Source organism: Aythya marila (assembly GCF_965140915.1).
Source record: "Aythya marila genome assembly, chromosome: 1".
NCBI classification, from domain to species: domain Eukaryota; kingdom Metazoa; phylum Chordata; class Aves; order Anseriformes; family Anatidae; genus Aythya; species Aythya marila.
The window spans coordinates 3,033,849-3,449,852 of NC_139042.1; the positions used below are offsets into that span (position 1 = coordinate 3,033,849).

Below are 416,004 nucleotides of genomic sequence, written 5' to 3' on the forward strand. Positions count from 1 at the left end.
AAAATTGCCCAGGGCACCAACCCAAAAGGTTATTCAGAGCCAAAGGACCTGGGGCTCTTCCCCTTTCACAGCCACTGAGGCTGACTCAGACCAACACTGCCTTGACTGTGGTGTTTCACCCCACATTGTGCAAGGACAGCTTTGGGGACCTGGGACAGCCTTGGGAACCCTTCCCCGTGTCCCTCCTCACCCCTTCTCCAGGCTGGGTATAAAAGCAACCCCAGGCAGGGAGCTCCAGCCCCTGGGAGTAAAGGGGAGCTCTTTTTCTAAATAAATGTACCCAAAGGAGCTTAGTTGGGTTAAATGCCGTGCGGGATGCAATGGTACAAGGGAGGCTGAGGAAAGGGAAGGGAAATAAGAGCCATTCACGTGGAAGGAAAGTGTTCGCTGCATGCAGACACACATCAAAGGAGCTCTCTGTTCAAAGGTGGTGAGACTGAAGCCCCTCATTTATAGCAGGAGAGTGTTTGTTTTAACCAGCACTGATAGAGCAGGGAGGGTTCATAGCATGAGGGAGAGGATTTTCTGCTTCTTTTTTCAGCACCTCTCCAGAGCTGGGCCCCGCTTTGTTGTGCTCAGTCCTTGTCGTGAGCACGGGCTCCTGTCTCCAGGATTATGGCCCTTGCGGAGCCCCCACCATCCCTACAACGTTCCTACAGTCACGTTCTCCTTCCCGATCTTTAAACATGGGATTATTAAACTACTCACTTCAAGTCGAGCCCTGAACGACAGGGAGGGTTACGTGCTCGTGGGCTGGAGTCCAAGTTTCCAGCTAATGATTCGAGCAGAGGTAGAGCAGTTCGGGAAGGTCCCTCGGAGACTGAAGCTGGAACGGCAACAGCATTTTGTTGGGAAGCCAAAGGTGTGAGATTTTGGTTGACATCCACCCTGGCCAGCCCCAGCCAGCAGGTATTTAGCTATGAAGTAAAGGAGCCAAAGGTATTAAATTCCCCATCTAGCATCTCCATACGTCCTTGGCTACTGTTTTTCTTTAAGGGTTCAGCCTAGGATGTTGTGTTCAGGAAGGACAGTTGATTGCACCAAAAAAGACTATTGATCCAGTAGGGAAGGGTGCACTGACCTGAAGGTGGATGCAGAAACAACAGAGAAGTCATTAACTGCTGGAACATATGACCTATTTCTTTTGGAAGTCCAAAGTTTTTATTTTTTCTGAAAATCTACTTAGGTCCATCACAATTCACCGCGTCCAGCTCAGAACCAGACGATGTGCTGTTGTTTAATGAGGTCAACACATAGGAAACCATTGCCTGATTTGCTTTCACTTCACGGATGCTTCACATTAAAAATCCACTGGGCGCAAGGAAGTGTCCAGTCTGCTTGCCTGAAAGATGGGAACAGTCTGAGGAGGGGGAGGAATTGAGGCGGTCACAGGGAGAAAAGGGGCATCACCCTCAGTTCCCTCTCCCAGGTGGCACAGATGAAGATTGGCTTTTTTTTTTTTTTTTTTTTTTTTAAATAAAAAAAGGGCAGAGCTAGCTAAATTCTGGACCCTTTAACACAGATTTCATCTCACCATGCCCAGCAGAATCCAGGGTTAAAACCCAATGCAGCTCCAGGTTCTTCACGTTGCATTTCCAACAAGCGACCCTCTCACGTCCCAGGGACGTGCCTACCCTGGGTCAGCGCAATTTGCAGTCAGTTAGGGTTTCATTTTGCAAATCCTCCTCCGACCAGTGCTTGCTCACACAATGAATCCTTTTACCTCATCAGGCCTGATGACGTGAGTCTCGGCAATTTTCGTGGCCTCAGCCCCTGACCTGCCAAAAGCATGGGAAAAAAAAATGTTCCCCTCAAGGGCATTGCTATGAAGGAAGCCCAACGGACCTTGAATGCTGCAAGAACACCACAATTTTGCACCATGAATAATGTCTACCAGCAAAGAGCACTCTGGCACTGCAGTGCTTTGCTGTCGTCAGTGCAAAATTAACAACTCCGTAAGGACAAGATATTGTAGATCCATCCCTTTATTTTCTCTTTTTCCCCTCCGAGTCCCCACTGGGGAGATTTCATTAAATGAACGTTAGACCATGGGTGTTTGCTGCATTTGCAGCACATAATTAGCTGGCAAGGCTGAAATAAAGTATCTGCTGTAACCTCGGCTGCCAGGCTGCGAGGCGCAGCGACCAGATTTTAAGGGAGATGCTACACGGGCTGCGGAAATAATGATTTCTCCCCTGGGAACCCATGGAAGCTGTTCTTTTCTTGCACGAGGACTCCTGGAAATGATGAGCCTTTAATGAGCAGATCCCAGGTAATAAATCAGATGGCGATTTCCCCATTTCACGGCACCATGTGATTGATGCTTAGACGAAGCAAAAACAACAGGCTGCCCCTGGGATAATCCCCACTGACCCCATGGGAGGGTAGGAAACTCAACTGCAAGCTTCGAAGATTTAAAACCTGAGGGTGTGAATGCTTCTGGCACGTATTTTGGCAACCAACTGTTCTTGACAGCTTCAGACCAGATTATCCCAAACTGATGGCCAGTGGGGGAAGGTAATATCAGCCATGAACACCTCAAAAAGCATTTGTAGGGTGTACCCACAGGCTTGTGCCCATATCTGCAGGGAGTAGGGATTTGGACTGCTGTCTCCTGAGGTCCCTTCCTGAACAAATTTCCCTATGATCCTACAAAAGTTGGGTCCCTCAAGCTGAATTCCTCCCCTTCATGGCCTTGGAGGGAGCTTGGGTCCTGTGCTTTGTATCTATATCACCCAGACCTGAGGGCAAACCCCATTTATGCTCCGCAGGTCTGAGGGCTAGATGTAGGCACCTGCAGGGCCAGGACTTCTGTGGACACCCTCTGGTGTTTCGTTTAGGTCCCATTTTAGGTCTTTCTTGGTCAAGGGATCTTCAAAACTGGACACGATTACTTTGGAAAACGTTCCTTCTGATGTGCTACATGAAATGGAAGCATTTTACCCCAAAAGACAATTAGCATCATTAATTGCAGATTTGCTATTTGTCTGAATTTTCCCTTTGCTTTTCAAAGGAGAGGAGTGCAGTTTGATCACAGGTGATGCACTGGTGGTGAACTCTCCTGAAATAGCTGCCGATGGTTAAACAAACAGGACTTCCCAGCGTGAACTTTGCGAGGGAGAAAGCCCTTGTCCTACCGCTAAATCAACAGAGCTGCCGAGCAAAAACACCCGGCACACGCAGACCTGCAGCGCCGCAGCCTTGAGCAAAACTCTGCATTTATGACTGTTATCTGGTCACCTTTCAAATATGAGCATTTGATAGTGAGGCGTGTGTCACCGACCCAGGAATTTATTAGTTTGCAGTCAGGAGAAAGCAGTCGGTGCTTCTCAGGGAAAGGAAGTAGCTGCTGTGCATGCCAAGCACCCAATAAAAGTGAATTTTGCTGTAACATGGGAGATTTCTCTTTTTATTATCAAACAAATTCTGTTTCTTTACTTAACTCTTCCCAGGTGAGGAGGGAAGTGTTGCTCTGTGTAAGTCACATGAAATAACGTTTAATGGGCTCGTATGTCACCGAGGCCAGGGATAGACAAACTCTTGGTCAGGACAGCGGTTTCCAAATAAAACCTTGATTTTGTTAGTTTAATGAACAAATCAATGGACACCACTGGTGGGACTGTGTGTCCTGAGCCAGGTCACCAACCCAGACGCCGGCAGGGAGATGCTCGAGCACGTGTCCCTTCTCCCAACAACCCTTAGCACCTCAAGGTTCAAGCTTCAGAGCCTCTCTCTTCGCTCCTTTCACCCAGAGAAGGAGCCTCTGGGGAATTTTCAACTAAACCCCACTTGGCATCTCGATATCCGAGGTATCAGGAGACCAGGGGTGAAGATTTACAGAGGCTAACCTAGGTTGTCCGACCGCAGTTCAAGGCAAACAAAGGGCACGAAGCACCAGGTCAGTGGAGATGGAACAGTAAATAAAAGCAGTGTCATTAATTACCCTCCCAGCTAGATAATAGTTGAAGAAAGTAATCAAGATGTTGGGTGCACCAGCCCTTCTCTAGGGCTAATGAGAGAGTGGCAGACTTTAAGAGCAGGCTTCTTGCATTTAATTAGACTCGTACCAGTTAAACGACCTCGTAACTGTAGGGTAGAGGTGATGCTAATGAAGGGGAAAAGGTGCTTATTTCCAAGAGATAGGGAAAGAAGAAAAAAAAAGTTTCTAATGTGTGCAGAGGAAGGCTGAACTCATCATGCACGTGTCCCAGTTTAGAAATGCCTGTTGGACTGGTAGAGCAGCTGGTGTTGCACAAAGCAGCACAATCACTCCAGACGTATTTTCACTGGAAATCTCAAGAGCAAATCTTGCTCACTCATTGCTTTCTTTTCTTGTTCACCCAGGAGCTGAGGGTGGTTAAGCCAGTGAATTCTATCACATAGCTTTATAGACTACCAGAAAAGCTCTGTACACCTCCAGCCTGCATTTTCTCTGACAACTGCCCCAAACACGACCTTTATTCTTCTATTACATCAGTGTTTTGCAAGCGTTTACAAACTCACCGACAGTAAACTTTTATCTTGTCAGCGTGATCACAGCAGTGATTTTGTGTTCTGCTTTTATCAGCTGAATTCAGCCTAGAAACTTAGCAGCCCGGGGTTAATCTTGCATCTCATGAACTTCATAAACTCCAGGTCAGGAAAGTTCACAACCAGTTGTAGCCATGTGGTAGAGGGAAAGTTCAATACAAAGAAAAAAAAAATAGGTTGCATGATGCAGCATTTAAAGAGAGCAGTTACTACACAACAAGGTTCCTGAAAAGGGCTCCTTTGGGAGTGTTTGCCTGAATAGGGGACACATGGAAAGAGTAGGTGGCATTTTCTTCTCGTTTTCCTGGATGTCTGATGAGTCTGGAGAATTTGCCACAGGAGCAACACGAGAACTTCTACTCTGTGAAGGCTAGCAGGGTTCCAAGTGGGATTGGGTATTTTTAAGGGGCATGAGAAGTGACAAAGATACAAATACCTTAGCAGGGCAGAGGGAGAGATCAGAGGTGTGCAGAAGCAAGATGGGATAGCAAAAATTTCACAAGTGCCATAATTATTGGCATGATTTATTAACCAAGAGCTGCCTCCCTGCTACAGATTGTGCCCTCTGGGCAGGCCATTCTAGAGTTCCAGGTGGAGGAATTCATCTGGATGGATTTCCAGATGGAGGAAACCACCAGGACACCAGAGGAGGCTAGGCATTAATCTGCTGTCCTACAGCAGCTCCTTTGTTAACCTGCATGGGGCTAAGCTTTGCAGACACACAGCTCCTCAGCCTGAGCACCAAAAGGTGAGGGAGGACCTTTGTGACTGGCAGATGGCTGTTGACCCATGCAGACCTCAAGTGATCTTCAAAATCTGAAGGTCCCAGTCAGCTGCTGGTACTCCAAAGATGTTCCAGATGTGCCATAACCCCATTAGTGATATTTAAGAAATCCCAGGGAAGATCTATGCTGTCTGAGGTGATCTTCATAGAATCATTAGGGTTGGAAAAGCCCTCCAAGATTGTCTGGTCCAACCACCCCCCTACCATCAATGTCACCCCCAAGCCCTGTCCCCAAGCACCACGTCCAACCTCTCCTTGAACACCCCCAGGGACGGGGACTCCCCCACCTCCCTGGGCAACCCGTCCCAAGGCCTGACCGCTCTTGCTGAGCAGAAATGTCTTCTCATTTCCAACCTGAATCTCCCCTGGCACAGCATGATGGCAGAGGACCACATCTCCTGGGGAGATGGGGCTGAACTCCCACCCATGCCACCAGCAGCACCTCCCGCAGGGACATCTCATTTACCACTGGGGCCTCCAAACCTGTCCCATGCTACGAATAACACGGCTTCAACCTTGCAGATCCAATGGTGTCTAACTAAAGCAAGTGATTCCCAGAGATCTGTCTGAGTAATTACCCTTGAGTAATATTTCCTGGGGGCATTTGGGGAAATAAAGTACCCATAGCTCCTCTCCTTTGGGCAAATTCCCACATAATTCAAAGGGAGGAAAAGAAATTTAAAAGAGAGAATATTATTTGTTTAATGAAACTGCAGAAGTTCCTTTCTTTCTGGGAATCATATTAAATGTCCCTTCCTCGTGGAAATGGGGCTGGTGAGCAGCTACTTTGTCAAGTTAAAGGAAAAAAAAAAAAAAAAAAAAAAAAAAAACAGATCGGAAGTCTAATCACATTGAAACCATATGTGCAGCATATGTCAGCAGTTACAGGGAGCTTTAGAAAAAACAACTACAAAACCTCGGCCTCTGACTTCAAAAGGGTTTTTAAAGGACCAAAATTTTGATCACTAAATTTCTGCCCAGTAGGGAAAAGTCGTGGGGATTTTTTTTTTTTTTATTGGTCTGCTGTTGTGAATACTTTTGCTAGAGAAAAGTAGCCAAAAGTCCCTACTTTCTAAAAAAAAAGGGGGGCCTCTCAGAGCTGGCTTCCTCCCTGGGACCCTGCAGCTCCCAGCACACTCTCACTCAGATTTTCCACAAGCCACAGATCTGTTTTTAAGACCAGTCCTGCCCTTAAGAAACGGCTTTGTTCAAGAAGGGAACCACGGGGCTCTGTGTTTCTTTCCTCCCCTGGTTTCAACATAGCGTGCACCTTGTCTGGGTTTGCAACAGCAAATGGCCTTTCCAACAGCAGTCAAGATCACAAATGCATTGCAGGTTGGAGGAGTTAACCTGGGTGCTTCCCCTTTTCTTTTTATAACCACCCTTTTACAATGTTCTGGCACATAAGTTGGTCATAACACACCCGTCATGGCCTTAGTCCTTGTCTTTATTGATATGCAGAGTCTTTATTGCAGGAAGGTGTGAGGTTTGGGGAAAAAAAAATAAAATAAATATTGTGCTCAGTTCTGCACAGTAATGGGTGAAAAGGGCCCGAATGGAGGTCTGGGGGCAAAACAATGTGGGGGTGATCAACTCAGCTCCTGTCTCAGCAGCCAGTACACACCAGCAGTGTCTGGAAGACATCCTTGAAGACGTCCTAAAAGACATCCTTGGTTGTAAGGGTCAGGGCTACGTCCTCCTTGGCAGTTTTTGCAATGCAAAATCAGACCCATGATGGCTCGAGCATCACCTACATGCTTTCTCAAGGCAAACCTCCTTCCTTCCCAGCAGGGCTCACGGATAGCACAGCAGTGAGAGACGTGGGGATGTGCCAACACTGAGGTGCTAAAAGCCCAGCAGGAAATCACTGGGGGAACTGGTTCGGCCGGGATGGTGTAACTGGGTGAGCTCACACACACACACACAGCTCTTTTCCTTCCCACTCCCTCCCACCGTGTGGCCCTGCTGGGCCAGTCGCAGGTGTATGTGAGCTGGAAAACAGTAATTAGAAACCTCTTGGAAAGGAGGTGGTGGAGAAATCGGCGCAGAGATGAAGCTGCTATGTGGAAAGCAGGCTCTCTGCACAGCTTGTGTGAGTGCACACGTGTGGATGTGTGTATCGCAGAGCCATGGCAAAGGACACATCTGTGAGGGCTCACGGGAGCAGTTACAATGGATAAGGAACAGAAGCTGGCCTCTCAGCCAGCCCTGAGCCCACCAGGATGCTTTGTTGACCCAAAATCCTGACCCTGTTGCCTCTCTGCTGAGCAGAAGAAGGAGCCCCAGCTCGAGATGGAGATCCTGGGGGTGCCTGGTGTTGCAGGACACAGCAGGTTGAGCAGCAAAGCTCCAGGGAAAATTTGGGGTGCAACTTGAATACGTGGTCCCTGCAGAGACACATGGTGCCTTTGGTCATGGCCAGGAGAGGAGCAGCAGCCCTGGTTAAAGGATTATGGTGCAAAGGCTGGAAGAAGGCTAGAGGGGGTGAAGTTTCCATCAGACACTGTGAAAATTAATTTTTTGCAGCCCTCCTCAGTGGCAGAGGGGTGCAGGGAAATGTCATCTGCTCTCTCAGGGGAAGAGGTCCTGGGGCAGACCTCCTCCCTCCTCCCTTTCTCATGTGGAAGTTTTCCATGAGCCCAATGCACCATTCTCTCCTCATTCAATGGCTGTTGAATGTGAATTCATCCTGATGTCTTAGATCACTTTCCCTCTTAATTTACTTATTAAATTCCAGTACAACACACACCACAAATCCAACCCCATCTTATTCTTGTTTCACAAGACCCTCAGCTTTCCTCCTCTCCGGTACCAAGATGCAACCAAGCACCATGATCTTCTACAACCCAAAATATAAATTTAGTAAGTCTGGCTTTTCTCTGCTGCTCTTTTCAGGCTCTTCAGGAGGCCCTCGAGTTGAGAAGCTACCTGAAAATTTTACTGACATCTGATGACTTCTGTAAGCCAGATAACTCACCAAAAATATTTGTAGATTCAAGCTTGTAGGAGACCAGAAGGGAATGTGGACTATTTGAATCTGTACTTTGACTCGTCATTACTGTTATGCCCTTAAGCGTGTTGTGCCCCAGCAGTGCCAGCTCATCCTGTAAAAAAATACATGACATTTTATTTAAAGATCCAGCTGGAGTCACGTGATCATCTGCAAACATTTACCTTACATTTAGGGAAAAAAAAAAAAAAAGAAAGAAAGAAAGAAAGAAAAGAAGAAGAAGAAAAATAGAAAGAAAGAAAAAGAAGAAGAAGAAGAAGAAAAATAAAAAGAAAGAAAAAGAAAATCATAGAATCATAGAATCATAGAATATCCTGAGTTGGAAGGGACCCTTAAGGATCATCAAGTCCAACTCTTGACACTGCACAGGTCTACCCAAAAGTTCAGACCATGTGCCTAAGTTCACAGTCCAATCTCTTCTTAAATTCAGACAGGCTCGGTGCAGTGACCACTTCCCTGGGGAGCCTGTTCCAGTGTGCAACCACCCTCTCTGTGAAGAACCCCCTCCTGACGTCCAGCCTAAATTTCCCCTGCCTCAGCTTAACCCCGTCCCCGCGGGTCCTGTCACTAGTGTTAATGGAGAAAAGGTCTCCTGCCTCTTGACAACCCCTTACGAGGAAGTTGTAGACTGTGATGAAGTCTCCCCTCAGCCTCCTCTTCTCCAGGCTGAACAGGCCCAGTGACCTCAGCCGTTCCTCGTACGTCTTCCCCTCAAGGCCTTTCACCATCTTCGTAGCCCTCCTCTGGACACTCTCCAACAGTTTCATGTCCTTTTTATACTGTGGTGCCCAGAACTGCACACAGTACTCGAGGTGAGGCCGCACCAGCGCAGAGTAGAGCGGGACAATCACCTCCCTTGACCTACTAGCGATGCCGTGCTTGATGCACCCCAGGACACGATTGGCCCTCCTGGCTGCCAGGGCACACTGCTGGCTCATATTCAACTTGCTGTCTACCACGACCCCCAGATCCCTCTCTTCTAGGCTGCTCTCCAGCGTCTCATCGCCCAGTCTGTACGTGCAGCCAGGGTTTCCCCGTCCCAGGTGCAGGACCCGGCACTTGCTCTTATTGAACTTCATGCGATTGGTGATCGCCCAGCTCTCCAACCTGTCCAGATCCCTCTGTAAGGCCTTTACGCCCTCATTTGAGTCCACAACTCCTCCAAGTTTGGTGTCATCAGCAAACTTGCTCAAAATACCCTCTATTCCTACATCCAGAAAAAGAAAAAAGAAAAAGAAAAAGAAAAAGAAAAAGAAAAAGAAAAAGAAAAAGAAAAAGAAAAAGAAAAAGAAAAAGAAAAAGAAAAAGAAAAAGAAAAAGAAAAAGAAAAAGAAAAAGAAGCATTTTTCAAACCAAAAAAGACAAAACAGTTGAAAATAAGTTCTCCAGGTTCAAAATCTAGAAAGTGAAGTATTAAAAAAAAATCTCTTCTTTTTACATTCCTCTACTTTCTAAGGAAAAAGTTGTTTTGTGGTAGCCTGATCTACAAACTCAATGCACCTGGAAGCTGATCACTCTTCAGTTTTGGACACAGTCTGGCAGATTGCAGAAAGAAGTTCAAACAGGCCCAAGCAAAATGACTCAAGGATGATGGCTGTGACTCACACAAGACCTAGAAGATTATTCTGTGTGTTTGACCAAGAGAAATGAGAGTAGATAATGCCATATCACAGAATCATAAAATCACAGAATGGTTTGGGTTGGAAGGGACCTTACAGATCATTTACTTCCAACCCCTGCCATGGGCAAGGAAACCTTCTAGTAGACCAGGTTTCTCGAAACCCATCCAGCCTGGCCTTGAACACTTCCAGGGGCAGGGTATTCACAGCTTCTCTGGATAAATCCACAACTTTTCTGGGCAAAGATCACTCCACATATGACTGCTTCATAAATAGAACCGTAGGCGGAGGGAGAAGGGCTGCATGGGTTTGCAGCCATGGCTAGAGCAAGGAAAGGAGATTAAATTTAGCTGGTTATTAGGCACGATTTCCTGCAAGTGAAGACAATTAGGCAGTGGAACTGTTTTGCCTAGTGAGGTAATTACTGCACAAACACTGGATGGACGCAAGCCAAGATTAGATAAGTATAGTGGAAAATGTAGTACAAGGTCTCTTCTGATGGGCCCAGAGGGGACGGCTTTGCTGGCAGCATGCCTGGCCAAGCAGTTGGATGAAACTTTCCCTGAAAACTTCTCGAGACAAGGAGGGCTCTGCTGGGGCAGGGACTGCGGGGTGGGCAATGTGTCAGACCGCCGGCCACAACAGCCATGTGAAAGTAAGTCTGAGGAGGTTAGGAAATGAAAGTAGAAGTGGAACAACGAGATAATTGCTTTTTTTGGGTGACCCTTAAGTTCCTTAAAACTCCTTTTTCTTCCATGTGGGGCTGGGAAGTTTCTGCTTCTTGAAGAAGTTTGTTGCTTCTTGCTTTTTTTTTTTTTTAATTTATTTTTCTCTATCCACTAATACAGACTCATAGAATGGCCCGGGTTGGAATGGACTTTAAAGATCATCTAGTTCTAATCCCCAAATATATGTGGCAAGTTTTCAGTCTGGAGCCAGGAGAGCTCCCAGAGCAAGGCGACAGATTTCTGGAAGAGGTCACAGCCCAGAGAGCTGAGCACTTGAACATCTGACCTGCTGCAATATCTCCCAGAAGGAGAAAGCACTGCTAATCCACACTGTGGTATTTGGTCCTGTTTCCCATGGTGATAATATACTTCATATAATTCATATTATATTATATTTTCCCCACCGTGATATATTTTCAGGAGCTATCCCCCACAGACATAAAGGATAAGGACTCGATGACCCTTGCAGGTCCCTTCCAGCTCAGGATATTTTGTGATTTTGTGAAAGGGGTGGGGAACTCAAAATAATATTTACACATAATATTCCCAATTTGTCCATCCAACAGATGCACTCTCTCCACTTTTTCTGCCTAAGGGATGTTTTCCTGAATGTATCTGTATGAATGTGCTAGCAGAGGGATTTCCTGCCTTTTATATCTCCATGCCCATCTTTTCCAGTCACTCGTGGGATGGGGATAACCTTGCTGCATGAGGCATGGTGAGGACATCTGCCTGTTGGAGAAGTATCACTGGCGTGGATTTCCACCCTGAACCCTCTCCAAAATACGTTTTCCTCAGCTATGACAACACATGGTAAGCCCTTCTCTTCTAAGCAAGGTGAGGGCATGGGAAAGGACCCTGTCCCACTGACAGGCAAAGCATCATTCCAGGAGAAAACCCCCAACATGACCCCGTGCCTTGACAAGTCTGAAGGAAACAGAAGAAAGGAGAAAATGGGTCACTTTGGGCTCGAAGCAGCCCTGATGTACCCCAATTAAAGGTTGTCCCAGCTCCAAAGACCTGCCTGGGAAGGAGGGAGTGAAGGACAGAGGAGAGCATCCAGGTGTAGGTCATGTCCCCACGGTCACACAGCGAGGATGGGAGCAGTGAGGTGCTCGGCCTGTTGTCTGCCTACATAATGTCCCTAATGCAATGTGTTGTCAGGTGCTCCACACTGCAAATTAGGCCACTTAATCAAACCGCTCTGTTGTCCAAAGGCTTTTATAACAGCCTATTTACCCACCCTATGTGTAGGAAAACTCCTGTATTTATTTATCTGCCTCTTTAAATAGGTGCAGTCTTTCCCAGGGAGGAGACAGAAAGGCAATCATCCCCACCACCACCATCCTGATGCTGTTTTTAGGGAAACTCCCTCATAAAAGGCCACAGCTGAGCAAACAAAATAAAGGATGCTGAGCGGTCCAGGAGGCAGGGAGCCTAGCACCACCCTGGCTTATCCCTCTAGGATGGCATGGAGTCAGGACACACAGGTCCAGAAGATGTGGCTGGAGCAATAACCACGGCACAGGAGGCTGTCTTTTAAGCCAAGACACTATACTGCTGCATTTTTTAATGTGATATCATCCAAAGAGTTTCACATGGGTGAAATGGAGCCTGTGGACTGAAGCTGCACCTGGGCTACCTTGGTGTTAGCTTGGGGAAGGCTCCTCTCCCTCCTGGCAGTGCTGGCTGTAGCTCACATCTGATTCAGAAGGATGCTCTCTCCCACCATCCTGAAACCCCTTTATCTTCCACCCCAACATTTGGAAAAAGATAGAGGAGGCTGGTCACCCCTTATAGTGCCATCACACTACTGGGATTTTGAGTGGCTCCTGAGTGGGATCGGTCCAAAGCAGCTTGCACCAAGCCCTGAATATCTGCAGTGCTGCCCTAGGAATGCAATCCAGTCGTGTCTCTGCTGTCTCTTTTGCTCCTAACTATGGTTCGTTCAGACATTTCACAGATATTTTTACCATGATCCCAAATTCCTTTCCTGGCTAGTAGCCTGCTTTTGACCTTCTTCCTGTAAACCAGATGTTTCCCTCTCAGATCCATTGGTCCCAGCTGTTTCAGGGGCTAGGATCGTTCAGTTTGTCTGGGCTGGCTTTCTGCTGGTGTAAATCCCTTGAAATCAATGATGTTGCCCCTTTTTAAGCACGTGAGGATCATGTGGTTCCTGTGGAGTTAAACCATGTTGAACAACCCGACATAAAGAGCCAGGAAACTTACGTGCCCTGCTGGGACACAGCGATGCCTTCGCCAGGCACCATTGCAGCAAAACGAGAAGCAAGGTTCATGTGTGCTTCAAAATGTTGCGGAGTCATCCTGAAGCAGTTTGCAGGAGGAAATGTTGTGGCCACCGTTCATCAACACTGCCTCTGTTCTTGCAAGTGGCTAATTTACAACCCGATAAGGCTAGATCGGGCAGGTTAGGGGAGTTCATGACGTGCGCAGCTACCTTGGCAAATGTAGGCTGTGATGAATAATTAACAGGAGTTGTAATATCAGACTGTCCTATGAGGGGTGGAAAGGAGCAGGGTAGTAAAGAAAGGATATCAGGCTTACTAAAAAAAAAAAAAAAAAAAAAAAAAAAAGGCAACAAAACCCAGAGTTTTCTGACCTTGACTCTAAGCCCAGCCTCTCTATCTGTTCTGCTGATCTCTGATCCAAGCAGAATCCGAAGCTCTCCTCCCAGGGATAAGGTATCATTTGAGGAGAGAGGCCGAAGGGCTCCTTGTGCCATGCTTTGCAGGGCTTCCAGCACAGTCTGCAGATGGCCAGGAGCCACAGAAAGGGGACAGAGAGATCCTCAGACCCGAATTAGGCACCTAAGTTCCCATTTACTGACTGCTGGCAGGGCCAAATGCTCCCTTCATTCCTCGAGCATTGTTTTCCTGAAGCTGAGGCTCATGTCAAGATAAGGCAGGAGATGCTTACTAAACACAGCTCTGAGAGGCTACTGGCACGAGAGAAATGCTCTCTGTTTGAGCCAAAGCCACCGAGTTGAATATTTTCCCATTGCGTGCATTGTGTCTTTGCTCCACTGACTCACAGCCACATTTCCCACCCAAGCACAGGGAGCAGCATCCGTGAACCACCTTGGAGCAGCCTGGGCACCCCTGGTGAGGTGTCTGCTGTGGTTTGGGGACCCCAAAGCTTCCAGAGGTGTTCACACCAGCGTGGGAGAAGCCTGTTGTGGTCCTACTCATCCAGTTTGGCTTTCTCAGGACTGAACAGGAGCTCACACCCTGACCCAGGCTGCTCAGGGTAAGCACGTTTTCCAGCCATACCTTCAAGGGTGGGGACCTGAAACTTTCTTTGCTTTTTTTTTTTCATGCAAAAAAGCTGCTCCCTCAGCTCACTCCAGGCCACTTCTGCAGTTGGTCACGGCCACTTGTTACCTCCCAAGATTATTTTTTTCACCTTGAGTAATGTGTTAAAAGTGAAATCAAAAGCTCTGGCAGCAGCAGCACCATCAGCAGTTCACTTTCTTTTCAGACAGTGCCTCTGATGTTACGTGGATTAACCCCTCTCAGCTCCAGAATAGGCTCACACATAACTGGAGCAGCTGTGGAGTGAAAGGTGGTTTCCATGTTCCTCTCATGCCTTAAAAACTCTTACTGCTGAGGCCCAATCCAGCTCGCATTTCAGGGTAGGTTCCCTAGGGCTGCTTCGCACAAGGTGCACCCCAAGGTGGGATTTGGGGGAGCAGTGCAAAGCAGTTGGCAGCTCTGCACATAGCAAAGGAGTTGGGATAGGGACTGAAAATACAAGTAGGATAATAAGCATGTGGAGAAATTATTAAAAAACACATGGAATACCTCCTGGAAAGGAGGTAACACCAGCTCAGATGATGCATTGAGGTCATCTTTGAAGAAGGATGGGTTCAGCCAAGGAGGACCTGCACTGAACCTGGTCCTTGCAGCCCAGCTGTGCACGTAGACACCCAGGCTTTTGGGCAGGAGGGGAGAGGCAGGCACGTCTGGCTGCTCTTTGGAAAAGGACAAGCTGGGGAACAGCCAGCGGATGTCCCAAAGTTGTGAATTCCAACACAAAAAGGCGTTCCACTTACCAGGAAAATTATATATATATATATACATATAAACACACACACACACACATAAATATATATATAAAAAACATACATATGTTTATATATATTATATATATAAAACATATGTATATGTTTATATTTATATATATAATAAACATATATCACATATATATATAAACTATATATATATATATATATTTTTTTTTTTTCTCTTTTTACAGCCTCTCCTCAGCAATTTCTAACTGGCAAGAGCAAGCTGTCTCTTCTGATGCTCCTCAGAGCTGGATGCCTCACTTGGTGGCCTCAGAAACAGCTTTTTGGCTCAGCGTTTGCAGTTGCAGGGCTGCGTGTTGCCGTGCTGCATGGCTGAAGCCCATGGCTTGGCGGAGGAGCTGGGTTCCTTGGCCTGGACCTTGACCACAAGTTCATTCTTGCATACCAGGGGCAGTAACACTTTTCACGGAGCCAGAGCTTCCACTAGACACCAAATTGGGAATAAAAGAGAAACTGCCACTCGTATGTTGTTTGCAAGATGAATGCAAACAAAGATGTTTTGCTTGTGAAACCACAAAATTCTGTGGTTTCCAAAGAATTCCTTGCACTTCCCCTAACACTCCCCGTTGTCCTTGCTTCTTACCCCCACGCTGGCTCATCACTTGCTATTCCCCGTCCTACTGACCTTTCCTAATCAAGTCCCACAGAAAAAAGCAGGAGCAAAAGATACCCCCAACACAGCCCCAGCATCCTGTGAGTATGCCAGACATGTATATTGGCTTTTTGGAGCCATGCATGGAGAAAAGCCCAGATGGGCAGGGGATAAACATTATTCAGTCCAGGCTGCTCTTTTTTGGGGTCTAGAATGGTCACTGGAGTAAAACTTCTCTCATAGGACTGGGTGCTAAGGACTGAAAGAGCTTTAGCTCTTCAGCTCCCCTCCCTCTCTGCCTCCTCCCAGCACTGACACCATTTCCATCATTGCCCTTCTCTGCTTTCTCCATCCCTCCACCACTGGCTTCACCCCAATTTAGGCTCGTTTTGGGTTGCCTTCACCCAGCGATGAAGCTGCCCATAAGATTGGGAGAACTTGGTGCACTCATGAGTTACACAGGCCTTATAGCAGATCCATACAGGGACTGTGGGAGCTGTGGGAGTGAAAATGTATGGAGAGTTAGGTGGGATAGATATAGAAGGGAATTAATCATGCAGTCACCATCTATTTATTGCAGAAACCAGAGAACTGCGTGCAGCAGCATCTCCCTTGGTATTGAGTCCAATGTCCTCCTGGCTGGGACCAAGCAAAACCCCATCTCAGAGCATGATGGGGTGGAGAATCTGCCAGGTCTGGACATTGTAAACACTTTTGGTCACAAAACAATTCAAGCCATGTGCCTAAAGGCCACAGGCAGGGCCTGGCAAGGGCTCAGCTCTCTCAGGCCTGCACCCCACAGGGCCTGCTTGGCTCCATCTCCAGGCTTGGTGCTGCTTTCTGCACACACATACAGAGTCACGTCTTTTCTAACCGAGCCCTTCAAGTGTTATTCTTTAGTAAGAGAAAGAAAAATCAGCCCGTGTTCCTCTTTCCTCCCTCCACCCTGCCTTGCCCCCCTCTCATGCATCGGTCCTCGTTGACTGCAGCGCTCCAGACAATGTGGGTCTTTTACCCCAGCACCTTTCTGTAAGCCGACACCAATCCCAGCAAGCTGTTCCTGTTGCTTAAGGAGTTCAGCTTGCCAAGCTGAAATTTGAGAAATTCAGCCCAGAGAGAAATAGGAAGGGCAGTGGAAATTCCCCAGGGAACAGGATCCCGGAGAGGCGTGGGAGGCCCTCAAACACACCACCAGGCACAGCTTCACCCCACCAACAGCAGTGAGTTTGGTTTAGGACCCAGGAATCTCTTTGATGCTCAGGATGCACACATCCTCTCTGTGAGGCTCTCCCATACTGCTCAGGCTGATTTTACACAGCAAAATCCCATTGAGAAGTGAGGTAAATTAAATCCCCACATCCAAGCCCTGAACCTGGCCACAGAAAGACTTTAACCCAGTCACTGACTTCACAGGCTCTAAAAAACTCACTGGGGACCTCTCATCTGCTACTGAATTTATGGGAAGGTATTTAGTTACTCCAAGGATGACACAAATAGGTAGATACAGCAATAGATGGAGGGAGAGGGAAGAAAGAGGCAGCACAAGCAGTTCTGGTTTCATTTGTATTCAACTGTATAAATCAGACTCTGAGTAATACAAGAGCAAAAGGCTTCACTAATCTATACTCTTCCACACGTGTAAAAGTGTTATCAGAAAGACTGGAAATGTTTTACACCAGAGCCTTGTTTTTTCTTTAGAGAAATTTCAACCATTCATTAGGAAAATTGTAAACACAAGAAGAGCAGTGGCTGGCCCTGAAGAGAAAGCCGTCACGTTTGGGCAGTGGAACAGCCTCAGATACCAACACTGAAAAGATGTACCCATAATGCAGGAACAAGGGGAGACTTTTTGGCCTGGAGAAGTGAAATAAGCTATGGATAAAATAAGGAGATAAATAGGTTAAAGTCACCCTTCTGGTAAAGCTCTGCAAGAAATTAGAGAGTTTTCCCCTGACTCTTGCATTCCATGTGCTTTGTGCTTTTCACCAGCCCATAGTGATTTAAACAGCAAAGTTTATCCAAAATGCCTAGCCAAACCCATCCTTCATATTACTAACAGGGAAGCTGAGACAAGGAGAGACCAAACAAGTTATCTTAGGCCTTCAGTTAGGCCAGCCAGTTCTGGCATTTTGGCCCACAAACTGGGCCAAACTGTTCTGCATAGAAAAGAGGCCCAGCTAAACTCCAGTCTTTCGTTCCAGACCCACCCTGCGTTTTCACATCTCAGCAGTGTTTTGTTTCTGGTTCCAGGTGAGACCCAGCTAAAATCATGGTAAAACATCCAAAGATGGGGGACAAAATGTTCAGAAGAGCCCTCAGGACCAGACTCTTAATCAGAGTTTGACTTTGAGCATCATTACATTTAAGAGAAGATCCTCCCCCTGTTCTCTTTCCACAGGTCAGAGCCTAGATACAATCAGACACAACAGATACCTCATTCCTTTAGCCTCACCCGTCATCTCTGAGCCCCAGACAGGGCTGAATGAGATGTTTTCATATACGGTTCATGAGCTCTCACCTCCAACAGCTTTAGAAATGAGCTGAGATGCCAGCACATCACAGGGTCATAGGTCATTAGAATATTTTAGCCGGTCACCCATGTATTGGGCTTTATGTTTGTGCTGATATGCCATGTTCTGTCCTGTTAATGCTTGCAAAACCCTTGGGACCCTCAGGAGTAAAAAGGATTTGGGGATCAGTTGATTTCATGCCTTGCATATATCAATTTGCTGAGCAGTAATGGACTTAAGCCTATGATTAAGGGAGTTTTAGTCATAAATGCACCCAAAGACAGCTTGGTTTGTTGCTTTAATGTAGTTCTGCTATTACATCAGGTGCCAATATTCACTCCAAATCTTAGGTGTCTGTGGAATAATACAGGGTGGTATCTTCTTTCCTGTTTCTGTTTCAGCTCCTCCCTCCTTACACAAGCTGTTACACGTGGGCTGTAAGCTGCAGGCTGCACACCTTCTCCTCTCACGGAAGACATCACTGTTATTTCAGGTACGGTTCTCCTTCCAAGCTCTCCAGTTTTATTCCGTGTCAGCAGCTGGGTTAATTTTGAAGGGTTTGATCTGCAAGAGGGTTAAAGCAAGCAGCCACAAAGACAGGGAGATCTCTAAGCTTGGCAAGCCTAAGCAACCTCTTCTTTCTGCACGCCTTCCCATGGTTTCATTGTCTGTGTCAGCCAGGCTCTTGGTTCCATCTGCAAGTTTTTATTATTCCAAGAATAATCATTTGACTAACAGAGACCTCTCCCTGCAGACAGAGGGAAGGAAAACCAACCCAAATTGATATTGCAGATGGAGGTTAGCTTGGATCTAGTCACAAAGGAAAATAGAGAAAGTACTTTTTTTTTTTTTTAACAGATGCATTTATCTTTTTTTCCCCCCTGTTGGCTTTTCTTTCTCTAAAATAACAATAATAAAAAATAACAAAAAGAAACATAAGCAGATAACTGTATAACTGCAAGAAAAGAAACAGAGGGGCAGACTTTCAGGTCCCCTAAAGGGCTGATTCAAGGCCAGCAGCTTACAGCGTATTTGGGTCAGGCCCTTGGGAAAAGATGGGAAAGGTGTCCAAGAGAGGCACCTACAGCACCCAGTCACCATGGCTGTTGTGAGGCCTGAGATGGCTGCATGAGTCCTTGCTCCTTGAGCAAAAGCATTAGAGAAGGGGGTCTGCAAAAGTCCCTTTTGCTCCAGTTCCTCATCCTTCTGATGAGACCCACCACCAACACAGTGATGTGCACAATCTACAATGGGAATTAGTTGACATGGGTGCACAAGGGTGACAGTGAGAGCTGTCCTGGATGGAGAAACACTACCTCATCTTGTTTCCCTTTGGCTAAACCCCTGGTTTTGTTGATCAGGTTGGTTCCCTTCTCTGCAAAGGTCAGGATTAACCCAGAGCAGCAGCACTTCCCTCCATGGTGCATGGCCAGACTTCTGCCATCATACAGGAGAGCAAAACACATGCCCAAAGTCCAGTGCCCATTGGTCCCAAACAGGCTACTCTGCCTGCAAAACCCCCGAGACTTCATTTTCCCTCTAGCAGTCTATAGACCTGAGGCCCCCAGTGCTTGACTCCAAGTTGTTCTAGTTGATTTGACCTCTACACTTAACCCACAGATCCCAGTTTCCCTCCACAAGGGATCCAGCTGTACTTCTAGGCTCCCCAGGCTTCACTTCTCCATAGTGGCAGCTGCATGACTCAGTGCTGTGCAGCAGTTTTTATTTCCAGAGCGTTTTGCAAACATGAGCTGACTAAGCCTTGCCAGCCCCCATCGTTTGCCAGTTGGATTGAAGGGGCCTCTGAGGAGCACGGCTGCAGCTCAGCCCAGAGGTGCAATTTCATTTTCAATTGTAAAAGCATTTGGGGGGAGGTTGAGAGACAAAGAAAGTTGTTTGGTTGCTGCTGAGATTTTATTTCTGTTTCTAAAACGCATTTGCCTTGTCTGCTTGCTTGGCAATTCATCAGCATCCCAGGTGCTGGTAACTACCTCCCTCAAAGCATGGGAACTTCTGCCCCCCCCCAAGGGAAGCCAAGAAGGGTGGTGTCTAATGTCCCCCCAGCTTTAAAATCTGTGACTATACGAAAGCTGATATTCTGTTTCTAAATCTGTAATCCATCTTCCTCGTTCCACCTCTGCCCTTAAGGCTGGAGGGAATTAGAGCAGAGGTTTCATTCTGTGGAGATTAATGATTCTGGCTGCAATGGGTAAAAAGAAAAAGCAAGTTCTTGCCTCCTGAGCTTTTCATGCTGTAGCTTTGTCCTCTCGTGCTATAGCCCCTGGAAAGCCTCCCCACATTGCACATGGGTGGTGGCACTGCATAGACAGGTGGGTCTTCTAATGGCTGTGTGTCAAGTAGGCTGAATTTGCCACTGGGGTAAGATTTGGCCCATTTTTAAATACATAAAGTATTGGCCAGCCTTAAGGGGCTCTGAGACTGAGATAGGTGAGTTCAGTGCACAAATCCCAGAGAATGAAATTCCCCATATGACTTCACACCACCCGTTTTGAATCTCTTTAAAGATCTGAGATTTTCCAAGCTGCCTTTGTATTCAGAGGCTTGTTTTAATAGGAAACGCACATTCAGATACACACAGGCAGCTTGGAAAACCTCTCCTATGAGTGCTGAGCTTTATATCACTCACAGTGTGTTTTGATGGAAATTGAGGTGGAAAGTGCCACCGAGGTCACTTCCAGTGGAAACAATAAGCCTCCCTCCACTCGCTATCACAGGCAGCAAGTAGCAGAGCTACGTGTTGTGTCTCAGGAGCACTCACTGTGATTTCTCCAGGCACCTCCCAGGTACTGCAGTCTGCAGTGTGTTGGATATGGGAGACCCAAGGGTCTAGATGCCATCGCTACTTTCATCTCTCTCCTGCATCTCCCAGAATGGCTCAGTTTTCGAGTTTGCAAAACGCAGCTCAGAAGAAAAGTCTCTGCTTAAAACAGTGTCACAAAACATGAAACTTTTTTTGGAATAAAAGCTCGGTTTCATCAGAGAAGTCTTGGCCTGAAGAAGATCAAGGGTAAGCAATGGTCTGATTTGTACCATCTTGCTGTTTAAGCCAACATCTATGTGTTGGCCGTGCAAGACATTACTCAGAAGCTCAGGCTGCCCATGAAAGCATAAGCAAAAAAGAATAATCAAGCAAATCACCAGGAGAGGAAAATGTGTTGGCAGCTTTCTGGTCTGAGCATGGCTTTGCTGATCATTATGTCCTGCTTTGGCAATCTGATCCATTTCATTGATTTTCCTAAATGCAGACTCTGAGCTTTGGGTTTTTGAGACCTGTCCATCAGTTTCTCTCATAACTAAGTGTACATTTCTATTTAGACATTGACTCTTCCTGGAACTGTCTGCGACTGAGGAGTGGAGGTCTCCTGAGAAGATGTGCTCTACCATAAGCAGTCCTGTATCAGCAGACTCCATAAGGAGTGAAATTTTGATGTTTGAATGATGCAGTAGGTCAACTTATAAGATCATGTTGGTTCCTTCCATGATCATTGACAGTTTGGCTCTGGCTGGTTAAGAAAAAAACATTAGTTATAGCTGGTTTCATCTTCTGTTGTCCTATTCCAGCCCTGGTTGGGCCCATTATTTTAGCAGTTAAGAAGGGAAGGTGATGTGTCATTAAGGATTTTTTTTTTCCTTTTATTAAGGAAATAAACTTTGTGAGCACATAAAGATTCAATAACTCTCAAATGGAGGACATAACACCAATCAATCTTGGTTCCCTACGCCCATTCCCCAAAAGTTTACATATCTATTTAAAGCAGGGTGAAGAAAGCCTCATAATACCTACAATGTGAGCTCCTCAAGACCTGTTTCAAACTTCGTACTATTTTGTAGTGGTTTTAGTGACAAAACTGAGATGGTGGTTGAGACCATCAATGATGGCTGAGACCACAATGATGGTTGAGACTCGGCTGTTTCTGGGATGATTTCATATAATAAACAAATAAAAAATTGTACTGGGAAGCTTTCACGGTTAATCCAGACTGTGAATATATTGAGGTGGTAACAGAAGAAGGTTAAGTGCCAACATAGTTCCTTGAGGTGGCTGACTTGCCTATTGTACTTTAACGAAGCACATAAACATCAGTGTCTCCATGGGCATCTGATTGCTCCTCAGTCAGCAACAACTTGGTCTGCAAAGGGATTTGGCTGCCTCTGAAACTCAACATCCATGTTTGCCTAGCTGAATCTGGACATCTTCTGTGTTGACCAGAGGCTCAGCTAGTGCAAACGAAAGCACTGGCTTCCCATTGAGGTGGCATCCAGTGGCCAAAACGTCCTCATGGGACTGAATGATATGACACAAGACCAGGTCACTCCTGTGCCCCAAGGGACTGACAGCTGTAGCCAACAAAAAAGCTCAGCCATCATCTCACTTAACACTTGAAGGCTGTATTTAAGCAGCAATTCAATTTTCATTCACCTATGTGACAGCTTAGCTACATATCCCTCATACAGACTCCTAAATGTAGGCACCTTAATTCCTTAATTTCAAACTGAGTCCCATCCATTTGTCCTCTCTGTTCATGGTGTTTTCTGCCGTAGAGCATTTTAACAAGCATCTCATCACACACCCAAAAAGTTAAATGAAGGCAGGTAGTTCCTATGCTGGGATACAGACATTTTGTGGCACCAAATTTAGGTGATGGATGGGTATGACCCAGAAATGTCGCGTCAAATATTACTGAGTAAAATATTGTGAATTGTCACATCTAAGGTAAAAGGAAGAGTTGCATCCTCCACTGAAGAAGCTCATTTCACCTTGTCTGGGTGATTTATGTAGGCAGAGGAAAACTCAGATTTTTAGTCTTAGGAGTCCAAACTTGCCAGCTGTGGAAAGCAAGATACAAAGGTGGCACTTGTGCAAGGAGTCTGGCTGGGATGGAGTTAATTTTCTTTGTGGCAGCTGGTGTGATGCTGTGTGTTACAATGGTGACAAAAACAGAGCTAACAGCACACCGATGTTTTTGCTGCTGCTGAATGGTGCTTGCACAGCATCGGGGCCTTCTCTGCTCCTCACTCTGCCCCCCAGAGAATAGATGGGGGGCACACAAGAGGCTGGGAGGGGACACAGCCAGGCAGATGAGACCAAATAACCACAGAGATATCCCACCTGATGTCATGCTCAGCAAAAAGAAGGAAAAAGAGTGGGATTTAGGGAAATTGCTTACCAACTGGCTGCACACCGGTCTACCCATAGTGCCTTTGCCTTTGAAATGCTTGTTTTTTCTTTCTCTCTTTGTCCACTTCTTCACTTATTAAGCAATTTTTATCCCATCCCACAAATTTTCTTGCTTTTCCTCTTCTCCTGGTGTCAGTGGAGGGGGGGACATTAACAAACAGGCAGCTACCTACTGGGATTAACCCACAGCACAACGCTGTCCTTGCCAAGCAGTACAACAACGGATGGCAAGGCTTTTACATAAACTGGACTGGCATAACCAGTCCCTAAATCCATATTTTTTTTCCAGATGAATAAAGCATATAAATAATATTGCCTCCATGCACAAGAGGAATAAGGACTTCTGTGAACAACGGGATGCTAATGTCTGAGAGGATCATCACAGCGATATTTACTGAAGCCTGCAGTAATCTCTGCCTAACTGTGATTTGCTGTTATGCACCAAAACAAGTTGCAGAGAAGGGGAAAAAAAATAAATTTTATCTACAGAACATCTGAAATGAGGCCCCAGCTTATGAGGCAGTTGTGAAGGTGAAAGCTGGGAAGGCAGAGGATGAAAGCAGAAATAAGGGGCAGAAGAATAGGCTGGGTGAGAGAACTGGGAGAAGCTGAGCTGACGAGAAGCAAAGAAATTGCCATGAGGTGCATGTGTATTCTTACCACTGGTGGCATTTGGCTCCCTCATGGATTTACAAGGGGTCACCAGATGGTCACCCACAAAAAACAGATGGGCCACTATTATCTGCAAGAGGCACGGCAGAGTCACTGCTGGAAGTGAAAGTCTATAGCGATGCTGAAGGGCAGCAGTGATCATGAATTACTTATTGGAAAGATGGCAAACACATTAAAGCCCAGGGGAGAGATGGGTGACACTGGATCTAAATTTGATCCATAAAGTTAAAAGGCAAGTCCACGAGACAAACAGAGAAGGTAATGCTTGGAGAGTGTTTCAGACCATTAATTTGGAATGATAAAGAAATCTCAGTAGAGGCCAGATGGGAAATATTTAAGGAAGCAATAGAGAACACAGTAGGGAACTTATTGGGAGGCCTAAACAAACAAGGAGGAGCTGGACAAACATCAAAACAAGAACATTAGAGGGAAAATACAAACAGAGCCAAGGATTATGGGAGAATGGAAAGAAAAGCACAAAACAAAGCAGAAGAAAATCTCCAAAGGCTGAGCAAGTAAACCCTTTCACGGTAGAGAAAACCCCAACAACGAAGAGAAACACCAGGAGAACAAGAGTGAAACTGAGGTGTTAAAAGATTATGTTCCATGGGAACAGCACTGGGAAAATGCTAGGAGCACCAGAAGGAGTCGTGGTGGACTGAGACCAAATGTGAATGAGAAGGTGGAGCTGTGGAAAGAGCATTTTGCTGATCATTCTCATCTATCTGGATACTATCACACCACACCATGCTCAAGACCGTAGCTTGCATGACAAAAAAAAAAAAAAAGCTGTCTACCCTGAGCCAAAATCAGATGAAGAAGTAGAAAGGACTAGGTAGCAGCAACAGTTCTCTTCATCCTTATATGAAGGATGTCCCAGTGCTGTTAGAGGTCACCCCGTGACTAAGAAAAAGAGGAGGTATCAGATAATTGGTAAAAAATAACACACGTCATGGCTACCAGTGAAACTGTAAAGATATATGTTACAGGGTGGTGGGAAAAATCACAGTGGAATTAATTACTGACTGATTAAGGTAAGTTATGGGTAAAAAATGCTGAAGTGTGAGAGGGGGGTAGATCAAATGTTGGTCTTCTGATTGTGGGTAGAAAAGGAGCGAGGATGGAGATTAAAGATGCTTTTGAGGATGCTTGTTATGACTTTGAGAGAAGCGTCATAGAAATTAACAAAATATATGTGTTCCAGCTCACAGCATTGTAACGGCTGTTGCTCTGTAAAGCAGTAAGAGCAGGAAGAAAGTTAAGCAACCACTTCAAGTCTGGTTTTAGGCTGCACAGAGTAACTGTTAACGTTGCCTCACCTTCCCTTACAGTGTAGTAACAATTAAAGCTGAGATGAATGTCGTGACAATGGGTGTTATACCGTTAAGATCCTTATCTTATGCAAAAGGCACCAAGCAATCAGCAGATGATGGTCTTCACACATTGTAAAAATACTTTTGTTAACAGGAACTTCCACTGAACGCTGAAGTTAATGTCACAGAAAGGCCAGCAATTGAAGTGGGGAAAAAAAAAAAAAAAAAAAAAAAAAAAAAAGATGCAGAAAGAGAACAAAAAGTTTAATTTGTATTCCTTGAGCAGCATGAGGGCTTACTCCCAAAAAAAGGTTTTAAACACCTATTCTTTATCTCGTATTGTTGCACAAAGTGTCATAGTGTCAGAACAAGGGAATATCTGAGAGCTGTATCAGTCCAAGAAACCTACAGCACTGCCTGGACAACGGGATCACCTGCCTCTGGTGGAGCAGGTATCGAACAGGAGGAGCCATGGATGACTTTGGGCCATAGCAGGTCCAAAGCAGAACAAACTTAAGGTTAATGGTGAAGCAACAGGAGAGAGTCAAGAGACGAGGACACTCAAGGACTTAAGGACACTCAAGAGCTGAAAGATGGTGGAGGTAAGGTAGAAAGCAAAGAGGTGGCACAATACCATGGAAATACATTCAAATATGAACCCCATGGCTTAGACAAGAGGCTGTCAACCACCAGCAATTGCTTGCTGACAGTCACTCCAGCTTCTGTTGGCTACCTGGGTCATCCGATGGACAGTCGGAAGGGACTAAACCCCATATTTATATATACAGACCCATCAAAGTCTTTGTCTGCTTCACCCATCCTTTGGCACCTGCTTTCCTGTGTTATCTACATGGGCAAAATTTATGCTTTCCAAAGCATTTTCAAGAAAATCAACCTGACTCTGTTTAAAAAAAATAGATTTTCAAGCTTATAGATTGGACCCCATCAATATGAACCCTGAGGAGACAACCTGGGAGCTGAAGCACTAAGGCTCCTGCTACATAAAAAAAAAAAAACACAACTGTGAAGTGCCAAAAAAAAATGCTATTTTTTCTGTTGACACCAGAAAATGTGTGGGTGGAAAGAAAAAGCAGCTTGTCCTCTTGGTGGCTTACCCACAGCAGGAAGAAGAGGAATGGGATGGATCTCGTTGCTGCTAGACTCAGGAGGTGCCTCATGTGATTGCATCTACAATCAGAAATGGTCCATTTGTAACCAGAAACGATGAGAAAATTGGTGTCCAAGAAGCTGCAGGCCATCTGAGGCCTTTCAACCTCATCACACTGTTTGAAGGACAGAAGGAACAAAGAAGCCAAGAAGCCACTAGGGACACCTGTCCTATTGGGGTCTCACCATGTAAGCCAGAGCTTCTCCTTGCTCCAAATATGCATGTTTCGCCTGTCTTTTTTCTAAGAAATCATTTTTTTGCAATAACATCTCAAGCCACAAACAACTTGGACAACAGAGTACAGCAGCCTCACCAAAACACTCAGTGGGAGGAGGTTACAGGCAGAGACAGCAGCAAAATTTCTGTACCATTCAGAGGGAAAGACAATCAGAGGAGAGAGCCAGCTCTGTTGGAAATACAGCCTCGTTACAGCTGGCGTGCACAAATAGGGGTTTGTACCTTAGCAGGAATAGCGTGCACAAGCCCCGCTGGCCCAGAGAAGAGGCACTTCAGGTGTTTCAACCTCAAAGCACTGCTGATTACCGTGAACGTGCCTCCCAGTAAAACAGAGCTGCCTTATCTGCCTCAACTTTTTATCTCAGGGTACCTCGGGTGCCTTCATTACTGGGTAAGAAAGCGCGGCTTTTCTCTCCCGTGGAGCCCACTCTGTGCACACTCTGAGTCATCAGCAGGCTGCGGAGGAAATAAAGGGGCTGGAGGTTTGGGATCTGGGGGGGAAGCGAGCTCCTGGGGGGCTTGGCTGAAGGCAGAGAAAGAGTAAAGGGGGATAGAAGGAGGAAACGCACCAAATTGATGTGATTTTGCATGCAGATATGAAATAATGATAGCCCTTGAAGGATTAGGAGAGATTTCTGGGCCATTATATCCATGCCTTACTAGTTTTATTTCCCAACTAGAGGCAGGAAACGTCATTTCCAGCTGTAATGTATCGCTGCCCCATTTTTACCCTGTTGTCCATGCTCCAGGAGCAGCTTCAGCTCACCTAGCTCTTTTCCCTCCCCAGCATTTACATCATGCATTTGGGTAGAGCATCTCTTCAAGTCATCCTGGCCAAGCCAGGGGTGAAGCCAGGTCAATATCAGGGGCTCCAGCAAGTCCCTTTCCCTCTCCGTGCCCTCTTCCCATCTAATTCTGGGTGTGCTTGGCCCTGTGGAAAGGGAAAAGAAGCTCTTTGCAGAAGACGATGTCTCTTACTAATCAGACCATCAACTCAGCAAGAGCTTCTGATGCTTCTGCCTCTGACCATACAAAAAAAAAAAAGTCCCAAGTTCTTGTTCCTTAGGGACTCCAAGGCAGAGACAGGCTGTGTTAGGAGCTGATACCACCCCACACGTCTTTCTGTGATGGTCAAGACCAGCTTCTGCTTTTATCACTAAACCTTGAAGCCCTCTCCGCTGCTGACTTTGCGAGGTGGTGTAAATCTAAGCGCTGCTCACAACTGTCTGCTCGCTTCATTATAAGCCTGTCCTCGGGTTTCACAAGGCTGCTGGGTATTGATGGGTATGCATTTTGGAAGGGCAGCATGAACGAACAGCGGCCGGATCAATGCTAGCTGCTGCAAACTCGCTGAGATAAAATATTGGCTTCATTTGTTAAACTTTAATGACTGACCTGCCCGACAAAGCCGAGAATGCAATAACTCCCGTGTCTCCGGGCATGTTTAGCTATTGGGTAATTACACTTGAATCTCGCCGAACGTTGCTTCTTTCAAAATATTTTCTTGTCGAGGAGCTAAACTGACACGTAATTAAACCTTAGAGGAGGTTTACACCTCACACCCCAAAGTCCTGGTGCTGGTGTGGGTGAACGGTGTGGCTGCCCACCCAGAGATGTGATCCCACCGAAGTCAGAGCATCCTTTGGGGAGCTCGGCAGTGAAGGAAGGCTGCTGCCTCATCAGAGGAGCTATTAAAGCAGGAAAAGATGCATATGTCGTCTCGTCTGTGGTACATACCATGCTCGGTTACCATAGCAATGGACATTATAGGTAGCTTCAGAGGAAGGAGAGAGTGATTAGCAGACAGATAAGGGAGAAGGCTGCGCCTCTGCAGTCAGCATATTTTCATTAAAATTACAAGAAATGGGGTCTAAATATTAGGCGGTAGATGTTTTCATTCTTTTCCTAATCCAACTTTAAAAGTATCGGCAACCACGGCATCCCTCGCTTCCCTCAGCAGGCAATTCCACAGATGAAAGTCTTTACTTTTAAGAAGCTTTTCCCAGTATTTGGCCTCCTGTTGTCTTTATTTCCTACTATTTGGTGTTTAATCTTCTCAAGTGACAAGCAAAAGCACCCTAAGTCAATGTTTTCTTTTCAAATTTGGCCTCTCAAAGGCAAATTTCATCAGGTAATGATTTGTGCTCTGGGCTAAAAACTTGCTTCCAAGGCTTCTGTGCATGGGTGAATTTTATTTTTCAAGTTAAAAGGAGAAGGAAAAAAGCTTTCATAACCGTTTCAGGTTAGCCAGAGAAAAGCAGAAAAATAGGGGAAAAAATGCTGCTTTTTACTGAGTCTGGAGTTATTTTGCCCTCTTAGACTGGTTCATGAACAAAAGGATGCCCAGGTGGACATTTTGGTTAGCCATTAAACATCAAAACTTTTCAGCCTGTTGGGCAGTATCACCCCACTTTTGGGAAAGGGCCTTTGCCACTCTGGAGGGGTATGAATTTCCAACAAGCTTCATGAATATCAGCAACCATGGAAAGGAGAATGAAATGCAAATGAAATGAGAATGAATTAAAGGTAAATTAGTCCATGTAATTTGGCCCACTAATGGAAAAACAATTTTTTACTTGTCCCTTTGCTAGCCAAAACCACCTGGGATGCTGGGAGGAACTCAGAGTCCTGCAAGATGAAAAATGTGCAGGGGTCCGGGACACCAGGTTTCAGTGCTTATGGACATTACCTTCTCTAACTGCAGCATTTAAAATAGTTAAACATTGTTGATTTTCTCCTTTATTTTTTTTTTTCCACAACACATGTTGCTGCAGGGCTTGTTGTGAAACTCATAATCTTCTGCAGAGCTGAAGTGAACAGAGCTTTTGCAACTGAAAAACATTAAGTGAGATTTTAAGAGTTTTCTGGGATGAAAATTGGACCTAATTTTGGTGTTTTCGACCAAAGACCTCCTGAGGTAACCTCTAAACTAAATCATTCTGAGTTTGCATCTTGAGAACTGCCCTTGTAGTCCTTATACAAAGTGCACACCTTATTTCTTGTTAGCTCTCGCCTTGTCAATGTAAATGAGTGCTATTTTCCGGGCTGTCCTCTGAGAGGACATTCAGGTTTCTGATTATCTGGATAAAAGGCCTCCTCCCGTGCTTCAATGCCCTTTTAGGTGATGAGATACCCAAAGTAGTTTTCAGCATCCAGGTATCATGCTTGTTCCCTGAACGTACCCCCAGACTCTTTCAGTATGGGTTAATGTGGTGAGTATGGGCCACCACACATCCTGGCTTTGATTTTCAGTGATTTCCACCTTCTCGAAGGCCTTCTGACTCCAACCACTTTACATGGGAACGAGAGATGTTGAAACCTCTGAGGGCCTGAGGACCCAAAGAGGGACAGAGTGGAAGCCCCTGGGTGGCGTTATAAAGATGCCAACACCCCTTCAACCTGCAGACTGATCTGCTGATGCCGACATGAGGCTGTTCAAACAAAACAGAGCAAAAGAAAAAAAAAATAATAATAATTTTAAAAAATCCATGTGCTATGCTTTCTTCCCCATGTGATTTAACAGACTGTGTTGACTCCAGGTAGCATTCGACACAGCTGAGGATGTGAGCTTTCACGACCAGAATTAACTCAATCAGCAAATAACCTTGCAGAAACAGGTCTGGAAAGCGTGACAGGGTTTTCCCACCCATCGGCCCCAGGGCCCGCCCATGAGTGATAGCAGAAAAAGCTTAGGACTCATTGATTTCATCCAAGTAAATTTCAGTATTTATTAACTCAAGAGCTAAATATTGACCCATGTCAAAGGGAAGTCAATATCTGCAACGAGAGACTCAAAATATAGAGAAAGGAGACACGCAGTCCAGTGAGCAGCTTGCTGGGAGACAGCCACCCACTTCCCAGGAGCAGCAAATACAGCCAGAGAGGCAAAATCCCACACTTAGACAATGAGGTTGGGAAAGACCTTCAAGATCACCTGGTCCAACCATCACCCTACCACCAATGTCACTTCCCTGGGCAGGAACTGTAGATGTTTGGTGTTATAGACATTCAGTTTTGGCTTGCTGCAGGACTCCCAAAAGGAAGAGAAATAAATGTTCCTACAGATGTCAACTAGCCCTACATCTCTTGTGATAGGGCTGCAGGAATACCCTGTAGGAATAACTAGGGAGGGGGTCATGGAGCAGAAGATCAGAGCTGGGGATTGTAGGGCACCTGTCTGGCTCTGTGTCTTTCACCTTTCCTGGGATTGCATAAGAAGAGGAAGGGAAATGAGATTTCAGGGAGGGATTCAGACATCATAGGGCAAAACTCCAGCACTGGCTCTTCTTACTAATCCATCTTATGTCATCTTCATTCACCCTTTAACTCCTTTCTTGGAATGTGTCTATCGGAACTTATGCAGGAGAAAGTCAGAGTGACTCAGATCTCTCTCCCTTGGCTGAAGAGTTGCCTGGATTTTATCATGCCAAAGCAGGCAGGATTTCATCAAACTTTTATCGTGCCAAACCAGGCAGGATTTCATCAAACAATGAGAAACACGGAACTGAGATGGTGAACATGGGGCAGAGCCAGGCTCAGCACAGTCCTGAGGGAGATGATCCAGGAGAGGACACCTTATGATTTCCAGACCTGTTTGGGTCTCCACAGCAGCGGTGTTCGAGGGTTATTATTTGGAGTGATGCTGTTTGGGGCTGCAGGGCCAAAAAGCAAACTGAATGTGAATCATCTGTGCTCGTGAGAAGCTGAGCTCACATCTGGAGACAGCAACGGAGGAAAAATTGGAGTGGAGGGACAGGGCAGAGATCAACATGTGCTAGAAAAATTGTATGATAACTTGGCCTTTAAATCAGCTGAACTTGAAGTATTGTGGTGAAACTGTTCTTGTCTACTTTCCCCAAGCAAAAAAGGGAGAATAACTCAAGCTACAGCAGTGCCTAAAACCCCAGCTGAGGTCCTGGTGTCATCTGGTGCTGCATGACCTTGGGCAGGTCATTTTCTATCCCCATCTTTCACCCCACCGTGGGGTATTTAGGCAGCAATGTGTCTGAGACAGGTGGGGAAGTTGTGGCCAAGCACAGCATGGGGGGCTCTACTTGATAAAAGTTCAGCCCACGGGACCACACAGCTCTGGGAAAACCCTTTGAGAAAATGCAAATATTCAAAATGCAAAATAAAATAAAATAAAATAAAATAAAATAAAATAAAATAAAATAAAATAAAATAAAATAAAATAAAATAAAATAAAATAAAATAAAATAAAATAAAATAAAATAAAATAAATAAAAAATAGAAAATGTGATAGGAAAAGTGATGTTACACCTGAATGCCCTATGAAAATAAACTTGGTGTTATCATGATGATTAACTGGGAGGGATCTGTAGGGAGCATCCCTCCAAGTCTGCTAGAAGAACGCGAGGGATAATTTTGTGTTAGCAGCACACCTGGGCCAATCCCTGCCGGATCACCCAGACCCACATTGCCAGCCCGTTGTCAACCTCTGGGTTTGGCCAATGGGGAAATGTTATTAAAATCTCATTTCTGAGCATTAGAAGTTCAAGCCAGAACACCTCTCAGTTCATTATTGCTTCATCTGAGCAACAACATTTCTGAGCACTCAATTTTCTCGTGTCCAGCAGCTATTGCAAAGCATGCTCGTTCTAGGCTTCTAATAAAGAAAACAAAAATTAAAGATCCTTCTTCAGCAAAATTCAGAGGTTTTAAGCCAGGATCCTGTTTCTCACTTCTTCGTTTCAAATCCCCAGCCCTGGCAGTACTCAAGTTTGTCTCAGCTGCAGATCTGAATTCCCAATTCCCCCAGCCTCGAGCTGGCATCTTGCTTTGCTGAGGCCAAGCCTGGCATGGCAAAGGCCTATCACGAGGAGTGGAAAAAATGAACAAAATGGAAAAATTAAACAAAAGCTTTCAGCCCAGCAACTTCCCCTGCCCAGAGATATAAAAATGAACAGTGCAGAGGCCTCAGGGAATGGAGCCTGAGAGCAGAGTGCGCGTGGCTGGAGGTACCACTGCCTGCTTCAGCTGGAAAATCACCACCCAGACAGGGGTTTTCCCAAGGTTTTCCCCCAAAATGCTGGGTGAAGCTGGGTCCTGAGCACAGATTTCCTCTGTCCTCCCCTTGGGAGAGCGCTCACCAACCGATGGTGATTCCCAAACTCAAACCTCAACTCAAACTGAGCAAACTTTGGTCATTGGCACGGGGCATTTCAAAGCACCAAAGAAGCTGACCGCGCCTTCCCAGCAAAAATTCTTGAAGAAACCAGCAAGCACACAGCTCGGGACCTGCCCCAGCTTTGGGACTACAGCACCATCGGGCCGTAAACCCAAGAGTCAAGAACCTCAGGCACGGGGCTGCTCTTTTCCAGCCTCCTCGGAGAATCCCCATAGACTGCCCATCCTACAGCAAACTGGTCCTGGCTCTCTGCTCCCCAGACCATGGGGTTTTGCCTGATTTTTTGGGCTCTATCCCATGTCAGGGGATGCATCATAGGATTTCTTAGCCCCTGCAGCAGCTGGGGGCTGGTCTGGGTGCTCAGCCCTCGGTGCTGCCTTGTCCTGCTCAGCACCTCGGGGTGCCAGGATCTGAACCTGCCCCTGGAAAACTGTGCGCAGGAGGTGTTTGGGAACAGGACCCACTGCTATAATACACGAAGGACTGGAAATAGGGCTGAGGATAATTCTGGACCGAGCCCACAAAAGCAACGGGGTTACAAAGGGTTGTACCCGGGGAGGGGGATGCAGGGCAGCAGATGCCGGCTGGAGACCTCCCCTTTTTTTTAAGAGAAAAAAAAAAAAAAAAAAAAAAAAAAGAAAAGAGAGAAGTGGGGTCTGCCAGTCGCCCAGCCGAGCACAAGTCCTGCCTCCTGCCTCCTTCCTCCTCCTCCTCCTCCTCCCAGATGTTCCCTTGTGTGCAGCCATCTGTTGAGCTCCCTCCTCCCTCCTCCTGCGGGGAAGGGGGCAGCCCGCCTGCCCGGCCAGCTGCACGCCTTGGAGGAGGAGGAGAAGAAGAAGGAGGAGGGAGGAGAAGGAGGAGGAGGAGGAGAAGGAGGAGGGAGGAAGGGGACACCCGGCCCCCAGGCTTTGCTCTTGCCGGCTGCCGGCGGCGCCCGCTCCCCGCCGTGGGAACCGGCGCTGCGTGGCCGTGGGAAGCAGCCCCGGGGTGGGAACCGACCCCGGCCCCGGTGAGTGTCCCCCCCCAAACCCCACGACCCCCCCCAATCCCCTCCCCACGCTTACAGGCAGCCGACAAAGCAGCAGCCCCCTCCCCATCCCCAATTCCCCATTCTGGGGAATGGGGAGCTGGCTGTATGGGGGGGTCGGGAGGGTGCTGAGTCTCCCCGGGGATGCTCAAAGCCGAGCTGGGGGGGGGTCTCCTGGCCCCCCCCCAACACCTCCGAGCGAGGAAACTTTTGGGGTGCCACGACTTTTTGCCCCGCGTGGGACCTCAGCCTCTCCAAAAATGCAGAGATGGGGTGTCTGGAGAGGGGAAGCACGGAGCTCCGGTGGGGAGGAAAACCACTTTCCCCCCACCCCTGGCATCCCAAAAGGGGGGGATTTGGGGTGCGGAGCCTCGTCCGACCCCCCCACCCCCTTCCGAGCTCTGCCCGTTCCCTCCCCGCAAGCTGCAGCCGGGGCAGGACGCGCGGCTCCGGCCGGGTTTGGGTTTTTTTTTTTTTTTTTTTAATTTTGTATTAGTTTTTCCCCCTTCTCCTTCCCCGTGCAATGGTGGCTGCGGAGCAATCGGGCTTGCCACGGCTGCAAAGTAATCCGAGCAGCAGCTGGAGGCTCCGCACCGCCTCCCGTGCCCAGCTTCAGGGCTTTGATTTCACACAGGGCTCCCTGTCTGCCTTCCTCCCTCCCCTCTCCAGCGGGGAGCCTTTGGGGTTTTTCTTTTTTTTTTTTGGTGTTTTTTCTTTTTTTTTCTTTTTTTTATTTTTTTTTTTTTTCCCCCTTCGGGTTCTCGTGCTGTAGCAGCTCGTAGGGGCTCGCTGCTCACCCTAAAAGGTAAGGGGAGAAAAATCGGGGGGGGGAAGCTTAGGCAAAGCTTAAAAAATGGGGGGGGATTTGGGATGGGGCGAGGAGGCGCAGGGGGGCTCAGATAAGGGCAAGGCAAAGCTCCCCGCCCGGGAATTTCCCCTGCCTCTAAGTGGATTAAGCTGGAGGGGAAGGTGTGTTTGGGAAAGAGGGGGGGAAGGGAGAGGAAGCAACCCAGGATTTATTTGTTTGTCGGGTTCTCTTCTTGGGAAAAAAGGGAAAAAAAAAAAAAAAAGCTGCCGGTTGTGACTTTTGAAGCAGGAGGTCAGAAAGCACGGGGTTCCCCGGCTAACGCGCGCACACACACACACCCTGTAAACTTTTAAGCAGCTCCATGGAAACTTCTTATTAATGCCGGAGGCGTTAAAAGCCCCGGAGCCCGGCAGATTTATTAGGGCAGTCACCCACAACACGTGTCGGCCCTCTCCAGACAAAAGGAAACTTCGCTCCTCCGCCGGGGATGAGCCCGAGCAGGGAGCAGCGAGGATGGAGAGAGGGGTGGAGGATGGAGAAAAGAGTCAAGGCGTTGGGAAGTGGCCTTCCAGCCATTCCTCATCGTGGTTAATTTGTGGGGCAAAGCCCCAAAATGATTTAATTGAAGTGAGCCCCAGAGCAGTGAGAGCCCTGCAAGAGCCGAGCCGAGCAGCGTTGGTGGCGGCGGCTTGGAGCTGAAAGATTTCCCCGGGTGCCTGCCGTGCTAAATCAGCTGCCGTGAGCCTGAATAAGCGCATTCACTGGAGTTACAGTGGGAAACTTGTCTCCCGCGGACACTGTGCCATTGCTCTGCGGAAAGCAGCCGGTGCCCGTGGCTGAAATCTTGCATTGAGCCCCGCTCCGGAGCCCGGCTGGAGGCGCGTGGGGCGTTATTGCGGCGGTAGAGTGGTGGAAAGGCAGATTTAGAGCAACGCCTCAGTGGTTTTCCTGGGAATAAGGAGAGGCTGAGAGGACTGGAGGGAGCCTGGTATGTTCCCAGGAGGATTTGCAGAGTTAAACTCGGGTGGCTGCTCCAGGAAGCGAAAATGAAGGCAAAGTGGGTCGTGGCCACCACTACGCCGCCTGCACACCGGCCTCTGGTGTCTTTATATCCCCTGGGAGCCAGCCCCAGCCCTGGAGAGGCCACGGGACACAGGAGGTGCTTGCTCACACGTGGTTTATAAACGGGGCTCCGAGCTCAGACACCACCAGTCTCCGGTCCCAGAGGCAGCCGGTGCACGGGGTGAGCAGCTCGGGGCAGGTTGGGTGCTGTGGGAGACACCCCGCTGGGAAGGAATCAGGGGTTTTGCTCCAAGAGGCAGCAGGACGCGATGGAAAAATGCCTGGGAGGGATGAGGATGTGACTGACACCCCCAGGGGACCTTCATTTTCTGGAGAGGGAAAGGCTGTGAGGGGTCTGCAGCACCCCTCTTTTTCCAGCTTGGCTCCAAGGAAAGAAGGAAAAAAAAAAAAAGCATGGGAGGAAGGGAAGAGAAGAGCTGTAAAACAAAGCAAAAATGTAAAAGCTTTTGTCTTTATTTTTTTTCCTAATAGAGGAAGGAGCATCCCGTGCTCTCCCAGCCCTGCAGCCAGCAGCAGCGGGTGCCACCCTGGCGCAAGACAGAGCTGGGAAAAGGAGGTGAGGCCCCGGCTTCGGAGGTTTACACTTTTCCCTCCATCCCTAAGTGCTTTTTTTTCTTCTTTCCCTCTCTTCTCCCTCCTCCCTGCCCGGCTGGTGGGGACAAGCAGAGGCTGGAGGGGGGGATTTAAGACAAGGCATCCTTGTCCGCAGCCCTCCTGACCCCCGGCGCCCCCGGGGAGCGGGTGCACAGCAGCCACAGCGGTGCTGGCAGCCTGGCAGGGTATCAAAAGAAACTTCCGAAACGAACAAACGTGGAGATGTTGGGGGCCGGGAAGAGATAAAGGCTGGCTCGAGCAAGCCCTTTCTTGTATCAAAACTTGGCACCTGGACCCGTGGCGGCGAACGGATGAGCAGGCACGGCTCAGCGCCATTCATTACAGGGGAAGCCTTGAGATTTCTCATTCCTGCTGCAATTTATTACTAATTTTTTATTTTTTTTAATTTCCTGGAAGCTGTGCAGCAAGGAGGGGGGGGGGGGGGGGGAGGAAAATGCCTGCTCTGGGAATCACCCTGGCCTCCCCCTGCTCGGGAAAGGCTGCAAGAGATTAACTCAACCTGGCTGCCGAGCGCGGGACATTCCTGCCTAGCATTAACCAGGCTCCCAACAGCCTGTTGGAGCAGTGGCAAACTGGAAAAAAAAAAAAAGCAAGAAAAAAAAAAAAAAGCACTTTATCTCCTCTGCAGCCAAGCAGAGGGCCATGTGCTCTGTGTAAGAGCTGAGCTCTGGCATCTGTGGGGTTTCTTTTCCTTCCCCTTTTCCCCTCGCCAGCTTCTTTTTAGCTATCTGTGATGCTGACTTGTCGCCTTCCCGTTTGATTCCTGGGTTGTGATGGGTGGGAGAGGGGAGCAGAGCTGGTTTTTAGGGGTGAGGGAAAGTCCTCCTGGAGGAAGAGGGGTCCCCACTCATGGGAGAAAAGCGGGGGACCTCCTATAGACAGGAGCCAGCAGGTGACTTGGGGATGAAGGGCTCTGATTCCTCTCCATCAGGAATAGCTGTAGATCCTTTAAGTTTTTTTTTTTTTTCCTTTTTTTTTTCTTTTTTTTTTTTTTTTCTCAAAGGTGACCTGCAGGGGAAAGAAATAAGACTTTCTAATTTGACTTTGAACACGAGATCATCGAGAAAAAAATCAGACTTAAAAGCAGAGCCCTGCTGTGGCACACGGGTCAGGCAGCTGTGATTGCACACCCCCACCACATCCAAAGCTCTCCAGCTGGGGCAGGATGCAACCCCAGCCCCCAAATCCCCTCTTTCTTCCCAAAACCTCCCCTAAACAGGGACACAGGGAGGTTTCCCACACTGGGACAGAGGAGGCAATTCCTCCAAAGCCCTTTAGTACGGGTGCAAAGGCTCAGTGACCACCAAGGTGTGGTGCCTCTACCCTGGAGCAGGTTCTTTGTAGGACATCTCCAGCTCATGGGATCACAGGATCACGGGGTGGCTTTGAACGTGGTTGGGTTCGTGCTCTGGGTGGAAGCATTGCTCAGCAAAATCGGGTCAAATCAGGTTAGGATTTGGCTTAAGGCAGGGTTAAATGGTAAATTCTGGGTGGTTTTGTGTGTCCTGGGTGACGTGGGTCATCGTGGCGTGGCACAGGGGTCACTGAGGAATGGGACAAGGATGGGGACAGTGGAGACAGGGCATGGGGCAGAGCCTCCTGGAGGGGCAGGCTGTAGAGAGGAGGAAAAGAGCTAAGGAGACACCACAACACCATGTTACAGGGGCAGTCGAGCAGCATCTGGTGTAGGAACCACGGTGGGGATGATGCCCTGCTGGTGAAGCCTTTGTCAGCCTTACCCAGACCCCCTTCCCCTCCCCAAAACCCTTTCCAAATCTTGCAGGAGACCTGCTGGGCATAGCAAATATCTCACATCCTTCGCCGGGGTGGGGGCAGCTCCCAAATCCCTCAGAGATGCTCTGCAGGGCGGCCACCACGCCGAGCGGCCCATTGTGCGCAGCGGTCACGTTGTAAGAATTATTTGGGGGCAGGGGAGGATGCCAGGAGAGGAAGGAGACAGGAGCCTCCCTCCAGCTGTGCTGTTTGCAACAATAACGGCCAGGATTGTATTTATTATCTCCTCCGTGGAGGGTCTGCAGCTGCATGCTGACAGCCACGGGCGGCGAAGGGGCCTGGAGCTCATTGCACGGGGAAAAATAAAAAGTAATAATAATAATAATTAAAAAAAAAAAGCCCATAAAGAAATCCCAGGCTGGCCAAGGCAGCACCAAAGGGCATCCAGCCTAACGTTGGCTCCCTGATTTGCTCTCCCTTATTGAAGCCAGCAGCCCTGGGAGGGTGGTGAGGAGATGGGAGGTTGGGAGCTGCTGCCTTTTGGGGAGATAAATCTGCAAGGGGTCCTCTTAAATCCCTCCCCTTGAGGCTGGAGGCTCTGCCCTCAGGGGATTTCTTTTCTCTGGGCTTTTCCCTTGATTTTGGCCAGCGACCTGTTGGAGGAAAGCTCTTGCAGCTTGAAGGAGAAAGCCCTTGGAGATGCAGGAGGATAAGGGTGAGCTACCTGCTCCAGGTGCACAACGTGGCCAAGCAGCTCCGGGAACAGTTAAAACCAAGGAGTGTAGGAGGCTTTCTCTCCCCATGCTGTACCTCTTAACATTTCTCCCTGGTCTGGTGCATGGGGAGCATCCCAGAGCGCATTCCTCTCGGATTATATCATGTCTCCAGGAGCTGGAGTGTTATGAAGGAGCATGGACACAGCAGGAGCTGGTAGCGGGACTGGCTGAGGCTGGGAGTCAGGTGTGGGAGAGCATCGTAAAGGGCTGAGGCTGGAGGAGCAACTTCCTAGGATCCTTTTAGCTTTCAATAATTGGCTAGCCTAAAAAATAAGAGCATTAATTAAAGCATGAAATGCCAAAAAAAAAAAAAAAAAAAGTATTTTGTGCTTGAAAAATTCACATCAGCTAGTTGGTTTATTTGCTCTGATGTCCTGACACCAGGAATGGCAGGACAGGAGGGGAAAGGATGTTCCCTGAAAACCCTGAAATCCTGCATTTTTTGGGGTACCCCATTTGAGCCCACGCACTCTGAGCTGCTGGGAAGCAGCCTGCTGGTGGTGCTGCTCCCAGTTTCCACGGACCAGCCTGTGCCAAAGTGGAGATGCTCCAAAAGCTGAACCGTCCTGGGGCTGGTGTGGTCAGGAGGCAAAGGAGAGCCCATGATGCTCTTGTGTGTGTAGCTTCAGAAACGCCTCCTCCGGGCACAAGCAAAGCTCACCTGAGCAAAATTAATTTCAAAAAGCCACGGGAGACTTTTTTTCCCCACCAAGAGGAGCCATTATAACCCGAGAGAGGTTATGGCTGAGAGGGAAGGTGGATTTGGGGGCAGTTTTGGGAATTCATTGCAAATGTGCTGGAGTTTGCAGCGACCTCTTAGAGCCTGGCGTGAAATCCCCAGGAGCTCCCATGATGCATATTTTGGAGGCATGTTGCTCCCGGCCCTATTTCAGCAGGGGATGGATGTAAAATCAGCTGGAAGGCGCCCCGTGGGCTGGCGAACCTGCCCGTGCAGGTTTCCCCTTGTCGGAGCCAAAAATACCCCGCACCGCACCTCGGTTTCCTCCTGGGGTTGCCGAAGTGGAATAAACTGTGAGTGGTTCAAGCCCTGGGATGATAAATCACCCCTGGCCTCTTGCAGAGCAGCTGGGATTCATGACATAAACAGTCAGAGAAAAGATTATTTTAACAGGGCTCTCAATTTCTTTTGTGAAGAAAGGGGATGCGTCTGACTTTAAAAAAAAGAGAGGGTGTTTGAGCTGAGCAAGAGGTGTTGCTGAAACCAGAGACACCAAACCCATGGTGCGATGCTGCTGTGGGGTTTGGAGGTGCTTGGCTCCCTCCTGACCGTCCCCATGTGTCTTCTTCTGGTGGGCTGAGGGGCTGCTTGATTTATCTTTGGGCTTGCAAAGCGCTTCTGATGCTTAAAGGTTTGTCTGGCTGTGTTCTTGCTCATCTTACCCATCCCATCGCCTGTGATGCCCATAAAAATCACCCTAAAGGATGGAGAACAGTTCTGGGATGTGGGTAAATTGTTCTTTGGCTCAGTTGCTGCTCCATGCTTGGAGGTGACAAAAACAGATGGAAATTAGGAAGCTCTGGGGGAAAACAAAGAGTGGGGTCTTGGTTTTCCCTTCCTTGGCCCTTCTGGCTCTTCTCACCCCAAATTCCCTGCTTTTTGGCGAGATCCAAGTCTTGCAACGATAGACTTGACAATGCGGTTATTTCCATCCCCAAAATATAGGCCTGTTGCCTAAAATTGTCTCATAGCCTGGATTCCCAACCCCACTGGGTTAATTACTTGCTAACGACTCCCCCTTGGCAGTGGGGCTGTTGACTGGATACAAACGAGGTGGCCTTACATCCAATATCAGCAATCATTAAAGTGGAAAGGAATTTGTATTTTTTTCCCCCTTCTCCTGCCCTGTATTTAATCCCTATTTTCCCAAGTGAGCAAAAAACGTCCATGGGATGATTTCAGCTCCTCTTCATGCCCTCGGTGCCTCTTTACCCAGGGCCACAAGGGCTAATTCTGCTGTCCCAGGGGCTGAGTAGCACTTCACGCTGGTAAAACCATCTCTGATAACGTATCGCCCAAAAGCAGTTCAAGCAAAGGCTCCTGATAGAGGGGACTGATAAATCAGGCTGAATTTAGAAGTGCCAAGAGACAATCCCCCATCCTGCTGTCACCAGCACCTACGGTAACTCCATGAACTCCCCAAACCCATCAAAATAAATGCAGGATCAAACCTCACAAACAGATATGTTGGATCTCACTAACTCTCTTCCTAAGCGTAAGAAGACACAAGTGTAAAACCAGGACCCCAAAACAGCTAAAACCAGAAATTTTACATCTACAGGTCCCATCTACACCAAAACTCCCCCATAAAGAAGCACGGATTGGTTTAATGACCTTTGCAGAGGGGGCACACGCAGCTCTTTGCACATGGGGACTGCTTCAGGGAAGAGCAAAAACCTGGATGACCTTTACTTTTGATGGGTTCATGGAAAAAAAAAAAAAGAGAGAAAAGTTGTCAGCAGCAGTTTCTTTATCACGGGAGGAGTGTGTGATGTGAGACAGGGGATTAATGCTCTCGTAGGCTGGTTGGAGCCAGTTTTGTTGTGTGCTCACGCTGCTGTTTGGGATCCAGAGACCTGGCTGTGATTGCGGCTGCAGCGTCACTCGGGCTCGGCCCGCTGGAGCCCAAACCGGAGAACTGCAGCTGGCACTGGTGCTGCGCCCCACCTGATCTTGTTTGACACAATAATTAAGGAAAACATTAAAAAAAAAAAAAACTCTCCGAAGGAGTTCTGTTGTTTAAGAAGCGGCTCAAGAGCATCCTGCCACTGTGGAGCTGCTGTCCCAGCTGTGTCTTGGAGCCTCCCAAGTATTTATAGAGAAAGAGCCAACTTTTTCTCTCTTTTTTTATTTTTTTTCCCTCCTTTTCTTCAGCAGCCTGGAGGATTTATGGCTTCTATCATATCCCATGCAGCTCACTACATTTTCCAATAGCGTTCCCTTTGCCCTGCCCCCCCTGCTAGAGGCAGCCAAGTGGGCCTCGTGGGCCTTCCTATGAAGATTTTGCCTTTTGTTCTCTTGGCTGACGCAGGAGGCCAAAGAGAATCCCCAAAACTTTTGCCTTGATGAAATATTGATGCTTGCGCAACTCCTCCACCCTCTGCTAAAGCAGTCGCTTTATTTGCAGGAGCGGGACTCCTGCCCTTCCACTTTGCCTCTTGCCCTTAAAGGCTGCTATATTTGCTCTTAAGCCAGAATGCTCTAGTTTAAGCTGCAAATTCACCAAAAAAAAATGGAAACTCTACCCACATCTGTGCCTTAGACACAGATCTGCTTTGCTTGGGGACCACCTCTTCTCCCCATTCCTGTAATCCTGCAGCTGGGCAGGAAAATTTGCTGGACAGCTAACACCCAATGGGGAAAAAAAAACGTTAGTTTTTGTTGGATGGGTGAGCATGGGTCTCGTCTTTGGTGGGTTTCACCCCATTCTGGAGTGATTTCTTTCTCTTCACCCTATCATACAGACAACCTGGGGTGTCTACTCAAAGATCACCTGCATCTCCTCACCCCCAATGAGAGGATGAGTCCCTGAGGTGTAGGCTTCTATTCAGGGTGGGATGTGACTGCAGATCCCTCCCGGGTGGGAAGCAGGTTTCTTTGGGAGGTTTAAATTGGATATCAGGAAGAATTTCTCTATGGAAAAGGTTGTTAGGGATTGGAATGGGCAGCCCAGGGCCGTGGTGGGGTCACCATCCCTGGAGGTATCTAAGAGACGTGGATGGGGTGCTTAGGGACATGGACTTGGTAGTGTTGGGTGATAGGTGGACTTGATGATCTTAAGGGTCTATTCCATCCTAAATGATTCTCTGGTTCCACAAGGTGGCAAAGTCTCAGCTGTGGATCACTGGAGCAGTGAAAAAAAAAGGGTTTAGGGGATAGCAGAGGGGGAAAAATGAGTGCAGTGGGAAGTGGGACTTTGCAACACCACCACGGCAGGGCTTTCCCCTCCTGCACCCCAGACCCGGGTTTCCTCTGTGATCTGTTTTTAAAATCAGAAGTGAAAAGCTCCCCGAGGAAAGCAAGGAAAACCAACCCAAGGGGTGGTCGTCTTCTGGTGGCTTCTTCTTTTTCTCGGTCACCGTCCCAGGCGTTGGGGCTGGAGATTTCTGGGCCGTGGTGTTGCCTCCGGGTGAACGTCCCCAGTGCTGCAGGAGGACAACTCATTTCTCTTTCACGAGGGGATACCTTGGCTCCCTGCCTCTATCAACAGAGCAGCTCGTAGGCAGCCGTCCAAAGGCAATTTGATGCGGTTTCAAATACACACTGTACGCAGATGAACTGTAAATGCCTGTGGCATGTTTCCTGCCCCGTTTCAAAGAGCTGTATCGATTGCTCCATGCAGCAATAAAGCATGCCCATACCTGACTAAGCTCTTCCTTGATTATCTGGCAATACAAGAGTCTCTTCGTTGTACTGGAAGGTGACCAGCACCTTAATTTCTCCTATCTTTTAGGAGAACTGGCCAAGTGGCTTGTTAGCCGAGGAGTGTTTCATGCTGCTCCGTAAGGGACTTTTTATCTGGTAGTAACAGATCGTATCTCATCTGCAAAGCGATCCCAAAGCCCAAAAGGGAGATTTTAGGGTGCTGCTGCCAGGAGGGAAAAGGAAATAGCTGCCACATAAGCACCTGATGGGGTCTGATCCAGCTCCCACCAAAGCCAATGGGATGCCAGGAGGAACTGAGCTGGAGTTTCAAAGGAGGATTTAGGAGGCACTTTTCCTGTTGAGACCTTGAGTTGGAATAGACATTGGGAGGGAAGTGGAAGAAGAGCCACCAGGAGACTGAGGTGACACTGGTGCAGGTGCTTCCCTGTAGGTGAAATGTTTAACATTTTTTTTATTTTTTTTTTATTATTTTCCAATGGGCTCCCCACTGCTCTCATTTCCCCTGGTAATGGAACATTTCAGTGTGTTTAAAAAAAAAAAAAAATTTAAAAACAGCTTTTAGTTTAGGAGTGGCTACAAAATGGAGCAAGCTGTGGTCTGTATGCAGAGAAACAGGGTGGATCAACCTTGATGTCATTAAGAAAGGGATATCTGGATACATGTCTGCAGAAAGCAGCCCTATCCCCTCCTATCCCCTGCATCCTGTCTGCAGACACGTGTGTTTTCTCAAGAAACCATTGAGATGAGATGAGACTAGGGCTCATCTTACAGCTTTTTTGTTGTTTCTGCAGAATTATGTACCCCAGAGGATCGCGTGTTGGCCTTTAGCAATGCTCTGGTTGCAGGCTTTTTGGTCCGAGTCCCAAATTCTGTTTTCAGGAGGGCTGGGAGTTGCTCCCAGACAAGTCATACCAGTGATCAGGGTGATATTTTTGTAAATACATTTTTCCTTTCGCACTTCTTTTGCCTGTTGGCAAGTCAGCCCTGGTGGGTCTCCTGAGAAGAAGCATGGGGCCAGGATGACCATGCTGGAAGGGGAGAGAAATTTCTGCCAAGGGGAGGTAAAAGGAGGTGTGAGCTGCTAGGAAATGGTCCTGGGGAGGTGCAAGGGCTGCGGGGAAGGGCAAGTGGGAGAGGTGATACTGCAGGGATATTAATAAATTGTTTTTAAACAGAGGTGGGAAAGGTGAGGATAGAGACCGGGGGCTGAGATGGGGATGGGAACAAGAGTTTAAAGGGGATTTTTTTTTTGACAAATAGTGCTTGGCATGTGAGTCTGGTCTGCTTTGGTGGGAGGTGTTTTTTTTTTTTTATAGTTAGTGTCCCAGAGACCTGATTTGCAAGGCATGAGGAGCCACCACCTGTGGCTGTAATGGGGACCAGCAAGGACAGACCTGCTGTCTCGGCTCACATGCATGCTCCAATTTACTCCCAGGGGGCAAAACTGAAGGGTTTTTGTCTGGCTCTGGAAACCATGCGGTCACATTTACCTGTGGCTGAGCTGTTAGAATGTGATCTGAAAAGGGGAGCAAAGCAGGGGACCTGCAGATCAGCCCTTTTCAGCAACGGAGGGGCAGAAATGTCTCAGAGGGAGGAAGGTCAAAACCAGAGGGGTGGAGAGAGCTCCTCGCTTGCTGGCAGCATTAATCAGGGAGAATACTTAATGTAATTAGCGAACACTCCCCAGGGAGTCTACACGAAACAAATTGGCTCTCCCCACTCAATGCCTTTGAGGGAGCGCTGGGCTTTGTCCTGCCTGCCACCATCTAGAGGCGTTCCTCTTGGAGGATGCTCTGATGATGCCATTCCCTCCATCACCTATAGGAAATTTGAACAGTTTTGGTTTTCCCTGCTTTGATGGGCATTTTGGATGCCTAAAGTTCTCATTGAATGCCCAGCCTAAATGATTTCTGCTACCTGGTTTCTCTCAACCTGGTTGCTCTTGAAGCCAGGTGCTCCCAAAACGCCCATGGATGCCCTGACCTCTGGGTGGGACATGGTGAGATCTGGGTGCTGAAGTCCTCTGGGCTGTGAAAAGGCTCAGAGCTGCCATTTAGCCTCATGTTGAAGGGTACAGCTGACAGGGTGCACGTTGTGTAGATTTTGCTTGAAGGCAGCCTATTGCTCTTACAGCGAATTTCCAATTGTATGTTAACTTGGTTATTTCTGCAAAGGCTGTTGACCCGTTTTCCTCCTCCATTAAGGTTCCCACTGGGGTTCACAACATGAGAAACACGGTGTTTGGGGCATCCATGCTATTTAAGGGTGTACTTAGTCTTTCTCTTTGTGGAGACAGAACTCAAACCATTATGTGCCTTCAGTAAAGTAAAGGCAATTAAATCTACTTTCTTGTTCTCCAGGTCAACAATGCAGTTCACAGCCTGGTTCAACCTGCTGCTTCTCCTTCCCTGTTTTGGTACCACCAAAACCTGCTTCCCCGGCTGCCAGTGTGAAGTGGAAAGCTTTGGTCTCTTCGACAGCTTTAGCCTGACCAAAGTGGATTGCAGCGGCATAGGCTCGCACATCGTTCCCGTCCCAATCCCTCTGGATACTTCCTACTTGGATCTGTCTTCAAACAAACTGGAAACAATCAATGAATCGATGCTCACTGGCCCCGGATACACCACCCTGGTGAGCCTTGACCTCAGCTACAATAAAATCGCCAAGATTTCCTCCACAACCTTCTCCAGGCTTCGCTACCTGGAGTCTTTGGATCTGAGTCACAACTCTCTGGAAGTCCTTCCAGAGGACTGTTTCTCCAGTTCTCCTCTGGGTGACATAGATTTGAGCAATAACAAGCTTTTGGATATAGCTATGGACGTTTTTGCCTCCAAAGGTCAAGGAAAACCCCTGAATGTGGATCTATCCAATAACATGCTCAGCACAATTACCAGGCACCGCGAGAAGAGCATCCCCAACATCCAGAACTTAAATCTGTCTGGAAACAGGCTAACGTCTGTGCCCAACCTCCAGGGCATTCCCCTCCGATACTTAAATCTCGATGGGAATCCTCTAGTCAAGATTGAGAAAGGAGACTTCGTGGGGCTGACAGATTTGATTCATTTATCCCTCAGTGGCCTGCGTGGCTTCAGAGAGTTATCTCCGTATGGTTTCAAGGAATTGCCAGCCCTCCAAGTTCTGGATTTATCCAGCAATCCTGATTTGAGGTCACTGACTGCCGACGTTGTCTTTGGCTTGAACTCCCTACAGGAGCTCAACCTCTCTGGGACAGGCACGGCATCCTTGCCAAAGACTGTGCTGAAATACCTGCCCTCCATCAAAAGCATCACCCTGGGGAAGAACGTACAGTGTCTTAAGACCATCAAAGAAGGACAGTACCACCGACAAATTGGGGTGACCAAAAAAGAGGTCCTCAGCTGCCACGACAGCCACGGGGCCGTAGCAGCAGCGCCTTACGTTTTGTGATGAAAGAGGAGAAAAAAGGGATGGGGGAGCTGGGGTGGGAGGGTGGGGGGCCGTGGGGTTTGTACAGGTGTCGGACTGAGATGGCTTGCAGTGTGCCTTTTGTAAAACTGTTGATAATTTATATATTTGTACATGCCAAGACTTGATTGTTCGTGGATTTTATACATTCGCCAAACACGGCCCGCCTCCCCTGCAGGCTCCAGATTGCACCCCGGGGTGCTGAGGGCCAGCACGCAGCCCTGTGGGAGAATGGGACCGAGCTGCTCTGCGTGTCCCAGGGCAGAAGAGCTGCTCTGGAGCAAATCTTCCTGCCCCAGACACGCCTGCAGGAGCACACCAAAACATCCCAGCTCCGTAGCTGTTGGCTTACGACCCCGCGCTTCACCCTCCCCCTTTTTTTAATTATTATCCCCCAAGAAGTGCCTTCTGGATGTTGCCTTCATTAGCAGCACCCTGTTCCCTGCCTTGCACTTTCAGTCTGAAGAAGCATTTCCAGACAAACCTGAAGGCAGGGTGCTCCTAATGTGCTGGTTTTTACATGTTGTTTGCATAGATGTGCAATGAACCTGGAGGAAGTAGAGAACTTTTCCCACTCTTTTCTCCCTATTTTGCCATCCAGATCCTTTCCATGTCAAATTGCTTTAGGTCCAGCCTTGGCAGCCTCCTGTCTCTTCAACCTTTTGTTGCCTGGAGATGATGTGCAGCAAAGCAAGAGGAGTGGGGAGAGAGGGGTCTGCCAACACCCGGGCACCAGCCTCCCACGAAGCAAATTAACCGAGCTGCAAAGCGATCGTGGAGCCTCACTTTGGAAGAAAACCAACTCCCTCCTTCCTTTCCGAATGAGCCCAGGAGGAAATTTTGACAAGGATTCTCATCTCAGTGACCTTATCGAGCCAAGACGCAGACCCCAAGGACCTCAGAGGAAGCTGTTTCTAGGCTGACGTTCCCCATCTGAACTCAACATCTGCGACTCAGCTGGGCTCGTGTCAGGCAATTTCCAGAACGTGCCGAGGGAAGAATTAACACTGATGCCTGCAACCCTGGAGCAATTTGACTATTAGGGGAAGGATCTTGGGGTTGATTTTATTCTAGCATTGTGGCTTTTTTTTTCTCTCCCACAGCTCCCTGGCTGCCAACTGAAACCTGATGAAAAACCTGGTCCTCAAAGCTTTATTTTTCCTTCACTCTGAGATGCTGGCAAAGCACAGGGGAGCCCCTGGCATCCCACATCTCATCCAAGTCCATGTCTCATCTACATCCACATCTCATCCATGTCCACATCTCACCCAGATCTACATCTCACCCATGTCCACATCTCATCCACCACCACTTCTCCTCCAAGTCTACATCTCTTCCACATCTCCGGGCCAGAAGAGAGCAGGGGAAGGCAGCACTCAATGCTGGGTGTGAAGCTTTCAACCTACTTGATGGAGCATCTCCTGTGGAGGTGTCTGCTTAGTCCAGCCCAAATCCCACACTCTCTAACCCGGGGATGGGAAGGGAAACTGTGTAGGGGGTCCTGCTCAGGCTGATCTACACCCAGCCTTGCATCAGGGTGAATTTTAAGTGTTTAAGACAGGTTTAGGGAGGTCTGTGCAAAGATGATGGGGGCATAAACCCAGCCCACAACCCTCCTTGGGAGTGCTGAGAGGAGCTTGGGCTTCATCCTCACACCCCCAAAGGCTTTGGCAGAAGGAAAACACATTGCCCAGAGCTCTTGGGGTGGTGGAAAACAGCTGAGCCCATAAAAGCCAGCCACTGCCAAGGGGACTGAACCTGGATACAACGCCTTACTTTGGATACTGAAATCCCTCTCCCACATTTTCATCCATCTCGTGTTCTGATTGGGGACATTAGGGTGGGATTTTAACCCTTTCTTTCAGTCCTGGGGGCTTTGACCCTTCAGTGAGCCTTTGAAAGGCTCGACCAGCCTTCATGTTCACAAGAAACACGGAGATTTTCTTAAAAAGGCAACGGGATGGAGACCCACATGGGAATAGCAACTGGGACAGTGCAAGATGGGGGCAGTCTGGGAGGAAGGGGGTGGTTTTTAGTGGCTCTTGCCTTTTTAAGAGAATTATTTTCTGCTGGCAGAAAAATGTAATTAAAAAAGAAAAAAAGTGGTTTAATTTTATAAATCCGTACGTAGATGCAATGTTACGGGGATCATATACTGTTAAAATCACCGTCTTTGCACCACTGTGGTAAATTTAAAACCCAATGTGACAATCCAATTGAAGACTGCAAGATTTCCTGGTGTAATCTCACGCTAGCTGCTAGATAAACAAGTCTTAGCAAAAGCTGGCAAATACCGTCGCTGTATTAGTTTTGTTGTTTGCGTTTTGTTTTTTTTTAAAAAGAATCTCGGCAGCATTGTAAGGCTTTGTGATTAGTCACAATATAATAAAGTGATTTGGAGGAGAATAAACCCAGATCCCTCGGATTTATTGCCTTAGTGCTTGGAGGGCAGTTGAGTCCAAAGTACAGAGCTGCACGTTGCTCCCAGTCCTCAGTGGCATCTCCCTTTGCTCAGCCCTACCAGAATCGTGGGTGTTGCTCCTCCAAAATGATGGTTTTTGGCTCATTAGGCTCTGTTTGCACTAGGGTAAAGGCTTGAGGGCTTCGCTATGTCCAGGCAAGCTGATTCAAAGGAATTTATGGACATGGGTCCATCCAGAGCAAATTTCCCACTCCAGGATCTGCTCCAAAGCTTGGTGGAAAGGTCTTCATGGATTTAACAAATTTGGGAAATGGGCTGCTCTGGGGGAAGCAGGGTTGAAAGGGTGGTTTTGTGGTGTGGGGAGTATCCGTGAGCTGTTTTACAAGTCCCCAGGGGTGGAAAGATAAGTGTTGGCTCGGCATGCAGAGCTGCTTGGTACCAGACTGCAGAGATTTTGGAGGTGAGACACACAGGAACACGTTCAGCACTGCTCCCCGAGGGGTGGGGACCATTGTGTGGGGGGCTAAGAGCATTCAGAGCTGTTGCAACTGAAGAATAAATAGCAGCAGCATCCCACCAGGGCTTTGCCTGCTCATGAAGAGCAAGTTTAGGACCTGTAGGAGAAAAGCCTTGGCTAACGGATGTTCCTTTGGTGTCCTTCAGGTGATGGGAACCTGGGTTCTCCAAATTCCTTGGGGATGCCCCATTCACATGATGCTCCCAGCACTGTGTCACCTTGTCCCTACCAGTACTCCTCAGCTCCCAAATTTTAGCTCCCTCCCATTTTCCTGGTGATTTTTATTACTCAAATAGCCTTTCTGAAGCCCTCTGCATGGGAGGAGGCAGGCGAGATCCCACCCACAGCGTGAGCCCCCATGATCTCCAGGTCATCTCCAGGACAGCTGAAACACAGCACGAGTGTCCCCGTGGAGGAGAAGGCGGCACGGGGTGACTTTGGGTTTGGAAAATCCTAAAAGGGCTTCGTGCCAGCTTCCTGAAGCTTCTGTCAGCCAGATTCGAGGCGTGATGGACCAAAACCCGGTGTCAGATAGCACCAGGGCCAGGACAACCCAGCCGGGCTGGTCACCTGCGAGCTCAGGTAGTCCCCAGCTCTGCGACCAGATATTTTTGCCCTGGCAAGCAAGACGGATGCTTTAATTAGAGGCTGCATATTTTTAGAAGCCGGAAAACCTCAGCGGAGGCTGGGCAGCGAGGATAGGCTGGGGTAGGGAGGGGAAGAAGCAGCTGAGCTGGTGTTTGCTCCCAGTTCTGCCTCCTGCAGGGGTATCAGCATCTCCCCCTCCTTTCCAGCCTGCTGTGAAAGATATTGAGGGTTGCTTCCCTCAACCTCCTTCATGTCCAGGGTTTAGGGACAGCACAGGACAACCCGCTCGTCTTTTATTTCATTTTATTGCTCCTGATATCCCAAAGGTCCTTATCGCTGGTCTGTAGGAGCTCTTTCTCCTGGCTGTCAGCCCACAGAAGTCCCTCGCTGCCTGATTATGTGGCTGGCTGCACAGCGGCAGTAGGTGCCGTCCCTTTTTTAAAAATAGCTGCCCCGCTGTATTATTTTCCATTTTGCAGGAGGTTTTCTTTCCAGCAGGTCTGTTCCACACGCCCTGGCTCGGCCAGACTGGAAATTGTTGATGTGACTCTTGCCATACCAGAAAATAATGTTGTGGGGCTGGGGACAGTCCTTGGGGATGCCTTGGGACAGCTTTGGGGCAATGAAACTCTCTGCCTAACACATTTTTTAGAGGCAGCAACACATTGGGCATGGGGGTGTATTCCTGTTGCACCACCTCTGCACATCTCCATCCTTCCCGTTTTGGTGGAATTGGGAGCCTGAATAAAAGGTAAAAAATTTGAGCTGAAACTGGCCCAGGAGATAAATCCTCTGCTGTAATAAGCTGGGAGTGGGAGCACCGACCCTTAATATTTTTTTTTTCTCCCAGTGTTTGCATGCCTGCATGCACACACCCTAAACATCTGAATAAACTGCCCCTCCTGCCCCATTCCCACCCGTGCACTGCCTCTTACAAACAACATTAAAATAAAATTGGTCTGGATGCTTCCATGAAAGTGCTGTCCTGCAAAAATCCCCAACCAGCTGCAAGGGGAAGGCAATGGGTTTGGGCAGGGGGACGTGCTCCATCCCCTCTTCTTGGGGTGCATCCCAGGAAAAATGATTCAGCTTCCAAAAACCAAGCAAGTCTCCCCTGGATCCTTTCCCACCAGCGTGGTGATGTCCTTTTAGCACTGCTGATACCTGCCCAGCTCTCAGCACCGCATGCCCCCCTCTGCTTCCTCGTTAGCAGTGGATGTGTGTCACGGGCGCTTGCTAGTAATTGACTCAGGGCCGTGCTGGGAATTTGAACCTACATTTCAAAGAGATCGTTAACCTCCTTTTCCTTCTCTTTGAACTGCCTCACTTTATTGTAGGTTAAAGGAAACAGACGGCTCCTTCCTCCCAGAGCTCCTTTTGATGGGAGCTCGGCAGGTCGGAGCGGGGAGCGCAGGGTGATTGCACCCCTGCCAGGTTTTGGAGAGGTCAAGCTGCCCCCTGATTTCAGAGGGGGTTGGAGATAAAGGAATGGCCCAGAGATGCCCAAAGGATTGGCAGAAGCATGTAATTTAGGTCACACAGGGCCAAGGAAGAGCCACAGGTTATGGGTTGCTCACCCAAAAGTGAGGCTCAAGCTCCTCTTCCACGCTGGATGTCCTGGGTGGGCTTGGCCACATGAACAACCACTCTTCTGGCATGTATTTCCAAATATTCTTTAAGTCACATAGTGACTGAGGTTGTCCTGACCTTCCTCCTGATTACATAAAAAAAAAAAAAAAAACACACACACAAAAAGTCTTCAGATTTGTCCCAGCAAGCCGTACCAACCCATCATTTGGCCACACACCCACTAGCAGAAACATGGCAAGAAGAGCCCAGTGCCCTCCTGGTCCCTCTTCATGGTAACATCTGGACTCTGTGAGAGTCGTCTTCATCCATCCTAGGTTCAAAACAGGTATAAAAACTATAACTCAGCCCTGGCTGGTTGTTAAGGGAGTAAAGGTATGTAGGACTATGAGGTGTTGGACTATTAGATGATACAATCTTCAGGAAGCTCTGCTGATGCAGAGCTGAGATCTGCATTGATATGTCTCCACTGACAACCGGGGTCATCTTTGGGACTATGGTCCTAAAATCCTTGCAGTGTTAATGATGCTTAGCATGTCTCACCATGGTTCCCATGTGGGGTGAATGCAGCTCCTCCCTTGTACCTGTACAGAGAAGGAAGGTCCATGGAAGGACAGTGGTGGATCTGCTAAGGGGAGAGCAGAGAAGACATTTCCCACTTACCAAACATCCCATAATAGTCCCATCGAGCCCATTTCTCTCACGTTCCTTTATGTCTCAGCCATTGCTTCTGCAGATGTCCAAGCACATGGGGCCAGCTTACTCCAGAAGAGCAAGATCTGATTCCCCATACTGTGAGCCCATGCTACAGTAGGAGATTTGTGCCTTTTGGTGGGGCAGCTCCATCAGTTTCCTTTTGGGAATGGGACCCATCCAGTCACTGCATTTACTTCTCCATCCCACGCTGGCTGCAGTTCATGCCCACCTGATACAAAAGATCCCCTCTGGACTTCAGAAGGTGCTCATTTGTTCTGTCAGCTTGCTTTAACCATCCTCTTGACCCCTTGGTAGATACTCTACCAAGCATCTCATAGTGGCTGGATTATGTTTGATATACATCTTGTTCAGAAAGTCTTTGAGAGGATCTATCTCAGCACTTTTTTCTCCACCACCTGGGGCAGGACCAGGTATGATGGGAAGGAAGAGAGCCACGGATGGAACAGAGCTCTGGTGTGTCCCCACGGCTCTACTGCTGCCCCTAATCCAACAACACCAAGCTAAGTTCCTTTCCACCAATAACTGTCCCTAATTTTTTGCAGGACTGGTCCATAAAACGATTACCACAGCTGAGCAAATCCCAGATTTTAACTGAGCCCTGGCCACCGACCATATTGAAGCTCTTAGCTTCAGCAGCTGTGGGGGAAAGCACGCCAACCCCAGTAAAGCGTTTATGCTAATACATCCCACTTTGTGCTCGCAGAGAACTAAGTGCACATGGTTACCACAGGTCAGCTAGCACTCATAAAACCTCATTGAGTTGATCAAATATCTGAGAACTCATATTAAAAGCATCAATCAATCTGTCCTGCTGCATAACCTGTGGGATGTTTCTGAGGAACGATGTTCCTACAGTCGTTTCTGTTTTACCTGTACTCACTGCAGCTCTTTCATCTCCTCACTGATTACAAAACCTCAAATAATGTAGAGATTTATTTGTTTTAGAGCCATCTAGGACCTGCATCCCGGAGACAGTAGAGGTCAAAATCCCCTTGAATAACAGGAAAGGAGAACACAGAATATATCCCTGTAATATTCCATGGGAAGTGCCTGGATAACCCTTGGGTGCAGATGTCCTATAATGCTATTTTCAACACCATTTCTTAAGTGTCTTATGGCTGCACCTTGAGCCTCCCAGGACAAATGTTCTTGCACTTCTAGGCTGGGAAGGGTCCAGTGGGCTTCTCACTTCGGAGGCTATCTCACAGCTGGGCTTGAATTCACCAGTGAGACACCTTTTCAGCCCCAAATATTCCCCATAAAAATATCCTTGTTAGCTTCTGCTTATCTGCTATTTTTGCATTGACACACAAGCAGGCCAGTTTCTACTCCATGGGAGTGGGAAAGAGCACTACCCAGTGATTTTGGGGTGGGAGAGAAGTTTTTCTCTGTGGTGATTCTGCAAATGTTGTTTGTGGGTTTCAGCAGTCCCAGAAAAGCAATGGTAAGTCATCTTTGCCTGGAGAGCATCCCCTAATCACAGCTTGTAGTCCATGGGCAACCAGTTTGGGATAATTCTGTCTGGAATTGCTTCAGCTCCCTCCTTTCTGAAGCCAAAATCAGAGCCAGCAAAATCAAAACAGAGAAGCACCACGACTGTCAGGAACCCCATCCTAGTGACAAAGGTGATAGCACAATTACAATAACATCCTAGCAAGCGGATGGGAAGGTTGTAAAAATTCCTTTATTTTCTCTCTGCAAGCCACAGGAGAGGACAAAGACCCTTGTGCCAGCTCAGGTCCCATGTTTCAGAGCCACGGATCCCCATCCTTGCTGCAGGAGAGGACTTGGCCGCCCTGTCCCAAGCAGCAGCTCCCCATGGCACAGCAGGGCTGTGCAGTTTCCAGCAGAGCTCTGCAGCCAGCCAAGCCCCATTAGCCCAGTTTTTTCATCCAAGCAAGGAAGTCCTGGCTCCTGGCAGGCTTATTAGCTTTGGCACCGACCTCAGTTGAGACCTGGCCAAGGCGTTTTGGCTGCAGCTGGACCTGCCTGGCGTGCGTCCCACCAGCTTGGGTCTCCCCCCATCACACTTCCCTGTACCCTCCTGGTTTAGCACGGACAGAAGAAGCTTGTGTGCCTGCCCAGCTGAGCGATGGGGATAGCTATGGATTTGGCAGTTAGGGGGCTGTTCAGACTCCAAATGTCCTCTTCAGATATCCAAAGACCCCTGAGATTCAAGCACTTCCTTGCAAAGTACGTGGTGCCTGCCCTAGTGGCCACTTGCACACAAGACTCCTCGAGCTGCTGGTCACCTGGGCACAGGTAGGGATGAATAATTTGTTAGTTGCTTTTTTTGCTCATCCTCCTTCCTTCAAACTCCAGACATGTTTGAAAGTCTGGATGAAAGCCATTCCCAAAGACTTAAATAGTCTCAGAGGCAGGTGGAGAGGACAAAACCCCAGGGTCAATGGGCTCCGGAAATCTAGAGCAGGGTAGATCTACGTCAAATTTATTTCTTTAATCTCCCTGATTTCTAGAGGAAAAAGACTACATCTCAAGGACACAGCAGTCTCATTGCATGTCTCTCTGTCTTCTCTTCTGGCCTCTTCCACCAGAGCTCTCTGGAGCAGAAGCACCCTCAGGATGGCGGCTCTGGGAGCCCAAAGCAAGGTATCACGTTGATGTCCTGGGCAGAAACTCCTCCCAGGGCTGGTTCAACCCCATACAGCAGAGAACATCCCCTGCCTTTCAGCTCACACCCATAGGTTAACTGGTCCATGCCCCATGCCAGCTTGGCATCAGCTAGATTTACCCTTTCTGATGGGAAGGCATCTCCATTGCTCTTGCAGACCTCTCTAAAGAAGCAAATTTCAGTCTTTTATTTATTTTTTTTCTCACCAGACACCTCCCAGGATCTAACCCGAACCTTCCCTAGCTGCATCCCCAGCTGGTGACTCCTTGTCCTTAACCCCACAGAGGCGGTGAGGAGGGGTCTGGCTTCTGGATCAATCTCCTTCACAGCCACGGCAGCGAATTGTAATGCCAATGGGGCATGTCAGGGTGACATGAGACACCTCCACCTGTTCAGAAGCTACGTGCACCCATGGGAGAAATGTGATTGGAGACAACTTCTTTCTCTAAATATCGATATCTCTTCTGGCCCTGAGATAATGCTGTTGGGAAGACGTGCCACTGCACCTCCTCATGGTGGTGGGTCCCAAGTGTGCTGCCTGGAGGAGTGTCCACTGCTAGCATCATCAGGGATGCAAGCCACTGCAAAATACAAAGCACAGCAAGGCTCTGGGAGCTCCTGAAGAGAAAGCCTGAAAATCTGCTGCTGAAGGAGGCCAGTTTGGTAGTGGATGAAGGCACCAAGGGGCAGAAAGCTAGGCATTTGCAGCAAGGCAGAATTACCTGATGTAATGACATCTTTCAAATCAATATCCTGGATAACTCAGCAGCAGGAGCCACAGAGGGCTGAGCTGATGAGCCATTAACATAAAATTTAACAAGTCTTAGGGAACCTCAGGAGGTGGCATGGGCTGGCACAGGATCCTGGCCATGATAACACAGGCAGAGGGAAAGGGGATGACCAGGTGGGTGAGAGCCATCGGTCCTTAGCAAAACAACAGGGCAGTTAATTTGGGATTTCATCAACATGCTTGTAATCTGGAAAAGTGCACATACCCCTATAAACACAGCCATAGGGCAAAGCAGAAAATGCTTCATCAGCACTCATTACGTTTCAGCCTCTGCTGATAACAGCAGCTGTGGTGGTTTAATACATCACAGTTGCTCCAAGAGTTTTTTGTTTTGTTTTGTTTTCGTATAAATTATGTTTCACGTGATTAACAAAACATGCATCAAATTGCATCAAAACTGCCCCCCTGACAGATCTTGAAACGTGGCTGTAAAGGGAAGGGGCTACATCCCTCTTCTTGCAGGAGAGCTTATCCCAGACAGCAATGGAAAAGCAGATGGAAGAAGTTTCAGGCACAGAGGAGGCTGGGCTGGGGAGGAGGTTCTGGAAGGACGTACAAGAGGACTTTAAGGGGAGTGAGAAATGGCCAGGGTTTTTGAGAGCAGTCCAGAGGGCTGTGGGATGGGAAACGTACTGTCTGGAGAGCCAGGCTGACACATAGATGCACCCACAGAAGGAAGGAAAGAGCCAAAGGGGTATTATCCTGGGGGCAAATACCTCATCAGAGGCGACCTAAAGGCTCAGAGACTGCCTTGAGATGGGGAAGCGTGAGAGACAGTGGAGCTGATGTGCCAAAAAGAGGTCCACAAGGACCTTGGGCATTCAAAATGAAGCAGATGAAGGCAGACCCTCGTGCTTTGATAGGTCTAAGGATGTTGGGAGGTGTGGGATCAGTTCTGCTGGCCCCACACCAGGGGCTGGGGGAATAGCAGAGGGCCAAGGATTTAGACACACAGCGTGTCAACATATAGATTTAGGAACACAACCTTATTCATCAAAGAGAGGGCTGAGAGGGGTAATTACCTCTGGATATTTACATAGGGGAAAGCTGTCTGATAGCAGGGCAGAGAAGGGGAGGTTCTTCAGTCCAGCTGATAAGGAAAAAAGGAAAACAATATGGGTAGAAGGTAGCACTAGATTAATTCAGCCTTTGAAGTGGACACCAACTCGATGCTGTTTAGGTAATTAAATATTGGAACAGCTTATCAGGGAGGCTGCTGAGTCTCCAGTGTTTCTTATGTTGAAATAAAGATTAGGTATCTGTGAAAGGAGATTCTCTAGTCCAATTTCTGGGAAAAATCTATTTTCTTTGTACTGAAGATCAGATAAGATAACCTCCCTGGTGCCTTTTGACTATGCAATCTGTGAATTTAGGAAGCATAAACTCCCCTGTGTAAGGATTCATCTTCATCTGGTGCGTGATGTGTCAAGCAAATAAAGGGGAAATGCATAATACAGACAGAGATCCTTGCTCAAGAGCATGCAGCCAGTGCTGGGAAGAGAGCTCAGAAATCCCTGGCTCTTATCCCATTAGCCTACTGGAAGATAGATAAGCCTCCACATTTCTTCAAACCTCATATGAATCACAGAACTACTTAGAGGTTTCTGGGTTTGCCTGGTATTTTTATTGCAGCAGCAATAAAGAGATGCAGTCTAGCTGTGATAAAATGATAGGGAGTGGAAAGGAAGCCTCTGTCCCAAAAGGGTTTAAAATCTTGCTGGGGACACAAGGCGAGCAAGAAAGCATTCAGTGGGCTTCCCAGCAGCGCTCCAGCAACTCCATGAGGTCATGCAAGCCACCCTCTGCACCACAGACAAGAGGAAGTAAAGCAGGCAAAGCCTGGAAGAACAAATAAATAGGGTGATAATGATGGAGCAAGTGGTGCAAGGCCCAACAGGATGTGGCCAAAGCCAGGATCGAGCCAAAAGAGGCAAATAACTCGATGGGAAGTGTCATTTGCAGAGAAGCGTGGCCAAGAACCACCAAAAACAAGGGCTGGGAGTCATCTGGCCACTCAGAGAAGGGCCAAAATATGCCAGATGGAGCAAGTCTTGAAAGTAGCTCTTTATTCACGCTGATTTTAAAGGGAGCCAAGGGCAACAGGCCTAGCTGGAGACATTAACACCTGATATATCACCAGCCAAGTGAGAAGAACACCAAAAACCTAAAGGAAGCCTAAACTGAAGCAGTCACAACAGCAAGATATTTCTCTAAGGTAAAGGGCTCTCTCCAACTCAGATTCTCAGTTGTACAAAGAACTTTCAACATAATCTGTCTGGAATGATCTCAAATGAATCTAGTGAGAAAATGGACCAACAATGCCCATGAAGGCAGGTTGTTGTGTGGTCTCTGATGTTGGCTGGCTGGGGGGGTGGTCAGAAATCTGTCAGAAATGCAGTGTGGTAGCCAAAACTCCAGACTGCTGTTTTCCATTTTAATCTTTCATTAATGGTGTGCCTTTAAGAGGAAGGAAAAAAGAAAAATTAAAGCTAAAACATACTAAAAAATCCAGAATTAAAATGAAGTATTTCATCATGGACGGAAATGGAACACTAAGTGTCAAGCCACAATGAAGTCACGATAGAGTTTTTCTAGATTTGTTGGTCTTTTCCTTTTGCTGGTTGCTGGTTTTGTTTGTTTGGTTGGTTTGTTTTTAAACTATTTATCTGAAACCCCCTTGGAAGACACTGCTGGAGAGGGAAGGGAAGGGAAGGGAAGGGAAGGGAAGGGAAGGGAAGGGAAGGGAAGGGAAGGGAAGGGAAGGGAAGGGAAGGGAAGGGAAGGGAAGGGAAGGGAAGGGAAGGGAAGGGAAGGGAAGGGAAGGGAAGGGAAGGGAAGGGAAGGGAAGGGAAGGGAAGGGAAGGGAAGGGAAGGGAAGGGAAGGGAAGGGAAGGGAAGGGAAGGGAAGGGAAGGGAAGGGAAGGGAAGGGAAGGGAAGGGAAGGGAGGGGAGGGGAGGGGAGGGGAGGGGAGGGGAGGGGAGGGGAGGGGAGGGGAGGGGAGGGGAGGGGAGGGGAGGGGAGGGGAGGGGAGGGGAGGGGGTGGGGAGGGGAGGGGAGGGGAGGGGAGGGGAGGGGAGGGGAGGGGAGGGGAGGGGAGGGGAGGGGAGGGGAGGGGAGGGGAGGGGAGGGGAGGGGAGGGGAGGGGAGGGGAGGGAAGGGAAGGGAAGGGAAGGGAAGGGAAGGGAAGGGAAGGGAAGGGAAGGGAAGGGAAGGGAAGGGAAGGGAAGGGAAGGGAAGGGAAGGGAAGGGAAGGGAAGGGAAGGGAAGGGAAGGGAAGGGAAGGGAAGGGAAGGGAAGGGAAGGGAAGGGAAGGGAAGGGAAGGGAAGGGAAGGGAAGGGAAGGGAAGGGAAGGGAAGGGAAGGGAAGGGAAGGGAAGGGAAGGGAAGGGAAGGGAAAAACAGAAGAAAAAGGAAAAAAAAAAAGAAAAGAAAAATAAAGGGAGAAAATAAAGAGAAGAAAAGGGTGAAAAAATAGAGAGAGAGGAAAAAAATAACAAAAACAAACAAAACAACAACAACAACAACAACAACAATAAAAAACAGCTAAGAGCACTGGCCCTGTACCTGCCTCTCCATTCAGGGCTTTCAGCCACAGCTGAGATGGAATTACAGCACTGGAGAAAACTCAATGAAATGATGATTACCCTTTGGATTTAATTACCACGGAGCCGAGGCGGTGTCGAACAAGCACGTCTGTGCATCAAAATATTCCTCGTGGTGCCAGGGAGCTCTGGTCCAAACCACAGGGCTGGGGAGGGCAGGCACAGCACATGCACCCCAACAAGGACATGGGATGGGGACAGCTCTTCTGACCCTCATCTGGCACCACGGCTGATCCTCCAGGGGGATTTGGTTGTGCCATGCACTGCACAGATGTATCTAGGGAGGCATTCCCTGTCCCAACATACCAGGTAGTGACAAAAGGAAGATCAAACCATCACGGGGTTTCATGTCCTCTGCCTTACACGGCACATCCGTCTTCACCCAAGAAGAGCTAGGTTTCTCCCCAGAAAAAGCCAAAAGCTATTGCTCCTTCACAGTGAGCTGGGATGAGGGAAGGAGGTGTTTCCATGCTGCAGACATGGGAGAAGCAGCCCTTGCTCTCCAAAACTGGTGTCATTAGGTTCCTTGTACTGATGGGGAAACCGAGGCAGACAGCAAAGGGCTGGGGTTGTGTTGTACCCATGACACCTCCCACAACACAGGGCAGCAGCAGGAATTAGTTCCTGCCTCTTCACCCACAGTGGACACCCCTGTAAGACCAATCTCGTAATTATAAGGGCCAGTGAGGGAAAGTGTGGCACAGTGAGTAAATTAAGGCAGAATTCATTTACAGGAAGAAAAAAGACACTCAGAGGAAATGGCAGGTCTTGGGTTTCTAAGTCAGGCTGCTGCGACCAAGCAGAGAGACACAGCTCCTTTAATTTTAATTAACTCTTTCAATTTTAAAAGAATTCATGCCAGTAGCTACACTTACACCAAGAGCTTCTGTGTGGTAACAGTCAGGGAGCTTTCAGAAATTGCTCCTTTCATACCCACGGAACAGAAGCTTGAAACTGGTGTGAGACCAGAATTGAACCACTTTGATCCCAATTTTCCATCCAGCTGCTCTACATCATGCACCTCTTCCTTTTTATTAGTCACATTTATCGTGCTTGTGATGACTTGGGGACAGCAGCAGGGCACTGTCCCCTAGATCATAAAATCCCCTATTCATTCTTCCATCACCTGCACTCACTGCTCACTGTTTTGCAGGGAAATTGCTTTGTAAATTAAGCTGCTCAGCTGCATGTGCAGCTTTTGATTTTGTTGCACCACAATTACAATGCCAGACAAGACCCGTGGCACCCAGCAGATGCTTCTTCATCCCTCTCCTTGGAAGGATTTTCCTGGGATTGCCCAGAAAAGGATCCAGCGGGTCATACCTGTGGTTAACAGAGGGCTGACATGCAGTAACAAGGTGTACACTGCATTAGGTTTAAATTAATAACATGGCTACAGGGACTGCTGAGCGCTGGCAGCTGATCTGGGATGGCAGAGAGTCATGGCCTTGGGAAAGAGCCTTACAACTGGTTGAAAAAAATTACAGCTAATTGCCCTGTCACAACATTAGCACTGCAGTTTCCAAACACTTGCAACAAAAGACTATTGTCATTTCTGGCAGCTCCCGACATCGTTGTGCAGGGCTGAGATTTTCAAATTCAAATTCAAATGCAATGCTTTTTTTCCATAGCCTGGCCAAGCATGACTGTTTTGCCGGTTCGAAATAGTCAGAGCCCAAGTGTGATTGCTGCTTTTTGTCCTGCTAGAAAGATATGAAGGCTTAACAACAGAGAAAACAGCCTCTCAGCTCCAGGCAGTTTAAATGGGCCAGAATTATTGCCTTTTTGATAGGTGGGAAGCTAAGAGATTAAGGAACTTACTCTAGTCGTCTCCTCACCCGTGTGGCCAAGAGTTGAGTCAGTATCTATTAAAACCTTCCCTATGCAGCTGGTTTTGCTCTTTCCCATGGTCTGCAGGCAGAGAACTAGTAGCTGGAGCTGTTCCTCTAGCGTCAGCCATTAAATCAATTTTATTCCTTCGAAACAAATAGCTGCCTGCTTTGTTAGCCAGCTTGCCGTGCTCTCCCTGGTTGCAATAAATAGGATTCCACCCTGGAGAACGAGGGACCTCAATGTGCCGCTCCTAATTAGAAAGGTGTTCGGGAGAAAAGAGGAGGGAATAAATAACCTCCTCATAAATCATTCGCAATGAAAGGGGCGGGGAGGCTAACGATTTTAAATGGATACTTTGGCAATTCCTTTAATGAGAAGGAGCAGGTAATTACATTGACCTTGGAGATCGCATTATTCTCCTTGGGCCAGAGGAGAGAAACGATGAAGGATTGCCTAGTGCTACCTAAGCAAAGGGTGATGCTACAGAAGACTGGCACAGTTAATAGCTATCCAGGGGACAGGGCATTTGTTATGCTGTCTCACTCCTTACCTGCTTCTTAAGTGTTTGTCGTATCTGCCTGGTTTTCCTCGTCTTTTATTTTTTTGGATAAGTCAGGGTGCTGGGGTTTGATTACTCACCCCTTCTTGTGGAGGAAAACACAATGGAGTGGTGGTTGGGTTCTGAGATATTTTTTACATCCATAATTGAAGCCAGAAGCCAACGGGCTTCAGTGGTACCCACACAACTGTGAAATTCTGACTTGTTTGAGAAGATGTCTCTCTGGGACTACCAGGGGTCCCTATACAGTGAAAGAGCTGAGCACATTGGGTCAAAACCAGAGGTGGAACTGCTCAGGACAAATACAGGGGCAGGAGGTGGTGATTTTTTACCCAGTGTAGACGTCTCCATTCAAGCTAGCAGCCCAGACACAACAGAGGGGAACAGGAACTGTTGTGTGTGATTCAACTCACCCAGAAGCGAAGATCTGAAGGATCCGGATGAATCACCTTGTAGAAGTGCTTATTTCCCTCTGCTGGCTATTAAGAAAGCCCATGGGGACCAGCTCGCCTCTGGGCACCCAGAGGGGTGAAGCAAGTTCCATGGTGGGGTTGTTCAGAGAAGCAATTTTTTTCCAGTTGTACCTCCAGCACTCAAACTTTCTGAGCAAGTGCAAGAAGAAATTACTCCCATTTACCTTCCGATTCCACTTAGTTTCCAGACCTTTCGCAGCTCTACCTGGTTTTCCCCCATGGGACAAAACTGCAGGCAAAGATGGGAATGGAAATAAAGATACCTACCAAGCTGGTCTCTCTTCCCCCTCGATTCTCATTTTGCTGGTAGCCAGCAAAGGTGTGAGGCCAAAAAAAAAAAAAAAAAGAAGAAGAATTTAGGAACTAAAGTGAAGCTGTGCAGTGTGCCACTGTATGATTGTCTCCTTCAGAAAGAGATGCTTTGGGCAGATGCTGTCAGCCAGGTTTTAATGGTTAGGACTGAAATTCTGCTGCAGAAGAGCCATTTGACAGCTTGACACACCGAAGTTTTGCTCCTTCACATATCACCTGGCAAAGGAGACAGATTTCAGCATCATCTGTCACCTCTTCATTAAAGTATTACCCAGACAAGTGAGTTGTAATAGTCAGGCAGCAGTGAGATGGGATAGCAAAGGGCTGAGGCTCTGATGGAAGCAATATGTGCTACAGGAAATATATAGGGCAGGGTCACATACGAACTTGAATGCCAGATACACTTGAGAGATGAGAAAGTCTGCAGTTAAAGGACTGAGAGCACACAGATCCTTGATCTTCTGCCATTTATTTCCCCCCAGTTGCCCTGTTTGTGCCACAGAGACTTTCTAAAGAAAAAATCCAGTCCAGTCCATCAGAGCCAGATGCTACAAGCGGCCAGGCCAACATTTGAGCTTTGTCTACATTTCTGACAGCCACACTGACCCCTAATATCTCCACCCAAACAAAGTAATTCCTTGCCTGGCAACATCCCAGTGGGAACCACTGCTGGCTCTAAATAAAGCCTGGAGGAAGTCTGTTAAGGACTGGAAAGGAAAGGTTAAACAAAACTAAGCCATCTGAAGCTTGTGAAGGAGACTGGGGGCTTGGCGGGATAAGGAGCTGCTGTTCTGAAGCATGGATGAAGGAAAGGACTTGGCCTAGTAGGAACACGAGCGTGCCAGCTTTCCCCTCCCCTGTCGTTCACACCAACCAAAGCTCAGAGGTCTTGCCTGGGGACAAGTCCTGCTGTCAGATGCCAACATGCTAAACTGATCAGTGAAGGCCCAGGAAGACCGTGACCAAAGCTTTGTCCAAAACATGATCTCTGCCAAGACTGCAGAAGAAAGGGAAGGCAATAAATGCGTGATTAGCTGAAGTGTAGGAGCTATTCTTCCATGACGTATCCGCCAGCCCCCCATGAATGTCTCAGATCCCCTAAAGCTGATGGACAATTCAGCTTGGCTGTAAATGCCTGCTTTAGGGTGATCTGAATCACTCTCTGGGCATTAAAGCCCATTTTAAGGTGCCTGTATCTCAGGTTGAACCCCACCCTACATCACTTCATTCTGGTGTCCTCCCCCATCCCATCTCTACCTCATCTCTCACTCTGAACACCCTCAAACTCATCTCCACCTCTGCTCCTGCTCCATCTCAAACGCCTCCCTCTGTGGTTTCTTCATGGCACCTCATTATACCCAGGACCACATTTGGGGCTTTTTCTGTGCAAAACTCTGCCTCAACCCAGAACTTCCCACTGAACTGCAAGCCTACGACCGGCTCATTCACATTGTCTAGCTTCCTTCCTGCTTTGGGTTGGACATACTCTAAAGAATGGCCTTGCTGGACCTGGGCCGTAGTCCAAAGCTATTTCATTGACTGCCAACATAATTGCAACTGAGAGCAGAGCATGTTTTCTGCTTTTGCCTGAAGGTCCTGGGCCTCTCTCTACACCATCTTCTCTGCCTACCTAAGGAAAGCAACACCCAAAACCCATCCCAATTTGTTTCAGACAAATTTCTTCCCCCTCTTGTTAGCAGGGAGCACTTGGGAGCTGCCCTCCAGCAGGCGGTGACAACGCAACCACTTCTGTCACATGCCTCGAGCAAGCCACCAAACAACTCTCCCTGGACAGGCAATCATTGTGGATCTAATTAAGGCCTGTCACATCGCTCTGCTTGGCTGACCAGCCTCAGTGCGAGTGAGGTGACCTCCGTTAATTTTAGCTGACAACGATTGTTGCACCAGGGCCAGATCCCTATGTGGGACTCGGCCCCTGCTGAGAGAAGGGCACAATGCTCAGTGCTTTGAAGGTAGAGAAGACAGGGAGGACATGGAAACCCTGGCCACGTACGTGGATAGCCACTGTACTAAGCACCGTCTGGTGGCCCCAGCCACCTTGGAGCTCCAGAAGAATTAGCAGAAGCTGGGTTAAGCGAAGCTGCCCAGCTCAAGCATCACAGAGATATACAAGACTGTGACACTTTGATACTACCCCATGTCTCTGTCTGTACTTCCTGATGGTCAGGGATGGGTGAATGAACATTACTGGCCTACTGGGAATTGTTCCTACCCCAACTTATCCCCTGAAACCTGATCAGATATTCAGCGGACGTGTGCGCCAGCACACATCGCCAACCCATCTGGCAACGTATCAAGAGATGACTGAATGGATGCTCCAGGCCCCAGAGCATGCCCTGGCACTAATGAATTGATTAATCTTGCAAAATGGGAGCAGCTTTTTGATCAAATTGTCCTTCATAGGATCCTTGAAGGAACGAAGCTTGCAGAAATGAGAGAGGAATCTCGTTAAGCAATGTCACTTTGTGGCAGCATTTAAATGATCTCTCTGAAAGCAAATAGACCCCTTAGGAGCAACAGTGGACCAGGAAACTGCTACACACGTGGTGGCAAACACAGGCCTTGGTGACCTCTGGGTGGAATTTGATAGATCTGTAGTGCATCTGAGGCTGGATCAATGTGGCAGACTTAAAACTGTCACTGTACTCCCGGGTAAATAACAAAAATAAAACCATTGCTTTACGTGGCTGCAACAGAACGGAAAACCTCAGAGAGCACCTGGCAATGTGAGCTCCCAGTTTGTTATTCTGGTGTTAGATTGCAATTCATTTTTTAATATCCCACAATCACGGAGTGCCTGGTGGTGTCGGGCAGCTGCGGGTCCCTGTGGTGCCAGCCCTGCTCCAGCAGGGCCACCCCAAGCAGGGGGCCCAGCCCCACGTCCAGGCGGCTGCTGGAGATCCCCAAGGAGGAGCCCCCAGCCCCTCTCTGGGCAGCCTGTGCCAGGGCTCCGGCACCCGCCCAGCCCAGCAGTGCTTCCTGAGGGGCAGAGGGCACCTCCTGGGCTCCAGGCTGGGCCCGGGGCCTCTGGGCCTGGCCCTGAGCACCCCAAAGGATCACCTCCCTCGGCCTGCTGGCCCTGCTCTGCCCCATGCAGCCCAGCAGACACGAGACCTCTGAGCGCCAAGGGCATGTGGCTGCCTCCTGTTCCACCTGGTGCCCACCAGGATCCCCGGTTCTTTTTTAGTATAAAAACTTTTAAAATAATTTCCTTCACAACGCAAGCCCCTGCGCATCACTCAGAACGCAGTTGTCCCGCACACCAGCATCCGCCATTCTCTCCAATCAAAAATCTCAGTGCATTGACAGAATCCACCATGCTCATTAGCATGATCAGTTAATTAGCACTCATCTCACTGGGATTAATTTAACAGGTGTCAGTCACATGGCAAATGCTTCACCTGCTCTGCTTCCTTTCTGCTGGTAATTAAAGGCCCAATTTGGGAAAAGGCTCAGCAGCTGGACAGACTGACCACAAGTTGCTGTTCTGGCTCACATGCTGTGTGCTCACTGGATCCATATCTTCAGGCCATCCTGCCTTAGAGGTGCTCAGGATAATTCATCTGGTGCTCATGAACTGGGTTTTTATAGGATGGCCTTGAGTTTGAGAAACTGCAGCCACAACTCAATTAAATGTGGTAGTTTCTGTGCCCATCTCTGTTCTCATTGCTGATGGGAACAGTTTGATGTTACTGCTTATAGGGTCACTGCTGATTACTGGTGTGCAAGACAACGTCCCTGGAGGTTATTCTGGGGGCTTCTTCTTTGGTTTGAAGCAGGCACTCAGAGCAATCTCATCTGGGAATCTTGGTTGCATCTGGTGAAGCAACAGCTGACCTCAGGACACAACCAACACACCCTGGCATCTACTCCACCTAGGGCACAAGTGGGTGATTTCTTGAGCTCACTTATGCTGTTGGAGGAAAATGAGAGCTTCAGGAGTTTCTCAATGACACCTCTTAAAAGCATGAAGACTGCGAGGTGTGGAGCAATGCAGAAGGCTTAGCTCAGTCAATGTCTCTTGACTACACCATCAACTTTCAAACTCCTCATTTCTTCTTGGAGAGTAAAATAATGAAATATTTTAACTGAGCAAATCCAAGATGGTCCTGCTCAGTGGACCTCTCTGGATCCGGGTTATTTGTGAGGCAGGGCACAGCAATTAGTGGGTACTTTGATGCTTCTGAAAGGAATTTTAAGACATGTAAAACCTGTTACTGAAGAAGGTTTCCTTAGAAGACAGCTCTCAAGAAAGTTGATTTGAAGCTCGTTCCTTGGTGATGGTGATAGCCAAGATGAAAGGCAGCCAAGCTGAGCCTTTGATATGAAAACTAATAAACAAACAATCAAAGGAAAGAATTTGGGAGGGAGGCAGGGGGCTTGCTTTGTTCCTCCCAGGCTGCTCACTAGGAATTGGTCTCGTACAGGGTCACTATATTTTCTGTGTAAGAACTCTCTAATCAACATCACCTTTTCTAGCAAACACACTGACTTTCCATTTTTCTTCCTGAATCTCTGCACCTACAAACTCTGCTTCTTTTTCCAGGGTTTGTTTTTAATCTCCAGCACCTTTGCACTGTTTGTCATGCTAATTGTCTCACTCTCCATGTCTCTAGTGCTGGGCAACTTGATGCTAATACCAGAAACAATGGGTTAGATTCTTTGTTTAATCAGAGCAATAGAGTCCCAATTAGATCAATAGCTTCAGCTTTTTCTTTACTGGTAAACCAACCAGCTTAGCTCTGCCAAAGATCCACCTATATGATGCTACTCAGGCACCAAGACACGATACCACAATGAAAAATCAAGGCCACTTAATGCTGTTAGGTTTTATTACAGCAAAAATGCTCCTTTGAGTTGGAATTACAACAAAGACATTCGTGTTCTGATCTGATTCCTCCGGCTCATCTATTATCTCTGGAAGATAAAAAGATATTAATTCTATGTGTAAAGAACGGCTGGTAAACTGCCAGGTTTTCTTTTTTTTTCTTCTTCTTCTTTTAATTACTGAAGATAGGAAACTGGTTCCCTACCTGGTCTCTGGAGCTAAAAGCATTTCACGAAGAGAAATAACTTGAGCAAACATCTTTCCCCTTATCTCTCACAGTTCCTCTAGGCTCATTTTGATATTTTTTTTTTCTTTAAGAGCAAATCCTGTGTAGTTAATAAGCAGGGTGATAAAAAGAAATCAATGCTCCGTATCCAAACTGATGTATTCGCTGCTCCAGGCAGCGTTTTTCCGGAGTGCCTTTTAAGGTTTCAGTTGTCGCACTCTCTGCTTTGTTTTTGGGGGTAGCTGCACTACCAATAAAAAGGGGAAAGGGGAAAATCAGGCTGAACGGTGACATATAAGATGCTGAGATGTAGAGAAGGAAAGGTAGAGGGCACAGTTCCTGCAGATGGGCTGAGGGTGAGGCAGCAGTGTCTGAATTTAAGGCTCCATCCCAGCCCAGTGTTTAATGTCTCAGCCTGCCACAATGCTGGTTTTGGGGTGAACGGGTGTTTTATAGCATTATCAGTGCCATTGATTGAGCCCTGCACAGTTCAGCTCTGAGTTCCTCTGCCTTAATGCTTGCATAGAGTGTATTTCCCAGAGGAAAATGCAGGTACACTGGGGCAGGAAGGGTTGACTCCTGTAGGATGTTGAGAGGTGACCCCCAGCTTGCTGCTGGCTTTGGGCTTTGGTTTTCCTTGAAGGTTCCCCTCCAAGTGGTTTTGGGGCTCAAAGCATACAGTCTAGGAGCATCTACCCTTAGACTCCTACTTTGCTTTTGCTTTCAACCCCCAAATAAAGGAGAAGCCACAGATTTCCCATTCCTCATGCCTGAAGACACGTGCACAAGGTCGCATTTTTTTTATTTTTCCTTGAGAAAGTGTTCACCAGCTTTAGGCTCATCCTCCTGGCTCACGAGCTAAGCTCAGGCCAGAACACTGCTTTTGGCCAGCTACGAGTTTACACTCAAGAAGTTGCTGTGGCTCTGCTGATTTGTTGTAATCTGTTCATGCAACGAGCACCAACAATTTCCAAAGCAGCTGTAACAGCTTGCTCCAAGGACAGCAGTCGGAGTTTGACAGTGACACCATTTAGCTTTAAAGCATAGGCTCCTCCAGGCTCTTCTGAGAGCACTGCTGGTGCTTTAATGCTGGTAGTAATAGGCTCTTGACCTCCATTTGGTTCAACAGTTATCACTGAGAAGAAATAAGGCTCTAGTGTGGCACGACGGCTGGGAGACGCTGCATTCAGATGATCCCTTTGGAGCGGGGCTGTTTAGAGAGCAGCGGGCAATACGCCGAAATGTTGCCCCTCATTTAATTCAGACTGTAAAAGAAAGCAGTTTTCTGCCTGCATTTTCCTGAGCAGGCATTCCTGACTTGAGTGAATGAATGAGTTTTGTCTTCTTCTTCTGCACATTTGATATCACATTGTCCTAGGGCATTAGAAGGAATTAGGTTTTTTGTTTTTTTTTTTTTTTTATCCTCCTCAAGAAAGAGACGTGTTGCCTCCATCTTTATCTTTGATTTCACCAAAGGTTTCCATTTGTTCAGCCCATTAAAATCCACCAAAGGGAGGCATCTGAAAACTCTGTTGTGCCTTGCAGAGCTCAGCCGCAACGGATTTCACAGGCCATGCTGCCCCGATAAAAGAGGAAGAGGGTTTAGTCTTGCGAGACCTCGCTGAAATCCATCAGTTTAATTAGGGACTATTTTGCAAGGGCGGAAAATAATTATTGTGCATACAAAGTGGAAATGACCAAAATTGCCTCATTACCGTTGATTCATTGTAGCCGGCACATAATGAGTAGAGAATGGAGCCCCTTGATGAATGGCACTCTCTCCACGCCAGCACGCTCCGCATCTGGATGGGCTGAATGCGGCTCATTTTGTGGGAGCAACGGCGTGGAGAGGAGGCAGGGCCAGGGCCAGACAACCCACACGTGGACCAGCACCGTGGTGCCACCTGGCTCCTGCCTAAGAGCCCAGAGGTTAGAGCCTGGGGCTGGGTTTTCAACGGGAGGACCTCAGATACAAATTTCCCCTGGGTCTCTGATCACATTCAGTCCATGGCTAGGGGATGAGACATCGCCCAAAGCACCTTTCAGCATCACTCAGAGGCTCGGGACGTACAGGTGAGGGCACACCACCACCCTACTCATGCTTCTCCAGGATGGACAGGTCAACGTGCCTTTGGTACGTAGCTGCAACGATGGCAAGAACTCACCCCTCCGAGTCTGCAGGATGGTGGAGGACAGGGCTTGCAGAATCACAGAATCATGAAGGTTGGAAAAGCCCTCCAAGATCATCTGGTCCAACCATCCCCCTGCCACCAATGTCCCTGCACCAATGCTTGGTGCATCTTGGGTTAACAATTGTGTCAAATTGGTCTTTCATCTGCTTTCTTAAATGCTTGGGGGAAAGTCATTTGGCTGATTAGGCACATGAGGCTGAGTGAAATTTTAGCAGGGCTGTAGCTCAACTTCTCACAAATGGCACAGGAACCCAAGTCAGCGAGGAGCTGGTTCGTTTTCCTTTAGAGGCTCAATCCGTCATCTGGCTTCTCTTAAGGCAGGCACCTAAAATGGGCCGGGGAACAGCTTTAACAGTGGCCATTTCTCTTTTGTGACTTATAAAAGGAGCTGAGGGTGCTTCAGTCAAATGGAGACATCTGCATTTAGATGTGTGAAGGAAAATGGATTCAATCCTACCCTGAGATAGATGCGGCTTGCATATAGCAACACGAGGACGTGTAGGGTCAAGAAAGGGAAAACAAACTGCACAAAACACAGTCAGTGCTCAAACCCCATCTGTCCAAGGGCCCAAAAATGCTCCCCAAATGAGTACAAAATAGCACTCCTGCCCACCTGGGTCCTGCCTGTTAGATCACAGCCCACCGTGATCATCAAGGCTTGGAAAAGTGATCAAATCTCAATGCTTGGGTCTACTGGCACTTGCTGGCTGGATGACGCCCCGCTGATTAACCCCCGGTGTGTTAATGACTTCTGCAAGGAGGAATAATGAAGATTCTTGGATTGAGTGTATGCAGCATGGAAGAAGACGGAGATTGTGTGAAGAAAGCAGAAGGTGAAGCAAGGGAAGAGGGAGGCAGCCCGCAGACTGCGCTCCACGGTGCTCCAATCAGCCAGCTGATTGCATTTGGAGCCCTTTGCCATTCAAATCATTGCAGCTACAATTTGGTCTTAATAAAAACCAGCGCGTCTTTATGACCTTTAATGGGTGTTTGCCACTTTATGCTCTGAAATATGTCACCTTCTGCTGTGGCGCAGCGAGAGAAATGTCTCTACTGCAAGCGGGTTGCTGGGCACCAGTTTTCTCCCTTCTTTCTCCCAAAACTAATTCAGTAAAAGTCATCCTCGATAAGGACCAGGGCAAGCAGCAAGAATGGCTGAAATTAGAGTGAACTGGACTCTTCTCTCAGAACCACAGCTCACCCGTAATCAGAAAAAAAGCAGAAGTGGCCAAACATTTTTTTCTCAGGGACTGAATTTAGTCTGAGAGCCCGGATCCCTCCGACTTATAAAGGTCAGCAAATGCAAATCCAGCCTGACAAATACTTCAGCAGAAAAAAATAATTCTTCCACGTCAATCCCTGTTCAAAATGTTTCCTTACCCAAGGAGCAGGCCACTGATTTTCAGGTAAGTGCTATTTTTTTTTTTTTAAATTTTATTTTATTATTATTTTGGGTTGTGAACAATTGCAAGTAAGAGTAAAAATAAGGAGAGCTTGTTGGCTGTGCTTCTAAGGGAAGGGTTTCTGACAAGCTGTGTCTGAGCACCTTGTTGGGTGGAGATGCTTGTTTGGAAGAAGCTACTCTTATTTTTATCCCAAAGAATGAATGAAAATGGGAACTCTGCTTTAAATCGAGTTCTTTCTAGCATTCTCCCTCTAGAGAGAAACAAAACCAATTTCACTGCATAGATGGGGATTTATACACACTTAGGCATCCAGAGCAAAAAAAATATAAAATAAAATAATAATAATAATAACTCAAACATCTGCAGTTTTCAGGCTCTAGATATCACATTCACGTATACACAAAAAAAGACCAATTGTACACCAGGGTGCTTAGAAAAGAGCACTTCTGTCCTGTTGGGAACAGGATGGTGTTGGCAGGCCAGAAAAGCCCTTTTCATCTCAAATATCTACGTTTCTGTCTCTTTGCACATGTAATTTTGCACCTCATTGCTCCTAATTGAGTGGTTTTGAAAAGCCATCCTGTAAAGCTATCCATTACTCTGCCATGGCCAGTGTCAAAGAAAATAAGTTCTCAGACACTTCTGTCTATAAATAATTCTGCTGCCGTGGAGTTATCCGCGGGGAGTGTTGACAGCTATCTCATTACGGGTGTGTTTCTCGCTTTTCTATCAAATTGCTTGTTCCTACCTCCAGCCTCACCCCAAAAGCAAGGTGCAGGAGGACTGCAAGGCTTCCTAAGCTGCATTTCCAGCATCTTTCTCCTCCCGTGATGGAAGCCACAACCGCGGCAGGAGCTGCCATCTCCAGGACAGGACTCAGGAAGGAGGCTTTGGATGCTCGTGTTCACTTGAGATCGTTCACAGCAATTTTCTGGAGCGAGAGGATGCTAGCAGCAGGCACGTGGCCAAGCTCCAGCTCTGGTAATTACATCCTGCCAGCCCAAATTCCCCCATGCAGTTTCAGCAGGACACGGGAATCTTCTGGCTAGGCAGTCGCCCATCATTAAACCCCCGCTGTGGTTATAGGTAGCTGCATTTTGGTGAGGAAAAGCGATTTCTGTGTATTTGGCCACAAAAAGCAGTTTGTGAGCTTTGGAGCAAACACCGTAGTGTTGGCTTTTTCGGGGTAAATAAGAACAGCTTGGTTTCCAGCAAGAAAAAGTCATTACTGAAGTGGGAGTCAGGGGGCAGGGTTCCCCACAAAATAATAAATTTACCCCCAAAATAATAAATTTACCCCACAGAATAAAAAAAAATATTAATGGCAGCAATCCAACAGAAGGAATCCCAAGCTGTAAGGGCAAAAAAACCCTTACTGTCTGACCTCACAGCCCAAATCCCCAAGCAAACCTTCACCTCTTGCTACCTCTCGTCCACAAATCACTGTGGTAGCACGAACAGAAGTGCAGCATGATTTTTGTAAGCCTCTACACTGCTTTTCTGCCAGGACATCAACAAGTGCTTGCACCCGCTGGTTCCTCCCACAGTAACATTTCATCCAGAATTAAACAAATATTGAAGATAAATAGCTGACAGCTTAAAAGCACTTTTTTTTTTTACACTCTTCTTACTTCGTAAACACAGACCTAACATCTCCCATGAACTATATGCAGCTATAACTCATTCTTTCCAGCACTGCCCGCCTCTGGCTTTTTTCACCCAAGTCCAGGCTACACTGTCATCCGATGGGTTCCTTTTCTGCCTTGAAATTTGTCTTTTTTTTTAACCAGAAAATGTCTTTATCCCCCCCGAGATGGCTGGACCTGCTCTGAGCAGCACGCTCTGTACAAGGATACGCCGGTAAGACGTGGGCGAGTTGATGGGCGAGGTAAAGAAAATAACTCATTGAACTTGTCTGGAACAGATCGATTCTGATGAAAGAAGTTAACGTTAATTTTGTCTTTGCTTGAAAATCCCCCCCTGCCAGAGATAAAAAAAAAAATGTTCCCAGTGTGAAAGGCCCTGGGGGATGGAGCTGGAAGATGTCAGAACATGCACAAGACACAGACCTCTGCTTTTGGCCCTCCAGGAGCTGCAAAGTGCAGTGCCCAGGGTGGGAAAGGCCGGAGCAGGGAGGGTGCATGTGGCAGGGTGCCCCTGCCCTGGGATGTGGGGCAGAGGAGCTGAATTTGGGGTCTTAGAGCACCATCTGCTGGCACCTTCCTTCCCCCAGAAGGAGCCGCTGTGGGCTTGGAGCCAGGGAGGTGGCCTGGGACCAGCTTTTGGCATGGGCAGGACTGCAGAGGGGGCTTTGCTGAGAGCAGGGAAGGGCTGCAGGCAGCTGCAGGAACCCTAAATTCTCCTGTGAGCCTCCACGGGGGGAATGGAGCAAAGGAAAACAGGCAAAAACCACTTATTTCACTGCAATCAGAGCAAGAAGCAGGGTAGGGGTCATCCACCCGGCAGAGAGGGCAGGGGATGGAGAAGGGGATGACTGCTCCTGCCATATGTCAAGAAGGGTCAGAGAGGGCTTTTTTTGGTGAGAACACCATCCCAGCAGGGATTTGGGATCATTGCCACGAAGTGTCTTCACTGCTGTCTCACTGAGCATCGCTGGGAGGAGGTGAGACCGATTTCATCCCAGCCTGGGGGCCAGCAGGCTGGTGGCAGGCAGATCCCCAGCTCTGGGTAGAAATCCTTGCTGGAAAGGGAAGGAGTTGAACCTCTGGCTTTCCAAGGTGGTGTAGATATAGGGTGGAAAGAAAGCGGCCTCATCCCCACACCAGGAGAGGACCCAGGCTCTACATGACATGTGAGGGAAGACCCTGGCACCTGAGCCCCCTTGTGCGTCCATCAGCATCTGTGGTGGCTTTCCTCTTCCAACATTTCCCTGTTCCAAGAGTTAAATAAACACATTTAAATTATGTGTTTACAGGCCCTAGTTTGGCACCTTCTCCATACAACGTTCTCAGTCGTCTCTCCATCTTTTCTCTCTTTCGCTCCTTTTTAATGCATCTCTCCTCTCTACTCCATTTTTAAGACCCCAGGCCCAAAAGTCTTTCAAATTTTGTGCACAACAACTTGGTTCTTCACCTCTGAAATAGTCTACAGTGGTGTAGATCACATAGGACGGGTCTACAGAAGATATTTTTGGCTGCTGGATCTTGTTCCACCACACCTCCAAGACAGAAGTCTGTGAACACCTTCCATTGGAGGCGTGCAGTCAGAATTTGGCTCTGAATATAAAGCTCAGGGCCACGGACGTAGAAAAAATAGCCTTGCTCATGGGGCCCAGTCCTCTGTTTTCAGAAGGCACTCATCCTGTTATATCCTTCATAAATCCTTTTCTCGCACCTATAATTTACAGGGGGCCATAATGCCTGAGCATTTCTCTCACTCATGCAGAAAATAGACAGCGTTCTGCTTGGAGGAGGTAACGTGTCTGCGTGTAATAGCAGAGCAGAAGTGTCTGGGATGACAGTCAGAGAGGATATGTAAGTGGCATATTGATTTTTATGTGCTGCAAATAGCAAAAGGCAGTTGTCTCTCGATACGCTTGGATTAACAGAGCACAAAACTTGGCTCGGGAAGGGCTGCTGCCACAAAGCAGAAGAAGGGACCGTAGTGCCTCTGCCTTAGATGCAAAGCAGGCTGAAGTTAACGTGCTGCAATCCCGTGGAAAGCTGGTCGTGAGCCATTCAGCAAACGTGAGTCACCAAATCACCGTCTATTGAGCCTTTCACCGTGTTCCTCTTCCTCTGTGCATCCTGTACAGTGGGAAGGTGAGGAGGCAGGGCTGGAAGGGGGTGATTGTGTGATTCAGGGCATTCTCGGTCTGAATTTTTAAATACGTTTCGACAGCTTACATGGCATGAAGCAAAATCCCTGCTCATCCAGCTCTTCTTCAGTGTGGGTCATCGGTGCCAGCTCCTTACAGATAAAGGTGGTGTCCCAGGACCTGGGGTGCATACGGTGGCCCCAACAGATCGTCCTGAAAGCACACAAAATCTGTGTCATCATTTGGATGAGACAGCATCACGGCCAAAAGCACCGGTCTCTTGGTCCCTGGGCTTGCCCTGTAGCACAGGGGTGGATAACCCCATCCTCGTGGTGTCCTGTCCCCCTCTGCCTTTTCTGCCAAACCACCTCTTTTTGGCAGGAGGGACTGCCTGTGCTTTGGCCAGCTCAGTAAGACGTTGAGCTGAGCCACAGATGCTGTTTTTCAGTGCGAATAAAAAATGGTTCTAAGAAATGTTACGCGTTTTTAGATGAATAAGTGTTTGTTCAGGAATCCGCACCAGCCTTTGGGATTCGCAGGCTGATGTCCAATAATCTGTAAACACCAGCAATATCACATCATTACTATCACCTTTACAAGTGGTCCTGACTCAACACAGGGTTTTTATTGCCGAATTGCTCCTATTTGCAACTCTTTTGTATTTACGGCTAACCTATTTCTGATCTAACGCTAGCAAAAATGCATTCCCAGGCATCACAAAGGAACTTTTCTTTGAAGCAAGATGAACTAAGTGAACACCCCCCGGTTCAGAAGGGTAGAGATCAATTTATCCGTAAACCACAAACAAACCTGATTCAGCGTGCTTTATCTGTGCACACAGAACATTTCTATAGCTGCAGTGTTTCGGGGTTCTTGCAGCATCTCCTTTCATCACTGCAGCACCTGAAGACCTACAGGCAAGGGATACATGAAGAGGAACAGATTCAAGTCTTCGAATGTGTCCAAAATCAAACAGGAGGCTTTGTGGCTGAGACAGTGGCAGACTCAAGTGCTCCTGCCTGCCAGTGTTCACTGCATTGCCCCGCGATCATCTGCAATCCAAATTTCCCTGTGTGGCTGTCCCTGCCGTAATTCACTCCAGTTGTCTGTTTAATTAAAGGCGACACGTGGGACAATTGATTAACACAGGCTGCATTGTGAGATGGCTGCAAATTTCAATTTCAAATTGAAAAGCAAAGGAAAAGTCAGAGGTTTTCCTGTTTCAGCGAACAGTTGCCTTTTCATGCAAATAAATTTTCTTGGAGAAAAGGACTTTTGGTTCTCCCTGCCTGGTTGCACTGGCGGAGGAGGTGCAGCGGGGCTGTTTTCCATCGCTAGCATCTCCAACACAGAGGAACCTGCTGTCTGCCCATAGAGTAATGCACATGGAAGATCTCTTGGGATGTGGATAGTGGCAGGACACAAAGCCTGATCTCAGGGCTGAATAATGTTTGCTTCATCTGTGTCTGCTGCAGGGGTCTTTATTCCACTTGCTTTCTTCTGACGAGGCACATGGAGTCGCTGCATGAAAAGTAAGCCCCTTCTGGCCCACCAGAGGTCCTAGAGAAGTGCTGCAAAGTCTGAATCAGAGCCAGAGCAGGAGATCTTACCAACAAGGGGAACCCTTTGGTAAAGTAAATGAACCAAATAAATTAATACTGATACACCAAATAAATTAATACTGATACATTCAGTGAAAGATGTTTCAACCTGGTAGGAAATGATTGTCAAAGCCAAGCCACACGTATCATGTCCTTCCCTGGAACGGCATGCATTGATGCTCCGGTGAGAAAACATTAGGGAAATCCTAGCTGCCCAAATGGGACCTGAACCCACTTGTCAGCTGCCTGGTCAGCTCCTTCTGCGTGTCCCTTGTGCCCTAGCAGCAGCACAGTGTGAGCGTTGGATCCTTCTCAGAAGGGTTTCCAGGATCTCAAGGGTGTCTTGTGTCTGCACACAAAACCATGTGGTCAGAACAGCGAGGACATCTGGGGTGGATTCATATAATTTCGAGGCGTCTGAAGCTTTTCACCAATTCTGTCTAAGCCAGTCAGCCTGGGTTCTCTGTAAAATTAGCAGGAAAAAAAAATGTGGGTAGTCCTACAGAGTGATTCATCTGACCCTTTTTTAGACTTCTACTTTAAGATGAAATTATAGCCTCTGCTGACAGTAATGGGCATCTGTGGTATCTAACTTGGGTGGAAACATCTACTCCGTAAAAATTTGTATTTTGTCCAAAAAATTCAGCCTCCGAAGTGTTACGATAAAAATGTTGTGCATGGGCAGAGGAAACGCACTATATATGTAACTATACCCTAGAAGTTATTGTTAGTATAACTGAAATGTTAATTGTCTAATTCAAGAATCACTATTTGATCTAATTATTATAGAAAAATAAATAAAGTTCCATATATAATACAGAAAATATTTCAAAAAATAGTAATAACACAATTAAAAATACAACTTATGTTACTGGTTTATCCTTCCTCACTCTGAGATCCACTTTGGGTCATTTTCATGTGCTTGCTGATATTCTTTCACACTTTTTTCTTTCTTCAGGAGTCTACAGATCCATTCGCATCCAAATTTACTAGGTATGATGCCCTGTACGTACATCAGACTGTATTTCTTTGCTCTCTTTACTACCTCTAGTTTTGTCCAGCTCCAGGTCTGCATTTCTTTAACTGACCATGGGCAAGTCTCCGGCACCAGCCTGTGCCTCGTCTCTTCTCATCCCATGCCAGCAGTCTTCTGCGTCGCCTCCTGTATCTGCTCAAGGCTCCTGTGTCTGCACTTCTCAAGGTCTCTGCTATCACGCCAGGCCTGTATTTCTCTGCACAACATCACTGTGTTAGAGTTGTATCTCATTCTTCACAGAACAGCTGCTTGTTGCTGCTGTTAGTATGGTCATAACACACAAAAATAAATGAAAGAGAAGCAAATTAGCCATAGACACCTGGACAATTGGAGTAATTGCTCTCATGGCTAAACCAAGTAACATAAAGCTCAGACAGGGCAAGAAAAGTTCAGACAAAGCAAATTGGCAAGTCTCAGTCCTGGTAAATCCTAAACACAGGGCAAAGATTATGACCTGTTACAACCAAAAGCAATATAGGATCACAGAGCACACTTACAGAAGACAAGAAACCCCAGTGGCACTGTGACGCCCACAGTTCAGAAGAGCACTGAGCTTCATTCTGCTTCATCCTAAAACATCTCAAACATCAGAGTACAGAAAACTAAGGTGGATTGAGGCCCCCTGAAGAGCCAGATCATCTTCCTGGACCACCAGTAAGTGCTCCAGAGAGTATTTCACAAATGCACAGTTAAAACACCCTCGGGTTAACTCCCAGGGTTTTGGAAGACAGCTTCTGTGGAAGTCTTTGTATAAAATGAAGATAAATCTCTTGTGATGGTCCCTAACTAGCAGCAGCATAGTGCAGCAGTGGAAGGAAGCTGCAGGGTGTTTTTCCTGCTTTGAGACACCCACGCAATGCAGAACAAAAGCTTGTCCTAACTGCTCTCCTGAGAGCAATGATGGGGGGCTCCAGGGAGCCACTTGTTTCAGCTTGCCCACCTGGCTGAACGGGTAGCTGCAGTCATTTCCTTGCCTCCAAAAGAAGCTGTCCTCCTGGAGCTCCTCCAAGCACTTCTGGAAAGCATATTCTTGCTTTTGAAAGAGCTCAGGCTACAGTACCTTACAGGTTTTCTCATGAACCCCAGGAAAAGTCTTCTTGCTGGGCATGGAAGTGCTGCCAGGGCTGAACTAGACTCAGGGGGGACACAAAGGTGGCGTATCATCCTCCTGCACCAGCACAAAGCTGGAGGAGCTCATGTCCCTACTAAGCAGGAGATAGGACTAAGAGAATCACAGAATCACAGAATTTTCTAGGTTGGAAGAGACCTCAAGGTCATCGAGTCCAACCTCTGACCTAACGCTAACAGCCCTCCACTAAACCATATCCCTAAGCTCTACATCTAAACGTCTTTTGAAGACTTCCAGGGATGGTGACTCCACCACTTCCCTGGGCAGCCTGTTCCAATGCCTCACAACCCTTTCAGTGAAGAAGTTCTTCCTAACATCTAACCTAAAACTCCCCTGGCTCAACTTAAGCCCATTCCCCCTCGTCCTGTCACCAGGCACGTGGGAGAACAGGCCAACCCCCACCTCGCTACAGCCTCCCTTGAGGTACCTAAAAAGAGCGATAAGGTCACCCCTGAGCCTCCTCTTCTCCAGGCTGAACAAGCCCAGCTCCCTCAGCCGCTCCTCGTAGGACTTGTTCTCCAGGCCCCTCACCAGCTTCGTCGCCCTTCTCTGCACCCGCTCAAGCACCTCCATGTCCTTCTTGTAGCGAGGGGCCCAAAACTGAACACAGTACTCGAGGTGCGGCCTCACCAGAGCTGAGAAATCACAGCTGGGCTCAGAACAGCTCATTCAATGCAGGAGCCTCATGCCCTTTTCCCTTATGGTGGTTCTACACCCAAGTTATTCTGCTAACACCTAAAATAGCTATTTCTGACCTATCTTTGTGAGGAAAATAGTTTCATACGTCAGCAAGGTTTAGGAATACTGAAGATCTTGTCTTGATACGTGTTGCTCTTGTCCTGTGTATAAATAGCCCCAGATTCTGGTTGGGTTGCTGGGGTTTAAGGTTATTTTCAGGACCAGGTTGATGCCCGTGTTCCTCACAGTGCGCACAGACTGGGGCACAGCTCTGAGACCCGCATGGAAAGAAAGGCCTGAGCTCATTTTGGGTGTTATCGTGCAGGGTCCAGCTCTTCTTCACGTTATCCAGAGGAGCACGTGGGAGCTGACAAGGGCGCAGTTTTCTCAGCTCGGTGGAGGTTTTGAATTTCTGCTACAGGCACGCTCAGAGGGCAGAATTTCTTCCCAAGGCCTCCCCGAAGCCTCCCCCCTGACAGGCTCCAGCCGCTGCCCCTCGTCCTGGCCGCCCAGCCCTGACCAAGAGTCCTTCCCCAGCTTTCCTCTAGGCCCCATTTAGGTACTGGAATGCCTCTGTAAGGTCTCCCCAGGGCCTTCTCTTCCCCAGGCCCACCACCCCCAGCTCTCTCAGCCTGGCCCCACAGCAGGGTCCAGCTTCTCACCCCAAACCACCCCCAGCTCCCCCTCCTCAGGGCTGCTCTCAAGGAGTTCTCCTCCCAGTCTGGTTGAGGTGTAGCAACACGCACTTGGCCTTCTCAAACCCCATTAGGTTACAGGCCCGCCTTCCCAAGCTTGTCCAGGTCCCTTTGGCTGGCATCCTTTTCCTTCTGTTGTATCAACCTCACCACACAGCTTTGGTTTTAGGATTGCTCGTTCAGTGACACGCATTCTTTCTGAGAAGGGGAATTCCAAACAACAGAATAATCTGTCTTGCTATCCTACCCAAACCCCTAGAGAATGAGACATTAATCTTTCACCTGAGATTGCTGAAGTGGGAGATCTCCCGTGTGCTGACAACAACCCCCTCCCTCCCACGACCAGTTTCTCTAGGAGAATAAATAAGTCACATTAAGAAAATCTCCAGACTCCACTTCCTTGGCGCCTGCTCCAACACGTAGCTGAGCTATAAGCCACAGCTATCTTCTGCTCAGCTGAGGGCAAACAAGACTTTCCGTGAGAAAATAAATTAATTAATTAAAGAAAGCAGCTTTTACACCGCGGCTCCCCCTTCCCCCTGCCTCCCTGCATCTGAGGTCTTTGAATTAGGAGGTATGTCAGGCTTGTGGAACCAAGCCCAAACTTCCCTGAGAAAACAGAGGAGTCGAAAGCATGTTTTGAAAATAAATATCAAAGCTGGCAAGCGAGGCCCACGAAAAGACGGAGCTGGCATTGTTGGAAGCTGGTAGGAGCGAAATAAGAGGGGTTCTGCAAGGCAGTTTCACACAGGCCTCAGCACCGACAGAGCCTCCTGCCAACAATATCTGGGGAATATTGCTCAGAGACCAAAAGAAAGAGCATTGAGCCTCGAGCAGGGAAGAAATTAGAAGTGTCTGTCTCCGCCAGTCCGATAACAGGAGGAGTAATAATAGAGTGGGAGAAATAACGGCGGAGGGAGGGGGGGGGAAGAATGAGGAGAAACTGGGCAACAGAGAAGCATGTCAGAGTTATAAAAAGAGACAGAGAAGGGAATTTTATTCATGAGCCTTCCGAATGCGTTTGCCATTATCGCAGGCATGAGAATATTATTCTGCTGCTGTCAGGGGGCATGTGACTGGGGCTCTAGTCGTCAGAAAATCACTGCCAGCTGTCAGAGGGCCAAGCCGGTAAGGGCGATGGGCCAGCACCGATCACACTGTCAAGAAATACCCTTGCTTGTCGAGAGATTAGCAGCCTGGCCTCCAAAGCTTTGAGAGAGCGTTGGCTTCCAAAACGGAGGTGGCCATGTGAATAGGGCAGCGTCCCTGGAGATGGATGCAGGGTGTGGAAATGTTCCTTTTAAGAGGGAATACAAGAAGGAAGGTGTTGGGTTGTTTCTGGCTGGATCCGGTGTGTCAGGAAGGCAGCAGAGCACTGGATAGTACAGCATATATTTACTCTGATGGGATTAAAAATAAATAAACGATTAATTCATCCAGAAACGGTGCTTGGACTTTGATCAATGGGCTGATGTAGAGCACTGATCTCTAAGTGCATCACAGTTTTCTCTGGGCATGAGACTGAAGCTAATCTGAGCTGGAGACTTGCTGAATTTTATTCCCCATCCCTTTAAGCATCAGCAGTCCCCTAACCTGCATCAGTCATATCTAGGGCATATGGCCTCGTGTAGCAGAGCTGCTGCAGACAATTCAGACCTCCAGTAGGACAGTCTATCAGCCTGGGATGGCAAAGCTCATAAAGAAAGCCCACTCTGGACCAGCAGGGCTTCTTCCCCAGGTCCTTTTCTTATTTGGTAGGTGACAAACCTAGGCTTGGATTTTGAAGATCAGCTTGCAAGGGGCAGTCGCTGCATCCCTCACCTGAGACGGTCACATCCAGTTCCTACAAAACGATTAATCCAGGTCACAGAAATCACCCAGTGTTCGCAGCAGGTGCTCTAGGGCTTGTGCTAAGCATATCGGGCTGTATTTAAGTCATATATTAACATCACCTAACTTTTAGATCACAACTGCTGTGGCATTTGAACCCAGGAACCCACTGAGTGATTCAGCCTGGCCTGAACGCAAGTTGCCTGACACCGTAATTCAGCATTATATCAGAGTTACTATTGTAGCCATAATGACGTCAAAACGAGTGCAGAATGTGATTCATACACATCGTGTAGCTTTGTGTCTTGTAATTAAGCCACTCACATTGTAATCAAATAATTATGTCAAACCTCTGGACCACGCTTTTCCCTAAAGTGTGTCATGATGGACCAGCTCTCTACAGCTTTGTTAGGACACGTTTATTAGGTTCAGGATGTCAAACCCCTGGGCACTGCTGTTCCTGGAAGCCAGCTCTTGTCCACATCAATATGGGAAGGGTGAGGGCTTCACCAAGGTGGCTGAAGCTCTGGTTTTCAACAGCACAAGATTCTCAGGAGCTGGTGCCACCAGCAAAGTGGTACAAAAGCTCCAGGAAACTTCTTTTCTTCCCTGCCTAGTAGCGAGCAACCCTATTGAGGTTGATCATCAAACGGCTCCTGTGGGAATGACCACGGGACAGACGTTACCCCAGAAGAAAGTTGCAAGTGGAAATGCGTTATTGGATTTCCTTGCGTTTCCTTTTCTCCCCCTTTGAGTTCACAGCTCTGAATTATTCAAGCTATGCTAATAAAGTCAATGTGAACTGTCTGAGCAGTCTCCTTTATTAAGGACTTGTTAAAAGAAAGAATTTGGCTGAGGTGTAAGTTGATTAGCTCACTGGTAATTAGCTGATATCCAGAAAGGTAACAAAGGATTTTTTGCCAAGTAAATAATTACTCGATCTCTTTCCTCTCCTCCTCCTTCCTGCAGCAAATGAAGGAAATATAACAATGGCTGCTTTAGATGAGCAGAACGTGCTTCATTTCCAGGCAAGATAGAAAAATTTGCATAAGCTCGGGGTAAATATGCATGTCATTTTTCATGAGATCAAGGAAGAAAATAGCAGCTGCCTTTCCTACTGTAGGTGCAGTGTAACTGAAGATATCTCTAGTGTTCTTTCTTTTTTTTTTTTAAATTCTTCTAACATTTGACGTTTTAATGTAGCTGTATCTGCTTAGCACTGAGGCTTGCTGCTTGCTCCTCATGGTTTTCCCCTTTTCCAGAGGTTTTCAAGAGTAGCAATGCAGAGAAATCGCCTTCCCTAAAAATGAAACTGAATGCGGAGCAGCGCACAATTGGGTGGACAAGGCTTCTGCAGAGGATGGGGTGGGATATATCGCCTTCCATCTTCAGGCACTAATTGATTCATTATACAAGATACAGTGAACAAATGGTCTGTGGGTGCTTTTTTGCCCACAAATTGAAAATTATAGAAAAAAAGGGTGAGATGCTGGTAATAACTAGTTCTTCTAACTCTATCCCCACGATGATTTGGGGTAGAAAAGCTTCAGCCCTTATCCCTCACAGGCTTTAGATTAGCCTCTCCCTGCCTCACAGGCGGTTTGCTCAACAGTATTTTGCCTTCAAAATTCACCTGAAGTCACCCTTATCTTTTTGGGACTTCGATTCTTGCATTAAAGTGGTTACGGATCAGCCTCTGCTCAGTCTCCATCTGACCATAGACCAAAACTGGAAAGAGGGGGAAGGATGGATAAGCCAGGACTTCAAGCCTGTGGTGCCAGGGCTTCTCCAAGTTTTTCAGTCCCAGATGGACTCGGTTCTGCCTGTTCATGCCCTGGAGAGAGCCAACATTTTGTGGCTCTCATCCTCTGGTCTCTCTCTCCTTCTAGGTTTGATATAGGAAGTTTCGAAGTTGTCCTAAGGATAGCATGCTCCACTGAGTGGTGCAATACGTAAAAGTGAGGCTGCTTGCCATGAATGCCTGAACCGCAGCCAACTGAGGCCAAAGCAATTCCAAGAGTCCATTAGAGATCCCAGAAAACATAGCAGGAGGCTTACAGACCTCAAAGCAGAGCGGAGGGCTTTGCAGCACAGTATAAATGGGATTCGAGCCCTCAACTTCTGCTCTCCAAAAATGCCAGACACCTATGGTCAATTCAGTCCCCAAAACACAAACGTTTTGTGCTCGTGGATGCAGAGCAGCTGAGAGCCATATGTGCTACGACACTGGATCTAGGAAATATCCAGTGACCCCAGGGCATCCTGCCTGGCCTTCAGCTGCTGTTCCGAAAGGATCTCAAGTGACAACAGATGCCAGCACTTAAGGAAGTGAACGTGGACTTTAAGGCAGGATCCGAGTTAAGGTTAACAGGCTTAAATGCTTACAGGGTTCACGTGTGTCTCAGACTGAGCTCGGTGTACGTAAATGGGTGCACAGAAGAAGATAGCTTGCCTTATTTTTTTCTAAGGAGAAGGCTGTTTACAAGTGTAACCAATGAATCATTATGGCATTTGCTTTTGCTTTTTTAAAGCATGAGAAGACTTCCAAAGAACAAAGGTAGACTGATTCCTGGATTCCTTTGAAAGTCAATGAGACCGAGGCACCTGCCATTTGTGCTTTCAGAAAGTCTCCCTCCCTTGATAGATCATCACTTCGTATTTCAGCTGAAATTGGTGTACATTTAGCAGAGATGTTTTGCAGCCGATAAGGGTTCTGATTCACATCTAGGGGTGAATTAAGCTCAGATGAGTGGAAAAGTTACCAAGCTGAGCTCTCCTTTTGCACTTTTCCCAGCGCCAGCTGCTTCTCCCAGAGGAGTGGCTGAACAGCAGGTTTACCTTCTCCCGTACCAATTTCAGACCTGCAAATTAGTGCAAATCGACATAATTTTTATCTCTTGCTTAATGCACGGAAAAGCTGCAGGTGCTTGGAGATACCTACACATGCTGTCTACCTTCTGGGTAGTAACCTGGGTGCAGATAAGCTTTAGTTTAATCCCTTGCTAGGAGTAAGCAAAACATCCTGATTTTAGCAAAACGGGACCTGCTTTGGACGTGACCATCTGCCTCAGCTTTTGATTCGAAAGCCTTTGGGATGTGTCTGTGCTAGACCCCGTCAGATAAGTTTGTCCGAGGAAAAGGATGGAGAGGAAAAATGCTTTGAGGATTGGAGACAGAACCGAAAAACCATCTGCGAGAGGGATGTTGGGGTCATAGGCGACCCGAGAACTGAAGGCTGGCAGGAAGTGGGGGAATCCAAAGCTGAACTTCACCTCTGACACCATCACATATTTCTATTGAATTCACTGCCCTCAGAGGAGTTACTGTGGATGTAACTGAGAATGTGGCTCCTTGGTAGGCTGCACCCCCTTTCCTAAGTAGCTGTGCTCAGCAGTTCCTGTTTTCACCAAGGCTATTCAAGTGGTTGCATTTATATCTGATCCTGTCAGAGCTTGGTGCTCACAGGATCCAGAGCGAAAATCTGTGACGCTGTCACCCACTACCACAGCCACTTGCCAAAATGCACACAATACCCCACAAAATATGACTAAGAGCAGTCATATTGCACTGGCAAATTCATGAATATTTATACGGCTGTAGGACTTCGATGAAGCTTCACAAATGCATCGCTCCATTTAACTTCAGGAGACTTACCTGCTTTACCTAGCTATGAATAGGGAATCAGTTCTGCTAAAGTCTGCTGAAGTTTCTTGGACCAGATCCTTCGTCGTGTTAGGAAACATCTTTTCTTTTTCATTCATCCACGTGCTGATAGTTTCTGTGATATTGCTTCAGGCATAATTATCATCAGCCTAACAACAGTGCTTATAAAGTGCCCTTAAACTTCAAAGCACTTTACAAAGAGTCTGATTCAGTCTTCTTCAATCCTGCTTTTAGCATCTTACTCATGCTATTTGCATTTAAATCAATGGGATAAATTACATGTCACACAGGATCAGGCTCGGGGGATGTAAAGGTGTTAACGACCTTCTGTACAGAGCAGACAATTGCCAGAAAGCTGCCAAAAACAGCATTTTGAGCGAAGTATTTGGAAGCTGACGTGTTCATGGGATGTGAACTTATTGAGCCGAGAAGCCTGTCTCAGGATTCCATGCCTAAGACGTTGTATATGCTATGACCCATTAAAATACAATACTAGAAGATGCACAGGCTCATAACTCACAAAAAAAAAAAAAAAAAAAAAAAAAAAAAAAAAAGACCAGGCAATTTGCAGCACAAAATTCAGTTTTATTTCTGAACCAGCGACTGATACCTTTATTTTAACATTGTTAGAACCAAGTAGTGAAAACATCTTCAAGATTTTGCGTCAATTTTATCTCCTCCTTTGCATGCGATTACTGATGAGAAGGAATATGTACAGTCTCCTCCAGCATATGCAGCTCTAATGAGTTCTAATCAATCTGTTTGTTAGGACTCATTTTATACAGAAATTAAACAACCAGCAGAACAAGCCATGATAAAGTGTCTGCATAGTGAAGGGATTGAGAAAAAAAGTTCTTTAACATTCAGGTGTCATTTTCTGAATTTCACGGACCACGTAGAGAAACAGCTGAACCTGTGCAATTTTGGAACTGCAGCCCTTTCCCAGACCCAAGAACACTACTGGATCCACATGCTAAATTTACAGGGCATATCCCTCTAGTGGTGTAAACTGACATGACTCGATTAACTGATCCGCTAGTTTTCACTTAGGCCATGAGGTTTAGGGTGACACAAAACAGTGTGGAAAGAGGATGCTTTGCCATGTGCAACCAGGAGGAGCCACAGGAAATTACTCCACTGGCATGTGAGGTAAATTTTTAGTGATACTGAAAATAAGGACTTTGTGAGCTCCGTGTTAGCTTCTCTACTTGTTACTTCAAAAATGAGATATTCCCTCGGTGTGTCTTACAGATTAGACAAAGAAAATATAACACCTGGACACAAGTAGGTTTGACTATCTAGTTAGAGAAAACGCATTTAGATGCAAATAACTTCAGGCTGTCACATTATATCCAGTGTGGCAATCTACACTACAAAGCATAGTTAAGCATTACAGAGGAAAGTACTGCTTTTAATATGTATTAACGTAGCAGCTGAGACAGTGAAAGTCGTGTTTGTAAAAAATGGATTTACCTTTAAAAAACAGTTTTAGAAAGAAAAGCATGTATTATAATGGTTTGTGGCTCTCTTAAATGCTATCCTTCTTTGAGTGCAATAACTGAAAGGTTTGCCAGAGTTCAAAAGCAGAGATCCAAACCACAAAATAAGTCAGAAATAAATGTTTATTAAAATGGAGAATACTACCGAAACACATCAAACAAATAAAAATTTCCCAATGATTCAAATTAAGGGCTAGCTATACATTTGAGCTTATCTTTCTCTCTCTTACCTAGAAAAAAAATAGAAAGAATAACAATCCATGTAGTTATTACCCACCCCATAAAATCTTTCATTAATTTATCCTCCTAGTTATACAGCTAGTTTTGTGTCTGGCTTTCTTTTTCCTATTGCAGTTACAAACCTTGTCATGTCCGGCATGCATATTAGATGAGAACAGAAACAAACATCAATATTTTAAATTATTTAAAACCAATTGTAACTGAATATGGTACATATTGTTTGTTCCCATTTTGTGCTCCTGCTGTGTCAGGGGGATATTTCTTTCTTCAGTTTCTGAACTGTAATTTCAAACTTTGAGTTATTTTCCTGTTAAGAGTTTTTAATCTTAATATGGTTAACCATGATAAGAAAAGATAGATCAGAGCCCTAGCAACTTCCTTACTATAAGAAACGAACATTCAAAAGTCCAAAAAGCTACCGTGCATCAACCAGACTAGATTCCTCCTCAAAAGTCACAACCAGTTTTATGCTTTTGAATCGGCTTGATGCTCTTCCAGACCTCAGTCTCAAAAGTCTGAATATGGGGAAGATAATCTGGTTCTGAAAAAAGAAAAGGACAGGTCTGCATAAAAAAAAAATGCACAGCGATTTTGATGATGTTTTGACAGCCTAAATATTTTATCGTTGCAAACAGTAAAATTAATTTTGCTTTGAAGGCATTATATCATTACAGAAAATGTTAAACATGTTTCTGCATGATGTCGAAAGCACTTAGATACATGTTGAACCAAAGAAGGGAGGTTACTCTTCAGGACAGATGCATGTATTGTGGAGCACTTGCATTTACACTAGGAAAGGTCAGTATTTAGACCGGAGGGTTTTTTTAGCTTACAGAAGGGGAGGCGAGAAGAAATAAAACGTGGCAAAAGAAGTTTGTGTGTTTTTATAGAATAAATTGTACTGACCAGTAGGTGTAACAACTGGGTAGAGCACTCAAGGTCTGCCTGAAGCTTCTCGTTACATCTCGGGACCTTTCCCTGAAACACAAAAAGCACGCCACGTTATCAGGCCTTCAGTTTTGCATTTCTTTCCCCCCATTTCAAGACTTTCTAGCTTGCATTTGTCTTTGGAAATGAACTCTGCATATTCACTTTGCATATTCCTGGTGTAAGTATAGTACACGTAGTAAGAGCGAGAAACTAAATAAAGGCATCAGCTGAGAGAAAACCCCCGTGTAGTAGGCAGCGCTATAAAAAACCTCCCTGCCTCCTTCCTCCCGGCCCACGACTACGAGAAGCGCTCTCCTCTTCGTTTAAAAACAAGACACCAGCACATGAAGAGCCTTTATTTTTTATAATAAAGAACAGAAAGGGGGAAAAACACCTTTATGCCACCACAGCGACCTTGAGGGGGATGTTTGGGACTCAGAAGGGGGTGAGAAGAGAGCAGCGCAGCGAGGCCATATCGCTACCCGCGCCCAGCCGCCCTTTCCCTTCAGCATTTCCCCAAATTTCCCTTTTCCACCCCAAAATTTGCCTCGCCGCCACGGTTCCCCCCCTCAGAGGGCCGGTCGGCAGGCCGGTCGCCATGACAACTCCCCATTTTTCTCCCCCTTTTTATTTTTATTCTCGCTCCCCCCCCCCCCACCCGCTCCAGCTCCGCCTTCGGCCGGGCGGGCCCAGCGGCGGCTCCCGCCCTCCAGCCGCCTTGCTCCGGGCCCTGGCCACCTTCCTTCCCCTCTTTTCCTTCCCTTCTCCTTCCCCCGGCTCCTCCGTGGCCTGGAGCGGTCACCGCCATGGCCCCGGCCGCTGACCGGGAGGGTTATTGGGGCCCCCCGACCTCCACCCTGGAGTGGTGCGAGGAGAACTACGCCGTCTCCTACTACATCGCCGAGTTCTGTGAGTGGCCGCCGACCCCAGCCCCGGCTTTTTCACCCCCTTATTCCCCCTCTCCTCTATCCCCACGGGTGTTTTGAGGGGTCCTCGCCCCACTCACGAAGCCCCGCTGAAGGGATTTCCCCCCTCCCCCCCATCTTCCTCCATAGCCCCTTTAGATGGCGGGGTAGCGGTGGCCGGAGGCCCCTCAGCCAGCCGTGCTGTGTGGAAGCAGGGATTTTTCCTTTTTTCCTGACCTTTTTGCCTCAAAATATCCGTCTGAATGGTTCCTCCCACAGCTCATTGTGGTGTTTGGGCACCCGCTGTCCCAAAACTCTCCCCTCAGGCTGCGCCCCGAGCGGCGGTGGGGCAGGAGGAGGGGGAGACATCTTAGGGATGAGGTGGGTCTTGGGGGGCTTGGTGCTGGAATAAAGTTGGTTTTACAGCACAGACCCATTTCTAGAGGGTCCCCTCTTTGGGAAATTACTCAGGGCACGGTGCCATGAGGCCACACAGCTCTGCAGGATGACACCAAAATAGTTTGGGGAGGGAGAAGGTGTCCTTGTAGCCGACAGGCGCCTTGCTCTCCACCAGTTCCTCAGGGCTGCTTTTGCTGCAGATGGTGGGCCTTACCTGTTCCTATAGCCATGAGGAACCTCAGGAGTCCTTCAGTTTGTTGTTTTGACCTCAAACTTCTGTTATTCAGGGCAGTCAGGGATTTATGTGTACGTATATAAGCGTGCTTTAGAGAAAGAAGGAGGTTCTTCAACTCCAGGGTCATCCAGCAGGGCTGCATGGTGCTTGAGACATGGTATGTTGCAGTAGTGGGTAAGGGGTCAAGCCCTCTGTCACTGATATTTTGCCAAAAAATGCAGTGTTTTTGTGTCTTGTGACTTTAAAGGGTGTAGTAATTGTAGCACTACCACCAGGAGTTGTAGTGCTGCCACCAGGCAGACTCCCTGCCCTGCAAAACAAACCCTTCACACCTATAAGGCAAGAGGCTGCTTTTGAAGCATTAAGATCCTAGGAAAAAAAATATTAAACAGGCTCTCCTCTCCTGAAGTGCTTGGAGCAGGCAATCCGAGAATGCCTCTCACATAGCTGGGATGCTTCTGCAGCGCTTTGGAAGAGCTTGGCAGGCAGGGGAGGGAAGGCTCTGGGACTCCTGGTGACAAACACAGGGGTGAGGAACCACCAGAAATAGTTGTGAAAGAGGTTGCAGAGTGTGGGAATGGGAAAAGAGTGAAAAACACTAGCACAAACGGCATAGAAACTCAGGGGGGAAAAGGGAAGTTGGCGCGTAGTTTTATGGCTGCTCAAGAGGGAACTTCATATGCTAAAATGGGACAAAGTGGGAAGTTCTTAAATAGACTGATGCTTTTGCAGAGTATGTATTTTTGTGTTTTCCTTGTGGTGAAAAGTAGCCTGTGAGATAATCTGCATAGGGAAGAGGAAGTGCTGCTCCTTCACCCATGCGAGGATAAATTTGACTAGCATGTAAATTTGGAAATAATCTCCTGGCTGTCGGATGCGTGAACTGGTATTTTTCGTCCGCTTCTGGATTTTGCAGGAGAAAGAAGATGGGATTAATAGTGGGAAGTGAAAAGGTGTGTGTTTGGAAGAAAAAGGGACCAATTATAGAAGGTCTGGTCCCTCCTGATGGTTTTGGTGTTTGGGACCACAATTTTTTTCAGCACAATTGTGCTGAAACAACTGCATATAAGAGCTGTGCTGTAACTTAGAGCATTTAAATGGACCAAAAAGCAGAACAGTAAATAAACCCGCTGTATTTTAGGGCTGGCTTAACAGCGGATGATGTCAGTGGAGAAGTCACAATGGTTTAGATCTTATTCAGCAATAATTCTGTAACTGCACTGTGAGGGTCAGAGGAAATATGTGTTTGTTTTTTGAGGATGTGGATTCACTGTAATTAAATTAAGCCTTAGCCAGCAAAAGTGGGTTGGCAACGTGTCTTTTGTAAAGCAGCTGAAGGGTCTTTCCCAACTGATTCTGAAATACGTAATTTGAAGCTAATTATTTTGGAAGATCAGAGAGATGCTGTCCTGAAGTCTTGATGCTTCAACAGAAGAGCTGAGAGTATATTTGGGGTCTCAATGACCCAACTGCCTGTTGTCAGTTGCTGTGCCTTTATGGCCTCATTGCTCTTAACAAAAACTCAAATTCAGAGAGCAAACAAACCAGAAAGTACAAAAATATTTTTCTTATCTCGCTCAAAGCTCTCGTTGTGGTAATTCTTGATCTTGCTGTTAAAGATACTGCTTTAAAAACGTGCAGCTTGTGTTACTTACCTTACAGAATAGTGAAAATCAGTTTCTGACCTCTTGCTGTCTTGATATGACCCAGTTGAGTTGGTGGCATACTTAAAATTTTTACTTTGAATGCTTGTTGTAAATAATTTATAACAATAATCTATAAGAAATTATTGGAGGCCCAAAGCTTGAAGGGTACTGGTAGTTCCAGAACGAATACTGTGTTTTCTTTAGATCTTCTTTAGATCTTTAAAGCATGCTGAAGAGTCAAACTGAAAGCTTGGTTTGCAAATTAAGTCTATGTGGTATTTAACATTTTGTACCCAAATTACTACGCTGTGTTCCAGAAGCCTACGTGCTGTTCTTTGCCATTCACTCCTTCAAGAATTACTAAATGGTGGCAGCTAATCAGTTGTGCGTAACCAGAGAAGTGAAGGTGAGGTAACGTGGGGCAGCGTTGTTTCTATAGCACTTAATATTTGCATTCTCTCCAAACACAATGACTTGTATTTACAGTCTTTTTTTTTTTTTTTTTTTTTTTTTTTTAATAACAAAAAAAATGCGTTTTCTTGCCTTGGGTCTGCAGTTTGCCAATTTTCCTGCCTCGTGGAGGAGGATGACTAACTGCTCCGTGTCCTTCCTTAGGATATTAAACGGATTGAAATGGAAAAAAAAACAGATGTAAAGAATTACTGTGCCAACCTGTGTTAAGCACCAAAATGACTCTCATATCCCTCGCTGATGAAATTTATTGCGTGGTGGAGTAATTCACTCATCAGGGTTCCTCGGGAGCTTTGGATCGACTCCCGTGTGCTGGAGGGCACGCAGTACAGGTGCATTTGTTTTGAGCTAATCCTTTCCACCTCCCAGTGCCTGGCTGCTGAGTTACCCCAGCTTCTGTGCTCCAAATAATAAGCAAGGAAAACACCCTCCCACCCCAACAACAGGATGTGAGTCCTGCTGTTTAAGGGCAAAATCATTACTTATTTTAGCGGGGGTGATGTTTCAGGTCAGTTTAGCCCACGTGGTGTTAAGTTTTTGGGTCTGTTTTGATTTGAATGTCTGTGTGATAAGTGCTTCATCTTGTTTTGTGTTCATCCTTCTGAGAAACATTCATCCTGTGCATGGCAACAAGTGGACGGACCCGATGTTCGTGGACTTGCATTGCTGTAAACGTGGAGAGCAGAGTGATTTAAATGGATGCTTTAAGCTGAAGAGAGCCCTCTGTAGTACCTAGGGGTTTGTAATCCTCAGTTAAACCTGTTGCTTTTTTTTTATTGTATTTCCATAACTTTCCTTGCCTTATGGAACCCATATTTCAGGGGAAAAAAAAAAGCAGATCATAAGAATCTGCCCACGTTTCTTGCCACTTCTGTTAGAGTTTCGTAAATCTTTCCTATTTCTGATCTAGACAAGGGGTAAGATGGCTGTTATTTGTGTGGTTAGGTGGGAGAGAGACACAGCGCTGTGAGAGAACTCCCAGCGTTGTAAACAGTGACACAAAAATACCACTGTCTTTTCTGAGGAAAGTTACAAAAACAGTAGCTGAGCTGTCAACAAAGATACTTGGATCTCTGTTTCTGCATGAGGATCGTTACTTGGGAGCTTACCAACTAGCTAAACTTACTTAAAGTTAGAAAATGTCATCAGGATTGGATGCTGACTGCCACATCCGCTGTCACCTGGGCCTCATGGACATCCTGCTTCCTTCTCCACAGGCTTTGGAGAAGGACTGTTGAGCTAGGTACAATCCATGTGAGGCCAAATAAAAACCTGAAATAAAGCCAGCTGTGTCTGCCTTCAAGGGCTTACAAGAGCTCCGCCTGTCCTTTCAATAATAAAGTGTCAGGTGAAGGAAGAAGGGAGGATTAATTGGGTGTGATCAGCCCTGCTGCCTGGCTGCAGCTGAATTATTTAAAGACATGGTGACACTGATGATTTCTAAAGTGTGATTTAAAAGGAGACAATGCCACAGCCTCGCGGTCTGTAAGACTGAAATGGATCTGAGCGTGTAACTTCCCTGACCCAGGTGCAGGAAGCGTTTTGCCACAATTAATGTTTGAATTCTTTCGTGTCTCTTTGCCAGCTTCTAATCCATGAAGCAGCTCTACCTGTCACCCCGTGACAGCTCGACTTCCTGTTTTCACGAGAGCTTTCGGAGCCAAAATCTTCTGGAAAGCCCAAATTTGCCCAGTTACCCAGCTCTCCTTTCTCCACCACCTTATGGAAACGCTTAAAGCTTGATGGATGCAGCGGTAATGCGCCGCACGTGTGTTTATCTGCTAATGGTGGCGCACTCATTAAGTGACAATAAAATTCCCGTGTATGGATTAACACCGCGTTTGATTACTCCGTAATTAGTGCTCCATACTCAGTGCTTGTACAGCTGGCAGTTGGACATCTGCCACTCCAAAGGGGAACAGAGCAGTGGCATTTCTACAATTTAATTTGGCGATGTGCAAACGAAGGCAGAGAGGCTTACCAACCGCACGATGCGAATTTACAGAGCATCTATTTGGAGCTCGGAATCAGGAGATTAACGCGAAATAAATCATGGTAAAGGAGCACTGCTGACTTCTGGATGCCTTTAAAGGAGCCTTTAGTGACAGTTGTTACAGCTGAAAGACAAAAATGTCCTTAGGCTGTTTGGGATTTGTCCTTTTTTATTTATTTATTTTTTTGAAACTGCTATTTATGTAATGTATTTTCCATATTTACTCGAGCCTTTTGCAGAACAGTGGGGAAGATGCTTTCGAAACAAAAGCAAGATTTAAGAATCGTGGCAAAACTGCTCAGAGGAACCCTGGGAGCTGTCTTCAGTCCTCGCAGCTCAGCAGTATATGGTCATTTCGTCGTGCAGCGCGTGCAAGCACTGTTCATGTGGCTGTTTCCCTCTCTCACAAGCCTAAAAAGGCTCACAGAAAGCTTCACAGATCGCAAAAGGTTAAGAAAATGCAAAGAGTTTTACTTTTTTATACATATTTTGAAGTAAGATTTATAATGCTAGCAGAGATCCCTCTTTGAAAGGATTTTCAGGGCAAAGCTGCCCACCTGTGATGGCTTTGAGTTTGGGTGTGTGGGCCTCGTTACTCCTGCCTCGTTAATTACAGATGGTTTTCAGCCTCAGTGAAGAAGCAAAGCTGCTGCATGAATTAAAGGTGCTCGGCTGTGCTGTGGAAGCAGTACAAAGCCAGAAGGTGTCGAGAAGCAAGAAGTTTCTGGAGAATGTTACAGCCCTGAAAAACAGAGAAACGTTGTTCTAGCATCCATTTTCTTACGATGAGCTGATGGGAGCATCTGAAGATCCCCGTACAGGCAAGAATCCCATGGGCAGCATTTAGGTTTGGGCACAGACCCCTTTTGCAACTGAAAATGCACACAGAAAATACTCAGGTTCCGGGTGCTAGCTCGAAAATCCAGAGTTGCTGACCAGGCTAACTTTTTTTTTTTTTTTTTAAATTAACTTAGTTCCTCTGAGGAAGCATTCTGCATACCCGCAAATCCCTGGTGGAGCAAGAGCTCAGCGTGCCTGCAGCTCAAGAGGCAGGAGCAACCCCTCTGCCTCTCATTCTCGCTGGGAGAAGCACCCTGGGTGCCCCCCAACCTCACCAGGATCCTCTCCAGCTCTTTGCCTTTCCAGCAACTGGTGACTCAACCTTTACAGAGCTTCCTGGGGGAAATTCCAATCTTGATTTCGGAATAGAGATTAACATCCAGCGGGGAATCTGTTTCCCAGCTGTGCCCTGGGGTGTTAAGTTTCTTCTATTCTTTTCTCCTGTTGGTGCTGGTTTTGCTGGGGAGGCGTTGTTCCTCGGTTCCTTTGGGCTTATTTCCAGAACCCAGCGTCCTTGGGGTGACCCAGCAATGCGTGGTGTGTGTCTCCTGAAGGATCTCCAGTGGTCTCTGTGACAGAGGAGGGTATTTTCCTCTTAAACCTAGTCCAAGAAACATTGTCCTGATTCTCCTCACAACCCAGAGGAGCCGGGGAGGAAGACAGGAGTGGGAGCTGGCTCAGCTGGGCAAGGTCCAGGCCATTAGTTTGAGACCTGACTCAACCTAATGACTCACGAGCTACAGATTTTTGACTTTTGGCTTTGAGGAGGAGGCACGGCTCGCTCTGCTTTAGGCAGGAGAGCAGAATTAGAGAAAAATCAAGGTGCCGGGGGTGAGCTGGAGATCCAGGACTCAGAAGTCAATCAAAGGAGGTGTCTGTAGGGCTGCTGCAGCACGGTTAGCATAGCATGGAGCTCTGATGATCTCGGGACAGAGTATTTCTGCTTGCTTTATTAGACCTGTCACTTGTTTTTGGGTTTTTCCATCCTCCCAAGTCCGTGCCATCTGTGTGGTTAGGTGGAGGGCAGCTTCCCAGCTGCGAAGCACGCTGCTCTGGTCCCTTCCAACTGGTGTTTTGACCTCGCTGGGGAGAAACCCAGGGATACCTGAAGAATTCCTTGCCTTTGAGAAATAGGATCTGCAGGTCTGGCTTCCTCGGAGCCCTGCTGGTGGCTGCCAGCTCTGGTGCTGGCCCCAAGCTCCAGCACTGAGGCTACTCGCAGGCTCTTCAAGTGTTAAATCTTAGAGGTATATGTACAGAGTTGCTCTAGATGATATTTTGCTCGTGAGTAAAAGCTGATGCCTTTATCTTTTCTCTTTTCTTTCCCCCCCCCCAAGTCCTCTTTGCAGCTGTGGAAATGACCCATGCGAGCAGAGAAAACAAAAACTCCACAGTGCTCTGAGCAGTGCGTGCATAAACAGCCTGGAGAAGCAAACGCTTCCCTTTAAACTTTGGATTTGCTCTCAGAAGCTCAAAAAGAGAACAGAAGCAAAGCGCTGCTGTTCGCAGCCCCCGGCACCTGCAGGTCTGCCCCCTGCAGCTGGGTGCAGCTGATGCCATCTCCATAAAGCTGCAGCAAGCTGCCATCAGCTGAAAATTCCTGCTTTTCCTGGGAAGCAGCAGAGTGAAAACCAGCCGAGCTTCACCAGTTTGTATCCCTCATCCCTCTTTCCAACTGGTGAGTGGAGTTGCTGAGAAGAATCAGCTCCGTTGACTCGTGGAGATGCCTCGGGAGGTAGCAGAGAAGTGCGCCGGGGTGGTGAAATCATACAGCAGCTGTTGTTTGCCTTCACTTCAACAAGCTGCCACGGCTTGGTGATCTGCGGTAGCGCTGTTGTTTTCCTCCCAGGCATTTGGGACTTGGTGGCTGTTAAATCTTTCAAGGCCCACGTTTTAGCGTTGTCTGCAGCACAATGTCCAACATCAGCACGGTATTTGAATGCTAAAACTGCGTCCATCCTGATTTAACTTTTCCTTGTTTTCCTTCTTTCTCTGTTTTAGGCTGTAGAGGAATGTTTCCTAGTTCCTTTTCTTAAACATATCCCATTCCAAGCTCTTAAATTCTTGCCTTTAAACTCTTCTGTGCTGATCTCCATATGACTTCTGTGTTAATTTCTCTTTTCTTCTGCCCTCTGAAAGCTTCCTCTGGCAGTCTTCAGGCTGCCATTTGTGCTGGAGACATCATTCATTTTGTTTGGTTTTCAACTGTTTCACATCCTTACGCACCAAAACTTTTTGTGGGCCTGAACGCTCACCACCCCGGGCATGAACTGGAGCTGGTGTAATTAAAAAGAGGGTTGCCTAAAGCTTGAACCTTCAATATGTTGTGTACCTCTTCCTGTATTTGCTTTAGATCGTGAGATACTTCAAGATCTGAGCTTGGATCTTGCTGTCCTTGTGGAGGAGCTTCATTTGCACGTAGATAAATAGCTTTTGCTGATGTTTGAGGGCTAATAGGCAGCTGCTGTTCTTTTATTCTTTTCATTTTTCAAGCGAGAACCTGGAAGTTGTCTCAAAATGACAGCTGGGCAGTGAAAAATAGAGTTGGAATTAGAAATAGTTCAAGTCCTGGGTTAGTGAGTTAAGTACAGCTGAAAGTCCTTACTAGGTCGTTGTGTTAATTGGAAAAGGTGATGCAGGCTTCACAGGTGGCACAAAGAAGAGGAGTGCGTGTGTAAAAGAGACAAAGTTGGGTATTTAGGCCTGAAGAAGGAGAGTTAAAGCCATTTCTGAGGTCAGATCCCTTTTTGTTTTGAATCATACTTTGTGGTAAGTGCTGGGATTTTTAATTTGAGGCAGCCCTGTGAAAAATCAACGTAGAGATGAGAATTCTCCTGGTTTACTGGTGAGAGAGGGAGTGCCACCAACTGGTGCTGTGAAGGCTGCTGTGCACTGGTTTCATCATCTCGATGTGCTCCATTTTTACCTTTGTCACCTACCATTTTCTTCTTAATTTTCTACCATCCATCCGGGGCAAAATGCAGCAGAATTGTGTGAAAAACCAGCAGGAGAGACTTCGGTCATGCTGAGCACCCAGGGGAAATCCACTGCGGTAGGAAGAAAAGAAGGAAAGGAAGAGGATTTGGATTTTGAAGCAAGGCTGCTTAAATTAAAGCTACAACTCGCTGGCAAAGAGCACTAATCCGAGTTGTTCTCTGCCACTCACCATTCAGGGAGCAGCTACGGTGCCTCCAGGCGCTGTCTGGGTGAGGACAGACAGATGCCAGCTGCCAAGAGCTGTGTTTTCTGCTCCGGGCAGAGCCCCAGGATTGGAGGAACCGGTGTAGACCCTGGACATGGAGCTGGGAGGTTGAAACCAGCACGGTAGGAGAAAAGTGAAGTGATGGAAATGCCACAGATGATACCTGTAACATATTGGTCTCTGGTTTTAGGACTGGCTCAGGAGCAAGCCTGCTCTTCTTCCTTGTTTCCTTCCAGCTTGACATCAGCAGCCTGGCTTAAAATAACATTTAAGAGACGTTTTGTTTCCCACTCAAGGCTGTAATAGCAGCAAATCTGCCCTTCAGCAACGAGCTTATTGCATGTAATGCTCTGACTTGACATCATCTCAGCCTAATCGCTCCTGACTTTGATTGCGTTTTCCAGCTGTAAGCACTTGCTTTTGGTGCACTTTGTAGATTGATTTTTTTTTCTTAGATGATGTGTCTGTGTCGACTGTTTTAACTTCAGATTTACTGGCAAAATCCTTCCAGGTGTACCTCAGCCTAATTGGTCTGCTCGCTGTCATCTCAGGTGCACATTTCCCAGGGAAATTCTGTTCTCTTTGCCACGAGGCTTCCCATGTTCCAGGAAAGCAACATTCAGAGGTGACAGGATGGCACAGTGGCTAATTGGGATGCGAATTTATTTCTCGTAGACTACTTATCTGTGGGTATCTTGGATTGGAAAGGAAAATATACTGTAAAGGAGGTTTGCATCGCCCTGTACGTCCAGGTTTCTTCTTGCAAACTCCAAAAATGACCAAGGGTAGATTCTGGTGATCTGGTTTTCTCAAATACAGTTACATTTAGTGAAGTGGTCCCTTCAAAACCCCCAAAACATTTATTAGGGCTTCAGAATACCCTGTGCTTGTTGCAGGCCTAGGTGGCATTGACATCATTACAGCCGTAGTAAGACAATTAGCAGAGCTGGGCTTTGGAAGTGAGAAGCGTGGCTGTTCTGATTTAGCTCTAGCAGCTGTCTTTATTCCACACCTCAGACCATTCTCCTTGCAGTTGCATTCCTAATTTTCTGGTAGACTTCACAGTTGGTCCCCCACATTTTGTCCTCTGCCCTCCAAAGCTGTTCTTGACCCCCTTCAGAGGAACAGAAGGAACATCTCATGCACATCTCGGACTGGTGTCATGAAGGGCTTCAAGCAAACCCCTCGAAAAAAAGAAAAATCAGTCATCCTTCCTCAGAAGAATCGCCATTCCAGGTTCTTGGTTGTCAGACACTTTTCCTTCTTTTTGCAATAAAATTCCAGGAGGAGGAGAACTCTGTTATGCTACACGTTGTAAGAACTACTCATAACAATGTTGTTTCTGGAAACTGTACAGTCCTTACTCTTTCAGACCCTTCACTCTAAAACTTAACCACGTCACCTCTTGTAAATTAACTCATTTTTATTGTGGTAGGTGAGGATGGTCTAGTGGTCAGAGAAACACTTCGGTGTTTGAAAGTCCTGGCTTTGGTTTTGGGGCTCAAACACCCTCTTTTAACCCGTCTTCCTCTTGCAGAGGTGTTGAGGATAAGCACACAGGAGCCTGGAGTGGCTCAGGCATTGCAGTAACAGAAACCAAACAGGTTTGAGGATACCAGAAACCAAACAGGTGATGGATCTGTTTTAGATTTGAGAGGGAAAACCAAGAACTTCTTAGCCCAGCGATGAATGTTTCAACGTTTGAGTTGAAATCTGCGTTCTGAACTCGAATGTTGCACTTATGGGATTGCACAGATGCTGGATTCTGGTGAAGAAATGCATAGAGTTGTAAGATTTCCTTTCGTGTAGCATTAACTGGCATGCATTTGTTTTATTTTTAGTATAACATCCGTGAGAAGCAAGGTGGGTGCCGGGCCAATTAGAGCCTAATCTTCTGCACTACACGGCAGCGAAGCACTTGGCAGAGAGGTGAGGGGAAAGCAAAGGATGGCTTGATTGTAACCCAGGGCGATCCCGAAGCAGTTTAATAACAAGTGCTTTTGTAAGCCCTGCATACCAAAGAGAGGCTTGTGCCTTTAGAAAATCCACCCACGCTTCACAGGTTTGAACCGAGCGTTCTCCTGCGTGCAGTGTTAGTCAGGGGCGTTGAGAGCTTTTTCTCCTAATTACCTCCCGCGCTCTGATTGCTGTGAAGAGCACAAATGTAACACGAAATGCCGTGATCGGGGTAAAGAAGTCTGCGAAAATATTGGCTGAATGAGTTGTGGGGCAGGAAGCGTGGAAGGCCGTAAATCAGGACGTGTTGCTTGACCCAGCATGTTGGAACCGCTCGGAAATGAGCACGAGGAATAAAAATCAAATTGCCTTGTTAATAATTAATCACTTTTTTCCCCCTAAAATTACCTCGTTGCCTCTCCCCGAGCCACTAAATCACTGAAATGCTTCACCTGGGCACGTTTTGTCTGGAAGGCTGCCAGCCTACATCCACGTATCCTGAAGAAATGGAGACCCAGCAAGGGGGAAGCAGCCTAGGAGACCTCAAAGCACAGGTTCTGGGTGCTGCATTCATGGAATCCGAGAATATCCCGAACTGGAAGGGACCTACAAGGATCATCCAACTCCTGGACTTCAACTGCATCTGCTTCATCTTCATCTGCAGCCTTGTGGCGTGTTGTCCAGGCTCGTTTGAAACTGCTCCAGGACCCGTGGCTTCTTCTGGGGAGAAAACCTGGTTTCCAAATAAACTGACCTTCTGGGTGTTCCACCTGAATTTCACTTTTCCTTGTCAATGCTGATCAAATGGCTCTTTTTTAGTAATACAAATGTGTTTTTGTTTTTGTTTATTCAATCCTTGCACCCTGTAAATCTGCTGACTTCTGTGTCCCTTGCTTGTAGCTGCTGCCTGGCCAGCATTTAGGTAGCTGGTTTTTTTCTCTCCAAATCTTTCTTTTCCCTTGTAGGGCTCTGCGTTGGTCTTATCTGAAGCCCTCTGGCTTCTCCCTGCTGTGTTTTCTCCCAGTGGTATGCCAAGGTATCCCATTTTGGGGATTTCACATTGCCAAGGTTTATACAGAGCTGGGTTAATACAGTGTTCTTCTGTGATGTGCTTACGCTATCACATTTTCCTATTGTGTTTTGTCTTCCTACGGAGCTTACTGTTACAATTCTGGTGATTTATACAAAAATTGATCTTTAGATTTCTATTTTTTAAATACTTAGGGACATACGGTCTCTCTGATAACCCCTTAGTTTGAGTTGTTATTTATCTGTCCCTGTTTTTATGGTTCTTGAGGAAGTTTTCATACGTAGCTATATGGTTCAGTAATTGCCTCGCTGTTTCCTTGGGTGGTGTTTTCTCATTTTGTTGTTCGAGATGTGGTGGCTAACACAAGCTGCAACTTCAGTTAAGGGCCAGGTAAGCGAAATCAAGGCTTGCTTAGGGTTTGGTAAGGAGACCAGAGGAATTACAAGAGGCAGGAATCAGATCTCATCACTTAAAGGCATTCCCCGCTTCCCTTTTTTCCTTTAAGGATAGATCTGCGAAGCTGACATCGATCTCACACGCATCATGCAGCAGGGAGCTTGGTAATCACCTCCTGGCAAAGCTCCCGTTGGGATGACTCGTCTCTCCCCTCGAGGTCCTTTAGAAAATATCAAATGGAGACGGGAGATTCATTTCCTGACCCTCCAAAGCGCGGTTATTGTGGACTTGAAAGAAGCAGATATTAAAAAAAGGCTGGTGGAGGTGAAGATCTGAATCTCATTTCCCCAAAACCTTTCTGTCTTGTTGCTTCCTGGTGCTCTGGGCCCCAGGACTGCTCTTTTTGTGCTGTTCTTTTGCTGATATTCTCTGAGTGTGCTCATCTTTGGTTTCGTATCCCTGGAGATCCTTCCACAAGAAGTCTTCTTTAAGAGAAGGTGTTCCCATGGTAGGTGGTCGCCTACACGTCCACACCACCGCGTTGCTTCCCAAGCTCTTTACGTCTGGTAAACCCTGCAATTTGCACCAGAGCTGCCAGAGATGATGCCAGAAACACGAGCTGTGAGAGAGAACTCGCATCTGAAAGCCTCTAGAAGGATGATTCAAGTTCTGCGTGTGTCATGAAACCATCTGACAGGCTTTGTTTGTTAACATCAGTTCTGTTTTTTCATACAGGGATGGAAAAAGGGAAAGCTCCAGGAGCCAGGTAGTGCCCTAAAACTGACTGTGCCGTGCATTGTGACTCACGTGCAATGGAACAGACTTTATCAGCCTCAAAATCTCGTTTAATTTGTAATTACAAGGGGACACTTTGGCTTTATAGGAGCTTAGGTGTGTATCTTTTAGGAATTAGCAGCCCCTGCCCTCTCTTGTGTTTCACCGTGAGCTGCAGTTGTCTGTAAGGGTAGGCTGAGAGCCTGTGATGAATATCATCAATATAAGTTCTGATCTTAAATGAGCTTTTAATACATAGCCAGCTTTTTAAACTGGAAAAAAAATAAAAATAATTCGTTGCTGTCTGGAGGTAACAGTTATTTCTGTTGGGGTTTGGGTCTTGTAGAAACCATACAGGAATCCAAAGTGTGACAGTGAGCAAGAGACTGAAAACACTTTTATGTTTGAAAAGGTCAGTGCCAGTTCATAAAACTGAACAGGAGGAAGGATCTCTGTCAGGGTTTTGGCTGGGATCAAGGTAATTTTCTCCGTAAGGGCTCACACGGTGCAGTGTTTGGGATTTGGGATGAGAATAACGCTGATAACACACCGACTTTTGGCTGTCACAGAGCAGGAGGTGATAATTTTTGCTGCTGCTTTTAGATACCACTTTTCCTCCTTTGCTGAAAACATCTCCTGCATCCTAGCTCCATGTGCAGTGCTCCTGATGCTTCTACATCCTGCGAGGTATTTTCTTTATGACCACCTTCTGTTATCACTTGACGTATCTACAACGTAGCTTGTTTTATCCTTTTGACTTCTCATCCAAATTTATTGCAGAAATGACTTACTAATGTAGAAGTAACTACATTTTGGGGGGAAATAGAAAGGTTATGAAAGTAGGATCCTTCAAATTTGTGCACTCCAGCTCCGTGAAGCTTTTCAGATGAGAATAAGCAATTTTTTGTGCCCATGTTAGCTTGTAAATACTGTTTCCTCTCCAAGTTTTTGCTTGTAATTTTGGACTGTGATGTGATTTCAGTCCTTGTACAGATCTTTGTGCATTTATGGTACTGTATATATATATTTTTTTTTTAAGACCTGAGGATGATTGAATGAACATGCATAGTAAAGCAAAACAAAAAGCGTGGTGGTTTTTACTCTTGCGTTGGTATCACGGCGTGCAGGTGTGTGAAACACAGATACAGCTCTACTCTACATTTATTAAAGGTTAGTTTATTTCTTCCTTTGTCGGTATTCCTGTAGTTCAAACAGCTCCCGTGGATCCTTGGCATTTATCCATGGTGTGTTTGCAGAGCACAGTTTCATTCCCTCCAGCCTTTATTGTTGGGCTAGGGGAGCTAAACCATTTTTGTCCCTTCCCATACTGTAGGTTCCCACCTTACCCTCGCAGCTGAGAGATGCTCCTGATGTAATTTTCCATTTATTGGTAAAAACAGAAGATCATTTTCCACTGCCGGCTTTCGTGAAGACTTCGCTATTTCCCTGCCTATCCTGGAAATAAATTTGGGGGTGCCTTTTAGGCGCCTTAAATTTTAGGTGCCTTCCAGTGATGGCTTATGGTTGTCACCGTACAGTCTTTGTTCTCTTTTCTGCCGCTTCAAATAAATCAATCCTATGTTTGGGATAAGGATCCACCTTCATATGGCAAGGCATGTTCTCGGTCACAATATTTCAAGTACTGGTCCAGCACCCGAGGAATCCAGTACTGAAATGTAAGAGTTCAGTACAGAGTTAAACCCAAAGCCAGCTCTTTTGTCAGCTCTTTTTTTCCCCATTTTCAACTTCCATATCCATTTCCTTCAAAGCTTCTTTCATGTCCTTGTTCGCTAATTAACTTGGGAGTAATAGGGCTGCGGTTACTTGTGTGTCCTTTTCCTTCTTTCCTGGTGTTGTTTGCTAATCTCTGGGCATGTCTCGCTGCCGTTTTTGATGGAATTAGTTAAGAAATTTTTTAAAATCCCCTTTAATTTGAGCTATTCTGTGAGGATAATCCTGCAAAGACTATCAGGACTTCTAGGAAATCTCCACTCCGGGGGACCTTAGGTTTAACAGCGGCCTTGTAATTTTTCTGCTTGAAAGAAGTAATTTTCCTAGCAGCATGCCCGAGTACTTCATTCATTGTTCTCCCACCCCCAATTCCTTTATTTAAAATTTAAAATAAGCCCAGTTTTCAATAAATGTTTTGCAAATAGGCATGCCTAATCCGTGCTGCAAACGGACTGAACAATACGGGCCAGAAAGCGCCGAGAAGGAGCGGCAGGGATTTACAGCTACATTAGGCCCCCGGTATTTCCTCTCCCAGCAAGATGCTCCTAGATTAAATGCTCATAAATTTCCTGTAATTTAACCTAATTACAGCTTTGCAGGAAGTGTCGAGACCTTTGCTTTCCTACGGAGGCATCTCTTTGCTGCGTTCCTGCGTCCATTTAGGCTCGTTAGCCTGCTGCAGATCTCCGTGGCTGTCACGTGCCTTCCCTCCCACCCAGGGACAAGCAGCGCGGGATTTCTTTTGTTCAGCACTTGCAGGTTTGGGTTTTTGCCAGCTTTTTGCCCGTTGCATAATAAAAACGACCTAAAACAATGATGTTTATGTGATGTCTAATAAGATCTCCGTGAAATGGGTGCGTATGAGAGCTCTTCCTGAAAGCGACAGACTTGCTGCCTGGTCTGGGTGTAGCCTTTACTTTGTTTTTTAAGATTTTTAAGATCAAAACATCGTTTTAATGATGTTTTTGTGTGGTTTATGGGAGGAGGCGGCGATGGACCCTGGTTTGCAGCAGCTTTCTGCCAAGCCTGGTCTCTGGAGAGAACGAATCCCTGCCCATTGCATCCCTGCAGGAACGCTGCGAGAGGTTAATGCTTCCCCCAAGAAACAAGGCACGAAAAACCTCTGGGTTGGTACAAACCTGAACATATTTACAGAGCTGGTTTGATTTCAGCTGGGTTTCTGTTCCGTGGGGGAACCTTTCTGCAGAGCTGCCCTGAGGAGTGACATCTCCGGCGTGGTTGTCATAAGTTGGTGAGGCTGGTGGTTGTTCAGGAGGTGATGTTAAATCAGTAAAAAAAAAAAAAAAAAAAAAAAAATGGTTCATGGTGGATAGGATGCTTATCTGGTCGAGAAGAGCGTCTCAAACTGAGATTTGGATTTTATTTGTTGGATCTACAAAGCTAACTTGTTATGGCTGACTGGGTGCGCTTCTTACCATGGGTCCTGAAATAACCACTTCTGCCAGGGGTTAAATTTTCTGTAAACCTGTAAAATAGGGATTTCTGTTCCCAGAGGTGCTGTAATACCTTGGGGTTTTGTGATCGTAGTCTGGCAGTTGTCACTTCTCTCTGGTATGGATCTTGGAGGGTAGATCTGAAAAGCAGGTGCTTGGATGTGCTCAGACGTGGTCTGCTCACTCTCATTCTGTGTTTTACATAGTGACATGCTTCCAGGAGTTTCTGCCAAACACAAAAGGCAGAAATAATTGTTCTTGGCCTCCCCGTATCCTCATGCATCGTGCTTGTCATGGAGATATTTGGAAATCAGAGTTAAAATTTTAACTGTATGTATTTAACTGATGGCATGTGAAAATTTGCAGCTTAATTAATGTAAATGGTGTTCTGCCTTTTCCTATACCAGCTCTCGCTCAAACTGCACGTCATCTCATTCCTGTTACAAAGCCTTTATTTGCAAAATTAGGATTTGTGGTTGGGCACAGAGGCTGAATCTCCATCCCTTCTGCTGAGAAATTTACCTTTCCTTTTGCCTCACTAGCATTTCTTACCATTTCATTGCACTTTTGCGATGGCCACGACAGTTTGAAAACCTGTCAGAGTGGGAGAGTGGTCTTGAAACGAGAAAACAAGAGGAAAGAAAGGTTTCTTCGTCTTTCCCAGTGCTGGAAGCATCATCCTACCCTCTGGTATTGGAGCTCTTGATGAGCTTTGGCACTTGCCTGCCATGCTGAGCGTTAGGGGCTGCTTTTTGCTGGTCCTTATCGTGCCCTCTTGTAGTCCTTGATCTTGCATCGTGATCTGTGATGCAGCTCCATGTCAGGTTTGTTCTGCGTGCTCTGGGAAGACCGAACAGCTTTTGTTGAGGAACGAGTCACTTTGTGACCTTAAAGCATCTTGAAGGTGGTGTGGAGGAGAGAGCTAAGGGAAGGAAAACCACTGAAAACTGTATTTGGGGCTTTTATATCCTTAAGGAGTTGGGTTTTAATTCATGTGCCGTTCAATCAGGGTAACCCTACCACCATCTAAGCCAATCTTTCCACTTAATTTATTTTTTTATTGCTCTCCAAACATGTGTAAAAGGACAAAAGAGAACCATTTAGCCTTCAAATAGTTAACCACGTTGTACCAACATTTAACCACGTGTTACATATGAAAGCAGAAGACAGTTTCAAAAAGGGGCAGCGTTCTGGATGGGAACTGTAGAAGCAGCCTTTAATGAATGAACGTAGCTGTGCTTATTTAAAATGCCCAGTACCCAGTTCTAAACCTCTGCTTTTTGTTTCTGTCCTACAGGGAACACAGTGAGTAACCTGATTTTCATTCTACCTCCAATCTATGGTGCGATTCAGACCTATAAAGATGGCCTTGAAAAACGGTATTTAGCTGCCTATTTGTGTCTTACAGGTATGTGTAACACTTAATTTGCTCTTTCATTCTAAAGAGAGCCCAGATGTGCAATGAACAGTACCTGAATGCAAATAAATCGAGTACTAGAATCCAAATACTATGTGTGGAAACTTTAACGGTTTAATAAAATTGAGGTTTGTGTTAACAGGGAAGTGGCATTTGTTGGAGAGGCATGAAGTTAGAGTTCACTAAATAACTTCATGAGGTTTTAAAGTGATCCGTTTCTGGCATCTGTGCTCTCTGATGGTTTACAGAGGGTATGTGGTCCTGCTTTCAAGCAGTTTAATGCTGTATTAGTGTGGGTTTTAACACTTCTATGGGAAAGTAATACAACAAATGGGAAAGATCTTAAAGGAATTGGAGAGGCATTCTTTCATGAGTTGGAATTTGTGTTCGGTTCTTTGGCACATACCACCCAACAACCCGACTGCCATCGTATTTAGGAAGCTTAGCAGGGATGGAAGAACAACCTGACATTGTGAACTGCTTCCTATAATGGCAAAATACAGAAAAGAAACATCTCCCTTTAGAACCTCACTCATATAACTTAAAAAAACATGTTCCTTATGCAGAAAGGAGGTGTTTTAAGATGATTCAGACTTGGCAGTTGGTCTTGAGAAGTGGATTTCACAGAATTTGTGTTTCACGGGATTTCTGTGTTTGCTGTAGCTCCCGTCTTTGGGAGAGCAATCTCCTTCAGTCTTCTCAGTGGTGAGAGACTGGTTTACTGTAAATGTTACTTCTACGACTGGCATAACCATGTATTTTGATAAAACACTGCTGAAAAGCAGATACCCATATGCTAAACATACTCTTGGTGCCAATGAAGCTGTAACATACGCTAGGTACAACTTCAGGGTTTTTTTCAATTTCTTGGAGACCCAGCTCAGCTTTAATAATAAAAAAATAATAATAAAGAAAAGCAGCAGCAATGTACAGCCGTGGAAGTTTCTGACCGCTTTCCAAGTAGCCATTTGTAGGCGTTTTATGGTTATTCATATTTGTCCCAGTATAAAATAGTTCGGTAGAAGGAATTTCTGAGGGTCAAAGTTTCCTTCTTAAAAGACAGAACGAAACTAAGCACTTGCTGAAGTTGACTTTTCCCTTATTCTTGAACCAAAGTATCCTATAAAACCATTTTTTTAAAACTGAAAAATGGAAAAAAAACAACTGCATTTCAGTCTCAGTATTTACCATAAATAGTGGCTGCCTCCACCAGTAATGCTTTGTGATGGGTAAAATATGCCAGTATTTGAACAGAACATCAGGATGTCACACCAAGACTGCCAGAAGGATTTCCAGCCCTCAATGGGCTTCTTGTGTACCATTTAACGTGACTGTTTAAAAGAAGTCTGTCTTTGTTTATGATACATAATTTTTTAAACATTTTTTTGTACTGTTCTTGGTTTTTGGGAAGGGGAGCTCAGCATCCAGACTTGGTAGCAGTGCTGCGAGGCAGTCCTGAGCTCCAGCTGAGCTCTGCTCCTCTTTAGCTGGGCAGAAGCCTTTGGCTTCTGTCTGTAATGATAATGGCTTGACTTTCATTTCTTGTATTTGGACCTAACGTTGCAGGTCAGTCTTCAAAAAGTTTCTCTCCTGTTTTGTCTCTGCTTCAGTGGAGTGTTTCACAGCAGTTAAAAAAATGTAAAGGAATGTAGGCAGCTTTATCATTTTTCAGTGGAAAAACAGGAACAGGATAAGGATGCTTTGGAATCACAAACCTCTTAACATGTGTTTTACTATCGAATAAAGCAGCAAATCAGTAGCTAAATAGAATTTTAAATATAGCTGAAACGTGCCAAGACCGTTAGCATTCTCTGCATGTGAATGAGTGAGAAGAGAGGGCAAGCGTACGGAAATATATTTTTGTGAGAAACTGCAAGAGAATACCTTTTCCTTACAACAATTTCATTTAGCAGATTTCACTCTGTGTAAGTAATTTCTTACAAAGAAATAGACTGAATCCATAAAGGAACAGTGAATTTAGCACAAAACTGCTGATTTCACTTCAGGCTTCGTTAAAAGACCACAGGGTAGAACTGCTAACTAGCTAATAACGCCTGTGGGTTGTTCTGTTAAAGCAGAAAGTCTTCCACGATTCTGCTACGAAGATGGAGGTGGACACTTTAGTTAGGTTTTAACAACTTTGATTACTGAGAATTTTACAAGAAGTTGAGGCAGCTGTCAAAGCGGCCGCTGCAATTCCATCTGTTGGCGTTTGAGAACATAAGACGTGTTGTTTCTAGACATTGTTGTGATCCAAATCAGCTGTTTCATTTGGATGCATCCAGACATTTAGCTGATTGTCAGCTCCTTTGTGTCTTAGCACGCTGTGCTCAGTGCTTCACTACATACCCTACAATTTTCCTCTTTGAACCGAGTGCCTATTGAATTAGGAGGGCACTGTTTGTTTCACGTACGTGCTAAGATCCCAAGCTGGCAGGACAAGAAGGGGGATTTCTAAGTAACTATTTAAATGAATTCCTTGTTCACTCTGGTGCCAAGGCTGAGTTGTGCTTTTCAGCAAGTTCTTTGAGATCCAGCACGCTGTTCCCAGCCCTCGTTTCTGCTGCACTTCAGCTCAAAGGGCATATTGTCAGTGAACTCAGCACAAGCTGGATCAGATTTTTAAGCTTTGGAGAACTATAGAAAATAACCAAGCTAAAATTACTAAGAATAATCTTAAGCAATTACTTTAGCATTTTGCATCTCGCAAAGCAGGTAGGACAAATCAGACTGTTGCTGCCTCAAAGCATGTGCAGATGTTTGGGATTTTGGTGCTGTGGCATTTTAGCAGGTTCCACCTTTGTGGTTCCCAAATGGTTTATATTCTACGAGGGTCTTAATTTAAATATATTTGTATTTATTTCTGAACTTTATTTCCATTGAAATTCTCTATCTGCAAGATGAGTTGTTAGAAGTCCTTCACCCGAAATTAATTCCCTTATTGTTACCTAAGAGCCAAAGAGGAGGTGCACGGGCCATGTCAGTGTTTGTAAATCAGACGTGCTCGGGGACATTCCTGAGTGCTGAAGCCAAGCAGCGTGGAACAGCCCCGTGTCTGTTCATTTTAGCCTCCCAGACGAGGTGACCGTGTACAAATTCACTGTCAGAGCTCCTCTGGCTGCTGGATGGTGCCTGGGAGCTGCTCAGGGTCACTCCCGTCTCTTAGGCAGTGGAGGGGAAATCATTTTTAAGTGTTGAAAACAAAGTAATTCAATTAAAATAATTCATTTAACTCTGCTTTTTCTTCTTGTTTCATTCTTTGGCTGTTCATGGTGCAGCATGTTGCTCCTCTTCAGTTCAGCTCCATTATTTTAAGAAAGTGTATTTGGGTTTCAGCTCCAGATTCAGTCAGCTCTGTGTAGTTTTGATACCTACTACACGTGTAGATACCAAAATAAATGTGTTTATATCTGGAGCCTGCCCTTAACATCCACCCTGCCCTTAATAATGTTTAGTGTAGGACCTGTACAGCTTAAATTCACATCTATGAAATCCTAACAAACTGATTTTTCTATAAAAGCGTAGGCTTGTGATTGAATAATTCTGAACGCTGATGGACAGTCTTATATCAAAAATGAATGGCAGTTAATTAAGACACCTCTAATTCTTCCTCAAACGATTGAAAACTTCAGATTTATTAAGGTCACTCTCAGATTCAAATCCTGAGAGTTTACTTGGTGTGTATCTGGAGTTGGATCTCAGGCATAAGTATTTCTAGTATGGATATTGCCTTGAAATCTCGGTGTTTTGAGCACAGTAAAATACATATGCATTTATTTACATGTATCCCTCATAACTGGAGTGGTTCATCAGTGACCTCTTTGTCATAAACGGTGTTGCTTCAAATGGTGTTAAACTTCCCAATTGCTAGGAAGTTTTTAGTGGGTTGAGCTCCTTTCCAAAAGGAAATAAAAGGAGAGAAAAATGGTAACTTCTGCTTACAAGATAAGGATAAAATCTGTTGCTCAGCTTGTCAGAAACTATATGGGGAAGCTGCTTATGTTGAAAACCACTGGAATTGCTGTGATCGTGAGCACTTGTATTGTGAAAACTACAAAGCTGGTAGAACATCTCAAGGCAGCTGTGGTTTTGTGAAGCCAACACTCCCTGGAAATGCCTTGATCCTGAAGTTATTATGTGATAAAAAGTCTGTCTGCAGATAGCTGCATTCCGGTAGATCTGCACGTAGAAGCTGCACACAAAGACACCCAGGCTTAAGCAATAAACCACTATTTATTGGAGAGAAATACAGGTCAAGCCCCTTGTAAGCTTGCTTTAAGCCTGGAAGATAGAGGTGATGTGTTCTGAGCGTATCAGAGGAAGTGCAGATTTCCTTGCAACACTTGGCATGTTATAGGTTTCCTCTTTTCCCTTTTTGAAAAGTTTCAGCACTGAACTCGGATACACTGAGCCACGAAACAGCAACTCAGCACAGTGTGTGTGGTTTAAGACATTATTTGCCTTCTGCTGAAGCTTGGAAGTTGCATGGTAGTGTCAGTGAGGCAGAGCATCACCTACTTCAATGCTACAGTGTGGTTCATCCTCTCTTAATGCGTTTCCCTTTTTATTTTTTAAAATTTTGACCAGATTCATGAAGCTCTTTACAGTTCTGTGTTAAGCCAGCAGATAAGCCAAAGGTAGAAAATCAGAAATTTGGCTCTTAGCTCATTCAACTTTAGCCTTTTTACGTTATTCTGCAGTAAGCAGGTATAAATAGGTAAGTGAAGAACCACATTTCGTTCTTTAGGCATCATTTAAACCATCTCTTCGTAAAGATGCTGCTGTGCCCAGTTCCAGCAGGGTTGGAGGAGATGTTCTTAATGCTCCATCAAGACTGCTGCGAGCAGAATTACAGCCATTTCCAGTAAAGGTTTTTATTTTAAGAATGGCCTTGTGATGGTTCCCTTTAAAGTTTTCTTTGTGTTAGATAACTATTTTATGCGTAGCTCTCCAGTGCATAGCAAACTTTCAGAAAGAAGAAGGAACTTGGTGTGATCAGGATACAGACACAGCAGTTTCTCGATCAACAATTTCTAGAGATTATTTGTAGTCCCGGGATTAATGACCTGAAACACTTAATATCTGCAGCGTTCTTGATTTTTACAAAGACTGGAGAGGAAAAACAAGCCAGAAATAACTGCTGCTAATCATGTAGCAGGAAGGGGAGGAGTGTGCTCAGCAACAGCTTGTTGAGATTTATATCCCCAATAGCATTAAAAAGTGACAACAGAAACAAAAGAAACCTAACGAGATGTTTTGTTAATTTAAAACGAATCGCAGCTTCTGTGAGTTGCAATGATTTTGTCCATATTTGAGCATTATAGTTGTTAAAAATTGCGAGGGTTTATATCATGAAGATACTGAAATCACTGTGACAGCCAGGGTAATGTAATGGGTGGTGCTGTTTTAATGATGATCTTAATGTGGTTTTTCTTCAGAGTGAATAATGGTCGTCATCTGTTGTGTTTACCTAGGAATAGAGCTAGGAGAATTTCTCATTAAAACCTTAATGAAGGTGAAAACAGACATTGCTTATTGTTTGGAAATATTTTATATGTTACGTGCTTTTTTAAATAAGTTGGTTGAGTGTGTATAATCACAATCGTCGTCTAAAATCATCTAAAGAAACATCTCAGAGCACAGCAGCACTGCCCAGCCATCAAGGACTGAGTGGGAAATGCTCGGCTTTTGCTGAAATTAGTCTGAGGTAAAGCCTAATTTCTTGAAGGAAGACAAGACATCAAGTTAATGTACTTACTCCTGCAAAAATAGAAACGAGCTAGAGCCTAATGAGAGTGTTTAATTGTTCACATTTCAAAGTAATGAAGGATACATTAAATACTCAACCAGCTTTGCTCTAAATAATGAAGTCTAACTTTCAAGACACATTGTCTTTGTCTAACTGAAAAAAAACAACTCTCTATAGGTGAAGTATACATCTCATAAATTAATTTCAGGATAAATTCGGAGTTGAACGTACTTCAGATAAAATGCAGCATATAGAAGGTTGAGTTTCTGAGAAGAAAGCTTGGAAATGGTGATCTCATTTCACAAAATGAAACCATACTGCATGGCTTTTGTGTATGCAGAATTTCTGATTCTCTGAGCTCTAGTAATAATTCGGTTCTGCCTCTATCGCTGGCCAAAAGCTGCTTGTAAAATGTACATTTTAAAGCTGTACAAAAAGCAGAAATATCACAGACTTTCAGGACTACTGTGTATGAGCGATGCTTTCCATTAGAGAAGGTTTGAGGCAAATAAATCTTAATGTTCTAAAAAAAGGAGGTAGAATAAAAATACTCCATTCATTCTTAGTTCCCTCCACTCCTACTCTCAACTGAGATCATTCTAGTTTGTAGGAGACAGGGAAACCTTCCCCATCCCCCCAAAATCCAACTATATCACTGGTGACAAGTATAAAGCAGGCAGCCAAGGAAAATTGGATTTGTTTCCCTGAAGTGGGATGCTGATGGTTATTATTTTTTTTTTTTTGGTAAATTTTGTTTTTAGTTTAATTCACCTGAAATTTTTCTACATAGACTTGTGTTATAACCACGGTCTTGGTTTGTTTTCAGCCGTGGGATTGGGATCTTGGTGCTTCCACATGACCCTGAAGTATGAAATGCAGGTGAGTACTGCTAAATAGCTGTAAATCGTGGTGTATCTCACTTTATAGTCATATTGCCATTTCTGGTCTAGATGAAACCTGTGTAACAGGAGTTAATTACCTCAAATATCATCTGTACAACTCCTGCTCTTAGCAGAAAACTCGCATGGTTTCATTTCATTAGATATTTTTCACCAATAGATGTAGAGAAATATGCACTTGTATGGATTCCTAAAATAAAGCTCTAATCTATTGCGTACTTCAGCAGACAACACTTTATCCTTTGGGAAATCACAGTTATCTTCTTAGTCACGCTGTTACTTCAAAATTCCTGCAGCTGTGGTTTGACAGCAAGCAGCACAGACTATTGTTAGGCTTTTTTTCATCTTATTTTTTTCTCTTACATTTTGAGTTGATCTAGATCTACCTGGAGCACAGATACTGAGGTCAGTATCTTCTGATTAGGAGTAGTTGAGTCTCCTTCTCTCTCCTGCTCTCAAGCAGAAGATATTCAGCAATAAATCACAGGAACTTGTCCTGGAATCACGTAGGAATTTGTTTCTGGTATTATCGGGTTTCCTAAAGGACACGAAGTATCTTGTCCTGTTTTCGGGCTCAGAAGATGAAGGAAATTTAGCTTTGTATCAACAAAAGGAAGAAGTGTCATTCAGTTCAAAACGAAGAAGCCTTCATAGACGAGCACGTGCCAGGAATCTGTGTTCCTACCATAGTCAGTGGAGTTCAGGGAACCTGGCAGCTGGGCTGAGGCATTCTCCAGGCAGTCTTTGCTTGAATAATATCAGTTTTCCTAAATTTTCCTAAAGAGAGGTGTGTTCAGTGCCATTTGAGACCACAGGAGTATTCTGCCTGGCCTCCAGCTGCCATCCCACAAAGCTGCAGGTCCCTTAGACCCCACATCACATCCACCAGTCTTGAATGGTTGTACTGGAGACCCCAGGGCATCTCAGAGAGCATTGGGCACGTCCTCTCTCTTGCACTGATGCACGTGAACAAAGCCACACTGAACCCTGGATAATTAAAATAATCCAGGTTTAAAACACCTTTTTTTTCTCCCCTATGTTTTGGGCTTTTTTAATCCAGATGACTGGTGCTGCTCACCACACAGTTGCAGTGTTGCTTCAGAACAACCACAGCTGCTGAGATCTGTGGTATTTTAAGGGCAAACAGAAGCAGAGGAGAGGGGAGCAGCAAGCTTTTGCATCATTTTTTTTCCCACTGGAGTAAAAGGCTTCGTGTGAGATAGAGAAAGCGCACACATTATTTTGGCAGCCAAGCTAGATCTGTGGTCCGTAACACTGATTGCTGACTGATGAATCACCTCGGAGGAAATATTTCAACCAGTAAATAATCCTTTTTTCACTCACGTTGTCTCGTTATGATTCAAAGTCAGCATTGATAGCTGTTTGAAGAGAGTTTCTTGACATTTGCTTCAGTCTTAATACTGTAAGTGTTCAGCGTGCAGATAGCTTAATTAGGAGAAATGCGAAAGCTTCTGTTCTTGAAAGCGGTTGCTGGGAACATTTTTTCTGAATTTATCACCTTTTTTAATCTAGTTTTATTTTGATGGGAGTGTTACTTGATTGTGGCTCGAGGGATCCAAAATGCTTATTTAACCAGCTAAATCAGCACACCGAATTTCCTCCTATACATGTCTCAGACATCCTGTTGACAGGGTTTCTGGAGGGATGAATTCCTTTTGCTACAGAAGCCATTGTATTCCGCAAGCAAATTTTAGCTAGGATTTGTTAAGACTCTTCTTGCTGTTAATGTAAAGTCCCCAAGAAGCTGTCAGTATATGCAGTGCGTGCGCAGCTGTCTAAATTTGAAAATATTTACTATATTTCGTATTTTTTGCCTTCTCTTTCTGATTTGAGCCTATAAATCACTCCCGCTCTTCAAGAGACGCATGAATTAATCCTGCAGCTAATTCCTGTCGGGCTCAGTAAGAACATTGCTCAATTTCTAAATAATAATTATTAGTATAAAGCTGAATTCATCCCCTGCTTGTTTTTCCTCTCTAAGGCAGCACAGCACAGATGAACTAATCTGATGGCAAAGCGCCACCGAACACGCCTGACAGCCTCATCTGCCGTTTGTCTCCCTGATACTTTTTCGTGCTACCTATTGCAGCCCCTGACAATATAACACACAAATTCATGGATTTAAACCTCTTTTTTTTTTTTTTTCTGCAAGGTTAGATGTGTGCTGGGTCACCTGTTGGAAATGGCTCGCTGTGGGTCAGACAAGCGGGACCGCTAGCTCAGGAGAAGCAGCCAGGGTGTGGGTGAAGAATTAAGCCCTGTCCTGCAGTGGCAGCTGGTCATTAGATCTGTTTAGCTGCATTGTGAAATATTTCCTGAAGTTTGGGACCAAATTCGAGAAAAGCTAATAGTTCAAGCTTGGAATAATTCATCTCCCTGCTTCTGTAGCTCACTTTTTTTTTCCTCAATGTGAATGCTCAAAACTAAACAGAGGTTTTTGCCTGTGCAGACCAGTGCTGCCAACTGGGACAGAATCAGGCTGACTCTCTATGAGGGTTTTCGTAAGCTGGTATTGCTCTTAATTTGTCTCATTAGTCAGAAAAACATGACTGTGAACTCGTTAAGCACCCTTTACCAGTGCTGGGAAGGGAGTTGCTGTACAAACATGGCCATCAACAACTTCCAGCAGGATGGAGGAACGAGATCAAAATCTCTTTGCATCCGGTTCTTGATTGTCTTGGAAAAGAGGCGATCATGGGGGGGAGTAACAATTCAAAGTGTCTCAGCATCAGCATTTGCTGGATGTATTAGAAATCACAAGCAGCGGGTCTTCACTCATCCGTGTAAGAAATGTCCAAAATCAGGAAGTAAACATTCAAGCACATTACAAGGTGCTTCCTAAAAGGGTTAAAGTTCTCTTTTACGTTATGGAAAAAAGATATTGTAAAGAGTTTCTTTGTGTGAAGCTTGTATAGAAGTAAGAAAATGTGACTGGTTGCATTGAGCAGGCTGTAAATGGTGTGGTCGTATTCAAATTGACTTCTAAAAACTAATTATTATAAATGCTTAAAGAGGTATGAACAGTGAAAATGGCGTGATTCTTTAAAGGCATAGCTTTTATCAAACGTAATATTCAAAAAATTCATTGTAATAAGCTTATTAAAGCAGCAAAATTTCAGTAGCTGAATGGGATTTGACGCTGCCATGTCCTGAAAGTACAATCAAGAAGGTGGATATCCAAGTGACTTAAACTCCTGTTTTCTTAAGACTTCTCTCCTTAATTAACTTTCACAAGCGTGTCAGTTAAAAGTAGTTTTCATGTTTTGATGTCTCTGCTTTTTGTAGCTGTTGGATGAGCTGCCAATGATATACAGTTGTTGTGTGTTTGTCTACTGCCTGTAAGTACTTGTTAAATGTTTTTTTTCTGAATATTTTTGAAATACTAACTTTGGTTTTATAGAATATGTGTAGCCCAATGTAGTGTGTAGTGAGGCTGACACTGAAGCTTCTGTTCATTTCAATGAGATCTCAGTTTTGCCAGCAGCACAGCTTTGTGACTTGGCCATTAGAGCACCAGGCTGGCTTTAGTCCTAGTTTTTGCTAATTTAGAGATGTTTTACCACTGTTTGTTTAGCAGTAAAACAAATAAACAAAAACAACAGAAAACCCTCTCATTAAAGAGCTGTGTTGTATACAACCAGAGCTTAGTGTTACTTGGTGGGTAAACAGCTGACATAATAAAATCACTTCAGTAATGCCTACAAAATTATCAATGTGGTAATTGATTGGTATTTTAGCAATGGTTCTGTGATGTAGTCTGACGCCAAATGCAAATTTCAAATTGCTGGTTAAACCTGCTCTCCACTCATCTGAAAAATTAAAAGATTTTCTGAAGAGTTGAGTGCATGTGGAGAGTGTCTCAGAACATGCATCACTACTTAATGCTATGCCAAGATGTGTCCTACCATTTAATTTCAGGAACAATGTAGTGTTTGGTGACTGTAAAGGTACAGTAAGTTATCTTTTTTTTACCTGTTGCTGCAAGGCCTGGCTTTAACACAATTTGTTCTGTCACTTGGAAAGTCCAAATGATTAAAAAAAAAAACAACCCGTTCAAGACAGAAAATAATTGTCATTTTGCTTTTGAACATATGATCAAATATTCAGCTGTTACAAATTGGAGCATCTTTGGTGAAGATTACTGGTAGCTTGCAGTGGAGATGGGATGCTACAGGACTGAACCTCCATCTGTGGAAATTACCATCCGTTTGTGATTCATCTGTTAGGATGATTTGTGCAAGCTCAGGACTGGAATAATAATGCCTCTGTTAGTGGAAATATTTCCATCGTAGCTCCCCATCTCCTTGAAATTGCCTTTGCATTTTTTGTCTGATTTGAATGTGATCGGGGAAAGGATGAGAAGAGGCTTTAAAAAACGATTTGAAAAAATAATCATGCTCATTTTGTGCAGCAGTTACTCTATCATCTTCAAAAGCACTGCAGCCTGTTAGTGTATTTCTAGCCCTAATAAGATTCTACGTGTGTTTGTTTGGGAGTAATTAAAATGCTCTGAAGAATGAGCTCATGTTTAGCTTGGGAGGCCTTTAATAATCATTATGGTTTTCTTGAAGGTAGGTGGTGGGGTGGTTCTGCCCAGGACATGCCCTCATACATCATGCAGTCCTAGTGGTTCTCGAGCTCTGCAATTACTTAGGCCATCTATTTTGCAATGTGCTGTCCTAATGATTTTCTCCAGATATTCCTGCACATCTTTTTTTCCTTTTATTCATCCCTGATGATGTCTGTTTCTTAGGAGCTAATAGTAAAGTAGTCAGATGTCACTCTAGCTATACAGACATCTTCCTCCAGCCCTAATGATGTGGTGACTTTGGGAAGCACAGAGTGATACTGTTGCTTGTTTTCTTCACTTTTTTTCTTTTCTGATGAAGTTATGGTCTAAAGAGCAGCTCTGTGGAGGAGGACCTGGAGTCGTGGTGGACAGCGAATTAACCACAAGGCATTAATGTGCTCTTGTGGCCAAGAAGCCATCAGTAATAGTGTTGGTAGCAGGCCGAGGGAGGTGATCCTCCTCTTCTACTCAACACTGTGAGAAAAACTTTGTTTTTGTGGAGTGCTGGGTCCAGCACTGGGCTCCCCAGTACAAGACAGAGCTGGGCATACTGGGGAGAGCCCAGCACAGAGCTACAAAGATAATTAGGGGACTGGAGCATCCCTCATGTGAGGAGAGGCTGTGAGAGCTGGGCCTGTTCAGCCTGGAGAAGGCTGAGAGGAGATCTCAGCGTGGTATATAAATATCTGAAGGGAGGGCGTCAAGAGGATGTGGCCAGACTCTTTTGGCCAAGAGGCAACGAGAACGAGCTAAAACACCAGAAGTTCCAGCTGAAAGCGAGAAAAGACTTCACTGTGAGGGTGACAGAGCTCTGGGAGAGGTCTCCCACCTCACGAGTCCCTTCTGGACATAGTCACAACCCACCTGGGGTTGGCCCTGGTCACCTCCAGAGGCCCCTTCCAACCTCCACCGCCCTGTGATTTTGGGATGTGTCTGGTAATTCCAGCACAGTTAGACCTGAAGTGCAGCACAGAGATAATGAAGCTAATTTTAATTAATACTAGCAGCGATTAGCTGTTTTTACTTCCCACTTCCTCCAGTACCTGACCTAGTAAGTTCACTGCGCTGTAGCTGTGGTAAAGCTATAAACAGCCTGAATTGTACCAGATCTCCAGAGTTTGCTGTTTTGTAAGGCAGTCCCTTTCCCACACTGACTTTCTTCACAGATGTCATGTTTTTTGGCAGCTGTATTGCATTTTGAACTTGTTTCTAATTTGTCATCCATTAGCACCCCTTAAGCACCTTTGAAAAATGCTTCTGCTTACCAGTTTCTTTCCACTGACTGGCTTAGGTTTTTTTTATATGCATAAGCTTATTGGTTTTTATTTTTGCAATAGACTTCTTGAAAAACGTTTATTAGAACTGTGGGGTTTTCATATTAAAATGACATCTTTATTGGAGCAGCTACAATTCCTTGAAGGGCCTGAGACTCATTTAGATCAATTTTCTCACAAATTCTGTGATAATACACCTTGAAAAACACAGCCTTTACGTGCTAAGTGATGAATGTTATCACTCTCCTTTATGTTCTGTTCCAGGTATGAATGTTTCAAGTACAAGAACACAGTCAATTATCCACTGCTTTTCTTGTTAATAACATACAGCTTCGTAGTCAGCATAGTAAGTAACTTTTCTAATTTGGCATTTTCACCCTTATGTTGACAGTTTCTTGCCAGTGATGGAACATTGCACAGGCAGTCCTGAGTCTACACAGTTCCAGTCAAGGAGAAATTGTTTTTTTGGGGTGGGAAAACGATGTGCTGGCTTGAGAAACCTGAAATTTTTCGATGTAAAGCACTATACAGGATAAATGAAGAAGAAAGAAACACAGTAATGCAGTTGCTATGAATGTGAAGAAAAGAGTGTCCTCCGGCTGTGACATGTTATGAGACCCTGGACAAGCTGTCTTCTCCCTCTGGGCTTCACCTTAACTTGTCAACAGAAATGAAAATAATCCTGCTCAACAGGATGCAAAAAGGGAGCTGTGATGCAGTCCTGTATATTGACTGTTTTTTCAAACACCAGGCAGAATAAGAAAGGAACCTATCAGTTTAAAAAATTAGAAGAGTTTAAACTGTGTCACAGCTAACTTACATGTAGTTCCCTTTCTCAAGGCAGCATGCTGCCTGTGTGAACAAAATTAGTTTTGTACTGGCCATCAGCCACAGTTGGAACATCTTTCATTATTTTTATCAATAAACATTTCTTATTAAGTAGCATTAGAGGTCTTCTGCCTTTAAGTCTCATCTTTCCTGTGCCTCCTAAAGTTTATTTTTTATACCTATGGCATGTTATGCCTAACATGCATGTTATGCATCTTAACTACTAGCTTTTGGTAAAATGAATTGAAATGTTATCATCAAAAACATTAATAATAGCAAATCTTAGCAGGGTACACTTTCTTCTTGCAATGCATATCAAGAATGTGTCTGGTAATTTCTGCATTGTAATTGTTCATGTTGTGTTGCAACTCTGTTAAATGAGGAGCTCTTAGCTGTTGATATTGCTATTTGTGCTTCTGAATTTTAAATAATTCCACAGTTAAAATCTGTTGAAGAGCCCTCAGGTTTTGCCAAAGGAAACTGCAACTGTTTAATCAAGTTTAACATTATATGGATAGGCGCTTGTGTCTTTATTCTAACAGAACAAGCCTTGGCAATATTTAAATTAATGACGTTATGATTGTTCTCCATTGCAAATTATTTCTCTCTTTCTAATCTTTGCAGGTTTATTTAAATTTGAAAGAGCCTGTATTCCACCAGGTGAGTGTTGCTCTGGAGAAGTTTTGTTTAAACTGTGCTGGTTTAGCAGAGTGCTTTATAGGATGCTGTAGCTGGAAGGAAGAAGAGAAGGCAAACCCCATTTATCTTTCGCTTTTTCTTTAAGCAGTACTGCTCTCTGTCACATTGCCATCCTGTTACTTGGTGACCTGAAAAACTGGAATGGTTTCTGTGGTGTTTTAGTATTTGACCTAATAGTCTAGGTGTTTTTCATCAGTGACAAGTGTAACGAGAAGGAGGCCTTAATGAGCCCTTGTGTGTTTTATTACATTAGTGGCTGCTGTGAAGCTATGACCTGACATCATAACATGGCTTGGGCAACTTAACCCCATGTTCTTCTCTCCCTTTTTATACATAAAACATTTTTTTTTTAACTACTTAATTTTACTTTTTATAAATCCAAGCTGAATTTAAATGGAGAATGACTTACAGGGTTATGTGGCAGGCTTGTTGTTATGGCCATAGAGGATTAATGGCATGTTTAGTACAGTTTTTTTTTAGTAGCAACGCTGTCCAACAGTATTAATGTGCATTCGCTGCCAGTGGGAATAGGATTTGTACCACTTGCCTGCTCACAGGAGGTTAGAAGTCATGCTTGCTTATCTATGCCATGAGTAGCTTTCCTTCTTTTACGACTTTTTGATTAGGGATAACAGCTGAAAAATTGCCAAGCAAAAGCTCAGCTCTTCGCAGGACAGAGCTTTAAAGCCTCATTTTCTGCAATTGGTAGTGCCATCGCCTGTCAAAACGTGCCTGCTGCATCAGCGGTCATAAAAATGATGCATGTTTCCTGCTGTTGGATTAGTAAACTGATGATGAATAAAATAAATTCACAACTGCTCCTAACAATCTCTCCTAGAAACAGGAATTGAGACTCTACTTCCAGATAAAAAGAGAAACTTGCAGGGTTTTTGATCATATTTATTAAATTCCACCCACCCACCCCCTGCTTACATTTTTGGCAGGAAGATGTTAGCCAAGGTGAAAAAGGCATTTTCTGATGCTTTTCTTGAGCTAGTTGTAACTGGTTTTGATTGAAGTGATTTAAAATATTTTGGGTAATAATGGCAGAATTTTCTACCTACGTTGGACTGTATTTCTTTAATTCATCTACTCAACCTGTTGTTATTGCAAAAGTAGATCTCAGCTTCCCTGTTTGAGGCATTCATATAGGTATTGTTTGATGTGCCAGATATTAAGAAGCTAAATATTATGACTTCTCTGGAAAGAGAGAAATAGGGAAACTTTAACCCATTGCCACAGACCATTAATATTTTGCATCTGGTTTCTCTTAGGTTCCGGATATGAATTCCCTGTTGTGATTTATACATAAGAAGTCAATGTAGGACAGATTGAGGCCCATAAAAGTGCTGGACTTATTACAACAACTCTTTCTAAATTGATTTTTATGGAGAACATACAATTATGGCCAAATACCAAATGTCCAAGTACTGCGCTTACTTTTTCCTACCCTTTGCCAAATGTGTTGTAAATCCGGAGGAAACATTTCTCTGCACAGCTAAGCAAGGTTATTTCTCTTAATATTTGTCCTCTATATAATTTCAGTAAGTGTTTTCCAACCAAATGGATTGCACAGACTTGAAGTAAGGTTAAATACGTTCATGAAATCACAGTTTTAACTCGTAGTCTCAGTCCCTGGCTGTATTGGAAGGCAGCATTAGGACATAAAACAGCACTTGATTCCTCTAGGTGTTTGTGATTGTCCTCATTGTCAGCCTTGCAAAAAGGGGAATAATTACCTGGAAAGTTATATTCTCCATTGTTACAGCGTGTTTTTTCCCCAAAAGGTGAGCAACAAGAATGGAAAAAGATCCTATTACATTTCGTAGCCAGGATCTAAGCCTTACTTCTCAGTGGATTGCTTTCCACTTTCCTTCCCATCTTGGGCTCAGCAATTGCATATTGCCAGCAAGGCATGAAGGGGATTTCAGTTTATTATTCATGGCACAGTGGCAACAGAGACCAGCTTCTCTTTCTCCATTCAGACATTCCAGGTCTGTAAGGTGAAGCACCGAGACCCTTAGGAGGAAGGAGATGCACATTTTGGTCAGTTGGTCACTGCACATTGTTAGAAGAAAACACTTGTTTGCCAGACAACTGACTTTTTCTTTTCAGTTTCATCAATTAATCAAACAAAAGATTGCACTGGTCTTTACAAGCTTGTATTGGCTTGCTTATGTCAAAATTTCTGGGGATAAAGCACTGTTCTTACCTAATTTCCATAGTGCTAAACAGACAGAGGACCCAGTCATTCTCAAGCCAGCATGATTGTCAAGGAAAACAGCTGTGGCCTCTCCCTTTTTTTTCCTTCTAGCACACAAATCTACTCTCTGATGAGAATTTTACTGGGGAACTGAACAGGTTAAAGCTTTCCAGAATTAGTCTTAAATCAGATTAGTTTCTCATCCCTGTTTACCACGTGTATATTTGCGCTTATAGGAGGAAAGGGGTGGGGGAAGATTGGCTGCTGTCCTGCAAGTAGAAGAAACAACCTGGAGAGTTAAATTTTTAGAGTCATGTCTTACAGGTGGCCTTCCTTCTAATATGACATGGCCTAGAAAGCTGTCATCTGCAAAGTGTGGTTTTCCATCTGGATTTATTTACCTGCTACATACCATATGCTGCCTATATGGTCAAAAACCTTATTTAGCTGATGGGTCAACTTACAGGAATAATGAAATCCATCTAAAAACCTTCTTCATTTGCGTAGTCGTCTGCTGCAAGAGTTTGAAGGAAGATTTAAACAGGGATAATTAGAAGGTAATTAGAAAAATAGACAAAATGTTCAGGTTAACCTGATAGCTTTTTCTGGTGGCTGCTTTCTCTATGTTAAGAAATGCAGTTTAAAAAAAAAAAAACATCTTTTGTATAGACGTGACAGAAGTGTTGATGTGTTCTCCCATGAGAAACTAAGCAAGCTGGAGAAGTAGAGTGGGATGAAATTGCAAATCAGGTAAGGGAGTGACTAAGGGAACATGACTGAGGGAGATGATGAAAGGCAGTCCCAGTCTGGACTTCCTCGGGATTAGTAGTGGAAGTGTTTTTATTTAATGACACGTAGCAGGAAAAAGACTCGCCTCCTGATGAAAGTTGTGAAGATACAAAGTCCAGAGGAGGATGAAGAGAGAAGTGAGAGACCTAGAGGACTAACAGGACAAACGGGAGGAATGGCAAACAGGAGGAATGCATTTGCTGATCACAGCATAATAACATGGCCAGTGAATTCTCTGCAACAATTCAGATCAGATTTACCAGTTTAAGGTGACTTTAGGTAAGAGGGAGAGAGCGAGTGTTGGAGGAAAAGGTATTTCATTTGCCTAAATGAGTGAAATTGTCCTTAGTGGTGTTTTAAACATACAAATTAAAAGAAGGCAGCGGGAGGACTTGGGGTAGAACAAAACCTGTATTTTGAAGTGCACTTGGGAGCCTGAAGCTGCATGAAAAATACGTTGTGGCAGAGCACAGCTTGTTCAAATGTACAGGACTCCCTGAAACTTACAGGACTCCCTGTTCTGGGGAATATCTGTGGGCAACACTCTGTCCTGCAGCTTTCCAGAGTCCCTCCTGTTTTGGCTTAAGCCATTGTGCCTCTTAGTGGAACTTGGTGCTTTCTTTCTGCATTCCCAGGGTGTCAAAGAGTCTGTTAAAAACTGTGTTTTTTCAGGACATGGCTTCACCCCAGAGCTTTTTATACTTAGACACTGCCCTGCTGAAGACCAGGTGTAAGATTTGAGTGAAATTTTGGTTACACAGCCTTGCTTCCAGAAAGCCAGTACTGCTTTCACTCTGGCTTTTACCTCTACCTGCACAATAGCTTAGGGAATGTGGAAAGATGTTCAGGCTCTGCAAAGGACCGGTGCTACAAGTCATTGAAGGGGAACCAAAAAAAAAAAATTTCCAGCTGCAGACCGTGTCCTAGAAGCTCTGGAAAGCTGCTGAGCACCGTGCAGCTGCAGGGACTTGGATGTCACTTGGCCATCATGTGCGTGCATCCAAACAAGACCAAGGCAGGTGAATCTGGATGAGCTCAGGCGTGAGCTGTCAGGGCAGCGCATAGTGCTGAACAGCCATAACACTGTGCAGAGTTGTTATTCTGAGGCTATCCCTGGCTTTTTTACCTCTGCTCAGACTTCTTTCCTAGGAAAGGACGCGTAGAAGTCTGTTTTCTTGGTTGTAAAATTCAAATACAGTTTTCATCTTCAAGTAAAAAGATAGCTATTTCTTGATAGATGGTTTGTATATTGGTAGAGAAGTAGTGGCCATCAGGAAGCTAAAATCTTTGTGGGTCCCAAAGTGTGCACTCATATTTGAGGCTAATGAATTGGCTTTACTAACAAAGAGTGGGCAGAATCAGAAGAAATGGAAGGGGAAGTAGCAGGCACTTGATGCTTGGGTTTTCATGTGTCACTGAAGTAATTTATTAGTTAAAGAACAACAACAAAGGGGACTAAAGGAATTGAGGAACTTGAGCAGACCTCAATAAGGGAGACGTTTTGTGTTTTATTTGCTACTTTACCTTTCTTTGGGTGGACAGATGATGCCTGATGCATTTTTGGTGTGGCTAAACTAGTAAACCCGATGGGTGGTAAAGGAATACAAATAAAACGCTGCTCCCCAAAGCATAAATGAGGTTACGTAGCTCCTTTACAGGCATCTGGTGAGGAGCAGCTTAGGGAGACTGTCACAGCATCACCTCCTCGCTGTCTGCCTCCGGTGCACGGGGGATTGGAGCACGCAGAGCAGAACGGTTTGTTGTTCCAGCCTTTCACAGGCTTTTAAACACGGATGTGTTTTCCTGCTAACAACCTATTTGCGTGGGGGAGCGGAAACGGCAAGAAATGGAAGTGTCAACTCTGGGCAAGTTTTTCTTCAGTCACTGCAAGGTTCCCTTTTTTTTTTTTTTCTTTTCTTTCTTTCCCCTCCACTCCTTCCATTAACACTTCAGCCTGACCTCTTTTACAAGCCATTAAGCAACTCCGCTAGGAGATACCGAGCCAGTGGCTCTGAAAAAAAAAAAAAAAAAAAAGCTTTTCCTAGCTTTTGCTTTTCTCTGCTTTTAGTAGCTGCAAAAAAATCACATTTTTAGCCAGTGTTTTACCTGGGCTTTGGGCTGCGTTTCTCTAGACGTAATCTAGCGCTGTTTAGCTCCTCGTACAAAGAAGCTGAGAGCAAATGAGTGAAATGATAAAAGCTTGAGCGTGGTCATGCTCTAAACCAGTATGATAGCAGTCTCTCACTTCGTGAGTAGGTTTTTTCTGTGTCTGTGCTGCAGAGGAACGTTACAGCAATGGAAGATGCAGGTGAGAAGAGAACAGGGAGGAAATGAGGTTGAACTGAGGAGCCTTTCTGTGAGATTCTTCCTTCTTTCCTTCCCTCTCTTAGAATAAATTAACGGATTTGATTAGGAAAGCACACCAGGCTCTTTTAAATGAGACTGATAGAGTAAAATGGCATTTAACTTATAATTTTAAATCTGTATTTGACATATGGAGGTGTCTTTTTAGGGAGAACTCCCCCAATGCTGAGGAATTGGTGAAACACTGAGCCCATGAGCAGCCCCAGCACCACGTCCCCTTTCCAGCTTCACCTGGGACTGCTCAGCACTCGATACTCTCTCCATGTTGAGCAGGATTTTTTTTCTCATTTCTGTGCCGTACCCCAGGCAAGGGAACTGGAATGAGTTGACAGTTTTTGTTTAAAGTACAAGCCAGGACTAATTAGCCTTTCAAATAATTTTTGCTTTGTTTCGCTCTCGAACAGAACACAGAGCAGCAGCAGTTCGGTTACTGAAGTTATTTGCTCTCTCGCTGAATGCAAATAAAGAGCTGCTGTGCTGAGCGACTTTACATAGTCAATACTGGAGCTGACTTTTACCTGTTGCCAAACAGAAAGGCTCCCTTATCTGTCAGGTTCCTTATATACACGCTGATAACGTGGTGTGCGCTGCTAACCTCGTCCTTTAGGGCTAAAACAAATTCAGAAATTTGCCTTTACGGACTTGCTGGAAGGTAGGTTTTCTTTCACAGGAACCTGTTTTGTGTCAAATGACTTGCATGCATGTGCTTGCAGGGCAATAATGCCCTGGTTACAGCAGAGCAGGAGGCGTTCCTTGCCTTGAAGACAATATCATCTAAAAGAAAGGGATTAGGAAGTTGATACAACGTGGTAAGGACCCTGGTTTGCAATCCAGTACTCTGCGAGCTTCAGCGTCGTTTGAAAATACACAGCAAAGGTTCCTCATTCTTCTGGGTCATGTAAAAACAAGGCAGAGTTAGGTGGAAGCTCACTAAAAGCAAAACTCAGATCAGGAAGGTCAGGGAACGAGCAAAGTGAAAAACAGCGAGGCCCTCATGGGTCACTGGAGAGGGGCAAAGAGCAGGGCAGGGCTGCTCGGAACAAGCTGCTTTTTGGCAGGAAGAAGGCTTAGAGAATAAAAAGGATGGGCAGTGAAGCGATGGTGTTGGTGTCAGATAATCCTCATCCCTTCATCAGTCAGGCACGATGCTCATCTTTACTCTGTGTGTCTTGGAGATGGTGTTGGGTGCATCCAAAGCTTGCCAGAAAACAAATGGAGAGTGATTTAAAGATCATGAGGCAGAAAATAAATAATTACCTCGACCTTTTCTATAAGCCAGGCTGTTGCATTCAGCTTCATGGAGCCTACAGTGAGCCAGCTTCTGCTCGTGGAGCTTTTCGGAGCATGCAGCCTCCTCGCTGTGTGCTTAGATTGAATCCCAGCAATGCGGAGTAGTCGATTTAAATGCTTCCTGCAAAGGCTCTTCTATGCTGGTGCTCGGTGTGGGCAGAATGCAGTGTTTGCTTTCAGGAAAAAAAAATACACTTCCTTCACTTAATATTTGATTAATAACTTTTAAAAGTGTTTTCAGCTGGTGTTTATGCGTCCCAGGGTTGAAATGTACAGATAGAGAAGAAATAATAGGATTTACTTAGCAGTTTGATTGCAGGATGTTTACCGAGTGCCATCTAGCGTTTGCTTTCTGATTCAAAGAAACGTAGCTGTGGTTTTACACTGACTTTTCTCATGATCGCATAAACAGCGTGGCTATAATTGTATTTTTATTTGAAACTGCTGTGAAAGCCCTGGAGAGGAATGTAGCAGGGGTGTTACTTTTTTGAGGCTAAGAAATAAAAACCAGTCTGCAAAAAATGTTATTCCTGTAGCGTTTGATAAAGTCTCTTGACTACCACTGCTGAATTTTGTCTCTGTTTTTATTTGCAGATCATGTATGGGACACTAGTTTCCATTATAGTTCTACGGTCTGTTTATATAGTATTATGGTAAGTATCATTCTGTATTATTATTAACCCATTATAAGATATTACTTAACATTTGTGTCTTTTTTTGTGGGTTTAACAAGAGAAATGAGCAGTGGCGAACTTTCTTTAACTGGGTACATGATGCTAGCTCACGTGCTCTCCTTGGTTAAAAGGAACTGCCTCACCTCCCCAAATTTTCTTGAAGCCAGGGGGTTATCATTAAGCAAAGTTGCTATCTCTGCACTTGTGGTCAGCCTGGGACTTCAAGGGGGACAGAGGTTTTGTCCTCACAGAGCTGGATAAAATGTGAGACCTTGCAAGTGTCCAAACTTGACTTTTGATTCTTGGAGGCAGGTAAGAGCTGAGCTCTGCAGAGCTGAGCCATTAGTTTGTGTTTTCCTTTCCTCGTTCCATCTCAAGTATCTAAAATTCAAATGTAAAAGATAAAAAACAAAAAAATTAAATGATAGTTTTTGCTACAGTTTTGAATAAGTAAAATTAGGTATATGTAATGGAAATTTTAGTCACAGATACACCGTACAAAAGGAATTGAGTATTGGGACACATTGAGAGGCTTCAGAGCACAGAGTTGGTGTATAAAACTGAAGAAAAAGGAGTTGAATCAGTACTGGGATAAATATATTCCTTTTACTCTCAGGGGCTCTGTCTCTCCCCTGTGAAGAGTTGGTTTTTTTATGGATTTGGGGCTTGCCTTTGGAAGTCGCTGATTTCTTTCTACGGTGTCTTCAGGCTAAATCTGCCTTTTGTTAACCTTTGAGTTATACACGGGACTGTTCAGGAACACAAGGAGGAATGCAACAAAAGGTGTGAACTTAAAGTGGATTCATTGAATCACCTTTCAATCGCAATTTCAGTTAATTTAGTTTGACTTTCCCCCAAGAAATCGCCACAAACCAAGCATAAATGTTCACAGGCTGCTATTGAGCAAGAAAAACTTAGAGCTGATTGCATTTGCTTGCAGCTGTAGAAACCATAACCCGTTTAAAGAAACTTTTCAAACCCATAAACATGGAAATTTTAATCCTAACCTAGAGATCTTAAGGGGTATTGCCTTAAATTACTTCCAAGGGGAGTGAAGTTGAATCAAGTTTAAGGAGTTCTAATTCTGTTCTTGTAGCTTTGGCCATTTAGATTGAATTTCTTTATTTTAGTGTAGACAAGCCCTTGGGCCTGCTCTCTCTCCAGCTCTGCAAATTCCACTTTTTTGCATTATTTCTGCAAAAATTTGTTGTTTCCTGTCACTATCAATAACACCACCATCCTTCCAAGGTATCATCACTTGTTTTCTTCCAGTAAAGTCTGTGAAGTTCTACCTGCTTTTTCCCCTTCAATTTTAGAGGTTTAAGGATATATTTTGTTAATTAGTTAGATCACTTCATTGAAACATCACTCTCCATAAGCTGTACTGCTGCAAATTGTGGTTAGAAGGTTGGGATGGGGAAAGATGTCCCGGTAGGGAAGCTGTGCTGACCTGCTGGTGCCCTTTCTCTTCAAGCCAGCCCTGAGTATACTTTTATATTTACTTCTGCATTGCTGAAATGCATTTCTCTCTTCCTGTTCGTAGCTCTAGCACTTGTCCAAGCCTGCTTTAACTCATACATAACTTCTGCTTTTCTGTTTTATTTCCTTAATATGCGTTAACTTTCTACCACTCGTCTTTTTTAGTACAGGCTTGGAAGTCACCCTGAGCTCAGCATTAATACCTCGAAGGGCAGAATGTAATTCCCATCAGGCTCTTCCCTCCTCTCATCCTCGCCACTTGTTGTCATTCCTGCCTGTTTCCCCCAGCTTTTTGTCTCTTTCTTGGATCCTCTTCCTTCCCAAGATTATGACTTGGCAAATGTTGCTCTTTGTTCACAAAGCGAGTTCCCTGTTAATGAATGATGCCAGCCTCTCTCATATTCCCTCACAGAACCCCCTCATTAATTCCCCGAACAATTCTAGCTATAATTACCTAATTACCAGCGTGTATAACATACCATTTAGTGCTCTTTCATGTCCTGGGCTTCCTTGTGTCTCTAGAGCACTGAGTTGGGAGTATCACAGTGCTCTCTGCCATGCACCATGCAGAGCTCCGTGCATTTATTAGACTAAATAAATTATGATTTTGCTGCTTATTATATTGGTTTGTTGTTAACGTGTGTAACTTGTATCTGGCTAGTTCCATTTGGACATGGCAGTCGCCAGTGCTCACAGCTCTGAAATAAATCCTTGCACAGCACAGTGGAGGAGAAGCAGCTCAGGAATGCATTTTAACCAAAATATCTACGCTGTGCGTTTATAAGGGTTAAAAAACGCTTGAAGGGTGTTTCATGGCAGCTTCTTGGGGTTGGAATTGGGCTTTCTTTTGGATTTGCTAGTGGGAAAGGAGCAAATGCCAGCAACTTTGTGTAGGAAGTTGACAGTTCCATGGTCCAGCCTGAATGCAGGTAGTGAGGGTGAACTTATTAATGATGCTCTTTCTTGTAGCTGAGTCTTCAGGATGGTTTTTAGATCCTAAATAGAACTAATTTTTCTTAAAATGCAGTTATCATTTTTCCATTGCCAAGGACAGCTAATGATAAAATTCAATATGAAATTATTGTTTTCTAAAAGCATTTATTTGGTTAGTTGTTGATCGTGGTGGTCTTCACTCACAAAGGACTACAGCCATTCTGAAAGACCTTATTTGAATGAGTCCCCTCCTTTAGATATATCCTGCATCGGAAACAAGCCTCTTCTCTTGGGAGAGTCCTAATTTGTAACGTGGTTAATTTTTAACTGGAAGATTGTACATAGGACTGACAGATACCTTTTAGACAACTTCAGCTTTCCCACTTAGCAGAACAACTAGTAATGGAGAAGTAAAGCCTCTGAAAGACCAATCCTAGAGAATGCTAATTCATGAGAAGCAGAGGAGGTAAAATACAATAGTTAAATAGATAAAATTAGAATTTAATATATTTTTTTCTTTTGGGAAAGGTATCTTCCTAAATTAATCACTTTACTTGTATGTAATAATATTTATGTACGTTACAAGCTGCCTTTAAAGCATCTTGAACTTAATACTACATTTTTTTCCTCTCTCTCTCTAGGGTATACCCATGGCTTAGAGGTCTAGGCTATACATCTTTAACTGTATTTTTAATGGGATTTTTTCTCTGGAATGTGGACAACATTTTCTGTGATAAATTGAGGTGAGCACTTTCGCTTTGTCTTAATAATATTTTAGCATAAAGATTTGTTTTTTTCTGTGGTGCATGTTCAAGTCTCCATCTGATGGTACATATGATAACAATGCCTACAAAACATTCAAACATTCACAAGTGTTTTTATGCAGTTTGCTCGTGACTGAATTCAACACTGAACAGTTCTTTTAAAGGTTTTCTTTTCCATGAATAGATTCCTTTTATTTTTTTTATAATTGATATTTCTCTTTACTTTCCCTCAATTTAAATTGAAGTTAATGTCACTGAAGTAATTTTGAGGATCTGTGGCATTCAAAAGTCTGCTCTTCACACTTGATTTCATCTGAATGAGATTTCAATCCTGCTTTTTTTTTTTTTTGGTTTCTGTTTCCCGGGAAAATATCAAGAGCAGCAGTTCTGCAAGCTACAGAAATACCTGCTGCAATCTATCTGTCACCAGTCAACAGCAGCTGTTGGAGCGTCTGAGAAAGAGCAGTAACTCTGTGAGCCAGTGCATTGTGCTTGGCTGTCATCATTAAGCCTGAAGTCTTAGCACTTAGAGGAGGCTGGGAAAGACTTCATTTCTGTTTAGTCTATTGCCAAATGTTGCCTTTTTTTATTTAAAAAAAAGTATTCCAGATAAACCCACCGTGTTGTAAGGCTACATACTCTGTCCGTGCAGGAAAGAACACCAGCCCAACACGTTATCTGAATGTAGTTCCCTGGAGCTGAGCAGCTTCATAGCAGCCCCTCTCCTTTTCTTAGTGCTGGTGGAGATGGAGAGCTTGATGCCAGCGTCTAGAAAATCCCATCCTGACTCTCTGACACGCTGTTAGAGGCTTGAATCTGTGGTGCACAAAGCTCCTAGTAGGTTGCTTTGTCAGGCTCAGCTTGTAACGTGCTGTAAAGAAATCCAGTGTCTTCCTTCTGTCCTGTTTGGCTCTGTAGACCTGTTTTAAATCAATTTAAATCAGCTGCATCACATTGCTGGTGAGATCACAACCCCCCAGCTCTCTGAGCCTGCTGAGCTGCTGCTGGAGCTCCGTGGGGCTTTGGAACTTCCTCCTAGGCTCAAAGGTTGCAGCAGCTGCTTAAGCACTTTTTTCCATCCTCGTTTTGCAAAGGGAAAAAAAAACGTTAGCATGTTTGCTGCTACACTTGTTCGGTTATGGTGCTGGAAAAAAAAAAAAAAGCTTATTGAATAGCTTTAATCAGATGTCTGCAGAGCCTTTGAGTTGTGCAGGTGGTATTATAACTCTAACCTTTGGAAAAAAAAAATACATTTTAGTTCCTTGTAATTTTTTATTCAATAAAGATTGAACGTGTGAATCATCCACCCACCTGCTCTTTTGGGTTTTAATGTTGAAAATTGTGGTTTGATTCAGTTTTTGTTTTTTCCTTATTTCATTTAGTCTGGAGCTGACTTAAAAAAAATAAATAAATAAACCAGGAGTTTTTGAATTTGAGCTTTGTGACTTCTTGCCATCTCTGTCTCTCAGGCTGTGCCAGGGTGATGGTTTGGGTGTTCCTCACTGAACTGAAGCTGTGTTCACGTTCGTGGCTGAGTGGCTCTGGAAACCTAAGCAGTAGCTCAGGGATTAGCATTTAGTCCGGGGCACTAGACACCGTAACATCATGCAGTAAATAAGTATTACAGAAGCTGCAGGTTTTTTTCTTCCTTCACACCTGCACTCGTTACTATTTTCCCTTTTTGTTTTGACTGAATGTGAAATAGAAGTCAAAAAAGAAGCCAGGCAGGGGTAAATGTTGCTTCACCAGCAACCAAACAGGCGTTACCTGCAGAAGTCTACTGAGCAGGAGAAAGAAAGAGCAACTTAGTTCTTTCCCTTTCTTTCTCTGTCTCCATTTAGCCTCTTCCCAAGTAGCTCATGCCTCAGAACTGGTCAAAATACAGAGCGTGTTGGCAGAGTGTTTCAGATCCTCCACTTTCATTGCTTCCTCACTAAACACCCGCTTTGTCCCTGTTTTATAATAAACCACAGATGGCCAAGCTAAGCCCCTGTGGAGCTGGAGAATAGAGGGAGTGGTTGCCAAAGGCGAAGCAGGGATGTCAGATTCTTCTCTCTGACCTTATCCTCAGCGTTTCTTCGTTATGGACAGTAATTGGCAGGGTTGTGGGGTGGAAAGGTGATAGAACTCATTTGAGGCTGTGGGATGCCATAAATAAGTTCTCCAACACTTCAGTCCGGAGGTAACTGATCACTCAGACATGAGATTGCTTAGTTTGGAAAAACCAATTGTGTGGCATTTCTTTCTTCCAGGGCACTACGAGAGAAGATGCCTCCTGTCGTGGGAGCCGTGACACAGTTTCATGCATGGTGGCATATTCTCACAGGCCTGGGCTCTTACCTTCACATCCTGCTAAGGTAGGAAATGTTTTCTGAGTTGGTTGATCATATTTTAGGAGGTTTACAAGGTTCATATTTATTTCAACATGTATTGATCAGAAGAGCAGGCAAATGATTCCTTACTTAACCGGTGTGAGTTTTCCTTTCCTTTTTGTAACTGATCTGTAAACTCTGCAGAAGTAATGTATGTTCTTCAAAATATAATCATCAGTCTTTAAATAGCCGTGATTCTTCAGGAAAATGCAATTGACAAATGGGAGCTCTAGCAGTTAAACTGCAAAAGGATTTGACAGTATATTTCAGAAATAAAAGCTATTAATATCTTTCTGTTCTTCTGCAGCAATCCTCAAGTGTTTAAATAAGGTTTAATTTTAGAAATGTAACTCGTCTTTCTGATAAGCACTGTCACTCCCGAAAACAAGCAGGCATCATGCTGTAGTGCAGAAGGGGTGACAGCTGGAGTGGTTGGAGCAGAGCTCTTCCCAGAAGTGCAGGATGTTAGCTGCAGAAGAAATCTTCAAATGTTTAAGAGCTTAAATTAGCAAGTCTGCAGCCAGCAGATTTTTGTCTGTTTTTTTTTTTTTTTTTAATTTTTTGCTCTATACCACCATCTACTGGAAGCAAGAATGAGAGCAGAATGTAAGCTGGAATCTGGAGGATGTGTGTAGTATGTTCAATATCTAAATAATTTTTTACCACTTAACTGTAAGAGAATCTCTAGCAGGTACATTCTACATAGTTGAGAAAACGTGATCACATAGTTTGAACACCATAGCCAAAGTTTTCCCAGCGTGCTGCACAGAGAAAACAATTTGTTTTCTCTTTCCTTGGGGAATGCACAGATGCCTGATGTCTGTGCCAACCCAAGGAACCGTGTACTTTCTCTGCAATCGTTTCCCTGGTGTTTTCTCAGCCACACTGTGGCATCGCTTATGTACCTGGGGAAACGTCCACGTAAAAAGTGAGGTCAGGCTCAGGTCTGCTGAGAAAAAGAGGATAGGTCAGAACAGAAATGAGATACAGAACCCAGCCGTGCTTTTTTATTCTTTTAATTGATATCTGCTATATTTTGTGATGCACTGGTGAAATTACACCCTTCCAAACTGACAGGCTCTAACCCCTATTCAGTCTTTTCTTTAGCTGAGAGAATTGACTTCTCTGGTTTCTCTCTGACTAGACACACATAGGTGGTAGTGTAGATCAGTTTCTAGTAGGAATCTAGCACACTGGGATTCACCATAGGCTAATACCCCCTATTTTGCATAAACTTAGGCAGAATGGGTAGTTCTGCAGTCCCAGAAGCAATTATTTTCTAGCTGGAAAATAAAACTGGGATTGGGACATGATTATTACTTTGTATGCTGTTTTATGCATCAAATTTCAAGCACGCTCTCCTTCTTTCCCTCAGTTTATACACAAGGACACTTTTCCTGAAACACAGGCCAAAGGTGAAGGTAAGCAACCAGTGTTTTGTGTCTGTTCATGAGATGCAGCATTCAGGTGTCTCGGGCCTGAACATGCACTGAAGCTTGCTTTTTGTGCCTCCTTAGGGTATTGTCTTCAATTTCTAGTTGCATTCCGAGAAAAGCAGCTAAAATATTGTTAACAGTTGGCTTTCTGTTCTGGGAGAGGTGGTATTCCAAGAAATCTTTCCACTTTTTTGTGTTTTTCTTTTAACAGTTTGTGTTCGGGATATGGCCTGTTCTTCTCGTGGAGCCACCCAAGAAGCTCTGACCGAGGCCCAGGCAGCCCCACGCGACCACCTGAATAAAGCGATTCAACAATTGCCATGGCTGGAGTGTCAAAATCATGGATCTGTTCGAGTATCGTTGCTATCAAAGGACTTCTTGGTGTTACTAGGCCTGCCAGCCAGAGCAGAGCGAGGAGCTGGCACGCTAGGGAGATAACGTTTAGTACAGCTTTATTCTAAGTTGTTAAAACAAAGTTTAAGACACAATATTTTTCTGTATATATTGTATAGCTGATGATACTGAGCTAATATTTCGTGCTGGTCACAGAAAACTAACCATTTTTGGAGTGGGTTGAGTAAGTTTTTCATTCAGTTGTTGTTCTTTCTGTGGTTTAAACTAATATTAGTAACTGAATGATAAAAAAAAAAAAGAAACAAACAGGTCATTGATGGCCAAGCTAAGTATCTGTGTGGCCTATAGTGAGCTGAATGCTTAACCTGAACTACTTTAATCTTGCACTTTTATACAATTAATGAAGTCTGTAATGGTTGATTTCTGGCTTTATTCTAGCCTTGCTTCTCCACAGCCTCCTTTGCTGTTTAAGTTTTAAGCAGAAAAGGTTGGGATACATGTGCCATTTAGGTGATTTTGTACCAAGTTTCCATTTTCTCTTTAGTCCAGCTGAGGTGCATCCTGGAGGATGTTCCAGGGTGTGACCAGGAGAAGACACTTACAGTGGTGAAGCATTATAAGGGTTCTTGTTTGTGTATGGGAACAGAAATCCTGTTTTGGTTGACCAGTGATCCATCAGGAGACTGCAGGATGACTGTATAACCACAAGAAACACTTTTTAAAACGTTTCATTATTTACATGCCTTCCTTTTCTCTCCCTGCTTTTCATTCCCTGTGTTCCGTTCTTCGTACAGGTTGACCAGCACCACACGCGTGCTAGATCAGCTTCGAATTCATGCCTTTCCTATTTAACGAGTCTTAAATATTAGTCTGACTTTCGGAATCATCTTTGTATTCAGAAATAATGAAGAAAGAGTTAAAGAACAAGATTTACATTGAGGAACCCCCAAAATATAATTGGCAGTATTTTGATTGCTTGCTCTTAATCTTTCCAGCACACTTTTTTTTTTTTTTTTTTTTTTGGAAGTTGAATACTTTTTTTAAACCAACCTTTGGCTCTTAATCGGGTACAAACCCTCTGATTTCTGCAGCTCTTATCTACTCAGCTGATCAAAGTTCGTCAGTAAGCATAAAGAAAACATTGAACTAACAGTTTCTCGAAATATACCTCATACTGGAGGCTCTTGTTTTGTCTCCCCAGATCTTGGGGCGACGACTGGAGTTTGTCTCCAGGCCTCCTGGCTGCCATGCTATGCAATTTCTGATGCTCTGAGGGATTTGTCCTTCTTGCCGTGAAGGAAAAAGGGAAATGCTCGGACTGATTGGACCTCCTGTTAGGTATTGATTTAAAACCTGCAGGCAGCAGCAAGGCATGGTTCGGTAGCTATAAAGCTGTCTCCAGGATCACAAAATTCTGGCTAATGTAAGCTTCCTTGCTCTGACTAGTGGAAGAAGTGAGACCGAAATCTGTGTTGTACAATCAGTGATAACTAAAATAGTCTTTTCCCTTTAATATTTTTTTTGTCCTGCTTGTGACTTAGCTGCATCCTCAGTGTCCATCAGTAGCACCTCTGCTGGCGCACGTCTCCAGACAAAACCATTGCTTTTAGTTCTGGTGACTGGCCCTGAACTCCTGGGATCATGCAGACCCAAACTCAGGGCTGGAACAAGACCTTGAATGGCTTCAGCAAGGTTTAAGCACACGCTGAAAGCAGTATATTTGCAACCTATAATCAGCAAACCGCTATAAAATTCCTGAACAAAATTTTCAAACAAATCTGTTGTCAGTAGGCTCCAGTTCCATAGAGGAGGCTCACATCAGCGCTAGGAAATTTGAGGGGTCTTCAAACCAAAAGGTTTGAAGAACAACTAGCACAGAGGGAGGAAAATGCTGGTTTGGACCAGGTGTCTGTAATTACCCAGCAGGCTTTTTTTTGTTGTAAAGAGATTTGAGAGCCATTTCTAAAACGTAGCTTAAAAATAAGTGCCTGCCTTTCCACCTCCAGGCTCTTTCAAGCATGTTTCTGCACCCTGTATCTTATTTTCTTGTTTAGTATGTTTACGTGCTCCCATAAATTAGGGAAAACATCCTGTAAAAGGAGCGGTGCAGCAACTAGATGCATCAGCAATCACAAGTGACATCTGCTCGACGCGGTATTATTTTTAAGACAATGAACAAAACCTGTATTTTATTGTCCTTAGTTTTGTTTTTGGAGGATCTGAGGGGCTCTGCTTTTAGCTTTTTCATAACTGCAGAAGTCACAGTCTTCTAAAAAGCCACTTTCTAAGTGATGAGGCATCTCTCTTATGGCATATTTTAAAGAAATTTGTGGATTCTCCCACACGCTTGGAACAAGGAAGTATACAGTGGGTTTTTTTTTCAGGTCCTGTTGAATTGTTAGGATTAAAAAAAAAAAAAAAAAAGAATAAATGGAAAAGCTCTTAATTTTATGCTGCTGTTAGCTTTTCATTCAGATATCCTTTGTCACGGATGGTTTTTATCTTAAAAGCTTGTGCAAATTGTGTTCTTCTTTCATTCCAAATGACCGAGGGCCACCCCCTCCCAGTAGCCTTTCTTTCAGGTTCTGTTAGACCCTGAAGAATGTAATTTATATGCATATCCTTCTGAGCATAAGTAATCTAAAATTATGGGTGCTTTGGGTTGACTGCCTTATTGTGATATTGAAAACGGCAAGCCAGTTCTAGCTTCGTGTCACTGCAACTCAGAATAACTTTTCTAGTGCCTGGAAAGACAGAAGTCTTCACGACTGTCACTTGTTAGATGTCTGTTAGGCTGCTTTTTATTTCCATCACTTGTATTACATGCTGAGTTTTTTTTCCCTACAGTCTTAAGAGCAGCATATCCCAAACTTTTCTTGCACTACAACTTAAAAGGTGGGTCAGCTTTGATCCTGGCCTTTTGAGGAGGATTCAGACAGCAGCTACTTTAAAGGGGATTGCAGAAATAGCAGGTGGCTTTTAAAATGAATCCTACAGGCTGTGTTGGACAGACTTAATGACAGTGATAAACTCCTCAGTTCTTCAGCATCTATGAAAAACCAGGAAATTATCGCCTTGAGACCATCAGCTTGGCACAGATCAGCAGCTGAGAACTTCTTCCTTGCAAGTAGTAGAAAAATGTCAAAATAACTCTCCCAATACAGATCAACTCCATACTTGACGCCAGGAATCAAGGTTCTCTGGATTCAGCTCCAGACCTACATTTTCAGCTATAAAGAGGAGACATGAGAAGGAGAAATCTGCCACCAGGAGGCATCTTGTCTGCATTTTGGAGGTGGTTTTTGAAGCTGGCTCGCAGTATTAGTCATCTCCGGACCTCATCCTGTTGCTTTTCCTTTTAGCACAAGGACGTTGTGCTACCAGCAAGTGTTTCAAAGACTACCCCGTAGTCAGAATTGGATTATGCAGTCTGTCACTTGCCAATCTACCTCTGTGGTGTATTGTTCAATGCCTGTGCCCTTAATTATGCCTGCCTGACAGTGCAGGTGCTCGAGCAGCCTGGGGTCCCTGAGGTTTGCAGCAGTGTTGTGTGGATCTGAGGCTGCCTGCTCACACTGCAGAGATGTCCTGACACATTTGGTGGCTGTCAGGCTCCGAGGTTTTGCTCTGTCTGCTCTGCCTCTGCTCCCAGGAGTCTGGTTTAGAAGGGGATGTGAGTAGGAGGACTTCAGTGCAGACAGGAGAAGTGAAACCTTTTTGGCACCATATTGTTACGCTTCAAGCTAAAATAACGTGTACAACTTCTTCGGCGTGACTTTGGAAGAGATGTGATAGGAAATACTGTTCTGTAATTAGTTTTAATTCTCTTCTAATCTGATATTGGGCTGTGTTCATCCCCAGCCTGCCTTGTTTGGCTGAAGGGAAACTGTGTGACTCGAAATGTTTGATTCTTTGGCCATAGTTTGCTCCCTGCACCTGGTTTCTAGCAGCTGAAGGAGTTTTTCAGCAAACTCATCCATCTGAAACTCATAACAAGAGTGTCCTTCCAGTATCAACTTGTGTTTCTCACTGCCACCACCACATTTTTTAGCTTGTTTTCCAAAATTCCAGTAATACAACTTTTTAAAACCTATTTCTCCCAGTGTTTGTTTTTTTTTTTTTTTAATTTAATATCAGGTGGTAACAATTGAGTGTAATGCCTGGGAGTGGAAGACAAGCTGTAGTGAAGCAGCACTGCTGTTTTCCTCCAGGACACCTCAGAAGCCAGGAGCACGCTAGCACTTCAGTGGGCTGTGTGCCCCATAATGTTAATTGACATATCCAGGTAAAAAAAAGTTGCTTTCCCTTAAAGAAATCTGATCTTCCCATCTGCACGTTTCAAGTAGGCAATGGGAGGCTTTAACTGCAAAGCACTGATTAACTGTGAGGCTTTCTTAGGAAAAGGGATAAATGATGGAGACTTTATTACCCAGGAGAAGCGAAAGCCAGAAGGAGATTAAGAAATTGTGCGTGGAAAGAGAATAACAAAAGATTAAGCACAGAATCCCATAGTATTACGTCAACCACCCTCTTGGTATCTGCACTTTAGACACTTGTGTAACAAGCTCGAATGTTTTGCTGTTTTTACATGTAGCTCTTCGTGCTGCCTGCAGTCTTTGCTGCAGAGGTGATGGAATGATGTTACATTCAGTTCCTTAGAGCTTTTTCAGCTGTTTTATGAGGCTGGAACGTGGCACGAGTTGTTTCAAACACGAACGAAAATGCTTTTTGTTTTGGGATCCTGTAAGGTAACGGTAGAGCTCAAACTGGGTAACCATTGAGATTGAGTTGGGGTTTGTTGGTTTGTCTCGCCCAGCCACTGCCTGCTGCTGCCAAGTGCCTGACCTCTCTTTTGCAAGTCTTGTCCAAGAGCTGAGGCCGTGTTTTTCCCCAGGGTCTGCAGACAAGGTCCTCGGTAGGTTTGTATTTCATGAAATAACTCTTCTAATGCAGGAGTCGGAGTGCTCCTATTTCTAATTGCTTTGCAGAAACGTAGCTCTGCCCTTCCTGGCTGCCACCACGTGCCTCCCGTCCCCATGTCCCTGATGCTGGTGGCTCATTTCCTACTCAAAAAGCTGCCTGCTGGATTTAGCCCCACAGCTGCCCCTTCATTTTACATCACTGACAGGCAACGTGAAGGCACGGCAGTCAAATGAGCGCTTTATGCAGCGCCCCATTTGCTTACTGGAGCTCCCTGCCTGACAATTTTGAGGGCAGGATCGGTGCCTGAATCTCACGCTTTCCTTCAGACCTCTCCATTTACAGGTGCTGAAGGCATCTAGCTTGGAGTAAGCACCTGAGGGCAGATTTAAGACAAATCAAGGTGAGAACCCAGCTGCTGCACGACCCTAAACCAGTGCCTGCACAACGTTGAGCGCACACCTCGCACAGGTTGAGTCCATGTGCTCAGAGCAGGTGGTTGAGATTTCTTGAATAAATCTTGACCAAAGGCTCTTCCCATTGCTCGTCCTTCCTCACCAGGACATGGGAAGAGCTGTAAGCACAATCCAAGTTCACCCTTTTTTCCCCAAAGCCCTGGAACAATGTAGATCTATTTCTTAAAACCAACATTGTATAGAGATGGGCTTTCCAATGTGCTCATAGAAATCACTTTGGTAGCATGATTTGCTAAATTAACGCCTTGGTCAGTCCCTGCAGAAGACTAAATATTACTCCCTGGGCTCTGGAAGAGAATTTCCAGCAGTGTAAGCAGTAGTTACTCCTCAGACTGATCAGGAACTGGTTTTTTGTTTTGTTTTTTTTTCTCCTCTTGATCTTCCAAACTGACATTGACTCTCTGATGTTGACCATTGAGCTCAGCTTCGTGCACTGATGCCTTGTGTACTGTCGTAGCACATAACATCTGCCCGCCTGCAAGGGAATGAGAAATTCCCGGCGCGTTATGTGACCAAACTTTTTAACGTCGACACTATCAGCTGTGATATTTTTGTCCCGAAATTCAGCATATCGTTGCCGAGGTGGAGAAATACACTGTGAGAGGTGAAGAGCAGTTGGCTGGTAAAACACAGCTGCATCCAGCAACGTTTATTGACAATTTTGATAACCCTGAACTGCTTCTTTGTACCAGAGCAACTGGGTAACTAACGTTAGGCTTCTCTGTATCAGCCCGTCTTGTTTTGCGAACACGGTAGCTTTGGATATTTAATGTGTTTCATTTGTTACTCATGCTGCAGTCGAGCACTAATTTGTGTCTTTATAGTTCAAAATTATTAAAGAAATTTGTTTTAAATACAACTTGTCCTGGGTGGTTTTTTGGCTTTTGGGTTACGCGGGGCTGGTTGGTTGGATGCTGGTGGGTGGCCGGGTGCCTCGGGTTAGATTGGAAGCCCCCACCAAGCATCCTCTTTTGTATGTCCAATGAAAAAAAAAATTACATTTTTCACAAAGCCCCAGTTAACGTTAGCTCATCTCTGTGGTTATGCCAGCTCATTTTTGGCAATTCTGCTCCCGTGGTGCAGAAATAAAACGCACAAATAAAAGCACAGCACCTTGCTCGGAGGCGTGGTGCTGCCTGCGGGCAGAATCTTCTCTCCCTCAAAGCCCAACCCATTAAAAGGGGAATTCGGGTGCCTGACATGGGTGGGAGAGCAGGAGATGGGAGGCAGGCGAATGTGTTGGCAGCTTAGAGCTCACATTTTGGCTGATGCAGAGCACTCCTCAACCTCACCCTTTTCCTCTTCCTTTTTCAGTGGCAGAGGAGGAGAATTGCTGCACGGCAGGACCTCTCCAAGCAGAAGTCGTGGACCAGTAGGCACTTACCAGCAAGACAGCACAGCCCAGCAGCCAGAATCAGGTACAGATTTGGGATATTTCCCCCTACTTCTGGCCCATCCTACTCAGAGGACCCATTTCTTCCTGCTCACATCTCTGCAGCTGTGTCTCTTTTAGGAACAGCCTTGAATTAAGATACTTAGGGGTCAAACCACAGAGCAGGAAACCTCATAGCAGTGGGGTAAATGCCATGGGGAACCTCACTTCCCATGACACTGCTCCCTGCAGTTCAGAGCATAGAGAGCCTGGAGGATTGGAGGTGCATGCCCCAAATCTCCAGGTGTGAATTCTGCCTTTAAGTTTTTTGTCCCAGCCTTTGGAGCTCCAATATTTCTCCTGCAACCCATCCGATTAGCAGATCTGACATAGACCAGGAACCGTGTTGGATGGGTCACCTTGGCTTTGCTTCATTGGTGCACATCCAAAATAAAGCCAAACTTTGCCTGAGTGCCAGCCTGGGTGAAGCACAGTTTTGCACTAGCCCAGAACTGGGTAATACTTTGAAATTTCCCTGGGGAAAAAAAAAAAAAAGAACATTGTGGTTCCATCAAAGACCTCCTCCCAGCCAGAAAATTCAATTTCAAGCTTGACAATTCGCTTACAAACCTGTAAATTTGCTTGCAGTTCTCCTAATGTTCAACCCCCACCTCTTTTTTTTCCCCTTGTTTTCTTTACTCAGCCTGTTAAAATGCTAAAACCGAAGCTATTTATTTGCAATACTTCAATCCCTGCGCTCCTAACCAGGGGCTCACTGCCAGCTTGGCAGGGGACTTTTGGTGCTCTGTGGATGGTGATGTTGAGCCTGATAGGAGTTAAGTTGCCTGAAGTGGTGGGAGGCTCTTTGCACCCAGAGCAGGAGCAGGGCTGGGAAGTCATCGTCGTTCACCTTGTGCCCATGATGGGACCCCACGTCCACCAACAGGGAACTGATACCACATGTGATGGAGAAAACATCCCGACCTACAAGCAGAAACCTCCCCAATTTATCGTGGACCCATTTTGCAAGCAGCCCAGTTAAGCCAGCACCCTGGTTCCTAAATCTTTGCCAGGATTTTGGGTTCTGCACACTGGGTTTCTCACCTGGCTCCCACACAACACCCTCTGTAATCCAAGTAAACCACTGAAAAACACCCACCCTGATTAACCTGCTTCACTCTGAGACGGGCTCCCTAATTTGCATGCGGGAGGCACACACTGGCTTAATGGAATTAGCAGTAATTAACGCCACCAGAGCTTGGTGCGTGCGGCTCCGGGGGACCGTGCACCCACAGCACAGCACCCGGTGACACTTGAGCCACCGAGGGCTCTGATTCAGTGGCTCCTCATCACCGAGCTCAGGTGGGTGAATGTTAATGAGCAACAGCTCGCACAAACCTGCAGAAATGGAATTAATTGAGTTACCCTGCTGATGTAAACTGATGTCAAACCCCTAATATTTATAGGCCGGCTGCAGAGCATCGTTGCTGCGGTGATTTATGGGGATGCCTAACTTTAGCAGTGCTTTTTTCCTCGTAGCTGCCGTGTTGACTCACTGCCGGGCAGCGGAACGGAGGAAATTGGTTAAAATATCACAGCGTTGTGTAAACCTGGGGACGAGTCCAATTTCTCCGGTAAGAGAAGCAGCAAACACCGCAGCCAAATCCACTCTGCACCTGGGCAGACCTGTCCTGGCACCCGTGAGTCACTGCTTAACAGCATTTTGTTAGTCTGAAGTCTTCAAGGTTTTTTTTGTTGTTGCTGTTTCCTTTTATTTTTTTTTTCCTATTTGTTCAAGGCTTTTCTCTAATCTTCTTGTTTTTAACGTCCCGCCTAGGCTGGAATGAAAACAAGATTAAGAGCTAGTTAGAAGATTAAAACCAGCAATGAACCTGCGAGCCCCGACAGCAAAGCAGAGCTGTCGCAGGAGGGATATTTTTATACAGCTTATTTGAAAAGCAAACAAACTCCAGCTGGGTTTTCGTGCTGCTGGCATTAATTGAAGTGGGAGGGCTGATTAACGGCTTGCTGCTGAAGATCTCTCTGCCACATTCCCCTGAATTTTTGACTGTTTGCTCTCAATTTGCTTTGCAGCTGCTGTACAGCTCAGTGGGTTTGTCCATACACTCACATCCCGTGGTGTTTGTGGTCGGGATGGAGTAGAAGCCCCTTTCGTGGACCATGGACCAAGAGGACTCATCCTCATCAGCTACCAGCACGTGGCAGGTCAGCAGCTCCACATCAGGTCTGTACACCCATCACAGCCCCCCCAAGCCCTACCCCACACTGAAATACTGGTACAGACCAGGTCTTCGGCAAAATCAGTGTTTAAACACCACTCAGGACGTCTCTTTAACAAGAGGACCCCAAATCAGTGTAGAAAAGCATTTAGAAACAGCACCTTGTAGACAAGGGATGGAAAAACTGTGCAGTGATTGGGGTGTCACCTTCAGCCTGAAGAAGAGAAGGTTTTGGGGTGACCTTATTGCAGCTTTTCAGTACTTGAAAGGGGATCATGGAAAAGATAGAGAGTAACTTTTTGCTCAGGCAGACAATGATAGGACAAGGGGGAATGGTTTTAAACTGAACGAGGGGAGATTTAGATTACAGGTCAGGAGGAATTTCTTCACTCAGAGGGCGGTGAGGCACTGGATTGGGTTGCCCAGAAAGGTTGTGGGTGCCCCATCCCTGGAGGTGTTCAGGATCAGGTTAGATGAAGCTCTGGGCAACCTGAAATAGTGGGTGGCATCCCTGCCTATGGCAGGATGTTGGAACTGGATGGGCTTTAAAGTCCTTTCCAACCCAAACTGTTCGGTGACTCTATGATAATTTTATGCCTGGGGTCTCCTGAGGGATCTGGGGTTGAGAACAAGGAGCTGTGAGACTGCAGAGAGGTGTTTCCAGAGCAAACTGATGCTTACGAGCACGACCTTGCTCTGCCAGCTCAAGGTCTGGCTGATTTAATCATCTGGGTGAACAGACCTGGCCGTTCTTGCCTTGAGCAGATTTACCAGTTGTGGACAGAGTGGTGGAAGCAAGAACTTTGTGCAGGGGTGGTGCTGAGTATCTGGAGCAGAAACATCCTCAGGTGGGAAGGCTGGAGGTGGTGGAGAGCATCCCTAAATGGTGTTCTGCCTGAATCCATGCCCAGCCTGGCTGTTTGAGCTTAGAGATCTGGGCTCAGGGAGAGAGCAACATAGGAAAACACTCACTGACAGCCAAGCTGTATCTTAAATACATGTGTAGAAAGAGCCTGATGAGATCAGAGATTGCCCCTGTCGCTAGCAGCTCGAAATCAGGAGTCAGCAAATTAGGGAGAGCAGAAGGAGCCTTGAGTGTTACCCACCAGAGGCGTGACAGTGGTTGGAAGCCTCACACGTTGCTCTCAGAAAGAAATGTGCATCTATACGAGCTGTGAAGCTCTGGTCCCTGTCGATAGGAAGCGTGTAACCCTGCTGCATTTGCATTAAAGGCCTCGCTTCTTGTTTTCTAGGCTGCTGAGAAGCACTGGAGATGCAATTTCTGCAGTCGCCTGCCCTGCCCCAGATATTAGGCTGCAGGATTCCCCCCAGCAGAGCCTGGTTTGACACCAAATCCTCATCTACAACTGGAGCAACACCTCATCGATTCGAGCCCTTCGTCCCAAACCGAGCTGTTTCACAATTAACTCACCCTCCAGGTAAAAACCGGGCTCTGGCTGCCACCAGGCTGTGTTAGCTGCAGTGCTGCGTTTTGGAAGGATGCTGCCACCTCCTGCGTATCAGCACAACTGCAGCAGGCAAGCGGGAGCCTTTGGGATTCGTTTCACAAAGGTTGCCTGTGACTTTGGCTGAAAGGTGGAGCCCAGGCTGCTTTGCTTTTGGGGCAGGGGTGGGAATGGGGACAGCGAGCAAGGGAATCCCTCTTCTTCCATGAGCTGCACCACCCTGGGATGCTTTCACAGCTGATAATGCTTTGGAAGATCTCAGGCATACAGCAGGAGTACCAAAAACGGGTGATAACAGGGCCCTGCTTGTTCCCCTGCTAACAAGAGGGACACAGGCTAGGTGTCCCCTCGGCCATATATAGGGTTGAGCCTCTTCAGGCCAGCACGATGCCCCATTCCCCAGCCGCAGCCCCCGAGCTGCCATGCCCTAGCACAACACAGCCTTCCCAGGATGAGGCCTGAAACCTCCAGGTTGCCACAGTCTCCTCCAGCTGCTTGCTCCAAAGCTAGATTTGGGAAGTTGTCCCCAATATCTGAGTTAGTTACAAGCCCTGAGGCTTCTCTCCTTGTAAGAAGCTGAGCTTTAAGAGATTTTCTCTTTATTTTTCCCTAAACTATCAGTGTCACTGAACTGGATTTGTTTTGTTTTTTTCCTGTCTTCAAAGTGAAACCAGCTCTGCACTTCTGAAACCCTTCTTACCCTCTCTTTTTGGCATCCATGCCCTCTTGCTGGCACAGACGGATAGTGATGAAAAGACATTTCATGGGCCGAATCCATTACTAGCCCTAATAAAACGCCATGTGCAGGGAGGAAACAATTTGGATGCATTGGGATGGATTACATCCTTGGGGTGGATTTATATCCTTGGGCAGGATGATTTCTCAGCATCAGACACAGCAACGGGACTTTCTGTGCTGTGGGAGCACTGCTGGGTCTGTTTTTTTTCTCTCTTTTTTCTCTTTTTTTTCCGAGAATTTAAGGCAAAGCTAATCATTTTGTCTCAGCTTTCCCTTACCGAGTGCTCTGCACTATGCACTTGTTTGCTAATTAATCCAGCCCTTTCTTTTCGGCTGGCAAATGAGCGAGATCACTTGAATTATTAAAAGTGGGGAGGATTTGGGATTATAAGGAGGACCATATAATTAGCTAGCTGGCTGCTGTCCCCTACTGCTAGCCTGGGATATTAATTATTTTCATGCTGATTCAGAGGGAAGGTAGCCAAGCTCTGAATCAGCCCTGCCACTTCTTGCAACACCTGCCTTTTCCCTAGATCTCCTCTCCAAATCCCAGCCAGCTCTGGCAGCGTCTCGTTAATGAGATCAGGCTTAATTGCAGCACGAGCCAGGGAGGGTTGCAGAGTCGGGAGAGAGTTCGAGTAACTGCTCTTCCTTCCACATTACAAAGCAGGAAATGCTGCCTGCAACCAGGTGATATTTTCCTCTTTATGCCAATTAACAATTTTTATTTTTATGTTTTTTACAGGATCAGAGGGTTCCTTGCCTGTTGCTCTGCCAGCGAGCTGTGAACCAGCCTCCCTTAATGAAACTGAAACCCCAAAAAGGCCAAATTCTCACCTCGTGTCCACTGCTTGGCAGCCAGGACATGCGTCCTTGTGTGAGTGAAAGTGGATATGACACAGATTTAATGAGGCAACAGCTTCCTGGCAGCGCCACAGGCTGCTCAGAAGCTGTATCATTATTCATTTACTTGACTAATGCAGTCGTGTTGTGAAAAAGAGAGGGGAAAGCTGTCTGAAGTGCTGAGTACATGAGAAGGCTTCTGAAAAAACAGAGCTAATTCAGCAGGGTCTGCTGGAGCTCAGGCATGGAGCACGTCTTAGTCTGGAGGTTGGTGGAGAAACCTTCCCAGGGACTGTCTGAAGGTTTAGGGGCCTCATCTCCAGGCTTTCGGTGTCTTTTGAGCTCTTAAAATGATGTTCGTGTCTGTTTCCCAAACAGGTAGCAATGAGAAACTGCCACGTCAAAGATCTCTGCAAAAGTACATTCGGGAACATCTCCTACATGCTCATGTTGGCTTCAGGGCAGTATTTTCCCCTAAAAGGTAAGACTCGTGGAGGAGCACGGGGCAGAAGCCAATCTGTAGGCACAGCAAGAGAGGAGCAGGATTTCTGAGCATGCATTTGGGGGCTTTACCCAAGGGAAGGCTCCCAGATCCTTACAATTCCAGCTCTGAGGGGTCAGATGAGGGTGCTGAGCTGAGGAAACGTGAGGAATCACATCTCTGTAGCTTTCCCCACACCCTGGGCTCCACCTTCGCAGCCAGCCTGGCTGCAGCACATCAATCTCGATTGCGCTAACGCTTTTATGCTCGCCTCCTGTTTGCAGCTAAGCTGATGAGGCTGAGATGTAGAGGTGACCTCTCTAATTAACACCCAGGCAACCTGCCCCTGAGCTCTGTAATCCTAGACAGGCCCCGGGAAGAGAGGTTGGAGCTGGCTTCCTTGCCGAGTGCAGGAGTCAGCACGAGTGCTGGGGCTGTACGTGCTGATGTTGGGCTGACAGGGTACGAGGAGATGCCCTAGGAGCCTCCAGGAGATGTCCTAGAAGTGCTTCTTGAAAAAATATCTCATTCTGTAAAACCATCCCCTTCGGAAATGGGGAGGAAAATCCCAAATGACGAGTTCTTGTGGGGTGAGCATGATGGAAATGCAACAGATGCAAGTGGCCAACACCCTGGTGGGTGTTAGAGGTAGCTTGGTCAGAAATACATTGAAGAAAATGAGTAAACCCCTGGGGAAATGTGTCCTTTCGGAGCCACTGGCTACTCAGCTCACTGTCTTGTGTTACAGGGGATCTTCTGAGTTATCTTCATCCCCGTCTTCTTCCAGGAGCTTTGCTCTACATGCACGACAGCAAGGATTCGGGGACGGAGGACAACCCAAAAGTGCTACCCGAGGGTCACCACGTGGTACGACAAAGTCTCTACTACCAGGTAGTGCTTGATATATCTCCAAATGACTTGAAGCAGAAGGATGCTGCTACCAAGGAAGAGTTTGGACTCAGTTATGCCAGCGTACATCCAAAGTTGGCATCCCCAAGATTGGCCAAGAGCTCTGCGTTTGTCAGCTCTCCGCATTCTTTTGGGAGCTGCTGGAAATGGCATCCTCAGACATCTGCCTGCTCAGAGCTGAAGGCAGAGATGGCAAAGGGAAAAAAAAAAAAAATCACAACTGTATGTTTTTTGGCTCTGGGGTGAAGAGACTCAGCAGGAAAATTGCCTCAAAAGCTCTTGGCAGGACCGTTTGGAGTCAGCATTTGTTGGGGCTGCTTCTGGCCTGCCATAAAAAGCGCAGCGGTGCCGTTTGCTCCTTTCCTTCCTCTGCTCCAAGGAACATGGGCTTGTTGGCAAGCCGCTCGTTTTCCAGACTGTCTTGTTTCTCGGCATGGAAAACCCCATGGAAAAAAAATAAAATAAAAAATCAAGGTCATTGCCTGGAGCCCTTCTTATAACGCTGTCTGCTCCCCTGCAGAGGTTCGGCCCTGCCAAAGTCCTGGAGGGTTTGTGGCCAGGAGATGGCATTGGCTTCTCAGTGCTTGTGCCCTGAGAAACCCCAGCAAGGTGGTTTCTCAGCCTTTATCTGCTAATATTGCAGCACATCCCTAGACCAGGCTTTGCAACGCCACCTTTTTTTTTTATTTATTTTTTTCAGCACTCGGGTTTTTTTCTCCTGAGGTGGCTTATTCGTAAGCAGGTGAGCGCTTGCTCAGGAGATCAGATCGATGCCGGGTAGGAAAGCTGTTAGAGCAAGCCCAGCTCTCCTCTAATTACACCCTGCTGAGCAAAAGGCTGCTCAGACAGCCAGGGCACAGGGCTGGGGACCTGAGCCTGGCTCCCCACGCTTGTGGGATATGGTTTCACCCACCAGGATTTGGGATTTAGGGTGAGAGTAAATGCTCCAGCAGCCCCATGCTGGGTTTGTGCTACCTGAGTCACCTTCTGTAGATAAACCCACATGCTCCTTTCCCTTGGGGTTGCACCGATATGGACAAGTAAGAGCTGAACGCAGTGGTGTGGATTTCCCAGCAGAGATCCCAATTAGCACCAGCTCGTTTCCAGCCAGCACCACCAGAAGTCACGGCCGATGCCTTTGATGGGGCAGTGAGGCAGGGGGGTGGGTTCCAGCAGGTTTTCCCACGTGTTATGCTTTCTACCTTTCACTTTTTGCAGAAAGAACAGGGAAAAAAACATCTTTTTGACACGGATCCTTGGATGGGAAGGTTTTTTCTGGCCTGGCACTGAAGATCTGGTCGTCGTGGTTCTGCTTTCCCATGGAGGGCCCCGCAGTAAGTACGAGGTTTGTTGGCTCCCACTCCCTGCAGGTTTTACATATCCAGTTCACTGCTCTTCCTCCCTCTGCTGAGCACCTCCCCAGCCACCCCTGGAGCATCTTCATGGAAGAGGCATCACCAAATTCACTCCCAAACCAGACTTGAATTAGGCTGCACGTCTCCATCCCGGGCAAGGACAGCAATCTGGCTTCAAACCCCAGGGGTTGCCCGTGCCAAAAAGCAAGAGGAGCTGCTGGAGTTTCCCCTTTTTTTGCCACCAACCCTTTGGTCCCGCTGACCCCCATAAATAAAGCAGCTAATTAACACCCTTCTCCTCCCAGCAGCGATGGAGTGTGACCTTGAACGACCTTGCTTAATTCAACTTTTCTCGACCAGCTCTTTTCGACGAGCGAATAATTGAGCGTCCTCGTGACCCCGGCCTTGTCTCTCTCCTGCCAACTGGCTCTGCAGTGTCAACGAACAGCAATAAATAAATACATATCTGCAGAGGGACCTAAATGACTCCCATTACTGGAGCATCTGAAGGCCTGCTTAAATAAATCAAGTGAGGAGGAGATGATGCTGCAATCATGTGGAGGGGAGAAGGAGAGAATACATTACTGGCATTCCAGAGGCGGCGAGCGGCGTTGGCAAATTCGGAAGGATGCTGCTTCATCCAAGTGCTCCTGGACCACTGGAGGAGCCGTGTTGGTGCCTTCAGAGAGGAGAAGATGCTCGGCTCGCCCTCACCAGCAGCTCCTGCACAGGGGCTGGGGCTTACAGAAGCCACTCCCTGCTTTTTTATAGGGTGACAATGAGGATAAGGGCTCCAGCTGCCTGCCCCTGCCACTCTTTTCTCCCTTTTCTCCCTAAGATGTGCACCTAGGGCAGGGGGAAGCACAAGCCCTGACCCACCTTCCACCCCAGGGTGTGCAGACCCTCACCGTAACCCACCCCAGGACCACGGGGTGTGCGACAACCCCTTACCAGAAGGGCAGAAAACCTCATTAATCAGCCTGCTTTGGGATCCCACAGGGACCGGGCGATGCCTCTGCACACTGAAGGAACCACCGGCTGCGCTTTGCCTTTTCCTTATCCCTCTTTTAATTACAGGCCCCAATTTTAAAGCCTGGGCATTTCTTCCTTTCCCCTCGCACATCCCTCACCCCACAGCCTCATGCGTTGCCATTAATTGTTCTTTACATCATTTTCCTTCCCCTGCTGAGGCTGAAATTGAAAGCACAGCTGAACCCTCGGCGAGCTCAGGGTGGCGACGAGAGCAGGCTCGGGCTCCTCGTCCCTGGGGGGAGGAGAAGGGAGCGCCTGGGGACCCTAATTCGGCGCAGGAGTTTTTCCCTAAAGCTTTCCAGCCTGTTAACAGAATAAAAACCCGGCTCCTGTTGCTGACTTGTCCCAGGAGAGTCCCTGTTGTCTTATTTATTTTTGCCCTCACTCTTCTGTTGCTGATTCTTTATTCCTTCCCTTCGTACAATGTCCCCTTGCTCCCATATCCCCCTGTCCCTACTGATCCCTGATCCTATAACCCCTTAATTGAAACCCTAAAACCACTATTGGGGATCAAAGAGGTGAAAAATGCCTCTTTGCCTCCACTGCCATTACAGCAAGCTGACGGGGCAGGAGCTGGGCACACCGCTGGGATCATAACACAGTTAATTAATGTTGGAATGTCCCCCACCAATTAACACTGATGGGTGCCAATTAAAGCACACGGCAAATCAGGATGGGCTCCATGATCTCCCTGCCCTGGTTTTAGGGCCATTACTGAAGATTTGGGGTTGGAGATGTACATAGGGTCTATTCCATGTAAGGGTCTCAAGCCTTCAGAAATAGCTTTTACTTTTTTTTTTTTTTTAATTATTTTTATTTATTTATTTGTATTTATCATTTTTTTTTTTTTTTTATTTTAATCCTTTTGGTGCTGAGTTTTCTGCCACATTGGGGGGGATGGTTCAGTGCTCAGGCTCTGGACCTAATATGGGATCCTAAATAGTTGTTTGGTTTTTTTTCCCTCTACGTTTTCCCTCTGCAATTTTTGTTGGGGTGAGGGAAGGAAATGGCACGGAATGGGGTCATTCCACTGACCTGGTTCTGAGCACAGCCAGACGCTGGCAGCCCCCAGGCCTGCAGGGCAGAAAGGGAAAGGAGGAGGAGGAGAACATGAAGAAATGGGGAGGGAACATGAAGAAATGGTTTTTGCTGAAGGAGAAACCACCACGTGTGGAACCAGAGGCTCTGGCAAACAAATGAGGGAGCTGTAACACAAATACTGCCCAGTTTGAATTCATAATGAAATTAATGTGACATTAACAGGGAAATAAAAAAATCCCAGATATGGAAAGACCAGGATTCCCTGTTTACAAGTGTTGTCTTGAAGGGGTCTCCCCTTTTTGTCCCAAGTTACAGCTCACCCCACAAGCGTGTCCGTGCCAGCTTGGAGCCCCCAGGACAAACCCATAAAGCCCTCAGCTCCTTTCCCCCCATGGGGACGTGATTTGGGATGGGATGTGCTCATTTTGCCCATTTTTGGGTTAGTCTTATGATTGTTTTCCACTGTGGGGTCACAACGGGGGGGGGCTGCCCGGTCCCCATGGCACAGGGGGATCACCAAAACCCCACCACCAAACTCCAAGCCCCCTCCTCGCTGCCTCAGTTTCCCTCCTGCAAAACCGAGCAGGGGCTCCGGGGCTGATAAACCCGGCTCCTTCAGGATGATCCCTCACTTTTAGGGGACAGCTACCCCAATCCCACACCGCCCCGTGCCTGGCTGACCCTACAGCGGGTCACCCAACCCCTCGGGACCCGCACCCTGCGCGCCCCCAGCGCCCATCCCCGCTCCCCCTTCCCATCCCCGGCTTCACCCTCACCCCCTTCCCCAAACCCTCAGCTACCAGCCGGCAAGCCCAGCTCGGGACCAGTCCATCCCAGTAAAAAAAAGGCTCTTTTCCCAGTTCCCCGCTGCCCGATCCCGGGGCCCCAGCGCAGGCGCGGCCGCTGCCCGCCCCGTCGGGGCGGCGCTTGGGGACGCGGAGCGCAGCGGGCGGCGGAGCGCGATCGTGCACCGGGCACCGGGCACCGAGCAGGTAAAAATAAACCCCGGGACAACCTGGGGGGGCTTCTCCTTGGCCCCCCCGAGCTGTCACCCCCACCTCAGGGCCGCAGCTCGGAGCCCAGCCCCGAGGAGCTGCCGCCCCCTCGGGGGATGCTCCGGGCACCTGTGGCTTTGGGAAGGGTGCGGGGAGGGTGGCGCGGTGCTGGGGGGTGAGGGAAGGATTGTTTTTGGGGTAATTAAGCCACGCAGCCCCTCTTTGGGAGGAGCATCCCGCTGTCCGTGTGGGTAGCGAGCGGTGTCGGCAAAGCGCTGGGGGAGGCTGAGATTTTGGGGGGGTTTGCGGCAAGTTTTGGGGTGCCCGAAAGTTGGGGAGGGGGCGGGCGAAACCCCGCAGCTGCTCCCCTCGCTGCCTGCTGCCGGCACAAAGTTTGAGCAGCGAGGCCTCGCCGCTGGCTGGAGAGCAGGATTTTTGCGCTGGGAGAAAAAAAAAAATAAAATAATTGGAGGTTTCGGTATTGTGCTTTGTTCCGTTTTTTTGGGACAAACCCAAAGGCTTTTAGGAAGTCGCGTGGAAAGTTAGGGCGAGAGAGCTCGGGCAGCCCAGGCTGCTGGGAAGAAGGGAGCTGATGTTCCCCGCCTTCCCGAGCAGGGATTTGAGCTTGGATTTCCCGTATCCCACTAGCAGGAGGCACGATCCTTTTCTCCCTCAAGGACCAGGCTGCAGTTTTTCCCCTCCATCCCCTCCCACCTCTTGCCCCGGGTGCTGGTTCCTCCTCCTGGGCTCAGCCTGGTGGCAGCATCGCTGCGGATCGAGGCTTTCCCCTTTCCTCAGCCATTGCTGGTCCCTCCCCAGCAGGGACTGGAGGATTTTAGGGAGAGGAGTCGCTACAGGTCTCCTCCATCTGGCCCCACGTAGTGTTTGGGGAGCCTGGAGCAGGGCTGCGAGGCTGGCTGAGATGTTTTATGGAGGCTGTAAAAGCCCAGCAAAGGCAGAGAGGGGATGGGATTGCTGCTAAGGACATCCGAGGGGTGAACACGGGGAGATATCTGATCCAGGGGACGGGGTTGGACGTGAGAAAAATGGGGGTGAATTCATCCCAGGGCAGTTGAGATGGGGAGACTTCTCCAGAGGCTTGGTGGTGGCTTCCCATCGGGGACGGGGTGGAGAGCGAAATCAGGGAACCAGAACTGGTCAGGGGAACCTCCTCGATTATGCCTCAAAACAATAAAAAGAAAAAAAAAAGAAAAAAAAAGGGAAAAAAAGGAAAAAATAAATCCTGGTCTCTCTTGCCTGCTTGCTGCACAGATTAATAACAAAGCATCGATGCTTTAAGAAGGCTTTGGACCTGATCCCAAGAGCAGATTTAGACAGTGTTTGTGCTCGAGGACGGTGATGCTAAGAATGGGAGCATCCTCTAAAGCTGCTCATGCTTGTGAACTCATCACCAGGCACTTCTGGCTGGTCCAGAGGTGCCAAAATCCCTTTCCTGGCTTAGTCCAAGCAGGCTCGTATGAGAAGGATGCACCTGAGGGCTGGGGCCATGGGGCTGGGCCCCCTGTTCGGGGTGGCCCTGATGGAGCAGGGCTGGCACCACAGGGACCCACAGCTGCCCGACACCACCAGATACTTGGAGATTTGGGATCCTGGGGTTCTGGGATCAGGCCCTTTCCCTCCTCCTCCTCGTAAGTCCCTTGAGATGGCAGCTCCTTGGCCCCTGGGGAGGTGCCTGCTCCTCCTTTACCCGTGGTGGAACACCCTTGGACACAGTTTATTTGCTGATATCTTCAGAGCTGAGCCTTCACCCGCTCTTCTGAGCCTCCTTTGGAGCACAAAAGCTCAAGAACAGGTTTTCATTGACCTGCTTCATGTGCGGGGCCAGGTGATGCCCCTCCACCTCCCGTCCCTGCTCCATCCCCAGGGGCAGCAGCACGGATGGGGCCGGGCGCGTTGCTCCGGCTCTGCTCGCTTCCAGCTGATTACCCAGGGAGAAAGGGCCGAGCTCGGCCATAAAATGGACACAAACCCATCGCCTTCATCGGGGCTGCTCTGCTGTGCACCAGCGGGGTGGCTGCCTGGCCCCAATGTTAACCCTTCCCCTGCGCTCGGCTCTCCCCCTGGCACCCTGGAGCCTTTCCATCCACGGGTTGCTTGTGCTAAATGGGTTTGTGGGGTGGGAGAGACCCCGCTTTGGTGCCTCAGCGTAGAGGTAGCTCCTTGAGGGGCCAGTGGAAATGGTGCCATTGAGCTTTTTGCCTTTTCTAGGTAAAATAAAACCTTTATTTTCCGCGCTCAGCAGCGCGATTGCAGAGCTTTGTGCTTCGGGGCTGTGCTGGCGACGTGGCAGATGCAGATCCTTGCTGGAAGCCCTGGGTTTGGGGGCTTGTAGGACAGGGATCAGGCCCCTCTGAGCCTCATCCAGCCCTTCCAAGGGGGCTGGACCTGTTTGTGCATCCCATTGGCAGCTTTCATGTGCTCGACAGGGTATGGCCCAGATCAGCGGTGCTTTGACACATTTCACCTTAAAATACTCTCCGGCACAGAAAAAAAGCTCCTTGCCCCTCGGTTTGCCCTTGGTGTCAGTCCTTCTGGGCTGTCCGAGCTGCTCCCTTTTCCCCTGCTCACACAGAGAAGAAGGAAGCGTGCCTGTTTGGTTGTTTTGTTTTAAAAAAAAATATTTATTATTTATTTTTGCAAGCCACACCTTGGTAAAGCGAGAGCTTCCCACCGAGTCTTGGCAGGCTGGCAGCTCCCGAAGCCCTGCAGAGCCGGTCCTGCCACCCGAGCTTGCTTAAACACTGCAAGGATCGCTCCGGGGTGGTTCCTGGGGTGAAAACCATGGGAAATCTCGCACGGATAAAAGGTGAAGCCGACAACCCTCCTTGTGCAAGCCGCCAGGTGCCAGCTCTTGCGTCGGAGCTCCTTGCACGGGAGGAGTTATTGAGCCTGCAGCCGACAGCGGGTTTCTTGCTGGGAAGCGAAGCTCTTCCAAGGATTTCAAGGACTCCCAGCAGCATAAAGGGACTTTGGGAGGGTTTTTGGGTTGGGAGAGCAAGGTTTTAATCCACCCAGATGGATATCGGTGCTCTGCTGGTGGCTCGCGGTCAGGGGAGCCAAGCGCCGCATCCCCACAGCCTCCTTTCCTAGCCCCTGTGCCTGATGTCCCACATTTGGTGCCGCAGTGCCCCTAAAAGTGGCATTTCCCCTGGATTTACCAATGGGATCAGCCCATCAGTGTTCCCCTGGCATTTCCCTGCTGGCTCTGGGGGAGGAGGCAGGAGCTTGGTCCCCATCCCAGCATCTGGAGAGGAAAAATCCTCCTCCAGAAGGAGCCTTTTGAGCTGGATGGGTGGCTCCTTTCTACCCAGTCTGTGTAGGGTCTCTCCCGGTGATGCTGCTGAATGTCCATGGGGGGTATTCATGGGGGTGGATGCTCTTAGAGGGGCGAGGATTTGGGATTTCACCCCCACGCAGGAGGTGGGACTCGCAGCTTGAGGAGCAGGGGCTCGGGCTCCCCCTTTGTGGTCGTGGCTTCTGCTGGGAAGCCAAAGCGGCTGAGGATGAGTGCTGCATTTGGGCAGGAGACCCTACAAAAGGTTACGTCCTCTTGGTGGATGGAGATGTCCTGCATTTTGGGGAGGTCAAGGGGAATGCCCTTCTGCAGTCAGGCAGCACCCAGCTGGGCTCTGGGGTTTGCGGATTTGTAGGATGGGGCTCAGGAAGGGGCTCCCGAGGGGATTAAGACCCTACGGAAGGGGAAAAACAAAAAGAGGGGCACCAAGGGGGAGGAAGGCAGAGTGCCGTGGTGTTTCTGTGCCGGGGCTGATCCCGTAGCACCCGCCTGCCTCCCTCCAGCTCTGTTGGAGCAGCTGCAGTCCCGTTATCTCTCCTGCTTCTCGGGCACGCGTCTCTGCATCGCTCGGAGTTCAATTGCTTTAATTATCCCAGCGGCTGCAGAAGCAATTGAAGGCTGAGCATTTGCGTGGAGACGTGCCGCATTTTATCTGTGCTTAATGACGGGTTTTCTGAATGAATTTCCCCAAAACCTCTTCAAGAAGCCTCGCTGCGGCCCCGAACGCCCGAGCACGAGGCTGGCTGCGCTGCCTCAGGCAGTGCCCCGTGACTCCTCTGCCTTTCCCTCTGCAGGGATGTGACGGGGGCACAGGTCTGCCCTTGGGCCACGGTTTTGTCCAGCTGGCAAGAAAATCGGCCTGAGTGTATTGTAGCGGTGCACGGCGTCCTGGGGAGCCGGTGTGAGCAGATTTCCAAGAGCCTGGTCCAGACGTTCAATTAGAAGCCCTGAATAAATAATAGAAATATGCATTCAGCCTGGCCCTGCGCAGAAAACATCCCTGGATTGACTTATTTTTGAATGAATGGTGATCAAAAGGGATGCGGAAAAGGGATGCTCCTGTAACCTGATGGGGTGGGCAGCGTGTGGCCAGCACGGTGTTCATGGGGTGATGCCCGTTGTGTCTTCCTGGGCTGAGGATGCTCCACATGGCCCCGGAGGAGCTCCCTGGCAGGGATTTGTTGGGAAGTGCCAGGCGAGCTCAGACGTGGCCTTTCCCTTCCTCGCGCTGCTCCCTGTAATCATTAACCAGGGTCACAGCTCGGTGGCGAGGTGATCGCTATCTCCACGGGCTGGGCACTGGCAAAACTCACGAATTCATCTTTCAGTGCTGGCCTTAGCCACTCTCTGAGGGTTTTTAACCCTGCTGTGGCACGGGACACAACCCTGATATAAAGCCAGCAGTGGTAGGGCTCCTGGGGACATGTGGCCCTGGTGGGGTACCCAAAATTGAGCTCCTCCATCCTCCCCAGCCCACGAGTGGGTTGGGATGAGCTGTACCCCAAACAGTGAATTTCTCCTGCTCCTTTCTCCATCCCTCAGACAAAACTGGCAGCCTGGGCACGTCCTGATCCCATCTGCCCTTAAAGTCTGCAGTGAGCAGAAGGGTTGGGCTGGCCGGGGCCACAAAAGCATCTCTGGCCAGGCAGAGCTCGACCGTGGCAGCTCAGCAAGCTGGGGCTGAGAGAGGAGCTCCAGCAACAGGTTAACGGGTCGGGGCATCCCCAGATGGTTATTTGTAGGAACCAGGCAGGGTGTGACAGCCAGGAGCTGGGATCACTCACAGCAGGACCGCCTTTCCTCATTCCTTTCCAGGTGAGTCACCGCTTGCAAAGTGCTGCAGGAAGAGAGGGCAACCCTGCACTGCTGTGCACCCTAATGACCTGCTGGCACCAGGGTGGAAAAACACGTGTTTGTGGGTGGCTGTCCTGACCCGTTAATCCCAGGTTTTCCCATTAAAACCAGACCTGGAAGCTGCAGCTCCGTGCAAAGCCATCGGTGGGTTCTCAGGGTCCCTGCCCCACTCCCACCACGAGGTTTCATCAGGGAGCACTTGCCATAGTTAGGTGCTTGTAAAAAGCTTATTCACTCCAAAAGGACAGTCTGAATCCCATCAGGAATTTTTGGAAAGACTAAATCCACTCTGTCTACACCCATTTTTTGGGGGGGTAGCTTGTCCCTGTGTGGGCACATACAACTAAACCTAACTAATACCACCAAAAGGTGCTGTGCTCAGGGGTGCGGATCCAGACCCCAGCTGTGCTGCTGACAAAAGCCAGATCTGGATAAAATATCATTAAGAGTATAAAAGGTTGCTTTAGCTTTAGCCTGGGGGGACTTTTAGCTGTTAGATGAGAACGGAGAAACTTTTTTACCTAGATAAAGGCCAAAAAAGGGACGTCCAACCTTCCGTTCTTCACCAGCTTTGTTTCAACGAGTTAACAGCTGTAAATTCCCAGTAATGTGCATTTTAGCTAAAGCACCTACTTAAAAAAAAAAAAAAAAAAAGATGCCCAGCTGCTGAGGAACATCTGGAGCTGAAGAACCTTCGGCTTCCCATGGGAATTAGCCTCCCCGGTTTACCGCCGTCAATTTGCGGGGAGATGATGCCTTTGATGTTTTCTGATTTTCGCCGGTGTGGCTTCGCCTCCCGGTCCCTGCGGGCATGGCGGGTGCGGGCAGGATGCTCTGCGGTCCTGCTGGCTCTGGGCCACGCCGCTTGGAGTCCAGCAGAGCGATGGCAGGCGGCCCCGTGGGAATGGGAAAAGGGTTTGGGATCGCGGCTCGGACCTGCTGCCAGCTCCACTGCCAGTCCCTATGACCCTTAAGTGGGACTGAGACTTTGTAGCCTGAGGCTCGAGGCTTTTTTGGTTGTAGAAACCTTGGCTAGGAGGTGTGGAATGCTTATCTCACCTTTAGTATAGAAAGGGATCCGTGGTTTGATTGCTTCTTTTGCGGGTTGTAGGTAATGTGTGCATGAAGCTGTCCTTGCATCGGCAACGTTTCCTCTGCAGGGATGGATTTTTGTGTTGGCAGGAGGGTGAGCAACCCCAGCACTGTCCCATCCCAATGTTTCACATCAATAGAAACACCCCAGGAGGCAAAATAATGATTTAAATAAACATTTTAGCCAGAGCCTGGCTGCTCATAACTTCACCTGGTTGGGATTCGGGCAACCAAAGACGAGGTCCCCGCCTCATCTTCCCCTTGACCGATCCCACACCTTTGCAACGTGATATCAGAAATATCTCCTGCTCAGCGAGGACGCAGATCCCGTCCTCTGAGAGTAAACTGTTTAGTCTGACTCGGAGGCAGACAAATAAAAGCTGTGGGATCTGCAAGCAAGGAGCCCTTTGCTCCTGCCTGGGGCGCAGCCTTGTGATAACGTGGATGCGGCGAGCCCGTGCCAGCTGCTTGTGGCACGGAGGCTCTGGGCTGGAAGGGACGGAGAGAAATTGGTTTCAGAGAGAGAAAGGAAAAGACTTTCAGGCAGTATTTGGTCCTGGCCAGCTCTGGCACTGTCATTACTTATCCGCCTTGCAGTGATCGCTACCAGCTGGCCGGGAGCTCTACGCCTGGGCGATGCTGGGGGTGGAAGGGGGAGCCCACAGCAGCCCTGAGTCATGTCTTTGGCTCCTTCCTCGAATCACAGTTTCCTGCTTAACTGCTTCGTGACTGATCCGAGGTCGGGCTCAGACCAGTTTCCAAAATTTCAGCTCTGCAAAGAGGGTCAGGAGCGCGGATTTCGCTCCCTACCCAAACACACAAATGCCTGTGCTTGTAGTTTTGCTAATTCATGCATGAAAATGCCCGGTTCCCCTGCTCCTGGAGCATCCCCGCTTCGTGCAAGAAGGCAAGAAGTAATTAGGCAGCCCTTGAGCATGTTAATGTCGCAGATCTGAGGTTCGGTCTGGTAAGCATGAAATGCTGCAAATTAAAGACAGTAATGAATTTTAACACTGCCCCGAGAACATCCTTCTCCCTGCCTCCCTCCCCCCTTGCTTTTGATTATTTTGCAGGGTTTTTAAATGACCCTGAGCAGTATCCTTTTACATTTAGCTTACATAAGGCTCTTCCTTAGCAACTCAAATCTGTTTCCACCCTGTCGACCAAGGGGTGCAGTCACCCCGAGGTGGGACAGCAGGGCCAGGAGTCAGCCCCCTTCTCCTGAGTGAATTTGGATGGCAGGAAAGCTGGGGATCCTTGGCCAAGAGGGCTAGGACATGGGGATGGACATCTCCCAGGGCTTCTCACGGAAGTCAGCACTGCAAGGGGCCTTGAAAAACACGGCTCCAAGCTGCGGTTGCAGAGCAATTTTACGGAGGAGCAGCCAAGTGCCAGCCCTTGGCCACAGGACAGGCTGTGGAGCGGTGTCCAGCATCACCTGCATCAAACCCACAACTCCTGCCTTAACACTATCCTGGCTCTCCAAAAGCCACCAGACTTCCCTCCAGGCTCCCTTTCTAAATCTCACAAGCTCTTTCTGCACAGCATCTCATGGAAATGTCCCTTCCATGGGCAGCATCCTTCTCTCCCAGCCCGAAGTTTTCATGCAGGAGGTGGCTGCCAACCGTCCCCTCCTGGGGCTGCTGCTTGGCCTGTGGCTTTCTGCAGCGCTGAGTGCTGTCACTGCCAAAGTCCTGCCTGGTTGTCACTCGAAAGGAGCTCATTCATTGTTGGGATGTCCCCATGGAGGTCATGTTTTCTCCCATCTCATCCCTTTCTTCTGCTGGAGATCTGGAGGCTAGCTCGTGTCCTGGCCCTCTTGGCAGCCTGGGTGTAGGTTTTGTCTTCTGAGCACATTCCCTGCTCAGTGAGGCTGTCTGCTCTCCTGAAAGGGTAAATCTGGTGTACTGTTGAGCTCTTGATACCGGGCCATTTATTTTAAGGCTTTTCTAAGGGCAGGTGATGCATCTGGGGCTCTTTGTAGCACCTGGGAGCCTGTCCTGAAAGCAAGGAGAAACTCCCTGAAACATCAGCGTCACTAGGAGCCCTTTAACCACAGCATCCCACTGCTTTTCTGGGCTGCCTTCAAAGGCTTTTGTATGAATTAATGCTTTTTTTAACCAACCCCATGCAGCTGAGTCCTAGCCTTGGTCTCCAAATACAGCAGGTCACGCGCTGCACCAAAGGCAGAGCTGGGACTCCTCTCCCTGTCTTTGGCACATAAAATAAGATGTTATAAACTACAAAATCCCAAATCCATAGTCCTGTAGGATCGTCACTAAATGCTCATTATGTCTGCATTGGGGTAGGTGGGTCGCTGGCTGGGTGGGAAATATGGGAGGGAAAGCACCACAAGATGCTTTAGCAATCACTCCTCAGTAGCAGGGAACCACCACTAAGGGGGATATTTTGGGTTCACTTAGGCTCTGGGTGATGAGCACTTGTGCTGCTAATCAGGCTGATAAATAATTAAAACCTATGTTTTGCTCTTCGGTTTTGCAGAGGTGAAGTGGTTTTGTCTGGCCCAGGAGAGAGGAGGCTGGCTGGGTGAGGGATGCTCTCATAGGATTGCTCTGATCAGAAAGTGCATTGCTTTAGGCTCACTAATTGTCATGGATTCAACAGGGCATCCCATTTTGAGGAGAAAGACGGCTCATTCATGGATAAATACGGGGTAGGGATAGGGAAGTAGCTTTGAAAGGTCTGTGATTTAGCAGAGGGGAGCAACAGAGAGGTCCTCCTACCCTTGGACCTGCTGTGGGGCCAAGGTGATTCGACCTGTGGGGTGGAGGGATGAAAACAGGAGCAAAGGGGTTGGTACCCAATGACCAAGCCACAGAGATGTTGGGGTGATGATGGAGAGGAGCTGCTCTCTCTCAGAGGCGTTTGGGCAATGGTTTCCTGCTGTCTCCTGGATTGCTAAATTCATCTCTCTGCCCTAGAAGCTAGACGCTTGTCAAGACAGAATAATTAATCCAAAAACACATGGTGCGCTGCCAAGAGGCTGTTTTTAATTAAAAACAGACCCGATCAAGTCTACTGAGAAGCTGGCGTCTCTGATGGAGCCATGAACTGTGTGTGTGTGTGTGTAATTTGGGGCTGCATGGCGGGGGCAGAAGGTGATTCTTGAAGCACTGGCTCTGCACTCATTGCTGCTTTCCGAGCAGATACATGACCATCGCTTCATGGCAACAGAGGGTCGTTTCCTGCAGTCTTTGAAGGGGACAGTCAAGATTCTAAATATTTAATATTAACATTGACATTGAGCTGAGAATGTGACCTGTGTTGGTGAAGCCCAGGGTAGGGGCTCAGCCACCATAAAACATGCTCATATCCAGCTCGCTGGGGACATTAGCCCCACAGGATGCATTTTTCCTAAATAGGTTCTTAATTCACTAAAAGGCAGGTTGTCATCTCCTTTGGTGTTGGTGGTGGTGTTTTGGTGGTGTTTGGCCAACTCTGGGGGAAATGGGAGTCCCATACCCAGTAAGGTGCACTTGCACTTTTGGGTCTCCGGCCATAACTTTTTGGTCCAGAAGAAGTGGGTGTCCCTGGCCAGACCCTATAGATCTCACTCCTGCTCTGCTGTCCTCCCAGGGCCGGTGGGGAAGGATGTTTTCCTCGGTGAAGCCGTACGAGAACCAGCGCTACGCCTCCCTGAAGAAGGAGTGCCTGCGGAGGAAGCAGCTCTTTGAGGACCCGCTCTTCCCCGCCAACGATGACTCTCTCTTCTACAAGTCAAGGATCCAGGGCATCCAGTGGAAGCGGCCAAAAGTAAGTGTGCCTGTCCCCTTGCCCCATAACACCAGGCTGCTCTGCCCTCAATGAGCCCCAGGAGCAAAGGAGCCCCTTGGCTTCTCCGTGACTCAGTTTCCCCATGGATAAAAAATGGTTTGCAGCCTGACCGCTGGATGATGCTGTGAAGGCTGGTGGCTCTGGCAGAGCAAAGACATGTCTTTGAATGTTCTTCCTCATCCAAGAAATGGGAAAGAAAATATTGATGGGTAAAAGAGGTGTTTTAGGGGTCTTTGGGATGTGGGTTTTGGGGGCTGAGTGTAGTGATGCTGGGTCCTCACTGCAGCCATGACCTCCTGGTGAGTTGCTCAGCAGCTGCCAGCACCCACAGAGCTTTTGATGGTGTTGGGCACTGCTGTCCTCCTTCCCCTTAACTCTTCATCTGGCAGTGCCGAAATGCTGGAGGGGAAAGGGATGCGCAGGCCTGGACCCACAGCGACAGCTGTAGGGGCAAAATCAAATCCATCCCTTCTCTCCTGAGCAAAACCATGCCACTGCTGCTCACGCAGAGCCCACGTCCATCTGTGTGCCCTCTGCGAAAGGTCCTCCATGTGTCCTCGCTGCTGGGGGGAGACCAGCAAAGGGCTACAAGGATGATGAAGGACTTGAGCAAGGCCTAAGGCCTTGAGACGAGAAGGCTCAAAGGGGGGATGTTATCAGTGTGTATAAATATCTGAAAGGCCAGGCTCTGCTCAGGGGTGCCCAGGGCCAGGCCCAGAGACCCCAGGCCCAGCCTGGAGCCCAGGAGGTGCCCTCTGCCCCTCAGGAAGCACTGCTGGGCTGGGCGGGTGCCGGAGCCCTGGCACGGGCTGCCCAACTAGCCGATGACCTCCTCGCCCACACAGCAGCCCGAAATATCAGCTGGCCTTCCATGAGACAGTGCCGTGTCTGTCTGAGTGAGGGCAGTCACATGGAGGGGGGACAAAAAGGCTTTGTGTGACGGGAGGAGCTGGCTCCTTCTGTGTGGCAGGCAGGGCTGAGCCCCCAAGGAAGGCTCCTCATAGAAGATCTCAGTTCCCTCTGCTCTACCCTTCTGCTGCCTTCTGAAGATAGGTCACCATGATTTAGTCTCATGGCTGGAGACAATATAAAATCACAGAAGCATTCAGGTCGGAAAAGATCTCTAAAATCATCTCATCTAGCCTTTAACCTAGTCCTAAAGCCCACCACTGAGCCAATCTACTAAGTTCTACATCTACACGTGTCTTGACTCCAGGGATGGTGACTCGAAATGAATCACAAAATCGTCTTGCACGTAACAAAAGATAGCAGATGGGTGATGCCCGAGTCTTTCTAAACAACTTTCTTTGGGACTAAAGGGTAGGGAAACGTCTGACGCTCACCGCACATCTGATGGCAGAGAGCTGGGTGCTGGTGTAGGTGGCCAAAGCACATTTGCTCATCTTCTGCCGAGCATCTGTGTCTCAGAGCTTGCTGCTGGAGCCACGGATGTCTGTGGATATTTGGGCTTTATCATTCACAGACTTGCCAGTGCTTCTTTTCAGGGAGAATGGAGACCTTTTCTGAATGGGTGGCCCAAATCTTCTCCCCCTGGTTTTCTGGGTTTTGGCTCGCTTGCGGCTCTTGGTGGGCAGGCTCGTAGCACCCTTGCTGAGGGAGCCGTGAGCTCAGCCAGCAAGGTATGAGGCAGCGGTGCCTCCTTCACTGCCTGTGCACCAGATGAAGGGAATTTAACCAAAAAAAAAGTTTGAAGCCCACGCTGAGAAACCTTAGTGTCTCCTTGATGTTGTTGTCTGGCAGGATCCAAACAGACTAGCTGCCCTGACCACAAAGTTGGCATTAAAAAATGAAGAATTTGGGCTCACATCTGCTCTGGCTACTACTGAAGTTTCCAGAAGCCTCTTTCTCTAAAGCACTTCTCCAGTTTTTTCCTTGCAGTTGTCCATGTTGGGAAAAGTGACTGAATTTTGTGGGGAGAAGAACTGCTTTGTGCCAAGCAATGCAAAGTGACGTTCCTCATTACTGGTCCCAATTCTGCCTGAATTCATACTGCTTTGGAAAGGAGACAGCCCAGCAAAAAGGGTCAGCATCTTCTGCACGAAGGCAAACTCGATGAGTCTGGGTGTCAGGGATCTTGATATCAATCTTGTCGCTTTGCAGGACAGCTGGGAGAAGGTGTAAGAAACTGCACAAATGGCACGGCAAAAAATCTCACTTTGCTCTGAAACAACCTGACACCCACTGCAACGGGTCTTGCTGCCTGCCCAGCATGAAGAAAAGGTTGGGAGAGACGGGGTAGAGCCTTCACAGGGAAACCCATGGGTTTCTCCAATTCAATTCAGCATTTAGTAGGGTCCAAAATGTCCATGAAGGTCAAATCGACTGCCCTGCTCGTGCAGTGATTGCACAGAATGGGTATTTAGCACCAAAAAGTCCTTCCAGTATCCTCTTTCTATCGCAACCAGCAAATCCTTCCTTGTGCAATCTTTTTTTAATTCTTATTTAGAAAACAAGCAGAGTGCTTTAGGAACTTCCTGACCCAGAAATGACGTCCACCAGTCTCTGGGACGCTGCCTGCAGGCAAGGGATGCTGTGTGTGCACCTCTGTTATCTCCCAGGACCGTGGCCGTGGTTTGTTTTGGAGAGTTTCAGCTACAGCTGTACGACAAAGCGCCAGAGTTCACCATGCCCCGGGCTTTGCTGCGAAAGCAGAGTGGGTGGAGAGTGGGAACAAAAAGCGTCAGCTGTTAAAAACAACTGTTTGCTTTCGCAGAAAGGGTGGCACTTACAATCTGTGCAGAGAAGCGACATGCAGGAGCCACGGTTTTCACCCCTGCGTGAAAAGGAACTACTGAACTCGCTGGGAATTAGCTTTGGCAGAGGCAGGATCTCATCCCTGTGTGTTTACACGGCACTCGGAGTGATCTAAACAGCCCATCGTGTGTGCACGTCCTTCCTTCCCAGCACCCAGATCCTTTCTGCTCCTCCGTCTCCTCCCAAAGCCTGGGGCTGCTTTGGCCAAAAAAAAGCAAAAAAAGGTTTTGCTGGAGCAGCTGGTGAATAGCCCGTCCCAATCAGGCTGAGATTTGCTTCAATTTCCTCCCACATCTGGCCTTGCAGAGTTTCCTGGAAGGGGCTCAGCCTTCTTTTCCCCAGCGGAGCATCCTCCCTCCCTCCCTCCTTGCTCCCCCTGGCTTCCAGCCCTGCTCGGGATGCCAGCTCTGTGCACAGCTGGGTGAGCCTCGAATCAGGCTTTGGCTTCGGACATCTTCCAGCACAGAAATTAGCCAGAAAGCTAATTGCTCGAGTGTGGCAGGGAAAGGGAAGGTGTACTGGGAAGGGGATCCCAAAGAGCTCTGATTTTGTGCAGCCATGTGAAAATGGGACCGGGTGCTCGTTGCTGAACCAAAGCTGATGTTGGAGCTGGCTGGGACAGCATCAGGGGTTCCTTTTGTTCCTTTTTTTTTTTTTTTTTTTTTAATTTTTGGCAGAAACCTTGGCTGTTGCGATAGAAATCTAACTTTTTTTTAGGGGTTTGGGCTGAGCACAGAGCCCAGTGCTTACAGCTCCTCCTCCCCCTGCTCTGAAGGCGAGGGAGATGTCTGTAATTCGGGCACGTGGTGCCTGATCCTCAGGCTCTGAGTTCTTCACTCCCCGTTTGAGACACGGATGCTGCAGTGCAGCACAGGAGCAGTGGTTTGTCTGTGAACCGAGTGAGATAACCCAGGTTTTTGGGAGCCAGGGAAAGCACCAGCCTCTGCTCCCTGGGCACAGACATCAGGATATGTGGGAATGGCACAGAGCTGCGCCAGGGGAGGCTCAGCCTGGACATCAGAAGTTTCTTTACCATGAGGGTGCTCAGGCACTGGCACAGGCTCTTGCTAAATGGCAATATTGTCTGAGTGCAGGCAATATTTGGAGGAGAAAAGCTGAGAGTCAGGTTAGTTTGGGGGGGTTCAGGTGTTTTGGGCAGGATTACATGCAGCTGGAGCTCAGGCAGCAGCAGGGCCGTGGCATTTTCACTCCTGCTTTGGCACCGGGGAGAGATGCTCTCATTCACAGTCCTTTCTATTCTTATGTTTTGCTTCCAGCCAGACAAGAGAAATCTTGTTTTATAAAGTAGGAAATAACCATTTTTTTTCAGTAGCTACTGCTGTGTCAGCCTGGTGTATATCTTGCTTGATTTTGGGTATAGTTTTAGCCCTTATCTCCTGAATTCAGTGCTCCTGCGTTTGGATGAGGAGGAGATGCTGCAGGGGGGAAGAGCATCGCTCAGATCCCCTTCTTCCCTGCGTTATGAAGTACTTAGCTCCTTTCTGCTGCTGGGTGAGGGTTACACAACCCATCCCTGCGGGCTTTTCCTGAAATGGGAAAGGAGACAATGAGCGAATTCACTAAAAGCAGGAGCAGCCACAAGTTTTTGCATTAAAAGGTCTTTCCCCCGGTGCACAGCACAGGCTGGGAAGCTGTCAAAAGCACAAGGGTGCTGATAAGAGGGAAGCCAGGGGTTAAATTCTTGCAGTGCTTCTCTCCAAGAGCTCACCTGAAGCAGTGGCTTGGTGTGCATGGAGGCCACTAACAGGCAATGCTCAGAGCACGAACCTTTTAGCCCCCTGTATCCCTCTCGGTCCCTCTCCATCCAGAAATACTATCCCCAGGTACTGGTGCTCAAAGGACGTCTCTGCTCAGCTTTCTGCAGCTTTATGGTCTACCTCATTTGGTTTTGCTCCTGCCCGAAGGAGGCTGGGGATGCTCACTGCCACCAGACGAGTGAAGGCACCGTCTCCTCTCGCTGGGAGTCTGTCTGTCTGCAGCCCATCACGGGAGCCGGAGTCCTTCCAGATCTTTGCCTTTCCCAGCTTAGGGATTTATGAGCTGCTCCCCTGTTCATTTATCTGCTGCGGGTTGTAAAGCCAGGAGCTGCTTGCCAGTCTGGTTGCTCCACGCCAGCAAAAGGTTTGGTCACCTTTTAATGCGCTCTCTGCACTTCCCTCATTTATTTTTTATTTTTTTTTTGTAAGCTTTAAGTCAGCGCCGTTCGCTGACTCCGCCGAGGCAGGCTGAGATCATTTCTGCTGTTATTTATGATGAAGAGCTCTCAGTTCTCTCCGAACTCGATGCTGACCCTGGAGCCGTTCCAGCAGATCTCACCACATCCTCCCGTGGTGCCGGGCTCTGCACAAACGCTCTCCCCCTCTTCGCCCCCCTGCTAAGCTGCCCGGCTCGATAAGAAAGCAGCCAGCGAGTCTGCTCCTTCCTCGGCCTCAGAAGGACGCGGTCATAAATGCAAAACCGATGGTAAAATCAGTAGATTAGATTCATCGCCTGCATTTTAATGCAATTGCATGTCTGCAGAAGCTAGACGTTATCACAGCTGCGATGGAGAAGAGGACGGTAGCAGAGGGTGGCATGGAAAGGAGCCCTGGGCATCTGCTGCCCTCTCTGTGAGGAAATGGTGCAAATTCTCGCAGATTTGGCTCTGGGGAGCACAAAAGGCACGCTCGGTCTGTGGAGCAGGTACGGAGCTGGCTGTGCCCTGGGTAATCCCAAGCTTTTTATCTCGGTGCAAGCTCAGAGGTGCTGGTGAGCCGTGGGAGAAGGGGACCTTGTTTGCTGAGCTCTCGAGGCCTCACCCAGCCTGGTTTCTGGTGGTTTGGGGCAGCAAAGGGCAGGTGGCTCTCCTTGCAAGAGGACAGGGAGCTTTTCTGGGGAGATTTTGTAGCTAAACACCATCCTGGAGCACCAGGGTGTGGAGGAGCATGACAGTTCCCACCCAGCCTGCCTCCGCCAGCATCACGAGCCCTTCCAGGCGGTAGCTTCGGTGCTGATGCCAATTCATCTCCCCTCCGTCCTCCTCCCAGCTTCCATCCATGCATGAAACTCCTCAAATTACCAGCCCTTGGTGCCTTGCAGGCGGCTGATAAGGCAGCTTCAGAGCTGGATGCCAGAGTTCATCTCGATCGTGCGTTTCCAAAGCCGGGCAGATGCTAAGGGGGGAGCAAAGCCACTCGGCACCGATGCTGTGCTCTGACGGCAACCCTTGCCCCATTGCTGTCCTCCTCGAGGGTAATTCCTTGCTCACAGCCTCTCCACGAGCTGCTGCTGCTCCTCTGAGCATCCTCGGAGGGGATGGGGCTTCAGGGGGCTCCATCTCCAGGTCCTGCTGACCCTTTCACTGAAGCCCTTGCAAAGCGGCTTGGTGCTGAATAGCGCAGAAGGAAAATCAAACCCTGGGTGCGGCAAAACTGACATCAGCTGCTGCTGCAAGCGATTAAAGAGAGAAACAAATAAAAGGAAGCATGGGTGGGAGGATGAAACCCCGCAGCTGGAGCAGAGAAGGAGCCAGGGGGACCTGCAGGCGATGTGCTGGCCGAATTTCTGCCCGGCGAGAGGTCACAGGACTTCCTCGAATTAACTTCCCACTGAGCTAAAGCAGAGCCGCTTCCTCTGGGCACCAGCCAGATTTATTTAAAGCACTTCCAGGAGAAGAAAATACACCACAGCTCAGGGTCGCTGGCTGTAAAGACCAGCCCCAACCTCTGGGTTTGAACCTGTGAGTGTGAGAGGTGGGTTGGCTTCAGCAGCCACCCCCCGGGTCTTGTGTGTGCTGAGAAAATCGTGCTTCTGCATTTCTGTCCTGTTTTAATTCCTGGAAACCCTGTAAAGCATCTGTGGTCGGTGCAGATGGATACATAAACCCGTAAAGAAGCAGGTACAAACCCTCTCTCCATCATCTCTCCTTCTTGCCTTGCTCAGTGTACCTTGGACTCTTGGATCCAGGAGCATCGAGGGGTTGACCAGGAATGAATCAAAGCATCTGTCTCTGTCAACACCCCAGGGCAAGGGCTTGTCCTTCCCTTGCTGCCAAAGGACTGATGCCGTCTGAATGATTTGTGCAGAAGATTGAGGTCTCCAAGTCGTCCCTTTTTAAAATAAAGCCCTGGCACAATTTGGCAGTAAGTGGCACGGCACCGTTTCTCCTCTGGTACACATTATTTATCGCAGAGACTCTGCAAATGCTGCCCCAGAGCCCTGCAGGGATTAAAACAGTGAAATGTCCAGTGCAGGGAAGCTTGGTTGGGTGGATGTTTTGTCCCAGGGAAAGGTACCAAGCTCAAGGAAATCCTTTAGACCTGTGTGAAACACTGTCAAAGGGGGGCTGGACTGCTTGGGATGGAGCTGCCCATCCCAAGTGCCCATCCTTCCCCACCTGGCGTGCTGCCACGTGCAGTTTTGGGGCTTGGTGCCTTATTTCTGCCAAATAAAGCGTCTCACATCTCCCCTATTTCTGTTTTTTTTTTTTTTTTTTTTTTTTTGGCAAGGAGCCCCCATTTGGTGGTGCGTTCCTCCCCATTCCCCTTCCAGAAGGAAAAGCACACACAAATCTTAACGGAGAGTGATCACGGATGCTCAGAGCTCTGCTGTGCCTTGGTGCAAACACCACCGACGGAGTTACACCAGAATTACTGGTGGAAAATGTAAACAACCAGAATTACTGGTGGAAAATGTCAACAGAGTGCTTCATGATGGGAGAAACCAGCTTAAAGTCAAACCACAGGCATGTTCAGCTCGTTTACAGCCCGTGTAAACCCCGGCGTGAGGCTGGGTGGAGGCTCACCCATCACCAGGAGGGTTTGGCCAAGGTCTTGGAGCTGCTGGTGGCTTCAAAGTCTCACCTGGAAATGCTTTGGGTTGTCTGCTCTGGGAATAACGAGCAGCTTGCGAGGAAAACCCTGGTGTCACTGAGTGGAGATGAGGTTTGCTGGGGTTTGGCAGCCCTGCGAACTCTGCTGGTTTCATGACCTGGCTGTGGCCTCGCAGGAAAGTCTCTGCTGAGTCACTCGGGTCGTTAAACACAGTCTGTGCTTCTGGAGGATGGCTTTCACACGGGGCAGGTTTCTGTGTTTGCAAAGCTACACCCAGAGGATGAATAACCAGAATAGGTGTGGGCTAGAAATCACTTCTTTAAATAGCTTCAACTCGCGATAACCTCCTTCGTCGTCATCGCCCCGGTTAGTGATTCATTTGGACTGTGGTGGGATCAAGCCCTGCTCTTGGATCAAGGTCTCATAAAAATGACGCAGCCACAAACCACGGGGCAGTTCCTAGCCCCGGGACGGTGTGGGAGGTGTCCCTGCTGAAATATAACTAAGAGGTTTTGATCTGAGATATCCACGGCGGAGGTAATTTTCCTTTGCAGCTTTGGGTTCGCTCTTTTTCCATCTCTTGGCTCTTAAGATAATTAAAACAAAAAACTACGTGATTTAGATCTCTAAATAGTGTTTTAGAGGATGGGCTTTCAGTGAGTCCCTACAACTGGGATTCAGGCAGGATAGGGTTGGGCAGACAACATGTGCCCAACAAGAATTATGTCCCTTGGAGGCAGAAACGGTGCCGCTGAGCTCATGGCCACACTAGCTCATCCCAGGATTTCACAACAGTGTTGGAACGAGTGGGCCTTTTTGGATCATTTTTCCCCAAATCTTGTGTTTCCTCACAGCAAAGTTCTCTTGAATTGCTTCCTCCCTCCCATCAGCATGTCCTCCATGGACAAAAAATGTTCTGGGACTTGAAATCAACAGGGACCCAGAGGGACCAAGAGGGATCTTGGCAGGGATAGGATCAGAGGATGCTGCACTTGTTTCAGTCTCCTTCCCATCACCGAGCTCCTTCTCCATCTCTATCTGCTCCCGGGAGGGGCGGCACGCTCACAGCGCATCGCATCGCTCTGCATCTCCCTGCTTCAACAGAGATCTCCTTGCTGGCTTTGTACTTTGGATCCTGAGAAAAAAAAAACAAACACCGGGGAGCCCCACCAGGCTGTTAAGCCTGCAAACTGACCTTTAGCTCCCGTTTGAAACCCTTTTTGTTGCCAGAACAGAAGGCTCAGAGCAGAGGTGCACGGGCAGAGTCGTGGGGCTGGCGGGGAGCGCGGTGTTCTGGTGCCTCCCTTGGCAAGCACGTCCCTGTTTGCTGCAGGTGCTCCCTTCGTGTGGGGTGGGAGCTGATAACAAATATGTACAGGTTCGGACACTCCCAGGGGATTAGGGATGTCTGACTGAAGCAGTAAAAACCACCCCAGAACAGTTTTATGGGGTGTAAATATTGCCAGCCAAGCCTACCCTGCGGTGTGCGTGAAGCTGAACCATTGAGAAAATGATAATCCCTGCGAAAACACAGACTCGTGGGGCTCTAAACTCACCCCATTCCCTTTCCTGGTGCCAGTCTTGTTGAATCTCTGTCACTGCCCTCTTGAAAAATCACATCCCAGGATGGGTACCCGAAGGGAACCAAAAGGACCTCGGTGTCAGCTGCCTGCTGTGCCGGGATGGCTGCAGGAGCAACACTCGTGGCACAAGATCCCTTTGGTTCCCCATCACCCGGGAGGGGAAAGCACAGCCACACTAATAGATTATCCTGCTGATTTTGCAGGTCTGAGTGAAAGCATTGTTCCCGACACAGCCAGCCTCTCTCGCCCCGGCCCTGCAATGCAATTAGGCTGCTCCTTGCAAAATCTCGTTAGCAGAAACCCATCCTGGCGCGCAGCAGATGTTGCATCTCACTTGGTTGTCATCCCCTCCTCCCAGTTTTTTTTTTTTTTCCCTCCCTGCAGCTGGCTTGACATGCTCCAGACCCCCAGTGAGCCTAAAGCTCAGAAATCTGCAGCAGGAAGCATTTATGATAAGACAGTCGCCAATTATAAAACCAATTAGAGGGCAATTTGCTCACTGCTGCCCTTTTTGTGGGGTTGGGCTAGCTGGAGACAGGAATTACATTTTCTGGTTTAATTGTAGCCAGAAAGAAAACGCCTGTTTTGGGGGAAATAGTACTAAAAGGGAGAGCAGAGGAAAAAACCACATGCTTTTTGGTGGGAGGCAACATTACACCGCCAAATGCAAGATAAGTGCAATGATCTGGATTTTTTTCTCCCCCTTAATGGATTTCAGTCCCCAGGGTGCACGTGGGGGTGTGCTGCCTTGTTTTTTTCAGGGTTCCGTGTTTGCTTTTGGGAGAAGCCCCTGCCTGTGTAAATGTTATTCTTCACCTGGTTTCCACCTCCTGCGAGGAAGGGAGGGGATGAAAGCAAGGTGGTGACCTTCTGTGGCCACAGCATCCCTGCCCCTCTCCTCCCTCTGCACACACAAACGCCAGGCCCTGTAATTCCACCTATCTGCAGGACAAGCCCTTTATCTCTTTCCGCTCCATCGGCAGGAACAGGGAAGCAAAGTTCAATGCCTGCCCTGTTTTTTGTTGTTTGTTTTGTTTTTTTGACCCAGTTCCTGCTGGTCCCCATGAGTCACAGGCTACATGGGCACGACCAGGGCCGTGTGTTGTGAGTGGGATCTCAGCAGCTTCTCTGGGGACCGTAAAACCCAGGTGAATTAATGCTGGGAAGCTCCGGTTTGAGGGATTTGGGAAACCTCAGGAGCTTTTTCAGGGAGGCTGACCCGTGGATGAGTCTTTTCATTTGCCATCTCTTGCCTGGCGATGGGGAAATCACCACTAGCTGGCAGCTCTGCTCCTGGGGGAGAGCATCCAACACCCTCTGCCCCCTTCTCACATCTGCCAAGCAGCCTCTTTTCCACAAATTTCATGTTCTCCCCACCCACACAACACCAAACGACCCCCTTTTTGTACACCACGGATTCACCCAAGGGTGGGGAAAGCAGCCATGGTCCTCACCGTGGTGCCTCTGCCCCCTGAGGACCACTGAGAGCTGATCCCAGACACCCCTACCACCATCAGGCAGGGCAGAGGCATCCCCTGCTGCTTCCTCGGTGGTATAATGAAGGATAACTCCTGTTAATAATATAACTCCTGTTAATAACTCCTCTCCCACCCCACTCTGCATTCAGGGATGCTGAAAAATAAAGCACAAGTGCCTCTTGGCTATTGCCTCCCTCTAGTGCTTATCCCAACCTCCTGCAACTCTGCAGCCTGGAGGGAACCAGCCCTTGGGCGTGATCCTGCCCAGTTCGTGTCCAGAGTTATTTTTCAGAGATTTTATCTTAAAAAATAGAGTTATTTTTTAAGGTGTGCAGTGCTGGCTGGGTCCCATGGCTGAGCCCACCCTCTGTGTTGAGCTTTTTTTTGGGTGAACTGCTTGGGTCGGGCATTGTAATTCTTCCTCTAAATTCTCGGCTCTTCCCTAGTTCTGCTGGGGTTCATTTTTGGGTGGATCCCCAAGCCCTAGTGTTTGAGACCGTGGCTGTGGGTGATGCTCTCAGCTCCCGGTGCCTTCCACCAGAAAGTCCCCGGAGCAAAGTGAGAGGGGAAGAAGCTCGGACATCAGCCGCTGAAGGGTTTGCAGGAACAACAAGCGGCCTTACAGGAGGAGATGGGTCACTAGGGTTGCAATGATGTGAAAATTTACAATTTTCTGGATAATTATAGCAGAAATGTGCTGATGCTGGAGCAGAACAGCCACCCCAGGGAGAGGGGTCTGGTGCTGCGCCCGTGTCCTGTGGAGAGCACGAGGTCCTCTGCCAGGCAGCCTTGCTCCAAATTACCCCATTTCCTCATTTCCCCCGTGTTTTTCTCCTTTCCTGCAGGAAATCTGCGACGATCCCCGTCTCTTCGTGGATGGGATCAGCTCCCACGACTTACACCAGGGCCAGGTGGGGAACTGCTGGTTCGTGGCCGCCTGCTCCTCCCTGGCGTCCCGCGAGTCTCTGTGGCAGAAGGTAAGCGGTGCCCCACGCTGGGGGAAAGCTGGTCTGAAACACCCTCGTGTTGTGTTTGCCCGGCTCAAAAACTGCATTTTCGGGAACTCCTCAGGCCCTGAAAAGCCGTTCAGGTGAAAAAATTCTCTGAAAAGAGTATTTTTCAAGGGGAATTCAGTGGTCATGATTGCAGCCACATCACACTTGAGCCAAACACGTGGCCGGTTTATCCATCACCAAGAGAGAATCGAGCCCCGTCCTGCCCTTCCAGATCCTAAATCTGACCCTCTCCGCTCCAGAATAACCTAAAAATAAATAAATACATAAATCAGGAGGTTCAGTGGCTCAGTGCCACGTCTTGGCCAGCCTGTGCTCATTTCTACCACGTCTTCTGTGGCAGAAGAAGTAAATCCCATGAAAGGGAAAGCAAACGTAGCCCTCAGCCCCTGGTACAGGTGAGTCTCATCCTAGCACAAGAGACCAGCAAGTTGCAAGCCCCTTTTCCTAGCTTTTACTGCAAAAAAAAAAGGCAGCCACCAAAGCCCTGTAGGGTTGGCAGGGTCACCTACAGCCTCCTACTGCAACAGACCCAAAGGTTTTGCCTCCACCTCGTGCATCGGCTCTGCTGCTGCAGGTGGCTTTTGTGAGCTCTGCCTTGGGAATTTGTTGCAGAATCCCTGTTTTCTGTTAAAACCAAGTTTTTCCTGTACGTGGGAAGAGGATGGCTGTTGTCAGCTCCTGGATAAGCCCTGACGTGGTGCGAGGCCTTGTTTGGGTTGTTCCTCCCCAGGGCAGGTTGTCCTCCCTGCTCACCATTCACCTCCAGCCCTGGAGGTGCCAACCAAACAGGAGCCAGGTCCCTTCGGACGCCTCATTATTTCAGTTTGCCGGCAGCACTGCTCTTCCTCCCTTGGTGATTTTGCTGTGGGTGTTTGTGACTTCTCATTTTCCATGCCCTTAACCCTCAGAGGATCTTCTTTACCCCCCGCCTTGCATCCCGCTCTCTTTCAGAAAGGTTTGTTTTCCAGCAAAAGCAAAAGCTGCCATCCTCTCCCCGAGCCCAGGGATGGTCACTTTGCTGTGGCATTCGCTACAGGGCTCTGGTTTTGGTTACTTCTGAATTAGTTAGGGCCCTCACTCATCCTTTTCAAGGTGCTTTAAGAGCTCATGATGAGCATTGCCCTGCAAGGAGCAAGTGTGGCTATAAACTGCAGCAGCAGCAACTTTTAGAGCACAACGGGAGAAGTCAAGTGCACAGATTAACCCCTTTAGCCAAACGCTAAATTCTCCAGCTGTCATTAGACACCAAAATACTTCTGGTTCAGAGTTCAAGGGGAGTTGAAAGACACTGATGCAGGTGTTAATATCACTGAAATATCAGTCCAGGTCTCCCACTGCTGCTAGAAAATGTAATCCTGGTTTACACCAGGATGTAACTTGCTCCGTGTGTCCCTTGCTTCACTGCAAGCAGTGAAACTCTTCCTCCCAACGTGAGCAAGTGCAGGGAGGGAGGATTTCTTCCAGGGAACAAGACAAGCTAGCACATCCCACGTTTACCAAGAGATGATTTTATTCACCCATTTCACTCCAATTCTCCCTCAGTGTCCCTCCTCCCCATCAAGCCCGTGCTGTTTGAGTCACTGGGTGGGACTTAGGGGCTGGAACTGAATTGCGAGCAGTTTTCTAATTTCCTGAGCCTTGGCTGCCTCTACATGGTTTTGGACGTCATCCGTGGTCTTTCAGAGACATCTAGCTCTTCCGAAAATAAATCAAAGCAGAGGGATAGGAACCAGACCAAGCGATTTGGACACCCTACATCTCCACCAGCTTGCCTGCTCTCCTGCTCCTTTCCCATATATTTCCAGGGCAGTTTTGGATCTGGGGGTAAAAGATCCAACAAACCGAGGACCACGAGGCACTGCCACACGCACCTCAGCTCAGAAAGGCCTCCAGGGTTACCTGAAGACATTTTTAACGTGTAAAACCCAAGGGTTGGTTCAATAGCTGGTGCTGAAGGTGTTTTAAAGCTCGTAAACAAGTGAGGCAAAAGCTCAGAGGGCAGCAAGAAGGGGCTGGTTTCCTCAGACCTCTCTTTTGTCCCTTCAAATAGTAACCCTTAGCTTCCTTGCCTCTGTTCTCAGGGTCTTAAGGAGTGATAGGGGACTGGTGAGTACAGGACAAATCCCAGGAAAATGTCCCACCTTGGGTTCTTGGTGCCTGGGGTTTCTCTGGCCAAGGGCAGCTTCTGATGGTCTTTTTGGGGAACTTCTTCTGGAAGTTGAATTATGTGACATAGCCCAAGAGGTGGCAGTGCCTTTCGTAAAAATAGTTCAGAAAAGTTCTTTCCTGGAGTTCATTTAACACAGCTTGAGCTTCCAAAGGGCCCTGCAAACACATCCTGTGGCAGAAGCCAATGTGACTCACAAATAGGATGGGGAGAACCAAAAGATGCAGCACCATAAATTGTTCCCTCTGAAGCTTTGTGCTGAAACCCCGGACTCTCTGAGAGTCTAAACCAGTGATTTTACCCCAAAGATACCACCTCACGCTTGCAGTCTCTTTGGGATCCACAGCTTCTTGGAGACACCCTGCAATGAGGAACATGTTCCCCAGAACCCCTCTTCATCCCATCCTCTGCCTGGAGGACCCACCAGTAGAGCCAGATCAGAGAGCAATCACAGGGCACACCTCAACAGCACGAGCTGTAGCATGGGAAATAGAAATATTTATTATTTTCCCTTCATGAGAAATAAAGGGGAAAAGGAAATATCTCCAGCATCTCACGGTCTGACACTGATTTAACCGCCAAGTCTTGCTTTGAGCAGAGGGTTGGACCAGACCCCTCCAGAGGCTCTACACCCCGGATTATCCCATAAATCAGTCTTCTGAGAAAGCCACGGCCACCGAGCCCTGCAGGATGGTTGCCCTGGCTGTGCACCTTCGTTTAGGGCTAACGAGCCTTGCTCCAGCTTGCCGGAGCGGTTGTCAGGGAGGTTGCCAGGGAGGCTGACATCAGACATCCCTTCCCTATAGATTATCGCGCACAGCGGCACCATCGGTTCCTGCTGGAAGATGGGAGGGCACCCAGAGGAAGCCCTCGAGGGCATTTTGCGTCACCAGCCCGGGTTGCCTAGCACCGCTGGGACCGTGGAGAAGGGCCACCAGATTTTTTTTCCCCCCTGCGTGTCCTATCTGGGAGCCAAACGGTGCCGGGGACGGAGCAGAGGAGCCACGGAGGAGATGGCAGAAGAAGCCGGAGAGCTCAAGGTGCCCTTCGTCCGCGATGACCAGCTCACCCGCTGCATGCGACTGAGGGTCCAGAGCCTGCAGCAGAAAAAAAACAGGCCCCAGGACGGTGAGAAGCTGCTGCAGCCCAACGAGCACGTCTACCAGGTGGATTTCCTCCGGCAGCACAACCTGCGCTTCCTCCGCTGGGACATCCAGCTGGAGAAATGTGGGAAGGTGACGGTGACCGGCACCTCCCAGCACTGGACTCCCGATCTCACCCACCTCATGAACCGGCAGCTGCTGGAGCCCGTGGGCATCTTCTGGAAGAAGCCAGGGGCCGAGGAAGTGGAGTGCAACGAGGCCGATGCCCAGGAGTTTGGGGAGCGGCTGGTGGAGTTGGCCAGGATCCGCAAGGTGATGTATTTCCTCCTCGCTTTCACCGACGGCCTTGAACCTGCTCAGCTGAAGGGCTCCATCGTTTTTAAAGCCTGACCCCCTTTTGCCCGGCCCTCCTCGCTCCAGCTATGCTTCTGTCTTTGTTTATTTTCTCTCTTCTGTTCAGTTCTTCGTTGCTTTTACGGGGTTCTTCATTGATGGGTGGCTTCACAAAAAAAGCGGTGAACAGCGTGGTGCTTGGGGAGCCCCTCACCCCTGAGAAACATTCCCAAAATGTGCTCCTGCCTGTCTGAGCGATGGGGAAGAGGGAGGATGAGCCATGCTGTATTTGCCTAAGTGAATTCAGCTGGGATTCACCAAGCCTGACTGACAGGGCTTGTAAATATTTGGCTCCCTAACCTTTCCAACCGCGGCACCTGGATACAAAAAGCCTGATGGAAAAATAAGAACCTGCCACGATACAAACCTGGAGAGAGCCCTGGCTTCCAGTTTCCACCCCAACCATCCAAAATAGGGGGCTTGTTGGAGATGGAGAACTTCTTGCAAGGATGCTGAGTGCTTGCAGTGGCTGTGGCTGCTCAATGTCTCCAAAGACCGGTCCTGTGGAAGCTCACCATGCCATCAAGCCCAAGAGGGGAGGTGGGATTCAGCTTGTTGCCCACCTTGTGCTGCCTGGGGATTTTTGGAAACGGGAAGGGTTGGAGCAGGAATGTGTGTGCAGAGCCGGGCAAGCGAGCCAGCAGCTCAGAGCAGGCTGTAGGGCTGAGCCAGCAGGGAGTCGCCTGCAGCAAAGCCAATTTGTGCATCATTGTGGCCTCAAAACACCCAGGAATATATTTATCCTCGAGCATCTATGGAGAGCAGCGAGGCTGCAGAGCGCTTCACAGACCACAAATTAGGAACCTGCTGCTGCTGTCCTCCAAAGGCACACATCTCCTCCTCCTCTCTCCGAATGCCAAGGCAGGGACTGGTGCCTGGGTGGTGGTGGGAGCAGAGCAGGTAGAGAGTACCTCTGGAAATTTAGGAGCAGGAGATGTGCCTGGCTTGTCCCGTGACTGTGAATGAACTGCTAAGTTTGGACATCCTTTTTTCCTTCCACCAGAAAGCGGAGGATACTTTGGTGGAGCTTCTAGAGATGAAAATGTGCTTTGAAAAAGTGTTATTATGATTGTTCCAGCAGTTTTTGCTAGGATTGCACCCAAATGTGAGCGAGCACTCCTTAAGGTCTGGACGGAAATTTTCCTGGTGTATATAAGGAGAGGGCAGTGATGGGAAAGCCAGGATGAGGAGGCTTCATACCCATGCCCTACTGATTTGTGGGGGCCATCCCAAAAAGAGAATCACAGAATCACAGAATTTCTAGGTTGGAAGAGACCTCAAGGTCATCGAGTCCAACCTCCAACCTAACGCTAACAGCCCTCCACTAAACCATATCCCTAAGCTCTACATCTAAACGTCTTTTGAAGACTTCCAAGGATGGTGACTCCACCACTTCCCTGGGCAGCCTGTTCCAATGCCTCACAACCCTTTCAGTGAAGAAGTTCTTCCTAACATCTAGCCTAAAACTCCCCTGGCTCAACTTAAACCCATTCCCCCTCGTCCTGTCACCAGGCACGTGGGAGAACAGGCCAACCCCCACCTCGCTACAGCCTCCCTTGAGGTACCTAAAAAGAGCGATAAGGTCGCCCCTGAGCCTCCTCTTCTCCAGGCTGAACAAGCCCAGCTCCCTCAGCCGCTCCTCGTAGGACTTGTTCTCCAGGCCCCTCACCAGCTTCGTCGCCCTTCTCTGCACCCGCTCAAGCACCTCGATGTCCTTCTTGTAGCGAGGGGCCCAAAACTGAACACAGTACTCGAGGTGCGGCCTCACCAGAGCTGAGTACAGGGGGACGATCACCTCCCTAGCCCTGCTGGTCACGCTGTTCCTAATACAAGCCAGGATGCCGTTGGCCTTCTTGGCCACCTGAGCACACTGCTGGCTCATATTCAGCCGACTGTCCACCATCACTCCCAGGTCCTTCTCTGCCTGGCAGCTTTCCAACCATTCCTCTCCCAGCCTGTAGCTCTGCTTGGGGTTATTGCGCCCCAGGTGCAGGACCCGGCACTTGGCCTTGTTAAACTTCATGCAGTTGACCTCAGCCCATCGGTCCAGCCTATCCAGATCCTCCTGCAGAGCTTTCCTACCCTCAAGCAGATCGACACACGCACCTAACTTGGTGTCATCTGCGAACTTACTGAGGGTGCACTCGATGCCCTCATCCAGATCATCGATGAAGATATTAAAGAGGACCGGCCCCAGCACCGAGCCCTGGGGGACGCCACTAGTGACTGGCCTCCAACTGGACTTGGCTCCATTCACCACGACTCTTTGGGCCCGGCTATCCAGCCAGTTTCTAACCCAACGAAGCGTGCGCCAGTCCAAGCCAAGAGCAGCCAGTTTCTTGAGGAGAATGCTGTGGGAGACGGTGTCAAAAGCCTTGCTGAAGTCAAGGTAGACCACATCCACAGCCTTTCCCTCATCCACCCAGCGCGTCACTCTGTCATAGAAGGAGATCAGGTTCGTCAGGCATGACCTGCCTTTCATAAAGCCATGCTGACTGGGCCTGATCGCCTGCTTCCCCTTCAAGTGCTGCATGATGACTCTCAGGAGGATCTGCTCCATGAGCTTTCCTGGCACTGAGGTCAAACTGACAGGCCTGTAGTTTCCTGGGTCAGCCCTCCGGCCCTTCTTGTAGATGGGCGTCACGTTTGCTAGCCGCCAGTCGATTGGGACCTCCCCCGATAGCCAGGACTGTTGATAAATGATGGACAGCGGCTTGGCCAGCTCCTCTGCCAGTTCCCTCAGTACCCTTGGGTGGATCCCATCTGGCCCCATCGACTTGTGCACATCTAAGTGCCGTAGTAGGTCACCAACCAGTTCTTCATGGATAATGAGGGCCACATCCTGCTCCCCATCCCCTTCCACCAGCTCAGGGTACTGAGTATCCAGAGAACAACCGGTATTGCCGCTAAAGACTGAGGCAAAGAAGGCATTGAGCACCTCCGCCTTTTCCTCATCTCTTGTAACTAAGTTTCCCCCCGCATCCAGTAAAGGATGGAGATTCTCCTTAGTCCTCCTTTTTGTGTTGATGTATTTATAGAAACGTTTTTTGTTATCTTTAACGGCAGTAGCCAGATTGAGCTCCAGATGAGCTTTGGCCTTCCTAATTTTGTCCCTGCACAGCCTCGCTACTTCTTTAAAGTCCTCCTTAGTGGCCTGCCCACTTTTCCAAAGCTTATAAACCCTCTTTTTCCTCCTAAGATCAAGCCACAATTCTCTGTTGAGCCAGGCCGGTCTTCTTCCCCGCCAGCTCGTCCTTGGGCACGTGGGAACAGACCGTTCCTGCGCCATTAAGACTTCCCTCTTGAAGAGCGCCCAGCCTTCCTGGACCCCTCTGCCCTTCAGAACCGCCTCCCAAGGGACTCCACCAACCAGTGTCCTGAGCAGCTCAAAGTCAGCCCTCCGAAAGTCCAATACAGCGGTTTTACTGGTCCCCTTCCTGGCCTCGCCAAGAATAGTGAACTCCACCATTGCGTGGTCACTCTGCCCTAGACAGCTCCCGACGATCACGTCCTCCACCAGTCCTTCTCTGTTTGTGAAGAGAAGGTCTAGCGGGGCACCTCCCCTGGTAGGCTCACTAACCAGCTGCGTCAGGAAGCTATCTTCCACGCTCTCCAGAAACCTCCTAGACTGCTTTCTCAGGGCTGTGTTGTGCTTCCAGGATATGTCAGGGAAGTTGAAGTCCCCCACGAGTACAAGAGCTGATGATTTTGCAACCTCTGTCAGCTGCCTGTAGAATTCCTCATCCGTCTCCTCATCCTGGTTCGGCGGTCTATAGCAGACCCCGACCAGGACACTAGCCTTGTTGTCCCTGCCGATCCTAACCCAAAGGGACTCGACCTTGTCATTCCCAACCTCGAGTTCTACAGCCTCGAAAGACTCTCTAATATAGAGAGCCACACCACCACCCCTTCTATGCTGCCTGTCCCTTCTATAGAGCTTATAGAGTCCGAGCTCTTCTTCTGAGCCCCCCAGCCCACTGATAGCATATTAAATGGTAGGCACCAGCTGTGTCAGACAGAGAGGGGAAGGCAAACAGGAAGATTTCAGCAAGCTACTTGCTGGAGAAATGGTGGGAGCCTTGAGTCTCTCCTGCAGACAAAGTTCAGCAACCACTGGATCCCACAACCACGCCATGGGCTCTGCTGGAGGAGCTGATATTGCTTTTTAAACCCCAAAATGCTGGACCCAAAGATGAGAGGTAAAAGGGGATCCATCTCTGCTTGGCGATAACATGGACAAACTGCGAGCCAAACCCAGTTTTTGGGGTCCCAGAAGACCTTCTTACAGGAGACCCCTCCTCGTACATCCCAGAGCAGAGCTCCTGTCTGCAAACCACATCAGACCCAATAACAGGACTCACTGCCAACCTCCAAAAGGGTTTTTGCATGCCAGGTCTCAAAACATGCCATTGCTACGTTGCTGGTTGCTTGGGTAGAGTTCCTGCAGCAGGTCCCTTACTTGGTATTGATGTACCAGAGTAAATAAAAGCCTAGTCAACAGGGTTCCCCACAAGGACTGAGGCTGTGTGTGTTTTCTTCATGCCCTTCTTGGTAGCTGCCCCAGTCCTGCATGCAGCAAAGCAGAACTCACCAATGTCCAGGTTATTGTTGGTATTTCCGAGCACCTTTTTATTTTGTAAAAAGAACTTTTACTTTTTTCTTTCTTTGAGCATTAACGGAGCATTTTTGTGGTCGGTCTCTGGAAGGGTTTGAAGCTGGGCAGAGGAGGAGAAATGCTCCTCGGGTTGATCTCACCTTTCTGCCCGAGCTGAGGGTGGGAGGTGAGTGGGGCACTCTGATTTCTCTCTCCCATAGGGCAGATGATCCACGTTATAACACTCACTGAAACTCACCCCACACCGTTTCAGCAGCCCATAAAGACTTTCAGGTACTCCACTCCGTCCCATCTCCTAGGGGAATTTCGTCTCGGTTTGTTCAGCACAGCAGGGTCCCTCCCTCCCCTTCCTCAGCTGGCAAATTCCCTGCTTGGAGGAGTCAGCATCTACAAATTCCTCTTCTAGTCACAGATGTCTCTCCAGGGTCACAGGTGCCTTTTCTTTTAATTAGCCACTCCTAATAAAAATAAGAAAAACCCTAAACCAGCGTAGGGAAATGTTACAAATTGGAATCTGGTATTTCTGTGTCCCCAATTTACCTGTCTCTGCGCCCTTTCCCTGTAAATTTATCCTACAAAAGTGTCACAGCTGCAGATTTTGGGAGCCCCTAAGCAAAAAGCAGCACAGTTGTGAATGAGATGCCACCTTCAGTGCCTCAACACAGCTCAGGTTGAGACCACAACTCAGCAGGACCCCTGGGTGGGCGGTCCAGGCCATGCTCTCCAGAGTCCTCTGAGAAAGGATGGAGATATCTGGGGAGATATCTGCCCTACCGTGCCGGTCTATGGCCACAGACACCCATGTTAGTGGGTGGAGGAGGTGGAGGGAACCTCATCATCCCTCTGGTCAATGTAAAAACTGCAACCACAGTGCAACCACAGCTCCTGATGCCACCAGCAGCAGAGGATGCTCTCAGCACTGTCCCCAGATGAAGGTGGAGGAGGACAGTGGGGGACCAGCATCTCCTGCCACTGCTGATGGCAGTGCCAGCCCTCAGAACCATCCAGCTGGAAGTGGCAGCTACCAGCTTTGGCTCGGTAGCTGCCTTTAATCAATGCTGTAATCATTTCTAAGCCCACATTAATAGCGAGTTGATTAGCACAATGGTCCTCTATGACAATTCATTAGCATGAGCACCAGTCAGGAGGGAATCAATGGGGACTGATGGTCTGACCTTCCCTGGCAGCATCCCAGGGGGAGTCTGGGGCATCTTTTATTAGCACTCCTGGAAAACACCAAACCCTCCAAAAGCGGCTCTTTTTCATGGCTCTGTCTGCTCTGCTTCTATTGATCCAGACCACTCAAGAGTGCCAGTGAGCTCAGGGAGCTGATGGCATCGTTAATATTTCAATTGTCTTTAATTCCGAGAAGCAATAAAAGGCCTGGGCTGGATCATTTCTGGTATTTAAGGAGCTGGGGGGGTTGTCCAGAGAGAGGTCTCTCTGCAGTGCTACAGCTCTGTGGCAGCAACCACCAAAAAGCACAAGGCTCCAGCAGCTGGACCAGGGCCAAGGCCTGGTGCTGGGGTCACAGCATGGCCCAGGACTTCCTAAAGAGCCTCTTCCCATAGCTGTGTCCCGTCCTGTCCCACCCCAACACTTACAGCTTGTCCCCAAAGGACAGGCAGTGATTATTTAGGTATGCTGCAGCAAGCCCTGGTCATTATTGTCCCCATGGGCACACTGGGGCTTTTCCTCTCATAGGTCACGACATTTGGGAAGCAGTTAAGTTGGGGGTTGGACCCAATGATCTCTTGAGGGCCCTTCCAACCCCTACAATTCTGTGATTCTGTGATTCTGTGAAGCCAAGAAGTGAAGGAGTGGACAGTCAATCACACCTGCATCAGTCATTACTTGTTAATTTTCAACCCCATTAATTGCACAGGGCCTCACAGCCCACCCTGGCCATGACGTAGGACCACGTTATCGTCACCCTCACTGAAAACTCTTTGTCGTGTGCCTCTGTCCTGTTTCTAAACAAAATACATTTCTTCTGAGAAGTAGCAGCTGTGCATGGCTGTATCCATTTCTGGCCCAGCTTTTGGGTGGATTTTTCATCTGATGGTGCTCACAGACATGTAAGACTGTGGCCATTACCCATCACTTTTGCCTTGTCCCCCTGACAGTGCCGATAGCCATGATACCAAACCTGTACTACCTCAACCCCTCAACTGCTTCAGTATTTCTGTCAGCTCAGTCCATCTTTTCCTCCTTTCATCAAGCCATCTCCCCGTGCTTGCTTGGATAACCATGGCAGCTCTTGCCAGGGATGAATGGGGACCCTACAGCGATGGGGATCTCATTTTCTCCCACTTTTCTTTAGTAGAGCAGACGTACAAAGAGTGATGCTCCCTGTTCATGACCACCCAGTAGATGAGTACAATACTTGCTTTGGGGACAGTCCAATCAAACCAGAATCAAGAGGACCAAAGAAGGATTTTAACAGTACCCTTCTGACACTAAAATTCACAAAAATTCGGTCATAAGAATAGCCATCAATGAGATCATGCCAGTCCATGTTCTAGAGGCATTTGGATAATGCCCTCAATAATATGCTTTAACTTTTGGGTAGCCCTGAAGTGGTCAGGCAGTGGGACTTGATGATCTTTGTAGGTCCCTTCCAACTGATCTGTTCAATTCCATTGTAAAAACTTTCCCAAGAACAGACATCCTGAGTCAGATTAAGGACAAAAAAAAGGTTGCTGTTCCAAAAGCCTGTCTGCAGCAGTAGATGGCAGCAGATTTCCAGGGTAAAATGATAAGAACAAGGTCAAGGAGAGGTATAACAGAAACAGCTGTGAGAGATCCTTAGCTGCAAATCTAGTCTGCCTTGGAAGAACCAGGCCCAGAATCTCGCCCGGATGGGCTGTAAGCAAGCCCACCTCCCTCATAGTCTTCCTTATCTTTGATATAGTCTTCATTAGGTGTGGGATGGGAACTAAACCTAGCAAAAAAGGGAATAACCTGGGTGCACATCTCCTCTCTATCTTCTCCCTGTGCTGAACATAGGTCATCCCGGACTGGAAGGAGCAGGAGTGGAACCCTGAGAAACCGGAGAGCTACGCAGGGATCTTCCACTTCCAATTCTGGCGCTTCGGGCAGTGGCTGGACGTGGTGATAGATGACCGCCTGCCCACGCTCCACAACCAGCTCATCTACTGCCACTCCAACTCCAGGAACGAGTTCTGGTGCGCCTTGGTGGAGAAAGCTTATGCCAAGTAGGTACCTGGGCAGTTGCAGGGCAAACTGGGACCTGCACACCATGGTTTTCCTCTCAGTTCGTTCATCACTTGGCTTATACCAGTGGAAAATGGTTCTAGTGACAAAATGTTGTGGGCTCCACAGGTGTCAGATGCCAACTACGAGTTGTAGGTGGTTATTTCTGAGTTTGGTTCATTAGTTAACAAGTTGTCAGATGTGGCAATGTGATTTTTCCTGCTTCTCTATGAAGGTTAATCTTTTCTTCAAGGGGATGCATCCGTTTTTAGATCAGAAGCAGACCAAAGGCTGTTAGGGCATATTTGTGATCATAGTCTCCACATCCAGCCTCATCCCCTCCCCTTCTGTGTATAAGGTCTAGTCAAAATCTAGAACTTAACAATTTGAGGTTGCTTTAGCCTCAAATGGAACAGATGTCTTTTCAATACAGCAGCTTTCCTGGGGAGGAGTGGGACATCTCTCAGGTAGACAGAAATTGGAAGAAAAACCCTTCACTAGCCTTGATTGAGCCTCAGAGCAAAATATCCTCCAACTCCACTTTGATTAAATAACACCTATCCCCAGGATTTCAAAAGCACTGCAAACAGCACAGATCCTATTTTTTTTCATCCATTTCTTCTTTTTTTTTTTTTGCTGTCTCCACCTACTGAAAGATTTCCTACAAATTTCTGTTCTTCACACTGCCTCAAGAATTGTCGTAGGTCTCTCAAAATGCCAGTGCTGTTGTGCCATTCCTCTCACCCTCTTTCAGGCTGTCAGGCTGTTATGAGGCCCTGGATGGAGGCAACACAGCAGATGCCCTGGTAGACTTTACTGGTGGGGTCTCTGAACCGATTGACCTGACCGAAGGGGACTACATCACCGATGAAGCCAAGCGAAACCTCCTGTTTGAGCGTGTGTTGAAGGTGCACAACCGGGGAGGCCTCATCAGCTGCTCCATCAAAGTAAGCAACATTGCCTGCATGGTCATGTTCTCATGGGAATAGGTATTTTAGGGTGCTGTTTGTCTTGCCCTGTTGGAGACATCTAAATTAGATCAGAAAAATTTTGACCAAGGGATCCTACTTTTTCCTGTAGATGACAAAGAGACTCAAAACTGGATCCAACTGTATGTAGTCCTCATTGCTATGTCCAAGAGCCCAGGTTTATCCCATTATCATTTAAATACTTATCATTAAATTACCATTTAAATACTTCAAATTTAAGATTCACTTCCAGAAAAAAAAAAAAAAAAGAGTTTTGTTGTCTGTGTGCAGACTTCTCCACAAACACTGTGTGCCAGTTGTCCCAATATAACCAGTAAGATGAGCTTTATCGGTTGACATCAAGGGAGCTCAGAAACCTCACACTACAGGTGAAGACGAGAAAGGATCTAGTACCTAACACAACATCTGATACTTCTGCAGAGGCAATTATCTCTCTCCCTGAGCGTTGATGTCTTCTCCTTGTGTCCCCCTGCCCAGGCCACATCGGCGGCTGACATGGAGGCCCGCCTGGCCTGCGGGCTGGTGAAGGGCCATGCGTACGCGGTGACAGACGTGAGGAAGGTCCGCCTGGGTCACGGATTGCTCTCCTTCTTCAAGTCGGAGAAGCTGGACATGATCCGCATGCGGAATCCATGGGGTGAACGGGAGTGGAACGGGCCTTGGAGTGACACGTGAGTGGGACAGGCAGCAGTAACACCTTTTTTGTTGGTAGAAGCTGGGTTAGAGTAGGCCCTGAGGCATGAGACAACTTGGCTATATTTACACCCGTAATATTGTACAAGCAGCTGTGGGATGCTGCTTCAACCAATGTCCTAAACCTACTATTTCAATGGGGTGGTGGTATTTTTTGCCCTGAGGTTCCTGAAGAGCACAAGAGGAGGGTGGATGAGCTTGGCAGACCTTCTCATTGAGGCTCCGATGGGTGTTGTGGTGAAATCGTTGGCATTTTCACTCTTGTTAAGGATGGTTTTACCTCACCTTTCCACTCCCAGTCTTGTTCCAGCCAAACTAACACCCAGTAGTCAGTCTACTGACTGCTGTGTTGTCTGGGGATGGGATGGGATGGGATGGGATGGGATGGGATGGGATGGGATGGGATGGGATGGGATGGGATGGGATGGATAACAAAGGGTTGGTGTAACCCGAGGCTGTGGTTGGTGTTATCCATTTTGTTATCCTTTTTTTTTTTTTTTTTTTTTTTTGTTATCCAAAGTCTCACCCAGCTGGATTCAGCTCCACTGGTCAGGAAGGAAGTAAAATTTTAGGACCATGGTTCAGTGGGTGACATTGGTAGTAGGGTGACATTGGTAGTAGGGTGATGTTTAGACCGGATGATCTTGGGGGTCTGTTCCAACCCTAATGATTCTGTGGTCCTCTGCTTCTCCAAGCCATCCTGCACTCCCCCCACATCTGGGAGACAAGCTAACCAGAGCAGTGTGGGGACTGGTTGAATGGCTGGAGCTTTATATATGCTTCGTGCCCCTCAGATCCTTCTGATGCCAAGTAGCCCTTTGAATTCCTGTGTCCTCTTGCCCTCGCAGTAATGATTCTGCTCTCATCCCACAGCTCTGAGGAGTGGCAGAAAGTGAGCAAAAGTGAAAGAGAGAAGATGGGGATGACAGTGGAAGACGATGGAGAGTTCTGGTGAGTCCCTCCTGGGGTTACTGCCATGGGCTATGCTCGCAGAGTCCTCCCACTCTGTGAAGCATCTGAGTCACAGAATCTTAAAATCATAGAAGAGGCTGACTCCCAGCTCCCCACCCCTTCCTTTCAGGCAGTTACAGAGAGCAATAAGCTCTGCCCTGAGCCTACTCTTCTCCAGCCCAAACCCCGCCAGGTCCCTCAGCCGCTCCTCACAGGACTTGTGTCCCAGGCCCTTCCCCAGCTTCGGAGCCCTTCTCTGGACACACTCCAGGGCCTCAATGTCCTTCTTGTAGCGAGGGGCCCAAAGCTGAACACAATTTCCATTTTCATGCAACCAGTCATCCAGAGCAAAAGGCCTTCCAAGCCACAGGACCTTTAGTGGGACCTCCTGATGAGCCCATGGGTATTAGCTTTGAGCGGCTGTGACCATGCTGGTTCCAAACAATTTCAGTAGGGTACTCTAAACTTGTTGAACATAACAGTCTCACCAGATACACATTTCAATACCACATGTACCCATGCATGGAGAATTGCTCTGCTTCCTCCACTCCAAAACGTAATTCCTAACAGGTGATCAGGAAACTCCCTGCAGCACACTGCTGAGGGGAACAAAGCAGCATAACCCAGCTCTGTCCTTTCTGACTTAGGATGACCTTTGAAGACTTCTGCAAATACTTCACGGACATCATCAAGTGCCGTCTCATCAACACATCCTACCTCAGCATCCATAAGACCTGGGAGGAGGCAGTGCTCCGTGGGGCGTGGACCAGAAGTGAAGACCCCTTGAAGAACCGCAGTGGAGGCTGTATCAACCACAAGAACACCTTTTTGCAGAACCCCCAAGTGAGTCATGTTCCCTAGGACCTTCTGGAGCCTTCACACATGCTTCCAAGGGTTGAAAGGTCCTACAGGGACCTAGAGGGCCAAAACAGCTGCCAGACCTTTATGATTTAATGTGCTCATGACCTTTCTGGGGCTGAGACCCCTGGGCACAGTATGATCAGCATCCAGGCCAACTCTTTTAACCTTATCCCTCTTAATAGGGAAGCTACATCCAAGGGCTTGGCACAAACAACCAGCAAACTGTGCCACAGGGTAGTGGTGGTAGCTGATGCCAGTTAAACAAGGCCAGGAACCTTTTCCAACTATTTGGATGCCTGAATGATCAAATCCCATTTTCTTTCCTCAAACCTTGGCACTGTTAAATTTTCTCGGACAGATGGAGTCTATATGGCCACTTTCTTCTAACTGGGCTTTCAGAAAAGTCTCTGCTGTGTGGTTAATCTCCTGGAATAAGCTTTTCTGTCCTGCTCTGAACTGGGATTCTTAGTAACACGAGATATATATTTTTTTAAGTCCTTCATCTAACACAAAGATAAAGGATGCTCTTGTCCATTGCAGGAGCTGTCATCAAGGATGTGAGAGAGTTGTTTTCAGCCCCTAGCTCTTTATTAGCCTTTCTTTTAGGTCTCTGTGCACATAATTCCTGCTTCCATGCCTCATATGAGGACTTGTGGCAGACTGCAAGGGATGAAATGCTCTGGTATAAGACTTCATCGTGACACCTTGGATTCCGCTGAACAATTCAAAGATAGGCTTACTCCTACCCATGCCCAGTGCTTCTGTCTTAGTGTCCTTCCTCACCTTCCTCTCTTTGCTTCCAGTACGTGTTTGATGTGAAGAAGGCAGAAGATGAAGTGCTGATCTCCATCCAGCAGAAGCCAAAAAGGACCAGTCGCAAAGAAGGCAAAGGAGAGAACTTGGCCATAGGCTTTGATATTCATAAGGTAAACCATGAATCCTACATGTTAACCCAAATCCTCTCAGTAAATTTGTTAGTAGCTGAATGTTACCCCAGTGTTTCATGAGCACTGGTGTAATTTTTAATTATTACTCCGTGTGCCTCCATGAGAGTCCTCAGCACAGCCTGCCCCCCTCCAGTGATGGTGAGAGATTTTAGAAGAGATTTTAGAAGTGAGTAGTGACAGCACAGAAAGGTTCTCCGTGCTAAAGGCAATGGTTAGTCTGTCACCTCTGAATGCTGAAATTTGCCAGACTGATCCTCTTGGAAGGATCTTGGCTTGCTGGGCCTCCAGTGTCAAGCTGGAATGAACAAGAATGAGTTCATGTGCCATGAGAACTGTGAAAGCCATATCAAAGCCTACTTTCCATCCAGTTATTTGGCACCATTTTGCCGTTTCTCTTAATTCCAGCCATTCCAGCCCTGTGGGATCAGTCCTTGCAATCTACCCCTCGATTGGACACCGGGATGTTTTCCCTGCTGACTGTCCCACTGTGATCTCTGCCCAGGTGGAGCTGAACAGGAACTACCGCATGCACACCCTGCAGCAGAAGGTGGCCAGCTCCATCTACATCAACTCCCGCAGCGTCTTCCTGAGGACGGACCTGAAGGAAGGCCGCTACGTTATCATCCCCACCACGTTTGACCCTGGGCATGAGGGCGAGTTCCTCCTCAGGGTTTTCACAGATGTGCCTTCAGATTGCCGGTAAGGAGCAGCGATGGGGAGGAACTGGCAATTTGGAGAGAGCCTTGTGCTTTTTACGGCAGGACTTGGCCAAAGCCTTGCCCAGAGCTGCTGCTTGGCTTCCTTCCAATGGTGGCCAACAGAAAGGGCATCTTTACTGCTCTCTTTACAGAGAAGTTCCCACTCTGCTTCTAAGCATGACTTGGGAGAGCTTCTCAACCCTGGGATGAGAGGCAGGTCAGAGTAGAGAGCAGAGTGGTTGGTTCATACTCCTTCCATCCTGCTAGAGACAACTCCTTGGCTTTGCCATCAGGTGAGGCTGGACACGTCTCAAAGGCTATGCATTTCTCCCCAACAGAGAGCTGACACTGGATGAGCCACCGCACACCTGCTGGAGTGGGATGTGCGGCTACCCGCAGGTGGTGTCCCAGATCCACGTCCTTGCTGCAGCTGGGCTCAAGAACCAGGACTCCCAAGGAGGTAATGGCCTTTCTCTGCCTGTCGTGTAGTCCCAGAGCAGCTGCGAGGTGGTGGTTTCAGGGAGAGAAGACACAGGTGGCTTCACCAGGTGGGAGGTAGCTGGGATTTATGATATGGCTAAATATCCATATGGGATATATGGTCCTCACATCATTTTTCAGTTAAATTGTCTGGTTTGGACGCCAGAGGAAGAGAAAGTCCGTGGAGAATCTCCATGGAGAATCAATCTCACTTCTTACTGTCAACATGATCTGGGAGCTGTTTTATTTAAGCTGTTGGCTAGGATTCTTGGGAGAGCTTCCCAAAAACAAGCCCTTGGCGGTGGTTCTGTAATCTTCCAGGCTTTCCTCCTGAGTACAATCAGTTCTAAAAGTCAGGAATCATGTTTAAAGACCTGTTAGTAGGAAGAACAGACAAGCAATGGTACAGGCTGATGTTCTGGGGGAGGCTTCACCTCATTTATCACATGACACAGAGGAAGTATTCCTGTAGAAGTGTTCAGGGAGGGAATTTTACCCAAAGTAGGCTGTTTTTTTTTCTCAGTTTACTCGCAGTGTGCCTGTGGCAATGCAGGGAAATCTGCAGCCAAAAGTTCCTGAGCTGTTCACAGAAACAAGAGTCCTTCAGACATGGGTATAAGCAGATTATGGAGCAATAAAACATTTTTTTCAGCAAGATGCCCCTGGGAATGGCTTTTCCCAGCTGTCTTCCAGCTGCTCAGCTCCCACCACCAGCAGCCGGCTGGTTTGGTGATTTCCAGTGCAATGATACCTCTCCCAACTCCCAGCCCAGTCCTTTTTACACTGCTTTGGAAACAGTGATTTACAGACTGGAATTTGGCTCCAGCTATGATGGAATACAAGGATTTTATGAGATGTCCCAAAAGCAAGGTCAGTTTGGGAAAACAGCTGTGAAATCAAGCAGCTGTGTCCTACCAGGGGAGCCGGGACCTTGCAAACAGAAAAAAGGTGAAGAGGTGGTCTGGCAGTCGAAGAGGTGACTCTTAAATTCCTGGCCCTCAGGAGGGGCTGGTTAGTTTCTCCTCATTCCCTTGGACAAGAAAACACATTCACCTGGTCTATGTTTCCATCATAGCCACTAAAGCCCATGGTGAGAAAATGCATCTGGCAGCTAAATTTCCACAGCAGTAACTCAATCTCTACTGAAATTCCCAGAACCTGCACTGGCTTCAGAAGGGAAAAGTGTTGTCTGATGAGGGACTCTTCCTCTCTCCTAGAAGCTCAGGCTGTGAGCTGGTAGACTCTGAACTTGGTAACTCCTCTCCCCATCTTTGTAGCCTACTTGTTCCCCACGAGTGCCTTGTTCCAGCTGGGATATTGCCATAATCTTCCTTTCCCACTGACCTGGTACACATCCTTCATGAATCTCTCTCCTGGCTTCCCACCCACCAGTTTAATCTCCTCTGGATCCCACTCATTTCCCCTGTTTTCCCATCAGTGCCTAATTTTTCTCTTCCTCATGTTTCTTGCTACCACCAACGATCTTTCCTTTTTTTGTCCTTTTAATCTTTTCCCGGAATTCTTGCTCACAACCAATACTCTGAGAGCTGTCTTCACCATTTTAAAAACCTTTTAAATATATTTCCATCCTCAGGCTCCACATTCTGTCACTGGTTCCCCATCAGTGCCCAGATCCTTATTGGATCTCATAGCTTAGCACATCTTGGCACGTAATTTTGGCCCAGCTTTGTGCTGTCTCTCATCACCTTGATCACCCAGCGTTTTTCTTACCCCAGCATTAGTCCTTACCCTGAAAGGCATTTGAGTCTCATTCAATCTGGGAGGAATTTAAGATGTGCCAATGATTTGTGCACAGAGGTGAAAAACATATGCCCTGCTGAGCTAGCTTGTTCTCCCCTTAAATTAACACCAAGCCTGGTTCCAGAGATAATGAGCTGCAGTGGGAGCAAATGGGTTTTTGCAGGCACTTTTGGTTCTTCTTGGTGTCTCCTTGCATGAAAAAAGATCCATGAGCCCAGCTCACTTCCCCATGGCTTTATTTCCACCTACCTTCAGCAAATCCTTTAAGGGAGACATATGCATGACAGTGTCTTCCATCAAAGGTTAACCTCAAAGGCAAGGAGCATTCAGAGTGAGGAAGGAGGGCTTCAGTAGAATATGGGATCACGGAAGAGGTGGCCACATCACAGCAGTCTGTCACCATCCCATCGGGTGACCATCCTAACAGGGGAAACTCCAAGCCCAGCAGCAGAGCTTCATGGACATCATATTTGGAGATATCCAAAGGATATCCATCTCCTCTAGTGGGGTGTGAAGGAAAATTGCTGGATGCAGTCCCTGGAAAAGGTCTTTGAGAAAAGGCAGGAGATACAAAAAAATAATAAAAAATAAAAAGGATGAATTCCCTTTTCTCTCGCCAGGAGCTGACCCTTACGTGATCATAAAGTGCGAAGGGCAAAAGGTTCGCTCCCCGGTGAAGAAGGACACGGTGTCTCCAGAGTTTGATGTGAAAGGCCTCTTCTACCGCAAGAAGCCAGGACAACCCATCATAGTTCAGGTACCAGCAAACCCCTTCTCCTCCCCGACGTGGGAAGGTTGGTTGTGTCCCTCATGGATCCTCCCTTACCTGTTCTCTTTTCTCCAGATCTGGAACCACAACTTGATAAGTGACGAGTTCTTGGGCCAAGTGGCACTCACGGGAGACCCCAGCGACCTGCAGGCCGTGCACACGCTGCACCTCCAGGACAAAGGGAACAGGAGATCAAACGATCTGCCTGGAACCATCGCCGTGAGGCTGCTCAGCAGCAACGTGCTCACCAACGTCTGAGCCCTCAGGGACTCTTCTCTGGTGCCACATATGTATATATATATATACAGACGTGCACACACACACATATATATACACCCAGCCTCTCTACCACCTGCAAGTGTGTAGGAACGATGCATGCATTCCACTCAAAGGAGCCAAATTTGTGTTCTCAGTGTTCAAAACGGTGCCTTTTGGGGGAACCGCAACGATCCTTCTGCCGGCGTCCTCTGCAGCCCCATCACCGCCGCGCACCCCGGGGCATCTCCGCGTGTCCCGACAGCCAGAGCACGATGCCCGGGTGCTCTTTGTTTACACGGGGCTGGCACGCACGTGCCACCGTGCACACGTGTGGCTGCCGTGGTGCCACCAGCCGCTTCAACGCCTCTTCAGTGTCTCTGCTTGGGTGTAGAGTAGGGCGCGGGGAGTCCTCTCCCCACGAATTGCCATTTAATCGCTTATCCGAAGAGGAGGCCACGTCAGCAAAGCAGAAGTGGAAAAATAGATTGGGGATTTTGGGATGTTGTCCGGGTTTCTGAAGGATGCAAAGATGCCAAGGAGCGTGGTGGGACAGTTGTTCTCCAGAGCCAGGGTTTTTGAGCCGGTCTGGTCTCACCTCCTGTGTGTGCCTCTCAAATTGCCATGGTGCCTGCTGTCTCCATTGCTTCGTGCAGTCCCTGTCTCTAGAGCTTGAATTTGGCTTTTGGCTGAGTGGGGTTGGGTTGTCTGATGGATATCAACATTTAGGTAAGAGGAGAGCAGCTCCCCCCAAGACCAGAGCATCAAGTCTGATGGATGAGGAGCTTTGCTCAATGGGCATCAGCTTTACTGCTGCATACAGATCTCCATCGCATCATTTCTCAGTGCTTCACTTTCCCAAATTCTTTTTCAAAGCCGTGGGATTTTATCTTGTGCTAAAGGAGAGGAGCACTGCTCCCAGCACAGCCTGAAAATGCTAGAAATATTTAATGCAAACCAACGCCCATCTCCCTCCTTTAATTTCCGTCTGCTGGCCTGGAGGATGAGTTGCACAGGGCTAAAGTCAGTCCCACAAGCACAACCCAAACACATTTTCAGGGGTCTAAGCATGGTCCTGCAGTGTGCAGGATCGTGCTCTGCTCCTGTTCGCCGTGAACCCTGCGTTTATCTTCCCTGTTCCACTGGGTGGCAGAATCCGGCTTCATTTAAACCATCCCAGCTGAAGGAAAACAAGCCCTCGTCTGCCCCATCTCATCACGGCACATTGCAAAGCATTTTTTCTTCTGTTGTTTAGGTGTAGGGTTTTTTACGTGCCTTTCAAAATGGTGAGAGTTAAGGGTGTTTCTGTGAACTTCACATGATTTTTTTAACACGCAGATCTTTTGCAGTCACCTCCGCGCAAGGGGAAGGGAACACACATGATGCAAGGGGAAGGGAACACACACGATGCAATGCTTCCTGCAAATGGGATTTTTTTTAATAGGTACAAGGCAATCATGATAAATCCTGGCCTGAGCAGAGTCCTCTGGCTGCAAGGACAAGTGAACAAGCAAACCCTCTATTGCTACAGCAAGTAGGATTTCTTTCTATCCTGCAAAATGCCCGTGTTTGTGCTGTAAAGCTGTAATTTTTTAAAGTCCCTAAAGATCTGCTAAGTCTGTAACATGCTAAATTGTTTCCCAAAGACAAGTTAGGTGCCAGCTTCTAAGGCTGTTCTCCTTTCCTCATCATTAGCTGCCAAGCTCCTAAGGGCACGAACTGGATTTTGGGCAGCATCATTGAGGGTTATTCCGATTTGATCCTGTGCATGGGATTCATCACTGAAAATAAGTGGAAGCAGCACTGCAGGGGCAGAAAGTCTGCTTTAGGTCTTAGGAGAGGATTTGGGATGCCTGGAAATACCCAGGAGAGGAGGGAGAAGAGCCACTGAGCTGGAGGAGAACATCAAGGGAACATCACGGGAGCTTTGCACCATCAGCAGACAGTGGGGACAGCCGGCGTGCCCGCTTGAGCCTCGTTTTCTCAGGAAATCAGGCTGCCCATCGCTTCAGCCTTTTGGCCGGGGTGCCCAAAAAAAAAGCTTGCTGGGGGGCAGTGCTGCCCCGACATTCACGGCCAGTCTCCTTCCTTCTACAGAGAATCAAGCCATAAAGAAAGGCAGCTTTTTAATACCTTCTTCAGAAAACAATCATCATCATCATCATGCCATATCAGGACCAAAACTTTTTAATATTAGTAATAGTTCTGTTCTTTTTTTCTTTTTTTTTTCTTTTTGAAAATATTAAGTTAGAAGCCTTCTTTTCCCCTTCATTTCCAAGGGAATGACAAAAATTACCTTTTTTTTTTTTTTTTTCTTATGTTTGCAGAGTGGACTGGGGAGGGCACTTACTGAAATGCCATTGTGATTGCCGATGCCTTTTCTCTTTGAATGAAGCAAATGGAAATATTTAAGGTTTCTCGATAAGCCTGCTAAGCACTTTCCAGTCCCCCCGGGATGGCGTAGGACGTATCTCTGATTTATCTTCCATTTTTTTTTATGAATCATTTCATTGATTGCAAGTAGCCTGCCGTTGCACTCCGTGAAATCCGTTTTATTTTTCCTGTTGTGAGCGTCTTAAACCAGGCTATGACTTGTCTTCACCTCCACAGGCACTGATGTGTCACGCTGCACAAGAGCAGAGAGCGGGCCAAACAGAAAGCCAACGTTGTACAGCTGTAAACCTCCTATAAATAAATTGGGTATATTTTATTCAGAATCCCTGCCTCCGAGTCCTTTGGATGGGCGCAAGGTGGCCCTGCAGGGTTTTATTCATGAACTTTTTTCACTGGACCCAGCCCAGGCTCCCCAAGGGTCCTGCAGCATCTCCTCACCCCTCCTGCACTGCAACCTGCTAGGAATTTCTGTTTGTTAACATTAAACTACCAAAATTCGCATTATAGGGCCTCCTTTTCACCTGCAAAAGCATCTCTTTGGTGGAACAACCCAGCATGGCCACGAGATGGGGCTGGAGCCCTTCTCCCCTCTATTCCTGCAGCTCCCCACCCCAATACCCACAGGCAGACCCCACAAACACCCCGAGCAGGGCTTGAGTGATGCTGGGCACGGCCCCAGGTGGGTGGCCATAAATAAATCATCGGTGCTGGGCTTCCAACCAGCCATATGGTCAGAGCTGGCTCCTGCCAGGAGGCAGCAGGGAGTTCCTAAGGGCTGGGGAAGGGATGGGGTGGCCGTGATGTGGCTTTTACCCCGTTCTCAGCAGAGTTCCCGGTGCACCTTTAGGGATGGAGGCTCCCTCACACCACCCCTTACTTCTGCAGCATCACCAAAAATTTGTCCCTCCCTATCCCCAGGAGGAGATGCTGTTTCAGGCGCTCTCTCTCACACTTTGGGCTGCAAAAAGAGATTTCTGGGGATGGGAATTTCTTCATCACTCCCCCTCCCTGTTTAATTTCCAGGCTCACGTAGCCCTTCCTGTGCCGAAGCCCACACAAACCTCTGGAAAAGCAAAGCCAAAGCACGCTCCAGGTGGGCAAAGCTTAGAAACACCTCGTGTTAACACCCTGAGGTGTGGTTTTACAACATCCCCTAGCCAAAACGCAGAGCAAGGGACACTGGTGGTGTTTTATGGCACAAATAAAAGCCAGTCCCATCTTTCTGAGCAGGAGGAGGGAAGGATACTACCCCAGATTTGGGCAGGGGCAGAGTTCAGCTTGCAGGCAGAGCCTCAGCACCGTTTCCCAATCTTTATTATTTTCCCTCTCCTGGTTTCCGCATTTACAATTTAGGCTTTTTCATTCAAACCACAGCACCTGCCAGGTCCTGGCTCCATCCTGGGGGACCAGGACGCTGTCCTCTTGCTTTGCACACCCCTGAGCCCCCAGAATGGGGCTGGGAGCTGTTCCCAGCCACACCTTTGCCCTAAAATCCAACAGGGCTCCGCACATCGAGGTCTCCAAGACGCAAGGCTCGTAGCCCCCCCAGGATGGGCGCAGCCCCCAGGGGCTCATCGGGGTGCGGGTTTGGGATGCGGGGATGCTTGGGAACGTGATCAGGGATTTCTCCCCGAGCTGGAGGGATCTTACACACGTCCACACACACACGTAGGCACTCACACACACACCAGGGGCTGGCTGTAAGCCGGCTCCTCCCCTGCTAAGAAGCTCAGCGGGCAGGGCGGCCGCTGCCCTGGCTCCCTCCCGCAGGCAGAGCAGCTCGGTGTAGGGCACCCGAGCCCCTTCCCCAGCCCCAAAGGCGACCCCCGGCCCCGGCCATGCCCCGTTAAGGTAAGGAGAAGGGCACCCATAGGTGCGCAACCGGGAGAAACCCGGCTGAAGGTTGGGGATGCCGCGGCTGGGATTGCGATGGGGTGGGTGGGGTGCGCTGGGGGGGGGGCTGCAGAGGGGTCCGCTTGGCGGCCAGCCCACCCCATAACCCAAATCAAACCCGGGGAAGGGGCTGGGAGTAGCTGGGGAACCCCCAGACCTGCCCGGAATGGCCGGCAGCTCGGCTCCTGCAGCACGGATTAGCGCCTCGGTAATTTCCAGCTTAATTGGGTTTGGGTCACCTAGCAGTGAGCGAGGGCATGGGATGGGGGCTATTTCCCCACTGTGCTGGGGAACGAAGGACCCTCCCTTTCCATCCTCAGCCCCTTCAATTGCTCGGGAAGCTGCCCGACACAGATCCAGGTTGTGTTTTGTCCCCTGGGTCACACCGCTGCTGCTAAGCACATTTGCAGGGTGTTTAAATTATTTAGGGCCATCCCTGGGCAAGGACTGAGAGCCAGCACGGGACAGGGATTCCCACAAAGCAGCTTGCATTTCGCTGCCTGGTTTGGGACACTCAGGGGCTGGGCTGCACCGGCTGAGTTTGGTACCAAAAAACACAGAGGGGGAGTTTAAGGGGCGACAGGTCCGTGGGTTTAAGGTTGCCTGGTGGTCTCTGTAATAGTAAAAGGGTCCTGCAGGAGCTGAGGGTGGTATTTCCACGGCCCCAAGGTTGTGTGCGCCTCTTTTCATAGTCCAGGGGAAAGGATGTGCAAGGACCAGCCTTGTGGGGTTAATCTGTGCCTTGCTTCAAGATATCAGGAGCTCTGTAGGATGCTGTGGGTCTTATCTCCGTCCCCATAAGAAGAGGGACTGCAGGGTCCCAGAGGTGGTGGGGTGAAGGTATGGGAAGGAGCTTTTGGCAAATCTTCAGCCCCAATCTGCTTCCCCGTGAGACCCTCTGCACCTAAACCCTGTCCTGCACCTCAGCTCTGTCCCACAGGGACAACCCAGGGCAGAACCAGGACAGCTCTTCCCTCCCCTTGACTGATGCTCAAGTGGATTTAACCTGTTGCTTCGCACTCTCTGAGCCTGCTGATTGCCAAAAATACGTGTCCAAACGGTGCTTAACATGCCTGACTCTTACTGAGGGCTTTGTGCTTCTACATGATGGACATTTAGGGCCAGAGGCTGCTCTGGGGCTTTGTGGGGTGCAGCTGGAGTATCCCCATCAAGCTACAGCATCCCCTCACTGACACCAAAATTTAGAGGAGATCCGAAAGAGCCCGAGGGATGAACCCCTTTACCACGGCACCCTTATTTCTGTCCCATTTCTCCCCCACCCCGTGCAGCCAATCCTTCTTGCCCCCCTCTTAAGTTTCCGTGGAGCAGGGGCTGTTGCACAGTGTTTCTCTCTTGTGCTGGCTAACTTGTGACTTCGCAATCCTCGGGTTGCCATGGAAAGGATTACGCTGTGATTAATGAAGGCATTGTCAGCTCCCGTAGGTTGTTTTCAAAGCCTTTCCTGGAGCTGCAGAGCGGCAGAAAGGGGCAGAGGGAGAGGAAGCTGCAGCTCCAGGCACGTTTTTGGTTTTCTCCACCAAAAATCGCGCCGCCAGGTAGCAGCTGCTGCCTCGGCCCCCTGCCAGATCATCCCTGCTGGTCCTTTCTGAGGGTGGAAGGAGAAACAGTGACTTTTGCTCTTCGCCTTAAAAAAATACAACAAATTAAAACCTGCCAGGGGTTCCTTGCTCCTGAAGCTCAGTGGGACGAGTGTCACCGTACCAAGGGGCTGGCAGGATGTGCGGGCGGCGGGGAGGAGAGCTTTGTGCTGGGAAATGCTCTGCTCAGCAAGGGAGAGGACAGCCTGCTATGGGACAGGAGGGTGTCTTTGGGACTGTCAGGTCCCTACGCCAGGAAACTTCTCGTTCCCAGCTGCCATCCATCCCCTACCCCACGTTTAACCTGCTGTACCAACCCAGTGCTTGGCCAGGGCGCAGAAGACCTGAAAACAGTTTCCATGTGCATGGAGTAAAAAATTGTGCTTTAAGTTGATTGCAGACTTTATAGGTTGCCTTGGGTGGAGGTTCCCACTGCTGTTGCTGCTGCCCAGGCAGCCTGGCCTCCAAATTTTAGCTGTGTGGAGGAAGAAAGGCTTGCAGGAGGATGTGCCTGAGTTGTTCTGAGTGTCAGCAGCACTGAGACCCATGAGTCCTGGTCTTGCCATAAGCACAAACCTTCTCCTCTCCCCACCTGATGGGACACCAGGTTGTGTGATGGGAGCTGTGCCCCAGGAGGCAAATCCATTCCTGGCTGTGAAAAGGGCAGGATGAAGCTAGGATGCTTGGAGAGAGGATGGGCACAAGGCAAAGAGTGGGAAAAGGGAATAAACAGAAAGCAGTGGGTATCTACAGCACCTGGATTAAGGTAACCATCAGTGACAAGAAGAAAATACAAAGACTTTTAGAAATATTATGCTTTAGTCTTGTCAGGCTTGCAGGTTACAGCTGTGAAATAACTTCCATCTCAGAGGGCTTTGCAAATGCTGAGTGGGACTCACCTGTCCAAGGTACTGGGGCATGGGGGAAATCTGCTCTGAGCCCTGCCTGGGCTGGGCTAGATTTGGGACCAAGCCCCACCTTGTGGGACCAAGCTGTTGTATGTTATCCAGAGAGCACATTTCACTCCTCTGTTGACGTATCTCACTTCTAGTAGTAATAATAATAATAATAATAATAAAAGCAGATCAGATGATAGAGGAGAGGAATGGAAAGTGAGCTGGCGTTGCGCACCTGTGAGCCCACTGCACTATGGAGTGCTGTTCTCGTCCCTCCGTTCCCAAAATGATGTAGGTTGGTTAGAGAGGGTTTAGAGAAAGGAAGGATTTCCCCTAGTTTTCTTAACTGTCCTATGTAATACAAAAAGAAGGGAGCATCAGAAAAAAACTAACAGGGACCAGGCTGAAAGCAAAAAAAAAAAAAAAAAAGAGTTTACTCAACCCGGCATCTGTGTCAGTCCTTTACACAAGATGTTGTGGATCCTAAAAGCATTCGTGGGTTAAAAAGCAGCTGGACAAATTCATCAGTGAAAAGGCCTTCAAAAGCTATGAAATATATATTAAAAACAAAAGGCACCCGTCTCTGGCTCCAGAAGCTCTTGAGCTGCATTATTAGGGTTTGGTGGGGTATTAGGGAGAAGTACCAGTGAATCAACACCTTGTTTTTTTGTGCGTGTTTGTTTTTTTTTTTATTAATTTAATTTAATTTAATTTAATTTAATTTAATTTAATTTTATTTTATTTTATTTTATTTTATTTTATTTTATTTTATTTTATTTTATTTTATTTTATTTTATTTTATTATTTTATTCTACTTCATTTCATTTCATTTCATTTATTTTTTGCCCATGGCATCCTCTGTTGGCCACACTCAGAGAAACACAACAGATTCAGCCCACAGACTGGATCCAGTAGGGGCATTTTACATAAGCAAGCGCTTCCTGAGCTCATGTCTCGCTCAGAAAGGTTTGTTCATGCCCTTAGATCCTTGAAACCATTCTTTTGAGATATTTGCCTCCACGTGCCTAGCTGTCTCAGAGGAGATCAGTTGTCAGTCTCATCCCTTTGGTACCAGTATCATGGAATGATACTGCTTGGAAGCAACCCTGCAAGCCCAGCTAAAATGCATCAAACCTTTGCCCCCTCATCTGAGTCTGAGGGTGTTTTCCAGCACCACTGCTTTGTGCTGTCCCTGCTATTTTTGTCCTGCTTCCTCTCATCCCTTGGCTTGGCTGGATCGGAGCCATTGAGGCCAGCAGATTTACCCTGCACTGAAACAGGCTCCAGCACCCGCGTGCACCAGGTTTGTCTCTCCTACAGCCTGCAGAAGGTTTTGGTCTGGATAAACAAATGGGGCAAGAAATAAATGGGGTGGCTATTTTAGTTATAACCCCCTTGCAAGAGCCTTACTCATCCCCCTTGAGGAGCTGCACACAAAAAGAGTGAAGAAGACCATCCTCATCTGCCCTGGAGCTCATATCACTGGAATTACTAGTGTTATCACGACAGCTCCCAGCATCACCTTGAGCCCCCAGAAAATAACAAATGGGCAAATTCCTTTGGTTTCTGCAGGCTTTCAGGGCTCGCAACTACTTCAGAGCACTTGGGATGCTTTGGCACAGCCTTCCCAGGGGTCAAGAGCCCTGGCAGGAGCTATTAGACCTTTTATGTAATTCAGTAAAGCAATACACGGCGTCCTATAAACAATTAATGAGCAGATCAGCCCAATCTGCTGTCTGAGGAGAGTTTCTAAGAGTGGAGCTGTGTTAATCCAGCAAGGCACGGGGATGTTGCTGTCTCCGTGGCTAAATGCCATGCCTGCACCCAAAGGGGATGTGCAAGCACCCAGTTGTCTTGGCCAAATCTCCGTGAGAGCCACGTGAGCTTGGGATACCACAACAGGGCAAATCATGAGTCCTGTTAATAGTTTGGGGTGGTGGGTAGCAGAGGGAGAAAGCCTGTTGAGCAGCCTTGTTGCTCTTAGAAATAATCCTCTGGATGTCCCCCAGTGTCCTGTTATATCTGTTTGGTAGCAGACTACTGCAAACCAGACCCTGACTTCCCATCACAGAGCTCCGGGAAGATATTAGGTAAAAATGTTGAACTCAGAGCAGGGACAGTGGCTTGTCTCCAGCAACACCCACTTCTTACGTGGAGCTGAGAGCAAATAGTAAATAGTAACAGCCACCTCTTTCCTCGAAGGGATACCTCAACGTACTGCAAACAAGGGTGGGAATGGAGCAGCTCGTTAAAAGGGGAATAAACGAAGTCCCTGATTAGTGCTGACTAGCTCATCTAGTCTGATTTCCATAGGAAATGAGGCTTCTGTGGTCACGCTGCCTGGCTCTTGCCATGTGTCACGTAATCACAGGGGAGTTTCTTGGCCAAGTTCACTCCAAATTTGACAGCTCTGCTGCAAGGAAAGAGAGTTCCTAGGCACTTTGTGAAAATCTGCAGGCAGGCGTGGGTGAAAATTGGTGCCCTGCAGAGGGATGCCAGCTCTTGTCAGACCCAGAGAGCCCCAGTGGGGTGTGAAAACTGGATGTCCCACCTGCATGACCATCAAGAAATAAAATAGATTGGAGTTTTATGGTTGTAAATGAGGCTTTGTCAGATCTGCTTCAGGAAGAGGGACTTCTGGAAGTGTTTCTGGCTCTGTTCTTCACCATGTGGGAACTTCATATAGGACAAAGTCACTTCACGTCTTGTAGCCTCCAGTTCTTTTGCTCAGCCAGGCTGCTCAGGGATGCACTGAATTTTGCTACGTGCCTTCATGACACCTAGCACTTGTGCCTTGTCGTCTAAACCTTGTTACGACCAAGATATCCAAGCACAGCATCAGCTCAGCCAGGTGATGCCCACGTGCCCAAGCACAGCCAGCGACTGCACGCCCCAACAAATGAGAAGAGCAAAAGACAGAGCAAAAACCAGTGACTCAGATTCCCCAGCTGCAAAATGAACACGACATCTTGCGTGTGCAGCCGATGAGTCAGGAACCTCCTGTCCCCATCTCGGCGGGGCTATTACAGGGCTGATGTTTCCAGCCCTGCCTCACGGTGCCCCGAGGGATGCGATGGCGATTGCTGTTAGTGAAGTTGGTTGTACCAAGGGCGCTCTGAAAGAGCAGAACAGAGTTTCCACTTGGTTTGGACACTTTGTTCAAGCAAAACTCAGTAGGTCAGGTTGATGGTTGGACTTGGAGACCTCGGAGGTCTTAGGGAGCAGCAAGAGTAAAGAGTGAGGTGGCAGCTTATTAGGACAATTTAAGGACAGAGAAGAGCAGGGAAGCTGCCTTTATTAAAGGCGTTTTGATCTGGAGTTGGAGGCACAGACTTGGCGTCTACAAGAAGCACGATGTGCCTTCCTGGTCTGCCCTTGGCCTCCTGTGTGACCTTGGGGACAGTCACGTCATCCCTCTGTGCCTCAGTTTCCCTCCGTGTGAAATGAGGACAGCAGCATCTCCTCCTCTGTAAACAGCCTGGGATTTGTGACTGAATAACACAGCTTGCTGGAGTGATTACTGCAACAGTGGCTGCAGTAAAAACTCTTTTTAATGAACCTTTCTATAGGAAAAAAAAAAAAAAGAGAGAGAGAGAGAGAGAGAGAGAGAGAGCAGTGGGTCAGTAATTAAATTATTGAACTGCAATTTGTCTGGCGTTCAGCTCCTAACTCTGACATATGGTAGATCACATAGAGACTGCTCTAAAAAGGAATACCTCATGGGACTTAGAAGGATCCCAAGTACTTAAACCCCTCCAAAACTACACCAGCTCCTGGTGTGCCACAGGACAACTCATCTAAGACCCCTCAAATGTTATGCTGGGGCCCTGGTGCCAGTCAGCCATGCTCTGCTCCTTCTCCTGCCCTCTGTTGTGGAGCAAGGCCTCTGCTCTTACACATTCCGAAAATGTAAAGCTGGGAAGGCCAAGGAGATAATGCAGTCTCTCCTCCTTCATATCATGGCCTAGTCATACCTGAGCAATGCCACCAAAAGATTAAACCTTTTTTTGAGCTGAGGGCTAACGGCTGTGGTTCAGCTGTTGGCAGAGCCCAGGCACCTCTGAAGGTTTCTGCCTCCTCAGCCTGGTGCAAACCAGGATGTGCCACTCATGAGTCTCCTCCCAGATCCATGTGTTCATTGCAGTGTCAATAAACAATAACCTGAAGTCAACCTCCACCATGTCTGCAGATGTCCCTGTGTGCTCTGGACCAGCAAGGGGCCTGGGACACAAGTCCTGTGAGGAGCGGCTGAGGGACCTGGAGGGGTTTGGGCCGGAGAAGAGGAGGCTCAGGACAGAGCTTATTGCTCTCTGCAACTGCCTGAAAGGAAGGGGTGGGGAGCTGGGGGGCGGCCTTTGCTCACAGGGAACCAGGGCCAGGAGCAGAGGGAACGGCCTCGAGTTGTGCCAGGGGAGGCTCAGGTTGGCAATGAGGAGACATTTCTGCTCAGCAAGAGCGGTCAGGCCTTGGGACGGGTTGCCCAGGGAGGTGGGGGAGTCCCCGTCCCTGGGGGTGTTCAAGGAGAGGTTGGACGTGGTGCTTGGGGACAGGGCTTGGTGGTGACATTGATGGTAGGGGGATGGCTGGACTGGATGATCTTGAAGGCCTTTTCCAACCTTCATGATTGTGTGAGTCTGTGACTTCCCATATGGGCCAGCACCGTGCAGGACTCGTGTGTTCGTGGGCTGAATCACCCTCAGGCTCACATACTGGCTTCATTCTTCATATCTTCTTGGCCAGTGCTATGCCCCACTTAGAGATCCTAGCAAGACTGGGAGTTCGTAAAGAAGGGATGAAAACAAATTGCAAACACCCTGAGGCCAAGCTGCAAGTGCAGCATTTTGCCTAGACTCACCCAGTCTGCTAGGAATGGCTTATGCTGAAATTACACCTGCCTGCCTTGCCAAAGGATACTTTATTTGATTCATTACTGTTGAAAAATACTCAGTCGCAGGTAGAGGCTGGTGCACAAAGGGAAATTGCTCTCCTCGGGAGGCTGGGGCGAGCTGGGATCGGATGCCACAGCAAGGCATTGTTCTGCTCCAGCTTCTTGAAAGCATAGGGTGGAGAAAAGGTCAGGCCTTTTGTTCAGCTCCTCTACCTGCCGGGCTTGTCGGAGGGATTGAATGCATGGCAAATCTATTCAGCTTCCTGCTGGAGGCTTAAAAAATTGATGCCCGTTTCCCGACTGCTCTCAGAAGAACAGAGACTGAGTACTGATTCTCTGACTCTTCAGAGGAGGGAGTTTTCTGGTTTCTTGCTCTAAAGCAGCCTTTTTTTTGGCTGGGGCTCATTCAGATGAGGTGTCTTGCTGTGGGGTACTGCTACCGAGACCCTTCAAGTGGTGGTCTGAAGGCCACATTAATCCCATAGGGTCAGCTAAGTGTGATAGGGCTCAATATGTCTTCTGACATATTCCCAGATGCTCAGGGAGCACAGGGACGGGACAGAAGAGGGGACATCCAAACAAAACCAGCTGCCTCAGGCTTCCTCTGGAGGTTATGGAGAGAAATGATGTTGACTTCTCCAGCAGATTGAGTGAATCAGACCTTGGAAGCACCCATTTGTCTCCATAGCCATGGAGGTGATCTCCGCAGATGGGATGAAATGCAGTGAAGCATCCAAACACCTCGATCCCTTTGGCTCTCAGATGGGACTTGGAGCATACACACAAAAAAAAAGATTGAGAACCACAAAATCAACTAAATGTCAACATTATCGCAGCAGAGGGGAGGATGTGTGCTGGTTTGGTGCAGAAGGCCATGGCATGGCTGTGTACTAATGAACTCCCGTTCTAGGTTTTGCATGATTTTATTGTACTCGATGGACCCCAAACTAATCTGGATAAACACTGGTGACACAGAATTTGTTCCCAGCACTCTTGTGATCTGTGGACATGGCCTGGGGCAGGCAAAGAAATGCTCAGGCACCGCTTTGCACCATTCCTAGGTAGAAAGTTCATTATAAGATGGGCACTTGGCATTGGGAAAACATTTGCTTTTGTCTTGAGCTCTGTTTAAAATCACATCCTAATGCCCGCAGTGTCTTTGGATTAGTTTTATTTCCTTTAATACTGTTAGAAACATATCTTTGGATTAGTTTTATTTCCTTTAATACTGTGAGAAGTGTTTTATGAGGATGTGGTGTTAACTTTGTGTTGCACTCATGCCCCCTCAGCACAGCTGAACATATGTATAATGTAAGGCTTTCTGGGGAATGTTTTTGCTTGCACTAATCCAAAATATGAAAGAGTTTGGGTAACTCCCTGAGGAGATCAGTACTGGCTTGCAGAGCACCAAGGAGGCTTGGAGGTCCTGCAGCTGGATTTGAGCACCCACAGACATTTTGCTCGCTGATTCAATGCTTTGCAGAAGTGAACAGGATGGCACAGCCTGGAGCCGTCGTCACGGGCGGGGATGAATTCCTGCAGCTTCTGGTGGAGGAAGGCACGGAGGATCACATTCCTTTCACCTGCTGTCTTCTAAATCACTTCACAGCCAGATATCACCACCTCAGTGTCTCGTGGTGCCCTGATTGTCAGCTTGTGGAAATAACACAGTTGCTCTGAAGTTGATTGTGTCTCTGACAGTTTGCACTGCTGGGGCTCTGCCCAGTGAGTTTTTTAGATGGGTCAGCACAAACAACCCTGTTTACATTTTTAGCTGACCCTTAGCCTGACCAGGTTTATCCTTCAGGCAACCAGCAAAAGATGTCCCTGGTAGGGCATGGGGAACAAACTAGGTATCTTTTAAGGTCCCTTCAAACCCAAACCATTGTCTGATTCTACAACCAGTGTGAAGAGCTCAGGACGTGGTTTAACTGCTCAATTTTAGAGAAAAGCAAAATATTTTAGAAGTTTTCAGTTCTGCCTGAAGTCTCTTGAAAATCAGGTCCTGGTTTTGGTTGTTAAAGTCTTTGGCTGGAAATTCTACCTACTGCCCAACCCCTGGCACCCCTCTGTCACTCGTGTTGAGTAGATTACACCCTGTTTCTTGGTGGTTTCAGTTACGAGCATCATTTCCTTGGGTTTCAGTTGCATTTGCAGAATGACAGACTGCAGTGTGCATTGGCTTTGCACTTTCTTTCTTGAGCTACTTGCAGAAAGAGAAAAAATAAAAATAAAAATAAATTACAGCAATGGAAACTATCTATGTAAATAATACATCACTTCTGCTCGCACCCTTGGACTACTTTACTGCAATAGTCCACCTTGGTGTCTGCAGTCTTTTCTCCTTTAAGTTATTTGGCTAGTTGATTAGCAGACTGTTCTCTTCTCTGGAGAGAGGGTATTTTTACTTCTAGTAGCTGGAAGTTTTTGCGCTTGGAGATCCCAGATTTGATCTTTGTGGGATGACCAAAGCATCTCTTTTTGTAACAACAACAACAACAAAAAAGCTTACCAGGTCTTCCCTAGGAACATCATCCACCCACACCAGAAAGAGAAGCACGGAAGCCCAACGGGAGCACCCTGAAATCTAATTAGGAGCTAATCCTGTGGCTCTTAGTGCTGTAATGCTGAGCACCACAGAAGCAGCTATAGAAAAAGCTGTGTTCCCTAAAACAGCCCTTGCAGCCCATGCTGCCTGTTGTTTAGTTGCATCATGTTGCACTGATGACTAGAGAAACATGGGGAGCCCTTTGGGGGACCCAAGGCTTCACGGGGGGTTTTTACCCTTCATTGTCACATAGACCTTCATGTGTCACCTTGCAGCTCTGTCTGAACCTCAGTTTTTCCCCATTTTCCATGCAGCAGGACCCACAACTGAAGGGGATTTTATCCTTTCCACCCAAATGCACCTCTTGTTCAAAGCAGCAGTTCCTCTGCCTCCCAGTATCAGCATTACTGCGTTAACTGGAAATCTGGTGGCCACTTCAGGTCTGATCTGTAGGAAAGACATTTTTTTTTCCTTTCAGTGAACTCGGATCAGGGTTTTTCCAGTAAGAAACGCTGTGCTAATCATCTCCCAGGGCATGCGAGTGCCTGCAGACAGTTTGCATCAGGGATGCACTGCTCACGTGAGATGGTGAGGTGGGTAATTCCCGTGTTTTCTGCACCTTGTGGGTGCTGTGACCTCCCTTGCTGAGGTGACGGTTTCCTCACGTTCCTCTTGTCACCTGTCAGCCTGACCTCGGGCTGATCCCTTCGTGCGGAGGCGGCAATTAAGATGCAAAGAAGGGAACTTTCTCAGCACGGCGGCAGGTGGTTTGCTGACTGGGTGGCGTTCACCGTGTCTCCATCACAAGAGAGGTTTTATCTCATCGTGTTTGCTCGCTCAGGGAGTGCTTGCGAGTCTCCCGGAGGATGAAGATATTTGCATCATGGGAGAGGGAGGTATAAGTGGATGGCCATTACCATCAACATATCAGTCCAAAGCCAGGATGCTCAGGGGCTGGAGCAGCTCTGCTGTGGGGCCAGGCTGAGAGAGCTGGGGGTGGTGGGCCTGGGTAAGAGAAGGCCCCGGGGGCAGGAAAGCTGGGGAGGGACTCTTGGTCAGGGCTGGGGGGCCAGGACAAGGGGCAGCAGCTGGAGCCTGGCAGGGGGGAGGCTTCGGGGAGGCCTTGGGAAGAAATTCTGCCCTCTGAGGGCACTGAGGGCCTGGCCCAGGCTGCCCAGAGGAGCTGGGGGTGCCTCAGCCCTGGCAGTGCCCAGGCAGGGCACCTGGTATGGGATTGGAATGAGATGATCCTTAAGGTCCCTTCCAACCCAAACCATTCTGTGTTGCTAAGTTTCTATCCAAGGTGGGCTCAGAATCCACAGAGTTTTTGTTATGAGAGTCTGATGTTCAGTTCATTGAAAAGCAGAGTGAGAAGGGCTGGGAGAAGGAGGTAAGTGCCTTCACAAGGAGCACAGACCAGGTGCTGACACTGAACAACCAACAGACACAGGACATACAACGGAGAGGACATGGCATGTCGTCAAAACAAGGGCACATACCTCTTGGGAAGAGTTTCCCAGACACAAATGAGAAGATACTTCATTTTAAACAAAAAGGATGGTTTGATCTTTGGAGCTAATTACTTAGAGAAGTGGTGGACTGTGTCTGTTGATGTGTTTGGATCAAGCTAGCAGGGAAGACATTTCTTAGCCAAGAAGAAGGTGGATGGCTGCTGTGTTCAATTCCATGGTCTAGCATCTTCTGACCTCAAAGCCCTGGTTCTGATGAAGGGCTCAATGCTTATAGACCCCCCAGACCGGTGGATTTATTACTTCAACTTCATTCGAGAGCCATGATTTCTCTTTCCAATCTGAATCCTGCTTTTGGTAAGGACAAGGTCACTTGACTCCAAGGGCGTAGGTCTGACCTTCTTTTTATTCACCATTTCTCAGATGAACAGTAAAAAGCATTGCAAAATCTTTAATCCCTCTCAGATCCCTTGCTGGAGGGCAGGAGGTGAAAGGAGCAGTGTGCAGAGAGCATTGGCCTGTTAAATCTCTTTGCTCAGCTGGGGTGGTACATTACACTTCTGCCAGTCAAGTGAAGTAGAAGTAAGGCAGTGAATCAACAGCCAATTCTCTTGGCTTTTCACACTATTAGGTGCCCAGGGTGTTCCCCAAACCAAGCTTTACACCAAGCTGGGTGAGCAGAGGACAGGCTGTCACTGAATGTCAGTGAACCCTTTAAATTCATTATTCATTTTCTTCATTGCATTTGCAGATGGGAAAATGATGTGAGATGTGGGACTTCAGGAGAAAGGAACAGAACTTCCACTTAGAAGGAAAGACCTGAATTTTTCCTAGCCAGTGCTTAATGGGCATTTGCTCTGGGGGATTAGCATCATGTAGCGATGCCCCAAGCAGTGTGGCTGGTCATGTGGCTGGATTCTGGTCCTAAAGTGCCAAAAAGGAGAGCAGAAATGCCAGTTAAACAGATTGGAAAAGTGATCTCCGTCTTTGCAGTTGCAGGGGAGCAGCTTTGTCCAGACTCCTCCAGAGTTGAGCTCTGTTGGGTTTCCCTTGCTCTTGCAATCAGGATATCTTCCGAATCATCAAGAAAGTCATGGAGGAAGTCACCAGCGTGGAGAAATCCACACAGAGATAAGGGTGGGAATGATGTTCCCTACCCTCACCTGCCAGGGAGGGCCGGAGGGTCCAGATGGCTGCTTCATTGCACCATGAATTAGAGGGCTGCTGATCTCCCTGGTGCTCAGACAAGCCCAATCCTTCTTACTGACCCCCGTGCGAAGAACAGGGAGGGCAGTTTGCTGCGTGCTCTGCCCTTCCCTTTCGGGGTTTTCCCTGCTGGGGAAAGCTGGTTGCCCCTTACATAGCCATTTGGTTAATTAACATGCACATCAGTAATGACTGGAATACTTATGAGCTACCTTGTGGGGTGAGATCTCTTTTTTTTTTTGGACAGGGAAATCCCACAACCCAGGAACTCGGCTGCTGGAAAGAGGAATAATTTAAAGTGCTACAGAGAAGATTCAAACGGAGATTTAGGAAAGCTGCCTCACAACCTTTCAGATATTAAGTGGGCACGTGATTTTCTACTAGTCATCTGTCTTCTAGAGAAAGCAAAATTAATTCATTAAATATGGCCTGCGGCCAAAATTTGGCTAAACTGCCTAGTGTGTATTTCCTGACGAACAGTGATGCCTTGGCTGCACCAGGACACCAGTTCCTTCTCCAGGGAAAGACAAGGCAGAGGGATCATGTAGCTGGTCTGGATGTTTTCCAAGCAACTCCTTGTTTTGTGGGATTGAGTCTGTCCCATATTGTGTCTCTTTGGGATGTTTCCCCTGGGGATGGTTGAGAGGGGTGAAAAGACACAGAATCACACAGAATCGTAGGGGTTGGAAGGGACCTCAAGAGATCATCGGGACCAACCCCCTAAAGACATTTATTTTTTCTTCAGTCCTCCCATAAATGTTCTCCTTTTAGCTGGGAAAGCACAAAAGATAAATATATGGCTGAAACTCAATACAAAATACTTGGTTTTGTATGACTTGTCTGGACCATTCTGTCGCCGTAAGGGAAATGTCTTGTGTCCTGCAAGATCATCTTTCATCAGCTTTCACATCCCCCATGTCTCGTGGGACTCGCAGCTCTCAGAAAGTGTGCCTTTTTGCCGACTTTCTAAGAGTGTTTCATGAGAGTTTTTACTATTATGGAAAACGTTGCGCATCATAAATTTAACAATTGCTGATTGCCATGCAGTGCGGGTGACTTGGAGATTAAAAGCTGCAGAAATTTAATTCCTTGAAAGCATTTTTCGCTTGCGGAGACCAGACCCATTTCACGCTGGGAGCATCGTAAGGTGACACCACACCCCAGGAAGCACAAACATAGGATTTTCCTATATAAAGCACATGCAAATCCCACAAAGGTACAGCACGTACAACAGGCAAGGACGGAGCGTGGAGTTGCTCTGCCTAATGCAGATATTATCTGTGAGCTACGGTGAAGGGCTTGGTCTTTCCTTTCCCCTCCTGAAAGCAGTTTTGCTTAGAAGTTGATCAGTCCATCCAGCCTTGTGAGCAGTAAGGACAGGGCAGCTCTTCACATGCATTAACTCGTAGCCTGGGATTTGGGAGGTACGTGCAAGAAATCAGCCTCAGCCTGTTTGCCAGTTAATCTTTGGATAACTTTCTAGGACTCCGTTTACAAAACACCACTTGCATAAGCAACCTCCAGTCCCTGTCTCATTCACCACGGTGCAGGCATTAATCCTGGTGTCTTAGAGGATTGTCTCACACTGTCTGGAATTAATATTATGAAAGCGTTGGGAGTTAAAGTGCTCCTAGCCTTCCTCCACGCCGAGGGGCTGGGTCTGACCCATCGGTGTCAAGAGGGGGTCTATGAGTCGGGCTGTCAGTCCATTAATTACCAATTTCTTTTGCTTTAGGTTCATTCCTGGTGATTGCTGATGTGTTTATACAGGAACCATGGTCATTCTACGACAGGTAGGTGAAGCATTCCTCTCCAGCATTTCTAATTTTACCCCGACGCTCCAAGGACTAATACAAGTCTTCTCTGGGGGGAAGGGTCGCATCAAGCTATTTCCATCCCATTCTATTTCTCTAAAGGGACTGTTACAAGATGCAGGGATACTCATTAGCCTTAATCCTTGATTGGCTTAGAGGAAATCATTGCTTTGTGTGTGTAGTCCAGATTAACCTCACGCAATGCTCTGCTTCTATTTTCTCATCTGGGGTGGCCCAGGAGCTGCACGTGAGTCCTGGATATGCAGGAGAATAAAACAGGTTGTTTTTTTTTTCACATTTAAAAAGAATTGATGCATTAAGTTGCATGGAGAGTCTGGTGTAGACTAAGATATCATTTAGGGCTTCGGATTGTAGTTTTCCTTGCATCTGGGCATGACTGCCTCAGTTATCAGAGATAAGGAGCTCAGTCCCCTCCCAAAAGATGCAGAGGCATTGGCCTCACGTCGCAAACTCAGACAGATGGAGTTTGTGATGCCAAAGAAAACAGGTGTGGAAATTAAAGTAAGTTGAAATGCTGATCTGAAAGCTCGGAAGAGCAGCTGTGGCTCTAAGAAATACCCTACAATAGTTCTGTTCAGGATGGTGTCACTCCAGGCTGCCTGTAATGTCTTTCTGCTGCAGATCACCCTGCTGTGGTTCAGTTACTAGCTCCTAGTCTTCTGTATGTGTCTAAATTTGCTCTTTGAAGAGTTTTAATCAAATAGATCATCTTCCTTCTTCTCTAAAAACAAGGTATCTTGTCTAGGGGGGTGTTTCTGAAGTCTTTTCCCTCCTGCCTCTCCTAGGGTAGGAAAAATCTCCATTTACCCTACATTTATCCTATGACATTTAGGTGGACTCAGCTGTGAATGGAGAGCTGAGGTGCAGGAACCTCCTTATTTTCTTCTGTCCCCTCTGCTATCATGAAAGTTACAGCAAAGAGTGGCAGTAACAGCTCCAATAACATCATCAAGGCACCTGATGCCTTATAGCCCCCACTCCAGGCATCAATTAGCCTGGGGATCTATTAAGGGACTTGGCTCCTCATTAAAACCTCACTAAGCAGTGGATCTGGTGTGAAACCAGTGCTGATTTCTTGGGCTTTTACCTCTCCTACCTGCAGTGGTACAGCAATAAAGCTGGAACAGAGCAGGAGCAATGCTGCCCCTATGTCAGGAGGTGACAGAGCGTTTATAGGATGTTATAATGAAAGGAAAAACATGCTGATATTTTTGTCATGAAATCTGGATGATGGAAAATAAAACCTGGAGCCATTTGCAACTGATGTGTTGGTATCACCTGAGTGTTCAAAGCCCATCACCTTCAGGTAGGAATTACAAGAATCTATTATAGTGAAGCCTTGCTGACTATTCAGTGTGATAGTTCAGTCTCCTGTAGGGTTTTTTTAGAGCAGATAGTCAGTTGTTTTCCCTGCAAACATCTTAGTTCACAAGGACTGTATGTTGAAGGTGTATAAGGAACCCTCAGTTGGACTGCTAAAAGTTATCAGCATTTTTTGATGCACTACTTCAGGATTGCAACTTCTCATTACGAAATGAGAAAAACCCCAGACCTTCAAAACAACCTACAATTTTCAAAAAGGTCTTTCATTTCCTGCTATTCTCAATATTTTTGAGACTAAGCTGTCCCTGATTTTAGTTCAGATGCTGAGCAGCTTTTTGCTGACAAATATCAGGCAATAGATATGCATAGAAGTGGGTATTTTTTGCCCAGCTATAACTCAGGATTTTTGATTTTTGAATGTCTCCCTTAGAGGGTTGGCTCTGGACAGCTGAGTGTGGAGGACAGTGCACAGCTCTCAGCAAGGAAAAGGCAGCAGACAAGGCTCCTACCCTGTTCTCTGTGCCTTCCACTCAGTAATTCAGAAGAAAAGCCAATATTGTTCCCCAGCAGGGGCCTGCAGGGAGCCAAACTTATCAGCTTTAGTCGCTAGCAAATTACTGATGGCAAGTTCATTTCCATGCACAAAGAAAGGGAAGAAATAAAAGAAGGGCTTCCCAAATTCCTGTCCTGGCAGCCTGACAAGTTCGTTTGGCTCCACAGCACAGCAGCAGCTCATTCCTGCATGGTTTGTCTTTTATTTAAAGAAGAGATGGAGCTGAGACCAGGAGGGTGAGGTGGCCTGGAGCACGGATGGCCTGGTGAGCAGCACATCTCTGCTCCTCAACGAGGGGTTTGCCAAGGCCACCACAGTCCCGATGGCAAAGGGCAAGCACCTGCTGCTTGCCTCACGTCTACTCTTGGGGTTTCAGACAGAGAAGTAGAATTAGGAGTGAAAAGAAACAGCAGAGACCTAACAAAACCAGGTAAATGAAAGAAATGAAGGTCCTGATGGGCCAAGCACCATGGAACTGCCTCCTGCTATAAAGCTCTAGTTTAGTTTGACACCAGGGGGACAGACATGTAGGGAAGGTGTCTCCAACTAGTCTGAAGCTTTCCAGGAGCAAAAGCTTGGTCAGAAACCTCAGCTCTGTACGTCTGGTTCAGCAGTGCTGCCTGTGGGCAGTTCCTGGGGGCAATGCCAAAACTTCCCAGTTTCTCTGCAACCATCCATTGTGCCAAGTCGGTGCCACCTCTGGCAGTTCTTTGAGCGTAAAACCCAGAACTGGGCCTTAAATGCACAAAACAGAGAAATCTCAACACCACAAAGGCCTCTGAGGGGATCCCTTTGTATTAATATTTAAGTGTTTAAATATATTCAGTCCAAAGTCCCATTTTGACTGTGGGATTTGATTTAGATAGGATTGAAAGCCAACTTGAAAGAAATGAAGCCAAATATCTAATGTTTCCTTTGGGATCTGGCTCCTGAGTCTTCCCCTTTTCCAGTCTGGCCAGGGTTACCTTTGGAGGGCAGATAATGTTCCCTTGATAATTTCTGACAGCGTATAGGTCCCTTGAGGGAGGCCAAGCGCCGTGCCTGACACATGAAGATGGAGCTGGAGACCACTTTTGAGCTCTGGAGAGTAATGCAGTGGATCTAGGGCAGCTTGGGGAAGCAGCAGAGAAGGAAAGTGGTAGCCCAGAAAGCTGGCAATCCAGACCTTGTACCCACACCCAGCTTTAAACCCCACAAAACAAGCCCTATGTGAATAACGCTGTCCTTGACATAGAAAACTGTATTTTCTGAAGGTATATGTGGCTTCCTGGCAGATACCTGTTATTGTGCCAGCATCGTGTTTTGTGTAAAATTGCCCTTTCCCCCTCTTGCCACTTCTCCAGTGGTGATAGAGAGAGCAGACACTTTCCCTGGCAGCCTTGGGATTGACTGAAATCCTCCAAAATCTGCTTTTTAATACTCGTAAAACAAACTCCCAACCCTCCTGTAACAGCAGCAGCTCTTTCTGCACCCACCCCAGTTCAGTTAATACTTCCCAACACCAGAACTGCACACAGCACTGCGGATGAAAGGGACCCGTGCAGTTCATTAATGAGCAAGAACAGATTTTCTGATGGAGAGCATTCGCAGAGACTGCCTGCAACGCTCCAGGAGATGGTTTTCCTTCCTGGAAGGAAGAATAGCAGAGGGATTTTGAAACCTTTCGATCCATTCACAAACATCTCTCAGCTGGGTTTTGCGAGCGCTGTTTGCTCGGGGAGCTGACACACATTTTTCTGGCCCTGGGTGATATCAGATAACACACATTCAGCCTCGCATCTCTAAGTGATTCATTGTGCCGTATTTTTTGATAGCAAGAAGGGGGCGGGGGGGAAAACAAACATTATTGTAGGTCTTCTCAGGGCTGATCTGTAATCATGTAATTATAAAAAGCAAAGTGTAAGCCCGCTGCTTGGATTCCTTTTCTCATAAACACTGAATAATTTAAGTCTTCGCCCATTTATGCCTTGTATCTGTCTGATCTATGAGTCTGAGGCTTCCCTGGATAGCCATAATGCAGCAATGAAAAGTCCGGCACAAGCCAACCAAAGGGCACATTTGCATATAGATTGAAACATGAATCATTGGGAGTCATTCATTAGTTGCTGTGCTCAAGACATTTGGCATTTTAACAGCTCCCTGCATCAAATCCTTTCCGTCAGATTTATGGGACAATTAAAGCGCCCGGGTGGATGTGTGCAGAAAATGAAGCTGCAGGCTAGGGAGATGCTCTCGCAGCGCTATGGCTGCGGAATATAAATCGCAGGATGTCAAATAAAGGTACAGCAAACAGTCTCAGTCCTGGTGTGGAGATAGCCAGCGTCCAAGAGCCTGCATGAACATACTCCTTCCTGCTTGTTGATACCTCAGACAAGCTCCCAGCATCCGTCTTTCCCTAACCATAAGCACTGGAAACCTGATTCTGTTTGATCTCAAGGCAAGGAAAGCGTGGAGGGAGAGCTGTTAATGTGTGTGAGTGAGTTTACTTTTGCTTTTTCAAGAGGGGATAGCAAAATACCCAGCTGATGGGACCTCCGTTTGAGGGCATAGGAAATTGTGAAGCACCCCGTAACAGAATTTATCCTGAGTTAATGTTGGGAGCTTAGGTTTCCTCGGGGAAAAGCTACATCCCCAGGGACAGCTGTTGAAAAATATCTTGTCATGCCTGATGGTAACTTCTCCATGTCTGTCAGAGCCCCTAAAGATGTCACTTAACTTGTTGAGACATAGAGTCTGAAGCAAGAAGAGATAAATTCACCTCCTTTAAGCCACCTCTTTCTTTTAAGCCTTCCAATTCATCACAGCCTGACTCTGAAGAAGTCTCACTGTTTGTATAAGCTTTTCATAAAAAGAAAACACCCTGTAATGAATCTTGAACCTTGTGTGGCTGTGGGGCATCAGCTGGCACGGTGGGACAGGAGGCCAGAAATCCTTCATTTCCCCTTACCCCATGGGTAGGGATCAATGTGAGGGTTGATTTCCCTCAGTCCTTGCTCCAACCATCGAGGCTCTGATTCCTGTTCATGATGGGAAAAAGCATCTTCATCCCAGAGGTGCCAACAGAGCAGAGTGAGAGGCTCCTGTCCCCATCCCATCCCCATCCTGTCCCCATCCCGTCCCCATCCCATCCCCATCCCATCCCCATCCCATCCCCATCCCTACATGCTCCTATTATTTTTAACTAAGATGAGTTCTCAGGTGGGATATAGGGATTGGAAATCAGAGGGATCTGGGGGAAGGGAGGATATTTAAGCCTACAAGGCTGCTGTAGGAAATGTTTGTGATATGGCAAGCCCCGATGGGGCATGGGACTGTCCTTTCCATGTGTTTCTGGTACAAATGGCTGCCTGCTCAGCCTTCCTCTTCATCAAATACCTCTTGAACAATTCAAAAGCGTTCAGCAGCAAGACATTAGAAAACAAACCTTCAATATTTCATGGGTTTGGGGTCAGAGACACATCAGTGATGCTGATATACTCTAGTGAAAGATTTGGCTGTCCCAGTGCAAAATTCATTTATTTTTTCAAGCTGCAGCAGCGTTTGTTAGCACAGTGTCGATTTCCAGCAGTTTTCATTAAAAAAGAAGACAGCTTCAGCCTGGCTTTCCTGCAATCAGATTCAAGAAGCTGTGCAAAGCTCCTGGGGCCCAGGGGAAGGAAAGCAATAACAGACCTTTTCACTAGCACAAGCTGAAAAACGGAATTTCTTTCTCAGAAATAAGGTGAGGTGGGAGCACAGGGAATGTCTACTGAGCTGTCAAAGTACGGGCAAGAAATACAATCCTTTTACTGGATTTAGAAGTTGTCTTTGAAGACAGAGGTCCAATGAGTTTATCAAAATCATACATTTCACATCAAGTCACATTATGGATGGAGGGGAGTTGCCTTTTCCTTGTTGACCACGTCTACATATGAGTTTTGTGGACATGACAAGGTGATATTACGGATCAATCCCCTTCTCCTTCCTATCCCAAACCACCCTTGCTGCTGTCGGCAGCAGGGAGGTGGCAGTGGCAGAGGAATGCTGCTGCTTTCCTGCCCTGGGGAAAGGTCAATCTTAACAGCTTACGAGGATTTCACCCTCCATTAGGCAATTTCATGAAAGGAGAAAACTTCACCAGCTGCAGATTTCGAGGACTTCTGTTTCTGAACAGAAGTTTCCTGAGTTACAGTGCACAGAAATTGGGAACATAGATAAAATGGCCATACTTTTTCAGTATGATATGGGGTATTCTGCCTCCATAATCCAACTGCTGGTGAACAAGGGACAAGTCAGTGTATGGAGTAATTTCCTTCCAGCATTTTCCTGTCCTTCAGATGATTTCCTGGCCTCCAACTACAACATTACAGCTTGGGGATTTTCCCTGGTGTGATTTACCTGGTCAGTAGTCCCCAGCACAACACTTTTCCAATTACTTGCCCAGTTTTCCCTGGACCCTATAAAAACTCCTTACTTCTCCAGGTGTCCTATCCACCTCCATCACTTTGTGCTGAACCTAATTCCTACTCATTTCTTACTCCCAATTCCTAATTAATTTAGGAACACCTTATTCTTGTGCTGGAAAAGTGTTTTAAAGCCGTATCTCTACAGGCTTGCCCACACCTAACACTCTGCCATGGATTTCCACATGGGCTACTGGTGAAGACAGAATGGATCCTTGATGGACACTGAGATATCTTAGCCTTACACAGACATTTTCTTGTCCAATCTTGTCCAATCTAAAGCAATTGCTGAAAACACAGCTTCCTCCCTGCTGTTTAACCAAGAAGCAGGTGCCCTCCATCCTTTCACCAGAGTCACTTCATAGAGTCCAGCAGAAGAAGATGTTGGCTTATTTTCTGCTGGAGAAGACAGAGCGAAGTGCTGCTTGGCTTTAAGACTGGGAAAAGTGCCTGTGTGGGGCAGAGCCCTGCCAGGGATTTGCACACCACCGCTCCGAAGCCTTTTGTGCAGTCAGTGTGAATGCCACGTGAACAATTTATGTCCATCTCCCAGCACCCAGCCAGCCGTTTTATTGCCAAAAACACCACTGGCCAGTGGCTCTTAAGGTCACACGCTGCATTTTCACGATCTGCAAATCACTTTGTGAAGGCGTTTTACTGCCCCTTAACCCCATAAAATCGCTGCATGCAGTGCGAGGCAGCCCTTTCCCATTAAGTGGATGCTTGCAGTTAAACAACATTTGCATCCAGAAAAAGGCAACAGAGGCAGTAACCATATTTCCACGATGATTTTCTGTCAGCCTGTTCCTTACAGAAACACAGGTGTAATGAATCTATGCAATAATACTCTTGTGGACTCAAAATTAAGGCTATACAGCAGTTCCAGAGTATCTCAAAACAAGTATAAAATCAATGAGCATTTTTTACACGAATTAATTTCCCTTTACATGATGTAGGGTTTTACATGAGCACCAATTAGCTGCCCGTTGCTGGTCCAGGACATCTAGGTACCATGCAAACCCCCAAAAGAACTGTAAGTTTGGTTCCCAGGGTAACATCTAACATAATTCATTTATAATGCAACCTTTTTGTCATAAACTGGATGAAGTGTGAGACAAAATCCCTTTGGAGTCAACATCGCCTCATGCAGGCTCTGCAGCATATGCAGAATGGACTGTCCTTGTAATAAAATACTCACGAGGAAAATAAGAAGCTCCAAGAATACAGGAATTAGTTTTGGTCCCAAAAGCATGCAGGGCTTATTTCTTTTATGGCTTTATTCTTCCAGCTACCAGAGTTAGGACAACATCAATAATGTGTAGTCCCCTTGGCTATCTTATCAATCGCTATGTCTCGATAATTTCATGTATTGAAATAGGTCTATTTTTTTTTTTTCAGGCTGTGGCTATTACTTTGTTTTTATTCACTGGTGATTATTTGGGGGGACTTGGATTTTGAGGCAGGTTTCTGGGTCTGCAAGTGCACGAAAAGGGCTGATGTTGCTTCTCATCGCTCTCTGAAACCCAGATCTCTTTGCTATGTGCCCAGTGAGCTATAAATCATTAGCTGCAAACCCATCCCACGCTCGCAGCTCGAAGTCACCCACATCTGTACATGTCCTGGTCCAACAAAGTGAGGATTTTGGTTAAATCTGCCAACTGCATCTATGACTGTGATTGTTTCTACCTCATTCTGTTATCACTTTCACAATAACAAAAATGTCCAGGTGCTTCATGACCTCAAGATTTTCTTGAAGTCTGGAAGTATCTTTTCTCCTTTTGGAGTGAAGGGGGCCACCATCCTCGAGGCTGGTACCTATGGGACAAAAACCAGTATCAAGACAGCCTGGACCACAATTATTGCCAACATGATTTTTTTTTATTTTTTTCCATAACCCATTCACCTGCCACTCATTCCTTCCAGGAACTGGGCTTTCAAACACCCCCCTGGAGCAGTCCACATCTCTCTTAAGCAGTCACATCACAGACTCCCTCAGCATGCTATCGACTGAGCTGCAAAAAGCCTTGCTCCGGACCCCACACTCTGCTCAGTAACCAAGACAACCCTCAGTGCATAAGCAAAGGGAGTGTGCAAAAAAGGCAGTGCTGCCCAGATCCAGCATGGCAAAGAGGGAAAAGCAGCGTTACTCCCCTTTCATTCAATATTTCCAAAGATGAGAGAAGCTGTTTTAAATGGTAGGGCTTGTCTAGATGTATCAGTACCACTTTGGCTAATGCAGACCCTTAGCACAGACTTGTTTCTGATGAGAAATCTGCATTTATACTAGGATAGATTATTCCCATCTGCAAAATAAATAAATAAATAAATAAATGCATAAAATTAAAAAGCATTTTACTAGGATTAAACACTTCTTGACGCTATGTCTATATGTCTGTTTATGTAGGAATAGCTGTGCAGATTACTACAGTCCCATGTCTGTTCGGTACACAAGAACTAATTGCAGGCTGTGAGGTTGTGGAGAGGCGGGGAGAAGGGAAGGGGGAACCAGGAGTAAAGAAACGAAGGTGAAAGGAGCTCCCAGAGCACGAGAGATGAAGCTAATCAGCTGCCTCCATGCGCTGAAGGTTTGAAAGGGGATTTTGACAGGTTACATATGAAAAGTAAAAGAGATTTTAAATCATAGATGTTGGAATAGTCCTGTCTTTCTTTCTTTCTTTCTTTCTTTCTTTCTTTCTTTCTTTCTTTCTTTCTTTCTTTCTTTCTTTCTTTCTTTCTTTCTTTCTTTCTTTCTTTCTTTCTTTCTTTCTTTCTTTCTTTCTTTCTTTCTTTCTTTCTTTCTTTCTTTTCCCCCAGGAATGTAATCAGATAAAACAATTGAATTTGTGTCATAGCTTTTTGGCTTCTGTGAACAGCCTTTCTGAGCCAGAATGACAAACGTCACTTCAAATTCACATTTCTGTGTCTGATCTTTTGTGGGTTTGGTGTTCCCCTTCCCAAATCATGTTCAGACAAGGCGATGACATTCCCTCAGTCCCATCATCCTTGCTTGCCACAAGGAATGGCATGCATTCGATGGAGAACATCCCAAATCCTTGCTTCTGTGTGGCTGAGCACAAGGGGAGCATCGTGCCTCCTCTTCCAGCCCAAAGTGCTCCGAGATGTACCCTCACTTATCTGGGAGGACTGGGCTGACTCTTTTTGGAGGATCCAGATGGATCTGAGAGCTCCTAGTGCAGCACAAGTGCAAGTTCTCCAGTCCCAGGACCTGAAGGAACAGCTCATTGATTAATAGTGCCAAATTACAAGCTCCTATCCTGCAGAGCACCCCCTCAGACCAGCGAGGAGCACTTCACGCCGATTCCTCCTGATTTTATTCTTCTCCTCTCCAGCCTTGCAGATTTGCATGCCTTATGATTGCTAGGCTGTCTTCCTTTGGCCCCATTCCACGTGCATTTGGGACGGGGCCTGTCTGGGGGGCTCAAAAGCTCAGTCTTCATTTCCTGTTCCACTTCTTATCAGATTTTGCAGCCACGTCCCCAGGCGGTGGCCGTCAGCTTTTTGTGCGAGCCTTCAGCACCCGGGGCCAGCCTAATCTGCTTGCGACATCAAGGGATTGGGGATTCACCTCATCGTCCATGCCGCTAAGACATCTCCATCAGCTACGAGTCACGGATTAAATGCTCCATCCCCGTGTTTGTCTGCACGCCTAAAACCCACTACTGAGCTCAGAGATCCTGAGCAGTCAACAAACTCCTTGCCAAAAGCCAGGGATGGGCGTAGGAATCACCGATTACCCAGCCTCATTGCGTCCCTTGCACACCTAAATCCATCCTTTTTGCCCCTCAGCAGCAAACAGGAAAAGGTTGAGACTGCTGCCACGTTTGTGGGTTGTTTTTTCCCCCCCCTGCTGTCAGTATTGAAGTTACAGGCTGAGCGAGTGGTGCATTGATTAGTGAATTATTTAACGACTCCCCCTACATCTCTGCCTCGGCTTCAGAGAGCTTGTGTGTGCAGCACGTTGCCTGGGCTGACAGCCGGTGCCTGATGTGCTGCAAGGAACTGGCAAGAAAATGTTATTTATTTATGAAAAAGCAGCAGCAAAGTTATTAGGGTGACCAACTACCAGCAGTTCCCCTGAAGAGCAGCCCCAGGGACCTTTCAGCATCCGTGGTAGGGTTAGGAGTCATCATATCTAGCTTTGGGCACATGTAGGGTAGGCTTCTAGCTCCAAACTTCGCTCTTCACCCACCCCTTTAGGTCAGCATCATCTGACCTTGTTTAAATACCTGCTTTATAGAGAGGTACCCATAGAAATGCTGCCTTTTTCCCTTGAATATAGCAGAGACTCCGCTCTCAGCTGAATCTGAAGCTGCAGAGATCCAGCAAATCCTCAGATCGGGGCCCAGGATGGCTCTTGGGGCTCGTACTTCCATCCCTGCAGCGAGGAGCTAACGTTACCCCGGGGAGCTGTAACCTAACCCTGACGGCACTGCTGCCAGGCTGCCAGCCAGCTACAGCTTCGTTTTCCTCCACTGCATCCCTCCCTTATCACTCTAAGCGTGTTTATTTGTTTCCCACATCAGGCATAGCACGTTCTCTTATAAAATGCATGCCGACAGGAGGCTTTGTGCTGTTTCCCTGCTCCCTCATGCACACAGAAGAGAGGCTGGTTTCCAGTCCAGGTTTAGCAGGATGGGATTTCCCATCTCCAGAAGGCCGTGCAGACAACACCACGCAAACACCATGCTCCTCTGTGGCTCTAACAAGTCCCTGGTAAACTACAGGGGAATGATGCAGAAAATGCACAGTGGAAATGTGTGGGATTTCAGCCCAAGGGAAAAGATGAGCACGCTCATGTAACCGGGCTGCTCAGACTGGATCCAGCCTCCCGGGCTCGATTCCTGCTTTGCTCCAAGGGTAACCTTGGGCGAATCATCTCACATCGCTGCTCATTAGTTTACTCTTTGGCAGCAGACGCTGATGTGGAGCCTCAGAAATATGGTACAGGCAGCAGCTGAGCAGTAATTGCAATGTCTTGGTTGCTCTTTCTCTGTTTTCTCACACACTGCGGCAGTTTCAGCAGCATGGCAGGGACCGAGAGCTCATCCTATGGGTTCCTTTATCTACATTTATTCAGTCTTTCCTCCCATACAGACCCCATCATTGATTATTGGCTTTGATCAGGCATCCGTCTTGCTCTTGCTAGGTGAAAATGGAGTCATTTACAGCACGGTGTGCTCAGGTCATGCTGGAGGTTGACATCTCCCATGGGAGTGTTATGTTTGATCTGTCTCCTCCCTGCATCACTTTTACATCTCATGCAGACTTTTCCTTGCTCGTGTGGCAGGCTGTAGAGACCCTTAATGTCTTCTTATCTCTAAGACTTGACCTACTCATCACATCAATTCACAGCTACAAAGATTACACTCCTTATATCTTAGGGCTCCATAGCATGGTGTAAACCTACGGAGATGTTAATCCATGATCTGCCCCCCAGGCTGGGACTGCCTCCCTGGTGTCACCTACAGCTGTTCTTGGTGGCTGTGTCTCATCAGGGCACCTACAAAGCCTTCCTTCCTCTAGAAAGCTTTCCACCAAAAATATGTCCTCTGCATCACGGACAAGTGGCTCCGAAACCCTGGGGACTCAAGGCGTGAGTAGAATTTCACAATAAAACAGGGATAAATGAGAATGGCGTGGAAAGCTTAGCAGCTACACCACTGTCTTGGTCTGTGCAAGTGATGCTGAGTTAGATTCAGCATTTCTCTAGACGATGCTGGGCCCCAGATTGCAGAAGTGGGTCTGTAGAGCCGGTGTTATCCCCGTGGTCCTCGCCTTCAGCACATTTTAGTCGCCAGCCCAGGTGCTCTTCTCACACATAGGCACAGAGGCCGTGCTGCTCCGAACACCTTCCACTCAATTATTTAAAATTCAGCTGCTATGGATCTACTCAAGGTGATCAGTTTAAAGAAAATGCAGATGGCCTCTGGTTTTGAGTTCCCGCTGCGCTTTGGTTAATTTGGTATGTGAAGGTATTAGGTTAATTAAGTGCCATGTGTTGCATGGGGACCGGCTGCATTTGTGGATTAATAAGCACCCGAGCGTGCTCGGTGCTGGATGCCCTCAAGCTGGCAGCAGGTTTTTCATGAAGAAAGGAAGGTACCGGAGAGAAATCCTGGGGAAATGAAGAGGTTTTCTGCTAATCCTGCAGTCCTTCTTCCAGCCCTGGTGCTTGCGGAGTCCTTCAGGTCCCTGACCAACTATCACCCCTTCCTGGAAGGACTGGGGGAATTGAAGAGAAGAGAAGCAAAGCTGTTGACTTCGCCTTGAGGCTCCCAGCTTTCAGCTAGCGTTCAGTGGAGGACCATGGCTTGTGTGTGGAAATTTTTCTGCTAGTGGATCTGTCCCAAGAGCCGTGCTGTGAATGAGGTCAGTGGGTGTCTCACACCCAGCAGGCGTGCTGGAGGTCTAAAGCAAAGCGTCTGAGGCTCTCTGGCATCCATGGTGGGATACACATAAAAAGAGAGGGCCAAATACTGCTACAAGACTTTGGAAATGCTGAAAAGGAAGAAAGTTGTCTTCGTGCAGCCGTGCCCTGAGGTGGTGGAAGACCCGGACAGAGACCAGGGCAAATGGACACTGCTCCGCAACGTCAACCAGGCCCTGAAGCCCACGACGATTTTAGCGGTAAGATAAAATCTCAGGCTATAAATGTGGCTGGGAGCTTTCAAACCAGTTTGAAATCCATCTCACTCTCTGGTGGGATCCTTGTGCTGCTTGTGCCAGCTCCTCTCGCCTTCCTCCTGAGCCTTTGCGACCCCTCGTCCTGAGCGTTATCGCTCCCCCATGGTGCAACGTCATTGTCTTTGCCCTTGGAAGCTCCTCCTAAAGATCTTCATCCAAAATCGAGACGACCTCTTTGTGCACCCCTCCTGGTGCCCCCTCTTCTTGCACCTCTGGTTGGCTGTCCTTGCCTTTAGGGTGCAAGGTCCTGAGGGCAGGATCTGCCCCAGAGCACTTGGAAGGTCTCTAGCACCTAGAAGATGTTTTGAGGAGGAAGAGTTGGGCCATGTCGATATTGTAAAGGGGTTGGTGGGAGTCTCACTGCTCTGTTGTGTGTTTTGGAAAACAAACATCAGGCCAGGCATGAGGAAGGTTATGCAACTTATGAGCCCGTCCACTGGAGCTGGTAAATGCGTGAATCACCCTGATTTGCCCTAAAATCCCCAGTACATTTGCTGTTATTTGGGCTGATCCAAAAGCTATTGCATCAGCGGAAGGAGTGTAACTGATTTCCATGGGTTTTATGTCAAATTCATTAAAGTGGGGGAATGAAATAAGTCAGAAGCCTTAATAAGTTATGCTATTTTTCAACATCAGGTCCTCCTGAGCTTACCAGCTTAGCCCATCCCATAAGACTTGCTTTTTTTGCTTAAAACTACTTGCTTAAGTATTAAGAACTACATTTTAATGTGTTTAGAAAGAGCATTCTGAGGGAACTAGCATGCTGTGCATTAGGCAGGCAAAGCACAGGAGTTATCCTGGGCATGGTACAGAAGCAATTTACTTTGAGGATAGCAAATATTAAAAAAAAGCAGCATTACAATTTTTGTTTTCTTGATCTAGAGCCATTTTCACACAGCTGCTGAGGTGTCAGAAGGGCTCTCCGCTGAGCGGGGACTGAGCTCCCCACCTCTTCTCTTGCTGACACCTTGATCAAGTTACCCACACTGTGCATGAATTTGCCCAGCTCTGCAGGTAGGATAAGAGCACTGAGCGCTCTGCAATGCTCTCAGAGTCTTAGATCAAAGGAGCTGAGAAATAAATATTAATATAAGTTGATTTATAATGGATCTGCACATGACACTGCATTCATGTGTGTTTTTTTTTAATCCTTTTCCATCGAGTTATAGGATGTGAGATAAGACAGCTAACAAGAAGAAGATCTGAATATTATATTTTTAATGAGTTGTGCGAAGATATTTATTACATCTCTGTAGCATGGCCTTCTGAGGAAAAGGGAACACAGACAAAGGCTCCTCAGCTACATGTAAGCAGCATGACTTTGTTAAACAGCTTCCAAGCATGGAGCCTACTACAAAATGGCTGGGGACTCCTCGTGTGTAGCATTTCTCCGTGTGTTGGTCCCTGGGTATAGCCTTACACCCCAGTGGCATTCCCCAGTTAACGTCTATCTGAAGTCCTGGGGAGTGATGACTTGACAGAAGTGTGCTTGACCATTTTTATATCTCTCTACGTCTCCAATTCCCACTGCCCAGAGTGGGGCTGAAGGTTGTTCATCAGCCTACGGTGTCAAAACAAATCCATAAATATTCTGTCCACGGAAAAAGGTTGGTAGTGGCTGCTCACAGAGCTTATAGGAGTGTACATTCAGAGGGATCCTTCCTGCTGTTTGCTCTTCTTGTTGTTTGCAAAGATGCCTGATGATAATTTAACCAGGTAGCTCCCAGCTGGAGTTCCTCATCACGTTGGAATTAGAGGTGGAAAATAATTCTGCCTTGTTTCAGAGAATCCTGCTCAGGACTTTGGTTTTGGGTTATTTCAGGTTTTGCTCTTGGACTGAGGAAAAAAGTAAATAATTCTTTAAAGCCTTTTTGCATTCAAGTAATTTAATACCTGCAGAGCTGATGAGCGGGACTGGCAGAGGTCTGTAGGATCACCAGTGACACGGAGTGGGTGGATAGGGGTTAACTGCTTGCTCCGTCTCCCAAAACAAAAACAAAGAGCTCTCAAATGAAAGAGGTGGCACGTTTGAAACTCAAAAGGACACTGCTTTTCATTCTACTTGTCACTAAACTTTTCCTTTGATGTTTTGGATGCTAAAAGTTTGCAGGGCTTCAGGAAGGGACCGGCACACTCCCAGCAGATACAGCCCACCGAGCAGCATCACGTGCAAGGAGCCCACATGCAAATTGCTGCTACTGGGAGACCTCCAGAGGAAGGATCCCTGCCTCTCCCATATTTTCTCATCCCCTTTTAGCTGTGTAAAAACCAACACTGCTCCCACCCTGCTGCTCTACCTCACAGGACACTTTTGGGGAGAAGGGGTGGTATAGTTTGCAAAGGAAGTCACTTGTCTTGTAGCGATGTTTTACTTAGAAAACTTCAGCATCTTCTATCCCAAGGGATGTTGAGCCTTCTGCAGCACCGGGTGTCACTGTCCTCTCTTTGGTTGCAGGGGGATTATGTGTGGATGGACCTCAAAACCGGCCGGGAATTCGACGTCCCCATTGGAGCGGTGGTTAAGCTGTGTGACTCCGGACAGATCCAAGTTGTGGACGATGAAGGCAACGTACGTATAAAGGGTTGTGGTTGGGCTTTTCAGCTCTATGTCTGGTGCATGCATGAGCCCCAGGTAGGATTAAAAGCATGATCTCAGGTGCTATTTGAAAGCAAAACTTAATTCGTATCTCATTAAAGATGATGGGATTCACTCCATTAATACCAGTGGATGTTGGAACAGGGCCACAGCTTTGGAGACAGTCCCAGTTCTAAACCAAACTCCTGCCAAGGAAAACACAGGCTAAAAATAAAATAAAATGAAGTGGGGGAAGAGTTTTCAAAGGCTGAGGGGGAACAACCCATAACACCAAATGGAGACAACATTCTGATTCAAACACAGTTAACAGATCTAATTTTGCTCATTTCCAATATTTCCAGAAATAAGAGGAAGGATGCTCATGATGAAAGTGTCATGATGGTTTTAGAAATATCCTTAGAAATCAACTGTAAAGACGAGATAACGTTGTGTTCCTCTTTCTGTGGCCGTACTGGGAGTGAAATCGTGAGAAGCTTCTTGAGTATAATGATGACAGAGAGCCTCCAAAACACACATGGGTAGGGCTTTGAGAGAAACCACCTCCAGCTGTTGTTCCTCTGCTGTATCCATTCCTTCCTGATCCCCTGCCAGTACAGGACGTGCCCAAAGACAATTTCTCCCTCAGTTTCCCACCTCCACCTCTGAAAGTGATTTCTATTAGAAAGGAACATCTCTATCACAAGCAGAGGGTGAACTGAGGAGGTTTCCAGTCCCTTATCATTCTTTATCCCATCTGAGGTAACTGTGAATGCTCTCCTTCCCTTCAAGAATGGCAGAGAGAAGCTTTGGTTCAGCCGGATTCTTGTGTCCAATTTGCAGTGGCTTTTGGAGCCCTTTAGAAGTGACCCATCTAAATGGCTTTCAGTCAATAAAAGTGCAATTTACCACTCCTGTACACCTCTCTCTAGTTTTCTAAAACATCTTTTCACTGCTTAGCAGTATTTTGTGGCAGAGGGCTAACCAGTGATGTGGAAATGTAGTAGTGTGAAGGGATGAACAGACTGGTGTTTGTTAAAAACTCCCCTGATGCGCTGGATGCCCACGCTGCCCTGGATTGTGTTCCTGCCAGGATGGCTAATGTCATGTGTCTCTTGCTGCTCCAGTAAACCAAAAAATGTTTTCCTTCTTCTGCTCTGCATCTTTCAAATGAGCCTCTGTCATGCTCTGGGGATAGGAGCTGTGGTCTGCGTGCTCTTCCATGCATGTTCTCCCACCTGGTCCCTCTGCCTGGGGTGGACCTTTCCTTTCTTCCTGTGACTTATCTTTCTCTGCCCTCATTCTCTTCCAGGAGCACTGGATTTCCCCGCAGAATGCCAGCCACATCAAGCCCATGCACCCCACCTCCATCCACGGGGTGGAGGACATGATCCGCCTGGGGGACCTGAACGAGGCGGGCATCCTCAGGAACCTGCTGATCCGCTACCGGGAGCATCTCATCTATGTAAGTGTCCTCCCCGCATCCACCTCTTCCTCTGCACCTCATCCCCAGCTTTTCTTAGCTCTGGGGAGGGATCCCTGATTCAGATAAGTTGGGTTTCTAGGACCAAAATGATGGAGGGCTTCTGCCTCAATGTGATGTCCTTCTGTAGAGGAGACATTGCAAGGTTTGTGGATGCCCCACTGCAAACTGAAGACCCCATGCCTTAAGAAATGGGCAAAGTCCATCCTACCTCTCTACATAGCCCCTGTAGAAGTTTTTGGGACACACAAGTTTATGCACGCACAATAAGCAGTTTAACCCAGGCCACGTGCAGGCTGTAGTAATCCTAAAGCCTTTGGTGACCATGAACTTGATGAGGTCTTGCTGTGTTCTCCCACTGAACCATTAACTCATTCAGCCCAGGTGGGTGAAGGCAGCAACTGCTGGAGGTGCAAGGGATGGAGGATGGAGGCATCCAGAAATCAAGGGGGCAGAACTGAAGAGTATGCTTGCCAGTAGCAAAGGTGCTCAAACAGCCTATACAAATACGGAAAATTTTGTATTTTTTGAGCTCCTGCTATGCCTTCAAAGGCTTTTGAGGAACTAACTTTTAAAAGGCTCTAGAGTTTACGAGATTTTTCAGGCCAGAAGGAATTGTAATACAGTCTGACCTACTAGACAGCATAAACTAACAGACCATATACATTATTCTATGTATCGTCTGCTTTTTCTGCTTGTTGTCCAGTGCTTTTTGAAAGGATGGTTTTGGTTTTGAGCTGGGCAGTGGTGGAGAACCCATCACTTGGTTATAAAGGCTGTTCAAATGGCTGACCACCTCCCCCTGGCTCTGGCTCTACAAAATGCATTTTTTTTTTCTTTCATGGGTGAATTTCAGCTCTAGAGGAAGGGGACACAGCTACTGAAAAGGCAACTTAGATATCACAGAAAAGGTTAGGTTGGAAGGGAAGCTGGGGTTTGGAGGACTACAGTCCTCCAAAGCATGCGAGCTTGTCCAGCTTCAAAGTTTGAAGTAACCCTCATGTGGATAACTAAATTCAGGCATCCTAAACGCTACCCAGGATGTACAGATAGCCAGTAATTTGCAGGTGACTGGCTTATTAAGTGAACATGTATTTATCCATTGAGCTTCACCCCTTTTTCTCTTGTTTATGGGCACCCTGCGGTGACACCAAGTGGAGTTCCACAGCTCTCTCTTGCCCTGGGGAGAAATTGGGCTAATGTTGGATATTTTTTCAGTGGTGTCCCCATGTCTCTCCTGGGGGTCCCTGTGTCATCAGGCAAGTGTCTGTTGCCTCGCTAAGTGACGAGAGGTCCCCAGATAAGATTTCACGTGTGTAGTGTCAGATTGCCTGCAGATAAAACTTCCTCCTTCACAAAGGCTCTGAGCTCTAAGCTATTCATGGGCCCCCGGGGGGATTATGAACACAAATGAGCACTGGGCAGAGTGTTGTTTGGCAGAATTATCCTCTATACAAATACCTGAAAGGAGGCTGTGGGGAGCTGGGGGTCGGCCTCTGCTCACAGGGAACCAGGGCCAGGAGCAGAGGGAACGGCCTCGAGTTGTGCCAGGGGAGGCTCAGGTTGGCAATGAGGAGACATTTCTGCTCAGCAAGAGCGGTCAGGCCTTGGGACGGGTTGCCCAGGGAGGTGGGGGAGTCCCCGTCCCTGGGGGTGTTCAAGGAGAGGTTGGACGTGGTGCTTGGGGACAGGGCTTGGTGATGACATTGGTGGTAGGGGGACAGTTGGAGCAGATGATCTTGGAGAGCTTTCCAACCTTCATGATTCTGTGATTCTATGAAATGCATCCTTGGAGAGAAGCACCTCCAAACAGCTCATTTTCACACCCAAGTCTTTTAGCAGCCATTCCTTTACAAGATTCCTCTGTTACAACCATTCCTAGGGCCAACCAGCTCTGTGGCCTTAGCCACTTGCAATTCCATCACAGAGGTCCCAGGTTTCTGTGCTTTGATTGCTCTGCACCACTAATGGCTTTGGAGGGGCAGCCCATGATCCTGGGGCCCACAGAGCAGTTATTTCAATCTCAAAATCAGAATAACACTCTCAAAATGACATAAAGCACATATAGCTTGATAGAGAGGCACAAAACCTCATCCCTGTCTGCGTGTGGGTTGTTGAAGGATCAGAAACCCAACCTTAGGTCTCATCTTTTGAAAGTTGTGGAGTAAATTGGTGCCAGGCATGATAAATATTGATGGCAGTTTTGCAGAACCAAGATACCATATGGATGCCATGTGTGTAGGGACACCCAGTCCTCTGAGAAGGTTTTTTGGCTTTTTTTTTTTTTTTTTTAGGTATAATTTGTTCTGTCTTAAAGATGTTGATGTTCAATGTGACTTTGCCTTCACTGCCTGATAGGATTGCTAAGCCTTTTGAGTGAAGGATGACTTTTGCAGCAGGTCTTCTGTCCACCTTGTTTCCTCATCCCTTTAGCTTTATGGAGGGTGTGATTCTGCTCTAATAACACCTTTTTATATTTTATATAAAATAATTTTATATAATATAACTTTCCTTTTTCTCCTCCCTCACGTTTTACTCGTAAGACAAACTGCGGCGGGAGGGTAAGTAGTGACTCGTGGAGCTGTCACCAGTAACCACTGCCATGCCATCCACTGGATCACTTCTTTCTGTTCCCCATCGTGGCATTCTCCTTTAATTTGCACTACCATTGCTGCTGCTTCACGAATGCACTGACAGCATCATGCCATTTGCTGCAGAGCTTGGCCCTTGTGGTGAGGTTGTGACACCTTCCCAGAGCTGGAAAGTGTGGTGTTGGGTGGTTAACGCCTTAAGTGCTTCTCAGTGATGACCTCAATGTGGAAGAAATTAACTTCTGCATCAAAATGTGAAAAACTTCAATGAGGGTTTGTTGTCCATGCCTTGGTTTTCATGCACTGGGAGAAACCATGCTGAATATTGAGGGTATTTGGTGGGAGTTTGGACTCTGAGCAAGGTTAAATCTCTTTATCTGGAGGTGAAAGCAATGCCTGCTGCTGCTTTCTTGTTGCCAAAATGCAGTAATGTTTGGTAGAGCTTTAACCCCATAAAAATCCAGAGGAAGTCAGCCACAGCGCTCTGAGTAGTGAGGGAAGCAGGCTCAGAAAGGATTTTGTTTAGGGCTACTTGCAATGTAGGTCATGCAGGCAGCAATGCATTTGCACTGAGATGTGGTTTCTGATGTAAGTGGTCAGCAGAGCCTCTGCCTTTCGGTAGAGTTTGATTTTCCCCAGGCAGAGAGGCTTTGCTCTCACCCAACAATAGAAACCAAAGAGGTAATATATCCTTAGAGGTGCCCTTTGGCCCCTCGTCAGCAAAGCAGACAGAGTTTTGCATGCTGTCAGCTACGAGAAATGGGCAAACTGTGAGTATTCATCAACCAGGAATGACCTGGGACAGCAAGCAATAGCACGAGAGCTTGTGCTGACAAAGTCTTTTGGAGATCACAAGGGAAGGGTCAGCGAGAGCATCCAGAAAACATTCCTGCAACTAATGGTTAACTCCCCTAATAGGCTCACCGGCTGCATTTGGGGCAGGGCAGGCCAATGTGGCTGAAACACGGGATTTCAGAGACTTCTGCGGAGTCCATTTTTTTGGAGAAGATGCTCCGGGAAAATTAGAAATACTCCTTAAATTAATTTGGTCATAAAATATGAAGAGGAAAAGAGTCTCACAGGTCTCTCACCCAGGACTAGAAGGGAACTCAGGGGTCACTGGGGATCTTGGTGTCAAAAAAAACACTCAGGAACTGAGCACAGCCCTTCTCTGAGCTTTACATTTACCTGCAGAAAGCTGCTCAGGGACTTCAATAGCTTCTCCTAATATCCAGTCTATATTATTTCACAGCCAATTTCCACCTTTTGTATTTGTGACAACTGTGTCCTTGAGCTTAAAGAGTTTTTTTTTTTCCTTTCCTGCCATGTAACCCGCTATTACAGACAGGGCTATTATTTCCTCTGTGAATTTAAACCTCACCTAGGCTGAACAGAAAATTGTTAATTTTCTCTGGCGTTGGCTGCGAAGTGACAGCCTGGGAGGGCTTTCAGCATCCCTCCCATAGGACACAATTGCCACCTACTGGCTGTCTTTTAGGAATCCACAGCTGATAGAGATGTAGATGAGTGTAGATGATGCAAAACAACTTATCATCTAACCCCACTCAGGCCCTTTCCATCATGACTGAGGGGTAGATAACAGGCTATACAGGGAGCAAATCAACCTGGGGCTGCCAGGTTCTCCCCTCCCACCATCACTGGTAGTTATTTCGCTGTCTTCTGAAGCTCAGATTTGCTTTATCCATCAGCAAGTTTGAGATATGAACAAAAAGAGGAGCAGCCAGCAGAGCATGGAGAGACAGTCTTCAGGGTTCACGAGCATCATTGCCTGAGACACTTCGGTTCTTTCTGCCAAAGGCTTATTTTTGGGTTCAGATCATGCAGCTGAAAAGTTGTGAGATGTTTTTTATGTTGGGATGATGTTTATTTTTCCTGGATGAGCCTTCATTCTACTGCCCTTGGTTAGCCCAAGGTGGAGACCTGTTGTCTTGCTTGCTCTAGGCAACAACTTTTAGATGGATGAAGTTGGGGAAGGACATCCCGACTCTCAGCCTTCAGCTTGGGATGTGGCCAAACCTCCCAAAATCAGGGCTGCATCTGAGTGAGATGGCAAAGGCCATGAGTCCTTTGGTGAGAGGCTTGAGAGAAATGTCTCCGGGAAGGGCAGAAATGAACAAGGTTCAAAGAGTTTTGGTGCCTGAGGCCCAGGACAGCTTTATTCATTTGAGTGCCACGGAGAGCACGGGATGGACAAAAGTCCATTTCAAAAATAACTCAGAAATAGCCAAGAAGGGATGTGTCAGGACTTTGTGGGCCATCCCCATGTCTCAGGACAAGGTTTAAATTGCAGCATGGAGAGGTTCAGTCAGACAGAGATGGTAGTGGAGAATGGAAGTTTAACAAAAGGGTTTAGCTATGAATATTTAAAAACAGGTTAAGCAGACCTCTGTCAGGAACAGTTTAGATCCAGCAGGTCCTGGTTTGAGGGCAGTGGTCTCCAGGCCCTTTTCATCCCTGGTTTCTCATGCAGTGCACGAGGTATGTGTGGATGTGTGCTGGCTCTGGGGATATTTTTGCAGTTACGGTTGACTTGGAACCCTGAAGCTTAACTGAAGAACATCTGAAGTATGAATTGTCTTGAATCCATTTTGTGCATGAGCAGGAATGAATATGAGCTGATTTATGTAGCTTGGGACTTCTCTTCCAGTTTTGCTCCACGCTCCATCCTGCAAGCATTTTTGACTTAAACATCACCTTTCATACAGCTTTTTTTTTTTCTTTTTTACTGGCTTTCACACTCCATCCAAGCTGCCAAAACCTCTCAGCCATGCTTCACCGTCCCCATAAACCTCCATGTGCTTCTCCTCCAGACATACACCGGCTCCATACTGGTGGCAGTAAACCCCTACCAGCTCCTACCCATCTACTCACCGGAGCAGATACGCCTGTACACCAACAAGAAGATTGGGGAGATGCCACCACACATCTTTGCAATTGCTGACAACTGCTACTTCAACATGCAGCGCAACAACAAGGACCAGTGCTGCATCATAAGGTGAGCTGGTGGCTTTCCAAATGAGCCATATCCTGGGAAAAGCTGCTGGTTGGTGGGGAACGGCGCATGAAACATAATCAGAAGTTAGAAGGAGGCATTAGGTCTTCCATCCACATGTTCACAGTGTTTCACAGTGCATTTTGGCAGCTCAAAACTTGTGGTGAAGCTGCCCCATGGGACCAGCCACCCGTGGACCACAAGCTCAAAGTATGGTGATTGCACCTGGAAGTGCTTCCTGTCCTTCTTGGTGCTGATCTCATGATGGTATTTGCTGGAGAAACACAAACCCAAACAAAAATTTGGCCATGTGAATTGGGAAGTCTGTATCGTGGCTGGAAGCTGTCCTGTAGTGTGTCCTACCATTTGGATACAACCAGCCTTTGGGATGCTGGAAGCTCATCCTTAGTGGCTTGTCCTGCTTGCATTAACAAGAGGTCCAGAGACATCAGAGACAGAGAGAGGGACATCAGCAGGGATGCAGCAGGGCTTTCACTGACCTCAGTTTCTGTTGTCTTTGAAGCGGTGAGTCTGGAGCTGGGAAAACAGAAAGCACAAAACTGATTCTGCAGTTCCTGGCGGCAATCAGTGGCCAGCACTCCTGGATTGAGCAGCAGGTCCTGGAGGCAAACCCCATCTTGGAAGGTGAGGCTTCAGATGATGGAGGTATTTTTCTGAGTCTAAAAAAAATTAAAAATTTTTTAAAAAAGAACAGATTCGAGAAACACAGAATATGGACAAATATAAGTCAATGTTTGTTGCATTTTGAGTTTGAAAAAGCAACAAATTCAAAAAAAACAAAAGCAACAATGCAAGCATTTATTAAATTTCATGCCTTTCCATCTGAATTTATTTTTGACAATAAAATTATCTTCTGATACAGACTTACAATTTTTGCATGAATATTTTAACAACCATTGTTGAAAATGGAACATTTCATCTGACCTAAGATTTTTAATTTTTGATTAATTTAAAAAACAAAAAATATGTTCTTTTCCATATAAACTGGGATATTTTTTTCCCAAATTTCAAAACAGAAACATGAATTTTGCCAAACTATCTGTGTAGTCAGGGATTTCAAAAACGCTGATCAGCAAATACACAAAGCTCTTTTGAAAAAATCAGACCACCTCCTCCCGTGCTGGAATTACAACTGCATGCAGAGCACATGAATGCTTTGTTTAAATAATTAATTTGGGGTTTATTTGATCATGATCGCAAAAATCTTATTCCTGTTCTTTGCTCTGGTTCAGCAGAACATGTGATTAAACTGACCAGAGCATCACTGCCTACAGACCTTGTACTGGCAGTACACAATAGCACACCCCACCATTTCCTTCCAGGGCCAGAGAACAGCAGCAGAATGCAGAAAAAAAATAAAAAAAAAAAATAAAAAAAAAAATTAAGACAGCTCAAGAAAGAACCTGGTAACAAGAATCAGCTTGTTGCCCTTAATGGGCACATCAGCAAGCTGTTCCTGTAAAGATGAGCCCCACTATTTTAATTGGATGCCTGCACATTAAATAGGTGATCTGAGCCTCTCAGCATAATGAAGAATGGGTCCTTTACATTTATTCAGAAAGAGCATAATTTTTTTCTTAAAGAACAATGGCATTTTTACTCCCCCTGCTACTCAAAGCGAGCAGTGTTTGCTTGGTAAGTAGCCCCCCATAGGAATCAATGGAAATATGAAGATCCTAACAGTTTCCATGAATAATGCTGGAAGCAAGTCAGCAGCTGAGCTCTCCCTCTCCACACTCCTCTGCCGGAGCATCCTTCAGACCAGGCACAAAACAGGCTGGCATTGCAAAGCCCTGTGCTGTGTGGCAGGCACGGGGGGGCTGAACATGCACTTTATCATGCTGCGACCCAGGGGAAGAGAGCTCTTGTATTTCCGATGCATCTCCAGCGCCGATAATGTACATAAATGCCAGGGTTATAATAATAAAATATAAATGCAAGGGCATGATGCTCCTGCAAGCAGCCCGCACCCACTCGAAGGATGGAGCTTGCAGGGTGAGGTCTCCCTCTGGAGGCTGGCTTAGTCCTGTTCCACCTGCCTGTATTTCATCCCAAATACTGCTACCCAAATCCTGGCCCTTTTTCCTCAATAAACTCACTCAGTTCCCTTGCCTCATTCTTGATGCTCCTCTCCCTATTTCTGAGGACAGTTATCTGTGGTATATCCCATCTCTGCACGCTGAAACTGAGTCACATAAATGACAGGGTAAGGTGTTGGGGCTATTTTTTTGCCTCTGTTGTTCAGTTGTTTTCTCTCCAGTACACCAGAGCCACAACCATCCTGTGTCAGGCCGTCTCTGACCCATTGCAATTCCTCCCCGCAGCTTTCGGTAACGCCAAGACGATCCGCAACGACAACTCCAGCCGGTTTGGGAAATACATCGACATCCACTTCAACAAGCGGGGAGCCATCGAGGGGGCAAAGATAGAGCAGTACCTGCTGGAGAAGTCCCGTGTCTGCCGGCAGGTGAGGTGACAAATCTGCCCAGCACGGCCCTCACCCTTCGTGGTGACATTAGGGTCACCGAGCTGACGATGGTGACTCTTCTCCCCCAGGCCCAGGACGAGAGGAACTACCACGTGTTTTACTGCATGCTGAGAGGAATGACGGTGGAGCAGAAGAAGAAGCTGGGCCTTGGGAAAGCCACGGATTACAACTACCTGGCGATGGTGAGAGCGCAGCGGAGCAGCAGTTTGGGAGCTTATTAGCAAGGGTGGGAGAAATGCGAGGTCTTCCTCATGGAAGTTAGGACCTCTTCCTGATTAGGACCTTCCTGAGCCTTAGTCACAGGTAGGGGGATGTCTTTGTCCTACCACTTCAAACCTCAAAGGCAGACAGCAAACCCTTAGCCTGCGTAAAACAAGTTCTTTCCACTGCTCCTGTGAAATGGGATGCAGGCATGGATGGTTTGGGTGGGTTTTGCCCAAGCCACTTGCTTAGAAATAGCCTAGATGTTAGATACAGCTCAGTGCTCTTACAGAAAAGACAAAAGGGGCTGAGCGTGTGTTTGGATGATGTGTTCTCATCACCATCATCAAGCCAGGAACCTCCAGCCCCACTCCCTCCATACCCATGTCACCAGCCAGCAGGACTGGTAGCATCAGCTGTCATTAAGTCTGGCCCATCGTCAGCAAGAAATCACTGAAAACCTCCCGCACGTTTCCTTTTGGCTTTTTATCCTCATATCAAGGAGCTTTTTCTCTGATTGATTCTCTCCAGTTCTTAAGGGGGATCTATATGAAAGAGGGGGAGAGGGTCTTTATCAGGGAGTGGAGTCATAGGACAAGGAGTAATGGTTTTAAACTATGAGAGGGCAGGTTTAGATTGGAGATAAGGAAGAAATTCTGCCCTCTGAGGATGCTTAGGACCTGGCCCAGGCTGCCCAGAGGAGCTGGGGGTGCCCCAGCCCTGGCAGTGCCCAAGGCCAGGCTGGATGGGGCTGGGAGCAGGCTGAGCTGGGGACAGGGGCCCTCACCATGGCAGGGCTTGGAGCTGGATAACCCTTAATTCCAACTCAAACCATGCTGTGGTTGTAGGCAGACACAAAGTGGCTCAGGACAGCAGGACAGTGCAGGTCACAAGGCTGAACACCAAAGGGCAGAGCCAGACCCACAAGTTCATCATCATCTTTTGCTAATTTATTCCTTACCCAATACACCTGCGGAATTAGGGGGGAATTCAGCAAAGCCCTAAGAGCTTAGGGTCACCCCGCCAGTGCCAGACACACTTGGCTTCACCCCGCACACCCTGTGGCCTCCTTGCCTCCCCAGGGTAACTGCACGACCTGCGACGGCAGGGATGACAGCAAGGAGTACGCCAACATCCGCTCTGCCATGAAGGTCCTCATGTTCACCGACACGGAGAACTGGGAGATCTCCAAGCTGCTGGCTGCCATCCTGCACATGGGGAACCTGCAGTACGAAGGTGAGAGGACAGAACTCAAAGATACGTTCAAAGATATTGCGTTTTCTCCTTATTTTCCAAGGGGAGAAAGGGCCAAGCTTAGGGGCTGTATCCATCCCACCTGCCGTGCTGCTGGGCTAAGGGAGGTTGAATAGGGTCAGGGGACGTTCAGTAGAGCCAGGAGAGACTAATGGGGCATTTGAGAAGGGTCTGGGTGATCAGATAGCCCTTTGTAAAGGTACCAGACCTCTCTGTCATCAGAAGTGACGTGGTGATATAAAGGCCTCTCTGGAAAACAGAAGCCTAAAGCACTTACATGCTAGAAATATTTCACCCCATAAGTCATTTAGGGTGGCCCGCAGAGCAGAATGCAGCCACACAAACTTCTCCTTTCTGATGGCCAGATTTTACCTGGCCACCAGGAGGAGGCAACAAAGGCAGGAGGCTGAGGAACCCTTTCTCTCAGCCCACCAGCATTCCACAGAGCTGCCTCCCTTGCTGACTGCTTTTCCCATCCCTCTCTCCCCCCAGCCCGGACCTACGACAACCTGGATGCCTGCGAGGTCGTCCAGTCGGCATCACTGATCACCGCGGCATCGTTGCTGGAGGTCAGTGGCTCTGTGGTGTTGGTGTCCCCTTTTTGGCTTATCCCCACACTCCCAGGGTTGGGGCAAGGCTTGGAAAGCCTCACCTGAGGCAGGCACTCTGCCCTGCCAGCTGCAGGAGTCTTAAAAGCCCTGGCTAAGCCATACTTGGCCCTGCTCTGGTAGCATGAAGGTGGTCATCTCCCTCTGAGCTTCCCTTCACACCAGTGGAGAGGAACTGTTGCTTTGATGGCACATCGTCCTAAAAAGGATGTCCAAAATAGTTTAGTTCCTAAAACAGCCTCTGTCTCTTGCTGATGTAAAGGAAGCTCATTACAGCAGCTGAGACAGAGGCGTCCAGCTCTCTGTGTGCAGCAGGTGAGGTGAGATGTCCCTCACCCAAACCACCATGGAGTGGCTGGAGCAGTCCTCAGTGTCCTCCCCAGCATGGGACAGGGCTCCCCAGGGACACCAGCTTGCCACCATGGGCTCTGTTGATCCCAGAGTCTTACCCTGGCCATCTGCAAGCTGTTTTCTTGAACTTTATGAGCTGGGTGTTTCCCTGGCCTGACCTCAAGAGCATAAAAAGGGGTCACCAGGATGCAAAGCTACATGGTGCTGGTGGGCTTTGCAGGCTTTGCTTTTTCATCTCTGCTCCCCATGCCTCATTAACTTCTCTCACTAAGCCAGAAGAACACTTCCCATAGTAAAACACTGCACAAACATATATTAATTAGTCTCTCTGAAAGTGCCTGTGACATCACTTATTTTCCCTGTACAGCTAAGTAAAGCCACTTAACCTCCAGCCCTAGGGGTCTGTGCAGTTTTTTCCAGCCACTCATGCCAAGACTACTAGCCCAGGCTGTTGTGAGGGTCTCATGTTATAATATCAGCAGGTTTTTTTGGTGGTGCCTTTGCCAGGTTGACCCTCAGGATGTGATGAACTGCCTCACCAGCCGGACGATAATCACCAGGGGCGAGACCGTGTCTACCCCTCTAAGCATGGAACAAGCCCTGGATGTGAGGGACGCTTTTGTAAAGGTAAACCTTAGGGCATTGCCTTCTGTCCCTGTTGATGTGATGAAGAGATCTGCCAGTTTTGAGACCAGAGCATCCACTGCATGGGAAAACTGTCTTGCATGGGGTCTGTGTGAGCTAAAATCACCAGGTGGCTTTAAATTTGTGTTGGCTCTGGGATGTGCAAAGAGCTGAGATAGAAGGAAATCTATATAGCCTGGTCCTCAGAGGATTTTCTGTCAGGACTTGAGCCTGTCCATACTCAAAGGTGACCTGTCAAAGGAGCCAGCATCATAAAACGACCTTGCCCCAGCTTCTGGAAGATGTTCCAGCTTGAGCTCCATGATTAGGTCCTCATCAATCAGAGTAGGTCTTCCAACACTGCAACACCCACACCTGAATTTCAGGATTTGGGTGTTTTTACAGAAGTGGAATTATACCAATAAATAAAGCGTGGTAATAAGGCTTAGAGGAAGCACATAGGGAAGAATCTCATTTCGGGATTTTGCTTTGGGTTGTCTTTAATCTAGGCTTTCAGGTCCATTGTCCTTCATCTACACAGTGCCTCAAGCAGCTTCAAACCAAAACAAGAGTCTGGCATAGCCTTCCTGTTGGTCAGTGTGTGTCCCTGGGGGCAGTCCAGTGCTTTAGGGGGGTCTGTGCCACTATGAGTGAAGCGGTGCTGCTCACTAGCAGGACAAAGTGCTAACCTGTCTCAATGAGCTCCATCTCTGGGACATTGCAGGGAATTTATGGGCGGCTTTTCGTGTGGATCGTGGAGAAGATCAACGCTGCGATTTACAGACCTCCTTCCCAGGAACTCAAAAGTGTCAGGAGATCCATCGGCCTCCTTGATATATTTGGCTTTGAGAACTTCACTGTGAACAGGTATGGAGTCTGTGAAGCAGAACTATGTCTTAACCCTCCTTTACTACCCCAAGCTCACCCCTCTACATGTATAATTTCCGTGACATCATTTTGGGGGAGAAAAACAGACTAGCTGGACCACTATGGTAATTTTTAGCCTATAGTCACCTTACTGAACAGTTGAAAAAGTCTGAGGACATTGCTTCAAGTGTTGGAGAAAGATAGATTTTGTTGGATCTAAACCGACCTTTCCTTGTCCTTCCTTCCACAGTTTTGAGCAGCTTTGCATCAACTTTGCAAATGAGAACCTGCAGCAGTTTTTCGTGCGCCACGTCTTCAAACTTGAGCAGGAAGAGTACAACCTGGAAAACATCAACTGGCAGCACATCGAGTTCACTGATAACCAGGATGCCTTGGACATGATTGCCATCAAGCCCATGAACATCATCTCCCTCATTGATGAGGAGAGCAAGTTCCCCAAGGTGTGTTTTGGGAGCTGCCCTGTTTCCAGTGACTCCCCTATTTTTACCCTCTTTATGTTTGCAGGTTGCACCCATATGAGAGGTCTGGTCAGCCCCAAATCAGCAGCCAAGGAAGATGTAACACACATTTGATATAACACACATTTATCTGTTGGTTACCTATTCGTAGCTCCTATTACTCCATCAGTACCACAGTCAAGCTTGAGAGAAATCAGAATTTCTGATGGAATAATACACCTGTAAGGGGCTCTAGAACAGACTCTGACTGAAAATTTAAGAAAAAAATAAAAGTTAAATATACTCCCTCTGGACTATTTTGAATACACACCACAGAAATCTGTTTTTCTGTACTTGAGTTATCCCCTCCAACATATCTCTTGTCAAAATACATACACATTGCCCCCTGAGGAAAAAAGAGAAATGCACTATTGATTGGAAAATGAGTGTCATGGGACAAACCCTGATTAAACGTCAGATGTTTTCCTGTGTGCACAGGGGACAGACGGCACGATGTTACACAAGCTGAACTCCCAGCACAAGCTGAACACCAACTATATACCTCCAAAGAACAACTACGAAACCCAGTTTGGTATTAACCACTTTGCTGGAATTGTTTACTACGAGACAAAAGGTACGGGATGGCTCCTGGGCACTGCAGGTCTCAGGGGATGCTCAGGGGAAGGTGAGCTGCTGCTGTGATGGAGCAGAGCAGAATGGCAGCCTGTAGTAGTGTCAGTGTGCTCCATTTCTGGCTGTAATCCCTTGGCTTTTCAGCAGTGCCCATGAGCTGCAGAAAATTATGCTCTGTTGCTTGTGTGTCCCCTGGACAGAATTGCTGTGCTTTGCACCACGTGCATTTTTTTACCCAGTCTCTGTCTTCCTTCTCTTGGTCTGTCTTTCTCTTCCCACTCCACCGTTTCTGTTCAGCTTTTCCTGATGAAATTTACCCAGGTCCTGGATAAATTTCCTGGGTCCCTGCAATCCTGATGGCATGGGACCCTCATTATCTCCCCAAGGGGAGCCAGTAGCCCTGTGACCCAGAGGCTGCACACTGGGCACATGCTGGCCGTGTCGCCCTGTGTCATGTACCTATGTGTTGTCCCATTATTCCTCCAGGTTTCTTGGAGAAAAACAGGGACACACTGCATGGAGACATCATTCAGCTGGTGCATTCCTCAAAAAACAAGTTCATCAAGCAGATCTTCCAAGCAGACGTGGCGATGGTAATGCAAGCAGAGGGCGGGAGAAGGTCTTTGTTCACAGGGAGGAGTTTCCTTGGAAGGGGGGAGAAATTGCAGTCAGATTGCTCTGATGCTCTTTGGGGTGTTTCAAACCTGTTACCATGAGCCAATAATCCAAAACTGTGAATGTGGTGGGTGTCACAGGTACAACCACCCTCACACCGTGGAGTTTGTGAAATGTTGTTTCTTGCTGTGCTTGCTCTTCTACCAGTTGTATAGGAACAAGAACAAAAAGCTTTGTGATTGTAGAGATCTGAGAGAGAAAGAGCCAGCCCTTCCCGATGAATAGTCCAGATCTGCATGTAGTAGAAGGAGAAATGAAAACCAAATAGATGTTCTGAAGGAGCTGTAGATAAAACACCAAAAGGATGCTGGGATAAGATTTTCCAAAGCAACCAAGTTTTTTAGTGGTTGGAGCCCTGTTTCCAAGCCAATGCCACTGATGGTCCAAGGGACTTGGGGACTTTCAGGAGTGCCAAACAGATTTAAGTACTGAGCTCCTTTGACTGTTAAGGCAAAGAAATATTTAAATTCCCAAGAAATTTCTTAAAATAGGCTACAGGCAGTTTTGCAAGCCCTATTCAAAACCCATAGGCACTCAGCCTTGCTCCCTTTGAAATGAATTATCGATATCCTTCTGACTTCATTAGGGATGAGATGAGGTCTATCAGCTCCCATCAAGCTACCAATTTCTATAACAATCCCAGTGGGTTCGGAGCTGTCCCCAGATGTGGTGTTCCCATTGAACCAGACACTAACTCCCTTAGCATCAGTGATGCCATTCCCTTTGCTTTTTATTGCTTATTCCTCGCCGCTTTTTATTTTCAACGCAAGCTTTGCAGTTCACCTTGGAAATAATTTCTTGCTTGTTTGGGCAGAGCAGAGATGCGCTCTGGGGAGCTGAGGACAGGGAGCTCTCAGGATTGCCTAATTTTGCAGAACTCATTGTGGGGACTCTTACCAAGCTGTCCTTTGGCAGTATGTCACAGTAAAATTGAGATGTCCACCTGTATAGGACCTCAGAACTGAGACCTTTTAAAACATCAGAGCACTTTTGGGGGATAACCCTTTTCTCTTATACTTTCAGTCACCGTGCTGTCATTAAGCACCTTCAGAATCTGTCCTGAATGGTGCTCCCTGTGCCTTGATGCTTTAATGATCTCTGCTTTTCTTACTTGAAGGAGGGATTTGTAACGTGTCTGATATGGAGCCAGAAGAGAAGTAAAGGTTCTGTCCCAGCTCCCCTAATCATGCACCGTGTTAGCTGAACATGTTAAGAGAGAGCATAAATCCTTTTTCCCTAAACACCATGAAAACAAAACCATTTAGACAACTAGGAGCTGACATAGGGCAAAGGTGATTTTACCACTGTTTTCCACCAACATTGCTTTGAACAATGTTGAGTAAAACAATAGATTCAGTGGGAATTATCCATGGTTCCCCTGAGGAACCAGCCAGCAGGGTCTGACAGCACTGATTGCTCCAGAAACAGGTAGAAGGAGCAGGGGAGATGGAAATTGAAGATGAGAGATTGGTCAAGGGAAAATCAGAGATCAAGTTGGGTGCTTTCCCCTCAGTGAAAGTTTCATTTCTGCAGAAGCTGTCTGACTAAAATTAGGGGAGAAAGCGGGCAATTTCTTTAGGATTTTTGTGATAATTTGTTTGTTTTTTCTGGTATACTCCAATCTGGTCAAAGGAGAGCAAGAATGTGCAAGTGAGAGGAGTGGGGTTGGCTGACCCTGGATGGATAGCTAGTGAGGTTAAAAGATAGAAAAGAGATGTTTCCAAGAAGTAAGAGCTGGATAGTGGTGGTTCCCTCAGCTTCAGGGATATGAATCTGGAGAGAGATGGGAAAAGCCAGGAGGGGGATAGCCGAAAATCTAAGAATTAGCACATTGTATTCATGGGATGTTTTAACAGCTGCACCTCCAAGACTAACAATGTCAGGCTCCCATTTCGGTTATTCCTTCTTTTCACTATTTGCTCTTCTCTGTCTCTGTTCGTTTTGTTGTTTTTGTTTTTGTTTTGTATGTTTTTTTGTTTTACCTGTGCTTCACATAGTTTCTCTGTGGCTATGCATCCAGCACTTTTGGCCAGTCGCCCACACCCACACCAAAGGTAAACTGAATACATGAGTTTCTCTGTTGTATATTCACCTCTCCTTGGTGAGGACTGTGCTTTTCTCATGTTGGTTTATTGCTCGCCCTGTGTTATTTGCAGAGGATCCATTTCAAGTGATTGGCGTGATGGAGAGCATTTTTAGGGCTTGTTGAGTAGCTACGGAAGTATGTGCCATGTATTTGTGAGATTCAACTCAAGAGTTTTGTAATGATGGGAGTTTGGTTTGGATAAAATCAGAACCAGCCCGAGACAAACTTTTGTTTTTGTTATTCTGATATTTGAGTCATTTTAATTAACTTCAGATTGATATCTACGGGAAATGGGTGTAATTTATCGTGCTGCCACCATTGGCTGCAGTGGGACATCAATCCTCAAAGCAGCTGCAAATCCAGCCCTGTTTTGCACTTTTGGGGACAGAAATCTGATGGCTCTGGTGCAAAGAGTGACTCTTGAATTGCATTTCTGTGTTGCTTGGAAATGCTGTCAGTCTCTGGGGTATTTCATGACTTGTAAGAACCCAGATCCAAGCCTTCAAAGGCACAATTAATATCAAACTTTGGCATGCTCATCCCAGCAGGCTCTTGGCACATCTTTTCAGTCTTCTCTGTTGCACCTCATCTCATGACTGGTTCTGATGGCTTTCCAAACCTTTCTTGCTAGATGTTTGGCCATAAGGCTAGAGAATTGTGTGCTAAAGGGTTTGTGACGTTAGCTTTGTGACTCTGCCCACATGGCCACGACAATCCCCTGGTAGCCAAGGGATTCTGCTGGAGATGGACTTGACTTCCTAAATTCAGATCTTTGCATGGGCTAAATTTCAACCCTTCTTACCTCTGCATTGTCTCAGGGTGCTTGGATTTGGAATTCCAATGAGGGCGACCTGACCCAAAACAACCCCAAGCCATTCGTTCCAGAGCTGAACTCCTTCCCCTCCATATCACAGCCTCAAGGTGTTTGGATAGCAGCATCTCACTGGGCCTTGCTCTAGGATTGTAGCAATACCCCACACCAAAAAAGAAAATCCTTCCTGAAGTAAGACATGGTGAAATGAAGCACAGGAGAGAATTGTGCAAAATCTGTCAGAAATTCTCATGCCAGTCTTTTACACTGATGACAACAGGAGGCAGAGGGAAATTGGACAAGTAACACTGATTATTTCTAAAAGTTCTTGTCATGACTGTTCTCGTAATATAGCCTCAAGTTTTGTAAGTTTTCTAGTGAATAATAATTGGTCATATTTGTTAGGCACTGAGACAAGGGTAGAACTGCTAGGCCAAAGGAGACGTTCCATCAGTGAGTTGTATAAAATAGGGATTTAGACCCAAATAGTGACACTTGGCACCGTTATCCATCCAGTGCCAGATTTGTATCTCAGGACACTTTCCAGGCTGCACATCCTTGGGGACAGAGACCGTCTCTTCACCAAATGCCACCACAGAACCTACTGTGAGGGGGCCGCAAATTTCAGTTCTCATCTGGAGGCCACCCCAGTGACATTTCCCTCAGCAAACAGTGAGCACTGGAGTCCTCAGACTTCAGAAAAAAAGGTTGACAAGTATAGTGTCCTATTGGCATGGCTCAGGACTGCAATCCACCATTCAACAATCCTAAAGAGGTGAGGAGAAGTTCCATTGCCCAGAGCCCACCTTCATCCACGGACTATACAGGGTGCAGCTGGGCTGAACTAGTTTTTGCTTTCCCAGCCCTAAATCAGTACCTAAATGTGTCCAAGACATCCAAAGAAGGAGTCGGAATAGGTCCTTAGATTTTTACAGCCTCAGAGAGATGTTGGGAAGTGTCCTGGTGGGATCCCCCTGGGGATCTCAAGCACCCTGTTCCAGGGGAATGTCCCCTTGTGTCCTGCTGCTGATGTCCTGCCTTGACTTTTTGTATTTTTGTGCTTTGTATTTTTGTATTTATGCTACTGCAAGCAGCCACATGTCTCTGCACCTCTAAAGCCAGGCTGAGGTGCCAAAAAGAAGCGGCACTGAAGCATGTCTGAATTTCATGCTGGGCTGCACGTCTTTCTGAACTTCTCTTCTGAGACGATGCTTCCCTGTGAATCTTATAATTCTATTTTTTTTTTTGTCTTATTTTTCTCTTTTTTTATTTTTATTTTTGTCCTTTGATGCTGAGTGATAACTCAGTGCCCCAGTCCAGGTTACGGCACCTGTGGATGCTGCTCCTCCTTCCCCGTGACACACAGGTCTCATCCTCCTTGGGCTCTGTATGGACACTGATGAAGAGAGTGTCTCTGTCCCCAAAATATTGCAGTCTCTGTAAACTTCTATTTCCAGTGCCTCGTTAGGCCATGTTGGTGGGCTGTTCTGCTCCTTTTTCTGGCTGTTTTGTTGAAATAAGAGGTGTGATTCTCAGGTGAGGCGGGAGGAACGCTGGCTTCAGCGCTGGCATCCTGTCCAAGCAGTAGGAGGCTGGTGTGAAACTCCTGAGGTTTCATGGCACAGTTGAGAGCCTGGTTGGTGCCCATGGGGAAGGATTTGTGTACAAGTGTCAGGCCTAGGGATGGAGGGGACAAGCCCTCCATTCACCTCCCAGAACCATGAGAATGGATGGGGTGGTGCAGGAGCTGAGACCTCTCTGCTGATTTGGATAGGAGACAAATTGTGGCCAAATTCTGGCCAGGAAGACACTTCTGGCCAGTGTCCCTTCCCTCCTGCCCTTTCCATCTAAAGGTTCTCAGGGTAAGGACGGAGATGACACCGTTTTACCAGAGCTGGGTGCATGCAAGGCCCCAGGAAGGCAGGACCTGCTGTCTGGGAGCAAACAGCTCTCACGTTCCCATGTAGGAGCCCCTGGTACAAAGTTTTGCATCCTTTCTACCACGACAGCTGAAAAATGACCTCTCCCAGACAAGCACAAACCTGCAAACCTGACAAACAGGCAGCTGCTTCCACCTTCCAGCCCCGCTCCTGTGTCTGTCACTGCTTCTTGTGACTGTCCTTCCTCATGCCTTAGGGGTGACCCCCTGCACAGAATTAGCTAAGTGGTAAGAAAGCATTAATCAACGCTATCCAAACTAAGTTTCTTGCTGAAACAGCCCATTCCCCATCATATCCGTGACAAAACATGAATACCAGGCTCTACAGCACATTGCAGGCAGCAGCTGCATCCATTAATTACCTTAGATTCGTTAACAGTTTGTCCTTTAGGGGAGGATTTTGCTGGGGGAGATCACCGATAGCCCCGCGAGCTCTCTTGGCCAAGAGGGCCGGGTTTTTCTGGTGTGCACGAGCTGGATTTTCTCTGCTCACGTTGCCTTGTTGGAATTCCATGACGACTTTGTGTTTGTGCTGACTGGGTTTGTCCTTTCACCGCGTCCAACCTGGGCTATGGAAATGCCTCCTTTATGGGGTGTGGGGACGATGTCCGACTGCTGTAGGATGAAGCACACAGAAAGTTTTTAGCCAAAGAGGTCAAAATAAAAACTCGCCGCCTTGCGAAACAGAGCAGCGAGGTCCGTGCAAATGGGGACTTCGTGGCTCCACACGTGGCTCGACCACCTGCAAAGAAGAGGATGTTCGGAGGAAATGTGCATGAAAATCCTGCTGGGATCCTCCCTTTGGGAAATCTCTGGCCACCAGGTCATGTCACAGTGTGTCCTATTTTCGAGTTGGAGAGTGTTGCAACTCTCTCCCCAAATCATCCCAAAGTTTCACCTGAAATCCTTTGGTCTAGTTAATTTGCTTTTCCAGACAAAACTCAGATCTTCCCTGTAGCACAGGCTGGGGAAAATAAACCTCACCAGCAGTTTCTGGAGCAGTTGCAGAGTCTCCTGCAGCAAACATGCCCTTGGCTTGTTTTTTCTGCCTCCAGGAGCCTCTGGAGGCTGGTCCAGGGTGCAGAAGATGGGTCAGACATGAAGAACAAGGACAGCGGGGTCAGCATCACTGCAGTGTGATGCACAGGGAGGGGGAAGCCCAAGCATCTCCTGTGGAGCACCCCTGGGCAAATGCCTTGCCCCAGGCTGCAATATAGAAATTCCTGAAGTCCTACAAGGGGCTCTTTGCTCTCACAAGCTGATCTGACAAAGCCAGGTGGCCCCAAACCTTCTCCTCTCCCCATCTCTGCCACCTCGGGCATCCTCCACCGCAGCCCTGAAGCCTGGGCTCCCCGCCTCCAGCCGGAGGCTGCCAGGGACAGGGCCGGAGGGGAAAGGCTCTGTTATCCTTCCATTTCCTGAGCCCGCTCTGCTGCCGTTTTGCAGGGAGCAGAGACGAGGAAGCGCTCGCCGACGCTCAGCAGCCAGTTCAAGCGGTCCCTGGAGCTGTTGATGAGGACTCTCAGCGTCTGCCAGCCCTTTTTTGTCCGCTGCATCAAGCCCAATGAGTACAAGAAGCCCATGGTGAGTCCTGATTTTCTCTCCTGGTTGCTTTTTTTTAGGGTTTTGTACGGGATTATCCACAGGAGCTAACGGGAAAAGTCCTCCAAGCATCAGTGGAGCCAGGATTGACCCTGGGTGCTTAGAAAACAAACCCACAGCCCTTGCTGCAAGCAGAGGGGTCAACAAAGCTTGTGGAGGAAAAGCTGGCAAAGTTGGGCACTTTCTTTGCAACCCAAAACTTTTTTAGAGGGGAGATGCTTCCCCTGCCTTTCTTCCCAAGAACGACCTTGAGGAATTCACCCCGCAGCCCTTTCCTCTATAGGAAATGCATCTGATTTCTATAGGGTGTGGGAGCCTCCCTACCAGCTGTAGGACCCTGTGTCCGGCCCTATTGCAGGGTTTGACAGTCCCTTAAAAATGATCCCATTCCTGAAACCTTTGTTTCTGAGGGACCTTGCTTGGTTTTACCCATTAGATTTGTTTCAACTGTTTATTTTGATGTTTCGTAGTTTGATTTTTTTGTGTTGTTTTTGTAACAATTGTGAATAAATAGTTAAAAATCGTTAAAAAAAAAAAAAAAAGGAAAAGGGAAATAACACAGAGGAAATGTAAGAGGAATTACTTAACTGTGATTCCCAGGGGAGGGAGGTTAGACTATGCCAGAGAGGATTATTACAACATTTTATCCAGATGAACAACCAACAGGCAATTCCCCACAATGTTCAGAGTACTCTTAAATGCAGCTACAGCAAGCCTGAAGGGAAAAAAAATATATGTACATATTGCTCAGAAACTTAAAAATAAGTGGCAGCCAGCTAAAAACGCCGCTTTTATTGTGTTTGCTGCAAAAGCAATGAAAGCTTTCGGGACAAACTTTTATGAGCAAATGAAAGGAAGGAGGTGGCTGCAGAACCTCTGCCCTCTCGTGCAGTGACTTGGTGGAAGGGAGATGATGCTGAAAACTCCAGCTTCAGGATTGTACCCCAGCAGGATTGGACCCTGGAGCTATCAGCAATCTCGTGCTAGCCTCTCACTGCTCTTGATAGTGATAATTTTGGGGAGGAACGGCTTGATTTAATAATCTTTTCAGCTGCTTGTTTCTGTGAGTCATTTTGGCCATGCCTTTGTACTTCAGGAGTAGTCTAGCCAGAGGTGGAGTTTTATCTACAGTTAGATAGCAAAGCTCAAACGAGTGGAAAAATAGAAGCAGAAAATACCAATTTCAGAGCTGTTGCATACAAGCAGTGTTCACTTGAAACTTATTTTTGCCATTCGGTGAACCTAATATAGCATGGGGCGAAAAGTTTGGTGGCTCTCTGGGCAGTTTACTGTCTTCTTATCCTGGTTTTGGTGAAAATTAAAAGGTTGTTAATGGCAAATTAAATGAAGACTTTGGATTAATATGAAACAATATGTCTGAGCTGAGATTATCATCTGAGTTGAGATCAAACCAAAGCTATGCTTTAGCACATGGGTGATGTTGAAAAATAGCTGCACGTCCTGAGCCGACATTAACAAATTATTCCTGATGCCCCAGCTCCGAGCTGCTTTTACACCTGGATGTCTGGGATTCAGTCAGGCATTCTTCATCCTTCATAGTAAATCTGGAATTTACCAGCTCTTACAAGCTCTAAACTAGAATATTCTGTTCACCCCATTTATTTACAAGACATTTAGTGGGATAAAAAACAGCTAGAAGCTTGAAAGAATCAGACAAAGAGAAATTAATCTCCCCGTTAAAGCAATGAGGGGATGAGTGAACACTGCATAAGGGGCTGTAGTGCTACAAGATACAAAATGTGGTTTTTTGCTAAATTTCTTTTGGCTTGGTTTCGTAAAACAAAGGAAAAACGGGACACAGAGCTCTGCAGGGTGATTGCAAAAGAGAACTTTTTCTGGGAGTTCATTTTCTGTCCCAGGCTATGAAGGAAAGCGTACTGATAGTGATAGGAAATGGTATAGTGGGAAGTGAAAGGTCAGTGGAAAGTCCTGACTGTTTGTTACTCTCTGTTATTCTAAAACTTTTGCTTCCTTCTAAAAAGTACTTTGGGAAAAAAAAATAAAATTGTTTGTATTGGGAGCTTGTTTGCAAGCCCACAAACATGGTACAGGGAGAGAGGAATGCACAGCACCTTCCTCTGCACCTCTCCAGCCCCCAGCACCCACATTAGACAAGGACAGCTTGAGTCCAAATCCAGATGATGATACCTTCTGCCTTTTTCTCCCTCATCTGTTGTCTTCTGGGATCAGGATCTGTGTCACTTCACTCCAGCCCTCTCAAAGAGGCTGCTATGACCTCCTCCAAAAACTGCCTTCAGGACCGGGAACTTAGATGATGTGTTTTAGATGCTCATATCTGCACGTGCTCATACTTTAGACGGCTGAAGAGAGGGTGTTTATTTTGCCTTTATTTTACACTTGGGTTGAACTCTGTTCTGATGCTTCCAGCAGACAACATCAGGCTGCAAGAGGGTGTCTCAGGGGCTCCAGTATCCTCCCCAATGCACTGATGCACCAAGTCAACAGCCGGGATTTTTCTGAGCCTCCCTTTGCATCAGCAGCATCCCTAATTCTCCTCCCTGACGTGCCCCAAGCAAAGGAGAGCGGCCAGGTTCATTAGCAAACATCTGCAAGGACTGCATTGCTTTGCAACTGCCCACTGCTTTTCAGGAGCAGCCATGGGCACTGCTCTGAGATTTGTCCCTTCCCTAAAACCCTCTACTGGTCTCTGGTCTGATCTATTCATTTTTACCTTCTTGGATGTCTTCCTAGATAAGGAGTGGTTTAAAGATACCAGGCTGAGTTCAGGGCTGAGGCATCTACAAGGCTGCACTCTTCTGTGTGACTTTGGGGAGCCACATACCCTAATTCAAAGGGTGTAAGCTCTTAAAACCTTTCAGTGTCCGAGCCTTTACTGATCTGGTCCTTGGCTTCCTCGACCTTCAAAATGACACTGCCCTGCCTGCTGTGATCACACCGGTAAAGCTCGGAGCTGCCAGCAGAAGTCAGTGACCACGAGTGGTCACGATGAGGGTGACTATGGTGTGGTCTCACTTCCCCAAGGTGATGTTCTCTCTGTCCCTTTTGTAGTGTGTAGCCATCAAGTTCTGCAAAAGGGAATTAAAGAAAAGCAGAAAATATTCTAGGATCAGGTCCATAACAGCCAAGGCTCCTCTAGTCCTCGGTTTGGGTGGGTGCGTGACTTCAATGCACTACACAGCTCCTATGGCCAATCCAGGCCAAGACGTGCAATCGCAGAAAGCACCACTAATAAGTCCTGTAACTTCCCCAGCTGTTCGACCGGGAGCTGTGCGTCCGGCAGCTGAGGTACTCGGGGATGATGGAGACCATCCGGATCCGCCGGGCTGGCTACCCCATCCGCTACACGTTTGTGGAGTTCGTGGACCGGTACCGGGTGCTCATGCCCGGCGTGAAGCCAGCATACAAGCAGGTGAGTACCTTTTTCCATTGCAAACACTCTCTGCTGGTCTCTCTGGAGGTATTTGTGGGGAATTCATCTTTTCCAAAAGTAAGATCAGATCTCCAGATGCTGTGGTGGTGCTCTGGGCTTTCCAAGTGGAGGAAAAATGGTAAGGATAGGGAGCTGAGTAGTAAGGGATATTCAGCCCATCCCTCTCACTTACTTTAAATGTGGTGAGAAGCTTATTAGCAGAAAACTGCTGGAAATGAGACCAGAAAGGGCCACCACTGAGCAGCAGGGGTGAGGCTGGTCCTGATGAACACCATCCTGCTTCCCACCAGGGCGACCTGCGCGGGACGTGCCAGCGCATTGCTGAAGCGGTGCTCGGGAAGGACGATGACTGGCAGATCGGCAAGACAAAGATATTCCTGAAGGTTTGGGCTCTCCGCGTCCCCCCTGCCATCTGGGATTCTTACCCATGAAGGGGTCTCCTACCATCCCCTTTCCATCACAAGATGTGTCCCTTACCCGTGGTCTCTGTCCTGGCCTGGCAGTCGGCAGAAACTGAGCCAAGGCAGGATATTTGGGGCCAGTTTAGGAAGCAGTGGGCAGGAGGAAGTCCTGACACTCTGCCAGCGCTGATGCATGCGTGGAGGCAGAAATAGTCACGTTCAACACATAGCCTTTTCCCTCCTGGGCTGTGACGCACTGTCTCATCTCCTGCCTTCACCCAAAAGGCACAGCAGAGGGAGAAATGCCCACACAGAGCCCTGGAGAGAGAGGGACTGGGAGCACAACAGACTCACTTCAGTTTTGCAATGTCCTTGCACGATACAAGACGTGCCTACAGCTTCCCTCTCTGCATCAGTTTGGCTATCATGGAGCAGCCCAGCATTTCAGGTCTCCGTGAGATGAGAGCAGCCACTTCCCATTCACACTCCTTGCTCCTTACAAACCCTTTCCTGCGATGCTCCTGGGAGAGAAGGCTGAGCTGGCCAGGAACCAGGATGGAAACAAAACTTTCAATCAAAAATCTCAGCAGAAAACCGTGGTGGCTTATATCTAAATAACCCCCCCAACCCATCTCCAGCACGAACACCCTCATCCCTTCCCTGGAAGCTGTTCCTACTAGTCGCTCTTTCCAGTGCTTGTTATCAAGATCTCACAGCTGTTAGGGCAGGAAATGGAGAAATTGGGAGGCCCTGAAGGGCAGCGTGAGGTCGAGCAAAGCAGGAAACGTGCAGAGTTGCCTCTACTGCACCCAGCATGGCAGGGCTCAGCATGCCGCAGCCAGGAACGAAAGTGGAGTTTGGTGTGGGAGGAATCAAAAGAAAGCCAAGGCTGGTGCATCTGAAAGTTTCAGGGCAAGGAAATTCCATGTAATAAAGCCTTTTTGTCCTTGGGTGTGGAGGCATCGCAGCTTTTGCTGGAGGGAGCAAAAGGGTTTGTTTCCAAACCTCTCCTGTGCACCTGGGAGTTGGTCCATGGCTGAAAAGGCATTAGCAGGAAGCTTTGCATGGAAGACCAATGTAATTGGGATGTTTTGAAACTATAAAGCATTATATATGTCTTCTTCCTGTTCTGGTTCACTTGGGAATGAAGACAGTGGATCTCTAGGATCTATATTAGGATTTCCCCAGAAAGTAGGTGGGGTATGTTTGGGAAGGAAAATGTCCCAAGAGTTTAGTTTGGACACCTTCTCTGGGGAAGGGCCTCATAGCACCCTGCCAGCCACATCTAAATCAGACATTCATAGAATCACTGAGTGGTTTGGGTTGGAAGGAACCCTGGCCAGGGCCTCAGCGCCTTCAGAGGGCAGAATTTTCTTCCCAAGGCCTCCCTGAAGCCTCCCCCCTGCCAGGCTCCAGCCACTGCCCCTTGCCCTGTCCCCCCAGCCCTGGCCAAGAGTCCCTCCCCAGCTTTCCTCTAGGCCCCATTTAGGTACTGGAATGCCTCTGTAAGGTCTCCCCGGGGCCTTCTCTTTCCCAGGCCCACCACCCCCAGGTCCCTCTTCTCAGGGCTGCTCTCCAGCCATCCTCTGTCCAGCCTGGGTTTGAGCTTGGGATTGCCACAGCCATGCTGCAAGACCTTGCACTTGCACATCCTCAAGCAGATGGAGATCTTCTGACGTGGTTGTTGGTTCCTCCCTCAGGACCACCACGACATGCTGCTGGAGATCGAGAGGGACAAAGCCATCACAGACAAAGTCATCCTCATCCAGAAGGTTGTGCGTGGGTTCAAAGACAGGTAGGTGTGAGCCCTGCTGGCACCTGGAGGTGGGCTAACAAGCAGCTCTTGAGGGAAATGTTGCTCCCTCCATGCCTGTCCAATCAGCCCTGCCTTCAGCTGGCAAGAGGGGACTTGGCACTCAGCTGCAGCAAGTTTTGGAGGAAGTTAGTGAAAGAAACAAGAAGAAAACGTTATTAGTTGCCTCAAATACAGACAGAATAGGACCTTCTCTCCCTATCCAGCATTGACTTCAAGGGAACTGATGCTTGCTACATCAACGTAGTAGTGGGGCTCTGCTGAAGACAATGCTAAGCCTCCAGTCTTATGGGACCCCACAAAGCTGTAATGGGGTTATCAGGTCCTCCGTAGTGACTAACAGCTTTCTCCACAAAGCCAAAGGAGCCTTTTACAAGCTCCCTTTGTACACTGGTTGTCACAGACCTGGGAGGAGAGCAAGTAGATGGACCATTGGAAGCTTGTAGCACAGCTGTGGAGGGCAAGGGGGAGCCACAGCCACGTCCAAGCTTCATGCACAGACAAGAGACAGGAACACCTCTTGGGGCTTTGTGCTCTTTGTCTGAGCCAAGGCTGTAATTCAGGCTGGGCCTTAGGCTTTGAGGAAAAGTCACGTGCCAAATAACTCTGAGAAGCTTTGTCACCTTATAGAATCATAGATTCACTGAATGGTTTGGGTTGGAAGGGACCTTAAAGCCCACCTAATTCCACCCCCTGCCATGGTCAGGGCCCCCAGCCCCATCCAGCCTAGGCACTGCCAGGGACTGGGGCACTCCCAGCTCCTCTGGGCAGCCTGGGCCAGGGCCTCAGCACCCTCAGAGGGCAAAATTTCTTCCTTATCTCCAATCAAAACCTGCCCTCTTTCTGTTTAAAACCACTCCCTCACTATACTCCCTGATAAAGAGTCTCTCCCCATCTTTCTTTTAGGCCCCCTTTAGGTACCAGAAGGCTGCTGTAAGACCTTCCCATGGTAATCCTACAGAGACCTCCAAGACCTCCTGATGCTTTTGTCCCCAGGGTGTCTAAGCACAGGACCAGACCAGTCCAAGCAGCACGCATGGAGCAGATGAGGGTAGCAGGGTGGTGTTGCTGGAGTTTGCTCTTGATAGTTTAGATCATTTAGATCATTTATATTCATTTGCAGGTGGCTGGGATTGAAGCAAGGAGAGCAGGCAGTGAGGAAATTTCAGAGGAAAGAGGAGGTTGCAAGGGAGGGAAGACAGGGACTGTTTCCAACATCTTCTGCTCTGCCCGTTCCCATGTATGAGCCTGTGGAGATCCATCAGAGAGAGCTTCCACAGACCTTCCTGTAAAGGCAAAGAATGTTGGGGAGGAGATAATTTCAGGCCAAAAAATGCAGAGTTTACTCCACCTAGTTGCTCAATTTCAATTCAAAAGAATGAGGCCCTGGAGATGATAACTTGGAGATGGTAACTGTCCAAACCACAGACACAAGTGATGAAAATGCCTTTTCAGGTCCAATTTCCTGAAAGTGAGAAATTCAGCCCTGATGATTCAGAGATACTGGCGTGGACATAACTGCAGGAAGAACTATGGTGCTGTAAGTATACGGGTGCTTCCTCACACATGTATCTTCTTTCAGGTGGGACCTAAATTAGAGTTTTCTGGCTCAATCTGCCCCACTGGGTTGAGGGGATGTTTAGGTTGGCAAAATGAAAGGAATTGTGCTTTTGATGCTTTGCCTTCTTATTGAAGAGAGCACCTAACCACCTTCTCACTGTCATTTGTCCCCATAAGTTAGATGTCCATTGTACCAAATGGGCACTTGGGGTTTTAAAATCTTCCCCCAGTTTCCAAGTGACTGAAAACTCAAAAGCAGTTTCCTCTAAAAATCAGACTCCATCTCTAGGTGTGACCACATCTGCAGTCAGGGCTTTCTCCTGGCTTCTCCTCAACCCAATCCATTGTCCTCTTCTCTTGCTGTCCTAGCTGGCTCTGACCTGACAGTGGGTCTCTGGGGAAGCGTGCTGGGGTCCAAAGTGTTCAATATCATCCTCAGAGACACCAACATGAAAGGAATAACCATTTCCAGACTGCTCAGGGTGCTGCCTCCTTCCACAGAAGAGATCCTTGGCAGGAGGTCTACAGGAGCAATGACTACCAGGGGAGCCCACAGGAGGTGCTGGAGCTCCATGAGAACAGCCTCCTGGCTTGTAGCTACCTTAGTATGAGGAACCAGACCTCCCAAAGCCTCTTAAAGGGAGAAACATCAGTGGGGAAGAAAGGGAAAAACTCAGTGGGGAAGAAACTCCCTTCATCCTCCCTCAGCTTTGAATCCGTGCAGCAGCTAAAGGGCTTCATTTCTCCACGTTATTGGAGAACCTCCCTCCCGAAGGCTTGTCCCAGAGGGAGCTGATTTCTGATTTACATCCACACAAGAAGGAGATTAGTGAGGGAAACCTGCTCAGGGTGGACAAGCCTGTGGGCTGTGGTGGTGTGGTTTCATCCTGCTCCCTCTTGCAGATGCGGATCGGCTTCCTGAGACTGCAGGCCCTCTACCGATCCCGCAAGCTCCACAAGCAGTACCACATGGCCCGCCGGCGCATCATCGAGTTTCAGGCCCGCTGCAGGGGCTACCTGGTCCGCAGGGCTTTCCGACACCGCCTCTGGGCTGTCCTCACCGTCCAGGCTTACGCCCGTGGCATGATCGCCCGAAGGCTCTACAAGCGCCTCCGAGGAGAGGTGAGTATTGAGGAGGAGAGGATGGCCATGAAATGGAAGTGGGGACAGGGGAGACAGCTCCTGCATCACGTTCTTGTGAGGTTGGTGTTTAAAAAGCACCAAAAAAAATTTCCAAAAATCAGGAAATATTTAGAAGGGTTCCTGTGTTTATTCACCAGTATCATCGGCGCCTGGAAGCAGAGAAACTTCGGCTGGCGGAAGAGGAACGACTCCGAAAGGAGATGAGTGCCAAGAAAGCCAAGGAGGAAGCAGAAAAGAAACACCAAGTACGCCAGGACTGCTCTCTCTCTGAGGCTCTGTGTCACCATTTTCCAGGGCTTGGGTTTGTTCTGTCGAGGAGGAATGCCAAAAATATCTGAGACATTTCTGGCCTGCTTGACCTATTTGTGTTTAATTCTCTAAAGACCTTTGTGTTCTAACTAGACTGAAGCTGCTCCAGAATTTCTGATCTGCTGCACAGGAATGTCAGAGATTATGGTTATTATATGCTTCCTTTTGGTCTTGTATGAAGGCTGAAGGGGGAGCTGGCACACTGTGTAGATAATGTGTGTGTGTGTACGCATAGGTAGATGTATAAAAGGAAAAATAAAGGTGAGTGGAGTCTCTGTGCATGGACCAGAGACTCTAAACAGGCACTAAGGAAGGAGAAAACCCTACTGCTTTGTCCCGCAGTTAGGAAGCTGAGGCATAGACATGCTACTGGCTTGCTCCAAGCCACATTCCTAGCATAGTGCCCCAAGCACCGGGCACTCTGCCTTGCAAATCCAGGCCCTGCAGAATTCAGAGCCGGCTCTTTGGAGGCAGTTCAGTCATTGCATGTGTCCCCCTCCAGGTACGCCTGGCCCAGCTGGCCCGTGAAGATGCGGAGAGAGAAGTAAAAGAAAAGGAGGAAGCACGTCGGAAGAAAGAGCTGTTAGAAAAAATGGAGAAAGCTCGCAACGAGCCAGTGAATGACTCGGATATGGTGGACAAAATGTTTGGATTCCTAGGGACGACCTCCTCCCTGCCTGGCCAGGAGGGGCAGGCACCCAACGGCTTCGAGGTACTGCAGACATACACAAGCCTGGCTATAAAATGAAAGGCTTTAGGAATACATGAATTGTATTCAGGAGTTGGACTTGATGATCTTTATGGGTCCCTTCCAACTCGGGGTATTCTATTCTATGATTCTATGAATTTATCAGGGTAGAATGAGGCAATCCAAAAGGGGATTTCTGAAGGCTTCCTTCAAGAATTCCTTCCTTTTTCATGTCTCTAGAAGTTTGCCATGCTGTGGTTGGGGCAGACATGCAGTCTGCAGGCTTTCTCCAGGGCTGCTGTGTGGAAGGGAGCATTATTGCTGTAAGATCATTGAGGAGCTGTGGCCTCTGAGATGTTCTGCCTTGTGGTTCATCACATTTAGCGCTTGGACACCCTTTACTCATGGTGGGAGTTGGGGCCACACTTAATGCTTCTCCTACTGATCTGGACACATTGGAGGGCAAAGGCATGTCCTACAGGATTCGGGCTTTCTTTGGGCTCCTTAGTAACATTTCTTGGTTTCCCTCACAGCTGGCTTTTCCTTTTGGGGTGGAAATCAGATAGGCAGACAAGTCAGGAGGAAGGGGAAAGAGTAGCTCAGCATCCAAAGCCATGCTGAGCACCTGACATGTCCTTTCCCACCAGGATCTTGAGCGAGCCCAGAAGGAACTGGAGGAAGAAGACCTCGATGCAGCATTGCCTCTCCCCGAGGAAGAGGAGGAAGATCTTTCAGAGTACAAATTTGCCAAGTTTGCCGCCACATATTTCCAGGGCACGACGACACACACCTACATTCGCCGGCCTCTCAAGCAGCCTCTCCTGTACCACGAGGATGAAGGAGACCAGTTGGTGAGGCAGGGGATGAAAATCCTTGAGCAGGGTGGGTTGGAGGAAGCCTGGGGGGCTCTTCACCCAAAGGGCACCAGTTTGCCTTTGGGATATGTTGATGTGGTTCAGTGGAGAACACAGCCCCCATCATGTGTCATTAAACACTGTCCCACCAGCATGCTTTGAAACAAGACAGCAAGCGTTAGAGGGACATAGTGGTGAGTCCTTCTCTGTACCTTGATATTTGAGTTAAAACAATTAATCAAGTGCTCTGGGCTTAGGGCATGGATGATGCAAATTGTTACGCTAGTGCAGCTGTTATTTGGCAGCTGCAAAATGTGTTTCTTACCTCACCATGTGCACTAGTGCAGAGCTAGCAGAGAATAAAGGATTGTCCTATAACCAGAAGTACAAAGGCAGAAGTGCACTGAGCCCACATGGCTGTAATGAACATTACACTGGCCATGAATTTGCCTTCTCTATGGTTCTCCACTTCTTCAGTGGGTCAGGAGTTTTCAGTCACTGCTTCTCTGTAAGGGTGACATCTCCTAGCCAAGAAACAAGCCCCTTGTAGGTTCCACAAACACACTCTTGATGGCATGAACACATAAGCCTGAACTTGTGATCCTGGCCACCAGCCTTCCCAGCTTTTGCTCACTCAGATGAGGAATGTGTTGCAGGCAGAATTGTGTGGGGTACAGGAAAGTGTTTTGTCTCTGTACAGGGAAACCACAGTGGTGATCCTGATGGATTCAGCATGGCTTGACCACCCCCTCCACTGCTCTTCTGTGAGCTGGTGGGGTTACAATTTATTTTCCAACAGGCAGCACTTGCTGTGTGGATCACTATCCTCCGTTTCATGGGAGACCTCCCTGAGCCGAAATATCATACAGCCATGAGTGATGGTGGTGAGAAGATACCAGTGATGACAAAAATCTATGAGACTCTTGGGAAGAAGACCTATAAGAAAGAACTGCAGGCTCTGCAGGGAGAAGGAGAGGTAAATGATATGTCTGTAAGACATTATATTTGTATATTGGAAAGAGTTGGAAAGAAATGACTTGCAGCTGTGCTGCAGCCAATCTGTTTTTTAATTTCCTCTGCAATTATGCTACAAAGGGAGAATTGTCTGTGTGTCAGGTGTTGATCCTACACCTTCTTCACACAGATAACTGAATGTCCCCCAACAATACAGCTGGGGAGGTGCCTTGCTGTCTTTCATGGGGCTTTGATCTCCCTTCTCCTCCCCAATGGGCAGAGAAGTACATGGGTGGAGTGCAGTGTCCTGTATTCTAAAACCTCTTTTGGGGTTTTTGTGTTGATCTGCTCTGGGAGAAAAAATTAAAAATGTGCCCTTAATCTTGGAGAAGGAAGTTAAGAGTTGCCAGGGGATTAAGCTGTGGAAATCCCAAAATAAAAATAAAAATAAAAATAAAAATAAAAATAAAAATAAAAATAAAAATCCCTGTTGCATCCTCAGTGCATTCTTGGGTGTCTTTGGAGGACTTCATCATAGGACTTTACTCAGCAGGGCTCTGCATCTCACTACATTGCACTCCATGCCTCTTGCTTTGCAGAGTACTCACATTGATGGGCACAAGAAGAACAGTGTGCGGCACAAACTGGTCTCCCTAACCCTCAAGAAGAAATCCAAACTGACAGAGGAGGTGAGAGGAGACGCTTGGCCGCCTGGCAGCACAAGTGCCGTTGGATTGTCTGCAGCCCTCTCTGACTCTCTTCTGCTTTTCCCTAGACAACATAGAACCAGCCCTCCTCTGGGTTTGGCGCTACCTGTCTCTCTGCCTGAAAGATTTAAGGAGTGTTTAAGGGGAAAGGTTGGCTTCCCATGTCTCCTTGAGTCTGCACCTCGCGCCGGCCTCCCCTCGGCTCCCGTTCTCCATCCATCCAGCACCTCCCCTCCCCTCTCTCACAGCCCTCCATCCAGCTGCCAATACCTCTCACCACTTGTGATGGTCTGAATGTCACCCCTGCTTTAAGTTTCCTGCCCTCCTCTGGGGTGTAGGTAGCAAAGGTGGGGTATCCAAAAGCGCTCACCCGCACTCTGCCTCTGCCTTCTTCAGTGCAAATTTCCCTATGGGAGCAGTTAGTCCAAGCTGAGAGCTTTAGAAAATACCACCCCAAAAGACTGAGGAGCAAAAAATCCTTTGGACAGGGGTAAGAGCAAGGCAAAGACGTGAATTCAGCCTTCTTTTAGACACTGCCATGTGTCCACTTCCAGAGCAGGCACCATCTCACCTGGATGTAGCTGCTTGACAGCATGAAGATCTCTCTGAGGTAGTCACCCTCCTTCCATTTAGAGTCAGTGGAGAGAAACAGAAGCCAATCGATCTTATCCTAATGTGGCTCTGAATGCACTCCAGAATTTCTCATCTCTCCCCAGTGGCTCTAAATGAAGAATGGGTTGACTAGCTGAGACAGAGAGCTGGTAGGTGGATGAATGCCAACCCTGTCTGCACAAAAAGCACCATGCTTATGTGCTCTTGGCTGCATCATTAGCACGGGGAGGGGGTCCATTTTGTCAGTGTTTTAAGATTTTTTTTAATAAGATGGAGTTGAAAGGACAGGCCATCCTTGGCAATAAGCTCGGGTTGTTCCAATGACCCTTGGTGGCCCTCTCCCAACTGTGGGTCCAGGCCAGTGCTGAATTACAAGGGTACCACTGTAGAAAACCTGGGCAGAGATCAAGCAGGGGGGAGTGTGACTAGGCAGAACCATTTGCAGCTTCACCAGAATGCAATTAAAGCCAACAAAGCCACAACCTCCCATCACTGATAATGTACTACACTGAAGAACTTCTGAGACCCTTCCTGGCAGGTGGAGGAGTCCTCCTGGGGGAGCACACCACACCTGGGGTGGGGTGGGGGGCCGTAGCAGCCGGCTGTACTAAACGAGAGCAATGTGTCTGGTTGGCAGGTGACAAAGAGACTTCATGACGGGGAGTCCACACTCCAAGGTAATAGCATGCTCGAAGACCGGCCCACCTCCAACCTGGAGAAGCTCCACTTCATTATTGGTAATGGCATCCTCAGGCCAGCATTAAGGTTAGAAATCAGGACAAAGGCATAAACATGCTGTTTGTTTCATTCCTTCTTCATTGAGCTATTCTCGTCCAATTGATGTTAATGGTGTGTGCAGCTCTGCAAAGCTCTCATTTTCCTGGTTGTGTTGTATGACGTGGGCTGGGCTGGGTCACGTTCCTTAGTGTTCATCTCAAGCCTGATTAAAAGACCACACAGAGGGATTCAAAGGCTTCTGAAAGTGCTAGTAGCTGCTGGATTGGTTTATTAAGGCTCACTCTTGCTGTTCACCACCCTTTGTTTTCAGTTTCACCATTTAGACCTCTTTTGTTCCTATGAATATTTTAATGGCACAGAAGTGAAAAACTCAAATTTATTCCAGTTGTTAAATTGAGCATTTGAAAATTAACAAGTACCAAATTAAGGATGACTGCATATCTTTGTTTTAGTCCATTTACGTGTGTGTGTTGTAATGGAATCCATTTCATTTTATCTTCCCACTTCACCAGGAAATCATACATTTCTGCGTAAAATCTGCTCTGCAGGAAGTCCTGGTAGCTTACTTGTGGGCTTTTCCATGGGGTTTGTCAACATAACAGGCTGGCTGACTAGTTTTTGCTGCCTCATATATAGATGAGGAAGTACTGTTATCTCTCATTTTGGATGTGGAGAATAAAGTTTTAAGTCAAAAGTGGATGTTAATTCCCAAATTGAGATACCCGTCAATGTATCAGAGAACGTCTGTTCATACGTAAGAGATGGACAAACCTTGACCTCTGCTGGAGTTTTTAGTTCCCAACTCTTCCACAAAGGAAGTTCAGGTGTCTTAAGAGTAACAGCCATCAAATGAGGACTCCAGGCTCGTGGCCCTCTATGAAAGTCAGTTTAGGAGACTCACTTGATATCACCGGGAAACATTCCATCTTTGTAAGATAGACTCCATTTTCCAGAGGTGACATTCAGAGACTTGAACCTTGCCCCTGCCTTTTACTCCTCTTTTCTCTAAGTGTTAGTCAGCTGTGGAAAATCTTATCTGAAGCACAGGGAAAATTCAGTTGACATTACAGAACTGGTGAAGGATGGCATTTTAGAGACAGTGCAATGACCAGAGTGACCATTAGAATGACCAGATAGTTAAATTGATATCCTTGCAATTCCTAAAGGAACCTTTAAGTATCACATGCAGGCAGGGTCTGGCTCTTTCTGCTCACACTGAAAAACACCACCTTGTCAACTCTAATGTTTTATCTTTATTCTTATTGCAGGGATGAAATCTACTGTCAAATCTGCAAACAGCTGACCCAGAACCCATCCAAAAGTAGCCATGCCAGGGGTTGGATCCTGATGTCTCTCTGTGTGGGATGTTTTGCTCCTTCTGAGAAGTTTGTAAAGGTAAAATGTAGATGATATTTATCTCAGGTACTACCTGCTGATACATTTTCTTTTCCATCCTTGCAACCAGCTTTTCTCTTGGGTTTGACAGTGAAAAGCATCCTGGTCTTCAGCTCTGTCAGGAATGACGATGATATAAAGTCCCTAATCAGGAAGAAAAATGTGTATGATCCCAAGATCAATGTCTAAAGTTAGTCAGATGAATTACTCCTAAGAAATGACTCTTTCTTTCCAGTGACTCTACAGGGAGAGTAGACAACAAATTCAGATGATGCCTCCTGCATTCTAGATGAACAAAATTGATTAGGTGACTTCTCCTCAGAAACTGGATTATCAGAGGTCACAAGTGGAATTTGTACACCTAGAACACCTACATTTCTCCCATTTCTCACATCCAAAGGTCTGTGCATTCAGTCAAGCTTCTTTTGACTGTGCCAGTATAACCTTAGGCATGTCCTTTAATTTGTCAAGGAACAGTACTATGTGGCAAATTAGAAATACAACTTAACATAAAAAATTGCACATAGAAAAGGGGTGGTTTAACTTACCTCAAGGTATGTTTGCATAGCTTTCTGCATACTACAACTTGCCCCACAATGTGTCATACTGAAATCATCTAATTCTTTAAACAGACACACAGGAGATGAAATAGATGCTAAGGGGAGACCTCATTGCTCTATACAGCTACCTGAAAGAAGGTTGTAGTGAGGTAGGCATCGGTCTCTGTTCTCCGGTGACAGGAGATCAGACACAAGGAAACAGCCTCAAGTTGCACCAGAGCAGGTTTAGGACAGATATCAGGAAGAATTTCTTAATGGAAAGAATAGTTAGGCATTGGAACTGGCTGCCCAGGGCAGTGGTGGAGTCACCATCCCTGGAGGTATTTAAGAGACATGTGGATGTGGTGCTTAGGGACATGGTTTAGAGGTGGACTTGGTAGTGTTGGGTGATAGTTGGAACTCATGATCTTCAGGGTCTTTTCCTCCTGACTGATTCTATGATTCTCTCATTCTATGCAATGTATCTTCAGAAGCAGTGTGGATCATCTGGACTGAAGTCAGTGGGAGATAAGTGGCTTAACACCATTGGAAATATTTTTTTCTTAAGGATTTTCTTTTTTTTCTTGGGCAAAGTCCATGTTTTGTTCCTAGATTTGAACAGCCTGCCTTCCAAATGATTTATACACCTCAAGTCTGATGAACACCCACAGGGCCGCTCAAGTTAATCCCATGACTAAGAGTTTGGCTGGTTCAGGGCAAAGGGCTCAGCTCTTTGTCTTCGCTTTGCCGTGACATGACAAGACTTCCTTTGTCCCCCTCAGATCTTTGAATGTTGGAGCCTGGACCAGCTCCCAGGCCTGCTGGAGATAAAGGTGTTCCATTAGTTTCCATAGATATCAGATCAGCTCCTCAGGACTGAAAAAGCCAAAGCCAAGAATAGAAATCCCTTCTTCATCCCCAGGCCCTGCCAGTATGAAATCTAATAACAGAGATAAATCACTGGCAAAGTGGCAGAAAATGAAATTATGTCTGGAAATGAGATCTGAGAAAGTATGTCACAGGAGATTGTGTGAATTTAAATCTTTAATAATGGAAAATTATTTTAGGTGAGTGAAGCACTTCTCTGAAATAATTTATGAGCAGCTTTGAAGCCTCAGGCATGTACCTCTGCCCAAAGTCCTGGTCCGTGCTGAAATACATGGCAATATTCCCAAAAGCTTTGGGGAAGGTTTTGCTAATTGTACTCTTATTCATCTTGGGTAGAAGATCAGCCCTTTTTTGCACTTTGGGCTGCTGGGGACAAAAGGGAGTATTCATACCATCTAATTTCAGACACTTGCCTCCTTTTTATACTATGTGGAGAGAGAGGGCTTCTGTATGGGACAATTCTGAGACCACAAGCCAGGGTCTCTCTCTGAATCTCCTACCAAGAGAGTTTCTGTTCCCATGGGCAGCCTGTGGTGACCGAGGCTCCTGGGGTATGCATGTGAACACCCCGTTCAGCCATACACGCTGTGGTTTGCCTTTCTAAGCTCCAGTTTCACAAACAGCAATACATAGGCAGTGACCTGGGCCATGTCTTGGAGCTCCTCTGAAGCCTCTGTATTAATCCAGAAGGACAGCAGTGATACCTTCCACTTTACGATGGTATGATATGTTTCAAAATAAAACTTTCTCCCAATGAAATGTTGGTTCTGCCTCCCAACACCATACTTTCCCATTCAGACCCACTTTTTTGTTTTGTAAAAAGCAGAGGAATAGTCAAAAATTTCTGATGTTCAGTAAATGCTTCACTTCATTAGCCCAGGCCACCTAGTTCAGCTTGATATGGACTGGGAGACAAACACCATGTCAGCATCAGACCTTACTATCATGCTTTTAATCTGTCAGTACCCTTTTAAAGGAGTTAGTAGTTGGCCAAATTCTGATTTACCACAAGTTTACTGACTGCTGCTTTAACCTTGCTAAGCTACAGCTGAATGATGACAGCCAGGCATTATCAGCCAGTTAAGAAAAGATGTTTTGTTAACCTCACCTATTTTCTAATTAATGCCTGAATCTTTTAGTAGCAGTTGTCCACTGTTTTAATAGAAGAAAAAGCATATAAAGGTAAATATCTGTTAGCATTTATTTCTATAGTCTGCCATGCAATGGAAATGTACTGTGGATGTTGTACCAGATTCCTGGTTACATTTTTCCCAATCCTTTTATTTTGGGTTTAACTTTAATAACAGCTGTAGTTTAATGAGGCAGGTTTACATATGCTTTTCTGTTCCTAAATATGAAGGTCATGCTTTGGATCCTATTAGAAACCTTTATCATCTGCTAAGCATGGGTCAATACACATTCTCTCTCATATACTCTTGTTCTTTGTACCTTTTTTTTAATTAATAATGGACTTTGGTGGGAAGGTTCCACCCCCAAAAATATATATACAAAAATATATAAAAATACAAGCATTATTAGCAGAATAATTAAAACTACACTTTTACACAGCATTGACTGCTTGCAATCATTTGCAACAGCTCCTACCCATATAGCCTGCTTCTTTTACCTAGCTATTTAAGAGTATCTCTGTAAGTTATGATTGATGGAGATGTCTGTTTCTCTACCAATATTATTTATGGAGTGTCAGTGTTATAAAGGAGAGTCCGTGCTACCCAAGGAACAGCTGTGTTATCATTCAGAGAGCTATAAAGTTTCTCTAAAAGATATGATTTACAGAACTCTTAGTCTTAGCTACATGTTTGGCCAATGTATTTATGTAATATTTTTGAGTGTCTCTCTCGTATTGTAGAAGTCACTGGATTTATCTTTCTGTACAACAATGTGATTGTATTTTTAACATATGGTGAAGTGCTTTGAATTCTTGTTTAGAGTCTTTTAAAATACAGTTAAAAATCTGACTAAGGAAACATCTGTTTAATATAATTGTGAAGTATCTTTTCAATTGGCAGATTAGTGTTCTGACTGACATTGGCTTACAGTTTTCCTGATCATTATTTATAGCATGTTTGTTTTTTGTTTTGTTTTGTTTTGTTTTTCCATTCACTCGTATCATTCTGGCCTATATTCAATAGCATTTTGTGATACATCTTCAAAATACTTTCTAGAGATTGAAATCAATGGCAGCAATAGGAGAACATAAAATCTGCTGCACTGGCTTTGATCAAAGAGTTGTCTAGGCCAGTATTTTATGTCCATCGAGGCCAGAAATGCATAGTGTAAGTACAAGGCAAGGGTGCAGAGTGTCTTACCTTCTCTCAGCTTCCAGCAATGTGGTTTAGGAAAGCCCTGAGCTTGAGTGGTATCCCTGCATTTAGCAGTCCCAGCGGGCTTTTCTCCAATAAATATTTGCTTTATAACCTTTGCAAATGTTTGGCTCCTCGAGCTGATGGTCTAACCAAAGTGTTCCCTGCTGTAAACAGTATTTAAGGAACTTCATCAACGGAGGCCCCCCTGGTTATGCTCCCTATTGTGAAGAGAGGCTGCGGAGGACGTTTGCCAACGGGACAAGGACACAGCCACCCAGCTGGCTGGAACTGCAGGTATGAGCCCCTCCATCCCCTCCCCAGGCAGCTGGGGCTGAGGGTTGGAGCCTTTTGCTATCACAAGAACCACATCTCTGGCAGGACAGAAAGCAGCATGATAAAAAAAAAAAGCCTATTTCTCTCCAGAATTGTCAGGTGTTTCCAAAATACTGCATTCCCCTCACATGCCCCAGTGCATATTGAAGATCATGCCCTTTGCCAACATCAATACTTGTAAATTAAACGTATGTAAGAACATTCTCGGGCACTGAGGCCAGCTGGCATTGAGCAAGCCCCCGTGTATGCTAGGAATTCTTCCAGATGAAGTATGTAGGCAAAACATCTTCTAAGAATGGGCCCTGGGCATCACAGCTGCCCAAGCATCCTCAGGGACAGCTATAGTTGGAACAAGCCCTGTTTATGCAATATATACTCATTTTCTGTGCTGCTTTACTAGCATGGACAATTGTGCTTCAGAGCCCAGGAGCATTCCTGAGCATGCTTGGATTTACTAGATCAGACACTTCAATGACTGAATATATCATATATAAAAAAAGGAGATTTCCACGTGCTTCCAGTGGCTGACCATACATTATCCTGTTGAGAAGTACATTATAGAAGCATTGAAATGTAGTCAGTCACTAGGACCAGGAATTAGAAAACAGTTACCACTTGCTGGGGGGAAGACTACATAGGTAAATAGTCTAGATGGGGTTGAAATTTGCATACTTTCATAAAGTCTGGCTTTAACCCCGTTAGGCAACCAAGTCCAAGAAACCGATCATGCTGCCTGTCACGTTTATGGATGGGACAACAAAAACACTGCTGACGGACTCTGCAACGACTGCTAAAGAGCTCTGTAATTCTTTGGCCGACAAAATCAGCCTGAAGGACCGATTTGGCTTTTCGCTTTACATCGCACTTTTTGACAAGGTATGTTTTATTTTTTTGATCCTGACTAGCTCTATATAAGAAAAGGGAGGTTCCCCTTGCTGTTACACACCTTCCAGAGGGCAGAAAGAAGGACACTGCACTCTGAGCAGATGGCCAGCCAAAAGGTCAGGAAGAAACACATCTACTGTGCAGAGGCCAGCAGGATTTTCACAGTAACAGTCATACACTACAGCAGTGTTGCAGAGAGACTGTGAAATCTCCCTCCTCGGAGATATTCAGAAATTATTAACAGGAGAAGGCATGGAGCAACCTGAATCAAAGACGAGCCTGCTCTGAGCAGGAGGTTGGGCCAGAGGCTTCCAGAAGTGCCTTGGACATAGATATCTCTACGTAGAGATATCAGCCTTTAGATGAATTCCACCTTTTTCCTGTGCCCTGACTAGGTCTCTTCTCTGGGGAGCGGCAATGACCATGTGATGGATGCTGTGTCTCAGTGTGAGCAGTATGCCAAAGAGCAAGGAGCACAGGAGCGCAACGCACCGTGGCGGCTCTTCTTCAGGAAGGAGATCTTCACCCCCTGGCACAATCCAAGTGAGGACAACGTGGCCACCAATCTCATTTACCAACAGATCGTCCGAGGGGTGAAGTTCGGGGAATATCGGTGTGACAAGGTGAGTGTCCTCAATAGCTTCCAGTCTTGTCCAACTTACACCCTTGGCATGGCAAAGTATGCTCCACCAAAGGGGATGAGAAATCTTCCTCCATGATCACCTGCTAAGACTAGGTATTATGGTGTACACTTAGGAAACAGGAGCTGCAGGAATCAGATCCTCTTGGCTGGGAATATACCAGACTCTCCCATGTGCTACATGAGCACCCTCTCCTGTTGACTTTTGGTGGGAGAATGAATAGCCACCTCATCCATCAGCCTCAGTTTGGAGGGTTACAGAAACCCTTTAACCCAATCAGGAATACATGGCAGGATCTTGTTTGGTGAATCCTGCTAAGCTTTAGACCTAAGACAGACTTTTCAGGATACTCAGACCTGTGCTATGCAATATAAACACAGCAATACTCCCAATATCCAATATCGAGGGACATTGGCAGCAGAAACCTATGTCAAAAAAGTCTCTGTGAGCTTATAGAATTATTCCAGTGTCACTGAAATAAGCATCTCAAGAAACATCAAAATCTCTGACAGTGTCCATAACATATATTTTTTTGCTTGTGTTCAAAATCATCCAGGTGTCAAACTGAAGATACCCCTCTTCCTCATAACCCACGTGTTCTCCTGTGGACCAGTAGAGTCCAGGAACCCTGGGAACTAAAGCATCTTTTCCCATCTATATTGCAGGAACTTGTTCTCTTGCTCCTCATCTCCCTGTGCTATTATTATCTCAGTAGCTCTATTATTTCGTCCCAAAGTGCTTGGAATGCAGCTGAACCAAAGAAACATTTTACAGTTTTGCATTATGCACAGGTCCTTCGTTTGCTGGGCTTCTCAAGTTTCAAGTTCATGGATACACACAGTTTGCAACCACTAAACTCTGATTACCATAGCAAAATCACACACTGCTGCAGGCAACTGATGTTGCAGACATCAGAAGCAGACTGAATTTCAAGGAAAGACGGGGTAAATCATGTTCACGCACTACAGTACCTTGCGTTGTGCTGATCACTGAATGTGTTATAGCTCACTCATAGTGAGCATACTGATCAATTTCCTGAATTTTGGATGTGCAACACACTGGTGAAATTCTACTGAAAGGAAATTCTTCCCCTACAGAGACCTCCTTGAGGATGGATGTTGTGGTGAGTAGCCTGGTAGCAGCATTGAGTTGACTTGTTTGACTCCCACAGGAAGAAGATCTGGCAGAACTGGCTTCTCAGCAGTACTATGTGGACTACGGGTCAGAAATGGTACTGGAAAGACTGCTAAACCTAATTCCATCCTACATCCCAGACAGAGAGATCACAGCTTCGAAAACGGTGGAGAAATGGGCTCAGCTCATTATAGCTGCACATAAAAAGGTGGGACAATACATCACCTGGCAAGGGCCAAGTAGCTTCAGTAGCATCATGTGCCTTTAATCACATATCAGATGCTGTAGCTCAGCTCTTGGACTTGCCTGAAGCTAAAGCAAAGGGAAAAGGGAAGATTTTGCACTAGTCATATTCAGCATTATGTCTACTTTCAATGCAAGGTCTGACAGGAGAAGACAACCTGCAGAGATTCACTGTGAGAAGGAAAATGACACCTCTGGGGTTTCATTCCTGATAGACAGGACTGTGGTGTTACTCTTTGCAGTACAGTGGTGTCTCGTGTCCCAGTACTGATACTTTATGTGCCAGATGTTGTGTAAAACATCTCTGATGTCTACCTGTGACACCCTCCAGCAGATTAATCACCCACTTCCCATTACCACCATGAGGGTTGGTCATGCAGGTGTGAGGACTGGCACTCACTAAAAGGCAGGGGCCAGCTTCAGATTAAGACCCCTAAATGCAAGCATCTCCGTGTTTGCTTGGGTCTTGCCTCCCAGTTTTGCCAGTGGAAACCCAGGGTCACAATTCAATTGACTAAACATAGGTGCTTGGGCTGTTCCTGGTCCAGAAAGGCCTGGATCTTGCAGGTCATCCACCAGCCACCTGTCAGCCAGTTAGAGAAGTCTCAGGTTTCTGAAAACATCCTAAATGAAGCTAGCTGCCTGTGCTTAAGGGCTGTTGAGTATCTATTTCCAGCTAAAGGACTGCCGGGCTGAAAGTCAGGCACCCATATTAGGGAAACCCAAAGTTAGTTGAGATTAATCCCACCCAGACTTGTCACTCTAGATTCTTGCCCAGATTTGTCAAAGGCAAATTATTTCCTCAAGTGGGAACCAGAATTTTTCTAGGACTTTGTCCAACCTATCACTTGTTCCTGTAGGATTTTGCTTGGCCCTTAACATCATCAAGATATAAATTAATATTGATTCCAAGATCTTCAGATGGCATGGATTGGATGAGTTTCAAAGTAGTTTTGCTCTCTTCCTAGATATAACTGGGTTTGTGCTTCATGTTGGTTGTGGTTTGCTTTGTTGGTAGGGAATTTATACTCAGAAGAGGACAGACCCCAAAAAAGTCAAAGAAGAGGTGGTGGATTTTGCACGTTTCAAGTGGCCTTTGCTGTTTTCTCGGTTTTATGAAGCCTTCAAATTCTCAGGTGAGTCAGTAGAGCACATCCCTGGTGCAAGGGATAGTCAAAGGCAAAAGAAAGAGTTAGGAACTTCACAGACAATAAGACCTAATGGGCCATCTATGTGGTCTGTTTTAGATACATTATTTTTTGGTGCATCCTGATTAGCAATGGCTCAGTCTATGATTCTACCACTATTTTTCTTACTGAAAATAAATGATTTTTTTTTTTTAACATTGCATTTTCCTTTGAAATACACACAATATTTTATATCGTAAGACCCCTCCTGAACTGATTGTTTGTCTTGACTTCAATCCAGGGCCAAGCCTCCCTAAAAATGATGTGATTGTAGCTGTCAACTGGACAGGGGTGTACTTTGTGGATGAACAGGAGCAGGTTCTCTTAGAACTCTCTTTCCCAGAGATCACAGCTGTGTCAAGCAGCAGGTAAGGAAGAATAACTTTAGCTGGTGATCTTACCCTAAAGCAGTCTTTTCCCAGGCTTTGCCTCTTGAGCCCATTGTATTTCCTGTTTATATCTTCTCTAAAAACATATCCCAGAGGGGGAAAGCTGCAAGGACAGAGTTTCACCTTGGCCACCATTAAAGGAGATGAATACACTTTCACCTCCAACAATGCAGAGGATATCCGGGACCTCGTGGTGACCTTCCTTGAAGGACTAAGGAAAAGATCCAAGTATGTGGTCACTCTCCAAGACAACCCAAACCCTGGTAAGTCAGTAGTCCGATCCAGTGGCAAACATGTAGGCATATTATTTATTCCAAAGGGATTTGGGGAAAAAAAATAAAAAAATAAAAATACTAATGGTTGTTTTTATTGCAGTGGGAGAAGAATCTGGGTTCCTCAGCTTCCTGAAAGGAGACCTCATAGTTCTTGACCAGGACACAGGAGAACACGTGATGAACTCAGGGTGGGCTAACGGGTTCAATGAACGGACCAAGCAGAGAGGGGATTTCCCAACAGATTCTGTCTATGTCTTGCCAACAGTCACCATGCCTCCCCTGGAGATCGTGGTGAGTTGTCTTACACACAGCAGAGCTTGATACAAAGCCCGAGGAGGTCAAAGCCTTCCTGAAGAGCTTAGATCTAGCCAGAGGCTTCCTGACAATAACGTGGAAACCAGTGTGGCAGAGAGAGGTGGCAAGTTGTCCAAGTCAGAAGTGATCTGTTCTAGTAGTGTCTCAGCCTTTCCTCTGATCTTTTCACTTTGAAGACTTATGGCTTGAAATATCCATGAACCCTGCTACACCCTCCAGCTGGCCTGATTAATTTCCACTGTATTTGGGGTTAGAGGAAGCCGCTACATTCACATATGGAGCTGTAGGATCCAAAACACACTCTCCTCATTAGGAAATGATCCACATGATGGAAATGTTATTCTTTGTATTAGTGACTGAGAATGGCACAAAGAAATGACATCTGCACAGTACTTACTGCCTATTAACTGGAATTAGTGGGTTACTCTTACTCACTCACAGATGGTCTTTTCATTTTTTATCTGCTTCCCTTCTCTGGATGCTTCAAATATATATTAATTCAAATATATATTAATATTTATATGAAACATATTAGGTGACAGAGAACTTTTCATCCCACAGGCACTCGTCACGATGACCCCTGATCAACGACAAGACGTTATCAGAACCTCCCAGATGGCAATTTCAGACAGTGAAGAGAGGGTGAAGCCATACACTTTGGAGGAATTTTCCTATGACTATTTTAGGTGATTTTTTCAATCTTTTCAAAAAAATGCAGGAGGAGGAATCCATCTCCAAGTAGCTTGGGAATCAGGATTTTTTTTTCACTGCTGGAAAAGACTCTAAATATCCCTTTGTGTGATTCTATACAGCCACAGCCTCCAGTTTGGAATATGGTATATGGGTTATAAATTTTCCACAGACAAGGTTTTATGAGGGATTTCTTAATTGTCTCAGCAGAGCTTTAAAGGTGTGAAATCTGACATTATGTGGGAGGCTGTGCTTAGAGGTCTAGTATTCCTTCCCAGTGATCCCATACCCAGCCTGATACCATGTAGGCAGCAGGTGAATTAGACGGGGACATTTTCCTCTCAGCTCCAAAGCATGCACCACTGCTGAATGCAGCTTACCAGACTGATCAATAAACTCCTACTCCTGTTCAGAGGGGTTGGCAGTCCATGGAGACAGACCAAGTCCTGTGAGATGTCTTCACCCTGGTGGGTTCGTTCTGTTGGGCAATATTCTTTCATTGTTGCTGCCCATCTCTCTCACCACCCACTGCCATCACTGCTCCTACTGTGGTTAGAAGTTTTTTTTTTGATAGAGAAGTTTTCTTGGGTGTCAGTGATTGGGTAGGGTCTAAAAGGGACTTTTCTGAGCCCTAGGAAAGGAAAAAATGGCTATCTTTAGGTAGAACTAGAGATGGATACTCTATAAAACTGTGAGTAGCCACTTGGTGTAAGAGTTCTTTATTCTGGTGTTGTGAGCAACCAGGTGAGGCACTTGTTACACACAGTCCATTTTATCCCTGTAACCTCTCTGCCTTTCCTTTTGCTTTGCCTTTGCCATCAGGCCACCGCCCAAGCACACCCTGAGCAGGGTCATGATCACCAAGAGCCGTGGGAAGGACAAGCTGTGGTGTTACACCCGTGAGCCCATCAAACAGCCGTTACTGAAGAAGATCCTGGGGAGCGAGGAGCTGTCCCAAGAAGCCTGCATGGCCTTCATTGATATCCTTCCACTGCCTGGGGCAGCTCTTGGGCAACAGGGGTAACAAGCAAAGGGCTGAGCAGGCTCTTCAGAGACCCAAGTAAAGCCCATAGAAAGGTTTCTGGTCCCTTGTAAGGGCTTTGGGACCATGTAATGGACTTGGAAATGGGTATGATCCCAAAATCTGTATTTGAACATCCTTGAGATCTGAGGGGTGTCTGTACTTCTCAATAAGTAAGGTCTTGGGAGCAAGTTACTCAGTCTTGCAGGTGCACATTGCTTAGTGGTTAACTCAACAGTTCTGCTTTGGCTTGTTTCAGCTCCCCAGGATGCATCTGCTGTAGAAGGGCACAGACCTTTATGACCATTATGGTTGCAAACTCGTCCTCACGGCCTCAGGGACAGGGTTTGATGGCTGAGTATCACTTTCCTGGCGGAATAAAGACAGCATGGGAGAAAGAAGCTGAGTACAAATATAAACCCAACCTGTGAGAGTCGCCTTTGTACTTTGGTGGGGTTTTGCTCTAGGATCCAGACTTTAGTTTAAACAGTTCTGTTGGTACAAACCTGGTACTGATGCTACCACTGTTACTGCTGCTACAGTTTTCCTCCTAGCAGCAAATAACAGCAGTAGTAGGAACTAAAAGGACTGGTAAAAATTAAGAACATCTGTAATTTTATCATTCTTCTTTCCATGTCAAACACATTTATTCAGAATACTGTGACCGGTTGTCCTGAAGAACAGGTACTATATGGTGAAGTGGTGAAGGTCATCGTTCGGTTTATGTTACCACAGCTCCACTGCTGTCTGCAGAGCTCTGCCTCATGACACCAGCTGAAAATTTGGTCTTTTACAGTGGCACCACTGTATGTGATCAGGAAACACAGTAGTCACAGAGCTTTCCTAGGCCTACATCCCAATGCCAAAGTGGTTCTTTCCGACCTGAGATGATGCATGAAAAAGGGAGAGAGTTCACTGGACATCTCCTAAAGAAATTTAAAGCCTTACCACAGTGCCCCCTCCACCAAATTACAGACACGTCTGTAGTCAAATGTGGGATGTCTTTTATCACATCATCAACAGAAAGGCTTTTCCAAACCTCCCACTTAGCTGATCCTTGACTCCTGCCTCCCACCAGTGCTGAAGTACATGGGTGACTACCCATCCAAAAGGACCCGCTCAGTCAATGAGCTGACAGACCAAATATTTGAAGGTGCCTTGAAAGCTGAGCCTCTGAAGGATGAAATCTACTGCCAGACCCTGAAGCAGCTTACAGACAACCACATCAAGTAAGAGTCATTGGTTTTGCTTGGCCCTAAGGCACTAGCTTCTGTTGGGCAAAGGAGGTCTGGAGTCTAAGCGTGTCTCCTCCCTTCTAGCTGAGAATCACCCACCCATGCCAGAGAACAGAGCCATGTCCATGCTGTAAGTAACTTTTTCTCTCCTGGATGTCTCCTTGTTTAGGTACAGTGAAGAGAAAGGCTGGGAGCTGCTGTGGTTGTGTACAGGCCTTTTCCCTCCGAGTAATATCCTCCTGCCCCATGTCCAGAGGTTTCTGCAGTCCCGAAAACATCACCCATTGGCAGCAGACTGCATCCAGAGACTCCAGAAAGCCCTAAGGTACAGCACCAAAAGACCTCATCATCCTGACCATGTCACAGCATCCAAATATGCATTAGAAATTACAAGTAGGAGATATTTTGGTAGTAGTTGTTGGGACAGTGAAAGCTCACAGCCTTTCTCTGCATTCAGCCAAGCTGAACTAAAAGGACTTTGGGTAAAGGATGAAGCTGTGGCACTTGCCTCTCCCTGTTTTGCAGGAATGGATCCAGAAAGTACCCTCCCCATCTCGTAGAAGTGGAAGCCATTCAACACAAAACCACCCAGATTTTCCACAAGGTTTACTTTCCTGATGACACTGATGAGGTAAATGGAATGGAAGGAAACTTCATTTTTGTCAGGATGGCTGTCGATTTCCTTATTAAAATCCCAGAAAAGGCTACTGTTGTTTCTGAATCAGAAAAATTCAGCCTTCCCAGAAGAGTCTGACACAGAGCAGTGTCAGAAAGATCCATCCTTATCTACCCTGATGAGGCAGGATAGAAGACTGGAACTCAGGGGTCTGATTTCCTGCAATTCACCTTCTCCAGATATGGGTGCTGAGTCAGCCTTCACTGCAAATTTTGACCCCAGGAAGAGGGAAACAGGATGTTCTCATCTCCATCCATGCCCTCAGTGGTTCACAGGCCTTGGCCATCAGTTATTTGCAGCCTCGACTGACAGATATATTCCACCAAACCATACCCAGGGACTGGGCAGGGAGCTGGCAAGCAGGAAACTAAAATTATTCCCCGTTTTGACCTGAGATGACGCAGAAATCATAATATCTGTGCTCAGGAACCTTTCATTAATCATCTTAGACATTAATAAGGCAGGTAGATAAATTGAGGCTGGGGCAGATAGGCATGTCCTTGCAGGTACTGTTCTCTCATGCTACTGATTAGTCTTCCAGTGAGGCTTGCCTGCTCCTCTTTTCTGTCATGCCCTTGGGCACAACTAAATTCTTGTATTTCTAAGGGAGTTTATATGAAAAGCAGTGCACACCCACGAAGGGAAGAGGGTATTCTTCTCCAGTAGCTGTGTGTGTGCCCATGTTTTTCTGTAACGGGGTTTTACAGATCTCCTGGGACTTCTTATCACTCTGAATATTTTTTCTATGTGACCAGTAATCCTTCTTTGTAGGCATTTGAGGTGGAGTCCAGCACAAAAGCCAAGGATTTCTGCCAGAACATCTCCAACAGGCTGCTCCTAAAGTCCTCCGAAGGCTTCAGCCTCTTCGTCAAAATCTCTGACAAGGTGAGTAGTCCACACAGATGGTGCCAAAGCACTCAGTTCTTCACAGCAATCATCCCAAAAGGCTTAAAACACAAACAGGCAAAGGTCTCCTGTGTTGAGAGCAGGTGGCTTTAGTGCCTGATGATAGCACTGTGGCAGCCTGTTGTGTCCTGCTGACTTAGGGATCCAGGCAGAGCCATCCTATGTGCAGGATCTCACACTAATTGCAGCCCAGTGCATTCCTGGGTGATCCAGAGTGGTGCAAGAATAACTCTTTTTTTGCCTTTGTTGTCATTTTTGTCATTTTTTGCCCAAAGAGGTCACTGCATTGTGAATTAGATGGAGCCAGCCTGGTCCCCTCCAGGTTGCTGTTCCTGTGATGCTGCATTGATTTGGGGCAAAGGAGATAGGATCCATCAGGAGAAAGAGGTAGAAAACTCAATGTTGCTGTGATTGTGTCCTGGTTTTGGCTAGTTTATAAGGACTAAGAAAAATGTGCAAGCTTAGAGCTGCCTGGGGCAACTGGAAGAAATCTACAGAGATAGTCATCAGGAAGGGAAATGAATTGCTCCAGGGAAACAGGAAGGTGCAATAAGGATTAATGGGTGGAATTAGAGCGAGGTGTTGGCAACGGCTTTCTGGCATCAGCAGTTTGTAGCACAGAAGTCTAATTGAGACAAAGCAGTGAGCAACAACCATAGGAGATGGGGCAAGAGCCAGCCCTGCTTGTGGCCTCTCGCTGCTTCCTCAGCTTTTGTAACCACGTGCTGTGCCCCCAGGTCATCAGTGTGCCCGAGGGCGATTTCTTCTTTGACTTTGTGAGACACCTGACAGACTGGATAAAGAAAGCAAGACCAGCAAAAGATGGTAACAGTGACTTTTCTCCCTTTTGGGTCATGCACAGCCCTCCTTGAGCCCTTAGCTCTTAGCTCTGCTCCCTGCTTCCTTCCACAGGTATAGTGCCTTCCCTCACCTACCAAGTGTTCTTCATGAAAAAGCTGTGGACCAACACAACGCCTGGAAAGGACTCGATGGCAGATTCGATCTTCCACTATTACCAGGTGCTCTGGGAACCTGAGGCAGAGACTTTGGGAAGAATTAGGGTGGAAAGACTGTGTATGTGCAGATGCATGAAGTTTTACCTTAAAGAGAACAAAGTCCTGCCTTGAACAGAGAGCTACGAAGAGCAGTTGGGTTGTATGGCAAGGACCAGGCTTCATGCATTGTAGGGCAACCAGCTCAGATGGGATTTCGGACAGATGTTCTTAAGCAAGTAGCAAGAAGTGGGACTCAGTAGCACTCAGCGTTAGCAGTGGGGACAAATTCACAAGGTTTTCAGCTCCTCTGTTCCTGGACATGAGCCGTGATGGTCCCAGCAGCAAGTCAAGAAGCTGCAGCTCTTCTGCACTTGTTTCTTCTGACAAAAGACACCTGCATGTCCCAAAGCTTTCTCATACACCCATGCAAATACACAGATATTCCCCATTTTCTTGCCTGGGTAAAAAGCAATTGTCCCAATATGACTATATCCACTGATGCTTTGATAGTTACATGACACATTTTCAAGCATCTTTCCATAATGGGGGAATAGACTGAAAAAAAATGAGAAGGAAAAATAAAGGGAGAAAAATCAAAAACAAAAACATATTAAATTCCAATTGTCCATTACTAGGGTTGGATTTTCGGCAACGAGGGAGGGTGAGCAAGACTGTAGGTTGACACATCTGATACCTAGCACAGGGACCACCATGTAAGACGAGAATGTTTCAGGACAGAAAGGATCTTTAGACATCAAGTGTGGTCTCAGCTGAGCAGCTGCCTATCCACCACACTCGGTACAACTACTACGAGTGTTCCTAAGGCAGAGCCTCATATCCAGGAGCTGGAGACGTCCAAAAATGTGATTTAGCAGCAGAGGGTGAAGGTCTGAGGCCACCCCCTCTATTTCTGAATGTTTTTTTTCCACATACAGGAGTTACCAAAGTACCTGCGTGGCTACCACAAGTGTACACGGGAAGAGGTCCTGCAGCTGGCAGCTCTCATCTACCGGGTGAAGTTTGAGGATGACAAATCCTATTTCCCCAGCATCCCCAAGCTTCTGAAGGAGCTGGTGCCTCAGGACCTCGTCCGGCAGCTCTCTCCAGATGATTGGAAACGGGTAAAACGGCAGCTTTAGTCATAGGTCAGGCTTGGTGGGGGGAATCCCAGCATCTTGTGTGATTTGTCTGATGTTCAGTGCTGAAGTCAGGTTGCCAGAAGGAGAGACCCATGGTCCCTCTTGAGCTTTAGCAGAGCCACAACTTCTCCAACAGAACCAAGAGAAGGCACTGTACATGTGTTTAGACACACGCACACATTGCTGTGGGCTGTGTGCTGCACATTGCTGTGACTGTAGTGGTGGCTGCAGTGCTGTATGGACACCTGCTAGGGGATGGTCTCATGTAAAGCTTTGTTGTTGAAGGCAGACTGCTGAGCAGAGAGGCAATCCTCCCTGCTTTACACAAGGAGACCTGTGGCACAGGTACAGACAAGACTAGGCCATAATGGAATGTAGATGTCTCACTGCCAAGAAACAATCTAAGTCCTTTCCATTTGCTGAGACTTAGACTTGTATCTTAAACTTGGGACTTTCTTGGCCCAACTAATACTTACTTGTTCCAAAAAAAACCTTGCCCTCTGAGAAGAGCTAATAGGCAGGAAGAACTGATCACAGGTTCACCATATGCTGTAGTTTGTTAATGAATCTCAGTGAAAACCCATGAAGCAATTATGGTTTCTGGTAGGATAGTCCGTCTTTGTAGCATGATGCTCCTTTCCTGCAAAAACCCTTGGTTTAAGGCAGTGCAAACCTTCCAGCTCTGCTGTCCTCTCTGTTGCAGTCCATCGTGGCATACTACAACAAGCACGCAGGCAAAACGAGAGAAGAAGCCAAGCTTGCCTTCCTAAAGATTATCTTCAAGTGGCCTACATTTGGATCAGCATTCTTTGAAGTGAAGGTAAGTGAAGGCACAAGGCACACCTGCCCTGCCTGGGGGTTCCCTCGCAGCTTTGAGCCAATATCAGAAGTCCCATATCACGGAGGGGTTTCAGGTATGAGGGGTTGTCGCAGTGCCTCGATTGGAACAACGCTGATAAGACAGGGAAAGGATGTAATCTCTCCATCAGTAAGGGGCTGAGATATTCATTTATGGCTGCACTATCTTTTTACAATACTGGGGCGCATTGCAGAGCATCCACGTATCTCAGTCCTCTTTGAGTCTAACCTCACAGCTTTACTGTTGAGGAGGCGAGAGCCATTCCCTGTTTTATGAAGGCAAAGGGGAACGTAATTTTCACACACCTGCACACACCGTGAACCCAATCCAGACCATCCACCATGGCACCAAGTTCCTATCACAGGCAGGAGAGGCCAGTAGTGATGAAGTCCAAGAATTCTGGACACCTTATTGCAACATCCCATACTCAGAGACCATACAGTAAGCATGGCCTGGAAGCATGATGCTGAAATTGTTCGTGATATCCTTGAACTTAGGCACCTTAATTTCTGTCACGTTCATTAGATGGCATAGAGGATCTGAATAATATCCTGTGATTTTTCCACCCAGAGTGATTTGGCTGCCAAATGTAAATGCAAATGCTGGCAGAAGATACTGGGTGAGGAAATAGGAAAGGGCCTGGTTTAGCACGACGCTTCCCCTAACCAATTCATCTCGTTTCCAACAGCAAACTACAGAGCCAAATTATCCAGAAATCCTTCTAATTGCCATCAATAAGCATGGAGTGAGCCTCATCGATCCCAAAACCAAGGTAAGCGAGACTGAGGTCTTCACCAGGTGCTCCTAAGCCAACTCCCAACCCCTTGCAGAGGTCATCCCAAAGGCTGTGTTGTTCCACCAGCCACATGGACCTTCCAGTAGAGCATTCCTCCACAAGAATAGGGGACCCACAGTCTTCCACTTCACTGCTGTTCCTGTGAGGCTGTGGCATATTCTCATTTCAGCAGACATCCTTTGGTCTGCTTGAAGTGAAAGGTCCCCACAGCTCTTTATAAAAGCTGAGGCTCTCATGTGTTGAGTTTGAGTCTTGTGTTCCCACCAGGATATTCTCATCACTCACCCCTTCACCAAGATCTCCAACTGGAGCAGTGGCAACACCTACTTCCATATAACTATCGGCAACCTGGTGAGGGGAAGCAAGCTGCTCTGCGAGACATCCCTGGTAAGGAGTGTTAAAGATTTAAAAGGCACAGTTAGAACAAATCCTGGCTTTGGCAGGCCAAAATTAAAAGTCCTCCTGTGTTGTTATTAATTTGGGGCGTTCGCATTATTTTTGGCCATTTCAAAATCCACTCCCCTTCCAAAGCTCCGCACATCCTTAGCCTCAGCAGCCTCCTGGGAGAGACTTGCCCTGTAAATTGTGTTTGATCCTTTGTGTCAGGGCCATATCACCCAAGGAGAATTGTGGAAAAGGGAAAAAAAAATAAAAATAGACCTGGAAACATATGTGTAAGTTAACGACTTGTAGCAAGTGTGTTCAAGAGGCATGAGCCAGAGACCAAGCTGTGCTGTAAAGGCAGGTTAACATCTTCTCTCTCCTCACCAGGGCTACAAGATGGATGATCTTCTGACCTCGTACATCAGCCAGATGCTAACAGCCATGAGCAAACAGAGGAGCGCAAAGGGTAGCAAGTGAACTGCAAGAAGCCACTGGCAGGTGGCCATGGGGCTAATTCGCCAGCTGAGGTCTGTGGGGTACCCGTGCAGCTGGGGGAGATCCTTTGCCTCCCAGATGTGGAAGATGAGCCGAACGCCGTCAGGGAGTTCGCTGGACTCTGACCTTGAAGGCTCCAAAACCACCTCCCCTTCGAGCGAGGATGACTATCTCTGACCTCCCGTCCTCCTTCCCCACCCTGCGCCCCAAATCCACCTCAAACCTCAAAGATTTCCAGGGGACACCACCGCTCTCAGGCAGTGACTGAGCAAAGAAACTCCGGCGGGACGTTTGCCTGAACCCAGTGGCTGGCATGGCAAAGGCTCCGGGAAGAGGATTTGTGTGTGTGTGCGTGTGTGTGTGGCTTGTTTTGGTTTGGTTTGTGTTTTTATTTTAAGTAAGGAGAGAGCTACCGAGATGCTAATGGCTTTTGCTGAGCTTATGGGCATTTCAGGTTTGAAGAGGAGTAGCAGAGCCCCAGTCCGTGCTGGAAAGGTGTCCGATGAACACTGCAGGGCTTGTTTTTTTTGACATTACAAAAGAATACACCATGTTCTTAAGGACAGGAAGAAAAAGCAGGCTGGGAGGAGCACATTTTAACCAGGAATCAGTATAAACAAACCACTAATCGAACAGGCTAGAGTACTGAAGTGCTGTCCGTGCAATGCTGGAAATATTTAAAGAACAAATTTTAAAGTTCTGTTTCTTCTTCTTCTATTTATTTTTAAAAATATTAAAAAGAAAAAAAAATAATAATCCTGCAAATTGTGCTGGTATATGGACAATGACTCAGGGCTGAGGGCGACCTGCAGGACAATTCCTCGCCCAAGGATCCCCCCGGCACTGTGACAGCCAGAGACTGGGGCACATCTTCCCCAACCTAAGGGCTCAGCTGGGAGCGAAGCTCAGAAGATTTCATCTCCTTTTGCCCCCCTGTGTCCAGACAATTTAACCCTGGGAGGATCTTCACTGCAAGCTTCAACGTGGACGTAGGGATTTTGAAGTTCCTGCTCTCGGAAGATTGTGGCCAAGCCCACGTGCAGAAAGGGCTCTGGTCTAAACGGGGACTTGGCCATCACCACTGGAAAAAAAATAATGATTTTGTTGTGCTTTTGTGTGTGTTGCTGTACAAAAGGGCTCTCTCCCCATCCTGGTTGGAGCCTGAAGCACTCTCAGAGAGGGCAGGCTCGTGATTTCGGTGGGTTTTTCTCCATCTTTGTTTGGCCCTGCTGATCTGCCAGAGCATTGGGTGCCTTTCCAAAATCCAGGCTTCAGAGGAGCACGTGCCTGGGCAGGTGGCATCAGGAGGGGTGAGAATTGTCCACCGAGATCTGATGTTGGTGTCACTAACCAGTTAAGCTCCAGTAACCCTTGCTGGGCTTATTGGGCTCAGTCCCCCAGCAGCGCTGCCTGCCAGGCTGCCAGGAGCACAGCACCTGACGGGGATGCAGCAGTGGCTTTGGACCTCGGTTTTTCCACCAAAGCAAACAAAATGCTGCTTGGAGACATCTGCCAGCCAGCCAGGGCTGCTAGGAGATCCCCCTTACCACCACCACGAGCCTCCAGCCACCCCTGCCTCCCAGAACACGCTCAGTAGACGATGCAGCCTGGAAATGTTCTCCAGTGCTGGTCTGGGCCAGCTTTCCCCCACCGCCACCCTCATCCCTTCTTTCACAGCCCTGTTGGCCTCCCGTGCACCCCACCACGTAGGGGGTGCTGGGACTCTGTGTGTGTGTGCCTGTGTGTCATATGTATTAGCATCTGCTGGCCTCTTTGTATTCACACCGAGCAATGTAACACGAAAAAAAACGTATGTCCAAGTGAAATATTCTCATTAAAAGGCATAAAATGGCTCGCGGGAGGCTGTCCTGCACTGTGTGGTCGTGGTGGTGGCTCCACGGGTGGGATCAGGGCCCCCAGGTCCTCAGCAGGGAGAGGACTTCTGGTGGAATGGGGCTCCTGGTGAGAATATGCAGCAATGGGGAGCTTGACACAAAAATTAAGAAAATTAAGGAGGTGGGTAGGGTGCTAACACCATCATTAGAAGCTTTCTGCACGCTTCATAGACCTAGAGCTGCTCTGCACCGATCCTTTTGCCCTTTTCCAAAGGAAGCTATTGCTTTTTTGCACATCTAGCCTCCAAAATACTCCAAAATTGCAAGCTTGGAAAGGTTTGAGGGCTCATCAACACAGCTTTGAAACCTTGTACTTCCCTTTCACCTTTCATTTATGATGTGTTCATTCAGCAGAAACACCCCTCTGAATGATGATGATCTGAATGCCACATTCTTCCCCTTTCCCAATCCCCTGGAATAAGAACAAAAGAGGATTGGAGAGCCAAACTGTATTTAAAACATCACTTACAATTTACAAAAGAAAAAAAAAAAAAGTGTTTTATTATCTGTTCAAGTAGAAATGTATGGCTTAAACCCGGAGATGCTCACACCTCCCTTGCATGGGCGTGGAATTCCTCCCCCATACGTGCCAGCAGCCACCAGGAGAAACGAAAATCAGAATAAATGCCAGGATGCAGAGCAGGTAACAAAGACCTTCCCAAGGGAAAAGCAAACTGGACACCTCGTGGAGCCAGCTCACGCCTAGCTCCATGAAGAAACGTGTTGTGCTCCTGGTTATTGTCCCGGTGGTTACATGGCCAAGGCACCAAGAAATCCTTTGACATCTGTGGAAAACACTCCCTCGCCTACAGCCAGGGTGAAGCCTGTCCCGTTTGGGTTTATGGCAGGACTTGAGGAAGGGAAAGGAAAATCTGAGCTGTCCCTGCCTGTGTTATGGAGAGGCACAGACCCTGGTGGGCCACCCAGCAGCACTTGACCATCGTGGTGGGGCTGGCGAGCTCCTGGGGCTGGAGAAGACCTGAGAGGAGGAAGGGAGATGGTGGACAGGAGGCTGGAGAAATGTGGGCAGCCAAGGGCAAGGAGGACCAGAGGGTGTTTGCAGCGAGGATAAAACAAAGCTGCACAAACAGAGGGCTTACACGCTGCAGGAGGGCCTACAGGATGAGACAGCAGTGGGCTCAGGGGGAAATGGTGGTTCCTACATGAATGCTGCTGGGGAATTTTAATCCTTTCACCATAGTGCACAGCTTCGTCATGGACACAGCCCCATCCGTGCTCCCCTATACCCCGGGAACCCCTGCCAGGCATGGGAAATGGCTCCTCCTTGCCAGGCAGACCCTCTGGGCAGGCTTCGCTCTCCGATCCTCTGCGAGACAGCAGGTCTGCGCCTCCTCCTTGCCCCTGTCAGGCCACGACAGCAGGCATGTTGCTGAGCTCTGCAACAGAAGACGAGCAGTGAGCTACTGACACACCTGCAGCTGTTCTGCCAGCTGTCACGAGCAAACAGCTTGGCCAAAAATAAAAAATAAAAAAAATCCTGCAGTTGGGTCATTTTGTCTGCTCCTTTAGTCCAGAAACCTGGAGCATCGGGGTATCCCCAAGAGATCTGAGAGTGCTCAGTGCCTTTGTGTTCCCTTTTCACAGCATCCCACAGCAATGCAGGTCAGAGGGGACCTCTGGAGCTCTCTGGTCCGACCTCTGCTTGAAGCAGAGCTCAGGTTGCTCAGGGCTTTGATGAAAAGCAATGTTCATCACCGGGGAGGAACCACAGCACTGCCCCCGTGCTGAGATAACCCATCAGTATTTCCGCATGACATGGGCACCCGTCACCAACCCACCCGGCAGGCCCCCGGTGCCCCCACAGAGGTGACCCCGAGCAGGATCCATCTCCTGCCCCTCCTCGCCCCGCTCACCTGTCCTGAACTTGTTGTAGGTGCCGCTCTCCAGCATCGAGCCACCATCGTGGGCACAGCAGGAGAAACTCCTCTCTCGCCACCTGCCAGGGGCAAAGTGCTTGGATCAGGCCACTGCTCACTGCAGTTCCCCCCGCAGCTCCCTGGAGCCCCGATCACCCTTTTTCTGCTTTGTCAGGGCAGGACCTGGCCTGGTATTTGGGGTTTGCTCAGCTCTTTAGTGAGAAGGGATCCTGGTGCCCAGCTGGGATGTCTAAGTGTCCACGTTTCACGTGTAAAACAGCATTTTGAAGGCACTAAGCCCTCCCCATCCTTCCCAAGCAAAAGCAGAGCTGTCATCCATGTGGAGCTGTTAACCACAGCAGAGCTGAGCATCCAGCAGCCTGACCCCGGTTTCTCCCTAATTAAACCTAGATAATGTCTTGGACAGCACTGGAGGAAAGAAAATACAGTGTCTGTGACACTTGGATATGTTCATCTGTGAGGATGGATTCCTCAGTGGCCCTGATATATGCAAAGAGACATGAGGTGCACAAATATTAAGGAGCGCTCTCCTCCTAGATTACATCAAATGTCCAAATAATGTAAATAGGAAAAATAGAAAAATCGGTTTGTTTTCCAGCTTTGACAACTGGGTTCTGCTGCTACTCTCAACCCACCAAGTCTGCACTGAATCCTTTGGGTAGGCAATGTCTGAGTTCCCAAAAGGAAAGGGAAATATATAGCAAGCAGGAGCAGTGCAGAGGTTTTTGGAAACTTCAAGGCCTTTTTTTTTTTAATTATTCCTAATCCTTGAAGAGGAAGATGTCCTCTAGAGCAGTTTTAAACCTTCAGGTCACTGAAAGCATCCCTTCATTCCTCCGAGGGGGACAAGAGATCAGGCTAGCACGGCCGCTAGCAGCTCAGTACTTACCAGTGCAGAGCGAAGATGAGTGAGATGAGGAGCACAGAGGCCAGGTCCGTCAGGATCCACATGATGTTGTACTGCTGCGGCGTCTGGAAGAGAACAACAGAGGACGTGTCCAGCACCAAGGACCCTAAAACAAACAAGAAGGCTGCTCTAGCCCCTCCTTGCTTCTTGATCATAGCAATTCAGCTCCCTGGTGTGCATGTGAAGGCTCTGAGGTATTTAGTGGCATTTGAAAGAGGGTGTTGGTGCTAAATCATCAGTCAGTAAAAAAGACTGCTGCGTGGCCATGGAGACTGGACCACATCGCAGTGAATACAATAGGGACTTGTTTGGACAGGCAGGCCCTGTGGTTTTCTTTGCTTGCCTATGACATTAATATTAACAGATGGCCTCTGGTTGCTCCTGGCAAAACTGTCCTTTAGTGAAAACCACAGAGGGGCTGGGTTGGTTCTTGCTTCAAGTCCAAGAGAATCTGAAGGTTTGTCCTCACATCAGACCTCCTCTGCCCTCAGAATGGACTGAAATGATGCAGTTTGCTGGATGGGAGATGGGAGCACTGTAAAATCTACTTCAAGAGTGTGAAACCAGTCAGTCAGAGAGGTAAGCTGAACGCAGGGACTCTGGTGAGACCAGTGCCCCAGGTGCTCCACAGACCAAGTTTCTGAAGGAATGCAGGAGTTCCTGGGATTTAGGAACTTCTGACAGCAATAAGGTTCTTTAGAAGCTTAGAAATTGAAATCCTCATGTAGTATCCGCATGTGCCCTCAAAGGCTCCTTCCTTTAACCCTAGACAAGTCTCAGTATGACTTATTTTTCCCTCATGTCAGGCCTGAGTCTCCAAGTCCAGCCAACTAGGGTGCTTCTCCATGGGCCAAGAAGAACCAGGAAAAGGGGATGATGATACATGGAGTGGCTCACAGGAATGAGGTGAAACAGGCTCACGTTAAATCCGTCTGCATGCAGAGGGACTTAATCCATTTATGAATCGAACCATGGTCTCTAAAGGTACCCATGAATATCTGACTCCTATTTTGTACCCCAAGAACAAGGGAGGATCACTGCTTACCATGAGGAAGAGGGGCTGGCTGAGATTCTTCAGCGTGTGGACGGCATTAGTGGTCACAGAGTGTGCCCCCGAGCACCACGCCAGGGAGAAGAGCCACGGCTCATTGATCACATAGAGGTTGGTGGTGATGTTTGCCTCCGCATATTTCCTTTAAAAGACCAAGAGGCAATTGCCTTCATTAAGAAAAGCAAGGAGGTTAGTACTTCCTTGGGGCTGAATCAAGGAGAGCTGGCAATTCTGTATGGCAATTCTGTCCTAACTTGCTATGGGACGTAGATCAGGAACAGAAAGGAAGCCCAACCAGCCAGTAATTGGTTGATAATATCTAATTCCAACCCCTGCCATGGGCAGGGGCACCTCCCGCTAGGTCAGGTTGCCCAGAGCCTCTTCCAGCTGGCCTTGGGCACTGCCAGGGCTGGGGCACCCCCAGCTCCTCTGGGCAGCTTGGGCCAGGCCCTCAGCGCCCTCAGAGGGCAGAATTTCTTCCCAAGGCCTCCCTGAAGCCTCCCCCCTGCCAGGCTCCAGCCGCTGCCCCTCGTCCTGTCCCCAGAGCAGAGCTGCTCCTGCCCCTGAGCATCCTCGCGGCCTCCTCCAGGCCCGCTCCAGCAGCTCCGTGTCCTTGTGCTGGGCCCAGAGCTGAACGCAGCGCTGCAGGGGGAGCCTCCAGAGAGCAGGGCCTAGGGGGACAATCCCAATCCAGCTGGGGGCTGCCAACTCATATTCAGTATTTCACCTAAAAACGCATTTGTCATTTCCCAATAGCGTGTTTAAAATAATCTTAAAGGTCATTATTCACATTTCATATGTGTGCAGCAACAGCTGGCTATTTGTGAAGTCCTTATAAGTTACTGAAATTTAATATGAAGTGATACCATTTCTCTGTATAACACTAAGGGAATGTATCATCAGTATGAGCACATGTAAATTTATCTACAGTCTGCCCAGGATTTACCCAGATGGATCTACCTAGCATTGTAAATGTTGGGAAAATTATCATTAAGAAAACATGAACATGATTATTATCCAAAGGGCTAACCATTTTCTTATAATTATTTTTAATTACTTTTCAATGCTTTTGAGCATGGGAAAAGAAAAAGAAATCCTATATACAGAAGGAGAGCTGGATAGGTAAGACATTTCATGTGGGTTTTTAAAAATATCACTCTTTATGTAAGAAAGACAATCATTTTGGAGAATCCTTCAATAAATGTGGAGCCTTCCACTGGAGAGAGTACTTTGTTAGTGCGTCCCAAGCAACAGAGACAATAATGAAGTCTCCACAACACTCTTGCAGATGGTATTTTGTTCTCTCACCACACCATTATGCACTCGCACTGACGTTTGTGGAGGCCATAGGAGGTTAATTAGTTGTGGGTTTTTTTTTTGTTCTCCATGGTTCGTTATTAGCAATATTGAGGATGGCATGTGTAGAAACCAGGAGACACCTGAGTTCTGGTTAGAAAATCCTCAGATCCTGGTCAAGTAAATATGGACTTGGACAAGGCAGGGTGCAATTACATATGCTACCTCCTGGCCATACACAGAGTAAAGAGTTGGAGTGAAACAAAGTCCTTCAACTCCAAAATGTAACAGGGTCGGCCACTTAAGCTAAAAGAGCTCTTGCCAAAAATGCTGTAGATCCTGGAGCTGGTCACTGGAGGGAGGCATTGCCACACACATGAAGCAAATGTCCTCGACAACAGTGCTTGGGGCTGAAACTGCAACCTACCGGATATCTTCACTGGACATTTCAGTGTAGGCCAGATTGAGTTTGACAATATTGTCCATCAATAGGTCTTCAACTGGGGCTTTAGTGCCCATTGTCTGCTGAAACCCGGGAGCAACAGAGTGAACAAAGGACCTCATATCATTCTCCAGCCATAGGACCTGCAGGCAACAAGAGGACTCGGTGAATTCACAGTGAGCTCACTAATATGCTATGCCCTTCAAACAAATCCGGTAAAGATAAGATCTTGAGGGACTTAACCCAGCCTGTCAAATGATATAGTTCTTGCAGTGATCAAAGCACATGTAGATTCAGGGTTTAAATTTGCAAGTCACTTTCATCAAGAAATCAGTATTCACTGTTCCTTCTTATCAACTTGAAATCAGTAAGAACATTTCACACAGCCCAACAAAAGATGTGGTGTTTGAAATGAATGAAAAGGCTACTTTGGTGAAGTAAAAAAAAAAATGGGAAAGGCAACAGAAAATACTCTGTTCTCCCATCCTCCTAGCATGGGAGCAGATATGGATCAGCCTAACTTTGGAAATCAATGGATATATAACCTGCTCCACATGGATTTAGCATCCATCCTAAGCAAGGAGTTCACAGCGAGGGAGGAAGGCAATAAAGCCTCCCAGCTACTTTAATTTAAACAAGAAGTTTCTATGCAATATATAAAATAAGCAGGGGTGGCTTATTAGGGTGTAGGCTGACAGTTATCACAGTGGTGAAAAGACACAGTTAGGGGTCTAAGGCATCACTGGTCTATCTACACTTTCTGATTTGCTGTGTTGCTGTAGCATTATGCCACTTTGTACCTGCTGAGGTACTGATAGTAGGACTATATTCCAAATGATGCCTCTGAAAACAGTTGGGATGCAAGGGGAAAGACTGAATGCTGGTGAAGTCCTGCCAAGCATGACCCCAATTCAGAGAACAAGAAAAAGGGATACAAAGAAGAGTGGCCAGCCTACCAGATGGGGTCTAATCCCCGACTCGTTGAGGATGACTTCCAGGGTTCTGTTGATCCACGAGTACCTGTAAGGATGTTTCTCTGGAGGGCGGTAGAGATCAAAGATGACAAGTTTATTCTGACTGTCTGCGAGGCGCAAGAAATTACTTAGCTTGTAAATTGACTGATTCATTGCCTGGTTTTGATCTGCCCTTGACAGTGAGCCCATGCATGAAAAGGGTTTGTCCTAGAAAGAAATAGATACAAAAATGAAATCAGTCAGTCAGTCACATCTAGTAGAAAGCTGCATGCAAACGTTTCATATCTCTGTGAAGGAAAATGTTTGACATCCACCCTCCATAGGTGAGGATATTCTGTTCTGCTTAGCTCTTCTACCTGAGAAACAGGGATAATTAACCCAGATGACACTGCTTCTGGGACATAAATTGTGTAGCTAGCTCTGCTGTGATTCTCTGTCCCACCACTTTAGCTGTATTACACACAGCACCTTGCACAAGCAACTGTTTTCTTCTTTCTTCAGCCCATCTGTTCTGCTGCTGCCACGATAAGGAGATACAAGAACACCCACCAGCCAAATAAAATAGGTCTCCTGGGCCTAAAGGCCAAAGGGACAAAGCAAGGAGACCCCAGCTGATGGAGTTCTACTGACTTTAAGTCTGGGCTCAACAAAAAGTTTCTCTTCTTTCATACTAATAAGCTGTAGCCAGCTGGTGTCTCTTCTACAACATCACAGTCATTTATGGTGCTTACCTTAAGGAACCATGCTCCAGCATTCAACTCCTTCAGGGCATCCCAGGAGAACAAGGCTGCATTTTGAGCAGTGTCATTGGGATAGACCTCCTTGACATTGGTTGTCCTCCTCAAGCTGCTGTCATGCATGAGGAAAGGAACGCCATCGTAGCTGTTGGAGAGCAAGAATTCAGGTCACCTGGAGTGGAGATCATTCATGGCACAAGCAGAGTCAAACCAGGTGAGAACAACGTCTGGGCCACCAAGACACCAAGCTACTCCAAGCTTAAATATTGCTGGGTGACCTTGGTGAAGCTGCACCTCACTGTGACTCGTTTTCTTCAGGGGCAAAGTGGAGATGGTGGCATTGATGCCTGCCAGCCCCTAAAAGAAAATGGGTAGTAACTTGTGGCCAAAGGCTCTTTTTGCTGACACCAGAGCGCCTCTACAGGTTTCAGAGGACTGAAGTTTAAATGGATAGAAAGGCAAAATTCTCTTTTATAGAAAGGTCTTTATTAATAGAACACCTAAGTATTAGTATTTTAGTTACTAAGTGCCTAGAAACTGCTCATCCTGCCCAGTAGGTCAGAAGGTCATGGCAAAGAGTCCCATACACTAAGGTAATTAAAGGTCTAATAATTACGACAATGACAGCACAGGTCTAACCATGATTTTCTGGTGGTTTCTAGGCCTGATAAAACCTTCACTGAGGCCTGGAAGTCAGACCACAGTAGGGACTTGTCTTTATATGTTGCAGAAGTGCTTAAAATATCCTGTAGAAGTAATGATTGTTAGATAAAAGCTTATTAAGAAGAGCCATGTCCCGCAGCCCTTAGCATCATGCATCAGCTGAGGGACCCTCTTCCAGCTGTTGACAGAACCAAATTGCCCAAAGTTACATAGCTCCAAAGGCAACTCTTAGAAGAAGTATCTGCTTTGGGAGGTGTGATGTTTTCCCCTTACCTAATGGTGACATCTGTTTCAAGACCATCCCCACCATGTTCAATTGTCTTCTGAAATGACATCTCAGTGTTTTCTGGTGCCAACTGTGGAAAAAAATGGCCTATGAGCAGACTGGCTTTAAACATACTCTGGACGACTCTGTAAATACTTTCTGTCTCCTTGTAACACCTGTTTTATATTAAAGGACCACCATTATCTTGTTAAGTCTCCTGTTTGCTTTCTTCCACCTTAGCCACCAAACCCACCATGTTCCCTGTTAGCAAACCCACACAGTGATCGCTTGGCTGACAGCTCCAAACTGAAATGTCTCCCCTTCCACCCTCCACTGATTTCTTAGGAAAAATAAAAAATAAAAATGATGATGATGAAGGCAACAACTCCCAGGATGAAGAAATTATATAAAATATCTTCTCCAAACCTACCATGGGTGCTCCGCGGTGTCCAATGAGGGCTGGCTTTGGTCCAAGTGTCCCCACCTCTCTGATGCAAGGCGAGTACATCCCCAGAGGTATCAAGAAAAGAAAGAGAAGGATAGCCAGGTATGGACCAACAATTACCACCTGAACAACTGCAAAAATTTGAAGGAGGAATGCTAGAGTTAATCCATTTGGTAGCACAGTGTTTGCCTTGCGGTGTGACTTTTAACACAGCCCTCCAGCTAAATAACTGTTGGGCTTTGTCCCATCCCATTTTCCATCCCTTCTTCCCCTAATTTTCACCGTCTGTCCAAACAATACAGTGCAGGACAAAGAAGGATTTGGGCTGTTTAGGCTAGGATTGCAAGTGGTGTGCTGCAATTGCATCTCACTATGCCTTCCAGCAAGACACAGGCTGCACATCTTTTTCTTTAGAGATGATGCAACGCAATTTCCCCCACCTGTAGAGGGATGATCCTCAAAAGAAGGATGCTTTTTATTTTTTTCTTACTCAGATAAGAACAGGCAACATTTTAAAGTTTCATTCCCCATTAAAAAAAATAAAAAAAAATAAGAGGAGGAACCTTTCTCCTCCAGTTGTGCTCCATCCCCTCCAGGAGAATGCTTCCCTGGTTCCTTCAGACTGCTGTTAGTGGCTTTCTGTACGTGACATCCTACTGACTGCATGGGTACTGCATCTCAGAAACCTGCCAACTCATTACCTATGGTCTTTGGAGTCTGTTGACATGTTACTCAAGAGTCCCAGTGGACAACCTTCACCTCAGACAATGAAACAGTTCCTCTGAGAAGCACCTATGCACCAAAATTGATTTTTTAGGTGGGTACCACCACCCCTCTGCACACTGTATCACTGGCTCTGAAAGAACTTGGGGTTACACCAAGCCAACGTATGAAGTTGAGTGACCAATAGGCACAGTGGGATGTAAAGTCTTGGGTCCCAAAATGTTCCTCCCTACCCCCAGCTGCAATTAAATGTAGAGAAATTCCTAGGCGGAAAAAGAAATGCTCCCACCAGCCTATTCTGTCTGAGGCCAATGGTTTCTGGTACAAAGCCACATCCACAGATGGGTGTCATGTAGACAACATTGAAAATATGGAGAAATTAGGTCAGAGAAAAAGAGCTGGTGCCAGAGCCAGGCTCTTAAGCAGTTGTTCTTGACTCCTTTCCTTACCCTTCTTGGAGCTCTCAACACCAAGAAAGGAAAACAAAATCCTTTAACAACCAATTTGAAAGCTCTTCTCCCCAACTCATCTGGCTTTTCCTAGGATTCTCTATTCTGGACTGACTTTCTGAGACAGTGAAGCTGAGCATAGCAATTTCAGCCACTGGCTGCTCACTTCTTCAGAGGGCTGACAAAATTTCCATCCATGATCTAGAACTTGGGGACTTTAGCTAATCTCCTTATCTTTAGGGCTCGTCACTACCTTGGTATACGCCAAAACTCTGCAAGGTATCATGCAAATCACTATCAGATATAGGCAGACCCAAGACAATGCATGGCGTAAGCCCCAGTCCTGCTAATTTCTCTGGAATAATCAAAAATTAAAGTTCACCTCCAGCTGGAGTGTGGATATGGGAGGAAAGGGCTCCTGCACACCTGATTTTCCACACTGACAAGTGTCTTTTGTCATACAGGGAGCAGGAAGCAGAGCTACTGTACCTTTCTTATCTGCTCTGATGGCATACAGAGCCATGGGCCAGGAGAGGAGGACCATGATGGTTATTGCCCCTATGTGGAGATAGGGGGCTGTGATCTGGCAGGAAGAAAAAAGGATTTTATTCAAAGGATGAAGTGTGGATACAGACAGAAACAAACCCCAACACAGCTGCAGCCTCCCACATAGATGGGCTCCTGCTGTGGACACCAGCAGTTCATTATCTCCCACACCCAGGTTGGAGTGCTCCTCACTTCAGTATAAAGTTTTCCATTCTTCTCAACCAGCCACCAGGGACAAGTCAGTCCTTGTCCAGGATGGTTTGGCAAACAATCACCTTTACTACTACACAAAATCCTGTGAACATCTTCCAGGGAGCTGCATTTTTAATCCAGTCTAATCCAATCCAATCTAATTCAGGTAACAGTCATCTCCATGGCAACTAAATCATCAATCTGATGTCAACAAACTGGAATTTTCTCAGCCTTTCCTATCACTTGGTCCATGCCCAGTTTTCTAAAATTTAAGGTTTGGAGAAAGCAGAAGTCATTGAAAGGTGTCATCGTGTGTGATACTGTCTGCCCTGGACACCTGATGCCAACTTCTTTTGACCAGAAGCAGGATGCAGTTGCATCAACAAAGGTGCCACCTGAGATGGCCAGGATATCTGAGATAATTATGCAGGGCTAGTGGACAGGACACAGGATCTGCAAAAGACTCGTGTCCTTTGGGAACAGCAGCAGGAGGCCAGGTGAAGCATCTCAAAGGGCATGAACACACAAAATAAACCACACCTGTGGGAAACCCAAAAGATTTTGTGTCTCCTCTCCATCCTCCTCCCCTAGAGACTGAAAAGGGGAGGAGAAGCAGAAACTTCCTCTTTACCTTTGCCAGAGCATTAGCCCTGATTCCTGTCCTCAAGGGATGAAGCTCTTCTGGGTCACAGGAGACTGAAATCGGGCTAATGCTAAAAGCTGCTGAACTGGCATGAGCTGAGTAGGGAGTGAGTTCTTGCTCCAGTAACCCCACCAGCCAAAGGGTCTGATTTACCTGCCCTCAGTACCTGCTAATTAACAGTGCACTTACAACAGGTTTGCCAAAAAAGTTAAAAAACAGGACGTGACTTCCAAAAATGAGATATAATACATCAAACAGATAGCTTGATACCAAACTTCAGGTCTTGGCTCCTTCCTTCCTATGGGAAATGTTAAGTCTTAATAAAAGTTTATGCAAAACTGCACAGATTGCCAAGAAAGCCCATGTGAAAAACATTTACCATATGGAATAATTTCCACTGATTGCCACACAATACTTCAAGAAAGCAGTGTTTTAGTGTTTTTTTCAAATAACCTCCTTTCAAACAAACCTCTTACCTGGAACGAGAGGCGGACTGTTTTCCACTGATCACCCCAGAGTACAGATAATATGAAGAGGGCTGTGATAGAGAAGCCCAGGACAAGAAAAGTCCCAATCTGTGGAGATAAAAAGGACATAAATAAACTTTGGCATTTCTGCATAGAGTGTGCAAACTGTTTGCCTAACAGGCTTCTTTAAGCAGCTTGGACTCAATAAATTTGGGATGCACAAGCTTGGCTGTGCCAGTTCGTAGACAAAGAGATCTAATGGGACTAAAACCAGACCCACGTTGCTATAAATTGGATTTTCTGTATGGCAAAACTGATTTTACAAGTTAAGTACCTAGCCTGAGTCAGCCCTCAAGGCTCCCTCTATAGTCATGGGAAAAAGAGAGGAATTTACAGACGTGATCCATTTCCACTTGCTGTATGATAAGAGGTGCCTCTCTCTGTCTGTTGATATAGATGGAGCCTAGATGAACAACTATCATTAAATCCTGTAGTTGGTTGAATTCAGAAGCACCAAATTAAACCCAAAAGAGACATCAGCTCAGCTTCCTTATGCTGAGTTGCTTTGGAACTGGATTCAGCAACTGCAAACACTTCTGTAGTTCAGAAATAAGAATTTAATCTTTAACTAAAAAAAAAAGTGAAGGGCCAGCTCTGTGCTGGGGCTTCTTGCCCAGGTTGGTACCAAGAAGTTATGATGACAGCTTTTCCTGGAACATCGTCTGTCTGCTGAGAACTAAACACAAGTAGAAATTGGACCAAGGCCCTAACCAGTCTTCAGGGAGATCCTACAGATCAGCATCCTAATAATCAGTCCCTAATCTCTTCCATATAGGCATGCAGCCTCAGTATTTCCCACAGATTGCTCTACAGCTTTCTGGTTCTTCCGGAGGCCCATTTTTGATAGTGAAAATGATTGTTTCCACTGTGTAAATGAAGAAAAAGAGGATCAAGTATTTTGACATTCAGCTATTCCCCTTCACTGCAGGATTTTCAATCTTATTATGCTTTCCCCTAAACTGCTAGAGGCTTATTTTTGACAAACCTCACCTGGCTTTCAAGAATTTCTGAAGAAAGGTGATTCTTATGCATCTTTTTGCAGCACTGTTTTTAAAGCTGCTGGATCCTGCTACAGGGACTTACACTGTGCTTCTCATGGAAACTTTGCCTTTGTCTACATGTAACCACATGTAGGCTTGTCAAATACAGATATCCTCACCTCAGTGAGTCACCATGGGCTCCTTTTAGAGACAGTGGGGAGAAAAGGTACTTTAGGTGTGATTCATCTCATCTCAGTTTAGGTGTCTGTGACCAGCTGGATGATTTGCATCCTTGGAGGGTTCATTTCCCTCATCTGACTGCACAGGGAGCTTGGGGTGATTAGCTCACTTGGAGATTTCATTAGTGTGGATATTAAAACCTCCTAAGATTAACCTCTTCCATCTCTCCTATGACCTAAGCTCTTTTGCATGCAGGGAAACACCACAGGCTGATTGTTCAAAGCATGGTTAGGGTTACCAGAAAACCCTTTCCCTACCTTGTGACTCCAGTGCAGGTACAGCTGCTGACCTTCTGCAAGCAAACACATCGCTAGGACCTGGGAAACCAAGAGGAGATAGTTTGCATCTTGGTACAAAATGACAAAATGAGGCATTTCTGGAATTATTTTTATATAGGGAAGTCACTTTAGGCCTTTCCGCAAAACAGCAAGGCAGGGCAGGTGAATGGAGAGAAGTGGTTACTGCTACAGTAAATACGCTCCTGAAATGGCCAAGCACACACCAAAACTGCCTTGTAGGATCAAAACCTTCTCATGAGTGACAGATATTTGAGCATTTTGGGGTACACACGTTGTGAATACAAACTCTGATAGAATATGGCCTGGGCCAGCATCCATGACATGAAAAATATAGCAGCAACCTTAATTGTTTTCTATATATTTGTTGTCATTAGAGGCGTATCATCCAAGGGAGATAGCTCAGGCAGTAAAAGTCTCAAAAAAAATAAATAAAATACAGAGCAGAGAGCAAAGGAAACCGCACGTTGACAGTAATTGCAAAAAATGCAAGAAATGCACATCTCAGAACATGGAAAACTGCCTTGGAGATTCAAAACCTCTGGTTTGTATTAGGTTAATTTTTAATCCCCAGCTGTGGCCCTATGGCTGGTGTGTTCCTTTCCCTGCTGGCAAGCTGGAGCCCTTGGGGATCAGGGTGCCATGAGGCACAGCATGAATCCCAGCCAGGGCAGGGAACAACCTGAGAGGCCCTGAACACCAAGTAAAGGATGAGGAAAACCAGTCCATGGCTCTGCAGGTGACTATCTTCAGGTTGTCACAGCAAACTGAAGAACCTGGTGATGAGTTTCGCCAGCCCAGATACCTTTTGATAAGTTTCACCAGCTCAGATGCCTTGCTGCTGTGCAAACACGTGGGTCTACGCTCAGGTGCATGGAGAAAGCTTCCCAACAACTGTAAGGGATGGTTGGGAACCAGTATCACCAGGTATGAGGGTTTAGAGAACAAAACATCTATTAGGAGACATCAGTACTCCACTGAAACAATAATTTATGATCCAAGTCCCTGCAGAAAAAGACACTTCCAAATTTTCCCCTTGTCTGCAAGCAATCTTACAAAGATTTGGTCCTTCCAAGGTGCGTCCAAATGCCTATTTCAGAGGCTGTGCTCAACTTGACTCTCCCCTGCTACTATGGTGTAACTTTCCTACAAAAGATGCAGCACATCTGGGGATGCCATTGGAGGAAAAGCTCATTTTTAGGGATAGAAGCAACAGCTCATTACCAGCTTACAAGAAGAACAATCACCAAGTTTCATCCTCGGCTGGTGAAGGAGGAGCTCTTACAGTTACTCCACTGGTCACTGGAGGAGAATATGTCTTGATGGACCAGTGAGATGATGTGATGTGGACAAGATCTGTCCTCTCTGTGTTCTGGCTCCTCAAAAGCTGCCTCAGGACCTGTCCAATCTGCTCTTCCACAGAGAGCAGCCGTGTTTAGCGGTGTCTCACACGGTTCCACCTACAGCAAGACTTCTTCAGGCCAAAGGACAACCACCACCAGCAGGTCTGGCTCCTCCAAACTGCTCTCACACATACCCTGGGATTCACTGCAGTGGGGGCGTGACAGCACAAGCCAGGTTTCTACATTCACTTTCTGCCCAAAAAAACAAATGGAGGCTTTCAGAGCTTCCATGATACCCTGATCTCTCAGGGATGAAGGCTTGAGGTCACTCTTTGGACTTCAGTACCAACATGCAATTTTGAGTCCTCTTAGTGTATGAATGCAGAGACCCCAGCACATCTGAACCCCTTTACATTATAAAGTCATGAGTTACCTCCCCAAAAAACGCTTGGAATGAATGTGTTTAAGTGAAGAGAGGCAAATATCATCTGCTGTGTTTGACAGATTGAACAAGGAAATATTTTTCTTCTCCGCTGAGCCCGAACTGTCCTGCAACAAGACCCCGCAGCTTAACCTTTTAGCTCTAATGGGGATGAGAAGATTGCCTTGGGAGTGATAACAATTAAATTAATTGAAACTGATTGTCTGAAGAAAATTACACTGATGCATGCAGGCGGAGGGAGCCTTTGCACAGACAGCAAGTGCTTTGTTGGGCAGCACTTTGCCCAGCCACTGGTGGCTGCTGGGCAGAAGAGTGTTTGCTTCAGTGGTTCACAATAAGGATGTGGAAGGAGGCCTCGAGGCTCCAGTTGGGTGGAGGAAGAGATTATGGTACTCACAAACAAAACCACACCAAGCACGCCTTGCTGTAAAATCTCTTCTCCAGCAAGGGCATCACTGTGCTCAGCTTTCTGACGTGCTGGGCTGCTGATGCGAAATATCCCAAGGAAGCATTGCCTGGGTGAAGATCTCCAGTCCTCCCTGCAACACGTGGAATCCTCCCTCCTCCACAACACCATTCGATGTCCCCGCAGGTAAGGATGTCTGTCCCAGGTGATTGAAATTGGCTGATTCAGCCAAAAAACTGTTGAGAAGTAATAGGCAGGCAGCACAGCCAGCCTCTTAGGAATCATAGGATCATAGGAGTCTTGCCAAATTAGACATGATGGACATAGCAATGCAAGCAAGCAGGCCAAGTGCCCTTGGAAATACCCAGTGACTTTGGGTGGATTAATTAGCAGCTTCATGAAGATGAAGAGCAATGATGAGGCATCTTTAGCAAAGCTCAGAGTTGCCCAAAGTAGCACTGCAACCACCAAAGCACCCACACTGATCCACTGACACCAGGAAAGCTAGGTAGACTTAACTAAATAACAGACATTAAGCTCTACAGCCACCAGCAGGCCTCAAAATCCTTGTAATTAAACATTGTTATTTGTCCTACTTAGAGATAAGTTAGTCCACAGCTTTTATAACATTACTCATTGCTTGTAGCATGGCCAAGCAGCTGTCCTATTTCTCACTTCGTTATTTTATTGCTAGCACTGAAATAAAATCACTATTTATTTGTACTTCAGCAGGGACAAAGGACCTCAGAAACCTGTTGTGTTGGGCACTGCGTGAGCAAGGCTAAAAGAGGTTCCCTGCCATGGGCAATTTACGGGCTGGCTGTATGATGAGACGTCAATGAAGGGGTAAGAGCAGCAGGAACTGATGATAAAAGCCAGTTGCCTTGGTCACAGAGGTGAGTCAAAGCCACAAGCTCAGCCCCAGAACCTGGCATCTCAGAACGCAAGGTGGAGCGGGAATGAGACTGAAAGTGGGGAAAATTTAATGGGATTTGGAAAAGTGAAGGCCTCTCTTTGGGCATAAAGTTCAGGAATGTTTGGTGACCACATCTGCAGTCTCCACCTGGAGGCAAACCCTATATATAACCCTATAATGTTTCCCTTCTTCTCATGACCTTTACATTCAGGATTTGAGGAATAACTGCTTCAACAACACATCACCACTACAAGACTCAGATCTTCATACTTCCCTGCTGCCAAATAACAAAATTCAGCTTCCACATAACCAAAACTGGCACAGCTTTGCTTGTTTTGAAGGAGAAATGGGACAAATTCACCAAAGGGAAATCACTGAGAGAAATCACAGAACCTACACCTAGCTCAGAGACCCCTGTGCTGAAAATGCTCATCTACAGGTGGAAGAAATTATCACAAATCCTCGTTATGTTCCCAATCCTCCCCAGGTAGCTACTGTCAAGTGTCAGGCGTAGGCTGAACTTTGGTCTGACACATTAAAACACCCCTATATTTATTTTCTAGGCCCATAACTCACTCCTTAACAGGAGCCTTACTTACCAACAACAGCGCGATGTACATGAACAGGATCGCAGCCACTACCAAGAGAACAAGAGACCAGAGGAACCAGAAGCCCAGGTTCCCATAGTTATACCTAAAAAGCAATAAAACCTTATAATAGCATTTGTGGTACATCTTATAATAGATTTTTTGGTGCTTCAGCACAGGGCTGGAGGGAAAATATATTTGAAGGAGAAAATGCCAGGAAGCTGGAGGAGCTACAGAGGTGTAACCCAAGGAGAGAGAGGGAAGCTTTCCTTTTTACCTAAAGGTTCAATAATATTATTACACCTCCTGTCCCCATGGTATTTGAGCTATCTGGATGGCATCTAATTTTAGGGACCAGAAGGAAAGGATTTACCTAAACCCACACTGGTTATTTCTCTGTCTCCAGACTGGGAGCATGCAATTCCCTTTGCTCTGAGATAGCTCTGCTGCCAGCCACTACGCTTCTTCAGAGGGAACAGGAAAAAGAAAAGAAGATGAAGGGAAGGAAAGAGCCATTTAGTCCCTTTCATTCACTATTTTTGCAACAATGGTTGTTATCTTTCTCACAAATCCACACTTAACACTTGTACAAGCAAAGGGCAGAGCCTCAGCACCTCTGGAGACCCTGGGAGTTCATTTTGGGTGCTGGAACCAAGACGTGAAGGGACCAAAGGCTCGTGACTGAAGTGCCCTGCCTGCCTGGGGTGTCTCGTTAAAACCTGAGTGGGAAAGGAGGAAAACGAGGCACTTACCAGTCAAAGTTGTTGTAGTCATTTTTCGCTTCACCCCACATGTACAGGAAGACCAGAGAAAAGCAGAAAGCTCCAACGAGCAATGGGAAAAACACGCATTCCCGCTAGAGAGGGGGAAGAAGGACAATCGGTCAGAGCCTCATTTACTCCAAAACAAGCAGGGCAGGCTCCTCCTTGGGGATCTCCAGCAGCCGCCTGGACGTGGGGCTGGGCCCCCTGCTCGGGGTGGCCCTGCTGGAGCAGGGCTGGCACCACAGGGACCCGCAGCTGCCCGACACCACCAGCCACTCGGGGACACTCTCTGCATGGTGGCACAGACAAATTGAGCCCACCAGAGAAGCACAGCAACCCCTCCAGCCCCTGGAGCTGCCATCTAGGACACCAAGAGACCATGGTGGGCTCTAAGGGAGGTCAGGTCTTTGACCCACAGCATCAACAGCTTCTCAGTTTGGACTGATTTTCCCAGTGCAGAAATGAATATCTTTGCTGATTCTGAGCTGATTTACCGTCTTGCAGCAGCATTTCCCAGGCTCAGTCCTTCTGCGTTGGTACCGCTTCCAGCGGCAGCTGTAGAAACCCGCCAGGCAGGAGATGAAGGGCTGGTGCTCGTACCTCTGCAGCAAGTGCCGGCGTACCACCTTCAGCTTCCCAAACTTGATCCTCTTGAGGCTGGTGGAAGTGGCCTCCATCTGAGGAGCCTTATCTCATCTTCCTCCTGCAATGAGATCACAAGAGTGATGTGAGTCTCCTTGCCTTTGGGGTAAGCTTGTCAGAAAGAGAGGAATTGTTCCCAAAAGGATGCCGAGACCAGCAGGAAAGGTGGCTGAGGACACCCCACCTAATTTTATACCCCTGAGAGAGATGTCTAGAAGAAAAGTACAGTCATTGTGAGTCCCCTCGGTGGTCTATGGTTATAACTTTGGTGCTCTGCATCACCTCTGAGGGAACCTCTGCCTCTCTTTCACTATACAGGGAAAGGAAATCATTAACTTCAGCCCTCCGTGCAGATTCCCAAATAATGTCAGATGAACCTGCGATGAACTTAGCCATGGGAATTAGTTCAATATCGCTGTGACCTGTCTGCAACCCCTTACCACTTTAAGCAGTTCAGGTAGGAAAGGGACCAAAACTCTCCCAGGGCTCTCCCTCTTATCCCAGAAAAACTGCAGCACTGCAGAGACCGATCCCTGATGGAAAAAAACATTTCCTGACTCGAAGAGCTCTACTGGCAGCGTGTAGCAAGGCCAGAAAGAATAGCTGTAAGGATGCACGCATGGGAGATCTGTTCATAATCAGGATTTTAAACAAACACTCCGGTGGTAAATTGCGGCCGATGTTAGCAGTGAAGCAAACAGCACAAGGGTTGTGCCAGCAAAGAGTAATTAGCCCAGCAAGGCTCTATGGAGACCACGAGGAAACATGAAGGAAAAACAGTCCTGTGTTGGCAAACAAGCACCACGATCCATCGCTTCTTTGGAGCACAGAGATATCCTGAGATGCTCTCCGAGTGCCATAGTACCCCTCAGTCCATACGAGTCATGTTCAGGTGCAGGCATTTCTGCTGCAAAGTCCCAGCTCAGGAGTCCAATCCCCTTAATTTATCGGATGTAATAACAGTGATTTAAGAGCAAAAACGAACAGATTGCTGCACTACCCACGTGGATAAAATGTACATGCAAGTAGTTTGCAAACAACTCCAAGTCCTGCGTGTCTTTGCAGAAATGAATGGATAACAGCTTGCAAATTGACACTACATAAAAACAACCCCCCAAAAAAAAATAATCCAGACTTATGATCATTTTGCAGAAGGCACAAATGAAACAAGATGCAAGTTAAAACTGAAATGATGCTTTCCTGCTATATTTCCTGCTTTTTATTTGCAGCCTAGCAGCAGCTGGGCTGCAAAGGAGAGGGGATGGAAACGAAACACAAGAGTTGTCAGTTTGGGCTGCTCCTGACCAAGAAGTGCCAATGTGTGCCATGCCCTGAAAGCCTTCCTAAGACAGAGATGTTTGCCCATCCAGGACATTCGGTTCACCAGCATCAGATCCGGAGGCAGCAGGAGGTCACCCCCCGGTAAAAAATTGATGCTTCTCTCATGTGGCGATGTGGTGAGCCTGCTCTTGAGTAACACCAGGCACAGGGTGGGTTGTGGGCTCTGTGCCACCAGTGAGTGGAGCAGATGACATCCGATCCTGCTGTCCTAGTCAGCTGGCCTAAAATATGCCTGGCATAAGCCCAGCGATTGCCAAATTGCCCCAGCTGTGTCTTCTGAATGCATTTGAACCTTCAGAGCTGTTACCAGAAGGTTTACACGTGCCATGCGGGTGCAGTATTTGTTACCTTCTAGTAGGATCCCTAGACCATGACTTTCCCCATCAGTGAAGCACAGCATCGTTTTTTCCCCAGCCCTTGATTTAACGCTTCATCCTTTCCCTCCAGCAATAGGAATGAAGACACGGGATCAAAACCAGCAGCTCTGCTGTCAGAGGACCATGAAATTTGCTATTGCATTCCTAGTGGGGACACGAGCCTCACACATCGATATTTATCTATCAGCGTATAGGATTGGACAGGAAAACAGATGGCAGAGACCTCAGCACATCGTCCTCTCCATCTGGCTGGCGGGATGTTAAATCTGGATGTTAGTCTAGATGCAGGACCAGCTCTCTCATAAAAAGGGCAGGTGATGGAGATACCACCAGCCCCCAAGACAGGCTAATCCTCTCTGAACCAGCTTTACCATTAAAAGCTTTTTCTCCATGCCTAGCCTCCTGTGTAACAGTTTAAGCCCACCACATCACGACCTGATGGTGATGGATCTAGAGAGCAGAGCAAATGTTTCCTCCGTGATGTATTTCACAACTGTTTGGCTGACTGCCGTCTCGCTGGAGCTTTTGGAAGGGGTAAGCACAACATCTCACATAATGGGAAACATTCACGTAGTGGCCTTTAAGAGAGCTTCGGCCTTAACCACAGCCAAACAAACCAAGGGATCCTCTTGAGCATCCGCTTCCTGGCAGCGTGAGGTGGGTTTGGGATGGCCACGTGCAGACCTCAGAGCCCTCGGTGCTCAGAGGGTTCCTCTTGTCTCACGGCTGAGCCCTGGGACCCCGGATGATGTCCTCAGGGGGCAGTGGCACCCACCGCTTGTCATCCTTTTGGGAAACGACACGTAGGAAGCTGAAGTTTTGGAATCTCAGTTTGCAAAGCCCCCCATGGCTGCTCCTGGTCCCACTGGGCATACGGGGCTCACGCTGGAAAAGCAAATGGGAGATTCAGAGCCCCCACGGCTGTAGGGCACTGCTGGGTCCACTGGGGAACAAAGCACGGGAGATGCTTGAGATATTGAGTGAAGACAGCATTTGTGTGTAAATTCAAAGGAAAGGGTCGATAGGGGGCAAAGAACGTCGCAGTATAGGGTGGGTGCAGAGTCCAAAAGACAGGAGGGCCACACCAGGATCTGGAGCAGTTCAGCCATTGCCAGGACACAGCAAGAGACCTCACAGCATCTAGATTTGAAGCAGAGTGCTGCTAAAACTTGGAGGCTGCCTGCAACCCCTCCCCAGCTCCACCAGACAAAGGTAAATGGCTGGAAAAAGCAGACAGCAAACCCCAAATCCGCTCACTGAGAAAGCCACGGGAGCAAAGAGCAAGCAGGAAAACATGCATCAGCAGGAGAGCAAAGTTTAGGGATTCAGCAAGCGAGCCATGACAGCAGGAACACATGTTTTCCAGCTCCGTAAGCCCAAGAGACCTCAGGTCTTTCCCTTGCAAACAGAGACTGTTTGCTCACAGATAAGAGTCCCCGTAATTGCAGGCAGTTTTGCGGGACTGCTCATTTCTCGCTGCTCGACGGAGAGTGAGGAAAAGCATGAGAACTAGCCCGGGGGGTGGTGGAGAAAGGAGCTGGAGAAAAAAAATTGGGAAATATATTCAGCTGCAAAGCCTGGATGCAGAAGGTAGTGCAAGCAGAGCTGGCTGGAGAGGCAAATGCACGAGCAAGGAGAGGGTCCTTGCCTAATTATTGCTATTATTATTATTATTTGATGCTTATGGCTGGGGAATTCATCTTCTGAGTGGTAAACAGGTACAGAAGCCAAACCAGCCTTGGTTCTGCTTGGATCGCAGCCTTGGTTCCCTCTTGTCCCACTGCCTTTGCTTTCTTTTCCGAGAACAGAAGAAGTTTCACACAGGGAAGGAAGAAGGCTGGTATGAAACACGACCAGTCAACACCTCCCCGTGATACGGGATATGCATCCTTTCCTTTCCTTTCCCTGGCAGGTGATAATTATGATTTATCAGCAAGACATTCAACAGCTCCTTTATTAGCCCTAATTATGCCTTGCTTCTGCGTGGGATCCCAGGGAGGATGTGCAGCTCGACTCCAGTATGTGCAAAGTAGCCCCGAGGACTGATTAGCTGTGGGTTTGAGGCAGATGACAGCCCTCAGCGCACAGAAATGCTGGGGCTTACCCCAAAATAATGAATGAACGTGGAAAGTGAAGGGGTTAATGAGGAATAAGTGCTCCTAAGGCTGCAGGAACAATACTCGATTCATTTTGTGTGCTGCTGCACACCTCCAGCACGCAGTGGCTGTGGTTTTCAAAGCTCTGGGGAGGTTTCCAGCAAGGTTAATGTCCTGTGTTTTGCAATATGCCTCCGTAGTTTGAACGGTCATAAACAATCACGCCTGCTTCAGACAAATGAACCTGCAAATGCAGATGAAGCCCTGCATCTCCTCGGGTTGCAGGGGGACTTACAGAAGAGTCTTGGTGTTGGGGCCCACAGGTCGTGAGCTGTGCTGGGGAGGGGTGCTGTACCCTGCCCAACACCCAATCTTCTGCTCAGATCCTCCCATGGAGAAGCAAACATCGCTCCAAGGATGAGGAAATCATCACCTCAAAGCAAAGCCACGCATTGTCCATGAGCGTTTGGAGCAGAAAAGGTACCTTAATCCCTGCCTTTATTCCCGAGGGCTCATCATAGGAACGAACACCTCAAAGTTGAACCACATTTTTGCCCAAATTATTTTTTTTAACTCCTCCTTTCCCCAAAAATCATTTGGTCTCCCTTCACTTCAAGATACCTCTCCCAGTACTCTCTCATGTTTTGACCAAGTTTGTCCCCAGCCCCCGGGGTTGACTCATGATCCTCAACCACTTGCAGAGCCCTCCTTTAACCCTAATCATCGTCATCACAAATCCCAGCTGGTTTTCTTCATCTTCAAAGCACTTTGCAGGCTGCCTTAATGAATGCATGCCTAGGAAATCGTTGGCCAAGCCTCAGAGCATGTGCGATGGATTTTGTGCAAATGCTTTCAGTTTTGTGTCGAAACAGGCAAGGGGAAACCGTCGTGTTTGTCAAAGGGTCTCACGGAGCTACAATAGATTTTTTTCCCTCTTGCCTGCTAGGAGCAAAATGAGTGTTTTGAATAAAGGCAATGAATTGTAGCTTAGTGGCATGACATGAAAATAAAAATAAAAGGAAAGAAGAAAAAGGAGGGGTGGAGAAAGACTTCCCAAGTGCCACAGCACTGGCTGGATTTTGGCTGGACCCATCCTTCGTTGCACGGAGACTTCCCAAAAGGGCTGGGTGGTTTTGGGTCTGCTGCCCCAGTCCCTCCATCTACAAGGGGCAGAGGTGTGGGGCTGGCACTTATGGGGATGCTTTCATCTACAGGAATTCTCCTTTGATGGGGAACGGGAGGTAAATCCCAGCACGACTGTCCCGTAGGGTCAGGGTTTGAATTATTTTTGCCTGCCAGCTGCTTGTAGAGATGTCCCACCCCACCTACCTTTCAGAAAGACCCACCCAGCTCACCCCGCTGTCCTTCTGGGAAGTCCTGCCCACCCCAACCCTCCTCGTAGAAGGTTCCATCAGCCCTAACTGTCCTTCCAGAAATTTCCACCGTACCACTTGAGTCAAGGCAGCCACCTACAGCCTTCAGCCCACACCACCCTTGGGTCCCCAGGACTGAGGATAACAAAGTCCTAAACTCTGACATCAAGCGCTGGCCCAAACGTAGCAGGTTTTTATGCTGTAGCATCTTTTTTTCCGCAATTTCTCATGAGCTAAAGCATGGAGAGGGTCCACTTCAGCCACGGAAGGGCCTGAAAAACATCAGAAATCTCAAAATAAAATAAAATAAAGGGTCAATATTCACTTATAGGACATGGCTCTTTCTTCCTCCTAGAAGATGAATCAAGGTCTGGAAAAAAGGTGGGGATACCTAGGGGCAGAACTGGGGGCAGTGCCCCAGGAGAGCCAAGGTCTGCACACCAGGGTTGCCAGGTATTGGGGTGTTAAAGGGCTCTGCTTGCGCCGAGCCCCAGCATTGCATCGCTTCCCAAACTTCCCTTTCGGGCTCGTTTCATTCACGCCCACGAGAGAGCTGAAGGGTTGAGAAATCCCCCGCTGAGCAGCCAGCGTCTTGCATGCGATGCTGGAGCAGCAGCAGCAGAGCCGGGACGTCCTGGCTGGGACAGGAGGTATTTGTTTGCTTAAAGTGAAGAGGGAAAAGGAAAAAAAAAAAAATTAAAAAAAAAAAGCAGAAGCAAGGCTTCTTTTTGTCCTGTAGTGCCACTTCGGTGCCTCTTCAGACCACTAGCCACCATGGTAGCCACCAAAACAGCCACGTGTGGGGTGGCTGTGGCCCCATTGCTGGGCCCTTAGCAGTTCCTTTCTTCTTATTTTTTTACCCCGAGAGCCTTCATGTAGCTGAGGGATTGATCCTACACAAAGCTGATCCTTCGTAGAGCTGATTTTTAACCCACGAGCTTGGGTTACAGCCCCACATTGCTCAGCATTTGGATGCCCGTTATATGGATGGCCATATATTTGGAGATATATTTCCTCCTCTGGGCAACTACAGGTGGGCAAAGGCAGAAATTAGCCCCAAAAAGTCATTTTGGTCACCCCAAGAGCGAATGGGGAGCACTGGGGGGATCCTACCTACAGGTCAAGCTGAAATGGAGTCTCAAAGCGGACTGCTTTGAGAGGAAGCTGCTCCCCACACTTCGGTGTGGTCAACAGGAGGGTTTTGTCCTCACCTTGCTCGTGGCAACTTTGCAGGTGGTGCAGGGCATGGGGCTGTGCCCCTGGGTGGCCCTCAGCTCTCCAAAAAGTCTCTCTGCCACCCTTGAAAAGCAGCAAAAAGGGCTGGGGAAGGAGGAGGAATAAATCCCTTGGAAGCCAAAAAAAAAAAAAATTAAATTAAATAAGGAGCTCAGAAAAGAAAGGAAAACATTTCTTTGAAGATAAATCCCACTTTGTGCAGTTCAGCACGTCCTGGCTCAGCTCCCTCTCCACTCCTGGGAATTCCCAAGCGTCTCTTTGTGCCCTGCTTTTCGGGGGAGATGATGGGATGGGGACGCAGCGTGGGGGAACCCCATGGGCCCCCCCAGCCCTGCTGAGGGCAGAGCAACGCCGCCAGCTCCATCTCCACGGGAAGACTTTGTCCCTCGGCCAAAAGGAGGAGAAGAAAAGAGGTCTGCAGATCACATACCTCCGCCGGCGGCTCTGCAGAGCCCTATTCAGACAGGACAAAGGACGGGGGCCCTGGATGGTCACCGCCCCGAAGCCCCCAGCACCGGCCCTCCCGCGGGCTGCCCGTGTTAAAGTTCAGGGTTTGGAGCAAAACAGCCCTGCAAGGAGGGGAGGCAGGGACGCTTTCCACGCCGTCGGCCGGAGGTTTCTCTATTCAGCTACCCGCAGCATCCATATGCATCAGGGCTGGCCCTTTTTACCCCGTAACAATGCCGCCCCGCTGTTCCCAGCCTCCCAGTGCGGTGGAGCCATCGCTCAGAGCCTCCTTTTCCCCCCTCATGAGCATCTCCATCAGCGCTCATTCCCTGTAATTTATTTAGCCGTAGAGTTTGTGGTGGGTGTTTTAATTATTCTGGTTTAATTCCTCTGGGACCCATCTCCTCCGTGTTTGAGTGGTTGCAAGGAGCGAAGAGGAATGGGCACAACTCAACCCATCCAAGAGCAGACGTCTTGGACAGGTTGGACGAACACAGCCAGAGTGCCAGGGCATGGATCCGGCCCCAGACATAAGGACATTCATCAATCCAACCCCCAAAAAAACCCAAGGACCATTTCTTGGGCTTCCCAAGTTGCTTTGATACAAGTATGGCCCTTGGGCACCAAAGCCCATTGCTGCCTGGAAACCCTGCCCTAGTCTGGGGTCTGTCCCCGCTGCAGTAGGGAGAAATGCAGGAATTCTCCATGCATGGCTAAAGGAAGCAGACACGGGGACCCCAGAAGGTCAACAGGCTGATTGAAGGTGGCAGTTCCCAATGCTGTAGTACCTCGTTCTTGTGGAATGGCCCCAAAAACGTCCCCAAACCAACAGCCACCATCACCCAGGCACAGCCTGGCAGCAGGCGAGGGAAGGAAGAGGTAAAGCACGGGCTGCATAATTTGGGGGAAGGAGAAGGAAAATGGATCGGAGCCGAGCACCTGCGTTTCACGCCCAAATTGGGATTTGCCCAAGCAAGAAGCTTTAAGAAGTTTTCAGGGAAACAGGGCACTTTGGAGAGAGCTGACCCCACAGAACCTCTCAGACCGCTTTAAGGCATGAATCAATTAAAGCAATCATGGAGCAAAGGTTAATCAGTAGCGAGTACATCTTAAGAAGTAAGTAGCCTTTTAAAAAGCAATTGCTCCTGCCAATTCCTTCCTCCCCCCCCCTCTCCCCTGCTTTTCTAAAGGGGCTTTTAGTTCTCCGGCTCTGGAGACCTTCCAAAATAAGTCCTGTGATTAAGGGCGGCTGCAAAATCACGTGGCGGCAGGGGATGGACCCGAGGTGGCCACAGCAGCTCGGTACCACGGGGGAGCTGAACACCTTCCAGGGGCCTCCAGCCTAATTAGAGCAGATGGAGGCGGGAGGGACGAGGGATTGCTTTTTGAAGTTGTGTTTGAGAAGGGAGGGTAAGGAAGGGACTGACTCCAAAACACGTCTACTGGCTCCAAAACGCGTCTCCCGTGGGATCCTGAGCCCGAGGGACCTTCCCAACTTCTTATCCCATCCACTCTTTGTGAAATAGGAGAGGGACAAGCCACCACAAGGTCTCTTGGGCAGGATTTGCTCCATGTGGGGAGGAGGCAGGATGCCATGTGCCGGGTTAGGGCACCTCAGCTGAGGGGTGATGCCTTCAGAAGCCACTTGCACGCAATTACAAATATGTTTCTGAAGCTTCTGGGCTCTTGCACAGCAAGAAAATTGCCCCCAAAAATCTACAAATGTAGAGAAATAAAGCTTCTTGTATGTCTTGGCTGGAATTTTTTACACTAAACACCACCTTACATCAACTTTTTGCATGGAGGAACTTCCTAAGACACACGCAGTCCCGCAGCAAGTGATCATCAAGATTACAGAGCTGCTTTTTCGTCACCCCCAAAGACACCTCAAGCCCAAAAGACACCTCCTCGGCCCAACGCCATGCCATATTCTGTGATCCTGTGATTAGAAAGCCACAGGACCAGCTGTGACACCCAGTTTTCTATTTCTCTGCAAAGTTTGGAAACCCTGGAAACCCTGCCCACCTTTGAAACATTTCAATAGCAGAGCTGCAAAGAGACAGCTTTGGCTCCCTCCGCACGCGGAGCATTTTTCCAATTACAATCCAGCTGGTCCCACGGCACGTCCCGCGTTTTCTTTTGTTAAAGGCAGCTAAACTCTTTGAGCAGCTGTAGGAAATTATTTCCCTTCTCCTTTCCCCTTCCACCTGGTGTCGTGTGCCGGAGGATAAGTCCGGAGAGAGACTCCCCTGGGAGACCAGGAGTCCCAAAGTAAGAGTAGGAGGGAAGAGAGGGTGATGCACACCCTCTGGACCTCCAGCCAGCTGAAATCTGCATTATCCAACCCAAACTGGTCCTCAGATTAACACCAGCTAACCAAGTTGCTCCTGATTTACACCAGCACCCAGCCCCACAGCGGGGCACCCAGCCTGGGGAAGGGAAGGGGTCGCCCATGGAGCTGGCTGGCAGCGGGTGGCAAACCCGAGAGCCTTTGCCCCTTTCCAGCCACCCCGATGATTTGCAGCTGTTCCCAGCAAAAAAAAAAAAAAAAAGAGGCTCCTTTCTGCCGTTTCCTATGGAAACAGCCCTTTATCCGAGGCATTACCAATGCTCAGCCCCCAGCTCCAGCAGCCCCACCGCCCACCCACCGCTCACGTCTGGCCCCAGCTCCCTTTCCTCCCCTCAACAGGTGGCAGCAAACTTATCTGGCAGGGGTGCCAGCGCCAAGCCGGACTCCTAAACTCCTTTTTCTCTCAAAAAGATAAAAATAAATCACCAGGAACCCCCCCGATCTGCAAATAATCCCCTTTTGTTCCCACTTCTCCCCATCCTCCTGCTTTTCGGGCTTTGTTTCTCGCCGCCACCCAGGCAGCAGCCGCGACAATCGCCCCGCTGTCGGACGCCAACCAACGCCCTCAAAACTCCAAAGAATAAAAGAAAAGTCTTAAAAAATCCATCCCCCTCCTCACAGGGCTAACTTTCAGGGCAGGCAGGAATGAGCCAGGAGGGATGCATTTTGCACAGAGGGAGCATCTTTAGCGCGAGGACGTTGGAGGTAACTCACCTCGCCGGGACGCACATGGAGGGGTTGTTTGGGGCTTTCTGCTGCTCTCGGCTTGCCGTGTCCTCTGCTCGTGACACTCAGGACCCGAATGGTGGCACCGCTGTGTGACACCCAGCATTAGAGAGGCTGCCGGAGCCGTCCCTCCCACCGTAGGAGGGGCCACGTGAGGCTTCATAAATTCAGCCCCCGAGGCTGGGAAGATTAAAATCCCATCGTGGGATGGGGGCACGGCTCCTGGAGGAGCTGGGGACTCGTGGGGGAAGCCAGCTTGGATCCGTCCCACGCCCTGCCCGCCCGGAATGTGAGAGGCTGATGTTCAAACACTGCCCTGGCAGAGTTATGTGCCCACAGGATGGGGTTCGGGGAGATATCCCAAAGGAGATTTGGGCAAGACTTCGCTGATCTTCAGAATTAAACTAACGAGCATCCTCACGGAAAGCATCTCCTGCACCCGTGAGACCCAGGCAGGAATCTGCTGCACATCATTTCTGAGCAGCCCCAGTGCTTATTTTATTTTTATTTATTTATTTATTTATTTTTGCAAAGTTTTTTGGCTTTAAGATCTTAATCCTATTAGAGACATAACTCCCTTTGGAGGGGGTGAGGGGCAGACCAGTGCGACAACAGCAGTTTGTGCGGTTGAATTTTGTGATTTCCAATGCAGGGTGGCCTTTCAGAGGGATACCCGTGAAGTTCCTCAGGGTATAAGGCTTACCTTACACAGCTCCAACTTCTATTTAGCTCTCAGCTGCACAAGAGGCCAAAAAAAAGAAAAAGTAAAAGTGCCCACTAGCCCCAGGGGCTGCCTGAAATGTCACCACTGCAGGATTATCACCCCCATCGCTTTTTACACTGGGATTTTTCCTGTTGTATGAAAAGAAGGTCCCCAAAAAGAAAATTCAGGAAAGCGTTCTCTAAATGGAGAGGGGAAGAAGAAGGCAGAAATGATGGCCCAGTGTTTTTTAGGCAATTGACATTACAAATATAAACTTTTGATTAGAAGATGAGCCACAGAGGTGAGAGCCTGATTCACTCTGAAACCTAATGATGAGCAAAGGGCATGTAACAGTTCCACTCTAAAAGCAGCACTGGGAATCCTTGGATAGCACAAGATCCTCCAGAACCATCATTTTCCTTTGGAGTTAGAATATTAAATCAGGAGGGAACCGCAAAAGGTTGCTGAGGGCAGAAGCAGCTCTTTCTATTGCTGTTTGTTTCTGTTCCTGATCACCTTCAAGCTAACACTCAGCTGTCTGGGGCAGAGGCACGGCGTGGGGCTGTGTGCAAGCCTGTAGATAAATGACTTGGTTTATGGCCTGATTTCTGGAAAGCTGATAGCGAGGGCAGGGAAGGGTGATACTGAGAAGCCTGATGGCACTGATACGATGTGGGGAGCAGCAAGAGCAGCTTCCCCGGGTACCTGGCAGGTGGGTGTCCAGCAGTTTTGGTCTCTGGGGTTGATGTGATGGATTATTCTCCTGAGTGATGTGCTTGTGGCTGTGCTGAGCCCAGTTTCACTGTGGTCCTTGCCCCGGCTGCCTTTCCTCCAGCTGCTGCATCCTCACAGTGTGGACGGGCTCTGTTGGGTACGTGGGGAAAAGGGGACAGGGCTGAGCAACATCAGCAGCACAAAACTCCTCCCTGCAGCAAAGGACAGACCCTGAAAAAGGAAAGGACAATCCAAAGCCCTACCCCAAACTACCAAATATCTCCCTGTTTCCCCCTCCCCAAAATACCAGCGTGCTTTTGCATCCTGCCCTTTCCTCTGGGTGCAGAGATGCAAAGCCCTCGGTTTGCTCTATGATCACCTGGCGGATGACACAGGGGCTGGGCAGGGGCTGCTCTGCCTGAGGTATCTTTGGCTCAGAGTTCAGCAGCTTATCTCAGCCAGAAAATCCTTGCCCGGTGTCTCAGCCCTGCCAGCAGCTGACATTGAAGGAGAGTGAGCAAGCGGGGTTGTTATCACGCTCCACGTGATGGACCTCATCCAGCCCAGCTCCGCACCAGGACCTGCTGGAGCCCTGCCCTGGGGTTTATGAGCCCATAACGAGGGCATCTGCAGGGGCCGGAGCTGTAACAGCCCAGCTCGGAGATATCAGCCTTGAACTCTGCTGGGTTTTGCTTCTATTTGTGTCAGAAGATAAAACTGCGGGGGGATGGCACAAACAGGGAGCGCCAGGAGCAGGGACATCTCGGTGCCCAGGTGCCTGCCGAGAGACAGAGTCCAGGGCTGTATTTTGGTGAGAAATAACCACATTTGAGTCCTGCCACTGTCCTTCAGTGGCTTTGGGACATTTGTATCAAAGGGGTTGGCCCACCATGGTCTGAGCTTGTGTTGCTGCTCTGTAGGGTTGCACAAGGAGCTGCTGCGGAGCCTGGAGAGGAGGTGACTCACGCAGGGAGCGAGGTCCCTGTAAGATTAACCACAGAAACTGCAGTGTTTATGGGCAGGAATGATATGGGAGGAGGGCAAGGGGAGAACTTCAGCCTGGGGCAGAGCAGGGCCAGGAGGTGGAGGGAGGTGATTCTTCCCCTCTGCTCTGCGCTGCTGAGGCCACCCCTGGGGTGCTGGGCCCAGCACTGGGCCCCCAAGGTGCCGAAGGGCCTGGAGCACCTCTGCCATGAGGAGAAGCTACGAGAGCTGGGCCTGGAGCAGAGGAGGCTCCGGGGGCTGCCAGCCATGGCCACCAGCACTGCCGGGAGGTGCCGAGAGGCCGGAGCCAGGCTCTGCTCAGGGGTGCCCAGGGCCAGGCCCAGAGGCCCCAAAGCAGAGGCACCTCCAGACCCTCAACACGGGGCATGGCCGAGTGTAAAGAGCCTGAGGGCAGCTTCACGCTGAGCAAAGGAAGAGCAAAGCCCGTGTAGACGTGCCCTGCTACAGGGAGCACAAACGCAGGCTGTGGTACGGCCAGGGGAGCCAAATATTTCTCCAAATATTTCTGCACTGAGCAGAGTGAGCTGGAGAATGGTGAGGGAACCCTGCTGGATGTCAGGAAGAGAGCACAGCGAGGTTTAACTTCGCTTTCTGCCTGCTCTGCTGCTCTGTGCTGCCTCCTCCTGCCTCACGCTCCTCCAGATTCAGTGGGTGAATCTGGACCAAGGCGTTTGTCCCTCCCCTGGTGGCCCCCGGGTTATAGGGACACCCTGCTACACCCAGCAGGTCTCTCCTCTTCTCTTCTCTTCTCTTCTCTTCTCTTCTCTTCTCTTCTCTTCTCTTCTCTTCTCTTCTCTTCTCTTCTCTTCTCTTCTCTTCTCTTCTCTTCTCTTCTCTTCTCTTCTCTTCTCTTCTCTTCTCTTCTCTTCTCTTCTCTTCTCTTCTCTTCTCTTCTCTTCTCTTCTCTTCTCTTCTCTTCTCTTCTCTTCTCTTTCTCTTCTCTTCTCTTTCTCTTCTCTTTTTTCTCTTCCCTTTCTCTCTACATGAGTAGAGTAGAGTAGAGTAGAGTAGAGTAGAGTAGAGTAGTTCAGTTGGAAGGGACCTAAGAGATCACCAAGTTCTGACCACTTCAGGGCTAACCAGCCATTAAAGCACATCACTGAGGGCATTTTCCAAATGCCCCTTGAACTCTGGCAGGCCTGGGGCACCAACCTCCCGAGGAAGCCTGTGCCAGTGTCTGAGCACCCTCATGGTAAAGAAACCCTTCCTCATGTCCAGGCTGAACCTCCCCAGGCACAGCTCTGTGACATTCCCATAAATCCTGATGTTGGTGCCCAGGGAGCAGAGGCTGGTGCCTCTCTCTGTGCCTCCCCTCCTCGGGGCTTCCCCACAGCCTCCTCTTCTCCACCCAGGTGCCCTCAGCCTCTCATCCCAGCTCTTACCTCCCAGCCCTTTCCCCACCTTCGTTGCCCTTCTCTGTAGGCTCTGGCACTCCTCAGCACCCAATATTCGAGGTGAGATGCAGGATGGTGCCTCCAGATCATGGCACAAACGTCGTGCAGATGGAGGTGGAGGACACAGGATGATGGCCAGGAACCGTGCTGGAGCACCACAACCATCTCCTGATGCCTGCTGGGGTGTGCTGGCTGCCTTCAGCCTCCAAACTTAGCCTTGCAGTGGCAGCAGGAAAACACGAGGAGGAATTATCCCCAGTGCAGCCGCCGGGAGAGGGCATCACAGCCCCAGGAACTGGAGGGGAGCAGCAAGGAAAGCCCGGCGAGCTCACGGAGTTCAAGCTCTAAATTCTCCCAAAAGATGAGCCACGGGACTAAATCTTGGGACTGTTCTGGACACTAAAAATTAGGGATGCAGGAGAAACATCACTTAGATAAAGTGCAGCAGTTTTCCCTAAATCATGCAATAATGAACATCTCTTCCTCTCTTGTACCTACCAGTGTATTGCCTCTCCTCCTGCTCATTCCCCCCTTTTCCCTCCTAAATAATAAGACCCTGCAGAACTGTTCCCACCAGTGAAAATGCTACATTTAGATATGAAAAACTACAAGTTTAAAGATCCAGGGCAGGTTTCGTGTCTCCCAGTGAATATTTAGCCTTGGGAGACCCCTCTGAGATAATCACAGGTAATTTCCCTCCATTGCAGGTGGAAAAAAAGGCAGCAGTGGGATGAGAGGCCTGGGATGGGGAAGCATTTTGAAGCCACGAAGTTTGAAGCAGGAACTCTGCAGAAGCTCCTCTCTTTTGTGTGGGGCTGCCAAGAGGGGCAGGAGAGGTGGTGGGAGCGATGCCAGCAGCCCTGGGGCTGGCTGCCATGGGGAGAGGCAGAGAGGGATGAGGATGGAGAGTCCCAGGAAAAAAATAAAGTAAAATAAAATAAAATAAAATAAAATAAAATAAAATAAAATAAAATAAAATAAAATAAAATAAAATAAAATAAAATAAAATAAAATAAAATAAAATAAAATAAAATAAAATAAAATAAAATAAAATAAACACTCAAGTTATGGTGTTGAGGGAATTACTGGCAGAGCCACCAGCCCCATTACCACTTTTTCAGGCACTATTGGGGTACGTTACCAGGCTCTCCGGTCTGCCTGGTGCCTGGATTTTAGAAGTTTCACGAGGGGAGGAGGAGGATGCAGGACGACACAGTTTGATTGCCTGGCTCTCGTGGTACGAGGACATGGACATGGGATGCAGCAGTGCCACCACCATCCAGTTGGCCAACTCCCCCTTACGGATGTTCCCTTTTCCTCCAGCTCCCCCTCCGACATGGGGCTCAGCACCCAAATGGGCTCTGAGAGCTCACCAGGAGGCTGAGCTGGGCAAGTCCTCTTCACGTTAGGCTTGGTTTCTTGGGCTTCCAGCACCCAGCTCTGCCCTACAGCCACAAGCGGATAAAAACCTACAGCAGGGGGCTTGCGGGGACACTTGTGTCCTCCCTGACCTGGGATGTTCCTTAATCCAAGCTGCAATGAGGCATTTGCACAATTATATAGGTGATAAACTCCTACTCTTGTTAGCAGCCTCACCCCACTGACCCCACATGTAAAAGTGATGCTGGGGAGGGCAGCTTTAGGGGCCGATCCCAAATCCTCCCCCGTTTCCTCCGACACCGAGCTCTACCTGGGGAGACATCAAGCAGCCAGGAGGGACAATTTCATCATCTGCCTCCTCCTCAAGCTGGGGTCTACATCCTGCTTCCAGACAGGTGTTTTTCAGGCCATTAATGACTTCCAAACAGGTTAAAATAAGCAGTAGAAATCACATATTCTGCAACAGCTTTCAGTGTAAAGTCACTTTGCTCCATCAAGTAAAATCTAATTAAAACAGATCGGAGAAACAACTCCTCCTTCAAGCACCCCCATTCATTTCTGCAAGTGCCATTGAAACAAAGGGAAGGAGAAGCGGGTCATTCATTCAGGTTTTATTTAAGGTTTCAGTTTTGCTTTCTAAATGGCTGAGCTGACCCTAACAAACCGGGCACTACCAGAGAGTTACGCCAAGGCAGCACAAAGAAAGAGAAGCACATTTTCCAGCTGATTTTAAAACGGCAAAAGCCCTTGTTATTTCCCAGCAGGACAAGACACGCAGACATCTGGCAGCAGGTCGGATTAGCTCTGGCTCACTTAGCATGGGCTGTAGCTCAAAGACATAAGGCTCAGTCTCCTCTCCGAGCACCCCTTCATTGCACAGGAGCCCCCCGCTCCGTCCTGGTCCCAAACAGGATGCCTTAATCCACCGCAGGCTGCTCTGGCACCCTCCAAATTTCCTCAGCAGTTGGGAACTGAGCTTTTACCTTTTGCTTCCTCCTACCCCAGCACCCATCTTCTTCCTCGGACCAACACCATCCTCTGTCGCCCTCCCACCCCTTTCCTTGGAGCATCCATTTCGGCTGCGAGTTTCCATCCAGCCCCCACGGGCATCGCTGCTTTGCCACCACCAGCGGCTCCCTGCTTCTCTACGACCCCAGCCTTGATGCTGTGAGGTGGCATTAGCAGCAAACGATGAGACCAGCCCTAGGACTGTAATTATCCACGTGCTCAGTCCAGTGTGTTTACAACCCCAAAATACATCCACAGGTTCTCTATTACTAATCAAAATAAGCCACCGAAAAGTTTCCGTATTTTACGCTAGGGAAACAAAAGACTCAGCCTTCACCTCTTTAAATAGAGGAAGCTTGAAATGCACTGGGTGCTTCTTAAATATGATAATCTTCAGTGCTTTGGAAAAAAAGAAGAGATGAGTTTTACCTTTTGCCTCCACCAGGAGCTTTGGGAGCTGTAGCATGTTGTGCCATTTCAGCACCTAACCGGATAGGGTTGCTGAGGATCCCATAAAAAGGAAGCAGGTTTTCAGGGTGGATAGTCGAACAACTGAATATTTCATGTTCTAATATAGAAGAGGGAATCTAATAATCAAATAAATAATTAAAGGCTGTGACTAAAAATGGTTCAGACTCAGTAGAATTAGCTCACACAGTAGGTATATTAAAAATATATTTTAAAATGCCACCAAAGCAGTTCTCTAGTTGCAAGTTGCTTTCAAATCCCAGCAATAAAGATGTTCTCAGAAAAAATTAAAAATTAAAAAAAAATTAAAAGATAAGCCACAGAGGCTGATTTTCAAGTCAGACACTTGTGCTAGCAGCTCTCTGTAGTGACCAGACAGGGCTGTGAAAGGCTATGCAGAAGCTGCCACCAGTGCTGGAGCTGGGCGATGCCCAGATGAACATAAGAGTAGAGAAAAGGATCCATCTCAGGAGAAAAAATATACCTCGTTCTCATAAACTAACTACATTTTTTATTTATTTATCTATTTATTTAAGATTTCTGAGACCATGAAAACATGATGTGTCTCTTAACTTGGAGCTGGGGCTAGGCACACAGTAGCAAGTCAACTTCTTTCACAACACAGGTGGGGAAAATAAAAACAGGAGAAGATGACAGGTCTACAGTCACTGTCTTACAGCTTCCCAGTGAGTAGCTCTCAGTCCTTACCAAACCAGTAAGGACCAATTCACAGTTGAAGTCAATAAGACAGAAGCACATCATGAGCTTAAGAACGGGAAGAAAAAGCCGTTCATGCAGATTCCTTTCCATTGGGCAACAGAGAATCCAAGAAATTAACTTAAATACAAGTAACCCTTTTTACCATTTTTCCTCCCGCAGAAAAATAAGCCCGTGGATGTGCTCACGGGTAGGGCACGTCTGCATTACCACTCTCATCTCAAACGGGTGCCAAGGATGAAGTGGGAAGGGAAGGCGAAGGGAAGTCAGCAACATTCAATACATTCATGGATCAGATTTAACCCTGTGCTGTCAAAAAAAGGCAATTGGTGGGTCAATAAGACCAGAGCCACCTCAGATTTTATATCAAGTGAGATCTAGCCCATCATTCCTTCCCATCCACCCCAAACATGGCATTTTGAGACTTCCGTAGAAAATAAAACCAAACTCCTCACCAAAGAGAATTATTCAAGGGCATTATTCAAGGTCAGTGGCCTTCCAAAAAAAAAAAAAAAAGCAAGGGACCTTAAAGGCTTTATCTATGCCTGTAAAACCAGTGTAAGGGCTGTCATGTATCATAGAGTGAGTGAGAGGAAAAAAAAAAGAAAATATATATATGTATATGTATATATATATTTGCATCACAAGCCCAGGGCAGGGAGGAAAGGACTGGTCCAGCAAGAAGCAGGAATGAGTTTCTGTGCAACGCAAGTGCTTTGGGGAGAGAGGAGAGATTACTCCAGATCTGGATTAAACTCACCCTGGAAATGACCAAAGTGATATGCAAAGAGAAAGCAAGATCTTTTATCCATTCCCTCTGTGTGTAGTTACTCCTCTTCAGAGCCTTTCACCATCCCACAGGACTACAGGAGCTTGTATCACTTAATCCATCACTTGTAACCACCCAGTGACAATAGCATGAAAACCAATCCCATCCGACAGAATTGTCTGGTGACAGGGAATTCTCCACCCCTCCCTCAGCCCCGAGTTAAGAAATGCAGCAGTCGTTTTATTAAAAATCAGGATACAGTAACGTAACGCCAGTGTTTACAACCGATCTCTCTAGTAGTTCCAGGATTGCTGTTGTTTTACATATCATTAGCAACCACAGGAGTCAGTAGCATAAAGATATCAGTTCACTCGCTCATTTCAACGAAAAATGAATGCCCCTATGCTTCCAAAAAAGCACTGTCCGTCATCAGTTTGTTTTCTGTTGGCCTTGGTCTAAGAAGCAAGAGTTTTCAACATCATCCTGCAGGCAAATCTTATCTTTATAATAGTAATTGTTCTGTTTGTTTTATCTTACAGGGCAGGTCTCCACGAAGCCTGATAGCACTAATAAAATAACCCGAAAAGAAATCCCAGTTGATTTTTCCTGTGATTTTTCTAGAATACCAGAACTATTTGAAAGCTGTTTAATTACTTGAGTTGAAACTAAAGTGTGCGGGGAAGGACCTCAATTCACACGATTTGGCAAAAAGATCACGAGTTGTCCAACAGCTGCAAGAAGCACACACAGGCTTTCTCCTTGCTCCCTCGAAGCATCCAGCGGTGCTGCAGGAGGGCTGCATGGTGCTGCCCTCGTTCCCCTTCCACTTGTTTTAGCTGTTCCAATTGCTGCTGCCTGCTTCCTTCCCTCCTTGAGTCATCCAAAGCAGAGAGCAGCCTCCGTGCTGTAAGAGCAGCTTGGCAGAAGCAGGAAGAGTCCAGCAGGCAAAAGATTTAATTTATTAAGATAAACATGGTCCACATTATCTTTAAAAATAAACACGGTAAGAAATACGAGAACAAACTGGCTTTGCTACGTGTAGGTCAGGTTCAGATGTTCTCAGAAGATCTTCCCAGCCACAAAATACACCCTTCCCCTACCGTGCCCATCAAAGAGGATGGAAAGACAGTTCACTCTTTACGATCAGCAACTTTCCTGTTGCGTGCCCTCCCACGTTCAGCAAATAATACATCTGCTACCCTTCCAGGCAGATCAAAGTTTAAGAACACCCCTGTGAAGGAGGAGCAGGAGGGGACGGGGACAGGTAATTCAGTTTCTGAAAGGAACGTCTAGAAGGCTTGACACGACGGCCGTGCTGACTCCCCTGCTTTAATGGTTGTTCTTTGCTGCCTCTTTAGCAGCAATAATCAGAGGAGTGAGACTAGAAAGAGGCTTTGCAATCTTCAGGAACTGGTGCTAGGAAGAGGAAAAAAAGAAAAAAAAGGTTACATTTTTCAGAACATGTCCCAAAAGCCTGGTGTCCGCACAAAATATCAGGACCTAAACCTATATGAAGTCCAACAGCCTACTCTAATCTCCAAACAGGTGAAACAAAAAAGACGTGATGAATAAAATGTTCACCATGACTTTTGGGTCTTACCTGAACTGATAAAGAGCTTTGCACCCAACATATCCTAATTTCTCCAATGTTTATACACTCTCAAGACCAAGCAAGTTCTCCCGGGAAATAAATTTATGTAAAATCTGCAGTGAAATTCTTTGTGGAAGGAAGGTGTAACTAAAAGCAACTTGTGCAGTTCCAACACATTGCCCAGGGCTTCCCGTGCAATGTTCCTGTGCAAAGTTTTCCCTGTGTTCAGGGTTAAATGGAAAGCTTGCAATAGTCCAACCTCGCAGAGGAAGCCTAGGTTGAGGACAGAGACTGACACAAAACAGCTAATCAGACGAGTGAAGGCATGAAGTCCACAAACTGTTCTGGAAACCAAAAATAATTAAGTCCCCCAGGACTTCTGAGCACCAGAAGGGATCAATCACCCAATCTGAACACACTTCAAAGGTGGAAAAATCCGAGGCCAAAAGGTAAAGGCAGGCAGAAATGCTGCAGTCACAATATTTTCCTGCCCCAAGGAACAGATCATTGCTGCTGTCTGATACTCTGGAGCTGGCAAGTCCAGGAGAAAAAGTGAGCTTTAATCTACTGCCATTCTTTCTGCCACTGATTAATGCTTCATTAGTCTCAGAAGGCAGCAGCACCCCCAAAGCTGAACCCAGTAGACAAAGTAATGGAAAGAAAGGAAAAACAAAAAAAAAAAGGAACTGTCTCACAGTCAAGGTCTGAGGGCTCCATGATCACAGATTTATTTTACAAGCCTGGCAGCTTGGTCCTTCAGCTTCACTGGGAGTCCAAGACCAAGACACCAGGTTTTCAGTGAAATAACTGAGGATTTCTCACAAGCTTTGTTCCATCACCTCTGCATTAAGAGCTGTATCTGGCAAAATGTGCTGATGCCAAACTGCTCCAGTTAATGCAAGGCGTGCCCGTTCCAAAAAGCTTTGGGAACTCTCCCCCAGAAGAGAGACAATCAGAGCATTCGATAGCTGGAAACCCTCCTGTTATCCAAATGAGAACAAGCATGGCCAGACTGCAACACCACAGCCAGATGTTAGGGTGAGCTGCGTGAAGAAGCCACGGGAATTAAGGGGCTCAGCATTCGGCAGGCTCAGGGCACGGCAATTATTTGAGGTTGGTTACAGAACACGCTGCACAGCTGCTGCCAGTAGCAAGTACAGCACAAAAAGGAAAGTGCTCTGTTAACGCTTCGTTATGGATTTGGGGTTTTTTGGTTGGTTGGTTTTGTGCTTTTTTGTTTGTTTGTTTTCTCAGTTATCTCAGCTGTGCTTGTGACTTCAGATGACGCAGTATTTAAGACCCCGAATGACATTTCTCCACCTGCCTATTCTCACTCTAGAATGCTTAATTGGGTCCTGTTCCCCAGCACTCACCTGTAGCAGCTCTTTTGCAGAACCTCTTTTTTCCACGTCCATTTCAAGACAGCGATTTAAGAAGTCTCGGAATATGGGTGAAAGCTTTTCTGGGTTCTGCAGTTCAGGAGTCCCGTTTGTAGCAATGAGATACAGGGCCTAAAGCAAAACAAGCACCAAAGAAACAGGAGGTTATGAAGGTCAGACTCCATCTCTGCATTACAGAGACACCCATTTTTCCTCTCCCTCCCCACAGCTCAATGGGGAAAAACAAAACCAAAAAAAAAACCTTATCAGGGTGACTAATAAACGCCTAAGTTTCAGCAAAGAGAATAGCTGCCGGCCCTATTTTTGTGTGGATGGGATCCAATCCTTTATTGTTTTACCCTCATAATCTGGGTTTGGATCCTGCAGCCCTCTCAAGGGATTAAGAGGACAAAACCGGCAGTCCAGACTGTGTTTACATAGGGAAGTCGACTGGCACAGCTCCGCCAGTGCTCGACTCCTGCAATAACTATATCCTCATGGGAAGGTACCCCTGAATAAACAGGAGGCTTTGTTCTGTCCGTACTTTGCCCAAATGCACGAGGCCTAACAAGCCGATACCCTAAAGATGCAGTTGATCCCTTACAAAAGATGGCCAGCAGGCTCTCAAGCAGCACTTAACACCCTACAGAAACCAAGGGAGTCGTTTTGCTGCTGCTTGGGAATGAAGAATTCTCTAAGAATCAGGAAACTCAGGATCCATCCACTGCAAAATTTTATTATTAAAAGACAATCGCTAAAAGTTGTTTTAAAATCATTTTAAAAGGAAACGGGACTTCTGTCAGGGGCCTTTTGAGCACACCTCTCATCACATCTCATGGTAGCAGTCCAATACCCTGGGAACTGGAACAAGTTGAGTAAATGAGAGCAAAGCACCATGTTGCTTAGCCATCCTCATTTAACTCCACAGCAACTTTCCTTTTGCTCTTCTTCACTGCTGCGCTTCTCTCCCAAAATCACCTCCAGTGCAAGAGATGGAAACAAGTTAAACAGAACTGTTCTAGATCCCTTCATCCCGTTCAGCTGAGGAAAAAAAAGCCATAAAACTGGCTTACACCAAGAACAGCTGCATTCCTACAAACTGACAGAATTTCCCCTTTCTTTAAAGAATAAGAAAGGAAAAGCACCAGCAGGGGTAAAGCCTGACTAAAGGCTTGTTAAACCTGGAGCTTTAGTTGGAGCAGGCAAAGAGGAACAGTGCACCAGCAAGAAAAAGTCCTGTTTATAAAAGAGTAATGTGGTATATTTTGAAAACGAGGAAAGCTCTCTTGCCCACTCACAAGGATTTAAGAAGCCAGGCAGTTTGGGGATAGAAAGTGCCCCTATCAGCCTCTCCAGAAAGAGGGTAATTATGAATGCACATAATTAACTCAGACCCTACCAGAGGGTCTGCAACAGGAAGAGCCTGTGCCTCTGCCACCCAAAACCAGAGATGGCTTCTAACTTAAATGACCACAACCTTCTCACCACAGCATCTAAGCAGGCGTGCAGCTGCATGTGATGAAACCACAGCGGAGGGTCACCTGCCTCCTCCAGTGCCTAGGTTAACCAGCAGGCTCAGAGAAGACCTGAGGGCAAAGAAAGGCACTCGCTTACTCTCAGGGGGTTCTCATTGAGGTAGGGGGGTTCTCCTTCGATCATCTCGATGGCCATTATCCCCAGCGACCAGATATCCACTTTGGGCCCGTAGGCTTTCCGTGTCACCACTTCAGGCGCCATCCAGTACGGGGTCCCCACCATGGTGCTGCGCTTGCTCTGCTCGGGAGTGATCTGGGCACAGAAGCCAAAGTCAGCTGCAAAAGCAAAGAAGGGGGGAAGAAATAGTTAGAAATCAGCAGGTTTCTCCAAAAACAACACGTACTGATGCCAGAGCTGTGGTACAAGCTAGCCTGTTGCACTGCCCGCTACTATGCTGCTGCAAAGGAGGGGTGATGTTGTGGTTAACAAGGTGATCAGGAGTAAGCTTCTAAATCTGACTCACTGAGACCACAAACATCACAGAGCTGCTGACTTGTCTATGTGAAGGACGGTGGTCACTAAAGAGCTGTACATGGATGCTGTGAAACTTGGCAGTGAGGCATTTTGCAGCTGTAATACACCATGTAACACAAGCCAGTTCCTGGGTATGTGAAAACAGAAAGCAATGTCCAATCTGTCCTCCCACCACCCACACCCACCAGCATTATCTGATCATATTTTCAGTCCCAGAGATACTGTTTCCCCAGAAGATGTACCACCTCTCAAACAGGATTTGCTTTCTAGAGCAAGTACTGTGTTCAGAATAAATTTAAGTACCTAATTTGGTGCTTATTTTCTTTGAGAAGACAGAAAGGTGGAGAGCCTTCCTGTGAAAATTGCTTGGCCCTGTCTTATTCATTTGCATTTGACTTTCCAAAAGATCACAAAATCATGGAAAGATTAAGGTTGGAAAAGCCCTTCAGGATCATCTGGTCCAGCCATCCCCCTACCACCAATGTCACCACCAAGCCCTGTCCCCAAGCACCACGTCCAACCTCTCCTTGAACACCCCCAGGGACGGGGACTCCCCCACCTCCCTGGGCAACCCGTCCCAAGGCCTGACCGCTCTTGCTGAGAAGAAACGTCTCCTAATTGTTTTAATTGTTGAAGAGTAGTGCTTTTTGTTCGATTCTTTGTTTTAACCGTTGAAGAGTAGGGGCATGACATTTCCATTTTTCCACTCCCCGGTGACACCACCCAACTGCCAGGACTTTTCAACTGCGATGGCCACAGCATCAGCCAGTTCCCTCAGGACCCTGGGATTCGTGCCATCAGGCCTGTATTTGTTTAGATTCATCAGGTGGCATGGGGCTTTGATTCCCCAGCCTCCATCTACAGGTTCAGGGAAATGAATGACTTGGGGAGCCCACCTACCAGTGCAGGCAGAGGCACAGAAGCTGCTGAGTCCCTCAGCCTTCTCCATGTCTGTCATTACCACTTAGATATGGAATCTCACTCCTAATATACGAAATTAGCCACCTATAATCACTCACACACCACTATTTTCACCCCTCAGTTTATCTGCATAAATGTTAAAGGTGCATGGTGGCCCTCGGGGACTCCTCCTGCCACCTCAGCACCTGAAGGGAGCTGGGTCCTGCGGTGTGCTCTTCCTCGAGGCTCTGTGCAGAAGGGCTGCCACCTCAGGGGCTGGCGGATGGGAAAGAAGCACCCACACAACCCCTGAGGATTGGCAAAAGATCTTTATTGCCGGGTGGCTCCAGGCTAATGCCTGAGACAGAGCCTGAGTGATGATGAATATGGAGCTCGCCGGGCCCTGCTACATAGCTGGCGGTGTTCCTTGATGGCACGTTGCAGAGAGCTGCCGGGGTAGTCTCATGTTTGATGTGGCCGAGGTGGATCCACTTCCATGGGTTCCTCCTCTTCTTGTGGACCCACCTCCATGGGCTCCACCGTGTTAGGCTGGAGGATGAGCCAGTCCCTGGCTGGGACTGCCCACACAGGCTGCCTCCCATCAGGTGTGTTTTCTGGCCTCTCTCAGTGGTCCTAGATCCAATTTGTTGTCTTCGCACTGACTGGGCTGCTGCTCGCCTCTCGCCTTGCTCTTACCTCTGGTCTTCTTCCAGCCGCTGGCTCTCAGAAGACCAAATCGCTGAGAAAGTAGCAGGCCCGTGGCAGGGGGACCATTTTATAGGGGCAAAGGCAGGGCCGGTGGTGGCCACTGCGACCTTGGTGAGGCTCTGTGATGGAGCAGCCTGTGCGAGGCCAAAGGCAGCTGCATTGGGAGAGGCCGGGGAGATGCCCTCACGTGGACAAGGAGGAGGGTTGTAGGGCTAGAGGCCCCCTTTTCTGGGGCTGGCTCCCCCCTCCAAGCCATTTGGCTTGCCAGAGAGAAAGGCTGCCCCACGCAATCCCGCCTCAACCCATTTTTCTTCAGACCTCCAAGGGTCAGAATCTCTCGTTAGCAAAAGAAAACCCCACCAACGAAACCAAACCAGACCAATTCAAAAGGCTAAAGCAGTCAAAACCGAAGTACCAATGTGTCCTTTACACACACACACGCACTGTGTATTGTAGAGTACAACACGAGTGCATGTCTAGTGATTTCCCTACCTGCACTCCCAGTTGGATTACTGCTGTCTTATCTCTGTGCCCTGCAGCACAGCCTTTTATAAACCATGTGCTTGATTTCCTGAGGGGGTTAGGAGCTTCAGCTGAGAGCAGGGTCCTCTGGTGGGAGTCGTTAGATGTTCCTCAACCTCTCGGTAACACAACAGCATTGAAATGAGTCAGAGGAAGGAGATCAAAGCACTAAAAGGCTGAAATTTTTGTTTAAAAAGGCTTTGGGAAAGCCAGGAACAGCAGTCAGGGTGTCTGATCAGCAGCCTTGTGCTCTCAGCAGGAGAGATCAAGCAAGCAAGGTTGGTCTTGTGTCCTAGCCTGCCAGGGCAACAAGAGCCACAGTGAAACACCCAACTGGATTTTATGTTAAATGGAAGCAAAAGGGGCAGAACAATGACAAACTGAAAACTTCTCTCCCTCCAACTGGACATCAGAGTGGGACTGAACTCATCCTGGAGAGCACCCCCACCTTGATCAGCCAAGGAAGAAGCCAGCAGCACCTTTCTGGGGCTCTCTTCAGCCTTGGGGACCAGGAGCCAGACTTTTTCACTGTGGTTTTCTATAAAGAGCTCATCCTCCTGTCCTGCCACAGCTCCCAGGCAGCACCAAACACTTTCCCAAGCTGATACCAGCTCTGTCACCAATGGGTGCAGAAGAATGAAGGCATCCATTGACCAGGGCTTCTGGGGAAAGATGTTGGCCCATCTCCTTCGTAACACGCTTCACCAAACTGGCTGTGTTCTTGTGTGCCCAGCAGAATCAACGCAGCAAGATGTCCTGCCCATCCTGACCCCGTGTGGCATCACAGGTTTAATTTTAGGCAGAGTGATGAAAATGAAACTGGTCCCCAACTGAGTTTTTATCAAGGGTAACAAGCAGGAAAGGTACATATGGTCCACAAACAGAGCACATTTCCAGCAGAGCCAGTAAGAAGCTCAGGTCCAGAAGGTTACTGCATCATATCCACAGGGACTTTCCTAACTTGAAGCTCCAGCCAAGTGTTTGCATACTGTGCTGAAAGACTTTGTTCCGTAAGAACAGAGCACCTCGGCCCTGATAAGCTATTCACTGCTAACACTCCCGAGATCTGGCTGTATTAAAGTGCAGCTTCAGTCTAAAAAATAATTATGTGCAAAACCGAAAAAAAAAAAAAAAAGCACCTTCTTACTCAGCATATCTGCACTGTGTGAATTTTGAGTCATATCTGCTGTCACTGCTGGCAAAAATAGATTTATTTATGCCTGTTGGGCGCTAGCCAACAGAACTGGGAGGGAGAGGAGGAAGCACAGTTCTGTTAAAGCCATAGGTGGGAGATAATCATTCACTGGTCTCCAGACTTATCTCTGCAAGGGCAATGGCAAAAACAACAGCTACTTTAGCACCAAGGGTCTCAAGGTCTTCATTACTGGTGATAACGCATGGAGGAAACAACATTAAGAGCTCGGATTGGGCTGGGTTTGTAAGATTAAATGCTTTCTAGCTGAACAGATTTCAACTTCCCCTCCACCCACCTCCATCACCCAAGTACCTGCAGCATTTTCAAGACTGGGGAGATCACAAACAGATAAAAACTCGTGACCCTACACCTATAAACCCAGCTTTCTAGACTGGAGGTGCATTAAAATCATGTTATTTTAGACCACAAAAACAGATAGCCCAAGGCTAAATGAACCCCAAATCTCATGGCACGTCTGTTATCAGTTCACAGGGATTTATGCTTGCCAAACTCCATTGAAACAGATACCACAAAAATACCTCCAGGAGCATTTCTACAGACTCTTCATCACCACAGCATCAAGCATCTCAAGCACCCAGCTCCCCACCAGGCCTGCCCCTTGCAGCTAAGTAGCCTGGGTTGATAACTAAAGGCACCACCAGCGCTGTTCCCCTCATACTTAGTTTGACAGAGCCGTCCATTCCCAGCAGGATGTTGTCACTCTTGATGTCTCTGTGAATAACTTGGTTCGAGTGGAGGAATTCCAGAGCCTGGAGACACTGAAAAAAAAGAAGGAAAGATGTTCTGACTGTGCATCAAGTGCAATTAGCCAGCTATGGACTCTAACAATGTGCATTTTGAGTAGCACAGGCTTAGATTTTTAAAGCCTTTTCTATATCCAGTATGTGCAGGGCAACAGATACATCCCACTGGGACCAGAAGGTGACAGGTTAGAAAAAAAAAAAACACAAAGAAAATAGGCATAACCACAAGTATTCCAGCCCCATTTTACAGTTCTCACTCTAGGGTGAAACCTAACAGGAGCATGTCACGACCTCCCCAGTGAAATCCATCCTCTGAGAAGATTCCTGCAGCAGTAGAGAAGCTGTAGACAGCTATCCCAGCAGAATAAATCAAAGAAAGCCCCATCCCCTTCCTCCTCACAGCTCGCCCAGGGTGTGGGTGCAGCTTTACCTCTCGGCACACAGCTGCGATTTGTCCTTCGTCCATGCAGGTCTCTGTCACAACATCTGTTAGGGAGCCTCCTGCCAAGTACTCCATGACGACCCAGAGCTCTTCTCCTACAAGGTAGCTGAAGTGCCAGAAACAGTTTTTAGAAGAAGCAAATATGAGCACGTCACCGTTTACTGAGTCAGAACGCACTGGGTTTTAAAGCTATCTTAGAAGTGCAGGGAAACCACGAGGCTTGAACAGAAAATGTAACTGCACTGGGGCAAATTCTCAGGGCAAATTCTGTGTGTTGGAGGATCTGACCACAACCTGAAAGAGCAGAGAAAGGGTGAGTGCAGAAAGCTGAGGAGAAAACAGGGCTGAGGTGATGGAAGAACAGGTTAAAAGTTTCCTGGCCAAAGGAAAACTCAGCAAAGCTGTTTTTCTGCCATGGAAAGGGCCCAGGCTATGAAGGAGACGAGCTCAAAGTACCTTTAAACACAAGGAGAGAGAGGAAAGAGCTACTAGGCAAGGTGCAAGCAGGCATCCATTCCTAAACAGCTGGTGTACAGCATGGTTTTCAAGGGCTCTTACACTGACAAAGGTGGCTGTGGGCTGATCTGACACCACTGGCAACCTCCTACCCTAAGCAACTGCCTGCCCTTGCCCAGGCACAGGGACAGTCCTGGCTGGTTGCCCATGTACAACTTTTCAGTTCTTTTTCAAGAACACCATTTTTTAAGCATCGCACATTTGAAAAATCTCATCTGTAGGAAGCCTGTAGGAAGATAAATAGGAAAAAGCTGAGATGAGGGTGAGTTTTCACATCCCTTTGGGATATCGTTGTCTGCTGGGAGCACGTGTGCTCATGTCTAGGAGCAGAAGACCTGGGATGAAGGCACCAGCATTAACTCATGTAAAACCAAAAAAATCATCACCAACCACTTCTGCCCTTTTGTGCCCATCTGGAAAAACACCAACACAACCTTTCACGACAGATACATCAGGATGACGCATTCCTGAAGGAAGGAAGCATCAGCTGGAAAGCCACAAACCCCACCTTCGCAGCTTCTCTGCCCGGGTTTGAAAGGAGCAGACAGATGAGTCAAGAGAGACATCAGAGAATCAAATTGCAAGCTTCTGCCTGCTGGCAGGAGGACTCGTCAAATCATTTGTTTTGCTCAGAAACACTGGTCCTGCTGAAAAGTGAACAGGGAATTTGCTACGAGACAAAGGCAAAAAGCAGGGTAGGTTCTAGGGGACAAATAAATAGAAAGCAATAGTGAAGGAGAAAGAGGTTTCTGACTTGGCACAGAAAATTGACAGGGATGAGTGCAACACCACAGGAGTGAGCAAGAGGTGTGCTCTAGCCCCTAAATGCTGCCAACACCTCAGATGATGAAAAAAATCCCCCAAAATAAAGAACTGTGCTCTAGGCTGTACCTGGACAACAGAAATATTAAAAGCTCTGCATAACTGTAATATTAGAGACAAAGATGTGATCTCAGTTTGGTGATGCTTCACTCAGCACTCAGGAAACAAACAGGCACGTTAGGCCAGGCAGGAGGGATGCAACTCCCCAGCAGCTCTTCCAAAGCCTCACAATAGGCACAAGAACCCCCAGCGTTCACCCTCCTTGCTGTTCTGTCCGTTTGCTGCACTCGAACAAAAGCTGATCCCTCTGAAAAAGCTTAGTGAGAGAAAGTCGGGGACAAAAGAAGTGGCTCCTGTTGCTGGAAGTTTTAATAAGACAGCAGGACGTGCAGCTACCCTATAGCTGGGATGTATTGGCTCAACAAGGCATGTGCATGTACACAGGGATGTTCTCTCTAAAGGAAGAACACACATCTCAAACAGTTTTCCCAAAACAAAGCCTCTGATCAGCTGGGAGAAATACACACTTGCAGCCCACGTGCAATACTTAAAAGTTCTTTTCTGCTTTTCTCATTTTCCATAGGTAATTTCTGCTCTTTCCAAGAAGAGGGTGCCTGCCCAGCACCACTTTCTCTGCACAAACACGCCCCTTCCTCAAAATTTCACAAGCACACTTTATCCTTTCGATAAGGCAGCTCTTTACAACCGTGCTTATAACGCAGAACACAGCACCATATAAATTCAGCATCACAATGGATGCTGCAGCATTAAAAGTGCTTTTTTTTTGGCTAAGACAACCGAGGAAGATGTTAAGGAAACAGTTCATACGTTTTGCTATACATGCAGAGCAAGCGAGTGTCCAAATATTCTCTCTCCAGTTCCCAGAAGAGATTCTGGGTCACATCCCTCCTTTCCATCTTTAGAAAATGAGCTGCCAAGAGTAAAATCTGAAGCTCACCCAACTAGACACTGTTTTCCCTACAAAAAGCCAAACCTGTAGTTAATCAAGATGAGTTTCTGACGAGTGCAGCAGGCTGGAAACCCTGCTGCAGCTCCATTGGAACTAGCTTTAGCATAAGGTGAATGATTCAGGCTTGACACAACGCATCAGTGTTAAACTGATGCTGAATTCAGTTCACCGTGCAACACTTCTGCCCTGTTATCTTCCAACACATCGCAGATTTCCACGCTGACAGCCTGGGACTGATTCCTGGAAGTCAAACAGGGGAGATGCAAGCATTTCTTCTGCTTTCAAAGGCAGCTCCCTACCCCCACAGAAGCACAGTCACCACTTGTTCCTTCTGAAGCAGACAACCTCCACAGAGCCGACAACAGCAGCACTGCTGCCATCACCCCTATGCAGAGCCTCAATATCCCACAGGGAAGAACTCGCAGTCACATTTGTTTGCAGACTTGCTTTTTACTGCCCTGAGCTATACAGCGAGCACAGCGTTCGTGGCTGCACGCATTTATGTCAGGAACAGCTTAGGCAGTGCAGCAGCCGCAGTGCTGATTGTTCCTGCTCTGGTCCTGTCCTAATAATCCAAGGGATCCCAGAGCAGGTCCCTGTATAGATGCAGTGCTTGCAGAAAGGAGCAGCAGGGATTCAAAAAGTCATCCCACATGGATCTAACACATATAATGCCAAGAAGGAGTAACGCAGCATGTGTTCAAGTCCATAAAACCCAGCTCCAAGCAGGGAATAAGCCTGTTTCCTCTATCTCCCAAAGGGTTATTCCTCTCTGTGCCAGCTCTCCTTTTTTCCCTTACACACACCCACAAGAAAACAGCCTCGCTTAGTTATGTGTCACACATCCTTCAGCCTTACCACTGCTATGCTACAACACAGAAAAACTCAGTGGACAGCCACAGGAACACGATTACCACCTGAACGTTGAGGGGTTACTCTGCAAGCAGAGCATTAGTATTGCTCAGGGAGAAGGAAAGAAGAGGAAGAGGAAAACAACACAGTTCAAGGTATTCCCATTTCTCCTGTAGCATCAGGAAGGAAATGGCTTGTCGAGTCAAATTTGGCAGAGCACCTTGGAAAATGGGGCCCTGACAGCATGCTGCTAATGCCATTGCTGTCAGCACCTCTAAAGAGAGCCTAAATACTCCGATAATGCCAGTTCAGACACTTGTTTCTCCTAGGATATAGATGGAGACCACTAAGCACCCCACACCCCAACCTTGCCACATCCATTAAGCAAGGCAAGATCGTCCTGTATCTGCATTAAGCTGAGATGGATCACTTAAGAAAGTCACAAAGAAGAGTTTTCCAGAGCCCCTTTGTGAACCCTTCAAATCACGACATACCTGTCCAAGTAGTTGACAATGTTGGGGTTTTTGTTTTCCCTCATTACCAGGATTTCATTGATAATCAGTTCTTTTTTGGGCTGCTGCTGCAAATTCATCTGTTTGATTGCAACCTGCCGGGAAGGAAATGAAAGAAGTAGGGCATTATTACAAGAGTCCCCTAGAAACCTGCCAGTAGCAGTGTCAATCATTTTAATCCCCCATTCAAATAAAGGAGAAAGCCACTTATTCATCATCGGTTACTCAGCAATTTAGCAATTCCTGCAGCCAGTCCATTTCTACTCTGGCTGGATATTTGATGCCAGAAAAGGAAAAGGGGAATTACTGTTTTCATACTTGATCACTGTTGAACAGTCAACTCTAAATTTTTTTTGGCAAGAGAGCAGTGATACCTTCATTCTAGTATGGACTGATACATCAAAGACTCCTTATTCCTTAAATGATTCTTATTAATTTTATTTTGAATCAGATGCTTCTTTAGGTTTGGATGCTTTTTTTCTTTGTTTTGTTTTGTTTTTTACTCTTGTGCTTCTAGAAATCTACAGCAGGGCAGGTGTGCAGGGAGAAGGAGGTAAACAACACAGCCTAAGTGAAGTGACAATTCTACTTCTTCCCATCACAGCAAGACCTAGGAGGAAAGAAGCACTGATATTTATATAAAAGGCTGAAAATACATGATTTGGATCGCAGTCATACCAAAGAGAAATAGGGGCAGATTCATTACTTGTGGCCATGTGGCTTAATAGCTTTCTACCCACCTCATTATACCTACTCCACGTGTACAAGCACAGTTGGGTACAACACACTTTTAACTCTTCCATTAAACTTATATTTAACTCTTCCCAGTATTTAACTCCCAGTATTTTGTGAGAACACCTGGCCTTTAAAGACAAAACTTCAAACCAGTAAGACTGCTCAGCCCAGCTGGATGCAGAAACATTTTGGTAGATGTAACAGCCCAACTGGCCTTAGCACAATATTTGGGCAAAGGTAATGAAGAGCAATTACGTCTTTACAAAACTGCTGCTTGCAGAGAAAGTGGTATAGACACTGGTGGAGGGGAGCCAGGAACTCTAGCCCACAAAAGCCAGGACTGAAAGAAACGAGCCACAGAGTGCCAACAGGGATGGATACAATTAGCATTTTGATAGTATAGCAGGAGAGGCTATAGAGAAAGCCCCACACATGAGAAGGCAAGAACAGACAGACACCATGCTGTTCTTCCACGGTATTCACGAGGCTGCCACACAGTACTTAAATGAGGGAGAAACAAAAACCCCATGCTGCTCTTTGCACGGGATCAGAGAGGAGAATGAAAGGTGAAGAAGAGAAGGAAGGCATTTGCTGCAGATAAAGAAATTCCAGACCAAGGATACCGAGGGAGCCCCTGTACTTCGGCGCTCCTGTTCAAAAGTAGACCCAAGTGCACACTTGCTCCAAGGGGCACTTTCCTTTTTTAATACTGCCATGTGCATTAGAATACAAACTAAACAGCTGTAGTTACACTAAATAGGCATCATTAGTGAAAATCATGAGTATTCTTAATCCCAGGAGCTGCCCAAGGCTCCTGTATGTTGCACAATAAAGAAATTTCCTTCTAGTGCTTCTAAAATGTGCCGCCTTTCACTGAGCTCTGGGTTGGTACCAGCAGCATTTCATGGGAAGGAGCAGGTTAAGAGGATGCCAAGGCTACAGCAATCCCAAATGCGATTTTAAAAATCCAACTAGTATAAAGGGAATCATTTTAAAAGCCGGTTGTACTCCAAGGGTTCCAATATTCACATGGGAGTCTCTGAAGGGGTCCAGAAGGAAAGCAGAAAACCACCGAAGGGATTTCCTCCTGCTATAATATTTCTCCTTGCTTCAAAATGAACATGATGCCCCTTCCTCAGAGGCTGCAATTAAACTGTCTTATTTCTTCAGGAATTGTGAAGGGGGGTGAGGCAGTTTTCATCCAAGAGTACAGTCACAAAATTTAGTCACGAAATTTACCGGTGGGTAACCCTGATGTTGTACAAATGCAAAGTGGAAACACAGTGCTGCAGACTTCCATAAACATATCTGGAATAATGGACACACTTCACTCTTTAACAATCCTCCATCTAGCAATAATCATTTTCACTGAAGCTGCATATCCATCCCTCCTAGTTTATTACCTAGGCATGCAATATGCACAGCACTGTTCAATATTCAGGGGGAAAAACAAAAGACACACTCCTCATCTCTCAGCTCAAGGGCAAAAAGTAGGTGGGCAAAGGAACTATTTCTATGCAAATCAACTCGTGTAAGTGTAGGAAACAAAGGAGTAGAAGACAAAAGAATGTAAATGGGGACAAGAAGAAATATCAGGGATGAAGAGAAAAACTTCTGCTGAGGAGCTATCCAGTCTCAACATTTGTCTCCAGCCTCTGTGGACTCAGGAAGATTCTCTACAAATACAAAATGATTCAGGAATTAAAACCTGGGGAATCATTTTTTCCAGTTTTCTGCTCAGACCACTCAACCATGCCTTATTAGTAAGGAAATAAATGCCTCTTTAAGAACAAACCCAGAAAAGAATGCCTTTATTTTGCAGCATCAATGCTAAATTTTAGGAGATGATCCAAAATCCATGGAAGTGGTATTCTGGCAGCACTTACCTCCTGTCCTGTAGCTACATCCATTGCTGTGTAAACTGTACCTGAGGCTCTAAACAAAAGGGAGGAAAAAAAATGGAAAAAAAAAGCCTATTAGCATCTCATAGCAAGACAGAGCTTAATACATTCCTCTTCCCCCTCGTCTCTGTCAGGTGCTCTCATTCCCGTTCTTGTCATGCAATAATTCCAGTGGTAAATGTAGTCTGAAATATTTCTTAGCCAACTTCACTGTTGGAGCAGAAGCCAGAGAATTTATGGGGAACAAAGCTCCCAGTACAGGACAGTATGGGCAGCCAAAGCCTGTAGCACAGGCTGCAGGACTGGGAGCTGATCCCAGCTAAACGGGCATGACGGCACTGCCCTGGCTTGCAGAGTGCCCAGCGCGATTACAGAGCAGGCAGGATCAGCTGAAATAACCAAATGTGGCATTTGTAGTGAAGGAAACAGGACTTTGAGCCTCAGCTCAAGTATCTCTCAATGATTTGCCTCCCCCAACTCTTCCTTACCCCCCACCCTGCTGAGAGAACCCCAAACCTGCATTGAGGAGTTTTAACTCCGCAGGCAAATCTGTGATTTGAAGATTGTCTTGCATGCTGAAAATAAGCAGTTCCTTCCCTGCCTGCAGTTATATTTAGCAACCCGATCATCTAATGGCATATTTTCTTATATTAAAGCACAATTGCACAAAATAGCCCGGTCGCTGTGACTCAAAACTTTGCTGGGAAGGGGAGAAGAGCTGGGGTGGGGGTGGTGGAACAAAAAAAAATCCTCATCAGCTTTTCCAGCAAACTAACTTAGCCCAGTTTCAATGATCCCTTCCATAAGGAAAGGTACAGGACAGAAATGAAGCATATACCAACCCTTGCCCGATCTTCTCAAAGCGTGTGTACTTCTTTTTTGGATCACCCACGCTCACAATACTTCCTACAATAAAAAAGAAAACAAAAAGATTTTAGAAATACTTTTTCATACAACGACACCGAGACAATTTCTGGCAGGAAAAAAATATTTACTGTTTTTTCACACCAACACAAATCTTGCCATTAGTTACCTAATGACTAGGTTGGCCTGGGCAGTGCTCAGCTCCTCAATTAGAAGCCCCAAAACTAGGGAAGGGGCAGCAGCTTTCAGTTGCCATGCGACTGCAGCCCTGGTTTTAGAGAAAACCCTGAGGCAATCTCAGCTCATTTTCCCCTACTTGTCTGTTCAGCTGAAACAAAGTCTGTTCCTGCATCCCTCTGAGGGCAAAGCACTTCGCTCAGAGCCCTGCGAGGTGGTGAGGGGCTGCTCAGGCTCGAGGTGGGTTTGGTGGCCATGAAGAACGCAACCCAAAGTTTTCTGGATGAGAGGAGGGAGCTCCGCACAGGAAAATCATGAAAAAACCCCAGCTGGGTGCAAGTCTGCCCTATAATGGCACCGGGGTGGCTAATAGGATCGGGAGATGCAGATCTGCCTCCGAGGCAGTGTTTGGAAGTTGCTCCAGCAGCCAACACACGGTGCTGCTTTCGCCGGGGTCTAGGCCTGAGCCTAAACAGATGCATACTGGCAAAGAAACTGCTTGTGGTCATTTTGCCAAGAAATCCAGTAGCAAGCAGAGTAAGAGCAGGCTATTTTCAGCCCCCGGTGGCCAGCAGCCAAGCCCACAAGGCTCAGGGCAGACAGAGGTAAGAAAGGGGAACATGGTTCGTGTTTGGGGAGGAGGGTGGGGAGAAAAATCCGACTCTATACACCCCGCTGCACAATTACTGAAGCAATGCTGTCTGCCCTAAGGACAAACATTTCTGGACAAACATTCGTAAACTTTCCCTGGAAGCCTAATGCAGGCTGCAAGGTTCTGAATGCATGAGGTAAATGTTTGCACAAGGCAGTCACAAGAGGCAGCTGTCAGTCGTGCCCCGTTTAATCCTCTCAGTTTGTAAAAGGGGGGAACGTTTCCTACCTCCCAAAAAGCCAGGCGAAGATTCATTAATGTCTGCACTGATGCAGCATTGTTGCTAAAAGGTAGGGATTACAGAAATGAATGTATTTGCATTAAAAATAGTACCTTTTTCCTGCCACAGACCTTCCTTACCCTACCTGCTCACAAAATGGCTCAGAAATCCTTAATGGTGCAGAGGTCCTGCTAATTCAGCAAGAGAGGGAAGTTGCTGCTTTGAAACAACAAGTCTTGAAAATGCAGGTTTTCAGATAGCAAGAATTTTTAATTCACATGCCATCTATTCAATTTAGCATTTTATTCATAGAAATGAGGCACCCACGTGCCATTTTATTAAGTTGTACCCTCAGAATTCCCCTTGACCCAGGTATTTGTCTTTGCTTCATAAAATAATGACATTTAGGAGGGAAACTCTCACCAGAGGAGAGTAATCTGACCTTAGGGGTGCGATCACAATTTACATAAACTGATGAGCTCGATGTATATTTAATTAACACGGGATTAACAGATTAAAAGAATGAGAAATGCTCTACTCTAACAAAAGCTGGCCCATGCTGAGGAGAGCAATCAATTGCACAGAAGAACTTGTTCAGCTGTCAAATACTGCCACAGCATATCCCAATAATGCCAGGCAGTTGAGGAACACTTTAAATAAAATCCATGAACTGAAGGTCAGGACTATTAAAGAAACTAGGACACAACAGACAAGGTAAGCCTTGAATTTTTCTCAGAAACACCCACTAATTTGAGTTGTTTACTAGGTATCCACACAATGTCAGGGCCCTTAAAAATAACCAAGTCATTTAATGTCACGATATCATGGAAAATGAACTTGGGGTTGCATTAATTTTCTCTCCATCTTGTAGCCATGGTAAGAAGCTCTGCTCATCACCTTAGGTCTAACATTTCAATAAAATCATCCACGCTCCAGAGCTATGGAATATCACTAGGTGGAACAGTCTCAGACTTCATGGTTAAGGAGATGTTACATATTCAGGGCTCGTTTTAGAGTCTGAGGATCTGTAACTCCCAGGGTACTTCAGCTGACAGCAGAGGTGCTCAGCTTACATTTATTCTCCCCCCCATACATCTGCCCCCAATTTTGGGGCACAGTCACAGGGCAAAGTCTTCAGTAAGGGATCTCAAAGTAGCAGCGTTAAAACATCTCAACTTATTAAAGTTTTAAGATATCACTAGAGCAAGACCTTAGACTTCAGGAAAAAAAAAATAAAAGGACATACTTAATTTTTCCAGAATCTCTTCATCTGACATTTTTGGCTTTTTCTTCTGCTTCTCTGTGTTCCTGACCAGCAAGTCAGGTGCCGTTGTGTTGTTTTCCGAGGGAGAAGGAATAGGAGAAGTGGCCACATCTCTGGTAGGAGGAGGAAGAGGGTCTATCACAGAGCGGGTGTATATCTAATTTTGTTGAATAAAAACATTCATATTAATAAAAAGCAGATGACAACTTAAAAACACTTCCATTCATCCTCTTTTTTTCCTGTTAGTGATGTATTTCCACACCTACAGTGCTAACAGATAGCTCCAAGACCTGACCGTGACTGTAGCAGGGGTGCTGAAGGAGATATTACTACTCACAGATTTTGTGTGTTCAGGTCGTGGAGCTATCACGGGGGGTGGAGCTGCATCATCTTCATCATCTTCATCTTCAGACACCGAGGGCACTGCAGGGGTCTCAGACACGGCTTTCACATTCTGCATGTGGTTACACAAAGAGCAAAAATAAAAACCCAAATTCTTGGGATGAACAAGTCAGAAATGTTGGATTAAGCTCCTAATAGAGAGTGCCTTGAAGCAAGCACAGAAAAATAATAATCAGAACAGGTTAGAAAGTTACAGTATCTTAAAAATCCAAGCCCCAAAGGTCCTGAGCCTATGCAGGAAATATTTAGATGTCCAGTTCAGCTGTCATCTGCTTGTCTGATCCCCATCCTCTTCCCTGGGATTTACGACTCCCCTGGGCTCTCACATTGCCTTCCTGACACCCACACGACAGACCCAGCAAATCTGGACTGCTGTGAGGATAACATCTGAGTTTGGATGTAGCTGTCTCTATTTATATTGTCTCTATTTCTTCCCTCGCTGCTTGCTCCAAATCCTTATCATGCAGATCAGAGATTTCAGTCTTCAAGTGATTTAATTTACATCAGAATTTAAATGTTTTCTCTAAAAGTTGGGAGGTCAAGTTGACATCAGCTTTGGTATTAAAACTCAAAACTAAGTAATGAGGTATTCTGGAAGCAGAATATGGTAAAACCTTTCAAAATCCCTTTGAAAACCACACCCTAAAGGAAAATATTATATAAGGTAGGAATGATGAATTTTTATAAATGTTTTATAAGTGATTAAGAAAGAATTATTTGGATTTTATTTTTTGCAACTCTGTGATTGGAACTCAAAACTACTCATAACCTTTAAAATTTGACTCTGGATTCGAAGTTCATGGCATCCTTTACACTATAAACATTTCAAAATAAACTTGGCAAGCCCCTCGACCCACTAGACCAGTTCTGCTTGTACTCCTGCTTCCAGTTTGTTTACCATCAGCTCCCTGAGAGTGGCAGCAGAAAAAGACTTCTTAAAGTACTGCAATAAAGTTCTCTCTGAAATAAGGGGGGGGAAGAGGTAAAGTTTCACTGGACCTAAGATTTTTGAAGTCATCAGCATCCTAACGTTAAATTGTTAAAGCTTTATCTATTAAAAACAACTACAAAATAAAGTCTACGTACTGGTAATTTCCCAAATCTCCCTAAAATTAAAGGTTATCCACCCAGCATCTTCCAAAAACCACCAGTCTACTGAGGCAGCTTGATGACTACTGCTTTTTCCAGGATTTATTTTAATATCCAACTGCCTCAGATATTCTAAGCTCCTGAAGACTGATGCACAATGAAATGCGATAATAAATGACAAAACTATTTTCATTTTCTTTTAGTAGGTTCCCAAATGGTCACAGGAATACGCTGCCTCCAGAAGCGAGCAATACGTGCCAGCTCCTGATAGCATCACAGCAGTAAGAAAGTAAGAGATGAGGGAATTGGGAGGGGTTTATGAATCCCCTAAAATAGAAAGTTTTGTTTATTCTCTCTCTCTCGCAGACATACACAAACATTACAGAGCTTTTCAGCCCTGTCTCCTAGGAAAGTCAACAGGAGCGGTGCCTGTCCTGGTGAGGACAGAGTAAAGGTCAAACAGAGAGGAGAACATTTTATTTCCCTTTCTGCTGAGATTAGGTTGGTTAATCAACAGTGCTTCAATCAAACCTCGTAGGTTAGTAATTAAACTGTGCTAGATCACAGATGTTTATAGAGCCATACGAAACCTGAAAGCAAAGTGGTTATGATTTTCTAGATTACCACACCCCAAAGAAACAGACCAAGAAACAGATCAATTTCTATAAAAACCAGAATTATTTCCAGTCATTAATTCGCTAATTTCTATTGACTATTTCACTAATAAAGCCTCTTATTTCTACTTGACTCTCCCACTGTTAATGAAAAAATGTGCAAAGAGCATGCCCTTTGAGGATAATTTACCTGTTTTTAGAAATGTACTCTCCACATAGATACGTATAGTTCAGACTTTAAGATGATTTTAAAACACTAAGCAAAATAAAAGTTTATGTGTAGCTAAGAATATTCTATGCAAGTTTTTAAATCTCATGCAAGAGATGATACGAAGGCTTACCAGTGTATTTGATGAATTGTAATCCTCCGCCAATTTATCTGAAAGAGAGACATATTAATGCAGTTATAAATGAACTGTAAATGCAGTAGCACTGGGGAGAGGAAAAACGGACAAGCTCCTTTTGGAAGGGGCAGGAAAAACGGCTCCTCCCAAGTCCAGGAATCATCTTGCACAACTTGAGGCACTTTGGAAAGGGCAACTGGCAGAGAATTTTATTTTTTTTATTTTTTTACAGAGAACAGAAAAAGAAGTAGTGCACACATACACATTCCTCTTGGGGAATATCTTTCTCCATGATCTACACAGGCACTAGACGCAACTAGACTCCTAACCCCAGGTGAAAAAGAAAAAAAAAAAAAAAAAAAAACACAACCAAGTTTGACAGAACAAACTTAACAAGCAAGTCTGACACTCAAGTAAGACACAGACAACAGACAAGGAAATTTTTCATTTGGTCAGAAATCTGATCTTCTCCTTTCTAGGCAGAGACTAAACTCCATGGCCAGTAGTTTTTATTAGTTTTTATATGTTTTTAAACCTAAAATTCCACAAGCATCTGTTGTGCCTCTGCCCAGTGTTAAGAAGATGCCGGGACCCTAAGAAAAATAATCAGGCCCAAAACCAGGCAACATTTTCTATCGAAAGAAGAGGGCATAAGGTGTGGCGACCCTTTGGGATCGATGCTGTATCCCAAGCAGACACAGGATTCTCCTGCAAGATTACAACAGCAGTGGAGGAAAGTTTGTGTCCAAGCCGACAAGAAACAAGGGCCTCTTAGGAAGCTCCTTCTGTTAGGACTTGTTATTAAATGCCTTCAGATTCCTCCTGCACTCCCAGCATGTTTGAAAAAGGCTGTCTCAAGTCTCTCATGACCACCCTATCCCTCATTCCTTATCTTGGGATATAGCAACGAGAATCTTGGCTTGTAGCATCTCTCAGGAAGACGAGCCCAGAAACAAGATTAACGTTTCAAATCTAATTAAGCTTAAGAGACCAGGCAGCTATTTTCCAAGTTTTCCACCATTTTAGGGTTGTTCTCCTATAGAGATCTTTAAGCCTGGGGACCCTGATCTCATTCAGGGTCCCCCAGGCACTTTTGTGGAGGAAGTAAAGTGCAAAAATCTGCTGTGCTAAATCACCTGCTGAGGCACTAGCCCAAGACCTGCACGATGTTCAGACCCAGCCACCATAACATCCTGCAATAGCAAGCAAGGACCCCATGAATCCACTGGTGGGCTTCTTGTTTGGCTATCCCCTCACATATGTGGAAGAATTGTGCTTTTATCCCTGCCTGGATTCTTCCTAAGTACTACCTGTTCTGGTGACATGGCACTATCCCCTTTAAAGAACCAAAGCAGGGCTTAAGGCTTAGAAAGGGAAGGAGTTAGAATTAATTGAAAGGGAAAAGAGTGATGGCTGCAGGAATTCTCCAGTAGGCAGGTAATCCATAGAAAGGAGGCACAAAACCTTGGCAGCTGTGATTTATAGAGGAATCCAGCCAGCAGTTATCAAGCACCTAGCAGCTGAGCAGTATTCCTCAATCACAGCACACAGGAGAGGAGACACTCATGAAGCAATATCCCAGCCAAAAACTGGAGTTCCTACAGGGCTTAGCTGCCTGTTTTCTCCAGGGATTTTCATACAAGGAATCCAACATCAACAATCCAGGTTCTGCCTTCCAGATGCAGGCTGTAAACTTTAGAAAATCTGTGTTTTGGGATTCATCCTGTTCACCCGCTTTTACAGCTATGCTGGGCATCAGAATTAACAGAACAGCATTTTAAAGGGAGAGTTCTTGAGCAGCCAGAGAATCTCATTCACATTTTCCACGAAAAGACAGATCCATTTGTTGATTCAAGAAAAGAAATCCCTGCATACATGGACTAACAGAAAGCTGGACAAAGCAGCCATGTATGATGATCATCACGTACCTGTGAAACTCATGTACTTCTGGCTGCTAGAGGTCTTCTTGGAGTTGTAAAACTCCAGCACATCCAGCACTGCCTGGGGGTTCTTCTTCTGCTCCAGCTTGGTGATGTTGGAAGTCTGCAGTAAGCGGGCCCATTGCTCCGGCATTCCCTGTGGGGACAGGCGCCTTGTTAGCCCACGGCCAGCCTAAAATGCTTCACAGCACACGTACCTGCTGCAGCACCCCTGTCACACTCTTCCTGGGGTTAGTCAATACTAAAAAGGAAATGGGGAGAAAAGAAGAGAGAAGAGGAAGAAAAATAGCAGGTTTCAAAAAGACAGAAAGGAGCAGACCCAATGGTGCAGCTCAGGTGGAGTAAGAGAAAAAATTCCTCAAGCAAGACAATCTTTATGTGCAAACATATACATATTTACACATATCCAAGAAAGACTACGGAAGCAACATGTGGTGTAGAGCATCTGACACAATGGACAAGCAACATTCGTGTGGGTTTTCATGTAGGGCTAGCATTCTTTGGTAATAGAGGTTTGGTGTTTATTGTAACCAAGCTGGGACAGCAGAGATGTTAACCTGGCATACAGAGCTCATAATTTCATTAGAGACACGTCATTTCAACCAGAAAATAAATACATTTGGAGTACAACCTGGCTTGGGACTCTCAGCAGCAGGAAGAACAAGTGTTTGTGTCGACGCAGTGGTAAATGATGGGGTCCTCTACCAAAAAAATTACCCTCACTGTTCTGAAGCGTTGCTGGCTACACCACCCTGAAGTGATACCTCACTGGCACATTCAGGTTAACATCCAAGTCTAAATGTGCAAAACACAACTGGACACACAGTTCAGTCTAGGAAAGCAAAATGCCTTAAAAATATACATATATATTACACACAGCCAAAACCAGCTCGCCTGTGAACAACTGCTTCTGCTATTAAATCCTATCTTGCAATCAAATTAAGAGGAGTGTGATGAAATACAGCTCTGTCTTCCTCCTATTTTGCATGACAATAAAAAAAAAAAGCATAAAAGTTTCTGCCATTTAGCCTTAGGACAACACACGCACGTCTGGCACAAACAGGTATGCACGGCTGTGTGCGTCCTAAAGGGGAGCCCTCTGAGCTCCGTTTGGAGGACACAGGCTATGCTGTAGACCTAATCCAGCTCCAGAAGAGGAAGGGAGGGGAAGGGAGGAGAGATATACCACATTTTGCTGCCCACATCAGCCAAAAAAACAGGAAAGGCAAAGTCTGCTGGCAAGCTGGGCTCCTGGGACGTGCCAAGCTTGACAAGCCGTCAGTCTCTCAGCAGGAATTAGTGGGCTGCCTCTACAGATGTAGATCAAACTAGATGATGGTAATAGCCTTTCCAGCATTACCGTATAAAAGATTAATAGGTCCTGGCTCCTCCCAGCAATAAGCCAAACCGCACGGCTCTCTGTTCCTCCAAATCACTTACTGTGAATTCTCCTGTGACTGCATCAAACCCCACGTGGATTGTGTGTTCAAAGTCGGAAGGGAGGGAGATCTCTGGCCGCTCTTTCTCTTTCTTTTTATTGGCTGGAAGAGACAACAACAAAAACAATCCATCAATCCATCAAGAATTATGATCTCCCCGACAGCTTCTTGTTTACCTACACAACCACCCCCAGCTTTTGCTAGTCAGAGGATTTCGATCTGAGGCAGAACAGCAAGTTACAGGACTTTGTTAACTCAATACAGAGCAGATACCTTCAGGGACAACAACAATCAGTCCTACAACACAGGACAAGTGTATAATGTATCCAAAATATCAGTTTTTGTTGAGTATCAGCCAGCAGTGCTAGACTCAATAGCACTCACGAGCTATTTACCTAAAATATCCAGGCAAACTTAGGTATGTCAGAGTCAAAAGCACAAAGGTGTTAACTGGAAGCCACGCAGTCCTAGACTTTTATAATTATTATTCTTTGTTTTTAAGCAAAATATTAAAAGATTATGAATAAAAAGTGCTGGCTAAACTTACTCATCTTTAATATTAGGGACAAAATATTGCTTCTCTCTTCCTACAGCCTCAAAACAAGACTCCACGAAGAAAACCAAATATAACATGTGCTTCTACTACACAACCTCATACAAGCAAAACCATTTCTATTTTCCTGCTCACAAACCGAACTAAATGTGGTTTCAATAACGGGGTTTGAACACACAGCAGGAAGAGGGCAGAATCTGGCAGGTGAGGAGCAGAGCTCATAAAGAGGCAGGAAAGGAAATCAAGCAGATGTACCCCACGAATATTAAAGTCAGATCTTCAAGCAAGATTATTATGTCTCGAATTAAGTTTATCCATATTCATGACATACTAAAGACGCCACCTTCTTTTTAATATTTACTGTACTCGAGAAATGGAGACCAGTTTAAGGAAGAACCCCAGATTTGCCGCTGTTTGCAGTATAAAATAAGTAGAGCCAGGAGGAGGTGACTGAAGCACTTGTGTTTCCCAGCTGTTATCTGTTGGATCTGAAGCCAGACTGAATTTGTTTTGTGGCTGACGTTCCCCAATGCACTTTTGGCAGTCTGAATGCCAAACCTCAGGCATTTCAGGAGCCTGGGAGGCTGATGCTCAATACTGCAGTTATTTAAGGCGCAGTAAGTATTTAAGGAGATGGTCAGCACTTCCCTCAAAGGACCAAATCCTGTTTTCCCCAGCACTCTGGCACCATTACAGAGCATCGTTACAGAGTTAGTATAGCACAGAGCAATTCTGGAGAAAGAAAAGGATCAAATGCTCAGCTGGGGATACGCAGAAGGAACAGATTGTTTTCGATCCCCCTTTCGAACAAAGGGGATAGGGGAAGCTGAATCACAAAAGAGCAACAGACTTGCCAAGGGGAAGAAGGAGAGCAAGCTGAATTGCTGGAGGAGCCATCAGAGATGGGAGCCAGGAGCCAGAAGCAGCTGCTGGCTAGCAGATGGCACGTACCTGCAGCACCGAGGCCTGCCAAGGAAGGACCGAGCAGCTGCATCCAGCAGGTATATGGAAAACACTGCATGCGAGAGGAAAAGGGATGCAGAGAGAACCAGCAGAAGCACCATATTGCATCGTCCTGTCTACAGGATCAGCCCCTTGCTCCAAGCCAAAGGGCACGGTGTCAGCTCCAGCCCAGAATCATTAAACTCAGGTTAAGGGGAATAGGGCAGTTGTACGAGCACCACGCTGCCCGGGACAACTGCCACGTCTCCCCATAGACTGGAGTATAAACCCTTGAAAAATATAAAATAGCTAAAAGTTATGACTTGCTATCCAGAAGTCAACACATTTAGTGTCTTGATTTCTTCATTTGGACCTCCTGAGCACCCCAACATTCCTCCAAATCCCAACGAAACCCATTCAGCCAGTAAACTGATATGAGTGCCAACCCCAAACTTACTCAGAACAGGAGACTACAGCCCAAACCCTTGCTAAAATCACCTTGCCTCAGCTATAACATTTATATAACAGCTATAACAAGTGGGTGAAACCATAATTCCTCTGTGTACTTTTTGGGATATGCCTGGGTGCCACAGTCAAGGTTTTACAGTGCCCTGACTGAACTAGAGCATCATGTGAACATGAATTCGTGTGAATCCCCTAGGATTCCCAGGAGACAATAAACTTCAGAAGCTTTTGATCCCAAATCTAATAGATCTAGAAGCCTAAATGTATTCAGACACTAACAATATAATTGCTTTTTGGAGCAGATATTTATGTCATGGAGGCATGAGCTAAAAAGAACTAAAGAGACGGGCACTCCCCATCTTGCTAAACGCTTAATCCCCTCGACAGTGATTATATTATCCCTGCAGTGAGTCAAAAAGCCCTGAAGATTCTTAACTAAAGTAAAATAAAGGAGAACTCGTATCTGCTTAAGGCCTACCTACCACCGAGTGCTTTATCCCCTGCCACATCTTACCACCTTCTCAGTCCAAACCTCAAACATCTGATGCTGTTACAAGAGCCGCCCGTAGCGTTTCACCACGATGCTCTGGCAACTTGAGCTGCACCCAGAAAGCACGAAAGGCCAGAGCGAAGCCTGAAAGCCCATCCTGGAGCATGCAGAGATGAGGAAGATATTCTTCAGCGGTGGGGAAGCTCTCCCCTGTCTGAGAGGCAGGATACCACACATCCGCGGCAGCGTAATCACCACAGAAGGGGCTCCCAGGCGCTGCACCGCGTTGCCTCGTGGTTAACATCCTGCCTCTGCGTGAATCAGCAGCTGAGCTCAGCAAACCTCAGAAGAACAGCGTGTGCCATATGCGAGCCAAAGCCCAGTTTCTCCCCCCAAGTAGGTCATGGATGAGTCCCGAACCCAAGAAGGCTTGCGGGCTCACAGCTCCTGCTGAAAGCAAGAAATCACGGGAGCTCTGCATGCAGGTGGAGAGGACCCCCTGATGTTACAGCCAACTTGCTTTTTACATACCAGATTTGGGAGGTTAGGCTGGGACAGAGGAAATCAGAACTATAAACTGCACCCTACCTTCTGCAGGCAGAACGTGATGCTTCAAAGCAGCCTAGCAAGGTGACATAACTCAAGAGAAGTTCATGAGGGCCAGCGTTGAAGCCCCATGGGTACTTTACACCACAGCCTCAGGTGTGTTGTGATGTAAAAGATGCTTTCCAAACCTCCTCCGGTTACATCTGCCCTTCTTCACTCAGCAACCTGTAGCAGATGCCCTCAAGACGTCTCCCCTCGTTGGCCTCCCCTTTGATCCAGGTGCACAAGCTCTCACCGGGTCTGTCTGCTCCACTCCACACATTTGAGCTGTGCCTTTGCATAAAGCACAACCCCTTCCCCACCTTCCCTGGCCACAAAATATCACAATTTAAAGCCCCCTGCATGAGCCTGCTGGCAGAGATGTTCTTGCCTTGCTTTGCCAGGTTGGTGCCATCTCTCCTGAAGAGGGTCCTGCATGCACAGACACCAAATCTCTGCTGGCAGCACCACTTCAATGCTGTCGAGGTCCTACACAGGGCTAAAAACTCTGGAGGGGTTCTTTGCAACCCCACCAGAGGTCATGAAACCCCCAAAATTACAGTAGTCTGAATAGGAACTAACTCTCCTTTTGGTCCAGCCAAGCCAACAAAGAGCACTTGATTCAGACACAAGGCCAAAGGCAGTGTCTGAACAACTGGGAATTTTACTAGCAGTTAAGCAGCAGGAGGCCTTGGGAATTTACTTGTCGTCATGAGATTAGAAAAACATTCCTGAGATGAAAACCAACCAATCCAAAGTGAAGGTGATGATGTTAAGGTTAGTTTTTGCTCGACAGGAATTAGAGGACAGAAGCAGCCACTCCAGTCTGGGCAGGTGTATTGCAACAGAAGGCTCTGCTGGGCTTGGCTGAACAAAAATCTCTCGTGTCTCGAAGCATCTGCCACATTGGCCAATCTTCAGTACAAACAGGCTTAAACCTTAATATCAGTGTCTGTTGCTTTACCTGAGTTGTTCACTTTTGCAGCTCTCCTTTAAAATCCAGTTCAAACTAGCATTTCATGCAGTATTTCTTTTATTCTTGCACATTTCAATCTATTTCTTTGCTTTCTGCAACTGTCCAGCCTAGAAGTATTTTTTAAAACACTCTTTTAAGTAAGCCAACACAAAAATCCTGCAGCTCTTTAGGATTACTACACAAAACGGCGAGTTCTAACTGATACCCTGCAAACTTTTAATATTGAATTCATGGGCTGCAGAATCTAAAAATCCATGTCTGCAAAACAATCCAAGCTCTCCCAGACCTTACATCTCTGTTATTTTATTAGTGGAAGCATCACTCCAATCAGCCTTTTTGCTAAAACAAAAGTTAAAAAGGCAACTTCTCTCCTGAAGGCCAGGAATTTGCAGATACTTAAATTTTACTTTAGTTATCCAGTGTCTGGATACTGCTGCAACACAGTACAAAAAGCTGATTTAGAAAGAGGAACTCCACAAAATGGGTCAGATATAAAAAGAAACCAGCAGATATTAGAAGAGAGATATTTTTTTCTTACATTACTTCAAGATTTATGAGAGTTTTTAATTTATCCTGATCACTAAAAATTAGAATTTCATATATAGTTCACAGCTCCTATCTCAATTTCCATCTGCTACAGTCCCTATAATGGCAGAAAATTCCTTCCTTTCACAAGAAACGTGCAAGAATTTGCAGTGACAAATTATTCATAACAGCAAATAGACAATGCTTGACCCAAACTCTAGAATAAATGAGAGATTACACCTTTGACTGTAGGCTTTTCACAGCAGACCGTGCAGTAACATATGACAGGCCTGGCAGGAGACATTCAGTTAGTCATGCTTGACTCAAATTATTTGCTGTTTAAAATAACAAACAAGCAAAAAACTTCTCCTTCCCCACCAAAGGAACTGCCAGTTCCAGCTTTGACTGACCAACCTGTACCTGGTACCAGTGTTTCTATGGTTTTCAAGACCATTAAGGACATGTCAGGGTGGGAGAAGGCAGAACTAGTGCCACCCTTCAGGATGCTATTCTCATAATTTAAGAAAAAAAAAAAAAAAAACAAAACACAAAAACAGATTAAGAAAAATGGATTAATTGTGGCAAGATTAATCATTAAGAAAACAGATCTACAGCCAGCATTTTATGTACCCAAAAACGACCAAGCTGGCAGTGCAAGAAACAAGAATAAATTATCTTCTAAACCACTGTTAAGCACTAGGTTTTTACTAAGGTCAGAACAAAATGGAGACAGAAGGTTTATAAGAAAAGTCAAAATACTGTACTTTTATCTCCCGGTAAAATAGATCGGTAAAATCGGTCCCTCTTTTTCTTTTCTTCTGGGTTGGGAGGCAAAGGTTTTGAGCCATGGTTCAAAGTCCCTGCGTCTTTGCTTCCCGATCCAATCATGGTGCTGGTGTTTCTCATCGGAGGAGCAGGCGGTTTGTCTTCTGTTTCAACTCCATTGTTGGACATCTTCAGATGTAGAGGCTGTTACTAGGAGAAGGAGAAAGACAAGACATAAGAAGTGGGCTTTTTGTTTGCAAACTAGAATCGCATTTTATCAAAAAAAAAAAAAAAAAAAAAAAGAAAAGCATTTTCAACCAAAGCTGAACCTTAAAACAACACAAACCAGATGTCAGCACAACAAATTCTACTCAAGCTCCGAATTATTTCTGTTACCAAGATTATATTCAAGTCTACCAATTATTACCATAAAAACCTTGTTTCAGGACACAGCCAACCCCATGGAACAGAAATATGGGGTGAGTAAATAAGTAAATAAAAGTAGCAGAGAGCAGCGATACTTGAGAGAAGCCAACCAGCTAAGACCTCTCTGATCCATACTAATTCCACCAAAATCTACGTCAACGGGTTTGCATCAGCCCCCAGCACAGGCAGTAACATGATGAAGAGAGATTGACGTCTGCAGTCAAAGAGCTTTGATGCGGCCGCTCGGGCTCCATCACTCAAAATCAGCTCAACTGCTGCAGAGGGAGATGGTCAGGAAGGAGCAGAGCTGCATCCTCATATTCTCCAACACAGCACTGGTCCCAGGCTGGTCCTGGATTTTCTGCCACTTCAAGCGCAATTCAAGCAGCCAGAAAGTTGACTGCATTTTGTTCCGTTGCAAGGGTCAAACAAAACTGGATCCTCGACATGCACATTAATCCTTAAGTAAATAATCCCTGCTGTGCGGATTTAAAGACGGAAGCTTTCGAACTGGGTAATAGATTATTCGGCAACAACTAGCTTGTTCCACCCAAATGAGCTCAGCATTACTTCAGACGCAGGCCGGCTGCAGTGGGATCCTTCTGGAAGCTGAAATTCGCTCGCATTGAGCTCTCAAAAGAAAGTTGGGAGTTAACCAAAGGACAGAAACCAAAAGAGAAAGAATTTTGTTTGGGTGGAAAAGCAGCTCACCAGCTTTCTGCAAAAAGGGAAGACGTTTGCTCAGGGAGAATTATGTGGTAGCAGAAAGTCAGAAGTGGTTTGTTCTCTGCAAGAGAGAAGTTGGGTTACAAGGCCAAAACCGCTGCTGGCTTCCAGGGAGCTGCTTTTCCACAGGATGGACTCGAAGGAACCGCACCGAAGTGGATTTTAATACCCTGGGTCACACTTCAAACAGATCCCAAACCCACACCGAGGTCCTAAGCCCAGTGAGTCTTCAGTCTTCTTTGGCCAAGCTACTGATGTTCAGCCTAACTAGCAAGATTTGGCCCCAGGGCATGCTTTTCTCCAATTTCCTTTGCTGCATGGAGTCAAGAAAAGCAAATACTGAGTAACAGAAGTCACTCATGAGCAACAGGTTAGACCTTGCAGAAAGCAAGGTTGGTCTGCAAGATCCCCCTTCTTCACATATTTGGTTTCTTTGCACATGCTCTTAAACAGAAGGGCTGGCAGTGGTGCACAGACCACTTTGGACAAGCCTCCAGACACAGAAGGCTTTTAAAATTTGATCCCATCCCTGCCAATTCCTATCCCAACCAAATTGGGCAATGGAATTTTAAATTACAGACTGGCATTTGGGGTATTCGTTTTCATAGTGGGGCAGTTCTGGCATTTGGGAGGGCTGGGGTCAGGGAAATTTGCTGTGCATACATCTGGGCGTGCTCTGACACGTGCCCTGTGCATCTCCCATCGCTCTTGCTTCAGTCTCGTGCCGTTCTCCGGCGTAAAACTAAGCAGAAATAAGTGGCAGGTGGACTGACAGCATGCAGCGGGCAAGGGACTGTTCTCCCCATCTAAGCAGGGGAAAAAAAAGTCTGAACTAAAACCCAACTGGCAAATTTGGCAGCCGCAGAAGGATGGTAGACAGAACAGAACATAAGAGCAAGTGGCTCTAGGCTGGAGAAAAAGAAGTGAGAGGAGGAGGGAAAATCCCCAGATGACAGGCAGAAGTTGCTGCAGCACTGGCGGAAGGAAAAAGAGAACATAAAAAAAAAATAAAGACCACGAAAACCTAAGAAAAACCTCAGGTTGTCAAGCATCCTTCTTCCCAGCTCCACCAGTCTACAAAACCCCAGGGACATCTGCTTTCAGTTTCTTTAGTGCAAGTTTTTCAAAACCCCTCAGTCAGAAAGGATAGAGCACAAGTGATTTACTGTTTCACCGCAGGGCTGGAAACACTGGCAGTACAAGCTCTTGTTTACACTGCGTTATTCCCGGAATGAGAAACTAACTACCGAGAAGTTACATATTTTAACGGACAATACTTGTTTATACCTATTTGATAAGTGCAGCTTTCACGTGGGCAAAGTCTACAGTACAGCCCCTCCTTTCTTCTCCATGGCTCGAGTCCCCAGAAGTCTCGTCATCAAAGCCTTACGTTGTGTGTTATAAGAGGTATTTAAGCTGTTTGGAGATAGTGGGTGGGAGAAATCCTTCAAGCCACAAAATTAAGAGCCTGGCTCTACAGCAGTCATTCCTTGCAATAAGCAGTACTATCCCAGAGGGTTCCCGAAAATTTTTTTTCCACAATGCATTTATTTAAATGAAGGGAGGTGGGAGGGGGGGAATACAAGATCCTGCTTACATGAGTCCTCTCACTGTGATATGGAGATACAGTTTGCCCCCAAATTAAGCTAGCCGTCTTTGTTACACTTTAAAATTTTGTCAACTTCAAAGTTTTTGGATGAACTCCTGCCCTGAGAGGATCCCACGCAGCTCTGCAGGGCCTTGCAGCACTGACGGCGCCTACTAAGATGGCAGCCATTTCCCTCACCGTAGCCTAGTTGACTGTGCAAATTCTTTTCTCCCTAAAATAACCTCCTACCAGCTCACACATAAGCAGAAGCTAAACAGCTCCCCTCGTGTAAAAGCCCTGCTAAAATTCAGCAGGCGGCCTAGCTTTAGAGCAGCGGTGCTGACGTGAGTCGCCCCGCGCCTCACGATCCATCATGACAGGAATGCAAAGCGTCACCGGATCGAGCTTCCTTCCTTCTCCACACCAGTGTGACCGTGCTATAATCCTCCAGAAATTCATGCTACGTTTCGGTGGCATGGCTATAAAGGAACAACGGGAACGGTTAAACAGCACGTGAACTTTTCAACGGCAGGCAGATGAGGGAGTGCTCTGTAATGCAGACACCATTATAGTCTACTACATATTAAAACACCTGTAGTCAAACCAAACCACACAGACAGCACTAGGATTTCTGCAGCTATTCAGAAGTACTCAAAGTCAGAAGCCCCATTTGTTTCAGCACACAGTACTCAAGGAAATAGAAGTTATTACGTATTGCAATCTAGGAGTACCATGAGCCAAGTTATCACAGCCTTGCGATCTCTCCATCAGCTTCTGAAGCCCATTTGCTTACCCCAGCCTCGACAGAGCCAAACAGCAGAGCTGACAAACTCCCTTTTCACATCTATGAAACACTTCTGCAGGCAGGCAGAAGTGACAGACAACCACACACAAGGAGGCAAGAGACTCAGGAAACCGCTCAGCGCTTCAAGACGGGGCAAGAGGTGTTCCTGGAACAGGAGGCAACACCCAAGGTGCCAGCAGCGGCGTTCAAAAGTTCAGAGTACGCGCATGTGTGCAGATCTGATCAAGTCTGCTCATCAGCATGAAGTAGATAAGCCTTCGATTCATGTACTGTCTGCCTCTAGCTTGCCTGTAACCATAGGCCCAGGCTCCTCAGCTGTTCATCCAGCAGAGCAGGACCCTGATATTATGTGGAGCCTCGTGGCACTACTGCATGTGACGTACACAAAAGAAACAAAAAATGAGAACAAAGATCCTTTATTTATGCCATTTTTCCCTCTGGTAAACCAGCTCGCTTCAAACCTGATGCTCCACGGTGAACTGCAAGTTTCTATCTAGCCAGTTGTGTTTTCTTTGCATTCCTTTAGCAAGACAGGCGAGTGACTGATTGCTAAAACAGAAAGTAATTAAAAAGTCACAGGAGCTGAAACCTACGCTACAGTAGATGCCATAAAGATAACTATGTCCAACGCATACTAATTGCTGGAGTCAACACAAAAACTCATAAAAGAGCCATCTATAATTCATGCAGTCTGGCAAGGCAGTAGCTGTAAGTTACTCACTGCAACTTCCAGACGAATAAACTATATTAAACAAGAGAGGGGGAAGGGAGATGCTCAGCAACTTTTTTCCCCCCAACTCTGCCTCCTGCCAGAAAGAAATCTCATATTTTTCTGAAATGATGTTTTTCTGGTTTTGTGAGTGAAGAAAAAAAGTCTTGACCATTAAAAAAAGGTAAAAGGCTACCTTTAAGTGAGTTGATCCTAATCACAGCAAGCACTTTACCTCTGCACCAGCGTCCCTGTATCCTTTCACTCCCTGGCTGGACCCTGCTCGTGCACACAGACAGTTAAAATCTCCTTCCTCCTTGCACTGTCACAGTCGAAAGGCTGGCCCCTGCTTTGTTCAAACACATTGCAAGCAGCCGAGATTCCCTCCGCGTGTGTCACGCTTTCACACAAATCCCAGCAGAAAATTAACGGCACCGTTTACCAGCTGGGTTTCAACACAGGATGAAAAGACATTCATTCATTTTTTCTTTTCATTTTCACTTCACGTGGGATTAAGCTGCAGTCCCAAGCACAGTCTCGCATTGAAAGAAAGGCACCCCAAGCGTGTTCCACCTGGAAAGGAGGCAGGACACGTGTCCACATCCTCCAGCAGACAGCGGATGGGATCTGGGACACACACTGCCACAGAAATGGGCAGCAGCCAGCCAGACGTCCCAGGGGAAGGCAGACTGATGGTCACAGTTAGAAATGATTGGGAAAAAAAAAAAAAGAACAAAACAAAACAGTAACTGGAGCATCTAGCTGACCCCCCACCACTTACTGCATATCTGAGTGCTGTGCAAGCGTACCAATTAAACAAAAAGTCAAGGGCCATCAGTGCATCAGCCCAGACTCAACATTTACATGTGAATAATTCCTAAATAAGGAGAAAACCGGGTTTTAGCAAAGTTGTAATTAATAAAGAATTAGAAAGCAACAGTGCTTACTCGTCCGTCTCTAGGATTCACCTGTTAGAGCCCTGCTGCTGCTGCAGGCACCTAAAGACGCTGATAAAAACACTAAATCAAATGAAGCAATAATTAAATCACTTTTAAAAAATTACACATTTAGAAGGGAATGTATCCACTCCTGCAACCCGAGTGGGTGGGGATGAGAAGGGGGCAGAAGGAGACACTCTCATGGCCCAGGGCCAACTCCTGGTTGCAGACTTGCTCCCCTGCCAGCCCCATTTCCATAGCACTAGACATAAAGGATAATGGATCAGTTACAACTCAACAGGAATGCCGGAGGAGTCCCCAGCTTGGAATTTTAAAAGCCAAAAGGCAGGAGGGTCCTTTTAAACACCGCTTTTTAATGCAACCCCATTCATTTGGGCTAACTGCAAGAGCTGCTGGTGAGATCTCGCAGGCTGTGTTTTGCAGAAGAACAGCATCGGGACCACAGCGGGCACCGCTTTGGGGCAGGAGATCTGCAAAACCTCCTCCTGGGCAGCGATACGTGCCAGCCCACCGCACCACACAGATAGATAGGCTTCGAAGGAAGAGCAGCCTAATTATAACCGCTCGATTCCTAGCAACAGAGCAGAGTTCTCCTTTCATTCAAGCGAAGGAAGACAATTTTTGTTCTGCTTTAAATAATCAAAGTGCAGCCCTCACCAGCCTCCACGGCACGGACCCACGCGTGGTAACTGTTACAGTGACCCAGACACAGGGAAGGTTTCAGTAGCATCCAGGCAGGTCAAGCCCTTTCCGCTGGATTAGGCTCAAATCCAGCACTGCAGAGAGGCAATGCCAGCTCAAATTGCCCTGCTTCAACTTCGCCTTGGTTGTTTCGTGAATAACTGGCAGCGGCAGACAAGAAGTGTTGCACAACCCATGCCCAAATACCTGCAGTGCATGATGAGCTCACCTTACCTGTGCCCGAGCAGCTCCAGGAGGCTGCAGAGCCTGGCTACAGCTCTTCCCATCCCTCTGTAGCAGCCTGTAACAGCGTTAACACCCCACGAGAAAAAAACTGCATCCATATTAAAAAAAATAAATCTAAAAATCCAATCTGAGACAGAAGGAACCAAGAGGAGCATATTTTAGAAGTTCTCAGCCCACAAATCATCCCCTTTCTTTCCTCCTCTCCAGAAATGCCATCTCCCAGCCCCCTGCTACATGCCTGAACGAGCAAGCCTGCTGCTGCAGATGCCGGTGCAGGCTCCTTTTCCCGGCGTGGTATGGAGCAGCCTTGGCTCTCATTCCCCTCGAGCTCCCACGGCACGGCACAGCTTCGAGTGCAGAAGTCAAAGGAGCGAGCAGAGTCAGAGCTTGCTAACCAGGGTGGGGAAAAATAAAGGCCTTTTATATTAAAGCATACCCAGAACCCGTATAAGCAAGTTTCCTGGAGGAAATCTGTGTTCCGGAGGAAATGACTAGATGCATCATAAAGAAAATATATTAAAACACAAGTTAAACACACCACCGCTGCTCTCCACGTAAGCTATTTGGCTCCAAGTCCAACTGCATACTAGCAGCAAAAGCACTGAAAGCTACCGAATTACGAATCATTTCTCCATTGCAACATTTCCAACCCAGAAGATGAACCCAGAGCTCAGAATTAAGCCCCATTATCCCCTAATGTGGAATAATTACTAGTACAAGGAGTAACCTCCCACTTCTATGGTGTAGCTCAAATGGAAATCTCCTTTTCTACACCTCTGGTCAAAATGGAAAGGCTGCTTGTAAGCCGTGGAGGATGACAAACTCTTCTACAGGATTAACACCCCTTGTAATGGACAATACTGATAACGTGAGCTGAGCAAGGTTTGCTAAATGGGATTTGTCTGGCATGAGACAGATATTTTGTGTAAATCTAAAAATATACAGCTTCGTTCAACTATAAAAATTTCTAATAAGCACCTGCCTGAAGGAGTTGAGAGCAGATTTCGAAGGTAAATAGCTGTATTGATCCTGAACGTCTTACTCAGGTTTTAAATACACATCTGTATCTGCAAGATCACAGCATGTGTGCCTACCTCTCGATAAACGCAGAGATTTGGCATTTGCTATTTAGCAACAGGGGCAAGGATGAGAAAAACATCAGAAAACTAAAAAGTGGCCAGGTCAAGGCAGAAACATCCCACATCCACAGAGGACACTGTAGGGCAATGGTTAGCAATGAGCCACAGTATGTAAATTGCAGAAAATTTGTAATAACCTGAAAAAGGTGAATTTTTCTGAGAAGAGGCACCCAGATCTCTGCAATGAGGAATCCTATGTTTTAAGGGTCAACTCCTTTCCAACTCCATCCAACTCCTTTCCCAATGGGAAACTGCAGAGCAAGAAAACACCAGCATCGTTAGTGGGTGAAGCTGCCCAAAAGCCTCAATTAGACCGAGGGGGAAATTCCACAACAGTTCAGCACTAATTGGAAATGCAAACATTTATCATCGGAGTAGGGTTCCACTCTCTGTAGCCCCATTGTCTTCGCTGCAGCTAATGACAGGAGGAAGCCCTGCGCTCAGTAGCATTTATGTAACAGACTGGTGAAGCTGTCACATTCCCTTAATTGCTAGGCAGGATTTTCATGCTGGCAGTGGTTTTCACTTACATGAACTCACGGAAATTGCTTCAGCTGCACATTGCTCCCCTGAAGTTCTGGTTTGTCTTCGAGGCTGGGGAAAGTGGAAGAACGAAGACTTTCCCAAGACAAAATGAGCTCTGCATCAAGCACGAGGGTTCAGCTGACGAACTGAATGAAGAGTTGAGAAAAGCAAGTTCGAAGACCCGTAACCAAAAGGCTTAATTTAGCATCAGTGGACAATTCAGGAACTGCATATAAATATCCTTCAAGCCCACAACAATTACTCCTTCAATTATCACACAGATAATGCTGGAAAAGCAGCTCATTTAAAAGGCAGGATGAGGAAGCCTGAGGTAGGTTAGGACTTCTTGCTTTTACCAAAAGGACTGCAGAACGTTTCCAAGTCCATTAAAAATCATCATCCTTTAATTTCATGAGCAGCATTTTGTTTTTAGGAGGTGCCTTCAGACCTTTTATCACATCCTTTACTCAGATCCCAGTGGTCCTCACTGTACGTAGGTAGAGAACAGAAAGCTCTGTATGTCTGGTACAAGGGATCTGCACACAACTCAGCCTTAGTCCTCAGTTAAATAAAGCCCATGAGTGAACGGAATGATTTTTACTGCACTGAACAAAAGAAAACATAAGAACATCACTTACTAAAACAGCTGACACATTTTAAGGCACCCAATAAGGAGTAGGAGTTAAGGAGACCAGAAATAGTAAGACAGGTTTTCCTTAATTTCTTCATGCAAGTCTTTCTGAGGCACAGCTCTTCTTATCCTGTCTTCGTACTGCAATTACCTAAAATTACCTAAGCAGCTGTAGGTAGGACACATGGATCTTCACTACTACGTATTTAAACTTCGTTCTCTCTCATGAACAGGCAACATCAGCTGCAGCCACAAAACCAAATCCTACCAAGACCTATCAAGCTCCTATACACAGCCCTGTAAGTGTGCGCAGCAAGCAAATGCCTTCTTTCAACCCAATTCCCATGGGATGGATATCTACGTCATAGAATTAGCAACAAAACTAATACAACCTGCAAATTCAGCAGAATTCAGGCTTCACTGATGGATGGACTACCAATATTTATGCTTTATGTATCTCAAGACTGCTTTGTCAGGTTGCTTCTATCTCCGCTCCATCCTTAAAATGCTGCCAAGACAGCTCTGTACACAGCATTGTATTTTAGTGTTAGCCTAAATTCATCAGACTTCCAAAACCAAGACAACCAAAAACTGATGTTTTAGGAAGCTGTATGAGTCGAGGTGTTTTGTTTAGTGTAGTATTCTCTCCCATCACTGTAAATCACCTTGCTTAAGTCTCATTGCTGCTTCCTGCTAAGGTAATCAGCACGTGAATTAGCATCCCTACGAGAGCACAGCATGCAGCAGATCAAAATGCAGAGTTTTATGATCATCCTTCCGTAATTCCAGTAATGAAGAGTCAAGGACACTCTATCAGCACATACTCATGGAGGTTCCTCCTACCTTCCTATAATCCTAAAGCTTCCTCAGCATCCAGGCATTCAAAACAATTCTCATTTCAGCCTCAACCCCAGGCTACCTGAAGAAATCTCAGAGTTCGTCCCTAGGCAAACCCAAGAGGAATGAATAGGGCTGCGCTTCCCAAATGGATTTTGTCCCGTCCACCTAATAGCATTTAATTCCTGCCTTGTGTGCCCCCTGCCTCCCTCTTTATTGAGGTTCACATTTGTACACGCAGCACAACCCACACAAGCTCCCCTCTGCTTACAGAGGGATGCTGCTAAGCGAAATATGCTGGCTATGGGAAAGGAAATCCTATGGATCAATCCAGACCAGAACATGACCCAACAGCGTAAATAAATCCTCTCCTTTACAAGTACGAGGCTGCTGCTTCCACTCCTTCTCTCCAGTCATTTTCTTCCCACTGAGTTTTTCCCCATTCCAGGTTATTTTTGTACCGCTGGTATTTGTAGGTGCTGACCACAGCCTCTCAAGACATGCATGTTTGGCTGCTTATTTATAACAAAAGCCACTTTGGGCTGTTGTTTCTCTTTGAACACTCTTCAATGTACATCCAGTTTTATCTGAGGAGCTTAAATATTCTCCTTTAACCACAGTCTCAAAGTCTTACCAGTCTCTGTTGCTCTATTAAAACATTACAAAACAGACATCTAAATTTGTGGCCTGCTGTTCAACGACGTCCCTTTTAGCTTTAAAAAATAAAAGCTGGATTTCAGCCTGATGTAAATGCTTTAAATTTTTTGACAGGGTTTGAATTTACATCCCAATACGTGAAACTTTGCCTGAGGGTTTTGATCCTCAGCACAATTCAAGTCCACAAAACCGTAATGCTGTGGTTCTGATAAAGCTGAACCAAGGTGTCTTGAACAGAAGTGGTCAAATCCCAAATCGTGCTTCTTTGAAAAATGTGCTTAAAAAGAAGTCCTGAGCAAATCAGCCCCCAAGTCTGTCTTTTTAATATCCTACTTTATCAGCAGACAGCTTATGCCTTAGATCCAAGATGATGTACGGTCTCCAGCCCCTGCTCAGCTGGCTCCTAACCATTTCTCCCCCCCAGAACATCTGTATTCTGGATATTTCCTTGGAGATTCATTAACTGCTCCTTCCTCAAGGGCTGAGATTATTGGTGTTTTTCTCAGTCTACATTTCTAAGCGTTTAAAAGACCTGTCAGGGCAGAGAAATAAATAAATACAGAAAAAAAAAAGATCAATTTATCATTCTCTGCCAAGATATCCTACGTAAAGATAAGACTTGAGTTCTGGCTAATGTTTTTTAAAGACCATTTTCTATCTTGCACACAGCCTGTATATCATTTACATACTATTTCACTCTCTTGTTTAATGCCAGTGTCCTCAGAGGCAGAGGGTGAATTAGAATATTGGAGTCTCTAATTTACGAGGTAATTAGACCAATAACAACATACCAGAGCTGAACGTATGCTAAGGATAATCTAGTTAGAATTCTACTTTAATTAAAAACCAGTCATATAATCCTATTGTTCTGAAGATTAATTTAGGTGTGGTTCTAATACATCACTTTTTTTTTTTGAATCTTTTAGATCCGCACACAAAAAAAATAAATTAATTAAAACCACCACAAACCACCAGACAAGTCCTTTCTGTACTTCTCTCCCAACTGAAGAGCTCAGAAAATTAGAGAAATAAATGTTCCAATGTCAATCAGTCACTTGTTAAGCCACTTTAAAAATATAATAAAACAATGTGAGTTGTAAGAAAATACCACTCAGGCCAGCAAATACAATTTTTCTATTTTTTACCCCACTAAGAATTTCTATTTTTAGAAATGTTTACCCTTTTTTTTTTACACTTTACCCTTGAAAAAGAAATCTTTGCCAAGGGCTTTCTTTTGTCACATTTCCAACTTTTTGACAAAGGAGGACTAAAAGAAAATACGCCTCTTCTACAGCTGCGTGGTTTACATGAATTTATTTGAGAGAGAGAGAAGCAATACTTCAAAACCCATCCTTCATTTCCCAGATTTGCTCTCACATGCTCTGTGGGGCCCTGCTGCATCACAAACATTTCATCCATCAGAGCCAGCACAGAGACAGTTACCTGAAAGTGGCACTAAATTGGGGTCCAGGAGAAGAGGAAAGAAGAAGCAGGACTCCAAGGAGTAGGTTATACAGCACCGAGTGTGTATAGATACACATAAATACACACAGAATCACAGAATCATTAAGGTTGGAAAAGACCTCCAAGACCATCTGGTCCAACCATCCCTCTACCACCAACGTCACCCTCTAAAGATGGTTAAACACACGACTGTAATGGTACAGTTAAGGCATGCAGGCATGGGTAACACCAAATTTGGGACTAGGATTTCAACAGCTGCATCTACAAGATTGTTAAGTATTAGTAAACAAAAATATCGACAAAATATTTAGGATAATTATTCTATTGTGCATCTCAGTAAGTGGCTAAAACTTGGTGGCAAGGAAGATTAAAGTCATTTATCAGGAACTTTCTGATGAAAACAGAGGTAAAATAAAGGAATATGCTTGGAAATTTCTATATTTTAGTGATTTTGTTTGAACTCATCCAATAAATTCCACATTTTTATGTTACAATAAAATGCTTCCTCTAACCAAGTTGGATGGTTCATCAAACCAAGGAAGGAAAACATTTCTCAATACACGGAACGAAATAAATACATCAATATCACAATCTGTGTCAGACTCAAAAAAAACTGCTTTTATACAACCGATACATACGTCTACCTTTGGAAATGTTATATAAAAAATATATCTGCATACATGCAACTTGCACCACCCAAGTAACTCACCCTATTGTGTGTACTCCCAGAGTGTGACTATGCATCATATGACAATTTATATAGCAATTATCCTCAAGTCATATAAAGTACTAAAAGGTTGTAAAAAACTATAAAGCGTTACAGACAGCACTGAGTTCATATAATATGGTATTCATATAATATGGTATTACGCATTGTCTAGTTACTTCTGTGGGTATACTTACATCTGATCTCATTCCTACTAACTGGAATCCGTATTAATTAAAAAAAAATAAAAATAAACCAAGCCCTAGAGGCACATAAATAAGATCGTTGCCCAAATCCATGCTTACCTCACACATACGGGTCATTCAGCCACTAAAATTCACTGTATGGAAATGTACTTAAGGATTAAAAGAGACAAGAAAACCAGGCTACACTTCTCGAGCATATTTCCTCTTTCTGGAGGCATCTGGGAGGGAGGGCCAGGCCTTCCAGCAAAGGTTAACCTCACAATTTCCCTTCGTGTTTCAGAAACAAGACATTCAAGGTCTTCCAACTCGATAAACAGAAATACTCCTCTACAGAAGCTTTTTTTTCCACGAGGTCACCCCACAGACCACACAGTGGTGGGTCCCCAGTCATCTCCTTATCGCGCTGAGCCATGAAGGCTGCCAAACTGATCTCCAAACGCCTCTGGCCTATGGAGAAGATGCCAAGAGACCGGACTAATGAAGTTTCTGAACCACCTGGAATATCTTAGCAGTATTTATTTTTGGTGTTTGAGTGTAGAAGTCCAACCAAGTGGTGGGTAGATGAAGGTTTTGCTCATCTTGGTATTTAGCAGTACAAACGGGCTAAGGCCCTCCTGCTTCCTCCACAGCCTGCCTCCCTCAAACACAGGGGGGAAATCAGGGAGGGTGGTTTCAGTGTGTCCCTAGTGCATGCAATTATCATAAATTGTGAACATTTTCCTCGTTACACAGCCTTAGACCCTGAAAAACCCTGCCTGGAGAAACAAAAGCTCAGTTCCTCGTGCCTGGACAGGGAATAGACCCAGAGGAGAAGACAGGCAAGTGCTTCTCCTCCCTTCCCATGCCCAGAAGAACCATTTATACTCAAGTATAACATTTATACTCAAGGACAACACCATAATGAAGCAGCTCTTGCAAGCAGAAGCAGCAAGGCTTTCATTTAGCCTCATGAATCCACAGAATTAAGCACGAGCAGCCAACGTGACCATGACACAGCTTTGCAGGACCACCACCATGCCGAAGCTTGGTCAGTAGGGCCAAACCCCGTCTCATATGAACAAATTCAGTGCCGAATTTCATTGTGTAAGGCAACAGGACCTCTGGCAAGAGCACCTCTGAGTCTGGCTCATGATGCGAGTATGAAGCTGAGGAGGAGGGAATACTTGGTTTGAACCCTCTCTGTAACATCAGTGTTTGCACATCACTAATTGTGATAATCACTATGATGGGAGAGTTGAAGAAAAAAGTGATGCATCTATCAGCCACTTTCAAAGAACCAAACCTTTACAATTTCACAGTTTTGGGGCCAGAACGCCATCAATGCAGCAAGATCCACGTGCTTGCAGCTCTTCTAGGACTTCAGAGAGTAAGTACAGCTGACACAGACATTAAAAAACGCAGTGTTTGCTCGTTTCTCAGGGGGATTTAAACAGCAGGTGAGTGGGGCTGGTCTGTGGGACATGACCCTTTTTTATTTCAGCTATTTAGATGCAAATTGTTCTCCCTCCCTCCCCCCCTCTCAACACCATCTGTTAGCCCAGAGGTTGAGACTATGCCTAGGGTGTGGGTTTGGGGGAGGGCGTAGAAATAAAGCATTGAGAAAATTGCAGTTGATGCCCCGATCTCCTCTGGGGCGCAGTTTAGGGGGGAAAAAAATCACTTTGCAATACTATTGAATTACAAAAGGATTTTTCTCTCATTCTTCTACTGCACTCTGACTACTGAGCCCATGGGTTTCCTTCCCTGGAAAGCATTTCCTGCCCAGATTTTGGCCAACGACCAACTTTATACAGTGACACAGAGTGGGCTGTAAGGTCAGCACAGGGTGCAAGCTGCTGTTTGAGCAAGTATCAGAGCTTCAAGGAATTAAAATGCCAAATAATAGCAGACAAAGATGATGAAGGGACTGGAGCATCTTTCATATAAGGGGAAGCTGGGAGAGCTGGGGCTGCTCAGCCTGCAGAAGGCAAGGCTCAGGATCTTATCACTACGAGTAAATACCTGATATGGGGCGTAAAGATGGAGCCAGGCTCTTCTTGGTGGTATGTAGCAACAGGACAAGAGGCAACGGGCACAAACTGAAATACAGGAAATTCTGTTTAAATGTACAAAGAACAAAAAAAAAAAAAAAAAAAATCAACCTTTTTTATTGCAGGGAGTCAGAACCTGGAAAAGGTTGCCCCAAGAGGCTGTAGAGTTGCTATCCTTGGAGGTGCTCAAAACACAACTGGACATGGTCCAGAGCAAACTGCTCCAGCTTGCCACAGCTTTGAGCAGGGAGGGTGGACAAGATGATCCCCAGAGGTCCCAACCTCACCAAGCCACTAAAAGTGGCAGGGAGCTTCTAACAGAGAGAGGCACCCACTTCAACTTATGTGAAGCAAGTGGATTTTCCGTCAGCAGTGTTCAAGGCCCCAGTCTAGTAATGAAGATAAATGAAAACTGATGATATGTAACAGCCTTGAGCAGAAAAATCAGTGAAGGACTTGGGATCAGCACTACAACACCCTCATTTTGAGGTTTAGCATCTAGACTACAGTCCTGGTAGTTGGGAGATGTAAGCTCTTGTCCCAGTTATTGCACTGGCCTAGTTTGTGGTTCTGGAGGCATAGAGGGGTAAGGACCAGCACCAGTTACTTGCTCTGCTTTCCTCCAACAAGTCAGCCAACTCTTTAGAAGAAAGACAATTCAGGTCGTTAAAGAACACATAGCATGAAAAAATTCTTCACAGAATCACAGAATCACAGAATCACAGAATTTTCTAGGTTGGAAGAGACCTCAAGGTCATCGAGTCCAACCTCCAACCTAACGCTAACAGCCCTCCACTAAACCATATCCCTAAGCTCTACATCTAAACGTCTTTTGAAGACTTCCAGGGATGGTGACTCCACCACTTCCCTGGGCAGCCTGTTCCAGTGCCTCACTTCTTGCAGGTGCTTCTGCAACTGCAGTTACCAGAAGGCACACATTCTTGGTTTAAAACAAAACAAACAAAAAAAAAGCCCAGAGCAAACTGTATGCAAGTGTGCTGGGAAACTCAGCAGCAGAGCGTAAAGGGCAGGGGGAAAACAGAGGGATGGAAAACCCCTTTTTCCCCTCTTGGGAGCCCAAATGATGTGGCTCCCTACCTCGAAGTATGAATAAGCACAGACCATGTCCTAAGGAGAAGCAGAGAGGGAAGAAAATACAGACAGCGTGAGCTTGGGACCCTCCAAAATCTTTAAAGCACTTGGGACATTGTTTTGTTTCTTTTTTGGGGGGTGTTGCCAACACAAACACAGCATTTTCCTCTTTCTTGCAGGGACAGAAGCAGCCAGAAGAGAGTATGATCTCAACTCTGTGGTGCCAGTCAGGAACTCCCAAGTATCTAGGTCTAAGCTATTAACTTCTCAAACATATGAAATTCAGAATTTTATGCTGGAGAGAAATATTCTGACAAAATCTGGAGGCATTTCACAGAAACATTCTCCGGAAAATACATACAGAAATAAAAATCAAATGTCTGGCAAAAGTTATTTCAATAAAGTTGTGTTGGTATTTTGAGAGAATTTTAAAATTTCCCATTTTAAAATAAAAGTGGTTCTATTTTCTCCCTTTACGAAGGGGAGAGCCTTGAGAAGAGCAGAGTTTCCCTACAGAATGGAAGTCTTCTTTATCCACTGCTCTAAAGCACCAGCTAATTACTATTTTCAGATCGCTGGCAGTTCACCAACATTATCGAGAATTTAAAGAATACTTACTGGAAATGATTTTATTTATTTAACCAACTTCTTGATCACAAATCCAACCACGTTTATGAACTTTAAGGGCCGTAACCCTGCAGTTTGGTCTGTAATACAAGATACTGTCAGTCTCGTTAAGTTTAAAAAGACAGAAAAGGGCATCTGGGACAGCTAAGGGGAACTTGGCCTTAATGCCAGCGAGCCGCCCACTGAAAACAGTGGGTGTTTGGCCCAAATTGGGATTTCAGGATTTATCCCGTCATGCCCTCTAACACTTCCCACACAGTGCTACCTGACAGCTTCTGAAAACTGGCAAAATGTGCAGGATAAGCTGACATCATCTGAGGTGAGGTTCCCAAAGGTGTACCTGTATACACACACGTGTATATCCTGGCAATTCCACATTAGTGGTGTTTTTAGCACACTGATTTTAAAAGCACACAGCCTACTAGTGACTCAGTGCCAAGCAAACCAGGCTTTAAAATGCAACAAAAATAAAAATAAAAAGCATTTGCATCCGTAACATCACCGAAATTGTGCAGTAATCCCCCACGTTCGCTTCCCTGCTGTTATCAGCTAAGTAACACCAACGACTGAAGTGCTTTTTTAGAGCCCCTTTCCAGCATATGCACCACCACCACCTCCCAGATCAGCGTCTTCTCCCACAGGTACCTTCAGAACAGCCCTAAAATAATTCCTGCTCCCCCTCAGCATGCCTTGGGAGAAGGTGGATGGGGTTTGGTGCCAGGCAGCAGCGAGGTCGGACGGTGCCTTTGTGCCCAAACAGCAGGGATGCTCAGGAAACCAGCATGCTGGTCTTTCCTTATCCCCGTTCCACGCTCTTATCTGGTCAATATTTGCTAACCATATGCCTGAGTTGAACATTTCCCTCAAGGGAAATGAGGTTATCAGCCCTGGTCGACCCAACCTGACCTTTATCTCACAGCAAGCCAAGCAACAGGCGGTTCGTGCAAGCTGTGAGCCAAGGGCTTCGTGTGGTATCACTGCTCCGGAGGGGCCTGGATCCTGCCCAAATCGAAGTCACGGATTTCACAATTCTTAAATAGATCCTTTATTTAGATCTCTGGAGGTGATGGATCCTTTATTCAGATCCCTGGAGGCACACCACAGGGGCTTGCACGTGACAGGATCCACACCTAAAAGCCAAAGTCGGATCGTTTCCCCTCAAATAACCACTGCAGCAACTGGGACACCGCATTTAAGGACTCAGTCCAGACTCCAGTTGTCACAACAGCTCCCTGACACAACAACCAACACCGCCACTTCAAAAGACAGCCAAGGGAAAGTTTGTCAGCGGATCCTTCAGGGACTGAAATGTGACTCACTTTGGAACAAAAGAGTCAAAACGAAGCACAGGGCCTGCTGAAGAGACGGGGCAGGTTGTAAAAGCAGCACCGAGTTACCAAATGACAAAGACTTCCACAGATGACTTGTCACGCTCATATTTTACCTTGAAACCAGTCGTTCCCTTAAGGCAACCTTACCATCCAAATGCAAGAGAAGCCTGACTCAAAGAAAAAAAAATCAACATAGTTTTTGTATTCATGACTTGCATTTTCTAGCTAGGAAACCTTTGGAGCAGGCAAAAGCCTGCCTGCCCTCTGCTTCACAAACCCTTGATACCATGATCCCATTTTTAAAACACTGCCTCTTTGAAATTCAAAGGCATAAGTAATTCTGCCATGCTATTGAAAACCACACAGCAACACAAAATTACAATTTATTGCATACAAGCCCATTAAACTATTACTTACAGCATAACAAGCAGCAGCTGCACAGATACCACTGCCACCGCCAAGCAGAAAACCAAGGAAATTCATCATCACTGGCCCCTGGAAATCGAGCTGGAGAAGCTGGACTGTTACTGCTTGGCAGCCAGAAAGACTTCAGTACCTCAGCTAACACAGCTCTTGTCCCCTAACTATCGTGCCCACTTTTATAGTCAATAAAACAGAGGGCCCCTTAACTTCAAAAGTGATTTTTTTAAGACAAAAGCAGCAGAAAGCTTTGCAAACAATGTGAAAGGACAAAGAGAGGGGTTTGTGCGTTGGTCAGTAGGGCGCTCATCGTCCCACATAGCCACGGGAGAGCAGAGCTCATAAAAGCAGAAGTGGTTTTGCTTTCACAGAGGGATGCGATGCAACAAGGGAATGCAGTAGCAGAGCAGCCAGAGTCCAAATTAGAAGGCAGGCTGGCCAGCCAGGACAAAAAACCTGCAGTCTAGACGAATTCAGCTTCTCTGAAGCTTTTTATTTTCCCTTCCTCTTCCAGAGTTAAAATTAGGATGGTATCGGTTCCTCTTTCCTAAATGGAAAGCCCTCAGAGAGCAAACCGGGTTTCAAAGCTTTCTAGCAACTTCACAGACCACACCACCAGAACTTGCTGCTTAACACCGACGCGTTCAGGGCATCCCAGGCTAGTCCTGGAAGCAGACCAGGGCTACAGTGGGATGTTCTCCAGGGGTATTTTAAGAGAACAGAATCAAATTGCCACACAAACACTAATTGCCAAGTCTCAATCTAACGGTACGACAATTTGCTTGACGTGTTTTATTTCAGAGGACGGGCCGGTGGAGAAATATTTCCTTGTTACTAATGCATCCAAGGGCCCTGACACAGTGTTCATATCTCTGGTAAGGGGATGGACTGCTTTTCCTTCAAGTTCTGCTTCTGACAACAAAGTATTACAAATTCTTTGCATAACCTAGAAAAATAAGATTTTATATATATGTATATATACACATATATTTGGATAGGCTGAGTTTAAGTCACTCATTAGTAGGAAAGATGCAAAGCAGTACTCTAAAATGACATATTCCTTCCCAAAATCCATAATTAGGAGCAGAGGATGTTTATTTTTTTTGTTTTCTTTCTCAGGAGTCCATTCAGAAAGCCAGCCTGCAAGACATTTGCTGAATATCTGGCCCCTACGTTACCTGGCACTTTCAGTTTTTGCAACCCACTTGGCAGTGAATCAGCTGGGAAGCGGGATTTTGCTGACCCCAGCTCCACGATATTTAAATGAGGTCAAATCCTGACCCGTTTTGTAAAGATTGCCCAGAAAACGTGTACAAGATCACCTCATTCCTGTGCTCCTGTCACCAAATTGCTGCCTGCCCAGCTCTTGCTCTCCCTTTCCAAGCCTTGCAGGCATCTCACAGCATCACAGAGAACAAACTCCGACCAGCAGAATGCAGCAAGATGCATTCAGACCATCTGTTAAACCTACAAGGCACTGTCAGAAGATCTGTAAAGAGTGGGGAGTTGGTATTGAGCAGTGGGTACGACTTCCTTTTCACCAGTTTTTAAAGGTATTTTGGTCCCAGCTTGCACAGAACTGGAATATCACTTGAAGAGCACTTTTTAAAGGACCTTTTTTTTTTGGACCCTTAAACCTACCATTCTGTAACACTGTCATTAAAAATTGAGCTCAACCTTCAGAAGCTGGTCACCTGGATTATTATTATTTTTTTTTTTTTTTAAATCAGGAAAGGGCTGTGTCCCAAGATCATGCTTCAATCCCGAGACCACTTCTTTCTGGAGATGACTGAGCATAGCAAAAAAAAAAACAACAAGCTGATTGTGAAAAGTGGCTTCAGATCTGTTTATATGATTTCAAGTACCAGTTAGATAACGAGACTGCACATTCACAGACATAGAAGGCACCAAACATAAGTCAGAGGGATGAGTCACGGTCTACAGTCCCATGGAGGCATCAAAAATCCATCTTTTTCCTCCGACTTGAGGTATCACCTTCCTACCTGAAGGAAAGGTATTGTTTCTGCTCTATTCCACGTCACATGGGATTCCCTTTAAGCACAAATTCCACTTTTCCCCCTACTTTTTAGCAGGAAGATAGATTTTAAAGACAGCTTGGGTTTGTAAGAAGGTTTTACACCTTCCTACCCCATAACAGAGACAAAGTCTTCCAAAGTCAGGCTCTATGCATCAACAGAAGATCTTACCAATTTCCAAAGAGTCCTGCAGGGTCTATGAGAGTCATTTAATAATCAGATTACCCCACAGACCCCATCAGCTTCATGAGCTTGGAGTGATTCCTGAAGAACAGGCCATGCTTTTGGGGGTGACCTTGAGCAAGCACATTGCTGGTTGGAGCTGTGCAAATGCAAAGACAACGGGGTAATGGGCAGAATCTGTCCTGCAGGATGAAATTTACTGCTTAGGGATGCCAAAAGGGCTCTGTTGCAGAAATTAGAAGACGTATTTTTTGCAGAAAGTCACTGGTACAAGAAAAGGTGGCGAAGGAGGTGGAACAAACCTCACAAATAATGCTTTGCTAGCTCTTGGGCTTGTTTTAGAAAACCCCCAGCAGCAAAGACTTCAGGAGAAACACCAAATACCCTGGGCTTTGAACTTCATTGAGATGATCCAAAGTGACTACAGCTACAGGCAGCCTTAAGTAACTTGCTGGGTCACGATCCAGCTGATTCGAAGAATCTGCGTGCAGGCTATTTACCCAGGAATTAACCCACTGCCTTGGAATGTGTTGCTTAATTTAGAAGAGTGATTACTTGCAGCACCTGCTGCCAGCCTCCCGGTATTTGCTATGCCAGCTTCTCCAGAATCAAGGCGAGGGCTTCTGAAATTATTTACATAAGTAATTAAGGAAAGAGCTATAAAAATAAGGCTGCTAAATGTATAACGTAACAGTCAGCTCGGCTATCAGACGCGATTGAAACTTCAATTTCCAAAGCAAATAGCGTGAGTCAAGGCGGTCTGAAATGGCACAGTCAGCCTTCGTTAGGGGCTGCCATCCTCAAGCAGGCATCACACAGGGAGCGGGCTCCAAATCCCGTATGTGCATGACAACAACACCCCAGGAGAAGCCCTTCGCAGCAGGAGAACCTTTGCATACCTATGGACGCAGCCAGCCAAACAGCAACCTGCTGGCTTTAAAGCCAGTTTCCCCGCAGGCTTTACATCCAAAACTGAATCCACAGCAGCCTTGTCATGCAAGTTTGGTGCCTGAGCGCTGATGCCAGCAGGCAAAGGGGGGACGAAGAGAAGGGATGAAAGGATTGCTGACAAACAGGCTGTTTTCAAGGCCTTCTCCTAAAATCTCTGGTTACACCTACATACCACGTCCTTCAGCTCCAGCAATGCTGATGGAGAAGGAAGCCAAATTTTGGCTGCTCTGACAAATCCAGTTTCAAGCATGAGGGGCTTTTTGGGTGTAAGGTTCTTTCTAGTGTAACTTCACCAACAATAAGAATGACCTTTCCCACTCTGCCTGCCCCCAAAAAATCAGCTAGAATCAACCAGGACAACCAGGTGGGGACTCAAAACACGTAAGAGTACTTAAAATGATTTCACGAAGCAGTGCAAATCTTCACCTTATTTGTAACTCCTGAATGCAATTTTATCCTGTTGGATAAACAACGGCATTTCAGTAATAGTAACTGAGAGGTTGGATGTTTCCTCCCAGAGCTCAGGAAAGCTGAGAATTAACCAGGGAGCCCAGCACCAAACAGGTCCGTCCCATAGTCAGCCTCCTGCTCGCTTGGCTGCCCAGAAGTTGGAAGCAGTTCAAGTCTGGGGGATTTCTGTTCCTCATCAAGACCGAAGTTATTTCCCAAATTCAGCTGGGATCTTAAAACTTCCTCCACGCGTTCAGAAGGATTTTTCAAGCAGCTCGGAAACAGCTAGCAGCCTAAAGCCTGCTTCCTCCCCTGACCCATATATATCAAGCCATAAAAGCTGCAAGCAGCCTGCACGGAGAGGCTCGCCTTTTAGGAGCAGGAACAAAGAACACAGCATTCCTGTCTGAGTGCAACAAAAACAGTTTGAACAAGATTTCAAAAGGTCGCAGCCGCTGTGGGCTCCCCGAACTCGAGGCATCCAGTTGCAATTCACGCTGCACGGCTCATCTCTTCGGAGCCCGAAAGCTTGGCTAAGTTTGCAGGTCTTTCGGGGACATTAAGCAGAGCACCAGCCTGCCTCGGCTCCAGACACCAGCTGCCTCTGAAGCCAAAGAAAACAAAGCAAAAGTCGAAGTGCTGAGGATTAGGAGATCTGTGCAAGCAAAATCCCACTTCACCCATCACTTCTCAGCCATGCAGCAGGCCAGAAAGCATCAGACTTCATATTATTCCTCAGGACGTCCTTCTTTCTTCACTTAGGGCTTGCATATAAAAGCATCTTCTGTCCTGTGCTGCTTTCACAGAGAACTCTGCTATTTTCTGAATAAAGAAATACCCTGAAATAGTTTTTAACACAGAATGAGCAGGGGGATCTGTAAAAAAGGATATTTCTCTTTTTTCTTTTTTTTTTTTTTTTTTTTTCTTTTAAGCCTAGTCTTGCTGCCTAGAGAAAAGCACAGTGCAATTTCACAATCTTTTCCTAAATTTTAAGCAACAGACAGAAAATGATGCCTCCGTAAAACACGACTCAACGACAAAATGTTACCACCGTGGGTGAAGGAACGACTTCTGCTGTGTTCCTCCAAGGGAAAAACATCTGCAGGGCAATGCAGAACACCTGAAAGCAAACAACAGCTCCACTACCCACGTATAAACCAAGAAAGCGAGTCGAGAAAAGCCCCCCAAGTTTACAGCAGAGGAGAAACACAGTCCAAGTTTCCTGATTCCTGCCCTGCTCTGGTTCTGGGGTTCGCATTTCCACCCTCTGTGCCTCTGCTGATTTTGAAAGCGCCTGCAGAGCGAGGCGAGGAGCTGCGCGGCGGGGCAGGCTGCCAGGCAGAAGCTGCTCGCTCTGGTCCTGCACCCAGAATGGAAACAGCTCCGAGAGCGGAGAAGGAGCCAGCAGCTTCCTGCTGTCAGCACCCAGCTCCTGTGCAATCCCCCTGATCAGGGAGAAAGGCAGCGCCTGCCACCTGTGCTCTGCCCCCAACACATCTGAGTCACGGCGCGCTGCATAGCATCATGCTAGCTTTCCCCTTTCCTCTTGAATGAAGCTCACAGAAATGTTCTCCTTCAAATCGTTAAATCCTTACCACGCTTGCTCCTATTCCCTATCTCGTACAAGCAGAGATTTGGACCTGACACCAGGCTGCATCTCTGGTACCCTCCACGTGAAGCACATGGTGAGGCCTACCCTACCCCACAAAGCACGTCCAAGGTGTGATGCCACCATCGGATTCCTTTCTGTCCGCTCGTTCACATTTCTCTGCTATTCTAACTGGCTTGTCTTCGCCCCACCTGCTTGCTGATCTGCTCATAAAATCACAGAATCACAGAATCATTAGGGTTGGAAAAGCCCTCCAGGATCACCTGCTCCAACCACCCCCTACCACCAATGTCCCCACCAAGCCCTGTCCCCAAGCACCACGTCCAACCTCTCCTTGAACACCCCCAGGGACGGGGACTCCCCCACCTCCCTGGGCAATCCGTCCCAAGGCCTGACCGCTCTTGCTGAGCAGAAATGTCTCCTCATTTCAATTTGCTCCTCCGAATTGTTTCCCCCTTTCATGGAAAGCTGATAGAAGACACCCATCAGTTGAGTGCAACTGCAAGGCCCCAGCATCTCCAGTTACTTTCCATTGGTTTTAAGCCCTAAACACTTCAACAAGCACTTCAGTAAAACTTCAGGCTAAACACCAAAACCCTCCACTGATCCACATAAGATGAGTATTTTGGACAAGAGGAGTCCAAATTTCTAGGCACTGTCTACAGATGCCTCCTTGGCGGAAAACAGAGGTATAATAAAAGCAACAGAAATCCTTCAGAGATCTCAGTGGCATCAGTATTTTAGTTTGGATTTTCACAGCAAAAATAAAAGTTATCTGCCCTTTATATCACTGGATGCAATGAAGAGACATGGCAAACCTCTCCAGGGTTTTTGCTTCCAGAAAAAATAATTGCCAGCTGCCACCAGGTTCAGCAGGACACCACAAGGTCACAACCTTGCTGTCCATCAGTGGCTTAACTTCTTCAACATCCCACTGAAATGTTGATAACAACATTGGCAAGCTGCCCCCCAGTTTACCTTTCCAAAAGAGATGCTCGCTTCAGCCTCCACAAACAAAAGTCGATGTTAATGACATGCCAAGTTTGACTCATAAGACTCATTAGCATCTTTACAGAGCTTGCGGTTTGTTTTTTCATATTTCCCTTTGTGCAGAGTGAAAGAGATCCTCTTTAATTTACATGCCCTGCTTGCAGTACTGCAACAATCGAGTTTCGCCACTCTTATCACTTCTTTCTTCTTAAGAGAGAAAACAAATAAAAGACCAAGTGAACACCCTGGGTTTTCCCTCCTTAATGGCACAGAAACATTTTACTCATCTGCTCCCTGTCCCTTTCAGGCTTTACAACTGAAATCAAAATTTGGTTATAGCATTTTTGAAAAAGTATGAGGTACACATCCACTTCTAAAAGGTTCATTTGTGACTTCCAGTATGATTTATTTTCCATTTTCAGAGATTCAGAGAACCACCCTGACCCAATCCCACTAACTCCAAAGCAACCCAACTGGCTGATGCAGATGATGCTTTATCACAACAGGCACCTCTGCCTCGAGCCACAGTGACCAGCACAGAGGGAATCATCTGTCCCAAAGGCAGGACTGTGACCCGTGAACACACGTGGGTTTAGCTGCAGTGGCTGCTCTCACCCCAGGAGCTGTAGGAGATGGACAGCATTGCAATATAATACACTGGGCATGGAGGCAGAAGTTCTTCGAGCTGGCATCACACCATGGCTGAAAGGACTTAAAGGTCGATTCATATCCCATTTGGCCATCCCCACTACCAGGACGACAACGTCCAGCAGAGCTACACCCCACCACACCCGAAGCTACCCAGAACCACAGATTAGCACCCCAAAAAAATACAAATAAATAAATAAATGAAGCTGCAGTTCAACCTCGCTGGCTGTCAGCCAGCCCGGGGTGAGTCCCACAGCTAGAGAGGACCTGAGAGATGAGAATCAGGCCTCCCATCTGTGAGGCAACCGATTCTGCTGGCCTCTTCATCAGTCCCTCGGGGCTGTTTTCACTCTCTCATGAGAATCTGGGATAGAGTTATGTAAAGCAGATTCCTCGCCCTTAATTAAAATAGAGTTCACATGCACACCCTGCTGAAGGCAGCATTAAAAAAAAATAAAATACAAACACTTCTATGAGGGTTGAGTCGCTTATAATTAAAAAAAAAAAACTCAGCGCACACACAAGGGAGTGTCGAATGCTTGCCAGCCACCTGGATAATCGCTTCCTCCAAAAAGCTGCAGAAGAAAGCTCTGGGGAAAGGAAGGTCACACAGACTCTTGCAAAGGCAATGCAGGTGGGATTTGCCTTGCACAGGTAAGAGCTGCAAAGCCTGTCCCCAAATTCCACCTATTGCAAGGCTGTGTAGCACTAATTCTTCTTCAAAGAACTAGTACGCTCTTCCATCTGTTTTAAAATCAACGCCCTCCTTGTTTTAGCCAAATTCCCCCTGGTTGTAACCGCATGGGATCTGATGGACAAGTTTCACACTCTGCTCGATGTGCTGACTTTACCCTTTAAACCTCACCCAGGTTCCTCCTCCTCCTCCTCACTGACAGCTGAATTCCAGCTTTTTTTTTTTTTTGCCTCTCCTTGGAAGGCAGCCCGTCTCTTTGACCCTTTCAGCTGCCTTTCTGTTACTCCGTTGTACCCTTCTGCAGACATACAGACCAGAACTGCACACCAGACATGAGATGTGGGTGCACCAAGCGCTTACACCATAGCAAAATTACACCATTCATCCCGTCCCTGATGAACACAGTAGCTTTTTTGGTTGCTGCTGCATGGTGACGTTTCCCTTTCCACCCTGAAAAGCGATGTTATACCCAGTAGTTTACCTCCGATTATTCGTGTGGTTTTCAATCTCTAAGACAACCTTTCCTCAAACCTTGCAGCAGCTTCATATCTTGGCAAAAGTCTTCTGCAAATCCAAACATACTGCATCCACTTCAACCCCTTTCTTTCCACAGAACCTCATGGGGGTGGCACAGGAGGATTTCCGTTTTCGGAAGCCACACTGCCTCTTTCCCAGCAGCAAACATTCATCCCCGTGTTCCTTGTTTCTGACTTTTCCCTTCCTAAAAACTGGTAGTATGACCCTTCAGTGTGTGGTTCCCAGGATCCCCTCCAGAGGCCTTTTTATAGATGGGAATTACGCTGGCAACCACCCCGGTCCTCTGGCACAGTGGCGGTCTGCAGTGATAAACGATACAGCTCGGGCAGCAGCCCTGCAGCTTCACATTCAAGTGCCTCAGGACACTTGGTTGAGTGCCACTCGGCCTTGCTGACTTATCAACAACTCATTTATCTATTTGGTCTAATTTGTCTTTTATATTTCTGACCTACCAGCTAGAAACGGCGGCGTGGATTATACCGCAATGGATAATACAATCTCCACATCCTAATGGATATAAAGAGCAAGGGGTGCAGATCCAAGCACTGCCAGTGCAAGTTTGGGACAGGAGAAATTAAGGACTAAGGCAGGGGTGGCTCCTGGCTGAGGTCCTCCTTGTCGTTGAGGCTGGCTGTCGTGGAAAGCAACTTTTGTGCAAGCTGCTGTGAGGACACTGACAGATGTCATGCAGTCAGGGGTGCCAACAACTGCAGCTTTACATGTTTTACCCTGCCTGAAGTACTAAAGCTGTTCCTTTTCTCACTAGCACATCCCTGAAACACCCCAAGCACGGACACAAGGTCAGTGAAGTCCTTTCAGATGAAGCCATGTGGAGCCACCTGCCTGCACAGAGCAGAGACCAAAAGAGTTTCCTTCTTCCTCACCCTCCAATTCCTTGCCACATGTACCTTTCAGAAGCCCATGAACAGTCCTGCCCTCCTCACTACATGTATGTAGGTTTTTATCTTCCTTTTGAGTCAATCTCGCTAGCCCCACAGTCATTCCTGTTGCTTTTCCTTAATTTCATCCTACTAAAAGTTAACAAGGATCAAAGATGGCAATTGCTTCACGAAAAAAGAAAAATCTCCTCACCCCTCATACCGATTAACAACATCAGACCCAATTTTCAGAGAGATATTTAAGAGTTTTTAAAAATACTTTACCAGCTTATGTGCCAAATCCCAGCAGCGTCCAAGGGAATCGAGCACCCACGCACTTTCTGGATTCCCACTAGATGCCTACCCAAATCTTTTAGTACGTAATCACATGAAACACTCCACTTTTGTTCTCAAGGTTAGGCACTCAAAGTGCTGCTAGGTTACCAAAACAGGTTACCAAAAAAGAAAAAATTACTGGACTTTTTTATTGTTGTAGTTCCTTCATGTTCAGCAATCTCACCAAATACCTGCTGCACAGTTCCTGATTCTTTTTCACCTTGCTTTCATCCTGGCCATGGCACAAATACTGCTAGTCTCTGTACGTATTTCAGGCTGTTCAGATTTGTGTTTTCTTGTTCACCCTTGGGCCTGCTGCTTTCTGTGTTGCCCTTTACACCTGCATGACAAAAGAAAGCACTTTACCTCTCCATCACAGTTGTTTTATTCTCCCTGAGAGCCTTTATGGACAGCTTTTAGGTAGAAGGCGACAGAGGATGTCAGCACCTCAATGAACAAGGCGGGATCATTTGTACAAGAGATGACTCCTGCACTACACCACTTCAGTTATGAACCGAAGGACTGCAAGGTGGAAGGAGCACAGGCCACCATCAGGATTATTTAATAACGTCAGTTAAACTGGCAGCAGTATTAGCACCTTAATTCTGTCTTGGATGAAAATTAATGTTTCAGGAGGACACCAACAAGATGTTTGGTCCCAGATGAAAGTTTATAACCTGTTGTGGAAAGCATCCTTTCATTTCTGAATCATCTGATTACTAGAAAGCATATAATGCTCACAAGATACTATGCAGGCAAATGATGGGAAACCCCAAAAATGCTCTGCTACACCAAGATGTGCATTTGGAAAGCATTCCCTAGGCAAAGCCTGGAAGTCCTTGCTTCACTTTCACTTCACTTTCAGCAACCTGGTCTAGAGGAAGGTTTCCCAGCCCATGGCAGGGGATGCAAGTAGATGATCTTGACCCAAAGAGATGATCTTTGGGTCCCTTCCAACCCAAATGGCAAGGATTACAAGCATTGTGCTTCCACGTTAGCATGCCTAAATGTGCTCAGATGTGTCAAGCTTCACCCCCTGATCACAGTCCCCCACAAAAACTCAAGCACGCTCCCAGCAGGTGGAGAGGGAACTGTCCTCTCCTTTCCTCACGCCCTCAGTCTCCAAGACAACGCAGATTCAGAATTATGCTCCTAATATTCATTTTTAGCTGACCACATCAAAAAGAAAACAGCTGCCAACAGCCACATCCTCACTTTATAGTTTTGTGATGAGATGGGGCGGAGGGGAGGGTTGGTTTCTGGAAAAAAAAAAAAAAAAGGCAAACACAAGTTTCTAATCTGTTAATCAAGAAGAATGCAAAGTCAACCACAGATTCTTTCCTTCTGAATTTGTAGGGTTAGTTCATTAGAAAATTTAGGATCACAGCTCTTACAGAGAGGCCAAACAGTTTTTATGCTGAAGCTCACACAAGTTAAGCTGGAGAAGCCTTCTACTGCTCACCCCATTGATATCCCAGTGAACAGAAAAACATTAATAAGAGCCCAACCAGTGAAGTGCATGAATTTACAGGAGAGGAGGATGACAGACCAGAGATCACACATGTCAAGGGATTTACCTGTGCCTACATGAGGTACAGGTGGAACGGATTTTATGATCTCAAGTCTTCAAAAGCAAACACAGCTACACCGCAGGTAGGATGAGATCACCTTGCTGAAGTCACTGCTCCTGGATACTGAGCCAAAATAACAGGGAGGGAACCAGAGAGCAACTGAACATCAGCAGATACTCAAGACATGCACTGTTATATTAAACGTGAAGCTTGATGACAGAAGTAAGTATGATGTTAAGAGCATAAAAAAATTGCCTCTTGGATAAAATCGTTTTAAACTCTGTCACCACTACCTCCCGAACCACATACTGATTTATGCCACATGTCAGCATCTGACCACATTTTTCTGGAGTGACAAAAAAACACCAAAAACCAGCTCTCACAAGCACTGTTGGTGGCTTTTGGACCAAGTCCCAGGATGAATAAGTATTGGATCAGATGGCAGGCAGGGCTCTTGCAGGATGTACCTCGTATGACAAAAGGACTGGGCATCTAAAATAGGCATCTAAAGGGGCATCTAAAATAAATCGGATGTTTTTATTTAAGGAAAAAAGAAACCATGATCCTGACAATGCCATAATCAGCTGCAGGAGATGAAGCAAACTCAAGCTGAGATCATTTCAACATTAGCGTTTTTTAAAACAGACAATAACATTAAAAGTGGTCATAGCACACAAAAAAAAGGCATTTTTGGTTGGACCAAGAAAATGAGTGAGCTCTTACAAATATGGCCAGCTCATCATTTCTGAATGTTTATCTTTTGCAACTCATGGACACATTTCAGGGACACAAACACAGACCGAATGAAAAAGCTGGCACTTGAAAGTCAACAAAAAGAGCTAATGAGATGTCTGATCTTTAAACCTATACTTGCCTTTTTTTTAAATTTATTTTATTTTATTATTTTTTTTTTTATTTCTGTTACCCTGACCCTCCAAAACCCGTCTTCATGATGAGTAAATCAGAAACAAGTTTTGGGAGGGGAGGCTGTTACCGCGAGCTGGCAGGATGCTGTTTCAGCAAGTACCACTTCCATGTGAAAGCCCGAAGTCCTACTATGACAGTGCAGTGAGTCACCGAAGAATGTAGACACTGCTTAATGCTAAAAATTGACACTGTTTTGCTTTGTCTAACTGGAGGAAGTGCCTTTATTGAACCTAGAATTCAAACGCTGCCTATGACCGTCTGCCTCCCTTTAAAGGCAGCCTACACAGAATATAACGCTTGTGTTCTTCTTGCTGGCTTCCAGAAAAACCTTGGAGGAATCTTAGCCTTTTTTTTTTGCTTTTTTCTTCTTGAAGAAAAAGCCATTCCCTCAGCCCTTCCAAATGAAATCCCCACATTTAGAGATTTCCAAGTGTCCCAGCAGCAAAATTGCCTTCGTGATAGAGGAACTCAATGAGCCTAAGGTTTCTTCTCCCTGTCCAACCTTTATCCCCCTCCCAAGCCCTGCAGCAGCTGCTTCTTATTGGGGTGGAAGACAAAGCACACTACCTCCCTACTGCTCATCTGCGTGTGATCAGCATCTTCAGGACCACAGATGTTTTAGGGCTCCATCTCTCATCAGTCTCGACGATGGCGAAGGAAAGCAAAGATCGACAGGAGACGAACAAGGTTACTGTAGGAAGGGAGAAGGGAAAAAAAAAAAAAAAAAGAAAAGACAGGCTTTAAGAGATACCGTTAAGGAATAGAAACAGAGGGTGGAAAAAAAAAAAAAAAAAAAAAACATACAGAAGGAATGCAAAAGTTAGTTCCCACGTACACACTGAGTTACATTTAATAGGATTGCCAGTGCTCCCAGATATGAAAGGAGAGACAGCAGCCCAACACTGCCAGGCTACAGCTTCATCAAGATACAGCATCAATTTTGCTCATCTGAATGTCTTCAAAATCTTGTTTAGACAGCATGAACATGAGCAAGGGAGCTAGGGATTAAAGCCAGACAGGAAAAGTAGTTCTGTTCCCATCCTTTCATTCCTTTTGGCACTGGTTTAATAGTGGAGGAGACTTCTGCTGCTTCTTGTGAGTTTCGTTCAGCCTTTTTAATTATTATCTCTGCTATCGAGAGAGTCAAAAATTGCATAGAAGAATTTGTAAGGTAGAAGACTGCAATTTTTACCTGTCACCTTATTACCAAGACATGTAGGCTGATGCAACGATGAGAAATTCGATGAGCCAGAAATTAGAAAAGATGTTTTTTTATGAGATCAATGTCACTGTGATACAACTGCTATCACTGGTGCTGCAGTTCAACCCCTCCTTCTTCCCTTCACAACTTCTCTGGCTTTCTGTAAGGCTACTCAGGGAAGATTTTGGTGATTGTGCAGGACTCATTTATACTAAGCTGGTGTTAAGATGCTCTAGACACCCTCACTTTCCCACCCAAAATTAGGAACTGGAGGCTCAGCCTTGCTTCAATCTCATTATTTAAGTCTTCGAGGCACATTTGGCTCGATTTCTGACATTTTTCTCTCCGGATAGGAGTGGGAGAAGTCTCCTTTGTGTGACACAGATTTTTGCATAGCTTTCTCATCCCCAGAAGCTTGGAGCTGAACAGGACGACCAAACACCTTACCACACCCCCACAACATGCATGCTTTTTACCCAAGAACCTCGGCAGTTTGATTAGCAGAAAAGCAAATGCTTTAAATGAAGGGTTATGGAGCATGATCACCAGCCATTTCCAGGCTGCCCCCTTTTAGCTCAGCTCCCAAAGCCTTCCCGTTATCATCTGTTGCAATGCCACGGAAGCAAGGCTGAAATTGAACTCGCATCCAATTCCCAAGCGGTGCCGAAGTCAACACAACAGCAAGGCCAAACGGGGATGTGAGCTCTAAGTTGTGGTTAGCATTTTGTGGTTTCAACAGGAAAGTTAGCTCCCCCGGGCAGTCCAGCAAGACAATCGAATCAAACATTTGTGGGAAAAAAAAATTAGCGGTGACCACATCCATTAAAAGTGCCGTTTGGTACAGCCCTCAGAGAATCTGTACTAAATAATCACTCCAGGGTCTTCATTTCATGTCTTCATCCTCCTCCACCCCACTCCTGCACGGAAACCCAGTGTTCCTACCGCAATTCCTCATTTCAGCAAAAAGTGCCAAGAGCCAAGTGCTTCAACCCATCTCCAGGAAATCCTTTATTAGAGAGATTATTTGAACAAAGCACGATACTGAGTAAAAACAAAACCAGAGATTAACATTGGAAATTAAGCCTAAAGTCATTTAAACTTCCATAAGAGCAACAAATCCGTAGCCTGAAAACTACATTTCTGCATTATAACAGATATATATTTCTGAATAATAAAGAAAAATGTCATACTTCCTTTTTATGAACTAACATTCCCTTTCCCAAACTTGTTTCTTGAGTTCCTGAGCTTAAGTTTCCCTCGATAGGCTTTGTTTTTAAATAGATTTGTCTGATTTTCTAAAACGAAATTGAATATCTGCCTTTTGACCTTAACTATAGAGTCATCATTTCAGTGATACACTTTATTACTCACTCCCAATTAAAACAACTTTTAGCCAGTACATACTATGACTAAGTCTTCCAGTTTATTTAAAACAATGGTCTATTAAAAACAATGTTTTACTAAATAAAACGCAGACAAACTTGGGCTACAATAAGAGTTAACACATTCTGTGGTTAGCAAAGGAAACGATGCTAAAATTTGCCTTGAGTGAGGTGTTCCTGAAAGGATAAGGACATGGAAATTGTTCTATTTCCAGAAGAACTGCAAAATGTAATGGATGTTTTATAATTGAGTGTCTTATTAATTTTAATGAACTAATAAATATTGCATTTCAAATTTGTATGTGCCCATTGGCTGCTCATTCCTTTTTGTGCTATGTACTCCCTGGTCTTTGCAGCTGTTCAATTCACCTTTTATTGCGAAGGAACGTCTGAGTTCAGACTCAGGTGAGCAGTTTAATGAACTAGAATAAGCAAGGGATACATTATAAGCCTGGCTTCATTTTTTTTCCCTTCTAACTCAACAGAGAGAGTTACAGAGCTCAGCAATGGCCCCAAACGCATGCGACAAAGGAACAGGGCCTTGAGCTGAAACAAACCCAGTAGCTTCAGTAGGACAGACTGGATTTACTGGGACAAAAGGATCTACTCTTCCCTGCTTGCTGGTGGAGGAAACCAGTTTATCCTTCATCCCAAACAAATCTGAATTACGGGCACGCACGAAGTCTACACTTGGCTCTGACGTAGCTTCTCCAAAGGAAGACTGAAGGAAGACATTCCTGAAATACCTACTAAAGGTAAACGACAGATTCATCCTGGCACAAAGCCTTTAAATTAAACTTGCTGATGAAACTGCAGAACGTTCTCTTACAGATAGCTGGGAAAATAAATCCCATTTTTACAAAAAGAATCATTTTTCCAAGCAGCTTGAGTCAAGTGGCCAAGAGACTCATATCTTAAGATCAGCAGAGAATGTAATATGCTAGTGCAGAAAAATATATTGGAAATTCTTTATGCTAAAGAAACAATAATGTATTTCATGTTATACAAAGCTTTCTGTGAGTAAATGAGGAGAAAGAACATTTGCAGCAAGACACCAGTTCAAGGGAAAGATATTTCTCACTCCAGCTCCTGTTTCATGAATAGGATGCACGCCCTAAGAAACGTGCTCCATCAAAAGAGCCACCATATAAAATACTTCTGTGAAACTTACAGTCATTACAAGAACTGACAGCTCAAGGCCCTACTCGCAGAAAGTAACTCCAAGGTGGTGCTGTTACTCCTTCAGAAGGAGTAAGGACTTTACATCACCTGGAAACAGTGGACAATACATATATCAAGCTCATACAAGCAGGAGGCAACGCTTTAGGGTAAACCCAGGCGACTCCCCTTGCCCCCAAAACACACACAATACGAATAGGAATTATTTTCCTCCCCCATTATCCATTTAGGTTACATGTATGAACTAATTTCATGGAAAAAGAAGAGAACAAAACACAAAACGCTTGTACACAACATGGATTTGCCACTTGACTTGCTCGCAGTCCATAGCTAAAGGCCAAGATCAAGGAGATGTTTGCAGCTCTATGTCATATAATTCAAGGTAGGCACGATTTATCACATGCCATGCCTCTTATACTTTAATCAGGATCACAAAGGACTATTGTAGGAAGAATTATTTCCTCTTCAGAAAGTACACCTGTGTACTGCTTCGGCAATCTTCTGAATTGGTCTTTTTTTCCCCAAATAGGACTTTAATTCTATCCCACCAGCAATTTTTTTCTCTTTTTTTTTTTTTTCATCACCTGAGATGCTAAAGGGACACGTCATTTGCAACTTCATGACTTCACTGATGCTAGCCTAGATGTAGGAAGAAGAGTGACTTTAAGGCGGTAATACTGGTGGTAAGGGTGAAACAAACTGGCTTTATAGCAGGTCCAAAGAGCACGGATGGCAAGATAGAACAAAAGCATGGAAGTACAGTTATCGTTTAACCTGTGTCTAAGACAAGATGAAAGAGATAGAGAATGGCCATCACTGGTTATATGACAGGAAGCCAGAACACAAGGACTGCCAGTTTAAACAGCTCTTCCACAGCCCAGCCACTTTACCAGAAGTATATTGGTACGTAAACCAGACCTCCCTACTTCCACTGTTTCATCAAATTCCCCTGGAAACGCACTTAATCGGATGGCTTTTTTTTGGTTTCCCCTTGCCCAGCCCAAGCAAACAATTGCTAAAAGGAAGGGGACTCAGGGAGGCTGTGAGAATTCAGTGCTTTTGCCAGAGGGTTTGGTGCATCCCCAAATTGAGATGGGTAGGAGAAAATCCCCCGAGCTACCTGCCTCATACACCGCAGCAGGCAACGAGTACAACAAGCCATCAGCATTTTTTCGAGTGCAACTCTCTGACCTATTTTAAAACGCCTACTGGAGGATGAGACATAGCGTGTCCTAAAAGGGCCTTTTTCCTTTCTGCGGATGATACAGAGAGCTAGGAGCAGCGATACTGCCATCAAGGGACTCCCACGAAGGGTCCCCAAACGGTGACATTCAGCCGAAAAGGAGCCAGAGCACAGCACAGAATAGAAAATCACAGCATGGCAGGACCCAGGCTGCATCTACAGCTCCAAGGATGTGCCCAGGGAAGGAGAGGACAAAAATAAAGCATCCTTCCCTTGCACAAAGCCAGGAGCCCTTGTCGCCAGCGCTGCCCCTCGCAGCCCCAGTGTCCACATCTACGCGTGCCACGTGCATCCGCAGCCAAGCTCAGGAATACGAAAGGGCATACGAAAAGCAGCCCAAATGATTTTCTCCATACGAGCAAGCACCAACACAAGCAGAACATTATCTACATTCTCCTCAATTCCTCCACAGGCCAAATATGTGAGCCCAGCTCCTTGCCCAGCACACAAGAAGGGCTCTCAGACAGTGCAAATCTGGCACACAACATTCTTTCGCCTTCCCACAGAGGTTAAAAAGCCAGCAAGAGATATCCCTGTACATGTCAAAGGGCTAAATACTGACTAAGGTTTAAAGAAATACGTGTTTTCTTTATAGATGCTCAGCCTCGGCCCGTTCCTTGAGCCTCCTCATGAGGAGGGGTTGTTTTGCAGGCTCTTTGCAAAGTGCACTTGCTTCTCTTATCAGCTGTGGTTGACAGGATGAACTGCAAACCCCGATCACTTGAAGGGTGGAGCTCGGGATCCAGCATTTTGCTGCTGAGAACAGCCTGCTTCAACCCCAGGTGGTTCTGCACACCCTTAAAATATAAAGAAACTGGGCCGTAACAGCTGCGGTTCTGAAATTACACGAGTTCCCACACCTAGGAAGTGAGACAAGGTGCAGAAAAGAGAAAGAAGCCACACCAAAGATCACTCATATATAGAGTTAAAAAAAATAATAATAATCTAGATAGCAAACTGGGTGAAATTCGTGCTTTTGTAGTCAAAGCTGAGAAAGCTCTGCACAGACCTGAAAAAGGATCCACGAGAATCAGAAGAAATCAAAGAGTTTTTTTAACCTTTTAGGCAAAAAAAAAAAAAAAAAAAAGCATTTTCAGCCTATGGCAAACAAGGCAGTCAAAACCACAATCAACAAGAAATGTATTTTCACTCGTGGAAGTTACACATGGGTTGTTCCACGTTTCTTCTAACACCCCCATGATGAAGAGCGTGAGCCGAAAGCCTCGCGTGTCCTCCCCTTTTTTTCTCAGCAACATCCAAATCACACAGTACTCAAAGATTTCTCATCGTCATGCTACAAAAGAGCATCTTCCTCTTCAATTTTACTCTTGGCTTTCCCTTCCCAGTCCACAAACAGTAGTTACATCACCTCCTTTGACACAGCCTCTCCCCACAGGGCTCGGGAAGGCTGCACACCCGCCTGGCTTAAGAGTTTCTCACCCTAAACTTATCTGCCCTGTGTAGCACAGCTGGAGAACAAGAGACAGGGGCAATCCCCAGCTTAACAAATTCAGCATTCGGCCACATTTAAGTTCCCTCCGTGCTGCCTGTTCTCCCTGGAGAGACAAGCTCGCCCTCTCTGACTAATCCACAGAAAACGCAGAGGGAAAAATTCATTTCCAAGCGGACACCCGCTCGAATTGTTCCACCAGGAGGAGTTTTTGCCAGCTTTTATCCTAAAAACCCACGAGCGAGACCCCCCGTTAAAGGATGTCGGAGCAGTCCAGCACCAGGAAACTTCAGGAATGGGGACGGAGGAGGCAATTTGGCGAGAGGCGGCCGTGAGTCACTGTGCAAAGAGTGAAACTGCGAGCAAAGAGAACAAACACCCTTCCGCCCGTGCCCGGCACGGCCGTTTCACCCTGCTGCCATGCCTTGCTTTCGCTTTAAAAAGCTTGGCTGCACCTCTTTTCCACTTGTTCTTGATCTAATATGTAATAGGGACTGACACCCGGCGTGCCTAATAACCCCATAAAGTGCAGAGTTGCCACCTGGTAGCAAGCCCCCAGCGTGGGGAGAGGTCCTGATGTCTTTTTATAAGTAAATCTTGCTCCTGCAGAAGAAGAACTGGAGGTGAGGGGTGAAGAAATGAGGCAGAAATGCTCAGCAGGGGCCAACGCACCACGGCACGCAGAGGGATGGAGGCAGCTCTCCCCGTTTTTTGGGATCGCTCAATCCCACCAAGAAAAGCAGAGAGAACAGGGATTTTGCAGGCGGAGAGCTGGGGATTTGGGGCTTTTCTGTGCACGGGGAAGGGAGGAGAGTTGCAGCCCCGGGAGCTCGTCCTTGGGGCTCTCCGAGAGCACCCAGAGGTGGCACCCATCCCGCAGGGTCCCTCCTGTCCCGCTCACGGACAGGAGCCCCGAGCAGGGTGCTGGAGACCTCATTAAGGTCCCGTCCAGTGGGAATTTCGCCCCGATCCCAAGCCCAGCTTGGCTTTTAAGGACTTTCATGGCAAAAAGCCACGACCTCAGACATGCACGTGGAGTGGGGTGGGGGGAATGAAGCCAGACACGCTCCCACCTCCCCATCCCTGTGCACCAGCCACCCCAAAAACACCCCAAAGGGGCTGCGTCCCCCCATGGCTTCAGCTCCTCGCCTCTTTGGGGTCACCCCCCAGCACCCCCCTCCAGCCCCATTCAGGACGGGGGTGCTGGGCAAACCCCAGGGCTGAACCCCGAGCTCCCTCTCCCCAATCCTCTGCCCCAAACACCCCAAAAAAAAATAAAAAACCCTCCAACCCGGGGCTGGAGCCAAATCCCTTTGTTAAACAACCGAGCCGGGGAGGCAGGAGGGAGCTGGGCTGTGGGGAAAAAAGGGGGGCGCCCCTTTCCTAATTAAAAAAAAATAAGAAAAAAAAGAAAAAACAAGGGAAGAAGAGGAAAAAACAAATAAAAAGCCCTTCTCTCCACCCTTCTCGGGTGGGAAAGGGAGGAGAGGACTCACCTCCTGCCCGCTGCAAGGTGCCGCCGCCCGGCCCCGCTCCGCTGCGCTCCCCACACCGCCCTCCGGCCGCCCCAGCACCGCCTCCCTTCGCCCTCCCCGCCTTTGTCCCTGCCTCTGGCTCCGGGAGGGGGTCCCCGCCCCATTAACACCCCCCTAAAATCTCCCTAACACCCTCCCCCTACAGCCAAGGTGGGCTGGAGGGGCTGGGGGAGAGGCGGGGTCCCCTTATTCACACACACCCCATTCATTCCTCCTCCCCATTCATTCCTCCTCCCCCCCCCTCCCCCCAGCAAGCCAGGATAAAAAGTTGCTTTTTGTATTATTTTTATATATTTACCACCCCCCTACCTCCAAGATTGGCTGCCGGAGCTGGGAGAGAGGCAAGGTCTCCCCATTTCCCCTCCCCATTCATCCCCTCACCCCCATTCCTTCCTCCCCCCATTCATTCTCCCCACCCCCAGCAAACCCAGGTGAAAAGTTTTTTTGTTTGTTTGTTTGTTTTTATATTATTTTTATATATTTACCACCCCCTTACCTCCAAGGTGGGCTGCTGGGGCTGGGGGAGAGGCAGGATCCCCCCCATTCCCTCCCCCTATTCATCCCCCATTCATTCCCTCCCCCCCAGCAGTGAAAAGTTGTGGGGTTTTTTTGTGTGCTTTATTATTATTTATTTTCCTGTTTTATTTCTTATTATTTATTTATTTATTGGTGGACGGGGGGGGCACGTTCCCAGCATAGCTTCACCCCTGGAAGAAATCTTTGGGGCTGTAATCCAGCCTTGGTGCAAAGCTGGCAGCCCAGCAGCTTTATGGGGTGAAGGAGGGAGAGCGGGGTTGGCCTTAATTATTTGTTATGGTTGGCCGTAATTACTTATTATGGTTGGCCATAATAAATCGTTCCTGGGCATCCCAGCAGCGTGGCAGCCAGGCTGGGAGCAGGTCACCAGGCAGGGCTGACTCAATTCCTGCGATTCCTATCGCACCCTACCATCGCCGAGCGTGCGAGGGAGTGTGTGTGCCTGTGGATCCAAAAAAAAGGAGAGAAGGAAAAATGGGCTCTGCCCTGCTCCTGGGCTGCACGAGGTGAGATTTGTGTACCTTATAACTCAGGGATATCGGCTCGCTGGAAACTTGTCACCTTACTTAATAGAAGAGTTTTCTGCTCGGTGCTCGTGACGAGGAAGAGGAGGGATTTGATGGCACGGACGTTCATGGGCTGCCTGCTCAGAACCCGCTGTCTAGACATACAGGCATTAAATGTTTAGTGAAGCAGGTAAATATGGGCAAAAGGGAGGCAAATAACACAGGTCACCACGTCTGCCCTGCCTTTGCACCCGTACGACAGCGCTGCCACGGTCTTGCCCTTCCCCCTCATACCAACAGTTATCAGTTCCCCTGATAAGTTTGTCCAGGAACTAAAGCAGCAGAAAATGAATCCCACAGAAAAAATAAATAAATAAATAAACAAATAGAGGAAGCGAGAACGCAAGGCCAGGGCTGGCAGGGAAGGCTGGGCTGGCAGGGAAGGTTGGGCTTGCAGCAGAGCTGATTTCAATGAGCTTAACCTGTCGTGGGACGGCACGCTCGGAATTACTTCCTCTGCTGGATAGATTTAAAAATTGATTCGAAACCATTCAGACTGCATGAGCTCACCCGAAGCAGGGGCTGCACGTAGGCTGTGAGCTGGGTGTGAGGCCAAGGTGTTTCATCAGCACAGGGCAGCGTATCGGTGCCCTCCTTCACAGGCAGCTACCATCAGCCTTATCAAGAAACCCTCGTCAGAGCTGGAGTTGGAACTGAAGACAATTACCTTTCTGTCCCGTGCCGAGACCTGACGAACAACTTTCTCCTGTACCGTACTTTAGATCACGAAGCCTCCTAAGGAGCGGGGATGCGCCCTGATAATTAAAAAATAATAATAGATTTTGAAGCCAGGCAAGAGATTGGCCCAAAGAGCTCATAAAATGCATTCTTTGCAAGATATTTTACCAAATGCATTTAGTCAACTGCTTAACAATAAAACGGAGAATGGTGGCATAAGGTTAATTGCAGTGGTTGATTTAAGGGCTGGCCCACGTACAGCTGGTTTATATCTGTATAAACCCTGTTATGGTGGTTTCAATATCTGTATAAAGGTACTTACAGCAGCACAAAATAACCAGGAGGATGTTGTACTGTAATTATAGGTGTTTTAAAGCCACTTAGAGCTGAGGAAAGGCTTTATCTATGCACAGGTTAACTCGATTCAGAAATCATTTCAATTAAATCTTTCCATATTCCCTGCCAAGGGGTTTCAGCAAAACACTCAGGACTGTATTCTTACATTTTGTTATCCTACTCTATAGTAACGAGGATTCCTAAAGAGTTATCTTGAAAGTGTATCCTGGGATATACCCTTCTGAATTTACCCAAATTTCAAAACCCCTTTGTCCGAAACTATTGCTGGATATTTCAGAGGAGATTCCCAAACATATGGAAGGAGAGGTGGTTGGGATTTCCATGCACAATATCAGAATGGGGTATGGAGCTACTGCTGCAAACCAGAAATTGGTACTTGAGACAGGAATAAGTGAAATTCAGATTCTTTTATTTGTGTTCTGAGTACTCAGGGCAGAGAAAAGGCTCAGAAGGGGTTTGGGGAAGTGATTCATCTTGCCTTGTACTCAGGATAAATTCAGGCGGCCCATTTTCGATATGAGGGGGGATGGGGTTTTCTTACACCTCAAAAGGGTCTCTGGTGTTCTGTGGGAAGAACCTTGGCACCAGGCCCCAGCCGCAAAGACCAACTCTGTTAAGCAATCGATTTTACAGCGATCATATCAGAACTGCATTTCCCTCCCTTTCGATGTACAGCAGAGCGAACAGCCTGGCTTCTGGAGCTCGTAGCCTGACAATTTATTCCTTGTCAGCAATACCAGCACTGATAGTTCTTACTCTGCTGTGCATCTCTGCTCCTAAACTACTCCCTGTGTTGTGCCAGCACGGCTAATTGTGCACTTGGGAGGGCTCAGGGCACTTGGCCACCTCTGATTTTTACTGGGTGTATTTCACCAGGATCAATTCCCCAAGTCTTGGCTGAAATGATGCACAGGGAAGATGTGAAATCACAGAAGCTGAAGGGTAGCTGACGAACAGCAAGTTGTTAGGATGCACCAGTTTAGTCACCTGCCATCATCTGTCCACTCCTTTAACCTACTCGAGCAATTATGGACAAGTTGGCCTCTGCCTACAAGGAAGCAGCCAGAGTTCATGAAAGCCTTGAAGAATTATCAAAAATATCTAAAGAAAACTTCCAAGGCTTTGTAGTCAGACAAGGATCAGAAAAAGAAGAAAAAAAGAAAAAAAGGAGCCCTATTATCACACATAAACAAAGTTCCTCAGCCAAACTGCCCACCACCAAGATGAAGAAGCAGCAAGTAATGGCAAACAAAACTGGAGGTGACAGTGGGTCGGGATACTACCTATCGCCTGGAGGTTTCTCACCCAGTAAATTAGAAGGAAATCCAGCAAAATAATGTTGTTATGGCAGTGTGAAGTGATGAAAAAGACAGACTATGATTCATCACTGCCCTACGTATCGTGTGTGCTTGTCCAGCTCTGCAAAACACTTCAAAATCAGAACCATTTCCTTTTCATTCCGCTTTGGCCAGATAACATGGTGAACTGAAGCAGTGGAAAATGTGTTTCTGGATGCAAACTTGCGATGCACAAACCAAGTGTTTTTTCTGAATGAAAGCCTAAAAGCACATCAGCATGCACAGTAGCAGCAATCTTTCATTTCCTCCATGTTAGGGTGTGCCAATGCCAGAAAGACCAAGTAGCAAAGTAATAAAAGGGCTGGACCACTTGACTGGAAGAGAGCAGCAACACCTGGTTCCTCTCTTACCTGTCCTGATGGTAGATCGTGTGCCACAGCCATCACAAAGAAAGGCAGTGGCAGCTCTGAAATGGATGGAAGTAGCACGTTACATCTTGTGCTGATTTAACATGGACACACATTTCTTACCATCCTGGAGAAACACTTAAACCTTGGTCAGCTTATGTCAAGAAATCCATCCCAAATTCAGTTTTTCCTTTCTTGGTTGAGTTGCCCTATAGCTGGCTGAAAACTCAGAGGCATCTTTATGCCATTCCAACTTTAAATCATCTCTTACCGCTTCATTGAAGGCCTGGAATCCAGCAAAACCTCTGGTGATGAATACTTTTACATTCCAGATCTCCTTTAGCCAGGAAATTGCACAGTGACAGCTAAGAGTACTCAGTGCTTCGGTGAGCAGTCAGCAAGTCAGGATGCATACTAGGGCAGCCACAAGTGACTCGTTGATTCTGGAGGCCTTATGTATCTCTGGAAGTCATAAAATACAGATGGGTAATGGCTTAACAATGAGGTCAGGCTTTGATTCATTAGCTAACAGTGGAATCTAAGCGCATTTATCCCAGTTTTGAGGCATGCTGCTAATTCAAGCTTAAAGAGATGGGGGGAGTTTTGCTCTGCATTATAAGTTTCTGTGGAGCTGTACATGTTCCTGACTTAGGCTTTGTGTGTTTTCCTGGTGATCTGAAGAGTTTTATTTCTTGAAAATTTACCTCTAGCCATTTGTAGCCTTACACAGAAAACATATCCAAATGCCTCAGCTTTCTCCCCAGCCCCCCTGTAAGTTTTGAACACATTGGGTCAGGAGCTGTGCTAATTCACACCAGGAGCTGACCATTTACATTTTGATCCCACAGCAGGCGAGGATCTGCAGAGAGAAATGAATGCTAGGATAAGAAAACCTGCTTTCAGATATTAAAACCAGCACCAGCCTGTCATCCACCTCATGTTCAAAAGCCCTTTTCTTTCCTGCTCCCACCCAGCCAACCTAAGGTAGGCATATGCGAAGTCTGAACTCTCCCTTAGTGCTCAGTGGACTCCATCTGGACTAGAAATCACGAGAGCAACTCTGATTTGTGAAATCCATTCATTCCAGCAGCCCTTCAGACGAGGAACGAGGTACTCACGGAGAGCCAGGGGGGCTCCGCTGGGAGGCTGGCAGAAGTGAGGAGAGGGTAACAGGGGAAGCTCATACCTCCTGCTCATTCACTTGGGTCTTTGGAGCATGAAGGAACTTGCTGACAGCGCAGGAAGCACAGAAAGTAGCATGGTAGAGGCAGGCAAACATCCCAAGCACATGAGAGCATGTCTCCAGATGGGTGAAATACCTGCAGAAATCACAGAGCATGCTATTGCCTTCCAGGATTCAGCTTACAGAGCTCTGATGTTATTGTAACACACTCAGAATCACTTTTCTATAATTTTCCATTCCTTTTATTCTATATTCTTATAGCCCAATGATTCAATAAATACTTGTCTGTGAGAATCTGGAAAAAACACAGGTTTACAGGTAACTTGAAATCAGCAACTCCTGTTGAACCAGTAAGAAATCCAGAATGACACTGCTAAAAGTGAACTTAATCCAAGTTATCCATATACATATTATTTTTTAAATGTCTTTTTACCTGTAAGTGGGGAGAAATAAAACAAGAAAGCTATAATATCAGAGCAATAAGGGAGACAACTCCAAAATAGCATGGTAAAAGACTGCAGTAAGCTTTTCTTTCAGTAGGGACTGTCCAAGTTTAATGGGCTATCCTATAAGGAAAATAATAATAAATAATAATAATAATAAAAAAAATCAATTAGCTTTTCTTCTCTATTGATTTTTTTTTTAAGTATGCCTCTGGAGAGGTTTCACTTCCAGTACGAGGTTTAAAAAAAAAAAAAAAAAAAAACAACAACAAAACTGCTACGTAATGCAGGAGGCAGTCTGAAGGAGACACCAGACACTACCCAGAAAGTCTTGGCTGCTTTGGAGGACACCCTAAGCAGAGGACAGCAAGCCCAAAAGAGTTTGTGACAATGTAGTGGTGTGACAGATTTCGATTCTTTTGCTGGTTTTGCTGAGCTTATTCAAGCTGTGTGACTCTGAGGACCTGATCCTGCTCTGGATGAAGCTAGCGAGGCATTAGCCACACATTTCAGAGAGAACAAAACCAGCCCTTCAGTCATAACACCTCTGCCAGAGTTTGTTTCACACCCTGCCAAAATGTCATAGCCCGAACCACTGCGGTTGCTTGAGCCATTTAAAAGTGGGCTGAACAAAACCCTGGAGAAAAAACTGCAGGGAGAAATCTTCCCCTTTTCTTTTCCTTACCTCTGAGATTCTGCCTCACTGGGTTGCACGAACAGCAACCAAAAACTGCAAGGCACAGACGGACGTGGAGTCTCTGTGTGGTTTGTACTGATGCTTCACAAGCAAACTGCGAAAATATGAAGCCAACATCCTTCGTTCCTACCTATTTTCTTCATGTCCAAGGTAAATTAAGTGAATCATGACACAAAGGAAAAATTATGCTGAGTTTTGGTTTATTTCGTACCAGCTTTGAGCATCAGTGCAGTTCAGTTATGTTAAAGAGCAAAGCAAAGGTCTTCAACAACATAATCTGCACTGACATGAGGCACGTGCATTATCATCAACAGCAAAATAACTCAAATTGGTGTGCAGCATTATCTCACCTAAAATGTTGAGCCGGAGATCCCATTTTGCTGGGTAAAGAGCAGCTTCCACAGTCAATCCAGTAGAGGGAGCTAGAAAAGCTCAGGGGTATTTTGCTGGGTAGGGTGACACTGGTTAAATTGGTTTAACTGGTTTTAGTGTGACCAACCCGTGATGGAGATACAGATCGCTTCCAGCCTGCCAAGAGAGCTGGCCCTGCAGAATTCTTCTGATATGATGCACATCTCAGCGCTCTCCAAATCACTGATGAGTTGCAGATCGCTCTGCAAGACTCAGGAAAACTTAATAAATTTGATTATTTTTTGCAAAATGTCATAAAATAGAACATATATGGAGCTAGGTACATTGTCTTAAATGAGGGAAGAACATTTTTTTTTCTGTCTTCATATATCATTTCCAATTCCTACCTACAGGAACTACAGAATAACATCACAATGGCCCATGAACCCTTTTACTGGGCACCATCGTGTACAACATAGAGCTCCCAAAACTGCCAAGGTACAGCCGAGATTTCAGGAACATGCCGCCCTCTAACTTCACATTCCTGCCAAGCTGCCTCTGAAATCAGAGGAACATCAAGCTGTGCTAGCTCTGGAAGAATAAATTCATCTAGGATCCCCAGTTTAGATAAAAAGCACCACTGTAACTGCAGTAATTTCTGTGATGAGGTTTTTGTCCTGAGTCTCACCATCTCGTCTGGCTTTGTTAATTAAGAGGTTTAGGGCTGGCTATTTTGGTTTTCTTTTCGCCACATTTGCTGGGATATATTGAGATCCTTATCGAATTATTCAACTCTTACCAAATAATTAACTTCATCAGCATAAATTAATCACCAAAGCACCCTTTGAGCAGCATTACAGATGGGCAAAATGAGATAAGAGCTCAACCAGCAGCCTGAGGCCATGCAGCAAAACTACTGCAATTACGCTTCACGAAGTCAGGAGCTCCTGTCTCCCAGCCCTGTTCTCAGACGAGATCAGCCCTTAAAACTGCAGCTGAATGCTTACAGTCCTAGCAAAAATAAGCCTGGTAGAACAGATCTGACCCAGTACAGGCACACGGAGATCTGATCTTCAGCAGGCAGGTGAGCTACAGGGGAGGCAAAAGCAGAAACGTTTCATTTTTTTTTTCATTTTGCTGTTTGCCCCATATTTGCAGCCTTTATGCCAAGGGTTTGTGTGAGTAGTCTTGCAGGAAGACACGATACTGAAACTTACCCCGTTGACAGTGGCTTTTATCCCACCCAGGAGGGACGAGGTAAATGGCTGTACAGAGAGAAAAGGCCCAGAGGCGTAAGGTAAATAGTTTTCAAAGCACAATGCAGAAAGGGAGCCAAGTGCTGATGTATGTGGACTGTGTTTGAAAGTGTGGGAAAGCTGCTTGCTCACGGGGAGCTGGGGTTGGGTACACTGAAGTTACACAGTGGACAGCATTCTGTTGTGCAATCCCTCGATGGAGGACTTTTTGGGGTTTTTTTTTGCACATATGCCTGGACTTCTGGAAAGCGCAGATTTAATAAAACCCTCCTCAAGAGGACCGTGCTAAAGCAATTGTTTTTCCCCTTTAATTTTTAAGTGGTTGCAAAACAATGAAGCCCTCAGTTCTTTACACTTCACAGGGAAGAATGTACAAAGAGCTGCTTAATCTCTTTCAGTTCAGCTCCTTCATTCTCAAGGGTATCCAGTTGCAAGGTATCTGTATCAGCCTCCGAATTCTCAGCCGATCCCCACAGCAAAATGCATCCAACTGCAAGCTCTTGTTTTAACATGCTGCTTCAGGACTGACCAGGTTTCAGCATGCGAGGCTCGCTCTGCCTAAATCTGCCTGACATTGGCAGAGGAGCAGCAGCACGAAAACCCAGCAGCACTCATTCTGGTGATGAAACGCCGAGTAAGCACTTGCAGAGTGCCAGGCTAATCTTACCACTGATGTCTGCGATCTCGAAGGAGGCAAGCCATCTGAAGGAGTCACGTCACCGAGGAAGATTTGAATGCTTCCTGATTGGTTTTCCAGACAATTATTTCATCTGCTTCGACAGAGGCCAGCTTGCAATTCAAGTATTAGTCGGTTTTCTTCATCACTGCAAAGTGCAATTAAGGAATGGGATGGCAAGACATCAATCATATCCCAGGATCAGCTCAGAAAGAATGGTGAAACCAGACAGGGCTAGGGATTCAAATGAATTCTCTCCCACAATTGCCAGGCAGTCTCAAAGGCAAAAAGGAAAAAAAAAATATATATATATATATATATATTTATAGTTAAGGTAATAAATTAACACCTGCACACCAAATTAATTTGTTAAATTTGCCAAATGAAAATGCTAAATTTAGCTCAGTCACTTAGCAACAGCTGCATCAGCTTGAGATGTTATCATTCTGCAGCTGTTAGCTGTCACCTAGGGCTGGAGCTCCCAGCCCTCGAGCAAAGTCAGCAGAAGGCAATGTGTCCCTGCATTTTGGCTGCTCCTCTTCAAAATCCGGTGCCTTGACTCAGATGCATCTTTATCAGCCAGCTGGGAGCTCGGCTTTGTTGTCAGGTAGGAGCCCCTCCGTACATTTATTCTGACAGCTCTTCTGTGAGGCAGCAACCCACGTCAGAGAGGCAGCACAAGCAGCAGCGATCGATGCCTTAAATTGAGACAAAAGGAGAATTGTGAATAAGCATGAAAGTGCCCGAGAAAATTAGGGTAACAAAACGTTGGCTGAATTATTGCCTTGGTTTAACAAAGAATTTAGGAACTATTAGGCCAAAAAAGGAGCCAGAGACGATGTAGCCTAAGGGTTAGAGCACACCCCAAGGGGAAAGGCAGCTGTGCAGTTTTGGTCTCAGCTTTCTTGTGTGCTGAACTGCAGCGGTGCTTCACCCTTGGTTATTTACTTGTTTCCTGGTGTGAGACTGCTGGCTGTGAGGTGTGTTCAAACCAACGCCATCCCAGGTTAGGGGATGCAGACAAAGGAACGCCTGCTACGAGGATCCTGGGTAGGGTTAAGGGTGATACAGGAGCTGAAATGCTTGTACTCGCTACGACAGCATCCAGCCTGATGTGCAGAAGGAAAATTGAAAGTGCAAGAAACGCTGGAAGCCAGAATGAAATCACTTTGGCTGGTCATTTTGGAGAACCATGTTTGTGAACTTACAGCCCGAAATTCCGATGGGAAAATGCTCCAAAGTTAATAATTTGAATCTCAGATATTCCTGCCAGAGAACACTGGAAAAAAAATAGCATTAAGTTGTAGTCACAGCTAGGATTTCTGTGAACTGGTGATCACATTTCCTTGCTCAAGAGCATCAAAGCAATTGTTCTCCAGGAGTTGCAGTGTCTCCACCTTCACTGGATGCCCTTGGGCAGGGCATAATGGCACAGCTACAGGGGAAAGCTGTCTGCCAGGTATCACGGTTTCCTGCTCACCAGGCTGGAACTCCCTCAAACAACATTTTTCTCCCCTGCTGTTCTTCAACAGGAAGAACTTAGCAACATCCGTAGGAATACCACTGTGGCCTCCTTCTCACCACAATAAAATTCAGGCTGAGGATGATGACTTTGTACCACGAGCCATGAGGAAGCAGTCGGTACACTGGAAATATGCTTATTTTATTTTTTTATAATTATTTTTAATTGTGTTGTCTCTCTGTGAACGGAAAGAGACAGTAATCAGCCCTTCTGCTGTTACACTGGGTGCACGCTTCATTGTCACAAACTCTGGCTGATGCATTTAAGACCTAAAAATTAAGGAGACAAAACATGCACCTAGGCTAGGCAATACAGTAATTAAAATTATTTTGATTGTACACAGACGAAAGTCGGACCTGAAGCCCAGAACAAGCCCAAGGCTTCCATCTGAAGTGTATATCAGTCCCCAGAATGGCAAGGCCATAGCTGGCAGGCACTGCTGTAACACTAATTAAGAGTAATAATAACTTGCCAAGCTGAACTCACAGCTCCTGCAGGACCCAAGTGTCCACTTGTACTGAAGAGAGTAGGAGATATTTGGTGTTTAGTTCCACTGGGAGCTCATCCTTGTGTGCAAGTGGAGGAAAGCCATCCAACACAGCAGGTATACAATTGATCTCTGCAAGAAACATCAAAAATATATCACAAATAAAAAATATATAAATATAAAGTATATCACAAATATACCTAACAAAGAAGTGGGAAAAAGTAGGAAAAGTAGAAAAAAAAAAGACCTAAAAAAGTAGGAAAACGACCTAACAAGCAAGTGAGCCTGATTCTACCCTATGCAGGGCCCTCCATAGTCACTTATGATACGAAGTTGGATACCAGGAGTTCATCACCTCTTTTTTTTTTAACCTCTGGTTTGTTCTGAACCATCTGTAGATGAACATTTTACAGCTATTAAAAAAATAATTTAAAAAATCATCATCAGGGTATGTGCCACTATATTCACACCACCAGTAAGACAACTTAAGATTTTTTTAGCCTGAATAAAAACTGTGTGAGGTTCATTCCTACCACAGGAGGTAAGTTTCCTTCAGCAAACAGTTCTCATACGCAATAAATAGATGCAGAACAGAATATTTTGGGGGAAACATGAAAAAGAAGTGAACAGGATGTTGTTATTAAACAAACTTGGCTCAGAGATCGCCGGTGGCTGTATGCTTTCTTTTTTTTTTTCCTTCCCCAAACCCTGTAAAATAATCTGGTGACTAATAAGATCGCAATCAGAGCAGCAGGCTGCAAGGCCCACTTAGTAAGGGAAAATAAATGTAAAAGCATAAACCTCAGTAACTTAAAAAACAAATCAGGTCAGCAAGCAACCCTGGTCCTCAGAAAGCGCACAGGAAGCTCTCCATTTCAAAGTGTTCCCCCCCTCTCTCAGCCTTTCAGTGCTTTTAAACTGGAATTTTGCAGGTGTTGAGGGTGAGCAGAAGTGCAGGCGGAATCACTGCTGTGCACGGGGCGAGGAATGCTTCTAGCAGATTCCAGCCCCGGAACAAGCCTCCCGTCACTGTCAAAGGGAAGACTGCGGTTTTGTCTGACAAACTTTGCTGGACTGCTGCCAAAATGTTCTCTTGCCATGCTGAACCTTTCCCTTTTGCCTGTCCCAGCCCACCCATCCTATCCTTCACCCAATGAGTCTTTCCCTTCGCAAGCTGTTAGTTTGACCTAGGTAACATGGAATGAACCAAGCAGTTCAGTGAGCTCATGGGACACAATCGTGAAAAATCCCTAATAAGTAGGGAGTGCAGAACTTGCCTGTTTATGTTATCATTCGTGCTATAATCCTCACTTTCAGCTGTCTGACTCAGCTATCTCTGTGGCAACACACCAACTACTTCCCTGAGGTCCTGAGAGATCCCCTTCTTCTCATCAAAAATCAGTAATTTCATAAAATAAGCATATTCCCTTGTTCTGATACTACCTATTTTGGTCAACTTCCTTCTCCACTTGACTCTAAATCCCCTAGACTTGTCATAAAGCCTCCACATCCATCCAGGTCAGGTGAGGGGACCTGAGACTCTCAGTGGCTACGCTGCAGTTTGCTCTGCAGAACATCCAACAAAGAAACAGCACAGCTGTGACCTCCAAACCACAGAGATTTGAGTTTTCTTTAAAGTAATTTGCCTCCTTGCTTGCAATGTGGCCCCCAGACCAGCATTATAAAGCAGTGAAATCACAACGCCGAAGTGTTATTTACACTTTGATGGCAAGATAACATTTTTGCTAGCTCTGCCCACTATTTTCGTTTGCTGTGGTGTCGCCTTCTGGGACGGGGTGGGGGGGAGTCACTGCAGTTCTAAAAACTAGCACTTTCCCTTTATATAACAGAGTAATTGTTTAAAGTATGATCACTGGTACTTACTGCAAGCTGCTGGTGAAACCGAAGTTTGTCTGAGCGTGTGAGATGATTTGTCTTGCTGTTTCAATTGGAATGGAAAGTTTTGACCCTGCAGCTCACGCAGCCTTCAAACTGAGCCAAATTCTCCTGTTGGTCACAGGTTTGCCATATGCATTTGACCAGGCTTCCATGCAAGGAGACCACAACAAATCGCCCATTATTTTTCTTTTAACTAACTCTCCCCTAACGCTTTTAGGATAAAAAATTAAGGGGACACGGCAACCTCCCTGTGCTAAAAATCCCAAATAAGTTGAAAGGAGAAGGGGGAGCCAGAGCTGCCAAAAACTTACTGACTTTGATGAGCTGCACCCGGAGACCCGGAGACAGCTACAGAAGATGGATGGCAGGCATCCACAGGGAGTCAGCTCCTCAGACAAGCTCCCTGACCTGAGAACGCCCTCTTCTCCCAGCTCGATCAGATGGGACTGCAGGATGAAGAAGAAGACAGCCAGACTGTCCTTGACTGCTCAGCTGCCTGGGGAGATGAGCGATGGTCACTCAAGCGTTTCCAGAGAAGGTGATTCTTGCTGTTTAATGTTACAAAACCAAGCAGCTTATCTAATACTGTAAGAAACGCAGAGAAGCCAGAATTTTTCACGGTCACTACTGCATGCCCAAATCACTCAGTGGGAAGAAGAAGAACGGAGGTCTCCAAAACCACAAGCATTTAAAGGATAATCTCCATTGTCCGTTAACAACACAGCCTGCACCATCCAGCTGGGGAGTTCTGACGTGCACCAGAGGCACTTAAGGATTTTAAAAGGTTTTCTATTACTAATTTTCACTAATCATCACTACCGAATTGAGAATCCTAAGGTGGTAACACAACAGAAGTCGTACAGAGATAGCACATCTCCTGTTCTGAAAATCACGCAGGCTAAACAGACAAGGCAGGGGCTACACACTGCTGTGTGTGTTCCTAAAACAATGTTCATACATCTCAGGGTTTTTTTTTTTCATTGCTCAACTTTAGTCCAAGTCAGTAAAACATGAGCTTCTGACCACGATTCAGTGTTGTGGCTACAAAGCCTTACAATACGTGCCCAGAGGTTCCAGATTTTAGCACTACACACACAATATACAACATTAATTTAATGCACAAAAAGGACGCTAGAAGAACGCTAATGAATTTGCAAATCTGAGTATTCAAAATCCAGGAAATACCTGAGTGAATGTCAGCTGCACCAGCTTAATTAACGCTCTTTGCATACGCACCTTATAACAGATTTTAATTATCTGAGTTGGTGCTGATTGCTTCCTCATTTGGTTCGCAAAACAACAGCACTCACTCAAGGGGAGATTGGTGTCATTTGTCTTTACGCCCCAAATGTAAGTAATCTGAACCTTCAGTAAGCTGAAACTCCTTTTGAAATAAGCACCTTACCATGGTGAATGCACAAAACCATAATTTAGATATCTCCAGGATGCAGCAGCAACCCACCTTTTAAAACAGCAGCAGCTCCAATTCTTTTCTCCTCCTTTTTTCCTGCGTGTTCCAATTCATTACTCACTGTAAGGTGGCCAAACCTGCAGAAAGAAAATATTGCTCTACAGTGTTCTATTATTTTCAACACAACAGAACTTCAGCATTTCTTACTTATTTTATTGTAACAACCTAGAGGCAGCAAATATCCAGTCCTACAGGGAACAGCTCTTGCCCAGTCTCAGTTTCTCACCCTGTCATCCCAGTTTTGTTTGCCCGATATATTTATCTCCACACAAACCAGGTTGTTTAGCTAAATCTGTTTCTTCTCCTTAAAGCCAGTCCCAACACCTTTATAGGGCCAGACCTAATTTCCTTCTCATGTCCCCTCTCTCCACCATCTTCTCCTCCACTCTCTGTCATTCTCCCACCCACTGATGGGAATTATTTTACTGTAGAAGCTGAGAAAGTCTCCCCAGAACACGAGGAGATCCTTACGGGCTGATTTTTTGGGTGGTCCTGTGTGAAGCCAGGAGCTGGACTCGATGATCCTGGTGGGTCCCTTCCAACTCAGGATATTCTCTGATTCTCTGATTCTTTTTCAAAGGCTTGTGACTTGGCCAAATTTAGGTCAATTTCCACAGGCACAAGAGGCACATTCCTGACGCATCCTTTTGCCAAACTGAAAAAGCACAAAAGCTTCTGAGCTTCTCAGATAAGTTACTGCCAGTATTTTAAAACTGAAAAACAAACTATTTTTCTCTTTCCATACTAGAAAACAACCAAACAGCTCTGTTTGAAATTTCAGGGGAAAGTGGGGAGGAAAGGGGCAGCCTAAGACAGACCTTTGGCTGAAAAACACCAGAATTAAGTAAAACTAAATAAATAGCTTCAAACAGACCCCAGATTACAACGGGTTAAGGGAAAATAATTATTTTTATTGCAAATGATGCCTTTTCATGGTCTCTGTGTGAGCTGTGATGATCACCTAGATAAGATTTCAGACATTTCTGAAAATATTTACAAGTTACGGTCTACTGGCTCTTTACAGAAGTTCCCTGGAGTCATCTTAGATTGTAAACCCAAGGGGAGGGAACTACCTTTGTACATTCACTTGCTGAATATCCCGCCCAAGGGGATCCATGCACCTAATTATTAAATATGTTTTGCATGCATTGCATCTTTTAACACCCAAAGGCTACCCATTTGCTTTTTCCACATTCTCTTTTTAACAGAACCTGCAGCAGTTATTTTTCCACGTAGCATTACCAAGTCTGTTTTCCTGATTCATTTTAAGTCTGGGTCTTGGAATTTTAAGTATGTATTATCCCCGTTACTGGTGGTTTACCGGTTTGAGATTGTGGAATTGGACTGGAGTGAGCACTTTCGCAAACACTGACGCAGAATCCTGCACCACCAAGACTTTTTTTTGAAGCCCTCACTCATAAAAAGGCTCAGATTCTTTCTCATTAAGGTATTCTAAACTTGTGAAAGAAAACATAAAAATTTCTCCCTTTGCTGAGCTTCAATTTCAGTTTTGCTCCAACATGCAAGCCAGTTTTCCTGCATCCTAGCTCAGTCTCATTTTACTTTTGGGCTGAAAACTCGGCGCAAAGCAGACGAGCAGAGACATTGCGTTTTGGAGATCCTCTGCCTGAAATCATCCATACCAGCTTAATTAAAACTCACTCTTCCCATTTATAGTTATTGCTTGGAGAAATTATGCCAGGTCAGTTTTGTACTGGCACAACCTTGAGAACCCTGATATAATTGGTAACTTCAGTTTTTCTTTAACATTGCTTCCCACGTTGTTACATTTTATCATGAAAAGCATAACTGTCGGTAAATGAGCGTGGAAATATTTTCACTGTGATTCTGGGAACATAACTGATAATATGATTGGAAAGGAAGCCTTGAATCATGCATTCGTGTTCTCTGCTACTAGAAGCAAGGGAATACAAGCTTAAAATAAACGTGCTTGGTTTTTTGCTCGATGATTTACTTGCGTTTTACACTCACGTCTCTCCATTTGTTCTTGCATCATCGTTTTCTTTTACATCAAACAGGTCATCCTCCTGCTGACCATTAGCTTGCTCCACGTCCTTTGAAACAGCAACTGGAGATAAGATTTCATTTGCCTTCATTTGGGACACATTTTTCTGCTGGTCCACCGTACATTTTCAGTTAGCAGCCATATCCAGATGCTTTACCTCCTCTTTCTGCAAATTTCTGTCAAAACCTTCTTCTTAGTCCCCAGTACGTGACTTTGCAATGCGTGCTATCAAACATCACCCAATTTTTATTCCTCAAGGTTATGCCGTGCTTCCTAAACAACGTTCCAGTCTTCCTTTGTTTTGATATTGCTTTCCAATTTTATCACATCAGTAAATGTAATTAGCAAATACTGTCTTGCTCAAGTTTTAGAGCTATTAGCCCTGAAAATATTATTCATTATTATTATATACATTATATTTGATTATGATTATTATATATAATCATTATTATATATTAGTAATTGTTTATTTATTTATTATTATTATTTCTTATCATATTACTACTCTCTGGCTTTGCTGCAAATGCCTGACAAGCCTATAACCTCATAAACCTGATATCAATGGGAAAAAAAATGTTTATCTGGGTAGCACAGTTGGTACTACTCCTGTCAATTCTTCCATCAAAGATTTTCTACCAACGTTAAAACTGTCATTGTTCAGAGTTCCTTTGACACTAGGCAGACTGGGAAATTGTGGTGGCATTGTAGGCTAACTCGTCAATGATATTCCAACTCAAATTAAGTGACCTTATTTGTTAAGTTGTAAAATATTACCCACTGAGAAGAAAGGCATCCGTTAATGTTTCTCAGAACTATTTTACAAAGATTTATGAAAACTTAATTCATTCCCATACTGAATTGTTTTTTGAAATCCTGAAGGCTAGAAAACAAAGAAGGTGGGAGAAATGGGAGTTTATAACAAAAGCTTCAGTTCTGGGAAAACTGTGGCATTACAGAAAATTAGCTATTGTCCGTAGTTATGCGCTGGCTGAATTTCACCCCAAACCAACCTTCATTTAAAGGTGACATGGAAGTTTAGGCTTCAGAGACTTTGGCATGGCACCTCTCAACATGGTAAAACTCTTAAGAAAGTAGAAAAAGAATAATTGAAAGAGCTTTCTGTGTCAAGCCTGCCACTTCTCAAAGATCTGGTGTCTTGATATTGTCCTTCATGTTACCTCTTATTATCTGTCTTGAAGGATGGTGCCTAGCATTGTGAGGAAAGAAAGTCTCCTGATAGTCAGTGCCCTCATCTTACCCTTAAGAAAACTTTTAAACTTCCAGTTGATTCAGATGGAGCTTGGGTCCAGCATGTCCAGAGCAAATAGCAAAGCTATTGCTCACTTTTAAGGCCAAGAATACCCATGCAGCAGCACCTGAAGGTAAATAAAACAAAACAAAACAAAACAAAACAAAACAAAATAAAATAAAATAAAATAAAATAAAATAAAATAAAATAAAATAAAATAAAATAAAATCATACCCAATCTGAGCACAGATTGTGCTCTCTATACATGATCTGGGTTATGCTTTCTGATATCTGCCTTTCTGTCATCTTGCACAAGGCATTAAACTATCTGTTGATTTAATAGCTATTAAAATGGGCAATTTTCTACTGCACCTCATAACAGTGCTGTGAAACATACTTCTGCTGTTTGTGTAATGCTCCAAGATTGCTGTTGTTAATAATTCTTTTTATTACAGTAGGGTTAGCAATCCCATTTGAGATCTGAGTTGCACATGATAAACACATTGCAATGATGACCCATACAGCCAAAAGTTTACAGGGTAAAAATGCAGGCAGAAGAATGCAGGCAAGCAGAGAAGTGCTTAGTTAAGACCACAACGCAAAAAAAAAAAAAAAAAAAATCATGTAAAAAGGACTGGACTGCATCTCTCTTGACTTACACATCAGTGCTTTTGCTTACCTCATGTGTCGCAGCTAAATTATGACTCCTATATAGAAGGCACTCCACTCAACACCTCTTCTTATGCTGAAAAAAAATAGATAATATTAAGTATAAAACACAAGCAAACAAAAGATGTAGCAATCCCCCATAGAAAAAATATAATATGTGAGTGAAAATAAAGAAACATGGTTGTGTTAATAAAGCTTTAATCTTATTATATTTTCAAAGCAATTGTGTGAATGGAATGATAAACAGACATGGGACATCTCAGTGCCAGGAACAGCAACTACACTAACATAAACTTCTGCCACAGGGAGGTACTCACTCAGATTGATCCTCCTCTCTAATGACAAAGTTTTCCTTTAGCTGCAGCTTCATGGCATCAGAAACAGCCAAACAAATGTGCCTTATCCAGAGGGACTCCAGAAAAGATGAGCTTGTAAGATGTTCTCTCTGAAGGGAATTGCAGAGAACACTGGCATGGTGCAACTGAAATGGAACATGATCATACAGTTAGAATCACAGAATCATTAGGGTTGGAAAAGCCCTCCAAGATCACCTGCTCCAACCACCCCCTACCACCAACATCACCACCAAGCCCTGTCCCCAAGCACTACGTCCAACCTCTCCTTGAACACCCCCAGGGACGGGGACTCCCCCACCTCCCTGTGCAACCCGTCCCAAGGCCTGACCGCTCTTGCTGAGCAGAAATGTCTCCTCATTGCCAACCTGAGCCTCCCCTGGCACAACTCGAGGCCGTTCCCTCTGCTCCTGGCCCTGGTTCCCTGTGAGCAGAGGCTCCAGGGCCTCGATGTCCTTCTGGCAGTGAGGGGCCCAAAGCTGAACCCAGCACTCGAGGGGCGGCCTCAGCAGAGCAGAGCCCAGGGGGACGAGCACCTCCTTGGCCCTATGCTCCATAGCCACACAGATCTAACTTCCCAAACATAAACTAGGCATAAATCAGAGTCAGGTTCTCTTTCTCACATCTTTCCTTTCACATCAGAAGAAGACAACATCAGAATCAGCCAGAAGTTGTGATCACTCTCCCTTTTTTATGTATTTCTTCACTCACCTTTGGTCACGCTTGCTGCTGTAGCTGTCTGATTCAGATCCTCCTGAGATGTGTTGCCTGTTTTTTTTTTCACTTAAAATCTTTCATCAGCTGGTCATAAAGAAAAGCAGCGCTCCCGTCAGCTTTCTGAACCACTGCTATTGTGTTTTTGAGGCTACAACCAACAAATGAGTCACTATCACTAAAAACTGAGAGAGGAAGAACAAAAGACCTCACTTGTTTCCCACAGAGAAGTTTCTGGCAGACTTGGTTTACTTTTTAGATAATTTTTTTTTCATATTTGTCAAGTGAACATGTCTGACAGCATGTTCAGAAGGCCACTTGGCAGGTATATGCGTATATCAGTGAGGTGATTTATACTCAGATATAGAGCTTAGCTACAATTAAACCTTAATCCATGAACTGCTTTGGCTAGGCCAAAACACTGTTTTGGTACCGAGTACACAAGCAAAGAGCACTGCGAGCCCTCCAGCTCCATGAAGAACAAAATCAAACTGGGCATGAGCCAGGCTGAAAAAGTTTTCACAGGGCTTAAGTGTTCTGCTAAAAGCAGGACAGTGCTAAAAGACTGCTGGGCTCCAAGTTCTAGCTCAGCCCAGCAAAATACAAATGCCTATTTAAATATATTTCTGTGCTATGTGAGACAATACAGACCCTTTTTGCTTTCTTTCTAGCCTTGAAACCAGAGTTGTAGAAAAAATACTAACTTGAGCCTCTCTAAATCCCAGCAGCAATTTATTTGTTGGGTTTGTTCCATGGCATTTGAGAGTCAGAAAAAGAGAACCAGCAGTGACAGAAAGTGGAATTCAGCCTCGGATCTCTCCAAGTTCAGCAGAATGCTGCATTTTATTTTTAGATGATTATTTTTTTTCCCAGAAGCACCCACAGGTAAAAATCATAACACAAAAATGATTGGTTTGGTTGATCCGTGGCACTGTGTGTAATAAGCAGAAGCAGCAAATTCAGTCCAAATGTTATTTTGGAGACTGCTGTTTCAAATATACTTGAAATCCAATCGTTTTACCTCAGGGTCTTCTACCATTTCCTCAGCATTTACAATTCTTAGAAATATGTTTCTGTGTTATCTTACTTTATTAAGTAAAGTAGGATTGAATATGAGCAACTAAAAAAAAACAACACCATACACACACACACTGATGTCCTTTAGGACATCTTTACATTTCTATCAGGTAGGATTTTATTTTTTTAATATGAAAATATGAGTTTAAACGGATGCTGCCCTTGCAGGGGTATCAAGCTAGTTGAGAAGAAAGAGAAAAGGGGCTACAAAGAGCACTGTAGGATTACTACAAGCACACCTGAAAAATATCATTAGCAAATAAATTTCTGATGATGATGATGATGAGTAGGCTACCTACATTTATATGCATCTATGGCGTAAGCCAGGTGTGAACTAGTGACTGCAAGAACAGGTGATCCAGGAGACAGTGCTTGGGCTTTAGGAGGTAATTAGGCAATTACCAGTGAGGAGACGTGTAGCCCTAAAGGCTTGGCTCATTTCTGCAGACCTGCAGTTTGGAAAAACAGTTTGAAAGTTTTCAATCGGGTGCATCACGCATAAGAAGAAAATAAGCATTCAGCTGTACCGTGTCATTTCATCCCTGTTCAATACAGGACTGCACTTTAATGCAACTAGTTGGACTCTGGCAAAAGCTCCAAACCAGTGGAAAGCAAGACAAAGCAAACAAAAGATGAAGGAGTGCCCGGTGTGCAATTTTTGTAGGCAAATTTTGGGTTTTGATTTTGTTTATCACTTCACTATCACGGCCAGGGCTAACACCAATGCTGAAGAAAGCAAAGCTGAGGGTGGTTTTGTACCACTTAACCTAGAGGTCACTCACATAACCTAGAGGCCACACTAACCTAGAGGCCACACTTTTCAAACTTCACACAGGTGAGACTTCAAATAAAGAGTTCCCAAGGAAACCTCCACTTTAAACAGAATTCAACTTTAAATGAAATTTCCGCAGCTGTTTAGAAATGAAAATCCACAGGACAGATTTGTTTGCAAGTATGTCAGTTGTGTGGAAATGCCATATAGCTGGATGCCAATACAGTGATGATGTCTGAAGTAGGATCAGTGGGTCCCGACCTGCATGCCCCTATGTTATCGACAGGTGGCTAGGAGCTGTTGCTAAGAAGGCGTGCCTCTCATTTGGCTCACACCTCAAATAAAACCTAAGGAAAATAAAAACACGTTGCTGTGAAAGTAAAAGGAACTCTGAACCTTTTATTGCCATACTGAGACTGATATAATTAATAAGTAATCAACCTTACTTCAGGAGAAGATAGCATTCCTCTTGGAAAATAACGTGTTACTGATTTCAGATCTACGTATTCACCTTCTACCACAAATATAAATTTATGATGGCGCATCCTTGCTCTGCATACTTCAGCAAAGCTAAATTCAGCTGTACGAAGGCATATTTCAGAACATCTATGAAAATGCTGATTGCTTTCTCCCACCCCTAAACCATTTGTGACAATTTTAGGTGAAATCCTTTAAAGCGACGGATGGGTGAGATGCAGACAGATGTAATAATTTTCGATTTCCTTAGCGAAGGAGTTGTTCCCTCTTACTTTAAATGCAGATTATCACGCAAAATAACACACCCCCGTCTTGAGAAACGGTCAGCAGCAGCTCCCTGAAACGCAGATTAGTTGAACAGAGGTTTCCATATAAGCACAGGCACTGATGTGACAGACATCCTAAATATACCTAAAAAGGAAATTTTAGGCACCGCTTAAGCATGCAGCATTCAACCAGAAGAGGATTTGGTCTCATTGCATTCTGGAAAAATCCAACCTTGCAAGAGGTCGTGACACATCCTCGCTAGCTCTAGTCAGGAGGTATTTCAGCCAAATATCCACACTTAGGCATGAGGATCTAGGGAAAAAAAAATAGAAAAACAGCAATGGACTTAAAAAAAAAAAAGTCTTATTTTTTTTTCCTTTTTTTTTTTTCTTTTTTTTTTTTTTCCAGAACTTTTTTTTTTTTCGCTGCACTTATCTTCTTGTTAGTTTTAGTTTTTAGCCTTTTGGATTATGCTCACTATCTAGACTTCAAATCCAGGAAAGTTGGATCCTTCTATTTTAAAACGAAACCTGAAAGATATAATCACTTGTACTCGGGATCCGGGTCTTAGGCAAAAAGGAGAAATATTTTGGCACCTGTAAGAAAGTCATGAGCCCTGGCAGCATCCGTGAATTTAAGGGTCTTTTGCCATCAGTGCCTGGCTTCATGTCCTCATTTAATTACAAATAATCCATTTTTGCTCCAGTCCTATTCACAATTTTCTTTTAAAATCCTAAATCCACACGCAGTACTGCAGTAATACAGGTATACTTCTACAGCAAAATATCTATTTTTGTATGATTTCAAAAATGATGTTTATGACAGAATAATGATTTTGGGTGTATGAGTTTGTATATATTTTGTTGCATCAGAGATAATGAAGGCAAGGTGAAGGTGGGTTTGAAGACTTCTTTTCTCAGCTAATCAGTCAAATAACATTGCTCGTTGTATTTTCGGGGAAAAAGGGCTTCCCAGCAAAGCTAACAGCATGAGAAAACAGAAAGTAGAGGTAGTACTCATCCAAACGTGTACTCACTGTGATTATACCCACATCAGTGAATTAAATGAGCCTGGGACCTGTCTCTGCCCCTGAGGCCATCTCAGTGGCATCAGAACTGGATCTCCAGTGCCCATTTTCCTAAAGCCTCCCAAAGACACTGAAAGCACACAACCTGCCTAGCAGGGATGGACCCCCCGATCTCCCAAACCATGCCCCAGAGCATTTATGGACACTGCTTTTTGGCTCAGGCTCAAACCGTGATGCTCAGGAACATCCATGAAGCCAGTTTTGGCAGAGCTTTGAAGTACCCTTACATTTTTCACACTTTGAATTGTGCCAATATCCTCGCTGGGTCCCTACAGCCAGCCAGCACAGGCATATGCCGTGGCATTTCCTGCCCCAATAACTCTTGGAAATTGCTCAAAGCTCACAGTCACCAACCAACTCCCCCGATGTCATTGTTCCTGGCTCTTAGGCTGCTGGAGCAGCCTCGTGAAAAGCAACTGGAAAGGGGTAATGTCCCAAACCTATAGCCTTTTGTTAAGAAAAGCTGTGACAAAGCTGTGTTCAGGTTTGCCAGGGCTTCTGCTCAAGGTTTTGTTTTTTTTTGTTTGGAGGCACTCTGACTACTTCTACCTTCTCTGTCAGTTCCCAGGGAGGTTTTAAATGTCGAGGGAAAGCTACTGATTCAGGGGGAAACCAGCCGAACCACAACAGAGAACACAGGGGCACGTGAATTCCCTGCTGTATAGTTAGCTGGACTGGTTTATTGAGATGAAAGTGGTTGGAAGAGCCTGCCAACATCTTCCTGCCTTCCTGCCCCTGCAAAATCCATCCAAGAATTCATGACATGTTCGTACCCCGAGTGACTCAGTCTCCCATAGGAAAAGGAAGCAGATTGGGGAATTTTAGGAAGGAAGAGAACAGACCATATACAGAGCTAAGAGCAGTTAGCTGCATAACATCTACAGAAATAGCAGAAAATACGGGGCTTGAGAAGGAACGTAGGAAGACACAAATAAGAAAATACAAGTACTGGTGTGCATGGAAAGGAAAATGGGAGGCAAGGATGTGGAGTGACTGAAATGGGGAGGAAATGGAGATTATCAGAGAAAATGGAAACTACAAAAATCCTGGTACAGGGCAGGCAGGAGCAGAAGGTAAAGCTGGTGTGTGGAGGAGAGGACAGAGAAGACACAAGGAGGACCTGGAATCAGATTCGGAGCCAGCCATGCCACAGGGAAGAAGAAAACGATGAGCCAAACCCATTCAGTTTACGGAAATTGAATGATAAATTTTAAAACGAACTTAAAAATATATTCCAGATATGAACATGCACTTTTACAAATGACAAACTTAAGGGCTTGCACCTGGATCTAGCAGGTCCTTACTCTCACCTAGCGGTGGCAAGAACACGAAATAAAACTGCTGTGGGTGCACGCCAAAGCTGTTGCTTGGAATGACACTGCCATCTGGTGGTCCCAAAAAACACCCTTTTAGTACACCAGGGGGGTACAATTGCTTGGAGTTGGTCCAGCAGGGAACTGTGACTTGTTTGATCCCTTATTCAAGCAATTGTCTGAGGCTCCGAAGCAGTCTGGCAATAATTTGTATGTTCTCTGGCAACCTGCAGCCTGGAGACTGAACTTGGTCTCCACAAATTGTGTGTCTGGAGCATAAGGAAAGTGGCGTTTCAAAGCTGCAGGGGGAAGTTTCAATACAGGCTGGGGCAGGACATGATTTTCAGGTGCTGATATCGCTCAGTATTTTTAGCACAATCACTTTTTAGGCCTTGGGAATTAACAAGTGTTCCTTCAACCATCACCTCTTAGCAGTGAGCCCTGTTGCCTAAAGCAGTAGCTCCCTCCTACAAAACGGGAACTTCATTAATTTGATCCTTACTTCTAGCAGGACATGCCTTAATTTCTTCTAAAATCTACCCATAAAGGATATAACTTTTTTTTTTTTTTTTTCTTCTATATTACAGTTTTAGGATACAGAAGGCTGCTGCTGAGAAAATCAACTGCTTTTCCATGAAGTTGCTTCAGGACTTATGTAAGGTTATTGCAGTCATTACGTCTCCTGCCTTGCCTCACATTTCTTGACATCTAATCTTGTAAAAACAATAAAGGCCAAATATTAACGACGCCACCATTTATTCATTTCCTTTTTTTACGTTATCACTGTTCAACTGTTGTGTTTTGTTTTGTTTCCCTGCTGTTAAAAACATCCCTATTTCTCACAGCTGAATGATCCTTTTGGAAGCTGAGCCTCCTAAATGCTCCTCTATCCCCAAACTTTGTAAGGTCTCAGTGGTCCTGCATTTCTGAAAACAAGGAAGAATTGGTTCATCACGTCACGCCCTCTAAGAGAAATGATTCTGTATTTTGCAACTTTGATTTCTACGGTAGACTGACCTTCAACTAAAAGTACGGGTTCGCTTTTGTTGCTTGGAAGCAGTATATTTGTGTATTGCTTTCTTGCAAGAAATGCAGTCGTGCCATCCTGATCGGTCAAAAGTCGTTGCTACAAGGTCTGATAAGTTATCATCTTTGGTGCCACCTCGTGGTACGAACACTGGATCCTAGAAACACTTTACACTTGCCTCTTTTGGCAGGTGTGCTTATTGTAGTGGCAATCGTTGTCAGCACTGCTTCGGTTTTACAGTTCACAAAAGCAAGATTTCGCCGCTCCTAGAATTGCGACACCAGTGACAGGGAGGTGGGAAAGGAGAAAAATGCACTTTTATTCTTTCCATGTGGCGGAAATTTAAGATGTATGTTAAAGGACACACGGCACAGCCATTCGTGTGCTCAGAAGCCCCCCAAATATTTCTCTCTCTCCACTGCAAAACATTCACAGAAAGGGGAACGACCACACAACTGTAAATTAGCACCGCAGGTAGAGATTGAAGGAAAGCTCAGCTCCAGCCTCAGAGCAACAGGACGCACTTATGCCAATTACCTCACAGTGGGCTCTTCCTTCTCAGACGCTAGAAATAAAAACATTGTAAAGGAGAAAATCTGAGTTTCTCCGGGCCATCTGAGGCCCTTCTGGGCCTGCCCTGAAAGTCAACCTTGCCACCTCCTGCAGCATGAGGACAACACCTATTTTTAGTTTTACTTCTACTGGAGACGCCCACGTATTGCCTCCAGTCTCCTTCTGGCACCCTGTCAAAGGTTCTTCTCCCAGCAAGCAGCAGAGAAGGAGGAAACTGCGTTAACCCAACCATTTTGTTGGTCTTTTCCAACCTTAATGATTCTGTCTTGGACATGGTGCTTTGGGACATGGCTTGGTGGGTGATAGCGGTGCTAGGGGGATGGTTGGACCAGATGATCTTGGAGGGCTTCTCAAACCTTAAGCGGCTGAGGGACCTGGGGGGGTTTGGGGTGGGGAAGAGGAGGCTCAGGGCAGAGTTTATTGCTCTCTGCAATAAAGGAAGGGGTGGGGAGCTGGGGGGTGGCCTCTGCTCACAGGGAACCAGGGCCAGGAGCAGAGGGAACGGCCTGGAGTTGTGCCAGGGGAGGCTCAGG

The 416,004-nt window shown here is 46.6% G+C and overlaps 7 protein-coding genes and 3 long non-coding RNA genes across 15 annotated transcripts; 8 read left to right on the forward strand and 2 right to left on the reverse strand.

Annotated features, from left to right (window-relative positions):
- The first annotated feature begins 11,374 nt into the window (after positions 1 to 11,374).
- LOC309874749 lies at positions 11,375 to 15,159 on the forward strand. The gene is made up of 3 exons (XR_014316904.1): positions 11,375 to 11,484; positions 13,744 to 13,938; positions 14,947 to 15,159. It is a non-coding gene; the product is annotated as an uncharacterized lncRNA (long non-coding RNA).
- Positions 15,160 to 33,478: 18,319 nt separating this feature from the next.
- Positions 33,479 to 46,513, forward strand: TSKU (tsukushi, small leucine rich proteoglycan). The gene is made up of 3 exons (XM_082784532.1): positions 33,479 to 33,628; positions 36,009 to 36,093; positions 45,428 to 46,513. The coding sequence occupies exon 3, from the start codon at positions 45,435 to 45,437 to the stop codon at positions 46,491 to 46,493; it is 1,059 nt and encodes a 352-aa protein (XP_082640658.1). The 5' UTR covers positions 33,479 to 33,628; positions 36,009 to 36,093; positions 45,428 to 45,434; the 3' UTR covers positions 46,494 to 46,513.
- A 42,506-nt stretch (positions 46,514 to 89,019) lies between these two features.
- ACER3 (alkaline ceramidase 3) lies at positions 89,020 to 141,676 on the forward strand. The gene is made up of 11 exons (XM_082777707.1): positions 89,020 to 89,205; positions 106,626 to 106,736; positions 113,321 to 113,373; positions 116,700 to 116,752; positions 119,523 to 119,604; positions 120,711 to 120,746; positions 128,026 to 128,084; positions 131,159 to 131,260; positions 133,534 to 133,638; positions 135,029 to 135,074; positions 135,301 to 141,676. The coding sequence occupies exons 1-11, from the start codon at positions 89,103 to 89,105 to the stop codon at positions 135,352 to 135,354; spliced, it is 804 nt and encodes a 267-aa protein (XP_082633833.1). The 5' UTR covers positions 89,020 to 89,102; the 3' UTR covers positions 135,355 to 141,676.
- A 475-nt stretch (positions 141,677 to 142,151) lies between these two features.
- Positions 142,152 to 145,857, forward strand: LOC309874706. Of its 2 annotated transcripts, none has more exons than XR_014316891.1 (3): positions 142,152 to 142,257; positions 143,751 to 144,456; positions 145,705 to 145,857. It is a non-coding gene; the product is annotated as an uncharacterized lncRNA (long non-coding RNA). The 2 variants fall into 2 exon arrangements; XR_014316892.1 differs by having other exon boundaries at positions 143,751 to 144,437.
- Positions 145,858 to 147,409: 1,552 nt separating this feature from the next.
- Positions 147,410 to 149,640, forward strand: LOC309874712. Its single transcript, XR_014316893.1, has 3 exons — positions 147,410 to 147,532; positions 147,877 to 147,979; positions 148,728 to 149,640. It is a non-coding gene; the product is annotated as an uncharacterized lncRNA (long non-coding RNA).
- Positions 149,641 to 153,272: 3,632 nt separating this feature from the next.
- CAPN5 (calpain 5) lies at positions 153,273 to 197,654 on the forward strand. Of its 2 annotated transcripts, none has more exons than XM_082751541.1 (13): positions 153,273 to 153,308; positions 163,171 to 163,347; positions 174,882 to 175,013; positions 186,340 to 186,548; positions 187,301 to 187,493; positions 188,013 to 188,206; positions 189,102 to 189,179; positions 189,827 to 190,022; positions 190,844 to 190,966; positions 191,490 to 191,686; positions 192,024 to 192,145; positions 194,547 to 194,683; positions 194,771 to 197,654. In XM_082751541.1, exons 2-13 carry the CDS (start codon positions 163,186 to 163,188, stop codon positions 194,951 to 194,953), a joined length of 1,926 nt encoding a protein of 641 aa, XP_082607667.1. In that variant the 5' UTR covers positions 153,273 to 153,308; positions 163,171 to 163,185; the 3' UTR covers positions 194,954 to 197,654. The 2 variants fall into 2 exon arrangements, with proteins under 2 accessions (XP_082607667.1, XP_082607668.1); XM_082751542.1 differs by lacking the exon at positions 153,273 to 153,308 and adding an exon at positions 158,419 to 158,442.
- OMP (olfactory marker protein) lies at positions 178,233 to 178,712 on the forward strand (the record flags this gene model as incomplete). Its single annotated transcript, XM_082753207.1, has 1 exon — positions 178,233 to 178,712. The coding sequence occupies one exon, from the start codon at positions 178,233 to 178,235 to the stop codon at positions 178,710 to 178,712; it is 480 nt and encodes a 159-aa protein (XP_082609333.1).
- A 1,442-nt stretch (positions 197,655 to 199,096) lies between the features above and the next one.
- MYO7A (myosin VIIA) lies at positions 199,097 to 285,789 on the forward strand. Of its 2 annotated transcripts, XM_082766185.1 has the most exons (50): positions 199,097 to 199,195; positions 213,578 to 213,635; positions 229,156 to 229,269; positions 230,585 to 230,737; positions 233,299 to 233,316; positions 236,178 to 236,362; positions 236,883 to 237,004; positions 238,705 to 238,847; positions 238,937 to 239,050; positions 240,152 to 240,305; positions 240,816 to 240,892; positions 241,790 to 241,909; positions 242,631 to 242,773; positions 243,024 to 243,234; positions 243,730 to 243,865; positions 244,351 to 244,457; positions 250,822 to 250,959; positions 254,231 to 254,389; positions 254,701 to 254,793; positions 256,512 to 256,606; positions 258,080 to 258,164; positions 259,088 to 259,306; positions 259,465 to 259,572; positions 260,139 to 260,348; positions 260,972 to 261,175; positions 261,978 to 262,154; positions 262,732 to 262,821; positions 264,089 to 264,216; positions 265,458 to 265,584; positions 269,513 to 269,632; positions 270,374 to 270,547; positions 270,952 to 271,179; positions 272,369 to 272,539; positions 273,593 to 273,710; positions 274,003 to 274,129; positions 274,244 to 274,413; positions 274,526 to 274,716; positions 275,302 to 275,426; positions 276,253 to 276,410; positions 277,527 to 277,680; positions 277,856 to 278,011; positions 278,212 to 278,317; positions 279,134 to 279,247; positions 280,006 to 280,093; positions 280,181 to 280,287; positions 281,199 to 281,384; positions 282,106 to 282,222; positions 282,950 to 283,033; positions 283,325 to 283,444; positions 283,829 to 285,789. In XM_082766185.1, the coding sequence occupies exons 2-50, from the start codon at positions 213,618 to 213,620 to the stop codon at positions 283,916 to 283,918; spliced, it is 6,552 nt and encodes a 2,183-aa protein (XP_082622311.1). In that variant the 5' UTR covers positions 199,097 to 199,195; positions 213,578 to 213,617; the 3' UTR covers positions 283,919 to 285,789. The 2 variants fall into 2 exon arrangements, with proteins under 2 accessions (XP_082622311.1, XP_082622312.1); XM_082766186.1 differs by lacking the exon at positions 233,299 to 233,316.
- Positions 285,790 to 286,092: 303 nt separating this feature from the next.
- Positions 286,093 to 314,207, reverse strand: GDPD4 (glycerophosphodiester phosphodiesterase domain containing 4). Its single transcript, XM_082753263.1, has 16 exons — positions 314,140 to 314,207; positions 304,058 to 304,266; positions 303,552 to 303,655; positions 302,812 to 302,905; positions 299,067 to 299,126; positions 297,539 to 297,637; positions 296,171 to 296,264; positions 294,495 to 294,640; positions 294,073 to 294,155; positions 293,131 to 293,281; positions 292,382 to 292,606; positions 291,411 to 291,568; positions 289,682 to 289,829; positions 288,619 to 288,701; positions 287,706 to 287,788; positions 286,093 to 287,228 (listed from the first exon to the last, which is right to left on the reverse strand). The coding sequence occupies exons 2-16, from the start codon at positions 304,238 to 304,240 to the stop codon at positions 287,197 to 287,199; spliced, it is 1,743 nt and encodes a 580-aa protein (XP_082609389.1). The 5' UTR covers positions 304,241 to 304,266; positions 314,140 to 314,207; the 3' UTR covers positions 286,093 to 287,196.
- A 7,909-nt stretch (positions 314,208 to 322,116) lies between these two features.
- Positions 322,117 to 390,144, reverse strand: PAK1 (p21 (RAC1) activated kinase 1). Of its 3 annotated transcripts, XM_082756798.1 has the most exons (16): positions 390,001 to 390,144; positions 366,741 to 366,817; positions 352,434 to 352,644; positions 347,135 to 347,235; positions 345,683 to 345,830; positions 343,752 to 343,789; positions 341,643 to 341,759; positions 341,288 to 341,462; positions 338,971 to 339,034; positions 338,114 to 338,162; positions 335,475 to 335,587; positions 331,809 to 331,926; positions 331,294 to 331,393; positions 326,894 to 327,090; positions 325,274 to 325,411; positions 322,117 to 323,725 (listed from the first exon to the last, which is right to left on the reverse strand). In XM_082756798.1, exons 3-16 carry the CDS (start codon positions 352,621 to 352,623, stop codon positions 323,639 to 323,641), a joined length of 1,635 nt encoding a protein of 544 aa, XP_082612924.1. In that variant the 5' UTR covers positions 352,624 to 352,644; positions 366,741 to 366,817; positions 390,001 to 390,144; the 3' UTR covers positions 322,117 to 323,638. The 3 variants fall into 3 exon arrangements, with proteins under 3 accessions (XP_082612924.1, XP_082612923.1, XP_082612925.1); XM_082756797.1 differs by lacking the exon at positions 366,741 to 366,817; XM_082756799.1 differs by lacking the exons at positions 366,741 to 366,817; positions 390,001 to 390,144 and adding an exon at positions 382,617 to 382,716.
- Positions 390,145 to 416,004: the final 25,860 nt, after the last annotated feature.

Coding starts and splice junctions, on each gene's coding strand:
- TSKU (XM_082784532.1), top strand. CDS start 45,435: ATGCAGTTCACAGCCTGGTTCAACCTGCTGCTTCTCCTTCCCTGTTTT.
- ACER3 (XM_082777707.1), top strand. CDS start 89,103: ATGGCCCCGGCCGCTGACCGGGAGGGTTATTGGGGCCCCCCGACCTCC. Junction 113,374..116,699: donor CCCTGAAGTATGAAATGCAG/GTGAGTACTGCT, acceptor TGCTTTTTGTAG/CTGTTGGATGAGCTGCCAAT. Junction 120,747..128,025: donor AAGAGCCTGTATTCCACCAG/GTGAGTGTTGCT, acceptor TTTTATTTGCAG/ATCATGTATGGGACACTAGT.
- CAPN5 (XM_082751541.1), top strand. CDS start 163,186: ATGTTTTCCTCGGTGAAGCCGTACGAGAACCAGCGCTACGCCTCCCTG. Junction 188,207..189,101: donor AACGGGCCTTGGAGTGACAC/GTGAGTGGGACA, acceptor CTCATCCCACAG/CTCTGAGGAGTGGCAGAAAG. Junction 189,180..189,826: donor GAAGACGATGGAGAGTTCTG/GTGAGTCCCTCC, acceptor TTTCTGACTTAG/GATGACCTTTGAAGACTTCT.
- MYO7A (XM_082766185.1), top strand. Junction 242,774..243,023: donor GAGAACTTCACTGTGAACAG/GTATGGAGTCTG, acceptor TTCCTTCCACAG/TTTTGAGCAGCTTTGCATCA. Junction 272,540..273,592: donor TTATAGCTGCACATAAAAAG/GTGGGACAATAC, acceptor CTTTGTTGGTAG/GGAATTTATACTCAGAAGAG.
- GDPD4 (XM_082753263.1), bottom strand. CDS start 304,240: ATGGAGGCCACTTCCACCAGCCTCAAGAGGATCAAGTTTGGGAAGCTG. Junction 303,656..304,057: donor GGAAATGCTGCTGCAAGACG/GTAAATCAGCTC, acceptor CCCCCTCTCTAG/CGGGAATGCGTGTTTTTCCC. Junction 297,638..299,066: donor ACCTGCACTGGAGTCACAAG/GTAGGGAAAGGG, acceptor TTATCTCCACAG/ATTGGGACTTTTCTTGTCCT.
- PAK1 (XM_082756797.1), bottom strand. CDS start 352,623: ATGTCCAACAATGGAGTTGAAACAGAAGACAAACCGCCTGCTCCTCCG. Junction 345,831..347,134: donor CAGTCACAGGAGAATTCACA/GTAAGTGATTTG, acceptor CTGTCCCCACAG/GGAATGCCGGAGCAATGGGC. Junction 331,394..331,808: donor TCGCAGCTGTGTGCCGAGAG/GTAAAGCTGCAC, acceptor CTTTTTTTTCAG/TGTCTCCAGGCTCTGGAATT.